Source organism: Podarcis melisellensis (assembly GCF_964234715.1).
Source record: "Podarcis melisellensis genome assembly, chromosome: 1".
In the NCBI taxonomy this organism is placed as follows: Eukaryota; Metazoa; Chordata; class Lepidosauria; order Squamata; family Lacertidae; genus Podarcis; species Podarcis melisellensis.
This window is the reverse complement of record NC_138528.1, coordinates 104,858,320-105,391,033: the sequence shown is the minus strand read 5'-3', so window position 1 is coordinate 105,391,033 and position 532,714 is coordinate 104,858,320. Positions and strand designations below refer to the sequence as shown.

Below are 532,714 nucleotides of genomic sequence, written 5' to 3'. Positions count from 1 at the left end.
AAGACTTTGGGTGACATAAGTCCATGGCTGGATTTACCGCTAACAGTAACATTATTATTATGAAGAGAATTTAAGCAGGGGCGGTCACAAGCTAACATGATGAGAGGACCAGTGTGTGCTGAATACAGCTCAAACACTAGAGAAACATGAACAATGTATACAGTATAAAGTGTAACAGTGAGAAGTGGGAGAACTTGCAAATGGTGCCATAATAATTAGGCTTTATGCCCTGGACACGGTTGCTGCCTCAACCCCCACTTAAGTGCCCAGGAAACAATCTCTCTGTGGGTGCGTGTCTGTTGTGAGGATTGTCAGTGTATTTCAACCTGTGTTTTGTCATTGGCTGCATAGTAAGCACCCCTAGTTTACAAACACAGTGGTTCTCGCTGAGGAAAATGTTCTGAGGGCCCAAGCAAGTGAAAATTTACCTCAAGGCAGGTAATTTTGTCTTTTTCTGTTGCTGGGGAGAAACTTGGTTTGGATACACACTATACCTTTAAAGCACATTCAAAACACATTTCCCCCCTCAAAGATTTCTGGGTACTGTAGTTTATTAAAGGTGTTGGGAATTATAATGTTGTGAGGGGTAAACGACAGTGCCCAGAATACTTCGAGGAGTGGTGGGAATGTGAAATCTGCTTCAAATGTGCTTTACAGTGTGCCGCACTGCAATTTCTAGGCATGATTTTCTTTATGTGTTTATGTAACTATGAAGCATTAATGCTTGGATCTGCTTTCTCTTCCTTCCCCTCCCCCTCCCCTTCCAATTCTTTTTTCATTTTTGGTTTTGTCAAATAGCTTATAAGGCCATCGATACATACTGTGGTGTTCAATCCCTCAGTACAGTGCATAGAAAAAAAAACCATAGGTACTTTATACAGGGTTTTGCTGTGATGTAGGCCCAGTCCTCACCTGAGCAGGTGGTAGCCAGTGGAGGCATTATATTACTGTATATAATAACTCCTACTGAGTTTGAAAGGGCTGCCACGTCCATAGAGTTGGCAGAGGCTGCAGCCACCAGACTATTTTGGGGTGTTTGCATCTACCATAGTTTGAGCCACACTGGTTGCAGCGAAACAGGTGACAATTTTAGGTGGACCTTAAAGATCCACTTTGATTGCAGTGAGTAAGAATCTGCAAATTTGTTAGGTTAAACCGGAGTAGAAATGCATAGTTGTCATACAATAGTAGCCTTTTTTTCTACAAAGCGGTCAAGACCAGCTCTGCCAGTTGAAGCAGGTAATATACGTAGGCTGGCTAGTTTCGCACTTCTGCTGAGCTGCCTATCACTTCCAATCCACTTGACTGTTTTTCCTTATCGGCTCCACTGACTTTGAGGCATTGGTTTCTGGAGTGGGGGCAAAGTCCCCTATTTGAGCTGTAGAACCCCAACTGTCATTAATAAAAAATAAAAGCAAGTCTCTAGGTCTTGTAGATCTCAAGATATGAGGCAAAATGTGCAGGCATTATTCTGCCTGCTGGTTTTGTGAGAAATAACCCTTATACTGCCGTTCAGGGTCTTTAGCCAATGAATGAAGTCATAGGTGCAGTTGACATTTAGGAAAGCAGAGCTAGCCATATAGAGTGACACGGTCACTGCCTGGAGACAGAGTTTTCAGTTTCATTTTTTAAGCTAGTTTTTAGTTCTCCTGGTTGAATTGAGGTTGCTGCCCACGGAAAACAGTTCAGAAATTCAGGAGTTTAGTGCTTAGGCCCTGCTTAGGCAGTAGTGTGCCTATCAAAACACAACAGGTAGCAGTAAAGGCAAGAGTCGATAGTTCAGGTCTCACTTTATTATTGAAAAATGTGACGTACGCACACCCGGTTTGTAAACATTTAAAAGTTGCTCCATGATGCAAATGCAGATAAAGCCCCATCGTTATTGTATTCACATTGCAGGGTGTGGGGCTATTTTGCTGAGAGAGTGTTGACCTGTTGAAAGAATTTATGATGGACCCATAAAGTGTCCCAGAAGTGTTTCTGAGTGGGATAGGGAGGCAACAACCCTGCAGTCAAGTCTCCTGAGGTGTTGGTTTTTTGAAAGGGAAACTGGGACTGTGAAGCAGCCATGTTGAGGAGAGGGTGTGATTATTATTTTTTCTCACCCATGGGAGAAAAAAGGACCCTTGAAGCTGGTGGATTTTGCTGCAAAAACAACTTAAAGGGAAAGTAATCACACATACATTCCTATTTGCCACTGCTGTGATAAACTCCACAGCCCCCTGTACACATTTCAAAAAATAATAACCCTCAAACACACCTGAGAAGTTACTAGCACCTCTTACTCATCTGATTATTTTGTCATTGACTGGTTTGGGTTTTTAGTCAAATATGTACATACTCCCTCCCTCTTGGGTCACAACAAAGCTCAAGACTATTTCAGTTGCTCCCTTTCAGAGCAGCAAAGCAGTTCGAAAGTCAATAAAATGTTTTGTTTTCCCCCAATACAAAATGCTTGTTTTATGTCTTTAGATTTATATTTATGTATTTTGTATGTATACTTTGCCAGAATCTAGGGTGGGGGGAATTCCTGCAGGTGCCCATGCTTTTTCAGTTATTACTTTCCTACTCCTGGCAAGACATATTTTCTGTTTCACTTTTCAAATTCATACATTGTTTGCTTGATTGAATGCTTCCTACCACCAATATTGCTGTAAGTATTAAAAAAAAACTGGGAAGAAACTAAGATTGAAATCCTTCCCTACCCTCCTCAATATTGATAGCTCAATAGATGGGTTAGGATAGAGGATGAACCCCTTTCTGCCAGTAGTGTGGAGTCCTGCTGTTGAGGGTTTTGCTGTGATGTAGGCCCATTCCTCACCTGAGCAGGTGGTAGCCAGTGGAGGCATGAAAATGGACCATTTGGGGGAGGGGCTACAGGATCCATTAGATCCTATGTCAGGCCAGCTCCCAGAGAGGGGCCTGGATTCTGGTACAGTGGTGAGGGGAGCACAAAATAACTCCTAACCCCCCCCCCTTCTTCCCTGATCTGCAGAAGCTGGCAGAGATGCAGTAGTTCTTTAATGACTCCCTGGGCAGGGACAGGATTGTTCTGCCCTAAGGCAAATTTTTAAAAATGAGACATGCATGAATGGCATGCAAGAACTGCAGCTCTGTTGCCAGCCGTCTCTCCGAATTTCCAGTAGTTGCGAAAAAATGCAGTAGTTATTACCTTGATGAGTTTGAAAGTCTGATATGTCAATAAGTAGATGAAACTGCTACAGGGAAGAAGGTCATGTGAACTGTGAAGCCCTAGAAACAGTATTGGTCTCTGCCCTGAGGCTTATTCTCTCTCTTTTTTTTTTAAAGTGTTTTAAGAGTGGTTTGCACTGCTAACACAGTTAAATCTACTCCTTTTTCCCAGCAAAGCAGGGCAGATCCTTACTAAGGAGGTGCTCATGAGTATTTGCTGTTATAAGTGGCTTCTGTGGGATTGTGGCTACATTCCATTAATGCTAACAACCCCAAATGTGCAGAGTGCAGCACACCATCAGGAGGTGAAGTGTATCAGTGTAGCTGGTGCTGAACTGACATATCCCAGGAATAGCTTTGCTGGTTGAGATGCACTAGTTAAGCCTTTCGCAAAGCATTGAACCCAAAACATGGGCATACACAGGATTTATTTTAGGGGACGCAGGCTTTATGTTGCAGTGGGGGAGAACCGAGTTACCTGCAATACAATTGGTCAGTTAAGTATTTTTATTTACTTGATTTAGAGGGGGCAGTTGCCCCACCAACACCTCCCAGACTATGCGCAGGCCCCGAAAGCTGCTCAGTATGGAACCATAGGTTTGGGCCATGAGACATTTTTAATTTCAAGAGTTCACTGTTGAGTGATTTTTGGCTTCTACAGATCTTATCATATTAATTTGTTTTATATATCCATATTTATGCCCTCGCATAAAGTATGGTGAAAACAACACAAAAAACCATTTTGTTTAATTGAGAAAATAATAATAATAATAATAATGAATTATTATTGCATGAAGTGCGTATGGCTGAAATGTTAAGCATTTTCCTATAGCATATTAAGATGCACTGCAACTGCGTTATATATATACCTGTAAATAATAGCTTGCATGTGCCAATAATCTTTACTTCTGAATGATTCCAACAGTGTCTTAATATTGGTTCAATTTACCATGCGTTCATATCCATTTTTCCCCCACTCAAATGTCAAAACCATTTCCCCCGCTACAGAGGTTTATACGAAGGATGGAAATTCCTATGGAAAGCCTTGTGAATTCCCTTTCCTATTTAATGGAACATGGCATCATGACTGCACCCGCAATGAAATGTTTACAGATGGTGAATGGTGTTCTACAACCTACAGTTTTGATCAAGATAAAGAATGGGGTGTCTGCTTAAAGCCAGGCAAGTAGCATTGCTAAAATGCTATATACTGTGCTACACTGAAATGTTTAAATGTTTCTTTGATTGTCCTTGAATCTTTCTGCTGCAGTTGCTATTCTCCTGCAACACCAATGTAGTGCAGCACACCCTTTGAGAACGACCGGACTGAAATGTATAATGACGTTTTTCACATAGATATGGGAGGTGCAGGCAGACTTCGTGTTCATCGCAATGCCTCGTTCTAACTATGCGTGACCATGCTCTTCGTTTGATGGGTGGGGGAAACATCTAAATTGCCCCCTAATGGAATTCTCAGCACATGGTTACTGTGGTACCCAGACGGTTGCTTTTTAATTGTTTATTTCTCTTACATCAGAGGATGGTTGTCAGGATGCATGGGAACATGATGCAGATTCTGGAAATTGCTACCAGTTAAACACACAGGCTGCCCTAACTTGGAAAGAAGCATATGTCTCATGCCAGAGTCAAGGTGGAGATTTGCTGAGCATTGCCAGTGCATCCGAGTTAAGCCGTATTCAAGGTACGTACAACTGTATATAGTGAATTTCTGGGGAAACCTGGCACTACCAAATTGAGGAGTGGGGATGGAACCTTAGCAAGAGGATTAGTGTCAAGGTAGATTCTTAGCTACCACCTCCTATCTCTTGAAGGAGTTGCTTCCACATAATTCTCTAGAATGATCAAAATTCCATTCTACACAAACTTATTTCCTACTACCAATAACTAAAATGCCCACAAGAAATTCTGGACCCAGAATGTGCCCTTGGTTTTTTCCTCCCCCTTCCTTTTGCTTTCTCCTCCTTTTTCATATACCTGCCACTCCCTCTGATACTTGGGTTCCTTCTTAAGCCATGGATTTGCTGAACATGATGTACAAACTAAGCCACTATCTAATAAATTCATATAATGCTTGTGCAACCACATCACATACTGTGCTCCATAAGCTGGTGCCCAAATATTTCTGTTTGACCTTAACAATGTATATTATTTTAGCAACCGAAAGCCACCTGGAAAGACGATACCTGGGTTCAGTACAGGTAAATGGGAACTATGAATTTACAGTGTGGAAACCAATCAATATTATTCATCTTGTAATATTTTTAACTCTTTAGCAAAAGAAGGCATCGCAGAGAGATTCTGGATTGGATTAAACCAGCTGGATATTTCTGGAGGCTGGCAGTGGTCGGATCATACACCATTGAATTTCGTCAGCTGGAGTCAAGGTGAGCACATTTCACTGATCAGTCCCAGTGAAATTCTGTGCATGCCTACTCAGAAAAAGTCTCACAGTGTTCAGTGGATTACTCTCAGGAAGGTGTGAACATGATTGCAGCCTTATTTTTTAAAAAATGATTTATGGTGCTAAATGTTTGGAACTATTCCTTTACAGCCCTATAATTATATGATACTATAACTTTAAATTTCTAAATACTAGTTGTTGTTTTTCTGTAGAGATTCAGAATTCATCTCCACTAGATGGATCTGGCTGTGTAGCTATGGAAGCCAACGAAGGTGCCTGGATGAATTATCCTTGTGAGAATAAACTTCCTTATGTTTGCAAGAAGCCATTCAACAATACCCAGTCAGAGTTTGCAGGTAAATCAAATTGTGGATTTGGTTTTTGTTAGGCAGTTACGTAGTTAAATTGACTCATATTTACAGCTGCTGCAGCTTCTGTCGCACACTGCTCCGAAACTACTTTTTTCTTCAAGAACAACTTAGTTATGGAAGCCTGCTTGCAAGAAAAACAGCATACCAAAAAGTATTTTCGTTGCAATTTCTATTGGTCTCAAACCTTCAGAATAGACAATAAAGAGGTGCAAAGGGTGAGAGTTTCAGCCAGGTGTGGCTGTTTTGTTTTTGTTTGCAGAAATAGTTAATAGTTACAAAATCAGGGGAAACGTTTGGGAATTTTTACAGTTGTAAAAATGCTATAGTTTCATGCTATACAGTGGTGCCTCGCAAGACGAAATTAATTCGTTCCGCAAGTCTCTTCGTCTTGCGAGTTTTTCGTCTTGCGATGCACGGTTTTCCATAGGAATGCATTGAAAATCAATTAATGCGTTCCTAGGGAAAACGCCTTCCCCCGACCTCTTCTGGCGGGCGGCATTTTAAAATCACCCGGGACAGCGGAGGACTTCTCCGCTGTCCGGGGCGATTTAAAAGCCCCTGGGAAGGCAGGCAGGGGGGACAAAGGCTTTCTCGCCCCGCCGCTCGGCTTCGGGACATCGTTCCGATGCCGGGCGGAGGGGGGAGGCTTTCTCGCCCGGCCGCCCGGCTTCGGGACATCGTTCCGATGCCGGGCGGTGGGGGGAGGCGTTCCTGCCCCACCGCCAGGCATCGGGACGATGCCCCTAAGCCGGGCGGCGGGGGGAGGCTTTCCCGCCCGGCCGCCCGGCTTCGGGACATCGTTCCGATGCCGGGCGGCGGGGGGAGGCTTTCCCGCCCCGTCGCCCGGCATCGGGACATGGTTCCGATGCCGGGCGGCGGGGGGAGGCTTTCCCGCCCCGTCGCCCGGCATCGGGACATGGTTCCGATGCCAGGCGGCGGGGGGAGGCTTTCTCGCCCCGTCGCCCGGCATCGGGACGATGCCCCAAAGCCGGGCGGCGAGGGGAGGCTTTCCCGCCCCGTCGCCCGGCATCGGGACATGGTTCCGATGCCAGGCGGCGGGGGGAGGCTTTCTCGCCCCGTCGCCCGGCATCGGGACATGGTTCCGATAACAGGCGGCGGGGGGAGGCTTTCTCGCCCCGTCGCCCGGCATCGGGACGATGCCCCGAAGCCGGGCGGCGAGGGGAGGCTTTCCCGCCCCGTCGCCCGGCATCGGGACATGGTTCCGATGCCGGGCGGCGGGGGGAGGCTTTCTCGCCCCGTCGCCCGGCATCGGGACGATGCCCCGAAGCCGGGCGGCGGGGGGAGGCGTTCCTGCCCGGCCGCCCTGCATCGGGACATGGTTCCGATGCCAGGCGGCGGGGGGAGGCTTTCTCGCCCCGTCGCCCGGCATCGGGACGATGCCCCGAAGCCGGGCGGCGAGGGGAGGCTTTCCCGCCCCGTCGCCCGGCATCGGGACATGGTTCCGATGCCGGGCGGCGGGGGGAGGCTTTCTCGCCCCGTCGCCCGGCATCGGGACGATGCCCCGATGCCGGGCGGCGGGGGGAGGCTTCAAAAGCCGTCCGGGGGCTTTTAAATCGCCCCGGACAGTCCCGGGGCGATTTAAAAGCCCCCGGTTAGGCAGGCAGGGGGGGCAAAGACTTTTGCCCCCCGCCCGCCTTGGGAAGAGGTCCTGGACCTCTTCTCAAGGCGGGCGGGGGGGCAAAAGTCTTTGCCCCCCCTGCCTGCCTTCAAAAGCCGTCCGGGATAGCGGGAAGCGCTTCCCTGCTATCCCGGACCGCTTTTAAAATGCTGGCGGTGGGGAGCAAAGCCTTTCGCCCCCGCCGGCCTTCCTGGACCTCTTCTGAAGTCCGGAGGGGGGAAAAAGGCTTTGCTCCCCACCGCCAGCATTTAAAAAAAGGTCCCCGAGATTTCCCTATGGGCTTTCGTCTTGCGATGCAAGCCCATAGGGAAAATCGTCTAGCGAAGCGTCGCAAAACCCGAAAAACCCTTTCGTCTTGCGGGTTTTTCGTCTTGCGAGGCATTCGTCTTGCGGGGCACCACTGTAGTTGCCTTTCCTCTTTTTTTAAAAAAAATGTTGTGTGTTTTTTCTGTGCATCACCTGGTGTATATTTCCTGCTGAATGGTTCACATGTTTTATTTATTCTCAGCAGTTGAGCAGTATGTGGAGACCCAGTGTGAACCTAATTGGCATTCCCACAATGGATTTTGCTATATGCTAATGAGCGGCACTGCTTCCTGGGAAGACGCACATCAACTTTGCAATGCAAGCAATAGCAACCTTATCAGCATACACTCCATAGCAGATGTTGAGATAGTGGTTACAAAACTTCATAATGGTAAGTTTGGCATAGCATAGGCATGAATTTCTTCTGCCTTTTTCATTCTAATCACCCCATCTCAACATAAGGCTGAAATGACTGGAAATTTGGTTTAGAAGGTTGCTTGCCTGGCATCAGCCTTATATATCTTTAGGTGCCAGGCAAAAATATTCCTCTTCTCCCAGGCCTTTGACTATTTAAACAATCTATGACCTCTTAAACTATGTGAGTTTGGGTGTGTTTGTTCTTATGGTCTTATGTGGGTTCTTATATCATATACCTCCCTGTGATCGTCAAATGAAGGATGGTATAGAAATTTAATCATCAACAACAACAACAGCTGCTACTACTACTACTACTACTACTACTACTACTACTACTACTACTACTGGTACTGGTACTGCTTCATCTGTGGCTAGAATTTTTGTCACTCTAGATCACAGACTCAATAATAAAAATAAATATATATTTTTTCAACTTGTATAAAATGCCCTGTGCTGGTCCTATCTCTATATGTCTTGCCTTAGTCATAGGGCATCTGTTGTAGAATTCCGTGCATTTTGAAAAAAAGTGAGCTTGTTTGAGTTATATGGCTGTGCTCCTGGTGTCTTGTTTGATTAGCTATATTGCTTTTTGAATTGCTTATTTTTTGCTATTGAATATAGACACCGCAGACAGAGTGTGGATTGGCTTCATAAACGAGGATGTTCCAGCCTTGTTTAAATGGTCTGACGGTTCCAAAGTAGTGTTTACTTACTGGGATCAGGATGAGCCGAAACTTCTCTCCAACAACACTCCTAACTGTGTAGCTTATTCAGGAAAGGTAAGTTGCTTATGTGTTACTCTGGTCCAAGTGCCTCTTAAGTTTCTGGGAAATAAAGGAAAAAAGCATGTGGATTTATGTACATAGCCTGTTTCCTCCTGTGGAAGTGGAAAAGATGATACCTTAGCAGTGCAACCTTTAACAGACTTCCACAGAATTAACGTCCTGGTATTTCAGTGGAACTCGGATGTTTATGATTATACCCTTGAATTCTAGCAAACTTCCAGCCCAGAAGTCCGCTCCCGCCAGCTGCATCTGGGAGCATTGTTACAGCTGGCTAGGGAGGCAGGTGAGGCAATGCTGCTTTGTGTGCATACAGACACCAGCACATGTGTCTGGCGATGTATCTATAGACTCTTCTTCTTCTTCTTTAGCGATCACTCGTAGTCAAGTAAGATTGTCTTCCTTAAACACGGTTTTAAAAGCAAGTCCGCAAGTGACTGTGGAGGCCAATTTTGGATCCACACATCCTTCCACAGTGGGGACACAGGTTTCTGGGCGGGAGTTGATCATGGTGAAGGTTTGCCAAGTGTGCCTTCCTCTTAGCACATTTCTCCCTTATCGTCCTGAGTTCGAGCGTCTTCAAAGACCATGACACCTTTGGTAAAGGCTTTTCTGCAATTGGAGCACCCGCAGGCCAGTGTTTCCCAGTTGTCGGTGTTTATACATTTTTTTAGATTTGCCTGTGTCTGGCGACTCTCTTTTTAGAGAGTCTGTGTCTGGCGATGTATCTATAGACTATATGGTCCTTTGCTGTGCCTCTGGTCATTTTCCCCCACACCCACCAAGCCCACACTCCGTTCCAGAATGGGATTTCCAGTCACTTCGGGGCACAGTTGGAATATTTTGCCTGCCTGCAAACTGGCCAAGTTGGGCAGGGTTTTTTCCACCTGCTCTGTACTGGGTTCAGGGAACAGTGAGGTTTAGGGATGGGTATAGTTAAATCAGTTAACTGGGAAAGGTTAAGGTAAGATAAGGAAACTGTTGAGCACCCTTATGTACCTTTGAAGGTGAAGGACATTTCTGGATGCCAGCTTCTCCAGGCTATGGGGCTCTTAGCCTGGATGGGGAATGTTCTTGAGGCTCACCTGCCACACCTGTGGGGCCCTGGGAGGGAATGGAGGCAAGACGGCTGCCCTACTCATCATAATGTGGGGCCCCAACCTTGGGACTGTGTTTTGTCATGCCCTTTGGAAAGGGTAGGGTTTGGTTCATGCAGAGTTGAAGTGAACGTTAGCTTGCTGCAATTCTCATTTCCCCTTGCTGTTGTTGATGATAAAATGTGGCCCTAGTTCAACCCATCACTTGTGTGTCTCCTCTCTATTCCTGGGTCCAGTCACAACAGAGGAATAGAAGGCAATTCACTGCACTAACAGAGAAAACCTTAAGCCTTAGAACAGGAACACAGGGCCTATTGTGAGCTCTCCCTGTTTCTTTCTATGAGAAAAATCTCAAAGCAGCTTGTCAGTGTTGGTGGGTTAATAGTTTTTCTGTATATGATATTCGTAGCCTATGATATACAGCAGAGGTGCATGAGCAACCATTGCCCCGTTAACACATAACTCTTAACTCATAACTCTTAACGGTGACAGAGAGCAGGTGAGGGCGGGTCTGGCACGCGTCCTGGGGGCGGGGCGTGCCATCTGCGGGGGCATGGGCAGCCCCAGTGGCGTAGCGTGGGTTGTCAGCACCCGGGGCAAGGCAAGTAATTTGCGCCCCCTAACCCGTGGATTTGCGCCCCCTAACCCCTGGATTTGCGCCCCCTAACCCGTGGATTTGCGCCCCCAAACCCTAACCCCCAGATGTTGCGCCCGGTGCGGCCGGCCCCCCTGCACTCCCCACGCTACGCCACTGGGCAGCCCAGCATGGGCGAGGGGGGGAGCCACGATGGCACGCGGTTGGAGGCAGGGCGCTCTCCCCGCACTCGTCTTCCTCCGCCAGTGACTCTTGAGCAATAGTGTAGCACTATGTGAATGCGCCAGAGCAAAGAATCGGGCTCCTCTGCTCCTCCAGTCTCTCTTTTGCTGCTGCAATTGAGCAATTGTTTTCCAATTGCGCGACTCACAAGAGTTGGCCACCGTGAGAACAGAATGATTTAGCAGGGTGCTTTTTAAGTTCTTAAAATCCTCATTCAGGTTGGGATACAGGGCAGGCTTGTTACATTTTTAGACTCCCATCCAGGAAAAGAGAGGGAGAGAGTAGCAGGGAAGCTAAGCACTCTCGAAATCTGTTCCTGTCTGCATTGTAATATAGACAACGTGGTTTGAAATGAGACTTCAATGACAGTGGTACCTCGAGTTACAAACACTTCAGGTTACAAACTCCGCTAAGTAGTTACCTTGATTTGAGAACTTTGTACCAGGATGAGAACGGAAATCGTGTGCCAGTGGCACAGCAGCAGCAAGAGGTCCCATTAGCGAAAGCACGCCTCTAGTTAAGAACAGTTTCAGGTTAAGAACGGAACTCCAGAACAAATTATGTTCATAACTAGAGGTACCACTGTACTTAAAAAAAAATGTTATTGAGGACCCTTTTGGAAAGACTAATTAGCACTCATACATTTGTTATTATATTTATCCAACTACTTTCTTAGGAGTTTATGCATAGATATAGTGGACATTTTGCTGTGCTTGTGCCTCCCCGTTTTTTCACTTGTATGTTTACTCTGGCTGTTTGCTTTCATTGAAAATCAATAAACAATGGAGAGAATAATATTGGGAATGTTCTAAAAAAATCTCCCCCCTCCTCTTGCTGATAGCTGGGTCGATGGAATGTCCTGCCTTGTGACAATAAACTTAAATACGTCTGCATGAAAAACGGAAATATTTTGAATGACTCAAAAGCTGATAAAAATTGTACTGGTGAGGTAAGGCTATATCAGTAATTACATTTTAAACCAATCTTGGAGGCTGTATTAAAAGTATTTTGCTTACTGTTTGCCTGACATTTTGAATTTCAGATTCATTATTAATAATAGAATGGAGTGGAATATTTAGAATTCTTACATATTAAATAAATATTAAGCATCTGTCATTTATCTAGTGTTCTAGTGTATTCCTAATTTCAAAGTAGTAGCAATTCTTAAGTTCCACCATTCTGCCTTTGCAAAAATGTAACGTGGAACATAATTAATGCATACTTTTGAGTAAAAGAGTATTATTCTCTAAAATAGGAATGGAGGCATGGAGACTTCTGTTACAAGGTTCAGAAAAGTGAAGAATTGTTTGGGAAACTGTGCAACCTCACTATAACAAACAGGTATTCTTTAGTGTTTGTCTTTGTCTAGATAAAACAAATGTGTGTTGTGCAACAAGAGATGAGTATGCAGTACTGTTCAAACATGAATGTAGAATGAACTCTGCAACATGCTAGTGAAGTGTTTACATTTATGATTAGTAGATTTATTCATGTATTTGATCATGATAGTTGCATCCTTAGTTTTTGAAACTTGACTCTTACAGATTCGAACAAGAATTCATAAACAATTTGATTAGAAAGCATAGCAGAGTTGAAGAAAAGTACTTCTGGACTGGCTTGCACGATATCAGCTCTTCAGGAGAGTATAGCTGGGGAACCGTAGATGGGAAGAATGAAATGCTCACGTACACAAACTGGGGTCATTTCCAACCGGGTACAGTACCTTCTCGAGATCAGTGAAGTGCTACTATTTGTTCTATGTTAAATCTTGAACAATACTAAATTTCTTGGTTACAATTTTGATTTGATTTTAATCTACATTCTAGCATTGCGTGGAGGATGCGTGGCTATGTCAGCAGGAAAATACCTTGGAAAGTGGGAGGTCAAGAATTGCAAAACAACGAAAGCTTACTCTATTTGCAAGAAGTACATTGGACCAAAAGTAGAACCGGAAGTAGTTCCTAAAGTTACTGACCCTTGCCCTCCAGGCTGGCACAGCGGATCAGGTCTTGCTTGTTATAAGGTAGCATATATCCTTCCAATTAAATCACCTAAAGGATCTAGTTCAGCCTTCACTATCCTGATGCCCTCTTACGAACTTGAAGGAACCGAGCTAACACTTTAAAAAAAAAAAAGTATATTATCTTAATGAAGAAAAAACAAAAGCACTACAAAATGTTGAACTAGATATTTCCACCATATGGAAAGAGATCTTTTCTGATGTTCATTCCAAACACACCTTACAAAAACAAGTGCACAAATGCCATTATAGGCATGCTTGTTTCGGAAAGCCTAGCCAGATACGTAGAATGTTGCCGTACGTTTTAATCTAGTTTTTAGTGCGTTGTTGATTTTAATCTAGTTTATAGGCTGTGAAATTTTGTTTGGACATGGGATGAGAACCCAGAAGAGGGAGGGTGTGTCAGAAGGAAGACTCTCTCTCTCTCTCTCTCTCTCTCTCTCTCTCTCTCTCTCTCTCTGTGTGTGTGTGTGTGTGTGTGTGTGTGTAACTTTGCATTAATGTAACATTTTATATGTAACTCTATCTTTGTAATATTTTAAGTGTCTGTTGTTTATTCAGTTTTTTGTACACTGCTTAAGATATCTGTAATATGTTAAATGATATTTAATATAATAAGTGGTATAGAAATGAAATAATTGAATAGTTTATTACAGCTCCCATCAGCTCCAACCAGCTGGAACTGATGGGAATTGTAGTCCAAAGCATCTTGAGGGTAGCAGGCTAAGGCTAATCTAGTTCAGTGACTTGAGTGTGCATACACACACACACACACACACACACACTATTCATATTCTTGAATTACTTTGGACTTGTATCTAAAACTCACAGAACACCCTTGCATAATCCTTCCTTTCCCACGGTCAACTATTTCTTTGCATAAAATTTCTTTGTATTAGCTGATTAGATTATCTTCGTTTGGTTTTGTTTCCCTGGCTGATCAACCTCTATGCATCAGAACAAGAGCACCACTTGGATCCTGAGTTGCCCTTTAAAGGTGCTGGGAGTTGTAGCTTTGTGCTGGGGGGTAAAACCACAATTTCCAGAATTCCTTGAAGGAAGCTATATATGGGGGGGGGGGGTGTACAGGACAAAAAAGATAAATTTGTGATGCTTTCTTAGGGCAGTTTTTGTTAACAAGACAGGGAGAATAGAATGCAATGTGTGCGTATGAAACCAGATTGGGTAGGTTTATATGGCAGCCAGGTAGCTTTGAAGTATTAGCTATATCTTTGGCCCCTTTCTTTTTATTGATAAAGGGTTGAATCGGATTTTCTTTTTTTCTTTGCAAAGTTATTTCATAAGGAAAGAGTGCTGAGAACCAGGACCTGGGAAGAAGCGGAGAGATTCTGTGAGGCTCTTGGAGGACACCTCCCTAGTTTTAGCCACTTAACAGAAATCAAGGAACTCCATGACATTCTGAGAGAGACCATAAGGTAACGTTCTTGGAAAGCTAGTTTTCTGGCCAAACTCAGTTGGCAATGTGGCATTTGATAGTCATGTCCTTTAAAAAGAAGCTCTTCTGGAACATGAACTAAAACCGCTATTGTTGACATGCAAAGAACAATCGGCAAATTTGTTCTTTCAATTATTTTGTTTTAAACATTATTTTCAGTAGCGTGTGGTGACAAGTCTGTTTCCTCCTCTTCCTCCTTGCTTTGAGTATTGTTTCCTAATGAACACATTAGTTAAATGATTAAGCAGTATACTGTTGCATACATACACACACGCACACACACATACATACATACATACATACATACATTTCAAGATCTCTAGTACAGATTGTGGTGTGTGTTTTTAGGATTCTGCAGGAAGGCTTCCTGCAGCCAATCGGAAGCCGTGCCTTGGTTTTCAAACGTTTTGGAAGTCGAATGGACTTTCAGAACGGATTCTGTTCGACTTCCAAGGTACCACTGTAGCTAAGTATTTCTTAATTAACATACATGCATTGTGAAATCTACATGTAAATCGGAATGTAAAATGGCAGGCATAATCGGAATTTTGGCAAACTGGTAAAATGATTCTCTCTCTCTCTCTCTCTCTCTCTCTCTCTCACACACACACACACACACACACACACACACACACACACACTGTGCTTCCAGTTTGGAAGTCTGTACAGGGCTCTTGTTTTGCGTGATTATAGTGATGAATAATTTGTGCTTAAAGCTGCACTTGGACTGAAATGGTATTTCATTTACAGCGATAGCCGTTGGGTCTGGATTGGGCTAAATAAGAGGAATCCTGACTCTCTAGGATCCTGGCAGTGGAGTGACAATAAGCCTGTAAGTTAAACTGATGGCAATAGGATATCATTGTACCTTAGTTGGAAGAATGTAGGTGGGTCTGAAAGAAATTAGGCATCTTTAAAAAAACAACAACTATATTTCAGACATATTTTGTCAGTGGAAGACTTTTTAAGAATTTTTTAAAGACTTTTAAAGTTCTAGCCATTTTTACTGTTGCTTTGTATTAGACGTATGCGCATATACAACAAAAAAGAACTAGCTATTTCTTAACATGTGCAGGGGCTCTGAGAAGCATAGGGATGTTTCCCATCCAAGGCACTGTGTTCCATCCATTTCGTTGGAAGAATCAGGTTTTCATGCAGATTCTTTTGGGCTCACTGAAATAAATTGACAGCCCATATGTAGGAGCCTTGTGTGATCATAGAAGCGCACATGAAACTCTGAGTCATGTTTGGTGACGTTTTTGAACTATGCATCGTATTGTGATCTTGCACTTCAGCCCCTATTCAGGCATTCCTTTATCTTACGTGATTAAAGCCTTCGCATGAGGGAGTGCTCTGCTTCTTCCAGTGCATCAGAGTCCCATCTGTTTATTTACAGCCCTGCACGGGTTGAAAGGCATTCTTCTTAAGCAGGGAGCCACCTCTGCTTGTGGAGACTCTCTCTAGGATTTTGGAACGCTAATTTCGCACATGAGGGAAATGAATGCTGCAATACAGCTGTAATTCTGTGCAGAAGACCACATTCTTGCATACATTCACTAACCATGAGCCCTAAGTCTGGGCTCTCTGTTTACGTCACTCAGCAGAACGGAATGTGTGTGTAGCCCTGTTTCCTCCAATGACACAAATGGAGGAGTGCCTGTGGTGAAAAACTACAATGTGGTCATTGCCAATTCAATTCAATTCTGTATCTTCTCTTTCTGTAGGTATCTACTGTTGTTATGCACCCTGAGTTTAAAGATGAATACGATACTAGAGACTGTGCAGCTGTGAAGGTGCGGTGTAATACGCTTGATAACTAAGTGGGAATACTTTGGGGTTTTTTTATAAATTAGTTCAATTGATAGATTAAATTTAGAATGAATTGCTGCAACTTTGCCAATGTGAAGTTGTCATTGAGTTAATACAACGAAAATGCTACAGCACGCTTACTGTGGCATAACTTAAGAATGAATTAGAAATATTGCATTGGACCGATAACAAAAATTAGTCTATAATTTTGTGTCCCTTGCTGTCTTCTCTGAGAAATGTGGTAACAAATGTTGTCTAAATTCTTCTTTTTGTAGTTGAAAAACAGTTCCTCTTTAATTAGTTTCAAAAATATATAATAAAATAATGCACTTTTTGATAACCAGTACTGGTGATAAACATAGGTATATGTGTGTGTGTGTGTGTATCTGTTACAGCAAATTAAATAAGGCTGCATTCACCTTTTTCCTAGGAGTAGATAACATTGAATACAGTGGAGTCGACATGCTTAGGCTTGCACTGTAACAGAGTTAACCCTGAGCAGGCTTTCAAATCTATGCAATAATTACAAGTGCAGTAGGATCCATAACTATTTCACCTGGCCAACCTTGGCTTAAGTGCATGCGTCCTTGTGGTTTAGTTTTTGAGCTACAATCCTCTGTAAGCATACTTGGAAGGAAATTTGATTAGACAGACATACTTCTGTGTTAGATTGCCTTAGATCTGGCTGCACAAAAGCAAGTATCTGTGCTTTTTTATCCATAAAAAAGCCTGATTTTTTAAAAAAAAGAATGAAATATAATTTCTGTTTATTAACAGTTCACTTAGGCTGCATTACACTTACCTGAAAACAGTGGAACTTAGTTGCATGTAAATATTACACTGCACATGCAGGAATCAGTTTCATTGGGTTTTTTTATCTTAATAATGTGTGCAGTTTCTAAGACTAACACGGCGAACAATGTGGACTCTTTACTATTCTGAAGACAGACAAGAAGATTTCTACTTAAAGCCTTTCTACTGTGGTTCACAACTTGAATGGGTGTGCCAGATCGCTAAAGGTAAACTTCATTCACAGCTCAGTCGCATGCATATTTACTTAGAAGTGAGTGCCACCATATTCAGTATGGCTGCCTCCCAGGTCAGTGTGCATAGGAAGGCAGCATTAGGCTTAGAAATGTCTTTACTTTCATTTTATTCACATTTGTCAGCATGTTTGCCCAAATTCCTGTGAATTTGAGGCAAAGAGCACTGAAAAAAGTTTTATTTCACATGGTGTGTGTTTTTTACAAGAACAATAAGAGCTTGTTGGATTAGGCCACAGGCCTAACAAATTAAGCATCCTGTTCTCAGTGGTCATCAATATGTCCTTGGGAACCCTCAAGCTGGATGTGAGGCTTTAAAAAAAGAAAGGTGATCCTTGAATCAACATTTGATTTTCTGTGTCTAGTTTACATTGACTATAAAGAATCTACATTTAAAATTACTCTCATGTTTTTATTCCACATAATCAAGCAGGCCTTGCACTCCACAATTATTGGGCATGACTTGTTCTGCTTCCAATAATTGAATGCCATTTTAAAATTTTCTGATGATGCCCAAGTATAGAAGGAATGTCTGTCTTTCACAGGTTCTTGTTACAGTGGTACCTCTGGCTACGTACTTAATTCGTTCCAGAGGTCCGTTCTTAACCTGAAACTGTTCTTAACCTGAGACACCACTTTAGCTAATGGGGTCTCCCACTGGTGCCACACAAAGATCCCCATGCCTCTTCTATTCGTACTTTAGAGAACAATGCTTCTTTACTCAAAAGTAAAATCAGTATGCATTATATACAAAGGATTACTTCCCCTGCTCATTCTGCTTGCCTCACTACAAACCCTCAACCCCCCCCATCCTGTCCTGCCCCACCTTCTACACTTCACCCACCTTTGCCTGCCCCCCACAGCTTTTCCAAACCTCCCCTCCCCTCACAACTCACTTGAGCCCCTCCCAAACAAGCATAATAAGCAAGTTACATGGTTGGTTTTTCCTAATTGCAGTTGTGTTCAAGTTTGTAAGCTGTAATAAAACTTTACTGCTTGCACCTTTCGGGTAAAAAGAAAAAAACAACACAGTTTCACTCTTTGTTTAATGGTGCTCCTGAAGATTCCAGCTCTCCTTTTCTTCTGATAAAAGGGAAATCGGCATGCCCTAATTTTCCTTAATCTCATCAACAGGTCGTACTCCAAAGACACCAGAGTGGTACAAACCAGGTAAGCGAACAACTTAGGCTTCCTACACATAAAGGTGCTAGCCACATATAGGTCTCCAAAAGTGCTAGTGATCTTGAACACAGCCTCTAGCAACTTGGACCCCCAGCTATCTTATTTTCATTACCTTTAATGCAGCCTGGAAGTAGAGGGAGTTGTTAGCCTGCTCTCTGCTGTTCTGCAGTACCACTCTTCAGTTGGCCTGAGGGTGTACTGTGGCCCCCAGCCCAGCAGTGGTCAGATGATGGAAAGAATCCAATGAATCCCATCTCATCTTACATAACTGCTGACTCTGGCTTGGCTTCGCACTCTGAACAACTTACTCAAACACAAGCAGAGCGGCTCTTAGACTGATACCTTACTTGTTCCTTCTTGAATCATGGGCCTAAATCCAAAAGCCGACTGAAACCTGAAATAATCTTACAGTACTTTATATAGAAACATAAATTTGGCAAATCTTCAGGGAAAACAGCAAGTGACGTTGAAGAAAAATCAGTGAGAGGGTGTCTCTCTGTCTTCATTAATCCATGGATGGTTAATTTAAGAGAGTACTTAAACGTCATAATGGAACATAAAAGCATAGTGCTGTCTCAAATACGTTGAACTGAGGCTGTTCTGTAGGCCACAACTATCTTATTAGCCATTGACATACAATCTCCAAAATGTATCGCTCATAAAATTGCTGTCCTTGATCATTTGCTCATCAACTTAAGGCAGGGATAGGGAACCTACAGCCTTCCACATGTTATAGGATTCCTGCTTCCATCAGCATGGTCAGGAAAGAAGGGAATTGTGACTCCCAACATCATCTTGAATGTCAAATGTTCCCAATCCCTGATTTAAAGGTATCTTCATTTGACTTTCGTGGAGATCATACATACTCCTTTGGTCTATTCCTCCCCACAAGATGAATGTGCTCCTTCTGTTTGCCTTGAGGCCTCCACAGACAATGCTGTCCTCATATCATACTTACTTTTGGGGACAATGTGTCTCAGAGCACAACATCAGAAACTGGAGAAACTTTTAGAGGGACTCATTTGTTACTTTGCTTAGTTTCGTGTTGGGTCAGCAATGACTCAGCTTTGCTGCAGTGAATGTCTTTGAGCATTGCCCATGGGGAAGCATATGTTCATATTTACTGAGGGTTTTTGGTTTTTTATGTTGGCTTTTATCTATGGTTGCTTGCTGCCCTACAATTGCCAGATGAAGGGTGATCTAGAAATATAATAATTATGTTGCAGAGTTTCCTGCATTAATGCACAGTATTTTTTAGATAACTGTTAATTCACTTCATTGTTACAATAGTTCATCTACCACTACTAGATAACATTGTGAAATTGGAGGTGGGGTTGTGTGTGCATGCAGTGTTTCATTTAGTTTAAGCTTAGGTGTACGGCATTCTTTTTCTTTCTTTCTTTTGTAGATGGAGATGGACTTCAGGGACCAGTACTGAATATTGATGGGTCTGAATTTTGGTTTGTGCCAAATAAGCACTTGAGCTTTCAAGAAGCTGCTCTGTACTGTTCTAATAATGGAAGTGATTTAGCGTCTGTGGCTTCTTTCACTGCACTAACGGGAATTCTAAACAGGATTGCAAATGTAATTTATTTCTTTGTCTCTTGGATATATTTTGTTGTGAAAATGTTCGTGCCAAAATAGGGGTTTTAAAAAAACAAAAACCACCTCCTCTTGTTGTTGCTATAAGCTGTTCAGGAAAAGCCTGTGAGAAGAAGGATACCTTTGTCTGACAGCATATATAGCAAAAGTGTTTTTCCTGCATCCAATGAAAAAATGTTCTTCTCTTATCCTTCTTCCCCAGCTTTTCCTCTAGTACTAGGAAGGGTACAGAGTAAAGGGTAATCCAGAGCATGCCTAATTCTCATTGATGATATGAAATTTCAGAGTAAAAAGTGGGAGCAATCCTTTTCCCCATACTGCAGGCAAAACATTAGTTTCTGAAATGCAGGAGAAAGCTCTATTTAAAAAAATGCACCAATAAACCTGCCTGTAAGTCTCACACTTGCTTTTATTACTATGGCGTTGGAAATGCTCTTGGGACTGTTTTATTAAAAACTAGGATCTACTGAATACCTGAGGGAGAAGGCTTAAAAATTATCTGCCTTTAGTTTGCATGGTAACATTTTTTAGTGTATTTAGGGTATATAGACTTTATATGGAATTTATGCCAGATTCTACATTTTTCTGATACTTAGGTTGAGATGTAACGTGGCATTTAATGCTAATGCATCTCCTTTTTGTTTTTGCAGTTATCGGACGAAAGACAAAGTTGGTGGCTGAAATACACAGCTCCTGCAAGTCGCTACCATTCACTGTATGTAGAACTATCAGAGTCTATATATGTCTGAAATACTTTTGCCATTCACTTGATGAATATGATCTAGTAATGATGAACGCATTATGGTCATAGGTCAAGATACTTGAGCTTTGAGGCTCAAGATTTCTTACATATAATAAACACATAAACGCTGCAGCAGAAACTTCAGAATTTGGCAGCTGTGCTCTGTAGCTGCAAAAATTAAGATGCCAGCTCCATTTTGGTCCTTTCTCCAGTGAGTCAACAAATCTTTTGTGCAGTAGGACACATGAAAAAGAAATGAGCAAGCTAATCAATGATGATAAATATTTACATGCACCAAGAGGGCAAATCTGAAATAATTCAGTTCTTCATTGTGCCTAGGTTTTCAGTATTTTCATACTATCATGAACGATACTACAGGAATTGTTGGCATATTTCTTATCAAAGTTGGTACAGAGGTAAGCTGTTTATTTTTTTTATTTTAAACAATGCTAAGATACTATTCTCTCCCCAAACTTTCAGTCTTAGAGAAAAAGTTCTCCTTTAGACTTTTTATTAGAAGCTGCGCTACTTCTAATAAAGTAGTTTTATGGAGTTGGAGTGCTCTTCTGGATGTTAAAAGCAACAAAATAATCAGCTGGCGGTGCCTGTCTGTGGATGTCTTGGGGGTGACCAGCTGGAAAAGAGGGCAGGGCTCCTAATAGCTGTGTAGAAGAGGGAATTTCAGCAGTTCAGCTTGCACGACAGTCTCCCATCTACACAGCTATTAAAGTTGAAGAAATCCTTTCCTCTTTTGCAGATGACCACCCTACAGTATGGCATTCAGAGTTTATAGTTGTATCCGGACCCTACTTTGATGTCCAGCCGTTTGCCTTTCAGAATTTGTGGAAATAATACACAGTAAATGCAGTATGAATATAAGCATAGATAAATATTAATACATACATATATGTGTCTGTGATTCCTGCAGACAGCACGATAAGCTGCAGTACAAAACTCCCCTTCATCTGTGAGAAATACAATGCATCGCTATTGGAGAAGCATGACCCTGGTTATAAACCAACTCGCAGGAAGTGTCGCGAAAATTGGCTTGTTTTTATGGATAAGGTAATATTTATTAGGAAGTACCTTGTAAGAATCTCCAAAACTTGAGTATTTGCAAAACGGTAGTTTTCTTGTGAACCACCCGGAGATCTTTTGATGAAGGGTGGTATAGAAATCTAATAAATAAAAAGTAAATAAATAAAGAATAAATCGCCTGCAATTAAAATATTTTTCTGTGTTTTCCCCCTTTGATTTTGTTCTGCTCTGTAAATTTCCTCTTAATCATAAAAGCTAATGTGAAATCCAGGTACTTTAGACAGAGTGTTTATAATAAAATCTTCTTACAGTGTTACCGCATGGTACCCCTTAAGGATTTAAAGTTTCAGGAGGCAGACGAACATTGTCACAGTTTGGGAGGTTCTCTTCCATCAATCACAAGCCAAGCTGAACAAGGTAAAGTGATAACCTTTGATACTTCTTATAAAGTGTAGTTCTCTTCTATAAAACACTGTGCATTGATAATTTTTTTGTTTCTGGGGATATGGTAGGTACCAGTTTTCTTACAGATTTGCTAAAAACTGTTGTGTAAATGCAGGTGAATATTTCCCACTCCTTGAATCTGCCACCTATCTGCATGATATATTAGGGAGGTGGGCAGGAATCCATTCAGCTCGCATTTTAATGTGATCGTGCCTAATTCACACTTCCTAAAACCAAAGCGCAGATACGCTTAGCACTTAGCTGAATGTTACAATTTATTTCTCAAACTAAACTAAATGCATATACTAGGGGAAATTACACACAACTTTTGTGTAACATGCAAAAATAGGTTGTGATAGGTTGTAAAGATCTGTATATTGGGAGAAGTGCACATTAAAATGCTGGGGGGGGGGAGTTGTGTGTGAATGCATTTTTTTAATTTTATTTTTTAAAGCAAACTAGCTAATGCAGAAATGTGGCAAGTTGAACAGAATACTAGAAAATGAAAAACTGAGGGAAGTTAAAATTGACAGATTTGTCCGTCCTTTGTGTGTGTGTGAGAGAGGGCGGGGGGAATTCTGGACAGTGTGGATTTAGCTGTGTATCTACTCAACTATGTTCTTGAGCCAATCACATTCAAGAACACTGTATGTTCTTGAGCCAATCACATTCACTCAGCATCCATTTTTCATAAAATTGGCAAAGGAAGACCACCACCCTTGGGAACTATGTATCAGTGGCATGATACGGCAGCTCTCCATGACTTAGAAGCATGGCAAAGAGAAGAGGTGAATGTTATCTGAGGAAGAAGAAATTGAGAGTGATCTAGTCTGCCCTCACCTATTACTACAAATTTGCAAAATCAGGCCCCAAAATGTTGGATATGTTCTTTGGATGCAACTTCTTAGCTTCAGAAGGAACTTGAGTCTCATATAAATGCAAATCAAGTATTGCCCAAAATGATCTTAAGGGGTGGAAGTGGAGGAGGAAAGCCATCAAAGCAAACTGAAGATTGCTTCCATTTATAGCTGCCAAATTGCCGATATTGCGCCAATTAGCCTTTGGGGTGTATTGTCTAAATAAGATTATTTACAGTCCACAAAATGTTGTAAATTTAACAGAAGTAGAAGTTGCATTACCTTATGCAGTCAAGTTTGGGATATTTACCCTGTCTACCCAAATACTTATTTTTTTGCCAACAGATTTTATAACGTCCTTGCTTCCTGGTATGCCCCCAAATATTTGGATTGGTTTGCACTTTGAGATCCGTAGACGTGAAAACAGGTGGACAGATGGCAGTGAGTTGGTATATTCCAACTTCCATCCATTGCTGCATGGAAGACTAAGGAAAATTGAGCATGATGTGAGTCATTGGAGGGTTTTTCCTCTATTGTAGGCTTTTCATTATAAGTGAATTAAGCACTGCTAAAATGGGGAATACTCCCATTTTCAACAGCAGTTTCAATATAAACTGTTTCATGCTACTGTAGGCACTCTGCCACTGTCAGTCAGCTCTAGCAAAGGAACAGTCGGGATCTCATGGTAAGCTCCCAGTTGTTCTTTTGTAACCATGTTGTTTCCTTCCCCACACCTGACCTCACATCCAACCCAGGCGGGTCAACTTGGGACCCTCTTGGGCCAAATTTGGCCCATGGATCAGAGGCTCCCCGCCCCTGTTTAATGAAATACAGTGGTACCTCGGGTTAAGAACTTAATTCATTCCGGAGATCCGTTCTTAACCTGAGGTACCACTTGAGCTAATGGGGCCTCCTGCCGCTGCCCCGCCACCCCGCTATTTCCGTTCTCATCCTGACGTAAAGTTCTCAATCCAAGGTACTACTTTCGGGTTAGCAGAATCTGTAACCTGAAGTGTCTGTAACCCTAGGTACCACTGTATGCTAATCTACTATTACTCGGCCTTCTTGGTTTGTTTGCTTTTCAGTTTTTTGATGATGAGGTAAATAACCAGTGTGGTGTTTTGCTCAACAATCCAAAATCACCATATGCTGGAACTTGGAATTTCACCTCCTGTGCCAGTATTCAAACTCTGGCCATATGTCAGATGAAGACAGGTAAGTCTGAGAATAGTAAATTTGCATATGAGACAAAATATTATTAAAACTTCATGCACAGTAGTTTCATTATTAAATGATGCATGGAATGTGTCACAGGAGGTTTCATTTTAGGAGAGGTCGTTTTACTTTCTCTCACACACAGTAAGGAATACTACTTAAAATGGTGCCTGTGTCAGCTGCAGTTTTTATAATATTCACTTTTTTAAATAAAACAAAATATTGATCAATCAAGGGCAATCTTTTAGTTGATCAATGTGTTTTTTGATTGTTTGACCTCTAAGTGATTGCTCAACTAATTGTTGCAGTTCTAATCGTACCACCTCACTGAAAATATTATGAACAACATGGGTTTAAAAAAAAGGTAAATTACCCCTGACAGTTAAGTCCAGTCGCAGACAACTCTGGGGTTGCAGCACTCATCTCACTTTGCAGGCCGAGGGAGCCGGCGTTTGTCCGCAGACAATTTTTCTGGGTCATGGGGCCAGCATGACTAAGCCACTTCTGGTGAAACCAGAGTAGCGCACAGAAACACCATTTATCTTCTCGCCGGAGCGGTACCTATTTATCTACTTGCACTTTTTGGCGTGCTTTTGAACTGCGAGGTTGGCAGGAGCTGGGACTGAGCAACGGGAGTTCACCCCATGCGGGGATTCGAACTGCCGACCTTTTGATGGGCAAGCCCAAGGCTCAGTGGTTTAGACCATGGGTATAATACCTTTTAACAGTTTAAAACAAAATCTGCCCAAGATCTAGGTGATGTGTTTTTTCTTCTTCTAAAAATCAGACAGTTAGACGAATGATACCATTTCTCTTGCTCAACTATTTTGTTCTTTCATTAGATGAGGCAGAAAACCAGACACAGCAAGTGCTTAATGTCACCGTGAACTATCTAAATGTCACATACACCATAATTCTGAAGAACTTGACATGGCATGATGCACAACAGGAGTGCCTGCAGAATAATATGCAGCTGGTTAGCATCACAGGACAATACCATCAGGCTTTTCTTGCTATGCAGGCAGCCCGTTATAATTCCCCACTGTGGATTGGACTCTCCAGCGAAGATGTAAGGCTTGTTTCCTAACCAATTCAAAATATGTCACTCGAATAAGAGGATTTGGGGAAAACCTACTGAGCTATATTAAACGATGGGGTAAAATGACAGACCTTTACTGCCGCTTTTGTCTGTGGCAGCAACATGTCTTGTGAATATATGTTTAAAAAGCCTAATATACAAATAAATAGCTTTGTTATGCAGAATGAGCACAGCACATTAATTAGAAAGTAAAGTCCCTTCAGTCCCACTGAAATCATTGTTGTGGGGGGAGGGTTGGCAAAGCACGCCCAACTAGAGTTAACCTGCAAAAGTAACAACACACACAAATTACAAGCAGATATATCTCCCTGGGTGGGTCAACAAATATACTCAGATTCTGGTATTGCTTTGTTCTGCTTTAAGCAGACCTTAAACAAAACTGGTACATGAAATGCATTTAGGATTTGAACTTGGAGTTCTTGTATTGAAGATTAGCAGTACCCATTGAATCATATTGAACACGAGAAGCTATGTTATATTGAGTCAGACCATTGGCCCATCTGACACTGTACTGTTCACACTGACAGGCAGTGGCACTCCAGGGCTTTAGGCAGGGGTCTCTCCCACCCTTACATGAAGATACTGGGGATTGGACCTTAGACCTTCTGAATGCCAAGCAGATGTTTTACCATCAAGGAATTGCTCTTACTTGTCTTTGATCTTCATAACGCGAGCCTTTTTTCTTTATGTTTATGCCACCAGGATGGAATTCATTATCACTGGGCTGACAGAACTCACATTAGCTTTAGTCAGTGGTCCAAAGAAGACGAAGATTTACTTGATGAATGCGTATATTTGGACAGAGATGGACTTTGGAAAACATCTGACTGCTATACGCAAAAGCCAGGAGCAATTTGCTACCTTCCAGCAAGTAGGTTTGAATGAATAAATCTTTTATTTGCGTCAGAAATGAAACAACAATACTATGTACAAAGAATAGAAATAAAAAGTCAATTATATAAAATACATTTTAGGGTTTTGAATCAATGGTCAAGTAGTGGATCTTATTTTGATTGCCCCAGCTAAAAACCCTGCAACCTTTTCTGTCACCTGCTTTTACAGTTACTACGTAAAATATATGCTACTGCTTTGAGAATGCTTTTAGATACATTAAAATAAACCAATGAAAACATTTTATTATATTTTTAATAACCTTTTTTTTAATAACCATTAAAATGCAGCAGTACATCTAATGGTGTTTGTTATATCCATTGTCTCTAGACATACACTTACACGTTCAACATGCAAAATATTACTTAACGTAACTCCTCCACTGACAATATTGAGTGGTTGGTATCAGAAGATCTTGATTTTGGTCATTAACATAGTTAAAGAAAGGGGCCCGTGTGTCTTGGAAAGTGTCTCTATTCATTATGCCTTTACTTGCCCTCGTGTGTCTGGCGAGATGCTCAAACATTGCTACATCCCAGATATTATTTTCCCATATGTTATGGGGTATTTCAGTCTGGTTCTTCCATTGCTGAGTCTTCACTAATCGTGCTGCGGTCAGTAAGAAGCCTACTAGTTCTCTGTGGCACAGGGTGGAGTCTATAAGTCTATGTCCAAAGAAGGCAGGATTTGGAGAAAGGGGTTGGCCTGTAATTGAGGGTATAATGGAGAACACTTAACTCCAAAAGTTTTTAACGTAGGGACATTCCCACCAAACATGAACCAGGTTTTTCACAGCCCTTGCCAGCCTGACTGGCATCCAGTGCCATCGGAAGATGGTCTTGAACGGGGCCTCCTATAAGCAAGCAGAAATTTTTTTGAGCAGAGGGTGGCCCAGATACCCTCCCATTTGTGATCTTCAGTTGGGTGGCCCAAATCTGATTCCCATACATTCTGAAGGCCTATAGCAGCCCCTGCCTCATGATCTAATAGATTGCTGTATATTTGGGAAGCAGCATCCTTCAAGTCATAGGCCTGGCCTGCCACATAATGATTCAAACAAGGTAAGTGTATGTAGGCTGTCTCCCCAGCGCACCAAATGGAAGTGCAAAAGAATGAGCCTGAGCTACCTGAAACCAGGTAGTATGAGTGCCTTTTAATTAACCTTGCAGGTCCTCTTTGGAAATTGCTTTCCCTCTGGGAAGCAGGTGACGGGTTGTGTAAATGCCTACGTTCCCCCAATCCTTGAACTGTTGCTATTTATATTTGCGTCTGAAAGCTGTCGTGACCCAAGAACAGGACCAGTGGTGAATGGTCAGGGGCCAGAGTTTTGCTCCATGTTCTCCACACCATCAGAACTGATCTAGTAAATGGATTGTCTATGTTTTCCTCCTTCAAGTTGCTTTCTAGGCCAACTAATTTTGATTTGAGTAAATATGAAGTGCCTTTAAAAAATGTACCTTCTTTTTCTTTCTTTTTTAGCTGAAACTGAAAAACCTGAGGTATTTGACTTTATTAAATGTCCACACAAGATTAAGAATACACCATGGATGCCATTTCGAAACAGTTGTTATTCATTCATGATAGCAAAAGACAGATGGAAAGGATTAAAGTCAGATGAGGCCCACCATTTATGCAGGATGATGAGTAAGAAGTTTCTGTTTAAAGTTTGTTTTGTATTTCTGTGTTCATAACTTTTGAATCATTTTTTTTCAGATCTGAGAGGACTCTGCTTGTTTCCTCCATAAGAGTACATGAGTAGCAATTTTCACTAAAACAGCCTCTTCTCCCCTCACCCCCTTAGAACTGCAGTCTTGGGAATGCTGCTGTTGCTTCCATGTTACCACTGTTTCTTCACATAGTTGTACTTGATTAGTCAAAGGAAATAAGCAGGGATCATATCTGTGAACAGGCACAGAATTATCTACATAGCTGTGCAGATTTTACAATACTGTACAGTCCTGTATGTTTGCTCAGAAAGGAGCCTCATAGAGTTGATTGGGCTTACTCCAGGGTAAGGATTGTATTTCACTGGAGACTTGTATTATATATGTGGTTCTCTCTGGCCTTGCTTGCACTCTGCTCACCGCAGACTTAGAAAAACATTGCAATAAAAACATCTGTTGGCTATCTAGATTTACAATGTGTTAATGTGAACTATGTTGGACCTCTTTCGTATCTAGATTAAGAGAAATGATGCCTTTTAAAAGAAGCTTCTCTTGACCTGCTAGAAGGGCATCCAGGAAAAAAAGATTCCAGTGTGTTGGCTTCTTACAAAAAAAGCATTTAAAAAGTGAATGCAGTTTTGTATAGTTAAAAAAAAAAGCACTTTGAGTTCTGCTGGACCATGAATATTCCCTGCTGTTGCCATTAGCAATTGGTATTGAAAGCTATACCACCTTCTGAGCTTAGATGTTCTGTTTACCTACTGTAGATAAGTATCTCTCAACTGCTACTGTCATCATACATTAATTTGTCTAATGCTGTTTTAAAGCCATATAATCAAGCAGCCATTGTACTACATTTTATGGACGTCGATGCCATATGTTAATTGTGTGAAGATTTGCTTTCTCTTAGTTTGTCCTGAATCTACTACCAGTTTAGTTTCATTGGATGACCCTAAAAGTATGGGAGAGGAAGAAAAATTATCTCCACTGCACATCATGTATAATTTTATTAACCTCTGTCACATTTCCCCTCACTCATCTTTTCCCCCCTTTACTGAAAAGTTCCAAATGCTTTACCTTCACTGTATATGGAAAGTGTTCTGCTCTGTGTGGTGTGTGTGTAATGTGTCAACCAGGTCACTAGACAATCTCTCATTTACAGGAAAGAGTATTACAGTCCATTTCCTAATGATGCCCATTATGGAGTCCCCATTTCACACTCTGCAGAGCCTTCACGAGAGATAGCCATTGTGGTGCCCTCCAGATGTTGGACCACAATTCCTATTAGACCCAACCAGCCATGGCCAATGGATGGATATGATGGGAGCTGTGGTCCAACCAGGAGCAGTTCATCAGTGGGGTGAAGCCATAACAACAACCTCCTGCAAACAGGGTCAATGCCGCTTACCATGAAAAGTGAGACATTGACTACTTTCTGGGTGTACTGAAGAGAGCACTGGGTTGGTTCTGCCGTGCATCCACACAACCCTGCTTCACCACCACTTCACCCTTCCCAGGAAGCCGTGACAACCCTACTGCAGAGAGGCTATTGCTGCTGCTCTGCTATAGCCACCAGGCTTGTCTCCCTTGAGCCCAACAGCACCTAGTAGGCCAAAGGTTCCTCACCCCTCTCTATGCTTTTCCATAATTTATGTACCATGACCTCTGTACATCCAGACCTAAGAAAGAGCAGCTGACTTCTGTCACTAATAATTCAAGATTATTATTTTTTTGGTTTAAAAACTTAGGTAAACGGTTAAACCTTGGTAGCCCCTTCCTTGAATTCATTTCATAAACTGTCTATAAAATCCTGCCAAATCCATTAAGTGATTTGACTTTTTAAAATTGCTTCAACAGATACGAATGCCTCCCTCTTGACTATCAGGGATGAAGATGAAAATAGTTTTGTTGTTGAGCAGCTCCATTCTTTCAGTGGCCTTGCTCGCTGGCTGTGGTTGGGTCTGATTTATGACGCTGATGGTAAGTTGTAAGTTCTGTAAAGCTCTCTTGCTAGGATGAATGCCTTTCTTAAACATACAAAGAGACCAAAGCTTATAACATTGTCTACAGCCATTGATGAGGATTTAAAAAACAAAACAAAAAAATTATATTTGATTAGAGTTCAAATTGTCAAATGCAGGTTGATGAGTGAGAATCTTTAAGCTTAATCAAGAGCACTTTGGATAATTTGTTCCTTATTCAAGCTTATTTTTATTGTAGAATTTAATGACAACCTAAAGAAGATGCATGCTGGATGCAGATTTGGGGGTTCAGAAGTCACTAATCATGCCTGTCATTTTTAATCTGATAAGAAATACTAAATGCCTAATGTTCCTGGTGCGTCTGCTTTTGAGCGTTATTTGATTATTGCTCAAATATGGCAGTAAGGGTTGCCATAGGTCCTCTTTTTCCAGGAGAGGTCCTCTTTTTCAGGGGTAACATTTCTGTATGGGGGTGCATGGGCTACTTTTTATGTTGCATATGCAGTAGTAGACAACCAAGTGCAAAACATATACATACTGTGTGAGTTTTGCATGGTGCAGGAAAGGACCAGGTCCTTGTTTTTGTGTATTTTGAAAGGACGTTGTAGAATGTGCCCGCTCCCACATCCCAAGCGCCAGCCAGGGTGTCCTCTTTCGCTCTTCAAAATATGGCAACCCTACAGGTAGTTTCCTTCCTCAGGCCCTTCATTGCACAACTTCAGCCCACTCATTTCACTTGCAACTCTGGTTCTGCAGAAGGGAGTTTCTGTGCTGCTTTCATGTAAACAAAAAATGTTTCTAACGAATTAATGCAGTGGGAATACTGCAGCTGTTGGGGCAAAGTGGTATTCACCTGTTTTATAGATTTTATTTTACCATGTTTCACAGTATCTTCAAAGACTCCCCTGATAAGAAGGAATAATTTAGATGGAACAAACATTGGGCTCATCTAGACTTCCACTTGTCCCCCACTGCTTTCCTCCAGGAAAATCTGATCTTTAGCGCTGAATCGGAGCAAACATCAACTGGATTTTCCATGGATTGACATTTCCTTTGATTCAACACTAAACAGCAGATTTTCTGAGGAATTACCTTTATGAAAAAATACATTTTTTTCACCTGAAGGTAGATTTTAAATTACTGATTTATTTTATTTTTCCCTCTTGGCATAGTTAACGGTTATAATAAAACTATTACAATGTTAACATAAAACAAGTAAGAGTTAACATGGAATAGTAACAGAAACTAGATACCTCAGGTTAGGTATAGTGATAAAAGTGTAGAATTGTGTATTTCACTATCTGCAGAGAGAAAATCCGGATGTTAGCATTAATACTGTTGCCCAATTCCAGCGAGAACATTTTTCTTTAATAAAAAGAAGTTTTCCATACTGGATATCTCTGCCAGCAAAGGTGTTATAGGAAGATGAACTACTACAGTATATCCCAACAGTTGGTGCATTCACAGTGTACCATTTAAAGGGATAGCTCCCCGTGTTTGTTATGAATGCTTATGTGAGTATTTAGATGTATTGGGGGGTGTGGGTGTATTAATATAGGATTTAATTTTGATTATAAGAAACAATTCTAAAGTGGGAAAACATTTTTTTTAAAAAATTGTTGATACCGTCAACAAACCAGGCCACATCCAAATAGCATATGCAAAAGGTAAAGGGACCCCTGACTGTATGCAAAAGGTACCTCCTTTTATTTCTAAGCCAAGTGTTGGTTATTACTGACCTTCCAGTAATGTTAACGTTAGCCATTGTGGGATAATTTCAGCACACTCTCTCTTCTAAATAAAATCTGTAGCACTCATTATGGAAACTTAATTTTGTTTGTTTTCTGCAGATGGTAATCTGAAGTGGGATGACAATACATACCTCTCATACAATAACTGGAGACTGGGGAGACCTTATGTAAAGGATAATAATTTTGTTGCTGGTATTGGTCTCGATGGTGTCTGGGATATGTACAATTACAGTGGCAACTGGTTACCTCAGCAATTTAGCCTACACAGCATCCTTGTCTGTAAGATAGAAATGGGTAAGCAATGTCTGCAATTTGGATTGAATTTCCAAAGGCCTATGGTATTATTATTAAAATTTTTTACATATGCCTAAAACTAAAAAAACTAAACTTCTGTCCTTGTTGTAATATTGAAATAGGACCCAAAGAATACAAACCACCGCTGCCTGAGAAACTACCCCATGGAAATAACACGTACTGGATCCTTCAAAAACAGCTCAGTTGGTATGATGCATGGAGAGAATGCAAACGAAATGGCAGCGATTTAGCCAGCGTACACAGCGAATCGCAGCAAGTGTTTCTGGAAAATATTGTAAAAAGAGATGGATATCCACTTTGGATTGGTTTATCCAATCATAATGTGAGTTTGAACTGTTTCATGTGCTTTTGCAACCATATCCCCATGCTATTATCTTTAAAGGTTTTGAGCCAGCTTTTCGTTTCTGTTAGCAATATTTTAACTTGTCTCATACATTAAACACATTGTAGGACACGGGTGGTGCTGTGCTCCAATAATTAGCCGTGATGCCTGTTTTTCCCAATGTTTGCTAAAACAAAAAGTGACATCTGCACTTGTTCAACTGGAATCGAATTGCTCTCTTTCTAGGAAAGTGATTCTGATTTTGAGTGGTCTGATGGAAGCACATTTGACTACAAGCCCTGGGAATATGAGCATTCACATTCTCCTGGAAATTGTTTCTTACTGGACACTAAAGGATTTTGGAATCGCTTGGATTGCTCGCATGGCGCTGATGGTGCTATTTGCTACTACCCTTCAAACAGTAAGTCTGCATTCATGTGTCCAGTGTGGTGCTAAGACCAAAGAGAATGATGAGGGCAGATCCCACCCCACCCTGGCCCTATACTTAAAAGCATTTCCTTAAAAGCAAGTCCTACTGGTTTTGAGACCTTCTAAGTAACTTGCCAAGGATTGTTGGCCACCAAAACCTTAAGATTATAAGAATAGCCGTGCTGAATCAGGCCAGTGGCTCATCTGGTCCAGCACCCCATGCTCACAGTGTCCAACCAGATACCTATGGGAAACATCGAAGCAGGATCTGAGTGCAACAGCATTCTCCCAGAAACTGGCATTCAGAGGTAGACTCTGGAATTCCATCTCAGGCATCAGAGGGAAAGCTCTGTATTCCCTGGGATACCCTCCAATGGATCATAGTCCTGTACCTTTAAAGTAAATTAAATTGCTCCAACACAGCAGCAGATATATATGTGTGTGTGCCAACAAGCAGTTTGTGTTTATGTGGCAATGGCTTATCAAGGCTCCATTGAACCACCCAAATGGATGATAGGAGTGCCTTAAGATGTTTGGATGATGATGATTTATATTTTCACAGAAGTACAGTCAAAGCAAGCAGAAAATCCCACATACTGCCCAAAAACTACTGGTAGTGCTTCACAGTGGATACAGTATAAACAGCATTGCTATGCATTTGATTTGGCATTTTACAATTTCTCTATATACAATTGGAAAGAAGCTAAAGAAGTCTGCAAGAAGCTTGGTATGTCCAAATTATGCATCATGTTACATCTTAAAAAAGAGACTATAATATAATTAAGAATATTTTGGATAGAGAGCTGATTTTTTTTGTTACTACTTTAAATGTTGCCATAAATTATTTCCATAAATGTTAATAAAGAGAACTTTCAAGAAGTTATTTTCACTTTTGACCACTAACATTATCCACTTAGATCCTTCTGCAACACTTTTGACTATAGAAAATGAGGAAGAAAATAAGTTTGTGAGCGCACACTTACGAGAACATTATTTTGTCACTGGAAGAGTATGGCTTGGAATGCAAGAAAATGGTAAGCAGTGAATAACTATGAAGCACTTGTGACTTATAACTGTTAAGGCTGGAATCCTAACCGTGCCTGTTCAGAAGTAAGCTCCATTGAATTCAGTGGGACTTGCTCCTAGGGAGTGGGATTAGGATTGCAACCTAATACAGGGGTACCTCGGGTTAAGTACTTAATTTGTTCTGGAGGTCCGTTCTTGACCTGGAACTGTTCTTAACCTGAGGTACCACCTTAGCTAGTGGGGCCTCCTGCTGCCACCATGCCGCCGCCGCACGATTTTGTTCTCATCCTGAAGCAAAGTTTTTAACCCGAGGTACTATTTCTGGGTTAGCGGAGTCTGTAAACTGATGCGTCTGTAACCTGAAGTGCCTGTAACCCGAGGTACCACTGTACTGTGCAAGGCATAATAAGCAAGGCAGGTGAAGTCAGGCATCTCTCTTCAAGGAGAGTTAGCTGCATTCCATATTTCCATTGATTTTAGCGAAACTGAAGTTTTATTTCGATTATGCTCCTGAAATTTACTGTGCACTACAAGTACATTATTAAAATTTTAATGAATAGAAATCAAATAAAGAACATGCATTGCAACTTGGCATATTTTCCATGCTGTAAATAAAAGCACAGAGAAAGAGAATTAGCCAGGCTAGAGGGCAATTAGCCAAGGATGTATGTACCTGGTTATTTGAAATCATTTCATCTATGTCTAGCTCTGCAACTCGCAGCCATATGCAGGCATAGAGAGATTGTTCGTTTTACCGGTTTTTCTTCTGGCCTAATGGTTTTCTATCTATTCCTCTATACCTACCATAGACCTTCTTTCCTAGGCTTCCCTGCTTCTCAGTTCTCTGCATCCTTCTGCCAGCACTAAAGCTTTTAGAAGCTGAATAGACTCTTGACTATTGGTGCTTAGTAGACTTTTCTGGTTCTGAACATTATATAATTAAATTGCTGCTTGTACACACTGTAATAATTGCAGCACATTTTTGCTGTTAAGGAATAACTTTTTGTGGGTGGTTTTTCCCCTAATATACAGCTGAATCCATGAAGTGGCTTGATGGCTCAGAAATTAAATATGTCAACTGGGAAAAGGGAAAAGAAAAACCCAATGGTAAATGTAGCGTTGTGTTTTCAACAAATGGTACATGGTCCAAAACTGACTGCAGAAATCTCCAAAGCAGAGTTGTTTGCAAAGCTCCTCAAGGTATGTATGATTTTGATTTTAAAATAATGTAGCTTTTTAAACTGGCCTGTGATTGTGTCAGCAGGGGGGTCCAGTCTCTCATCAGGAGCAACTGTATGTGATGTTTCGATATCGGTAAGATGCAGATGATGATCATCATCATCATGACACTAATAGTGGCGTAGCGTGGGGGGTGCAGGGGGGGCCAGCCACACTGGGCGCAACATCTGGGGGGGTTAGGGTTAGGGGGCGCAAATCCATGGATTAGGGGGCACAAATTAATTGCCTTGCCCCGGGTGCTGACAACCCACGCTACGCCACTGACTAATAATACTATAGGTAATAGCACACATAATAAATACAGAGATCTATGGAGGAGGAGAAAACCCATCTCCCTACAAAAACCTTCCTTTCCTGCAAATGTGTAGGGGCTCCCTGTGCTTCTGCAAACATGGACAGAGGTAATAGAGAATGCCCATATTTCCTCAGTGCAAAGAGCACGTCAAATCAATAAAGGGCTTTTCTTGCTGAAAATGAGAGGAGCAAGGGCAGGGAAATGCTTTGCATTCTAGCTGGCATGAAGTAGCCTCACACAACTTTTGTATAATACATATGATTTTCAGCCAAGTTGCTTCTGGATTAATAGTTACAGATGGATGACGTTGGGGTGTTTTTTTTCCTTACAGTCTCTAGTCATGTAGGAGGGGCAATAGCTGTCGCTATTCTAATTATTGTCGCACTTGTTGCTGGATTGATATGCTTCCTTTATAAGAAGAAACGACTGAACTGGGGCGGATTCTCTTCGGTACGCTACGAACGGGGGTTGTACGAAGATGAAACGGACACTATGTTTTCCAGAGATGGTGACTGAGGAACAGTTTGTGCTGGATTGGGCTGTTTAGGCATAATTTTATAGGTTTTGGTTTGGCAAACCTATACCAAATGTATTCAGTAGCAGGTAAATGCTGACCTCTGGGTTCAGTATCTATTTTTTGTTCAGGGTGTGACAGCAACCTTTCCCCCCACATTTGAAAGGAGGAGGGAAAGACAACTGTGTTTCACCAACTGATTTAAACTCCAATCAGACTTTGCACTTTCCATGGTCTTTAAGATTTGCACATGCATTGAGATACGACCCTGAAACTGATTTTTGGACATGCTTTGATTTTTGGACATGCTCTCCTATATGAAGTATGATTGATGCCTAGAGAATCTTTTGGAATCGACTCACTGGACGCAAAATAACATAATGTAATAACTTGTATCAACCATACTCTTTTACAGTGGTACCTCAGGTTACATACGCTTCAGGTTACAGACTCCGCTAATCCAGAAATAGTGCTTCAGGTTAAGAACTTTGCTTCAGGATGAGAACAGAAATCATGCTCAGGTGGTGCGGCGGCAGCAGGAGGCCCCATTAGCTAAAGTGGTGCTTCAGGTTAAGAACAGTTCCAGGTTAAGAACAGACCTCCAGAGTGAATTAAGTACTTAACCCGAGGTACCACTGTACTTAAAACCTATTGGGGTACAGAAGGGTTGTTTTAAAGAAAGAAAGAAACTTGAAATGTTTTTAATACAAACTTGAAATGTTGACCTTTTTCAATAAAAGTTCCAAAGATCCCTCCTATCTTTGGTTCAGTTCTTTAGTTAGCTTTTTAGTTACAACAGTTAAAAGAATAACAACAATTTGTCAGCCTGCATTTTGAAAACATTTTTAACTTTAATAAGCCATACCGTCCCCACACATACAAATGTAAGAGGCCAAATGGAAACCAAGGGCTAAATGAAAGATTCAGACCCCTAGTGTGTACTAACTAGCCTATAAAGAGTGGAACCTGGAGAAAGATTGTGGTTCCTATTGATAATGTTTGACATTTGTCATTATTACCTCTGTCATATTTTGCTACTTCTGAAGGGGTACTCATTTTGTTCTGTACTAATACAGAAAACACATTGAGCTGTATGTATTGTTAGCCCTACTTAGGTCCATTCATTTCTGTGGGTGTCCTCTAAGTTGGTCTTTGTTGAATGCAACCCATTGATTAGCATCTAAAAGACATGCAGATGTGAGGGGTCAAAGCACTACCATGGTTAAATGGGGTCGTCCACATTTTCTTCTGAGTATAGCTCCTACTTCTAGGTGGTGTTTCCTCCCCTCATGTCACCAAAGACTCTTTTTCTTGGTTCTATGTTATGACATGGTAGGAACACCTGGCTTCGTGTGATAAGCTTTTGCACATAACCGGCTCACCATGTGGTGACAGTTGTCACATAGAGCAAATCAAAGTGGCCTCAACACAGCAGCCAACCCTAACTGAGCTTTAGAAGAAGAGGGGTAATTATAAGACACATATAATTTAATATGTAGCATAATATTTGTCTCTTAGCCAAAATAAAGGAACAGCTTCTATTAGTATAACTCCATTAATTTAATAAAAATGTACCATGGAAATATTTAACTAATTGTTCAGATAATACTACTGACTTAAGGAATGCTGTCAAAGATAATACTAAAAAATAATTAGCTTACTACTCGTTTTATTTTTATGATAGGGGGGGGTTTGGCCAAAAAAGCCCCCCAAGAATCCCACATAGGTAGAGGATTCCCATTTAATAAACGAGACAAAAGCACTCCATATGCAAATAGAAAAGAGGTGCCTTAACAGATACATGAAGAAAATCTTCATGTACGAGAGCAGGAAATCATTGGACGCCTAGGGCTCTGGACTGTTTTTCCTTGGCCCAACGTCCATTGTTCTGCATACTATGCATAGAGATAGGAGCATGTAGCTACTCAATCTTGTTCTAATTAGCAAAATGAAAGCCAGCCTATTAGCTTTCCTTTGGAAGCGTGTGTGCGTGCATGTGAGTCCCTTTTTTCAAGATTGTGTAACATCACCTATGGTGTGTGTGTGTGTGTGTGTGTGTATAGACATAGACATATATACATATAGACATATACACACACACAAGTAGGCCTTTGTCCAACTTCACAGTTAGCTCTTGTGAACGGCTACTAGTCTCTTCCTGCTATAGATCTCTTCAGCTGGGGTATTTCTGCAGGATCATTTAAACTGTGCAACTCATGCATTTCTGCCCACAAGCGTCTTTTCAGTGACAGCAGTATAATAATCTTATCAGTACATAATAAGGGAGGGTGATAGTGTGAAGTATAAGGAGGTGGCTCTACACACCTTCTAAAAAAAAACATTAAGCGTTTTGGAGAGGAGATATTTAACTGGACACACACTGTCTCAGACAATCTCCAACAAGTGCCCTCAGCAATATAGCAGTCCCAATAGCAATGAATGTGCTAGTTTGGGTAGTCTGTGATCTCCAAGATACAAAATGCTCCCCTTTTAATATCTGGAAATTGTGATAACACAACTGCTGCTGTTGTACAACGAACGGGCAAAAAATTGGACATTTGTTGCACACAAACTGTTTGTGCAGAAAGGTCTTTAATATAGTGCCTATAACCTATGAGGGACTGGGGGATGATAGTGGTGTGTGTGTGTGTGTGTGTGTGTGTGTGTGTGTGTGTGTGTGTGCATATACACACACACAGGAGAAAAAATGCACTTTGTCTTTTTTTTTTTTTTTGGAAGCATGATTTAGAATATTTAGATAAATAAAATGCCCATAACCAAGTCCTAAATGAAGAAGCTTGTTCACCATTTAATAAAATTTGCATCACAACCTGTTTCTAATGTACGCCCTGACACACAGGTACTTGTGCCAAACAGATGACTGGTGTAGTTATCTTTGACAGCGCCAGTCACCTGCTAGGTGGCAGAGAAAAGAACTGGGAGCTACATTCAACATACACACCACACACCAGGGAACTGAAACGGGAAAGACAAATGGATGACCGTATGTTAAAAGATTTTATATTGCAAAGATTGAGACGTATGTATCTCCCAGCGCAGGGCATACTCCATTAAGTACTCTTTTGCATGTGCAGTAGTAACCAGGGTTTGGGGCAATTTCCACTAAATAAGTGTGCTCAGCATTACTGAATTTATGACTATTTGCACTTGTGGGCTTCTCTATTGATGTGAATCTAAAAATGGAAAGTTTATTTTAAATATATTATCAGGGCTATTCAGTGATGCAAGATGTAGATAAATATGCACAAAAGATTCCAGTGTTTCTACAAAGTGTTTATTTGTATAATATTCTGATAGAAATTTTTTTAATTATGTTTTTAATTGTGTGTGCCGGGTTTTTTTCTGGAATATCTATTCTGCGATATTGTGGGAAATGTCATGATGTGAATGAATGCAAATGCCTTAATATATCTGTATCGAGAGTTCGCAACAAAACCTACCTTTGGGTCATGGCCTTAGAAATACTGTAGTAGATTTAGTAGAAAGCTTCAATGGTGATTAGATTTGTACTTGTGAGATAATTTAAGCTGATTTCAGTGCTTTTCACCTGATTAAAAATGTTTTTGTACTCTTCAGTATTTAAAAAAAGACCCACAAACATCAAAGTTAATAAAGATTTAAAAAGTAATCTTGTTCTGAGGTGTCTTCTGTCCCTTTTTTTTTTCAAGAAGGGAAAATGGCATTAGTAGGTGAATACAGTCAAAACAATTGCTTGACTTGCAAGGAAGTTGTGTGCCTGTTTAGTCTTCCACTTCTCCCATACAGTCGTACCTTGGAAACGTTCAGAAACCAAAGTGCGACTTCTGATTGGCTGCAGTAAGCTCCTGCAACCAATCAGAAGCCCTGTCAGACGTTCAGCTTCCAAAAATAGTTTTCAAACCAGAAGAGTCACTTCCAGGTTTGCAGCGGTCGGGAGCCAAAATGTTCAAGGACTAAGCTGTTCAAAAAACCAAGGTACGACTGAACTTAATACTAATTGCCAAGTGAGATGAGACACCTGGACGGAGCCCAGGACTTGCTCCCTCCTCTTCTGCTTAATAAGTAAACTGCTTCATAAAGTAAAGGTAAAGGTACCCCTGCCCGTACGGGCCAGTCTTGACAGACTCTGGGGTTGTGCGCCCATCTCACTTAAGAGGCCAGGGGCCAGCGCTGTCCGGAGACACTTCCGGGTCACGTGGCCAGCGTGACATCGCTGCTCTGGCAAGCCAGAGCCGCACACGGAAACGCCGTTTACCTTCCCGCTGGTAAGCGGTCCCTATTTATCTACTTGCACCCGGAGGTGCTTTCGAACTGCTAGGTTGGCAGGCGCTGGGACCGAGCAGCGGGAGCGCACCCCGCCGCAGGGATTCGAACCGCCAACCTTTCGATCTGTAGAATTGGAAGGGACCACAAGGAGGTTGGACTAGGTGACCCTCGTAGTCCCTTCCAGTTCTATGATGCAGTCAGAGCTAATGGTGCTATGGGATATGCTTTCACTCAGGGGTAGAGCACCTGCTTTGAACTCTTCCAGGTAGGGCTGGGAATGTCTGTTGCCTGAAACTCCAAAGAGCCACTACCAGCTTATACTATAGTCAACACTGAGCTAAATGGACCACAATGGTCTGACTTGGTCCTAAGCTGTGCCGTTCTTGTATCTTCAGTCATCAGCTAGACCATCCTGCACACTGCCTCTCCAGGTTCATGATGCTAGCCTTCCAGCATGTCATCAGCGCATGCATTAGGGAGCTCAAGAGAGAGAGAGAGATTCTATGTTTAACTTACTATGTTGAGGAAATTGATTCCTTTGCAGACATAGAAAACAACAAGAGGCTGATACCCTGTCTGTGAATGGATGCAAGTTAGAAGTTGGTGAGTATTAAAGCTATCCTCCAGGATACTGTGGTCAGTGGTACCAAAAGTCATGAGAGACCAAGTACAAGCAAGATTACACTACTGCTCTCCAGGCCAATGTCATTTACCAGGGCAACCAAGGCAGTTTTAGTTGAAGCCAGACTTAAATGGGTCCAGATAATCTTGTTTCCTCTAAGCACACCTGAAGCTTGGCCATTGCCATTCCTCATGAGCACCTTGCCCCAAAGGGGAATATTTGCCACTGGGCAACTGTTAAAAAAGATCACTAGTTTCATTTATATCCTGGCTTTCTTCCATCACAGAACTTAGGGGGTCTCCTGATAGCCTACCATCTAGGCATTAAACTAGATCCAGACCTGCTTTGCTTTCTGGACTCTTTTTTTATTATCTTGGACTTTCAGATTATGCCCTTGAAGGAACCGCATGTGCAATGCGCATACCATATTACAGTACATGGCACTTAATCCAATTTTAGTTGCCTATTCAAACTAATTGCAAAAAACACAACAGATCAGAGACATGTTGCCTCTCTGATATGCAGTTAGGCTACAATGTAACACACTTTAAAAACTGAAAACCAATGGGAGTTCCTGATAAATGTGGGTAGGATGAGATCTGTGGATGAAGGGTGGTATACAAATTCTAATAACAACAACAACATAGGAGTCGGCAAGGCATTGAGTTTAAGATTTTATCTGAAAATAATAATCAATCTGAATTTTTGAACTTCCTATTCTGTTTCTCCATTGCTGGTTTTTAAAATTGCTGTGCAAAGAACTCATACCCTGAAAAGTTAACTTGCTCTTTGAGGAGCCAAGGGCAACATTGTAGAAGTTGAGGTTAAAATTTTGGAGATGTGTTGTTTCCTCCCCCACTTTTATTGTAAACGAAACAGACCACGTCGCTGCAAAACGGTAACTTCCATGTTGCAAAGCCTGTCAACCTAACCATCAGCATGTTTACTTGTAAATAACTGTGTTCACTGCAGCTTCTTCAAAAGGGCACAATGACACTTGATGCTGGTGGCAGCACATAAGTAGAGTGTCCACTATGCTAATTCCTGCCATCTCCAAGATACGGCTAGAAAAGTCTCCTGTCTGAAACCCTGGAGAACTGCTGCCAATCAGTGTAAGGCAGCTTCCCATATTATTTATTCTGTCCTTTCTCTCTCATTCTCTCATACCCACACACACCATTTAAATTTTTTTTCATCCAGCTGAACTTTTTCCTTGTCTCAAACAGCAGCTGAGAAAAAAACTGACTGGAGGGAGGGAATTGAAGGGTTCTGCACCACTCACAAGGACTTTCCCACTTGAACTCATTTCATACTTTGCTTTACAGGGTGTTTGGCAGGAACCCACATTTTAAGACCTGGGTGTGCTGGCATCGCATAGTTCTGCTCTAAGGTTCCTAAGGGCTTGCAGCTGTTAAAAAGTACCACCATGCCAAATTTCAACAGGTGATGGTGGTGAGGTCTTTGCAGCTTTACAGAGAGTCTTGCACAAAATGAAATTTGACACTGGGTTAGATGCGGAACCAGTAAGAAAAACGTGTTGTTGAAACATTAGAACTGGAACAGGGCCAATGGAAAATCCTAATCCTGTCAATATTAAACAAGTTCCATCCATTTCAAAGGTATAGTTACTATCACTGAAATTAATTTAAATGCAAAGCAGTTTACTTTGATAGTTTTCTGTATATTGTTATTTAAAAATGCATAGCATTCCCATATTGCTGGTGTACTAAGGAAACAACACTGATACCCTCTACTGGTCAGTTTGCATATAACTTAACTGAAGAAGCATTTTGTAGTTCCCACTTTCCAAACACCTACTCAAGCCAAGTCTCTACCATCCAGGGAAAACACTTTTAAGGTAATTTAAATTTTAGGTTAAAAAGAACAGATAACTAACCTAACTTGCAACTGTTATTATGTCTTGGGTAGAAAGGTGAAATGGCATTACCAATATTATCACACACAAACAAGACCTCATTATAATTAGTACTATGACATTTAATGTTCCTATATTTTGCATCCGTGGGCAAAATTCAATTGATCAGTCAGTAGTGGATTAGTACTGATTGCAAGCATGGAAAAAAAGGAGTTATGCTGAAATAATTAGCACAGCGTACAAAAAAGGAGATTTTGCATTTCTGACAGAAGCACCAATAGCTAAAAGATTCCTCGAGAGGAAAAGAGCCAAGCGGGCACTTCCGGAGGCGGCGCAAAACGGCAATGGCGGTCCTCTTTACTCAGTGAAGAGGGGCTCCGCGAAAAAGGGTCCTCCGCTACGGCGAAGCGGAGACCCATCCAGATAAACCGCAGGCAGAGCGAGCCTGTGGCCGTGGGACTCGGCGGGTGCCAGAAGCCCCCCCAGAAGCGAGGAAGGGACCTCGTAAGAGGCTCCGGATCGTGAACGGGGGAGCGGCGCTGTGAGTTCATCGCTCTTTTCGCGGAAGTGAAGCCGCGCTGCTGTTGCTGATGAGCGCCGACCTACCTTCTTGAAAAACATCGAGATTGGCTGCAATCTACCCGTGAGTAAGGGGTACCAAAGTACTGATTAAGGATTAACTTAAATTTGTCTATTTCGGCTGAAAACGGGAGGCGAGTAACAGGAAGTCCGCCTTCCGGTCCTGCTAATCGGAGCAAAGCAAAGAACCCGATGCGGGCTGAAGCGTTAAAGAGATTTTGAAAGAAGTAAGAAGGGGCATTAATAGACTGTGTGTTTCTAGAAATTGAAAAAGAGTGAAGAAATAAATGTTTTGGTTCAGTGTGCTAGAGAATCTTCCTCCTATTGTGAAGAGATGTGGAATTGAAGGGGAAAACCGAGTTATTGGACTGCCAGTGTTGCAAATGAGTACTGTCAGGCTGCTGAAACTTTTCTTTTAACATAAACTGTTGCATTGATGGATACACTATCGCTTTAATACTGTCATCGAAACCTCTCCGTTACCTTGTGGCACTAATTTGAAACAGAACTTTCTGAAATCCTCCTTTCTGAACTTGGGGATTTCAGTTGAAATAGGAGCTTTGATGGTGGAAAAGAAACTTTCTTTCCTTTGAAAACCCCCCCTAGTGGATTTGCGGAGGCATAGTGGTCTGGGAACTGTATCTTATTGGGATTTTTTGTGGTTTAATTGTTTATACTCTGGACTTGCCTTTCTCATGGATTGAAAGACTATTTGACCTTGAACAGCAGCTGTGGAATGAGTGGCCCAGCGAAAACAAGAGCAGCTAAAGCTAAGGAAGCTTTAGCTGAGGAAGCTAAAGAAAAGAAAAAAGACAAGAGAGCTGGGCAGCTTGTCCAAACAACCTTGATTCATCATCGTAGATCCTCGGTGCCAACTGTGTTGACGGCGCAGGAGGAGGAAGTTGAAACGCCTGCTACAGAAGAAATGGCGGCTGGAGGAACTGATCCAGTCTTGAAACAAATTTTGGAACAATTGGCACTTTTGAATAAGAAGGTGGACGATCAGTCATCTAAAATTGATAGAGCTACATCTACTATCAGCAAGCTAACAGATCAGGTTTCGCAGCACACTCAGGCTATTGAGAAACTGCAAGGAGCTACGGCGGAGAACTATAAATTAGCTGCGGAAGCCAATCAAAAAGCTGAGCAAGCGTGCAAGAAGGTGGAAGAGATCAAAGGGGAAGTAAGACCTCTGAAAAGACAGGTAGGAGAACAGCAAGCCTACCTGTCAATGGTGGAACTGAAAAGTAAGGAATGTAATCTTAGGCTGAGGGCTGTCCCAGAGTTGGAACAGGGAAACCTAGAGAAATTCTTGACGGAGCTGTTTTCTAAATTTTGGGGGGTTGAAGAAGATAAAGATTTCAAGATTGTGACGGCCTTCAGACTGGGAAGATCGGTTAAGAAAGATAAGTCCAGAGACTGTTTGGTTTGTTTGAGAACAAGAGAGGAAAGAGACAAGATATTAGGCCAACACTTTAAAAAATCCCTGGAAGTCGAAGGCAAAAGGGCAGAAATTTATAGAGACATTCCTAAATATTTGTTGGACCTTAGAGCCACATACACAGACTTGGCCAAATTGTTAAGACACAACGCAATCCCTTATAGATGGGAATTTCCTCAAGGTCTGTCATTCACCTATAAAGGAAAGAAGGTAAGAATTAAAACACCAGAAGACCACCAGAAGTTCCTACACGACAACGAGGAGGACCTCCAAAAGAGAGCCGTAGATTCTTGGCCTCCACCACCGGGATTACCACCAGGATCCATACCATCTGGAGGCGGCCCGGCACCACAGCTTCCGGAAAAGGACGACAAACTAGATACCCAACTGTGATATCCAAGAAGTAAACCGGGATGTCTCTACAGCTTCTTAGTTGGAATATAAATGGCGGGAATTCTCCAGAAAAACGCAGAAAAGTATTTCATATTTTGAAAAAAGAACAATTGGACATTATTTGCCTGCAAGAAACACATGTGACAAGACTCCATAGAAAAGTGCTAATCAACAAAAGGTTAGGCCAAGAATTTATTTCATCGGATAAAGTTAAGAAAAGAGGAGTGGTGATTTATGCAAAGGAGAACTTGTCCCCAAAATTTGTATTTAAAGACGAACAGGGCAGAATTTTGGCAATTGAAATCCAGACACAAGGTGAAAAGTTTTTAATTCTAGGAATCTACGCCCCAAATGATGGAAAATCGGAATTTTTTAAGAAGCTGCACGAGATTATGCTGGACTATTTGGACTATAACAACATTATCATGTTGGGAGATATGAACGGTGTCGCCTCAGTGAATATGGATAAGTCACAAAGTGCTAATATAACGAAAGATGGCAGGCTTCCAAAAACCTTTTTTGAAATGACTGACAATTTGGATTTGATCGACATATGGAGGATCAAGAACCCTCTAGGGAAAGAAGGAACTTTCTTTTCTGAGGCCCATATGACATGGACGCGAATCGACCAAATATGGATAACTAGAGGGCTGGCGCCTAAGACCAGAAAAGTGGAAATCTGCCCAAAAACCTGCTCCGACCACAACGCCTTGAGAATGGAATTGAGACTAAATACAACCGGATCGTTCAGATGGAGAATGAATGACGCCTTGTTAAGAGATCAGGAGATTGTTAAGAAGGCCCAAAAAGTTTTAAAGGACTATTTCGAAATAAACTTAAAGACAAATGTGGAAAAAAGAATAATTTGGGACGCAAGCAAAGCAGTGATAAGAGGGTTTCTAATACAACAGAACACGATTAAAAAAAGACTCTGGAATGAAAAGAAGGAGAAGATCTTGGAGAAAATAAGAGAAGGAGAGAGAAAACTGAGATCCAGGCCTAAATCAAAGGAAGTATTGAGAGAAGTGAAGTTTTTCCAGGCACAATACTCGAAACTGATAAATCAAGAGGTGGAATGGAAAATTAAACAAATGAAACAAAGATCCTTCGAATCTGCAAACAAATGTGGAAAATTGTTAGCCTGGCAGTTGAAAAAGAGACAAAAACTTAACACAGTTACAAATCTAGAGATTGAAGGGAGAATGGTTCAGAAACCCGATGAAATTAGAAGGTCCTTTCAGAGATATTTCAAAGAACTCTACTCTCAAAGGCCACAAAAAAGCTTAGAGGTGGACCAATTTGTTATAACTAATGGATTACAAAAAATACCCCAGGAAATGAGAGCAACCCTGAACTGTAATATTACAACCCAAGAAATTGAATGCGCCATTCAGAACCTCCAACTGGGCAAATCTCCGGGACCTGATGGGCTTACTTCCAAATATTATAAGGTACTGAAGGACTCATTGACACAACCATTGCTGGAAGTTTGTAACCAGATTATGGAGGGGAGGAAGGCACCGGAAACGTGGAAAGAAGCTTTCATCACGTTGATTCCAAAACTAGAATCTGAAAAAACTCAACTTAAAAACTACCGTCCTATCTCACTCCTAAATGTGGATTACAAAATTTTTGCAGACATTTTGGCAAGTAGGTTTAAGAAAGTCTTAAATGAAGTGATTCATAAGGACCAAGCAGGCTTTCTCCCTGGTAGGCATTTATTTGACAACACAAGAAACATCATTGACATTTTGGAGTTTTTACAGATTAATTCAAACACAAGAGCGGTGTTGATTTTTATTGATGCGGAGAAGGCCTTTGACAACATTTCTTGGCTGTTTATGAAGAAAAATTTGGAAAGGATGGGAGTAGGGCGGGGGTTTGAAAATGGAATAGAAGCAATTTATTCAGAACAAAAAGCCAAATTGATAGTAAACAACGTGGTGACAGAGGAGTTTAAAATTGAAAAAGGGACACGACAGGGGTGCCCTCTATCTCCTCTGTTGTTTATTTCAGTCCTGGAGGTGCTACTGAACATGATTAGAAATGACCGGTTGACACAGGGAATTGTGGTCGGAGAGAAACAATATAAACTGAAAGCTTTTGCAGACGACTTGGTATTAACATTACAGGAGCCAGCCTCTAGTACTAAAAGAGCGTTAGAATTAATTTCTGATTTTGGTCGGGTGGCGGGATTCAAGCTGAATAAACAAAAAACTAAAGTTCTAGCAAAAAACTTGACAACTACTGAAATAGAGGAGTTCAGAAAAGAAACAGAACTAAATGTGGTTAAAAAAGTAAAGTACCTAGGGGTGCACTTGACCTCCAAAAATTTGAATTTATTTAAGGATAACTATGAGAAATGTTGGTCAGAGATAAAAAGAGATCTGGAAACATGGTCAAGATTAAAACTTTCCTTGCTGGGCAGAATAGCTGCTATAAAGATGAATGTATTGCCGAAAATGCTATTTTTGTTTCAGTCCCTCCAGATCGTGGATAAGGTGGAATGTTTTGGAAAATGGCAGAGGGATTTATCTAAATTTGTCTGGCAGGGCAAAAAGCCCCGAATAAAGTTTAAAATACTAACAGATGCGAAAGAAAGAGGGGGGTTTGCCCTGCCGGACTTGAGGTTATATTATGAAGCTGCAGCCCTCTGCTGGTTGAAGGATTGGATTCTATTGGAGAACACCGACGTCCTTGACCTGGAGGGATTTGATAATGCTTTTGGGTGGCATGCATATTTGTGGTATGACAAGGTTAAAGTTCATAAATTGTTCAAAAACCATATTGTCAGAAGGGCAATTTTCATGGTCTGGTCAAAATATAAAGACTTATTGGAGAGTAAAACTCCGAGGTGGCTCTCACCGATGGAGGCCAAAGCACGTAAAAGACTCAATATGGAGGCCCACTGGCCTAAATATTGGGAAATAATTGAAAAAATTGGAGATAAATGGAGGTTACAGAGTATGGAAAAGTTAAAAAACAAGGTGCGAGATTGGTTGCATTATGCTCAAATCCAGGAAGTTTTTAAAGCAGACAAAAAAGTGGGTTTCCAGGAGGAAAAATCGAAACTAGAAACAGAGTTGCTTGAGCCAAAATCTAAGCTAATTTCGAGAATGTATAACTTGCTGCTTAAATGGAACACACAGGATGAGATTGTCAAATCCTCTATGATAAAGTGGGCACAGGATTTGGGGCATAACATTATGTTTGAAGACTGGGAAAGGTTATGGAACACCGGAATGAAATTCACGGCATGTACTGCCTTGAAGGAAAACATTATGAAAATGATATACCGGTGGTACATGACCCCAGTCAAGCTTGCAAAGATATATCACCTGTCCGATAATAAATGTTGGAAATGTAAGGAAGAGGAAGGGACATTTTTACACCTCTGGTGGACCTGCCCGAAAGTGAAGGCCTTCTGGGAAATGATACATAATGAATTAAAAAAGGTGCTGAGATTCACCTTACCTAAGAAACCGGAGGCCTTCCTTCTGGGCATGGTAGACCAGAGGATGGTCAAGAAAGATAGAACTTTCTTTATGTACGCTACTACAGCAGCGAGGATTCTGTTGGCAAAGCACTGGAAGACACAAAATCTACCCACATTGGAAGAATGGCAGACGCAGCTGATGGACTATATGGAACTGGCTGAAATGACTGGCAGAATTCGAGACTCGGGAGAAGAAGAAACGGAGGAAGTTTGGGAAAAATTTAAGGACTATTTGAAAAAGCATTATAAGTTGTATGAATGTTAAAAAATGCTCCTCTCTAGGAAGGTATAGCTTCAGTATCGGCAAATTTCTGAATTGATAAATAAGACACTATAAGACAGAAGTGAGGTAACGAAATATTTTTATTGTGTGGAAATTAAAAATTAATGCAATTGTATTGAAATGTTCACATCAGATAACACGATAAAATGGAAGATATATTGTTATGTATAAAACAAGTTAACAAATTGCTGAGGTTTTGGTTACACAGGGAATGCAGTGCCCGGGAGATGGGGGGAGTCCATTGGATTTATGGAAGTATGTATTTGAAAGTGGAAATTTGTTTATTAAAAACCTAATAAAATATTTATAAAAAAAAAAAAAGGAAAAGAGCCAAGCGCATCTGAATAACCTTCCAAGTAGTTTAAGTATTTCCATTAAGTGCCGTTTTAACTTTACACACGGAAACCTAAGCAGGGAGGTTCCAATTGCTTCCGACCGCCTTTTCCCAGCTGGATGGGACGCGAGGCGTTCAAGAAGAGCGTCCCTTGAAGACGGAAAGCTTTGCCAGTTGAATTTCTGCCTACATTTAAAGACGCAAAAGCTCTGTCGGGATCACAAGACCCCAGAGGCAACATTGGATAAATTCAGCTGTCCATTGGAGGGCTTTTCTTCGTGACCAGCCCCTTCCGCCAGCTGAGGAGGGGGAGAGAGAGAAGTCCCGCCACCCAGTTCCCCTTGCAGAAAGTTTGCTGGACCTGCTGCTCTCCTCCCTCCCGCTTCCGAAGCCGGAGCCCGAGCCAGGGCTCGCCCACCCCACCCCGGCTCCCCCTCGAGCGGCAGGGAGTGGGTGGCGTCGTCGTCGTCGAGCCCCGAGTGGGCCGGGCTCGGACGGAGCTTGCTTGTCTGCGCCATGGGCGCCCCCTCCAGCGCGCGCTCCTGCCTCCTGAGCGGCCTCCTCCTGGCCGCCGCGCTGCCTTTCCAAGGAGCAGCAGCAGACGGTAAGGCAGCGGGCTCCTCCTCCCTCTCTCCTCCCCGCTAGTCCCGGCCGAGCGCGCCAAGTGAGTGCGGGGCTGGCAGCGCGGCGAGGGGGGTTCCTCACTTCGCGGCCTCCGGGTTGCGCTTCCCCGGCTCGCCCGCACGCCCTCCTCTCCCGCCTGCAGCGCCGTCGCCCAGGGAAGCTCTTCCCGCGCGGGCTCGTGGCGAGAAACGTGGGTGTCCCTCACGCGCAGGGCTCGCAGCTTGACCTCGCTGGGAGAGGGTGGCGCAGTGGGTAAAGCGGAAAGGACTTGGTGGGGAAATCTGGCTTCAGATTCGGAACTCGCCCATAGACCTTCTTAGGTTTCTCTGAAGCACTTTTTCCATATCATTTAGCTTCGGGGGTGGGGGAGTTATTGGGAGACCAGTATGGTGCCCCTAAGCTCATCGGGGCTACAAATAAATAAGGTAAACAAACGCTGTTTAGTTAGAGGAATTTGAATAAATAAAATGCTTATTCCCAATTGTGCATTCAAATGCGGCTTTGCTCTCTCAAGTGAACATTTGTAGGGTTGTCGCCTGAATCTGAGGCAGTGCAACGTGACTCACTTTCACAATTGGTTTTTACTTCATGCTGGTAATGCATATTACAAATGGCAATTTACAGAGCAATTTCCTTAGGGTTACCTTAGTTAGCCTTCCTACCATGGGCAAAGCCAAGGGAGCGTAGCAATAGAAACACCAAACATTTCAAAGGAAATGTCAGTAGTTTTTTGTGTGATCTAAAAAAAGCTCAACAACTTTTTGGGGCCCCCTATCAAAAATCCTGGCTAGGCCTATGCTTTCTACTAAATGAAAACCATCAGAAAAATGCAGAAAAGGTCACCTTTTGAGCAGTCCCAGCTGGAGTCCAACATAGTAGCAACTGCTTTGCTGCAGCCCACCTGGTGTGGGTCCCGACCCATGGGATTATACCTATGGTATAATACTGAGCTAGAGGAACCAGTGGCCTGGCAGCTTACTGGCTTAAACTATGGCTTATTGTGATGGTGCAAAATTGAACGCTCCTAGAGAGGAACTCCTCTCTGCCCCCACCACCCATGCTTTTTTGCCCCTGCACCACACTGAGCTATGTCTAGGTTGGACTTAGCCTGTCTTCCAAACCTGGGCTCCTGGTTCATCTCACTAACCAGGAGCTGCGGCCAGAATTTGGCTCATATTTTATTTAGGTATAAAGGGATTTCCCAATGGAGAACCATTACTTTCCTGAAGGCTTGGGAACTAGGGTTTCTCATTAAAAAAACAACGTATAAAGTATGTATAGCATATAAAATGTCAAGTTATAATACAAGAAATGAAGTTGTTGGATCAAAATCTCACATACACGACACAATTTCTGCCCTTGGCAGCATGATTTCTTGGCAGCATGGACCCTGAAGGATGTAAACTGGACCAAAGGTCCCACAGTCTAGGCCAGGGGTCAACAAAGATTTATGGCTTGGGCCGGTTCACGGTCCCGCAGATGCCACGGTGGGCCGGAGTGCACACACATGCACAAACGCTGTTTCCAGCGCTCCTTCTGGCACAGAGGCGTGCGCAGCTTCCCATTGGCTGCAGGAGCTTCCTGCAGCCAATGGGAAGGCGGACAGCGTTACGGAAGGCGGTGCACAGGAGCTGACCGAGTGAGCGGCGGGGGTCCAAGGGCCGGTTATATGACCCCCATGGGCTGCTTGTGGCCCATGGGCCTTAGGTTGCCAACCCCTGGTCTAGGCAATGGTTTCTGCCTTTGTGGGGTATAGCCCCCTGTAAAAAGAGGGGAGGGTGTCTAGCCATCAAATGTACTAAAATATATTTGTAAGTGTGTTCTAGTTTTACATTTTGCTTTACATTTTAGAATGAGCATGATTTGGAGAACCTGTATTTTAATATAATACATTTTAATTCAGAAAACTGTTTCAAAACCTATTTTAGAGACCTGTTCTCTTTAGGACAGATTCTCCCAACAACTCTGTATTGTTGGTTGGTCAGGATGAGGGAGGGATTGTATTTGGTTCATCTGTCCAGAGCTGAATGAAGGGGGAGGTGGAAGAGGGAAGAGGTTTTGCCAGGATGAGATAATACATACCAAGATATATCATGTGACCCACAGGCTTTTAAGGCTTCATCATCACAGGAAACAAATCAGACAATGGGCAAATTAATTTCCTGTTTTCTCCATAAGGAGATTAAAAAGACTTGCATTACTCTGGGTAGTTGTTTGTTTGAAGTCCATTTGGCTAGTGCACAGATGTTGAGAAAACATGAGTCAAAGTAAACAAAACCTCCAGTCTCATGGCCTGAAAAGAAACACTTTCTTCTTCTGTTTCTCCCTGTTTTGGTTGTTGAGAGTTATTTCAAGAATCGTATAGACGTTAATTCCTATATCCACTGCTAAAATTATTTGTATGTGTAGGTGCGAGGGTGTGTGTGATCCTGGTTACATTGTCAGGCCATCTATACGCGTAGATATACTGTGACTCTTCAGGGTCAGAGCTTAATTGTTGAAATGTTTAGCAACAAGGGAGAATTTATTGACCACAGGGGTGGGCCAAAAAAAAAAGGCCACAGGATGAGATGCAGTAGATCTGTCACTGTTTTCAACTGTTATTTTCTGAAGTGAGGTGTTAAGACTCCTTGGCTTGTAGCAACTGGGATGCAGATTGGTCAGCTAAGGCTGCTAGCCTTACTTACCCAGGAAGCGATTTGATAGGACTTGCTTCTGAGTACGCATGGTTGGGATTAAACTCTGAAGTCTGTTGCGCAAATACTGCAGCTGGTAATTGGCTCTACCTTCTGAGAAGACAACACTTTGTCCCTGGCTCTGCACCACTCTATCCCAGCAAAAAAAAAAAAACATGTTCCAGGAAAAAGGAAAAAAAGCTAGCAGATTCTGCAAGATCCTCATCCCTGAATTAGGGCATTTTTTGTTTAGCTTTTTGAAGTGGGAAGACCATGGCTAAAAGGAGAACAATGCATCCACCGGCAGCTGCACCCATCTAATATATATGTAGCCTTGCTAAGCAGTGTAGAGAGTCACTCTCATTTGAAAAAAAGAAGTGTGTCGAATACAAGTGCTTACTATTATATGTGGACAGTTATTTGAAATAATAGTTAATTTTTTCAAACTTAAAGAATGGATTTCTCACTCCCCAGCACTGTAATGTATACCTTTCATTTGTTTTGTCTTTTTCGGCATCCTTAAGGGATAAACGAAAAACAGCTGGAGCATAGGGCTGGAGAACGTAGATCTCTTGCATTATGCTGACTCCCTCAAGTTTTGCAGAAGCAGCAGGCTAGCATATTCCATGCACGTTCTGAACTTTCTCTGCTTGGAAGAGCTTTATGAAATTCAGCTTAGATGTATAGGGAAGAGCTGAAAAGTCCCAGATTCAGGCCTTGGGATCTCCAGAAGCGGCTGGTCAAGAGTCTTGGCTAAAGCCTTGGAAAGCTGCTGCCAGTAGTCTTCCTGTGTTTCTTTGAAACATTATGAACCAGAGACTTTTGTACCATCAAAACGTTCAACCAACAGCTATTGTTTTTCTGACCCTTGGGTAGTTTCCCTTATCTCATGTGTGTTATTCCATCCATCCTCCTAGGGTCTTATACTGGGACCACATAACCCAGTCTCAGCCCACCTACCTTCACACATTACTACGCATCCAATGGAAAGGAGAGTTTATCACTATATTTTAGCACATTGCAGAAAGCCAGCCTCCGCAGTCTTTAGGAAGCCGGATGAGCGCTGACATAAAGGAAGCATTTCTTGTTGTGGCAAGGAACGGTTTAAAAAAACCAAGCCCAAGACAAAAGCTACAAAGTTTTATTTCCAGAATACATACTGCATTTTAAACATTTTAACATGGTTACATGAAATCAAAGGAGTGTTGGCGGTTTGGCTGCATCTTGCCATATGTAACTGGACATGTTATTTTTAAAACCATTGTGGTATTTCCAGTTCTTTCTTTTCAAAATGAAAGTATATAAAGTATGCCATCTGTTTGTTGCCCTAGACATATGGTACCCATATTTGTTTTTCCCCCCCAGAAGGGGTGAAGTAGATTCTTTGGTCAGTGAGTATTTCTGTAACTATAAATAAACAATGTTTTATAGTTGAAAACAGGGCTTTGGTGTTAGCCTACACTTTAAATGAATATCTGCTATAACTTCTGCTAGATGGCTGTCTGTTTTCTTGATTGTAGGCAAAACACAAAGATTTTAAACTGCTGCTTCTGTCTTCAATTATTTTGATGGAGAGAGAGAACTCTGTAGTGCTGACAGTATTAACTCCTTTTTTTTGCTGTGTTATCCAATTTCTCCATACAGGTAGGCCCATTATAATCAATAGGTTTAAGTCTATTGATTTCTATGAGTCTACTCTAAATATGACTTAGTTGTATATCACCCACATATAAAAGTTATAGACAGAGGTTTTTAGTGGCGATTAATGGAAACTTGATTCAACCATGGGTTTTGTACTCTTCTCAACCTATGGAAATCACTGGAAAATCCAGCCTAGGGTGACACAGCGACCATAGCTTATATCCATAAAGTTGTGAAAGACTTTTTCCACACATGGTGTTTGGGTTTCAGCAAGCCAGTGGTAACCCACATATATGAGATATGCAGGCTGCCAGTAGTTAGGAACGATAGTAAGAAATGTTACATTGGATCTGTTGCATTCTTACTTGCTTTGCCATCTATAAAACAGAAATAAGGTGAACAATGCATATAGTTATGGGTCTATACGTTGCTAGTCTGTTGTATAGAAAAATTTGTTCAGATCAAGACTAATTGACACTAATTGTTCTCTTGCAGAGCTGAACTGATTTTAGGATCCTCTCCCCCCCCCCTTTTGTACTTCTTTCCCCTTGCAAAATGTTCCAAAAGCAAATTTTATTTGTGCCCTTGGAAGAGAAGGAAAAACACACAAACACAAACTGTACTCAGTTCCTTTTAAACTGTTCTTTGTGGTTTTGAACACGGACAAGCAATTTTTCATCTTAAACAGAGCTGAAAGTGCCTCTGCAGCACAAACCCGCCAATGTTTTTTTGCAAGGCAACAGTTTCTGTAAATCTTCTGCGCCAAACCTTTTTAGGCATTACAAATATAGGCCATCATAAAGCATCCATATATAAAATTTTAAAATAATATACAAACATACAGCCATGTAAAACATGTAATAATAAGGATTTTCATTGGAGTTTATTCCCGCTAAATAGTGCCATTCACCACTCTTAAGAGAAACAAAAATTCAGCCACCCTTGCAGTTACTTCCAGGTTAATGACAGACAGATAAAAAAGTTTAGTGAAGTGCCCAGGACACCGTGTTGTTGGGAGTAGCAGTTCAGAAATAGATCTGTTATAGCAGAAATGGAGTGAGTGTGTAGTAGCAGTTCTACTGTATGGCACAGCACAGATGAAATGGGGGTGGGAAGTGTAGGCTGGAAGATAAGGCTCTAAGATGAGTTTTCTGCCATCTACAGCCCAGGTGTCATCCTTCCTGCATTATTGCATTCAATGGTTTGCTAAACTGCTTGAGTTGTCCCCAACAAGCCTTCTCCAATTATGAATCATGGTGCACATTAAGATCTTCCTTGGAACTCCTGTTCCATGTGCTCTCATCATCTGAATGGTGGGTGGTCACTAGAGATCTAGCCTATTCCACACTAACACCCAAACCCTGGAACTCCCTCTCTGGGGAGATTGCCCTTGTCCTTTCCTGGTTAACTATCAGGTGTTTTGCAAAGGTGGTATTTTCTGAGAGGGCCTCTGGGATCTTCTGGTGCCTTAAGTCTTTTTACTGCCATGGATAGTTTTCCGCTCGGAAGCTTCTTTTGATTACCAAGTTTGTCTAAACAATTTTGTTACAGTTTTAAGTATATTTATCAGGTGCCTTGTGAATTTTTCTATCAAAAGGCAGGATGCAAATATACAGGAAACTAATTGTGACCATTGTCTTCCCTAGTTGCATGTCCCTCTGCTGCTTGGCTTTCTTTTGGAAGGAGCTGCTATGCTTTACTTGAAGGAACGTTGGAGACTCTCGATGATACCAGGGAAGTCTGCAAGGGAAATGGTAATACAACTAATCCCACTCCAGTCCCTTTTTGAGTCAATAATGAGATACGTAGGCTGTGGCTATGCTTCAGGGCTGCGTTGTTTTGGGTACATTAATTATTTTTTGTAATTATTATAGCTGTGACAATAAGGGTAATTGTAGAGCAAGGGAGACTAGCCTAAGGCCCTTCAGATGCTGTTGGGAGTGTTCAAAGCATTTCACACATTTTATCCTCCCAATAGCTGTGTGAAGGGTTATTGGGCTGTTGTTTTAATTTTGATTATGTATGTTGTGGTTTTATATTTTGGTTTTATTCTGTGAACCCCCGAGACCTGAAGGTATAGGGTGGCACATAAATTCAATAAATACGGTAAATAAATGGCCACCTCATGAGAAGACTCCCTGGAAAAGACCCTGATGTTGGGAAAGATGAAGGGCAAAAGGAGAAGGGGACGACAGAGGACGAGATGGTTGGACAGTGTTCTCAAAGCTACCAGCATGAGTTTGACCAAGCTGCGGGAGGCAGTAGAAGACAGAAGTGCCTGGCGTGCTCTGGTCCATGGGGTCACGAAGAGTCGGACACGACTAAACAACAACAAAATAAAATAAGGCAGGGATGGGAAACCTGTGGCCCAGCAGTATAACCAGTAGTCAGGGATGCTCGGGGTTGTAGTGCAGCATCCTCTAGAGGCCCATAGTTAGTTGGCCATCGGAGATAGAATGTTATTCTGATCAGAGCAGCAGCTTTTCTTGCAGTACAGTGTTATCAGTATTTCATCCTGTTTGATGCTTCAGTGACTGCTCTGATTTAATTTGCCTAGTCCGGAGTTTCTAGTAATCTATCAGGTCCAGACTCCCGCAAATTTACTTCAACAGGCTTTTAATTGTGCTCTTGACCATATCCGGGGGAAAGGAGGAGAGCAGTTTGCTATTTCATTGTTAGCCCAGTCTTTTTAAAGCTTTTTTTTTACATTCTGGGAATGCTTTCCACTTGGGATTGTGTGCCACATGTTCCTGTATGTCGCAGCAGACACTCTGGCATATTTGGGGCCACAGACACAATTAACTAGGGTTGTTGGGCTGGGTGGTTGGGCCTGTTTGTCTTTCATGAACTGGGAGTTGAGGGGCAGATACACAAAATCTAATAGTACTTGAGCATAAGAAAAGGTCACACATGAGCACTATTTCTGCTCAGTCTATTTTAGACGAAGATCTGACAAAGTGCTGGGATTTGATTTTTGGTGTTTGTTTGTTTCCCACCCACCCCTTCAAATGCAGCATCTGGAGCTGACATTATAAGCATAAATAACAAAGAGGAGAATAGCTTTATTCGGAGTACATTCTGCACCCATTGGCATGGGCCGGAATACGTATCATTGGGCATGTTTTTTGATACAGATGGTAAGTGAAAGCAAACCCCAAAAGACATAGTCTGACCTTGGTTTAATTTTGATGGTATAATCAAGCACAGGGGTCGGCAAGGTTTATCCTGCCTGGGCTGGATTGGTGTATGTGCGTGAGCATACACACGTGCCCGTGATTTCCAGCATCTGCATACACACAATTTCCGGTGCTGCAGAAGCAAGTCCCCGTGCCGCATTGCACCGGTTTAATGCAGCACGCAGGTGGCTCAGTTCGGGGGCAGCTCATGGGCTGGTCAAACGACCTCCGTGGGCTGCTTCCAGCCCATGGGCCTTAGCTTGCTGACCCCTGATCAAGCAGCTAAACAATCCTAAGTAGGTTCCCGTGATCTCAATAGAGCTTCCCTTTGAGGTGGCAGAGGACACTTTGTGGTGGTGGAGGGTTTGTGCTTGTGTTTGTTTTATTGCAAGATGTTGTTACTATTAGACCATGTTCAGATGTTACCAGTCAACCACATATTACCTTTAGCAGTACGAAGTCGATGTGAGGCTTGCTCTTCCCCCTCCTCCTGCAGGACAAGGACTGTAGCAGATTTTCATTTCACTTTCCAGAAGGCCTGGCTTGTTTGTTACCCATGAAACTAAGATCATGGCATAAAACAAACTCTGGTTAATTATAAAAGTTAGCTTCATAACTCCTGCTTTTGAAGCTAACTTTAGAAACTGACTAGAGTTTGTTTTAAACCAGGATCATTGCTTCTGGAAAGTGAAATTAAACTTCCACCCACACAGGAGGTGCACACAAGGCAGATACTTCTTCCTACACACACAAACCAGCCTTAATGTTATAGGACTTTAAATCCCAGCATTCATGTTTTAAATATCATCCCTTGTGAACAACTACTACAGTAGTATCCATGGTTTTGCCATTTTATTTTGTTGCAGAGAACGTTTTCAAATGGTATGATCAATCCAAAGTGAATTTTACAAACTGGATAGAGGAAGAAAGTAATGAGGAGCTAATAAACACCTGTGCTGTTATGCAGACATCATCAGGCCGATGGAAAAAAGCAGCCTGTGAGCACCTCCCACTGACTGAAGTCCTTTGTGAAACCTCCAGTATGTAATGCCCACACTATTTGTTATACTATAAATGGTTTCTTCTTAGTGGTAGATTTCAGAGTTCAGAGGTTTGCAGGGAATTGTCTTGGGAGCAATTAGCACTGCTACGGGTAAGAATTTTACTTTAAGAGCATCTTCTAAACATCTTCCCTTTAGTCTTAAGAGATCAGCTACACAAAATTTTGCAAGATTGCTCAAGGAGGGTTAACTTTTGGGAGACTGTTTTTGTGAATACCCCTATAAAAAGCATACCAGTACTAGCATTGCTTTTGACTAGTTATGGAAGATTCTTGGAAAAGCAATGGTGTTGGTTTGGTTCCTGCTTCCAGCTTTTATCACATTGGAACTGAAGGACAAGACTTCATTTCTTAATTAACTGGAGCAGTCATTTCTGCACAATAAAGGATTCTGTTCATTTTCTGTCCCTTCCACATGAACATGAAGACCTGGTGTTTCAGCACCTTATACAGAAATGAGCTTCTCATATGCACACAGTGCACAACATTCTTTAATGCAAGTGAATAGGAAAGGTTACTGGAATTGGGGCCTGAAGAGCATAGAATGCTGTGTTCAAGATTCAGGATGTTAGGACTGTCAGTTATTACAGTGAAAGCAAATTGCTGCTTTTAAGATAAACACATATTAACACCTTTCATTTTCTTTTGCATGTATGCTTGCAGTTCTTTATGAAAAGAAGTATTTACCAGGTGAGTTAAAGTTAATGTCATGGTTGTTATTCGCTATTACTATATCAGTATTTCAGGCCCATTTAATTTGGTTACAAACAAGTAGCAAATGACACCCAGAGTTCTGCATGGTTACCCAGTAGTTTTACCCTGATTTGGTGTCACATAAGCTTTTTTAGAAAGGAGATTGTGTATAGACATGCTTGTCACTAGTGGATACTACTATGTACAACACCAGCAGCTTTCGGAATAAAGTGCCATATAGAACAAGACTATGTGAAAGCAAAGAGGTGACGAAGTTTGTCTAGTGGGTATGCTATGATAAATTAAACATTCATATACTATCTGATGTTGTGTATAGGGGGAAAATGTGAGAATGTTGTCCACCGAGCTACCTTTGTCTTCCATGGTAGCTTGTAGAAAAGGAACTATTGCAAACTGGTAATTAGATCCAAGCAAAGAGGCAATTACTACTGTTAGTGTGCCAAGTGTGACAGCAGATAAACATTAGCTGTGGTGTAGAAAGAATGTACATAATTTGACTACATCCCATTGACGGAATCCCTGTATTGTTTCAGATGAAACCGCTTGGACAACTACCTTAGTCATAACTTCAACAGTAATTGTGGCAGTGTCTGCAGCATTTCTCTGGTACCTATATCAAAGGAGGGTTTCTTCTGGAACAGGATGTACAGCATACAGTTCCACCACTCAAGTGCCAAGCAGTGATGAAGTGGTTCTTGTAGAAGAAGAAAATGAATATACTGCCTAAACTGTATTTATTTATAACATAATTACAGAAAGAACAGTGGCTCCCAAGAAATATACCTCAAGGAAAAGACAGTCTGACATTATTCCACATGAAGATGAACAACCTTCAACGGTAAATTCAATTGCTCTTACGCACAGGAAGTAAATTTCCATCCATGCAACTGTTGTACCATTTTCACAAGCTGCACTTTCATTCTATTGTGTTTTTCACTATGCAAAAAGGCCTTGGCACAAATTGAACTACCAGTTTGGTTTCGGGAGAGGTTAAGGCTGGGCTAAAGGAGAAACAGCAGCAGATACAGTCCAGCCAAAGTTAAGCACTTCCACAATTGCTCAATATCTGCAACTGCAACTGTCGGCCTTCACAGTGTTTACCTTTGGTTAGGTAATATAATGGAGGAAAGGGCAGCTGTACATAGAAACCTGCCATTCATCCAGAAGTAAGTGGTCTCCTACATCCAGAGATTCACCTCTATCACTCTCACCTTAAGCTATTGTGCTAAACTTTGAAGATTATGTTGTGCCCGAAGAACTTTTAAAAGCCCACACCTGAAGCCCTTATTTACATTAACAAATGGCATCGAGAAACAAATGACAAACCACAATTATACATTTTTCAATTGTTTCTGAAATCAGAATTCCAGTTGTAGATTGGAACCATCTGCAGAAAAGGTAGGTTTTGTTATTATAAGTTTCACCATAATACTAGGGGTGGTCCTGTTGTCAAGTCTAAGATGTTATTTCACAAAGCCTCCACAAAAGTTTCTTGGAGCATGTAGTAACTCCATCCTTCATACCTTTAATCATGAGGCCATGCCAATTTTTTTTAAGAATTGGTTTTCCAAGCTGAAATGTTGCATACTATAGATATCTGACAAAACTTCATACCCGAATGCCAACTCCTCCTATATTAACACAGTGGTGGGGAAAATCATGCATGTGTACATGTCTCTATATTTTTATGTGTATAATTCTGATATAAATAAATATCTAGTTATATGAATTCTTTTTAAGAATGACAGATGGAAGGCAGAACCCTCTTACACCATTTGTTTTAACACTATCAATTTGCCATTGGTCCCAAAGGAATCCTTCAAAATACTAGCAAAGAAACCCAAACAAAAATTTGATTTGAAATTACTCCAGTATGAAATGAACATGTATTTTCTTGGTGCCATATTCCAAAAAGTGTTATTGGGGTTGTTGTTGTTTTTCTTCAAGTGTTAAACAAAACCTGACATTAATTAGGAGAATTTCACTGGAATTTCACTGGAAAAACAAAACAAAGATGCCTAGCAGGAATATGGGGCTTATAGTAAATAAAAGAGAATTTGTTTTTTCAAAAGAGCATTGCAAATAATAAATCTGTATTGCAGGTTTGAGTACTATAAGCATCTTAATTCAAGTGCTGAAGTAAAACCTCCATGGAGAAGCATTAATCCCTAGAGGGGGAAATCTATGGGGTCCAACATGCTCCACTGCATTCTGTAACGGTTATTTTTGGAGAGAGGGTACCTGCAGAAATATAGTCATGCTTTCTTTTGCAAAATCAAACAATGCATTCTAGTGTTAAAGTGTATACCCATATAAACAAAATTATACAGGCAAAATGCTGTTATTCCTCTCGACCCTATTTTGAGATGTTGGTGAGGATAACCCAAAGTGGCTCATTCATTTGAATAGAGGCATATGGTATCATCTGTGGCTAGTAACTGTAACTTTAAAAAGGAAATGGAGGGAGAGGAATAACATACTGCAGGACAACTGAACCCATTATCATTCAGAAGCATATGGCTCATGAAATATTCCTAATCTGCAAAAACCAGTTTGCAAATACATCAAATAGCTGCTGGGGTACACAGCAATCAAATGGGGGGGGGAGACTAAAGGTGATTAGGCCTTCCTAGCATTATACACATTAAGTAGTTCAATAAAGCAGTTTATAGTAAAACAATAACAAAGTACTGAAAGATGTGTGTTTGAGAGAGTAAGCACCGTCAATTCCTGAAATGATTGAGCAGGGGACAATACTATGCAGGAAGTTTACTGTATGTTAAATTGCAACTAGTAGCTCAACTGAACTAGCACTTAAACAGATTGCACATCTCTGTGGGTTTAAGTGCACAATTACACTTAATAAGCTATCAATCATTTGAATACTTTACCATAGACATCACATCCTAACCGATCTAACACTAGTAAGTCTTCAAATGCCAGTCACTGGAAAAAGCAATCCAATTTTGGTTAGAAAGGTGGCACTAAATAAATATTACTTAAAAATGAATTTAATTCTGAACATGTCATAAGGGGAGTTTTATATAGCTCATCAACATCAGTGTAAAATCATTTCAGGTTTTATCCTGGTGACTTGCGTTTTTTAAACTGGGTTTACTAACCTTCTGTGTTCACAGTAGGGCCATTTAGATTTCGCTGCCAACTGCTCTCTATGCTACTACAGAGATTCTCCCTGGAATCAGAACGGCTACAGCAATTGCCAAGGTTGGAAGGGGGGGGATTATTGTTACAGTTCTTAGATCATTAAATAGCTTTCAAAACTTAAACCATACTATAGAACATCTGCAAAGGATTAGAAATAGCAGCCTCTCCTTCCTTGCTGAAAGGTTTCAGAAGGTGATCTTAGGTCTGTATTCAGATATGGGGAATTCATTAGTTTTCTTGATTTTAATTCTGGCATTGCAATCCTGTCTTCCAAATGTTCCTTTCATACTGCAATACCTGCTGCATTATGGAACTGTGGCTTTTTGGCCTGCATATTATGCTAAATTTCATTCACACCAGTGGCCATGGTGTGTGACATAATGAGCAGCATCCTACAATGTCACTACTCCCAATCCTTTCTTCCTGAAGGCGCGGAGGATGTTCTGTCTTGACAAGCTGAAAGACCTGTGTAGACAGAACTATCAACTATCAGAACAACACAAGGCTGAATTCTCCCCAGAATTTTAAAGAACTTAAATGCAGATTGCAGTTTAGAAGACAAGTTGTACACTATTATCTACTGTATTTTAAGAAGGCAGGCAATTCGTATGCATTGTAATTTTTATTTAACAAACAAGTGACAACACTAGAAAACACATTGATAACCAGTGCTTCAGCAGTGAATGTGGGTTCTAAAAAAGGTTCATTAAGATAAATAGCTTGGTTAAGATTCTAAACCATAAGTTTTATTCCTTCCAGGAATGCTGAAATGCATGTGTTTACAGCTGCAATTCCTTACCGGAACTTCTACACAATATTATTATCAAATATAATCAGCAGTTTCAAAATCAATACTTATAAAAGCCATAATTAACGCTTATTAGTAGCCCCTTGCAAATTTATTGCTTTGAGTTAAACATTCCTCAAGAAAAACTTAGAAACTTAACACTAACTTCACAGAACCCATTCACTCCCTCACTCAACCTTGGTTAACACTGGAAGCAAAATAAAAGAGACTTCCCAAAGGTGTTTTAAAATGGAAAGCTAACACAGAACTATCTCCTCCCCATGACTTGCAAACACACTTTAATGTTACCACTTAGAGCCAGTAGAAGAGCAAAAGTTGAGAAACATTTTCCAGAAGTTTAACTGATTACTTGTAAGAAGTTTATACAAAAGGAGATCATTTGCCTTACACGTAAAAATCTGTTATTTTAGAAGAAGGCATACATGTCATAATCTCAAAGGAGAAACAACACACTTGCAGGTCTCTTGATACCAATGTGCAACAGCAAATTTTTGAATTCAGCAATGCGTCATAAATCTAATAGCATTCAGTGTTTTACAAAACATATGCATACTGATGGTACTTGTGCCAGTTGAGTATCCACCCGGTCCTTCCATTCACATTTATGCAGCATCAAGTGTTCTGTCGAGTTCACCATCTTCAGAATCATCATCATCAGAAGCTGCTGAAGGTACACAACCCAATCAAAAACCTTTCTACAACTCTAAGGTACAGGAAGCAATTTTTAATTTGAACACGAACATGTTTAACATAGCATATATGTAATTTTAATTAAGTGTTTCCAAATAGAATGCTTCCTAAATTGAAAACCACAGTCATGCTTCACAACACACACACAAATCTTATCTCTTGAACTGAAAATGGAAAAACACCTACACATGCTTATGCTAAAATGAAATCAATATTTAATGAGCACCATGAAGTAAATGGAAGCAAATGTGTTTTAAACCCAATGCATGGGTGGGGGTAAAGCTTTCAATTTTATTGACAAAAGAATTGAAAATTATCAGAGAAGTCAGGTATTTCTGAAATGTCCTAAGGTAACCTATTTTTTTAATTGTTAAAAGAAGACCATCATACTTTTTTTGTACCCATTAATTGTATCCTTTAAGCAACATTTAAGAGGAAATTCCCAATCACCACAATAGCCTAGTTTCTATTTTAACCATTTCAGTCCAAAGTTTTCTAGGAAGTCTATGAGTTCTATCCAACTAAGTCATACTCAGAGCAGACTCACTAGGATCAATACACTCTAATTTAATTCAATTATTACTGTGGATTTATTAAAAGTATGCTTATGCTGGATATAACTCTTTGTACGATGCACTGTGTGATTTTGCTTTCATTTGATGTACAAATACATGTACATGGAAGGCACTATATTAACAATAACTGACATTTTGAAACACTTTCAGCAGAAGCAAAGGTTAAATCCACGTCCCTCAGAAAGGGAAAGTTGCTAAACAATTATTATTCTTCATTAAATTTCTATACTGTCCTTCAAAGATTACAGGGTAGTTTAAAATATAAAAAACCACAAAAATACATACCATAGTAACATACAAAAACAATACCCCCGCTAGTTTAAAAGGCCATAGATTGTTTAATTAGCCAAAGGCCTGGGAGAAGAAAAATGTTTTTACCTGGCGCCTACAGATATGTAACGAAGGTGCCAGGTGAGCTTCCCTGGGGAGAGCATTCCACAAGTGGGGAGCCACTGCAGAAAAGGCCTGTTCTTGTGTTTCACCCTCCACACCTCTCGTGGAGGTGGCACATGCAGCAGAAGGGCCTCTGATTACGATTGCAGGGTCCAGGGCAGTTCATATGGGAAGTCTGACAGAATCACTTGTGTTTAAAGTACAATACATTTTCTAAATAGCTACCAAACCAGTTGCTCTCACCCAAAGTGTGTCAGTGGCCTACACATTCCCAAAATTCATTGAAAAGGAAGCAAAAAATCCATTAAGTAGAATAAATTATACCAAACAGCTATAGCTGTAGGAGCAGCAAACTAGAAAATGGTATTTAAAGAGGGCAGCAAAATGATTTCCAACTATTGGAAACTGATTAAAGGAGGGTAGATAGTGTTGCTCCATAAGAGCAGCACGGCTGAAATAAGAACATATGAGAGAGCTTCAAGGAAGAGAAAAATAAAGGCAGCTGGTTCCTGGCAATACTATATTTCTCCTCTCTACAAATACAAGCATTTCTGCACGAACACTGAAGAAGACATTCTGCTCTACGAGCCAGCTCACAAATTCCTGGCTTCTGCTGTAATCAGGGTTTCATCAGCTCAAGCAGAACCAAAAGAAGCACACAGCTTGGACTAATTCAACTTCAGTTGGTATCAAAGACTATTGAGATTCCTACTCATTGGGAAGAGAAAAGGGGGTATGGGAATGTACAGCTGTAGGGTTTACAGGGAACAAGAAACTACTAATAACTTCAAGTTTAACAACTGTAAATGCTCACCTCTTTTTCCTCTTGCTGATCCACTAACGGGTTCACCACAGACTGTATGGCAAAGCAACTATAGATCTCAGGCCCTCCTCACTAACACTTCAGCATAGATACATACTAGAGACTGATTACTACGAACATGCAATGTAAGTTACAGCTATTCTACTGGTGCTATAATTGGCTAATGCATATTCTGTCCAAAATGCAAGCAGAAAGTCAGGTGGTTTATACTAGACATGACCAAGTTAGTCATCACCTACAAAGCAGCAGCCCTTCCCAAAAACGTAATTACCTCTAAAGGACACCTCTCTACAAGTTACTTAAGATTTCATTATAGAAATACACACTCCTGAGAACCTGATTACGTTATTCGGAGGCAGACATTAGGAGACAGCTAGACAAATTCCTAATGTCCACCTGAAAGTCAGATTGAGACAGTAAGGTTTCTCTTCATTCAGAATGGTCTTGCTAAAGGGAACAATCCAGTCAAGAATGAGTGCTTTTAATGGACTCTTTGCCCTTTCAGTTTTATTAGATATACCAGTCACAGCTGCGTGAAAATTGCACATCAGCCAAGTACTCAGCATTATACATCGCAAGATACGAAACAAGAATAAACTTCATCTTTGACTTTTAAATAAAACTAAAACAAGCAGAAGCCACCTACTTTCAATATCATCCATGTGTGCCTGAAGAGTCCTTGCAAGATTAATAAACTAGAAATAATACAGAAATAAGGTAGTTTTAAAAGTTGTAAATCACCGCAGGCCTGTAAAACAATTCATAAACCCCAAAGCATATATATGCCATGGAAGAATTTAAGTTTTCCCAATAAGAACAGTCTGCTACATCAGGCCAATAGCTTATGTAGTTCAGCACTCTGTTCTCACAGTAGCCAACCAGATACCCATGGGATTTCCAGCAACTGGTAGTAGGAGGCATGCAGCCTCCAATAGTGGAGGTAGGAGACAGCCTTGTCCATCCAAGCTGTTGGCCATCCCTACCTGTTATGGAAGCAGATTCCACAGAATGACTATGTGCTGTATATAATACTTTCTTTTGTCTATCTTGCTAATGAAGAGTCCCAATTATCCCCATGAATGCACACCTATAGAAAAACATGTGAGCTGGGCCAAGGGGGTGAAGGGATACTGATAATCGCAGAGGCTTTAAAAAGGCCCAGGAAACACCATCTGTATCTGTGAGCCAGAAATTCACACATGTAAGTTTCTCCACAAAAATGTGGGAATGTACATGGCTAAAACTGACCCAACAATTCACATGTTAAGTTTCTTAATGCAGAAGTTATTAACTGCATGTAGAAAAGTACTGTATGAGCTAGGCCTTAGAAATGGACATATGTTGACTGTGAACCTACTTGCAAGTTTCAGTCTAGTTTACTATATAGACAAGATGAGCACCGTCTTTAGTTCACGGAAATACATGGAGATCTTCAGATCCAAAACTAGAACAATGATTTAGAATGACTGGATTTGGGGTTTTTTGAATATTTGTCAAGGACACCCTTTGAGCAAGCAAGAGTGTAAGAAAATCTTGCTTAAGTACTATAATTGTAACAGAATGAAATCTATCATTAGATGAAACTCCTTGTTCAGGAAGGAGTGGGTGTTGAGAAAAACTTGCATAGATAGTTGTCATTAACTCCTACATATTTAGTCAATCTTGATAGCACCAGCCATCCAGGGGACTTTGCTAGAGGATAAAATAAAACCCTTTCCCAAACAGGCACATTTCTAGGGATTTTTATTGGTCAATCAAGAAAAAATATAACAAAGTCTGCTCAAAAAAGGTATAAAGTACTGGAAAGTGGATAGAACAGGCAGTGGGTCAATTTATCTACAAGCAGAGGCTGCATGGGGCTTCGTAGTTTGGAAAAAAAGGGCAACTACAATGATGCTCATGAGCCCAAATAGGTATATGAGACTTTTTAGGATAGAAAAATTAATGCATGTTCATGGAGGTTATGCTTATCCTCCACTTTCCTTTACCAGTAATGTACCAGTACAGGTGGCCAACCTGCAATCTAGCGACTGCATGCAGCCCCCCAGCCTCATTTTATATGGCCCCCAATGCCCCTGAAGCTGCCCCATTCTTCCACCCCATCACTTCCTCCTTTTTTCTCTTTCGATGCAATTTCAGAATAATTTGGAGTAGTGTTTTATTTGGTAAAAATAAATTGGTGAGTGCTGGTAGTTTTTTTATTCCCAGATGTTCAAGAACATCTTTTCCATAAATGTGTGTCTAGCATAGTAAAGTAAGGAAGTTATTACTTGCATGACCAGTAGTTGTATGTGTTTGTTGCACTGAAAAAACCCCCATCTATATACCAATTTGAATGTAACCATATAAAACCCAGTGGGTCTTACTTCAGGTAGACCTGTATTAGATTGAGAATTCTTATCTGAAATAGTCATGGATGCAGGACAGCCTTTATTCCAGATTAGTTTGTGGCTCCACCCATCAGCTCTGGCCCCACCTACTCTCTGCATGTGACACACAAACTCAGAGACATTGCTCCAAAGGAAATGTAGCCCACTCCTGCTATATGCTTTTTCTTGTCCTTGGATCCCAAGATGTTGCTAGACTACAACTTTCATCATCCCGAACAAGTGGTAGTGCTGGCTGGAGAAGAATGGAGTCCAATTGAGGATCCAAAGCTGGGAAATGCTGCCTTAACGTACTCTTAATCAACTTTAAAATTACATTCAGATACCACCCAATGCCTATTTAATCTCTCCAATGTGTGTGGCTTTGTTTGTTAAGCAGTACTTTAGGAAATAACTAGAACCCCATATGCAAGCAGGAAGGACTTGTGCCAACAGAACATGTGTACATGGCTGCATTTCCTATATAACATCTCCAGAGGGTCTTCAGACCTTTGTGAGCAACTTTGGGGCATGAGAGACTGCAGCAGGGATGAGCAGAAAGCCCCAGCTGGGAGTGTGGCTTTTGATTCTGACCAGTACAAAATTCGAGAAAATATCAAAACATGCTTTAATAGGTGTCGCAATCTGCTTCTGCCACAGAAGCTGTTTGCACCACTTACTTACCCGGACACGTGTGTTGGCCTCACTTGTAGTTCCCAGCATATCTGAAAAGCGCTGTTCACACAAGTGCAACAATACTACAAGGTAAAGCCCAGAACTGATAAATTCATAGTCTGCCTGGAGAAAGAGGGTATCATCAAGTCAAACATTTAAGTTGTCTTAAATGCACAATGAGTGCTGTTTTACACTGATTATTTTATCCCAGCACATGCAGGAGCCTTATTGCTTAATATCCATCAAAGATTTCAATCTTAACATGATTGCACTTTTAAAGAAACTGCTTTGTAAAGACCGTTCTTCCAAGTAAATGAACACCTCACTAAAATGACTAATTCTATACTTAAGTAGACATCTTGAGAAAATTGAGAGCTACACTAAATAATGGGAAGTCTTTTGGGCTCCTTTCTGCAAAACAAAGGGTGCCCTTGATAAATATTCAAAACTCAAACTCTAAATTAAATGTAGCATCAAATAAGCATAAAGTATTAAAAAACAGAAGCAAAATGCGTTATACATTTATAAAACTTATATGAGACACAAAAAGGCCTCATCTGCATATTGGTTAGAAAGATGCACAAGTATATTATACCTGTTTGACAGGGAGGATTCTGTCAAAGACACTAGCAATTTCACTTGTTGGCAGGTAGGTTTGCACATGTATGCCTTTCAACACGCCACGCCCCCCCAAAATGTTCTCAGACCTACCCCTTGTCTTTAAAAATTCTCCTAGCACCTCTTGCTAAGCCTATTTTGTAAAATTGTAGAAGGGAAATATATTCAGCATCAGCACACACACTGCTTATGACTAATGCCCCATTGATGTCTCCTTACTTATCAATGGAAACTAGCGCTGCCCTCTCCAAGTGCGTCTAAAGGCTACTCAGATATTCATTAATGGTGTCTGGTCCTATCACCTCCCATGACCTTCCGCATAGTGCATGGGAAATGGAACTGCAAGTACGTAACACTTTTTGCTTCAGACTGAAAATCCTCCCCGTTATTAGAAAGCTACACAATCTCTCACTGAGAAAGGAGGATTGTGACAGCATTCAGGTGAACTACACTCTCCCTTCAGACTCCATGAGGGAAGGTAAGCGTGGAGGAAGGAGGATGCTTCCACAGACATATTATTAAGAGTTCATCCTATAGACATCTTTTGAGATAAAATTGCACTGTCACTGTCAGAAGACAGTTTGTTTCTGCTATTCCATAATCCCAACTTTTATCTTGGACCACACAGCAAGTGAGGTCACTTTATCAATGATGTTCATTCTGGCTTCCCATTTATTTTGTTTTGCATTGTGTCTTAGGAACGTAGGATGCTGCCTCATACTGTATCAGACCACAGGATCCATCTAGCTCAGCATTGTCTACATGGGCCTGGCAACAGCACTCCCAAGGTTTCAGGCAGGGGTCTCTTCCATTCCTACTTAGAGATGCTGGGGATTGAAGTCAGAACTGCCTGCATGCAAGGCAGATGCTCACTGAGTTACCGCCCCCCAAAATTAAAAAATTAGAACACAAACACACAGACACAAAGCCCAAGATATACACACATGACATGTTATTCTAAACGGGCATTGTAGATATCAAATGTGGTTTGTGATTTATTTAGGACAATTAAAAATTCAGTATCAAATTTGACCTGAACTGATATTTTCTTCTAGAAAAAAAAGTGTCCCGAATCACAGCACAAAACTGACACTTACCAAATTAGCCAAAATATACTAACTTGTTCATTTGCATGTGCTCTATGAAGCTCATGGATATCAAAATTGTCAAGATTGAGATGCAGCTTCTCTTTGCACAGCTCACAAGTAGTTACTGCTACCAGTGAAGAACCTGAGGGAACAAGGGAGTTACACTTTTTGTTTCAGAGTGAAGGCATTCTTGAGTCAACTGGGCATATGAAAGCACACTAACAAACAGAAAGATAGGTTTATCTTTGTTTATATAACTGAGCCATTAATAAAAAATAAACATGCAAGGTAGAATACACTGGTGCCAGTGATCAAACAGCCATAAGTTTCAGCTGCATGACTTATGTTTCGCAGTTCACTTACTAGCACCATCATATTCTCCTTCATTGAAGCGTATAAATTTATGTACAGCTTCATATAAGGGGGAGGGGGCAGGTTGCTAACGCAGTGCTAGCAAAGTCCTTCACTGGTCAAAGAGCCCCGGCCTCTTTGAGCCTTCTCTTTTTAAAAAAGTGCATCTCTAGCCCTTCCAGGAAAATGTTACAAAACAGAGCACAGGCACTCTTCCAAGCCAATTTCTGTGAAATGACTCAGCCTGGCTGCTCCCACCTGTCAGTGGTTTTAGCCAATGAATGAAGTCAGAGTTGTGATTGGTAAATGAATAGAAATCCTTCAGGTCCTAAATAATTGCAAATCTTCCCCTCCCCTTTAATGCAATTTCCCCGCTTCTGTCTTAAGTTCTAGTCCTTTGAATCGCCATAAATCACCCTTTCTTTTTCCTCTAGCAACCAGGATCCATCTTTCCTGTGAGGGGTTCATCTGAGATTAAATAGATACTATAAATTATTTTCTGCAAAATTCCTCTCCCCGCTAAAGACAAATGTGAAAACTCTTCAAAGAAATTTAGGCATGTCTTCTGCTGTGCAGGAACTAAGGAATAGGCATTCATGAAGAATTCATTATATAGTTCAATGCAGTACAACTGTATACATAATCTACTCAGAAGCAAGCATTTTTCTTTAATGGGGCTTACTTCCAGGTAAGTGGGTACAGGATGGCAGCCTAGACTTTGGGTGGGTTGGCAAGGGGAAGGGGAGGCAGGGTTCTTGTGCCTTTAACAGTTGTATAGCAGTAACAAATTAAACAGATTAAGCATTGTATAGTCTGAAAATACAACTATGTAAAAAGCGTCAATATGACTATTATCTAACATTATGCTAAGGCATGTCCCAATGGCGGCCATCTTGTGTTATACCCCGCCCCTATGGAGGCCATTTTGTTACTGGTCCCACAACACTCTCAAAATTTGAAATATGCCCCCTTATCCAAAAAGGTTGGTGATGCTCTAGCATAAAGAGTGTGGTATGTCTCTCTATGGTCATATATACACACAAAAACAGAAACAGAAACATAAGTAGGTATTTGAAGTCCCCATTGCATCAAGCCTTCAGTCAATGGAAGAGCAACTCAGGAGCAAAGAAAAAAATCTTGTCCTAAAAAGGAGTTGCCTTACCTGAGTTAATCTTGGATTGTAGCCACTTTTTCATACACTCCTGGTGAACATAGCGCAGACTTCCAGTGCATTTACATGGCTCTATTAAGAGGTTAGTAGCAGAAGTAGACGACATCTGACAAATTCTACATAAGTCTCCCTCCTCCTCTTCAGAGTCCTCGGAAAGGAGGCTAAGTAAGAGGAAACAATTATTATGCAGAAAAAACTTGGAATACTTTTCACATGTTAACGCATTAATCTGAATCACATTCACATGTGAGACAATCACGAAGCTTTTCCCAACCCAAGTTATTAATGGCACTGAAGAGAAACCATTAACTAGGGGGCGTATACCATCTCTAGGAACGTTGCCTTGAACGTTGCCTTAGATCCTAACATTCCTTGCATGAACAAAAGAGGTGATATTCACCAAATGAGACTTGCTGCCCTCTCTTCCATCTACAGCCCCCTGCACATCCCCTAAGTCCGCTCCTGGGGATTGGGGAGCATTAAGAATGGTGTGCAGGGCTGCAGATGAAGGCAAGTTGGCAGAAAACCCCACCCCCACCTCAGTTAAAACGGAGGAGCAATTTAGGATCAAAACCAACATTTAAAAAAAAAAGTTGAAGATCTCTTGGTACATGGTATCAGTTTTATAATTGATTTAAAACTCCATTTAAAAAGCTATAGAAATAGTGCTTTTACCTCTCTTTAATTTTTTGAAGCCTTTCAGGGTCTCTTGAGGATAGTATTTTTGACTTGTCATTATCTTGTCCATCAGGCTGATTCCAGCTTGAAGGAATAATATCGACAGTTATCATAACATTGTCAGACAAATTACTCCCCAGGGTTGGGGGCACTGCAAACCGGAAGAGAGAACCAGGAAACATTCCTGATATTCCTGAATTTCTTCTACCATGCGCTGAATCTGGCCCAGAGGCAACAGACATAGCACCATTAGGTACTGCAGGTGTTGGTGGCCTGGCAACAGGCCTGAGGGATTCACTTTGTGCTTCAAGAGATACCTCCCCACCAGGTTCTCTTCTTCTGAAAAGATGCAGTGATCTAGCTGGTGTTTCAGAGGTAGAGGTTCTTGCAGTTTCATCTCTTCCTTCTCTTCGTCTTCTGGAAAACAAAGGTGTGCACCTGTTCCTCAGGGAAGATGATAGCCAAGAACCTGAATTTCTACTTTCAGAATCGGGTCTGTAACTTTCAGCTTCCGAATCAGAACTAGGATTTGATGAAACACCCGACAGGCCCCATCGTCTTCTAAGAAAGCTAAATCCCTGAGAAACATCAGGAGTCTGCCCTTCTGTGCCTTCAGAAGTTGTAACTGTGTTAGTAGCACTAGCTTGGGTAGAAGAATGAGCTCTTGGAACAGTTGAATCTTCAGAACCTAATGGTCTTGAAGTCAATGAGTCCTGGCTAGACCTTCTTGAGAAAAATGTTGATGACATACTAGAAGCTAAACGAGACAACAGTTGTCTTGTTGTACGCCTTCCTTCAGTATCTGCAGGAGGCTCACTCAGTGACCTTTGGGATGGCATAACTCTTTCAGAACTGTTTGAGGAACCGCTTCCACTTCTCATGGCACCAAGGGTAAACTCTGGTTGTATATTCCTTTCAGAAGATTCTACTTCTCTTGGGACATAGTTAGATCTTGAATTCCAGCTATGCTCTCGAGAGAGTAATGATGACTGATGTTCAGAAGGCAACTGGCGGTTCATGGATGTGTTCAGCCTCAAAGAGCTCAGTGAGTTCTCTTTTGGTCTTGCTCCCTGTGCATACGAAGCAGAAGATCTTTCCTGAAGATCTACAATAATAAGAATCACAAAAAGTCAACTGTAAAATACTGCTATGTAGATAAGACTAACCAAATATGATTATTATTAACTAGAGCCCAAGAAGTGCATTTTTAACTAGACCCCAATTATATGCATTTTTGCTCAGAAATAAGTCCACTGAATTTAGTGGGGCTTATTGGCATGTAAGTATGCTAGAGCTACAACCCTTGGTCTTGCTTAGAACATGGTTGATTATATTGATATATGCCATTTTTAGCATGCCCTTCTTCCAAGAAATTCATGACAGCATACTTGGTTCAGCCTTCCCCCTCCACATTTTATTCTCACAACCAACATTTGAGAAATTAGACAGTGTGCAGTAGCAACTGGCCCTACTACTCTGGTAAGTTTATTTGTTTTCTGTGTATTTCTATTCTTTTCTATTCCATAAAGATAATATTACAACAACAACAATAACTGCCAGCCAGCATTAACTATGTCTTTTTATTTGTGACTATACACATGTATGGTGGGCTGTAGCAATTCAAAATTACTCCTGGGTTCAGTTATATTTTATTTTCTCTATAGCGACACACCAGCAGAAGAGAAGAGAAGCAACAAGAATTAACATTTCTAAGTTTTTGAAATTGTTTTGACCAAATTTGAACCATGCCCACCCCCCCATCTCTTTTCTTATTCTACTTTTTTGGATGTGACAGCTATTTTGTGTTAAATAGGCCACACCCATAACAGCAGCCATTTTAGGACTGACAACCTCAGCACTTTCTCAAAATTCCAAATGTGCCCCCAAACCTAGGATGAGCATACCTTCCTCCCACAAATGCATCCCTGGAGACAGTGCACAATTAGGAAGCCATATCCTTAGTACTGTTCAATAATGCTATTTTATTAGCTTAAACTAGTTACAGGACTAGAAGTTAAGTTTTTTTAAAAAAACTGGCCCAATACATTCAACCCGTAAGGATTCTTTAAGTAAAACTTTGCCGTTCACAATTAGCAACATTCTAAACCCCCTGAAATTTCTATCCTGCCATGTGAGCCAAGAACAGTGTCTTCATCTAAGCAAAAACAGATAATAGACTGAACCTCATAAATAGAATGAAACAATACATACATGATGAAGTTGAAAAGTCACCATTTCTGCGACTACAGTCCACAAGACTGCTAATAGATGGTTCTGTTCTTTCCAGCTCTCTCCTCTCTCTTGCAAGTTCAGTTCCTAATGATCCAAGTACCATGGATGAAGATCTGGGTACATCGCTGTATCTCCATGGGGAATCTAAAATCAAAAAGTGAAAAACATATGTATTCTTGCTTCCTTGATAAAAGTCTTAAACACACAATATTTACTGCTGTGTTTTTAGGCCTGGTTGGAATACACTTTTCTCTTCTGAAAATTATGCACAACAATATAGTTATTGTTATTGTAATGGCAATATTGCCATTACTTGTCGATCAGTCAAAGCCACTCTATACTAGAAACTCTGGTTGTGGAATAAAAGCTTTATATGTATTTCATTGCCCCAAATAGATATTTTAGGAGCATAATAATAGTATCTGATGCTATATGCATCTGATGAAATAGACTCAACCCCACAAAAAGCCATAACATTTGTTAATTTTTAAGTTTCCACAAGACAACTGTGCTTGTGTAAGAGCATGGATAGCAAGAAGCTAGCTTCAGTATAAAACAAAATAAATACACATCATTTTATACCTTTTAGCACATCACTTACCTGAAACTGTGTTTAAACCATTATTTCTCACACTAGAGGTAGATGTATAAGAAAGTTTAGGTCTCTTAGAATCAGTATCCTGTTGCTGGCTATGCAGTCTTGAAGAATATGATCCCTGAGTTCTTTCAGATTCGCCAAACCAAGAAGATGTAAGAGGTGAAGATGAAGATGTAGACTACAAACAATGTTTTGAAAGGTTACTACTTTTCTGCAAATCACTGGGCCTTAAAAAAATAAGCTAGCAGAATATTAAATCAAATCAAAGTGAAAATGCTTGGGTTATATAATGAAAAGGGCTTGTATGAATGAGATTGAAAAAGAGCAGGCTTACCCTTAAAAGTATTAAAAATAAGTCTAATATCTATTGGTGATCTTCCCTCCCTCTTTTTAAAGACTTGGGAGCAAGCTTCAGAATCAGAGATAGTGCAAAGGGCTCCAAGTCCAACAACCAGAAACACAGGATTTGATATTTCTACAGTGGTACCTCTAGATACGAACAGGATCCGTTCCGGAGCCCCGTTCACATCTAGAAGTAAATGTAAGGAGCGGTGGCACGTCTGCGCACATGCGCGTCACTTTTCGCTGCGTCTGCGCATGCGGAGAAACCCGGAAGTAACGCGCTCCGTTACTTCCGGGTTGCCGAGGAGCGCAACTCGAACGCGCTCAACCCGAAGCGCATTCAACCTGAGGTATGACTGTATTCACTGTTAAGTAATACTAGTTAAAAGGTTTTTTCTTACTATTTAGACAACATGCTTAGATCCATTCTCAAGGATATACACAATCCCTTTAGCACAGTTCAACAGGTTTTAAAGAAAACAGTTCAATTAGCACAGTTTCTCTTAAAACTGTTTTTAAACTATCATTCATTTTCACATTCAGAAGCTAATGTCTTACATGCTCTGAAATCTTCTCGGATTTTAATTTAGGCATTCATGTGGCTGCCCCTTAAAATGTCATCAGACACAGAAAGCCATAGTGCAGCTCCTGGTTGGAACCAGATGTGACATTTGTTAACACCTGCTCTTTTTATCTGCATTAGCTGCTGGTTTGATTCTAGGCTGAATCTGCGTCAAATTTTCAAGTCTTAATAGTACTATCCTAAGCATATCTCCTCATGTAAAAGTCTCACAGAGTTCAGTGAGGCTTCTCCTGGCAAGTATGTACAGCACCAGGGGCTGAAGAACCTGTGGAAATTCAAATGTTGTTAGACTCCAGCTTTCTTCAACCCCAATGGTTAGGAATGATGGAAGTTAATAGTGCAAGATCAGAAGGGCCATATGATCCCCACCCTTGGTGTGCAGGACTGCAACTTAAATGACTGCAACCTAGACCCTGGAGTGCCTTTACCCAGGTTACCACCTTCACCCACCTCCCATTTTAAAATAATCTGAAGAATTATAAGGTACCATCACCAAGGGAAAGGTTTTCATCTACTAGCAACAAAGCATTTGCAGCAGTAGCATTGCTTTGTCAAAGCTGTGCAGAGCTTTTAGGATGCCTCTCTGCTGGTGTTAAGCGTTTTCCCATGTATTCTATTTTGTTCTAATAGCTATGTGGTTTCATATTTTATCTTTTGGAAGCCACTTTGTGATAGTTAAAGCAGAATATACATCTAAATCTAAATTAATAGTTAATTTGGGGTCTTAGTGTGGGAAATAATGCCAACTCTTTAAATTAAATTTAGCACTATTTATATCAAATATAAATATGCTTGTGAATTTATAATTGTGTGCTTATTTTTTATTATATTTCTCTATGTTAGAATTGTTGTTGTTCTTTTTGTTATATCCCACCTTTTTCCCTGACAAGGACTCAAGGCGGCTGCAGACACATGTCTCCTTCCTTAATTTCCCTTCATTTCTTCCACCCCATTCCCTGCTTTCTGCTCACAACATGTTCTCTAGCACTTACACAGAAATGTAACTCACAGAGCAAAAGTTAGAAACTTCCAGACTGAATGCAGATACTGAAAAAGTGAAGTTTGCACTGTTTGTTACAATGTAAAAAGTGTTGTTGTTGTTGTTTGGGGGGGGGGAAACAACATTTCCTGAACAAAAACAAGAAATAACATACAAAATGCTGTACTTAATCTCCATATTTGGAGGCCACCCCAAGAATGCCTTCTCTCATGTCTGCCAATCTAACTGCTTCTTCAGATGAGTACAAAAGTGGAGCTTCCGTACCCAATGGGTATGGGCAAAATATTACAGGGAAAGAGTTGTTAGGCAAAAACTAAGTAATTTGTGGGTAATCTTCGCAAAACAGGATTCTACAAAGTCCATAATGGCTAAGCACAGATACTTACAGATGCTTGGATTTTTCTAATACAATTCTAGACATCTTAGTTTCCTAAGAGAAAGCTACATTTCTGCAATCCAACTGCAGTCTAACACAAAACTAGACAACTGATAACATTTGCATGTTTCTTTGAAACAAAAAAAAATTCCTTCCAGTAGCACCTTAAAGACCAACTAAGTTAGTTCTTGGTATGAGCTTTCGTGTGCATGCACACGAAAGCTCATACCAAGAACTAACTTAGTTGGTCTTTAAGGTGCTACTGGAAGGAATTTTTTTTGTTTTGACTATGGCAGACCAACAAGGCTACCTATCTGTAAATGTTTCTTTGAAACTTACTTACAAGAAATTAAATTAATGCGACTGCAAACTTGGAAAACATTTAAAATAAATATTCAGGATACAAACAGCTCTTACCAGTCTGTTTCTGCTTCCCAACAATCTTCCAGACCATGGACGATCAAGTGTTCCTGAGTAGCGAGTTGGAGATGAAGCTGGAAGCTTCCATGGGCTTTCATATGCTTCTCTTTCTCCAATTGCCCAGTCTCTACTGGAACTATGCAACCGACTAGAATCCTACAAAGTAATATGGTCACATTTCTGCTCAAGACATCAAGTTGAGTTCCATCTATGGCTACCATCCTTACCATCTTTATGATTTTAATAAGTACATAAAAGCTATGTTTGTACCCAGAGTATTACACTTTGGATAATGTGGAGCAAATCCTGTACTTTTTTGGAGGAAGGACGATTACTTTTATAGATTTGTGATATACCACAATTATATATACACAAAGGAATGTGTCCCAGTAGGATTTGTACTTTAGTCCAAGAATGGAAATCTTTAAAAATGAACTCAAGCTATCAGTTTAAAAGCTGCAAATGTTGGGTGTAGTTCGGTGTACTTACTTACCTGACAGTTAAGTACTGTTACTCTACTAGATTCCTTTAGACTAAGAGGAATGAATATCTTGCTAACAGTGTATCACCATGGTGACTACTGCCTGAAGCTGGTTTGAACATTGCACCAGGCAGGATAAAAGAAAATATGCAAAGCATATCTATCATCACAAATAAATGGAATTGCAATTAACTGCAAGATTAGCCTCCCAGGGACCTGTGGCTGGGAGTACAGCAGTGCTGGTGTGCTTAACACTGATATACTGGCAACCAAGACCTAAATTGGAGCAGAGTTTTACAGTACAGTCAATGGCATCCTGCTGTACTGCATTTTTTAAAATATTGATTTTACACTGGTTTTATTATTGTTCTGTGTTGATTGTATTTGTATAGCAAGCTCCTTCCGAAGGATGGGTGGGATAAATGAATAAATAGTAACATAAATAAATAAAATTTATATGCCACACCAGGAACATGGTACCTGTACATATAAGGTCAACATTCCCAACACAATATTTGAAATGTGTTACAGTACGTTGGGTAAGGAACAGTCCAGGAAAATTCCCTTGTGAGGAAGAGCTATCTAGTATGACAGCATTTATTCACTTCCTTCTTCACGTTTGCCTTTCCAGAAGCCCTTAAGTGGAAGATGGTTTAAGCCAAGCAAAGTTTGTTCATCTTACATTTCATTTGGGCCACATTTTGACATTTCTGATACTCTGAATATTCATTTTCAATTATCCCATTGAAATTATCCAAACACCCATTAGGTGTTTCATTGAAGGCCTAATAATCACTATCGTTCACGGATCACTCTCTCAAAAAATTCCAATAGAATATTACTTGCAGAATGTCTTGTAGAATATTACAAGACATGCAGCTGAACTTGCTACCCTGATACAAGCTTTTATAATTTCTAGGCTTTACTACTGCAATGAACTTTAAATAGGCTGTCCATGAAAAGGACTTCAAAACTTCATCTGCTACAATAACCAGAACCATCTTTTGACAGATATTACAAGGAACACTTATTTAAACCCTGCGCTGTTGCAGCAGCAGTAACTGCCTATATACTATCAAACCAAATTCAAAATGCTTTGACTTTAGTGTCTGGGTCCAATATACCCAAATGACCATTTCTTTCAATATGCATATACCAGTACGAACCACAGGCTTGTACTGTTTGAATATGATATGATTCAAGCCACACAGCTATCTAGATATTACCTTTGTAGCTCTGGAATGCTCTGCCTACCATAGTGAGGAAATTGTGTTTTTTTGCCCACCCTCTGTGAGGACTGCATATGTTTGCTATTGGCTGATTTCTCTGATTATTTTTTATTTCACATAAGCAGCTTAAAACGCTTTGAGAAAATGGCCTTGAAGCATTTTAAATGTTCTATTTTGGGCTAAGAAAATATGACTATGAGCCCCTTCCTACCCATGTTTACTTAAAATCAAATCACACTGAATTCAATAAAGCATCCTTTCAACTGAAGGATGGTAGTTAAATTGCCTACTTACAGGAAGCATCAACTAAGTTTTAAAGTGTTGCAAGAATGCAACTCATTTTTTTACAAGTAGTCATACCTGTAAGACAGTCTTAAGAACATTCCCACAGGAGAATTCCTGCTTATATAATCTACTGAAAACAAACTGAGAAAGAGCTATAATCCTTGCCCAAGTCCTTGTTTTGTAAGTTACTCTTAACAGAGAAATGCTAAAGCTTAAAATAGCCACAAGCATTTCTATATTTAGAGGCTTAATTCTGCTAATTCTTCAAAAAAGATAGCTAAAAGCACCTACAAAATAAACTATTTCCCAATACCACTTTTCAGTTGAAGCCAACCCCTGTTTTAGGATAATGCTTTAAAATAGCAATACTGCACTATGTAGTCTAGCGTTCTACACATACAAAATACAAAAAAGTAAACTTGGAAGAGAAATTCCAAGGCCACATATATATATTCTAATTATGGACAGTATATTGACAATATAGACAGTATGTTGGCAATTGAGGAAAAAAGAAGTGTTTTTTTCCAGCAGTACAGCAGTTGCTTGCTTGTACTGTGAAGTTATGGAAACAAGCCAATCTTCTTTACTAAGAACTTATCACCAAATAACTTACAAAACCTAGCATGCACTACTAGTGCTGCATTTGCCCTGTAGGAAGTCCGTCCATCAGGTGGGGAAGGAATATAAGTGGCAGAAAGAATGTTTATATGTTGAACTGGAAAGTGCGGGTCACAGAATGAACTCAGTGAGCTTTGCACTCAGAGATGGTCATGTGGTCTCTCAATGGACCACCCAATAACAGGGACAGGGATAGCATTATATTGTTTAAGGCTAAATGGCATGTACTAATATGGAAAATAATAAAAGGTGTTATTTGTACATCATTATCATGGGGCTAGGCTAAGTCTGCCACAAAGCACAGGTCATCTCAGTTTTTGAGTTGGCAAAGAAGTATTATCTCTGCCCTAATACCCCTTGGGATTATGGCCCAACCTACCTTACCCCACATTAATGCACCCATCCTGTGAGGGAGAAGATATATATGGTTTGCATGCCTACCACAGTTAATGCTATATAAAAATTAAGCTTATCCCTATAAAGTAGTCACTAAAGAGTAGAATGTAGCCCTTATGCTTTGTTCAGATTTAAAAAATATATATTTAGAAAATGCATAGCCTGTCCTTCCACTGCAGTTATAATACTCGGGGAGATTAGACTAATTTAACCAAATTTACCGTTCTAAAAAAGGTGTGCAGGATTTGTGCTTGTTTCCACAAAAACCTTAATTTCAGAACTCTGATGTGACAATCAAGCTAACAACACTTTTTATTTATTTCCTTGAGATATGCGTAATACCCAAAACCAATAAGCATACTTTTTATAGGCTTAATAGCTGTAAACTTCATTCCCCTTTTTCTTTTCTTCTTTTACACTTTTTGTCACTCAGGCTCCTTTGTCCAAGACAAAGGATTTGTGCATTTGAGAACGCACTTTTAGTTGGGTTTCCAGCTGTTGTTGGACTACAACTCCCATCATCCCTAGCTAAGCAGGGCAAGTGGTATGGGATGATAGGATTTGTAGTCCAACAGTAGCTAGGGAACCCACATTTGAGAAACACTGTTCTAATATATAAAAGTTACCATTAATATCTGTATAAAGGACTAATACATACACCTAAGGTTTAATCAGTATGAAGAGATCTGTGTCATTCACAAACTGCCAAGTGACAGAATTTCTGGTATTAAATAAATCTATCAAGGCTTCAGAAGATGTTTTTGGACATCTTATCATGATCATATCTTAACATGTTAAACAGATTAATTAAAGTTCTTTTTCCTAGCAAGGTATATCCCCTTTTCATGCAACTTAAGTCCACTCATTTGTTCCTGAGCAGAAACTCAGAAGCGGAAGCTGAATGAAGCATGTATCACCATCAAATACTACTTACTTGGCATCCAGGTTCCAATCTAAGTGAAGATTCTCTTGTAAGATATGAGTCAGTTAAACTGGTTCCTCCATTTCCTGCTCCTGTCCTAGCACTTTGAGAACTGGATGGCTGAGTGGATACCCTCCTTGGAATTCTTGGTGGCTTTGATTCCATATTCTATGCAATATGAAAAAAATATTTATATTTCCAATTAGATAATGGAGCATATTCTTTGTAGTAATACAACAATACAAGTTATAAATTTAGCATTCATATGACTTGTAACATTAAGCTTTGCACAAATGTTTATACACTAACCTGAGGATCAACAAATTAAGGTTAAATCTAAGTACAAAGCAAATATATACATTTCAGAAACTTGGAAATAAACTGCAGCCTCTTAATCATTTGGTCTACTGTAATGGATAATATCTTCCTACAGTCGCTAAACAGCAACAAAATCAAAGTCTGGACAATGCTATAACACTTGCTGAACTTTTTTGAAGAGACACAACACAAGTAGAAGTTTGGGGGCTTTAAGAACAACACTCCAAATTGTACAAGTGGCTATCCAATTAATGTCACAACAGTGGTTTCAGTTTGGGTTCCAGTTTACTATACAGTTTTACCTGATCAGAAAAATGACAACCATTCCCCTCTGATGACATTATTCATAGAACTGGAGTAACAAATACATACCTAGTCAAAGCTTGACAAGTCACAGCTAAAAACTACAAGGAAGCACTTACTAGAAGTAAACCTAAAGAAGCTGGCATTTCTGAAATGTATGATATGCAAGAGTAGAAAAGTCATACATGTTGAGGTATCATAATAAAGCTTCAGGAAGGTCAACACTGAGCACCTGCTACCATCTAATAAAGTTATTAACCTGGTTATCTAGAAGAAGCTCATATAACCTTGGTAATAAATAAACTATTTCAAAAGCTGTTCACAAGATATACAGCCCTGAAAGTAAATACCCTGTGTGTAACCTAGTGGAAATGTAGCTTACTTCATAATAAAAAACAAGAAAAAGCAAGCACACAGAGCTGTTTCAGCACTCCCATCAACTCACAAATGTGCACAGACAAGTTCACCTGGCTTTGGGGGAATGAGCTTTTTGTGATTTTCTAAGTCACGTACAGTTATTGCTGTACATTCAGACTGTAAGAACTTCCTGGGTATCATTGCACATGCTTAGTGTCTTGCTTAAATGCAACCCATGGCCACTATACATGGAACACTAGTACGCCAACACAGCACCTGCTCAGGCCATAGACACACAGTATGCTAACATTTGTACATACCAAAGTCAATCAGAAGCCAAGTGTGTGCTATACTGCAAACGTAAATTCTTTTTGCTCATTCAACATATTTACAACAGGCAACAGTTGACAAAAAATGGTGATGATCTGCTTAGGTTCCCTTTTGTATTTTTTTAAAAAGATGACTGCCCCTTCCTCCCTTCCTATTACTCTTCCCTCAACTTCTGAGAAGTCACAACTGATGGTTTTGTGTGCAGACGCAAAAGTGTAAGTTTCATCAAGCACTACCTTCTGGTTTGAGCACATTCAGTTGCATCTAACCAGTTCCTTCCTTTTTCTGGCCTCAGTACCTTCCTCATTCTTATTTTTTGGTTATGTTAAGAATACACATATAACCTTCCACTCTAAAGTTTAAGGCATAACATGCATGTTTGTCTGAGGTAATGAAGCCTCATGCTGTATTCACACGATAATGTTTTGTGAATGTTTGGTTTAGGACTCAAGCCAGGTCAGGTACTCAGTTATCCCAAGACTGCTTCCATGCGCCCATCCAGACTAGATGAGGACTAGATGGGCAGAAATTCAAAAAGATGCAGTGTGCTCAAAACTAGAGTTCAATCTATACATTTATGATTTTTTTTCTGCATATTGTATTTTACTCTAAGGAACTGTATTTTTTCTTATGTTTGCTTCTGCAATGACTACATTTAAATATTTTTCCTCTGCTGAACTGCTATTTTATTGCTGCCATTTAAAAGTTACGATGTCTTTGGAAGTTTTGCTCATGTCCTGCCAACAATATCCTGTACACTTCAGAACTGAGTCACTTAAGAATATTTACTGTATCATCTACCCAAGTTTATGGGCAGAGCAATCTTATGAAGGGGGAGGGTCCTTGAAAGAGGTACCACCCCTACCCACTGGTTCCAATGGAGAGGGGAATTACACGTCCTCTAAAATTGACATAGCTTTCTCCTAGTTCTGAGTACAAGAGGATTTGGATTCAATGGATCTAAAGTGTCACTATATGCTCCTAGAATTACCCCTTTTCCCCATCACCAGCAGGGCAGTCACGGCAGTGAATCTCCTTTTCCCTGCATCTGTACAGTGGTACCTCGGGTTACAGATGCTTCAGGTTACAGACTCCGCTAACCGAGAAACAGTACCTTGGGTTAAGAACTTTGCTTCAGGATGAGAACAGAAATCGCGCAGCGGCAGCAGCAGAAGAAGCAAAGGCCCCATTAGCTAAAGTGGTGCTTCAGGTTAAGAATGGACCTCCAGAACGAATTAAGTTCTTAACCCGAGGTACCACTGTACTTTGAAATGCACTGCATCTTTGCATGGCTCACTGGTATCTCCCTTCAATGAAGTTTGACCAATTACTGTTAGAAGTCAACTAAGCAGCCCTGATTCCCAACTTGGTTCCCTAAGAGACTCCACTATTTCTTTCTCTCCCTGATTAAGTCTGTTGCTGTATTTTTATCACTGCCTCCTCTTTAACCATTATCTTATCTCTCACATTACCCAGCAGCTGCTAAAGTTTTAGAAGGCACTTTTGATGAGAGGCCTTAAAAGGAGGCATCTGAGAGTTCAAATCTACCAGATCGATCCAATTACACATTTGTTGATTAAGTACAGATACTTTGCTAATGTCATTCAAATAGTTCAAGGAGCAGCTTATAAATTTGACTGAATAACTGTACAAAAAAGTCTTTTGAATGGTGCCTGAAGCTAAAAGTAGGTTTTAATGAAGTAGCAATGTAAAAGTCATGAGTACACAATGTTGAAAACAATACAAACTGTTTATCGCTTGTCTTTTTTCTGTATCCAAGAAAGAGATCGTTTTAGGTAATGGGTTTGGCTGAAGTTCTTAGGAGAAAACAGAGGTGCTCAGTGCAATATATAGTAAAAGTTATCAAATGTCAGCTGAAAATTACCCATAGTGGACACACCACTGCGCTTCACCAAACTGCTTCGTCCTTATATTTTCATCCCAGTTGTCTCCAAAACAGAATGTAACCCCAACTGGGATAAAAATATCTAGGTAAAAAGAGTTCTGAAGAAGACTAATGTATTGCTTTTCTTTCCCACCCCACCCACACTCATGCTGCCATAATGTTTAACTTGGCCCCAGACAAGTAAAAACTGGAGGAAGAAGGAAACAAAACTGTCTCTAACTAAGCAAGACTATATCCAGCTAAAGAAGCCAACCTCCTTCCCTGTTTAAAATGGCAGGAAAAGAACATGGCAAACAGATTCTGAAGATGGTAAAGTGAAGTTGCAGCAAAGAAAGTTGCAGCTTACCAACAAAACCCTGCTATTGATGCTGGCTCTAAGAACTTCCCTAACTTCCTCCCTGCAATATTGCTTCCAAAAAAACTCTTGCAACACTGACAGTGATGATTTAGACCTACTTGCAACACACATTGTTCCATACAGAACACATCTAATTAAGCAATGTTTCTCCTGAGGGGCAATTTTTTACATCTGCATTCTCCCTTCTAATGCAGTTTCGCAATTATCTCATCCTGAGACAAAGAAGGCGGTCTTGGGGAAAACATCACAGAGTATAAATTATTAGGGAGCAAATATCATGAACTACTTCATGTTCAATGTTTCTCCAACAGGAGTCTGAACATAAAGCTAGGGCACTAATTTAGCTAAACTAATATAACAACACTTCCATTAAGTCACTGCAGCCATCTTGGGGCAATGTAAGGATTCTTCTCATCCTCATGGCAAATTCTAACATACCCACATACGATAAACATCATTACTTGAGCAAACTTAGTCAAAGCAGTTACTGAAAACAGATCTAGTTCCCTGCAGATTAAACTAGCTGTTTACCAGTAAGATAGCACTACTCCAAATTTTAGCACTAATTCAGGATGGGCTGCAGGAAACAAAACTTACTGTTCTCTGGGGCCACTATGAGCTGGATGTCCTAAACAAGGGAGTAGTGTTACATTACATAACTGTAGTAAATGCAGAACAAATTATACATAAATGTTCATCATGAGCCCGGCCTTGGCTGGGGAGGGCGGGGTATAAATAAAAAATTATTATTATCACTGTAACATCAAGATTTTCATATTCAGTGGTACCTCGGGTTACAGACGCTTCAGGTTACAGACTCTGCTAGCCCAGAAATAGTACCTCGGGTTAAGAACAGGATGAGAACAGAAATTGCACAACGGTGGCGCGACGGCCCCATTAGCTAAAGTGGTACCTCTGGTTAAGAACAGTTTCGGGTTAAGAACGGACCTCTGGAACAAATTAAGTTCTTAACCAAAGGTACCACTGTATTAAAGCCACTTCTGAGTAAAGACCACAACCCAAGGTTTATCAGCTTATGCCACCTTAAACACAATACTTTTTCAATGGTGACACAGTACTTATCTGTGGGCAACTTCACCAAGTGATGCAGAGGCACACAAAAATTGCAGCCCTGTGAGGCTGCTGACAATTTTATGCCAATGGTCTCTGTAACCCCCTTGCAGAAGAGGAATCAAGTCTGTAAGGATGTGGGAGCAAAATGTCAGACAATGGGACATGAGAAACGGGAAAAGGAGAAACTAGGATCTTTCCATTAGCTTCGGGGGGGGGGGGGGGAGAGAGAATCAGAGCAGCCCCAGAATCTGTGTCAAGCTGTCCCATGGGACATAGCTGAGGAAGAGAAAGGCAATGCCGTAAAGGCTAGATCAGTCAAAGCTTGTTCCAGAGCATATATTCGACATAAATAATCAAAGACGTGCAAATGCTGCTGAGAAACTAAGGGATGCACTGGATGCAGAAATGGGCTAGGGAGACCTGGGCCTCAATTCCAACGCCCATTGCTGTCAGCCTTACCTACGTCACAGAGTTGACACGTGGATAACATAGGGAATAACACCAGGTATACACCTTGGGAGGAAGGGCAAGACACAAACCTGATGATGAAGACAAATGGAAAGAAGTACAGCATGTCGTAACAACAGGGCAAGGGTTGGGGGGGTATTAGAGGCTGCATAGTTATTGCCAACCCCATAACACATGTATCTCTATGGAGAGGACTAATTAAATCAACGAGCCTAGTTGCGTATCTTTCCCTACTGTTACTTTTTGAAACAGGCAATGCAAATTAATATGTATTCCGTGTGTTGTTGTTGTTGTTATGTTATGTTTACAGTGCTACGGTTGAAAACCAGTAATACGAGTCTGCATGTTCCCTTCCATATTTTTTTTTCTTGGCACACTTATGGGGCGAAAGCCAGTGAGAATTTCCAGTTCACCTCCTCGACTGCATGGTTGGGAAGCATTTGAAAAGGAAAAAAGGTACGCCTGCCTGAGAGGAATTATTTTTATTTTCTGCATACGTAGCCATCAAGACTGCTGGATAAGGGGCGATGTTTCCAGGGTCAGGCCAGTCCCTCAGAGCCTTACAAGGGAAAACGAGAACTGGGCCAAGGGCTCCTGCCGACTCACTCTCACACAAGATGGAGCCTCCAGCTTCAAAACGGTGGCCCTCGCCTCCAGCCCCGACACGGAGCACCGCCCCCGCTTCGCCCCATGTGCCCCCCACCCCACCAGACGAGACACGGAACACGAGACACAAGCTGCTCACCGCCGCTTGCCGCTCTCCGACTCTGCTTCCTCCTCCTCCAGCTGCTGGCTGATCCGACAATGGCGGCCGCTTCAACGCCGAGTCGAGGGAGGGGAGGGAGCCACCCAGCGCCGCCTGCCAATCACCGCCGAGCCAACGGCCCCGACTCGCCGCCAGCTTCTCCCCAAACTGCTCTCGCGAGAGCAGGAGCCACAACCAGCGTCGACGCACATACAACACCCTCCCCCCCACCCTTATCTCGTGACTATCTCCGGTGAGGTCGATGTGTGCCGAGGAGGCGCCCGGAGGCTGCCGGGAAAGCGGAAGAGCTGGTGCTTTTGTGGTTTTGTGGGTGGGACCGCACTTACCCTTGGGGCGTGTGACGTATGACGCACGTCACTTGCTGGAATGACGCCCGGGGTGCGCGCGTGTGTGCGCACGCGCGGTTCTATCTGTACAGGTCGCTGAGACTCGTTGAATTAAATGGTGCAAGGTCCACGCGACGGTTTTAGAGGTGTTAGAATACTACTACACTGCATCTCCCACCCCACCCTACAAAACACAAACACACACACACGAGTTTTAATTTGTATTTATCCCAATTTAAATACCTCAGTGATCCGTTTGCAAATTAAGTCCCCGCCTGGAATTAAATCTCATGTAAAAGGTAAAGGGACCCCGGACCGTTAGGTCCAGTCGTGGCCGACTCTGGGGTTGCGGCGCTCATCTCGCTTTACTGGCCAAGGGAGCCGGCATACAGCTTCCGGGTTGAAACGCCATTTACCTTCCTGCCGGAGTGGTACCTATTTATCTACTTGCACTTTGACGTGCTTTTGAACTGCTAGGTTGGCAGGAGCAGGGACCAAGCAACAGGAGCGCACCCTGTCGTGGGGATTTGAACCACGGACCTTCTGATTGGCAAGTCCTGGGCTCTGTGGTTTAACCCACAGCGTCACCCGCGTCCCTAAATTTCATGTAGGTGATGTTAAAGTTTGTTGGGTCCTCTATCTTGTAGGATTGCAACCCAACAGTGCAATCCTGTGCACATCTCAGAAGCAAGCTGCGTGGAGTTCAATACAGCTGACTTTACGGGACTGCAGCCCTACTGAACTAGAGAAGTTCTTACGTGTGGAGAAATGGCAACAGTGTATGGTTGTTGTTTTTTGACAGGTTATAAGCAAAACAGTGTTACGCAGAGAAGATTGGCACCCAGACAGATATTAGGGAAGATTGCGTAACACCAAATTCACTTCTCTTCCCCGATCTTCCACACCTGGCCAAACTTCTAATCTACACTTTTCTCCCTCCTTAATTAGTCAGCTGAAATGAAGAAAGCTTGGCTAAAAGCTAGGCATGGATTCTCATAGGAAATGGCTGTTAAGCTCAGTTCCAGTAGTAAGAACATTCCTGGGGTCTCAGAAGCACTTATTCCTAATAATTGTACGCCCGCCTCTCTAAATTACTCTTTTGCCCCTGTCTCCAGTTTATGTACCACAGAGGTCTATTTAAAAAAATGAGGTAGATCTGTAGTCTGTATTAACCATAGATTTTGCTAACAGCATCATTATATTGGCAATTTTAGGATGCAGGCTCAATTCATCTGGCTGTTTACTTTAGAACAAGCTCAGAATCTTCTACTATGCTTAGATGTTTACAGCAGCTGCCCATACGTTTTTCAACAAATAAGACAATATAGAAAAGATTCCTCAGCGTAAAAAGACTGAGAGGCACTGCTCTAGGATCCCAAATTTCCTTTCTGATAAGTAGGAATAGTTCACCTTATGTGGTCAGACAGAAACACATCAGAGCTGGAAGGAGAAGCATTGCTGCTATATCCTAAATCTGCTGCTCAAGTACTGTACATGTAGGATTTTTTCAGATGCACTTCTAAGCTATAGTTTAGAGTTAGACCTCTGTGAGTAAACCTGAATGAGCCTCAGAGTCACACATTTCCCTTTACCAGCTCCGGTGCAGCCACAAATAGAAGATCAGAAGCTTTTACTTCTGCTTTTAAATTAACCACAGCCTCCCATTATATCCAAACTCAGGGGAACGGTGGTTAGTTTAAACAAGCCAGGATCAAGCCATGGTTTATGACCTGGGCTTGTTCATTAATCACAGTTATAATGAATATATTATAGTCATCAGAATTAGGGAAGCTAAAGTCAATGCCTTTCTCACTTTTGAAAAACTGTTTCACAAATAACAAGAAAATGGACACAGAATATTTCCCAGCTAATCTGACACTCTCCTTCCTTAACTATAGTCCTACTAAACCTGTTTCTCCAGAACCAAAGTCCTGAAGGAAGAGACATTCTGACAATTCTGAACCAATGCAAATTAGCGTCAAAGTTCATAATAAGGACAACATTACATGCAGGATGAAAAGAATTCTATCACAAGCTAGATACCAGTTTTTGTTTGAAGCTCAACCTTCATCTCTTTAGGAAACTGGTTGGGTAGGTTTGTCCCATGATTCAAAATCCACCCCATTAGATCATCAACCACCTACTTTTTAGCACAACAACAACGTGTATTAAGCACCAAGATTATAAACAAGCATAAAAACTGTAAAACTCCATGCATTAACATTTCAACATGCTATTTATTTCATTGGTTAGGATTTAAAATTCAAATTTGTAAACAATCTCTCAATGCCATTCAATAAATACTATGTTTGTCCTAAATACAATCAGAGGAGAGGGAAATGCTGTTATGTTTATAAGTAGCTAGTTGCTAACTCAAGGTCACTCCCTTGACTCATAGTCCTTGGGGTTTTTTATCATATTTATAAAGATGACATCAAATGTCTGACTCATTAATTACTGGCCCCAGTCCTGTTTTGCTAACAGCCAATTTGCACACAGAAATTTAGCAGATACATCTCCAACCAAGGAGCAGCTTGACGTGGTAGATTTCTGTGCGTCAGATTATTGTTCAAGGTACACAAGCATTTAAAAATACGGTGCAAAATAGCAGTGCAAAAACGGTTACAAGTGCTTCCATAAGAAATAGAAAGCTGAAACTCGATACGCATAGTAAAAGGCAAACCTGTGTTAAATTTCTTAGGCAAGATATTCCAGTACATGGTGGCAAACCATCTCCAGGTTTTCTTTGATGAAGCTGGTTGTTCTGATTCAAATCTAGTTTTGGACTAAACTGCCTTGCACATCCTGGTGGCATGACATACACAAGCAGATGGACATTCAGAGTGCCAAAACAAACAAGTCTGCTAATATAGTGTTTTTATTTTTGGTAAAAAGTGAGGTGCTGGCACTCATATATTGATAAATGTGCCATAGGTGCCAGCTAGAGAGAGAGAGAGAATTTTTGGTACTGTATTCTGTTCCAGTGAGTACCTGTACTGTCTTTTTTTTTTTAAGGCCTTGCTAATGCTCAGCTATCTTCACTAGCCACTAGTTTGTTTATGGTCTCAATTCAAAGTACTGATTCTGACCTCTAAAGTCCTAAATGGTCCAGGACTACAGAATATTAAGAATCATCTCTATCCATACAAGTCTGCCTCTTGTTGGCTTTCTTCACTTACTGTTGGGCTCCCTGCCCTACCAGTCCCAATTGATATCAACTACCCAATGGGGACATAGTCATGATCTGGGAGAGTATAGCATGTAGCATTGGTTGTTATATCCAGTAATGGTTCGTTCCCTATTACTCCTCTGTTGTAACTGTCCTGGCATATCTTTGGTAGAGTGTACCAGCAGAGCTTTCTACAGATGTTCTGCCATGCTGTTTATCATGGCAGCAGTGTTATCTCAAATTCTGTCAGTGGGACAGGGTTTCTACCATATCCCTCAGCTGAAGGATCTGATGTACATTATTGCTCTGTTAGTTCTAAACCAAGTTTTATTATGAAAGCTTTAAATCCTTTTGTTATTTTAGAAATTTCCCAGCAACGTACTTAGTTTAACCTTGCTTAAAAGTTTCAAAAAGATGTGTTTTCAATACTCCAGTGGGATGAAATACTGTAATTTTTGTATCAGTTTCCTCAAATTATTATCTTAAACCTGACACCTCTTTTTCTTTGTTAACATCTGAAAAAACAAAATTGTGTGCCTAGAAAGGAACCTTTTACAACCACCTTTAGCATTTTAGCACAGAAGTCAAACAAAAACTTTATACAAACTTCTTACCAAATATTTGTATGTTTTTTTTTCTTTACAATGATACAAAGATATGGCTGTCATAATATTACACCCTGGGAGTGTCAATATGTTCAAGTCAATGTTTTCTCTTGGAACATATATTTACACAATATATCTTAAATTCTTTACCGTGTGTTCTGTTCACAATCTGGATATACGCTGTTATTTTTGTATTGGTCTTATCATAAACCAGTTGCTTCTTCTGATGTCGTTAACATAATGTGAAGTTCAGCACAGAGGAATCTGAACTCCCATCCACCAAATCCATTTCTTGATATCTGGTAGCACCTTCACAAGCTCAAATCCATATACAGTGGTACCTCGGTTTACGAAATTAATATGTTCCGGAAGTCCGTTCTTAAACTGAAACTGTTCTTAAACCGAGGTACGCTTTCCCTAATGAGGCCTCCCGCTGCCAGTGCCCTTCCATCGTTCGGCTTCTGTTCGTAGACTGAGGCAAAGTTTGCTAACCGGAACACTACTTCCAGTTTTGCAGAGTTCATAAACTGAATTGTTCATAAACAGGGCTGTTCTTAAACCGAGGTACCACTGTACTGTATTCAGCTTGAAATGTAGAATAGCTCATTAACCTTTAGTTGAGCAGTGAACTGATACCATTTTCCCCCCTATTTCAGTTTAATGGAAAATATACAATCTTAATGTATATCAGTATTTATTTCATCATTTATACATATTTGCAAATTCCAGAAAGAAGGACTTTGGCAGAAAAGCATGAACTAGTCAAGCATTTTACATCTTCAGAAAATGCAAAGTATCAATTTTATTTTTGTCCTCATTAATATTCTGCTCATATGTGTGACTCCATTATCCTATAGATAAAACCTTTTGTCATAACATGTATTTTCCACCTCCTTTCTTTCCAAGTTATATGTAGATTTGGTTCGTTACGTCTTCGGTTTTCCAGACACTTTTGCATGGTTAATGGTTATTACCTTGCCTTTTGCTAAGGGTCTTTTATTCTTCAGTTACAATTTAGTAGTAAAGTAGAAGTAATCTTTGACTTCTGTCCTGGTCGAAAAGATGACGGTGGTGTACACCATCAGCTATTTTTTGTGTGTGGGAAGAACCACTTGAGGTAAAACTGGAAAATCTCTGTTCTGTAGCTCAGTCAGCACAGCATGAGACTCTTAATCTCACAGTCATGGGTTCGATCCCCAAGTTAGGCAAAAGATTTCTGAGTTGTAGGGAGCTGGACTAGATTACCCTTCCAGCTCTACAGTTTTATGATTCATGTTTGTTGAGGCATTGAACCGAGGGTTAGATCCTCTCTCTTACCAATAACAGTATTCCCATACTGGCCACTGGACTTAGATAGAAAGGCCTACAATAATTTTCCTATTTGGACTGAATCTTGCCTGAGCAGCAATGGTCTTCCTTGTCTCTGACTCTTTGGCTTAGCTCCTAAGATCCCTGTTGTGTGCTGCCTACAGCCCAGTCTCAACACAGTGATGGTTATTGCTTCTTAGATCACATCTACACAACACATTTAAAATACTTTCATACCACTTCTACAGTCATGGAGAATTCTGGGAACTTAGTGGATTCTTTGGGGAAGACCATGACTGCTAAAAAGGGACGCAGGTGGCGCTGTGGTCTAAACCACTGAGCCTAGGGCTTGCCGTTCGGAAGGTCAGTGGTTCGAATCCCCACAACGGTGTGAGCTACCGTTGCTCGGTCCCAGCTCCAGCCAACCTAGCAGTTCGAAAGCACGTCAAAGTGCAAGTAGATAAATAGGTACCACTCTGGCAGGAAGGTAAACGGTGTTTCCGTGCGCTGCTCTGGTTCACCAGAAGCAGCTTAGTCATGCTGGCCACATGACCCGGAAAAACTGTCTGCAGACAAACGTTGGCTCCCTCTGTGAGATGAGCACTGCAACCCCAGAGTCATTTGCAACTGGACTTAACTGTCAGGAGTCCTTTACCTTTACCTTTTTTATGACTGCTAAAGTGGTATAAGAGTGTCAGCAGTGACTGGCACAGCTGCTCCATGCTGTCAGCTGCAGAGGTGAGTCAAAGAGGCAAGAAGAAGCTGGGCAGGTGGCCCCACTAGAGAAGGAAAGGCGTTAGACCACCTGGTGGATAAAAGTGTGGTGGGCAGCACATTTAGAAGGGGCTTCAAGCACAGATGGAGCAAGGACAGGGAACAGCTTGACACAAATGGGAAAGAGTAACGAGTCTTGCCACAGTGACTTAGGACACAGTGTAGAAAGAAGGAAAAGGCAGCATTTCTGGGGTTTACCCATGTGGCAAGTCAAAGAGAAAAAGGATTCACTGAAGGAGGAAGAGGCTCCTTACACACCTGATGACAGAGGGATTAATGGGGAATCAAGACTGCTTAAACAGATCTCAAAAGAGTTCTGAACTCATCTGAGGAGCATGGGGCGGAACAAAGTTGTGGAGTGTTTTTTTAGGACAGCTGCCCCCCCCTGCAGCGCCTGAAACGCCATGCCACCCTCAAGCCCCCCTGCCACCCAAAATCCCATCCCCTGACACACAGCAGCCACCGTGCTGCACTACAGATCTCCATGGTCCAGGAAAACAGAAACTTTGCATGGGATATTATATCTGTACATTGGTCAGTTTCTTTTTCCTTAGGTGAAGCCCTATACAACCTCCTTTTAGATTTGGAGTGTACCCCTTCATATGCTCTTCTTCATTCCTCCATCAACTTTATGGGAATTGTCTCTTGTGCTGCCTTCCTGAATCATTCTAGAATTCCCAGCCGACTATTTGACTTGCACCAAGCCTTTCTTTTCTGTCCCTTTGACGGTGCCTGGTTCTGTTTGATCTTTGTGCTCCTAACCCTTTGGCCTGAATGCTCCCTGACTAATGAAAACAGGCCTCTTCCTGCCAGTACTCAAAAGCTCCAATATTTCAAATATTACCCATGCCTAGTTCTGGAGGAAACTATTGGTTCTGTGTTGCTGTATTCCTCCTTACAAGAAACTAAACCCTGCTATGTGTCAAATGTTGTGATTTACAGCAAGTCTCCTTAGATTCCTAAGGGCTCGCTTGCATCTCTCAATGCTGCTTCTCCACTGTATGTGGGCAGGAGAGGCTGTCAGTTTAAATAAATATACCTCTCTCTGTAAGGAGGAATGGTGTTGCATAAGCATTCCTTTCATGTAATTTGGTGCAGATGGGTTGGATAGGTTGACATCCATGTGCAAACAATCCACTTCTTGGTATTTCATCTGCTACTGTATTTTGTTTCGTTTTTTGTTTCTTTTTGCAATGCCGTAATTTATTTTAATCAAGTTATATATTATGTGGTTGTCTATTTTGCAAGATGTTGTTAACCACCCTGGAGTCATCATGATGTGAGGAAGGATGGTCTACCAATTCTGTTAAATGAATAAATAAATTATGTTTGTTATTTGTTGATTAAAATGAACTAATTATACATGAAACATATGAAATAGTGATTATGCAACATGACAGAGTGGCAGCACGAGAACGGGCCTTCTCTGCAGTGGCTCCCTGTCTGTGGAATGCTCTCCCCGGGGAAGTTCGCCTGGTGCCTTCATTATACACCTTTAGGCGCCAAGCAAAAATGTTCCTTTTTAACCAGGCCTTTGGTTTATTTGATTGACATCCTATGCCCTTTTAAAATGTGGAGGGGTTGCTGGGTTGTTGTTTTTATTTTGATTATGTATTTTGTAGTTTTATATTTTTAGTTTATGCTGTGAACCACCCTGAGTCCTGCAGATTGGCTCAATACCAGCAAAGAGGTCTAGCCTAGTTCTGCACAACTTGTGACTCAAACAGGTGAATGTAGCCAACCACCCGTTTATGGCAGCCAACAAGGAGCTTAGTAAGACCTGCATGAAGCTGAAATACATAGTGGCTAGGTTGAGTGGCTTGATGGCTCATACGTGTCTACATGCATTACCCATGGAAATTCTACTTGGCACTCCTTTAATTCTTTATGTTCAAAGCATGCACAAGGAGGTGCCTAAGTGGAGAGGACGCTTGCAGTATTTCCTTTTTCCTCTTACTAAAACAAAATGGCTACTCCCTCCTGATGTCATCAGGGAACTTGGCAATTGGGCCTGTGCAGAAAAAAGGGCATAAGCCAGCTCCCTGCTAAAGAACTATTGATGTGGATGGGCCTGAATTTGGCTGGGAAGGGCCTGCTGCCTGTGTTTTTGAAGCATTGCCTTCAATGCTTCTGAGTTAAAAGACAAGGCAGACTGACACTATAAAGAAGGCAGGCAGGGTTTTGTGCAAGATTTGCAGGGCCCCCAAGTCTGCCCTGTATGCCCCCTTAAAGCCAGCACATCGATGTTCTCTGAAACGCACATCCACACACACTGCCAAGGTTGGCACAGACGTCCTGACAACATCGTATATCCATAATACTGTATGATAGTAGATATTACTAAAAGTTTTAATTAGGCATCTGGCACAATTCACAAGTGGTAGCATATAACACTGATGTTTAAGATCAGCAAAGGGGACTGTTGCTCTCTCCTGAGCTTCAGATCATATGCGATTCCTCCTCAGGAGCATCTGGTATTCCTGGCAAACTCTCTGGTTCTGCACACAGCAACTATTATTATAACCAATTAAATGAGCCTCTACCTGGTCCATTTGCTTAAAAAGGATGACTGACCTGCTTTGCTAATTGTGTTATACACTTATCAGGTATGAACAGATTTTCATAAAATACTGGGGTGGTGGAGAATGAAAACTCAGGAATCAAGAGGGAATAGAGGATTCTTTACCCAAGGTTGCTACTTGGGCCTCAATCACTCCCACTGGATCTACCAAAGTTTATGAAGGAGTACCTACATGCACAAAACAGGAGTTGAGCAGCAGCCAGCTTTCCCCTACCTGCTTCCAAACACCTAGCTGAACTCTGAAATAACCGTCTTTGGCCTGACTGCCCCACAACCAATACACAACCTACTTCCACCCCAGCCAGTGATTGTTTCCTGTTTCTTCCCCATCTCTTTTGTGACGATTACCTCCGGTGAGAGCAAGAAAACGGTCGATCACTGGCAGTGAGGCAAGGATTCGTCTCCACATTTTGGCTGTGGAGGAAATGCTATGAAAGTACACTCAGAAGTAGCTCACCAGATAGGGCAGTGCCGCTATGCTGGCCTCCCAGTAGGTGAGTCACTGTTGCTTACAGGAAGGGACAAGGTGATGGGGAGGTCAGCACAATGCAAGCACACTGGGAGGCACCTATGCACCACAGAACTCCTCCAGGAAAGCAACAGTGACCTACCTGCCACAAAGCGGCTCTTCCCCTACTATCCCAGCAAGACCCTTCTGAACCGAAGCTTCTTTTCTTTAATCTTTACTCTTGGCTACATTCAGAAATGAATCTATGTTTTCCCACAACAGGTACCAGAGAATCCTTAGCCTTGTGTAGAACAAGATTCACCAAGGATTTATCTGTGGTGGGAATAAGGTAGCACTTTATTTTAATAAACAGAGGAGTTGTCAGATCTTCTCTAACACTTACAGACATTTCCATCATTAAATTACTGTGCCAAGTAGGTAGGAGAAGGTTTATAGATATATGGTGCACAGCTCTCTAGAGAACTGGTGGAAACAAGACTAACTCTTTGAAGGCCCCATTGTCTTTTTTATTTACATATAAATGAATTATTCCTCTTGCTGTCTTTAAATCTTATGAATTACCAGCAAAAATCAACATTCACCAAATTTCTGAAACTCACTTAGTGGCAAAAAGTAACATATTCCTTTTTTGCTACTTTTTTGCTCTTTCCCTGTTTTGGGGAAAACATTTATAGACTAGAAAAGCATATACTGAACACAGTATTTGCATAGCTTTCTCTGCAACATAAAGAAAATATAAGCTACACATGCTTCCAGTTTATATCTTTTTTAAAACAACAACACCACTAACTCGGTCCATAGCCAATTTTTTCCTCTGGTCATTAAAATACATGTTGTTGCTTAGCATTATTTTAAAAATTCAATATTATTCTCAGCCATAATAAAGTATAGGCTCGGACACAAGCTGTGTGGTTTTTAAAATAAAAAAATAAAAATAGCCAGTCATTCTTTAAATATCTGGGCGGATGGGAAAAGATTTTTATTCAAACTATAGATAAACAGTGTATATATGTTGTTGTTGGGTGTGTTTTTTTTAAAGTACTTTGAAATTATCCCAGTTGCTCCAAACAAAACATAAATATTGCTGGTATTCTAAGTGCTGACTTACTTTTACTAGGAAGACAACAGAAGGAAAATATACAAAGACTACTAGCATTTGTACTCCCCCATTAAAAGAGTTGAAAGAGAAAAAGGGCTTCAATGGAATAAAGCGAGAGATGCTGTAACACTTTACTCCTAAAACAACCAAATGTGGGAGAAAAAGCTTACAATGGAAGCAGCGCTCAGAGTCTGAATAGCAGCTTCTGGGGGCCTATTTAGTAGACTTTTGTGTGATTGCTATGCTGAGAAAATGTGGAATTTAAGCTGTTGTTAAATGCAGATAAAGGTCAGAGAGCAGGATCTCCACAAACCATCATTTGCAATATTTTTTAAACTTCTTTTATGCACCGAAGGGATCCACAGTGCCAAAGCTAGGCAAGGCTATTGCAAAATAAGGTATTCCTGGCAACCATGAGGTATTTACTGCTGTTAACAAAGACCAGCATGTAAATGCATTTGAATCTCAGACACAGGCAACTGTTGGGAAAGAGTTCCAGAACGTATTCACTTTTTGTCCACTTGTTCTTGGATAGAATGATATCACACTTTTATTTAGAAATGTACTTGGTCGCTGATGCTGTATCAATGCTCAGGGTTTTCTTTCTTTCTTTCTCTGTTAATACCATCTGTAAGTTACTAATATTAGTATAAACTCTGCTGTGCCTTATGCATGTTAACCGAACAAGTTTCAGGTCTCAAAATCAATTAATACATTTCATTGTTAAATCTTTGCACAAATGAAGTATGCTTAGTTCTCCTTCATTGCTTCCAATATTACAGTTACCTCAACATTCATATTTATGAAATCATATGAAAAGTGAACCTATTTGATTACATTCATATTGAAATATAAACATTTTCCAATAATTTTATTTAGACCCAGGGAAAGCTTAGCAGGAATTACAGATCCCCCCCCACCGTTTTGCTTTCTTCCCTCCTCCCCCCCTCCAAGTACAGCTACTAATATCCTAGCCACTAACCCTTAGTGGCAAAATCTACTCTTGATATATTGCTGGTTGCCCAGATAGTGGAACTGTTCTTGAAAGGTTTTCTCAGGTTAGTAAAGCATACCTAATGGATTAGTTTATTGGATTTCTGGAGTCAGATTTCAACCTGTATTTAGCATTTTTCTGTCCATTCCTGAATCTATATAAATTTACAAGTGGGTCATTCCTTCAGTATTAATCTTGCCTTTCAAAAGTAGAAGCAAGGTGGAAAGTGGTTGCAAAGCTATGATTACTTTCAGGCAAAACTATATCCTATTTTGCTTAGTAATTCAATACCAGCTCCATGTGATGGATGTTAATATGGCCAGTAAAATATGTATACATCGTACTTTACCAACATCACCTTTGATATCAGAGATAGTGTATAACATTATGTGAATTTACCGCTAGTGGTTACAATCCAGTGCAGTTGTAGCCACAAGAACCGCTGAAATCAATAGGGCTTGAATTGTGGCCAACATGTTTGATCTACACAACTTAGCAAGTGTTTTGTCTCTAGGAACCTGCTTAAAAAGATTTCAGAATCATCTAAATCCGCTGAACACAAGACTAGCACTGGGGAAACCAATGCCAGATGGTTGGTATAAGCATGACAGAGCTCCAAGAGCTGAACATTGGTACAGTGGTACCTCGGGTTAAGTACTTAATTCGTTCCGGATGTCCGTACTTAACCTGAAACTGTTCTTAACCTGAAGCAACACTTTAGCTAATGGGGCCTCCTGCTGCTGCTGCCGTGCCGCCGGAGCACAATTTCTGTTCTCATCCTGAAGCAAAGCTCTTAACCTGAAGCACTATTTCTGGCTTAGCAGAGTCTGTAACCTGAAGCGTATGTAACCCAAGGTACCACTGTAGTTCAAATCTCAGTTCATCTATAAACACCGATGGAACTTCAGTTTCCCCTTCCTTGTCGGCCAGCTTTACAGGATTGTAAGGAATGTTAATTAAAAGCAACATGCAGTGCTTAAAAATACTTTGGGGATGATCCAGTCAGTTCCTTACATACACCACTGAGAGCATATACTGTACCGTAGCACTCACAGAATTGTACAGCTCCATGCATAAAAGAGAGGCAACAGAGAGGGCAGTGAGAACACACATGAGTGTGTGGGAAGGATGTGGCAGAGAACTGGATTGCTCTCCAAGTATTAATACTCCCATGACAATTGCACAGTTTAATACATTTCATTGGGTACAGTAATTTTAGAAACCTTTAAAACCAGAGAAACAAATTCCAATTATTTATCAGATTCGCTATGGTATTTGGTTGTGTGTCTCATTGAAAATATATTTCTAGATACTTGAAACAGATTGGGGATTGCAAAACTCTAAGATCTTTTATAGCTGCTTTCTTCTCACATTAACTACTAGAGTGCTTTAGGGTGCTCAACAGTTTTTAAATGCATGAATTAAAATACAAAGTGACAGTGGAATTATTACTTTTCATAATTAACTGGAGTGTTTTTCTACTTGGAAAATATTAAATACTAAATAGCTTGTGTGTTCTTTTGTCTGTGGTGAACTGGGAAAACAGCCTTTTCAAAGTTCATGCATAAAACTTCCAAAGCTTCTTAGATCTTATTAGCATACATTTTAACATATGCATGATACAAAGGGAGAAAAATGTAGCTAATGATACTGCACTCTCTTGCAAGGCTTTTTACGCTAGCATTTTACTCACAGAAAGGCATACTGCATAGGATTAACGTGCAATTGTGATGGTAATTTGAATCAATTATTTTAAAGATAAAGATACATAAAAAGAATTCAGACTCTCTGCACAGACACACACACACACACACACACACACACACAAATATGCTACATTTATCCTTCTGCTCAATCACAACTGTGTGTGTAGTTTGCTAAGCCATTTCTGTTTAGAAGATTAGAATGTGTTAACTTTGGATTCTAGTGCAATATAAAGATAAGCTGGAGAACTCACACGTATGCAATACTGATCCTTTTACCTAGTACTAATGTGCTTGTGATTACTAAACCATTTCGATTTAGCACTAGAATTCCGATTCGTTACACTGGATCCCAATGCAATACAGTTGTGAGAGATTAAACTTTCTTTGAAAAATTAGTAAGGGACTCTCTAATAAAGTTAAATTCTACCAAGTGCTGGAAAACGGGGGTTTACTGGAATAAGGAACATTCGTTATGTCCTATAGAGCTGATCTTGTAAAATAAGGCACATTCCCTTACAAAAATGGAGGTCACTTAAAATAATGGATTTATGGCAGTAGTCATTCCCACTGAGATGAGTGTCTGCAGAGATTTGAGCTTAACACATTGGGAGTTCCACTATAATTTCCTCAACCTTTACCTTACAGACAACAAGAAACTGTCTACTTCAACTCTGATGTGAAATTGAAGCTCTCTTTGTAACCTTAATATAAAGTGCTGAGGTTGTTTGAAATTAAGTTTTTTTTATCTAGCATTTTTTGTACTATTTCAGTTTGGTAAGTTTCATAAGGGATATATCCATCTCACACTAATTCTAACAAATTGCAAAAAAATAAAATAAAAATCTTTCTTTACCAGGGCTTTCTTTCAATCCTATTTCCAAAACTAAGTGTATAAGAAATTGAACTTTGTGTCAGTTAAAACAGATAATTGGGCAAAGTCAAACCAAGGGGGAATGGGAGCAGGTAACCTGTTTGCAATTTATTTTATCAACTGCACATGGAAAGGAGCAGGGACAGTACAAAGTGTTTTGTCTTTCCATGTAATTATACTTATTGCCAGTGCAGTGTAGTAGTCAGGATGTTGGACTGGGCAGGCCCAGGTTCAAATTCCCACTCAGCCGTGAAGATCACTCAGTGACCTTTAGCCAATCAAGATATATTAGCCTTGCCTCCCTCACAGGCTTGTGGGGATAGAATGGAGGATGGCAGGGCGGGCGGGAAACAAACCTATATTTCCAGACCAAGCAATAGATGCAAAAGAATGAACTCAAGCTACTAAATGAACATTATGCATTTTTATAACATATTATGAAAGGATGGGGTATAGAATATACAATAATAACCAAGCAATCATAATCACATTAGATACATTGTTATTATTGTATATTTTATAGGTCATGGACTTATTCTCTGCAAAGTTTGTTAAATCCATTCATTATGTTATAAAATATATGGGGGCGGAGGGAAGCTTCTTAGAATAAGGGTGGTGGCGCTGTGGGTTAAAGCCTCAGCGCCTAGGACTTGCTGATCGAAAGGTCGGCGGTTCGAATCCCTGCTGCGGGGTGCGCTCCCGCTGCTCGGTCCCAGCGCCTGCCAACCTAGCAGTTCGAAAGCACCTCCGGGTGCAAGTAGATAAATAGGGACCGCTTACCAGCGGGAAGGTAAACGGCGTTTCCGTGTGCAGCTCTGGCTCGCCAGAGCAGCGATGTCACACTGGCCATGTGACCCGGAAGTGTCTCCAGACAGCGCTGGCCCCTGGCCTCTTAAGTGAGATGGGCGCACAACCCCAGAGTCTGTCAAGACTGGCCCGTACGGGCAGGGGTACCTTTACCTTTTATACATATAGTAAATATATCATCATAATCAATAGATTAAAATGTTTCCAAGTAGATCCTTACAGAATAACAGGATTTCAAGGTGACTGAACAGCAATTATTTACTGGCAAAATGTAGTCTGTAAAGAACAGAATTAAGTATATTTGTGTAATGGAAGAAAGTGATGGAGAAGTTGGCTTGGAGAAACTGCTTAGCCTTAGACCAGGCATAGGCAACCTCGGCCCTCCAGATGTTTTGGGACTACAACTCCCATGATTCCTAGGTAACAGGACCAGTGGTCAGGGAAGATGGGAATTGTAGTCCCAAAACATCTGGAGGGCTGAGGTTGCCTATGCCTGCCTTAGACCATCCCACAAAGACTTTTAATGAATGACCAACTGGAATTGTAACAGTTCAAGGACAGGAGGTGCCCAATGGAACTGAACTTTCAGCAGAGCTGGTGAAATGGTCCTGCTTCCCATCTCTCCCATTGCAGCAACCTGCTGGGGCAGCTACTAGCAGTGGCAAGTGCCATTTGATGAAGAGAAGGCCTAATGGAGCTGGTCTTGCGTCACAGAACTACATAGCACTGTACCAGAAGAACTACTTGCTTCATTCGTGAGGATGGTGGGAAATGCTTTCTGCTTTATATTTCGGGGTCTGTTTTCATATTTTGGATTACGTTTGTGTCAATGCTGAATGAAAAATAGGGATGGAGGAAGAATCCATCCTATAGGCTGCCCTGTACCTGTCCCCCCCGCCCCTCGGGAGCTATGGAATACCATCAAGTCTCATAGCTCCCAATGAGAGCTTGCTGTATGTTGGTTGAAAATGGGGGGGGGGGCATGGAGTTCTGCGCACTAGGTTGCCGGTTGCTGGATACAGAATTGCTTAGCAATTCATCTAGGGCTGGAATAGCATTAGCATATGGGGGCTGGTGCATGAGTGGTCAATGGAGAAAGGGATAGCAATGCGCCCTACCCACATTCCCTACTCATATTTCCATTTTCTAGGCAGCCTTTTTTATTTTCTTTTGGAAGTTGTGTGCACTGGTGTAGCAACCCTACTGGACTCCTTTCTAAGCAAAACCTGCTTGGGATCCATGTGTCAGTGGGGGATCAAGGTCTTTTTGCCGATTGGCAGATAGCTGTGTTTGAGAATGCAAATATTGAGTGGCTATTTGAAGAGTTATTCCACAAGGAAGGCTGTGAGCAATTAAGATAAAGTAGATCATCACATCCTGGTAACTATAGTCCTAGTTTTATTATCCTTCTTCGAAAAAGTGAGTCAAACTTCAAGTAAAGGTTTGTGTCTAGATACCAGGGGGTGCGTGGGTGGGAGTGTTCAGAGCCATGTAGGAAAATACAACATGATTGTCTAGTAAAGACTTGGAAAGCCCACTAAAGAATGGAGAGATGCAATAGGCCTTCTGACAGTGGCTTGATATTTTGGGCTTTGTATTTGTTGTGCTTCATATTTAATAACAACATGATTCCAGGGGAGACTTGGGGCTTATCCACACTTTTTGCTCCACACTTTCCATGTACAGACCTGTGCTTTAAAGCTGTGTCCAAGCGCTCCTTTTTTCACCCCAGAGTTTTCCCTGCAAAAGCCTTCTCTTTAAATCAAACAGCAATTTGGCGTTTTCCGATTCAGTGGTAAAGAGCAGGTTTCGCGAGGAAAGCTTTAGAGCAAGAAAAGAAAAGTTCAGATAAGGAGCTTGCAAGCGGGGATCATGCCTGGAAAGCGTGGAGAAAAGTGTGGAGGTGGAGGCAAAGCTTTGAATATGGGACTAAAAGTAATGCAATGAAGAGTATAAATGGACTAGATAAAGCTAACAAAGAAGTTTGGAATAGTAAAGAGAGTTGAGGAGGTAGAGAAGAACACCATACATTGATCAATTGATATCACATCTGAAGGCAGTGGAAGAATGTATTTAAAAAAGCAATTAAATTTGAATGTAGAAAAGAATTAATTGAAGGTTGAAAAATCTTATTTGTAGAGAAGCCAGAGTTCTTAAAGCAGAGATATTCAAGTAATGAACAAGAAGGTTCTAATGCTACACATTTAGCAAGAAACAGCAGCCAAAGATAAGCTTACACGATTGATTTAATCTACTTGTAACCCCACCTTTCTACCATAAAATTAAATGTGGCTTACATTAATCATTAAAATCAATAAGAAGCAAACCCCATAAATTACAAAACTAGCCACTCAAAGCAGATTAAAAGCAGCCTACTAATTAAAAAATAATAATCAAACTTTCACCACACCCAGTTAAACAAACAGTAAGAAACAGCGAGTCAACTCTACAAGACATGGCTTGCCTGAATTATTTTTATTTTTATTTTTTTAACTTAAGGTCATGTCAGGAGAGGCTAAGCATCTCTCCCAAGGCAGGTATGAAGAAGGGAGGGTCTTGAAGCTTCCCCTTAACAAATCCTGGCCTGCAGATTAAGCAAGCCCATAGGTCACTTGGCCATATAGCCTTGCTCATTATGGTAAGACATATTTCCGTTTAAATTAGTCACTTTAAAATTTATATCTATACATTGAATTAGCAAATGCCAACATTATGCAAACTTGTGTGTCTCCTTTTACTCTCTGGTTTTGCTGAACAATTTCCGGGGGGGGGGGGCGGTGTTAAGTGGCCACTTTGTGATCAAGAGATAAAGCTTCAGTGTTCCTTGTTGCTCTCTATGACTGACAGAAACATAATCAAACATGCAAAGTAAGTAATTTATCCAGGTTATAAAATCAAGCTGCTCTTGGGTGTCAAAATAGTGTTATCTTGGCACAAAGTCCAAGCTCTGTTTTCATGGAACAGGCTGGTATAAGAATGTAAATTCCATTAGATTGCTTACACTTCCATTCACGTTCCCACTTTTGCCCCATTAGATATTGATTTCCAATTGGGAAACGTGTTGAAGGGGTGTAGATGCATTTGCAAATGTAAAACATGCCCTTTGGGCAATTTTTCTTGGGGTGTGTTTTGCAAATATATTTGCTCCCTGTAAAATGGGCTCTTTAAGATATTTTTCCCTACTGCCCTGCAAAACCGTTGCAAAGTGGTAGTAGTTTGAAGGGGATGTGGGGCAACTGGGTTGACAACCCCTACTCCTGTTCAGTATCACTTATATAGCCTTCAGGACCAGGATACCTGAAAGATCATATCATATTCCTTATATATCAGGAGGTCCATTCTCTACAATAGGAATTTGGTCTCCAATGTGGTAGCACCAGGGGCAGCCCACCCATAAGGCAGACTGAGGCAGCCGTCTCAGACAGCAAAATCTCTAGGGGCAGTGCCCCTGCCCACGGCCAGAGAAGCGAGGAGAAGTGGTGCCGGTGGCTCCCAGCAAGATCTCCAAGAGATCTCAATACCATGCTGGAAACCACCTCAGGTGATGAAACGGACCCGGCCATCTCTGGGTATTGCCTGCCTTTTGGAGTTCCCTGCATTTTAAAATTAGACACTGTCCCTGTTGACTTTTCAGCACCTACTGAATACTTTCCTCTTTCTGCAAGCCTTTTAAGTGGATATCTTCCCCATTCTGCGTCTGTACTGGAATTGTATCTTCTTTTTTGTATCCTGAAGCCATTGGTTTGGGTCCTCCAGAGCAGAAGAAAACAAGCTTGCTCCACCTTCCATGTTACAGCCCTTGAACTATTTGAAGATGGCCATCATATCTCCTCTCAGACTCCTCTTTTCCAAGCTAAACATACCAGAACCTTTATCTTGGTTGCTCGCCTTTGCACACATTCCAGCTTATCAATATCCTTCTTAAATTGTGGCACCCAGGACTGGAAATAGTACTCCAGGTGTGGTCTGGCCAAGGCAGAATAGAGTGGTACTATTAGTTCCCTTGAACTGGATACTATACTTCTGTTGATGCAGCCTAGAATAGAAATAGCTCTCTTTTTTGCTGCTGTACCACATTGTTGACTCATGTTAAACTTGTGGTCTACTAAGACTCCTAGATCCTTTTCACATGCACTACTGGGAAGCCACGTCTCCTATCTTATTGTCCTGTACCCCTGGCCTTCCAGGCAGCAATTCAGTATGTCAAGTCCAAAGTCTGGGGGTCAAGCGGCACAAGCAAAGTCCAACGGTCAAGCCATATAGTCCAGGGTCAATCCAAGTTGTTAAGTCCTGCAGTCAGGATACAGTTCAGAGTCAAACCCGAAGTACAGCCCCATAGAGATCTAGGAGCATCCAGGCCAAGGCCTATCAACATGAGCAGTTGAGCAAACACAGCACCTCAGTTCTGCTTCCCTTTTGTACTTTGTTTGCTGAATGCAGCATCTGGACTTGATGAGGCAGGTGACCTTCACCTGTTCCAAGCTTACTCAAGCTGAGGAATCACACCCCTCCTCCCAGAGCTAGTGAGCCCCACCTGACCAACTAGGGAGCTGGCCTGGGGGTCCTTGCCTGCCTCAGGCTCCTAGAGCACCACTCTCGCTGCTCCCTACGCCTTAGCTGCTATGTTCATGTGGACAGGGGCCACTCTGGCTCTGGCAATGGGTCCTGCTGCCCTGGTTCCTGTGGACTAACCTTTGTCACCCTGTGAGTACTTCCTTGCCCATTACCAGCTTGTCCTGGTGTGTCCCAGTCCCAGCTACACCCCTCACTGGGATCCTCTTCCTCCTCCCCGCTGTCCTGCCAGTTCATGACACTTACCTTTGTGCAGTTGGTTATTCCTGCTTAAGTGTAGATTCTTACATTTGTCCCTATTGAAATTCATTTTGTCAGTTTTGGCCCAGTTCTCCAATCTGTCCAGGTGATCTGAATCCCAATTCTGTCTTCTGCGGCATTAGCTACCCCTCCCAGTTTGGTGTCATCTGCAAATTTTATGAGCATCCCCTCAGTTCCTTAATCGAAATCATTTATAAAGACGTTGAACAACAACGGGCCCAGGGCAGTACTCTGCGGCACCCCATTTAGCCCTTTTCCCCAGGATGATGAACCATCATTAGTGAGCACTCTTTGGGTTGGGTAAGTCAACCGGCCACAAGTCCACCTAACTCCAGCTCACATTTTACCAGTTTATCCACAATAATACCATGGGGGATGATGTCCAAAGCCTTACTGAAATGAAGGAACACTAGAGCATTCCTCTGATCCACCAAGCTTGTAACTCTAGCAAAAAATGAAAAGAAAAAGAAAAGAGAAAAGGAAGTGATATTTATTTGGCATGACCTGTTTTTGAGAAACCCATGCTGGGTCTTAGCAATCGCAGCATCCTTTTCTAAGTGCTCAAAGACCAACCATTTAATAGTCTGTTCTAGGAGCTTTCCTGGTATCGACTTCCAGCTGACCTGTCAGTTGTAACCTGGTAGTTACTATACTACAATACACTTTTGATGCTTTGACTTCCTTCTCCTCCTATCCTGAGCCCATCACCTTTCCCTTTAGCCAAGAAAAGTCCCTTGTGAGCTCTCAGCATGAAAGCAGCATGTTGAGACAGACAAATGACAGTTTTAAAAGTTGCAATAGGTGGTTGTTATCTCACCTAAGTTATATATATTTCTTTTATTTCTTTATGATGTTTGAATCTCAATGAACTTGTACTGTTGCGAAAAAAGCCCTGAAGAAAAGGAAAATACGACAGTATTAGTGTGTGATCAAGGTATTTTTACCAGAACATTTTTGCTAAAATCCTTTTTTGTGTGTTCTAAAATGTTTACAGAATATTAAAAATAAAAAAATCTAGAAAGCTTTAGAGTCCTGAGGAATGCCTATAATACACAATGCATAATTACTGTTAAAATTTGAAACAGAAGACCACTAGGTGGGGTTGTAAACAATATAGAAATTTTTTATTGCATTTTTATGCTTTGCTGAAGCTACATCTTACAAAAATTGTAAGGCAAACAATGGTAAATCCATAATACAGAAATATGCTTTTTGTGGCAACCACAAAAACATCTCCTTGCTACAAAATTCTTTTAAAACAAATTGAGATAATAAAATTATTCATAGTTTGAAAGAAAGTAACCTCTGCTCAGTGAACCCATTATGAGCCATACAATACCATTTAGGGCTTTCTCTTTTTCGTCTCCCCCATGTCTGTTTTTCTCATTGTTGTTGCCTGTTTCCCTCTTCGTTGTATGGACATATCAGCTCCAAGTTGACATAGTAAAGAATAGGGAAATCAGGAACTTCAGGCAGCTATAAAATTTCATTTGGAGCCTCCTTCTGTTACATTTTATTCAGTCTGGGAGAAAGCATTCCTCTGAAGGATCCTAAGCCACACACACCTAGACACACAACAGTGTATATTTTAATTTTATGTAGCATTGACATAAAGAGCTGACAATGCCACGGACAAACAAAAGCGCACTGAGATATTCCCCAGTAATTTGAATCTGACTTTAAATACCTTCCAGAAAATTGCTTTGTTGCAAAAAAAAAAAAACAAACAAAACAAAATCATACTGCTATGTAGTGTAATTTATGCATTCTCTCCCAGTGTAATGCGAGGAGGACAAGGTCACTTTTTACATCACTTGAATGATTGAGTGTATATTCTGAGGTTAAGATACTCTCTTTCTTTCTTGAATGTCCAGGCTTCTGTCTTTTAATAAATCTAGATTGTCTTCTCTCCCCCCCACCCCCCTCACATAACACTTCTTTCCACTGCCTTGCACATATAAAACATGTAGCTCTGTCGCTGCTGGCAGAAACACCAGTTTCATTGTTTGTATGTCATTATCAATGTTAAAGATTGTCTGTTGTAACTCAGAAAAGACTTTCTATCGAGCAAGAATCATAACGTTTGACATCCCCCCCCCCCAAACCTTCTGGGTCTCAACCAATTAGGCCCTAGCTAGCTTTGAAATCCGTCATAGGCTTTTCAGTTGTCCACTGATTCTTCCTCAAGATCATCACTCTTCCTCAGCTCAGGTTGTAATAAAAGAACTTAGCATATTGCTGAACAAGGGATATTTGGACTGAATTTAAATAATGTGTTATACACAGCGAAGAAGAAGAAAATTCTTTGTATGTTTGTGGCCATATTGTGGATCAAATATATCTCAGGATATGTGAAATAATAGCTAAAGACAATGGTAGAATACATATATGTTAACTTTTAAGGTATCAGTGTGTGTTCCTAGTTATTTCTTAAGATTTGCAATAGCTCGCTTTGTAAAGCTCAAGGTGGTAATAGTATTTATTCATGCACGCATACATGCACTGATTCAGTTAATTCAGAAAGCATTTTCAGCTTTGAAAGTACCTGAAGCAACATACAGCCAAGGCTAAAAATCATGGCATCATCCCCAAATCAAAAAACAAAAAGCAAACCAACAGTCACATGAAATATAACAATTGTACACATAGTAATTAGATGACAAGCCGAAATCTAGCAAACGGGGAAGACTTCCACATTGGCGTCAATATTCTAATGAATGAGAGATGCCTCTCTTCCTAATAAATCTGTGATTCGGTGATGAAACGTAGCAGGATAGGCATTTGTCTCTTGGAAGGGCAATTTAAAGTGTGAGTGCTACAACTGATAAGGCTCTGCCCCACACGCTTGAATAATACAACATGGTGAATAAGAGAACATGGAGGCCCCTCCAGTCTGTTGCAGCAAACAAGGAGGCACATATAGGAGATATACAGGGCCCGTGGTATTTAGGGCTTTAAAGGAAAGCACCAGCATATTGAACTGTCCCACAGGCATCTGGTTAGCCATTGTGAGAACAAGGTGCTGCGATGGGCCATTGGTCTGATCCAGCAGGCTCTGCTTATGTTCTCCTCTGGACAGAGCTCATAAACTGACAGCTTGGACTTCTCAGGTGGAGGTAGCATGAAACAGACGTCTCCCACACCATGCCCACCAATCCACATCCCTCCACACAGTCTGGGGTGCTGCTTGTGCATATCCTGTACAACTGAAAACCAGGAGGATCTATTTTCAAGATCTCTAACAAAAGTTGGATTTCTTAAATTTATTTTTTGCAGAATAAGAAGAAGCAGGTTTTTGAGCACACTTTTCCAGATTGCATGATGAATAATGTCGACATTTTGTGGCAATGTGCCAAAAAAATCCCCCAAAGCCCAGAAACTATTCTTCTATAAATGGGAAGTGTAGAAAAGCCCTTAAACATGAACTTAGGAGCAAGAAGCAATATACCAGTTGAGGAGAGATTGTTTCCGTTGCTCCACCTGACCATATTCCTATGTTTTGCTTTCCATAATTTAGATGTGCAAATGTGTGTGAAAGTCTTAATTTGTAATAGCAGTGCTATAATTTTCACAAGTAAATGTTTTAAGTTTTCTAGGAAATACTTTAAGTGCTCAGCAGTGTTCTTAAACAGCAGATAGAGGTCAAGTAAGCTATTATTAAATATAATTATATCCGACTTAGAAATAATATTACATTGGATATTCAACGTTATTCATATGGTTCTCAACGAGCTGTTCCTTCTCCCCTCCCAGATCTCCCTCTTCATGGCCAGATTTTTCTCTTCATTGAATGAATGCCAAAATATGAGGCTCACTTTACAGAGGTGGAGCAAAGGAGTTATACACGCACAGGTGTGCAAAGCTTTGGCACATGTTTATGCTGGATCCCAGAGATGCTGCAGAGATAGGGTTGTCATTTTTCAAAAAGTAAAAACCAGGACATTCCTGTTGAGATTTTTTTTTAGGAAAAACCCCAAATGGTTGAGTTTTTTAAAGACAAACCCCAAAGTTGGTGTTTTTTTTTTTTTACAAAAACACCAAAAAACACCAACACAAAAACACCCCACACTTTTTCTATTGACTTGCCTAAGATCCATGACAAAGCACTGCCTTTTGGAAATTCCCCTTGGACATCAATTCCGCCTTTGAAATCCCAGTAATGTCTGGGAAAATCTGGACGTATGGCAGCCCAATGCAGAGATTTAAATATATATCTCATAAGTTGGCAACCTTAATTATTCAGAAGCTCTAAAAAGCTTAGGTTTCTCTTGCTTCTCCATTCTCTGTTTTCTATTTTGTTTAGCTATGTAGTCCCATTATCTGTATCTCTTATTGTGAAATCCTATGCATGTCTTAGCCAGACTAAGTGCCATGGAATTCAGTGGCATTTACTTTAACGTGTAATTATAGAATAGTAGAATTGGAAGGGACCACGAGGGTTTTCTAGTTCAACTGCTGCAATGCAGAAATCTTTTGCCCAACATGGGGCTTGAACCTGTGTCTCTAGATTAGGAATCTCATGCTCTACCAACTGAGCTATCCCAGGCTCAATGGATTCATTGATTGATTGATTGATTGATTGATTGAATGAGTGAATGAATTTATACCACATCAGTTACATACAAAACATCATAATCAATTATTAAAACAATGTAACATCAAATTCTTTATTATATCTAGAACAGCAGCAACACAACAATATAATATAAAACCAATATACACTTGATAAAAGACTATGTCCCCTTCCAATTGCAAATTCTTAACAATGGCACTATAATAATCAGAACTTCAGAGGCAAGATACACTTTGTATCTGACCAAAATATTTGGAAAAATTTCAAGGTCTTAGATTTGAAAATAAACCCTCGTCTTAGACAAGTGGGTGGAAAGCTTATTGTCAACAATGAAGAAGAAAGTGCTGTTTTTCTCAATCAACACATTTCCGAAAAGTGTTATGGAAAGAAAGAGACTGAGGAGATTGACACAAAGGTCTTGTTGACTGACAAGGTTGTACAACTTGTACAACTCTAACAACAGGAACTCCATGCTAGTAGCTTTCCCTGCTGCTAATTCCAGCTTTCCAAGAGCAACCCTACAGGTGGTTAGCAACTGTTAGCCTCTTTCCTCCTGTCTCTGGCTTCTCTTGATCTTCCAGTACCTGGCTCCAGATTACTAATGTCTTCCCTGCTGAGCAAGAGACACATCTGCTGAATCTAGTCCTTTGAACATGGTTCTAAAATGGTGTGAAATCTACTAATTGCTGACAGTTTGCCCTTGTCTGTGCTTTCATTTCAACAGAATTCAGCATTGTTTCTGCTGTTGCTGACATCTTTTGCTGACAGCAGATAAATGTCTGAGTTTAGACATTGCCACAGTACATGAAGGTTGAACTGTTAGATGACAAAGGTGTTAAAGGATTACTGAAGGGGGACAGGGAGATTTCAGAGAGGCTGAATTAATTATTTGTGTTGGTCTTTACTGTGGAAGACGTCGGACAGAACCAGGCCTGAACCAGGAGGGCATCTGCAAAACAAAGTTGAAAAGTAATTAACAAAAAATTACATTCCAGGGCAAACTGGCAAATTAAAAAGTCACTTGTGGTGACTAAGGGAACTTATGGAATCAAACACAAATATGCAACTTGACACTAAAATCAGCCTTCTCACTGGAGAGCTGAAAAGTAGCCAAGATAAGATAAATATGTGCAAAAGGATTCAGGAGAATTCAGAACATTAGAGCCCCATTTGCTTAACTTCTGCTCTGGGCAAATTAATGGAAAGCATAAACAAAGTCAGAAGTGTTCGACATGTAGAAGAACAAGTCAAAGTTTTCTGCTCTAAAACATTACAAGGAAGGAAGGAACTGTCTTTTGAATCTGAAGTAATTCGTAGAAAAAGTGTTGTTTATACTATGCTGTGAACATAAGAACTTAAGAACATAAAAAAGAGCTCTGCTAGAGCAGACCAATGGCCCATCTAGGGAAACTGGGATTTGAAGCACTTTATTTTTTATTTTAGCAGAACCTGTGTCCAGGGGCATCTAAAACAGGGGCAGGGATTTGTTTTTAAAATGAAGAAAAACAACTGAAGGTGCCACGTTCATTTTAATGTGTTTTATATTGAAAGCAAATGGAACAAAAAATATTGGACAAAACAAATGGGAAATATTTCATTTAGTTTTTCCATACATTTGAATCCCTATTTAACGGTTTTGCATTGGGAACCACCGTTTTTCATTAGATATATATAGTATACAGTGGTACCTCGGGTTAAGTACTTAATTTGTTCCGGAGGTCCGTACTTAACCTGAAACTGTTCTTAACCTGAAGCACCACTTCAGCTAATGGGGCCTCCTGCTGCCGCTGCGCTGCCAGAGCACAATTTCTGTTCTCATCCTGAAGCAAAGTTCTTAACCTGAAGCACTATTTCTGGGTTAGTGGAGTCTGTAACCTGAAGCGTATGTAACCCGAGGTACCACTGTATCTGAAAGGCCACATGAAGCTTGTGAAAAGAGGATTTATGTTAGGTTGTCTATGTAAGCCACAGCAAGTTTACATGGATGGGGGAAGAGAGGGAGCAAGTTGTGAAACAGAAATTGGAAAGTTCGAATTAGTTTATACTGTGCTGTTAAATTTGGGCCAGTTGTGGCTGGTGACTGGGAAGGCAGAATGCAAGGAACCTAAACAGTAGGTGGAGCCAGAGGCTATTATCAATATCAATATTAATAACAATAACAATATCAATATAATTATGCCACCCATCTGACTGGGTTGCTGGGCAACTTCCAGCAAATTGAAACGAATTCTAGCTTGGTCCCCATCTTCCTCTCTACTGTGTTCTATTAGGATGACACTCTATTGGGAGAAAGAGGAAGTTGATAGGCAGTGACACTTCCTGGACTGAATGTAAGGAGGAAGGCAGGTGGGTGGGAGCAGGCTGAGGTTGGCAGTGCTCTTTGCCCTAATGGACCAACCTCCACTGATTAGGACTCATCACTTCCAGGGATCTTCTGATCTGTTCAAACCCACTTGTCACAAAAACTGCTCTACCAATACTCCTTCAATGTACAGTGTAACCACCACATGGTCTCCATGTTCTGCTTATATTAGGCGTAACTACAAAAGATGCCAAAGCTACATTTGGATTAAGTGTGTTAGAAGACATTGTGTGGTTGGTAACGCACAACCCGTGTCCTCTTGTGCTAATGAGTGCTATTAAAGGTTCCACCACTGGATTTCCTTCTGAATTTGAAAGAGTGCAGAATATTGTTCTGTCAACATCCCATGGGCTGGATCCAAATACCCTGGGAAAGAAAATAACTCATACCACTCTTTCGGAAAAGACTCACACACAATTCATGGCGAAATCATGCAGTGCTATTACAGATATATTTTATAGCAATTCTTATGCTCCCACTCATGCAAGAGCTTGTGTAAGCAAACCCTTGTGCAAACAAAATAACATTCTTGGCTTTAGTTTCACTTTTTTTGCACCACATTCTAGTGTGACGTGCAAAGCGGCCCACTCATGAATGGAAAACTCCTTCCAAATATGGAAGAGCACTCCAACAGTCCATTCCCAAATGTGGATGGAAATTGCCCAAAGGGTAATGGTCAGTTTTTCTTGTGGATAGATCCTCTCCTGTACACTTGCCACCTTAGACCTAGACTAGATAGGTTTGGGAGAGGACAGGGCTTCTGCATATTTAGTGGTTTTGTGGGAGAAGGCATTTCAGGGAATTGTCAGTGAGAAACTACAGTTACTGAAATACCCTGTTCTACCAAACTATTCAAGATGCAGGAGCCTTGCCCTAACCCCAAACACTTGGTCACTTTTGTCCTCTGCCTTTTGCTTTCCATCTTAAGATTGGGCCACCTGCATATTGTCATGCTTTCCCCCTGCCTCCTATTTTTTTATTCCCTCTCACCCATCTTTTAATGTCCAGCAAGAAGAGTTCTAGGGCACTTGAAGGCTTGTTCGCTATTTTGTGTGACATTTTAACTGGGTCTAGTAAAGAAAGCATTGTCCTACTGTTGTTAATTCCTCCAGAAAGCTCAGAGTGCTTTTCGTAGCCCCCTCCCCACTAACAATATTTCTCATCCAGGCACTGATCTGGATTAGTTCATTAGTTATGCTTATGAAACTAAATTATGCTGTATTTGTTTGAAACTAACCATCTTTTGTAAAGCGCCGTAGGAGGGCTTTGCCCTAAAAGGTGGCATACTAAGAATAAGTAAATAAGTAAGTTCATAGGCATTCACAAGCTGACCTAGCAGCTGGCCAGAGCCAAGGGAGAGATGAAGCAAAGAGAGCTCATATCCTATTACAGAGTCAAGGAATACCCAGCCCTAGTCAAAAGGAGGAAGCGGAAGCTGGAAGACCAAAGAAGAGAGAGGCTCCTCCACTGTGGAAGGGATGCTTAACTTGCTATCCCCAATGTTTATTATTTCTTTTGTTTCTGCAAAGTTATATCCAATTATAAATTGATTTAAAAAATATATTTGACTAAATTAAGAAAGTCAATCTCTCATTGATCCCTTACCCAAGGTGCAAGAAGAGACTATATTATGTCAGATGGTTGAGTAATTTAGGACATATCTTTCTGTGATTAATGGACACTGCAAAAGTATATCATCAACAGTCAAAACGAAATCATCCATATTTGGGAAATTTGAGGTACTCTGCACTGGTGGCTATTTTGATTTCCCTTTTAATTAAAATAAAAACAAAATCCTTGTCATCCCTGGTTCTATATTTCCAGCTCTGGCCCAGCTCTTGCCTCCAGGACATCTACTTAAAATTTCCAGTTCAGCTGTCATAGATACCAACAGATGCCTCATGACAAAACATCCTGTTGGAAGAAGGAACATGCTGCCTTGAGCATGAGCTTTGTGTTGTAGAAGCCTCCTGCCTCCAATGACAGCATTAGGGGGACCCAGGCAAAGACAACCCTGATCTATTGAAACTCCCCTGCTTCTTAGGATTGAGGGATAGAAGCAGGAGGGTTCAACATACTCCCACCCCGGGAGGTGATGATCGGTTAGAAAAGGAAATCCAAAAAAGTTTGGAGTGACATTCTGTTTTGTATCACATCTCCCTGCACCACATCTAACTGGTAGCCAGACACTAAGACAGTCACTTTTCCTACCTTGGATAAAGTGCCAAAAATGCTGATAGCTGAGATTAGGAGTATCTGTTTTCCAGAAACTACAGTCAGAGGGTTCACAGATGGTTAAAAGCGATCCCCTGCACTGGGAGCACTTACTGAAGTTGATATCACCTGGCAGGTTCAATCACAGCTATAGAATTTGGAAGGGTCTTGGAAGGAGTGAGGAATCAGATGCAAAGGTGATCTGATGCCATCTTAGCAGAAGTCCTAAACACCTTTATAGTCTTGCTAAAGTTGTCTATCAGGGACACTCCCTAAACCATCTACGAAGGTGATACATATTGCACAGTCACTCGGTTGGACACATGCCTGGTAGTTCTGGCTACTGACATATGCTCATACTCAAATGTTACCTTGCCTATTACCTATCTGGTAATATAATATAATGAAATGGCAATTGTGTAAATTTCCCACTCACTTGGCATGGTTCTGCTCTTACATAAATTAACTGCACGTTAATGTAATTGCACTGAACTACTCTATATCATCTAAGTGTCAAAATACCAAAGTGAGGAGAACCATGTCCTCCTATCCGAGGAACAAGCCGTACATTATCGAGTTCAGTTCATGGGATTCATCAGGTGAAAACTGTGCCACTGGATTATGTCTCGATGCAGCACACTTTTAAAAGGTTTCAGCCCTCATTGCAAATACTTATTTCACACTTCTTAATTTTCTCATGGTGTGTATCTTGGTTGCAGTTTTGCTGTTATTCTCAAATGAGTATAGAAGGGTCTATAGCCCTATTCAGCTATTCATCTTCTGGGTTAAATCAACATGCGAGTGGAAGGACATGTGCTCTAACTTCCCCCCACTCAGGGTCTCTGTCCCTGTTATCCACCCCAAGTTGACCATCCGCAGCAGTGCGCTTGCTCTGCTCTTACGAGTTTCTAACATGGTGCAAATCCGATTACAACCAGATACTTCAGTAAGATTGTTCTTCCCCACTTGGAAATAATTGTGTACAATTAATGCTTAACCTGGGCTTTCAGCTCCCAAACTTCTTGCACTTGAGTTGCCATGTTGTGTGCAGTGGGACTGCTCCTCACCAAATTGTTTAACAATTGTGACACAATGAGGTTGCTTTTCTAGTACAGTTCTGCTTGTCTGCTCACCATTCCCACAGTTCGTATTGTTGCAGCTGCACCTTGCAGAGCTGGTTTTTCTTACTCCTCTCTCCTGTCTCATGCTATCATAGATCCCGAGACAAAAACACAGAACTTTTGTCCACATAAACAAATATGGTTATATAATTATATGTAATTATGTAGGGCAGCCATCTTCAACTTTTTTTTTAAAGACCTGGGACCCACCTTTAACCTCTGCTTGAAACATGGGGACTGTCTTCTAATTTTATCATTAATATCCCCAGTGCTTTTTTGTGATGGTACTCATCAGTACAGAGTACTCTCACCTCTTTTTTTCCTGCCCATTGTCTGAAGTGGGGTTCCAGTCACTCAGGAACATGCAAGAGTTGGTGGGAAACCTGGTGTAGACAATAAGAACATGGCTGACATGGTAGAGAACCCACCTCTACTGGGACTATGGGAATGGAAGGCGTGGGGAGTGTACATGAAATGTAAATATTTAATAGCTGTGCATATATGAAGTATACATAATGTACACTTTTAATTATTCCAAAAAAGACCACATGTTAATTACGGTATTCCCAGAAAGACTTCATGGTGTATGATTCAATATATAAAAATGCCTCATGCTTGGACTTGTTGCTTGCCCTTTTACTTCCTCTTTGATAAATTCCCCAATTCATTTCATCAAATAATTACATCATAGAAATCCCACAAATCCCACCGGCTGGCCTTTATTTTTCCATTTCAGTCCGAGGGTGATATGAAAGGTTAATTTTTATTTTATTTTTAGCAGCCAAGATTTGGGTTGGAACAGTTCACTGTCAAGAAGACAACAAACATTATAGTTACAAGAATGCCCAAGCATGACATAAATTCTCCCACTTGTGAGAATTTCTATCACTTCACTGAACCACAAATTGCTCCATGTCACTCTGTGCCAGAAAGTGCTTTGGACAAGTTTTCCCCTCTCACCGAGTCTTGCCAAAAATTCTCTGTAGGGGATTGCAATGAATTTCTGTGGCTCAAATACAACTTGAAACAAAGGGAGTTAATTAAAAGAAGTTATAGGGAGGGGGAAGAAAATAGATGTCTGCAGACAACACAGAATGTCTGTTTTCCTTGTTATTTGAAGGGGCTTCTACAAAAACTAGCTTTTGGTGAGGTTACATAATACTCAAAACTAAAGTGAGTATGTTGCAAGCGTCCAAAAGATCTAAACTCCCACAAGCAGGGAACATAGCCTGCCAAGCATGTGCTTCTATATCAGCAATAGAAACAAATTTAATACTTTGAGGTCTTTATTGGAATGAACATATTAGCAGCGTCCAATTGAAAAGTATTGAAATAAACATTAAAACAGGTTAGGTTCCTCCCCTCCCCCAGGCTTTAGTATAAAATTTAAAGAGTCCTGAGTATGGCGGGGGAGGGGGGAGAGAGACATGAGAAGGAGGTGAAGACCACTCATTTTGTATGACGCCATCCTAACCCAGGATGCCGAACAAGTATCAAAAGCTGAGAAATCAAACTGATGGAGTGGAAAATGTGCTCAGATTAAGAAACAGCCAATTGGCAGCAGTTCCTGAAGGCGTAGATATAGGACAAACCATTTTTGTTAAAAACACTTTGCAATGTGCAGTGAATGTGCTTGGTAGATAAAAAAAAAATACTTTTGAACTTCTTACACTTATTGTATTGAAGTACATTCAATCCCTGGGAAAACCAACTTTTGCAATGGATAGTAAACATTTTTCAATGGTTGTGGAAAGTTGAGCTTAATTCCTTCTTCCCTCTAGAGAGGGAGTTTTAGTGCTATGATTAAAGTCTAGGACTTGCTTCCAATATTATCCTCTTTGGGTTTCTAATCTGTTATTTTGAGAAGATTTGGCCTTACTCTCAGTCTCAAAATACACATATGCTGATAGCAGGCTCGTCCCCCCCCCCAAAAAAACACACCATTTATATACAAAATGGGAGCAGGCAAGTTCTGATTTTTAGACAAGCAGAGCAAGTCCATGCCTTCATCTTATCTCTACACAGCCTCTCTCCCAATACTACCTTTTGATACTGGAAAGATACGAGGGGAAAATGCCTGAGGTGAAGATCTACAAGGAGCCAACCATTCATTTCACCATCACTCATCTCTTCCCTGTGCAGGGTGGCCATGCATCCCACTGCCCAGAGCAAGCATAGGCAAACGCCGGCCCTCCAAATGTTTGGGACTACAACTCCCATCATCCCTGACCACTGGTCCCGTTAGCTAGGGATGATGGGAATTGTAGTCCCAAACATATGGAGGGCAGGCGTTTGCCTATGCCTGGTCCAGAGTGTTCATGTCTGGTTTAAAAATAAAGAACATATGGAGAGAGAACAGGTGAGGCAGGATGTGCAGGGACACAGGTCACTTGGTCACAGTGAGATGCATTATTGTATTTTTCTGTTTAAGTTATAGTAATTATTTATAGGGTGGGACGCGGGTGGCGCTGTGGGTAAAACCTCAGCGCCTAGGGCTTGCCGATCGTATGGTCGGCGGTTCGAATCCCCGCGGCGGGGTGAGCTCCCGTCTTTCGGTCCCAGCTCCTGCCCACCTAGCAGTTCGAAAGCATCCTTAAGTGCAAGTAGATAAATAGCGGGAAGGTAAACGGCGTTTCCGTGTGCTGCGCTGGTGCCGGTCGCCAGAGCAGCTTCGTCACGCTGGCCACGTGACCCGGAAGTGTCTCCGGACAGCGCTGGCCCCCGGCCTCTTAAGTGAGATGGGCACACAACCCTAGAGTCGGACACGACTGGCCCGTACGGGCAGGGGTACCTTTAATTATTTATAGAGGTGCATCTATACATTAAAATTAGCAAACACACTCATAATGCAACCTTTGTCATTTTTGTCCTAATTCCCCCCCCCCCCCCGATCTATTTCCCTCTTCCTGGTCATGCTGCCGTATCCATTTTCTCCAAAAATTGCACTTTTCATCACTCTCACTTTAGAAGTGATACTGAGTTTGGAGCAAACTGGAGCTTAATTAGTCTGCCTACATCTACAAAGGTGAACTAATAATAATTACCTATTGCACAGAGAGGTGGATAAATTGATTATAAAGTCGTACTGTGTGTAAAACAATTATGCAGTTATAAATAACAAGTGCTGCTCTATAATTTTATCTCTTTATTCAAAAATGTCCCGCAGAATGTAATTATTACACACCAAAAGCAATTCTACTGCTGTACTCAAGAGTGCAAGACATTAGATATGGACCAGATCCTGCCTCCTATCTAAATATATTTTATTTTAAATTAAATGGAATTTTTAAATTTAATTTTAAGTGATTTCTTTCTACACACATATTGAGGGGTGAATTTTAATAATTTTTGTGTAGACTCCCGCTTACTACTTTCTTTTTTTATTTTTAAAATTCCTATCTACCTAATTTTCATATTCATTAAAAATGGATTTTTTAAATGTGGGAAGTTTCTTCCCCCCTTTCATATTATGGTTTGAATTAAGATAGGTGGTGGAGAGTTTGACTGATAAGATAAAGGTGTCGGCAACTGTATTCTACCTCTCTCTTTTCACACTTTGAAGCCCCATTCTTCACAGCTTTGAGCACAGATACATTTTCTACATTGCATATTTAAGATAATGTTGCAGGTAAAAAGAACATCAGAGAGTATGCCCATTTCCCAGGGAAGGAATGCTGCTTGCATCACTTCTTTTCCAGTACTCTCCCTAAGCCTTCGTACCCTGGACACTTTGGAGGCCATTATATCAAGATAATAGTGCAAACCTATACAGGTTTACTAAGAAGTAATTCCAACTGCGTTCAATTAAAATTATCTGCAAATAAATGTTCAAAGGACTGCATGCTTAAGAAATATGAATGTGAACAACCGCACAATCCTACATGTCTACAGTGGTACCTCGGGTTAAGTACTTAATTCGTTCTGGAGGTCCGTTCTTAACCTGAAACTGTTCTTAACCTGAAGCACCACTTCAGCTGATGGGGCCTCCTGCTGCCGCTGCACCGCCGGAGCATGATTTCTGTTCTCATCCTGAAGCAAAGTTCTTAACCTGAAGCACTATTTCTGGGTTAGCAGAGTCTGTAACCTGAAGTGTATGTAACCTAAAGCATATGTAACTCGAGGTACCACTGTACTCAGTTGCATTGAGTTCAGTGGAGCCTAATACCAACTAAGTAATACATTCTTACTTGTGGGGAGAGGTGTTTTCTTGCTGAGTGGCTTCAAAAGCTTGCTGCAATTGCTATAGAGAAGATAATTATACAAATAAAAGGTACAATTTTGCATGTTATATAGAATCTTTCACAATGTAACCAAAAACTAAAACACTCAGCTTGGACGTAATTCTAAGGATGAGCAGACATAGTGAACTGTAAGCTCACAAGCTCCCTTCTACTCTTCCCTTGTATGTGAGAAAAGGAGATTAGAGATCTAGTTTGTGGCAAGCTGTAATTTTGCTGTTTTATCCAGATGTGGTGAACTATGGTTTGCAGAAAGTTAGATGAAAGCTTGCCATAGTTAGATTAAATTACAAACTATGGTTAGCCACCACAGGGGAACGGAAAGCGTACAATCCCTAGATGGGCTCAAAATCTTCCATTATTTACTCTTCCACCAATCTGATCAATTCTACTGAGGGGGGGGAAATACTGCTCCTATTCGCCTCCTCATATCCCTCTTTGCTGACTTGCGTGTCTATCATACAGTATTGGCAAAATAAGTCTATAGGGGCTTCTTATCAGTGAGGAGTTATGCTGCAGCAGTAGGAAGCTGACAACAGAGGAGTCATGGGTTCAGGCAGGATGAATGGGAGAGAACAGATTGCTTGCCCCGATTAGTAAAAGCTCCATTTTAAATCTGAAATCAAACCATTAATTGGTCAATCACATCAGTTAATTAATTTATGCTTTTAGCCCTACTATGTAGTAATTAAAAAAAGTCTGTGGGATTTCCTCCAAGAACACAGTTATTAATCCCAGTGACCCAGCTAAACTTCTGCTAGCTTAATTGTATTTGTCTAATCTAATCCCCCAGTAGTTTTAACTGTATACAGTATTGTTTTCACTTCCAATCCTAAACGACTGTGTGCACTAACAATAATACAGATAGAGAAAAGTTCACTCCCTTGATACCATTTGAGTTTTCAGCGCCTTCTAAGGCTATTGATTGAAAGGTATTGGTGTTGTAACAGCCATGTGGTCCAGGGAGCTTCTGATGTGCGATTCCTTGTAGTCTTCGCAATATTTCCATGTAGGTCCCAGATGATTCTGTCTCATCCCCATCTTTGACAACACAACTATAGGATGTTGCCAGACCTCTGGATATTAATGCACCATTTCAACCTTCACCTCCCTATTTACCCATTGGCTTCTCTAATCTCAGTTCTTACTCCAAGTATTACGATTACTGAGATTGGATGAGGACGAATTGATTGAAATTGAATCTGACTGAGCTGGGCAGTAAGGGAAAATACATAGGGTTTCTCATAATCCATTGCCTCCACCAGGCTCTGCTCTTATGTTAAAAACATCACTGTGGTGTGTCTGATAGAGATGAGAGAAGTATCATATATAAGATGGGTGTCCATCCTGATGCCTGATCCTCAAAAAGTGGTGGGAGAAATCACAGGCACACAATCTCTCAGGGATCAGAACATCCATTACTTCCCCTATTACTGTATCAACTGGACTACTCCTACATGTGTTGTTGTTGTTTTAAACGTATGACTTGGGGGTTTAGGTTTGACTGTCCTGGTCACCTGTGTTTATATCTCAGGAAGCCCAACAGTACTTGGATCTCCAGGTAACTGGAGTGACCTGGAAATGTTTTCAGCAATTCCAGTGATTAAGAAGGCTGCAGCAGTGGCGTAGCATGGGTTGTCAGCACCCGGGGCAAGGCAAGTAATTTGCACCCCCTAACCCGTGGATTTGCGCCCCCTAACCCTAACCCCCAGATGTTGCGCCCGGTGCGGCCGGCCCCCCTGCACCCCCCATACTACGCCACTGGGCTGCAGTCCTTCCTGTCTTATGTGCCCCTGCAATAATTGCACGTGTTTGTGTACCTTCATGGCTGGAAACTGTGATATGTTGACCATTCTTGGTGGCTGTTTGGAATTTTAATCTGGTAAAGGATTCAACAGTATCCTTTGGCAAAATGCGGGTAATTTGACCAAAATTACAACAGGAGCTTGTACATATGCTACTTTTTGGAAGATATGATGGTACACTTGAAATGTTGTATATCAAAACAACAGTCTTCTTACCAAGTCAAATCTGGGTTGTAACAAACTCAGTATTTAAACCACATTTCAGTGATGCTACTCTCTCACACCCCAAGCGAGCCCCTCTGTTTCTACTGAGACCGCTGTGTGTACATGGTTATGTGATGATCAAGGGCACCTATGGGTTATGGGCACCTATGGGTGTCTGTGTCATCGCTAGTAATACAATCTGGTTTATGCAGGAGCAAGAATGTATAAACCTTACCTTCACATTTTCTCCACTGTCTACTGGTTCCTTCTCCATATTAGCACAAGCATTGTCTCAGTTTGCAATGTACTGGCTGACGATGAGAGCAGTGTAGGCAACTGAGGATGGGGCAGGGAAGAAGCTAGCACAGGAGTGTATCCGAGGTGGATCCAATTCATGCAACAGTACCCCTACAAACCTCTTAGTCTCCCTGCAAATATGGAAAACCATTTATGAGAACTAACTCTCTCCAGTAGGATTTCATTCAGGTTGATTTCTAGCAGAGTAATTAGAATTCTTCAGAGCAGGCAAGTCACAGTGATCAACGACAGATCAATCTAGCTGCAAAGCTATTAAAGTTGTGTTATATGTGGTTATTTAAAGTGCATTTTGTTTTTAAGTATTCACCAGCTTTCTGTCCTCCTGTACTCTTTGATTATGTTTAAATGAAGTAGCTTCTCATTCATTTGACTACTCTAGGGTGACATCATAAAACAGGGTGTGTAACAGCATAAAGGCAGCAGGAGTACTTAGACATGTTAAACTGTATAAATAGCCCTCAGAGAATGATAGCATAAGCTCTTCTGTGCCAACAAGTATCTGCGATAAGAATAAACCTCTTAAACCCAGAGTAAATTTTCTGAGCACGAAGGTTATGCTTTTAACAGCTTTCCACTGAGGTATCACTTTTAAGCATAATGTTTTAAAGCATAGATTGCACACCATAATTGAATGAAATATTTAGCTTTTTAATAAATCAACTTCAATGCTTCTTCTTTCTTTTTTATTAATAGCATGTACTTCATGCTAACGGCTTCCATCTTTTACTAGACGCATAGTCCTTGCGGGAGTGGGGGTAGCTTTTGCTATGTATGTAAGATGAATTCTGATAGCTGATTCATAGATGATATGATGTGGCCAGCTCCCTCACCTCCATTGCAGCCACGTAATTGCTCACATGAATAAATGTAACGGTATACATAGAAAATGTGCTTGATTTCATAGGGCGTGCACCTTAGGCCTCATAATATTTGGTAGCTGGGTTCCTGACTCTAGTGAACTATACGCAGATGGTTTCAAACTATGGTCCAAGAAACCCCAGGGTTCCTTGGAAGTTTAGAGGTTTTTCACAGAGAATATAAGTAATATAAGTATGGTTTTCCCAGTGGTGATGTATGGAAGTTAAAGCTGGACCATAAAGAAGGCTGATCGCCGAAGAATTGATGCTTTTTAATTATGGTGCTGGAGGAGACTCTTGAGAGTCCCATGGACTGCAAGCAGATCAAACCTATCCATTCTTAAGGAAATCAGCCCTGAGTGCTCACTGGAAGGACAGATCGTGAAGCTGAGGCTCCAATACTTTGGCCACTCGAAGAGAAGAGAAGAGAAGAGAAGACTCCCTGGAAAAGACCCTGATGTTGGGAAAGATGGAGGGCACAAGGAGAAGGGGACGACAGAGGACGAGATGGTTGGATAGTGTTCTCGAAGCTACCAGCATGAGTTTGACCAAACTGCGGGAGGCAGTGGAAGACAGAAGTGCCTGGCGTGATCTGGTCCATGGGGTCACGAAGAGTCGAAGAGTCGGACACGACTAAACAACAACAAATAAGTAATGGCAGGCGTGTTTCTCTGAAAGACAGTTTCATCCTGCTGCCCCGCCATTACTGATTTCCTGCAGTCCACAGTTGGTGGGCAGCAGTGCGGGTGTTTTCCAGGGAACAATTCAAGCAAGGCAGTGCTCAGATTCAGCAAGCTTGGCTAGTGCCCCAGATGAATGGGTTGTTCACTCTAGGTCATATCCCAGAACTATCTTGGGGGTTCTGTGGCAGTTTCACATGCACACCATGCATTCAAAACATTTTAGCAGCCATGGTTCCTGCAAGAAATCTTGGGGAGTGTAGTTTGGTAAGGGTGCTGGGAACGGTATCCCTGTGAGGGGTCTCCTAACTACTTTCAGCACCCTTAACAAACTGTAGGTGAAGCCATGACTGTTGAAGTGGCATAAGAGTACTTTAAATATACAGCATGGATGTGAACAGCTATTGGGGGGGGGGATTTCTTAGGGGAAGAAACATTGAAAACCTTTGGTTGACATCCAGTGCCGCTGTTCTACATGTAGAACAGCTTTTGATCTGGTGAAGGGAGGTACCCACTAGCAATAGAGGAAGGGAGGCAACTGTCTCTAATGTCGCTTCCTGCTGCAGCCCCCTACCCTACCTTCCATACTGTTCTGGAGGTTTCCCCAACATCAGTAAAGAGATTTCTGGGATGCACAGGGAGAGTGGGAAGAATGGGAGAATTCTTACATTAACATTCACTTCACCAGATTAAAAACTGTAATGCAGCCAGGGTATGTGTTAATTTCACCCATATATATGTAGTCCAATATACTGAGATAAGGTAACTTTGCGATACCTGGACCTATATAAACTATAGGTAACTTTGCAAGACTCTCATAATTGCAGCTGTCTTTTTCAAGTTATTTCCATACAATTGGTAACCCTTCTAAAGACTGCAGTAAATTGATAGAAGAACTCTCAGATTTCCTAGACAAGCAAGAAAAGGAAGGAAGGAAAAAGTTCAAGTGATTACTCCTGTACATTACTGCTATATTTGCTGGACTTTTTAAGAGTAGTGCTTGCACGGTAAATTGAAAAAGAATGTAAATAATTTTTAAAATTGATTCATCATATTGTTATTGTATAAATGCAATGCTTGCTTTTAAAACTGAAAACCACAGGTGACTGTAAATATTTTTGATGTCATACTTGCTCATCCCAAATGCACCAACTTGCTTATCCCAAATGAATCAACAGTATTCAGTTATTTGGATTTCTGCTAATTAAGAATATGATAAACATTTTCATATAAGTGAAATATTTCTGCGTATATTTCTTTGCAGTAGTGATTGAAACAAACAAACAAACAAAAACAGCTACCATTTATCTTAAAGGAATACCATTTGATTTGGACTACAAACACCATTAACGGATCTTGCTATATTTTAAAATGCTAATTGAAGCCCAAATCAATAGATTGCTTTCCAGTGAATTGAGACAGGTATCGTCTAAATTCTCTAATGATCCAGAGGAAAAATTATTGTAAAAAAAATTATTTGTAAAATAAAAGCATGGGAGGGACCAAGATGCTCTGAATATAATGTAGTTGTCAGAGATGCGTAGGATAGATGGATGTTGTCAGTTGTATATATGGTTATCAGTAATTGCATCAACCTTATATATCTAAATGAATGGACATATTGTTCCACAGGCTGTCCTGACAATGCTTCTATCACATCATCTTTTTTGATATGGCACAGGGGAAGCAGTTTGTATGCCTTATTATTCTATGAATTTATCTGCCAGCAAAGCAACTTTTAGGACTGCACCCTAAAAGTGTTAGTATATATCTCTTTAACATGTGACGACTTCTTTTAACTACACTTGTAGATGTGCTCCTTAGTAATAATTCTAAACTAACTGACTTTAACTTGTCCCAGTATGATAAGCATAAATCAGAAAGTTGTAATGGTGTTGATTTTTAAGTATCTGCACAACACCAGTACAATTAACTGTGTGGATTATTTAAATGCATTGTTTATTTTTTGTGGATTTTAAAATCTTGCTATCTTTTGAGAGATAATACTGTCCTTCCAATAAAATTTATGAGCGTCTGATGGGTATCATTCTGGGTGAAATGTCTAATTGGGTATATTCATAGCTATATTCTTATGCCACATTTTTCTCCAAGAATATTATTAGTAAATTTTGAGGTTATGGAACTACTGACCCAATCAAACATGTACAGAGCTTGGCCTCTGAGTTAATTAAATATGGGTTAATAATATATTATAAGGAAATCATTGTCCTTATTACAGTTATTAGGTAGTTAGTCAAATTATAGCTTCAAAGGAATGCAGAGCATGAAGAACTCAGGATTAAATTATGCATTTGAACCTTAGGCCAGCTTTTACTGTTGAGACAGTTTGCTGCTAAGAGAAATTGTGTGTCATTGAAATTAAATGCTTTTCTGGGGATGGAAGGTTCCAGTTTTTTAATGAAATTACTGAGTGTGGTGTAGTGAAATGATTAAAATCTGTATTCCGGGAATGTGGCTGTGAAAAAAAATCAATAAATGCTAGCACAATTTTGCTGCTGAACGTGAGTCCTAGGAACAAAATAAACTAGTACCAATATTACAATTAAAATCATAGCCCCATTAACTGATTTTTCATCAGCCTGTCAGGAAATAATTTCCACTAAATTTTTTGGAATACATTTTCCTGTGTAATGAGAAGCTTTTCAGATATCCTTGTTAGACAGGCAGTGTTTTCTGCCCTTCCCCCCCAGTGTTCCTGCATTGCAATCATTGTGCTTGCACTTATTATGTTACAAATGACCGAGGTAAGGCTGACATTCTCATTGCATGCAAAAAAGACCTAGTCTGCCAAGCTCCCCCCCCCCCTCCTAATGAAGCAGCTTTGTGAAATCTCTCCATGTGCTAATACTAATGAAGATCCTCCAGCACAATTAAAATCACAGCCAGTGCCTGGAAGAGGAAACACAAAACAATAGTATCTCTCTACATGTGCATATTATTTTGATGTTCCAACCAGCTTTTGTTCAGATCTAATGTTAAAAACCTTCACATTTTAAATGGCCCTTGACAGTGCAAAGCATCGTCAGCAACTTACATGCTCCAGTTTCAGAGTGCAAGAAAACATCCTCTTGCGCGCGCACACACACACGTTCTATTTCTAGTCAAAGTATGTTCTTGGCTGTATTTTTAGGCCCTTAATTTTATAGATTACAGGAAGCAATTCTTTGTTTGCAGTGTACTTTAACCCTGACTGAGCTTGACTTTTATGCCATGAGAGGAGAAAATGACATGAGTAGTAAACTATTGACTCAGTGGAGTGCCATGTGTTTTGTCAAAGAAATATTTAAGAGTTTGAATCTATTACAGTGGGCACATTCCAGTATACTGCAATGGCTCAGGCATATATTTTTTTCCAGGAAGGTCAGTAGAAGAACTCTTATGATCTCAAGCCTACGTAATTCATTTCCCTCATATCAGTGGTGTCTTATTTCAAAGAAAGTGGATCAGAGCTTTAAACCTTTGTCTTAAAGCAACTTAATAATAAAAATCCCACATTGTTGTTGTTATTGTTATTGATTTAGTTGTAATTTTATCTCCATTGCATTAAAAAAATATGGACGGGGGTTATTTGGTAGGTTTACTGCCATTCCACAAGCCCTCCCTTTTCTGCTTCTTGGAGGAATTCTGTGTAGCTGGGGTAGCTTGCACACACCCTACACCAAAGGGAGTTAACCCAGTCCCTCCCTGCCTCTTTTACACGGGAAACCCTTTTCCGAAATCTTCACTTTTTTTTTTTAAGTGATCATTTAACAGCGGGGCTAAGCTAATGGATTTACCTTCCAGCCCCAAACGATGCACACTTGCAGGAGCCCCTGGTTTTAAAGCAAAAACAAAGCAACCAAGCTCAACTTTTCTTACAACTTGAGGGGGACACTTGCTCACTAAAAGAACTGAAGGTGAACTTCGAAGAAGTAAGAATCACGCCTTTGGTTCCCTTGCAGCTTTTTTTGTTTTGTTTCTGCTTTTGAGAGAGGGGGGGGAGCGTTGGTGGTGCGCGGGGGGGGGGGGGAAAGAAGGAATCTGACCAGTCATTTCTTACTGAGGCTGAAATGAGAGAAACCATTCTCTCTCTCTCTGTTTTACACCCCCCCTTCTTTAACAGCAACTTTCATTGTTAGAAAGAGAGGAGCCGAGTTGGTTGACGTCACTTTTGGTTGGTGAAGGCTTCGCCTGGAAGTGAAGCTGAATAAACCTTGAGAAGAGAATCTGCTTCAAGCTGCTGCCGCTCTAAGGAACTAAAGCAGAGACAGAGAGAGAGAGAGAGAGAAGGAGAGAGGAGGCACACGCGCGCGCGCACACACACACACGCACACACATAGAGAGAGGGTTACACTATCATGAATCCTCCTAGTTAGATCTCCTAGCCTCTTTCTTCATTCCCTTCTTCAGGCTGTTTGGGGGGAGACAGCGTCCCCATCACCCAGATAACGCGCATCCATCTCCTCCTGAACTCCACCCCACCCCACACACACAAAAAAGAGGTGTGTGCATGTACAGGGGGGCCCAAAATCTCTCTTCCAAACTGTAAAGGTGAGTTAGAATCGATTTCGGGGAAGCGGAGTGTGCGGTGTTGCCGGCGTGCGGGCTGGGGGGGGGGGGAAGGCAGAGAAATTGCTTTAAGGTGGAAGTCTTGAATTATGGTTGTCGGGTTGCTCTTGCTGGTACTGCAAGCCGAGGGGGTGGTGGGGTAGGGAGGGGAAAGGGGGGGGGAGAGTGGGGATGTAAAGGAGACCATGGGGCGGAGGAGGGTATGGGGGGGGGGGAGAGAGAGAATCCTGGCTCTCCTCGGAGTGTCTTGCGGCGGCTCCCCAAAACATCTCTTTGTTGCCGGGCTTGACGCGTTCGTGCATCGGAGGGACGTGTGTGGGTGTTTTTTTTTTTAAGCCTGTGCGTAATGTATTAATGACTATTATTAGCCCCGGCGCGTCCGTAATAGTACGGCGGCGAGGAGGAGGAGGAGGAGGAGGTCCAAGTCTGGAAAGTGAAACTGACCTTGTGCACTCGGGACAAGGAGGGGCGGGTGGGCTGGCACAGGCGTGCGGGGCTGGGTGGAAATCGCAGCTCTCCTCCGCCGGGCAGAGAGGTCCCCGTGCCAGGCGCTTCCCGCACTACGCCTCTCCGGCGCCCTTCAACTTTTTATTTCTCTCCCCCCCCCCCCCGTAGCTGGGCAGAAAGTCTCGGGGTTATCCCAAGGCTGACTTAGGGCATGCAGGCGACCTCTTTCACAAATCCGACCGCTTTTGTGTCTTCCTTGGCTGCCCTTTCCCCACCCCACCCCTTCCCTCTCGGATCTTCCTTCAGTCGCCTTGGGCATGACAGCCAAACAGACCTGGACCCTAGTGCGGTCGCCCTCCTCCTCTTCTTCCTCCTCCTCCCCTTGGCTCCTTTACTTGCCCCATCCCTTATGCCTCCCCCTGCCGGTCGCTCGGAGCCAGGAGAGGGTTTGCCCCATAGTGGATGGGAGGGGGCGTGAAAGCAGGAAAGTAAGAGACCGCTCTCGCCTTTCTCCTCCCCACCTCTCGGATCCCACAGTCAACTCCCCCCGCCTCGCTCCTTTCATTTCTCCACCCTCTTACTTGCCTCCCTGTTTTTATTTTTATTTTTTAAAACATGTTCCACTGCCCCAAACTCCGCTTTTTTTATTTGGGAAAAGCGCGGAGGGAAGGAGGGCGAGGAAGCCAAGGGGGGACCCTCGCCTGGGCTCCTCTCGGCGCTTTGCTGCTTTCTTTTCCCTCCCTCTCTCTTCCTCGTCCCCCTTTCTCTTTTGTGTGTGTTGCTTCCTTATAAAGCCAGAGAAGCAGCTGCAGCCCTTGGCCGAGTTGTTGAAATTTATCCCTTTGTGTATATTACAATATCCTCCATTTTTCTGCCCTCTAAACAACAAGCCTTTCGCCATCTTGGGCATTAAAAAAAAAAGAAAGATTCCAAGTCTTGTGTATGTATGTATATGTGTATGTGTCTCCCTCTTTGAAAAGGGTGAAATCCTTCACGTCCTGTTGGATAAGGCACAAAGTTTAGGGAATCTAACAGGGTACAGGCGGTGACGTCATGTGAAGTTTTTAAAGGGACCCCACCTCCAATGGGGTGTGTGTGTGTGTATGTTTGTGTTTGTTGCTTCTCTAAAGGTTTCTGGTCGAACAAGTTTTAAGCTGTATTGAAGAGGGAGTGTCTAATTTTAGCTTATTAAAACGTGCAAGAGGGATTGGCATGAGAGGACTAGCCTGTGTATTTTTGCTTAACAGGTGGAGAAATATCTGGATTTATATATATATATATTGTAGGCTTTAATTTCTTTCACAGTTTGACCTTTCACTTGTTCACCTGCAAAAAAATTCTTTTAGCTGCCAGGGCATGTCATGTCATGTTATTATTATTATTTTAAACATATCATATGATATGGTACTTCACTGATGGATAAATATTAAATTGCTTTGCAAGTGACTCTCTATCATTGCCAAACGCAAGAGATGATGACATTCCTTTTAGAAACCTTGCCTCCATAGCTGATGGCAAAGGGAGTAGCAAACTCTTTCCTGCAACCCCAAAATAAATTCAAAAAATTGTAGGTCTTTTTCATTTTATTTTAACCTGCACACTCTTTGTGAATTTAGAAAATTCTGGAGGCACAGGACCTGTAGATACTGCCTGCACTGTAGATTGTGTCCCACATGCTGTTGTATGGGGCTTTCAAAATGCAGTTAGTATGCTAAGTTCCAAATTACTAACTAGAAAAGAAAAATCAAATTACCTCTGGCTGTAAGCTCTTATTGTCTCCAGTTTTGAATAGAGAAACAACAAAAAGTATTGTGCTTTTAATTTACCTCTCCTCAACAGATACTCTTTTGATTTTATAAAAAAAAGTTATCTTGATCACAGGCCAAAACTTAATGAAACTCTGAATAGTGCATAAATAATAGGATATTTGAACAGAATTCTACTTTTCCATTCTGCTTCTAGTATTTGTTTTGTTTTTCTTTCCACCTATTTACACTTGCACTAACAACATGAAACTCCCTGTGTTTAATTTGCATTCCCTTTGTCTTCATAGTGGGGGGGGGGGCACACCATTGACTACAATTAGCATGGAAACTAATATGAACATTTTTAGAACGTCAAGATGTTCCTTTCTTCAGTACACTAAAAACTGAATGACAGATTTAGCATATTTTTATGCTTGAGTAGGAAATGTGCCTTCATGTTTACAAAAGTAAACAATTTACCTTACTGTGTTATTTTCATTTTCTTTTTTTAAAAAAGGAGCCACTTTAGAAAGCCTTGCTGAATTGAAAGGCTGCCAGTTATGTGAATCTTAGATGGAAGAAAATGTTGAAATAGTTAAAAGCACATAGAACAGATGGCTTTAAATTATACATGCAACAAAGGCCTGGAAGATTTGGCAGATTATAAACGGTGAGCAACAGAAGATAAGCAGTTTAAGAAAATGGTAGTTAAGTACATTTGATACCCACACCTATTGTAAACTGTGTGCACATTTTAGTCACAATGCCGCATAATCAATATAGCATGAAATATCACAAAAACCGTAGTGTAGCTGAAAGCATTTTATATATTGGATGTGTGTGGTGGGGGTGGGAAGCTTAAATATTTAAGAGGTATGTTTCAGATTTAAGATTATTTCACACAATGTAAGTCTAATCTGGCAAGGAAGAAGCTTTTTTTAATGTCTTGGATCTTGCTGATTTTGAAATAATAGCATCTAAAATAAGATGTGGTTTTGTGAATCTAAGTGGTGGTGGGGGGCTTAAGGATTTTGGAAATCTGAATATTTTTTATTGTTGTAATTTTTGTTCAATTGATGAATAAATATATCTGTGAACAGTATTTCTCTTGGACCACAGGGTTATAATACTAATATTTATCTATTAGCAAAATCAAATAAATATCTGAACTGCTTGCATGTGTATATTTCAAGAAAGTGATGTTAACTTTTAAAGTTCAGGCTTAGTATAATAGTTTGTATTGTGAAATGGTTAAAATCAGTGTTTGCTAATATTGCGTGTATGTGTGTTTGTGTTTCTGTCTATACGTGTCTGATAGAGAGGAAAAGGGAAATGTGAATAATAGTTGGGGAACATAGTTGGAGTTAAAGGATATTTATACATAAACAAAATAGTGTACCTTCTAGTTGTCTATGGGTTTATAGTAAGATAAGACCTGCCACACAAATTGATAGTTTGCAGTCTTTCCCCCCTTTCCTTTCCTTGCAAGACACTTATTAAACATTCAAATAAAAGGGTAATGAAAGCCTTGGATTTCTGGTTGCCTTTACCCTTTTTTTCCATTTCTTTGTTTGCATGTTTATTATAGAACTGCAGTGTAAAGGAGCAGATGTTTTGCCAAACATCCTGATGTGTTGCTTTTTCTTAGGGGAGTGCGTAACTGTTCCTTCTGATGCATCGACTTGACAGCTGGTTGATTTCATGGAGCTGCTAAGAAGCCATTAGTGGTGTCATTGAATTGAAACAGAACAGTCACTCCCAGCTTGAACTGCAATTGTTAATGTCTTTGTTGCTACTTTTGTGTTCCTACACAAGATGCAGAATACCACAGTTGCAGGAAAGTTCATGCTTTCTTTCTGATCTTCCTAAATGAGTGAAACGATGTGCTGGTGTTTGATTGCGTCTAGATTCTAAATATTAGCCTAGATCAAGAACTAGGATGACTAGGATTTGTTCCCAGGAGATTTCAGAAATAAAAAAAATAAAATTTATGACAAATAACGTGATAGGGTCAAAGCATCCTTAGAATCAGTGCCACGCTCCTTCTCAGCCAGTAGTTTGTTGTTAAAATAGGCCCCTTCTCGTGCTGCTCTTTATTTTCAAGGGTGAATTCCAGCTTTAAAAGTAATTCTCACAACCCAGCACACACTTATAGATCTTGCATGTGGTAGGCTGCGTCTTGATCCAGTGTGATCTCGATCTATAGAGATTTTTGGTTTTCAAAACTGGAATAGGGGTTGAATAATGTTTAACTTTATTCAAGCAAGTTGTGCATTTGAAGCCACTCAAGACGATTTTGGTGAGGCGCAGAAGCAACAGAACTGAGTGTTTATAAAATGTTGCTGAGCCCCCCAAAATTTTACTTACCATGGGGAGACATTTCTGTTGAACAGTTTTCGGCAGTGGGCTGTGACCTTTTAAAATAAAATAATAAAATAAATAAAAGTGCTAGAATCTGCAAGAAAACTGCTGACAAAGTTAATAAGACAGAATTATGTATTCACATTGGAAAGCTGGTTGAAAATTGATCTGCATATGAGTATGTGCTCGGATGAAATCAAGGGGAGAACATTTCTACAAGACAGAGAGTTGAGAAAACTGTTTCATGTGCTATTTTTATAAGTTGGGGGGGGGGAGTTGAGTGAACTATAGTAATAATAATAAACATCAAAATGTATAACATTTACAGCATGTTTCAAGTGTTCAAAGCTCTCCACTCTACATTATCTCAGTAACAATTAACAATAGGCATGTACGGGAAGCAAGTCCCCGTATTGCAGTTGGAGGCTTGAGGCTAAGAGAATAAAGACTTGCTTTAGGTAATCTAATGAATTCGTAACCCAAGTGAGGCTCAAATCAGGACCTTCCAGCTCCCTCTGTAAGACTGCAATGCTTAGTAAACTCACTGGGGCATAAATGGCATTGAGCTCTGTGAGATTGGGTTCCAAGGGACCATAGTTCATTGGAAGACCACAGAAGGTCCCATCTCAACTCCTGGTGTCTCCAGTTGAAAGGCTCAAGGAGCAGATGATGTGCAAGGCCCTGAGACTCTGGCGAAACACTGGCGGTCAGAGGCAAAGCTAGGCTAGTTGGACAAATAGTCTGAGATAGTATAAGGCATCTTCTTGTATATTATTGATGTAACATGCACGGGAATCTGTAGTATGCCACAACGCCACACCTGCTGGATAGATAACTCTGTCAGATTGATCTTTGCTACTTAAATTTTATTTTCATAAAATTTTGGGATGGGACTTTGATTCATATGTACTATTTTCTTTCTTAAGGTCTTCTTCGTTAGGGTTCTGACATGGATGTGTTTCAGCCACTCCATTCTAATCATCTTCTGCCTTCCTGTATGCTGAATTGATACTTTAAAATTGTATTAAATTTCCATATTGTCCTTCATCTGAGGATCGCAGCATATAAAAACACAAAAATACACACCATAGTAACAAACAAGAACAATACCCACCCCACAGCTTAAAAGGCCATAGATTGTTTAATAAAAAATATGGAATGCTTCATGAATTTGTGTGTCATGAATAACATAAGACATAATAGCTGGTTAGCTCATCTAAAAATAAACCTTTTTGTAATAGTTAATATATTAATTGCCACTTCTGTTCATGCACTTATAAACCATTTTTCTGTAAAAATTACAATTAAAAGCACCACAGAATTACACAGTGGCTTGGTTTGCATATAATGGGAAGCTGAAGTTAATGGCTTACTGGGAAGGAGCAAACATGCTGGTGCGTGCTGCTCAGATTATGTCTGCCACTCCCATTTCCCCTTTGCCACATCAGGAGGAAACAGACCAGAGTCCTGGCTTAATGTTACTTGGGAACCAACTCCTGTGAGTTGTTTTAAGAGAAACCACCTATGAGCTCTGGTTTGCACGTAGTATAAGCCAATGCTCTGGTTTGTTTTTTCCTGGAGTGGGAAAGAGAAAAGGAAGAGGGCATGATTTGAGTTTCCTGCACCAGCTCATTCCTGGTAAACCATAGTTTGTTTAACTTTGGTTTACTGTTACATGCAGACCAGGCCAGTTTTGTATGAGTAGGCGGTAAAATAGCATTTAAGATTAATAGTTTCCTAAAAAGGAAAATAAATTTCAGTGATGTGCTCAAGGTTTTTTGTTTTACATGTTAGGTCTGTAGTTTTCACTGATACAGTTGTAAGATCGAGATCAAATTATCCTTTAAAATAACACTGTCCTATCCATTCTTCCTTATTGTGTTCATATTGTTGAACGTGTGACTGTGTGTGCACAATGTGGAACAAATGGAATAATATTTTCCTCCATCTGCTTCTGTGCATTCAGCAGCCCTTCCATTTTGGTCTAATTGGCCCTTTCCATTAGTTTTCTACATATAGATACAAAACAGGGTAACCAGATGCATACTGCTTTGTTTTTTGTAAAATAGAGGGCTACCATTCAGCACAGAGTTAAGCAAGTGTAAATGGAGGACAGTCCTAAGCATTCTTACTCTAAGCTTAACTTGCTGTGTATTAAATATGTTTAGAATTGCAACCTTAAGTGATCAGAAGTCTTCCTTTTTGAAATTTGACATTCTGTTTTTTTAATTTGCTGGGGTACTGTTAGGAAGGAGTGTTCTCTGAAATCACTTCCAGCTTTAAAACATCTACAGCTCAGTCCTATGCATGTTTTCTTATTATTAACTTTCACGGCCCTTACTTCCAGGTAAGCATTGATGTACAGCAGTCATAGGATTGCAATCTTGTTCTGCTTAAAATCTGGCATATTTCGTTACAGAGGAAGCTTTCTTTTAATATACAGTCCTTTCCAAAACCTACCTCTATAAACATGTCAGTATTGATCTTTCTTTTATTTCTTTTAGCATCATAATGTAGTAAAGGTAATACAAGAAGCCATAAATTAATTTATGAAATTTCTACTCTTGAAGATAATTGAAAATAACCCAAATGGATTCAGTACAGTTCCTTATTAGCAGTCACTGGGTCTCTTAGTCTTGGTAAGATCAGAGTAATGATGGATCTGCAATTATATCTGCTGTGTCCATATTTCTTTAAAAAATTAAGATGGAAGAAAAGGAACATTCATAGATGGCTGTAAACTTTAAAAGATTACCACTCAGTTGGAGATTTTTCATATGGCCATATTTTGGGTGACCATCATTCAATGGTGATTAGAAGGCAGGTTGAGATAAATATACCTATTGAGATTTAGTGGTTTGATTGCTGAATATCTAGATAGAGGTGCATAACATTAAAAGTAAAACTTCTACATCCACGCTTCTTTTCTAAATGTTTCATAAGGAGGTTGTCTCTTTACATACAATGGAGCACATTCCCTCTTAATATGTGAAAATGGGGACTCAAATAAATGGAGACTCAGAATGCATTTTTTTTTTAAAAAAACAAGCTGTTATGCTGGTGGTGGAGAAACGGTTGCACTGAGATATGTGTGCATTTACTAAGGATAACATTTGTATTTGTAAGAAAATATTCAGAAAGGCTATTACAGCTGCAGTGTTCGAACAAATATGTGCTGTAAGCAAAACGTGCTTAATTCTTTTCCTCTGACGGGAAATTCAGCTTGAAGATAATTATTGCATTGGTCCAATGGATGTGCAGAGACATAATTGTGTGTTTTTAACCCTGTTTTTCTGTTCTTACACTTTTCCACAAGCATGCACTCATTAATCAAAGACGCTGCACTCCTGCTGAGGGCGGAGAGGTTCATCAAATTGGCAGCCGGTTTGGTGCAAAGAACGGTGTACTGAAGCTCTTAACGCGCTGGGACATAAATAAATCTAAGGTCTTTGTATGCAAACCCTGGAGGTTAATACTGCATAATTCAATGTCCTGTCTTTGTTTTTATGATTGATGTTTTTAAATGTTTGAAGCTTGATGCAAGTCTTCTACTAGGTCAGGGCTGACAATCTGATTGGCTGATGCCAAAAAAGAAAAAAGGGGAAAAAAGCATTAGGCTGGCAAGGGGACTTTGAGTACGCTGCAGAGATTTTTATTCCCCCCTCCCTCCTCCTGGAAGATCATTGTCATATTGCCCGAGCTGTTATAGGAATGTTTCAGTGATTGACAACCCCTGCTGTGATAATGGACCTAGTGCATGAAATGCCAATAGTTTGGCCCTATTTGTTCTGAAGCTTACTGCTATTTGTATCCTTAACAGAGCTAACATGTAGAACAAGGAAAAACTACTGGGATTTCTCTGTAGAAATAGTGCTGGGATTTGGTTTTAACATGAATTGGTTGCATATTCATAATTTAAGAACAGCTGGTTACAGGCAGCACACAGTCATTTGCAAGCTATTATAGATGGTTCGACTCGCACATGGAACCCGGTCTTGAGCTCAACTCCCCCACCCCACTTATTGATCAACTTGCATTTAAAATCTGGTCACTGCTGTCCAGGAGGCCTTTCATTTCAGCTGTGCTTGCAACATACAAGAGGTTCCATTTTAAAATATTTAATTTTAACTAAATGCTGAAGAAAATGATAAAGTGCAGGCTTTGAAGAAACAAACTGCATGGATCAGTAGTGACACAAATCTTAAATGCAAAAAGGCCTGTTTATTGGAAACACGTTTCTGCAACCTTCTGAGTCCTTTGATTGCTTATGTGGTTAAGAGCAAGGAATCTGCTGGATTTAGTCAAGGTTACACACTTGACTCCACAGCTCTTAAAACACAGTGCAGCGCTTTTGTGCTTATGCCACACACACAGATTTTGCTTGTGTTTTGTGTGCATGTGTGCATGTGTAAATGAAATGCAGAGAAGTGCTAGCTAAGAACAGGAACAGGCAGATTTCAGGCTTCTCAGGTCTACTTCACTTTCTACTAGAACCCTAAATCTACCAATCAGGGCCTGCAGCAAAATACATACAATTAGAATGGAAGAACAGGCTACTTCTGAATACATTCTGAACCTGAGAATTTGTTTTCAGTGCCGGAACTAAATGCATTGCAAAGTCTGCTCCTGATTAGCTTTATTCATATTCGCAGCCTAATTTAGGTATAAAATGTCATTTTGTTATTGGTGGTGTTAAAAAAAATGGAAGTCAGAAAGCCAGCAATGGATGGTGGGATGGGGTGGTGGCGATCATAGGAGCTCTGGTGCGTTGCTGCTGCTTACTGGGAGGTAGGGGGAGAGGTTGGTGCAGTGCAAACGCACAGCGGCACATTTGCACTGCGCTGACATTACTGCTGCCTCTCCCCCTTCTCCCTATCTCCTGGTAAGCAGCAGTGATGCAACCAATCAAAGGACATCTGAGAACTCCCACTGTACCACATTGTCTGCTGCCGCAGACACCCTTGGTGATCTACTGCAAATCACCAAGTGATCAACCACTTGGACCCAGTCTATGTTCTGCCCACCCCTACTAGGCCTTCCATGATCAAACCAATACACTAGTTGAACTTTAGTTGTATCCTTATAATTAGTTTGAATATTGTAGCCTGGGGTTTTATTTGCCTTTAAGGAATTCAAAATGGTACTCGTGTGCATTTTATTTTAACCTCTTTTGGGTAAAATTCCTCATTACTCAAGTTAACTGTGTGTGTCATTCCCCACTCCCTACATAAGTGTGACCCTAGCTAAAAAAGCATTCCGGTTTATCTGGTATTCTGATTATGCAATTGTTGGTTCTTCCTAGGTCAGCTGATAAGCGGCACTTATGGGGTAGCCTGCCATGGTAAATGGGAAAGTCTTGATTACAGATGCAAATTTACAGTCAGGACTTAAACCATGGTTCTGATTTGTTTCAGTAGGATTTACTACTTAGTAATTATGTTTATCCTTTCAGTGCAGAGTACAATGCACATTTTGGATCTTTTAATTTGACAGCTTGATGTAACTTTGGGGGAAGGACCTACTTTCGTGAAGCATGGAAAAAAGGCCTTTCATACTGAGCATCTCTTTGTGAAATAATGAGCACAAGTGATATCCTTTTATCTCATAGACTTGGGTCCAGAGTGAGGTGGGTAGGAGCATCAGTAATCTGACATAGTACACAGTAGAATGAAAATCCTGTACAATACATTCAATGCCAGCAACTGTTATCTTGCCAAGTATGCTTAGTGTGTTTAGGAATCTCTATAAAGAGCCAGCAGTAAAGCAATAAATATCATTTGCTGCTGGTTGAAAGTGGAGTTCCACATAGGCCAGTATTGCTGGCTCTGATCTGACAACTGTGTTTGTTGCAGTGTGCATTCTCTCAGTTTTGCAGGAATTCATGCCTCTGCAGATTCTCTTCAAACTTTGTGAAGCACATTTCAGGAGAGGAGGAAGTTAAGTTTTAATCCAGTTGAGCAACTGACTCCAGTTCTCAGGAAGTGTCTGTGCATTTTTGCTGATATGCTTAGGTGTTTTATAGGACAATCAGTCGTTCTCAGTGCAATCCTAAACATGTCTCCTCAGAAATAAGCCCTATTGAGTCCAATGGTAGCTACTGTTAGACGAGTGGGTGTAGAATGTGCAACCTAAATTGCCAGCTGAGCACTTACATATTCATTATGCATAAAAGCATTTTGCAACCTTGTCTGGTTTTCAAGAGCAGCTTTGTATAATGTTGCACAATTTCCTATTCTGGGTCACATTACCAATAATGACCTGAAGTTCTCTCTTCTGCTTTACCCATACAAGTGGCTGCCAGTCACTCCTGCGGGGGGGACGACGACAAAACTCAGCCCTGCCCTTTGACTCACTGTTGCAGTTAGAGGAAGAGCCAAAAACACAAGTGTTCAGAGATCAGTAACCAGAGCTCATACTGTTTTGGAGCTGTAAAGTACAGTATCCATGGCCTCTGTTTTATAACCCACTAGTAGGTGGGGTGTTTTAACTCTTTCCCAAATTAAGTTGTCTTACATATACAGTGGTACCTCGGGTTAAGTACTTATTTCGTTCCGGAGGTCTGTACTTAACCTGAAACTGTTCTTAACCTGAAGCACCACTTTAGCTAATGGGGCCTCCTGCTGCTGCCGTGCCGCTGGAGCACAATTTCTGTTCTTATCCTGAAGCAAAGTTCTTAACCTGAAGCACTATTTCTGGGTTAGCGGAGTCCGTAACCTGAAGCGTATGTAACCCGAGGTACCACTGTACAGTGCCTAATATATATGGAGTGACTATGTAAGAAGGGCTCCTTTCTCCCCACCCTTTAGCTCTGATCAAATTTGGAAGCGATAGGAGTAAAACAACAACAACAACCAAGGCTGTGTGCACACTCCTGTTTGCTCTGTATTCACTGTGATTTCACTGCTGGTTTGAGAAGTAACATGACGTTATCAGCAGTCCAACAGCTTGACCTTACCCCCAAAGGCACACTCCTCCATGGTCCCCCGTGACAGATGGATGCGTTCTGATGTACTTTCTCCTCAAACTAACTTTGATCTGAATTGAGAAAAAGAACAACCTAGCTTTGTTTTAACTCAGTAATGTGGGCACTGCTTAAAACTTGAAAGAGTTGATCTGATCTTCAAATCTGTTTTGCCCCCAAAACATGTCCTTGCCTATTGCAAGCACCAAGGTGTAATAGCCTTCTGCTTCTGGACCCTCCAGATAGAGTGGGCTAAAAATGTGACATGCGAAATATTGCTTGTTCTAAGAGGATATTCACAGAACCACAGCAGGAAGTTTCACACTGGGGGTAGCATAAACCATGTGCTATATGTGATTGTGTGGTTAGTTTCTAAATGCTCCCCTCTTTGGAGCTGCCATTTTTATTATTATTTATTTACTCAAGGTGGGTTATCCATGCTAATAATGCTTACCTTATGTTTGCAAAAGTTAAATTGCCAGATGTGAATAGCAGGTGCCAGTTACCATTTCTTGGAAAAAAATCATTGATTCACTAACATGATTTCTAAACCTAAAAACATCTGCTAGAATATCTTCATGTATCACTGATCTAAAATTTCAAGCGTAATGTTTGGGACTTTACTACAGTGTGCACTCCATCCTACCTTTAGGAGTAGACCTTAACTTTGTAGTCCAGTTAAGTTAGAGAACGCCAATTTTTATTTACTTTTATATCATGTATGTCATCATGGAACACACTCTGGCTTAACAGATATATGCATTTCTAGAGGTGTACAAATGCATGGATTCTGCATTTCCTGGAATGTATTCTGAGTACCATGCAGGCTTGAGAGAATGCCTGTTATTCTCTTTGCTTTTCCAGTAAATGCCTTCAATTCAGGTGAAAAGGCAAGTCAGTTATAAGCTAATTCAACTGTGCACATATAGCTTTGTTTGGTGTATGCTGAATGTATTGGAAAGTGAGGGCAAATGAGGGACAGTGTATACACAAATGCTTGTCAGATCAGTCCTGGTTTGATCTGATAGAAAACTTGCAGCACAGTCTGGAGGAAGATTGCTCCCAGGTCCTGTGAATCAGCTGTGCTGTATTATTTTCAATGTGTTCTTAATAGCAGGCACTGTAACTCTCCAACGGTTTGGCTTCACCCCCGAAGGCACACTCTTCCATTGTCTCCTGAGACAGACAGATGCCAACCAGTCTTAATAAATCCTCTCTTATGTCTATTTCCCAGCGCACTCAGCCCTTTTTTTTTCAAACAGGGGCTGAAACATATCTTCTAGCAGAGACCAACCATGGGCCGATTCTCCCTGAAAGATGATAGAAGCTATGTAATATGTTTGATATATGAATACATTGTGTTCTGAAGGCTGCATTCTGTTACTCAGCCTTTACACTAAACATGTTGGACATTGTCCTGCACTAATATGTGTAGATTTGATTACTGGTAAGTTTTCTCAGACATCAGTAATCTTAAACAGGGGGAGATCCTAGACAGGGACAGGTTTTGTTTAATGACTGTATATACCACTGGAATTGTTGCATTACTGGATGACATAATGTACCAGATAGCATTATGCTAAAATTATTCATAGAATAATTTTTATGGGACAGAGAAACAAGGAATAAGTATAAGCTATGAATTCTCCCCTGTTTTGCTGATCAGCTGATTTACAATACAAGGAGCAGGTACATGTCTCTGGGCAGTTTCACTTGGTGTGTATTAAACTGCAGGCATAGCCAATTCTGTGCCATCCACATGTCATTGGATGTGTCAGTCAGCATGGTCAGGGGTGATAGGAGCTGTAGTCCCAAGAATATCTGGTGGACACAACATTGGCCATCCCTCTTAAGAAGAGAAGCTACAAAGTAGGGTGTTATTAATACTATGTTTAAATTAGTGACTCTGGGCAAGCTGTTTGCACACTTACCGGTAGTCAGAATGTATAGAAGAAAAAAAATATTGGATTTGCAATTCAAATTAGGAAAGCAAAGCAAAGCAAAGCAAAGCAAAGCAAAGCAAAGCACCAGACACGCCAAACCCGTAAGTACCAGAACGGGTTATTTCTGGGTTTCAGTGCATGCGCAAAAGCACTAAATCACGCTTTGCACATGCGCAGAAGCGCTGAATTGCGACCTGCACGTGCACAGATGCGGCGCTGCGGGTTGCGAACGTGTCTTCCACACGGATCACGTTCGCAACCTGAGCGTCCACTGCACTTTTTTTAGTAGCACTAATGCCTTGACACCTGGGCAGTTTCTATTCCTAACAGGGTTGGAGATACAGCACTCAACATTTGCAAGCCTGACGAATGAAAAAAAAGGACAGTTTTTCTTTTAATCTATAAAATGAGCTCTTTTAAAAAGAAATCACAAGAAGTTCTTTAAAAACATTTGCTGTCGACTTTCAAACAGCTGCCTATTGATCTTCAAAAGTTCATGAGTTTGAGAACTGCAGCTAGAAAGTACAGCATGTTTGTTCAGCAATATTTGTTCAGTAATATGTTTCTGGAGCAACAGCAGTGTAGATTTCAGAGATTACTTCTCATTTGCCAGCCTACCAAGAGCTTATTGTTTCTGTATATCATCGCCTTGAATCCCAGGTTGGACTGCTTGTGTAGAGTGCTAGTGTACAGAGACAATCTGAACAATGCCTCAATCATTCCTAGCTCAGTCCACCTCTCATAAAAGGGGAAAACCTGAAATTAATGTAGGCATCTATTCTCCAATGTATGGGCAGTACAGTTGCCAGATTTAAACATAGGTATTATAGGTGGGATTCAACTAATGAGTCCCTTCAGCAGAAGCCCTGCACAAGGACTTACATGTTTGCAGTGAGGCTTCTCCTGCTCTCCATCCCCTGTGTGCCCCCCAAAATTGGATGGCAAGGGGTGGGAAGAACTCCTGGAACAGTGTGTGGCAGGAAGAGAGGGGGTTTGTTCCATCTGGCAAGCCGAACTTGCTTGCCCTGACAGAATGACCGCCTTAGTGCTAGCCTGAATCTCTCCCTCTGCAAGTCTCTCTTGCAATTCTAATAGAGTGAAACAGCCACAGCTTATTTTGCCCTGTTCTTCTGGTCCTTTCAGCCTCATTATTACCTCCTTTGAAGCAAAAGAAAAGTCCTCCTGGAAGGGTGAATGAGCAAAGGGACCAGTAGAGCCTTGTTGTGGAAGAAACCACACCTGTGCCCACCCTTATTTTTTTGCTGCTGCAGACTTCTTGAAGGAGTCAAATATTATCTCCAGGCTTGATGTCAACCCACCAAACTTTACGTGAAATTTTTGTGCAGTAAGGTTTTGAGAGATGAAACGTCAGGTTTACTCCCCGTGTCGGAGGAAGACTTCTTCCACAGGAGGAAAGACCCAGTTCCATATTTTGGGTCAAGTTGTAAGGATAACAGAATTGTACGTGTTTCTTCATGGTAAAGCAGGAGCCCATTATTTCATAGTACACTTTCCTTCCAGTCCTAAAATCATAGATATTTCAGAGCAAGTGCCACTGACTTCAGTGCATTTTATATCCATATAATCCTGTTTAGAACTGGAAACTCCACACGTTGTTCTACTGAGTCTTTCACTTAGGTTAGCTGGCTTAAGATCAGAGAGGGTTTTATTCTATAACACAAAGTTGTTGTTTTTTTGAAAGCTAACATTTTCTTTCTTCACTAAAACTGTACGTTGTACAATGTTACTTGATGCTACCTTGGTTGCCACGGAAACTGGAAACTGTAATAAAAGTGGAAGCAGGCGTGCAACTGACAGTTTTTCGTCCTGTTTTCCTGTGTTTCTTGTTTCCCCTTTTCCATGGAAACCAAATTCTTACCTTGGAAAAGAAGTTTAAGGCTTGGAAGCGATATGCTTACTTGGCTCTACCTGTTTCCACTTCCAAATGGAAGCTGAGAATGCGGGTTGTTGTTTTTGTGTGTGTGAGTTTCAGCAACCGGCGGTGAGAGAATAACTTCTAAAGTGGTAGTTTGTCTGGGAGCCTCCTTCAATGCTCCAGGAGTCCAAAAGCTGTCATCTACATAGCGATTTTAAAAATCATGGGGAAGGCACTCCCTCTAGGAACAAAATATATCTTTGTAGGTTCCTACTGGTTTTTGATAAAAAAAAAAACAGTGACAGTTAAAATATCGCTTAGGACTTTTCTAACCTAGGGTGCTTTCAGACTAGCTCTCTTCTTAAAAATTGACATCATAGGAACGTTCAAAATATCCCTATGCTGTCAGACCATTAGTAATGTATACTGGGTGCCTCTCCAGGGTCTGAGGCTGGGGCAGCCTCCAACATCACCTGTAACTATCTGTTGTTTTATTTTATTTTTTTACTTCCTCACTTTCCTCCAAAGAGCATAAGGTTGCTGACATGATTCTTCCCCTATCCCCGTTTTATCCTCACAGCAATCCGTGCGAGGTAGACTAGGCTGAAAGAGACAGTGAATGACCCAGACTGAGTGAACTTAAATGGCTTGGTGGGGTCTTAGACCTTGAACTCTGAATTCTACTCCAGCACTCTGACCAGTGTACCTCACTGGGATTTTAGCTGGGATCGAACATAGGATTTTCTGTATGTGTAGTATGTGATTTAAGGGGTGTGGGTGGCGCTGTGGGTTAAACCACAGAGTCTAGGACTTGCCGATCAGAAGGTCGGCGGTTCGAATCCCCGTGACGGGGTGAGCTCCCGTTGCTCAGTCCCTGCTCCTGCCAACCTAGCAGTTCGAAAGCACGTCAAAGTGCAAGTAGATAAATAGGTACTGTTTTGGCCGGAAGGTAAACGGTGTTTACCTGGCTGTTCTGGTTCGCCAGAAGCTGGCCACATGACCCGGAAGCTGTACGCCGGCTCCCTTGGCCAATAAAGTGAGATGAACGCTGCAACCCCAGAGTCGGTCATGACTGAATCTAATGGTCAGGGGTCCCTTTACTCTTTACCTTTATGGTATGTGATTTACCAGCATGGCCCACGGAGTACTGATGCTAGGATTTGAATGTGCCACCTTCCAAAGCACTTGCTCAACAACACTGGCTGCCCCACCTTGATGCCCTTCTGCCGCCAGGTAAAGTTAATGAACTATTCTGAGCCTTCCAGACTGTGTTGCTGCCAAGACATTACTTTCTGTTGTTTTTCCACTTTTCAGGTCTGAAACCTTTTTTCCCCAGCTTGCAGTATAATTCAGTGCCAACCTTTCAAGTGCAGACTGGCAAAGTACTATTCACTCACCTAGCATTGAGGAGCGGCATGTGACACATTTAGGGATGGGCTTGGCAAAGCTTTACGTTTTGTCTGCATTTCTTGCTGTATGTTTGCTCAGTGTACTGCCACGGTTCTTCTGCAACCACGGGGAATATGCTTGTTCTTCCTCTGCATGCTGCTCTTTTGGGACACATTATTAGGGAAGCTGGAGAATTCTGAGAGAAAACAGGAGTGGAAGTTGCTGATGTTTGCTATTCTCTGTTGTTGTTTTCGGTCCACAGACAATACGTAATGGTTGACGATTTCTCCCAATTGGTATTGCATTTTCTTTGCATTGAAATGAGTGGTGTGGAATAGTGTAGTTAATTACATAATCAGTTCCGCTGCAGCAGACAGCAAGACTAATTATGGAATGTTTGTCAGAAGCTGAAGTGCAGTGGAATGAAAACAGCGTTGTGTTCAGTGAGCAGGAGTTGAAACAGAAATCCATATTTACTATGGATGCATTGTTTTGCCAAATGCACGTCTCCCAGCTTTGACATGTGGTCAGTGGATGATGATCTCAATCTGCTGCAATATGACTGGGTGTCAGTCCTCCGTGGGTATTACTGATCTTTTCACGGTACCATATAATTTTACCAGCATATTAATCATATGTATGCAGCTTGTGCCAAAGCCTTCTCCTTTCCTGCCCATTCCTTAGATTGGTAGGTTAATCCTGGCATGTGTCTGCAATCAAGATACAGCACACGCATGGGCAAGTTCAGCATTTTCACAATGGAGTTGGCAGATGGAAATACATTACTTTGTGAAGGCTAGGAGATGGTAGAAGCCTAGTAATGCTTTACAGCTGTGAGCTGAAATGGAAGAGGAGTTGCCTGGAGAAATTTCCTTGAACTAGGAAAGTTATTTATTATTCATATTCCTATACTTGTTTTGTTAAATCAAAGGGACTACTTTGAAACATTTTCAGGTGGCTATAAAAAGAGCAGTAACTGTAGCATCATGTGTGAGAGTAAGAGGATGTAGATGTCCCATATCTGAAGGCTACATAGCTGTCAACTTACAGATTTGAAAATAAGGGACCAGCAGCCTCGAAAATAAGGGATCAGCAGCTAAAATAAGGGTTTTCCGGGCACAGGTATGTCCAACTTCTGAGCCCCTCCGAGCCAAGACAGAAAGCCCAGCCAGCAGCCAAACTAAGCTTCATCAATAAGGGACAGCAGCGGGACATGGCGCTGGGATAAGGGACTGTCCTGCCAAATAAGGGACGCTTGACAGCTATGAAAGGCTATCATAGTAGTATTTAAATATCTGCGCTGCTGGGGCCCAATTTAATCTTATTTTTTTAAACGTAAGACATTTAAAATAGACGTAGTATATTTGCAGACGTTTTTATAGTGTGGGTTTACTATTCTAAATGTTTGGACTGCAACTAATGACAGCACTGACGTCGGGGCTAGTTGTATGACACAATGGTTTGCATCAGCATTCCAAAAGTACCTAATGCTGGCCCTCAGAGTTTCCATTCCCATTCCATGGATGGGAAAGAACGAGTTAGAAGTGAGTGGCAAGGAAAAGATTTCAGCAACCACAATTCCTTCTCTTTAACATTAAAAAAATGTATTTATTAGATTTATGCCTTGATATAGGCTTAGGGCAGTTCACAGTGTGCTTCTAGATAACCCGTTTGCTGATCATCCATTCTGATTTGTTTGCAGGGAGACTAAGTGATATCGTGTCAAAGAAAGTGTTATCCAATTTCCTTTCACTTTCCTTACTGCAAAAAGCCCGATCTTTTGGGGAAGCAATATTTATTATGCAAAACCTCCCAATAATCACACACCCTGTTAATACCACCTGAAAATAGTGACAGTCTGAAAGCACCCACAGTCTTTCCCCCAAATGATAACTCTTCTGTCCCCAGTGAGCTCCCAAAATGTAGCAATGGCCACTAACTTGGATAGTTTTAGACAGATTCTTGTATGCTAATGCTACAATTAACTACAGTCATACCTCATGTTACATTTGCTTCAGGTTGAGCCCTGCGGCGAACCAGAAGTACCAGAAAGGGTTACCTTTGGGTTTCGCCGCTCGCGCATGCGCAGAAGCGGTGAATCGTGACCCGCACTTGCACAGACGCGGGTTGCGTTCTTTTCAGGTTGCGAACGGTCCTCCGGAACGGATCCCGTTCACAACCAGAGGTACCACTGTATTAGTCATGTGTGTGTGTGTGTGTGACCAGTTACGAGGTAGCACAAGCAGAATAGCTCTGTTGCGTTACTGTCCTGCTTGTGAACTTCCCATAAAGTTCTGGTTGGCCACAGTGGGAACAAAATGCTGGACTAGATAGGCCTTTGTTCTAAATCCATCAGGGCTTTCTTATGTTCTGGTATAGGAAGGGAGTTCTTTTTGTAGACTAAGTGAATATGCTTTGCAGAGTTCAATTTGAGGTATAGTGATGATGAGATGTCTAGGGCTCTGCCTGATATTCATTCCCTCTGCATGAGAAAACTTTGTTGAAAGGAGGGGAAGGACTTTAAAAAAATCTAGTTTTGCCAGTTACAAGTTATTCTTGTTCCCTATTTCAAAAATGACTCTGAAGTGTATTTGAGTGAGCCTACTCCTACACAGTTCTTTATAGCTCCTTTAGCTGTGTCTTTTTCTCACTAGATGGGTGAGCAAGTGTGCTTAGATTTTGTGAAGGTTGCACTAGTTTTAAAAGATAATTGCAGAGGAAAGGTTGTGTGACCACCAGACTTCTTAGGTGTTTTATTTGTCACAGAAATGGGCATCACCACATCGTAAAGTAAAACTCAACACAGTGTTATCACATAGTTAGATCCCATATCTCCAATCTACATCAATTGTGTTTGCTGGTTAGAGAAGGGTAAATCACTTTATGATGAGTCTGCCTCATGTGGTTTTCAATAAATATACCCGAGCTTTCCAAACTGTGTGTCGTGACACGTTAGTTTGTAGGTGTGTCGTGCGAACATTCCCTGTGCCCCTCCCGGGGCTAGAAAGGGGTTAGTTAAACCTTCGGTTTGCTAGTAAAACTGAATTACTGTGTCGCGAAATGATGCATATCTAAAAAGTGTGTCACCAACATGGAAAGTTTGGAAAGCTCAGAAATAGACTATATACAGTTGGTGGGTGTAAGAGAGACATTAACTATGTTGATGCAAACTCCTGTGGGAAATAGCAGTTCATTGAAGGAGTCTTGCGGTCACACAACCTTTCCTCTTTTTGTTCTCTTCATTGGATTACTGGGGTGGGTGTTTTCAAAACAGGCTTTCAAGTATGCTGTTTGCATAGGTTTCATTTTAGGTTTTGTGTCTGTGTCTCATGAAATTATTTCATCTGCATGGTTGCCATATGCGCAGCTGATTGTAATTTTGCTAATAAAAGTAGGGCTTTTTTAATTTTAATCAGTCACTGTTGATTCAGATGAAAACTGCAGATTATAAAACCTTTTCTTAATAGCCGCTCATTGTAATGCATGCGAGAATGTATTTTTAAAGCTTTTGGCTGGGTTTCAAGCTTACAATGGATTTTCTATTCATTTTCATATTTTAAACTGTAAACTAGATTAGCAAGATTCAAACCTTTTTGACAGATTTAAGTAAACCTTTACCAGCCCTTGCTTTAATATCACTTAAATCACATTATTAATACATGCTTGAGCCAACTAACTTTTGCTGACAGTTGGAAAGTTATCAGTAACCTTTTCCCTGTTGGAAAATAGTCATGAGAAATTGAACACTAAATCCACTGAAACTTTATTGGGCACATCCTACAGCCTTCAGAAAACTGAAACATTTGGTCTAATAAAAATTGGACATTTCTATATCATAAAAAATCTTTATAGTGTTTTGGATTGGTAAATCTGAAGAGGAATGTTAATTTGCTGCTGGAGTTATTCCATAACATTTTAAACTAATGTACAAAGAAATAATGTTCATCAGCAGTTTTGGGGGGTTTTTAAAGCCATAACTTTAGTTCATCAGCTTGTCAAATACAATGGGGTAGTTGGGAAAGGACAACACATTGGGGGAGGGGTTTACAGAAACAGCAGAACACATGGTAATAATGTTCCTGGACTGTACCACTTTATGGGGAGCAGGCCATGGGAATAAATGTTCCTTGATATAGGACACTTCCTGTACAGTATATAGAAAATCAGATGTCATAGAGGAAGATTCTTAACTAATTTTAATCCTAACATGCTAATTAGTTGCACTGACATTTTGTGGGTTATGTATGGCAGCCCACCAGGGTTTGATAAAAATCTTGCTTTGCCGCATGGGGCACTTTGCTGAGGCAAAGGGGAAGGTGCCAAACACTGAGTGGGCCATAGCATGTGACTGTGTTCAGACTGGTGGGCTGCAACTTATGCAGGGCTGATACTAAGGGGGCTATTTCCCTCCTTGCAGTACCATGATGAATCACTTGATGTATTCAATCCATAGCTGTCAAGTGTCCCTTATTTGAAGGGACAGTCCCTTATTCCAGCGCCATGTCCCGCTGCTGTCCCTTATTGATGGATGTCCCTTAAATGTCCCTTAAATGACGTCCCTTAAATTTCAAAGGAAGCAGCTCCTCTCCCTCCCTCCCTGCTGGCCAGGGAGGAGGGAGGCTCCAACTGTGTTGCTTGGCTGTGTTGCTCACCCAATAAGAAGTTTAAGAACGACCGGGGGGTGGAGCTTGCATGCTTTGTGTGTGGCTAGTTAATGCAAGCTGAGGGGTTTTTTGAATGCTGGATGCCATTTTGTTGCACGTGCTGCTGCAAACTTTGCAGCGCAAAGCCAGGCCGGGGAGCCATCTTAAGTTGAGGCTGCATAGGCCTTGTGGTGCATGTGATTCAGATTCTATTCAGTTGAACCTCTGGTTACAAAGTTGGTTGGACAGTGTTCTCGAAGCTACCAGCATGAGTTTGACCAGACTGCAGGAGGACAGGAAGACTGGAGTGCTTGGAACAGGTGAGGCTGCAGGTCCCTTATTTTCAAATCTGTAAGTTGACAGCTATGATTCAATCACATTGCATATGTCTACATGAAACTTTCCCATGCCCTCCATTTATTCTTTAAAACTTGTCTAGAAACTTATGCCACAGTGGTTCATGCAGTGCTTAGCTCAGCCTATGCTGATCCATTTCCCATGGTGTAGGGACCTTGGGGAACGTGTGGGATGGCCAACAGACTATTAGCATTTTGATATGTTGACATTGCAGGGGAGGGGTGTGTGTGCAAAATCTACGTACCCCTAGTTTTTCCAGGATAATTTCTTCCTGAGCTCCTCATCCCATTTCCCTTTGCCAGATGATGAACTGCTATTTCCCATTTCAGTCTGATACTAGTAATACTATATTCCCCACAGTAGGCATTAAGAACTTCTACAAATCCTACCAAAACCAGCAAGGTTGTTTCCCTACGTTATTCGGCGTGTTATACGTAGTTTGGAACCCGTCTAATAGGGAGTTATCCTATATGAGCACCATTCAGTAAACTAGAGGTATCCCTGGAGGAGATAGTGCACATAATTGTTCCTTATTAATTAAAACAGAACCCCTTCTTTTACCTCTGATTTTACTGACATACGGATTCCAGTTTGCAACGGTTTTAGGAAGATTCAGCCAACTGCTTTGCACTAAGAGAAGAAGCAAACAACCACCACCCTAGTGATTACTTTACCACCTTGCTTTTGTCATTGCAAGCACATGGGTCTAGTCCGTGCTTGCATTTGGGCTGAACAAGCACAGATTAGAAAAAAATAAATAGAATTACAAGGTGAGCACTGTAACAAAACAAATCCAGAGTAACCATTCAGTAATGACAGCAACAGACTCAGTGGTATGTAACATGAGCTCTTACTCGCCGCTATAATCAATGACATATGCTAGGAGCTTTCACATACTTCTTGGGCCATACATTTAAAACCTGTAAGCGGCATGAAATAAAATTGCATGGTTGTCATTTAGCTCTTACGTTTCAGCCTTTCCCCCTTATACTTTATTTATCTTGCTCTCTCCTTCATCTCTTGCCCACTTTGCTAGACAGCCAGTAGAGTTCTGTAGAACATGGCCAAGTCTTACATCACCACCACTCCAAGAATTGGCTCTTGGGGAAGCAAAAATAAACATGGTCCATCCTGGCAGCTGAGAGCAAAATGTGTGCCAAATTCCCAACCTCCGCTGGCTGGAGGAGCTAACTTCCCATCCTTAATTTCTAGCTCTGATTTTGAGAAAAATGTTATTTATAATCTGTTCAACATTAGCCCCAATCCTGGCTGCTACAGTAATAATTATAATATATTGGTGTGTTTTCTTCCTGATAGAGGCACACACATACACTCCAACCAATTAAATGTAATATATCAAAAAGCATGGCCTCCCCAACTAAGTTTGCTTTTGTAAAACTTCAAGTTTGTATATATTTTTTGTTTTCAAAAGAAAATGGTTCTATTCAGGAACCAGGAGAGGTGGGACTGTGCCTAGGAGAGACACAGCGGAAAAATTCACCCCAGATTTGTAGGAAAGCTCATGCAAAAAAAATTTAAATGAGAACAAGGATTTCTCATGCAGAAAGAAAGGAAAAAGGAAAATAGAAATAGAAAAATCAGGTAAAATACCACAGGACATGATGTGAACTGTGCCACCCACTATTTCAGATCAGTTGCTGCTACAGCAGCCTGGGTCTGCTATTACACTGGTGAACAACTTCTGTAGCTATCTGCTCTAGCTCCCATTGAAAGCATGAACCTGTGGCTGGGCATGGCTTGGAGGGACAAGCTTGGACAGTGGTGGAGTTAGGTAAGGTCAGATTCTGAACTTAATAGCATTTTGCTGGGGTCATTCTACATATGTCTTTAGCTTGGACTTGAAGGTCTTCTGATGGGTCCCCATTTTAGATGATAAATGAATATTCCTTCACTTGCTTCAAAATGTGAAAATGGGGTCTTCCTGCTCATTCTGCTGAGTTGGGGCCCTGGTCATTTGCCCCAGAGTCATACCCAAAGTGGCACCACTGAACTTGAAGGCAAATTTGAACTGTCCCTGAAAAACAACAGCATCCTGTATCAGGATTATCTCTTCCATTCTAGATGGATTGGAAGAAATATTTCCTAAGAGCTTCAGTATGTTGCTCAAGATTATTTCTTCCTTTTCTGATTTTTACGTGGGATTAATATTAATCTTCAACTGATCATGCCTTGTATGTACACCTGTATGCATATCATGGTTAGGGGGATGTGGATGGCGCTGTGGTCTAAACCATTGAGCTCCTTGGGCTTTCTGATCAGAAGGTCGGCGGTTCGAATCCCCGCGACGGGGTGAACTCCCATTGCTCTGTCCCAGCTCCTGCCAACCTAGCAGTTCAAAAGCATGCCAGTCCAAGTAGATAAATAGGTACCGCTGCAGTGGGGAGGTAAATGGCGTTTCCATGCGCTCTTGTTTCCATTACAGTGTTCCGTTGCGCCAGAAGCAGTTTAGTCATGCTGGCCACATGACCTGGAAAGCTGTCTGTGGACAAACGCCGGCTCCCTCAACCTGAAAGTGAGATGAGCGCCGCAATCCCATAACCGCCTTTGACTGGACTTAACCATCCAGGGGTCCTTTACCTTTACCTTTTACTTTACATATCATGGTTGATTTGAAAGCCATTGATACATCTTCTTTCCATGTATGGGCAGATTGCTGCTCTAGATTGACTTTTAGTCTGATCCGACAAGGAGATTCGTATGCTGTTAAGGCACTACATTGATGCCTCTTTTCCTGTGTCCCCTCAACCCCAGAGAGGCTTACCAGTCTTTAATATAATTGTTTCTGTTGCAGCATACTTGCTCTGGAAAGGACCATTGCATGCCCATGGTCACAGATCAGACACTATTGAAAAACACAGGGCAGTAAGTAAAAAAGAGAAATAAAACCAAGTGGCATTATCTATACATTTTCTGTATATTCCACATACTTTTATTTCAGTGCTGAGTGTCTTCACGGCCTTAGTGAAACAAAAATCCTGTGATAGGTAACAACCACACCCTGAGAAGAGAACTGGAGTTTCACTGGGAAAATGGCTACCTTCCCTTTTACCATAGAGTGACTGTAGAGCACACTAACTCTTCACTGTATAAAATCCTATCCTCTCTTTAATTGTCATGTTTATTAGTGCTTTTAATTCATTTGAAACCTTCTATTATACTTGGAGTCATGTGATACCAACAGAAGCTTCAAAAACCTGACAGCCACTTTTAAACAACTAGATTTTGTCATGCTAAAATTTATTACCTAGAGGATCTTGCTGCTAGCAGCTAACACTTCAGTTCCTATTCATTAATTTTGGAGACCTCATAGTCAGCTTCTCTTTATAGAAACCTCTAGCAATGAAAGGCAGTCTGGAGAAAAAACAGTGGCTCGTGTTTTCCTTCATTATATTCCAATTTCCTGTGTTTCCGTCGTTCATTTTGAAACAATAATGGCTGTTTTGATTTTGAAACAGAAATGTATAGAATCTAATGTATATTTTTAAAACAGGCATATTGGCTAATAAACCCTTTTTATTCTACCCATCCTAAACATTGTTTCTTTGTGAAGCAAGTTGTCAGCTTTGTCTAAGGAACATGCTGAAATGTAATGTACACTGTAATTTGCGACCCAAATAAGGATGCTGATATTCAGATTTTTAGCAATATGTTAATTAGCAGTTGTAACCTATATATTATGTGTCTGTGGTTTGTACTTTTACCAGATATTCCACAAAGCTGAGAACAGAAAGCTGTTTAATATTAATAGAGAAATGTATAGAAAATTTCAGCATAACGTTTAGGGTTGCTCAGGATATGTAATTGTTGGCATAAATAAAATGAATGTTGCCCCTTCCACAGTATTTAAATAATCTTTATTTTCAACTGTATTTTACTGCCTAGTCTTAAATATGTTGGTTGGAAAATAGGTTATGGTCAGGTCTGTGGGCCTACCTGGTATGTATATTTAGGTTCACAAGTTTCTTTAATTTGATTATGTCTCTTCTAAAAGGTTCAAGTCATTATGAAACAGAAGTTATCATCAGGTGCTGGGTTTCAATCAAAGATTGTGATGTGTCTGCAGGGCTTGTGTCTAGGTTGTGTTGTGAATTAAGACTACGTATAGCCACGAGACGTGAACTGTGATTGGCCCAATTGGGAGTCCAGCAGTATTTGTAGAAGTGAGGGATAGGAATATGATTTTGTTGGGGTTTGTCATTGAGCAGGAATGATAGGAGCAAGCAGCGCTTAGGAAAGTAGAAATTATTGTGGGGTCTTATTATGATTAGCTATCCATGTATTAATTAGGGTGGTGATGGGACACAGTTGCAAACATTGAACTCCATTCTCCTTCCTCCAATATGTAGTCCTTACAGATTCATTAAGGTGCAATCCTATGTGCACATCCCTGGGAGTTCAGTGAGACTTACTTTGGTGTAAGACTACAGCTGTTAGAGATACAGTTATTGAAGACCATTCTGCAACATGTGCAAACTGTATCTCTGTCTGAAGATTTCATACTGGCTAATTCTGTAAAAAGAGAAGGTGGATTTGGTTCATTGCCTAACACAAACTGTGGCTGCAGATTTATATACATGCCCTGTTAATTTTAGTGGGAACTACAAATGCATAAGCATGTGCGGAATTGTAGCCAAAAGGTCCAGTTGGCAGCTCTGTTGCTTCTGAAAACAGACAATTCATCACTTGGATGTGAACTCTAAAGTAATCTGCCCATGTCAGTTCAATATTATACTGGATCTCTGAGGGAGACATTTCCCAGTGGTTTGCTTTGCATGCAAAAGCATCTCCAATTAAAAGGGGAAAACCTCTGTCCAAGACCTTAAAGATCTGCTATCAGAGCATTGCAGTAAGATGAGCGCAACCTGGTCTTCCCTAAATGCTTTGCCATCAGTCCGAAGCAGCATGACCAATGTTCAGACCTGATGGTTGTTGTATTGCAAACATCAGGTTGGAGAAAGCTGGACTAGATGGACTAATGATCTGATTAAACAGAAGTTTTGCCTGTTCATAATAACATTTTCACAGGCAACTGAGGCGCTAAAAACATGTCTGCCATATAGCAACTTTATTATTATTATTTTGGCCAACCATTACCTTAAGTTTCTTGACTTCTCAAAGTTGACAAGAGCTGACCCAAATGCTTCATTTACATTGCTGTGACCTCCCCTGGAATCTTTTGGTAAAGAGTGGGTAATAAACACCACCACCACCACCACCACAACAGCATTTGATCACATACCCTAATGAAGCAGGACAAAATACAAGATTTTTAGGTAAATAAGCAACTATGAATTTCACAGTGCTATAAGAGAGACTTCATTTTTCTTGTGATGTAATATGGACTGTAATTGGATTGCCATATGGATTCTCTGGCCTTGTATAGATAATACTGTAAAGGAAGGTAGGAGAATATCAATAGCCACAAGTCTGTTCCACTGACATATTATAAAGGTGGGTGGGAATAATACCATGTGATATGTTTGTTTTTTACTTTTGTTCTGGCTTGTAGGCTAATAAAAAACTTAGAAAGACAGACAGAAAATGAAATGAGATTTCTCACTCTAGCCAACTTCTCCCTGAAATACCTCCGAGCATAATGTGTGTTACGTGGTTCTATATGTGGTTACAAAACCCCCCCCCCCACTTGTGGTAGTCATGGATTTGCTCTGTGTAGATGTTATTTCTCTGTTGCTGGTCACTTGGGAACAGAAGAAAACACAGTATGTGTTAACTGATTCACTTGCCTATTGACAATGGAAACATCTATTTCCTTATGTAATTGGTTACAGAACTGTAGTATACATGGAAAGAAATATGGTCAGCCCTAAAACTCTGGAGCTAACTTAAATTTCCATTAACTGTGTACAAGGCTTATTAACAAGTCATTTCCTTCCAAAACAGGGAAGGGGGCCCACTGAGGGTATCTTGCCCAAAGCAAGCCCCCTCTTTTACCACTGCCCGTTTGTGTATCTTCTCCTTTGAGCCAGATCCACGCCACTGGCAAGAATGAGAGAAGCTAAGACTGGTGCTCTTTCTCCTTGTTTGGTCACTGCTCACAGGTGAACAGGAAGCAGCAGTGAGGAGGTGGAGGAGCAGAGTCCGAGGAGCCCCCTGCTGGAGTGTTGTTGTTGTTGTTTAGTTGTTTAGTCATGTCCGACTCTTCGTGACCCCATGGACCAGAGCACGCCAGGCACTTCTGTCTTCCACTGCCTCCCGCAATTTAGTCAAACTCATGCTGGTAGCTTTGAGAACACTATCCAACCATCTCGTCCTCTGTCGTCCCCTTCTCCTTGTGCCCTCCATCTTTCCCAACGTCAGGGTCTTTTCCAGGGAGTCTTCTCTTCTCATGAGGTGACCAAAGTATTGGAGTCTCAGCTTCAGGATCTGTCCTTCCAGTGAGCACTCAGGGCTGATTTCCTTAAGAATGGAGAGGTTTGATCTTCTTGCAGTCCATGGGACTCTCAAGAGTCTTCTCCAGCACCATAATTCAAAAGCATCAATTATTCGGCGATTAGCCTTCTTTATGGTCCAGCTCTCACTTCCATACATCACTACTGGGAAAACCATAGCTTTAACTATACGGACCTTTGTTGGCAAGGTGATGTCTCTGCTTTTTAAGATGCTGTCTAGGTTTGTCATTGCTTTTCTTCAAAGAAGCAGGCGTCTTTTAATTTCGTGGCTGCTGTCGCCATCTGCAGTGATCATGGAGCCCAAGAAAGTAAAATCTCTCACTTTCTTGCTGGAGTGTAGGTCTCAGCAAATGCCTGACTATGCTAACTTAACTCCAGCCCTCATCATGGAAGTGCCAGATTTGAGGGAACCTTTTTGCCGTCCACCATACTATCTCCCCCTCCCACACAGCCTGATTCACTCACTCTCCCCCTTCTTACCAGGCTGTGAGATAGAGAACCAACCCAGGGTAGGGCTTGTTCTTTCCCCAGGCTTGTCAGATGGCGGGGAAGAGCAAAAGCTGCATAGGACCTGTTGGGAGCCTGGGGCTGGCATAGGACTGCCCATTGTGTTTCCAGAAGCCTCTGCCACCAGGGGTCTTCTCAGATGCAAGGGCCTACTCAGGGAGAGGAGGAAGACTCAGTTTTGGGCAATGACCATGGAGAAGAGGAGGAATTGGCAGTGGGTAATACAATCCTCTTAACCTAGTGAGAGTGCTGAGGAGATTAACATCTTCCTACTGAGCTCCTTATTGTTTAGCTAGCTCACAGCTCCCTTGTTATGGGCTAGTAATGGACACCCAGATACATTTTAGCAGAATGGCCTAACGGGGATAGACCCATGGGTGACATATGGGAGAAAAACACTCATGCTGTAATCCGTTCATGGCTCTGCCTCTGTTGATGGTGGCTTTTCACGCCATCTCTTGTTCTTGCACAACATTTTTTCCTTCTGTTACTGTCAGTGAGATGTACTTGTAGCCTCAGCTGCGGGTTGGAAATCGGCTTGTTTTGAATCTGACCATAGTTAATGATAAACTACGATTCTTAGTTGAGACAAAATGACACATCAAAACTCGGGGAAACGGAAAGTAATTGCTGCCAAGGTCGCCATTGTCTTTAGCTGTGCAAGAGAAGAAGAGGCGAGAAAATGCATGATTTCAGCCTAGCACCAGCTTGTTATCGCAGCACCAAGCAATGGTTTGGTGCAAGTGTGGGGAATCTGTACCCCTCCAGATGTTGCTGAACTGCGACTCCCATCAGCTCCACCTAGGATAGCCAAGGATAGGTGTTGTAGTTTGGCAACCTCTGGAGGGTCAAAGGTTCCCCACACCTGGTTTAACATTAGGCCTGAACATGCTGGTGATTCTGCTCATTTTGAAAACAGCAGCATTTTTAAAAACAAACAAAAGAAAACATTGCTGTAACATAGACCAATGGGAACATAGAGAATTTCACCTACAAGTAAATGCCTTTGAAGATAGGGTGGAATCAATAGCGGTTTAAAAAGAAATATGGTATTCAGAATCCTTATAGCGTTCCCATGCCTTTAATATGCAAGTGCCATGCATTTAAGAAGGTGAAAGGAGCTAATGTTATATATATATTCTTGACACCTTTCTAATGAAGTAATCTTTTAGCTTCCGATTATTAAGTCTAGAGAGGGAACTTGTCAGTAACTGATTACTCTGACAGAAAACTACTGGAAATCCAGTTGAGCCCGTATTAGATGCCAGATATTTCAGCTGCTGCTCCATATAAGACTATGGTTTGGTACAGGGGCTGCATTCCAATGCACACTTGCTTGGAAGTAAGCTCCACTGAAATAACCGAACCTTGGATGTGTTTTGCTGTGAGGATGTACTTATATTTTAAAAGTGATGTGAGCTTCTGGATTAACTTTCATTGTTGCTGTTCTATAAAGAAGCCATCATAAAATAATTTTTTTTAAAAAAAATTTTAGTTTAAAAGCCAAAAGCTTGCTTGCTGCACACTGCATGAAACCACAGAGCTTATTTAGCATTGGTGCCAGAAAGGAGGTTTAGGGGAAGTAAAAAAAGGTAAAGGTAAAGGTAAAGGAACCCTGGACGGTTAAGTCCAGTCAAAGGCGACTATGGGGTTATGGTGCTCATCTCACTTTCAGGCCGAGGGAGCCGGCGTTTGTCCACAGACAGTTTTCCGGGACATTTGGCCAGCATGACTAAACCGCTACTGGTGCATGGAGGACCGTGACGAGTGCCAGAGCGCACAGAAATGCCGTTTACCTTCCCGCTGTAGCGGTACCTATTTATCTACTTGCACTGGCATGCTTTTGAACTGCTAGGTTGGCAGGAGTAAGTAGCAGGGCATCGTAGGTTTTATCCTGCATCAGGCAGTGGAATGGATTTTCATTCCCTTCAATGAACACTGAGTTGGAGCTAAGAGTTACAGAACTGTTGTCACTCCTGTTCTCCCACCAAGGGCAGACGTCTTTCTCATACTCTGTAAAGAACAGTCAGCAAAACGGGGGCAGGGAAGGGATATTGCTAAGGCAATCATTTTGCTATCTCTATATCACACCTTGTCCAAGCCCACAAAATGAGTTATGTCATAAGTCAGCCTCTAGCCTCTTCTTAGTTATGAGTGGTACAAAATAAAATAAAGATGGGTTTGAATTACTTTTCGAAAACCACACTGGGGGAGCCAAGAATTATAAATGATTTTTAGACTTGTCATTTTCCTTCTTTTATTCTGTCCTTTGTGTTCCCTTTTTCTTGGAGACATTTTAGTCTTTTGCAGAGCTTTATTCTGCTCTGTTTTTCTGTGAAAACCTGACCCCCTGCACAGTACACAGAAACTTCCCATGTTGTGGCTGTTCAGATTTTAGTCTGGTGGTGTATGCCCAGGGTAGCCAAAAATTCTCATCATCCCTGACCATTGGCATTGCTGGCTGAGGCTGACATTTGTGGCTCACAAAATCTGGTAGGCCACTTCATTGGCTACCCCTGCTTCATGCAGAATCTCTAAGTTCAGAAAATCTCCTGGTCAATAAATATCAAAGAATTTTGTGATGTGCTGCTCCTGGGTTGCATAACATTATTCTTTTTACCTTTAATGCAGAAGAGCAGACTAATTATTTCTCTCCAAAGGAGAAGATGAATGTTTGCAAGTCTCAACTAGTAGTACAGTGAACTCTTTGCCTTGCAATTAAACTCACAATGCCCATAAAATTTCACAGTATTTGTGTCTGAATTAGTTTTTACCCAAGCAATTAACAACAGAGAAATCCCTGTTCTCTTTCTCCACACACAGAGAGAAGGGAGGTTTCTTAAACCACTTCATTTTAAAAAGAGTGATCTAACAGCATGTGTGGAACATGAAGGAAGTCTCTCTCTCTCTCTCTCTGTGTGTGTGTGTGTGTGTGTGTGTGTTGTGCACATGCTCTAGCACTGCAGAAAATTGGGACACACACACACACACACACACACACACACACACACACAATTGTAGGAAATTAATCATCCAAAAGATCATTGAGGGCATTCCCTTTCCATCTTGATTAAATATCAGCAGGACAAATAAAAATAAGTCATCAGTCATATAGTAAAAAATAAGTACTATCAGTCATATAGTAATGTAATATTAAAATTGAACTTTAGGTAAATCTATACTTCATATTGGCAATATTACTTTGTACTGTTATTGCAATGGTACTTGTTAATTTATACTGTTTCCATTTTTGTGTGGCTAGCATTGGCAACTATCTTAGGCCGTACTGAGGTGGTAGATGCAAATCTGTGGAAAATTTGGCAGAGGGACTGAGCTTTCTGTTACTCTGCTTCTGCAGAATGTGCTCATCAGGTATCCTTGCGCTGAAAGAGAACATTTCTACTGTAGAATGTTTGAGTCAGTTGAATGTGAATTCACTGATGTGAAGAAAAGTGGGGGTGAGGGCTGGAATAGCTGTACAAGATTTTCAGTCAAAGCTTGCTGAAAGATCATTTTTTGCTAGGTATGAATCCTGATCAAAATATCTGTTCATGATGTAGTATCTGCATTGTACATTTTCTTGACATCATTAACTCCATCCATTCCAACCGTTGAAGGCTGCAATGTGGTGAGTTTCATGACTTGACTGTGTCTGATGAAGTGCTGGTGGAGCTTTGATGATACACAAAGTCTTTTATTTTCTTTAAACTTTTATTTTCAAACTACTGGGGCTTCCAGTAGATGAATTGGGGAAGTGTATTGTGGAAGGATCAGCAAAATGAACCTGCAGCAGCACTGTTTTACCTTTGTAGCTTTTTCTCCCGAAAGACTGTTGAGGCGGGTCTTTATAAAGCTGGGAAGAAAATAATGCTACTCCGTTGACATGTTTGCAGATGCTAGCCATTTCTTCAGGCGGTTGATTCCAGAACTGCCAAGCGTATATTGTGATAGCATGGCACACTTCACACATCAATGGTATCTTTACAGAGAATGGAATTTTGCTCAATTGTGAGTACAGTTGGAGTGGCAGAAGACTGAGTTTGATGTTAGTTGTTTGATCTACAATAAAACAATCACACATGTTGTTTGAGCCCTTCTTTTTGATGCAGAGAAATAGCCACCTGTCTCCTTGCACCTGTATCATGTTGTTGTAACATTAGTTCCATATCATGCAAAGCCATTATATGGTTTGCTAGCACAAGATCCACACACAAATATCCTTGGGAATGGATATTTGATCCAATTTCAAAATTACTCAAGATCTTGCAACGGTTTCACAAAGCAGGATACAGTGGTACCTCGCAAGACGAAATTAATTCGTTCTGCGAGTTTTTTCATCTTGCGAATTTTTCGTCTTGTGAAGCACGGATTCCCATAGTATTAACGGTTTTAAGAAAAAGGAAACAAACTCGCAAGATGTTTTCGTCTTGCGAAGCAAGCCCATAGGGAAATTCATCTTGCGAAGCAACTCAAAAAACGAAAAACTCTTTCGTCTTGCGAGTTTTTCGTCTTATGAGGCATTCGTCTTGCGAGGTACCACTGTAGTGCCTTATTGGTGGTATACGCGTGATTCATTTGGTTTTTAGATCTCATTCTTCATTGTTTCATGATGTCATTTTACTGTTTATGTCTGCTGGCTTCTTGCTAGAATTTTTGGGGAATTGCTGCAGCCTGATGAGGTTATGTCTGAGCAATGAAATTTAGTTGGAAGGGGGGGAGTATTAGATATGAGAGTTAAATGTTAATGATAAAAACTAAAATTGTTGAAAAAATTGAATACCTGTTACCTTGCATTAGCAATGACTAAATTTATGGTGAGATGATAAAACTAGCCAGGTGCAAATGTATTTTGTTCTGTATACTGGAATAGTCTTTTTATTAAGGATCTCTTATGCACAAATGTGTATTTTTCTAATTATAGTTGTAGCATATTCATGCTCTGGTTGGAAAAGGGCCTTCAGAAGAATATTGCAGGCCTTAAAATCTACGTTTTAAGTTTATTGAGAACCAGATTTGTGACCAATGCTGCCTTCTCTACATTTTATTTGCTTTGGATTTTCCACTATTCATTGCAGCCTGCTCAACACAGTATAACTGGCTGAGTGCCCACCAGAATAGAGTTGTGTGAACTACTTTGATATGGCTTTTCTTCTTGTTCTTTCATTACCATTCTCTCTTTACTTTCTGTCCTTTCTTTGTGGACATTGCTGATTCACTTCTCTTGAAGTCCTCTGCTTTCTACTTTTTTTTCCATGGGGGGGGGAGCGATTTCAGTACTCAGAGAAGAACACAAAAACCAAGATACAAGAGAAAGTTCCCTATAACTGAAAACAAAACCCTGATTAACACTCTTAACTTGGAGGGCATGTGCTTTTAGAGAAGCAGAAATAGGTGTTCCAGGATGTTGGAAGGTTTTCAAGTTATGACAGTGTGTGGTGTTTTTGGTTTTTTGTGTGTGTGTGAGGGGGGAGTATAGCAGGGAACGTTGCAGCCCAAGACATTCTGCTGCGTGATACCAAAGGCAAAGAACACTCCCTCATCACCCATTAAATGATCTAATTGGACTGATGGTTGAGTGGGAGAACGTCCTCCAGTGCACTTGAGGCACCAAGCTAGTTTATATGGTGTATATGACAGGTGGGTGGCACACATAGCTCTAATTTCCAGAAATGGGGAATGGCTGGGGATGAATGCCTGGAAGAGAGCTGCTCATCAGCATCTGCTGCCTGAGGCTTCTATCTCAGTTTACCTAATGGTAGGGCCAGCTGTGTACGCAAACCTGGTTAGAGTGGTAACACTTCATACACACAGGATATTGCTGCTTTGTATTAGAGTAGTCGAAACATTTTCACAGTCAATGCCTTGATAGGTATTTCAAATGAAAGCTTTTCTCTACATATTTTTGAAAGCCCTGCTTATGAACTGCATATAAACTACGAATACTTATGAACTACATCTATAGTCATAAGTAATTAGAAGACATCTTGAGTACTTTCTGGCTCCAAGTCAATTGCGAGTACTCTTTCAAGGCTTCCACATAGTACAACACTGTTCTGTAATTGTCAGGAGAGATAGCCAAGCTATAATGGAGTAGTTACGCTGCTGTTATTTTTCATTTAATAAGCTGTAAGACTGTGTACTTTGGTTTTGGAGGAAATAGAAAGCAATGTCACTGAAATAAGCTATGTGCCCAGGTACACCCTTCTTTCCTTCCTGGTTTATTAAACAGTAGTTTTCTGTGTTGTCCAAATCTGAAAACTGGTTTGAGCAGTCCCTACAAGCTCAAATATAAACCCATTTTGATCCTGGCTTGATAGCCTTGTTTGTAGGGAGTATTCAAACAACTTAGCTGGTTTGGACAACACAAGAAACTGTGGTTTAACAATTGCAGAAGTATGGAACCACTGCACAAAGGTGGGGATGGGAGACCATGCAGTACAGCGCTCTTTCCGGGTTCAATGAATTGATTCTTTATGTTTTATTTTTTGCTAAAGGGGCAGAGAGGAATGGCTGTAATTTTGCAGTGTTGTAAAAGGAGAAGCAACATGACTCAGTGGCGAGTGACATATGAAGAGCAAAGGGCAGAGAGAAGTCAAAGATAAAGTTGAGGCTTTGTGCCCACAACAGGGTAGATGGTGACATTGTAAATAGATAAGGAGAATAAACAAAAGAGAGGAGGGTTTGGGCATACTGAGTTTGGGATGACAAATTATATTTTTTTTTAGTGTTGACTTTACGTTCACCTTGACACAACCAAACAGACTTCCAACATTAATGAAAGCTTTTGAGATTTGGCATTTTCTATTATCTGAATAATATCACAGGAAATTAGAGGTATAAACACCCTACAGTGCAGCCTTAAGCTTTTGGCGATGGCATTAACCCTCCTCAGGTGTTTGCCACAGAACAGGTGAAGGAATGTGTGGGGATAGCTCTGCTGTGATGTAGTTTCCCCAAACCAATGTGCAATTGGCTGAGTCTGTAAGGAGCTGGTTTATTGTGCAATGGGTTAAGTTGATGCTAAATTACAACATAAGTTACAAAAGATCTACCACAAAATATTATTGGCATAATCTTTTGAAATGTGATCATGCCTGGAAGCAGATCTTCATTTTGTGAAATGTACTTGTTTAGCCATGGAATTGTAGAATTGCATGAGCTGCTTTTTGTTTTTGTTAGATAGTCTATCTATGTGCTCAATTGTACTAATGAGGCCTAAAAATAAACAGCACTAAATCAATCTTTTAATGAAGTAACACCACACACACATCAACTTGCAGAAGGAGGGGGGGGGGATCTAATAAAGACCCAAACGTGAGTGTATGACTCTTATTAGTACTGAAAAATGTTCACATTAAAATATTGCGTGCATAGGCACAATAGCCTTTTTGAGAATAAACTTCAGTTAATCTGAAAAGTCCCTATGCCTCTGACTGATATTTTTATTGTATAAACATGTTCGTATTGTGTAACTTCCTCAACTGCATGCCAGATCACATCTTTACAGTTGAGTCTTAGTTCATTTTCCATTTGTTATAAAGTCTGCCTACCAGAGGCATTGTTTTAATATGGTCTTGCTACATACAGCCAAAGTCCAATCTAGTATTTTAAACGCTGTGAAGGAAAAGTTAATGGAGGAACAAGTCTGTGTATTTTCCTGCTACTAAATTAGTGATCGAGGGAGAATACCACAGACCTAATATTTTTATTTTTGTACAATGCCTTTATGAGGTTGCCTCTAAAACACCTAGCTCTTTCTCACTATGGATAACAGAAGGGTCAGTCCTACTTCCTGCATTTATAAAAATTCTGAGTTGGATCCAGGCTTTTCCATGCTTAAGCATAGCTTTTAGGTTGAAATCAATAGGTCTACACTACCCAGTCTGGATCCAACCCTCTAGGCTAATTGAATGTTCATGGAATCTGACACTGTTTGGCCTATGTGAAAGTTTTGTGCTTTTCATGACTTACAGCAATTTTTTCAACTTGGGCGATTATTTCCCACCATTCCACCCTGTTCTGTTGGTCTATGCTGCATAAGCCCCCTTCCCTTTGTTGAAATCTACAATTGTAGCTGTTGCTTTAGAATAGCTCCATTTGTGTGAAGCCATTCCAGAATGTGGCTCAGACAGATTTATGTGGGAGTTGCCGCTTCATTTCCACATTTAGTGGCCCTCGCGTTTTGTGTTCTTGATAGCAAACGAAAGGGGCCTCTGTGTGTGTGTGTTTGTTCCTTGGAAATCTAGCTGCCAACAATGTAGGGCCTTCCCACAACCCTTCCACAGATGGGACTGCTTCTATTTGTTTAGTTTGCTGCCTAATGACTCCCTGCAATATCAAAAAGTGAGCTAAGCCTAGACAGTAGTTGGAGCAGTAGTTGAATAAAACAATATAGGTTTCTCTCCCCTTATATCTAAGGGAAACAACAGGTGGGTATTTAAAGGCATGAGCAGTATCTGGCATAAATATATAAATATAACTAATGCATGTTCTGGCCACACAGGAACCTTCCTGTTGAGAAAGCAGGCCAAGTTATTTTGGCACCTGAGGTAGATAATCCCACAACCCCCAAAACTGGCTCTCCCTTTTCTGGTATTGAATATACATTAATAATACATTAAATAACTAACAGTTTGCTGCTCTTTCATGATACGTAAAAAACAGCTGCCTGAGGCAACTGTTTCACTCTGCCTAACAGCAGGGACAGCCATGCTTTCAAACATTCTTTTAAACTTGTTACATAGTGTGAAAATTGCATTATAATAATAGATACAAAACAGACTTATTTAATTTATTTATTGCACTGTGCAATAAATAAAAAGTCCATTTTGTATCTATTATTATAGTGCAATTTTCACACCATGTAACCCGAATTTTATTTTATGGTTTATTATTGTTTACATTTTGAATTAGATATAGATGGAGGCACCAAAAACTTTTAAGTGCTTTGGGCCTCTAAAGGTCTTGATCTGGCCCGGCAGGTAGCTGATGATGGAGTTTACCCTAGTATAGGGGTGCCGTACGTCCGGATTTTCCCAGACATTACCGGGATTTCAAAGGTCAACAACTTTTGGGGTGTCCTGCTTTTACTTTTTGAAGTATGGCAATCCTACCCTAGCATATGCATTTCTTTGTGCGCATTGCTTGGCTGCAGAACTGCATTACGAATTCAGCTAACTGAATTTCGAAGGGTAGCCGTTGCATATTGTTTTGGTTTGCATATTGTTTTGGGCAGTGTGAATTAGGTAGGTGTGCCTATAAAGGCAAATGAATCAAATTTCTTTCCCATCCCTGGTGCTTTGTGCATTGTGCTGTGCACTCTTGAGCTACCCCTCCTGCTTTCAGGTGTGGTGGATGATCTGCCTCATAAGCTGTTTTGAAATAAAATTCAGCTGCTAGTCGGGTTGGCTTTTGTGCATGCATAGAATGGAGGAGGTGCCATGTTCCCCTTTGCCTCAGGAAGCAAAACATCGTGGCCTGGCCCTGGTGTCACTGCAGATGGTATAATTGTTGCTGCAGGGGGTGATTCATCAACCTTCAGAGAACAAAAGGAGGGAGATACATTCATGACTAGCAAAACATTACTATTGTGGATGGAAGTCGAGGTGGGGCTGAACTGCTGCTGCTTGCTAATTTTTTTATTAAGAGGGTTATATGGGATGCATTAACACTCATGTGTTTGAGTGGTACATCAGAGGAGTCAGCCTCTAAAGAATTTTATTTTAATGTAAATGACCCAGGAGATATTGTCATTCATCATTAATAATGACATAGGCACTACACCGTAAGTACCTGTAGGACTTCAGAAACCACATCCTTCCTATATATAGTGCTTGTTATTTGAATTAATGCGCTCTCTGGGAGAAAGAATTGAATTTTCCTGGTGACAAAAACACAGCGTATTTCTGTTTTGAGAAATAAAAACACAAAAGAGAAGTGCTACCTTGAGAAAAGACATCTGGCTCAACAAATGAATAACAACGGAACATTTATTGTGTGAAGTATATACTATCTGGAAAGGCCGTAAAATATTTCTAAAATGTTGGCCTCCACATGTTGTAAAAAGGTACCTTGGTGAGGGATAATACATATTTTGTGGGATTTAAACAAAAACAACAAATGGCACAGAGGGCTGTGTTTGGGATTATACTGCTTATGATGTCATAAAAGTTAAAGCATAGCTATGCTTGCCCTCACTTCAGAGATCTTTGTGGAGGGAAAGCAGAAAGCAAACACATTCCCCCCCCAATAGTGGATAAATGTTGCTGCTGTAAGGCCTCTTCACCAAATTGCTGGAAGTAATTTTGACTTAAAACTGCCTTGGTGATTAAGAATAAATAAAACACATTTAAAAATAATAATTTTGACATAGTGTGGTCCATACTGTGAGCATAAAGCTGGGTTTGCTTGTCTTTGTTCTTGACGATATGCACCAGCTACTCAGGGTTGTCTCTTTACAGTTTATTTTGTCACCAGGATCCCCATAAATATACAGTCACTGGGATGCTCTGCTGTGGCTATTGACTTTTATGGATTCTGCAAACTTCAGAACCCTATTGACTTTTATGGGTACTGCAAACTTCAGTAATCCCATTACCTAAAAGATACAACTTTTTCTAGAAAGGGGAGTGTCAAGGTAAGAGACCTTCAGACGAGAAGTATTAGAGAAGTTAACGTTGAATTTTGGAGGGGACTGCAGTCACATTTTGAACTAACTAGTTAATTTCTCTTAATGTTATATCCTAGGCTTCAGGTAGTTGGAGGGTATATAAAGTCCAATAACTTAGGTGGCAAAGTGGCAACTGGGTGGGTGTGAAGCAGAAAGCAAGCTAAACTGTCTCACAAGTATTACAACTTGTGGACATAATTGCTTGTGTCCTAATTTATGTTCCATTAAGTCCCATTGTTCCTTGCACATGGAGGAAGCTTTACACTGCAAACCTAGTTACAGGTAGGTAGCTGTGTTCCAGTAGCACCTTAGAGATCAACTAAGTTTGTTATTGGTATGAGCTTTCGTGTGCATGCACACTTCTTCAGATACCTGTGCAAACCTGTGCATTTTTGCTCAGAAGGAAGTCCCATTGATTTAAGTGAGTCTGCCTCACGGGTAAGTGGCTATAAGCCCCTCCTTCAGATTTGCACAAAGGCATTCCTAGTATGTCAGGGAAGTGGATTGTTCCACCAGCAGCTATAGTATTAAAATTGGAGCAGGAAAGTAGAACATCTGCACGCTGGGCAGGGATAAAAGAAGGAGCAAGAGAGAAATCAGCATTCAGCAGGAGGAGTGTGAATCCTGGCTCTTCCTGATGGGAGTTGAGATTCCCAAGCTCATCTAGAGGACCATAGGTTCCCCACCCTTGAACTGAGGGCACAATTAGTCGTGACAGCAGGAAGACGTAAGTATACAGTGAAGCAGCCTTATATTGGGGTCAGAGCATGGTCCACATTTTATTTATTTTAAACAAATAAAATGCTTCTGCCCAAAGGCCCCCAAGGCATCATTCAAACCAAGCTGCAAGCATTGATAAAATATAGCTGTAAAAGCAATACAACAGCAGGAAACACACATCAGTTAAAAAAAGAAAAGCCACACAACTATCGTGTCAGCTCAAAAGCCCGGCAAAACAGCATAGCCTTGACAACCCAAGCAAAAATGTGTAGGATAGGGGATAGAACAAATCTCCAAGGGGAGGTGTTCAGTAACTAGGGTGCCACTGCAGAAAAAGCCCTGTAATGTCTGCTCTTCTGCATGCAGAGCTTTCCCAGTCTACAGGTGGGATGTATTGACTGGACTTTGCACCCCAAAGCACATCACATGGCTCTTGAGTTGAAAGGGCTTGAAAGACGGAAGCCACCTTGCATTATAAAGGGGAATGTTGTGATTCTGAGCAAGAGGTTGTATCTCATTGCCATATTTTAAATAAATGATCTGGAGCATAAAGCCTCCGGTTCAGAAGGGCCATAAAAACATGTTGGTGTGTGGTTATCTAGCATGTTAGTAATTTAAAATGTAGTGGGTCAAAGATGAAGCTGTGAACCAGGAGTCCAAAGTCCTAAATTCATGACTGAAGCGTACTAGGTAGCAAGCTTTCAGATTCAGCTGTGCTTTTGCAATATGTGGATAATACTGAAAATATTTTATGGGATTGTTTCAAGAAATATGAAGATAAAGAATTGCTGAGTTCTAGACGGCAGTTGCGGATTATGTTCATTTTGAAATGGCCATGCAGATGTGTAATTCTCATATGTCTAGTCCTGAAGGATATTGCTTAATCTAAATAAATTTAAACTAAAAGGTAGGCTGATAGGCTGGCTGGGTGCCCGAATCATGCTCTTTGGCCAGATCCTAACCCCATCTGTGGGTGAATAAGCCATTGGTAGTGAAGGAAATGTGTTATTATGCATATGCCCCAAAGCACTTGGCTGGTTGTCATTAGTCATATGTACTGAGGCTGCTAGGTGCCCCTGCACAGGTCCACAGGTATAAGTGCCACTATTCTCTTTTTAAAATATTGGGAGGTTATGATATCGCCACCCGCTTGACAACATCCTTGGCAAGTGGGGAAGTGGAGCAGACTGCGTGGGGAGATGGAGGTGTCTGAGGTGAGGTTGGACTACTATCTGTCAGGGATGCTGTAGTTGCATTGCAGAACCTACATTGAGCAGGGTTGTTGACTAGATGGCTACCAAGGTCCCTTCCGACTCTATCCCCTCTTTAGGGCATATAATACCAATGTATTGGGCTGTGTATTCCAGCCCCACTCCTAGTTTCCCAGTTTCCGTCTAACCCACCCCTGAACCTACCTTGACTCGCAAGGTCTGAAGGGGGCTTCTAACCACGTTCAACTGAATGCTCTTAGAAGCCTCCTGATGATCAGGAACTCTGGATTATCAGGGTTCCTGATGGCATGAAGGATTCGAAACATGTTCAGATGAATGTGCTTAGAAGCCCCATTCAGCCCTTTCTGCTCAGCATGGAATGAGCAAGAGTGGAGTGGGTGGAGCCAGCAGGTGTAGGGACAGTGGGTGCAGGTATTCCTTGTTCAGGTGTAACATCTGAGCAAGGCAACCAACATTTTAAAAGAGGTTGCCTAGAGTGGCATAGGGGAGCTCCTCCTAGGCTGAGCCAAGTCTCATTTTGTCTACAGTAAGGTCTCTGCCATGAAAGTGAAGGAGAATATCACATTTCCATTGATACGCCAAAGGTCCCCAGAGGCAGAAGACAGGAGCAGAGATCTTAGTGTCAACCTGGGCTGCACTGCCTCTCTATTGCAGGTGTTTCCAGAATGAGCTCAGAATGGATCCAGTGCTCACTATAGAAATAACTCAAGGACTAGTGGAGGTAGAACGTTTCCTCATCCTTATAACAAGAAGAACTTGCTAGATATATATGGATGAATCACATGCGCCTGACGGTCAGCCTTCACTCATGTATTAAGTTTGGGGGCATTCATAACATTTTAATGGAATTGCCCACATTTTGCATTTGTGGAGCACAGGTACAGTATAGATAGTTCCCGTTACAAGCTTTTCTCAAGGTGCAATTTCTAGCACAGTTATTGGTAACTGTGCCAGGGAAAAAAAAGAATAATTTGGTCACAGTGGAAAAAAGATGCTCTTGTTTTCGACCTTAGTACTTGCTTTTTTCTTATTAGTCTGCTAAAGCAGATTTGAATGTCTTGCCTATACCCAGCTGTCCGTAGAAAATATCCATGACAGAAATGCTGCACTAGCATATAATTCCCCCTCTCATGTCTCCTAATTGAACAGACTGCCCTTGCTCGTTTACAGATGGCTTTACTGCCATGCGCCTCCTGCAGCCTTCTTTGCAGCTGTGAGCTCAGACATGCTGCTATACAAATGCTCTTCTTTGGAGCACACAGTCTATGTTTTCAAAGGCATTGAGAGCATAAGTGGGTTCCATTGCCCTTTCTCTTTTAAGAGTTAAGTGGAAGGGTGGAGTGGAGTTGTTTAGCGAAGTCTGAGGGGGCATGACCAGAGATAATGGGACAAAAGGCGAGGTAAATTCAGGCCTAATATCAAGAGAACTTTTGCACAGTGAGATTTATAAGGGCAGCAAAGTAGTTCCCCAAGAAAGCTGGCACTATCCCAGTTTGGGACAATTGGGCATTAGTACAGGAACGGCTGCCAACTGCATTGGCAATGGAGTCTATGGCAAGTATTTTGGCACAGGGATGAATTGAGCAATCTAAAAAGCCCACCTACCTTTGGTTTCTCAATCCTTGTTAGTATTTTGTTTTTAAATAATACCTTTCATCAAATGAGCCTTGTACAAGCATATAATATCTATATATCTCAGTTTCATATCACTGTATACCTGCAGCCAAGTTGCTTAGCATTTGGAATTAATTTTATTTAAAGAAAAAATTATTAGATTTCTATCCCACTCTTATCTTGTGGGCTCAGAGTGGCTAGCCAGTAGGGTTTGGTCCGTTCCCCGCCCGAGGTACAAAACAGTCTCCAGGATGGAGTCAATTGATTCCCAACTTTATTTGCTTTACTTTTCAGCACTTGAAAACCAACATGGCTGGAACTGATGCTAAGAGTTATTGAGCACCATGCTCCCCACCCCCAAATAATTGTCTATGCAAAGGCAATCTTTATAAAAGACAATGGATCCCAGTATCTGCCTCTTCAGTTTAAATGAGATGTAATCAATGTATGCCTCTAGGAACACCCAGGGACATTGCAGTGTACTTAAAAGTCTTGGGACACAGGTCCATGACACATATTTGGATCTGGACAAGTTAAGATGGTGGGTATCCAAGGTCTCAATGGCACAGCACTTGGGGCATGTCCAGCCCTTCTTCTTGCAAAATGTTCAAAAAAAGTAGAGGAGTAGGGGGAGGGAATTCAGTACTCAGTGCAATAAATACATAGCAGGGCTCAGACCCCATGAACACCCCCCACTCAGCAGTGGCCCTGGTGACAGACATAGTTGCATCTTAAATCTATGTACAATTACTCAGAAGTAAATTCTGCCCAGCAGGAGGTGTCAGCACTTGCAATATGGAGTAACCTCTCCTCATTTTGTGTGCAGGGAACCTGTTTGCTGCTGCTGCTGTCTCCTCCTTTTGCTGATGCTGGAAAGAAAGTTCCCTCAGCACTTATTTCTCCTGTGCCCGAAGAGAGCTTAATTCCTCTGAGATGAAGAGGCAGCAGTATCAGAGCAGACCCCCAAGTGACTGCGCTGTAGCAGCTTTCAATTAGCTATGCTACTACTTTTTAAGTGCATTTTCCAGAATCTGCTTTGGTCTTCAGCATAGAGGAAATGGCCTGAATGCCCATTCTCAGTTCTGAAAAGAAATGCCTCAGGGCCACACTTCATGTCACATGTTTTTTAAAAAGCGTGCTTAAGCCAGACACGTTTATTTTGAAGAAAAGCTAGCTGGGCCATGATCTGGAACATATTATTGTACTAATTTAGATCAGATTCCCTGTGCTCGTTTCTCACCCAAGAACTCCCTCTTCCAGAAGCTATTCGCTGCCCCAAAGGTGCTGCTACAATGTGTAGCTTGGCCCTCAGAATGTAGATAATTAGGTGTTCAAATAATTTCTACCACTCTGCGGAATACATAGGTATGTACATATGACACACCTTCAATGTGCAATAGCAGGAGCATTAATGGGAGAAGATCCTACACGCTTACAGCAGTACACTTACAGTAGGGTTGCCATATTTAAAAAAGTGAAAATCCGGACGGAAAAGTTATTGAGTTTTGGTCTGGCCAAAGTTGTTGAGCTTCTTTTGCAAAATCTCGGGGGGGGGGGAATGAAGTTTTTGAGCTACTTTACAGGAAATCACAAAAAACGACACTGCCGACGTGGGTTGCAAAGTCTTATGCTCAGTTTGGCTTGTGGCCACTGCTTCCTTGAGATGTAATGAAGGCAGCAGCCATGACCAAACTGTAAAGCAGTGGGACCACAACAGACCAATCACAGTGGAGTCAGGAGAGTGGTTAGCGAGTTCAGTCCTCAGTGCTTAAAGAACAAAGCAAGCGATTGCTGAGCCAAAATGGCCTTTGTAAGAATGAATAATACAGACATGGAGAGTTCTAAAAGCCACAATGAGCTAAACTATATGAGGATAAGTTCTAAATTCTCATACATAATGCAGAGCATAATGCAAATATATCCTGTAGCTTTAATCTTTATCATTTGAAATCTTAACCAGACTCTTTCCAGTGTGATCATTTCTCCTAAAGAGAGTTATTTTAAGAATATAATGAGAGCATGACGATTTTTACTAATTATGGTGAGAGACTTGGAATATATTTAACTTCTGCCTTCGAAGACATTTGTTAGCAGTCATTCGTCAATCATTTTTAACTTGTGACCTTGCAGTGTTCAGCATGCTTTGGAAACAATGGCAAAGCGCAAGGAAATGATCAATTTCTAAACATAGCTGAGCAGTTTCTTAAAAATGTGAAATATGGACATGTTGTCTTTGAAGAGCAGGATTATTTGTAAAATGCCCTTGGCTGTGATTAACAATGTATAGCAAGCAGCTCTCAAGAGCAGCAAACCTTAGGTGTGAACAAAAAACCAACTGCTATAGTCTATCAAAGGGAAAGAACAAATCCCAGTAATATAAAATAGGTCTCTGCTGGCCTCTTGTTGACAAAGAATAAGTAACTGGCTTTTGGCGGATGCTGGCATCCTTGACATCCTTCCCCCCCATTTTATACATGCACAAGAACATGCAAACACACCTACTAAGGAGAGGAGTACAAAGCAGACCTGTATAGAGCCAACAAGCTGGACAGGTAAAGACGGTCCAGTATTGTTCACAAACCAGACCACAATCTATACATGCACAGTACAAACCAGTGCATGCATGAGAACTGCAGTCCACAAACTACAGGCAAATACACATTAGCCACACTACACACAGGTCACATCTTTGACTGTGTGAAGGGGCTTAATGCATGTACACATGAATATGTGTAGAGGTCCTTTGCATGAACCTGCCCAGTTATGAAGACTTGCTGCAGGGGCCTTATTGCAGACTCCCTACCCTTCACCTTCAAAGGTGAGGTGAGTGGAGATTGCCAGTCCTTCTCAATAATGGTGCCCAAACTTTGGATCATACTTAAAGGAGTTCTCACTTGGTGATCTGCTGCTTTTTCAGGGCCAGCTTATTTTATTAGGCCATACCTTTTTAGTTATTTCGGTTTCATACAGAAGTTAGGCTGTAGGGAATATGCCTCATTTAACTCAGTGGGATTCACTTCTAAGTAGACACCTGCAGGACTACACTATATTTTCTTCTCCTGCTGCTATCTTTGTATGGATGTCTTGCTTGTACATGTTTATTTATGTATTAAAGTTTTGTTACATGGTCTAGGTCTAGCAGCCTACCCACACCAATTAAGCTTACGATCTTGGGTTAAAGTCAGTTTCTAACAGGTTGTTCTTTGGGTGTTGGTGACATGGCTGCAGAACAGCCAAGGAACTAAGCCACAACCTTCTTAACACAATTTGTGATGGATATTGCTGTGTTGAGTTACCTTCAGGCATCCATCTTGCCACCCTTCGTGATATTGCATGATCACGCAAGTATACTGACTGTAGTGTGATAGACACCAGTGTATTTAGAAGGAAGTTTCAGCATTTATCTTTATGTCAACTTTTAAATATATGTGGCCTTAGTAAAGCTAGGCTATCAGTCCTTGCCTCTGAATTGTATAGCAGGGAATGAATAACATTTCATCATGATCTACTGTGTTGATGCAGTATGGATGATGATAATTTTTTGGGTGGTAGCAGACATAACCTGTTGAAAAATTTGAAAGTAAGAATGTTTTCTAGCAACACTAGTGGAATGACATTGCTTTGCGATTCCAGTGTTCTGGTGTCACCTTTATTCTTGTAAGTGAGACAGATGAAGCATCTTTCAATTTCTGTGGGAAGATTTCACTCTGAGCAGATGGGCTTGTAAAGTCCTTTCTGTTTTCTGGTAGGCTTTATTAAAATATTCTTCTGTTATGCCATTCGTCCCTTGCTAGCATTGTACTATATTTCATTTCAAGGTTGGGTTTTTTTCATTTCACTTATGGATGTTGTTAAATTTGCTCAAATAGTAGAGGCTTTTGACTTCAAAAATGACCTTCAGAAAATCTTTTGAGATGCTACTTTCAATGGAGCATAAATAAATATATTGCAAGGCTGCATGCTGGTTATTCTAAGCTTAATGAGGACAAAGTAGATCGCTTGCTGTAGTAGCACCTCCAAAACTCCAGGAAACGCTGTTTCAGTATTGAATAAAGGGAGCACTGTTTCTTCTTCAGTGTTGACGTTTTTCATGGCCAGTATCCAGGAAGAAGATACAGGACAAATAGAGCTAGTAGGTGATTAAATTCTCAGGCCTTTTCTGCGTGAAGAGAGGTGTGTGTGTTTTTGTGATTCAGTTAGGCAGGAGTCTCAATGGAAACTGAAAGGAGAATAAGAAAGCCTCTGTATTAGAATTGCCAACTTTTTCTTAAAACTGGCCTAATCTGCAGCCATTAGCCTGGCAATAATGTTTATTTCCATGCCATAAAAAAGGACCAACTGCCAATTTGTGCAGATTAAGCTGCTCTTAAAGGCAGAAGAGCTGGCCAAACTCCCTCCCCCACTCCACCTTGCCCACCCCCAATCAGATGCCACTGCTAGGGTGCATCTGTGGAACTCCCTTTTGGCTGCTAAATTAGGTTCTGCCAGACCCCATTCCTGTTGACTCCATCTTCATTCTACTATATTTTTACCTTTCGGCTCCTAAAGGTAGGAGCAAGAGCTGCTTCTGCACTGGTGGAGGGGGCAAGATTCACTTCCCAGTTTCATGCTAGCTCTTTTTCACAGTGCCATCCACACGTGTCAGAAATAAGAAAATGCTGTCTACCTATAATCTTGTCCACATGGTCACATATATGGGGCTTTCTCTCTGTGTGTGGAGAAGCTGCTTTCCTCCACCATATAGATGACGTGACATCTGACGTACAGATGACGTAACATATGAGCGAATGCCTATTCATGGCGTGTTTCTCAAACTTAGGTCCCCAGCTGTTGTTGGACTACAACTCCCATCATCAGTTAGTCCTCAAATCCCATCCCCAACTCTCACATGCACACCCGCCCACATGTATCTCACTTGCAGAGTGTTTCCTGAACCTCCTCGCCTCAAGAACATCCAGGAGTGGCTGGACGGAAGGGACAGTGCTGCAACTTCTCTTCCACGAGCTGGGATGGTGCAGAGACAAGGTGGTGGTGAGGGGGACAGCCCTAGGTGAGGCAATTCAGCACCCCCTCCAATGCACTCACTGTGCAGTGAGGCTGCTGCCAGGAGGCCAAGTCAGTGGCCTCTCTCCTCCCCGCTGGCCATTTCTGAAAACATCCAGTGGCCCATTGCTTTACAGGCCCCTAAATAGATAAGAAGAACTGGATCAGACCAAAGGCCTATTTAGTCCAGCATCCAGTTTTGGACAGCGGCAAACTGTATGTCCATGGGAAGCCCTTGTGTTGAGGCTGCTCACAGCAAGTGCTAGAGAGGTGCACAGTGCTGTTTCCAAGTTTGAGATAGCTGTAGGGTGGTTGATCTGTGATTGTAATAGAGATCGGATTGGATTGGAGATAGCTGTTGGGCATCTCAGTGGCTCTCCTCCTTGAGTAGGCTTACCACATCACTAGTGCATTCTCTTTGTTATGCCTCTCCCTATGTGCTGAGTCTGCACAGCTGTCTAGAGGAGGAGGGCAAGGTGGACAGAGGCTCTTTGCTTCTAGGAGAGGGCAGGTGAATAGGCATGGGGACTCCAGTGGTTGGCAGTGGGCCCCTTCCTGGGGAATGCGCTTCTGCAGGTGCCCAGCAATGCCAACCTGTGGGACCAGCGTAGGACGAGTGCTTCAGAAGCACAGCTTGTCACAAATGGACTGGAATATAAGAATGGCTGGTATAGTAGTGCTGTGCCTGGTTTGTGGGTTGTAGGTCATTGAAAGAAGTAGTTATGCTACAGTCCTTTGTGGTGTTGTTCTTTATCCTGCAATTAATTTAAATGTTTGTGTGTGTGTGTGTGATCAGGTGTTCTAGTTATTGCATATTCATTGTGCTGCAGTCGTCTTCTGATTGTTTATGGAATTCCTACGTATTACATTAGATGTGTTTATCCAACATTGCTTCACATCCGTTAGTAATTCATTGGAACATTACCGCTTCTCTTGTTTTTCAGCTTGCAAAACAGTGATGCCACAGAACTGACCACATTGATCACAGTAAGTAATTCTTCAGTTACTGACACGATGGTAATTCTTTTTTTAGAGAAGTGTGAATCATGTGGTGAAGTATAAACAGAAGTGTGAATGAAAAAACCCGTTGGGTTCAATCGAGAAATCAGTGCAACTTAAATATATTGTTTGGGGTTTCATGTCCCAATTAGTTTCAATCAGATTTGGGGCTCATGCAGAATTCCACTTGTCCTGCCATTTCCCCCCAGGAAAACCCAATCTTTATTGCTGAATTGGAGCAAACCTCAACCGGGTTTTCTGCAGATGGGTACTTGATTCAGCACTAAAAAGCTGTCTTTCCCTTGGGAAAGCAGTGTGGCAAACAGAAAACCACTCCAGCCCATCCTTTCTAGGCACCGGACAAGTGTGGATGAGCCTTTAAGCATGCCTAACTAAATAATATGGCACCTCCTAGTGCTTTGTACCAGTGTAGTGGCAGCCTCACTCATAGTAGGTGATGCAATATGTTGTGTTGTACAAATGTTACATGTCTGGGGTGGCTGCTTAATGTATAACCAAAAAATAAGAAATGCATCGCTCCAAAAAAAAGAGGTTTGCATAAAATACATGTTCTCATTTATATATTAATTAAGTGGACCAAGAAACAGAATCTCCCAATCCCTAATTATCAGTACTGTCAGAAGTATCAGGTTTTAACACTGTGTACCTGGCTGGTGAATGAAGGGGATCTACCTCCTAGAGCATCAGCGTCATAAGTAGGAAAGAATTAAAAAATGGCAACGAAGCACTGAGACTTGTTCTTCTTGACAGATCATTCATCCTTGCAGGATTGCAGCAATAATGTCCACATTGTAGTACCTATCCCCTTGTTTTACTCTTACTATTGTCACACATGGAAATGGTGGCCTCATTTCTAAGTGAAATTATACACTGGTTGCTATTTGATATTATCATTATTATGGTTCATTTGCTGCATTTGCTGCTGACAAAATTCAGTTCCAGTCATTGGTACAAATTAACAAGGTGCTTTTTCGTTTTCATTCGGAAGTTGCATTTAGCTGAAAGAAAACTGTTGGTAGGGGGCGGGGGGGAAGAATGTTATGATCTGATGGTTTCTGTCACATTTAAGTGCAAGATCAGGGGCCTGGCTTTACAATCCTAATTGCACTGTGCAGAAGCAAGTCTCATTGAAATGAATGGGACTAAATTTCTAATAATGACTGTGACCCCAGGATCTGCATGGTAGAGGCTTGGGTCTCTCCTTTTAAATTTGTATCCTGTTAAATCATGAATCATGTGCTTAATGTAATCTATGGTTTGTTGGTTCCCTCTAGTGCTCATGGTAGGATCTCACTCTGTACGTTTGGATTGGGATATAAGGTTGTAAACCTAAGGTCAGAACTGAACATTACCTCTTCCTTGATAACATGACCTTATTCTGTGTCCTGGTACCATATGAAACTGGATTTTTTGCTCTAGTCTGCATCACTTACGCTGAACCTTATTTGCCATTTTTCTGACCATTTACTCAGTTTATTGAGACGCTTTTGGGACACTTTGTAAGATATGCGGGTTGTGCCTTGAATAATTCGGTGTCACCCACGATCTTGGCTTCTTCACTGCTCCTTCCGGCCCCCATATTATTGATGAATGTTAAATAGCACTGGACCCAACACACTTCAGACCTTGGGTCTCAATGTGCAAAATTTGAGGCTGGGGGGAGGGATGTGATACCAGGGGCAGAGCTGCTACCTGTGCCCCCTCCACACTTCATTCTCCCTGTCCCATTCTTTGAATGACTATTTCCTATAGCTACCGGCAGCCTGTTCTCAAGGCAACTCCTGGGACAAACTACAGGCGACGTTAAATGCACCTTTGCAGCTAAAGGTGTTCACACCATGCATTTAATGCACATTGCCTCCCCCAAGAATCCTGGGAACTATGGTTTGTTATTGGTCCTGGGAATTGAAGCTCTGTGAAGGGTAAAATACTGTCCCCAGGATTCTTGGGAGAGGGGGTGTGCTATAAAATGTATCGTGTATACACAGCCTCTGTGCAGATCCTTAAAAATGGAAATTGCACCAGCTTGGTGGTGGTGGTGGGGTGATAATTAATGGAATCAAAACAGGCATAGGGAAGGAATTTGACTCCCCCCCCCCCTGCTCTGGTATTGAGGAAGACCACTCCAAATAACTGATATGAACAATTCTTTCCCCCTCACTCCTCGGCAAATACTCGTTTCAGAAGAGGGATTTTCCTCAAGACTGAAGCAGGGGAGCAAAGGGTCAGAGCATACTCCCTTGCTGCATGTATTTATCAATCACGCTCTTGGAAAATAGAAAATTTTGTGTCTTAGTGGGTCTGTGCATGTTGGGTGTGTAGGTGGCACCTTCAAAGAGATCTGTTATCTTTTCATTATTTTTGATTGTCAGAAACAGGGTTGCCTCCAAGACAGAGTATGGAATGGTTAAAAGGGAGGCTGTTATTTGTCTGTTGCTGTCTTAAGATAAAAGGTGGGCATTTATTCTTTGCTGCTGTGTTTAACTGTGTCTCACTTGGGCAACATTGTGCCGGGTAACATTTAGCTTCCCTTATTCGGCGCAAGCTGAATATTTTACGATACTCTGCAATCTTGTATTTCAGTAGCGACCTTCATGCCTGCATCCCAGGGGTGCTTTACAATCAGTAAAGTTAAAATTAGATCTGGTAGCACAGGAGGGGAAAAAATTGCTAAAACAATCATTTTAGAAATGCTGACTAAAAGAAATAATTTTTAAGGTTAGATTCGAAAGGCCCGCAAGTTGGAAATGCTTTCCGCTTGTAACTGACAGCATGTTCCACAGCCGAACGTGAAGCTATTAAAAACCTCTCCATGCAACCTTACAAATAAATATTTAGGAATGGAAAAGGGACTGGTATCTGCTGATTTCGGAGAACAGCCAGGTTCGTACGGAGAGAGCAAATCTATTAAATAGTTGGGGGGGGGAGTGATTTAAAGGTCAAAAGAACAATTTTGTAGTGAATACATTGCTTAGTAGGGTGCCCGTGATGTGACAGCAAAACAGGAGGAAGATAAGATAACCTGCAACATGTAAGATGGAAGCAACCACAGAAACTGCAGAACCAGGCAAGCAGAGGGGTGAGGGTTTGTTATAATGAACCCATGAAAATGAGGAAGAGAACACCTAACTGTAGAAAAGAACAGCTACCATTTACTTAAGATGGTGGGCACTGTATTGAAGTTTTAAGGTGGCAATCCTAGGCACACTTTCTTGAGAGTAAGGCCCATTGAACTCTATGGGAGTAAGGCCCATAATTACCGAATGGACATATTTAGGATAGGGTCTATAGCAGTACAGGGCAATGTATGTTACTTGTTTTGTTTAATAGTTCATCTCAAGTCCTCCTAGATAAGTGGAAATTACGTTTTTAAAGTAAGTGTGAGGTGTGCACATGATTGCTAGCAACAGTTTATTGCCGCATTACAGTGTAAGATCTCCTGATAAGCTCTATTTATTTGTTTTCTCTCTCCCCACCCATGCAACTACCACCCCTTGCACTTTTCTGCCCTGCAGCCTCCCCCCCCCCCATGTGTTGGTGGCTGAATGTCTACACTAGACACTCTGGGCAATTAAATAAAATCCAAGGTACTAAAACATTGTGGCGAGTCTAGTCAAGTAGAGCTGTTCCCTTCTGCGAATGTTCTGACCCCAACAAATGAGGAGGAGTGGCTGTTAGGGACACACATGAGGCAGAGAGGACAATGGGTTAATTCCTGCACCAGTATTCTGGTGCAAGAGAACGAGTGAATAGACGTATAATTTTGAGAATTGAGGGACTGCAAAGGAGAATCGCCTACAGCAGGCTTGCATAATTTATAACACACTGGCCTGAAATCAGGGCCTCAATAAACCTGTTATTTATTTCTTGCTTGGGACAGCAAAACAGGAGGTACATGACCGAGGTGGTGTGTGGCTTGGTGGAACACAAGTTGGGCAGGTCTGCACTGCAGTATCCCAAGACTAGTGCCAGGCATAGGTTATAGCAGACTTTGTTTAGGTGCTGTTGACACAGAATTTATATCTCTTTGGAGCTTCCCTCACACCTGCATGAGTGTTTTTGCTAAGCACAGGTTGTTGGAGAGCCAGTGTGGTGTAGTGCTTAAGAGCGGTAGTCTCGTAATCTAGTGAACCAGGTTCGCATCCCCGCTCCTCCATATGCAGATGCTGGGTGACCTTGGGCTAGTCACACTTCTTTGGAGTCTCTCAGCCTCACTCACCTCACAGAGTGTTTGCTGTGGGGGAGGAAGGGAAAAGGAGATTTTTAGTCGCTTTGCGACTCCTTAGGGTAGTGAAAACGTGGGGTATTAAATCCAAACTCTTCTTCTTCTTCCTCTTGGATTGTTGGGACCAACAGGGTTACCTGTTGTTCTGGCTCAACTGCAGTACAGACAGGCAGAGCCTAATAGCGGGTTCAGAATAGCCACAGTGTGGTTTCATAAATATCCTTGAGGATCCTACTGTTGTCAAACAGACACAGGCTACATCCTGAATATGTGAGCAGATGGAGAGCCAGTTATACACTTAATGAGTCCTACCATTTATTCTTATGTCCAACCTGTGTTGTTTCCAGGTCAGCCAGAACCTTCTCCTAATAACTTCTTTATGAGCATGTCGTGTTTCATTAACAGACCACGAGAACAAATTTGGTTACTCAAGTCTGACTCTCCCATGTTACTAGTAGTCCATAGGACACACAAGGGCTGAGCCCTATTTCATTTCACTATCCCCAATCTTTTTCCTGCCCTGTGTGGAACGCAAAGATATTTCCTTAGATGGATGGGTGGCACATAGCATTAATCTACCCTGCCCAGTGTAACATTGGATCGGAAGAAGGAATTATTTCATAGAATCTTAAAAGACACATCTTTATTATTCAGGATGCAATTCAGCGTTGCCCCAAGAAAATTGTTGTGCTTGCCTGACAGCACAATTTCCCCTTTCCTCCCCTTGTGTGCTGTTCTGGGGTTTTTCCTGATCCTCCAGAACATATTTCGGTGGCGGGAGAAGACGGTGGAAACTAGGTTGCGCAGGGTTAGTTGAACACAGCCCTGCATATTCCTCACTTGCTAGTAATATGTTTCTTATTTTAAATATACAATTAAAAAAAATCCGTCTAGCACAAATCCTTCTCTCTCCCCTTCTTAATTCCTCCTTTAATAATTTGAAAGTCGATGTGTATTTTCTAAAACGATATTTCAGTCTTAAATTTTAATTATTTCAGGGCAATCTTGACTCAGTGTAGGTCTTTTTGAATTGTTCTTACTAGTCAGTAGGGAGCCTACCCCAAATAATGGCCTCTCTTTCCTCTCTTAAGGGTGATGATTCATGTTATTCTGGTTATAGTGTATTCTCAGACCCAGCATGAAACCACAAATTTTGCTTTAATATCCTGAAATATTATGGAAACACTGTTACTTGTTTCCCACAGACGGTTCAGAAAGAAAACTAAAAATCCACCACTTTCTATTTGCACAGCACCTGCAGATTTAATTAAACCTTTGCTTCTATATAATAACAATAATTATAACTGAGAAACCTAAAAGAATAAGATCTCTGAACACCGTTTTAAGTGTTTGCAATAAGTAAAACTGTTTAAAATGGAAGGCAAGAAGTAATTACACATCTCAAGATTATTTTTTAAAAGAATGTAGTTTTGCAAAACATACATGTAGATTAAAAAGAGACAAATATTAAGGTTGAAGTACTGCAAATGAATATGGAGCTGCTTGGTGTTTGTAATTCAGAGACTCATTTGCTGACAAATCAGCAGTAAAGATTAAGCAAAATCTGCATTGTGTGACTGAGGAATACAGATTAGCTCAAAGGAGAAAATTGGCAATGGAGAATGAAACTATTTTTGCATAGTATAGTCATTAAAATATCAAATCTCCTTCTCTTCCTCCTTCCTTGCACCAAAACTTTGAAGTGCAAAAACTGAGAATTCATATATTACATGGTTACTTCATCTGAGGTGCTTTATGCAAAACACCAGATGACAAACAAGGTTTCAACATAAACTGTTTGATTATGCTGTTATGTTTCCCATTAGCCAGCTACGTGAGAGTGAAAGAAAGAAGAAGAAGAAATAAATATTTGAGAAACATTTGCTCCTGTTAATTAGATACTGGGACACACAAAAAAAGGCCAAACTTTGCCAAATCGATCACAGAGCAATCCAAACTCTTGGTGTAGGGGGTTGGAGTATATGGAGGCTTGTCCTTCCACTTAGCTCTCCTGTCCGGGCAGAAATGACACAGGAGCACCAAACTGCTCCTTTGGAGGGCTGTCTACCGCAATAACCATTGGATGGCTCCCGGTCCATTAAGAGTCTGCTGGATTCCAAGCTGGTTTCACTGCTGTTGTGCAACGACATCATTCCTGATTGCTGCGCCAGCCTAGAACTGGTGTGGCAGTCGGGTCAACATATGTCCTGATTGTCTTGCCCTCCCCCAACCTTCTGCTGCTGCCATGAGAGCAGGGCTGCAGATGCAGTGATGGCCCTGCCGCTCTACAGTGATCCACCAATAGGATTGGCATGGGGGTTGAGCTGTGCCTTTGCTGTGTTTTAAAGACCATGTCATTTTGTGTGTGTGCGTGCGTGTAGATATATTCATTATTCTATATGAATAAAATACAAATATTTCAAAACAAATAAAATATAACGTCTAGGTAACACATACTTTGAACAGGAGTTCTTAACCTGTAGTCAATGAAGCCCCTGGGGTCTATGAATGGGCTTCTGTGGGTCTATGAACTAGGCACAAAAAAGATCGCCCCCCCCCCATATTGCATAAATTGTATGCAGAATTTTATGTGAATGTGTTTATGTTCATTTTCATGATGAGGGGACCCATAGCTTTAGCCAGATTCTCTTTTCTTTCCTTTCCTTTCCTTTCCTTTCCTTTCCTTTCCTTTCCTTTCCTTTCCTTTCCTTTCCTTTCCTTTCCTCTGTAGCTAGGCATGGCAGTGTTACCAACTTTCCTGACAAACTCTGAACACATTATACAACCCACATACACAAAATCAACAGCCTTTTCCTTTTCTTGCAATAGACGAGTGAAGCACAATTTTCATTTTGTGTCAACACAAAAGGCTGGTAGTGCAGTCTTGGAAGTAAGGCCCAATGAACTCAATGGGACTTACTCCTGAGTGGACATGCAGAGGATTGCACGGTTTGAGATTGTTAACCCATCAAATTCAAATTTTCCACCCCATATGTACTGAGGCTTGTGTCTGTTCATGTTTTGCTTGATTCCTCTTTAGGCATGCAGTTTCAGCAACTTTATTTGCAAACAGAAGAACAGAATGTATTTCTTGAAGAACTGAAACACTGATTGTTTCATCCTAAAATACAGCAGAGAGACCAATCCAGTTGCTGTCTGTACAAATTAACATTTAAAACTGCCTTCCCTATATTTATTTAGCATATTTATCGCATAAGCAAGTTACACAAACTTTGTTGTAAACAAAAATTTGTTTGGAAGGTTTTGGCATTTCCTAAGCAATTGCAGCTAACAGGAATTCTCAAGGTTATATTCAAACATATTACTGCTGTTTAACTAATAAAAACAGGTTGTCTTAAAAATAAAAGGATGCGACTGAAAATTCCGCTTACATCTGAATCATTCTCATTGCCATCTGTACAGTAAAGCTTTATAAACTACTTATTCCACCCAACAGATGCTAATCATTGGCTGACAATAAGCAATGAAAAACTATCCTTTATCCCTTTTAGGAAATAGGCACAATACACTTTATGCATGTCTACTCGGAAGTAAGCCCCACTGAGTTCGAAGAGACACACACATAGCTGAGACTAGGAGTAGGTCCCATTAAATTTAAAATGGTCTACTTTTGAGTAGATAGATACAGGGTTCAGCTTTTTCTGCTGGATAAGTGTGTATTGGATTGCTGCCTTACAGCACAATCTATACAGATTTGGTCAGAAATAAGTCACATTGAGTTCAAAGGGGCTTACTTCCAGGTAAATAGCAACTTGATTGCAGCCTACATACTCTTGTGGCTTTATCATCATCAACAACAAACATTGTTACTCTAAAATACTTGCCCAAACATCAGAAATACAATGTATATAATTTACTATAAAAGGCACATATGCCTACTGTCATTTTAATAGACATTTACATGATAATCCAAAGCACATTTAGATTGAAGCTTTATGCTTTGGTTTTCTCAGCCCAGTATACTGTATGTGCATGTTCCACTCACAAAAGAGGACACACATTTGCATACACATTGGGTATTTCCGTACACAACTGTGCATTCTTTTTGGCGTGTGGGGAGGAGGCTCAAAAATAAATCGGAGGTCTCAACAAAGTAATAAGACATCTGATACACATAATTTGAACAGGTGAAAGTTTCCCCATAATTATATTTTCATACTAGAAAAGGTATAACCTGTTAATAATCTGTGTGCCATACAGGCTATTAAAGGCAGAAGAGCCCTGTTCTCACCCAGTGCCAACAACTTGAGTTTCGTGAGTTGCAAATCAGTTACGTTCCTGTAGGTCTTTTGTCATTTGGTCTTAGGCTGGTAATACATGCATTGAGTGCAAGATCAGGTACGGTATTTCAGATGGGGAAGTGGTGTTCAAAAGAGATTTAAGATTTAAAGCAGCCAAGGTGCAGATGCACATGCTTGGATCAATTCTAGGTAAAATAAATAAATAAACAATAAAGCAAGAAGTGTATTCTAAGAACATTTGTTGTGGTTATTTATTACTTATACTTCATAAAGACTACACTTTTCAGGTTTTTTGAGCAAAACAGATTGAAGCATTTAACATGAATATGCCCATTTAAGTGGTGATACCAGAAGCATCAACATACTCCTAAGAATCTCCCTATTTTCCCCGTGGGTGTAAAAGCAACCAAACGCCCCCCCCATTCCCCACATTGCTGCTACAATCAACAGGTTCCCCAACCAGGCCCATGCAGAGGAGGAGGGGCAGCCAGGTACAATTGCTCCTGGGCCTCAGAGGGCTAAACTAACCCGGGGGGGGGGGCTGCTTTTTTGTTTGTGTTTATAAATTTGTTTTAACAAGACTCTCATCCCAGACCTCAAACAAGCCTGCCTCCAACTGCATTTCTCCCAAAGTACCCCGGCACCAAGAGACTGGATAACAAGAGTGGAGGTGCCTTATAATGTGCTCTCCGCCCCACCCCACCCCCAACAACACTAGTTTACTGTGCAGGGCTAAAATAACCCATGCTTTCTCAACCACAATACCCCCACCTTGCAGCATGGATATTCTAATGGCATATTTTATTTGTATTTGAATTGGCAGTGCAGCTTTTCATTGTTTACATTTTTGTCATGAAATTAAACCTAAGTTAGGAAGAGCATGGATGTGTCTTTGCCACTACTTTTTGCAGTAGAATAAACACACTACTGCCCAGTCACAGCTACACCAAAATTCTGGATTTCTCGGTTATTTTCTCTGTGCAACAGCCAAATTTCAACCACTAAAAAGCCAACACCCTTCAAAATGACCCATGAAGTCCCTTAAAAATGAACAAGGTAGTCCTCCATTGTCAGAATCTAGATAAAAACTAAAGTAAGACATGCACCAAGAAAGACCACAAAGCAGCTTCAAAATTTCAGAATGTTTCCTCCCATCCTTTTTTCTTTTAATAAACACATGTGAAAAGATATAACTGAGGAATAATCACGTGCTGTTCATGGTTTCTTGTATTTTTCCTTGTGAACTGCACTCACTGATGGGCACACTATTTCTCCAGTTTGCTGCACAGATCACCCAAGGATATGTGCAGTCTGTGCAGAATGTCATGGTACCTTTAAGGATGGCATACACTGGATCAGCACACAGAGCCCCTCGCCTGCTTCTTCCAAATTTTGTGCAAACATGCCCTAAATATGCCGATGGGCTCAGATAATTCCCATCCCCACTTTTTGAAGTTAGGTAACGGTAACTTGTCTTAAAGCACGTTGGGAAAATGTAATAGCAGAAAATTGTTCCAGTTTTAAACTTCTCCAATTTGGCAGGGAATATAAAATGGTTCATCGGGAAGTGGCTTAAATGCCTATCAGCTGCATAAAGCATGGATGTGGAGCTTGCAGAGGGATGTGTATGTATCATCTGTTTTAGATGTGTTACAGAGGTGATGTCAAGGTGAAAGCAGACTTGCAGAATGGTTGGAAATCATTGATATTCTGACTCTGAGGCTGTAAATGGCTCTGTGGCAGATGGAGTCTTTGTCAAGGAAGAAAAATGGCAGCTCTGGAGCATCAGAGATGTTTTTGCTAGCAGCTCAACTCACAGGCTGTGACCTTCCAGTGTTCAGGAGTTATGTTCTTGCTTTAATAAATTGTCCCCTGCTTTTTATTCCTTAAAAGTAGACAAATAGTAGTCATCATAATTCAGGACAAATTGAGCTGTTTCATTATAAAAGAAGCATAAGCCTGCTTTATTACCTAAATGTTTTAAGCGACAGCTTTTAAGTGTGCTTGCATTTCTAAATGAGAAGGGGGAGAGGGGGGGCACTAGAAATGTGCTTTAGCATGGTCTCGTGATTAAAATAAAAAGGGACAAAAAATATACAAAGGAGATGGCAAGATCCCCCAAAGCTAGCATTGCTCCTGAATACCCGTGGGATAGGAGAGAAAAGAAAAGAAAATATATAGGAGTACAAATATAAAAATGTCTATGACTAACAGGGGTGGTGAAAATTATGGTACCGTGAACACGTTCAGAACTTTTAGTCATCCTTTGGTATCCTCTGTGTGTTACACTATAATGGCTTAAATTAGTCCAGATCAGAGCTAAATGACAAACCAAGAATATCAGACTAAATACTGCTAATGTTTAATCCTGTATATATACCCCCTAATGGAGTTACTGCTTTATGGTAGTTGCCATAATTGATTCAGGAAAGCACCTAGGAATTATTTTATGTGTACAAAAGATGATGCCTTCTTCATCTGGAAAATATGAATGCAGACTAGATATATAGATGCACTTGTGCATGGAAGTCTTGTGATTGTTTTCAGAAAGGGTCTAATTTGGTTTTGTGAACAACTGAACACAAATATTTTCTAAAGATTTTTCTAAACAAATTAAAAAAGGAGTTTGCCTGCAGGACTACTCTTTGCTTGAAAACACCTTCTCCCGAGTTGTCCCATTCATTTAAAGGGAAGTAGTTTCAGCATTGTATCTTAACATCTTCAAATTATGTTGAGCTCACTTCATAGCACTGAACTGTGATCCATAATTCAGATTTTAACCTGTAGCTTTGTGAAAGATTAATGTATTATACAGAAACGTGAATAATTCCTCAAACATTTGTGTAAATCAGGTTCATGTAATTTTTAAGTATTCTCTAACTAGATAATTTAGAATCTTCTTCTCTTCAGGTAATAATAATCTTTTAAACTGATATCACTCTTGTATTTTCTAAGGGCCCATCTGCTTACTTTAATCTGTGGTGGAAGTATTGGTGCCAATGGGAGTTGCATTTGGCCCTAAGAGCATATAACGTCATGTAAAGGATGTTCAATTGGACGGTTGACCTATATTGCAGAGCAATAAATAATTGTTAAAATTAAAATTGCAAGCCCTTCATAACTATAAGCCTCCTGGGCTGCACTTTATCCTACTTGACAATTGTTAGAATTATAGAAAGCAATCACAGTTCATCACTAAGGAAAGTGACCCCATGCTTTCCAGGGTCAAGGTTGTTGCATTAAAATCTGTTCTCTTTCAAACTCTTGAGGTTGTAGTTTTTGCTCCAGAATGTGAGCCCATTCGATTCAACCGTTATCTGTGTACCATTCCTTTGTAAATGTAGTTTGAACCAGTTTCTTTGGGGGAGAAAAATAGAAGCCTTGAAATTATTTGGAAATGGTGACTCTGATTACTCGTTTATGTCACTTCCTCTTCCTCCTCCTCCTCCTCCTTCCTCCTCCTCCTCCTCCTCCTCCTCTTCTTCTTCTTCTTCTTCTTCTTCCTGAAATGTGTTGCATTTCAATGAGCATTAGGAGGGCCTGCCTTTACAATAGATGTTTGGAAGCCTCTTATCAGCTGTCATTGAACTTCAAGCTTGAGAGTGAAGGGCAAAGTTTTTTTTTTTAAAAAAAAATTTTTTTGACAGAAATGAAACTGACATTAAAAATCCTTGAACTCCCCCAGCCCTTTGTGACTTTGGCAAGAACTTTGGACCCTTAAGGAATGCAAGATTGACTTCCGAGTGCATGAAGTGTGAGGAAGCACGGTTGCATTAAAGGAATTTGATGCGAGTGCTTTTTTGAGGTGTGCTCATATTGCAGTTTGCTGACCTGTGGAAGCTGAGAAAGCTTCAGCAATTTGTGCTTCCTCAGACTGTGCAGCGCTGTTCCAAAAAAAACCACAATTCAGACCTTCCTGGTGTTGCACTACCATGGGCATTGACTTGAAGATAAGAAAAATCACTGAGTACTCAGCAAAGAATGGTAATCTTAATGTAATTGAAAAGAATGGTATGTGTAAAAAAAATCCCTTCTGCAGGTAATATTTGCATATTCCTCACCCCTCTTCAGCCCTCCATTCCACCTTTCACCCACCCCAACTTTCTGGAGTTGACTTGATGGCGTTGTTGGGGCCTTCCCTGCTCTCCTGGGCCAAGAGCCCTTCTGTGAGTGGGATGGATTCCACCAAACGTTTTTTCAACAAAACAAAACTTTGAACAACCAATATGCTATCTGACAGACTGCTTTTGAATTTCACCTCAAATTCCTCCTGCCTTCCGAGACCAAAGAAAGGCGGAGGCTTTTTTGAGGGGGGGAGTTGCTGTTCAAGAAAACAGACACATAGGTTCACAGAACTAGTTTAATATTCTGTAATATAGGAAATATCAGGCTTGTAACTTAATTCGTAAAATTTGCTGCACAAGCAAGCGTACAATTGGTTAGGATGCGCCCCTGGAAGCAACTTTTGCACCCCATTGTAAGCAACTGTAATGTTATGCTAATACCACAGTACAAGTGTTCAGGAATAGGATGCCAGGATGCAAACAACGTGGTGTCAATAGCGATATCCATTGGTTGTACTAGATCCCAGGGTACGGACTGAGGGCACCACTTTGCTCAAGCAAAGCAGGCTTAGGACTGGTTCCATAATGGAAGAAAGATGGGAAAGAAATGTCAGAAAATAAATAACAGATACGATGAATTGTACCTTGTAAACAATAATAAGGTTTAGATGGATGATCGTTCCAACCAAGCCCATGTTTATCACTACCACAGTGGCTTTTAAAATGTGGAAGTGCCTTAAAGTGTGGATTGGGACTAGTGAAAAAATGAAGGCAGCCAACACCTGAGACATTTTAGTTCCCAGCTACAGTTTACCAACCAGTGCTCCTCCATGAATTTCAGTGTTTGTGCTGGCTCCTACACAAGCTGTGTCAGTATGAATTAGGGTCCTACAGCAGCAGCAGCAATGCTTGATGAGTTACTCCCTTAGTTAGTAGCCATGCAGCTATCTCTGAAATTATTGGTGCCATGAATTAGGATTAATTACATCAACAGAAGGATGTACCGATAATTTCCTTAGGTGTGCAGGTTAATTAAACCCAGTTTATGCACTCTAGCAATATATTTCAGTAAAACTAAAACATGCATTGTTGTGCATTTGAAATGAATCACTTCTTAAAGAGCTGCTGTTTTCACATCTGCGCAAGAATGTTGCTTATCAATAATTTAAGCAAATAATTTTAAAATAACGTTTTTGAACTCTTTAATTTTTCAGATACACAGCTACATATACACCCAGCAGAAAGGCTGTAGACTGCATGCATTATGGGATCTTTAGGATTATTTTTCTAACATTGAATAAGATGGTTATAGTCTTGTGTATCAGTGAATTAAAATGTAATTGCATGTTATAGTTCCTCACTATAGCCATTTGTAATTTTTAGGGAACACAAAAGGCTGATTCAAACTGGTATAGAAAGATGCTCTTTTAGTTATTAAGAGTTACTGTTTGTACATCTACACAGCCTAAATAGCAAACAGTTTTGATGAGAAATACTCCCAACAGTTTTCCAGAGAAATAAACCTCCTTTGTCTCCTTAGCACCCATTGATTTTTCCTTCAATTGTACATTAACAATGCTGATAGAACGTATGCAGTTGGCATCTGCATTTAACAGGAGAAAGGTGTTAAAATAAAAAGCTTTGCTTTATAATATTTACGCATTGTCGTACAATAGTGCTATATTTGAAGCCGTGATAACTGAAGGGAGGACAAAATACTGAAAGGGGGGGGAGGAATCAGAGAAAGAACAAACGATGCAAAAAGAAAATGACACTGAGGTCTTGGTTTAATACATATGTATTCCAGGTTGATGGTTGATTTCATTAGCAAATCTCATTGTTATGCAATGTCTGTTCTTCTGCAGCAAAATGAATATTGTATTCTCACAGGCTGCGTGTCTATTTTCTGTTGATGGATAAATGAAAGGATATATATTTACTGCTTTTCACAGTCTTTTATGTATTTTACAGGGGAAAAAAACACAAAGCTTCTGAGTCAGTATCCCCCCCCCTTTTTCGTCCTTAAAGCTTTTAAGAGCTGTATATTAATGAATATTTTAATACACAGTATCCAGTACAAATTAACTAGCATTACAGGGGAGATAGCGTGAATTCAGTTCTTTTTTATGTACTGTGGGGGCAAATTTAGGCTAGAAGCCTTCTGAAAGCTGTCAGTCTGAGCAAGCAGAGGTTTATTAATCTATATAATAGCAAATATTCCGATATGATCTTTTTTTCTATCATCTTTCTGTAAAGCTGATATAGAAATTTAATTTCCTTATATCTAGTAAAATAACAAAAATAAATAAATGCCCACATTTATAACTACAAATCTGAATGCTCCTTTTGGGTCTAGTAATAATGCAAGCAGTGAAAGTAGGGGGTGGGAATTTTAGAAGCGTGTGCTAAATTGTTTATCCTGCCATGTCTTGATTCTGAAGCGCGAAAGAAGGCAGAAGCATAGGCAGCTGGACTTGAGAAATGATGTGGCGTATTTCTTATGCTCCCTGAGCTCCCAGTTCAAATCCAACTCTGAATATTTGTGATAGGGATACAGGACAAAACCCATTGAGGACTGCCTTGTTACCACTAGGCTTATTTTCTTACATTTGTATCCTGCATTTCTTCTGTCATGGAACCCAACCCTTCCTCTGAGCATAGGCACCTCCCAGCCCATTGTTTAGGTGCAAATATTGCATTCTTGTACTTACAGTGACGTGGGGTAAATCAATGCTTTTTTATTGGGTAACTAATTTTTTAAAAATACAAAATGTCCAATTTTCTGTAACCTGTTACAAAAGAGTCGCTGATTTGTTGTGGGCGTTATTTGGCAGCTGCAGTGGCTGAGATTTCATGCAGTGGCTGAGAATATGGGATTCACATGCAGTGGATCACTGTTGAATGCAGTGCCGCCACAAATGTCCAGCTGCCCCAGGGATGGTCTGAGGGCATATGATGCAGCTTGCTGAAGCTAAGTAGGTCTGAATCTGGTCACTGCATGAATAGGAGACTTCCTGGAAGCATCATGTGCACTGCCTTGAATTACATGATGGAAGGAAAACAGGATATAAATGTACTAAAGTAGTAGTAGCAGCAGCAACACCACCACCCTAAGTAATAACATGACAGCTACCACCTGGAGTAATTTAAAGTGCCTTCCACATGGTGGCACTAAAGCTGAAAGTTGCTATTATTTTTTCAGGTTCCTTCTTCTTGAGAATACATTAAAGGTCAGTATAAGACATATCAAATAATTATCATATAGTTAAAATTGAATTAATTGTTCGTAGCAATCAGTCACAATACCAGAATGCAGAAGCAGAGCAATAATACTAAGCAACAACCAGCTTAATAGAAGTTTCCATAGATTGCAGGAAAAAGAAAATTCTTTAAAAAAAAATTTATTTATGATTTTCATTATTACAATTTCCACATTCACATTCAAATATACCTTTCAACCATTAGTACTATCCCTCATAATAATACGTTTGATGTCTTCCCTTCTTCCCCTTCCCTGGTACTTTTAATTTTCCCACCACTCCTGCATATTCTTATACAGTATATCCATTTAATTCAATTTCTCCCCTTAGTCTCCCTTTATTTACATTGTTGAATTTATCTCAATCCTGCTAATGTTTTCACTTGCTTACAGTTATTTTCCAAATATTCCCACTCCTCTTTATATACTCCATCTTCTTGCTTTCTTATTTTATTTGTTAGATCTGCTAGTTCTGCATATTCTATCATTTTAAGTTGCCAATCCTTCTTATTGGGGACCTCACTAACTCGCCATTTTGGTGCTAGCAAAATCCGAGCTGCTGTAGTTGCATACATGAATAATTCCCCCCCCCCCGACATCTGGGTACTTCTGATTGCACCATTCCTGAAAGGATTGCCTCTGTTTCTTTGGGAATAAATCATAATAATTCAATACTGGCAACTCCCCATTTACATGGGGGTTGCATTCTGAGGCACCGTGTGCATCAGCCTGCCCCATTTGGCCCGTTCTACCCCACCCTCTTCTGGTACCGAAAACAGCAAATGTGTCAGTGGTTGTGCATGTTCTGAACGCACACAAATGGGGAGTTGTCTGTATAGAAGCTTGAAACAATATTCCATATGAGAATAAAAATACAATGGTACCTCTGGATACGAACGGGATCTGTTCCGGAGCCCTGTTCGCATCCTGAAGTAAGCATAAGACGCATCTGTGCATGCGCGGGTCACGTTTCGCCGCATCCGCGCATGCGCGAGTGGCAAAACCCGGAAGTAATGCGCTCTGTTACTTCCGGGTCGCCGTGGAGCGCAACCCCAAAATATTCATCCTGAAGCTACTTCAACCCGAGGTATGACTGTACTTTTAAGTCAAGGCTGGTGTCGGGTTAACCTAATCAGCACCTGCCAAGGCCTACCATCTGGCAGAGACTGAGCCACTGACCTGAGATGCTAGACCAGCAGGAAAGTAAACAGATTATAATGGAGATGTGTTCTACTGCCTCTTCTAGGCACCTTCCCATTGCGAAATGGGAGATCACCCCCAAGTGATGGTCCATTTCCTGGTGGGATGAGTGTTGGATGAGTGCTCACTTTGGCCTGTCAGTTCCTTGTAGTATGCAGAGTCATATTCCGCTGCCATTAACCTTGCTTCCATGAGGAGATAGATAATTGCCTCAGAGACCCCTGTGATCTGACAGGAGCCTCTAGAGCAGCCTTGCCCAACCTGGTGCCCTCCAGGTGTTTTTGGACTCCCAACATCCGTCAGCCCTAGCCATCAGGGAGCAGTGGTCAGGGAGTTGGCCATGGGAGTTGTAGTCTCAACAACACCTGTAGGGAACGAGGTTGGAGAAGGTTGCATATCACTTTTAAAGATCCCCAGAAGGAATGCAGCAGCAACTCCCTCATGTTCCAAGATAACCTGGCAGAGTTAATTCTCTGTGCCCTTCAGCCCCCCACCCTCATGTTTGCCATTGCCCAGGCTTTTCTTCAGCCAGATCTTGATGGAACTAAGTTCCGGTCCCTCTCAGTTGGGCGTCATTGCCACTATAAGAGAACGGGAGACGTTCATGGTGAGTTCCGGCACCTCTTTTTCTTGGAAAATATCACTGACCTTTGCCTCCTACACCTGGGAAACCTGGTGTTGAGCTAGCAGATGGGCATCAGGGAGTGCTGGTGTAGGAGAGGTGACTACAGATTGGCTTAGAAAACAAGCTAATTTGTTTCATTAAAGAATAATAACTTGGCTCATAACTGCGCCAATCTGATGTGAGCAGGAGGAGAGGAAGAACATGCCCACCCCTAATAATAGCAGCTTTATTGCACACATACAAAAATCTATAATGTCTGCCCAGACTTGGATTACTAAGCTGTTATGCACAAGTGTCTTTAACGCCAACACAAGCATATTTTGTTGGGCTTGCAGGGACTTGATGACTTATGATGCCTATGTGAGTCATTGTGGCCAAAGACGTATATTGTACCAACAACATCCTGAGTTAGTTGTGCTTATTCATCATCATAGGTCACGTCACAGGGCCAGCACAATGATATTAGAGTTTGTGGCATTGCTCTGGTGCAGCAGTCCTTGTGCCTAAGCCTACATATTTACAGCATTTGATAGTACTGTGTCTCAGTGGGTGCATACCATGTCATGTGCACAGGTTTTGGTGTAAATGCATACAGATGTGTCTCTTTGGAAGCAGCACCTCCATAGAAACTGGCTTTTCAGGTTATTTCCCCTGAAAGTGAGTTAGCTGTTGCTTCATCAAGCATGGGCATTACCTCCCCGCCCACAGGGCACCTCTCAAGTGCGTTCCCCATAAACACCACCTCCTCCTTGTTTCATGCTTGTTCCTTCTTCTGGCCGGAAATTTAATTTCATTGTGATGTTTTATTATTATTTAGGTTTAATGATGGCATGCTTAAAAGCCCACACAATTTGTGGCAGTATCCTCTTAATGTTTCAAAATAGCCATTGGTGTGCACTGAATAACATGGATGCATTCTTAATACATTATGGTGGGAGACTGATGCCACTGTAGAGTCTTAACGTGAGGTTCTGCTTTATGATAGGTTGCTTTGAAACTTCAGTCTCTGAAACTGACTGGAATGAATCATATTAACAATGAAGGATACAATTCTAATTTGCTTTGCTAGCCCAACAACGTATAAGTAAATCTACTGCAGGCAAACAGGAGGGTGCAGTGTGGCTTCCAGGAGAGGGTGGAGTTCTTGTGAGAATGAACTCGTCGTTGTCCCTTGAATAAAAACACTGATAGGAGGTGAATAATTTTGCAAATAATTTGGCTGTGCAGTTATGCATCACAAAGAGCACTCATTAGGTAAGGGCTCTTCACCATGGAAATAGAAGCAAAGTTGGTAGTAAACATTAGTCCTGATGTGTACAGATCAGTCTAAGTCCAGTCCAGTCCATTTTAATTTTCCATGTGTTCCTTCCTAAGTCTGTCCTGCCCCATTTTTCTATTAATCTGAAAATGTTTGTTAAATCCTTAACCCCCCCAAACCTATTTAAATACATACCTTATCATTAAATATATTATTATTTATCTCAGTGTATTGAGCTTTGAATGTATATAATTCATTCTGATTCATGTAATAGCCCAGAAGGTGTGATCAGTTTACTTCAAAATGTGAAAATTCTCCTCCAACCTTAATCACAACCTTACTGTGCTAACAGAACTGGGTAGGTGTAGGAATTAGCATTGTAAGAAGGTGACAGCTGTACATCTGCAACAGTGTCTTCTTTGTGGCAGCTCCTCCCTCAGCTGTGGAATCTCGTCCCTGGAGATGTGTGGTTGAAATCCCCCCACACCCCTGACTTTCAATTTTTACACATCCATTATAGATTTTATTATTATTATTATTATTATTATTATTATTATTATTATTATTATTATTATTATTTTGCCCGGGCTTTGGGGATATACGCTGCGCTGATATTTATGTCATGTGCCACCAGACTTTTTTGTACCTGTGGGCACATTTACAAACTGGGTGAACTGTTGTGGGCTTCACACGAATGCATACAAACCACAACCAAGCACACATCCCCACAACTTGTTCTGTTGACTACTGTACACTACAGTCATACTTCGGGTTGAAGTAGCTTCAGGATGAATATTTTCGGGTTGCGCTCCGCGGCGACCCGGAAGTAACAGAGCGTGTTACTTATGGGTTTCGCTGCTCGCGCATGCGCAGACGCTCAAAATGACGTCACGCGCATGCACGGAAGCGGCGAAACGCGACCCACAGTCACGTCTTACATTTACTTCAGGATGCGAATGGGGCTCCAGAAGTACCATTGTATGAGAGGAAGTTTCTTTCATGCCTAATATCATCAGAGAGATTTCATCAATGAAAGCTTCTGTGGGTGCATGTGTGCCCATGGGCACCACACTGGCAACCCCTGTGCCATGTCATTGCTTTCAGTTCTGCGATTTTAAGTATTTTATTTTTTGTGTGTAAAACAGTCCTATGTGTGTAAAACAGTCCACCCTGGGATGCTTTAGAAGGGCAGCTGATATGTTGATGTTGTTTAGTCGTGTCCGACTTTTCATGACCCCATGGACCAGAGCACGCCAGGCACTCCTGTCTTCTGATACATAAATATAATAAAACAGGTTGAATCCTGGAACAAGGAGCTCCAAAGAGATTCTCTGTACTCCCAAGACTTGTTTTATGGAGGAACTGATTCATAATGAGTCTCTGCCCGTCTCTATCAGATACATACAGGTATCTTGCTGTTCTTGCCCCACCTTTGGAAGTTCTTTCTTTCAAATGATGACAGTTTTTGTAACGAGTCCCATGGGGATGCCATGGAAGAGGTGGTCAGATTCCAAAGAAGAATGGAAGCACCTCAGGGAGTGGGAGCTGGGTAACCCTGGAGAGGATCCTAGTGGGATGGGGAAGGGGACTGGGGAACCCCTTTATGTGGCTGAGGGAGGGGGCCGTAGAAAGCTAAAATCCAGGGGAGGAAACCAAACAGGTTGGAAGAAGAGTGTTCAGACCTTGTGACATTAGACACCTCCCCAGTGCTATTGTTCCTTTAAAGAGAGGTGCCAGAACTCACCCTGGTTCTCTTATCATGGCAATGGCCCCCACCTGAGAGGTGCAGGAACTGAGTTCTGGTGAGTTCTGGCTGGAGGAAAAAGCCCAACACCTCCTGCTGTAGTCCACCCCTGGCACCCCTTCCTGTCAGTAAGGAGCCTCATCCTTTGGGAGATGTGACTAAATCAGAAAGTGAACCAGTGTCAATACCACCTCTGAGGACACAAAGACCCCAGAGCTGGTGCAAACCAACCTTTCAGACCCAAATCACTTGAAGGAGTACCCACTTGCTTGCCCAGTGCCGGGAGACTGGCTGCTTGCCACATTAAGAGTTCTGTCTGCCCTGTTCTTCAACATCTTCATCGACGTCTTAGCTTGCATTTAGCCATGTATCATACCTCTTACGCATCTGCTGCACCTTGTAACCTGTGTCTTGCCTATATACTGATCTGATTTATGCATTAAAGACGTTGATAGAAACCACACTGGGAGTTCCCTTCATCCAACAGTGAGGGCCAGGATGAAGATGAATGTTTATCAGTACATTCATCTGTAATTTGTAATTTTTCCTACTACAACTCTGTATATTCCTGCTGCATTTTATTAGTTTTAGATGTTTTCTATGTTATTTAAGAGGGACACGGGTGGCGCTATGGGTTAAACCACAGAGCCTAGGACTTGCCGAACAAAAGGTTGGCGGTTTGAATCCCCGCGACGGGGTGAGCTCCCGTTGTTCGGTCCCTGCTCCTGCCAACCTAGCAGTTCGAAAACCTATCACGTCTAAGTGCAAGTAGATAAATAGGTACCGCTCCGGTGGGAAACGGGTTTTCCGTGCGCTGCTCTGGTTCGCCAGAAGCGCCTTAGTCATGCTGGCCACATGACCCTGAAGCTGTATGCCAGCTCCCTCGGCTAATAAGGCAAGATGAGCGCCGCAACCCCAGAGTCGGTCACGACTGGACCTAATGGTCATGGGTCCCTTTACCTTTACCTTATGTTAATTAAACTGTATTCTTATCGCTGAAGTGTTCGCCACCCAGGGCTGATTTAGAAGGAAGGGTAGGATATCAATGTAAAACAAAAATAAATACACACACCCCACATACACAAAGAAGCATATTTTGCATATAAGCAACATAGGTGATATTCAACTTTGATCACACTCAGAGTAGGTCCATTGAAATCAACGGATATTGATTTCAATAGGTTGAATCTGGGTATGACTTATCACTTCAATAAACCAATCCTGCCCTGCTCAAATATTCAACTTACTGAAAAACTTGAAGGAGATATGGAACAATGTATAATAACATATTTAAATTTTAGGGCTCTTATTTTACTGGCTTTTTCCATGGATGTTCCTGGGGTGTGGGGTGTGGGGAGGCACATAATAAAACCATGATCTCAGAATGTTGTGATGCCAATATGGTTTGCATTTCCCTGTCTCCACCATGATAAGTGATGTTGGTGACGATTATACAATGCAATGGTGATGATATTACACAAGTCACTTAAGCCGGTTAAGATGCATGCCAGTTGTACATCTTTTCCCATAGAGCAATCCAGTGCTTAGTGCTTGTTCTTAAAGGTTATACTGAAGAAGAGGTAAGACTGCTTGCTTCAGTACCGCTTAAACACTTTTTAATGAATCCAGTGCAGAAGTTAACGTTTAGTACTGTTCTCTGCGTTTGCTTGGGAAATCTGACAATGTTTTCATCCGATGCACTTTTTAGTTGTAATAGTAGTCAACTCCCCTTTCAACTGCCAGTGACACTTTTGAAAAGTTCCAGTCAGTGAGACCTGTGACTCTTTGACTCTGCATGATCTTGAAACTGATTGGTTTATTACATTAGGTCATCTGGTCAGGCACCTCTGGTATGGGTTGCCTTGTGCATTTGCTTTCTACCTGTGGTGCTACATTTGGGACAGTTTATTAGCAACTTGCAATGCTTTTGTTGTAATGTGGGTGAGTACCCTACCTTGGCACTGAAGACTGGAAGCACTTCAGCTCCATGGTTTTACATTTTTCTATATATCCATTTTCATGTTGGTACCATTTTAAACCACGCTTCAGGATGTTTACCTCATTTGATTATACAGTGGTACCTCGGGTTACGTACGCTTCAGGTTACATACGCTTCAGGTTACAGGCTCCGCTAACCCAGAAATATTACCTCGGGTTAAGAACTTTGCTTCAGGATGAGAACAGAAATCGTGCACCGGCTGCACAGTGGCAGCAGGAGGCCCCATTAGCTAAAGTGGTGCTTCAGGTTAAGAACAGTTTCAGGTTAAGAACGGACCTCCGGAACAAATTAAGTACGTAACCAGAGGTACCACTGTACATCCTATGTGCTCATGGATCCGTTTCTGCAGAAAGATACATGTCCCACATATATGACATTTCACATTGTGTTTATATTTGTACAAAGGCTTTCTGAAGAAAGACATATTTGTGGATCTTTCTGTCGTAAAATGGATACAGCTTCCTTGTTCTCCGAGAAGTTGGCAGTCTCTCTCTCTCTCTCCTCCCCCCCCCCTTTTGTTCCTGGTACACATTTAAGCTTTATTTAAATTTTAAAAGACTTTACTACTGTAGCGGGGGAGTGGTGCTTCTATCCATTTTTCAAAGAGAGAGAGAGAAATATTAGATTGTAGTTTTGCTTTGTTTTAATTGTTTCAGGCAGGGTGTCGCCACAGTTCAGGCAGAACAATTTCTACCTTATATTTTGCAAGGCACATACTTCACCTGGGCTGGTTTTGGTCACATGAGCTTGGATGTTTACTGGTGATCTTAAGTGCTCCACCTGCCTTTCAGTTTGTTTACCAGGAAATCAAGATGTGTAAACTGCAGGAAGTACTATTTGACCCTCTCCGGCAGTATCTCATTACAATAATTGCTAATCTCTGAATAAGACAGCCATGTTTTGTGAGTAACACAGGGAGAGAGAGGTTGTGTTAGAGAGATTTTAGGTATTTCCAGAAATAGAGCGTTGTAAATGCTTGCCTTCGGATTATGCTTCCTTTGCAGCTCTTGATAATAGACATCTGCTGACCTCTGGGGTCAGTAAAACTGGGATACAATAGTATGTGTTCTTCCATTCCTCTGAACTGAGAAAAAGAAATATCACGGCTTGTTGTTTTGGAGTGCTGTCACTGTTCTGTATCGAAAGGATAATGGCTACTTCCTGATTAAACCACTATCCACAGTAAGCTGTTCTTATTACATCTCTGTTCGCCTGTGAAGGGAAGAGTGCTCAGTGTTTTTCTTTTTAAAAAAATTAACCAGGGAATTGTCAGTTTAAAATGTTTATGGGATGTGGGTTAAAAGCTTTCATTTTACAGTAGCTTTCTTCTGATTGTTTTCTTCTTCTTAAAGTAAGGAAATTGTTTAACCTCTGCAATACTTAGGAGCTGAAAAAAATATTTTAATACAAGCATGTCTGAATTTGTCTTTGTGTTGTAATGTTTAAAATCCATCTACCTGCCTTTCACAACTTGTGTGCTAATGATACTTGCATTTGAGGTATAAAAAAAAGAAATACCGGATATTTTTAGGAAGAGTCAATGGAAAATACTTGCCATATTATTTGAGCTGAAAAAGACACGGCATTTTAGGCAGTAGGTTATATTTTCATCTGTGGAATGCTTTTTATGCATCTGTTAGAATTCTAAAGCATGATCCTTTTTTGGGATTAGGTTTAATTTTGCATGTAAGTGGTTGTTAAACTGATTTCCATGTAGCTTACATGGTACTGTGCCAGTATACATTTGGAAAAGTAGGGTGGCAGGTATATACAACTTCGCTTTGGTCACCTGTATGTCATACTGCCTTTTGAATATCCAAATACATCCAGCCAAAAGTTAAGCCGCATCGTCACATTAATTTCAGTAAGAGATAATTGATAGTGCTATTCTCTTACTGACATCAACAAGACTTAAACATGCTTAATTTTTATTCAGTTTGTAACCAGAATTCACACATTCCTTTGTATAGCAAAAAACACACACCAAAAAAACCCCAAAACCAACAAAAGCTTGGACATTGAGGGGCAAATGTTAGCTGATTTATATTATTTCAAAGCCAAACAGAAGTTCATAGGAGAAATATTACATAGTGCTACATGGAAGAATATTTGCCATTGATGCCACTGGGTGCGTGCCAAATTAAAATGAACAACTTTTTAAAAATCAGTCAAGCAACCTTTGGTCGCTGTGGCCATAGGATAGAGCAGATCTCCTTATCCTAAGGTGATATGAAAGGTCTGCTATTGGAATGGGAAAGCCAGCTGTATAGGTCTTCTTCCCACCACTGCAGAAAGTCTGCTTATCTTCAAAGGTTCAGTGATGTTGCTGCCTCACCCGGTGTAATCCAATGTGGGACAATTGCATGTGGGGGATTTCCTGGTCAGCAGTAAGCCAAGCGGTCTTCCACACAAGACAGGAAGTTGGATACAAGCCTGCCTGCAAATTGGCCAATTGCAGTCCAGCTGAGAGGGAAGCTCATCCTGTAGGATGGGTTCAACTTAACCGGCATGCTTCACTTGGGTCTGCTCTGCAGGTGTATAAGACTGCTTGCCTCTTCCTCTGCAGGCAGTTCCTATTTAGATTTCCCACCTATCCTCATGTTATTGGCAATCTGTACTGTGTTTGAATTTGCTATGGACATTGTTGGTCACCGTATTCAGGGCTGGGCAGAATTTTTTGCATCTGACCAGTTGGCTATGGCTGGTGGTTTTGCCTACCTCATAGCAATTGTCACAACTCTTGGCGGTTTAGGCATTGGGTAAGCCTTAGTGTTGGTTGGGAGGTTGTAGCCTCTGCCTTCTGTCCAAGGTTCAGAGGCATCCTATTAAAGGCATTTGGGAGGAGTTGCTTCTGTCTAGATGCCCAGGCGAGAGCTAGGAACATAACATACTTTCAGCAGGAGGGCTGGATGTCAATGGTTGTATCCAATGCCTATGCCAAACCTCTTGCATCTGTAATCGCCAAAGTTGTGGCATGATTTTGTCTTGTCTAGTTTTTTCCATAAAGTTGGGGTGGCAGGGGGTTGTGGCACCTGGGCAGGCAATGTCCGTGGTCTTGGGACTATTCCACACTGTATGTTTAAAGACACATTCCACACACATTTAAAGCACGTGACTTCTCCAAAGAGTCCTGAAATTATAGTTTGTTAAGGGTGTTGAAAATGGTGGCTCTGTGAAGGGGAAACTACAGATCGCAGGATTCTTTGGGGGAGGTCATGCGCTTTAAATAGGTGCTGGATATGCTTTGAATGCACAAGGGAGGAATTCTGTGTCGCGCTCTTCTGATTGTTCCACCAACACAAGCATTTCTGCTTGCCAGACAGAACAGTCCCCCTCTCTCGCTGCTGTGTGTTGTTCTGGGGGGTTATCTGAACAGCCCAGAACAGATTGTGGGGAGGCAAGGAGCATGCAGGGAATGGAGAAAGAGAAAGCCCCATTGTGTTGGGGGAGCCCTTGCAATGGCTTCCACTTGTGTGCCAGGTTAGTTAAATCGAGCCCGTAGTATAGTCCTGCCCTTAGTCTCACTGGCAGATGAGGATATGTGAAGTGGGTGGATTGGGGGAAAGCTGGGATCCAAAGGTGCTGTAGGCTTCTCAGTGTTCTGTCACGTCCTCAGATTTCTTCCTAATTTTGGGGTGGGATTAGGTAAAGCACAAAGAAAAACCCCATAAGAGGACACAGGGACATAAGAGTCATGCTCTGCCCTCACTCCTACCTTGCTGGTGAAAGGAAGTCTGGCAGTGTGATGGATGTGGCAGTTGATCCTCTGGCTCCAGTGTAAGACCGTAGTGCTATCCGCACATACTTCATTGGCGAATAAGCCCCATTGAACTTAGCAGGGCAAACGTTTAAGTAAGTAAGTGTGTGGATCAGGCAGTAAGTTCTATTAGACTGTCAGATCAGGTGGAAACGAATTTTGAAAGTAAGTGATGGTATAAGAATAAAGGCACACTGAGCATACTTGATTTGATTATTGGATTGAAAGCAATGATTGAAAAGCTAATTTTAAAAAGCTGCTAAGTAGAGCTGTTGCCAAAGATCATAATTATCTGGCTTGGAATATGAATTTGTCCCGCTCAGAATGTAAAGTAAGATTCCGAACATGTGTGGCTCATGCTCAAACATGCTTTCTAGGTGTATACATGCAAAAGTTATGTTAACTTGCTCATCTTGATTGTGGTGAACTGTGTGGCCAAACCAGCTAACCAAGGGACTTTTGTGTGAGGATATATCTTCTGAGTTTGATCAGTTGTTTTATGTGGTAGCTGCCTCTCATCCAGATCTTAGACCCTCTTGTTTTCACATATGTGCTTGTTTTTGGAAGGTTATAGAGAGTTCAGTTCCAAGCTATTCTCAACCAAGGCTGGTGCTAGGGACCACAGTGCATAGGAAATGACACAATAAATCATGTGCATGAGGCACCATCAACATACATGCGCCAACATTACAAACTGGGAGAGAACTAAGCTTTCCCCATATATGCTCACTAAGAAATCTTGTGAATATCAAGCAGATACCTGAGTTCCTCTGAGCAGACTTTGCCAAGTGCAAGTACAAAAAAACACAACTTGGTTGGATCCAGTGGTATGCTGGTGTTCCATATTCATGGAAGAAGTCCTTTTGTTTATGCAAAGGTCTTTGATTCAGTGAAGGCTCCTACTTGTAGGAGTGTGGGGCGGGGGAAGACGACTTTCTCCAATTCCTTGTCTTCCATGCAGTCCCACACAGTCCCTTCCATCCTATTCAAGAGTATCATCTAACCTTCTGGAGCAGAATATTTTTAGTATGCAGGAGAATAAGGAGGGAAGAAGAATACAGTGGTACCTCGGGTTAAGTACTTAATTCGTTCCAGAGTTCCGTTCTTAACCTGAAACTGTTCTTAACCTGAAGCACCATTTTAGCTAATGGGGCCTCCTGCTGCTGCCGCCCCGCCGGAGCCCGATTTCTGTTCTTATCCTGAAGCAATGTTCTTAATCCGAGGTATTATTTCTGGGTTAGCGGAGTGTGTAACCTGAAGCGTATGTAACCTGAAGCGTATGTAACCCGAGGTACCACTGTAGTAGAAAATCACCTACATGGTTCCATGGGTGGGCGCTGGGAGGACCTTGTTTTGCGGGACTAAATACACACAGTGCATTTAATTATTGTTGTTAGCTGTGAGCAATAGCTTTCATCCTTAAACAGTCAGTTGAAATCCTAAAAAAAATATGAAAGCAATATAGTATTGTTAATGGATTATAGTATTGTCATAGTATTGTTAATGGGTTCAAAGTGCAGGATATCAAACATTATGCTTTGGAAATTAGATGTATGTTTGGTATTGCTTTTTTCTTCTCAGCTGAAGATTTGGCTACTTGCTTTATCTGTGTTGTATATATTTCAAGAACCGACTGCTATGCATGATTTCCATTGGTGGCTGTCTGCCAGTGGAACGGCCTTTGGCTGGCTCAGTGATACTTCTCCTCCCTCTCCTCCCCCTTGGAGTCCCCTGTGCACCCCCAAAATCGGATATGGATTATTGGAAAAACCCTTGAAACCTATTTAGGGAGGATGTAAGGGACAGAAAAGAAGGAGATTTCTCATTGGTTGGATGTCATGCTATGTTCTCCCTATAATATTTCCCCTATAATATTTATATTTTCAATGTATTTGTCTTCTGGAATTCTAAGGGGTTTTTAATAAAGAGTTAGGAGCACTGCAAAATTCTACATAGCAGAACAATTCAGCCTTTAGTAAAGTGGATGACTATTGCTTGTGTAAGATGGTTTATAATAAGCAATGCTTGAAGTAAATCAGGGATGGCCCTCCAGATGTTGTTGGACTACAGCTCAATCATTTCTGACCAAAGCTTACAAAGTCTGGGACTAATGGGAGTTGGAGGCCAGTAATATCTGGAGGGCCAGAGGTTGTCTCCCTCTGAAATAGGACGGCCAGTATGAAGAGAGGCAGATACCAATAGTCACCTCAGCTTCTCTTTCACTTCCTTCCACAATATCTTTATTGGGTTAAGTCTAAGAGCTTGGACTTAAATCCCCAGTATTGATTATTAGGGGTGTGGTAAGCTCAGGTTAAAATGGGTTAAAATGACATTCCATTCTTTTTCTTTGAACTGCTTCTCCCTAAATTGAAGACAAAGTTGAACTTTGCCACAGAAACATTTTATAGATTTATCTTAAACTGTAGAGAGTTGGGCAGCTATCTTGTGGGTTCAGAATGGCATACTATGAAACAGGTTGTTTTGCTTATTTATTTATTTTTAAATCACTTAATTTGATTCCTAGGTGCTTGGTCAGCATCAACTAGTAGGTCATGGCAAACTAGCTTTTTTCTGGGACACCGACTTAAAAGAAGCCTGGTGAGTCACTGACAGAAAAAGCCAATTTGATGTGTAATTTCCAGGGCTTGGCATGGGACCACAAATAGAAACAGGGTTCCATAGAGATGGATCCCTCCCAGCAGTTTCACTGATTATGAAACATTTAAAGCTCTATTGTATAGATTTTGTACAATAAGGAAGAAGGACAAATAGTAACTGGAATTCGTTACTCGTCCCTGTCATGGTGAAGTGGAGATTAGAATGCCTAATGGATAAAGTGAAATGGATTGATTAATTTCATATTCACCACTGCTGAATATTAAATAATCAATGGTTTTTCAGAAAAGAATGGAATTTCCAGGGAACTGGAATGATCTTGACTGTTTAATCAGTCTGAATTCCTGCCACCCATCATAATATTCAGTTAGAAACACCATATTCAATGTTTTCATTTAGATAGTGAATTTGGATAGTATTTAGCATTGAAATCCCAAACTCCTCTCTACATAACAGTGTAACAACTCACTGGTCACATACAGTTTTCAGGCGTATAAAGTTTCGTAAGTTTTATTGAATATGATTAGAGGGAGGATAGACCCTTCGAGCCTTTCCCCCGCGAATACATATTGGCATGCATTATTTGTGTACAGACGTTTAACCTTTGTCCAATTCAATTTCTGACATAGAGTTCATGTTGATTGTTATGTTTGGAGGGAGGTTCTTTACACAATTTATGTTTCTGGCAATATTTGAGGCAGCAGCAGATTGCTGGGACTTTATAGCCTGTACCAGCAAGCAAATATGTATGCAGTCCTTCCTACTTCTGTGCATCTTTTAGTTCCTTGAACATGTTAATTACAGGTTTTCCCCTGTGTTTGGATTTTATCCTGGCCTGGCCTGAGTCACCACTATAGTTTATAACAACATGGGATTTGCTTAACTCCTAGAGGATGAAAAGACCAATGACTGTACTTGTTAAAACAACATCAATATTTTGCATGAGGAAAAACAAGCCAAACATAGAATGCCAAGCAACTCATTGCCTAGGTTTGCTGTGACAATGTCAAAGCTACGTGAAGAATACTTCAACCCCCCTGTTTTGAATGCAGGAAGCTCAACTTTGTAGAAGAAGGAAAAAGATGTTAGCACATCATTGTTTGTTGGGACATTTCACAATTTAAATTACAGTTAGACAGATGTAGACCACAGTTGTTCAATCTGCTGACTCCGGAGACGTTCCGGTGAAGTTACCGTGGCTACTTCAGAGTAAGTGGTTTTGAGGCTGAAGCCTGGCACTGTGTTTACTTATTCATTCATTGTGCCTTAATTTAAAAACTGCATTGCTTTGTGAGAATAGAAACGCTGTTTTAATTTTTAGTGGAGCTTTGTGCCACACAAACAAACCCTGCAAAATATTTCTATGCTGCTTGTGTTGTTCTTCAGAGTTTTAAAACTGACTCAAGCTAATTCAAGCTGAAGTGTGAAAATACCGGTATCTATTTTCGGTTTGCTCTACCAGCAACCAAAGCATTGCAAACCAAAGGTAATAAATAATTCTTAATGGTTGAGATACAGATCTCAAAGCTCTATGGTTATTTCTTATGGATTGGGCGTAGATTAAGTTCCAAACATGAATAGGAATTTCTTTCTTTTTAAAAGTAATCTAAGGTTGCAATTCTTTAACACGTGGCACTAACTCCTATCCAACTCATTGGAGCTTAATTCTGAGTAGACATGCATAGGATCACACTGTAAGCATATTATTTTTCCTGGAATTCCTCTTTGCCTCTGGTAGTTGCATGTTGCTTGAAGCTAAAGTGTCAGGAAACCATGAGGTTTTGGAGACTAAATTGGCCTACAGTGTGATCAGGGACAAACTGTAGGACAGATATAGGCCAGGTTTGCTGAAAAGCAGCAATGGCAGAGAGAACAGGTGAAAGTCAACTCTATGGTCATTTGCCAGTGCAGGGCCAAAAGGCCTTGTTGAAGCAGCTGGAAAATTAGTTTTGCTTTGTAAATGCGCCCTGGCAGCTATGCAAAAGAAAAGGAAAAGATGTTATCTCAGCTATTGATTCAGCAACATTTAGTTACAGATAGCCTGCATTAATTTACTAACTTCAAATAGCAATGTGCTGTTTCCCGCTGTCCCCCTCTCTCCAGTCCTGTAAGCTGTTTCCCAAATACCGGAATGCAAGTTGTTTCCTAAAGAGCAGTAGTAGCAGAGAACGAGTGAAAGTCAACCCTGTCAGTGGCTTTAGTTTAGTGGTATGATTTGGGGATATACCATATTTTTTGCTCTATAAGACTCACTTTTTCCCTCCTAAAAAGTAAGGGGAAATGTGTGTGTGTCTTATGGAGCGAATGCAGGCTGCACAGCTATCCCAGAAGCCAGAACAGCAAGCGGGATTGCTGCTTTCACTGCGCAGCGATCCCTCTTGCTGTTCTGGCTTCTGAGATTCAGAATATTTTTTTTCTTATTTTCCTCCTCCAAAAACTAGGTGCGTCTTGTGGTCTGGTGCGTCTTATAGAGCGAAAAATACGGGTAATTGTATGAATATATGAGGTTATTGTTGGTCTATCTGTCCTAGGACACTCTTTATTTCAACTGCCAGCAATTCTGCAAGGCCTCTGCTGCCAGAGATTTTTTTATTTTAAACTGAAGATGCTATAAATTAAATCTAGGACCTGTAACCCCTCCCAAGGAGGGATAAGAATGTATGGTTCCTGGTTTAGTTTCTATTACCAAGCATAGCTAGTAAAAAAGTGACATGTTGCAGTGTGGAAAGCCTCAAAGTAAAAGGGAGACTAAGAATGGGCATCTAGATGTGCACATCAGGGCATCCATTTTTATTTACGTCAAAAGGTTACACTAAAACTGGACTTGATAGTAGCAGGAAAATACTCTGATTTTAAAAGAGTGAAATGAAAATAACTTTTTGAAAATCCACTTTAAGCAAAATTCCATGCCGCTCTTTCAAAATCTGGCCAAAATCTACATAAGTACTGTATAAACTATTTTATTACAGTATTATTGTTTTAACCAACAAGGAAGGTAACTTCACACACACACACACACCTTGTCCAATACAGCTAGCTTCGGAACTATATACAAAATGTTTATCGTTCTCCTCCAGTTGTCAATAGACTCCGACGCTGCAGTTAGAGTAAGCTTATTTTGTATGCTAGTGTTTGCATGCAGAATGTGATGTGTCTGTGGTTGTTTCTTATACTGAAATGCTGTTCACAAATGTCTATGCAAAATATCCACTGTTACTTATTTAAAACTTCTGGCTGGCCTGTATTTAACCATGAACCTGTTTATGATTCATGATCCAGAATTCTGTTCATGATCCAGAATTTTCATCTACCCATAACACATTTGTCAGCAATATTTTTCTGCTGCCCATAGAATATCCATTGTTTACGACAGGTCAAAAACATGGCCGACCTTCTATTAATGGTTGTCCAAGGTTGAATGCCGTAAAGCAGGGTAGCCAGTGCACTGCTCCCCCATGTTGTTCGATTACAACTCCCATCAGCTTTGACATCATGGTCAGTGGTTGGGGAAGATGGGAATTGTAGTCCAGCAGCATCTGAAGGATACCACATCGGCTATTCCTGCTATAAAACAACCTGGGTATATTGCATTGTCTTTTTTTTTACTTTATTGCATGCCTATTTTCATTTTCTAAAAACAGTATAATGTTTCTGTTCAATTTTCCATGAAAGAAGGAAGTGCAAAAAACAACAACAAAAACCAACAAAAAACCAACCCACAATCCAGCCTTGGCCATTGGGAATATTAAATTTGTGGAGTTGTGTCTTCATGCTTCAGCTTCCTGGCCTTTTGTGCTTTTGTCCTGGTTTGTACTGATATCTGCTTTCTTCTTCTTGAATCTCCCATTGCCCATTTTCATTAAATGTCAAGCAACCTCAAGTCTTTTATGAAGAACCCATTTTCTGGCTCATGCAGCTCATCAGTTGCTTTTCAAAAAGCTGACAAGTAAATTAATATTCCATCCTTCCTCCTGAATATGGATTGTATTCAGCTAAGTCCTACTCAGTGTAGACCTACTGAAATTAACGAACCTAAATTAGTCACCTCCATTACCTTTAATGAGTCTGCTGTGAGTAGGACATGCATCTGTGGAGTCCAGCCAAAGTCCTATTGCATCTGGTAGTGCCTGGTTTCAGTGGCGTGGCTTCACGTCTTCGTACTGTAGCTGTGCCATGCACAGATTCTTCTGTTGTGTTTTATCATAGAAGCTGTTGCCCTTGATCATGGTGATAAAAACTGTTATTGCAGAGCTGTGTGTACAGGGCTGGATTATGGCAATATATTGTGGATATGATTGTAACAGTCTCCTATAATGGAAGGAAAGTGAAATAATTTTGTAGAAATCATGTGATCATTTGAAAGCCTAGAGATAATGAAATACTTCCTCTTTGGAAGCAGTTGCTAGAACAGAATGCCAGAACTGTCAAAGTAAAAAATGCCACTGCTAATTTTCAAGGAATCAATCATTCTACCTGAATGATTTAATATTTTAACACTGTATATAAATAGATATTTATTTATTTGCATGAGCCACCTGCTGTACATTTTCTGTAAACAGGACAAAAATATACAAACACAACATATTCAATTGCCAAACTAAAACTAAAAATTATACAATTTTAAACTCAGCATTATCATAGTCCTTATTTTAATGATGGTTGCTAGAGAACCAACTGAAGAATTACCAGAAATATAGGAAGACCAATTCAGGCTCTTTTCTAAATGAATATGTTGTCTGTAGGCACATGCATGAAGCTATACAGTCATACCTTGGGATACAGACGCTTCGGGTTGCGCAGTTTCGAGTTGCGCATCGCACTGAACCCGGAAGTACCGGAACAGGTTACTTCTGGGTTTCGGCGCATGCGCAGAAGCACCTAATCACAACCTGTGCGTGCGCAGACTTGGTGCTATTGGTTGCGAATGTGCTTCCTGCACGGATCACGTCCGCAACCCGAGCGCCCACTGTATATTAGGGCCAGTTCAGAGGCTGCAATAGAAGTGTGTACAACTTAAAATTCAGTGACTCCGTGCTTTATCCTTTAATATAGGAATGAGGAACCTGTGGCCCTCTAGGTGCTGGTCAACTCCAACTCCCATCAGCCCCAGCTAGAATGACCAATGGTAAGGGATGATGGAAGCACTAGTCCAGCAACATCTCAAAGTCACAGGTTCTCCTCCTCTGCTTGTAATATATGAATCTTGACTTTCCAGTGCATGTTTCCACAGTGTGCATGCTGTGAAAATAATACCATGAGCTTACAATAGTCTTATAAAACTTTTACCTGATGGAAAAGTCAGAAGAGAGTACACAGGAATTATGTATGCTCTCAGTTCAGGTTTTATGTGTGGGAAATGACACTTATGACTAACTTTATAAAAAGTTAATAAAGCTGAATGAGTAGTGATTTAAATTCTGGTCCTTCCAGTAGCCAAGCTGCATATGGGCAGTGTTATCTCTGCACTGACCTATAGCCTGCTCCTCCTTAATGCCCTGTAGCAAGTTGGAAGATGGAGTAAATATGCCCACCTGGCTACATCATGCATCCATCAGGATTGTTTCAGCAAGAGATCAAAGACTGAAGTGCTTAGTGGCTGTTCCACTGTTGTCCTCTGGGAAATTGCCAAAGTAAGGGCATCCTTTAGAAGTGCTGTAAGCCATATTAATTTGCTGCTGATGCATGCTGGGCTGATTGGATACTTATTGGCCTAGTATTCTGTATTTTACCTTATATTTTATGCGTGGCTTTTTGTTTCAAAGGAATCGCCACTCATTTTTGTTCCTTGTGAATGACTGAGCTAAGCTAAAATATAATATATAAAAATTAGGGCTGTAAGGTTTAGAACATGAATTTGTAAAGGTAAAGGACCCCTGACAGTTAAGTCCAGTCGTGAACTACTCTGGGGTTGCGGCGCTCATCTCACTTTATTGGCCGAGGGAGCCGGCGTACAGCTGGTCATGTGTCCAGCATGACTAAGCCACTTCTGGCGAACCAGAGCAGCGCATGGAAACACCATTTACCTTCCTGCTGCAAAATAATTACCTTCCCATTTATCTACTTGCACTGGCATGCTTTGAACTGCTAGGTTGGCGGGAGCTGGGACCGAGCAACTGGAGCTCACCCCGTTGCAGGGATTCGAACCGCCGACCTCCTGATCAGCAAGCCCGAGAGGCTCAGTGGTTTAGACCACAGCACCACCCGCGTCCCAAGAACGTGAATTAGTTAGACTTAATGATTTTGAAATGCTTTGGTTGATTTAAAAATGTGCTGTTGAGCAATTGGGCATCATATTTCTTTTTAAAAATCTTGTTTTTAATACACATTCTTACTAAATTTGGAGGTGCCAACTTAGAGGAAGCAAGGAATTTATTTTGTAAGGTGGTGCCTGTTATGACATATGTATGCATCATCTAAAACCATGCAAACAAAATTATTCAGAACCTACAATTCTGTTAAAAATGTAATTTCATAGGATTGTATGCAATGTTGTTCCGCTTCTGTGATGGATCTTCATTCTCCTTTCCCTTGTAGCCCCACCCGGTGTACCCTCAAAATCTGCTCCAGAGACCTGGGGACCCTATGGAGTAGATATGGGAGAGGGGTGAGATGAGAAGAAGTTGAAGTTCTGTTGCCCAAGTAGAATTTTATCTGCACCACCTGTACTCATTTAATTGATTAAGCTATGTTCAATTAATTGGTTGATATTTGGCAATTGATAATGATAATAAGATTTCTTTAATTAGATGACAGCGCAAATTAGAGAACGTTACATTTATTTTAACCGAAAAAGTTATGTTGCAAGGATATACGTCACATGCAAGTATGGAGAAAGGGATGCAATGCAATCACTTTTTGATGCAGTTTGTTGATGAAATTAGTGCTGAAGAGCACAATTTTTTTTTTTTTGTTTTAAAGTAAATTAGTGAGAAATGCTTCTGTAGCTCTAGAGGCTTTAGGGGCATTTAAATCACAGTGGGAACGTCATGTTTTTCCACCCAAGCTGCAGCATATTTTATCCTTAGGGGGATGTAGTTTTCTCCTAGTGGTGACACGGTAGAACACTGAAACAGCTCTGTAAGAAAGTTTAGCATTTATGTAGGTAAAATATTTATGAAAATAAGGTAGTTTTATCCTTACTGATTAATATAAGTGTTAGCATAACTTGATTGAAAATAAAAAATCCTTCTTCAAATGCAAAGGCAACCATCAATGAATGAACAGGACTTTTAAGAAATTCCCTAGGAAAGGCATTATTAATATCATCATCATCATCATCATTGGTATTATTATATATCCCACCTTTTCCCCAGGGGTGGCTTATAGGTAAAAAAATGCAGATAAAATAGAAAAAGCTAAAAACATAGAAAATATAATAAGTAAGAAGTAGCTAAACACCAATAGAATTAAAACAACATATAGAAAGATCTATTAAAGATACAGATAATAACGACAATAAAAACATCACAGCACCACCCTTTCCATTAAAAACAGTCAGATCCCAAAGGCCTGCTGGAACAAAAGGGTCTTCCCCTTCTGGCAGAAGAACAACAGTGAGTGAGCCAGTCAACTTGTCTAGGATGGGAGTTCCAGAGTCTGGGTGCAGCCACCGAGAAGGCCCTGTCCCATGTTCCCACCAAGCGTGGCTGTAAGTGTGGTGGGACTCAGCTATACAGCTGCAAATAAAGCGTTTTAAATGTGTTGTAAAGTGCAATATACAAATGTGATACTAGATGGCGACAGCGAGCTATGCCAAATTCAATGTATTTTTCAAAACGTTTTTTAAAAGCATTTCCACAGCATTTTTTTAATACTTGTGTAGATTACACCAAGAAATAGGTAATAAGTGGAAAGCGAGAAACCTGTAGCATGAAGCTGAAATCAAGTTAAACTGTCCAGTTTAATTCCTTGTAACATAATGACTATTTCCAGGTTAATTTAGAATAAGTAGTTTGGGGAATTGAATTCTTAAATGGGATTAGCGATCCAATGTCGGGATTTCAAAATCCAAAGAAGGTCATTTTAACGTATTGGTAACTGCTTTCTGGCAGCAGTTTTATTCAATATCTGTCTGAGGAGGCAATCTATACTCCTCTGCTAGTACACTGGTACCTTGGGTTAGGAACTTAATTCGTTCCGGAGGTCCGTACTTAACCTGAAACTGTTCTTAACCTGAAGCACCACTTTAGCTAATGGGGCCTCCTGCTGCTGCACGATTTCTGTTCTCATTCTGAAGCAAAGTTCTTAACCCGAGGTACTATTTCTGGGTTAGCGGAGTCTGTAACCTGAAGCGTCTGTAACCTGAGGTACCACTGCACTGGAATATAAACCTACCCTTAACAGCTGTAACCATTGGAATAGGTCTGCTGTACACGAGTTTAATATCACTTTGAAGGAGTAAAACGCAAGGCCTGCAAAAGACTTAATCTTCTGGTTTTGTTACAGGCTTCAGAATCATGTTTATTGGTGGAACCCTGTACATTGTTTACTTTCCAAAAACAGGATTCTTCTTTTACTTCTTTTACATGACAAGCTAAAGTGATTTTATTGGATTGGGAGCCCAAAATACACACTGTAGCGCATAGTTAAGCTATGAAACTGTGGCCACCAACCTAGATGGCTTTGGAAGAAGATTAGATAAATTAGTGGATGAGAAGTCTGTCAATGGCTACTAGCCAAGATGGCTGTGCTCTGCTGGAAACCACAGGAGAGCAACGTGTTCTTTTGTGCTTGAATCCTGCATGTGGGTTTCCCACAGGCATCTGGTCAGCCATTGTGAGAACATGATGCTGGACTAGATAAGCCATTGGCGTTTCCTTCAGGAAAGCCATTCACAAGGTTACGATTGCAAGGAAACATCCCTGTACCTCTCCCCACAAACTCTTGTAATGCATCGTGCTTGTATACTAGCAGCTTGTGACATGGCAGATCATAAAATTAAGGGTGACCTGGTGCACATGCAGTAGACTCAGAACAACCAGCCAGGAGTGCTTAAGGATAAAACCTAGCTCGGCAGCCTGGACTAGGCTTGCACAATTTATGACTGATCAAACAAAATGTAGCCCACTGGCCATGTAATGCGATATGCCAAGTGGTCAATAACTGCTCCTGATTTTGCAGTCCTAGGTAGACAGCAGAAATGAGAGGTTTATCGAGTTTCTTGGTAGACATGGCTCGGGGGCACCGTTTGGGTTGGGCAGGGGGTCACAGGTCAAGTAGGACAAGCCATGTTCTCATCTGAGTAGTGCTGCCCTAAATATTCACATGTGCACTATGCAATATCCCATTTTGTATCCTTCAATCTGAACAGCTTCAAGGGACCTTCAGGATTATATTGATAGCCTCTGGTATAACAACAATGATATATATATATATATTTAAATGGTTTGTTCTGCTAAAATGTCAAGTTTTAATGAAAGTTGTTCTATGAAGAATGAGCATTTGCAGCAACAGCTCACAGCCTTTGACATCTGCTACGAGAAAAATACTAACAAATGCCTAGTTCTTTATCAAAGGTGTACACAAAGGAAAAAGGGAATACAGATAACCTCAGCCCAGCTACAGTTACAATGCACCTTTGGCACCGAATAAGTTGACTCTCTTAACACAGGAACCAATCAAGTCAAACTTAAGTTTTGTAAAGTTCCATTGGTTTTCAAATGGACAGAGTAAATGCATGTGTAACTCCTCAGATTACATGAGTAGGTGCTAAAATATTCCACTGAAGCAAATAGGCTTTTGAAGCTGGGATTCGAAGACTGTAGAAAGCTCTTCCATATGTGCACGAGAGCGTGATTTTTCACATGCACCAATCCCTGTGCATCACATCATATGCTGCTCGCAGTAGAGACGGCTTTTGGAACGCAAGCATTCCACTGAAATGTCAAGTGTTGTTTTTTTTAAATAATTGAAATCACTCTTTTCTGTCCCATACATGCTGGGGGGGGGGGGAGTGTCACAGTACTCTGCTTAAAGGAGCCCACTGTCTGATCCAAAGAACCTGATGGGGAGAGAGAGCCTGGGGCTGTGAAATTGCCTATTGACTCTTGGCACTTGCGCAGGTGCACAGATTCCCTGGTTGCAGTCTTCTCCGCTATGGAGAGGTGTCTTGTATTTCTATCTAAATTATAGGAATTATTTTTAAATTCACACCTATGCATCTAAAATAGCACATGCAGATTTTACGCCAATCTGTGTTCTCTTTTGTCCTCTCCTTTTTTGGCAGCATATAAGTGGGCACCCTAGGAGGAAATCATTCTGTAGCGTTCTGGCAGCTAATGTTCAGGCCTTGCTTCTAGCTTCCTTGGTTCCCACTTCACGCAAAGGAGAAATGGGAATCAAGGTCTGATTACATATCAGAAGTATGAGTGGGAGCTGTTATTAAGGGTTGTTGAGATATGCAGGGCCCAGGCTGTGGAGAGCTTTAAAGGTTAACAGTAGCTTACTGAATTGGTCCTAGGAGTATAATCACAGCCGGTGCAGTGGTTTAGTATAGGTTATGTATGCCTTCATCTCCTAGTATCCATACAGAGAGCTTCAGCTGCGCTTCCTACATCTTGATTGTTTACAATTATATCCGTGTTAGTAGATGTAAATTGTATGTCTCATAGACCCCAGTTAAATGGTAAGGACTTTGCAGCAGTAGGAAGGAACACCAAATTATTCACACAGCTAGAACAAAGTTTGTTTTCCTGTATTTTCCCTCTTCCTCCTTTTTTTTTAATCCTTGCATTTCTTACTAATAAATAAATAAACAACATCAATAAAACCTGCAAGTTTTGTGGGTGGGTACACCGTTTCCCAGGACACCTGCTTGGTCCCTTCCCTGATAACATCTTGTTGCCATGAAAAAAGTCTTGTTCAAGTGAGCCTATGGGCCTTGCTGATTCTCCCTAACCGCCTCCCTTGTTGCTGCCGATTGTTTTCATAAATCTTGGGTGATTTGGTTTAGCGGAAATGACCAACACATGCAAGGCAGGGCACCCATTCTAATTTTAGCCCTGCTTCCAGTTGTTTCTGGGGGTGATTGCACCCTCTAGACTTGCATGGGACAGAAGGCTGCAGTAGGTGGAGGGGGAATTGGTGAAACCAATTCTGTGTAAGCAGAATCTGGACTTGAACTCCCATCATCCCTGACAGTTGTGTCCATGCTGGCAGAGGCTGATGGGAGGTGGAGCCCAGCACCCTCTGGAAAGCCATAGATTCCTAATTGAGGTGTAAAAGCAAATCCACCATTGGTTGCAAAAAAATATTTTAATTTTAAAAAAGGTTGTTGATTGAAAGCTGCTTTGGGTATTGCTTTGTGCAACAGAAATGTTTTGATAATAAAGTAAATTAGCTCATATGAGATATTTAGAAGTTACTTTTCTTCATAAGGCATTGCCATTGTTTGTTGGCATCTGTCCTGGGAGATGGTGGAAGAGTGCACCTTCTGGGGGCAAAGTCAAACTGTTGGGAGAGTTACAGTGCCTGCTGTGGCTGTAGAGATCGATACAGGAGGGACATGTTTTATTGCAGGTGGGGCAGATGAAAGCACCTGGTTTTGCTTCTACAGGTGCACCATAGTGTTTCTTCTCTCTGTGCTCCTCCCAGTGGTCATTTCTGCTGCTCTCTTTCGTCAAAAGAGGACGTAGCTTTGTTGTACGTTGCCTCTTTGATGCAGCTCCACCTTGCTTCGATGCTCTCTCTGGAGCAGTTCAGTAGAGCTTGTTCGACAGAATCAGAGAAGTGTTCACAGAGTTCAGTTATGACTGTTCTGGCTGTGTTGATTCGAGGCCGCACTTTCAGCTAGCTTTGTGCTATGGATCCTCCTTGGCTGGAAAAGAATTGTGCTTGCCACCAGGGAGTGATCTATGTCACACTCAGCACTGTGTTAGCTCTGTGTGGCATGAACACAGTTTGGTACCATTTGCCTGGTGACAATCAGCAGGTCCCCAGTGTGATGCTCTTCCCCAACTCTGGATGTGGATAAAAACTGTTACGGTCATTCTAAGTGGTTACCTTTAAAGAGGTCTGTGCTTTATTTCAGCAGCTTCCCTGAAGAAGAGAAAATAGTCAATATCTTTGATCTTATGGTTCCACTCATATTTTTTCAGAATGAGGATACTGTTATGTATTGAGCTGAATGCACGCCTGTATTTTCGGTTCACCTTTCTCCACTTTGGCCTGCATGCAATTGGCGATAAAAAAACAGAGCAACCTGGGAGCATAAAGTTAGTTTGTGAAGCTGCCATTGCCTCACCTTATGCCTCTTTCTCTGCAAGCATTACTCAGCATGACTCTGCCCATGTTGAGCTATAATCTAATTGCATCATGTGCTACCGAGAAGAACTACAGCTGGGGCCATGGCATTGCAGCTTCAGGAGCAGACTAGGACTGCAGTCCTGCGCACACTTACATGGGAATACATTTCATTAAACACTGTGGGACTTGAGTGAACATGTCTAGCTCTGTTGACTTGCTGCCCTACCTCAAGGATCTGTAGTCAGGCTTCCCAAGTCCCTGATTTCTATCGGAAGTATTACAGGTCTTGCTCGTCTAGAAGGAAGTGAGGTGCTTTTCTGATCCTTGCCCACATCGATAGTAATTCAGAGTTTGACGATAACATACTGAATTTGGCTTCTCAGAAGTCTCTTTCTCAATTGTTAAGTACTAAAAGCTCGACAGCAGAACACTATATGCATGTTTACACCAGAAGTAAAGCCTACTGCCTTCAGCAGGGCATACTCCCGGGTAACAATGCAAAGGATTGAAATCCAAATCACGTTTCCTATTTCCTAGAATTTTCTTTTTTACTAAGAATGGTTTATATTGTACATTGGGTTCCTTTAGAGAAGCAACTCCATAGAAAGGAATGTCTGTGTCTTCCAGGCAAGGGAGGAGTTTTATTGTAATGTATTTTACAAAGTTCTGTATTTGTGCAGTTTAGGCAAGCCTTTGAAATACCCTCTTCTACATTAACTCCTGCATGACAACACCTTTTGGATTCTCCCATATACAGTGATGTCAAGGGGAAAAGACAAAATTAGCTGTCAGCTTAGACCTTGATTGATCCCTTTTCAGCGTTGCAAGTCCTTGAAACCTTCCTGGAGCTAGAGGATAGGTACCTGTTGGTACTACTAGAACAGGCTAAGCTATTTACCCTTTAAATGTTTCAAAACTGCATTTAATCCCTCCCCCACTCCTTCCTCATGTCCTCTGGATATACCAGATATTTATCTGAACAAACTGCAGAATCCTCAGTGAGATTTCTCACATCCCTTTTGCCTGAAGTGTTTCTGACTACTGAAACAGAAGCCACCACAAATGTAAAAGAGAGAAAATAGTTTTACTTTTCAAAATACATTTTTCAAAGTATTACTTCTGGACTCAGAAGTAAGTGGAGCTTACTACCAGATGAACATTAAGTTTGGGCCTGCATGTGAGAAAAAGGTAAATTAGATGAAAATGTTCATTGAAAATTGCTGTAGACGTCATCAGTGCCTCCTAGTATTGAATAAAATGCTTTCCCCCACATTTCCCACACATTCCTCAGGAAGCTGGTTGGGAGATTATGTGGTCCAAGGGGATGAGAATAAGTTCAAAAACAGTCCAAAAGTCGGGACCGGCTGGTGCAGGGGATCCAGGTCGGAGCGAAACAATATAAACTAAAAGCTTTTGCAGATGACCTAGTATTGACATTGCAGGAGCCAGAATCTAGTACGAAAAGAGTATTACAACTGATACATGATTTTGGTCAGGTGGCAGGATTTAAGCTAAACAAACAAAAAACGAAGGTGTTAGGGAAAAACTTGACAGATACAGAGTCAGAACGGTTTCAGAGAGAAACAGAATTATCACTAGTGAAAAGGGTAAAATACCTAGGGGTTAACATAACAGCCAAAAATCTGAGTCTATTTAAAGATAATTATGAAAAATGTTGGTCGGAAATTAAGAGAGACTTGGAAAGTTGGGCAAAGCTGAAGCTTTCTTTGTTAGGCCGAATTGCTGCAATTAAGATGAATGTGCTGCCAAAGATGTTGTTTTTGTTTCAAACATTGCAAATTGTGGACAAAACAGAGTGTTTCCGGAGGTGGCAGAGAGATATTTCCAAATTTGTCTGGCAGGGCAAAAAGCCCAGAATCAAGTTTAAGATATTAACAGATGCAAAGGAAAGAGGGGGCTTTGCCCTGCCAGACTTAAGGTTGTATTATGAAGCCGCAGCTTTCTGCTGGCTAAAGGATTGGCTACTTCTTGAGGACACTGATGTGCTAGATCTCGAAGGTTACAACAATGCTTTTGGTTGGCATGCATATTTGTGGTACGATAAAGTTAAGATCAATAAGGCCTTTAAGAACCATATTGTCAGAAAAGCAGTGTTTAATGTCTGGACTAAATATAAAGACTTACTGGAAAATAAAACACCAAGGTGGCTCTCACCTTTGGAAGCTAAGGCCCGAAAAGGAACCAATATGGAAGCCTATTGGCCAAAATATTGGGAACTGTTAGAAAAAGACGGAGATAATTGGAAATTGCAGAGTATGGAGAAAATGAAGGATAAAGTGCGAGACTGGTTACACTACGCTCAGATTAAGGAAACTTTTAAAAGTGACAAAAAGTTTGGATTCCAGGTGGAGAAATCGAAGTTGGAAACAGAATTGTTAGAACCTAAGACTAAGGTACTTTCAAGAATGTATAACTTGCTGTTGAAATGGAATACACAAGACGAAATGGTTAAGTCGGCTATGATAAAATGGGCACAGGATATTGGGCATAATATTATGTTTGAGGATTGGGAAAGGTTGTGGACCACTGGGCTGAACTTTACCGCATGTAATGCTTTGAAAGAAAATGTAATGAAAATGATATACAGATGGTACATGACCCCAGCTAAACTTGCTAAAATATACCATTCGTCAGATAACAAATGTTGGAAATGTAAGGAAAATGAAGGAACATTCTACCACCTCTGGTGGACTTGCCCTAAGGTGAAGGCCTTCTGGGAAATGATATATAATGAGTTGAAAAAGGTATTTAAGTATACCTTTACCAAGAAACCAGAGGCCTTTCTTCTGGGCATTGTCAACCAGAAGGTGCTAAAGAAAGATAGAACATTCTTTATGTATGCGACAACAGCAGCAAGGATACTACTCGCTAAGAACTGGAAAACTCAAGATCTACCCACACTGGAAGAATGGCAGATGCAACTGATGGACTATATGCAACTAGCGGAGATGACTGGCAGAATCCGAGACCTGGGAGAAGAAAGGATGGAAGAAGATTGGAAGAAATTTAAGATTTATTTACAAAAATATTATGAATTATTGGAATGTTAAAAAAGATGCTTAGTTATAAATAATTGGCCATCACTAAAATAGATCAGGAACTGATGACAAGAGAGATTAAGAAAAATAAATTTGCAGGAGAACAATTTTATTGTAATTAAATAAGCGGTTTTAAAATTTGGAAATAAGATGATAATTTGCTGGACAAAATTTATTAATGATGCAAATGGTGAGTGGGAGGCGCGAGGAAGTTCAAAGAGGATATGAAATTTTGTTAAACAAAGTAATACTGTTTATTGTTATTGGATGTTTTTTTTCTTTTCTGTAAAAACTTTAATAAATATTTAAAAAAACAAAAAAACAAAAACAGTCCAAAAGTCTGGGAAGTAGCCGGTGAGAAGTGGTGTATATAGCCAAGTACTTGAACAAATCTTTGGCTTTAGGTTCTGGTAGTATGGCCTTACACTGATATTGCACCAACAATACCACTTCTAGTGCAAAGACTTAAAACCACCATTCCTCATTTTCCAGGGTAAACATTGGAGACTGGATAAGCCTCATGTTCATTCTTCTAGAAATTTTATAACAGTGTGAAAGAATTTAAAATTGTGTTGCCTTTATCATGCCATCACATTTTTTTTATCAAGAAGACTCTGTCCTTTCCTCCCTTCCCCCCAATTCCGTTCCTAAAATATTGTAACTGTGGCTTATCTTTGACATGCACTGTAAGGACTCAAGACATATGGAATAATATTTTATGTTTGAAGGTACAGTAGTAAAATAACTTCCCATCATCAGTTATCACAAAAGAACTGCTTATAATCTAATTTTAACTGTGCATATACTTTCTTAGATGTATAGAAATTGAAGTGTTATCTTGACTTGGTTGATATCAAAACCTTTGGCACTTAATTATGCCAACATTATTTGTTTATTTATTTATTGTCAGATGGCTGTAGTTATTTTTGCCATCTTTTTCCCCTGTTGTATATACAAGAAGACATTTTGAGAAAGAATGTGGTGAAGTAGAACACCAGAGAGAGAGAGAGAGAGAGAGAGAGAGAGAGAGAGAGAGAGAGAGAGAGAGAGAGAGATTGTAATTATATATGATCTTCCCTATGATGGTGTCTTCCAGACTACAACTCCCATTTTGCTCCAGCCAGTATGATGGGAGTTATAGTCCAAAACAGCTGGGTGAACAGCAGGTTGGAGAAGGTTGATAGATTCTCCTGTGTACAATTTGCTAGTAGCAGGAAGGTCTGCTATGCTGGGGTACAATATATATTTCAATCAAAATATTGAGCAACAAAACAATTCTACACAATGATAAGTGGAGCTAAAATCTCCCTGCTTTTCCGTGGGACTGTTTCAGAGTGAGCAATTGGAAAATTGCAGTCATTAACTTGGTATTTTTATATTTGTATTTTGGGATAGCTCAACAATAGATTAGGTTGGAATTAGGCTTTACAAAAATATCATTCCCGATTTGTTATTCTCAAGTAGCTTACTTGTTATATTTGCTAATTGGATTCAAGCTTCGGTTGCAGTGCTGTGACACTGGTGAGAGCTAAAAACATTTCAGACAACAATACATGTATTGAAGTCTGCCTACAATACAGGTTTTCTTTCATTCTTTCAATATTTTAGTTCTGCGGGGTCTGTTCTGTTACATACAATGAGTTTTCAGACCCATTGTATGTAATGGAACTAAAACATTGAAAGAACAACAACAACAAAAAACAACACCACCTGTATTGCTGGCAGACTTCAATGTACGGCATATATATTGTCATGGTCTTGTGCCAGTGATAATGTAACATTAGCCATAGCTATTGGGCAGTGTTGTGTTAGCACTTTTTCTTGCTCCACTGTGTGGCGCTGGTGGAAACGAGGAGGGCAGTATGCTAAGAGTCCAGGATGCCAGTAGAGGATTATAATTCTACACCTCTTCTTCTTGACAGTTAAGTGGTTGCCTTGGCAACTGATGCAGATTTTAATGACTGTCAATACAGTGCATTATAAATAAGCAGTTGTACTGCTTGATCATATGCATGTTTCCTTTGAAGTGAGTCTCAATACACTCAACTGGACTTGCTTCCAAGTAAGTGTGCATCAGGTTGCAGTTCACATCCAAAACTTTAAGGGTTGACTCCAGATGTAGTTTGAGTAGATGCATCAAAATTGACTGGTTGGCATTCAGCTAAGTTTTACTCTGAGTAGACCCAGTAGATTACCGAACATGATTAAGTTCTATCCATCATATTTTAATAAGTTTACTTAAGTAAAACTTAGTTGAATACTACCCACAGTATTTAAGTTAGTCCTAAGGCTGCAAATAAAATTTTGTAAAATTTTGTAACTCTGGATCGCTGCAACCTTCTTCACTATTGGATCCTGTTGGGTTCAGGGGCTCAGGGATCACTCCCCAATTCACCATGGATCCACACAATAATAGTGTGTGTTGTCAGTTTGCATGTGGGTTAGGAAGTGCAGCCCAGTTGGCAGAGAGAGATTTTTCTGCCATATGAGAGCAACAGTGTCTACAGAAAAAATAGGGGGGATATAGCGTCTTATCTTATCTCAGCAAACCCTGGGTTCTACAAGATGCTCCATGTTCCTTGCTCACATGTATGGAAAGGGTGATGAGATTCTGGACCAGGCTTCCTCAGCCTTGGCCCTCCAGATGTTTTGGGACTACAATTCCTATCATCCCTGACCACTGGTCCTGCTAGCTAGGGATCATGGGAGTTGCAAGCCAAAAACATCTGGAGGGCCGAGGTTGAGGAAGCCTGTTCTGGACCTTATCACCCATTATGTCATGACTTTTGGGACTTTAAATGCCAACAACTGCTGTAGAATCATCTAGCAACAAATGTCAGAGCAGCATATTAGCCCTACATTTGTGAGAGTAACTATCCTCCACAATTCTTTTGCTAACTTGAAATATCTGTTTTAGTAAAACTTCATTAAACATTTTCCTGTAGATTTTATGTACTTCATTTCCCATTATGCCAATTATGAAGACACTGTGTCAAGGAATAAAATTAATTACCTGTAATTCTTGTTCTCAGAAGACAGCAGCATGAGCCTGAGAGTCAGGGTCTATTGTGCAAGGGTAGAGATGTGTTGTGACATTTAGCTCATATTTCTCTAGAGGTTTCGCCTTTCTAATCATCCTGCCTCTCCTACCCCAATTCTTCTAGTGCTGAAAAATATTCACTGTTGCATCACGATTCACAATCATGGACACGGGCATGATATAAAAGTACTGCTAATGCTTGATCCAACCCGTCTTTGTGTAACTACCTTTAGTAAAATCTTACAGAGCGGAAGGACCGGTTCCTAATTTTGGCACTGCTGAATGTGCTCGCCTGGAATATGAGCGGGGCGGGCGGGAAGAGGAGTATGAGGCAGACAAAACTAAAACCTGATGCGGCAACATATATGGTAACAACCAATTGGAAATGGTGATAAATTAGGGAGAATATGCGGACTTATGTTGCAGACCATTTGTCAATGTAGATAAATGGGACCAGTTCTCTCCAGTGGCCAACATATTCCAGCCAAGAACCTGTAATACAGGGAGTAATTAGAAAATCATACTACTACTTCTTCTTCTTCCTCCTCCTCCTCCTCCTCCTCCTCCTCTTCTTCTTCTTCTTCTTCTTCTTCTTCTTCTTCTTCTTCTTCTTCTTCTTCTTCTTTATTTATTTATACTTCACCTATTTCCCTGATGGCACTCAAGGCGGCTTACAGATAAAAATAGAAGCTGCTAAAAACAGAATTTTTTTCGAAACAATTAAAACAATTAAAAATTTATACATTGAGAAAATTAAAACTACATACATATATACATGATAGAAATATGGATGAAGCCAGTTCTGTGAGATGCACTTCACAATACAGAGTAAGCCAACACTTTCTAGTATGCTTGACATGAGAAAGCAAAAATGGTGATGTTGGGACTTAATGCAGTCATCTTGCTCTAGAATATGCAGTTTTTAATTTGATTGGTATGCTGGTTTTATGAAATACATAATTTATTTATTGGTTTGCTTGAGTGTGTTTCAGTTAGCCTTTGAAATATTCATACGGCAGTTAGAATACTTTGGGTAGCTGTTTTGAAAGCTGCACACAGTTCATTCCTTTTAGTTCAGCTGGGGTCCCGTGTCCCTTGAAAACACTTCCCCCATCACTAAGTGAGGTGAAGAGAAACTTCTATCCATGCCAGAGCAAAGATGATGGAACTTGGATGTAGAGGGAGAGGAAGGGAAGTCCTTATATTATGTAAAGCGTGTTTTAGCTTTAACAAGGTTATTTAATTGTATGCAGGCATACGTGCCAGTGCCATTGGCATTGGCAGAAGAACAAAAATGTAATAAGCACTTGTTGCTTTTCATCTATATATTGATACTTTTTTTTTATTCTTTCTCGTGAACCTTTGGGGTTGCAGTCTAATTATTGCTGATCCTCACTAATGACTCTTTCAGGGATTATCTCTTACAATGTCAGCCATCTGCTACAGTTTAGAGTAATGAACTAACTGGGTACAATTAAGGTTTAGTCTTAAGTTAAAAACAAAATTCTGATGTCTCTCGGAACACACTTGGATAAAGCCTCAGTGTCATGTCAGTATTATAGTTACATTGATCAACATTTACTTTGACATGTTTCCTTTGATGTCTTAGTTTTGATGGCTGTTTTGGATTTTGTTTTGCAGCCGTGGATTTGATGTCAATATTTGTGATTTTAATGGGGATGGTTTTATATATTTTATTATTGTTTTTCTGTTTTGGATTGTAAACTGCCTTCAGTTTCTCTGAAAATTAGCAGGGGTATTTTTTAAAAAATAAACAACGGCATTTATAATTCAACTATATAAAGAACAGGATGTTTTTTCTCTGTTGATTTCTCCCCCTCTATATATATGCTAGCCTTAACGTTTCCCAGTGTCCATCCCATTATCTCCCATTTCCCCTCAAAAAAAGGAAAAAGTAACTTCTGCCAAATCTGTTGCATACTTAAATATTAATACTACAGTTGCTCATAATATCCTAAACTTCTTGCATTTTTGAGACATTTTATAAAATATCATGTCACAAATTATATTGGGTGAAAATATTGCAAGTGGTTTTATTGTCTAGGTTGCAGCATTATGGTTATGCTGATGTGCACTGATAGGAGTGCTGGGAAGGAATAAATATCAACTGGGATAATGGGATAAATGTTTCTTTTAGTACCTAGCACATCCTTTTACCACATGCACATCCCACCATGCTTGTGGCTTTGGGTTGGGGTTTCTATATTTAATTAATATTAGTCCATGATAATGTCAATGTGTTCATTCAATAATGCTAAAGAAATTGGCCACCAAGCCAGCTAAATGTAGTCATGGATCAGGCCCACTGAAACCAATGGGACAAATTCATGAGTAACTAAGAGTGAAATCCTTTACATCGTTGGTTATTCAGTGGAGATTCCTTCCAAGAAAGTGGATATAGCAGGATAGACTTATATCATGTAAACTTACTTTAACTGAAGCAGAGACATGGACATGGACAGGTTGGACACAGAGGAATGGTGGGAGGAACCAGCCCCAAAAGAAGAAGGCTCAGAACCAGAGCTAGGGACAACAATGAGTGGTCAGAGGGAGAAGAGTGGAGGGGGGTGCTGAAGAAGTAACAGAGTGGAGGCAGGGTTGTGAAGAAGCACGGGAGCCCCCCCCCCCCGTTGTGACAAGCTCCCCTCCTCCCAGTCTCCCAGAACCAGGAGAGGCATGAAGAGAGCGGAAGAGAAGTTAGCTTCATGCAGGTGCAGTCTCAGATTGCCTGGGGGAAACCCTGAAAAGGAGGGGATTTAGGCAGCTGCTTCATGGGAGCAAGACCTACTGAGTCCCTTGGGCTTGCTGATCGGAAGGTTGGCGGTTTGAATCCCCATGACAGGGTGAGCTTCCATTGCTCTGTCCCAGTTCCTTCCAACATAGCAGTTCAAAAGTATGCCAGTTCAAGTAGATAAATAGGTACTGCTGCGGTGGGAAGTTAAACAGTGTTTCTCTGTGCTCCGGCACTTGTCAGGGTCCTCTGTGCGCCAGTAGTGGTTTAGTCATGCTGGCCACACAACCCGGAAATTTGTCTGTTGATAAACAGCAACTCCCTCGGCCTGAAAGCGAGATGAACACTGCAACCCCATAGTCGTCTAGAGGTCCTTTACCTTTACCCTTTACCTGTGCTTATTAGGCTTGAAACTCTTGTGCAGATCCTATTTTTTGTAATAAAGAGTTATCCCCACTTACTTCATATGATTTACTGCTGGCTCGCCCCTGTCAGACATTGAGCTGAATGTAACCAGAATTCTTTTCACAGTTAAAACACTCTTTTATTTTTAATTTCTCTTTCCCTTAAAAAAGCAACATATTGCTTGAAGTAATATTCCTTCTAGGTTATTTATGTGTATATATTTCTGTGATCTTTTGGTATTTTTCTGGTGATAGGTTTTACTCGTTGCCACCTGTGCTTCAGTTCAGTCCATCCGACAGAATCTTCAGGCATTATGATGATAAATTAAGTAAACATCTAAGAGGGGTAGTGAGCACGAATGTGTTAGATCTGCCCTGCCACTGTTCTGTCATGGAGGCTTTCCATGGTTCTCCGTAGTTCTAAAGCACATGTGGATCCATAAGTAAGACAATGGTAATGGTGATGGTGAGAGTTGAACAAGCACACACTCCCCCCCGCACCAGTCTGTTTACTTAATCATAATGTGTGAAGTGGGCTACTGTGTATATCAAAGGTCAGTCGACTATATAATTTCATACAGAATATTTTTAGACGATTGAATAATTAGCAAGTTGCCAACATGGAACAGGAAAAGTGGCGGCACAATTTCTGAAACATTCTTATTTTATTAAACAGAAAGGAAGTGCTAATATATTCAGCAGAATCACAGGCCTACGTTCTAAGTATTGTAAATAAATCCATCAAAGTGGCACTCCAGTGATTTCTGCAGATATGTCTTTAGTAGAAACTTTAAAATGTTGAGCACTGCTGATAATATAAATGCATGGTTTTTTCTCAAGCACATTTGTATAACATTAGCTTTCCCCCCTCTGCAGCGAAATAATAATTTGCATAGGAAATATGCGTTTTGAAGTATGTTCAAGTCCTTTTGTTTCTCTTTATAAATGTGGGCTTCCTCCAGCACGCATAGCAATCTTATTGCTGTTTATAGGATCACTTATCCCAGAATTAGAGAGGCATCTGAAAGCCCCTGATCTTGCCAGGGTTGTTGAGTCTTCCCCGTCCCCTGGTAGCAGATTGGAGTACAAACAATAGTGCCATGATCCATTGTAATATGTGGGGAGATCCCACATTCACCTTTGTAAACAAGTCACATGTAGAAATGAATTCTGTTTTACCTGTTTGTGTCAAATGTCAATGATGCATAAACCATTTTTGAATGGAGTGTGCCATGTCCGAATAGTACCAGTAATATGTGGGGAGATCCCAGATTCACCTTTGTAAACAAGTCACAGGTAGAAATGAATTCTGTTTACCTGTTTGTGTCAAATGGACCCTGTCAGTGAAGTATAAACCATTTTTGAATGGAGTGTGCCATGTCCGAATAGTGCCAGTATAATTGTATGAAAATTTTGCTTTTTAATCTGTCGTCACAGAAATAGGGGGCTAGTTGAGACCGATTTCTATGAGATTATGGACTCTCTTCAAACCCCCCACAAGATTTGTTCAAGGTCACAGGCAGCATAACAAAACAAGCCAATGTTCATCATCATAGAGGAAACTATAATAAAAATAAGATGTTGCAACCTGTCATCAAATACAAGAGAATTTATCCTCTTTTTCCTCATAGGCCTTATTTATAGATTTAAAATACAGTCATACCTTGGATCCTGAACGCCTTGGTACTCGAACGTTTTGGCTCCCAAATACCGTAAACCTGGAAGTGAGTGTTCTGGTTTGCGAACGTTCTTTGGAACCCAAATGTCCGACTGGACTTCCGGGGCTTCCAATTAGCTGCACGAGCTACCTGCAGCCAATCTGAAGCCACACTTTGGTTTCCTGAACGTTTTGGAAGTTGAACGGATTTCCAGAACAGATTTCGTTTGGCTTCCAAGGTACGACTGTAATGATAAGTAACCAGAGCCATACTTGCAACTGGGACTTCTAGAAAACGGATAATTTCCATCATTTTCACATCTGCACAGTGTCGGTTGTAGGCTTTAAAGGGCACTTGGGCATGTTACCCTCATTGCCCAAACTCACCACTGTCACCCTTATTTGTTCAATTCCCTTCTCCTCTGGGCTCAGCCTGCATTGCCACCCAGAAAGATGAGGCAAGTGGAGTCTGCTGCCCCTTCTCTCCGCTGTCACAGAGGGGCTAGGTGAACAACAGCAGCAGCGGCGGCAGCAGCAGCAGCAGCAGCAGCAGCAGGGCTATGAACCTCTAGGGTTCATCAATGGAGCCCCTGCTAGAATGTGGATGTTAGCAAGTGCCCAGCAGTGCCAACCTCAAGTGCCAGTCTTGTATTTGCAGTAGCCTCTAACATGTGCAGTGATTTTAATTTATGAACATGTCTCTTACAGACAGCACTTTTGTTCATTTGTAGACTTATTATCAGGTGAAATAGAATCTGTGTTAAGGATAGGCAGATTTGTCAGTTTCAGTTTTATCTTGGTTTGTCCCCCCCCCCCAAAAAGACCACATTTTGACATCTGTTTGCATTTTCTTTTTTAAAAAATTCCTCATGAAAATTCATTAGTATTTTAATGCAAATACGTCCTAATATGCACATTTTTTAGTGGATTTTTTGCCTAATTTTTGTACGTTCCTTAATCTAATATATGCATTTTTATGCAAACTTTACTACTGTATATGTTTTCTTGTGCATATTACTTGGCCAGAGAACTGTACCACAAAATTCAGAGAAGTGTGATTTCGAAGGATGGCTGTGTTTTCGTTCTCATATGCTTTCAGAATGTGTGAATTACCTCAGTTTGTCTTTAAACATTAAGTGGGTTTAGTTTTCTCCCATCCCTATTCTGTATAACAAGTTTCTATACTTCGTAAACTGCTCAGGAGATTATTTCAGTATCAAGTGGTATGTAAATTAAATATCCAGAATTGGCCTCCGCGGTCACACTGTGTTCATGGAAGACAATCTTACTCAGCTACGAGTGATCGCCAAAAGAGAAAAGAAGAAGAAATTAAATAATAATGTGTCCTTTTTATTATAGATATGGAGTCTGGAGAGCGGTTAACATCAACAGCAGCATCAGCTTCCTCTACTACAGCGACGTCGTCTCCAGCATCTTCATCCTCTTCTGTTGTTTCAGCAGTTTCCAAAGGTAGCCTTTCTTCTGGAGCTGCCTCACTTAGCTCCACAATCAACACCTGTGGTGAATATGCCTTACCAATTCCTTTTTTACAATGTGGTTTGCTTGAGTCAATATTCTCCTGAAAGATTATTTCAGGACTTTTGCATGCAGGGCTGTCTTAAGCATATCCGGCGCCATGGTGCAAAGCTCCCTCCGGCTCCCCCCGCCCCCATTTCCCAGAGTTTTTTAGGGAGGACGGTGCTGGTGGTGGGGCTGGAGGAGGCAGGCAGCGGCTGGAGGGCAGCTCCTCTGGCAGGGAAGAGGCAGAGGCTGGACACGGCACCTCCCGGCTCAGCTGGCCACTTTGTGCCGCGGTGGCCATGGCAGACGGATGCTCCAGGTGCGGCACTGCTTCGGAGCAACATGGCGGAGGCAGGCGAGGGCGGCGAGCTGATGCTGGGAGGTGCCGCATCCAGCCTCCCCCTCTTCCCTGGCACCCTCCGGAACTTGGCGCCCCACGCCACTAGCCTCTATGGGTAAGATGCCCCTGTTTGCATGTTTGGAAACTGAGTAAATGCTAAAAGAACAATGGAACTTTTGCTTGATGAGAAGAACTTACAAAAAAAGAGGGGAAGTGCTGTATATTTGTCACATGGAGTAACAGGAAACTGAGATGGTTGCCTGTCTAATGCTGTACACGCAAAAACTACACCTGGATGTAGAGCCCTTGTGGTGCAATGGATGGATGGCAGAGGGAGGGCTGGCAGGGATGTGACCAACTGGTCAACCACATGCCCCTGTTCCACACTGTTCTTAATCACTTGGATTGAACACCTGAATAGGGCTGCAGTGCGCCTGTGATGGGTGAATTTGAATTTTGTGTTTAATTGCTGATTAATTGCATAACACAGTGGGCAAGACCAGTGTTACATAGAATGTTCTCAGATGTATGGTTAGGTCTTTGAACAACAGCAAAACATGAGCATACCAGTGCTTCATTGCTATCATCCCGCAACAATACTTATGCAATTGCTGTTCACGCTGCATGGTTCAATAAAATCTAGTAAATGCTAAATTTACTAGATACTCCAATATGAACACAATTGCATCCTTACCTTTCTTTTCAACTCCCAGTCTCATTGTTCACGTGACCTCTGAGACGCACATGATAATTTGTTAGTTTACCAATCTCAGTGTGTGCAAAGTTCAGGAGAAAAACATCTACTTAGATAATTCACCATTTATCTTTTACAGTATTAGCAGTTATTGTTTTCTGTGATACAAAGTCACAAACACCTTCATCTCGGCTTGCAATTAGAGAGGCTCAGGTTTCCTCCAGTTCAATATAATTATTTTCTTTGCAGTAATCAATAGTCTATTAAGCAAGCTTGTAATAAACTTCAGTAATTCTGCCACACAAATCCCAAGGCAGAGACTGAGCCCAGGCTGGAACCCAGGGTGTTGTGCCAGAGAGATTGTATTACAGATAATATGTTATTTGTGGGTACTTTGAAATCAGCTATAACTGTATAGTGTGATTTTGGAAAAAATACTTTTTCAAATGGGTGTAATTTGAGCACAGTAATTATGTTACACATACATTTTCTGTTGTATTTTTAAACCATTACCTTTTTGAATCAGGAGCCAGTTACTCAAGAGTAGTCTTTTGAGTATTCCCATACAGTTCAGTTCAGTGGCACGTCCCTGAGGGCTGTATCAAAGTTTATGCTATAAGTAATTACTGGGGATATGCTTGTAAGACCCTCCTACAAATGGAACAAAGGGTTAAGAAATGTATTTTGACATAAACCTCCATACAGTGCAGTCCATTTCATCAAATAGGTGTTATCCTGAATTACAGGTTAGCATATACACAACCTCTAAATGTGTAAACATAATGACATCTAAAATGGACACCTGAGTTCAGATCCCTGTACTAAAAAGAAAAGAAGGGAGAGATTCATCATGCGTGAAGGAGGGAAAGAGGAGGAGAAGGTTCACATAGTGCCAAACCATAGTTTGGCATTACGTTTGAACAAGTTCCTATGTGGAAATATGGTTACATGGTTCAGAGCATTAGTTATACAGTGGTACCTTGGGTTACAAACACCTCGGGTTACAAACACTTTGGGTTACAGACTCCGCTAACCCGGAAGTATTACCTCAGGTTAAGAACTTTACCTCAGGATGAGAACAGAAATCATGTGGCAGCAGTGCAGCAGCAGCGGGAGGCCCCATTAGCTAAAGTGGTACCTCAGGTTAAGAACGATTTCAGGTTAAGAACGGACCTCCGGAACGAATTAAGTTTGTAAACAGAGGTACCACCTCACAATGAAATCTGTTGGTTAGATGAACTTTCAAACCTTATATCAAGGTTCTGAGCGTATTTAGTTGGAACTGCTTGGGTGTTTGGTACCTTCGGCTACAGAGTGTATGAAAGGGCTTCCTTGGATGCATCCAGCTAGCCCTGTCCTCCAGGTTCCAATGCATGTGATGGCAAGTCTCCCTTGAGTGATGCACAATCAACTATCAGTCTGCACGCCTTTATGATTGGCCAGTGTTCGTGTCCTCATGGAAGGAGCCCTCCACATATACATCTGTACTGGCTGGGGCATAGCTCATTGTCATGTGAAAGGGCTAGAAGGTCCTTTCTTGGAAGGCCCTTCATGCATTGGATAGCTACCCGCAGGAGCAGAGTGCATGAACTTTAACTTAAGATAACTTTAAATGAAAGCGACTTACTACCTAGTACACAGCTATGTTTACAATCGTGTTGTAAACTCAAATCCAATAATCAGCCAAATTCAATCAGTTATATTAAGACTATTGCTCTCATAGAACTTGCTCCCACAGGAGGCAGTGACTACCAACTTGGATGGCTTTAATAGAGGATTAAGCAAATTCATGGAGGACCAGGCTATCAGCCTTGGCTAGGCACAATGGCTGTGCTCTGCCTCCACTGTCAGAGGCTTTACACTCCAAATACCAGTTGCTGGGAATCGTAGATGAGTGCAGAGTATTGTTGTATTCGTGTCCTGCTTGTAAGTTTCCCATAGGCATCTTGTTGGCTACTGAGAATTGGGTGCTGGACTAGATGGGCCTGATTCATCTGAGTCTTCCTGTGTTCTCATCTAGACCCCAGCTCTGAATTTGTACATGTTATTTTATGGCTGACGTTTGAAAAGTGAGGTGCACATATTTCCTTCAACATATGCATGGACTTAATGTAATACATATACCTAGACTTTCTACAACCAGAGCACACATTTTACCCTTCAATGTATTAGTATATGCATTTTGATGTAAGTCTTTTTCATGCTTACCCCTCTTTCTTATTTATAGTTTTTAAATATTGGTACCCAATTACTACAAATGTTAATTAAAATAGATGTTTATTTCATCTGCAGTCACTCCTGCATGATTAGGCTTTCTTCTCAATATTTTTTTTTTAAAGCACAGAAGGCACATTTGCCACTACTGTGAATTTTACGCTTCTAATATTGAGAGGCATGTTACAACAAGCTGTTCAAAGATCAGTGTTTTTAGGGAAAACAACAGTCATGGTTTTTGGGTGCTATTTCTATGTTCAAATCAGATAATGAGAGGAATCATAGGAATGAAGCTTTCACTCCCATAAACTAAAAGGTAACCTCAGTAAAAGGTATCACTTTCTCTCCTTTATGTGGTTATGAGAATTGCCTTCTGAAGCCCATGGAAAAGAGAATGTCTGCATATCTCCAGTATCTTAAATGTGCAACTACTGGGGTGCAGTGGGATGGGTGTGTGTGTGAAATCTAGATGATCAAATTTGTGCCTCTCTTGCTTTGCAAGGGATTTTGTTCACCAATGTTTTATGTTTAAGGCATTAGTTAAGTATTTATCCCTTTTAGTTCTTTTGAAAAGGCTTATTATAGTGCAGCACAAAATTCATTAATATTAATAAAGGCATTTGCCTTTATCGTTCCTTGTTACTAAGACACCAGCACTGTCGAAATGGATGCTGGCCTTTTGGGTAATACTTTCAATCATTTATCTATGTACTGGCTAGTAGAATTTCAAAAGCTTTGCTGAAAAATATTCAACCTATTATAATGTAAGTCAAGAGTCTTAAGCAATGTAGTTTTGTATTAAATTTCATTATGCAAAACATGCATGCAGAAAGCTGGCACCTTTAAACGGGAACGAAAACTAAAACCGAAAAATGAAAGGAAATACAAATATTCATCTCCAGCCAGAATATTAATGTATCAGGAAACAAAAAGATAATGAGTCGGAGGAAAGGAGAGAATCGGTATAATTCACCGTGCTGTCATATGACTTGCTTTGAGGACAAGCCAGAAACACATTCCTTTTTGAACATATTTCTTATGTTTTCTTAAAACACATATTTTAAAATTAATATCTTTGGTTCTTGCTTGCATATCCTGGAAAAATGTTTTCAAGAGCCCGATTGTAATGTTTTCATGTTACAGAGTGTTATTTTTATGAGTCTTTGCAAGTGTAGCAAAATTGTGCTCAATATTCTGACTTGGCTCATCCTAAAATTACTGTTTGAATTTAAAATGATTTCAGTGCTTGTTTGCATGATCGCTTTGATGCATTTGCCTCTTCATGTACAGTAGTTCAAATTTGGATTTATAAATTTGGTTCTGTTAAGCATAAGGCTAAAGCGTCTGCATAATGAGTTCACCCTGGAGCAGTTAGAGCTAACTTACCAACAGACCTACTGGGCTTACACTGAATACAAGGTCAGTCCACATAGCTGTGGCACACAGGGCTCAGATCTCCAACAGACGGGAATGACCAAGTGGCTTAGGAGAAAAAGCTCAGAGGTCTGCCACTGTTGCTTCCCATCATCTGCTGCCTGAGAAAATTGTTGCACTCAGTCTAATGGCAATGGACAAAATATATATGGAAATTACTGTTGGTGCCCCTCGATGTTGAGAGGGCTTGTGTTCGACACAAAATGTGCAATAACATATAAGCATGTCTAGCTCACGCCATATTCTGTCATAGTAGAGCTCTGATACACATGGACACTGACCCTGGCAAGTCTGGTTTAAATTGATTTATTGTTGCAATTATCCTTACTTAAGCAAATTTGGGGTTTTTAGTGATCCAGCGTAGAAAGAAGCTAGCGTCAGACCACAATCTCACAGAAGTGTTGGTTTGAAGGGCCATGGTGACAGGAGACTTCTCTGCATTCTGAGTTAGCCCAGATTAATGACTTGCCCTATAGAGGCAGCCAATACCAATTAGAAGTGGCCTGTTTGTGGCTGTTTACACTTACTTCCCTTAATTCATGTGCAAATACGCTTTCCTTTGCCTTTCCCCTAGATGGCTTTCCTTGCATCGCTTCTGACGTTTGCAATGTGCAACTGCTGTTTTACTGCTCTTCCTGTGTCACTTAAGTAACGCCAGAAGTTCTAGGCCACTTTGGTGGAGCTCACAACATGACTTCTTTCTCTTCTTGGAAAATGGGGCAACACTAGTGTTTCTTCTGATAACTGCAGTGTTTCCCCTCTCTTTACCATGCATGGGCAATGAAAAAAAAGAGTAAAGGATGTTTGGAAGTAAAGGGGTTTGTTCTATGCACAAATGCTCTGAGGATGCAAATAGTACCACCTAGTGATCAGTTATAAACATCACAAGAATTATCCCTCAGCATAATAGAAACAGCAGCTGAAAAGTGGGGAGAGGAAAGCATATTCACTTGAGAGTAGGGATGGATGAATCTGGCAGTTCAGTTTCTTCATTTTTCAGTCTACCGGTCTACCACCCATTCCCACACAGTAGCCAACCAGATGCCTATGGGAATCCCATAAGCAGGACATGAGGGGAACGGCCCTCTTCTGCTGCTAGTTCCCCAGCAACTGACATGCAGAATCACTATTAGAAGAATGAATGTAATATTTTGTGCATCAACATTAAATTGCTTAAATTCCGCTTTAAACACAATAGATGTTTTGAGTGTGTGACCAAAAACAGTGGCTCTAACAATCCATCGCTTTGTCATTTGCTTCAGATTTATTTTCTGTTTAGGAGAAATTGCCATTATTTGCATTGTCCCACTGAAGTAAAATAAAAGATTTGTATGTTAGTTAATGGGAGACGAAAGCTCCTGTTTGTGTATTTTCTAGCTATAGAAAGATCTAGCACTTAATCCTTCAAGGTACGCGAAAAGAATATAGCACCTTAACCATGTCAAAATTATTATGATCCCTTTAGTTGGAAGGCAACTTGAGTTTTCTTTTGTACTCGGATCAGTTCAGATAATAAATATTTGAAAAAATCAATGAAAGCTTCTCTCTTTTGAGAAGAGGAAAACAATTAATATGATGGGTAGTAGTTTTGCTCGGAGTTGGGCCATTGGAATTTGTGAACACGTTAAGACCATTCATTTCAGTGGACCTGGTCTGAGTGAAACTTAGTTGAATACCACCCGATATATTTGCAAGAACATCACAAGAGCAGAATGTGTGTGTCTTTGTAGTGTGTTTTCATGTGTTGCATTTCCCCCTTCAGGACATTTATTCAGAACAGCTGGGGATCAACCGTGTAACCTGTCCACAGTGTCGAGTGCCTTCCCAATGGTCAGCCACCCAGTCTTTGGTCTACATACAGCCAGCTCAGGGCATACAGAATTTGGTGGCTTGGGGACACTTGGTACACCCACAGCCTTAGCAGCACATCCCCAACTAGCACCTTTTCCAGGTAAGCACTCATTACAAGAAATACTAATTGGAAGGTGTGACTGTGAAGGTTCCTAACCTAAGTAGGTGCAAATTTTATATATTCCATTAATAAGGGTAGAATAGCAGCCCAAGAATAAATTTTTATTTTACTGTTTGTTTGTTTGTTTGTTTGTTTTTTTAAAAAACAATTAAAAAAACCCCATGTTTTCAGTCTTAATAAAGGCAGTTTGGATGAACATAAGCAGAACTGGAAATGCCTGATCAGGAGCCAAATGGTCAAAATCAATTCAAGTGTTCCAGAATAAAAAAAAAATTCAGGCTTGGCACAATATTTGGAAACTAGTATCCATTCATTTCAGCTTTCAAGCGTTTACTTTCAAGTAATCATGTTTATAGAATTATACACTCTTTATGGGTGGGGTGGCTTTAATTTAGCTATCTTCAGTGTCACCATGTTTGTTTGTTTTTATCTTACGGATTATTATTAGAGCCTGAGAATCCAATTTTTAAAAATACAGGCAAGTCTCTAGCTCTCATGATTTCAGGAATAGGCTTGAAAATGTGGTGGCAGAAAGACCAGGGAAAAAGGGGGGGGGGAGAGAACAATAAAAAGGTGGTTATCATTGTACTTCAGAGGCCTCAGGGTGCAATATTTTTTTCAAGGACCGAATCATAATTATTAAGTGATTGTTTTAGCATCACAATTTTGGGGTTTTAAAAAAAGAAAAATAAACAACATTTTTGGTAGAATAGGTGCACGCTGGCAGAAACTGAAGCTTGATTTCTGTCATGCTTATGAAAACAATATGAAAACTACAGTAAAATATGCAAATTAGGTATGGCTTTCCTTTTATGATAGTTGGCTCTCAGAGATTATGCCAAAGATGGGTACAACAAATAGAACTGCAATCCTTTGCACACTTGGCAGTCATCCTTACTTGGGAGTAAACTCCATTGAACTCAGTGTCTTCAGGTAAACATGAATAAAGATGGTACCACTTACATTTATGATGGAAAATTTAGGATGAGCATACTGTGGTAAAATAATGTATTCCTCATTTGTTAGAAATCTTTCCCCACAGTTAAGATAGCATATACAGTGGTACCTCGGGTTCCATATGCTCCAGGTTACATACACTTCAGGTTACAGACTCTGCTAACCCAGAAATAGTACCTCGGGTTAAGAACTTTGCTTCAGGATGAGACAGAAATCGTGCGGTGGCAGAGCAGCAGCAGCAGGAGGCCCCATTAGCTAAAGTGGTGCTTCAGGTTAAGAACAGTTTCAGGTTAAGAACGGATCTCCAGAACGAATTAAGTACTTAACCCGAGGTACCACAGTAGTTTTGTTATTTATTTGGACATAAGTGTAGTTGTGCCTTGGTTGTGGCTTGAATATGCCATGAATGATGAAAACATATTTTTACAATTCTTTTTAGCACCACAGATGTTTCTGTGACAGTGCCTAAGCTCATTGATTCCTCCCCCCACCCCTGGTTATGTCAAGTGTCCCAATTTTGTCTATAAAAGGTTTTGCTCTTGGATTGTGTCATATTTGCTCTTCCTGTTTCAGAGAGTTAATCAGCAGTCCTGTCTTGCTCTAAGAGATGAGAAATCCTTTTCCAAATAACTGATTATACTTCAGTAGCATTTGTATTTTAGGGTGCTCTAAGGAATTGGACCTTTCGTAATTCGCTATAGAGCAACAGACCTTACCCCTAAGACTTTTTGAATGTTTTAGCTAGCCACAGGCCACCCTGTCTATATAGATTTTCTTTTCATTCATAAGGTACGGTTCTATTGAGCATGAAAACAGTTTGAAGGTAGATAATATTGCGATATTTTATATTTGACCAGTAAGGCTGAAATCCTGTACCCACTTTACTAAGAAGTGAGTCCTTTCTAACTTGATAGGACTTCCTTCTGATTAGACAAGTAGGATTGCACACTGTAATGGATATAGATGAAGATTGATTTTGGTTGCCTGCATTCAGGTTGGCACAATGTCACCTCAGACACATCCCAGACATGGTGGCACATCTGTTATCACCATGAATAGCGATTTCATGACTGCTGGCATGCCATAGCTCCTTATGGACCTATGATGCTCACATACAGTTCCCACATGAGCACTAGGAATGCCATTGCTGTTATTCTGGTACCAACAAAACTCCAAATACAGTGGAGATACAGTTATAGATACCATACATTTCAATGCACATGGGAGCCGCAGTTTGTTAAGGGTGCTGAGAATTGTAGCTCTATGAGGGCTAAACTACAGTTTTAAATGCATAGTGTGGGTATGACTATAACCTTAAAGGTGTCTCTATGATGAAAGTGAGCAGGGGTGGTGGTGGTGGGAAAATCCTTACACAAGTAGGAAGTTCTGCCTACACAAGGAGTTGTTGCACACTGGTCTCTTGCCTGCTCTCCTAGATAGTTCCTGTTTTTCACATACCCATTTTTACTTTGCTCATTTTCCTAAACATTGCTACTGGTTACTTTCATGCCACTTCGTTATTTCCTCTTTTGTTGTGTTTGTGTCATTGCTCTCTTCCAAGTCAAAATAGTAATTCATGTTGCAATTTTCTGCGTAATATATGTCCTAGGCTGATGTCTAACATTGTTCAAGCAGACATCTGCTCACTCAAGACTTCCCCTTACCCGTCTTCCCCCTAGAAGTCCCTTGTGCTCCCCACATCTCTGGACACTCACCCAACCCCATAAAGCAGATTTGGGATGTTGCAGGGAGGGAGAGTTCCTGCTGTTATAGATTGAAACCAGCGAATGCCACTCCTGCTTCTAGAGGACCATCCAGAGAACAAACCAACACCAGAGAACCACTCTCTATTTGAAAGAGTTCTATATTAGAAGAGTGGTCCAATGTACAGATCAAGAACCCTAAAAAGGGTGAGCAGGGACTTTGAAGTTGCTCATCAGTAAGTCCTGCCCAACAGGACACTCACTCACAGGTCACATGATCACAGTCTCCCCACAATGGTGTGCTGCATTGCTGTTCTATTTAAATTTGAGTAATTCTATACATATAAATTAGTACATGCAGATTTCATGCAAATTGGGGTTGTTTTTTTAACCCTCCTCTTTGGCAGTTCGTAAGTGGCCAGCCACCATAACCTAATAGTCCTGACATTATATTACCTACCATCAACTTTCCCTACTTTTTTCTTACCTTCCTTTCAGGCTGAGTGATATGTAGTCTGAAACCTGCTATCAAAAACATTGATATAAATTAGGTGCAAATTAATTCCATTAACTTGCCTAGAATTGCTGGATTCCAGCTTCGCTTCCGTATAATGATGGCAGACTGCTTGTTGTTGGCACAATTTCTGTCTTCATTCACTGAGAAACTTGATGTATGAACCGTAGAAAGCCCTCCTGCAGAGCACCGGGAGCAAGGGAGATTTTAGAGCAAACTTGATTACATAAAGATTTTGAATGGCATCACCTCTAAGCTTGCCTGCTTTCCTTTTAAAGTTTATCTTTTATATATAAAAAAAGCATAATTGCACATAGGAATCTTTGCAAGACCAATTTCCAAGATGAGAACATCTTGTCATCTGCTCCTCAAACTTGCCTGTGTAGATTGTTCCCTACTGCGTGTTTTCTAGTTTTCTGCCCATTTTATATTTTTAATCATGGTAGGTAATAGAGATACTGTTATTTCCCTTAGAAGCCTGTTCCAAAATCAGTGCTCGATTTGGGCTAATGAGCAGTAGTGGAAAGAGCTTTAAAAAGATAAATAACTTAGATTGTATATTTTAAAATCTTTTCATCTTTTTTAACTGGCTTAGGCTGCAATCATTTACACACTGCCCTGGGAGTAAGTCCCATTGAACTCAATTGGGTTTACTTCTGAGTAGACATGTATCAAATTGTGTTGCATAGCAAAAGCTGCTAACATCACTCTAGAAATATCATTGTTTGCAAGTCCCAGGCAGCCCTAAAGGGAAAGCTCTGTTAATCAGGTTTTTTTTTTTCATTTACCAGGAAAAGGATTGCCTTTTATTTTATTTTTTTGCACATCACAGATATTTTGAAACTTGTGTCAGTTTGACTTGACTTCCATGTTATAGGGATCACATCCCTGTATATTTTATAATGTCCTCCTCCTTCTAAATCACGAAACAATAACTAGCGTTCTATTCTGCTGACACTTTTGTAAAAAACAAACAAACACGTTGATTCCATGTGAACATTTAAAAAGATACTAGTGTGCATTACTGATGACTTGGGGGTTGCTGTCAAAAAAACGCATCCCTATGTCATGTTTAAAATGTGGCTCTGGTTCTGGTTTTACAGGCAAGGTCCAAGACTTTGCTAACCAGAAACCAGAACAAGTGGATAAAAGGTGGTATACAAATTTATTTAACAACAACAACAGTTTCTGCATAAGCTTTGTACCAGCAGATCAGGATGAATGCTTAAAAAACAGATTGTCTGGAGAAGCCCACAAGCTGTATTATCAGTTGCTTATTGCATTTAATTCAAAGTTGATAGATGTGCCTTGACTCTGTTTATTAAAAAAAAGTAACAATACAGAAAATGATAACACCTGAGCATTTTAAAGGCAGGACTTCCGGTTACTATTAATGTCCAGCAGCAGATCTGCTCAGGAACTGTGTGTGGAACTGTCCAGAGGGAAATCCTCAAATAACTCTCTTCGTTTTCTTTGCTCTGGTTGTACAGAATGGTGGCGAAATGCAGACATGCACTCGCGTACTGGCACAACTTTCTTCCCATCCCTTATTGGAATATCTCCTTTGTTTGCTCCTCCTGCTCAAAATCATGATTCCACTTCATTCCATTCAAGGACTTCCGGAAAAAGTACCCGAGGCAGTTTGGAGAAAGGTAAGCCGTGAAACATAAAATGTACCGTATTTTTTGCTCTATAGGACACACCGGACCATAGGACGCACCTTGTTTTAGCGGGGAAGAAGAAGAAAAAAAATCTCCCCCTCTCTGCTCAGTGCCCCTTCAGCGACGTGGCAGGAGAAACGGAGCCCCTTCCATTTCTCCTCCCACTTGGCTGAAGGGGCGCTGCACAGCTCTCCCTCTCTGCTGAAGGAGGCTTGCTCTCACAGCTTCAGCAAAAGAAACCCGAAGCCTGCGGAGCGCAGCGGGAACTCACGCTGCGCTCCGAAGGCTTCAGGCGGCTATCACTGAAGCTTGGAGAGCGAGAGGGGTCGGTGCGCACCGACCCCTCTCATTCTCCAGGTTTCAGTGAAAGCAATGCGAAGCCTCCAGAGCGCGGAGGGACCGCTCCCTCTGTGCTTCGGAGGCTTCGCGTTGCTATCGCTGAAGCCAAGGAGCCTGCATTCGCTCCATAGGACGCACACACATTTCCCCTTAATTTTTGGAGGGGAAAAAGTGTGTCCTATAGAGCGAAAAATACGGTAAGGTAACCTCAGAAACAACAATGTAAAGAAGATGTTCCACAGCTGATCCTCTCTCCCTGTGAAGCTTATATTCCTGATACACCCGCATCATATGTGCATGTTGCAGGCAAGGCTGCTCCTCTTCCGGGTGGGGCTGTGTTGCAGGCAGGCCCGGTTGGCCGGGGGTGCGCGTGGCTTACCCCTTTTAAGCAGCTGCATGGCTGGGGGGATCTCCCTTCTTCTTCCAGCTTCAGTTAATGAAATATTGCAGTGTAGATCTTCATCAGGAGCCACCAGGTCCTCCTGCTCTGTTATTCTTCTTAACCTTTTTTATATCTCTGCAGCCTGCGTGTTACTTGCAATTAGCAAGCACAGAGGAGAAGTAAAAGGTTTTTCTTTTTCTTTTTGTAGGATGGGGCTAGCCTTCTCTCTCTCTAGAAACCAAAGCCTTTTATCTCAGTTCAGGCATTATACTAGATAAGCATTAAGCCTATTTGTTTATAATTCTAAGTGCTGGGTTTTAAAATGCCCATGAATGTTAGCCTTCAGAATATGCTATTTGTTTTAATAAAGCGCACCTGTTTGAAATGTATGGTATAGATGTATTTCAGTTCAGTGTCACTGTGCATCATCTCCTATGTTTTTGTTTTTTTAAAAGCAAGTAAATGTTTATTATTTCCACTGTGGATAAACTGTCCATATTAGTTCAACTGCACCGTCATTGTGCATCCTCTCGCTTTGTGTTTTAAAAACAGTGATTTATTTTTTTTAATACAGATGGAAATAGGTCAGTGCTATTTTTGTAGGAAAAGAGGTGCTGGAACTCACCATGAACGCCTCCCTTGTTCTCTTATAATTACAATGATGTCCACCTGAGGAGCCAAAACTCAGTTCTTTCTGGGGGGGAAAAGCCCTGAATAGGACTATTGGTTCATGAAGCAGACAGTTCCCATGAAACAGTTGGATTTTCCCAGTATCACTGGATAAACCGTGCATATTAACTCAGTATATGTGTAAAGTCCTGGATTTAATCCACATCCTCATGTGAAAATGTCTCATGTATCCAAACTCTGCTCAAGACCTTCAGAAACTGCTGTTAGTAAAAAAAAGATACTGTATTTTTCCATATATAAGACTAGGTTTCCCTCCCATCTCCCCTCATTTTTTAAAATCTGAGTCCCCCAAAATAGGGGGCGTCTTATACATGGCGGCATCTTGTAGATTTTTGGTGTTTCTTACCTTCTGCTATTCAGATATTTAGCTTTCTATTCCAGTGTTTCCCAACCGGTGTTCCGCGGCACACTAGTGTGCCGCGAGATGTTGCCTGGTGTGCCGTGGGAGGGAGGCGGGCGAGTCGGGCGGCGGGAGCGCAAGGCTTGCGAGCGGCAGCCGGCAGCACGGAGCACGGGGCGCCCTTCGGAGGCCGCCCCGTGCTCCGCGCTGGTGTTGGCCAGCCTTGCGCACCCGGGGGATCTCCCCCCAGGAGCGCAAGGCTTGCGGGCAGCAGCTGGCAGCGCGGAGCACGGGGCACCCTTCGGAGGACGCCCCGTGCTCCGCGCTGGTGTCGGCAAGCCTTGCGCACCCGGGGGATCTCCCCCCGAGAGCGCAAGGCTTGCGGGCGGAAGCAGGCAGCACGGAGCACGGGGCGCCCTTTGGAGGACGCCCCGTGCTCCGCGCTGGTGTTGGCCAGCCTTGCGCACCCGGGGGATCTCCCCCCGAGAGCGCAAGGCTTGTGGGCGGCAGCTGGCAGCGCGGAGCACGGGGCGCCCTTCGGAGGACGCCCCGTGCTCCGCGCTGGTGTCGGCAAGCCTTGCGCACCCGGGGTATCTCCCCCCAGGAGCGCAAGGCTTGCGGGCGGCAGCTGGCAGCACGGAGCACGGAGCGCCCTTCGGAGGACGCCCCGTGCTCCGCGCTGGTGTTGGCCAGCCTTGCGCACCCGGGGGATCTCCCCCCAGGAGCGCAAGGCTTGCGGGCGGCAGCTGGCAGCGCGGAGCACGGGGCGCCCTTCGGAGGACGCCCCGTGCTCCGCGCTCGTGTTGGCAAGCCTTGCGCACCCGGGGGCGTGTGGGGCGCCCTGAAACAGAGGGTTCCCCATGCTGCGCACTGTAGCCTCCCGCCGACGCGCGGGGCGCCCTGAAGCAGAGCGCCCCTCGCGCCAGGCAGACATGGGCCAGCCCCACAAGCTCGGGGGACAGCGGGGAGGCGCAGCACCGCCATCCCACTGTTCCCCGACCTGGTTTTGGGGGGGGAAATAAAGGAAATTTTTTTCTCTTTATTTCCCCCCCCCAAAAAAGTAGGTGCGTCCTATTTTATAATAAAGTAATTATAAAATACTTTCTTTGTGTTTATTTGATGCCTATTAAAGAGAGTTACTTTATATATAGTCAATATAGGCACACAGTTAATTTTTTAAACATTTTCTAATGGTGGTGTGCCTCGAGATTTTTTTCATGAAACAAGTGTGCCTTTGCCCAAAAAAGGTTGGGAAACACTGTTCTATTCAGTGGTTACAGGAAGGGTCCTTTTGAGAGATGGCATATGTTTCTTTAATTACCTTTCTGTTTCCCCCCTATTTACAGCTTTGTCCTTTAGATTAAGGAAGTTTGCTGTAGAAAATGTGCCTAACAACTCCTGTTAAAATTCCTGCTATTGCTGTTGATGTTACTTGATTGTTTCCATTTAACTAGTTTTGATGTTTTAAAACATGTCCAGAATATTTTACTTAATAGTGTTCAAACATGTATGCTGAACCCTCTTTTAAATGCTCACCATTACAGTTAGTGCACGAACCTGTTCAACTCTTAACTTCGATATTATGTTTGCTGAAGTTCAATTTTCTTTTAAAATTTCTTTTTCAAGGTGTTAATGGTTCAGTAAATGGCAACAGTACCATTTCAGTATCGGGCAGCAACACGTCTGTATTATCTACCACCACTGCAAGTTCTACTGGACAAGCAAAGGTTATAACCGTAGTGGGGGGAAGTCGCAAATGTAACCAAGAACAAAATAAAAACCAGATTCTGGATGCCAGAGCTGACAAGATTAAAGATAAGGTAATCACAGTGATGAATCTTAATTTAAGTCTTACAGTGGGACCTCGGGTTACAAACACCTTGGGTTACAAACACTTCGGGTTACAGACTCCACTAACCCAGAAGTAGTACCTCGGATTAAAAACCTTACCTCAGGATGAGAACAGAAATTGTGCGGCAGCAGGAGGCCCCATTAGCTAAAGTGGTACCTCAGGTTAAGAACGGTTTCAGGTTAAGGATGGACCTCTGGAACGAATTAAGTACATAACCAGAGGTACCACTGTATTCACTTTAGTCTAGCAAGGAGAAAAGCAGGTCCCTTTCTGAACTGGAAACTGGGTACACAGTCAGTGTTAAAGGAGATAGGTATGCACACAGCCCTGTGAGGCTTGAGGGATGTGTCTGCTGATAGGAATGTGCATATTTTGGGGGTCGCTAGTTGCATGCAACACTTTTAATGTATAGCATTAGAAGAACTGGATCAGGCTTGAAGAGAGCGTATCAATAAAGATCCAACACATTAGACGTTTCAGGTGATTGCACATAGTTCCAGGTTGCATGGAAGCCTTTTTGTGTACAAATGTATGTGCAAAGGCCCCCTACTTTCAGGAGGGGGTAATAAGTGCATACGGCATGAAGTTGAGGCTCTTGTGCATTGGATAAGGAAAACACCTGAATAGGACTATTGGCACACAGGACTGATACTGTAATACATGTATTCTCCCAGGATGATGGCCAATCACATGGGCTATGGCTCACCTGTCATCTGAAGGCAGGAAATGCACTCAAAGTTGAATGAAGTAGGTGTGGCTTGGTCCTCCTCAACCCCACTTGGGAGTAAAATGCCCAAATAGTGGTGTTGGCACATAGGACCAGGAAAGTCACTGTTGGGTGCTGATTAGGTAGTAATGATGTGACAAAGGCTGCAATCCTATGCACACTTTTTGGAGAGTAGTTTACATTGAACTTTAGTTGGGTCTTAGTCTCCCAACTAAACAAGAACAGGCTATACATTTGGTCTGGTTCACAGTGTTTCTCAGCCTGTGGGTCTCCAGATGTTGTTGTACTACAACTCCCATCATTCGTAGCCAGCATGACCAGGTTGTTGTAGTCCAACAACATCTGGAGACCCACAGGTTGAGAACCACTGTGCTAGACTGAATGTTAAATACAGGTGTCCAATAATTTAATCAGCTGATAGGTACTAAACTTCTGCATGGTCCAAAACAATGGTGTGTCTGCATCCAATATTTGTACTGTATAGGGCTTCTGATCTAGCAGCAGAACCTGTGCGTGGAAGCCTCCTCCATATGCCCAGTTCTCTGTGCAGTAGCACACATCAGAACAACAATGCCTAGTAATAGTGTTAGTTCATATTTGACAGGGCAGCTATGTAGACATCGAAATAGTTACAGTTGTGCACCCCTATGCTTAACAGGAGAATGGTCTTCCAATTTGATAAGCTACCATTTGGAAGAACTAGTTGATTGAGACAAATCCTTTGAAAATCATCCTGCCCAGTAGATCAGCATGAACGTCCGTTATATAATACTTCAGAGTTGCTAGTTTTGTTTTGCATCTCACGATTCCTTCAGAATAGGCCACAATTATCTCCATTTTACAGATGGAGAACTAAGGTAGAAGGGTAATGAATTTCCCATGTACTTCATGATGAAATCGTGGTAGAGACAGGACCTGAACAGAGTTCATATGGTTCAAGCCCAACACTCTGCCCTTGGGCACATGTTAACTAGAGTAAAGTGAAGTGCACCTTAAAGGGCTTTTAATTATGTTCATAGTGCATTTTAGAACTGGACACTAATATGCTTCCCTCCTTTGCTTTTTTAAAGAAAAGTAATAAACGATGAAATTTATTACAATGCCATCGGTAAAAGCTGGTGATTCATATGATTAAAACATTATTTGATGCACAGTCTTTTATCTTTCCTCTTAGAAGTCTAGAAAGAAAGCAGTAGATAGTTCCAGCAACAGTGAAAGTGATTCTGGCTCCTCTTCAGACACCTCCAGCGAAGGCATTAGTAGCAGTGACTCAGATGATTTGGATGAAGATGAAGAGGAGGAAGAGGAGGAAGAGGAAGATCAAAGTGCTGAAGAAAGCGAAGAGGATGACTCTGATTCAGAGAGTGAAGCACAGCAGAAAAATAAGAACAAGGTGTGGTAAAGTTAAGAACTGCCTTGTGTTACTGAATAGGCCTTTTTTTTTTTTTTACAGGCCAGTCTCTATATGGTTGACTGAGGAACTGGTTGGCGCAGAACCTATTTTGGCAGCAGTTAAAGTTGCTGCTGTTTTGTCATGCAGGCATGGCAAAAACCGTCAGATTTTCTCAGAATTTTTGAAACATAATATGTATTAATTGAACTGGTTCACTGGCTGGAAGCTTTAAAAGAAAAGGGTGAGGAAGCTACTAACTAAAGGGACAGTAGCCCTGAAAAGCTTCCATTGTGCTTTGCCAAGCCAGTCAGAATATGCTGGCACTTCAGTTGTATTGTAAGAGAAAAACACCACAAAGCAAGTCTAAAAAGAGAAACACAGAAAACACTGGACTACCAGGCATTGGCAATGGCATCCTCTCTGTGCTTTAAACTAAATGGACATATGTGTAAAAGCTAAATATGGTATTTCTTACAGATAAACAGCTGGTTTAGAGGCAACCACAATTATTTTTCCTCTTAAAAAGAAGCCTGTTTTGTTTTAAATAGTTCCTCAGCTGAAACAAGCCATCCTAACTGTGGCTGTTAATGGTTTACTAAAGGAGTAAAAAAGGTGTAAGATAGAACTAAGGCACCAGAGATTAGCTGCCCTGTAATCTATGAAGCAGCTAACCCCAGTGCCGTTTTATTTTATTGTAAACTGGTAAAATATAAAGTAGACATCAGGCAAATGAATTAATCTGTGTTGCAAAGGTTGAGATGTCTTCTTGAGTGTTGCCATGGCTACTGGATTCTGTTTACAGCTGCTCTTTTCCTCACATAGCAGTTAACGCCGTCCAGTAACCAGTAACCAGAATGCAAACCCCAGGGTTCCGTTAGGTTGATAGTATAGCATACATTCAAAAGTAACTGAATTTTCAAAGCTCTCTTTCCCAGCCAAACCTTAGCTTCACTTAGTGAAAGGACCTTACAGGAAATAAGCTGAAGAAAATATACTGTAAGGTTATTTTAAGTTTATCACACCGTAAAGAAGTTGTACATCTTGGGTGTGGGTGTGTGCGCGCGCGCATGCTTTGTGGATGTTTGTTTGTTCTAAGTATGCCAGTGGCAGTCTACATGTTTGTATTGTATACTTGGGGGATTAATTTAGCAAGCCTTATGGACTAGATCTTCAGTGTTATGTGTGTGTGTGTGTGTGTGTGTGTGTGTGTGCGCACGCACGCACACACATAAATATTTATTTTCTGTTTCACTATGTTTCCAGTACCTCACTTTTCTACATATTGTTTCCAGTGTGGTGTAGTGGTTAAGAGCAGTGGACTCTTAATCTGGTGAACCGGGTTTGTGTCTCCGCTCCTCCACATGCAGCTGCTGGGTGACCTTGGGCTAGTCACACTTCTCTGAAGTCTCTCAGCCCCACTCACCATACAGAGTGTTTGTTGTGGGGGAGGAAGGGAAAGGAGAATGTTAGCCGCTTTGAGACTCCTTCGGGTAGTGATAAAGCGGGATATCAAATCCAAACTCCTCTTCTTCTTCCAATGCAGCTAAGGAGAAATCAAGATACACGTTTTCTGTATTTGCAGGTGCTAATGCATAGCGGACCAGACATGAAAGCCGATGGACAAAAATCCCAGGAAAAGCCCCAGGAAAAGAGAACACACCAGCCAATACCTCTTGTGTCTGATAGCCAGACTCACCCGTCATTCCAGTCCCAGCAGAAGCAGCCTCAGGTTTTGTCACAGCAGCTTCCCTTTATTTTCCAAAGCTCTCAGGCAAAGGAGGAATCTGTGAACAAACACACAAGCGTAATACAGTCTACGGGATTGGTGCCCAATGTGAACCCTTTGTCTTTGGTAAATCAAGCCAAAAAGGAAACTTTCTTAAAACTTATAGTTCCTTCTCCTGATCTACTCAAGGCAGGGAATAAAAATACCTCTGAAGAACCTAGCCCATTGACCATTGATGTAAGATCAAACCGGGTGAGAATATATAAGTTTTCTTTGTACGCTTTCTGTACTCTGTGGAAGGGTTCATATTCCATTAATATCATGATTGTTGTTGTGTTGTTTTTTATTTTTTTAAAAATATATTGGAATCCATAAAAATCTAAGGTGATCTTTTAGTTGCACATAGTGGAAGGTTTAAACACTATTGCTTTTTAAAACCATACATTATAAAGAGTTTAAGGTTTCCAGTGCTATCCTTTACTCAGCAGTAAAACGCCATTGAATACAATACTCCCAGGTAAGTGTGTTCAGGAATGCAGCCTTAATGGTATAACATTAGAATTTTAAAACAATATTTTGGAAATTGTGTTATGTTCATCTGCAATACCTGCTTCTCAGAATCAGTAGCTGAAAATTCTTCCTGTAGATAGTAAGAATTCAGTCTAGAAATGTCAGCCACTGTGAAGCAGTGCTTAGAGTGCTCAGCTGAGTCTGAGAACGCCCAGTTTCAAATCCCTGGTTCAGCCATGGAGCTTACAGGGTGACCTAGGGCAAGTCACCATATTTCATCTGTAACCTACCTCACAGGGTTGTTGAGAGTACAAAATGAGACGAGTGACGAGAACCACGTACACTGCCTTGAGCTCCTTAGAGAACAGGGAGAATATAAATGCAACAAATATCCTGACACATGATTTACAGCATTTTCCAGAGCTGATACTGTTGCTCCAGTGGTGGAGGAACTTGCTCCATGCTTGTCCAAAGGTGTGTGTGTGCTCGTCTGCCATTACAGAGAGAGATTGAACGTCTCTCTCTTTAAATGAGACTCACAAGCAAGGCAAAAGAGCCCAGGTTCCTTTCTTACTGGCTTCTTGGAATGTCCTAAACCTCTGTTAGATCTGTAGACTGTAGTCCTTTGGAAAAATAGATGGAGCAAAAATGAACATGCACTACCAACCTTGGAAAATTTAAGAGGAGCACAATGCCAAGGTACTTATCTTACAAAGTCTTTACAAATCGTTCTTCAGGAAGACAGTTGAAGTGATATTTCATTTTTCTTCATGACTTCTCAGAGTATTGGTGGATTCTTGCTTTTTTGAACACTATGCTGTCATGTACAAGTGTGAAAGCTTTCAGAAAAACCTGAATGGAATATGAAGGTGGAGCTTTTGTGATCCATTCATGACATGCTTGCAATGAAAGATTGGGATGTTGGATATGCAGATTCTGTTTAGGAATCTCAGTGTCTAAACACTGATGGATTGAAATTGAAAAGTCACTCCATTAGAAAAGTCTAACCTAAATTTTTGCCCTTGGTTTCTTAGTTTGGGTTACATAGTGGACATTTTTTTTTTTATAATACATTCAGAATTCTGCCATGGCAATCCTGTATGATTACTCATTTTATATTTTCAGTAATTATTGCTGTTTTCAGCAGAAGGTACGGTATTCTCATTACCCTTGAAATAGCATGCTTAAGGTATAGTGATAACAACTTCACTTGCATGAATGTAAAAAGAGTTTGATACATGACAGCCAAGCACTAGTTGCCTATTGATAGAACCTTGTTTTCCTTTCGTTTTTAAAATAGACACATTTATAAAATGCCTCACAAGTTTTTTCAGATATCATGAAAGTGTATCTTAACAGTGTACTTACTGACCGCTCATGCTGTCTGTTTCACAGCTACAGTACAATCCTCAATTACTAGGTTCTGGTTTTTTGCTGTTATATGCAGATGTATTTGGAACTAGGCTTTAGATATCACTTGTGGTTTTCATTTGGTGTACAGTCACATGGGTTATATTTGACAAGAAGGGTTTGAATGGGCAGGTTTATGGGAAAGCTGGGAAGATGGGAACAAATGCTTCTAAACAATTAAAGCCTGCTTTATGCCTTTCTTCTCCAAGCCTAAGACTTATGTTAACAGCCCATTCCTGAGTCCTTTTTACTCAGATGTAAGCACCACACCTTAACCCTTCTTTCATAACAAATCTTCGTAACTCCTTTTCTCTTATCAGGTAACTGTCTCAGAGACTAGAATCTTCCATCGTTAACTGTTGGAATACCTTCTGACTCTCCATTCTGCAGTTTTAGTAGTGACTGTTGAGAATGACAAAGAATGTATTCTGTACATGCAAAATTCTTAGTGAGTCACAGCTCTCAATGAGTCAGTCTTAATTAAGGCAACCTGCCTCACTTAGGAAGTTCAAAGCAGCTTCCTTGCCCACACAGATTTATATCTTATCTGCCTGCCTTTTGGAAGCGAAAGTTTCAGAGCCCATCTGCTAAACCCATTGCTTACGGCATTTGGCTATATATTTTGTTATCTTTTGTGCTTCTGCAGGAACAATACAAGCAGACATTCCCAGCACAGTTGAAGAAACACCATGAATCATCTAGGAACCTGAAGAAGGTTATCGCAGCAGTATCAAGTCCAAAGCCAACCAGTTCTCCACCAGCCCATCAAAAACACACCTCTTTAGAAAACAACCATTCTAATCCTTTCTTGACCAATGCACTTTTAGGTAATCATCAGCCCAATGGAGTGATTCAGAGCGTCATTCAGGAAGCTCCTCTGGCACTTACCACCAAATCCAAATCCCAGCCCAAGGTTAATGAAAACGTATCTACTTCCAGCAGCTTAACCTTTTCCTCACCAGTAAATTTAAGCACGGGTGGGAAAAAGACACCAAGCAACCGGACACCTGTTATGTCTTCTACCTCTCCTGTATTACCTGGCCCAGCAAAGGAAAAGGCAGTCAGCAATAATACAATGACAGCAGTGAAAACACAACACAACCACCCTTCCACAAAATCATTGGTTGAACAATTCAGAGGAACTGATTCAGACATTCTTAGCAGTAAAGATTCTGAGGATTCAAATGATGAGGATGATGACGACGACGAGGACGATGAGGATGATGAGGATGAAGACGAGGAAGATGAGGATTCTGATGATAGTCAATCAGGTTTATTTAATTTAAAGAAACTCTTTGCATGTCTTTAAGCCTTCTAAAGGCACCCTTGCCCTCTTGCAGATGCTATAAGGTTATTTATTGTTGCCTGGTTTCTGTATGGAAATTAAAATCTTGGAATGAGAATTATGAAAACGTTAACTGATGAGCCAGCTCAACTGCTAACTTATTCAAAACATTGATTTACCTAGCTTATTCAAAATGTTATAGATGCTGCTTTAGGAGAGATGACTTTTCAAGTTAGGAGATAGTGAAGAGACAGAGCCATGTAGCTGGGGTGAGACATAGTGGATAACTACTCAGATGCATGGAGGTTTCTTACTAGTGCGAAGCCTTGAAAACAGTATGGGAAGATGAGTGAGGAGGGTTTACTAGGTGTTATACTATGGTTATAATGGACATTTCCCCCCAATGCAGTTGCATAGTATGCAGCTCTGTACACCCAAGAAGGAGCCAGCATTTTAATTAAGAACTATGTAGCCGAGCCAAAACCATCTTAGATAAAATGCATCTTAATTTTTTTGCCTAATATGGTAAGAGAAGAGCTGGCATGTTTTGCACTAACCAGTGGTGGCTTCCAGTTGTTAAGCCTTTAGCAGACCAGCACAACTTGTGAATGACCAAGCCACATGCTGCCTACCTACCAGACATGTATGGTAGCCTATGCAAAGTCCAAGAAGCTTCTAAAAGAACAGCAGAGGGGTCTAGTCAAGCATTCAGTAGGCTACAATGTGTGGCTGGTGGAGCTGTGTTTGGCTTGCTAGGTCATAAATTGGACAAGCCAGGAAAGGTCTTCTTTGGGTTGCCAAAGTCTTATGTACTTTCAGTAGAAGGGTGGTGACAGTGAATTGCAAAGGAAGAAGGTGATTATATATCTGAGTCAGGATGTGAAACCAATAAATGGGTCTGAAACATACATCACATTCAATTGGTTGTTCCCTGCACTAAATAGTTCAGAATGCCTGTCCCCCCCACCCCCACCCCCAGTCTCAATGAATGCTGGAATGAGAATATATCAATTTCTTGTAACTCATGGTCTTCTCCATTTCCCCCAAAGAATCTGATAGTAATTCGGAAGGGTCTGATACTGAAGGATCTGAAGATGATGAGGAAGAAGATGATAAAGAACCCGATGAATCAGAGACTGATACGGAAGGAGAGAAGTCTTCGATTAAATTGAACAAAACGGCATCCTCTGCCAAAAGCTCTTCCATCAGTCTTGCAGCTTGCTCGACACCACTTAATATCCAAGCAGCAAAGACACCGAGTTCTGCTCCAGCCGCATTATGCCCCGAGTCTCCCTCACCAGCTTTTGTGGGCACGCCTTCTCCTGGGCTTTCCTCAAGTACCCACAGTGGTATTGCAGTTTATTTTATATAACAAAATCCCTATCTATATCAGAGAGGTGCTTTTCATTGAAATCTAGAAGGGTTCACACCTGTTGAGCCCAGCCTTCCGCAACCTAGTAGTATCTTCCAGATGTTGTTGGACACCCAATTCCCATCAGCCCCAGCCACCATTGCCACATGTTAGACCACCAGGTTGCGGAAGGCTGGTTTAGCACTTCTAAGAATCTGGCTTTGCTTCAATTAAATTCTTGCATTTCATCACTACTTCAGATTGTATATTCTGATACAAAGATGAATCTCTGTACTGGGAAAAGAGTGATCTTCACCATGTGTGAATGGCAGAGTGTTGATTTCACCCCAGATAGATATAGTGGGAAATTGATACAAACCATGACTGCCAATGACTCAGTACTCCCCTTTCTCCCTCAGTGGTTTCCCTGTTCTCCTTGTGGGCTGCCAAGCTTGGCTCTGCTTAGTCCATATTATCCTCTTCCTTTCCATCCCAAGACTCAAGAGAAGAGAAGCATCAACTGAGTCTGAATTGAAACAAAAAAAATTCCTTCCAGTAGCACCTTAAAGACCAACTAAGTTAGTTCTTGGTATGAGCTTTCGTGTGCATGCACACTTAACTGAATCTGAATTGGTTCTGCTCTTTGGTAGAGCATTGCAAATTAAGACCTGGATACAGTATTTGCCTAAGGGCTTGGACAGTGTTGGGGATTCTCCAACTCTGGATCCACATGACAAACTTTTAAACAACCCAGGGAATGTTTCACTGTAGAAACAGTGCAGTACCATTACATCATCCCCAGGAGTTGCCTGCTTCTGAAACACAAATGGGGCTGTTTCTTTAATAGCTTGATAGGCATTGATACCGTGCCTGATTCACTTCTGCAAAACATGGTAATGGCCACTGACTTGGATAGCTTTAAAAGAGGATTTGACAAATTCATTTTTACCTGGAGATACCAGGATTTGGGGTTGAACCTGTTACCTCTGAGCCATATAAATTCCTATGAAAGGTGGGCATTGGTTAAGGGCTTGCTGCATGACACCTTGATCCTCAAAGTATGTGAAGGAAAATTCCACTTAACTATATTAATATAAGCAAGTGTGCTTATTGGTTCTCCTTCATTCTACTAAAACGAAGTTCATTCAGGTTGTAAAAGGGAGCTGTAAATAAATAGTTTAGTACATTGCCATCCTGTTTCTAGACACAAATAACATCAATGTGTACCTTACAAAGCTTTCATCTTCTCCCTCTCCCCCTAAAAACAGTGTGCACAGAGCACAGAGAATTGTCAGGCTCCTTTTAGGGGGGGAAATATAAATGGAGATTCTGCTGGGTTAGTAATGAGCTCCCCTGAACTGTGGTAGTAAGGACCTTCTTCCTTGTGTTCATCAGATCCCCGCCCTCCCAGTTTCTCATTTATCTGCTTTTTTACCTACCAATCCCCCACTCCTTTTTGAATCTTGGGGTGTGTGTGTGTGTGTGTGTGTAAAAATCAGATTAAAAAGGGAAAGTCATTAAAGAGGAAAATGTCTTTACCAGGCTGGGACACAAATCTGTAAAGTGTGCCCACTGAATGAAAAGAAGTTCCATGGAAATCAATTGAGATGCTCTGTGTCATGTGATGCTCTGCTTTGTAACATCAGCAGTTCAACAAGCCGCAGGCACCCTGGGTTGTACTGGGGACATTATCTAGAAACAGGGTTTCTTTTATTTCACTTAAACATGCTAACATAAGTGACTTCAGGACTGGGGTGTTGATCTATAGTTTGGTTGACAGTTGTTCCTAAATCTCTTGATTCCTTAAATTCTCTGGGTAAGAATAGACTCTAGCAATTGTTAGCAAATTGTGTTCTGCTCATTTCTTGCATTTTTTGCAAGACACGGGTTGCAAGGAAAAAGCAAGTAAAGGGGTATAGACAGCCTCTGCTGATGTGTTCTTTTTGTTAAAAAAAATAGCAGAACATATTGCAGAACAAATAGCAGAACAATTACAGTTGTAATTTGGGTTTGCTGTGTTCTAAAATTAATCCATTAAATTCTATTTAAGGTACTTCAAAAAGGCGCAGAGTCACAGATGAGCGAGAACTGCGCATTCCTCTGGAGTATGGGTATGTAAGATACAATTTTGAATTAAACTTGTGAAACCAGTTTCTTGTAATGTAGTAACATTCCTAAAGGTAGTGATTTTGCAATTTGTTTGGACCGTGATGAGTTGTTATTAACACTGAAGACAAAAGTACCCTGGCAAATGCAAGTTCCCAGGCCCATGTTTTCCACAGTTACATGAAGGAAGAGGCACGTGTGAGAAGTTGTGGGTAGTAAGGAGCTTAACCCAAACCCACATATCATCTCCTGAAACCCCTTTTTCTCTCTAGCTCATTTCTCACTTTTGGAGTCTGAACTGGGAAATGATTCAAAGCAACCTGCTGGACTATTTAAATTGAGATTATGGGCATTGGAACAGTTATGCCACTTCCCTCTGGCTGATGCACCTCTGCAAGTCTCCCTGCTCCCCCATTTGACTTTTGTGGGGGAAAACAGAGTTGGATTTCATGTGTTTTCTTTGCAATGTTCAGTTCTGAATCTTCACCAAGAAGCTGAAATCTCGTACTGTATTAAGAATCAGACCCAAACCCCACAAATCACACAATATGTTCCAGGAGTGAGGGGGGGAGGTACAATTGCTCATACATAATTTGCTGAAGAGGTGAATTTCCCCCCAGAGAGTCATAAAGCTTCCTGTGATGCTTTGTGCTTTGCGTCGTCCATCCCTTTTTGTTTCTCTGAGGGGGCTTGCCAAGTTTGGGATGGGTTCCAGTAACTAAATTATTGGCAAGACTGCTGTAGAAGTAGAGCATCCGCTATTTTTCAAGCCTTCATTCTACTTACTGACATTCACCATTGCTTGCATCTTGCCTACATCTTTCTTTGTACTGCAGTCACTAGGTAACGAACGGCATACAATTTTTTCAGAGGCTTCTCTCTTGTGCTACATCTCACTAGGCCCTGGCTAAGGATCAGTTTCCAACACCTCAGCTTTCTTTGCATCCTACAACTGAAATCTGAAACACCAGTTCACATTGTACTCTTTCCTTACATTGAAACTTTCCTGATCTGCTTCAGCTGTTCAGATTTCACACACACACTCTTTTCAGTAAGCTGCACTGTAGTAGTTGTTTGCCCTCAAGGGGGAACTTTTGGCCTTTGGGTGACTGCAGGGGCACGTTTTTCCTGGTGCTTAATTTTCTGCATGCTACAATATGCCTAGCTCTGTTTAATAGCCCATGTGTCTTGGGGAGTCATAGAATCATAGACTTTTAGAGTTGGGACTCTGAGGGCCCTGCAATGCAGGAATTCCGCCCACAGCTATCCCTGGGTGGCCTCGAACCACCAGCCTTCTGGTTGACAGCCAGACACACTGACCTGTTGTGCCACAGGCTCTCTGATCTTCCTGGTACTGTAACTCACCTAGCCCAATGCCATTAACTCTGACTAGCAGTGACTCTTCCTTGTCTTTCTCAGCCAAACCACTTGAGATAATTTCAACAGGAAAAGCTAAACTAGGGTAGCCAATTTGGTGCCATCCAGATATTGTCAGACTCCAGTTCCCACCAGCCTTAGTCAGCATGGCCACTGGTCAGGAATAATGGAAGTTGTGCGTTCTTAGATTCCAACTTTGTTCTTCAGCTTACAAATATTATGATGATCACCATCACAGCTTATTGGCAAACTGGGAACCTGGTTTACTTAGGAACGTAGGAGGCTGCCTTATACTGAATTAGACAATTGATCCAGCTAGCTCAGTATTATTTCATCTGAGTGGCAAAGGCTCTACAGGGTTTGAGACAGAGGCCTCTCCCTGTTGTACCTGGAGATGCCAGGAATTGAACCCAATACCTTCTGAATACAAGGCAGATACTCTGCCACTTAGCTACAGTACACCTCTAAGTGGATATATTATCCAGAAGTAAGTGTGATTTAACTCCGTGACTCTTACTCTCAGGAAGTTGTACATAGCATTACTGCTGTGCATTCCAACTCTATGCATGTTTGCTCTGAGGTAAGTTCAAAGGGACTTCCTCCCAACATATGTGTTGCTATAATGCTGTGCCTCTTTAAATTTATGTATAATTTTTTTATTATTGCAGCTGGCAAAGAGAAACAAGAATAAGGAACTTCGGTGGCCGCCTTCAAGGGGAAGTAGCATATTATGCACCATGTGGCAAGAAGCTAAGGCAGTACCCTGAAGTAGTAAAGGTATATTTTAAACATTATGCTTTCTGGTTCTTATTAAGCATGCACATAATTATTTAAATGAACTTTTTCCTCCACTAAAGTTCCTTGATACAAAATGGCCCGTGATGCGAGGCTAATGTACCTTAAACCTGCCTCTAAACTGACCTCATGTAAATTTGTATCCCCTTGCCAGAATATGCACCAAAAAAACCCCACACATTTGACTTCACTCTAACATTAGCTTGTACATCAAAGCTGGGTTGTAATGACTTAAAACCTGAAGTGGAAAAATATGTGATTTTTTCAGTATCTCAGCAGAAATGGAATAATGGATATCTCAAGGGACAATTTCAGCTTCAGTGCAAAAATAGGAGTGGGTGACTTCTATGAAGCCAGAGATGGACCGCAGGTATCCGCTTTTTAAAAAAGTAAAGTCTTTGATCCAAGGCGTAGTATCATAAATCTTAAGTGAAATATTTTTTTTACTACACTCTGGAGCATTGCTATTGTTAGCTGGTTCATTCTTGCAGTCATGTGTGTGACTTTATGATAGTAGTTGTGAATGACTGAGCACCTGACGCCTGGAAAGTGCTGGAAAAACCTTCACAATTCATTATCACCTTGCCAGGTGCTCAGCATCTTGCAGAATTAAATTTGGAAACTGCAGTCATCTAGATATCATTGGCCTTTGAGGTTAAGTATATATTCCAGTACTCGAATTACAAGTCCACACTCCCCCCCTTGGCCTTTTAGGTAGGCCCTCTTTTCAGAAGGCCATACAGTATATGGGAAGCATGATTCTGCTAAAACTGGGAGGAGTCAGGGGCGGGGCTTATACATTTCATTTAAGAATGTCTCCTCTTTTCTCTGTAATTTGAGCACTGGTATATCAGTTTAAATGCTTCTGAGATCAACCTTGTCATTTTATATATGTGGTAATTGTAAGTAGCTGTGTTCACATACACATGTTTTTTCTTTAGCTGTCTCTGTGGTGTTGGCTAAAATATAGAATTAAACATAGAGTTGTTTGTTCAGTGTGGAGAATGTATGATGAATTCTGTAAAGTCTACATAAATAAGACTGGGGAGGGGACAGTAAACCCCAGGGAGGATATGATAAATGTGTGTTTTTAAGGACATTTTTTGTGCGTGTGTTTCATCTGTGAGACACTGTTCTCTGTTTTAGCTAACGTGTAGCACGATCCTTTGCAGGTTAATTTGGAAATTAAGTCCCACAGAGTTCAATGAGGCTTACTCTCAGGTGCAAATACACCGGATTGTAGTTCTAAGGATTTGTGTGTCCTCCCCCTTTCTGTCTTACCTTATTTGGACTTCTCTAATGGGAACCTTTTCTTAACCTAAATGTGCCTTTGTGTACCCTATACTTTGTCTTACATCACTTGCATAATTGAGTACCTAACTTCTTTCTGTGTAGTGGGCAGTATTTCATTCCTTATAGTTTGGGAATATGGGGTCTGTATATGGTCTCCCCCTTTTTTAAGGCAAGTTTCCCACAGGTACAACTAAGTGTGTGCAGATACCTGCCAAGTGCTCCCAAGTACTACCCTGAACTATTGGAGCAATTTGCTCATGGCTCTAGCCTTCTATACCCTCCCCACATAGGGCACATCATACAAAGCCAGGTGTTGCCAAAAAACAAAACAGGAAATGGTGCAGAACCACACACTTGGGAAATGACACTGTCTTGGTTTTTGTCCAGTAGGTGAAGGAGAATTGAACAATATGGCTTCCCCTGCTAGCGCTCAGTCCTTTAAGTGGTCAGTAGAGCATAGCTGTACATGTAAGTCATTGCAGATATTGGGACTAGTTCACATAAACAGCCGATGAGGAGGCAAACCTGTTTCTTGACAACTTCAGACTACATATTGGGGCTCACTTGACTGACGTTTGTCTATTCAAAAACCTCTCTACTGATATAAAGCCAACATGTCAGGGGAAAAGCCTGGCTAGAGAATATCTCCTTGACATGCAGTTTTATTTTGTGGAGGGGTTTTATTGTTGTTGTTTTTTTTACAGTGAGGAATGTTCACGGAACAAGTTTGCCACCTCATCTGCTGTTTTAAGAGAACAAGGCCCCAGGGTATAGCTGTACTGCTGCAGCTATAGCAGTCATTCTATTTCCTTAATGAGGAACTTTAATTCTGGGAGCGAGGCTATAGATTTTGACAGCAAATTCACAGAATCCCCATCAACTACAGTTCCCAGGATTCTGCACAGAAAGCCATTACATTAAAATTACCAAGTTACCCTGAGGTTGGGTTTCCCCCTTGTTTTTACTGTCATGGATTCACCCAGGCAGCCATGGAGATTATAGCAGTGTATAATATTTGCAGTTGGTTAATATTTTGTAAAATCACAGGAATATCTCAGAACAACAATTCCTAATTCTCCTTGGGTAAAACTATGGCAGTTAAAATTGGGGTGAAGAAGGATAATAGATCATGGTTTAGTCAGCTTGGCTTATTTGATTGCAGTCTGGATATGTTAGTGTACTGTTGGATCAGTTGACAAGCTTCCCTTTACAAATTACTCACCATGTACTTTTTCGATTAATTCCTTCAACATTTCTTGCCAAACTCCTATGCATTATGAGTCTGAGTCTCTTCTTGAAATCAAAATAAGCTCAGTATTCTGTCTGCTAGGATGCATGGCCGCAGTGTTATTAGACATACCCCAAATTATTAGCTATCCTTGTGCAGGGTTCCCTGCATTGAAAGGAGTTGTGCGTAGAGTACTTTGCCTTCTGAAATGCTCCCCTAACAACTCTGTGTTATCGGACATTGGAAAGAGTTCTGCGCTAATAAATGTTACATGTGCAAGGGGATGTGAGGGTTCCAGGTAATCTTTCTTCCAGTTTTGATTAGTAGAAACGGTTTCATGCCAAAAAGAAAATATGTTGGATGTCTCAATTGAAATGCCATTACCATACAAGCACATGTACTGAAAACCAGGAGGACAATTCTATCAAATTGCTTTTAGATTTCTTCTCAAGGAGACTCTGGCTGTCTAGTTCTTGGTACATCATTGGTTAGATTTTGCCAGACGCACATTTAGATCGATTCCAGCCAGGCAAGCAAGATCAGCCTTCTGTTTATTCAGGGTGATAGCTCTGAATTCATGACCCTTGTTTTCACTTTGGGTGGAGGCAGGAGCCATTTAAGAACCCTGGAAAATATGAGAACAGGTGCATTAGAGTTAGAATGGCGCAATACAGAATATGAACTTTGGAAAACACTAAATGAAGGTAAGCAACTCTTCAGTGTTAGGGGAACTTTTTATTGTAATGTGTGTGCATTAATGAGAAGTGCAACGTGCTTCATTCAAAATAGCAGCTTATTTTTTTTCCTATAGTGTTTGCTAGCATAAATGTGCTTGTTGTACATGCTTTCATATATGTCTATATATGTGTGACTTCTGCAAGCCCCAGCTGGTATTGCAAGCCGCATTTGTTACTGCGTGTGATGGGATTACTAAACCACTGCTCTTCGTCACCAGTAAACTCTTGGTAATCTATCCTTGTTCCCAGTTACATGTGAGTTACCATGCTTAATTTTAAAGCACACAAATTAACTTTGGAACGATGGACTCTGATGTAATTAACTTCAAATCAAAGGTATGCAAGATATTACCCCTTTTGTCCTAATTTTACTTTTACCAGCGTTTGGTTTCTTTGGTCAATTTGTATGCTTCAAAATATTGGATATGAGATTATGCAATAAGTGAACTCAAGTCAGGAAATGAGAACTGTGTGTGGAAGCAGAATTCTACACGTGCAGCTGGTGCACAGCACAATCCTATATGTATCTTACTCGGAAGCATCAGCCCCATTGAGTTCAACCTGTTGCAGTACCAGGTGCTCATCCACACTGCAATGCTCATCTGAGCCTCATTGGGCTGGATGTGTGTTCTTGGTACAGGGAGGGATCGGATGAATGAGCAAGTATAAATTTAGCCTGTTGTTGTTACAGTTTACTCATCCAAATACAGAAGTCTTGTAAGGCTCCCTTTCTTTAGAAGGGAGCTTGGTAGCTGGCAGATTGTGTTCTTGGTTCTAAGGTTAACAGCGATAAATTACTTGTGGCCATATGGTTTGTTTGTTTGTTTAATTATTTTAAAAGGCAATGGAAACTAGATGTCTAGTCTGGCCTTTTCCTTGGCATGTTAGTTTTCTATGCACAGAGATCTTCTTTTTTGTAGGGGAGGGGGAGTTTCCAGTCCTGTAAGCCTTCCTCTGCAGTCTGAAGTGTTACAGCACAGACATAGAAATACTGGAAGCTGTTTTAGACTGAGACAGATGCATTGGTCAATCTGGCTTAGTGCTGTCCACACTGGCTGGCAGCAGCTCTCCAGGGTTTCAGGTAGTGGACATTGCCAACCCTATCTGAAGATGGTAGGGATTGAGACAGGAACCTCCTGCATGCTAAGCAGCTGGTCTACTTGTGAGCTACGGTCCTTTGATTTATCCCCTCAGTGAGAACTGGGTTATGAGGAAACCATGAGATACACAGTTCAGAAGAGATCAGACTTCTGTGCTGTTTTAGATAAAGAAACACAATACTAGGCTTCTCTTGTGTAAATTAAATGCAAGCTGTTCCTAAACTAAAGGCTTTGTTTGAAAGCTACAGGAATTTAGGATATGGAGGGTTCAGATGCCACATGGTGAAATGTAAGCAAATGGAATCATTCTCAGCAGAAATCCTGAGGTTTCCATAGAATGAGATAGTGAGAAGAAGGGATTAAAATAAATTGAAAATTTCAGATCAGTTAAAAATGTTTTTTTTATGGTAGGTAGAAACTGATTTCCATAGATGAACATAACATGTTTCTGAGAAGACTGTAAGGCAATAATGAGTTTCAGTGTGAATTGATTGTAAGAATGTCCCAAGTACAAATTATCAAAGATAGTTTCATCATGCTGACCAAAGAATTTGAGACTTGGTTTTTAGCAAACGTGTTCGCCTTTTGTCTCAATGTACCCTTCCAAATGGAATAATTAGCCAAAACAGAGCAAAGACAATGCAACAGTGATGTGTAAGCAACAGCTAATCCCTTTCATTAAATACTCATTACTGCCAAGTAATTTCATTTGGAAACAAGCTATTCAGAACTTCATGAATAAACTTAAATAAGTGTAAAAGGATGCGAAGGGGCTTGAGATATATGCTGAATCAGGTTTATACTCCAATGCTAGCTGTGGGGCCTTTAAATGTATATAAGTGTTGCTGGCAGGACAGCAGCTAATTCCCCAGAAAAGACCCTGGTTTGCCTACAGAGTTTTGCTGGCAAAGATGTACCATACCTACTTCCTGACAGTGTTCCACTGGTGGGAGTGAGGGTGGTGAGTGGATCACAAGACCCCTCATCCCTCAGGACACCTTTAAAAACAGCCAAGAGATACAGCTGCTATGGAATGGGAAAAACAACAATACTTTTCACTTTCATTGGGAGAGAAGTAGAGAGCAGGGCAACTTCCATGCGGGGAAGTGGGGAGAAAATTCTAGGCCGCAATTAAACCCTAAATTGATTAATCTGCCAGTTTGATCAGTTCAAGCTTGCAGCTCTCACACAGATATATAGACATACGCTTCGGTGTGCCTTTTTACATGTCAGCTGAGTGCACATTTTTGTTGTTGTCCATTTTGCGTTTATAATGACTTCCTGTGAAATATATTAATTACAAAGGGGATGCAGTGGTGTTTGCTGAAAGAAGAGGAAGTCCTTCCTCGTATCAGAGCTATGGAAGGACGTAGAGGGCGGCCACCGAATCCAGAGAGACAGCGCGCGAAAGAGGAATCGAAAATGAGGCGTCGCAAAGGTCGACCTCCAAATGTTGGTAGCACTGAGTTTCTTGACAACACAGATGCTAAGCTGTTAAGAAAGTTACAAGCCCAAGGTAAGGACTTTATTATAACTTCTCCCAACGCGTAGTAAAAGGTACCTGCAGACAATTTATATTCAATAAGCAAAGAAGCCTTTTGGTTTATGTATTGTGTTAAGGACTTTCCATGTTCACTCAAGCTCCAAAATACTCCTTTGAAATGTCCCAATTTTGGGGCTCTCTACTGGCCTGTGTTAGTCTGCCCATTTGGTGGCCAGCAGGAGGTCAGGAGAACTGGGAGAGCTGGGCAGAGGGATACCTCCACCTAATCCAGCCCCCTACTCCCCTGCAGGCTGTCATAAGAAGTTTTAGGATTCCCCTGCCCGCAAGCTTCTTGCCAGTGTTATCAGTAACACATCCACAAAAGGTTTTATCTGTTTGTTTAAGAGTTTGTCATTTTCATACTATCAGCAAATAAGAACAGAATATATTACTACTTCCAAAACAAGGGAGAATTCTAATTAGTCAAAATTATAAAATATTTGGCTTCATCAGAAACAAATTATACACAAAGGGTGGTATTAAACTGAGGTTTACTCAGAGTAGAACCATTAAAATTAGTGGAACTAGCTTTATTAATCTTAGTGGGTCTATTCTGAGGGAAGCATGCTTAAATGCCACCCAAGGTCAAAGGAGGATAGGATACAATTAATTGTTCCTTCAATCCTGTTTCTTGGCAAGTACTTGGCATATGTCCCTGGTAATATGTATGGATTTTAATAAATACCTGTGGAGGTTTTGTTTTCGTTTGCTATTACAGTATGTATTTTTGTGTGATCTTTTGATGAAGGGTAGTATAAAATTTTAATTTATTATCATTTTTTAAAAAATTATTATTATTAGTAGTAGTAATATGTAAATGCAATTCACACATACTTTCCTGATTTAGGGTGGCCATGATGTAAAAATCAATTCAAATGTTGGCCTTGGGGGAAACAATTCTCTTTTTTATAGATGAAGTGTGTCTCTGTGTGTGTCACCTGATAAAGGCCCTATGCTGTCATTTAATCAAGAGTCATGTTTTTATCTCTGTGACAAAATTGCTATTATAAATTATTCTAGCATTATTACTGTTTCCTACACTGTTATTGGTTCAGCCATTTTTATTATTATTTTTCTGGTACACATTCCGATCCTAAATAAATTCCCATTTGCAGTATTCCTATGGTGAATACATGATTCAGTAAACATGCTTAAAATTCCTCCCTACCTATGCTTCTGTTTATATTTTTAAAACAATGTGAGCTGTAGGCTCCTGTTTTTTCTTCCACATTCCACTTCCTTTTTTTAAAAAAAATAATATTTTTTTTTGTTTTACAGTTTCAGTTAAACATGTTACAAACTTTAAAATATCCATTGACTTCCCTTCTCCTCTTTCCATGGTCCATTTTGCATATCTTACATCCCTGCATATTTTACAATAACCATTCCAATCAGTTTTCCACTATTACATCCATCAGCCACTTCCTTGTAACTTGCCTTACACACACATACACACATTTTGGATTGTGTGTATATCCAATTTACCTAATTATAAAGCATTTAGTTCTGCAGTCTGGAAGGCTTTGTCATGTATGACACTGTTTGAGCTTGCAAAACTCCAGGTTACCAATACATTATTTCTCAAAAGACTTCCCAGTCTTGTTTCATCTAGTGTCATAAAGAGTAACTCCCTAAATGTTCAGGGATGCCAGAAACTGGTCATCCAATAATTTACTTGGGGAAATTGATGACACACACACACACATAGGTATTGCATATGACCAAGGTGTAAATGCACCTCTTACACAGTGTGCACATCTATTCAGCAGAATCTTCTTGAAAGCTTGCTATCCCTGGCATAAAACCTTACTTAGGACAATGATAATGAAAAACTAACCCTTTAGAGATAATTGACTCCTCAGGGGAGAGGGGCAGTAGCAAGCAGAATATTTGGCTGTCTAGAAGACTACAAAACTACTTACTTCCCAATATAATGCTCTCTACTGCCTTGTCATTACCTCAAATGAGAGAATTTCTGTGGATAGGTTCCGAAGAATGGAAAGAACGTTACCTTCATCCTGGGGGTGGGGACAGGAAATGGTTGTCATCAGTATTTGTGCTGCTTGTATATTTACATAAGTACCTCGGAATGTGGTGAACACCACAAAGCTGAGTTCAAGCTCATAACACTTACGGAAGGAGGATAATTATCCCAGTCTTTGGCACATACTTTAGAAGACATGCCAACCTTCTGAATAGTCTCGTTTCAATGGCTCCTGATTCCATAAACTGGCACATTTGTATAGATTCCAAACTAGGTGCCTCTGTGACATAACTATTCTGCCAGTAATTCTAGTCTTGTTTTTTGTAAGATAACTTGTTGTGTAGATTGTGCTGTGCTATGTATAAATATTTCATGTGTAATTGTAGTTTTTGCAACTCTCTCTTCATAATTGTTGCTTTTATTCCCCCCACCCCAAGCCCAGCAGTTCTAGTAGGAGCAACAGGGCAGAAACCTCTAGTGTGGGTGAAGGGGAAAGGTTAATTCCTGTTGCTACTAGAAAACCTTGTGAGATGTCCATGGAGGCAAGGAACATATCTCTGCTTGCAGCAATATGCTATTCAGTTACTGACTGAATAGCTGACCTTCCTTGTAGCGTAGGCAGCTGGCTAATGCGCAGTTGCATACTTGCATGGTGTTGGTTGAGGTTCCCACTGCCTTCGCTACCATTTCTGTATGTAAAAGGTAAAGGGACCCCTGACCGTTAGGTCCAGCCGCAGACGGCTCTGGGGTTGCAGCGCTTTACTGACCGAGGGAGCCGGCATACAGCTTCTGGGTCATGTGGCCAGCATGACTAAGCCAGAGCAGCGTACAGAAACACTGCTTACCTTCCCACCGGAGTGGTACCTATTTATCTACTTGCACTTTGACGTGCTTTTGAACTGCTAGGTTGGCAGGAGCAGGGACCGGGCAATGGGAGCTCACCCCGTCACGGGGATTCGAACCGCCGACCTTCTGATCGGCAAGCCCTAGGCTCTGTAGTTTAGACCACAGTGCCACCCGTGTATGTAGTTTCTGGTAAATACAGGAATTTGGCCGTCCCTGTTGTGTCCCTGAAGTGGCAGCTAGTGGTTGCTAGCAATGAACTGCTCTACCAGCCTCTGCTGGGTGGAAAGGCTCCTATCAGGTACAGCACATGCTGTGGTTGCCATCCTTCTGAGAATTCCCAGACACGTCCTCTTTTGGGGGTCCTACATGCCCACTTGGGAGGAATTTTGCATTTTAGGTACATTTCTAATAGCAGGGATGGGGAAACCTGTGTTGATGTTGCTGAACTGCAACTCCCATCATCCTGCCTGTTGGCCACGCTGGCTGAAGCAGCTAAGGCTGCTAGAAATTGGAAGCCAACGAAATCTAGAGGGCCGTAAGGTCCCTGCTGCTGTTTCAGAATCATTTTTTTTAATGTGGTGATTAAGAATCCACTGTTTATGCAAGCTGAATTTCAGCCTCTGCATTCTGATAAATTCCCTCATTGAGCTTTAAATGGGAAGGAGGCACTTCCACTTAAAAAGAATCCCCTCATTGATCTTTTAGCATCCGAGATGACAGTCATTATTATTGTAATACTTTTTCATTTGCCCACCCTGCTCCCTAAAAAGGGAATTGCATAATGCCTTGAGGTGTGTGTGTGTATACGCATATATACCCACAGAGACACACACACTTTTACACCTAATCCTCTTCCTTCAAGATACACTGAGGTATTAACAACACAAAAGTTCTTTGAATGAAATCATGGGGTAAGGAAATCTTCAAATCAGACACTTCTAGGCTAAATGCACACAAAGCAAACACAGACTTCTTCCTTATTTTCTTTGATCCATGTAAGATTGACCTTGTGTTAATAAGAAATATTTATTGTACCCTTAGTATATTTTTTATTTTATTTTTCTCTTTGTGTTTCAGAAATTGCTAGGCAAGCAGCGCAAATCAAGCTTTTGAGAAAACTTCAGAAGCAAGAACAGGCCCGAGCTGCCAAAGAAGCAAAAAAACAGCAAGGTAAGTACTAAACTTCTAAGAACCTTGCAGACTCTCGCAGATGAATTTTTGAATCCATAGATATTAGTTTTCCATTATTCTGCACTTATTTACTGCTGACATTTTTTTTCTTTCTTTCTCACTCACAGCTATTATGGCTGCAGAAGAAAAAAGAAAGCAAAAAGAGCAGATAAAAATAATGAAACAGCAGGTAATTTATGCCTTTCAGGTTTCAACCGTAAGCATTACCAGATACGTTATACTGATGGCATGTATGTGTTTAAGCAGGGCTGTGAGCTGAAAACCTAGCCTGTTCTGCTTCTCTGTCCTTTGGTAGCCTGATGAACTATAAATTTTAAAAAGACTCACACACAGCTTAATATGAAGAAACCTGCTGGTTCTGCTTTTCAAACATGGATATACATCACCTGCTGATGGATGTTTACAGATCAAGTTGATGTTAAAGGGCAAGGGGAGCAGAAATGGTCAAAAATGTCGGCAGCCATGTTTAAAGGCTTTTGTTGCTAAATATATTTGATAATGGATCAGATGACAAACTCATTAGAATCTGAAGGTCTGGTCTGGGATTTCTGCCAAAACGAAGTATTCTTTAACTGTAAGTTAGCTGTGACAAAAGACTGAATCACTCTGGTTTTATCTGACAGAAGGCACGAGCAGGCTAATAAACAATTAAGCAAACTGCAATGTCAGACAAAGCATGAATGATACTTTTACTGTGTTCGTTCCATCGAGTTTTATCTGAGAGACCTTTCCAGTTTCACCCTGATCTTAAACACATTATGTTAAATTAATTTTTTTTTGTAAGTAGTAGTAGTATTAGATTCTGGTCTTCATTTATGCCGTTGTTATTAACAGCAATTTACAGTTAGCACCTTAAGGTTGTGAAATAGGTTGTAGAGTTTTTAACAGGAATCCTCACACTGGACCTGGGCAGTATGAAGGCACAATATACCATGAATGTGAAATGAGGAAATTTACAGCCCAGTTCTGTGCATGCCAACTCAGAAGTTAGTCTTGTGGAAGTCAATAAGCTGTATTGTCCATAAATGAACATATACACACTTACCTGGGAATACGCCTCACTGAACTCAGTGGGATATTTCTGAGTAGGCATACACAGGATTGAATTATATATTTGTCTTTATAAGATCCTTGCTATAAATGCATAATGTATTTCAACAATTGTCTCAGGTAGTTGATTCCCATTTGCATGCAACAGATTGGGAAGTGCAGTTGAAAGAAAATTGCAGGAAATGTTATGATAAATTTCAGTAATCCATGCTAGGATAATTAAACAAAATGGGGCTGCTCATTAAAACAAATTTCCAGACTGCAATAATATACGCAAGTAAGCCCCACTGTGCAGAAGCATATATAATATTCAATGGTTAATATGCTATAAAATAAAACATAAAAACAACAACAACAAATTATTTAAATACATTAGTAGCAGGAGACCAGCTAGGGAGGCAGTTGGACCTTCAGATGACAAGGGATTAAAGGTGTGCTAAAGGAGGATGAGGAGATTGCAGATAAGCTAAATGAATTATTTGCATCTATTATCACAGCAGAAGATATAGGTCAGACCCCACTGCCTGAACTAACTTTTTGCAGGGAGTTTGATGAACTGAGGCAGGTAGTGATGACAAGAGATGAAGTTCTAGGCCCCCAAGTTTTCTGGGGGGACGACGACATGACAAGTGGAAGTCTGGATGAGCCCTTTGAGATATTTAATACCACACTGTCACCACAAGTGCCTGCAAATCCCTAACCAGCTGGAGCAAAAAGTTCATCCTTTGCACCCTTCATGTTGCAGGTGTATGGCCCTTGCCACTGCACTGCTAGTTCAAAGCACATTAAATCAAGCCTGGCTTATCTAGTGAAGCCTGATAGAATGTGGTATGTTGTCGCATTCTGGAAACAGGATTGGATGGGTGGGCTGTAGAGGATATGATCCGTTATTACTGCTGCTTAAAATAAATGAAAGCTTTTCTTCTTGTAGGAAAAGATTAAGAGAATTCAGCAAATCAGAATTGAAAAAGAACTTCGGGCTCAGCAAATATTAGAGGTATAACCAGTTCTTTTAGTGGAATATGCAAAGAAGAGTCTGTTAGAGGAATTCATCAAGTGTTGTATCAGAGTGTCACACTGTCTGTCATTAAAAAATAATAATAATCCCAATCCATCCTTAACTATGGCTCTAAACCTGCAAATTCTTAAGTCTGGCACATCAGTAAAACCATTTGATCATGCAAATTTTAGGGAAGTGCATGTGTCCTGGATATCCATGGGAGTAGTAGCTAAAGGTAAAGGTAAAGGTACCCCTGCCCGTACGGGCCAGTCTTGACAGACTCTGGGGTTGTGCGCCCATCTCACTTAAGAGGCCAGGGGCCAGCGCTGTCCGGAGACACTTCCGGGTCACGTGGCCAGTGTGACATCGCTGCTCTGGCGAGCCAGAGCCGCACACGGAAACGCCGTTTACCTTCCCGCTGGTGAGCGGTCCCTATTTATCTACTTGCACCCGGAGGTGCTTTCGAACTGCTAGGTTGGCAGGCGCTGGGACCGAACAGCGGGAGCGCACCCCGCCGCAGGGATTCGAACCGCCGACCTTTCGATCGGCAAGTCCTAGGCGCTGAGGCTTTAACCCACAGCGCCACCTGCGTCCCGGAGTAGTAGCTATGTTTGACCTAAAACAGCAAAGCGTTCTGCAGCACATAAAAGACGAACAAGTTCAAGACTTGGGTTCATTTTGTCATGTGCACCAAATTCATTTTACATCTGATGAATTGGACTTCAGTAATAAACACATTAGTGTATAAGTACTCTTTGGGATTCTTCTGGAGCATGAGATGTACCTAAAACACTGTGGGTTGAATCCAGAATTTCTGTGAGCAGAACTCTGCAGGTGGGATGCTCCTGCTGGAGAAAGGGTTGGGGCAGGAAGGGGAAGATTATCAGAGATTCTGCCGTCTCTCTGCAGCTCCTTGTGTCTTCTGAAAAATTTTCTGGAGGTTTGAGGGACTGAACAGAACATGGGAGGTGATGCTAGAGAGTGCAGGAGGAGGGAGAATTGGTAAAAATCATCTTATTTCCTTACTCTAGCAGGAGCCTCCATGGGATTGCAGCTCCAGCTGCAAACGGAATAATTCCTTTGCAGAACATAAACTCTGGACCCAACTCTATAGGTGTTCAGTAAGTTAAAATGCAAAGACAGAAAAGAGAAATAAAAAGATTTGATTGAATTATCAGAACAAGCAACAAGGATTAAGAAAGCACCTTTGAAGCTGACATTTTAACAGCATGTTTCTAATCTTAAAAAGTGTGCATGTTTATACTTTCAAAGGATTTGTTAGTCTCTGTTTCGTAAACAGTTGGTTTGTATAATGTATCCATGCCATGTATAAAGTATGTCAGAGGGAATTTAAATTTAAGATTTCTATTTCAAATCTCAGTTTCTGATCTGTCTGGCAACAGATTTCTTTTTATTCTTAGTTGTCATACTAGTTCTTTAATACATTAAGCAGGGAGTAATGTTCTGATAATGTGCCAGTAAGCAGTTCCTTACCCCTGGCTTTAATTAAGCTCTCGAAATTATGTCTACAGATTAGGTATATTCAATCACTAGAAAGCTTTAAATTATCAACCAATGATTTCCGCCCCCTAAAACCCTGCTATTTTAGAAGAAAAGTAATGAAAGTTCAGTCCTCACCAGTAATGTTTTACATTTTCATTTTGATATATAAATTGTTCCTTAATTGTACATTTCCACTCCCTCTGCCACCAAAACCCATGAGTTTTTCACAATGCAGAACGTACTGAGGAGGAAATCTGTTATGATGTACACATTATGTGTGGTATTGTTTCGCACCTTGTGAGGCATGAAACTTTTGTTCTAGTCTGAGATTACTTTCAAGTTGTAGTGGTGCCATTGCATGACCTTGGGACCTGTTTTGCATGCACAGGCAAAAAAGAAAAAGAAGGAAGAAGCAGCAAATGCCAAATTATTGGAGGCCGAGAAACGAATAAAGGTTAGTTTAGATAAGCACCAGAGTTTTTATCTTCCAAACACACACACACACACACACACACACACACACACACACACGACTGTATGATTGAACACATAAGCAAATGATATTGTGTCAAAAATGTGACAGAAATAGATCGTTCAGAATGTATCCAGTATCTTTTATTCTTTATGCATATGTGTCTGTGTCTCTGTATGTTTTGTATGTGTACATGAAGTGTTTAGAAAAATATCATGACGTTTGTAAGCTTACCTGATACACAGTTTGTGTGTATGTAGTAAAAAAAAATCATTGAAAAATGCATGTACTAGTTCTGGGTATTTTCTTGGGGAGCAGCACCGATGGTTTAAATGAAAAAAACCAAGGCCAGTGTTCTATCGGCACTGCACACCAAGGATTTTGGGGTTTCACCTTTCCAACCCCTTACTTTAATTTCTGTCCCAAGCAGTGCGAACCCCTCTTTTCAGGTCAGATCCACCATCTGAGAGGCTGTAGCAGGGACAGGGTCGGCTACTCTTCTTTGTGCAAACGGAAGCACATGCAGCTCTTGGGATGGATCCTGGTTTGAGTCCAAATTTACTGCTCTGCTCGTAGAAGGAGCTGTGCATTCACAAAGGACCCCTTGCGTTTTTAACCTGAACTCGGGTTCTTTCTGAGAACCAAGCAGTAAGTTTGGAACCAGGATTTGGTTGATAATCGCACACAACTTCTGTGTTGCATAGAATATGAAAATTGTACTTGATCATTGACCTGCAGCATTTGGAAAGCCTGTAATCTTACTCCTGATCTTGACATGACTTAATATCCATTCCAGTGCCTCTTCCATTCATTCTGTTTTCAAGGTATCCAATACGCTGATTCAGGTTATTATGGGGGGGGGGACAGAAAAATGGGGACTAAAGAACATGAAAAACCTACATGATGGTGGGGGTGGGGTGGGGAAAGAGTCATTTATCATATATTTGATTTTCTTTTTTCATGTTTTTAAGGAAAAGGAAATGAGAAGACAGCAAGCTGTTCTTCTGAAGCATCAGGTTTGTACCGAACACTTAATGAGAAAAATAAATGCTATTTTAATGCAATATAGCTAAACTATTTTGGAGGGCAAATCTTCAAATTTTCTTTAGTTTTTTAAAAAATATTTTTTTTAAAAAAAATTATTTATTTCTGCTTAAATGTTTTCCTTCACCTTATGGGGTAAATTTGCTTTGCTTTGGTATTGGGAACTTTTGGGGATTTTATAAAGTGGTTTTTTGACTCTTTGTGATTTCTGTTTCATAATATTGTGCCAACTCTTTCTACCAGGAGTTGGAGAGGCATAGACTAGATATGGTATGGGTATGTTTATTTTTGTACATCTAACACCGCATTGTGATTTGGTTGTGATATGGTTGTCATAGCAATGCATAAAATGTAGCACTGGCTGCTGTCATATTACATACTGCTGCATGGCTTTCCAGCACAGTGCATTGCATACATCTGCTTGTCTTGTCTGTAAAAGCAAAACAACACGACTTACCTTATTATATAAATTGACCCCTATGACTTCTATGCAAGGCTGCTGCCTTGATATCAGGGTTATTGTTGCCATAGTACTAAGTTGGACCGCAGTACATATTTGGAGCCAAATTAAAAAAAATATGTGTTTGGCATATATTAGGTTTTACCAGCTATTTTCACTAGGCACCTTCTGCATTTGATTCTGGGAATCCTATTTGTTTCATTTTTCAAACGAAATTTTGTTTTTCAAAACTTTTAATAATATCGCACAATTGGGAATACTTAGTCTGAATTGGATTGAAGAGCATGCTGTCCTTCATAATGCAAAAAAATAAATAAAAATAAACCCACATTATCTTGGTCCGATAATGAATCTTGAAGTTCTGTACTCTTTTGCATTGTGTTTTAGTCCAGGACTCAACACAATATCCTTAATTTAATCTATGGTGCGGCTTCTGTGTCTTACCTAAGCGCAACAGTAAACATGATCAGCTTATTGCATTCTTATTCGTTGTATGACTAGTTTTATCTGAAACTAGTTTAAAAACTGACAGCTTGATTTCAGTCCCCATCGACTGCATCCTTAATTTTATATTCAGAGATACATATTTACTACCAATATGTAGTCAAAATGCTTTTTATTTTTTATTTTTTAAAATTTAAAAGAAACACTTTTGATTACTTTTCAAAGTATCTGCATTAACAGTCTTTTGCTTAATTGGCCACTCCATTAGTAATTGCAGGCTTTCCGTTATAGCAGATGTAAGGTAACTGACCTGTTCCAGCCAACCATTATGCTTTTTTTTCTGCCAGCTTCTGAAGGAGCCTCACAACTGACCATAAGTAAATCTGTATGCTTCTGTTTTACACTGTCTCCATGTTCATCGCTGTACCTTTTTTGCTTTCAGTTGTCCTTGTATTTGCTTTCTAAACCTGAACTAAAACATGCACAAACTTGGCTATTCTCGTCTTTTATTTAGCATATACCCCTGACTTGTCTATTAATGCTAAACATGTCCTGTTGAGCTTTTTGGAATAATAATAAAAAAAATGTGATGCCTGAGGTGGGAGTACTGCTTTGTTCTGATTTTATCTGCTCTAATAGGAACGGGAAAGGAGAAGGCAGCATATGATGCTTATGAAAGCTATGGAGGCACGCAAAAAAGCTGAGGTGAGTACAAAACTCTGAAATGGGATACTATTTTCCTTGTTCTTTGCACAGGGGAAAAAGGGAAAAAATAAAAATAAATCACAATTCTGAAATGGGGTGATAGCCCCCCCTCCCTTGTTCTTCGCATAGAAGCTTTTCCTCGCTCTACAATATATATATTTTTTAAAATCAGAATTGATAAATAACTTCAAGGGCACAAAATCATCTTACATTGAATGGGGAAAATGTATCTGCTTCCTCTGTGTTTTGCAGTTAGGTCATTTCATACTTCTAAATTTTATGTGGCAAAATGTGATTTTATTTCTCCCCAAGTGTATATATAGTACTTTCCATTAGGTTTGTTGGTCTTATTTTGTGGACTCTGAAAACTGCCATAGTATGGAGGTAACTATTTGATTCATTATGCAGATGCATAATCTGCCTGCCTGCCTGTGTAGTCTGACCTAGTATGCAGAAGAGACAAGGCTTGGCATAGAACGTACACAACACTCTCAAAACTATGGGGTCCTAGACCTGATGTAAAAGCATTAGAATATAGAATATGCAACCTTAGAGTAGCGAGGAAGAAGCCTTCCACCAGGGGAGGTTTTGAAAACCTGCAGCTGATCACAGGGGTCACAGACCTATATAATGTAGATGAAAGCGATTTGTAAGTTCTAATTCATAAACCATGTAAAGTTTTTGAACAGTGACACTGGAGACATGAACCATTTGTAAATCACGGGGGCAGATCTACCATTGTGAATAATATTCCAAAGCGGTGTTTGTTTTTCTCATCCCCTGCACCTGAGGAATCGGACTATAACTCTGGTGGGTTTTGCCATCAGCATTTCGGTAGGGTATGGCATTTTCTTCCCACTTTACTTTCAAAGCATCATGCTGTACTGTACTCTTCTTTTGTCCTGATTAATGTAAAATTAATGAATCTGTTCCAATTTATGCATTGCAGTTTCTCATGCCCTCCTTCGTTAGATACCTTATATCCTTCAGGATTTACTTCTAAGCTCTTTTAACATTCTGTCAGACCCTTTTGAAAGGCAATCTCAAAGGACAAGGGATCTTCCTTTCTAAATCGAGCATGAGATACAGGCTCAGACAACACCACCTTCACCAACATCCCCCATGCCCTGTTCCACATTCCATGCTGCGTTCCACATCTGAAGGCCCTCCAAAGCTTTGGTAGGGATATAGGTGGCTGTAGTGGAGAGGAAATGATAGGGAAGTTTCCTTTCATGAGCTTCCTTTGCTCTGCTTACCTTTGGATCCAAGCCTTGGTCTTGCACTGGCAGTACTTATATAGCAATGCCTATTTTATTCCTGTTTTACTGGTGCCATCAATTTTAGAGGTACAAGATTTGCAGCAAAATATTTAAGGGTTGTGCCCTTATTTAATATGATACTTAATTTTATTTAAATAAAGTGCTTCATTGTTGTATTTTTTAAAAGAAGGCTGTCAGCGTTTAGAATTATGAGATACACTGTATGACAACAGCCTATAAAACAAATAAGAGCAAATTGGCCCAGTTGCAACGTGTGCTATTAATGACCACACATCCATAGGCCAGCATTTAAAAAGTCCGCAACTTCATTTTTAAATTCTTATTATTTTTCTAAATCAAATCTCTCTAAAAAATCTAATTGGACATACTGCAAATAGAGATGATTAAGTAAAGCAAAATCACATATAACTAACAGTTTGCAGTTAAAAGGAATTTATATCAGTGTTGTGAAATGCAGCAAGAGGAAAAATCCATTCAGATATGTTTTTAAATTGCATGAGACAGATAAAATTTGATTCAGCGAAGCTTTTCGGATTTCAAAAGAAACAAACTGTAGCATGCCAATTCCCTCGTCTGAAACAAGAGTAAGTGGAATTTATTTCTGAGTCCTCTTGTAAGGGAAATCTAGTAAGGGAAATCTCGTGAACGGCCTCGGCCCAGTATACCTGAAAGAGCATCTCCACCCCCATCGTTCTGCCCGGACACTGAGGTCCAGCGCCGAGGGCCTTCTGGCGGTTCCCTCATGCGAGACGCAAAGCTACAGGAAACCAGGCAGAGGGCCTTCTCGGTAGTGGCGCCCACCCTGTGGAACGCCCTCCCATCAGATGTCAAAGAAATAAATAACTACCTGACATTCAGAAGACATCTGAAGGCCCTGTTCATGGAAGTTTTTAATGTGTGACATCTTAGTGTATTTTTGGTTTTTTGATGGAAGCCGTCCAGAGTGGCTGGGGAAACCCAGCCAGATGGGCGGGGTACAAATAATAAATTATTATTATTATGTTTAAAGAAACCCCCAGTCTACTCTGACTCCTAGTGACTTTTCAAGGTCTTGGGTGGAGGAGGGTCTTTTGCATCACCTGCTACTTGAACTTTTAACTTCAGGTGCCTGGTACTGAACTTGGGTCCTTCTGTAAGCAAAACAGGTGGTTTACCACTGAACTCCAGAAAGGACTAAACTGAACTAAAACAAAATATTTAGCAACTGTGAAAGATGTGTTCAGCACAGCACCCCAAATTATTACCTTTAATTTTGAAAATGGAAGGGAGTTGCATGCCTTTTGAAGCACCATGTTTGAAGTGCCTATTCAAGCAGGCTTTTGGATTGTGTAGACAGGGCCAGATTAAAGATTGCCAGAGCCCTGCACTATGTTGCTGTTTCCCTGCTTTTGCTCAGTGGCATGCATTCTCTTGTGTGTAACTTTAAATAAAAGTGGAGGTAACCTTCTATGAGATAGTGCCTTAGGAATCATCAGAGTTTATAAAGAGGGTTGGTATGTGATAAATCAATATCTCAAGTTGCAAATGACTAATAACAAGCAAAGTGAGATGCGACAATGTTTGTTTATTCCATCGTTTATCCACCCTTCGATCCCATGGTAGTTTGCAATAAATCCATTAAACAACAACAAAATCCCGTTTACAACCACAGAAGCAAATAGATAATAAACACCAGGTGTGTCATCTTGGCCCCGCAACCATGAGTGCCCAGGGCCATGGTTGCCATTCAGGATTCATTGCCATAGCACCAAAATTTGTGGGTGCCTGGCCTATTTATGGGGAATTTTATGGATGCTCGGGCACCCAGGGCCCCAGGGAATTGGCACCTATGATAAACATTAATTAGAAAGCAATCCAAATGTGTTAAAATAACAGCAATAAAAATCATTTCATAAATGCAGTGGTCCTCATAATAAGAACAATCAGCTCTCTCCAGAGTGAAGGGGCTACTCATACTCCCTGGAGAGAAAATTCTGTTGTGCTGAGAAGGCGCAATCTTGATGGCACTGTACATCTGACTATGCCCGCCAGTAGGACATTCACTATGGCCTCCCTTCTGTATTGGTACTATCATGAGAAACCGTGGACTATTTGAGTGGTTTATGGTATGGGCTGTGTTGCCATGATTATGGTATATATATTTTTTCGGGGCTCTCCCGAATTCTCTTATTTTAGCCATTAAAATTCCAGACAATAGCAAATACAAACTTAAATTCATTTTGCTTGCATAAAACTGCGTAGCGAAATATTATCATTATGCTATAGGTTCCCCCCAACCCAATTCTCAGAGGATCAATAAACAACAAAAGGTTGTTAAACATACATTTATCACTAAGCAGCTCTGTCAGCAGTTTTGTAGGCAGTCATAATATGGGAGTGTATCTCAGGTTTCACAAGTTGTCTAATAAGCAGTTTGAAAGCAGAATTAAATTCACAGCACCCGGGTGATTCTTGCGCTGTGGATATTCCATCATTGCTAAAGATTTATATTACCTCGTTTCCTATTGAACATGCCGTGCGGGATTCCAGACCTAGTTTTACTTAACAAAACCCATCTTTCAGTTTTAAGTGTTCTGCGTATACACTTTGACCGTTTAAAATCGATAAAATTGAGTGCGAGAGCCAAGAATGTTTTATTAATTTGAAGTTGGTGTAAGTAACACTGCAGATGATTAAATGTCATTTCCCCAGCACAATGGTGAAAGAATAGCATGACTTTGGGGGGGGGGAGTGCAGTAGGACCTGCCGGTTGTGTGTAGCCAACCAATGTGTTTTCCTGAGCCTTTAAGATACACAGCACCTTCTTTGAGCAACACAGAGAAGTGGCACTATTTATTTGCAAGCCGAGTATTTTGGTAGTCAGGTAATATAAATTACACTGCAATCCAATCAGTGTGATTCTTCTCTACCCAATGTGCCCTCGTGTAAGGTATTGAGGCCATGCACAAATAGATTGCATCTATTGTCCAGACTCTTCCCATGACTATTTCCCCCTGCACACTGTACCTTTGCCATGCAATATTTCTTTATATGGTAGACCATGGAAAAGCAAGATCTACTGTGTCTCATGAGCCTAGGAGCCAACTCCCAAGGGGCTGTGGTTGCTTGGGAACCCACAATTATATAACTTTGGGAGGCCGGCACCCACAAAGTACTGTGGTACCTCTGGTTAAGAACTTAATTCGTTCTGGAGGTCTGTTCTTAACCTGAAACTGTTCTTAATCTGAGGTACCACTTTAGCTAATGGGGCCTCCTGCTGCCGCGCCATCGCCACCGCACGATTTCTGTTCTCATCCTGAAGCAAAGTTCTTAACCCGAGGTACTATTTCTGGGTTAGCGGAGTCTGTAAGCTGAAGTGCCTGTAACCTGAAGTGTCTGTAACCCGAGGTAACCACTGTATGAGAAAAGCCGGTAGGCCTCAGGAGCGCTGCCTCCGAGAGAGAAGCAATTCAGCTCTGCCCTCCGCAGTCAGCCAGCAAAGCACCCTTTGGGGGGGGGCGAGGCTAGGACATGGATTGTTGTGGCGGCAAGCACCCACAATCCTGCGGGCAAGATGGCACCCCTGCTCGTAGGCATACACCCTGTGGCCCAGACCCCATTGTCACAGCCAATATTGGGCAGAGGGTGGAAATATCATAGCACATGGTGACGAGAGAGATCCCATGGTGGAAGAGCCACGACTTCCTAAGTCCTCCTGGCTGAGTCCAGTTTGGGCAGAAAGTGGGGGGGGGTCACATTTTTGGGCTTCCCCCATTTCCTCCTGCTATTGATATTAATGAGAGAGGAAATTGCTACAGCAGCTGCAGAGCTAGCATAGCATTTTGGCCTTTTTAGGAGAATGGGGCGGAGAGTGAGGTGTTTGATCCTGTGGATCCTAGACCTCAGTACCCTGCCCTCTTTCAAGCCTTACTGCCATTGGCATTCTAGTGGTGGTATGTTTAAGCCTGTGGAGGTATATTTAAGACTGTGGAACTCTCTCTTTCTTGGCATATATACTAGCCAGGTTGAAAGCCCTACAGACAACGCTCCTTTCCACTGGTATAGTGATACCTACACATGTCTTAAGGCCCATCAGTTGGTTATTAACTAGCTTTAAAATTGCCAGCATGTGTTATTTGTTTGTTGATTTTGTTGATCCTATATCTTTGTTGTAGCTGGTTTGATTATTCTATATCTTTATGCTGTTTTTCTTAATTTGCTTTGGAAAGCATCCTGGAATAAATGTTATAAAGGGTGGTAAATGCACACAGACACACACCAACATGCCTGTTTCTGCAGTGCACCCATGGTTTGATCTTCTGCCAAGCTGTCCAGTATTTGTGAGGATTTTTCCTTTTGTATCTGCCTTGCGTAAACTTCTGGTTTATTAGCGTTCTTTTATTCTCCTTGCGACCTCCAGTATTCCCTTGTATCTTAAAATTTATGCCTTTTAAATTTGAGTGTGAGTCACTGTCGCAGAAAACAGATTCTCCCTTTTAATTAAGCCCAGAACAAAAATCTAAGGTACCCAGCAGCATCATAAAAGGCAAAAAACATTGACCATATACCAGAGGTAATATTGCAAATGCACTGGCAGAAAGGGTTTACAGTCATAGATGTTGTAAAGTTTTATAGCAATTGGTCAAAGCACTCCTTTGCATTGCCTATATTTTTCCATAATGCTGTGTTGTCTTAAAACAAACAATATAATTTTACATTCCTTACTGTAGATCCCATCCCTCTGGAAAGAACACTTATTTTCCTGCCCTGCCCACCCCCCACCTCCCGCTTGTGTAGATAAAATAAACTAGTTATTTGTGTATTTTCCTCCTTTGTGGCATTGATAATACGTTAAATCTATGAACCCACTCAAAGTGCCTCATTTTTATTATTTAAATTGCTGTCGCCGGTGAGTTATGTTTGGGCCCCTGCACTGTGGTTTCAATGAAAACTGCTGTCCCCCTGAATCTGCTATTTGCCTTGTGAGGGACACATAATATGGGCAAGAAAAGGCAGTGCAGTGATAGGAAGACTTAGCTGAACAAATATATTATTCTGCATTATTTCAAAAGCCACAATATTATATGACCACCTGCAACCACCTCTGTAAAACCACCTTAGTAAAACTTAGTAAAACTCAAATCAAATAATTGTTTTAAAATGCATATTTTTTTTCTATACCGTCTGGTAAGAATTCATTTGATTGTATTTCACGAGGCACTGATTCAGATGTCTTGTTTAGTAAAGTCTATTCCAATCTGCTTGTGTCTGTTCTAAAGCAGTTTCTGGGTCTCATTCTGCACATATATTTGTTGCATGTACTTCTGCCATCTTTCTTGTTGCTTTATGGAGATCTATTAGCAGCTGATAGATGCCCATACGACTAGCTGGAATCCTGGCAACATGAAACGACATTCCCCCATATACCCATGATTGGTAGCCTCAAGGGTTGAAAAATCTGTGCACCTCCATGGTGCGTAGCAAATACACTCTTCCTATTTTACTTAAAGAGCAATCACTCATTTGAGTACAAGTACCGCGGCGCTGTGGTCTAAACCACTGAGCCTAGGGTTTGCTGATCAGAAGGTTGGCGGTTCGAATCCCCGCAATGAAGTGAGCTCCTGTTGCTTGGTCCCTGCTCCTGCCAACCTAGCAGTTTGAAAGCACCGGCGGGAAGGTAAACAGCGTTTCCATGCGCTGCTCTGGTTCGCCAGAAGCGGCTTAGTCATGCTGGCCACATGACCTGGAAGCTGTACGCCAGCTCCCTCGGCCAATAAAGCAAGATGAGCACTGCAACCCCCGAGTCATCTGCGACTGGACCTAGCAGTCAGGGGTCCTTTAACTTTAACTTTTTACTCTCCCTCTCAACCACTGTTAGTTATTTTAATCTATTCAAAAAGAAGAGGTGCTGAGGCCCAAACCTGCCCTAGTCACCATGCTACACAACTCTGGGAAACCTCCTTAATCCTAAGGATTTAGGAATAGGCTGGGGTTCTCCAGTAGTGAGAGAAAGACACTCTTAAGTATTCATGAGACACTTGTTTTTGTTATTTACGTACTACAGGATTAATTTATGACATTGAAAGCACATTCCAGAGCTGACCACTACTGAGCAATGGCAGAAATATAGCATTGGACAAGTCATCTGTATACTGTCTCTTTAAAGTCCTGTGAGGAAAATGGATGTCTCTTGCAGACTTGGGCATTTGCTCGAAAAAGCAGTATTGTAGATCATCTAACCCTCAGGATGGTTCTTCCTTTTTATAAAAAGTTGGGGTTTGTGTGTGTTGCCTTTTATTTTAAATCCACATGGTTTAATTGCTGTAGTGATTATTAAGATTGTATAACTACTGCTTTTCAAATTCTTAAATTGCTCCTTTGTAAGTAGAATGTGGGGCTTTAATTTTCTATCCTTTCTGTGCTATTTAAGGAAAAGGAGCGGTTAAAACAAGAGAAACGTGATGAAAAGAGATTAAATAAAGAGCGTAAACTGGAACAGCGAAGATTGGAATTAGAAATGGCTAAGGAGCTAAAGAAGCCTAATGAAGATATGTGCTTAGCAGACCAGAAGGTAATCAGAATAATGTAAATTTACTTTTTACTTCCTTGCCCCTTTTTATGTTGCTCCTCTTTTCCTTCATCTGCCATTGTTACAATAATTAATTTTTCTTACTGTGGCTGCCTTTCCAGCCATTCCTCTTTTACTTTAGATTACTTGATAATATTATTTCAAGTGTGGTCTACATTCAAATTGTAATTCTAAAGTAAATATTAGGACAATGGTATTCTTTGTCTTTTTATTTTTATTAATCAGCAGTGGACGTTTGAATGTTTGGACCTCAGGTGGCCTATTTAGCAGACTTTGGCCAAGCCAGCTCTTTTAGAATTCTCCAGTAGCCTCCATTATGCCTCTTTAAAAGTTTTGTTTTGCAGCTGTTTCCATCGTTCCTGCTTGTGTGCTTTCAAAAGGCAGCATCTGGTTGCCTCACCATTAGAAAAAAGATGTTGGATTAGACAGGCTTTTGGTCTGATACTGCAGATACTACAACTTCTCTTCTCTCTCTCTCTCTCTCTCTCTCTCTCTCTCTCTCTCTCTCTCTCTCTCTGGATTATCAGTAGTGCAACTGATGTAGGGCTTCTGTTTGCTTATTTGCACGATACCTCAGGGAAACAGTACTCTTAAGAGAAGATCATGTTTCCCCAGAACTGAAACTGAAATTTATTTGCAGTTGCATTTGTATTGCAATAGTGTTTATGTATACAGTCTGGAGAACTTTAATTATGGGCCAGCATAGAAATACCATTCATAAATAATAATAAATATATGGTTGCTGGGAAAATATGGGTCCCCCCCCACCCTGAAGTAGCTGCGCTACTGTGATTTGGAGTGTGTAAATGTCATTAGGCACTAATTGGGGGGTTATGTATTTATTTTTAGATTTTTACCTTGCATTAGCTTTGCAAGCGGTTTTCATTCAAGGTGACACTTCTCTGTTTTCCAGCCTTTGCCAGAGTTGCCTCGCATCCCGGGCCTGGTTCTCTCCGGAAGTACTTTTTCAGACTGTCTCATGGTGGTGCAGTTTCTACGCAACTTTGGTAAAGTCCTTGGCTTTGATGTGAACCTGGATGTCCCTAGCTTAAGTGTCCTTCAAGAGGGGTTGTTGAACATAGGCGACAGCATGGGAGAAGTACAAGACTTGCTTGTGAGGCTGCTCTCAGCTGCGATTTGCGACCCAGGACTGATAGCAGGATACAAGGTAATGGATACTCTTTATGGTAACTTTGGTGTGAGATAGGGGGGGGTGGAATCCATGTCCCAGTTTTCACAAAGAGGAGGATATAAATGTGTGTCTGGGCTACAGCACTTCAAAATCCCTGATTTTGTAGTAATTGAATGCTCTTCATAACAAAACATAAATCCCTATACATAAATACAAAGGGGGGGGGGGGTAGAGACCCGTTTGTGTCAGGGAAGCGTGAGTCCCTGGAACCTATTCTATGTGCAAGGGTTTTATTTTATTTTTTTGTATGGAGGAGCATTCGGTCATGGGAGTCCCAACTATATCCTGAAGTGGTACTGCCTAAAAAGCAGGTTTAGCTCTTCATCTGCTGTCAAGCAATGCATCAGGGGCATCTTTAAGTGACAAAGTGTATTCTTATTAGAACAAGTTGGACCTGCAACAAAATGTTACAGTGCGCAGGTGTCCAGTTTGCTATGCCAGCCAGCCATGCTTTCTTCAAGGTTACTGCATTCTATTTCTACTCCACCCCCACTTAGTGGGTTTTTTTTTTAACAATATAGGTTTTTCTTTTTTAACCATTTATGGAAACCTTGGGGTTTCCCCAATCCTTCAGGCCCTCAAAAAAAAAAAAAATCTAAAAAAATGAGACTGCTGTTTGATTACAGTTTATCTCCTTGCAAACCTGGCCTGCAATTTACTAAACTACCAGTGAGAGCAAGAAATTGAGGAGAGCTCAGCTGGTATGCTGATCACAAAGCCAGTTGAAGTTTAAACTTCAACTGCCAAAGCCAGTTGAAGTTTAAATGTTTATCCAACAGCGGCATGGTGGGGCAGGGGGGAAGGAGGGATGCAGGGAAGCAAAGTGGCTCCGGCCTCTTCCTGGTCACAGTGACGCTGCCACAAGGATGGGGTGGGATGAATGCAGGGGTGCTGCTGCCACCAGTCCAGAGCTCCTCCTCCAGCCTCACTGCTGCCTCATTCTGCCCTGGTGAAGGGCAGTGGCATCAAAGGGAGAGAGCTACAGCCACCTACCCTCCACCCCCCCCTTGCCACTGCTGCACTTCTGTTATAAAACGAGGCTACAACCATTTGCTCACTTAACCCTATTGAAGTGATTGTGATTTTTCACCCAAGACCTGTTTGTGGACTTCCCATAAGCAGTTCTGGCTGGGCACTATGAGACTAGGATGCTGGGATATATGTGTGTGTGTGTGTGTGTGTGTGTGTGTGTGTGTTTGGCCTGATTCAGCGGGGCTTTTGATCTGGGGCAACTGCTTTCTCTGCTCCTTCACCTAATGCAGTACCAAGAATCTAGTGAGTGCTATGGGTGCATGGTAGTGCAATATTCCTAGTCGTTTAGTTTTCTGTAATTCGCACAAGTTCTGGGCGTCAGATGTCATCAGAGAATAGATTACTGTTTTTATTAACCGTTAAAGGCAATTTCTGCTTTCATCTCTGGATTTCAACAGGGGTGAGTATAATCTAGCTCTTAAAGCCTTATAAATCCATTCATCAAAAGTTATTCCAGACATTGCTTTATAAGCTTGTCTCTTATCACTGAATTGGTTTCATATTAAGGTTATGATTGCAATCAAGAATTACCTAAATGTATTTTTCAGAGACTTTCCTTTGAGCAGCTGTCCTCTCATGTGACCCCTCAAACTGGTTATTAAACTCATGTTTTTGTTTTTAAATCAATCCTGAGTTTTACGAGCCAGCGAATGAAGCTGTTTTCAAGCATTCATCCCCATCTTCGCTTCTTTCCTTTCAGTAATGTTTGCACAAACCCCCAAACTGTTAAAGTCAACAGGAGGAATGTATAAATTGCTTTTGTGTAGGGAAGGAACTTTCATTCAAAAAGTGTATGCATATTAATATAAATAACTGCTTAAAAACCAGCTTCTTGGGTCTGCGAGCAAACTGTGGAGAGGAAACAAACTAGCTAAACAAATAAATAAGAAATTCTGGGGTTTCAATGGATGGCGGTGCCCCTGGCTTCTGGCTTAGCATTATTTCCCCTTGATTTCAAATAACAAAAATGCATTTATGCTGCCATTCTGAACAGTTATTTTATGAGCACACGTCTTTCTCAGGCGAAAACGATCCTCGGGGACCATTTGCTGAACGTTGGCATCAACAGAGACAACGTATCTGAAATTCTGCAGATTTTCATGGAAGGCCATTGTGGGCAGACTGAACTCACAGAGAGCTTGAAAACCAAAGCTTTTCAGGCGCACACGCCGGCTCAGAAAGCCTCCGTACTTGCCTTCCTTGTTAATGAGTTAGCATGTAGCAAAAGTGTTATAAGGTAAGTGCCTTGTGCATGCTGTGAATTTTATATTTCGATTCTGGTAACAAGAAAATAAATAAAAACAAATTGGCAATAGTTTTCATAAGGTGTATTTAAAGGTTTGAACCTCAAAAACTAGGGATGAGAAACCTGTGGTTTTCCAGATGTTCTTGGACTCCAACTTACATGAGCCATCATGGGCTAATAATCAGGGAGGAAAGTTGTAGGCAGACAACATCTGAAGAGCCACAGGTTTGTCACGCCTGTTCTAAGTACTCTGTAGCAGCCAGGTAAGTGTTATCTAATTATCTAAGGTGCGTTGGCTAACGAAACCCTGTCAGGGCATCATGCTTGTTTACCAACGTGATATTTTAACTAACCAACTGTAATATTTATTCATGATACATGATACACATAGTAGGCCTATGTGTATAGTGAGGTGCCTTTTGAGACTTTTTTTTTTTAATAGATGATATCATTCAATTAATTATCTAAGTAATTAAACTTTTTTCTGTTTTAACAGTGAAATAGATAAGAACATAGATTATATGTCAAATTTAAGGAGAGATAAGTGGATGGTTGAAGGCAAACTTCGGAAGTAAGTGATATTTCTTTTAAATGTTCCAGTATTTTGCATTCATTTAAATTTGTTATACACAGAGTAGTTCCAGAGACAGGAATCGTGTGATATAAAGAAAAAAACTTTTAGTAACTCCCCTTATTAAATTAAGATGTGAAATTATTTTTAAAAGGCCCATGGCTTATCTTTCACAATCCATTAAAGACACATGAAGTTTGGTGGATTAGGAGGATTCAGAATGAGAAGGAAATCATTTTGCATTTTTTTTAAAGGAGCAATATCACTTCTCATTTCAAGATGTCTGGAGCTGTCAAATTGTTATTGGCATTAGTAGAAGCTGATTGGAACTTTCATTCTGCAAGAAGATTTGCAGGGCCAGATTGTTAATCCCTAATCACCTTGAAAAACTTGCAAATCATTCATGTAACTAATTAAAATTACCTCAGATTTTGCTATATAAACTGAGTATTTCCTGTGGTACACCTAGGGAATAATTCAGTTACTGAGATAATCAGTATCTGTTTGCTAAGCATAAACTGTCAAGTTTTTAAGGATGATAATATATGCCCCCTATTTTTCTCCATTATGCAAAACAAAATTCCATACAGCAAGTATAACAGCTCCATCTACCATAGAATTTTAAGTTGAAATGATTGTGAATCGCAGGAGGTATGCATGGCCATGTGGGTATGCATAGCCAGGCTTCATTTCCTTTTCCTCAGTCGTTTTTCTTTCTTGTCTAGCAAAGCAAGGAGTCCTTACTGAGTCCTTGGCTTGCAGTGCTTGTGTCTCTAATCCTTTTTCTACCTTCCCCTCCTCCCTTAATGCACCTCAGAAGAAAGAAGGAAGAAGTAAAGGAGAACAACAGGAGAGAAATAGAAGAAATAAAATGAGACTTAAAAGAATTTCAGGAAGAAAAATATGTGAACTTCTGCTGATAGTAATGGCTCCCAATTCATGCAGGGTTCATGGTTGTGTCTGTGGGGCATGTCCAATCATTAACTTCCCTATACTATATAAATTCCAGATTGCTGGGTGGGGAGTTCATGGTTCTCTCATTCCTTTGGCTTTCCTTTCAAGAAGTTGGTAAACAATCCTATATAAACATAGCTTTTTAAAATCTTTCCTTCTTAGTTACCATCATCCTTAGCTTTCTCCTCACCCCCGCCCATCATACATGACAATTTAATTCCTTCCTTCCTTCCATCTCCATTCATTCTTAACTGTTATGTGGCTGAGCTGAGGACTCCTACTTATTCAACAGGAATTCCCTTTGCAAGTTGGTTTTTACCTCATGATCACTACCCTTTAAAAAATTCTTGCTGTACATTTGTTGAAGTCTGGCAGAGAAGTATTTTTACTGGTCAGCTTTTAGACTGCACTCCCCTTTTGAGACATGACTTAGAATCATAGAATGGTGGAGTTGGAAGGGACCTCGAGAGTCATCTAGTCCAACTCCCTGCAATGCAGGAATCTTAACTAGATAATACATGACAGAAATATGCAAGAAAGGAGAGTCCACCACCTCTCATGGGACTCTGGTCCACTGTCGAACACCTCTTTCTGTCAGAAAGTTCATCCTGATCTTTAGTCGGAATCTCCTTTCTTCTAGGGACCCTTATTTGTGTCCTGGATGCTATAGTGCTCCTTTGTACCTTTACACGTTGTCTTCAGTCCTTAGCTTTAACAGAAGAAAAAACTGTTATTTTACATTACATTCTGGCTCTCAGTCAAGTGATGGCATAATTTGTATACTTGCCTCTTTGCCACAAGGCAAAATCTGTGTACTCGTAGCTGTTACAACTCAATCAAACAAAGAAGTCAGCAGCACCTATTTAGAAGACTAGAATAATTCATACACCAGAGCTACCTAAGCGACTATGCCGTGATCTCCTAAGGGAATTAAATATGCATTTTTTAAATTAATGAGTTTTAGAGTTGCAGATTAAAAAAAATCTTCAAGCTCACTGTCCAGTCCTAAAACCTGTAATCTCAGCCTTAAATATTGCAAGAGCTATGCCAGTGCAAGACCAAAAATGCCACATCAACTGGTTCTGCAATAACAGTGATGCAGATGTTTACACCTGAGGTGCCTACATTTCTTTGCATGGACTGTTTTTTTAAAAAAATAAAATAAAGAATAAACTGTAAGCAGCTTGACTGTCTATCAATGATAGTCTTTTTCTTTTCAGATCGTATTTTGGACTGGGAGAACAGTTTATTAAGAACAGTTTATTAAGAATAGCTAAGAATACTAGGCCATACTTGATTCTTTATTTACACTTTAGAAACTGATGAGCTTGTCTCCTTTTTAAATCATAGGCCTCTTCATGGCTACTTTTTAAGAAGCCAGCCACACTGCATCATTTCTACTTGCTGTATGGAATACTGTTTTGTTAAGGCAGGAGAAGAAAGGAAGAATAAGAGACGGCAAAATTCATAGCAGCATCGGTCTCTCATAATTTACCTACTTTTGCCACCCTGATTCGTACTCTCCCCCTTTCCTTTCCTTCCTTCTAAAATCCTTCCCTTTTCCAAGCACACACATTTTCATATCTCTCCAAATTCCGTTATATGCTAGAATGTTACAAATGGATATTTGGCCTGGCTATTAAAATACCTCCTAGGTTGTTTCAGTATATTTGACTGATAGATTCCTGGTAGCTAGAGCTATAACATCTGCTGTATGGGATCTTGTTTTGTAGGGTAAGAGATGAGGAAGGGCTACTACAACTGTACTTACTGGTATGTAAGTTTATTTTGTTTCATAAAAAATGAAACTCGGGCTTCTGCCGCCCACAGTGCTTCAAGATTAGCCTCCCGCATAACGCTCTTTCCTGCTTAATTATGTGAATTAGTATACAGACACTTGGGGAAAGTTTTGTGTTCAGATACTCTACAGTCAAATGTAATACTATTCTCACCTATGCGTAAACCAAATTTTATAACCTTTCTAACACGAGTTGACTTTAAAAACTTACATTAAAAAAGGAGATGATGTAGATTTATAAATGGATGAAAAGAGTTGCTTCTTCAGCTTATAGGAACAGCTGTTGAAACCTCTTCTTGTCCTGGAGTGCTTTATGCAAGATTTTGTACATGCAGTAAAATTCACAACAGAGCTAAAATATTCAGTGAAGGACTAAATTCTATTTTGAAGAGCCAGAAGCTTTCTGTTTCCTGAACATTCACGTCAAATAACAGTTAAGATTTTTCTTTTTGCACCAAGTAAATATTCATCTCAGATAGGAATCCATGTTGGTGAACTACTTTTCTCATGTGCTGAGCCAATGGTCTCAAATAACAAGGCAACTGAAAATTGCTAAATAACAGGAGCTTAAGCATATGACTTATCCTTGGTGAAGTGTGGAGGAGTTCCGTATGCTACGGCAACATTTGGTAATACCATTTATCTGCCGTGTGTTTAAAGGCTTAGAATCATTCATGCCAAGAAAACAGGCAAGAGAGATGTTACAGGAGGAGGTGATTTAGGAGAAGAACAGCATTCATTGGGTACACCCACGCCAGGCAGAAAACGGAGACGGAAGGGAGGAGACAGTGATTATGACGACGACGACGATGACTACAGTGATGATCAAGCCGATGAAGATGATGAGGATGATGAAGACAAGGATGACAAGAAGGGGAAGAAAGCAGATCTTTGCGAAGATGAGGTGATGAATTCTAATGCCTACTCAATTGCTTAATCCGTGTGTTTAGGTTTTAAACCAATTTTAGCCAACATAGTGCCCTCCAGGTGTTGTTGGATTCCAGTTTCACCATCCCTGGTCATTGGCCGTGCTTGCTGAGGACTAATGGGAGCTGGAGTTCCAAGAGTATTTGGAAAGCACAGCACTGAGTACCCCTGAAGTAGCCTTTAAAATAAATCTAGTTGGAATTCTGTGGATTAAAAGAAACTTTAAGAGTGACTGCATTTTTATTCTGAAAGTGCTAAGAGAGCATATAATTCCCAGTAATTTACTTGAGCACCTTAGAACCATAATTCTATGAAGCATTTCTAAGCTAGGGCCAAGATACAAAGAGCTGCAGGTTTGTGCTAGATTTTTTTGACCAGCTGTTTTCGAAACTTCCGTCAGTTTTAGAAGCTATTTGCTGGGCTGCTGTTTGGGGGCAAGGGAGAGCATGAAGCCCCCTGAGCTAATCTCATTGTTCTTTCAATCCTGGCCTAGGTTCATATTCTTCTTAAAGAATTCCAATGTTTCTGTCCATCAAGGAAAATTTAAACTTTAATCAGTCTTTATTTTTAAAGTGTCAATAACAGTAGTACAGTGTGTTCTTTGTATCAAATTTATCTCATGAAGTTGCCTTATAGTTTCATACAAATGTTGAAATACACTTCTAAATTCTCTCCAAAGGCTTAGAGTCCATTATTGACTTTGAGAAAAATGCTTGGAATGAACTTTCAAGGAGCATGGCCTTTTTTTTACAGATCATTGCCAACTAAATTATATTTTAGAATATCTTACGTCCTCACGTGAATGCCAAAGGATGGAGTCAAGAGTATTGATCACCAAGGGGCCACTAACTAGCAATTTCAGTGACAGCTGATAGAGTACTAGGATAGGAGCATATGGTACAGGAGGGATGAGTTAGGGCTGAGGCACTAAAAGGCTCAAGGCAGTGGTGGTCCCTCCGGTTGAAAGTCATATGCTACAATTGTCGTGTGTATCAAAGTTCTATTCTGTTTGTTTTGAAATACTGTGAAAGGAGGTAGGGTCTGTTTGGTGTACAGATTTTGACATTCCATTCACCAGTTCAGCAGAGGAGGAAAGAGGGTATCACATGGCTTTCTTAACTGTCTTGCCCTGTGTAGAGGAGGGTATGTTTTTTAAAAACATACCCTCCAGTGTGAGAGCCAGTGTGGTGTAGTGGTTAAGAGCGGTAGTCTCGTAATCTGGGGAACCGGGTTCGCGTCTCCGCTCCTCCCCATGCAGCTGCTGGGTGACCTTGGGCCAGTCATACTTCTTTGAAGTCTCTCAGCCCCACTCACCTCACAGAGTGTTTTTGTGGGGGAGGAAGGGAAAGGAGATTCTTAGCTGCTTTGAGACTCCTGAAGGGGAGTGAAAGGCGGGATATCAAATCCAGACTACTACTACTCCTCCTCCTCTTCTTCTTCTTCTTCTTCTTCTTCTTCTTCTTCTTCTTCTTCTTCTTCTAAAAAAGTACTGTGGCCATTCCATCCTTGCCCAAGCCATTAGTCAAAGCTCTGAGTTTTGGGGAAATACAGCCAAGGCTTGTGGGCCAGTGAGGTCTTCTCTGCAGCCTCAGCATAGGCTGCCATACCTGTTCATCTGTCATACTTGTGCCTGGCTAAGGGAATTAGGGTGTGTGAAGTTGTTGCAGAGATTAAAGATCCCATGATAAATACATGTCTTTGTTAAGCTTTAGTGATTTTTAAAAGGCATATCCCATGAGCCTCTGATGTTACAATAGCAGCCTACAAAAACATGATTAGTATACAGTGAATAATGCCCTACCACATTTTGTTTATTGGTGGTAGGATGATGGGGACCAGACAGCAAGTGTGGAGGAGCTAGAGAAACAGATTGACAAACTGACTAAGGTAAGCTGCCTCCGTAAATTAAAAGTTTGAGCCTTTTATTTAAGTGTGCATTATTTAGATAGCTGACAATTTTCCCTAAATAGGTCTTTAGTATTCATTTGAAATAATTGTACTTAACTGCATTGGCTTAAGCAGGGTCAACCTTACAGTGAGACAACAGAAAGAAACAGAATGGCTCTAGTATGGATTGCGGGAAGAGAAGGGCCATTAGTATTAGGTGCAAAATATTTAAGACTAGCCCTGGACCTGAGGGTGCTTCCAGGTGGGGGCTTAATAAGTCATCATTCAGATATCACGAATGATTCATTGCCAACAGATTTCAGTTGTTTTCCTTACTAGATTTTCCCCAGAAGGGGCAAATCTGGATTAAATTGGGGGCAGGGGGTTTATGCCAACCTTATTTGGACACTGGAGAAAAATGTGTACTTGTGCATTAACCATCCCATAATAAACAGCTGCCTGGAAGCATCCTAACTTAATCTAAACCTATGAGAAGAAATAAAGGGAGTGCAGGAATGCAAGGCTCAATCTAAACAACACTTGCCTTCATGGCTGAGAATGATGTGATGTTGTGCTAAACCAGGGGTATTGAAAGAGTGCTACAATAAAATGATTGCACTGTGTCGCTGTATAATCTGCAGCTTTTATAGCATGACTGATAATGCCCTAGTCTGCCATATGGACTACCAGGGAGTCCTAGTGAGGGTGCAGGATGTTACTGAACTACAGCTCCATTCATCATGGTTGGGGCTGATGGGAGCTGGAGGCCCACAATATTTGAAGGGTCACAACAGGTACCTCATCCTTGATCTTGGGTGTGCTGAACCACGACACCTTATAGCACTAATAGTGGTCCTTGTTTCATCCATCTTTCATGTGAAAGTCAGTTGCCAGGATCAAAAGAACTGTGAAAACAGTTTGTGAGCCAAAGAGGGCTTTAGACTTGTGTTTTTTTTTCTGAACAGCAGACCCAACGCTGCATAGCAAGCTGTTTTTGAAACTGAGGGGAGTTGCTTCCTGATCCCAGTGGTAGAATGAAAACCAAATGGAATTTAGGATCAGACAACAAGCTGATTTCCTGGATTTCCTGGTTCATATCCTTCCACTATTGGCCCCCAACGCTTGGTTTTTCAGTAGTGCACATACACAGGCCTGATGCATATCCAACTCAAGCGAGCAGCACTGTGTTGTGGTTCTTGCCTCCAGCTCATCCATGCTTCGGATGGGTGATTGTCCCTGACCAGCTGTTCCTGTCAAGATGAATGATTTGTGTTCTAACTCAGCTTCCTTGCTTCAGCTAAAGCAGGAAAGTGTCAGAATCATGACAGCACCAAGAGTTCAGGCACAACTTGGTTTATCTGTTTATTTTATTTGAGCACTATTTATTTATCAGTTGAAAGAGCTCATATAATTTCACATCAGCAGCTACAGTATCACCTTGGCCTGGCTAGTTTTACCACTGCGCACCATGCACACCCACCCACCCACCACTTGTTGTGTTGCACGATTAATAAGATTTCATCTGCTGTTGTGCAATGAAAACCATTGGTCCTTTTGTTTGTAACAAAATACAGAAGGCAGCCTTGCAGAAGGCAGCTTTCAAACTGGATCAAATCTGTCTGATGCGATACTTTCAGGGGCGGCGTGTCCTGTTTCGCTGCTTGAGGTGAAATTGGAAGTGCCATGCTGCTGTCACCAGGACCAGCATACCTGCTGCTGCCGCTCCCTACTCCACCTGCCCTTCCACCTCCGCCAGTAGCAGAGCAGGGGGCGTACCTGTGGGGTGCTCCCTCAGGGGCTTCCGCTGCTTAAGGTGGCATCCTCACCCCACACAATGGGATCCTCTGGCCCTGGATACTTCATAACCAATTTGACTCTGGTTTTCTAAAGGGTAGGGGCAGGCAGAATCAAGGCGTGGTTTCTGAAATAGCCGAAAACCTCAGTAAGGGGCCCCGTCTGTTCAACGTCCGGCTAACCTTTTGGCTTAACATTGAAGAAAAAACTTTGTAACCCTAACAGTGCCTTTCTTTTAAAACTCAACAGCAACAGAATCAGTACAGAAGAAAGCTGTTTGAAGCTTCCCATTCTTTACGTTCAATGATGTTTGGCCAGGATCGTTACAGGCGTCGATATTGGATTTTGCCCCAGTGCGGGGGGATTTTTGTTGAAGGCATGGAAAGTGGAGAAGGTAAGGAGGTAGTTTTTGGATTGACTAAGGCTGGATCTAGACACATCAAAGAAGCATTTCAGTTGAACACATTGCAAACTTTTGTATGAGAAATCGGGTAAGCAAAAAACGGGACTCCACAGCGCCATCTGCTGTCACAGTGTTATAATGCATAAAAACAACGCATGCAAAGCGTTTTTTCATTGCCAGTGTAGCTGAGTCCTAGATCATTTGAAGGTTTTGCTCAGGGTTTCTCCCTCAGCAAGGGTCTGCCCAGGATAAGCTATCAATGAAGGTCTTTGGTGTTGCTGCAGAGAAGGATTGCAAATGCTGAAGCTTCCCATTGGAGCAATCCTTCTGTGGGCTTTCTCTGGTTCACATAGTGAAGCATTGTTCTCTCACAGCAAAATAACCGTACATAACAGTATGTTTGTGTGGTGGCTCCCAAAGCTTACTGCCTGATGGCTGGAGTACCTATGAGTGTCTCCACTTTCAGGTATCTACCCAATCCATTGTTTTAAACTTACTGCAGCTATGTTTCTAGCGTGATACCTTGGGCACACATCACTAGAAACGTTGCAAGGGAAGCAAACACTTGTCTTATGAGATGCTTGTATCTTAGCAGCCACACATAGAGATGGAATCTAATTAGGGACAGCCTTTGGGAAATGGTGTGGACTGAATGGGGGCTGCAAGCACATCAAACTTCTCTTCCCTGTAAATCTGCTCCTTTTGCAAATTACTCTTACTGTTAATGCCTAGGTGCAGCAGCATCACCACAAAGGAGGAACCCTTTAGAAACTGCTGAGAAGAAGGCATAAAAGATGAAAGCAGTGTTATCTTCCCCCTCAAAGAAAAAATCATATTTCAAATTTTGCAGAAAATGCAAACACCCTTGCAGGTGTTAGCAGTCATAGACCGTAAACACTGACCTCCACTTATCTGTAATTATGCAGCTGCACTAAGTGATGCAGAAACTAAGCGAGCAAATGGTTTGCCGTGTAGAGCAGTTCCTCTCCCTGCTGTCGGTCTGCTCCTTTCCCTGCCACTCTCCCTTTTCTTTTGTTCTTTGTGAAGATTCTTTATTAATGCTTGTTGACACATGGTAAAGGGCTAGAAGAAGAAGAAAAGGGAAATTATGGGGGTGGGGATGGCAGAGTCCTTCCTTCTGGGGGAAAAAAAATAGGCCCATCATCTTTTAAGCAGAGGGCTAATAAAGTTTCTGATTAGATGTATTTCAGAATACTTAAATATGAAAACCCCAATCCAGAGAATCGTGTCTGTGCATGGGAATCAATTCCATACACAGATCTATTTTGGTCTGCCAGGAAGAACTCGACATAAATGTGGTGTACATTCAGATGTTACACATCCACATTGAAATGGAGAAGATTCTGGTTCGCTTCACGTTTTGAGTCAAACCCACCCCTTTGCTTTAGACATGTTGGTTATAAACTTTTGTTTACGACAGTTGATTATGAGATAGTTGGAAATCCTACCCCATTTTCAGTTCAAACAGTAAATATTTCTTCCCATTTTAAACCTACTTTGTAAATCAGAAGTACATTTTCCAAATAGGTGTGTGAAGGTAGCTGACAATTTGTAATTGTTTTTCTAGCAATTTGTAATTAACAGAAAGGTTCCATCGTGGATGGTAATTTGATGAGCATTTTCTCTGCATGCAGGTCTGGAGGAAATTGCAAAAGAAAAAGAGAAGCTGAAAAAGGCCAAAAGCATTCACATCAAAGAAGAAATGTTTGAGACCTCGGAAGAAAAATTAAGCTGCTTAACCACAAACCAGTGTAATCAGAAAGAAGATCTCAAAGAGAAGGACAGCACGAATCTGTTCCTGCAAAAGCCTGGCTCTTTTTCAAAGTTGAGCAAGCTGTTGGAGGTAGCAAAAATGCCTCCTGACTCAGAAATTCTAGCCCAGAAAGCCAATGGCAGTGCAGCAAATGGGTGCTCATTGCCTTATCAAAACAGCTCCAAAGCCTCACTCTGCAGCCACCAGGCCTCTGTATCACAAAGCAGCGGTGAAAAGTCAGAGCCAAATAATCTCTTTAATTCTGCTTCAACTGGACCAGGGAAATTTTACAGCTCCCCATTAATTTCAAACGACCAGTTGTTAAAGACTCTTACAGAAAAGAGCAGACAGTGGTTCAGCCTTCTGCCTAGAACTCCTTGTGATGACACATCCATTACCCACATAGAGTCACCAGCTGCCGCTTCTTCTTCTTCACTAACTCCTCATTCGCATCCTCCATCCAAGTCACCCTCACCTGTCCCATCCCCAATTATTGGTTCTGCCTCTTCCCCCAGTCCAATGGGATTAAGCCCATTTGCGTTATCACCTCTTCAGGTAAGTATTAAATTGTAGCTTTAAAGTGTTCAGTCTTGTATTCTTCATACTTGCAAAATCCAGTGGTGTTTTCTTTCCCCTTTCCGTATTGAGGTGAAGAGCTGCAAATTAAGGGCCATATTAAACTAAATCGTTGCACTAGCCAAAGCCAGCACGATTCCCACCAGTGCAGCGGGTCTTTCCCCGCTCTCCTCCCCTGCACACCCCCTGTGCCCTTGCTAAATCTGCCCCAGAGGGTCAGGAGAAGCCCCAGAGCAGCATATGGAACGGAAGGGAGATTGTTCCATCAGACAAGCAGAAATGGCTGCGCTGATGGAACGATCTCCTTACTGCTACATTGAATGCAACCCTACGATGTGGGCAGCTATCAGTGTTGAGGTGAATTGATTCTATTGGGAGTATTATCTGTTACTCAAAATTATGTGATAGAATTATAACATATTCTTCCTGCTTGATCAATCCATGAGCAATTTACTGCAGATGGTGTTGTCTCCAAGGATTTTGTGGGCATGTGGAGAGAGGAGAGGAAACAAAAGTCCTGTTGCACCAGCGGAATTACATGTGCTGAGCTTTGGATATTACCCTAAATCTCATTGTGAGCATCCCCACAGGAGGAGAAGGGAATGGGGTCGCTCGTGCAACCTGAGGCTCATGCACATAATGTTGCATCTAAATCAGCTCAATTTGTTTTATCCAGCACACAAAAACTTTTCTAAATGCTGGATGCATGAGATGCAGCTGCAGTTAACCGGAATGGGAAGAACTTTAAAACAAAACACCATATATAGGTGACCATTCTAGAAAGAGGAAGAGTTCATGGCAAGATTATTATTTTTTTTAAAAAAAAAACTTTGCTCATGGGCAAAATTCTGCATGAATGTAATATGGTACTTTAAACTTATGTCACTAAATGTTGATTTTTTAAAAGCATGTATGGCAGTTTTATAGCCATTGTAATAAAATGTCCAGCGATTTTTTTTTAAAGTAACATTTCTTAATCTTTCAATTTGGTATTCAAATATTGTGTGATTTATTTTTATTTTGTTTTAGTGATCAGCTGTAGTCACTTTATCTTTTAAAATGATTTACGAGTCAAGAATTCCTATATGTTTGTAACATATTTGGTACTAAAGCATTCAGTTCCAGGTTTTGGTTTTCTAAGTACAGTCGCAGTAGAACTAATGGCTCTTTATTTTTTCAAAATATTCCCTGCATAGCCCATGAAGACAGGGTTGCCTGTAATGGGACTTCAGTTCTGTGGATGGCCAACTGGAGTGATTACTTCAAATCTTCAATTTTCATCCCCTTTGCCTAGTATGGGCTCAGGATTAGGGTTGTCGGAAGGCAATGGCAATTCATTCTTGACACCTAGCAAAAGTGAGTCCCCCGTGCCACAAGCTGAGAAACAAGCTTCTGTACCTTCTGCTGTGGTTGAAGTAGCCAAACCAGTTGATTACCCTACTCCAAAGCCCATCCCAGAGGGTAAGTACCATATTCTTCAAGAAAGGTATAACTTCTGACTACCACTTGGAAACACTTTCAAGTGAAGCCTCGGGTGCATTTGTAGACGTACCTTTAGATCCAAGCCAAGGAGTTTTAATGTTGCCAAAGAACTTATAAATATTGTCTCCATGTTTTGATTCAGAAATGCAGTTTGGCTGGTGGAGAATTATTGACCCAGAGGATCTAAAAGCTTTGCTTAAAGTGTTGCATCTCAGGGGAATTAGAGAAAAGGCCTTACAGAAGCAAATACAAAAACATATGGATTATATTACTGTAGCCTGCCTCAAGAATAAAGATGGTATGTAACTGAAATAAACACACTCACTTGTAGTGTTATTACATAATTATGATTAGATGTTTGCTATTTTTTAAGATTGCGTTGATGAGCCAAAATGGCATATAACTGGTACTTTTCATCCAGGCAATTATTAAGTAATTAGTGACTTCTCAACTTTTTTATATGGATTTTTCAGTCTGTCTTATCTCTCTATACTACCCCAACCCCTTTTCAAATAATTTGAGTCTCTTAAAATATAAATGGAATGTTGTTGAAAGACTGTAGTTCTGATTTTCTTCCTTTGTTATAATTCGGTGTCATTGGCCTCTTATGTAATACATGTTTTGCTCCAGGAAGCAATTCCTGACCTTGCAAACTTGATTAGGTTGAAGTTGTACTAAAAGAAACCCAATCTGATTCCCAAATACAGCTGCAATTATTGAAGTAAATGAAAATGATGAAAATCAGGTAACACGGGATATTGTAGAAAACTGGTCCATAGAAGAGCAAGCCATGGATATGGATATTGCTATTCTTCAGCAGGTGGAAGACTTAGAGAGAAGAGTGGCATCAGCTAGTTTGCAAATCAAGGTAAAATGTGCTTCAGTAAAACCTCTCTTCGGTAACGTCATTGCAAAAAGCGATAATTCAAAACTGTTATGAGCAGCTGTTTTCACAGTTGAGGATAAGTGCTTTTCTCAGTAACATCTCTGGGGGGCAAAAATCCAATACAGTTTCATTAGGTTAATATCACCTAGACTAAGATGATTTCATCCTTTTTAAATGACTCATACATAAAGTAGACATTTCAGTGGTTAGAATTTTCAGAGAAGGAATATGAGTCAGGATCAGAAGCGTGATGCTGCTAGTTCCATGAGCCCAGTGACTTAACTAATCATTGGTGGCCTTCTGTTTAATAAGTAATCAGAAATCCTACTGAGTAAGAGGTATGCCTTGGTTATACCTTTAGGTAGCTCTTAGGATTCCAGTTATCATCATTATTGGGCATGGCAATCAATAAGATAGCATTAGTTGTCACCAGTGGTTAATCTGAATTTATGTATCTGGCCACTTTTGGGTTCTTAAAATTATTGCAGGGTTTTAAAAAGGTACAAGTTGCCAGAACTGTGAAGCTGGCCCTTGAGTTAGGTATGTTCTTTCCATGCTGTGAGTGGCTTGTGGGTGTGATCCAGGGGCACCATTCATGTAAGATTTGTCTTACTGATGGCCTGTTTTGTGCAAAACAATGTAAGAGAGAATACTGCTGCTGTAAAGCTCTGTTCTTTAAAAGTAAACGTTATCCCAGTCGAAGCAAAACAGGAAAGAAGCTTCTGGTCTCCTGGAGAGCATTTGGAAACAGAAGTGCAGTGTAAGGGCTAACTCAAGCAAACAATCCACTGATCATTCTTAGGTGGTTACAGTAGCAAACAAACATGTGAAACCTTTCTATTGAAATGTAGGGTTGGATGTGCCCTGATCCTGCATCGGAAAGGGAAGACCTGGTATATTATGAACATAAATCAATTACTAAATTACACAAGAAGCGTGATGGTGATTGTGCTGGTGGAGAAGAAGGCAGTAGCAGTACTCTAGAACGGAAGAGTGACAACCCTCTAGATATAGCTGTAACCAGACTTGCTGACTTGGAGCGGAACATAGAGCGAAGGTATCTGAAGAGCCCCTTAAGTACCACCATTCAGATCAAACTGGATAATGTGGGCACAGTTACTGTCCCTGCTCCTGCACCATCCGTTAGTGGTGATGGTGACGGGTAGGTTATTGAGATTAACTTGAAAAATTATTGTGCTTCTTTGCTAATTGGAGCCTATTTTCTATTGTGTGTTTATCTATGTATCTTCTTGTATGTCTTTGATCCACACGGATCACGTTATTATGCATGGTGCTTTGTAAGATTTATTTTCCCCCTGTTATGTATGTTAATCCTGCAAAGTTATCCTACATTTAACTGGTTGTGACTAAGCTTTGAGGCACGTAGCCACAGTCTGTGCACTACATCAAATTTAGTTGCTTAAGCCTTATTACCCTTACTGGCTGTGTACGTTTTTGTCATTGCTTGGCTTTCGATGTGACAATGATTGTTCCACGTTCAGAAACTGATGAAAATGGATGTGACCTGCTTAATTTCTCTATATTTCAATGCAGAATGGAAGAGGATATTGCTCCAGGGCTAAGGGTATGGAGAAGGGCATTGTCAGAAGCTCGCAGTGCTGCACAGGTAGCTCTGTGCATTCAGCAGTTACAGAAATCAATAGCATGGGAAAAATCTATTATGAAAGTTGTAAGTGTTGTGAACTGATTTTTACGTATCCTATTTTCCTCCTTTTCCAGATACCTCAATTGATAGTGTATCTTTCATTGCTGCCTGTGAAAAATACAAAAGTTAAATTGTGCATTTTACATTGATTCACATGCTGTGCTCTCTTGTAGCCAAATTCAGCATTCTGAACTTTCTTATGACAAATAGCCCTTCTGCTGGTATATTTTGACCTTAGTATTCCAAAAACCAAAAGCTAGAATGGCCATTTCTGTGCCTCTCTCTTGGAGAGGTCACCATGCTAATGAAAAAATGACCCCTTCTGTGTTGCCATTATGGGGATTCAGTGTCAAAGACTGCAATTAAAGGCTTTTTCAGAAAGATGAGATGCAAAGTACATGCTTAAAAGATGTGCATGGCTTCTTTGCATGCCCACTTAATACAACTGTATGTGCAGATTGGACGAGTGTACAGGCGCACAGGCTGAAATGTCCGTCTCCGCATAGAAATGACAAATTAACAAGCACTGCTGTGTTAATTGCATATTCATGAAAGGCATGCAAATGCATGTAAAGAGATTTTGCATGAATCCTGGGCATCAGATTTCTGAAAATTAAGCTTTTTATACTATAGCAATGAATGGGAAATGCTAACAATTAAACAATGGAAATATATGAATTGTTGAATTAACTAATTCTTTCTCCAACTTTTATACTTACTGTAAACTTATAAACCTACTGTTTACCTGATAACATAACCCAAGAAGTTACCAGCATACATTTTATCTATATTATGGGCAATGGCCAGTAAATAAGTAAATATTGCTGCCTCTTACCTTAAGACAGTTTTCCACTGGCATTATAAATGGTATAGTTTCTGTACTGTGTTTCTCCACTGAGATTAAAACGAAATTGGGGGGGGGGGGAATCCCATCACATTCCCAAAGTGTAAACATTGCTTCTGTTTAACAGCAAGTGAACACCCCTATTTTTACTACTGGGACTGATGACAATTGTGACTCTTTAGCGCTAGCATGGGGATCTTCTGAGTTGAGCTCCAGGACTTGAGCAGTCCACACAAAATTGTCATTCCCTAGTTAAACCTCAAACACTCAAAAAAGACTGCTTTGTTGCATTGGGTTCTGCATGTTATTTTCATAATTCCCTAACTTTGCCATGAGGCATATCAGGAGACGAGCTCTGTGCACAGAATAGCATGTGGTCTCTGGCATTTAGATCTGTTGAAATTAGATGTGTGGCTTCTGAAATCAGCATCTACTGTATTTACTTCATGTTTTGGCCAAATGAAAAAAAAATACTGAGGATACTGGAATTGCTGGTGTTCTTTAATGCACATCTACTTTCTGCACAGTGGACCCTGTTCACTATCCACATGTTGATAATCTGAAATTTCCTAGTGCTTTCCCCCTGATTTCCCCCCGCCTACGTTAGTCTGATTACAGTCGCATTCGCTTTTTTGTCTGACCTAATTATTGCAAATCTAACAAAAGATGAAAAAGGAGTAGCACACTTTTCCTAGATTCCATATCAGAATAAGGGAGAATAGCAAAAATACGTAGGGACATATCCATTGCTGCAGCTCTGCTGGTGCGATGGTCTTCCGTATGTGCAAGACCTACCCCTCTCTCCTGTCCCATCCAGCCCCATGTGTGCCCGAAAAATCAGCTCCGGGGGGTTGGGGGACACTCTAGAGCAGATGTTGGGGGTGCATGGTGGGAGGGACTGGAAACAGAAATCCTGTTGCACCAGCAGAACTACACGTGCTGAGTCCAATGCGCAGTTAACTTGTGTGATTTAAGCCTTGTGCAGTTGAAAGTCCAGGCAGTTGACACCACGCAAATTAAATGAGCTTAAAAGCTTTTTTTGCACTGTGTTTTCCTGGCATAGAAAGATCTTTTAAGCTCCTCTGCCTTGCTTACCGGGCAAGTCCCACTTGGTGCGTGTGCTCTGGGATGCTCTCCTGAGGTGTCCCGAGAACTAAAGTGGCCCTGTAAGATCTCGCGAGAGAATCTCAGAGCCCATGCGCTGAGCAGGCCTAAGCTGGGCGGGGGGGTGGAGGTAAGGCCCTCTCAATGTGCCAGGTCCAGAAGGTAAGGATGCTCACTCAGGGGTGGTTTGAGTATATGCATTTTTGTGTATACATGCCATCCCTGGAATGTAACCCATGTGTATGATGCAGTCACACTATACAGTAGAATGTCCGTGTTAAGTGTCTTGGGAAATAATACTGTTCAAAGTTACAAAACTATTTAAATTCCTAAAATTCCCCCACGCTGAGCAGTCCTAAAGTAAAGAGCGAATCCCTAGCAGAGCGTTTAATCTGTAATAAATATATTATTTAGTCTATAATGTAGTCTATAATAAAGAGAAAAATTGAAAGGAAAAATGTTTGATTGACTGGCCATTTCTCTACTTCTCTGGCTCCACACTTGGTGTAAACAAGCCGTATAACCTTAGACACTCAGAATTTCTTAAGTTTTCAATGGCATTTTATTCTCTAATACGTGCATAGAATGTTTCTACATGCCATAATTAAAGTATTTCCCCTGTATTGTAGTACTGCCAAATATGTCGGAAAGGAGATAACGAGGAGCTTCTTCTCCTTTGTGATGGTTGTGACAAAGGCTGCCATACCTACTGCCATAGACCCAAGATCAGTACTATTCCAGATGGTGACTGGTTTTGTCCCGCCTGCATAGCAAAGGTAATTCTAACTTAAAGGCGAATCCTTGGAAATTCTCCAGTTCAGTGTTCTGTTGCTTTCCAGCAGTTGCCATGCATGCAGTAATTGCACATAGACTCTGCAAAACTTAGCTGTCCATAAAGAAATTAAATGTTCTGATAGGGTGACCATTCACACATGCCTCTGTTTTTCATCTATGATACATGGAAGACTTGAAAACGTGGGGAGAAATTGAACAAATGCTTCCCTATCTGGTAATTCTCTGCCCAGCAGAGAGTACTGTTTACATTCTTTTAAACTGCTTTTTAATTGTGTTTTTAAATGTTTTAAAAATGGGTTTCAATTGCTTTAAACTGTATTTATTGGGGGTGGGTGGGGTTTTTTTGCTGTTTCTGTTTATATTTTGATTATTTTGTGTTTTTATATTGTAATTTTATCTTGTGAACCTGTTGATAAGTAAAGTCGTACCTTGGGTCCCGAACGCCCTGGAACTCGGACGTTTTGGCTCCTGAATGCTGCAAAGTGATTGTTCCGGATTGTGTACATTCTTTTGGAGCCTGAATGTCCAACAGGGCTTCCACAGCTTCTGATTGGCTGCAGGAGGTTCTGTGCTTGGCATTAAGTGCTGCTTTATTTATATTGTGGGGTTGTTTCTGAAGAAGCATAAATATCCTCTGACAATCATTCTGATGTGTGTGGGAACCGTGCACATTCCTCTGGATATAGGCCATTGTGTGTTGAAGCAACATCCATTCAAGCTGCTACTTCATTGAAAAAATAGTCACGTGTTTGGCAAATAAGTACTGGGAATAAATTTGGCTCAGTTCACATTTTAATGCAAATCTAGCTAATTTGCACCTCTGGAAATGAATGTGTGAACTGAAATACAGCTATCCTTTTCTGAATTTATAATGTACTGTAGTTCTCCCAACAACAGAGGATTATAAAAAATGCATATATAAGTGAAAATAGCATACAAAATGAATTACAGCGGTACCTCGGGTTACATACGCTTCAGGTTACATACGCTTCAGGTTACAGACTCCGTTAACCCAGAAATAGTACCTTGGGTTAAGACCTTTGCTTCAGGATGAGAACAGAAATCGTGCTCCAGCGGTGCGGCGGCAGCAGGAGGCCCCATTAGCTAAAGTGGTGCTTCAGGTTAAGAACAGTTTCAGGTTAAGAACGGACCTCCGGAACAAATTAAGTTCTTAACCCGAGGTACCACTGTATATTATGAGCATTGCTTGTAAAAATTGTATATTAAGGGAAATTGCATGCAAAAAATGAACATTAGGTGAAACGTGCTAAAATACTGATGTAATTTCTGAGGGGTTTTTTTATAATTGCAAACAGACATGGAAATGTTGGAAAAGTGAATTTAGGATTAGAAAATGATAACTAAGAAATTTAGATATATCTACACAATTTGTCTTCTGCATTTTCCTATTGCCATTCAGGACCTCTTCAAATATAATAATAATAATAATAATAATAATAATAATAATAATAATAATAATTATTATTATTATTATTATTATTATTATTATTATTATTATTTATTATGTATATTCTGCCCATCTGGCTGGGTTTCCCCAGCCACTCTGGATGGCTTCCAACAAAATATTAAAATACAATAGTCCTTCAGATATTAAAAGCTTCCCTAAACAGTTTTTTTTAGAGGTACAGTACATGCAAAATGTTTTGTGTCCATAACAATATATAGTGTGTAAAAGGGAACACTTCCTAAGTGGCAAGAGAGAAAATGCAATAGACAAGTTAAGTGTTAAGGAATGTATTTTTCTTTTTATTGCTATGAGTGATGGATCCAACTAAGTTATATTCACAAAAGTCTCATTGGAATAGTGGATCTTCTCTGAGCATGAGTAAAGTTGGATATCTCCCAATTTATGCATAGAGCAAACCCTCCTTTATCCACATTTATAATGAAGGTGGATGTAGCAAAGAAGCAAGATTGTCTGTGATGTTCTGCAGTGCACTGTAGTCCATGAGTGCTTATTCCGTAATATATTTGTGAGTCTTTAAGGTGCTACAAGGCTTTTGTTATTATTTCATGTAAAAAACATGGATCTTTACAATTAATAGTTATTTTAAATGTCTTTTATTCCTGGGAGACATCTGCTATTATCCTTAATTGATTGCATGTTTTTGTGTATATAACCTTAAATCATGGGGTGTGTTTTTCTAGCCATAACTTTTGTATAATATTTTATCTGATCTCAAAACGCCCCCCCCCCCATTTTATGCTGAACAGCATGGTTAAGCTATTTGGATTCAGATGAATACGGCTCTTTATTTTGTCACATAGAATCTCACTTCTTAGCTTTCTTAAGCATTGTTTTGTAATCTGTCTGGGTCTATTGGTGGTTTTTACCCCCTTTGGTCTCCTTTTCATTTGCAGCTTCTTCCATTTTAGTATCAATCGCCTGTTTAATTAGTGTGCTCTTTGTTCCACATCTAAAGTAAAAATGTTAAACAGACCTCCATTTACATGCTTCCATTTGGTACATTGTTGTTTACTGCAAATTTACAGCCTTTGTTTAAGGTTGATAGAGCGGTGTTGAATCGTCACAACAGTTATAGTGATTAATTTTTTTCCTTTGAAGACTGAACACTCTGAGAAAAAGGGAATATGTCTGGCAATGTCTGTAGAACTCTAGAGTGGCCTTGAAACTGGCCTGGTTTTAAGAGGATTCTATAAATCAAGCTCTCTTTTACCGCCACCCAAATATTTTGCTGTCTGAAATATTCATGTATTTTTAAACAGACCAGATGTAACATCTCCCTGCCCTCCCCATTCACAAGCAGGAAGCACCAGTATGTGCACAGGAAAAGGGATATTTATTTCCACCAGCAGTCCTTGTGTCTCATAGGATCCTGCTTCAGGGTTTTTGGAAGGCAGGGGGAAGGGAACCTTCTGCTGGACAGAGGAGCTGAAAAGCCCCCTTGTAGAAGCAGAGCCTTTGCCTATGGTGCTTTTGATTCTGGCCACTGACTTATAGGGTAAATGCAGTAAGAATATGCCCATCATTTCTAAGGGCCGATAAATTTTCTTGGTAGGAGGGCATCCTGGAAGGGGCGTGTGAAAAGAAAACAGTGATGTGCCTAGATTCACCTTAGCGGGGGGGGGGGGGGGGGGAAGCATTCCAAGCATGTTTGCTTGGCCATTAGGTTTTTGTCTTCATTTATTGGGATTTTTTTCTTCCTGCTACAGGCAAGTGGTCAAACTTTAAAAGTGAAAAAAAATCAGATCAAAGGGAAGAAAAGCAACGAGCATAAGAAAGGCAAGAAACTGCCATTAGCAGCAGAAGTGGAAGAAGAGGACTCTGCATCTACAAGCAGCTCTGTTAAAAGAGGGAAAATGGACTCTAAGAAGAGAAAGATGGATGAAAATATTTCTATTAGCCCAACAAAACAGGAAAGTGTTTCTCCTGTGAAGAAAGCTAAACGTGATGAATCTAAGGACATGGCTATATGCAGGTATTGGCTGGCTGGGTATATTCATTTTAAATTTTGTTTATGGGCAAGTTGAAACCCTCCAAGTACACACAGTGCTGCAGCAGATGACCTATTTGTTTAAACCTGGGTCTGTCCCAGTCATTTGTAAGAAAGAGGTGGAGGAGACCCCAGTGGTAGAGTAAAAGCTTGAATGAATGAACTTCATCATTCTACCTCCCTGCTACCCAGCCTGATGTGGAGAAAATGGTGTTTGGGTGATGGTCTCCATGAAGATAAGCGTGGCTCTTCCCACCCCACCCCCCTGTGTCCCTTTTGTTCTTAAAAGGGGGGGCACCTATTCATTTTATACGTGAGTGAGGTAAACATCTCATGTAATTTCTGCCTGAGCCAGCTCTTTTGAAGGTCATCTGATAGTACAGATCAGCTGTCCAGGCTCTGACAGCTGGTTGGCTCCAGATATCCAGAGAATTGGCAATCCATTCTTGAAGGTAGCAGCAGCCAGAGACCATCAGTGGAGAAGGTGAGCCTGTTCATCTGGCCCTCCTCCACAGCTCCTGGAATTATTCCTCCTCTTGAGGAAGCTGGCCTTTTTGCACCTTTGGCCGGCAGAGGGAAGTCTCCCCCTCCCCCTGCTGACGGACTGATTGAGAGGCCACCTGCGTTCAGTCTACCAGAGGAGCGGGGCCAATGGGGGCAGAAATGCCCCCAAGGGAGATAACCTACTTTGGGAGGAGGCAAGAACAAATGCCACCCCCATAACATCATTTTCTCGGGGTATGGTCTTGCCCTACTTGTTTAAAATGTTTAAAATTGTTTTTAACTGCTTTTTAAAATTGTGTGCCTTTAAATTTTTGATTGTTGTTGTTTTGCATATTAAGGGGCATAAAGTGTGCCTGCGAAGAGAGGATCTGGAGAGAGCAAGGGGGGACCCCAATTACTGTGGAAGGCGAAGGGAGGGAAGGCCTGGCAAGGGGTACATGGCATGGGCAGTTAGTGACAGATTAGGCAATCTGCTGGTTTACTTCCTGCCTCACTGCCCAGTAGTTTCAGAGGCAGCGTTGAGGACTCCCAGACTGCTGAGGTTGGAGAACTTCAACATCCATGCCGAAGCAGTTAACTCTGGGATGGCTCTGGACATCATGGCTGCCATGACAGTCATGGGGCTGTCCCAACATGTCCTAGGTCCAACAATTGTCACAGGTCAAATTCCGAACCTTGTTTTCTTGGCTGGGCAGGAAGAGGGTGATCTGAAAGTGGGGGACATTGTCATGGTAAGATCACTTCCTGTTGAGATTTAAGCTTTCAGCACCTTTCCTCCTCTGCATTATACAAATTTTAATCATCATCATCATCATCCACTAGTGGAAATCTCTTCTACTTTTCATTTCTCCTCCCAAGTAATATGTTTTATCTTTGAAACTTTGCTTTAAAAATCTAAATAAAACTTAATTATTATCTACTGGTACAGTGTGTTTCACAGCAGGCAGCATTCATATTTATAGATAAGTATAGATAGACAATATCGTGTGAGGCACCAAGCTGTTCAGCAATTGATTGTTTTTGCGTGTGCCTTTCTTAGCGTTCTGCTGTCTGAATTGGAAACTCATGAAGATGCATGGCCTTTCCTGCTTCCTGTAAACTTGAAACTTGTTCCCGGTTATAGGAAAGTTATAAAGAAACCCATGGATTTTTCCACCATTCGAGAGAAGCTAAGTAATGGACAGTAAGTAAAAATCAAAGGAAGTGCCATTCCCCCGCCCCCCCCCAAATGTCAATGTAATATTGCATCAACTTTTTTTTATTTAATAATTGGGTAAAATCAGATTTCCGAGTTTCCCCCCGTTACTGAAACAGAACACTGGGTGAACAATCTGGGGTGCTGAGAGGATTTGTAGGTGGAAGAGTAGACAATCGGCCAGCCAGTGCCCAGCTCCAATGGCTGGCGAGGTGGACCAAAAGTGCAATTGATTCCGGGAGTTGTGCTAATGACCATTTACGCCAGGCCACTGTTCAGGATGAAGCCATAGATATTTAAGAGGCAGACTAAGTTGCTGCTGCAGTCATACAAACCAAATGGAGGAGCTTCTGTACCACATCCTGTGCAGGCATAAAAGGGTATGCTTTTGTCAGGGCTGGAGTATCTGTTGCAAAGCAACAGATAGATAACATGCATGCCCAGTCTAATGTGTGGGTACTAGGGGTGGCAGTTTGTTCTCAAAAGGGGGCTGTGGTGATGCTGAATCCATAAAATCCTGGAAATGACTTGGGCCCCATTCTGTCTCAGGTTTTGGAGCTATTTAGGGTAAAATGGCTGCCCATACTGCATTAAAACTTCAGACGTTTATGGGCTTTCTGTTCATTTGGATGGACCCGAACCAGGTGTGCTCAGTTTTACTTTCATTGAAAGCTGTGGTGCCTGTATCATTCAGCACCTGCTTTGTTTAAGATAACACGTAGCGAAGAAGTGAGACTAAATCTAAGATGAACAAAGTGCCGTTCTGAATTAATCCTGTTATATCTTTCCTCCTTGGTGAAGGTTTTAGATCCTTTGCTTCCGTTCTGTATTTTAAGGAAATTTTGCTCTCTTTGATATTTCAGGTATCCTAATCTTGAAGCCTTTGCTGTAGATGTCAGGCTTGTGTTTGACAACTGTGAAACATTTAATGAAGATGATTCTGACATAGGCCGGGCTGGCCACAACATGAGGAAACATTTTGAAAAAAAATGGACAGAGATTTTCAAAGTGAGCTGAAGTGATCACAGTCCAACATGTTTTCTTTTATTAAATGAGGATAAATGAGACCAGCAATGTGAACTGTATTTACATTAAAGTACAAGGCACATGCATAACTAATGACTGTTTTATTTTTCCTTAAAGTATCACTGGGGAGTGGTACTAATTCCTAAGGCTTCACTCCTACAGCAACCATGGCCCTTGGTTCTTGGTTTGTGTGTTTTATCAAACTATTTTAGGTAGAACAGGGAAGCACACCCAAAGAATTTAAACATAAGGGGTGTAATAGTGCAATAGCAATTTAAAATATATCAAAACGCACTGAATATTCAACCACCAGAGCTCTACTTGGGGAAAAATGTTCTCTTTTCCCTTTCAATAAATATCTATTTTTCATTTTTTTTTACTTTGTAGTTTATTTTTTAGTAAATGTATTTAATTTTATGAATTATTTATGATTAAATAGCATCCAGACTCTTCGTTTTCTGTGAAAAGGAAGAATTAGAAAATAAAATTGCTTTAAATCTTGAAAATACAACAAGGAATGTTTTAAAATATAAAACAAAGCCAAGTAAAACTGTTTACACTGATGTGCTGTAAAAAGCACGAAAAATTAAACTTTACTGTAGAGTTACAAGTACATTTATATATATGTTGCTGCATCACTTGTGTAGTTAAATTGTATTTCAAGACAGTGAAGAAAATGAGACATATGTATATACTGTTCATTATTGTTTATATTAAGTCTTGTTTTAAATATGTATGATGTGTACATATTGTTTGCAGACATTATTGTTTATGCCTTAGAAGGACTGTAGCATTTTATTTTAGTTTTAAGGTAATTATAGATATATGGCTTGTACAGTAATTATCCTCTACCAACACTGTGGAGTCTCCTTAATCTTTGTAGTGCCTGCCTTTAAAACAGGGTGTAGGGGATATTAGTTTTCCATTTTTCTATTTTGTTATATAATTTCAAGCCACCAGGGCCTCAGATTCAAGTATAATCATTTGTATCCATGTGGAATAAAATTGTGACAATTTCCTACGCACACAGTATTTTTTCATAAAAACATTTCCCTCCATTTGCCTTGCCACAGAAATAACAAAAAGACATTTGTAACCACTGTGTTTTATCTACTGTGTGTTGTGGTGGCCTGTTGGAGGCAAATAGATCAGAATTTTTTTTTGTACCTATGTAAGAGTACTTGAAGTTTCATTTAAAACAAAACGTTGTGGAAAAGGTAGCATTCTCTTTTTTTTAGGAGTGTTATTTTTCACTAGTATGTGTGGCACGGATACAATAAAAGACTGTTTTGCAAACCAGTTTTTTTTTCTTGGTTATTTTAATTCCCTATACATTATAGTAATTTTTTTTAAATAAACAAATAAAATGCTGCTAATTAGCAGCGAGATCTCCCTCACCCCACCTCCAGCAGTTGTGAATAGGAGATAGTAAGGAAAGGATCTGGAAAGAGCTAAGCTAAAATGGCTTTTGATTGTGGTACCCGTTCTGTGAAGTTGCGCCAAAGCACATTCAGGCTTGTCTGAAATAACAATGCTGGCTAATGGAAGCCCAATACTAGTTGGAATTACTCAATTATGTGAGTGCTACAGCAGGACTAAACCAAAGGCCTCGTGGTTCAAAAGGCTCAGAAACTTTATTGGAACTTCTTGATAGGCAGAGTCATTTTCCGTATGTGTACATCCATTATATTATATAGCGTCTCCTGGTCTATGCTTCAGTTCTGAGGCTCATTCTTACATGTTGTACAATCCTACACATGTCTACTCAGAAGTAAGCTCTACTGAATTTTGGGGACATTATCCCAGTTAGTAGGATTGGTGAACTTGTGGCCCTTTGAAAGTTTCTAGATTACAATAACTATCATTTTCACTGAGGGGAGCTGGAGTTCAACAATGTCTGAAGGACCATGGGTTCCCTATCCTGGGTGTGTAGGATTGTGTTTCTACTAAACCAAGTGCAAGGGCTGCTGCACTTGTATAATGGTATTTCACTAGTAAAATGTCAAAGATAATTCACCTTTACTGGCAAAAGTATTTATAGCATCAAAATCAGAAAGCTTTCAGTGGTGTCTAATACTACTAATGGAATGGTTTTTGTTGTTGTTCCAAGGAAATCTCATAGTGATTTATTTTTTTCTTACAAGGCTTTTTAGAGACTCTTTAGATATGTAGCAGTAGAATAGCTTTATTTCTGTGTTGTATTGCCTAATACATGTGACTGGAGAGTGGATAATTAGTTTCAGTAAATTATTCAGAAATATTTAATTCTACTTTATCCAAATTAGAAATCAGTCTTTTATCTCTAGCATACAAAGGCTTACAAGAAGATTTGTTCTACTTGACTTACTGATATTTATGGCCAAGTTCCGTACTAGAAAAATGTAATGAGTGCTTCTGAAAAGTGTAAAGTTGTTAATAGAAAGAAAAAAGTTATTTTTTTTTAATATCAGTTTTTAAAATTCACTTTTGCCATTTCATCTGGCAGAGGAGTATTAGAACAGTAATAATTGGGTATTAGCAGCCACAAAACAAATTTTGATTATACTGTAGAAGCACAGAGGCAATTAACAATTGCAAATCCACCTAAGTAGTCACAAGACCTACAAGACTTTTGGTTGTTTTTCTGCAAAAATATAATAAAACTGTTCCTCTGGAAGTTGTTTTGAAATGTATCACTTACATGGCACTCTGCCCACCTGGAAAACAGAATGTTTTCCCCAAATGCCTGAAAGTGACACCACAGGCACCCAGGCAACTGCTTATTGTAGTTTACATACATTGAGGGAACAAAACTTGTACTTGCAGCTCATGAAGTCTGCACAGCTTACTATTGCAAGGTATTGGAAGACTCTAAATGCAGACTTGTTTGGGATCTGGATCTTACAACTCTGAGACTTAATGGACAAACTTAGAACCCATGTACTAGAGTTGAACAGGCAAGAAAATCACTTATTTTTTAATCAACATGGCATGGTTTCATTACAAGTGTAACACTGACAGAACGTGGTTATAGGCCTCTGGAATGATACCTTGGTTTAAAAACTTAAAATGATTTAAAAGTTAAATGTAATTAAATTTTTGGTGCTTCTTGGGGGGATTGGGGGGAGGGAAACAGCTGTGTATGAATAACTTTACGACTGGTGTATATTACAAATGGTGTGGGGGGGGGAACAAGGACAGACAAAAGGAAACACTACTTCACAGCACAGTTAAATACCAACTTACACGGCTTTAAAAAGAGGATTAGAAAAATTCATGGACATGAGGCAATTGCTACTAGTCATAATCACTATGTACTAGTCTCCAGGATCATACTGTATCTCAGTACCAGTTTGGGGAACTTTAGTGTGATAGTGCCATTGCTCTACTTCCTGCTTGGGAGCCTTCTCTAAACATCTGTTCCACCACACTGTGGGAAATTGAGATGCTAAGGCTCTTCTGTTCTTAATCTAATCAGATCCTAACCAGCCATTTATTTTTGTGTAACAATTATGCCAAGCCAAAAGAGCAACCCATCTAACAAAAACACATATTATCACCTCCGACGGTGACTTTAGTTTGCTTATTATTCTGTACTCAGAACAGCAATAATAATAATAATAATAATAAACCTTTATTGTCAGTACAACACAAGTGTGCAGTGAAATTAAACGAGCCTCCCCCCCCCATACACTCAATCTTGTTCGCGCTCTGTGTGCTTGTCGGAAGTCAATTGCACCACAATTGCAAGACGCTGGGCAAGCTGGATAAAAGGCTTGAGGGGTATATAGAAAATCGAGTATAGCGGTATGATAGCAACTAGCAAGCTGCATGATGCAATGCATGGTTTTCGATCACACCTGTAGTCAGATCAAACGTGATTGCTCCCCTCCCTATGTACGCATATGGAAAACAACATGGCCATGTTATCATGTGAAAAATATTGTCCTATATTATGCGGAGATGACAAACCTCCGGCAGGCTGCGCCCTAATTGGGCAGGAAGTTGACAAGGAATGCAATATTTGGCATGTGCGTTAGACTGGAAGACCTTGCATCCTTCTCTCCACAACCCGGGACCCCCAGCAGCAGGCGTGAAATGGCGAGGTGGGGGCTGGAGAGAGCAAGGAAGGCGACAGCCTGAGGGGGAAAAAATGCTATTCCACCAACGCCCTCCTTGGCCGCGTTGAAAAGGAGGCAGCGGTGACATCACCGCGCTCGCCAACTCTCTCCCCCCCCCCCCGCATCCTCAGTTTCCGCCTTCCAGTTGGAGGCGTGTCACGAGGCCGCAGGTGAGCCGGCGTTCCAGGCACGGAGGCGGCGGGGGCGTGGAATTCCCCCTGCGTCGCGCGCGCACGTGACCTTCGCGGGGCCACAGTGTTGTTGTTGTGCTCCGTCAGCTACAAGCTCGCGCAGGGTGCAAGAGGAAGACGCGGAGCCCTCGGCGCAGCCGCAAGACAAGAGGTAAGGAAAATGGGAGCGCGGCGGGGCAACTTCCAACTTCCAACCGCCGCCACCGAACGCTCAAGTTTGAAAAGGCGGGCGGGCGGGTGGCTGCGCGCGCGGCGTAATGACGGGGAGCAGCGGGGGGGGGGGGGAGAAGCCTGGCGTCGTTTGCGCAGGCGTCGCCTCTTTGATTCCCCTCGGAGCTGTTAGGGGGCGTTAGGCAGGCGTCGCTTTACTCTCGTCTTCTACGCCCCCCACTGCCTGGGAGAGGGGGAGACGGAGGTTTGCGCCTCAGAGGGGACGGGGCTCCTCTCAAACGGATGGCTGTTTTGAGCCCTCTCAAAGCCTGGCCAGTCAGGCTCCAGGTGTGGGGTTTTTTTGGAGGGGGGGTGCGCGGTAATGTTTCTATGGGGTCGCGCCGCTGACTGATACATATAAAGAAGTTGATTTGAGTATCAGCGCGCGTCACAGGTGCTCAAGGTTGGTGAGAACAAATAGCCAGTTCGCATAAAGCACGCTTGTTAAGGAGCTCAAAATGTAGAATGAAAAAACCCCCCCGCATATTCCTGAAATGAAGATACTAGTAAAGCTTTACCACAACCGGCACAAAGTTTTGGAGATTGTGACAAGTGGAAATCATAGGCTGCAGTCCTGGCCCCACTTATTCCCACGGAAATTCAGTAGGATTTCCTTCTGAGTAGATAGGGTTAGGATTTGGCTGTAAAAAAGTTGCGCCTCAGCACTTAAAACCCGGACAGCAGGTTGAGGGGGAGCAGTCAGTCTTCCCCCACTGGTGGGATGTGTATTTCTGCTTGAATTGTAATTTATTTCTAAATTTTCGTCCATCCATACAAACTATCATATGCACAATATATGGAACTCAGTGCTATCTTTTTGTCTTTTTCTCTCTGTGATATATGGAAATAATTTAACAAAGTTACCTTTAATGTAAGGTTACCTGGGACAGTCCCCCGATTTACAAATCAGTCCCTGACAAAATCCTATCATCCCTACTGAAGTTGAAGAGTGTCCCCAAATTCATTGAAAAAAATCTTACTGGTAACCTTACTTTAATGTGTTTCAGAGTCTTATCATATATTCCTTACAGTTACAGAAATGGTTTTCTGTTTTGTAATAGTAATTTCAAAGCACATGGCTCCTGTAACAATACGGAGGAGAAGGGAGACTTAGGTGCCATGTAGTGCAATCCTAAGTATGTTTACACAACAGTTAAGTTCTCAGAGTTCCATTTGATTTACCTCCTAGGCTAGCAAGTTTTCTTAGCTTCAAGACTTACCGTATTTTTCGCACCATAGGGCGCACCGGACCATAGGGCGCACCCATTTTTTTGGGGGGAAATAAAGGGGGAAAAATTATTCCCCCCCCAGGCGCGGGGCTGGGGCGGGGGAAGCTCGAGCTTCCCCCGACCCCAGCCCCCAAACAGGCAGCTCTCTGCAAGCCGTGGGAGCACTCCCGCTGCTTGTGGAGAGGTCCGCGAAGCCTGGGCGCGCTGAGCTCAGCGCGCGCAAGCTTCGGCATGCTGGCAACTCTCCGCAAGCAGCGGGAGCGCTCCTTGCGGAGAGGTCCGCGAAGCCTGGGCGCGCTGAGCTCAGCGCGCGCAGGCTTCGGCATGCTGGCAACTCTCCGCAAGCAGCGGGAGCGCTCCTGCTCCTTGCGGAGAGGTCCGCGAAGCCTGGGCGCGCTGAGCTCAGCGCGCGCAGGCTTCGGCATGCTGGCAACTCTCCGCAAGCAGCGGGAGCGCTCCCGCTCCTTGCGGAGAGGTCCGCGAAGCCTGGGCGCGCTGAGCTCAGCGCGCGCAGGCTTCGGCATGCTGGCAACTCTCCGCAAGCAGCGGGAGCGCTCCCGCTGCTTGCAGAGACTTGCCAGAGGTCCGCGAAGCCTGGGCGCGCTGAGCTCAGCGTGCGCAGGCTTCAGCATGCAGGCAACTCTCCGCAAGCAGCGGGAGCCCAGCGCTGGGCTCCCGCTGCTTGCGGAGAGGTGTGCGAAGCCTGGAGAGCGTGAGGGGTCGGTGCGCACCGACCCCTCTCTCCAGGCTTCAGCGAAAGCCTGCATTCGCACCATAGGACGCACACACATTTCCCCTTCATTTTTGGAGGGGAAAAAGTGCGTCCTATGGTGCGAAAAATACGGTACTTTGTCAACATTCGTAGGACTGGGCTTAAAAAACAACTTTAGTCACAGGTAAAGTTCTTTAAATGGTAGGTAGATGTAAATGATTCTATATGGATCATAGCTGAAACACAGTCAGTATTCATGATCAGGTGGTCTGATAAGTACTCATCAGAGTTTGGTATTCTGGTTTTCACGTTTGATTGGTATTACTGTGCCATCTAAATAATTGATGATAAATGACTGTACAATTTCATCAGACATACAAGACGTGTGGAACACATGCTGAGTATTTGTACAACTGGGTAAGGTACATGAGCCATAATTTGTTTTGAATGTTTATGCTATTTTTATTATTCCAGCAAGACTTCTGTGACTAACATACCAGAAGAATCCAAGCAAATATTTAAGAATTATTTAAGAAGTGTGTGTACTCCAGCTGCTTAGAGGATTCCATTTATTGTCACAGGTATTGAAGATTAAAGCTGTTCTTTTTGTGCTACTGTTCATTATTTTAGACTCTTTTAAAATAAAAATTGTAGAATTGTGTACAGCCATAACTTCAATTCTACTTGCAGCATTCCTGTAAAGTGGCTCAATATTATTCCCACTTCTACAAATACAGAACTGAGAGAAGACCTAGTTATTTTTAGACAGTACCATTTAGGAATGTAAGTGGGAAGGACTCACCTGATTAAACACTCTTTCATACAAAAAAATGTGAGGAAGAAGGCTGGGTAGGAAAGAATCCTTTTCCTTTGAGTCTAGGTTTTTATGTGGAAGGATTTTGGTGTGGCTGCAGCATTTAATCATGGCACATCTCACTCAGAATGAGAAATTGGCTTGAGGAAGAACAGTTCAGCTTCTGCCAAAAACTATATTATTCATGTTACTGTCTGTTATGGTTGAATTTAATGTAAATAAACATGTCCTTAATGAAGTCTTTAATTACATAATTCCACACAGTTTCAGTGTAAAGGCAATTTATTTTGATGGAGACAAAATTACAGAAAATGGGGGGAGGGGTGGACACAGTCGTTAATTATGTATCATTTCCAGGCTAAAAAATAAATAGTCAATACTGATCATATTCACATGCCTAATATGTGTTCCTGACCACAAACATGCAGACGGCTGCAATTTCTGCTCCTTTGTCTGCTTAGAGTGGAATTTTCTGCTATCCCTATACATGATACAAAATGAATGAGGAGGAAGGCAAGCAAATTCAGTTACCAGCTCTTGAAATTTCATACTCTCAGCAATACGATCTGATCTAGGCAGGTAGTACAAATGCATAACCCAGCAGCCCTTAGATCACTGTTTCCCAAACTTGGGTCTCCAGCTGTTTTTTTAAAGTTCAATTCCCATCATCCCTGATCACTAGTACTGCTAGCTAGGGATGATGGGGGTTGTAGTCCAAAAAAGCTGGAGACCCAAGTTTGGGAAACACTGCCTTAGATAGATCCAAAGTGTGCTTTCCTTCTGTTCTGTAATCTCATGGCAACTGGAAGTTGGAGCTGAATGTTTTTTTCCTGGAGGGGAAAGTAAATTGCTATCAGTTGCTCCTTCTCTGCTTGATAAATGGGACCCAGCTGGTCTTCCTTTCGCTGTGGTGTTCCTCCTTGGAGGCAGGTGGTATCAGCGGCCCATGGATAGGGCAGGAGTGAGTTTCTTTTCTGCACTGCAGTCCCAAGAACAAGGGTGTCTTTGCAAATAAATATTCTGCATTGGTGACAGTGTCTACATTTAGGAAATACGATTTATGCTGTGCACCTTTTGGAGTCACATGTTCAAGATTCCTTGGGCTGTAAAATACAATTTTTAAAGTGGTTTGTATCTTCATCTTTTTGAATTTTTTGTGGTAAAGACAAATATTTACCTTCTAATCTTAATATCTGATAATAAAGGGGAACATAATCTAGACATTTATGAATGCTTATAACTTTTTCTTCTTTATTTCAGGTCACTTTATATGACCAAATGGTGAAGTTAATTTGCACCTTGACAGATCATAGTGATGATGTCAACTACTGTGCCTTCTCTTCTTCTTATTTGGCTACATGTTCCCTGGATAAATCTATCCGTCTGTATTCTTTAAGCAGTTTTGATGAACTTCCTTACTCACCACTAAGAGGCCACACATATGCTGTTCACTGCTGCTGCTTCTCTCCTTTTGGAAACCTTTTAGCTTCATGTTCTACGGATGGCAACACAGTTCTGTGGGAAACTCAAAATGGACTGAAACTGGCAGTGCTGGAGCACCCCTGTAGGCATCCTGTAAGAATTTGTCGATTTTCCCCTAATTCCAAGTACTTGGTTTCAGGAGCTGCTGATGGAAGTGTAAATCTTTGGAATGTTCAGTCTTTTAAAGTATACCGGTGAGTACGTCAGGCCCCAGTAACTAGAAAAGGAGTAGCTAACCTGTGGCCTTCCAGATGTTGCTGGACTACAACTCTTTTCAGCCACAGCCAGCTTAGGCAATAGTTAGGGATGATGCACACTGTAGTCCAACAACATCTGGAGGGTCAGAGTTGAGTCACCTCTGAACTTGACAGACATCACACAAATTTTACATTCTTAAAGTACTTTTAGATTCTTCTCTGTCTTTGGAGGAAGCTATTAGACTATATTCTACAGTAATAAAGATGAAGTCGGTATAATTTCTGTTAATAAAAATGGTGATAACTTACTTTCCTTAAATAGCAATTTAGATATCCGCTACCGGAACAATTACAATAAGCATCCCATTGTGTTTATTGATGAGACACTGAAATTCACAGAGCAACAGGTTTTTTGTTTTTTGTGAGGGCTAGCAGAGCCAGAACTTGGGAAAGTGTTTCTAATTTTTAGCACCAGTTTGATGTAGTTATTATTAATATATTAGGTGTAAGTTCTGTATTAATCAAGAAACCATCTCGGATTCCTTGGTCTTCCCCTCAGCTGCTTTCATGCTATACTGTTTTGTAATTTGTTTCTAAATCCACAAGTCTCAGTACCTTCTGGTGCTTATGGGTCCCATTAAAATATAAATTGCTAGAAATTCTGCATTTTGGAATAATGCATTTATGTAGTTGGCATTTAGCTTGAATCTATTTTTATTACGCAATTAATATATTAAAGAATGATCAGCTTTCTTCTATAGCTCATGTGATTCAGTGATCTTGTTTAGATATAATGATAAACCTTGGTTCAGCATTATGAGAACAAACCACAGTAAACCTCACACTTGCATGCTTCCTCCTTCTCTTCTGATGCATGTCCAAATAAGAATTAGGAAGTTTTCCCTTTTGTTTAGATTAACCACAACTTGCTATGTTACCTGACTCCTTAGTTAGTCTTAGGTATGATTTCTTGAATGAGGACAATTTCCTCATTCTTGAATGAGGACAATTTCAAACCATAGTTTATAAAGTTCGCTTGTCTCATTTAGCTGTAGCCAGGATTAAACAGCATGTTAAACAGACAACATGCTAAATTGGTAGATTTAAAACTGAAGTTGAAGCTTCCAAAGTCCTTCCAGCTGTACCTGAGGAGGAGAGAAGAAAGGTGAAGCATGCTCAAGGCTAAGTGAAGCTCATTCTTGTAATACTAAATCATAGTTTAATGTTGCAGCTAAACACAGCCATACCCTGCTGCAAGTAAATAGACAACAGGCAGGTCTTGATATTTCGTAGTTAGATGATTTATCTGTGCCTTTGTAGGTGCATGAGGTGCCAGCAAAATTGCTTTGCATTAGGTTGTTTATATTCTCCTTTTCAGAATTGGTTTAATTCATGCTTATCTTACTTTATCAAGCTTGTAATATTTCATGTGATTCGCGCTTCCAAAGTTCATGATCCTTTATTCTTGTCTTTCAGATCTGGCAGTGTTAAAGATGGCTCTTTGGTAGCCTGTGCATTTGCTCCTGATGCAAGTTTCTTTGTGACTGGATCATCATGTGGAGATTTAACTGTTTGGGATGAGACAATGAAGTGCTTGTATAATGAGAAAGCTCATGATCTTGGAGTCACCTGCTGTGACTTTTCTTCAAAGCTGGCTTCTGGTTAGTTAACTTGATATTTAAATACATCCTTTTAATATATTTTTTTCTTCTCCAGCCCTATCTCTCATGCAAATTGGTTTTGCCATCGAGGCCTGTGGTATTGATGCTTCAGAGTGTTTCCCTTTCTCTTCAGTTCCCCTTTTGCTAGGCATGATAATGGGGGTAGGCAGGAGATGTCTGGGAAGCTCTGGAGAACTGGACCATGTGTGAAAGAATGTGATAAGAAGAATTATTCTAAGAATTTATGGAATTTCTCATAGTGCTCAAGTTTAGTGTCATCTATCTCAACATTAACGTTGCAGTTGTCTGGTTCCTGGGAGAGCATCCCAGAAGCCAACAAATCCATGTGTCTCTGAGGCTGGAGAGAGATGTCTCCCACCAGAGAGGGAGATCTAACACAGCATGTCTCCTCTGTGAGAATTCAGGAAGTTCAGTCAATTCCTATTTGGTGTTGCATCTTAGACTTCTGGGAGAGTAGGGATGTGAAGAGGAAGCATTTTGAGGGCATGTCAGAAGAACTCTCTTGCTCCCCCAACATGCTCCTGGAACGAGGGACAAATTATACCAGCTCTGTAGCTGGCACAGTTTAGATTCCAATGAGAAGGGAATTGCTTTAAGGGGGTGGCTGAGAAACAGAATAAAAAAGGGGGGGATACTGCCGCCACCCTTTCTGCCCTACTGGCATGAGCCCAACATGGCATAGGAAAGGCGATTCATCATATTCTGTTCTCCCCGCAACCCCATTTTAGATTGCTCTCCCTGATTGCAGTCTTATGTAGGCATGCTTGGGAGTAAGGCCCACTGAACTTACTTCTGAGAGGTGTGTGTTTGTGTTGTAAAGCTGCAACATTGTATACTAGTATATTGAGATTAAATGACACAAGAGTACAGAAGCTGCATCTCCTGACACTGGAACCTTTTGTGAACCTTTGTGGTATTAATAACATATTGAAATTCATGATTGCTAGAACCTTTCCTTTATTTTTTTATTTTTTTGAAACACTCTTCTGTGGAAGAATACCATCTGCCATATTTTTAAAAATGCTGCAAGCTGTAGTGCCCTGATAGAACTTGAAGTTAATGCAGGAATAAGTTGACTTGAATCTTGCTTGGTCTGTTTTGTTTTTTAGTTGGAATTTTCACCCATGTGTTTTATAATTACAAATACTTATTTTAGGCATAACTTACCTGTATTAAGTGATCCTGAATATACTCATGTTTAAGACTATAGTAAGTGTCATTCTGGGGTTTGGGCAATGTGAGGGGTAGCACAGAGGATTAGGTTAATAAATCAAAGAACCTAGGAAAAGAGAGAGAGAAGAATTCAGAGATTTACCTGTACAAGAGAACAGGCATAGGCAAACCTGGCCCTCCAGACATTTTGAGACTACAATTTCCATCATCCCTGACTACTGGTCCTGTTAGCTAGGGATGATGGGAGTTGTAGTCCCAAAAAACATCTGGAGGGCCGAGTTTACCTATGCGTGCTAGAGAGGGTGGGTGATGGAGAAACTCTTCAAGTGTTCATTGTGAGCCAGGGTTTCAGAGATTAGAGTGGATACCAACCTTCTTGGGGCTTTTTTTAAAATAAACATAACAGGTACTGTGCCCAGTCTGTACATAAAAAAGTATGGTGCAATCTGGATTCTCCTTGAATACTCCTTAATACACAGTGTAATACTTAATACTCAGTGAAAAGTTTAGTTGTGTGTACCCTTTTAGAAGCCTTACAAAAACAAACACTGAGATGAGGCATTGGCATAGAAGAGTGTGGATGTAAGGAAGAGAGGGGCTGCCTGTGGTTGCAACATCCTGGAAATCTTAAAGGTTCTGTTTCCTGTAGTGGGTGCTACGTAGAACAAAGAAATAGAAAATCATAAACTCTAGGATGTTTAAGAAGGTGAATTCCTTAATCTCCCATCTGATTTGAACCTTGAGAACGCTTCATTAGTTTCTACTTCAATATTCATACTATTACTGTTTAAAAATGTTGGCAGTTTATCATGGGATCTAACATAGAAATAGAACTTACTATAAGTGAAGTTTGCATATATCCTGTTTTAGATCATATTGAAATGGTGGTAAATTGGTGTAAAGTGGACCCTGTCTAGATTACACCCCCTCCTCCTCCTTGTTGGGAAGACTGGAGGCAGTGCTTTTATATAGCAATGAAATGAATCTGCCTGTTCTCAAGGCATTGGATCAGGCTGCTGCCTGACCCAGCTCTGAGCAACTACTTTTGTGTGTGATGCATAAATGGTGAGGAAAGGAATAAGCCTCCGCTCATCATGTGTTGTAGTCCTAATGCAAATTGCTCCCCTCACCCAGGATTAAATAAAAGTATTATTCGATCTAGTTTGGCCCTCAGTCTCATTGCATCTGTGGGATATACTTCCAGGTAGTTTGCATCGGATTTCAGCTTTGATATTCTGTTATTTTACAAAGGATTGCTTTTGTCATTGTGTAAAGTTTTATAGTTGTTCTTACAATCTAAAATAATGCTAATAGAATTGTTGGCATATTTACCAGTTATTAATTTCATAAATGCAGTGGTTATCAATGTGCTAAAAACATATAAGGTGTTATTCAAGTAAATAAATGCACAAGCGGAATGACATCTGCTTGTGCAATGGGACTTCTCCCTCTTCCCTGCATGCACACTGTGTACCACCCTCAAATCTGCTCCAGAGAGTTGGAAACCCCAGAACATATCCAGACCCCCCTAGTGTTCCTATTTTCCAGGGACAGTCCCGGATTTACATGTCCCGCTTTTCCTTAGGATGTCCCTATTTTCATCAGAGAAATGCTTGTGGGTATAGAGTTATGTGACCCCCCAAGCCAAGCAGATAAGTAACTATGCAATCTTTAGAAGACATCTGAAGACCCCTCTGTATAGAGAAGTTTTTTTTAAATGTTTAATGTATTATTATGTTTTTATATATGTTGGAAGCTGCCCAGAGTGGCTGGAGCAACCCAGTCAGATGGGTGGGATATAATAATAATAATTAATAATAATAATATTTTTTTATTGAATAGAACATCCTTATTTTCAACAGGGAAATGTTGGAGGGTATGCATATCTAGGGAGAGGAGAAGGGGGGAAGTTCTATGGTGTGAGTGGTAGTTGCGCAAAATGCTACTTAGAATACAACCCACAAAACTGAACTTGTATTTAAACTTTTGATTCAAAGTAATACAAAGATAATTCTTTTATATTATTTCAATTTAGACAGTTTCTCCATAGTATTTAAATTATGTTAAGTACATATTCTACCCAACTATCTTTCCTAGAAGAGGAATATTTTAATTGCTTTAAAATACTATTTGGGAAGCTATAATAAGTCTGCAGTTGTAATGGCAGTGCAAATCCTGCTCTGCTACTGAAGAGGGAGGCCATTCAACAGAAAGGCATTTATGCTACATGATGCCCCCCATTTCACCCACAGAAAGCTCTGTAGGCTTAGATATACTACCATCAGGTTTCTGGTGGAGTGGGGGCAGCCTTGGATCTGCGTGATCCAGAGCCCACTGGCATGCATATGATTGGCATGAAACCATGGTACACCTCTAGAACTGATGTAGTTTATTTCCTTCCCATTGGTACCATATCCATTTGACTGCTTTGTAAGTCAGTTATATTCTCTTTATCATGTTTCATTATATTTGTTTGAAGACTTGTGTTGTAAATATCTGATTTATTATTTTTATTGTAGCTAAGAATCCCTGTATAATAATAGACAGATTTATTTGAGACAATTTTCTCTTGGATCTCCATTTTCTGTTGATAGGAATTTCTTGCTTTTTGCTTGACGTGTATACAGTCATTATATATATTTTTGCCTTTGATTTTGACAGTGATGCACTCACTAGAGATGTGTTTTTCTCACCTTTTGGGAAAACTACTAAAAGCTATTCTTCATTTTTCCATCTTGCCAGCTACAGCAAATCTTCTCCTTTCCCTGCAGTTGTTTACTAATTGGCTTTTTAGAATTTAATGTGTTCTATAAATAACTCTTTCTTCTTTTCATGTCAAATGTGTTGTGGTTCACTTGTGAAACCCTGTTTTGTTTATGGTCAAATATCCTCTGAAAAAATCAGAAGTGAAGAAAGGGTGGGTTGCAAATTGATTCCAGAAGTGACAAGAAAATCTGCAGAATAGGGCTAGTCACAGCAATTTGAGTACTGATAATGAAAAGTGTGCATAATATAGCCTAAACATCCCAGTTTTAGCTGCTTTCTAATTTGTTTTGAAGCTAAGAGTTATTTCCCATGGGGGATTACTGGAATGAAGTCTGTTTGTATTACAGACTTTCTGAGGAATATTTAAAAATAAACGGTAATCTCTCTCTAGTTGCAACTCTGTACAAATTCCTGGGACATTTTAACCTACAGAGGTGATTCCCATCCCACCACACTGAAACTACTGAGTAGTACCCAACTAAGTTTTACTCAGAGGAGGATCATTGAAATTAATGAATGTGACTAAGGAAGTCTGTTAATTTCAACAGGTCTACTCCGAATCAACCTTAATTGAATGCCGCTCATTGTGTGCTCCAGACCTATTTTTCTACAGTAGCTATAGGGCTATTGCAATAACCCTTTGCTGTTAGGTAGCTCTGCTTTTCTTCCAGGCAATCCTCCCAGTTGATGGCAGTCCTCAGTTGCACTGGTCTCTGTAACTTCAAATTCTCAGAAACTGTAGGAATCATGCATATATAGAAGCAAGCCTCATTAAAACCAGAAGTTATTTCTAAGTGACAATGGTTAGGATTGGGGTGAATGACATCTACTTGTTCCTTACCATGTAGTATGTCCATTTCTGTGCAATGTTAATAGTGTATGTGTGGGGGCTGGGAAGTTATATGGGTGAAGTTTCTGAAGATATGCTGAACCCACATGATTATGGGCAAGCAGTTGGTATGACTTGAATTGGGCACAACAAAGGAACTCTCCATATTCTCCATACAGATTACCACCCTTTGCATATTCATATACAATTTTCTAAGAGCATCCTAAAGCAGACTTTAGGATCATAGTAATGGTACATATATACAGAAGTTTTAGGACATATTTTTTATCAATACCTAGGAAACATTTTTAAAAAATTCTAATTGTGTGTGTCCAATTTACATGTAGACATTAATTTTTTAAAATATGAAATCTTGCTTGCTTTGTTATGTTTCTAATACATTTTTTAAAAAATATTTTTAATCAGGTAATAAGCAAGATGTTAACTATTTCCTAATGGCATCTTCTGGTCAGGACAGCACAATTAAGATATGGCTTATTTCACTCGCTGATCATACAGGTATGTATAATAACAATAATAATAATATTAATCTTCTTACACTAAATTGCTAGCTTTCATACTGTTTTGCTTTTAAATTGGTTTCTGCTCAAACAGTAAGAAACATTCAGTTAACAAAAAATATCAGTTTAACATGCTGTGTTACGGGGTTTCCATGTTCACTCAAGCACCAAAATGCTGGGAAATTACTGCTATTAAGGGCCATGCCATTAGGCAACATTGATATGGTATAGTATCCTGTGGTTAGTTCTAGCTTCACCACAGACTTGCATCTCAGTAGCTGACCTGAGTTACAGATTTGTCTGTCTGAGTGGAATAGATGCATGCCGTCAATGCAAATGAAGCTGCCATTCCTAGTTACAAGTATCCAACTGGAAACCACATAGAATGAGAGCATTGGAAGGGACCTTGAAGGACATCTAGTCCAATTCCCTGCTTAGTGTAGGGTAGCCACAGGTGACTTTGGCTCTGTAATTAGAGTTATGATGGAGGCTACTATACGCACAATGCAAAAAGGAAAGAAAGGCACTTCCCAAACAATGGAAAGTCACTTTCTAGTGAACAATGAGTGCCCTAGGAGCAATTGAAGCACTGACTGGGAGTAGTTGGATGGAACTGAGGTGTGACTCTGTGTCTGAAGCCCTGCTTCTCATTCCAGCAAGTGGAGGGGGGGCAGCCATATTATGCTCCTCTCCAGGAAACAAGCTGGCTTTGGGTTCAGTAGCTCCATTGCTTCCCCCATAATGTCCCATTTGGGGGCCTTACTGTGATTGATTACTGCCACACTTTTAGTGGGTACAGCAGGGGCCTCTATGTTGGTGGAGCCCACTCCCCAATTCATCCAGCATGGATTGCAGGTTACAATTCTGGCTGTTTACCTGGAAAAAAACCAATGTTAAGTATACATTTCCTTAAGTAAAGGGAGTTTGCTTCTACTGTATTCAGCACCCTTCCACTGTAGCCACAGCGCTCAGGGCAGCTTACAGTCATATAAAGGTACAAAATAATATCATACACCGAAAGCAGTAAGAAGCAATGAAAACAGTAAAACAGGGACAGCAGGTTAAAAACAAGGAGGTCTTTTCTAAAGCTGTGTGTTAATGCTGCACTGTGTACAATGACTGACTGAGTAGCATAATAATCATTGTTCAGTGCACAATGTCTATTCTGTTGTTTCATATTGTATGAAGATAATTTGAGTCTAAAAAGCTTTCTTCAATATGTTTTCATATATTAAAACAGCTTTTTATATGTTGCATAAACATTAGATTTATAGCATGTGTATAACCATGGTTTACATATAAAAGCTATGCTGAAAAGCATAAATCTTGTCATAACACAGTGGAAAGCCAGGAAGTTCTTGAAGCAAAGATTTGAATGGCTTTGTGCAATATATTGAAACACATTCAGCTAAACAAAGGATTGTTTGGGTTGTTGCTAATGTAGCTTTGCAGTCTGCCCCATATATCCCATACGTTCCTGCTTTCTTTTCTTCCAGCATACTGAAATGTACCATGCTCTGCAAATATTTGCATATTGTTAATATTCTGATAGCACAATATGATTTTCATACCATAAAACTGGGTGTCTTGTGGCTTTAAAACATGAAGCAATAAAATATTCCACAGTAATTTAGTGAACAGTGTTAGTAGTTTCTAGAATTGCAATGTGGAAGACTATTAAATTTTACTGTTTTGAGACCTTTGATGTGGACTTTTACAGTGTTTTCCCCTAGAAATAAATACCTGAATATTGTATATTCCTCAGTCTTTAAACTATGGATACAGTGAAATAAATATTGTTCCAAGCAAAACCACTTGAGTGAATCTTTGTATACTCTGTGATACTGTGGAAACTTGTGAGACCTTAGTCACAAATAATGGCCTTTACAATTTGTTTAGCTACCTTTTTAATGGAAAATGTGAAGCGTTACAGGCATAATAATGCTCTCGTATGTCTTCTGGATATGTCATATTTCCTTAGCCGATGAACATGCCGCCTCTCTGTGTGTACTAACCCAGCCCTAGAGCTAGCTAATGTACCTCAGCCATTAATTCTGGAGAATTAAATAAGATATTTTTTGTTAATGAGGAACCATCATTTTAGGTTCCTGCTAGCATTTTCCCTATGGTGTGGGGTTAGACTGCCAAGCCAGCACATATGCGTGCCTCTATTTGTTCCTTCTGTCCTACCTCATAGGGGTGTCAGATCCTTTTGGGTGAATGAAATCTGGTATTAAAGTTGGAATAAAAGGCTGCCTTCTTAAAATGTACTGTTTCCTTCCTAGAGGGGAGACTTGTTGCTTGTCCAGATATGTGGGTCAAGACACAGAACATAGCCAAGCTGTCATAATTTTAAGTAGTTTCATATTTAAAGGCTGGGTGAATGGTAGTATCAAATGACAACCTTGCCAAACTTGAATTTAAAAATTATGTTCATTTTTAAATGTATAGGTCTTGAACTGAAATGTAAATATACGTTAAAAGGACACACTTCCCCAGTTCTGGCTTGTGCATTTTCCTGCGATGGACAGATTTTAGTCTCTGGGTAAGAATATTTGTTTCATTTTTATGATTCAGTTTTACATTCGTTGTGCTCTGTTTACTTGTTTTCTTAGTTTATTTGTGTCTGTAATTATAAAGAAGCTTCCTATATAATTTAAAATCCATTCCAAATTAATGAAGATGGGCCTATATATGATGTCATAATGGCTACAGTGTCACTTTATGAAAATGTAGGGGTCTGCATGGTGTCCCTGAGTTCATTTTAACATGTGCCACATTTTCAGGACATACACTATTTAAAATAATGGAACTTGCCATTCTCAATGTGTAGCATTTATACTGCCCTCACAACCCACAATGGGCCAATTCCCCTACACTTTTTAATAGATTTGTAAGCTATACATATACATACAAATGCCACATTTTTTCTGGAGCTAAAGGCCACATTTGCACGTCACACTTAAAATATGTTGTGTTGGCTGCAGCCAGTCTCAGACTCATGCGCTCCCCCCGCCCATCTGCAATTGAAAGGAGGAATTTAGAAGTGGATCCACAGTTGTGGTTAGCAGTAACTTTGGTTAATTTCAACAAGCTATCTATGAAGTTGACTTGTTTAATATTAACCATACTGTTAACCACAGTTGGTTGCTCTGGACAACATGGCAAACCACAATGAAACAAAAGGGAAAACAAAAAGCTGCTAAACTCTCAGTCATGGGAGTGGGGAGGGCTGTGGCTCTTGCACATCATGCTAAACTGAAATTTAGGGAAACGTGAATTCAGTCAACCTTGCTGCTTGAGCTACATGGGGTGATATTTGCCTTAAGCAAATTTCTCGAGCTGTAGGTAGTGGATTCTTTAACAAATCACATCCATTCATGATGAAACATCATTCTCTATGCAGTAGTTCTGCACACAGTGGATTCCTATTATGAGACCTTCTGTAGTATATTGAGTTGCTTTTGCCAAAATTTGGAACACAGACAGCTCTTTCACTACTCCTCTTCAACTGAGGATCAGGTCAAAGCTATCCAGAATATAAGGCTAAATGTGAAGTTGAATAGGCAAAAAAGCATTTGGGAAATGTTGCTTTGTGTAGCAGAGGTGATTATGCTTTGCTGATTATTAGATACTCAGTTGGATCCTTAAGGCATTGGCATTTAGAACAGCTTGCTCCCAATACCGTTCTTATTCTACCAGCCTTTTTTCATTTTCTTGAAGTTTCAAAGGAAGACAGAACTCCATATGTTAGCGTAAGGTGAAAAAAACCTGAATCACTGTCTTGAATACCACAGTGAGTTCTAATATGAGTGCTAGCATTTCAACTTACTTAGTTGGTACACGTAAAAGCTGCATATAAAACTGTTGCTTATCTCTGTTGCAAGGCAAATGTTGCTGTCTTTCATTTACATTTCTCTTACATATACACAATTTAATTTATTTCTTCCTAGATCTGTGGACAAAACAGTAATGCTTTTTGAAACTGTAAGTATGTAAGATATTAATCATAATTTTGGAAGAATAGCAATGTAGTAAAGGAATTGTGAGCTTTTTTCAGTGGTGCAGGACTTCTTGCAATTAGATGGAGGCTTTACTCTTGGAGACAAAACAGGGCATAGGGTTGGACTGTTAACATATTTTTATTATTCACTTTGAGAAGCTAAGCAAACATAATAAAATGTTTAAATTACAGTAATAGCTCACTGTCTTGTTTACATCTTAAAGTCAGCATAGTAAATGGTGCTATTGTGCACCAGCATATGAACCTCTGAAAATTATCAGTATGTAATTTCAGGTTTTTATTTCATAATTTTGTTTGAACCTGAACAATAAATATTCTAAAGGCACATCTTGTAATAATCTTGACCCAAAGAAATTCAAGTGAGGCACCTGATTTTTTCATGTGCTTTCCATAGAGCTGGGCTCCCAAGTATCTTATAATCCAATCAGCACTTGGAAAGATTGAGTTGGAGAAGGAAATACCTCTTTCTTTTTTTTTTTACTAGTTCACATGTCACACTAAACCATAATTTTAAACTTCTACTGCCTTGCTGTGGACATAACAAGCCAGTCTTGAGTTATTGTGTTGTCTGACCCTGGGCTCATGGTTTAGAATCAGAATTGGAGAGAAACAAACAATGAGTAGCAATTAAGATTTGGTCTTAATTGGGGAATATGACCCTAGCACCCAGCAATTCAATTATGCTGGGATCTGCTTCACCAGTGCATTCCTTTGCAGAGAATATGGTGGCAAAGCAGATCCCTACAGCCAGGTGCATTAAACTGGTGAGTGGAGGGTTCAATTCTGCTGGGTGCTGCTTCACTAGCATGTTCTCTATGGGGAAAAGCAGACCACTTTCCCCATAGGCCAACTTTGACAGTTGGGTGGGACTACCCATCTATCAGTCACCTGATGCCATCATAGCATCAGATGATTGACAAATGGGAGACCGCCTATCAAAGTTGATCTCTGTGGGTTAGAGGAAGATAAAAATTTGGCTTGCCTGGTCAAAAATGTTCCCCACACTTGTTTTAGAGGGTATGTTCATTAGTCTGTTACAGAAATAATGTTGGCATATGTAGCAACTTAGACTCACAGATTTATTGTGCCGTAAACCTTTATGGTTAAAACATATGTGAAGGCATCACTTAGGGAGGTATATGTCCTATGTTTCTTTTGGGAACTGAATCTTGTGACTTCTGAAAATACTGCTTAGAGATCCTATTTTTATTAAGAGGAAGGTAATTGTTATAAAACAATGTTAGATATGTTTGTGAAGGGTAGCATCTAGTGGCCAAGTATGCTAATCACAAGGTCTTTATTCTGTAGCATAATTCTATTAATGTTCTACTTCCTGCTTTTTCTCATGTGTGGCTTAATTCTAGATAAATAATCTTCAGTGATAAAATAAAATAAAATGTTAAGTGATCAGTTCATCTGTAATATTAAGTGGTTGAATTCTTAAGTGGGAAGATGAGGGATGTTTATGCATTTATAAAAAAATTCTTCTGTCACAGCTAATGATTCAATTGTAATTTCAGGAAAATTGTTCAAACTACCTTGTCCTTAGTTGTAAACATCTGTAAATACGTTTCCTTACATCTGTCCTTTTTGGATTGTGAAACTTTCAGTAGACATTTTCCAGTAGAAATTTAGATTATTGCTTATAGTTGTATTTTTGTTTGTCTTAACATACACAATATTTTGTTGTTGGCAGAACACTGGGAGCATCTTACACATTTTGACTCAGCATACTAGGTAGGATATTAGCATAACAGTTTTCATTATATTAGCCAAGGGGAATAGTTAAAATTGTGGAGGGAGGAATGTTAAGGTATATAGAATTGTACATATGGTTGATTTGAATATGTTATTATTGATTATGTATACCAGAATTATCAGCTGCCAGGGGGGAGGGTTTCACTGTTTGTGTTTTGGTGGTTGGTAAAAAAATAATTTTAAAAAAAATGTGATATGTAAAATGTGAAATGTATCTAACAAGCTACTTTTATTTCTAGATATGTTACAACTTGTGCCTTTGCACCAGATATGCCACTATTTGCTACGGGGTCAATGGATAAATCTGTGAACATCTGGCAGTTTGAACCAAAGCAACATCTGAAAGGTTAGTAAAGGAATGCTTTTGTCGTGTGCTTTATAAACTTTACATCACCATTTGTTAAGATACAATCTATATGAAATGTGAATAAACTTATATTGAGTCTGATAATTGGTCCATCTTGACTAGACTACTTTGGCTGGCAGTGGCTTTCCAAAGTCTCAAGACAGGTCTTTTCCATGGTGCTACAAGAAATGTAGACTGCAGAAAATCCTTATAAATGTTAAATAAATTACCAATGCAATTCAAGTATAACTGTAATGCATTATATGTAGGGCTGCCTCTGAAGGAGGTTTGGAAACTTCAGCTAGTGCAGAATTCAGCGGCCAGGTTGCTCACAGGAGCAAGACAGTTTGAGCATATTACACTGATCCTGGTTCGACTCCACTGGCTATCAATTAGTTTCTGGGCCCAATTCAAAGTGCTTGTTTTGACCTATAAAGCCTTAGATGGCTGAGGACCGCAATACCTTAAGGAGCACCTTTCCCCATATGAACCGACCCAGACCATCTTCTGAGGCCCTTCTTCATGTGCCTCCTCAAGAGGTATGGAGGGTGGCAACACAAGAACGGGCCTTCTCTGCAGTGGCTTCCCTTCTGTGGAATGCTCTCCCCAGGGAAGTTCGCCTGGTGCCTTCATTATACACCTTTAGGCGCCAGGCAAAAACGTTCCTTTTTAACCAGGCCTTTGGTTGATTTGATTGGCATCCTATGCCCTTTTAAAATAAAGCAGCATTTGTCTTCTAACAAGTCAAGGACACTCTGTAACACTTTCTAAAACGTGTAAATGTACACTGAGAGTCAAGTTTAGAGCAACGTTTAAAGGCTGGGCTGTTTCACCTGAAATACGTTCTTCTTGTATAAAATCTTCCTTTGATTTGCTCCAGAAAGGTCAGCAGTAGAGGAGCCAAAGATATTTGCAGAGAGCTGGTCAGAAGAAGAGGTTTCATCTTGGCTATGCACACATGGCTTACAAGACGTAGTTGAGATTTTCAAAAGGAACAACATCGATGGGAAAGAACTTCTTAATCTTACAAAAGAGAGCTTGGCTGATGATTTAAAAATTGGTAAGAATGTTAAGATAAATATTTGTTAATACTTTTAGGATTTTTATGCTAGCCTTGCCCAACATAGTGCCCTGCAGATGCTATTGGACTCTAACTCTCAGGGCTAGTAGTCAGGGATGGTGGGAGTTGTAATCCAAAATATCTGGAGGGAACCAGGTTGGTTAATGCTGTTTATTCATCTTGCGAATATCACTCTTGAAAAATTATTTGGCAGTACTAGAGATAACATATATTTTCACACTACTGCATTTGGTGTTTTCCTGTTACTAACGATAACTATAATTTCACGTTAACATGAGATCTCAAAAAAGAGAAATAATGTTTTTTCTTCTCTTTAAAAAATATGCCAAGGAATCAATGCTGCACAATAACTCTGTGCTGTGCTAGCCATGTGGGGTTAATTTAATTAGTAAATTTGTATTGCAGTAGTGGTTTGACTCTGTTAAGCCCAAGTACACAAATTCACAGCCCAATTCATACATTTAGTGCTTTCTGTAAAAAGAGACAGAGCTATCTGGCTCTGCTTTTCCTCTTGTCCAGCGGTTCTCAACCTGTGGGTCCCCAGATGTTGGACTACAACTCCCATCATCCCTGAGCTCTGGCCTTGCTAGCTAGGGGTGATGGGAGCTGTAGTTCAACAACATCTGGGGACCCACAGGTTGAGAAAGGCTGCTGTAGTTAATATAGGCAACAACTGTTTTAGGTGTGTTCAATGCATGTGCTCATTGCCACAACCTGGAAGTGGCCAGAAAAGGGGACGAGGCAGGCTTACACGTGCCTCACTGATGTGCGTGTGGGTCGGGAACGCAACCCCTGCACAAAACAGTTGTTGCCTGGTTTCCGGTGGCTCTGTTGTTCTTGAAATGACCATATAAACTGACCTTATCCAGGCTGTAGTATTAGAAACTGATTCAAATAAATGAGTACAGAGCTCAAAGTCAGGAGGCTTTTAGCTTTTTCATGAACCTAGGAGTTCATTCCCTCTATTCTCTTTTTCCAAGTCAACATAAATAGTTTTGCTTTAAATGGCCTACTACTAAGTGAGATTGTCTGAAGAACTAGGATTTTTTCCCCCTTTCCCTAATTTCATGTGAGTGGCAAGGAGTGGGGTGGTGATGGGAGAAACCAAGGCAGGGTGGGGTAGCAGAAAGAGAGGAAAGGAGGTACAGTGGTAGCTCGAGTTACAAATGCCTCAGGTTACAAACTCTGCTAACCTGGAAGAGTTACCTTGAGTTGAGAACTTTGCCCCAGGATGAGAACAAAAATCGTGTGCTGGCAGCACAGCGGCAGCAAGAGGCTCCCTTAGTGAAAGCACACCTCTAGTTAAGAACAGTTTCAGGTTAAGAACGGACCTCTGGAACGAATTAAGTTAGTAACTAGAGGTACCACTGTAGTAGAAAAGGAATGGCCCCACCTTTATGGTTCCAACCCTGCATACTTTCAGCTTTGGTCTTGCCCATTGCCATCATGCAGACTCCCATCAGATTACCACCAAGGGAGTATGGCTATTGACGAGGGAGGAGAAAGTTGTCCACTCATCTTAGTTGAATGGAAGATATATATATTTTGAGGACCATTCCTCATATACACACTGAGTTCAACATGGTTTGCATATGCAGCAGTGAGCTACAGCTGACTGCATGTTTGTAGTATTAGATCTGTAGTTTCAAACACCCTTTTGTCTCTAGAGTGTTCAAGGAACATTCTCCAGTCTTGTGGCCCGTACGTTTCATCTTACTCTGCAGCATATGATTTGTTTTGCTTGCTTGTATAACTTGTTTTGAATCGGGTTCCTTTGTCATAGTCTACTTTAAGAACTGTTCTTTGATTTCCACTCTTTAAGTTTTATGAAGTAGATTAAATTATGCATGGAAAATTATGCCATAGGGTACAGCCTTCCTCAACCTGCTGTCCTCCACATATTGTTGGACTACAACTTCCCTTGGCCCCAACCAGCAAGGGACAGCTAGATGGGACAGGGGATGGGCCTATATGATTGCAAGTTGCTTTCACTTCTACTGTGCCATGAACATGAGGGTGGTGACACAAGTTACTAGACTGTTCTGATGTGCCCTTTTCTTCAGAGCTATAAATGTATGTGTGTATATAGCCTTTCAATGGTCTTGCTTATCTCTCTGGTTTTTCCTCTGCCTAGTAGTGGTGGCACAGCCACTGCCTGAGTGGGAAGCACAAAGCTGTTTGAGTGAATGATCTCATTCGCCTTTAAAATTCACTATTAATCCTTACCTTCTTTCTGTATGTCACCCAAAAGTTGGAACCCATAAAAAATTACATGCTGTATCAAACTTTTTTTAAGAAGTGGAAGAGGAATTGCTTCTGTGTGCATTTATTTATTCAAGGAGGCCAAAAGTTTCCAAGCTTATCAGTTGAAACTAATAAGATAATGCTGATAGTTGGCTTATATGAAAATTAAAAGCAGTGAGACTGAAGATGAAGTCCCTAGCTGGGCTGACCTCTAGCGTACACACTACCACTGTGGAAAAATCAACATAATAGCTTGTTGCCTGAGTACTAGGACTTTTAATGACACCACTGAGAACTAATTATAAGCTACAAATAAGAAAATAATAGAAGATGTGGCAGAGCATGTCATAATGAGACAAGTTATGAGATGTACTGGGTAAACAAAATTTAAAATATTTTAGTTAGCAGAACTCACTCTCCTCCATAATTCATACAATATTAACATAATAAGACAATAGCAGATATTACTTAATGGACTTTCCCATAATGTGATAAATACAATATAGAATATATCACAGGAAGATACAGATATAGGCACATATGTATATGTGTGTGTTGGGAATGGTGTTCTGCCCAACCAGATGCTTAATGAAGTATCTGATTATTTAAGTTCTACCCCACATGAAAAAGCTATTGTTATAGCATAAATTATTTGTTTTAAATCACATATATGCCACCTTCCACATAAATGATTCCAAAGTGGTTTACAAAACAACAACAACCACAATATAATATAGACAGCCATAAGCATTAGGCAGTCTCCTTTGTGGACTCTAGTGGTGTTTGGAAATTAGCAGAGTTGTGCAGACCAGCTGCCTCCCGGCTTCATGGTAGAACAGGACACATGCTGTTGTCTCAGGTGCTCCCTGAGCTCATCTAATGACAAAATGCTGTGGAGAAACTAAAAGCTAAAATTCACGTGTAGTCTAACCTGCCTAGAAGGTGACCATATTAGCTTAGTTAACTTTATTTATAAGAAAAAGTATATACCGCTTGTAAGAAAACCTCTAAGTGGTTTACAAAAATATTAAGCATTACGTATCTGTTTTAAACTATTTAACAAGAATTCTAAAGATGTTCAAAAGAATATTAAAATCAACAGCATATAGAGATAAAACATGTGTAACTTCTACATGTTTGGCTAGGCTCGTCCTGTTACATTAGTTTCTTCTTTTTTAATTGAATTGGTGACCAGCTGATGGTTTACATAGCATTTCATTAGTCTGTTTGATTGTTTTTGACACTTCTTTGGAACAATTTTTTATTACCATGCAAATAGAACCAGCCTCTCTTCTAAGCTAATTGCCATGTAACTACATAAACATTAGTTAAATTAGGACAGCAAAGGCCATGGAAATAAAGTACAGGATTTTCACATTCATTGAAATTCAATGTGGTTACACATTAGAATTAAGGAAAGGTATGCTAATACACCCACCAGCCACTATCTCTACCTCCTTCTACCTGTTATTTTCTTTCTTTCTTTCTAAAACATCACTAGAATATCATTCCTGTACAAACATAGTTAATGAGTCCAGCTGCTCTTCTTTTGCACATGTGAAGGAGAATCCACATAGAAAGTAACAAAAGGTTCAAATAATAATGATTGTGGTGGGGCATCTAAGCAGTTTGGGAGTTTGTTAATGGTTTGCTGACTGAATTCTGAGCATTGCTAATGAGTTGTAATGACAACTTTGAAACGGGCTTGTTTTTTATTTGCTTGAATACCTTTATACTGCCGAAGTTGACTGCAATGTGATTTAAAAGGCTTTCCTGTCAGGTTCTTCACTGGATGATATTGGTTGAAAATAGTGTTATGCTGCTGCAGTATCTACAGTCACTCTTACAATATTTCAGCAATAAATCTGCTGGGGGGGTGTCTTATTTTCCCATCTGCAAGTAGCCTTTTAGTCTTTGCAGTTACATTATTCCCCTACAATTACCGCATTTTTCGCTCCATAAGACGCACCTGACCATAAGACACACCTAGTTTTTAGAGGAAAGCAAGAGGGGGGGGGGGAATTCTGTGCAGAGCGTGTAAGCGGCTCTCACTTTTATTGCTTTAAAGCAAGCAAAGCAAGAGCTGCTTACATGGCTTCTCTCCCGCTTTGCGCAGCTCTCACTTTGCTTGCCCATCCCTCCTCCTGCCTCGCTGTAAAGCGCGGTGACTCTGGAGCAAGGAGGAGGCGACACCAAGACAGGTGCTTTGCTTGCTTTACAGCTTTGCTGTGAAGCCAGCAGAGCAAGAGCGAGAGCTGCGCAGAGCCCCTTCCGTCCCTCCTCCCGCCTCACTGTGAAGCCAGCAGAGCAAGAGCCGCTGACAGGCTCTGCACAGCTCTCGCTTTAAAGCGACAGATGGGAGCCATGGCTCTGGCTGTGGAGGCATCCCTCAGCTCACTACTGTAGTGGCAGCCGAGGGATCCCTCTGCCGTCCAGTGCATTCGCTCCATAAGACGCACAGACATTTCCCCTTACTTTTTAGGAGGAAAAATATGTGTCTAATGGAGCGAAAAATACAGTAATTTATGGGAACATTAGGTGCATCAGAGAATGACAGAAAAAGAGAACTCCAGCCTACCCCTACCCTATCCTCACTCCGTAGTCTCAGGACATCTTTAAAGACTATACAATAGCAGCATTTGGGCTATTCTTCTAATATACCATAATGTTTGAAGGGGCAATGTGTGCCCAGGTATCACAATTGGTACATTTAGACATTTTTAGTGTTACAGAAAAAGAAGAGATGAACTTATACCAGAAGTGCTCAATGGCATTTGTGGAAACAACACTTACAATTTGAATTGTAATACAATAAAATACAATTAAAAGCATACAGCATCTAGCACAGTGCATTACAATTTGGTATGACAGGCAGAAAAATAATTAAATTGTTCACCAGTGATTTTAAAATGATCCAGGGGACGAAAAGTTATGCAATATATGCATAAGATAAGCATTTTCAAGTTTGATTGTGGCACCAAGAAGTCTCTGAAGTGGCCATTATTGTGAATTCCTTTCCAGAATCGCTAGGTCTTCGCAGTAAAGTATTGCGTAACATTGAGGAGCTGAGAACTGAAATGAAAACTGCCTGTTTGGGTATCCCTGATGAATTCCTATGTCCCATAACAAGGGAGCTTATGAGAGAGCCAGTCATTGCTGCAGGTAGGTGTGATGAAAGTGATTTATATGTTTTTATTATTTCAGTTCAGATAAAAAGGCTCAGGTATTAATAATTTATCTTTATTATATAAAACTACTCAGGAAACTTTTAGTGCTCAATATTTTTATAGCATTGCCCCAAACAGCAAGGGAAACCTTTCCTCTGGTAAATACAGCAAAGTCTTGCATGCAGGCTCTTTATGGCTTTGCATAGTCCCTGTGCCCAAGAATGCCGTTTTATCTACACAGTCTAGTGGAGTTATTCAGATGGTCAACAGCTTGCTGGATACAGACATGTCACAGGGACACTGCCATTTTGTCTGTTTTTGCCATCTACTTTCCAGACAAAATGGCAGCCCCAATGAGTTATCCAGAGGCTGGGTTTTAGTTTTGCATCTAAACATTTATGATGATATGCAACAAGGCGTATCTTAAAATGTTTCAGAGAATTCATTGCTGTGAAGTTTATAGTAACAAAACAATAGAGCTGCATGTGAAATTGAAAAAAAGGAATAATGTGCTCAAATTTTCTAAGTGCCAGCACAAGTCCCTACAGAACGCAATTGCTCTTATTTGAATGGCCATCATATAATGATATTTGGGAATAATGGGACAGAAAATAAGACATTTACTCTTCTGTTACAAAGTCTAGTTCACAAACTTCAGCTGCATTCCCATATCCACTTGCTTTGGAGTGTTACTGAACCCAATTGGACTTGCTTCTGAGTCGACCTATAGAGAATTGCACTATAGTGAGTGCATATGCTTGATTATTCTTGTGCTGCTGTAAGGTTGCGATTTGATCACTGGTAGATCTCGATATGCGGGACGCGAGTGGCGCTGTGGGTAAAACCTCAGTGCCTAGGCCTTGCCGATCGTATGGTCGGCGGTTTGAATTCCCGCGGCGGGGTGAACTCCCGTCTTTGGTCCCAGCTCCTGGGACCTAGCAGTTCGAAAGCACCCCTAAGTACAAGTAAATAAATAGGTACCGCTTTATAGCGGGAAGGTAAACGGCGTTTCCGTGTGCTGCGCTGGTGCCGGCTCGCCAGAGCAGCTTCATCACGCTGGCCACGTGACCCGGAAGTGTCTGCAGACAGCGCTGGCTCCCGGCCTCTTAAGTGAGATGAGCGCACAACCCTAGAGTCGGACACGACTGGCCCGTACGGGCAGGGGTACATTTACCTTTAGATCTCGATGGCTGAAAGAGGAGGTTGGTAATATACAGTGGTACCTCAAGTTACAGACGCTTCAGGTCGTAGCTACTTCTGGGGAGCAAAATTAGCTACTGTAAGTGCTTCAGAGCAGTATATTTCATGGTATCTTGCAATGTTTTATGAATTGTCACTTTGCTCTCAGCTACAAACAAAGCAAAGAAGAACAGTGGCAATAGTTTTGTTGCCCTCCCCCCCCCAAAAAAAAAGTAGTTGTGGGAAATAAAGGTATAGAAGTGAAGCAGGCTGCTACTGTTTGAAAGCATAGATGTGAACTCTTCCATACACGCCTGCTTTCCCCGTTGTCACCTTTCATTTCTCACACAATGGGAAGTACTCACTGTCAAAAAATGCATTAGATATTACAGTAAATGTTTGGTTAATATTTTAGTGCCTCTTACTTTTTCTCACTTTGATATCAATCTTATGTTGAAAAGTGCTAAATGCAAATATTGTGATTCATTTCTTCCTCTTATTTCAAAAAGGAAGAGGTAAAGGCAACCAACACACATTTTTAATGAGTGCTCAGCGAATGTCCAAATAAAACTATGTTCATGCTTCTGGGGAAAGTGTATGCGACTTAAGCAGAAGTAAACAATGGTTTTTACAATAAAATGGCAATGCACACATTTTTTTAAAAAAACAAGCATCAGTATTGAATGAGGGCTATTAAAATGCAGATTGTCAATGGCAATTTACTGCCTAGTCACGTCACTGTTTCAGTGCTTCTGTTTTATACATGAAAGGCAATGGGCACAAGGGACCTAGCATAGCAGCTCTGATGATTCTTTTGACAGCTTTGTGATGAACTTTGGGAAACCAATTTTAAAGCTCATATTAAAATAAGTAATATAATAGATGTGCATAGAATCCCAGCTTTCATTCAGCAAATGTTTGGAGAAGGTTGGTGGGAGAATGTTTTTCTCTACCAACAGAAAACAGTGGTTCAGTCTTATCTTTTTATTTTAATTGTAACCCCTATGAGGAGTGCAATTGCAATCATGGTTCTGGCAACATAAACTATGGGTGTAAATGTATCTAGTTATTGATCTTATAAAATAGCATTCATATCGCTTTGCAGTATAGTGTCTCATATGCAAAATGAAAAGAAAAATCTAAATTTTACCTATACAGTGGTACCTCAGGTTAAGAACTTAATTTGTTCTGGAGGTCTGCTCTTAACCTGAAACTGTTCTTTAGCTAATGGGGCCTCCCGCTGCCGCTGCACCGCCAGAGCACAATTTCTGTTCTCATCCTGAAGCAAAGTTCTTAACCTGAGGTACTATTTCTGGGTTAGCGGAGTCTGTAACTTGAAGCGTCTGTAACCCGAGGTACCACTGTAGTTGAGACAATAGAAAGGGGGCAAGAATAAGGAGTGGGGTCCACTTTACAAGAATTGTGACTTGGAGAAGTATTTGTAAAAAACATCGGAGTTGCAAAGAGCTCCATTGCCATATTGAATGTACATGCTGTGGTGATTTCAAGTGTGCCTCTGCCTATTGTTGGAAATACGGTGAGGGAGTTCTGTATTCATGCTTACATTGTTTACAAAAGCCATTGTTCCCTCCCAATGCTGGGAACTACAGCTTCCATCATCATCCCTGGTGATTGGTCATGCTGTCTGATGCTGTTCTTGGTCGATTGTGTGATCCAGTTTGATCACCCCCCCACACACCCACCAAAAAAGCTCAACAATCTGGAGGGTAGAATATTGGCAATCTCATTTACTGTATGTTCAAGCAGATAGACCCAAGTGTCGTTTTCACTGCACGAAATAGCTTCGAATGTTCATACAGTAACAACCACAGGCTCCAACTAGCCCAGGATACTCTATTGCAGAGGTGGAGAATTATCAGCCTCCAGGGCTTCCCTGTTAGCTCTTTCCCTGCAGTAATTAAGATTTGATTTTTCAAAACCTCTGTGGGTGTGAATGGAAGCTTTGTAAGGCCTGTTGCTGGGGGCTGTAGCTGGGGGAAGATCATCTCTTGCCTTCCTTATGTTCTCCAATACTGCTAACCCCCTTCCTGTGCAGCAATTGACTTGGAAGAAAGCCTTCCACTGAAAGCCTAATTGCTATGTGAGGATTGAAGCTTCCCTCCATATGCACTACCACTGGTACTTACACTTTTTTAAAAAAGCATCAGAACTTTTTTCAAGCTTAATTCCTGCATGAGGAGAGGCAAGAGTGTGGATGCATGTGAGGGTTGGCCCTGGCTACTGCAGGCATGCAGTCCCTGAATGGTGAGCCAAATTGTAATGCAGCCCTTGTGCTGAAAAGGCAAAAGGATTTTCTCCAGTTTTCTGCAACTGGCAGTAGCTCTCCAAGGTTTTGGGCACCAACCTTGCCCAGCTCAATTATATATCGGCCTTTTAACTTTGTATTCTGCCAAGGCAATTTTTTAGAATGTCTTTAAGGTTTTTTTGTTGGGCATGCATGCATATACCCTTTTCCAGTAAAGTTTGTAATTCTCTTTTCAGATGGCTATTCCTATGAGAAGGAAGCAATGGAAAAGTGGATCAGTGAAAAAAGGCATTCCAGTCCCATGACAAATCTCCCTCTTCAGAGACTTATACTTACCCCAAACAGAACTTTGAAAATGGCTATCAATCGCTGGTTGGAAACTCAGCCAAAATATAATGAAAAACAGTCTCCCTAAACAGTATGATTGTTCTAAGTGGGAATGAAGCTGAAGGTAGGTGAATACAACAGCAAACATCTTTGTGCCGTGGCCTCTCACTGTACCTCTGTATAAATTCAGCCCCTTGATTTAATCTGATGAGAATTCAAATTGCTACCTAACATAAAAAACATAACTTAAAGGTGCAAGTATAAATCATGTTAAGCACAATCAAGTTAAAGTTGAAATTTTATATAGTTATCTAGTAACTTCCATTGATAGTTAATGACATGCATGTGGGACATCCAAATCCACAGCATTGTGTGTCCCATTAATTTCAGTAGGAGAGCCAAGCATATGCTGGATTATGTTCAATAATAAATATAATTTAGAAATTATACAGCTGCAACAATTAAGTATTTCATTTTGGGGCCTAATGAGAATTATTGGAAGAAATCATTTTTTTAAATGACCTTTCATAGGCTCTTGTCTATATCATTTAAAAATATGTAAAGAACTTTGTCAACAAAAGTTTAATTTTGGAGCATGCAGCTAAGTATACTGAGCACTGTAGGGCTTAGTATAAAGGATGAAAAGGCTGAAGAGTTTGCATGCCCTGATTAGATGTGGCATGGGTACTGGTCAGCAGTGAATGGCAGGATCATTTTGGCTAGGAGCCAACATTGACATCATGCTTTCTTAATTAGCAGTTGACTATTATATTCAGTGAAGCATGGTCCAAGAACTAAATGGCAAACTTCTCAAACTAAGGCTAATTAAATAAGCACATCATCTTCAGTGCTATTTTCTACAATTCTGATGTTCATAAATACTCCAAGGGGCTTGGAGATGCAGCCATGTGTATGCAGTAGCTACCTGAGTGAGGACTTCTGGAGAGCCAGCACTGTTGACAGTAGTATTTGGACATGTCAATAACTTTTTATGATATACCTTTGGTGCAGAGAGGTACCATATAGAATAAGGGTGTACTATAGGTCTTCAGATGCTGTTGTACTCCAACTCCCATGATCCTTGACCGTTAGCCATGCTGACTGTGGATGATGGAACATTTGGAGGGCCAGGTGGTTTCCTACCTTATTAAAGTTGCATTAGTGATGACTGACTGGCACAACACCTGGAGAAGGTAGATCAGTGAAAGGGTATGTATACTACCCAACCAGAAATTATATTAATAGTCTTTTATTTCATATGGGAAAATACAGTAGCTGTGCAAAAAATAGATCTACAGAACAAGAGAATAAAATAAGATTGTACAAATACCAAGATAAACAATAAATAAGCTAGAGTAGAGAATAACAATTCATTTTTTAAATTGCGAGTTTTTTAAAAAAATCACACAAGAATGCTGTTATAATGTACCTACATACTGTACACATGGAACTCACTGTTAAAGGGCAACAGAATACTCCAAGCTTGTATAACTCCAACCTCACAGGAATGTCCTTACAAACTACCCATCTTGAAAACATCCTTGAAATTGAAAAGAAAGCTTTTCCACTGTGAAACACTGAGGAAAGTATTAGATGTCGTTCCTATAAAGTAAATGCACATGCTATACTCCTCAGACATTTGTTGAGTGTTTTGTAAAAACGCTAGCAAAGCTTGTATTCCTCTTTATCCTCCATCTTGTACTGACATAGCACCTCAAAAGGTGTTTGAATAAACTATGTAAAGTGCTGTTATATGTTGTTAACATGTCATTATATACTCAGTGCAATAACCAGGATGTTGGACAAAATTCATGCAAAATATCCTGTAATTTACCTCCTAAATTACAGTAATGAAAGTCAACCTCAGTTGCACATTGGCTGCTGAATGATTTGCACAGAGGTGATAGGTTTACACCTGAATCCTTATGAAACTGGAATACTACTACTAAATCTTCCTGATAAAGAACATTCATGGACAGATTTGGATGTTCTGTGGATCCCACCACCTTGCAGGAATTAATTCATTTCAAGCAGTAACAGATATACATGGCTGTACAAAATAATTGTATTTGCCTTTCTCAAAAGGACTCAGCTTGATTTACTGACCAGTCTAGTTAAGCAGGCAAGACTGTTTAAATCCTCTCTTAGAAAAAACATATCCTCCTACATAAACAAATAGCTTCTTAACTCTATGGTGGCCACTCATCTCTTGATTAATAGTCCCAGGCATGCTGTGGACAATCTTAGCGTTAAAGAAGTGGCTGGATGATCTGGTTTCTGTTATGCACCCTGTAAAATATTAGTGATTAATATCAGTAACTTATATGCTACTATGCACTAACTTTAACAACCAGGGAGATGGTTCATCACTATTATTAGTTTGTAATAAAATGGCTAGCATTATTCAGACATTAGATTCTACGAAAGATCGCTTTGGCTTTGTAGAAGTCACGTGACTCAAATGAATGTCTTTATTAAGCTGAGTGTGCTGTTTAGAGAGAACTTCCTGGTACAAATGAGCCACAGGCTTACCTATCCTGCTATCTTGTGAGCAGGCAGATGCTTGGCACTGTAGTTCCTCTAGTTCTTTAGGCTGAGTTCCGTTCTGGATACTCTCTCCTGGTATTGAAGAGCAAGCTGCAGGATTGCCATAGCTGCCTGCATGTTTGGCAGAGAACTGCTCACAGCTCAAAGTCAGTGTCGTTCCAGCACTTTTCAGGAACCCTTCTGCAGCTTGGCCATGCCAACTGCGATTTGATAGGTTCATTTGCTGCTGCTGCTGTTGCTGCTGCTGCTGGAACCGCACAGTTTTATCCATAATACCCATGAAGGGGGTATTCCGAGGCCTATGTTCTGCTGTTCCACTCTGACATTGACTACCTTTGCTTTCCTTGAGCCGAATATCTGGACTTTGCCCTTTTATACTCTCGCAGAAGCTGCTGCTTGAGGACAGGCTGCTTGTTGAGCTGGAAGCTACCATGCTAACAGAAAGCAGACCAGGACAGATAGGGTTTTGCTGCCTTAACTCACCAGTTCCTTGAGATTGTAATGGACCTATGTTTTCGATGTTTGCAGGTGTGTGGACAGCTAGCCTCTCATGCGTTTTGGACTTACTCAGGAAGGAATGAGGTGATCCTTTATCACTATGCTGCAAGTAGGGAACCTGGACTACTGTCGGTCTTTCACTGAATACTGCTGAGCTGTTGTTGCCCGTGATGATATTTCCTGATAGTGTACTTGTCCCATCCAAATGCTGGCTTTTATTGTAGCTTGGATTTGTGAGGTGCCTGGAGGTCACAGGGCTTGGAGGAAGGTATTGAAGAGGCTGAGTCTTTGTGCTGGACTGACTAGATCCAGTTCTTGCCACAGACTGGACGGAATTCAGGTGCTGGTTGGTTTTTACTATCTGTGCTTGTTTTGTGGGCTGCATAGTTAAGCCAGGCTCTTTCAGGAATTTACTGCCTCCTCTGTTTGGAGGGGATATGGGTCTAAATTTCTGCTGGCTGCCTTCCTGAGCATTTCTGCTGCTTGATGTATTAGCCTGGGTAAGTGGCAGCCTCTGCCCAGACGTACCAGGCTCGTCTTCGTGCAAAAGTTCCTCCTCTTCTATCTCTTCCAGACTGAAGTGATCCTGAACAAGAGCTTCCCCCTCATTGTCAGAGTCATTGCTCGGTTGGGCTGGCAGAGGACACTGCTGCTTTTGTTGCTGTGTTCTCTGGAGTTGTTTGCACTCTTCTTCAACTCGAGCTAGAAGCCTCTTTATTTCTTGGTTTCCAGGGCACAACTTTATGGCTTCTCGCAAGTCACCAAGGGCTGCATGAAATTGCCTAAGGAGTTGGGGAGGAACCAAACACATTTTTTTTTCTATAAAAGATTACCTTTGGGGGAAAGTAGTATAGATGACAAAAATGCAAAAACTGTTTTTAGCAGAACTAAACGTGGTTACTTCATGGCCCTAGCAGAACGACTGCTCCCTTTCCTCTTTTTTAGCACACTTGCAAGCAATCTGATGCGAGGGGAAGGAATTGAATTTAAGCTGAACACCATGGACAAAGTGCTGGTCACAGTAATTGTTCCCTGTTCTGCTCTTGTGGAATGATACTTGTTTGTGGCATTTTCACCCAAAACCACCACCTTGTACAAAATTATCCTATTCCTGCCCCCCATTCTCTCCAAAATTAGTGTTTAGGTAATTGTGAAGTTACCCCTCTCCCCAACAGAGATAATAATTTAATAAATATCAATATTTGTCCTACAACTGCAAACCCTTTCCTGGTATCCCACAAGACTGCAGTTTCCATTACCATAGATACCGTATTATTCGCACCATAGGGCGCACCGGACCATAGGGCGCACCCAGTTTTTTTGGGGGTAAATAAAGGGGGGGAATTATTTCCCCCCCAGGCGCGGGGCTGGGACGGGGGAAGCTCGAGCTTCCCCCGACCCCAGCCCCCAAACAGGCAAGTCTCCGCAAGCCGTGGGAGCGCTCCTGCTGCTTGCGGAGAGGTCCGCGAAGCCTGGACGCGCTGAGCTCAGCGCGCACAGGCTTCAGCATGCAGGCAACTCTCCGCAAGCAGCGGGAGCCCAGCGCTGTCCCCCGAGTTTGCGGGGCTGGCGACGAGGAGGAGCAGGCTTCTCCCCCCCGCCAACCTTCTAGCCAAGTCGGGGGACAGCGGGATGGCGCGCTGCGCCTCTCCCGCTTCTCCCGAGTTTGCGGGGCTGGCGACGGGGAGGAGCAGGCTTCTCCCCCCCGACAGCCTTCTAGCCAAGTCGGGGAAAGCGGGAAGGGCGCGCTGCGCCTATCCTGCTGTCCCCCAAGTTTGCGGGGCTGGTGACGGGGAGGAGCCGGCTTCTCCCCCCCCCCGCCAGCCTTCTAGCCAAGTCGGGGGACAGCGGGATGGCGCGCTGCGCCTCTCCCGCTGTCTCCCGAGTTTGTGGGGCTGGCGACGGGGAGGAGCAGGCTTCTCCCCCCGCCAGCCTTCTAACCAAGTTGGGGGACAGCGGGATGGCGGTGTTCCGCCTCCCCGCTGTCCCCTGAGCTTGTGGGGCTGGCGGTGGGGCTCTCCTGAAGCCTGGAGAGCGAGAGGGGTCAGTGCGCACCGACCCCTCTCGCTCTCCAGGCTTCAGCGAAAGCCTGCATTCGCACCATAGGACGCACACACATTTCCCCTTCATTTTTGGAGGGGAAAAAGTGCGTCCTATGGTGCGAAAAATACGGTATAAACATATTGATTATGCAAATATAATAAACTGTTGCTGCATAGCAACTGTTGGTACCTGCTGTTCCTCTTGGCTCTTGCTCTAGCATAATACGCTTCATAGGATGTGGGTTTGAGATCAAGTGCCTTGGTAGCAAACTCCTCTGCCATGCCAAAATCCTGCCGGAATAACCATAAAACAGTTTCAATTAAAAAATTACTGCAATGAAACATTACAGTGCAGAGGAACTGCCTGGCCATTTCACTTTTGCACTGGGCAAGAATCCTCATGGTATCATCCTAATCAAATTTCTGCTAACTGCTCTTGTAATTTGTACTGCTGACATGTTTTGATGATGTGTAGTATTAATATTGCTTATTCACATCACTTTTTTAAAAAGTTGCCATGATAGCACACACTGACTGAAAAGCTACACAAGCACTCTTTAGCAGATCTATTCACCTAAAATTGGTATCATCAATTTTTCCTACAATCTCCATGTATTCAGTCACAATGCATTAAAACTTGGACAAAATAACTTACATTTGTTTTTCTGCGGCACCTTGAGAGATTTAGATATAAGGAAACTCTGAGCTCATTGAAAGCTTTCATTTCTTCTCCAAAACTCTCTCGAGGAAACTTCCGTAAGGCATACTGGTACCGCTGTGCTGCCTCTTTCATCTTCCCTTTCTGCAGGGTGAAGAGCATAGAAGTGTGACAATTTGATTCTTAAATGTTGCTTTCAAATGAAAAATAAACTGACTTGTTAACAGATGCCGCTGGTGAGAAGATTAACAAATTTGAATGTTGGATTTCATGGTTTTTTTAAAAAAGAAGAGCAACATTTTATTCAGCAATTTCCCTATGTTAGATCCGGCTCTTCTTTTGCCAATAGGACCTGCCCCTCCTGCCATAGCATATACAATGCATAACAGTTTCTTGAACTGGGGACTTGGTGTGGAATGTATATCCTGGATACTAATTGTATAATTGTTTACTAGTCAATAATAAAGCCTAGTGCCTGACTCTGTGTAAGCGAAGGTTTGCCACATCACATATATAGACCATGAGGGATATAGGTAAATGTATTATTGCAGAAGACACTAACATAGTGTTCTGGACTTCTCATGCAATTTACCTCATGCCACAAGTTTATTTCTTTACAGTTTAGACAGTGTCCTGTCTTGCACATTACTGTTAAATAGCAGTAATACACAATCCCCTAATGTGCAATATCCCAGTAAGATAATACAGTGGTGCCTCGCAAGACGAACGCATCGCAAGACGAAAAACCCGCTAGACGAAAGGGTTTTCCGTTTTGGAGGCGCTTCGCAAAACGAATTTCCCTATGGGCTTGCTTCGCAAGAAGAAAGCCCATAAGGAAATCTCCGGGGACCTCTTTTAAATGCTAGCGGTGGGGAGCAAAGCCTTTCCCCCCCCCCCTCCGGCCTTCAGAAGAGGTCCAGGAAGGCCGGCGGGGGCCGAAAGGCTTTGCTCCCCACATTTTAAAAGCAGTCAGGGATAGCAGGGAAGCGCTTCCCGCTATCCCGGATGGCTTTTGAAGGCAGGCGGGGGGAGCAAAGACTTTTGCCCCCCGCCCGCCTTGCTCCCCCACGCCTGCCTTCAAAAGCCGTCCGGAGGCTTTTAAATCGCCCCGGGACAGTCCCGGGGCGATTTAAAAGCCCCCGGGAAGGCAGGCAGGGGGTTCATGTGTGTATGGACAGGAACTGGTAACAAGAGCTAAACCTGAGAGGAAGGGTCAGAGATAGCATACAGTATTCCCTTTCTTATTATTATAGTCTAGAACATTATGTTCTGTGGTGTGCACCTGAACAATTGCAGATGTATCACTGCAGACACCACTACAGTGGTACCTCAGGTTAAGTACTTAATTCGTTCTGGAGGTCCGCTCTTAACCTGAAACTGTTCTTAACCTGAAGCACCACTTTAGCTAATGGGGCCTCCTGCTGCCACCGCACCGCCGGAGCACAATTTCTGTTCTCATCCTGAAGCAAAGTTCTTAACCCGAGGTATTATTTCTGGGTTAGTGGATTCTGTGACCCGAGGTTCCACTGTACTTGAACAACCATTACAGTAAGCAACTCTGTACTACTTACACATGAAAGTTTGTTTTCTTTCTTTATACCCTGCCTTCTCCTACATTCAGTATGATTTACAAATACAAATTATCATTTGCCCAAGATTACAATCATAAGCACACTTACATAGGAGTAATTACCATCCCAACATTTAAGTAAGCATGCATGGAACTGTACTGCAAGAGTAGTTTGGCACCTGAACCACTGGTATCTGCCACTTACTTTGTACATCATGTTTCCTTCTTCAATTAGCTTTTGTAGTAGGATAATCAAAATATCAGGTTTCGAAGTAGCCATGGCCCATGCTGCATTTCCTGGAATAAGAAGGGTTAGCATTTAATGTTATACTGGACTCTTCAAATGAAATTTAGCTGTGAACAACCAGATAGTTAATGATTTGGACTGAATTTCTCTTCTGTAACGGTGTCACTTAAATATAAATCAGTATTTATTGTGGCAGCACCTAAACTTTGGAACTCCCTGCCTACTGATGCCAGGCAGGTACCTTCACTATACTCTTTATGGTGCCTGCTAGAAATATTTTTGTTTAGACAAGCCTACCCAGATATGTAGAAGGTTGATTTGTGTTTTTAGTTTATTGGAGATTTTAATTTTTTTTAATGTTTTAAATAGTTGCTTTTAACTATTTTACTGATCATTTTATTGTCTTATTTTTATAAACCACTGTTAGGTTTTTTTAACAATCAAGTAGTGCATAAAATTTAGAAAATAAATAAATACATATTGGTTTTTTTACATAACATGGAAGGATTTGTATATTGAAAGGTGAGCTATAAACAAGTGCAAAAGAAAAATATTCTGTCTACACTATGGCTGTTAATATTTCAACATTTCTAAGTAAGCTTAAATTACTACAATTTTAAATAAAAACCAGTTTTGCTGGAAAATGTCAATGTTTTTAGATGGGCATTTTTATTAGCACTATAAAATGAATTTATATATTATTAGGATACAATGGGACTTTTAATATGGTGGTTTAACAGTCAGCAATTGTTTTCTTCCCAAATAAAACCATTCTATTTGGCCAGTACAAGTTATTTTCCACTAACCTAATTTGGCTCCTTTTCGAAGCAGTGTGACCACCACTGATGTATTTCGACATCCAATTGCTCTGTCCAGTGGGCGCATCCCACTATTGTCAACATGTTCAATCACTGCACCCTTCTCTACCAAATACTGTACCTATAAATGATCAAACACAGAGAAATTACATTTAAAAATAAAAAACGTGTTTGTGGCAGTGGCTGCAACACACCAGGAACTTATCTTGCGCAAGCTCTACTGCAATAATACACCCTTGAACTGCTCTTATTCCAGCTGATGCAGACGTTCCTAATGGATTATGTCCATTCGTATACCATCAATGTTTAAAGGCTTTTAGTGCAGCTCTTGAAATAAAAACATTAAGAAAACACCACCTTCAAAGATATACATACCGTAAATTCATACAGCTCAAGTTAGTTTCTGAAATCTGGGAAATCTAGTACAGTTAACCTATAAAAGAACCTTTCAGAATAGAGGGGGGAGCTCCTGCTTGGCCCCTTGGCAGTTGTGCTGTGTGTGGCAGAGTGCCCATTTCCAGCTGTAGCCATTCCGAAATAGAAATAGTCTGGTTGCAGAGATCCAAGCTTTAATAACTTCCCACTTAGATTTTTGCAGTTAGTGCAAAATGCAACCACTTAGGTGTTAGTTTTGACATCAAAGGCCACATACTTCCAGCTCTTAAAGATATGCACTGATAATTCCTTTGCCATCAAGCCAGATTCAAGGTTTGGTTTTCGCATATAGAGCATTAGCATTCCAGCTGTGCAACACACTTGCTGCCAAAAATAGCCTAGTGTTAATACCGTACAACTTCAGGTGCCGGATGAAGACTGTTCCTATGTTAAAAGCTTTTGGGTTTTTTTAAGTTGTAATGCTGGGACTATATAGTGGGAAACAGGTTCTTGGTGTGCTAATTCAATATTTCCTTAGTATGGGTCTCACATGTTTAGCATTTTTCACATGATTTTAATTATCCCAACAAGTGACATTCTAGTGCAATTTAAATGCAGGCCGTTGGGAATCTATTCATTAAGTTGTAAGTGAGCACATGTGAGACTACAGTGTAAATTATTGCTTATATAAGGTGCAAGGTAAGCCCAACTGATGGATCCTGTTCTACTTTGAGACAAAATCCATTTATAAGAGCTTTTAACTCTTAAACCAAAGATTTCTTACATTTCAAAATATATTAATACTTATCAGTTCTGAAACATCCCTTTACATCTCACAAATCTTGTTCTAGTCATAGCAGACTAATATAATTTATTAACACTAAGCAGTGTTTTTTGTGACAGTACTCAGTGATACTGAGCAACATCATCCCCCCCCCCTCAAATCTCCTGCCCTGAGCAGCCATTTTGTGCTGGCACTCACAGTTAAGAGTCATTTACTAAGAAAGTAAGGCAGTAGAAAAAGCCATATGCATCTATGCTAGATTTTGATAAATTAAAAAAAAAAAAAATCCATGGTGAAAGATTTTATACTTTGACCAAGCATTGGATATGTTTGTTTAATATAAACTATTTAGAATCAAAAAGATCCCCCTAGACTCTTTCTACACAGTGAAGAAGAACAGGTACCCAGCATATCTCTTACATTTAAAAAGTAGTTTTTTCTTGGTGAATCATCTTTAGTGACGCTTTCAAGTGCATGAAAAGGGGAGCTAGTTTGCTTAATTAGCATTCTAGTTGGCAAGATCTCAGTGCTCTGGCTTAGTTTCAGAATGTGAAAGCTTATAGCAAGCCCAGTATTTGACTTGACTTACAATATCTGAGTCTCCATAGAAAGCTGCTAAATCCAAGGGGGTTCTTCCATTCTTGTCCGTCTGGTCTATTGTGGCATCTTTCTCAACCAAATACTGGACCACACTCTTGTGTCCTTTGAGGCAAGCCCAACTCAATGCTGTCAGGCCCTCCTTGTCCAGCAATGAAATGTCTGCACCTAAAACACAAACCAAAAATACGTTATTTTGAAGGGGGAGACTTAAAATATGCCCCACGTTAAGCCAAAAATTAAACACAGTGAAAAAATATTGAACTTTCTCTTCAATACTATTGAGATGATGTAATTTCAGCATTAACTCATAAAACTTGCAGCAAGACACTTTCAATGTTGAGCTGTCAGGCTTGCTTATCTATCTTAAAAGGCATGAAAAGTGAATAAGGCAAGTTAAAAGAAAAAATTCTTGAACAGTGTGTTCGTTACCTTTGGAGATGAGAAATTCAACAGTGCTCAGATGTCCTTCACAAGAAGCTACCATGAGTGGTGTCCTGCCTTGCTTGTCACTCAAATTTATATCAGCTCCCTTTTCCAGCAGAAGTTTTGCAATCTGAAAAAAGTGAGTATGTTCCCATCACAGTACTGTAAAATCACAACCTTAGAATAAATAATGGCAATATGTAACCTGATCCTTACAAGAGCAATTCACACTTCGACCATACTCCATACCCAAGTCCCAATAACTGCAGGAGAATGCTTGTGGAGCATAAAACACATAGCTTCTTTGTTCTTTAGATTCATCTATGTGGCTTTAACAGAGCAGCACTCAAGTCAGTACCGTATCTTTATTTGATCAACAAGACTCCTCACTGGGCCACTGTTTTCATAATCAAATGCCCTAGGGATTAATAGCTTTTTCAAAACAGTTCAAAAAAGTCTATTGCCATCTAAAGCAGAGATGGCGAACATGTGGTGTTTTAGATGTCATTGGGACTACAGTTCCTATTATCCCTATCAGCCATGCTGTCTGGGTCTTACGGGACTTGGAATCCCACAACATCTGGAGGCCTGCAGGTTAGAGAAGTGTCCTTCATTTATCAAATTAAGCTGAAACTGGTCATAATAAAGTTTCATCCCACCTGCCAATGTCCCTGACGCACAGCACAAAAAAGGGGAGGGATCCCTCTCCTATTAGTTCTCATTACTAGAGCACCATGTTGAAGTAATAGTTCACATGCTTCCAGCTTTCCTCTCCCAGCAGCAGCAGTCAAAGCTAAAAAGAAATAAAAGGTTTTAGTTTATCAGATTTAAAGAGAAAACAAGTTTGAGAGAAGACATTAAGCTAAAAGCATTCCTCCCGAGAGTTATCAGCAGTTAGTCCAACAACCAATAAATGTTTTCTCTTGTACAACCCCCCCCTTTGTATTCCCAGATACTAACATTCATTAAAATGACATGGTACTGGATACTCAAAATTTTCCTACAGCTCAAGAATGGCAAGACGTCCTTTTAAGAATGTAAGAATAGCTCTCTTGAATCAGACCAAAGGACCATTGAGCATCCTTTTTTTGCCACCGCCCAGGGCCACATGCCAGAGCAATGGATGCAAATTTTACCCTTGTGCAGTAGGCTACTTTGTGCATACACCAACCCACCCACTCCCTCTCTATTATCCACCTTAGGCAAACAAGAAGCAAGATCAGTTCAAGGATGCATTCCAGCCAGACAAACCCTTGAGAGCACGAAGCAGGGTCACTGGGAGTCTCAAGAGCCAGGAAGAGAGTCCCAGAAGACTACATCTGACCCCTGGTCCTGAGGTTCCCAATCCCTGGGAAAGTCTGCAATATGCAAAAATCCCCCTAACTGCAACCTGTAATGCTATTTACAGCAATGGTTGAGAATTTCTTCTCTACTCTCACAACTGTTAAAAAAATAATGTAGGTTACAATCCGTCATGGTTGCTTTAGTTTAGATTTTTGCACTGCAGGGTGTTGAACTAGATGGCCCTTGGGGTCATTTCCAACTCTACAATTCTATGATTCTACAGTTCTAATCTCTTCGTTTCACTGTAACACTGGCAGCAAAGGCAGTCATCTGCTGGTCCACAGGAAATAAGATTTTTGTTTAATGGCAACTGACACACAAGGTAGCACTATTAATTTAAGGATTAGGTTGAGCATGTAGACCCAAACAAGCTGACAGTTTTGTTTTTGTTTAAACAGATTTTTTATAACTGCTGGGAATATAACACGAAGGTTATAGCTGTGTTATAAAAACAAAAAACACCCCTGTGCCTTATCTCACTATCGCCCACAGCTCCTGGGGTCACTTAAGATACAAAAAGCCAGTGTGTCTCAAGTATACCATATTCGGAAATAAGCAGGACTGAAGAATAGCCTGCAGTGGGCTTAAACAAACAAGATCCTCAGGAAAGCTATGTTAAGGAATGCTGACCATTCCGAAAAGGCCCATCTCTGATATGTCTAATGTACCCAACAATAGCTTGCCCCCGCTTCTAACTTTAAAAAGCAAAGGGGGGAAACACTAAATGAACAGCAAAACTACTAATGGAAAATGGAAAATATGAGGCCGGCCTACTACCCTATAGGAAAACTAATATGATCTTTGGCAGATCTTCGGTCTATTGTCAAAGATGTTGAGGAAAGTGCTAACTGGGGAAGAGAAATTTTGGAAAACAGGGCAAACAATGGTTGGAAATGTATAACAATGTAAGGTGGCCAATACATTTTGCTGTGTGATACTTCTAATGTGATTCTGTGCCATAGGCACTTTGTCTTTTGTGCATAGACATCTGTGTGAAGGATTTCTGTAAATCCAAAACACACAGTTTAGGAATATAGAAAACTGCCTTCTACGGACTCCTAGCTCCATATTGTCTGCACTGACTGACAGGGACTCTCTGGTTTTCAGAAAGGAGTCTTCCCCGGGGATTGAATATGGAATGTTTTTGCATGCAAAGCATCTGCTGCACCACTAAATGGCAGTCCCTTTCCAATCCTGGTCTATGATTAAAAATGTAAAGGGGGAGGGGAAACAGAGAGCTGCCTTCTGGAAAATCTGTCCCCAGATTGCAAGGCACAAATCTGAATTTATCAAATTTTCAGGACTTGTAGACCATTTTTGACAAGGTGACAATTCATCCTAAGCAGCTCTGCTTAACGATAGGCATTGTGATCTCAGTGCAACCCTCAGCTAGCAATCTCTGCACTCAAAATGCCACTGTTGGGAGGGAAAGCGTTCTGTCCAAACTGCCAGAAAGAAATGGCAGCTCAAATGTGTAGCTAGGCATGAACAATCCACAGAACAAGGGGACTACTAGCATTATAAGTACAAGAGGGGAAAACAGGAATATGCCAACAAGAACAACCAGAGAATGTAGACGGGTACAGAGATAGAATAAGGCAAGAGCCCAACAAAAGGAGAAAATGCAAAGGAGTCTACTCTGTATTAATGCATCAGAGACAAAGGGTGGCATCTAATGTTGCACAATGGGTCGTCTTTGCTTGTCACTTCTCCCTCCTCTTCCCAGTGCAGCTCATTGTAACCTCTTGTATGCTTTGGCCAGAAGGGTAAACTGTCACAGAAGGGGAGGGATAACACAGAAGCCTCCGAAAATGGCTTTATTTCTGCCTCCAAGAAAGAGGAGCATAAAGATACTCCACTTGGTGGTGTCCTTGTGTCCCCTGAGAAACCCCCTTCTGATGAGTACCAAAGGTTCTCTCTCTCATACACACCTACCTGTTTCTCCCCACAGTGTGTCTGTTTCATTGATGTCTATTTTAGGCTCCTTTTCAATCTGCATCAGAAAATGAATCACCTACAAAGAGGAGGAAAATATCAATCAGCTACCATTTAAAAAAAGAAACCCACCAAGGAAGAACAAACAATTACATAATTATGGACTTGATTTACCTTAGCACTCTGTTGGTGGTGCACAATACATTCGTAAACACAGTAAGTTTCAGCTAAGAAATTTATGGTATGTCAAACTGTATGCATTTAAGGTAACAGCACAAGTTGGCATAGGAGAGACACTTTGTTATGTACAAGTCAGTTTCTCTTCAATGATCTAACAAGGAAATATCCAGGTCCCATGGAATGGCAAACTATAACTAAATACTTGTATATTTGCACATCTTCTGAATGCATCAATACTACTAGACTATTTTGGATACAAATTAATTTTCTGTCTCACTCAAGATAAGAGATGAAATGAGAAAGAATGTGTTTCTGTCAGTTTCATTTTTTTTTGTCGCAAATTATTTTAACAAGCCGTTACAAGACCCAAATGTGGTTGGGTAAATCAAGGAAAGTACAAGCAAACAAAGCAAGGCAATTCATATGAATCTTCTCAGAATTGTTTCTTTAACTACACCCAGTAAACATTTCTAATGTTTCAACTGAAGCTGAGGAACATGAATGCATACTTCTTCCATACTCCATTTCTATGAAGAAAAACAGAGGCAATGTTTAAAATGTTGAATTGTAAAAAAAAAAGGGGGGGGGGAATATTCCATTTATACAGGAATCCCAATCTGCCTTCATACTAGTATACAGTGCAGAATTTAACTCCCCCCCCCCGAAACCGCTTCAAAAATGGCAGTAAAACATAATGGAGGCTAATGTTTGCATGCCAGGATTAATTGCATAAACAATAAATACATTAAGAGAGCTGCTGCAGTCTTGTGAGGCAGATGGAAAACAGTACAAATGTGGTTTCAAGGAATAAACCATCTTCTTGTATTCTATTATGGCCATATAATCCTTTATAGCCACATTGTGGAGACAGAAATCCTACTAGCATTTTTCATCTTAAACAGAGCTGCACTTGGCACGAGTACAGAGTATGCTAAAGCTTACAGTATTATCTTGTCTCAAGTACATGGAGCGCAAAACACCACCAAGCAAGTTGGGACCATTCAACTCCTAACCCCTTACAAGTAATCTTTTTAGTAGCAACAAAGGAAAGAGAGATTTGGAAGCAGTGTTTTTTTCAAGAAAAAATGGTGCCGGAACTCACGATGAAATTGTTACAGTTAATTCGCTGGGTGACTTGGTGCAGCCCTGAACAGATGCCGGTTTGACAACAGCCGTGATCACCACCTGCAGAGGTGCTAAAAACTACAGCAAGCTGTCTCCCCAGCTGGTTTGGGAGTCGCCACTGGTTCTAGTGCAGGTCAAATAAATGTGCCCCCGCCTCCCTCGTTCTCTTAAGATTCAGGCGGATGGCATGGGCAGCTCAGAAGGGCCCTCACTCAAACGCGCACGTGCAACGGTAGAGGCCTGGTTGGAAAGCTTAAAGCCCGTTGCCACTACATGAAAGATGGATTGAAGAAAAGGAATTATGAACTGGCCTCACCCTGTATCATGGCCAGGAGCTAAGTGGAGTCATAGATCGGAGAAAAGTGTAGACTTGCACACACTTCCGTTTTGACTTGAAATGTTCATTTTGGGCTTCTCAGTAGTATGTGAAGGCTATAGGTGGGCAGTGTGAGTGCCAGCCCGCAATGGCACCCACCTCTGAGGTGTTGGTACTGAACTCCATCGCTCTCCAGCTTAAAAAAACCCCAGCACTGTTGGAAAGTATATGGCAAGTGCCACATAATTTGTGTATTATAGTGTAAGGGGGTAGCTATTTTGTCTGATTTCCCAATAAAAGTGACATTTTCCTGAGTGGCATGATACAGCTATTCCCAGCTCTTTGGGAAAAATACATGAAGTCTCATTTGTTTGAAAAGTACTGCCTGGTGGCAGTGAATTTTGATCTTTATTCATATACTCGCCTCATGTTAAATGTGCTTGTAATAGCCTGACAGACTTTGTTATTTATTAATTAAATTTCTATATTGCCCTTCATCTGACAGGGCGGTTTACAATATAAAAACACAAAAATACACACTATAATAACAAATAAAAGCAGTATCACCACCATGAGACAGTTTAAAAGGCCATCACTTAAAATGTAGACCTTTTTAATATCCCCTGAGGAATAGCAGTGTAGAAACCATTGAATTATTCTAAACACTTTCGAGAAGAGAGGTGGAGCAAGCTACCTGACAATGTCCCATGCTTGAAGATGCTGTCAGAGCCTGCTGAAGTGCCTGTCGCTTTGTCAGTGAATTCTGCTGCTGGGAAGTGCTCCAATCCATGTTCAGCAGATATTCAAGAATATCAGAATGGCCCCTTAGGGCACTATGAACCAAAGCACACTGTCCCTTTTTATCCAAGTGATTGATCTAAAAGGGGAAGTGCAGGGAGAGAAAAAGAATATCATTCATGATAAGCAGGCTCATTGCACATGCTTTTTACAAAGTACCAAATTGGCAGATTACTATATATAATTTGGTGATATTTAGTGCGATTCTGCATAACTATGTATTACCTAAAATCAAAGCAGATTCTGGTTGGTTTGTTTTTTAACTAAACCTAGGTAAGGTATTTTAGTTCTGTTTTCTAGAGTATTAAAGCATAGGGCACAAGGAAATTTCATGTTTAACTGATGCAGGACATGCTTCAGTGTCTGAGCTGCATCCTCACAGAGAAAGGAGATAGCCTTTATTTGGATCCCTCTGTACAGCTCTATAGCACACAAATGCTCCATACTGAGTCTGTTGTCAACCGTACCTTTGCTCCTTTCTTGCAGAGTAGTGAAACTATATGCATGTGGCCTGCAGCTGCTGCACAGCAAAGTGGGGTCATCCCATTCTCAGACGCACCATCAATGGTGGCACCAAATTCGAGCAGAAGGAGGACCACTTCTTCATGATCAAGATGAGATTGAACACACAATATTGGAGCGTTGTTGAGAACTTCTGTCCTGTAGTTTACATTTGCACCACCCAAAATCAGCAGACGACTCACCTACAGGGATTTAAAAGAAAGGAAATATAATTCACCTTCTTGTTTAGAGACTGAAACAGGATCAGTTTGCATATCCATTATGTAACAAGATTGTATGGATGTTGTCAGATTGTTTCTTAATTTACATAGAAAAACCTGTTTGCTCCATTCTAAATTATGAATACTTGCTCTCTACAGAGAATACATGTGGCTATTCACACATTAAAAAGAGACTTCAAAACTAATCATTTGCATCTCCCCTTGCTGATACCAACAGTCCTCTTTAAATCACCCTTAACCAATGTTTTGGGATTTTCTTAGAGACAGTGGCAGAGACTGACTGTTGAATTTTCAAAGTTTGGGGACTTTAACTTTGGTCAGTTTAACAGCACCATGAATTGACATGAGCTTTATAAATCGCTTTGAGATTCCTTCGGGTAGTGATAAAGCAGGATATCAAATCCAAACTCTTCTTCTTATGAATACTATTGGCTAGTTTTTCAGTCCTTACATTCAATGGCTATAAAGCACTTTTGGCTAATCTTGATTGGACAAGTTTTCAAAAGCAGAGAAAGAACACAGGAGATTCAAAGAGAGTGAGCGTTTCCCCATTTGAACACATTCTTGCCACTGTCAAGCCACCTGCTTTTCCTTTCTTCCTTGTTCTGGAACTGACATGCTGTTGTCCTTAGAGGAAAGTTAGTTCCTGATGCCAGCATATAAAACCCCACTTGCCTACAGCCTGTAACAGTATGGAACTGCTTTCTCTTAAGTTTAGAACTACCACAGTGAAAAAAGTGAAGTATAGCTGATACTTCGTTTTCTTACCTTTACATTGGGTGTATAAAGATTTCTCAAGGATGCAAGAGCTGCTGACAAACCATCAGTGCTATAGCCAATCCACAAGGCTTGAAGGTGGCTGGAAGAAATTCCAGTCTTTTTGCTGAGCCCCTAGAAGATACAACAAATAGAGATGAAAAAAGAGGAAGCGAACAGATTTTCAAAATAATATTACTATTTGCACACTGAAAATTGTGATAGCTTTTTTCTTTGAAAATTAAAATCCTCAGACCTTTGCTTGCATAGAAATACTTTAGCTGTGTATTTACATCTGCCCAAGATTTGAAATGTCCCTTACAAACTTCCTGCAGCAGCTCAAAAATACTAGGAAAGTGTGCAGCCTTCCTCCATACATAGTTCTACTTACTGGGCAATGAACATTTTGAGAGTGGCTAGGTATTAAACTCTAAATACAGTGTCATGTGACAGGAGATTAGTTCTGGGTTACTTAAAAAGCTTTAAAACAAGATATTAATAACTGGTGTGAAAATAACATTTATGCACATTGTGAACGTTTTCCAAAGCAAAGTTTAACTTTCCATTTTCTAAAGTTTCTGGATGGGGAGAAAAACAAGAGGACATAATGATATTATGGCACAAAGATATAACAAAAAGAGACAAACTGAACACATACCAGAAGGCAAAATAAATGATAGGTTTTACCTTGAATATATGTGCTTTCAGAATGTGATGCCCAAGCTCCATTGTTTGCTGACGGTTAAGCTTTCCTTCCTGCCTTGAGAACATGAATGCCAGGAGTGCATGTCCATTCCTAATCAAAGAAGCAGAAAGATAGGGGGAGAGGATTTTAAACTGTACTAATCAATGTTATGTCACCTGTTTGTCCTCTGAATACCTAATGTGACAGATTTCATTCTTCTGCCCCAAAATCTAAATATCAAAATATGTTGAACTTGCAATATCTCATTCTCAGACATGACCAATCCTTTTTGTGGAAAAGTGTGTGCTGTTCCTATTATGTTTAAATCAAACCAAGTCATGAGAAATGTAAACTAGTGTCTGGTAAGGTCAACCAAGGTCACTGACACGGCGTATCTGGTTTTCATTATAATGGAGTACGGTGATTTATATGGTAAGAGTGCAAGATTTTGCAAAACCACGGTGACACTTCCGTACGTTATTCTGAAACATTGGGCAAATAATGTGTGCTTCTTTTTCTGTACAGCAGTCTTCCCATTTCTTTTTAAGTCAATAATGAACGCATCACCCTCACAAACAAATACAGTGGCACCTCAGGTTAAGAACTTAATTCGTTCTGGAGGTCCGTTCTTAACCTGAAACTGTTCTTAACCTGAGGTACCACTTTAGTTAATGGGGCCTCCCAATGCCACCGTGCAATTTCTGTTCTCATCCTGAAGCAAAGTTCTTAACCCGAGGTACTATTTCTGAGTTAGCGGAGTCTGTAACCTGAAGCACTGAAGTACCACTGTATAAAATAATTATCTTATGTTATCACGGTAACAGGAAAAAAGGTCAGCTTCTAATGCTTTTTAATGCACAGTGGTACCTCGGGTTACACACGCTTCAGGTTACAGACTCCGCTAACTCAGAAAGAGTACCTTGGGTTAAGAACTTTGCTTCAGGATGAGAACAGAAATTGTGTGGCGGCAGCGTGGTGGAAGCAGGAGGCCCCATTAGCTAAAGTGGTACCTCAGGTTAAGAACGGACCTCTGGAACAAATTAAGATCTTAACTTAATGCATGCTTGAAAGTGTAAATTAAAAACAGTGCACGTTATAATACTTTGTACACTAAAGAGCACAAGAGAAATTATTAATACTAAAAATTACGTGATATAATTGTAGGTAGCCAAAATAAATCTACCCAGCACAACTATTATGTATCTTTGGTTCTTTCAACAGGGATAATCTTACACTAGTTGAACCTTACCACAACATTGAAGAGCTTTTTATTATTTATCGCTTTCTACAAAAAAATAAAAAAGGCTCAAAGCGATTTACAAATCCATAAAATACACAGTTGCTTACAGATATTTAAAAACATATGCATTAAAAATGCAATAAAGCCATTTTTATTTTTTGGTAAAAGTGTGTGTGATGTTGCATTCAACCCAGTAAATTAATGGATGTACATGTATCTTGGTGGCTTACAGGCATAGAATGAAAACATCTAAAATAGTTTTAAATACAGTACAAAAAAAACTGTTGACGTGTAAAAACAATACAAAATGAACAACTAAGTGCGATGGCACTCAATGAAGAACAACCACATAAAAAGCCTGTTAAGTGCTTTCATCCACTCGACGAAACTTTCATGGTTTTCCATTGACCAATAACCTCCTCCCCAAGCCACATTACAAATTGCTCTTGAAACCAGCCTGTGTTTCAAAAGTTGCTCAAGTGTGTTGTGTCAGTCAGACTACAAAAGTCCAAAGACCCACTCAGTGCATCAAATCAGTCAAATTATTCTCTAGCTGACTGGTTTTCCATTAGTGGTTCCCCCTAACACTGGATCTCATTCTTCCCATACTCCACTGGTTTTAACCAGCTCCTGCATGCAGTTGACATCTTGGTCTAGCACAATAGCCAAGCACTACAGCAGATGAAAGCACGTTTCCAGCAGCCAATGTATTCCTCTCCCTTGATTAAATTTTGAACTGGTTCTAATTTTAGAATGTCAAACTGCACGATTCCATAAGCCTCAGATGCTGAATCTCTTTTTAAATTATATGAATGTCAGTGTAAATAGCAATAATCCCATTACAGGACCACTCCCATTTCTACTTATAGGATTCACAAATGATTAGTGGGGCAGGATAAAAGACACAAGTTACTGTTGAACAAACAATCTGAAATTTAAGAATAATAGATTCCCTATGGGTTCCACCTACCACGTTATCATGTCTCTAACAGTGCCCATAATCTCTATAAGCCTGAGAAGGATTTGTTGTCAAATAGGGAGGAATAAGAATGTAAAGAGTTTCCAGGGCTGGATAGTTAATTCGCAAGGTTGCGCCTGCAGAATTATAAAGAAGCTTCATAGCAGATAAATAAAAAGTCACATTCCTCCAGTGTACTCTCCTACCAAAGTAATGAAATGCTTAGCCCAAATGTTACTGAAAGTAGTAAATTCCGCTTTTTAGATACGCAGTCTCATTTCTGATTTTATTGTAAAACTTATGCTTCAGTGCTACACAAAATGAAAAACCTTGGCTCTAACAGCATTTTCCCCTTAGCAATGACATGTCCGGTATCAGTACCATCTTCCTCATGTAGCACAATAAAAGAAACAAAAACCATCAGCAATTACTAGCACCCACAATATAATATATACAGCTTCCATTTACCTTGGTTCACACAAGAAGTCTGTGTTTTCACCCTCTGCTCTCCAGACCAGCCACTCCCTGAAGGATGGATGGCAGAACATTCGTGTTTTGTCTCGCCTTTTTATCAAAAAGCCTGAAAGGGACTCCATCCTCTGATGGAACTCTTCCCAGTCCTGTTCACCGTATATCTGGCCAGCATTGATGGCCTGGAAAATCTGGTCATCTGTCATTGGGTGAAGTGACGCCAGAGCCACATTTAGCACTGGCAGGGCCCTTTCAAATGATGAGTTCGTCATGAACTTCATGTTGCACTGAAGCAGATAGAGCTCAGAGAGAGAGACCGGAACTACCTTGTAGCTTGCACTTTTGATCACTAGGTGACCCTTCTGAAAGAGATCCAGGGTCAATTTCAAGTAGAGATAGGATCCCATGCTCCTCATGATCAGATGGTTGCTCACTTTCCCAATTATAGCTGCATCAGCTTTTCCATTCAGAGATATATTGTTTACAATATCCTGGCTGGCACCGATCCTGTACTGAATGTATGCATTCAAATCAGCCTGTATTTCTTTATTTTCGGGGAAATCATCCAGGGAGATTGTAAAGAAAGGATATGAGCTGATTATTTCCTGTATTATAACAGAAGAGAGAGAGAGAAGCACTTTACAGTACACATGCCATAGGTGTACGGATTAAATCTGAGTTTGCAGGAACATCACATTAAAGGTGGATCAAGCTGGACTAAGTGCCAGCATGAATGAAACCTTGGTATAGATAGGTATTTACCGAATGAACAACGTAACTATTTGGTCTAAGGTAGTAAAACTGCTTCTGGAGAGTTTTGTTTCAGATTATAACCAGGGGTGAGGGGTGGAATTGCCCAGCTGAATGCTTCGTGAGTGTGTGTGTGTGTGTGTGTAGAACAAATCCCCTCTACATACAAAATTAGTACACTAGGAGGGGGAACGCTAGCCTAGAGCTTTCCTCCCTGACATCTGGTTTTCTATGTGCAGATAATATTTGTAATATGCAACATTCAACCATACAGTCCCCTACTTGTGCTCTGAAGTAATAGACTTTCACTTAGAAGGATTTCATGGTCATTACTGAATTCGTCCAGACACGGCAAAACGTTTTCTAACATGTTGGTCAAGTGTCCAGCCACCCACAGATTAAAAAAGAGAGGGGCAGGACAAACAGGGAAATAGCAGCAGAGCCCTTTTGTTATTCACACAAGTAAATAAGTCTGACCTGGCGGCTTTTATAGGGGACAGAGAGCATAAGATGAACTGCTCTGGATACTCTCTGTTTTGTTCCCTCCTTTTGCCAGAGCTGGGAAGTAGTGTAGAGACTGAAATGCTGCCTCCAGTCTGGACCTGATGGATCTTGACACCAAGTTGTGTTGGCTGACAGTGGTTTAAAAGAGTTTGCTGTTGCGGCTGTGCACTTTTACACCACACATATAGTAGAGCTGCTGCAGGTCTTCAGAGGAGCCTGAGATTATTACTACTTACCTGCCCTCCCCCAACAAAAATGTTTTATTCAGGTTAGTACCCCTGCACCTGTCTAAGCCACAGCACATTTTCCAGACTATTCTTTCCAATTAAAATTAAAACATAAACAACTCCTTGAGACTCTTTCTCCTCAATGCAGCATTATTTCAGAACAACGTTTGAAGCTATACGTTTTCAAAACATTACCTGGAAGTTCGTTCTTACAGTCACAATCAGTTTTAGCCAGGGAGGAAATTTAGAAATAATATTTGTGATGAATGAAGAAACCGTGTCCCCATAATCAGGTTTATGAAATTCAGCCTCATTTAGGCCATCTATCAAAATGATATATTCCTCTTCTGGAATTTTCTGTTCTGAAAGGCAAGATGTTGAAATCCCAATGAAGTATACATCACACGCACACACAGCCCCACTTTCAATTTATAAAGTGGTTTACAAGAATTGAATAGATAAACATAACCTTTCACTTTGTAATTTGCTTTGGATAACTTTTTGTGAAAATATGACTAAATGCAATATTGCTAATAATGGTATTAATAATGACCCCTGTATTATCCTAAGAAAAATAAGGATAATAATGAAGACTAATAACAAAAGCAGGAAAGTGGTGAACAATCTGATTGTGTAAAAAAAATTGCAGCGGGAAGGTTTAAGTCCAGGTTTCCAGACCCATAATTGCTACCAACTGTCTAGTTTCACCTAATAAGTATTCTGAAATGCATGGATAGCAACTGCAGTTCATTATTTCTAAATAGATGCTACACTGCTGAAGTCACAGCTTGTGTGGAGCTGTTTATGTTGTTACTGAGCAAACAACATTTGCCATCACAGCTTCCATTAAAAGTTCCATTTTTGCAAATGGATTCACATTGCTTCATGAATAATTAATATATCGTATTATAGAATGCACTACAGATGACTTGTAAGTATATCAGTAAATGTGTACAATTATAACCTAATAATTTTTATTTTTTAAAAAAAAAATAGAGCAGTTCATTATTTATTTAAGGAAACTACTTCAATATCTTAGCTTTTTCTAAGTGTGCTTTTCATCATACATATCAAATACAGTTGGATTAACACTAGTTTGCAATATTTTATTTTCTTGGATGGCTCTGATACCTTATTTTAAAACAAAACGGCAAAACACACCCTGGTCTGCAAGCTAACTTCTGCTAGGCACATCTAAAACACAAACCTTGTCTTGTAATTGAAGTCACTGTAGAGAAATTTTCTTTGGGGCCTACCTTTCCTAAGATTTGCAAGTGGTTCCAGCACTCCTCTTCTGAATGCTGCTACTGGATCTTGAACGCAGGACCTAAGGCTAAGCATACTTTGTAGATGTGGTTCCCTTATCAAAAGTTCTCTGTATGCTGTTAACTGATGGGACCGGCAAAGAAGAGCAGCAATACTATGCACAAATTCTGGGACAAGGCATGTATAAGTGTTGTCAGCTTGACAGTAGTGATAGGCAACAACCTTTTTCAAAAAGAAAAAAGAAAGAAATGTTTAGTATTTAAAGGAGATGCTTCCAGTTACATGAGTAAAAATAATGGGATCTATTGAATCATTGTAGATTTAGAGCAGATATAGGTAACATCTGTGTGGCATAGTGGTTAGAGTGTTGGACTAGAACCTAGGAGACCAGGGTTCAAATTCCCACTTCTCCATGAAGATCACTGGGTGACCTTGGGCCAGTCACTCACTTTCACCCGAACCTCACAGTGTTGTTGTGAGGATAAGATGGGAAGGAGGAAAACTATATAAGCCACCTTGAGCTCATTGGTGGATATATATATATATATATATATATAGAGAGAGAGAGAGAGAGAGAGAGAGAGAGAGAGAGAGAGAGAGTGTGTGCGCAATTCCCATCATTCCTGACCAATGACCATGCCGAACTGGGCTGATGGAAGCTGGGAGTCCAACAACATCTGGAAGGCACCAGGTTCCTCACACATGCAAGGTAAAGGTAAAGGGACCCCTGACCATTAGGTCCAGTCATGGCCGACTCTGGGGTTGCAGTGCTCATCTCGCTTTATTGGCCGAGGGAGCCAGCGTACAGCTTCCAGGTAATGTGGCCAGCATGACTAAGCTGCTTCTGGTGAACCAGAGCAGTGCACGGAAACACCCTTTACCTTCCCGCCAGAGTGGTACCTATTTATCTACTTGCACTTTGACATGCTTTCGAACTGCTAGGTTGGCAGGAGCTGGGACCGAGCAATGGGAGCTCACCCCGTCGCGAGGATTCAAACCACCGGCCTTCTGATCAGCAAGTCCTAGGCTCTGTGGATTAACCCATAGCGCCACCCATGTCCCCTCCTCACACTTGTACTAGAGCACAAAACTCAGGAGATGCTAAGACTCGGTTGTGTCAGTCAGGGCTGACACTGGTGAAGACGTAATGAAAACTTCAAAATGGAAAAAGGAAGAATTGGAAAAATTCACTACTGGAGAAAGAGAGAGAGAAGCAAAAGGAGAGTATGTTCCCTTTGTAGCTTCTGATATGCAAACCATAGTTTACAGAGAACCTCTCTATCCTTACAAGGTATATTATACCTTCCCAAATATATCTCCCAGCACCAAACAACGAATTCTGGAAATAGGTAAACACAGATGTACAAATCCTGTAATTCACATAAATATATCCCTCCCTCATCAATAACCATATCACTCTGCCATATGCAAAGACTGCTGCATATGGCCAAAACTGGTGACTGTCCTTTGGCAAACACAATGCTAAAGACCTTAGAAGACCCAGCAGTTCCAAGGCAGACCAATGTGGTACCTCGGGTTAAGAACTTAATTCGTTCTGGAGGTCTGTTCTTAACCTGAAACTGTTCTTAACCTGAAGCACCACTTTAGCTAATGGGGCCTCCTGCTGCCACTGCGCCACCGCTGCACGATTTCTGTTCTCATCCTGAAGCAAAGTTCTTAACCCGAGGTAATATTTCTGGGTTACCAGAGTCTGTAACCTGAAGCGTATGTAACCTGAGGTACCACTGTACTGGCCTCAACAGAAAAGATTCCAGCCAACATGGCAACAAAACCAGAAAGTTCAAGTCCATTTGTTAAACACAGGATGCTACAACAGTGCTGCTTTTGCTCTTCTAAAATATATATTTCTTTAATTAAAAAAAAAAACCAAGCCAGAATTTGTCCCCCCTTGCTCCTTTTCTTTCTTTCTAGCAGATTCCCAGACTGTCTGGCTATATGGTATAATCCAACTATGAGTTCTAGATCTGGAATGTTGACAAGTTACAGATCTGTATTTTATTTTATAATGCACTAGAGATAACTATCATGTTCCTCCTCTTGTAAAAGTTAAGTGCACTGATGAATGGGACATCAGGCTTAATTTTGGCAAACTCTGAGCATATGCAGAAGTATGCACCATCAAGCTCTGTGCAGCTTAATATTCAGTAAGGATGCATAATCTTAAAGTGGTTAGCGCTGACTTAATACATCTTTATTCTATCATTTTCTAAAAATAATAACTGCTTTGATGACGACAACAATATTAGGACAGTTCTTACATAAAGACTGTACCAAGTAATACTTCAATACCAAAGCAAATCCTCTGCTATTTACAACACTCGGCAAGGCTTGCCTACTTTCACAATCCTTCCTGCAAAAATAAATGCATTAGAATGTCCCTAGTGCAATTTGCTGGTAATTCCAGCTTATATAACCGTTAGATACATCAGTGACGAAAACACTGTAAGCTGCCTAGATCAAATGTTTGATCCCACTCCCTCCTCCTTGATACATGCGCTGCAGGAAGGTACGTTAAATAAACGAGCTGATGGGGGCAGTCATTTCCTTTGGAATTAGAGATCGCCATCTGCCAAAGTCGGACAGGGAAAAAAATATTCTCAAAACTCAAGTAAAACTGCATCTTTGCCCTTATGCAATCGGGATAAAAAAGGGAAATAAAAAGTGGCAAACAGAAAGAAATCACCACAGATGATGCAATGTGTACCTCCTCACTGGCAATGTGTAGATCACTGAAGTGAACTGTACCATTTATTAAAAGCTGAGAAAAAGAAATTAGTGGCACAGAAGCCTGGCCGCTTACACAGTGCTTCTAAAAATTCTGAATTCTTGTAAGGGGGTCAATATACAGGTAGAATGTGTGTGATTTGGATTATGGTTAAGAGCTGTTAAATATTAAGATGTTACCTTTGACGCAAGACGTCTAACAGATTCTGCCATTTGGTTCGGATGTTCCTGAGCTGGGGGGCAGCTGAATGTTTTGCCTGTACTGGTACCCGCTGAGGCAACAGAAGCGGGTATCTGGCTGAGAGGAATCTCTTGACAGGGGCCGCTGCCTGTGAGGAAAGAGACCAGCAGACACCAGAGTTATAACCAGCAGTGATCCATTTTGTGGTATAAATTATGTATCTGCAATGTTGGTGATGTTTAGTCTTCCAGGGAAAGTTAAAACACTGTTTGAAATCCCACAGCCTGCCTGCATGTGTTACCAGTTATGACTTCATCCATGTAGCTGTACATGCTCATCACTTTGAAGATCTGCTCGGCTAATTTAGAGATGCCGTAACAGCAAATGCCCAAATCAAAAACAGAAGAAAAACATTTAAAATTCCTTTGTAGTAATAAACACGCCCTTCCAAATGTACCCCAAGGCTATATTTCGTTTCATGGGCCTATGGTAACAAAACGCTAGCATGGAATGACAGATATATTTGTTTTGAGTAGGTCAGCATCTCTAAAGGGTTTGGTTGGGGTGAAAGCACCATAGACTCATAGAACTGTAGAGCTGGAAGGGCACAAACACACATTCCTTCCCAATTTCAGTACAGTAAGGCTATTAATTTTGAGAATGGGCACACACCTATGCAATAAAATGGAACTCATGGAAGCGGACTTGGGGGAAAAGCCGTGGGGCAACAAAGCAACAGAGTGTGAGTATGTGAGCGAAAAACAGAAACGGTGTAAATTAAAGACATACTTACTGCCAGCATTGAAGTCAATATAAACATGGAGAATTCAGCAGGGGTAGCCAACATTGTCCTCCAGGTCCACGCTTGCCACCGTGACCAATGGTCAGGGGGTATGGGAGTTGTACTCCAGCAGCATATGGAGGACACCATATTGGCTACCCCTGTATTAAGCCACAGCGACAAATAAAAAAACCCCAAAACTTTAAATGCAGCTGATTTTTAATCACGCACCGAGTATCTGTTGAAACATGAAGTTCTCTGCAATTATTAGTAGAGTTTACTTATAGACTGCTTTGACCCAAAGTGGTGAACATATTGGAACCATTTGCACAACAGAGTAAAATAAAATGCAAATGAGCAAACGGAACAATGTAAGGCAGCAAAATTTAACAACAACGGTGGGGGCAGAGAATAGCCTTCCCAAGATAGAGGGTTAAATGGTGCTCTTCTCAACCCTACATCTAACATCTAACGCACTTCAAAAGATGCCTTAGCGCCAAAACTAAAGGAGTCTGATGGATCTTCTGAAGGGTATTCATTCCATAACATTGGTAGCGCTACCACCAAGGAGGCCCTGTCCTTTACATCTCCAATAGGCCCCTTGTAGGAACTGTACTACCAAGCAGCTCATTTCCACAGTCTACCAAGAGAGCAACTAGGGAGTGGGGAAGAGGTGCTACCAATGTTAAGCAAAGCTAATGCAACTTATTTGTCCCACAAAGATGGCAATTCGTGTAGCACATATGCATGCAAATACAGTAGTGTTTACACTTTTCTGAATTAGCAAAAGTAATCTACAAAAATTGTTTTTAAACCTACTTTTGGGAGAAGAATTAGAGCTGGTGGAAGCAATCTGCCTCATGCGACTTCCATGACAGCTAAGTGCCACAAGCTTTGAAATAATAGCAGTCTTCCCAAATCCCACATTTCCAACAACAACAGCTCCCCTGGTTTCTGCCTGCTCTTTATTATTCTTCAACTTTTCCTCTATTGCCTGAAACAGCCAGTCTCTTCCGACAAACACAGAGTCCGTTGTTATGCTTGGCACTTCAAACAATAGTGGCTTAAGCAGAATGTCTTGAGGCTTATAGGGGACAAAACGTGCTGAGAGAAAGGAAAAAACTTGTTAGAAGACAATATTTTAAGCAACGAAAGATCAATTTAAGGCAGAAGCACTCAAACTTTAGAAAATGCAACTAATCTGTTTTGAACAATTTATTGTAAACAAAGCCTTGAATCATAAGTACATCCGAGCAGAAGCGCACAGCTGATTTCATAAAGTCAGCTTCTAAACTTTAAATGGCTTCCATTCAAGATTCATACACAGCAAGAGTGTGGGCTATAAGACACAGCCAGCTTCCAAAGTAAAGTCCTGGGGAAATGTTGATTCTAAAAAAACCAAAAGGCAGGCAAGAAAGTTAAGGCAATTGCAATGCACCCTACCTTATACCATGTCCCACTTGAGCAGAACGTTAAATGCTCTGAGTGGAATTATTCTCTGCTTCCAAATCTGTAGGACTTGCTAGGTAATGTGAAGGGGAAGAGCTGTCTCCTTCCCCACCCTAAATGTCCTGGGGCTGCCACGGTCCCCAAAGCCATCACACCTTACTCTGGAGACACTTTGATCAAGGCTGAACAGACATAATGGTTCTGTGAGCCCAGGGAGAGAGGCTGTATCTCACCAGTAGGACATCTGTTCTGCATGCAGAAGGCCCCAAATTCAATCCACATCTCCAAGTAGTGGATTGAGTATGTCCCTTATCTGCAACCTTGGGAAGCCACTGGCAATCTGTGTTGAAAACAATGAGCTAGATGAACCAATGGGCTCCACATCTCTGGAGAGCTGCTGCTGGTCAAGTATATTTGCTAATTAAGGAACTCTTCAAAGTGTTCTATAAAGGCAGACAAGCCTCTAATTTCCACTAAGCAAGCACCAAAACAAAACACTTGCATCTTCCACTAGGGAATAATGCCATCTCCAGAGCAGGTCAACACAACATTAGTTATTTATTTCATAGAATCGTAGAGTTGGAAGGGAACCACAAGGCTTATCTAGACCAAGCTTTTGCTCAATGTGGGGCTCGAGTCCATGAGTCTCGTGCTTTACCAATACCTTTTATTTCTTGCTGAACTCTCCCTCCAGCAGTATTGTGCCACGGTAAGCGAATTGAGGTCCTCAATGGTGTATTCCTCTGACCATCCAAATAGCTCAGGTCTTCTAGCTTGGTGGAGCTTGTTGCTGTAACAACAAAGAACCTTGTAAGATGGATGGGCTGCAGGAGGTTCAATATTATGTCTCAAAACAGTAGCCGGTCACAGCTGAGTAACATGGAACAATGCAGAGGTGCACAGCAGAAGGTGTACCTCTACAAAGCAAACTGTGGTGAACTTAAAATGCTCTGCTGAACTCATTGGAGACAGAATGCGGTACAAACATAGTAGAGTTTTTCCTTTGCAATGCCACACTAGATCTTACTGCAGCCCCATCACTTTAAAAAAACACAGCATTGAGCTGCCATAAGCTTCAAGTTAGTTAAAAATTAATTTGCTTTACCCTCTCCTTTGGATGTGTTAATCACTACACACTATGGCCATAAAATGCTAATGATTGATTATGCTTCATGTGAATATTCCCCCCCCCCCATTGTTAAACATTGAAAGTATCAACTTTTCAGGACACTTTCCAGTGTTTCTTAGAAATTCTTATAAGAACGAAAACATTATGCAGTGGAAAATAACTCAGTGCATAGAAACAACCCTAAAGTGTGTGTGATTTTGTATTTCAAAAGAAAGACAATTTTTTTGAAATATCCTCCTTTCACCATAAACTGCCTGTCTCAAGGTTCCAGTCCTCCAATTAATTGTGCTCCTTTGTGATGTATATATATATTATATATGGGCAACATTCAGAAGGATTTAAAACTGCTGATTTACTGTTGGGTAGTAGATAAGAGAGGACAAGGGTCACGATGAATTTTTATGACCAGTTTGGCAGCCAATTTATTTATTAAAGCTTCAATATTTCCATGTCAAAACACAGCAAGGTTGCTAGCATGAATCTTCTGCCCCAATGATTTCATTCAGAGTTATTGGCAACCCAAATCTTGCAAGCAGACACTGTCCAAATCTTGGAAGGAGACAAGCAGGCACTTTGTGCAGTATTTCACAGCATCCAGAACATCAACAATCACCCATTAATGGCAGGATTCTCAGCCTCCCTTTTTGCAAAGATATATACATGACTAGCCATAAAAGCATTTAAGAGGCTGTGAAATGTACTGAAAAATAAATCGGTCATCTCCAGAATGCATTAACAAGCGACACAGAAAGAGAGCTGAAGTTAGAAACAGTAGTCCTAATACAAAACTGATGTGTAGAAGAGAACCGTACTATAGCCAGGAGTTTTGCTGATGTTTTTAGAGGCATGATCTGCATTTTAAACTAAAAAGTGGCTTGTCTCTTCAGCCCTGTGAGCTTATGCAATGGACACATGGAAGAAACCAATTGATATATTTATCATAACCAAACAGGAAAATCTCCCCAACATAACCCACCAAAATGCAAGGAAATAGGGGCCAAAATTCGTGTGTGTGTGTGTGTGTGTGTGTGTGTGTGTGTGTGTGTGTAAAAATACCATACTTTTATAATACCTGGAAAGGCCTGCAGAACTGTCTACATTACTTTAGCTTGTTTTGAGAGCATGTGTACTGAAATGGGGGTTTTCTCCCATTTAGGCCTTTTCCATGCACCCTACCACTCCACATACCTGGCAGATTTCCACAAAACTGACACCCAATGGATTTTGTTTACTTTGTTAGTACGTTAGTATGGCTTCACTCCCTTGATGAAATTTAAAAGGGAAGTTCATCATCTTCTAGAAGAAAACCACATGCTAATGCATCTAAATTTTATTTCTTAAAAATGTGTCTGATATAAAACCAGAAGCAAAAGTTCATGAACTGAAGAGACCTTCCACAATTGTATGGATACGGGGCTCTCTGCATTCTAGTATGACTACCTTAACACAAAGTCTGGGTTCTTTATGGCAAGGGCAAATTCCAGCACCCAGCCATTAGCAAATATTTAAGTGAACCAAGTGATCTTCTAAATCTAGAGAAGATGCCCCCCCCCCAAACCCACACACATTATTCTTTTTATTAGGATATTTGCCCTTTTGAGTCAAATCAGTCATTTTGATCAACGTTCTGAAGATTTATATACTGCTTGATTGTAACAAAAACTAGACAAACGTCAAAGCAGTTTACAGAAAGAATAAAATGAATGTTAAAAAAATTTAAAATTAGTGATAAGCTGGTCACTGACTAAAATACACGTTAAAAATTTACGTATCTGGATAGGCTTATCTAAACAAAAATGTTTTTAACAGGCACCAAAAACAGTACAGAAAGCGCCTGTCTGATGTCAACAGGAAGGGAGTTCCAAAGTGTAGCTGCTGCCACACTAAAAGATTGATTTCTTACAAATGTGGAACCAGTATTGTGTTGCATCTGTAACAGTCCCAGTTCCGCAGCTTGAAGTGCTTCAGTGAGCACATATTGGGTAAGGCAATCTCACAGGTAAACTGATCCCAAGTGGTTAGGGCTTTATATACTAATATTTCATATAAGTGTACACATATAGTACACCTGTAGGCAATTGCACATGAACATAACAATTCCCCTGATGACTGAGGTGCCATTGAAGGAGAATGCCATGATCACAGGACTAAGTTTCACCCGTCTCAATATCCACCCAGATCTCATTTGCATTGGAAAAAGGGGGTTGTTCAGTTTAAATAACAACCAGTTGAGCCTCCACAAGGAATTCCTCCCATCCAAAAATAGAAATGGAGAGAAAACTCCCTAAATATACTGAAGAAAAACAGAAGTCACTCAGAAGAAGAAAGCTAAGTAGACAGGTAGTTGTCTTTTCTCTCAAGGTGTTTGCAGACAGGGACAAATCTCTCTACTCAATAGGATAGCCAGCAGAACTTGGTCTCTGACTAAAGAATTCTAGAAAGTTATACAGATGCTTTGTGCAGAGACCCAAGTCTACGAAGAATAACTGTAAAAACCAGCACCTTCCATACAGCAGATGATTCGTTTGGGTTATTAATAGTGGTCTAAGATCCATAGAGAGCTTTTCCAGATTTTTTCCTGTCACATAAGAATGAGTGTCTATGAAATATGGCTGTGCAAGTATCATGGGGCTCCAAATGGACTGTGTTCATCAAAGCAGTAGCAACACAACTTCCCCTACCCAATCCCCATGGGTTATGTTCAATGTAGTGCTATGGTGAAAGTTCCATCAGCACAAGGATTTCTCCATGCACAATGGAATGTTCTCCCCGTCTCCCCCCGCCCCGCCCATGCACCCAACCCCCTGGAACAGATTTGGAGATGGTGTCAGATGTATGTGGGAGACAAGGAGTGAAATCCCATTGTACTGGCTCAAGTATTTAGTTGGACACTGCCCCATGTCTGCATCATTGTATATGCATTTAAAAGCTTAATATAGAGGCTGAGTGCTTCCTGCTATAATCCTTCAAGTCGATGGACTTATATAGCTCTTTACATAAAAAAGCAATGAGCACAAAGAACACTACACTGTCTCTGCACAGCAACATCCCTATCACTTTGCAGACCTTTGTGCTTCAACTGCTTCTAAAAATTACTTCTGTTAAATTTCATGCACTCCCCTTAACCAGTGCTGGCTCTCTAGCATTTCCATTACGTGGTGATCAGACACAATTTGATGGGAACTGGTCCATGCAAGAACAGTGCTAAAGGAAAAATATGTATTTTTAAAAAAGGGCTGGAGCACACACAACGCTTGCTCCCTTTGGTTGCTCCTTACCTGCAACGGAATTGGGCCGAGGCATTACTAATGAGCCAGAGCTTTGAGTGTAAGTCACAGGGCCATCTCCAGAAGATGCTTCCACTTTTGGCAGACTTTCTGAAGACCCCACTGTCTCCTCTTCTGCAACTGGCGAGCAATTATCTGTTCTCCGTTCATGAATAATTCCTTGGTGTGCACCAGCTCTGAGGCTTCCGTCTTTGCTCCACTCCAAACTGGATCCACTACGGTCGTCGTTTTCAGATGAACTTGTTACTGTCGCTTAAAAACAAATAAAAAGGAAACCAATGAATTCTAATGGGAAGAATGCTAGAATAATAAACTGGTTTGCAGTGTTCTTAGACTGAAACTTCGTTCAATAAGGTGATGAACTCCTCCTACAAGGTACACTAAATTAGTGTTTCCTGGGCTGGTTTTAGCGAGGAGACAAAAACATTCATTGGGCATCATAGTACAGCTACTACTGTTCACGTTCTTAGTTGCAACTAGGTATGTCTCTCAGAGCATGACCTCCTTGCTTTAAGAATACTGACAACTTAAATAACGTAAAACATCGTAAGGATTTTGAGGAAAGCCTTGTAGTGTGCTTCTGTATGGCCAAATGATTAACGTTGATTAAAGGCAGGGGGCAAACTTGGGACTTTTGATGCATCGTGAACTAAGAGTCCCTTCTGATTTACTCATTGAGGGGAGTGGGAGGGCCAGGAAAGATTTCCACTCCAGTTTCTAATAGCGAAAAGACAGAATGTCACCAGTCTGCCTCCCCCGTCCTCATTTTGGCCACTAGCCCAGACTTCTCTCTTACTTAGCTCACCGCAAATGATGAAAATCTGCCCTCACCCCCATTATGTCAACGGAGGCAGAGACAATTTCAACTACGGCAATAAAAACTTTTTTTAAAAAAGAAAGAAAGAAAAGAATAAAAGCCTGACCCAGCAGAAAGTGCGGGTGAAGGAGAGGGAGGGGAAAGGCAGCTCTCCACTCAAAAAACCTACTGGCCCAGAATAACGTAGCAGGGATGGAAATTACAATGGAAGCCTACTTAAGTAGCATGGAAGAACAAGCTATTTTCACGGTTTGGCAAAGTCTGCCAAAAACAGTTACACAAAAGATAATACTTGCCAAACTGTATGCTGAACGAGCATTTAATACTCTTCATATATTTGCATGCACACATTGAGTGTACACACACACACACACACACACACACACACACACACTCGTTAAGGGATGCTTTAGGAAATGCAGTACGTACACCCTCCACACTTAAATCCTTCCAAATGAATGTAGAATGATTAGATCTATAAATAACTTGGGGGACTAAGGATACTTAGTAAGATTCCAGTTCATTTTAATATCCATCCCATTCCCACCCCCCTTTAGATGAAGACAAATTTGCAATGCATATGTACAAGCTAGCTTTCAAATTAAATGCTGTCTTTCAGGATTTGCAGGGGAAAGCGTGGGAGGGAGTGTTTTATTTTAAGATGAGCATGTTGCACAACAGAAAATTCTATACATTTTCACAACAGCCTTGAGAACAGAAGGCGCACAATTTCCAGATCCGTTATCATCCTAGCTAATGGGCTTCCCAGCGGTTTTCTTCCATGTGTCCTCAAGTCTTCATTTTACCCAGCTCTTTGGGGCTTGATTTCTCCTGTTCTAGTTTTCATTCCCAGTTATGAATTAATCATTCAAACCTCCACATAACACCATCATTAAACTGCAATTATGATGAAACTTATCAGCCTTTCTTGGTCCAGAAGCGAAAGCATTTCACGAATATTTCCAATGTTTGCCATCACTAGCATACCTCCTTCACCCTAACTGCAGTGGATCCATTTCCAGGCCCAATTTAAAATGTGGATCTTAAACTTCAAAGCTCTTAATGGATTGGAACCAGGTTATTTGAAATATTCCCCTTTCCTGCATATACCTCACCTGATCCTCAATATCTTTTTCAGAGGCCCTGTTCCAAATGCCCCACCAAGTGAAGTGCGTCGGGTGGCTATTAAGAAGCAGGCCTTTTTAGTAATAGCACCTCAGCCTACTTGGAGAAAGTTGTTTGGAACCATCTCTGTGGTCCTTCCAGTAACAGATGAAGGCCTTTTTCCCCACTTGGGCCTCTCAGTGTTTGGTTTGCGATTTTCTCTGTATCTGTGTTGCCAACTGGAGTACAGCATAGATCCGTTACTGTTTATTGAAACTCAAATGGCCCCGGTGGCTCTTTCACTCACACCCCCCACACCAAGTTTGCCTTCTCTCCCCACACTGGAACACTGTGTCATGAACCTGTTTGCAATGATACAAAAAACTGAAAACTTTCCAGGCAGGGATCTTTGTTTACAAGGGGTGGAACACTCCCCCAAATGGTAGCATAATAAAAACACTTCCTGGTCCTTAACAAAGTTCTCTATATGCTTCACATGCATTATTTCAGTAAATCTTTAGAACAACCCTGTATGTTCAATCAGTATTGTACTCAAGGATGAGAGATAAATGTACTGCCTAAAGCAACCCAACAAATTCATGACTATAGTGAAAAGTGGAGCGGAGGCTTTATGATCAATTGCTCCTGCTCTTAATCACTGCATCCCATTAGCACTGCTATTCTCTCCCACAGCAGAACTTCCCCAGCAAATATACACTGTATTGCAGTGAAGAAACTCAGGGTTCCAGCCCATGACTAAATGCCCACAGGAAAGACACAAAAGAACTACTGAGAATGGCAAAATTATTTCAAGCGAAAGAGCACTTAAAAATTTTCTGGAGCATGGAGACTTTGGAATTGAAGCCAAGTACTAACAGAAATTAACACAAGAGAGTTTTGGAGCAAACTCCCTGTACGCCTAGTGGCTGTATCAGCTGATGCAGAGAAGCAAGATGCAATAGAGACAGCAGTAAGTCAGTGCATTGCTATGAGTTAAACTGCTTACCTATAATTCCACTATCCTTGCTTTCCAACGTAGAGCTTGGGCTGCTAATGGTCCCACAGGGACTACTTTTGTTGGCCGCCGTTTTGCCAGCACAGCTATTCAGAGTTGAGCAGGGGCTGTCGGTGCTTGGCGACGTGGTGCTGCTCGTCAGGGTAGAGCAGGGACTGACTCCTTGGCTAGCTATGGTGCACTAGAAAACGAAGGAAAGGAAGGATGAATACACAGAGCACAGCGCTATCGGTCCATGGCGGAATCAATACTAAGCAGGAAATCAAACGAGCCTAAAGTTAACACAACTTTCCAAGGCTGCATCATAAGAGGATTCATTAAGCCCCTTTCAAGAAAGCAGCAGCAGCAGCAATAGGACAATAGCAGATTATGGGCCCTTAGTATTTTAACTTGGACCTGTAAAGTTCACAGTCTTATGCATAGAAAACTGTTGAGAGGCTGCAACACAAAACCCAGGACTTGTTTGGGATAGTGATCAAATCTGCTTCTCTGCAGATTCGAAAAGGAAAGGCGTGGACAAAATTTGGTTTAAAATCTTTTGTCACAGGTGGCTAGAATTCTTCTAGAATAGGTGCCCTCCTGTACTACAACGGAATGCACTGTCTCCTCTCAGCATCTCGCGAGAGTCATACAGATTATTTCCCACGTTCTTATGCCTCACAAACCAAACAGTAAGGAATGTGCAAGCCAGAAGTGCCTATGGGACAAAAGGCATTCAGTGTATTTTTATACACATGCGCAAAAACAGATGGGTACAAGCAAGTGAGCCATGGCTGCTACATTAGACAACAGAACAAGAGAAGATGCTGTAACAAAACTCAAATCTGATTCCCAAGGCCAAAAGTAGAATAATGATCTGCTGTGAATTTTCACAAGAGGGAGATTTTCAGCTCTTCCCTGTATATTGATCAAGCAAAAAGCCACATCTTCAGTTCATTGTGGTGATCTTTATTGCCTAAGACAGGAGTGGGAAACATGTGGCGCTCCATATGTTATTGGACTACAACACCCATCAGCTTTGATTACTGGCCCTGCTGGGAGTTGTAGTTCAACAACATCTGGAAGGACAAGGTTCTCCTACCTTAGGAGAAAATCCAAATGTTGCTTTTAAATAATCCTTCCAGGTCGCAACTGCCTGAAGCAGCAAGTGAAAAATAACCATTCCATGATTTTCTCACAATCCCATCCAATGTAAAGAATTTCCTTGGAACAGTGAAGATTAAACCAAAGCTCTTTTTCTTTCAGTGCTTCCTACAAATGTGCACTGTGTACACATTTATGTAAGTGATTTTTGTTGTCTATTAGCATGTTTGCTATTAAATATATTGAAAGCACGGTATTTGCTGGCATCTCTAGTTTTAACAGATTACTGTTTACAAGTTGTTTCCATTAGCATACCATAGCTTCGCGCTTTTCTTCCACAGAGATATGGGCAGACGTTGGAATCCCTTCTCCCAGTAAAAATCCCAGTCTTGTCATCAGTTCCTGAGCCGCTGGTGAACAGCTTGATTCTTTCTCTGACTTTGTTTCTATGCAATAAAAGAAAACACTCTATGAAGGAGTACAGTGACTTGCTTTGCAAGAGTAGCAACAAGTTACAAGAAAAGAGATTCTGACTAAACACCAGGAAGAACTTTCTGACACTAAGAGCTGTTCGGCAGTGGAACTGTCTCCCTCAGGAAATTGTGGACTCTCCTTCCTTGGAGGTTTTTAAGCAGAGGTTGGATGGCCATCTGTCATGGATGCTTTAGCTGAGATTCCTGCATTGCAGGGGGAGGACTAGAGGAACCTCAGGGTCCCTTCAAACTCCATGATTCTAGAAGAACAAGGCTCATTCAAGTATGAATTCATTCTTGGGCCAATAAGAATATAGATTTCAACAGAGAGAGAAACAACGAAATGGATTATCAGGGGATATAATACTAAAGTTTTAAAACCTATGACACAATCCTGCCACCATGGGGCTCCTTTAGGTCCCATTGATTGCAAAGGAGACGGGTCAGCACACATTTAACTTTTTCATCGAAATCAAAGGGTCAAATGAGATGTGGCATGTGAAATGCGATCTGGTTCTCCAGTTATTTTCTTTTAAATTAAAAATTGGAGCAGGGCTGCTTCGAAGATATGGGAAATAGTGCTTGAGAAACTTATGTTCACATGGAGAGCTTGAACTAAAGCATGCAGGTAACACATATTATTTGAATAGGGCAGTGGTTCTCAATTGGTGGTCTGTGGACCCCAGGGGGTCTGTGGAACCCACCCAGGGGGCCTGTGGCACATACTCTGCCAACAGTCTAGGACACTCTGCAAACATCACACAAGAGCACAGCGCCCCCAAACACACAAGATTGTGGCACCCAAAAATGTGTGGTTTGGGGCACCATACTCTTGCTGGGTCAGGTGACTCTCCCGGAAGACACTCGTCCTGGTTTTGAGCTGGGACATGTTGGAGGCTATAGTGGCACCATTCACATAATAAAGCCTACTACAGAGATATCAACATTTTCAAAAGTAGGGGGTCCATGGCTTGGATTTGAAAAACAGGGGGTCTGGCTAATTGGGAACCAGTGGAATAGGGGATGAATATGACAAGTGCCTAAATAAAAAACAAAACAAAACAAACATTCCACATGCAAATAGCAGGATAATTTAGATAGAATAAATAGCATGGGAATAACAGGTAAAAATACCTCCTCCTCCGCCAGTCCCATTTTCTACAGGGCTATTATTAATATGTTTAAAAATGAAACACCTGGAATCCCATTCACAAATCTCCCATATTGCATCTAGTTTGTCCCTCAATATGCTTTTCTCTGGATGATTTATGTGCCAGGTATTTTCAGAAAGCTATGAAATAGTACAATCTCAGGGAAATGTATCAGTTCCTATACAAATGTGGTGCAGTATTAATTTTACTCTTGCTTATGACTACCTGTGCAACCGTCCCAATTATCTCCCAACTTTTCTGCTTTTATGTTGCATCATATACTACTTTTGTTGTTACTCTTATAGTTATTGAAAATTCAGTAAGTATTTTAAATTGTAAGCTGACCTGAGAACTTTTTGTTATAGGGTAGCCAATATAATTAATAATATTGCTCTTTCGGTAGTGCCTTCCTCCTTTCACTTATTTGTGGGTGGGGGAACGTCAAGAAAGACTCGAGATAAAAAAAAGTAGGAACGTCAGTTTTTAAGAACCTGTAGCAAAAAACAGAGGTGCCCTTTAACAGGACAAGTTGAACTGCAAATACATTTAAACAACTGGCTCAGAAGGAATTACCGAAACACAATTCCACTAGCTTGTAGCAGACAAGACATCTGCTTAATCTTGAGCTGAACTAACAAACAGCCGGGGTCTTTGATAGAAAAGATTTGAGTGTTTTTCCCCCAATATCCTTCAAATGATGAAAACAACTCTGTATTACTCTTCCAATGAGGTCTTCCGTTCAGAGATTTGTTTTCACGGCATCTAATCCTTAAAAGAAAGTAATCTGCCATTCCTTAATGTGACTGTGATAGGGGATATTTGCAAGGGAACTATCATTCAAGTATCATTTCTCTATTAAAGTTATTTGGTTCATACAAATAGCGGTAGCTGGCACTACATTACTCTTAGCAAATTTTCATCCACTTGTCTTCAAGAATATCTGAACAGTAGCAGGATATATATATATATATATATATGCAGGTTTTGGTGTCCTCGGGTGTCTTCCCGTGTAAAAGTTGGGGTGTCTAGGCGACGTTTCGACGAGGTCTCACTCGTCATCTTCAGGCTGGTGCTTTCGGCTTCTTGTTACTGGAACAGAGCAGGATCTCAGTGTTTGAGTTCCTATAAATACTGTTGAGGGGGTGTGGTGTATAGCCTCCAATGTTCTGGGCAGAGAGGAAGTTCCCAGGCTAGTGTGCCTTTTCTTCTTTTGTTCCTTAATTACTTGAGGGATATCTTGAGTGATTTCTTGAGTGATATCCTGAGTACCACTTAGGTGGGTCATTAGGTGTGGATTAGTTGCTCTTTAACATGGAACATCACCACAAGAGAATAATCATGGAAGCCATCGAGATAGAGAAACACCCTCACAACATGAACAAGCGTGACGACACATCCCGCTTGCCAGACATCTGGAAATTAGCCCTCCCCACAAAAACTGACACCAGATCCAGAGGCACACAGAACGCCATCACCAATCAACCACACCAGACCCAAACCCAGACCCTCTCCACAGATAAATTACAGACACCATCCAGTAGCCAAACCATGGTGGCACCTCCGGATGCTGCACCCCCCTGCAATCCCTACACAGATCTGGCTGACACAGGCCACAAAACCACAGCTCGCCCCTATACACGAAGCCAAGCCAGAGCACAACTAAGTGCAGTACAGCCATCTTCTCAGAAAAACTCTTCACAAAGTTCAAGAGGTCAAGACACAAAGACTTTAGCAACTAATCCACACCTAATGACCCACCTAAGTGGTACTCAGGATATCACTCAAGAAATCACTCAAGATATCCCTCAAGTAATTAAGGAACAAAAGAAGAAAAGGCACACTAGCCTGGGAACTTCCTCTCTGCCCAGAACATTGGAGGCTATACACCACACCCCCTCAACAGTATTTATAGGAACTCAAACACTGAGATCCTGCTCTGTTCCAGTAACAAGAAGCCGAAAGCACCAGCCTGAAGATGACGAGTGAGACCTCGTCGAAACGTCGCCTAGACACCCCAACTTTTACACGGGAAGACACCCGAGGACACCAAAACCTGCATTCCTGTACCCGTGAAAATCTACGAAAGCAAATATATATATATATATATATATATATATATATATATATATATATATATGAGAGAATCTGAATATGATACTTGAAATTTAATTTCCATATGCACTTTTAATAAGAGCTCTGCTATCTTCACAGATTTATAGCTGCTGGATATTCCGCAGTAATGACATTTCTAACAAGAAAAGCTTGGGTTCACCTAAAAAGGCGATCGTGAATCCATTATTAATTACACACAGAGGATAAGGTGAACTGGTAGCTCATTTTTACACTGCTATAACTTTGGCTTGTTTGTAAATAAAGACACAAGAGCTAGGGCATTTTATTCAACTTGAGTAACTAAAGACACCACAGAATAGTTTGTCAGAATTTCCATACCCAAGCTCGTTTCCTTCCCTCATCCCAGTTCAGGGAGTTGGACTAGATGACTATTGGAGTCCCATCCAACTCTACAATTCTATGATTCTATGAAATAAATATGTGAATGTGCACAACCTGCAGTGGCACAGAGCAGGGCCGTTAGTGTTGTGGCACCTACTTGTGGAATTTCCTCTCAGCTGACATCAGACATGTGTCCTCATGCTAAAAACTTCTATTTCCCCAAGCATTCCTGGGCTGGTGATTCAATCACATTTTACTTCAAGTCACTCTGTCATTTCCGGCAGTTTTAAACTGCATTCGAAATAACTCATTGTTTACATTGTTGGGTTTTGTATTTGTTTTACAAACGTTTATGATTAAGTAGTCTATTACTATTGAAAAAATAAAATAGCATCTATATCTATACACACACACAGAACTGGCAAACCTCGTTTTGGTAACGTGTTTAGTACCACCAGGAGCAGAAAGATATCTCTCTGGACTTCTATAAAACTGTCAGTCATAAACTGAACAAACAGGCACTTTCCCTTTCTTTGTGACGGTGAAAACGCTAGTAAAAAGGGGAGGGTGCTATCTACAGTCTCAGCTGTAAGAGCAGCTGTCAAATCATCCACAAAAAATCATTGTATAATCAAGATGCTTCGATTCAAAAGCGTTACAGTAAATGGATGTTTCCCAACATTAGGAAGATGGATTCCAGGGTTTCTGCTACAGATGAAACAGTGGAGTATTCCTATTCTATTCTTCAAACACACACACACACACAAAAACTACAATACTACAGATGTTTACCTGGAGAAAGCCTTATGGGGGCGGGGATTCTGAATCAACATGAAAAGCAGGATTGTGCTTTAAAGCATTCTGGGTTTGGGCTAGGTACTGTTATAATACTCCAGAGATCTTGTTCAGGAGGAGGCTGTGAGGGGGCAAGTGGAAGCTTATTTGCATTTGTTTGGGAACCACAAGCATGTACAGTGGTACCTTGGGTTACATACGCTTCGGGTTACAGACTCCGCTAACCCAGAAATAGAGCTTCAGGTTAAGAACTTTGCTTCAGGAAGAGAACAGAAATTGTGTGGAGGTGGAAGCAGGAGGCCCCATTAGCTAAAGTGGTACCTCAGGTTAAGAACAGTTTCAGGTTAAGTACTTAACCTGAGGTACCACTGTATATGACAGGCAAGGGCAACTGCATGAGCCTTTATAATGTTTAAATGTATGATTTGCCTTCATAGAATAATTAAATTGCAGAGTTGGAATGAGGGTCTTCTACATCCAACCCCCGGCAATGCAGGAATCTTTTGACCAATGTGGGGCTCGTACCCACGACCTTGAGATTTGAGAGTCTCGTGATCTACCAACTGAGCTAACCCTGGCCGGCCCTGTGTCCCCCCAGAAAAAAGCACTGCTTAATACTATGATAAGCCTAATTCCAGAGACAAAAAGGACATGGCAGCTGAGCAGCTAAGGAGTTCCTTGTAACCCTGAGCTGATGTTCACGCATGTTTCTCATTTCTCCCTATAAGTACTAACAGCAAACTACTTCACCAGACTACAATCCACACCCAAAACCTAAGCTTCCGTTTGGGAATTATTATGTTAGACTATTGAACAAAATTAATGTACAGAGGATGTTGGAACTGAAGCCTTTTAAGTATTTGAAATTTCAGATATTCAAAATACACATATAGGAATCCTCACTATATAAGAAATTGATACTTCCAATAGGATGTGGGAGAACAGAAACGACAGTTCTGTTTGTTACTTTCCAAGAGAACTAACCCTTTGGGAATTCCGCCACCAACTAAGCAGAGAGGTCCAAGAAATTGCTTTTAAAGCCAACAGTAGTAAACAACTAAAGAGCACTTTAAAAAAAAAAGTAAACTTCTTGAGTTTACAAAATGTTAAGTGATTATCTTAAACCGAGCTCAAAACATGAAACAGATGCTGTCACCACATTAAGAGTCAAATTCAGCATTTATACTGGTGATTTCTATATAAACAATTGAAAACAATGTGATTTAATGCCTTCAGATACATTACTGGAGTAGTTAAAGAGTTCGCACAATACCCTCTTGCCCAAGTGAGCAGTCCCAACTTTCCCTACTCACACATATGAAGACAAAGGCGATGCATTATGAAAGCCAGTGCAGCGTAATGGTTAAGAGTGTTGGACTATGACTTGGGAGACCAGGGTTCGGAACCCCACTCAGCCACGAAACTCACTGGGTGACCTTGGGCCAGTGACTATCTCTTAGCCAACCTACCTCACAGGGTTGTTGTGAGGATGAAATGGGGAGAAGGAGAACCATGTACACCACCTTGAACACCTTGGAAGATGAAGGTGGTATATAAACGTAATAAGGAAATTATTATTATTATTATTATTATTATTATTATTATTATTATATACCCGGCCCATCTGGCTGGGTTTCCCCAGCCACTCTGGGTGGCTTCCAGTGCATATAAAAAACATAATAAAATGGCAGACATTAAAAATTTCCCATTACAGGACTGCTTTCAGGTGTCTTCTAAAAGTTGCGTAGTTCTTTATCTCCTTGACATCTGATGGGAGGGCGTTCCACATGGCGGGCGCCACCACCGAGAAGGCCCTCTCTGCCTGGTTCCCTGTAACTTCACTTCTCGCAGTGAGGGAACCGCCAGAAGCCCCTCAGAGAACCTTAGAGACTGGGCTGAACGATGGAGGTAGAGTTGCTCCTTCAGGTATACCGGGCCGAGGCCATTTAGGGCTTTAAAGGGCAGCAGCAACACTTTGAATTGTGCTTGGAAACATACAGGGAGCCAGTGAAGATCTTTCAGGACCGGTGTTACTATAGTCCCAGCGGCCACTCCCAGTCACCAGTCTAGCTGCTGCATTCTGGATTAGTTGTAGTTTCCGAGTCACCTTCAAAGGTAGCCCCAAGTAGAACGCGCTGCAGTTATCCATGTGATTACGGATATGGCCACCAAGAGACTCCATTCTGGCAGGGTTTCGCGTTATAGAAGTAGGAATTCTCCCAGCTTTTTTGACATCTGACTCTCCAATGCAAGATGGCCACAGTGTGTGAGGATGCCAACAGTTTGAAGAGCCACATGCCCTCCCCCAATACAGCTAAGAAAGAGGTACAGTATGAATGAACCAAGAAACCACTAAACATCAATTTGTTTTTCAGTATAAATATTAATATTTACCTAACCTGGAAGTCAGAATAATCTACTTTCTTGTGGCAGAAACATAGACACTCTTAATGTGTGATATCAGAGTGATGTACTGGAAGAAATTGCTCCCCCCCTTCCCCCCCACTGCTAGTCATCTATTTGTGATCACTGCCACATCTTTCTAGTTATCTTTTAATGCAGGGTATCCGTTCCATGTTGTATTATTTAAAATACAGATAAAAAGTTGAGCAGTTTAAAAGAGAAATCCACACATTTCACTTCTTGCTCCTGCTAGAAAACAATCATGTCATTTAGAGACCAAAGGAAGCCAAAGCTGCTCCACAGAAGCGACTTTTTAAGCCAATGTTTCTGTTCACTCCCACACAACCACACTCAGCCTGAAGAGACAGCCATTTGAACTTCACACTCTGATCAGCAACCATACAGCAAACACAGAGAACATAGCCTGCCAACAATGAGAAACCAGGGTGACACTTTTCTTGACAGATGCACAAGGCACAACAGTCTTTTTGCCTTTATTGGCCTCTGTGGAAAGGGAAAATAAAATGTGGGCTTTGGTAGCAGACAGAAGGGCCTCGAGTACATTCTCTACCTCATTAAGAGGATACTGTAGCCTCTTCCAGCCTCTTCACACAATTGTAATTATGAGAAGGAGGAAGGAGGAAGTGGGATAGTGGCTGCAGATCCTGCCCCCACCAGGCAGGGCTGGACTTACCATAAGGCAGAGTGAGGCTCCTGCTGTAGGAAATAAATGTCCCGCCTAACCTGGCTCCTACTGCCTTCAGGTACAGCGAAGGATGCTGTCAAAGTAGCATTCAATTACCTGCCTAGCTGACATTTGTACATGGAATCTCTTATGCCTGTCACTCTGCTGATAGTCCACAGTGGGTGGGGAACATCTCTCAAGGGAAGCCTGCAATACGGACATGGGCTTTCCCCCATTCGGGAGAATCTATGTGCTTGCAGCAAGGTCCCTTTTAGAGAGGTCTCTTCTGCAAATGAAGGTAAGGAACCTGTGGAAGGAATGCCTGGAAATAACTTGTGTGCACATTACATCACCTTTGAAATTTGATGTATGCCATGAAGGAGTAAGCTGTGGCCTTTCTGCTTGTCTGCGACATGCCACAGCGTTCATACAAATGGTTGCTGCTGTGCCCAAAAATACCACTTATTGATACATCTGCCATCTCATCAGTTTGCTTGAATCCATTCCGTAAGGATCACCCTTAAAAATTAGAAATAGTCTACTCCTTTCCTTTTGAGAATGTTGATTACTGTGGAATAATCAGTTTTGTAGCCAAAGAAGAACTATTTATTCACATGAACTCCATACCTAGAGATGTCACTTATTTTATGATTATATTTAGGACACTAGTGGCAAGTCTCCTTTAGTCAGAAAGGGCTTAAAACGTTAGACAATCAGTTTCTTTACCATCTCTGATGTTATTGTTTTAATCATTATGGCAACATAATATGTGCAGGCTAATGGCAAAATGGCAGTGAAATTTGCCGCCATATGGGAGTGAGAGGATGGAGACTTAAGCCACCCAAACCAGTGAACAATGATCAGTATTTCAGGATTTATAACCTCTCTAGCTCAGAAAGCCTAGATCCACTTTGCTGAAGAGAGAGTTACTAATCAGTGGGGTCATGAGAGGTGATGGATGTATAAAGCAGATATAAAATGCAACCTTTCCACTGCAAAAAGGGGGCTTCCCTATTAAACAACAAAACTGTAGCAATATTTGACTGTCAATCCTGCATGACCAGTATGCACATGTCTGAAGAAAATAACTGAGTGAAAATAAAATGTTGGAGGAAGAAACCATCCATACAACATGCATATTTTTAAGTGTTCAGCTCCTTCAATTTGAAACCTACGAGAGATGGAACATACTTGAACTTGTTGCTTTGGAATTTGAGGAGGGGGGGGATGAAACTGCAGAAAGACACAGAATTTAAGCTACAGAAGTTAGACTGGCTTGTAGAAGAAATAGCACCATACACTTTTGTGTATATCTGAATCAAGATATGCACAAAAATGTAGGAAAGGTGCCAGGAAGGAATATTCCTAGAAACTTTCTGCACCTCCAATAAGAAGAGATGATGAGAATTCAGGTCTTAAATTCAAAGCACAAGAAAAACAAGGGAATATCCAATTTAACTTGATGTTATAGGTTGCTTCTGTTGGTGTCAATTAGGCTGTAAATCTAAAACATCACAGTGAATATGAAATCCTCATTATTATACAAATACTTACACAGCATGTTGATTGTCATTTTGCCCTGACATTCTCTGAAACTGCACTTTGTTATGTGGTAGTCAAATTTAATGAACTAGGAACTTTTCAAGAATACCAATTAACTCCAGGGTCGGGCTGCTACCAGCTTTGCCAACACAGTCATCTATTGTTATTGCTGTCTGATTTAGCAAGCATTTTAACGGCAGTGGCAAGACACGGCACTTCAACATGGCATCAGCATAACGTACTCCGTTGTTAAAACTTGAAAGCAAGTCCAGAAACGGAACTCAAACAGGCCTCTCACATTAAAAGTGACCCGCAACTCTCACACTTAATTTTGCTTGAAGACTGTGTATACATCGTTCAAGAATTTTAGACTGCTAGACATGGCACATAACGAACCTATCACAAGATCTGCAAAGCCAAGATCTGCACAAAGGGCTCAATTCTTACTTGTTTTTGTAGCCGCTTCGCTTTCAAGTCGAAGTCCAGTCATTAAGTCGAAAGGAAAGCACTCCGAACACACATGCTTACCATTCTGGTTGGGATCTGTCGGCTCCAACACTTTCCTCATTGGTACGGCGACTGCATCTCCTGGTATCCGGGGACTTTCTACATACTTGGGCTTCCTGATGGGACCTGAAATGCGGAAAGATCTCAAACTTGCCTTTTTCCCACACAGAACACAAATTACAGAGGACCAGAACAACTCTAAAAGCAGAAATGCACGTTGCAGACGGAGACAATACACACACAACACATGCTATAATAAAGACAGTGAACTCTCGTACTTCCACTCTCGCTGTCTGTTGTCAGGGGGAAAAAGCAGCAACAGCAAGCTTTAGTCAGGCTCACTTTTTGGAATGTAAACTGTGCTGTGGAACAAAAGCAGTTTTCTTGCTGCGGTGCTCTTGAATCAGCCTCCAGCCTATGTAAAGAGGGTGACTTTGACATGGTCAAAACTCGCACAGCTCTGGAATTGGACTCTCTAGGCAGAGCCTCTGTTTTTCTGCTTCAATTCGAAGATAACCCTGTTTACTAGTATAATCTTTGAAGCTGGGAGGCAAGGATTACAAAGCGGACAGCTTGCAACATTAACACTCTAAATACTCCAGTCCAGCAGCTTTATATTACTGAGTACAGTATTTTTACCCAGGCGAATGACGCACAACGTTGATTGTAAGACGGTGGGCAGGGCGGGAGGAAGAAAGGAGAGAAATATCTGTTCAGCTGCTACGGTAGCTCTTCAGTATTTTCAATAATAATAAAAATAAAAGAGGGAGAGATTTTGCTAACTGGTGGCTAAAATCAAACATACTATGTAATTTATAAGTACGTTCACTTTTGAGGTTGGAGTAACTGTTCATCAAAGGAGTTCATCAAATGTAAGAGAATGAATTTAGTACTTTCATTCGACTATTTAAATTATTGATAGCCGTGTGCTTTGCTGAATGCAATTGCAGGAAACATTAAATGCACAACAGAATTTCTAGTCTCCAACACACACACACCCCACAATGAGAACAATACTGCCATCTAAAGGTTCTTTAGAGAAACAGAAATTGCTTTTAAGTAAGCCAACATGCCTTATCCTAGGGTTCTGCTTTGCTGGGCTGACACCAGGGCCAATACTGTTCTTAATGTATCACTGTTCTATTCACTCCCATTAGCAGAGATGACAAGGGAACAAAAACCATCAGAGATAAGATCCAACACAGCATCAGCAACTACAACCCCTCACACAAAATCCCTGGCACCTCTACCACTACCCACCAATTTTGGCATTTTAACACTGAAAATTCCTCCACAGCACCATGGTTGTTTTTTTTTAAAAAAAACACAACCATAGACATAAGCAACAAACTGGGTTGCCATCACTACATCATGGGTCTCTGTCATAGTCCCTCACAAACTGCCAAGAAGATCCACCCCACAGGAGAGGACTCAGTTGCTAGCAGACGTGTGAAGAACCCATAGGAAGATGCTCTGGATCTCAGTATGATACTGATGGTTCCATATAGCTAATATAGTTCAATAGAGCTACACAGCACGCAAACACATTTCTATCTGTATGTGTGTGATGGAATAAGCATTTTCCCATGGAGAGCTACAAAGTCGTCTTAAGGAAACAGGGCCTGACTTAGATATTGTGCTGCCCAAGGCAGGGACAAAATGGCAACTGTTCCCCATTCCTAACTGAACTACAAACTGAACCTGGACCTCCACTGCACTTGAGACAGCAGGATAGTTTAGGGGACCCAGGACAGGCCACACAGCACCCACAGAGGGGAATAGCCAGATTCCACATTTTCTGCCCTAGGTGGTTGCCTAATGGTTGGGCCAATCTGAAAAGGAAGGATGCACATACCACAATAGTGGCTCACTGAAGGCCACAGAAGGCACTGGTAATTCAGTGGGAACAAAATGCAGCCTCCACAAATCCAAGCTTACCCTTTTAGAGGAACTGCTGGCAACAATAATTTTAAATGGGGATGAGGGTGGACCATGGTCAGATCCTTTCCCCCCCCCCTTATTTTTACAGATTCTTCATTGAACTGCACTATAAATGTAAAACTCTGTAACTGATTGGTTGTTATCATTCTATTATAATCAATAATATACATATTTAAAGAAACCAGAACCAAAACAGTAATTTTAGATGGGGAGAGGTAGCAGAACTGTAACAGATGATCTCATACCACACAGCAACACCCCTAAGCACAAAGCCACAGAAGTATACAAAACTAAAACTACAGTATACAAAAAGAAAAATAGGATGGGACTCTTCTAGGGTTCCAGCCTCACTCAGGCATTTGTCTGCAACAGTCCTGCCCTAGCACGCTTGCTTCCATTTTGCCCAGACTCTGTTCTTTCAATAGATTCCCATAGCTCTTAACTGTGCCAAAACAATTCTCTCTCATCCAGCTGGTGTAACTTGTGGTTTAGATTGCTCTTGAAATAATAAAGATACCCCACTTTCCAGTAAACTGTAGTAATAAAAAATTCAGCTGGCAAAGTTTGGAGAGCACAGATTATCTTTATATGGTGAATGACGGTATTACAGATCTGTGTGGAATTATAAGACAAAAGATAAAATGGAAGCCAAAGGGTTTTATGAAGCACATTATAAATGTGTGTATGTATAAACAGAGGGGGGAAATAGGAGAGCTATACATATAGCTAATTACTATAAATCACAAAGTGCCCTTTAACCATTTTAGGAATACAAAGGCATAATACTCCCAAGAATATTTGAGGAACATAAAACCAAACTGGGTTTAAGACAGAAAGTAGATAAATTTATTAAGGCTACCTTGTCATTTTTATTATACAGTGGTGCCCCGCAAGACGAAATTAATTCGTTCCGCAATTTTTGTCGTCTAGCGAATTTTTCGTCTTGCGAAGCACGAAATCCCATAGGAATGCATTGAAAATCAATGAATGCGTTCCTATGGTCAAAAAAAGTCTAAACAAAGCCAAATTTGGTACAACAACAGTTTATTAACTGCTCTTTAAAGTCACACATACTGTAAAGAGCAGTTCAAAAACTGAAGGGAAAATAAATTAACTTTATAAACAAAACATGTCTTTGTTTTTAGACGTCGCGAGACGTTTTCGTCTTGCGAAGCAAGCCCATAGGGGAAATTCGTCTTGCGAGGCAAATCGAAAACGGAAAAACCTTTCGTCTAGCGAGTTTTTTGTCTTGCGAGGCATTCGTCTTGCGAGGTACCACTGTACTACCTTAGTTGTGGCTCACTGGATTCAGAAATCAACCACCCTCGTGAATATCACCTTATTCCTTCCACATCAGAAATTAGCAATGATCAGGAATGTTAGATGGTACAATGAAGGAGAAACAAATCTACCAGTGGTACACAGCATCTTATTGTTAAAGTAAGATGAATGGAACAAGAAATGATAAATTTCTTGAAGGAGCGTCTCCACCCCCATCGTTCAGCCCGCACACTGAGATCCAGCGCTGAGGGCCTTCTGGCGGTTCCCTCATTGCGAGAAGTGAGGCTACAGGGAACCAGACAGAGGGCCTTCTCGGTAGTGGCGCCTGCCCTGTGGAATGCCCTCCCATCAGATGTCAAAGAGATAAACAACTACCTGACATTCAGAAGACATCTTAAGGCACCCCTGTTCAGGGAAGTTTTTAATATGTAACACTGTATTGTTTTTAACATTTGATTGGGAGCCGCCCATAGTGGCTGGGGAAACTCAGCCAGATGGGCGGGGTATAAATAAAAAATATTATTATTATTATTATTAAACCAATTATTATTATTATTATTATTATTATTAAACCAAAGCTGCTGCCCTCCCTCCCAACATGTCTGGTTCAATTGTTCAGAGATAAAAATATATGCAAATACTATAGCCCATACAATGAGTTTGACCAAACAGCGGGAGGCAGTGGAAGACAGGAGTGCCTGGCGTGCTCTATTCCATGGGATCACAAAGAGTCGGACACGACTAAACAACAACATAGCCCATACAATTGAACTAACAGTAGATTATACCCTTCCTCATAGTCCACTGCTGATATTACTGCTGCTGATAGTATGTGTGGTATTCGCTATTAAAACATTTATATCATGCCTGCCTTTCCCATTCAAAATGTTCCAGATCGAATCAGATAAAATTGAGTCAGGAATGCACCAAACCAAGCAACACAGCAGGTAATCAGGAGCATAATATTCAGCAGCGAGATTTAGGAACTAGTCACAACACAAGCTTGGAGGAATAAAAATGTTTTGGTTTTTCATCTAAAGGCTACAGGAGAAGGGGGTGGTTCTGATTTCACAGGGCAAGGAGTTCCACAGCCTGGGAAAGTGGACAGGCAGGAACTTATGGGAGGGGGACGGTGCTGTAAGTAACATGGTGCCAAGCAGTTTATGGCTTTAAAAAGATCATATCCAAGGCTTTGAACTGAGCTTGGAAATAAACCGGAAGTCAGTGTAGGTAGAAAAAACAAGTCACATGCTTCATGTAAAACAGATTATTGTTATTAGGTAATTAATGTTTAAGTTTGGAATTAATAAAATATGGGTTTTTTTAATCTGGTTAGAACTCTTGCTTCCAAATTTTGGACTAGCTTATGTTTCCAAACACTTTTTAAAGGCAGCTACTTGTAGAGACTGTTAACAGTAATCCAATTCTTGAAGCAACTATGGCATGCTTGATTACAGCTAGGTCTTACTTCTTGAGCAACAGCTGCAACTGGCACATCTGCCTAAGGTGGGCAACAGCACTCCTAGTCACAGTGGCAACCCAGCCATCCAGAAACAAAGCTGGATCTAGAAGCATTGTGGGTCAATTCTTCAGAAGCAGTGAAACCATACCCAAACCAAACTGTATCCTCATCCCCAGGAACAGTAGTCTTGGAACTCAGCACCATTCGTAAAGATAAAGCACTTTATCTGTGACACCGCATGGCGCTGTAGAGTCCCATCTTTCACCAAAGGGACTTCCCTGTATGAAGTTTACAAGGCGTTTAACTGAGTCACATTTTTTTGATGCGTCTTGATCCAGCCTCACTCACCTGAAGCAACTGTTTTGCCCCGATTACCGTATTTTTCGCCCTATAGGATGCACATTTTCCCCTCCAAAAATGAAGGGGAAATGTGTGTGCGTCCTATGGAGCGAATGCAGGCTTTCGCTGAAGCCTGGAGAGCGAGAGGGGTTGGTGCGCACCGACCCCTCTCGCTCTCCAGGCTTCGCGCAGCTCTCTGCAAGCCATGGGAGCTCTCTGCAAGCCATGGGAGCCCGCGCCCAGGCTTCGCGCAGCTCTCCGCAAGGCGCGGGAGCCCGGCGCCGGGCTCTCATGGCTTGTGGAGAGTTGCCTGTTCTGGGGGCTGGGGTCGGGGGAAGCTTGGGCTTCCCCCACCCCAGCCCCACGCCTGGGGGGGGAATAAATTTTTGCCCTTTATTTCCCCCCCAAAAAACTAGGTGTGCCTTATGGGACGGTGCGTCCTACAGAGCGAGAAATACGGTACGTCTCAGTTTGCTAGCTCACATCCAGTCCACTACCAATTCTAACCACCATTGCAAGACCTTGGCTGCCTTTCTTGAAAATTTAGGAAATGAGAGGTAAAAGTTGGGTGTTGACGATGACACCGCACTTCAAAATCCCTAGACAATACCCTCCTCCCAGCAGTTTCTTATAGGTGCACAGGAGACAAGATGGAATGTTGTGGGGCGTTATAGGTCAGAGATCATGGTGTCAAGAAATAGACCCTCGAGAGTCACTGTCTCAAAAGCGTCTCTAAAGGAAAGACCAAGTCTATACAAAACAGAACCTCTCACCAAGTCCCATTGTGCCCAGACAGTCCAGAAGGATACCACTAGTCATTAGTTTCAAAAGCTGCCGACGGGTGCCCAGAACCAACAGGGATTTCATCCAGTTCATTGTGTGGCTCATCCACAAGTTCCACTAAGATTATCTCCATCCCAAGACCAAGTTGGAATGAGGCTGGGCCAAAAGTTCTCAGAGGGGCATTTTAGCTAAATCAGGGCCTGCCCACTGCCCTGTTTTGCAGTTGTGGTGCTTTGCCTGGTAGCCAGTGGCAGTTGCAGCTCAAACAGCATGGTGATCATTATTTGGGATGTGGAAGCAAAACTACCTGGTGGCTGCAGCACCCTTACTGGTAAAGCAGGGACTGCTATTCCCTCCCTTCTTCCACCCCTGAATGTTCCTTATGAAATGGTGCCAATACTTCTGGAATTGGTACCACTGCGGCAGGAAGGTAAACAGCATTTCCGTGCGCTCTGGTTTCCGTCGCAATGTTCTGTTGCCCCAGAAGTGGTTTAGTCATGCTAGCCATATGACCCGGAAAGCTGTCTGTGGACAAATGCCAGCTCCCTCACCTGAAAGCAAGATGAGCACTGCAAACCCATAGTTGCCTTTGACTGGACTTAACCATCCAGGGGTCCTTTAGCTTTCATGGTAGTTATTTGCCGCATTGTGCTAAATAATCCCTACCTAAATCAGACTGACCATATCTGTCACTCCCTGTTCCCTTTAGCCTGTAGTCTATAGTTTGGCTCAAGAATTTAAGGACTGTCTTCAAAAACAGCCAGTCATAAATTCAGGGTTCTAATATGTTGCACATCAGAGTTTTGCCCTCTGTGGGTTGGAAGGCGACGGGAACCATGAAGGATGGAGGAGGTATAGTTTATTTTCTCCCCCCCTCGTGTGTAAAGGTTGCAAAATATCTGAACTCCTGAAGAAGACTCTGCTATTCTAGCATTCCATAAAGAAGTACTTAATATTCATAGTTCGGCTCAGGGAAAAAAAACCCCAAATCCAAAACATAAAAGACAAGCTGGAATTAACCAAAGAGGATTTTAAAATTAAATAATCCATAATCCTCCTGTACTCTGAATTCATATTATACAGAACACTGTGTTCTTACATTCTTGTCTATGGCTTTAAAACACACACAGTGCATGGAGGTTTTATTATAACAATCTTCTCCTGCAGGAACTTAAATGTCACCCCCAAGGTGTAAAATAGAACAGCTTTATTCTCTGGGTCAGCTTAGCAGTCAATACAGCTTTATTTTAAAAAAGCCACCTCCTCATATTTCTTACACAAGACACTAACTAGTCTAAACATAACAATTGCTTCTTTCCCCCCTGACATGAAGGAGGAGGATCAATTTACAAAAATGTAAGGTGATGCTGGTCATTGATAATACCTGTCTGCTTTGATCTACACAGTTTTTTTAGAAGCTCTATAAAGTAGGCAAACGATTAACCCTTGTGCTCTCAACATATTAGTTCCCAAGATAAAGTGTTCAGATGATCTCAGAAGAAGGTTTCTTTGGATGAAAACTTTTGTATGTCTTGTTTATATTATGCTTCATGCTATATGTAAACATTTCCGTGTTTATTTGAGGGTCTGTTATTCCAGTTGTATTTTACAATGAGTCTATGACAGGTATAAATAAATAAATCTGACCTGCCTTGATATATCACTTCATCCAAGTAAATAACATATCATTGAAAATATGAGCATCTCTCATCTTTATCTACCGGAATTAGTGGCTGCAAGATCCACAGTTTTGCATTCTAAGTTTTTCTCTTGAGTTTCAAAGACCGCAGAAACTAAAGTATTCATTTGAACAAGCTTCCTGACTTCACATGTTTTTTCACATGTTAGAATGCTCCTTGAGTCTGATGGTATATTTTAAACATCCATCAATTTAATTTTACTTGATGCAGAAGAAAGAGGAATCTGAGAAACATTAACAAGGAAGAATAGTCAGGGACTATGTTGAGGGGGGGAGAAGGCCTTCAACATGTGGCAGGAGCAATATGCCTGGCAATTTCCCAGTTGTACAAAACTTGAAGATGTTCTGTATTCTGAAACATTTTAGAGTACTTTTCTCCACATCAAATCCCAAGAGTGCCATTCATTTAGTAATTAAGTCAAAACACAGTAGCAGAGCTATCATCACCAACATTACTACAATTCAATCTTGGATTTAAGAGATTTTCAGAAGCATGAGTTGGCTTTACAGCATTATTTTAAAACGACACTTTTTAAAAGTATGTTACTCATCATTCTAAGAAGAAGATATTTCATAAGAGACTTGTTTGGTGTTTCAACTTCAGGCATCTGGGAAGGCGAAAAGGGGAAACAAACCCACCCCTAGGGTGTTTGCATCTCTCATCAAGCAACTGGCCGATGCTTCCTTCTAGACAGGTGGTTCAGAAGCTATGCAGGCCTGCTTCAAAGGGAAAACAGATCAGCAGGTGTATATACTGTGGCATATGACCCAGCATGCACTGTCCGACCCAGCATGCATGTGGCCGACTCTGGAGTTGCGGCGCTCATTTCGCTTTATTGGCCAAGGGAGCCGGTGTACAGCTTCCAGGTCATGTGGCCAGCATGACTAAGCCGCTTCTGGCAAACCAGAGCAGCACACAGTAACGCCGTTTACCTTCCTGCCAGAGCGGTACCAATTTATCTACTTGCACTTTGACGTGCTTTCGAACTGCTAGGTTGGCAGGAGCTGGGACTGAGCAACGGGAGCTCACCCCGTCGCGGGGATTCAAACTGTTGACCTTCCGATCAGTAAATCCTAGGCTTTGTAGTTTAACCCACAGCGCCACCCGCGTCTAATAGCATGCACAAAATGAGGGTTGGGAACCTTAGACTAGGGGCCAAATGCAGCCTCCAGATAATCTTTATCTGGCACACCCTCTCTTCCCAGGCCACACCTCTCACTAGTTCTGCTTCACACTCTCAAGTGCTTTTGACAGGCTGCAATATTTCTTTAAACTGAAATAACGCCTCTTGATTGTTTCCATGGGGAGAAATGGAGATGTGTATGTGGAAACCTGTGACTGTAGTGTAGGTGGACTGTAGCCCACTCACAACCACTACCCTGTCCACCTTTTTCTCAGGCTTCACCCTGGATGGCTGTCAAGAAAGAATGCAGCCTTTAGGCTGAAAAAGCTTCCCAACTCTTGCAATAACTTAAAGTAGCTTTAGAAGTTAGATTGGAAACCAGTGATCAAGGAAGGAAGCACAAAGCACTTGATGGAGAACGTCCCCAGAACAAGTTGCATGAGCAATTGTCAGGTCTCATTCAGGTTCCAGGTGTTCCAGATCTAGAACCAGAAAGGGGAGACATGGGTATACATCCAAATGGGCCAGAAACAGGTATAAAGGATGTTCAAAACAGTCAGGGATTGGGCTTCAAGGTAGCAATAGAGGATCAAGAGGGGCACAGGCTAATGGGTTGTCAAAAACCAAGCAGGGGTCAAGATCCAACAGAGGAGCAGCTTAGGTAGTTTGCTGCACAATCTGAGATTGTTACTTAGCTTTCAAAGTGGAAACTCAAACTCAGTATTATTCTTGTTTTTGCTTATATTTTGCATATAAATATGGAATAATTTGTACTGTATAGCTATTGGAGAATTTGTATGGCATTTTGTGGTTTAAAGCAAATGCCTTGTTTGTTTTCTTTAAATATTAATAACATTCTTCTTTAAAGAAAAATAAGCCTAACTGTAGAATTCATGGCAGGCAAGAAGTCGGAAATTTAGATTTGCATTACCACAGTAAGGGGAAAGGACTGTTTCATTTTCCCATCACTCAGTCTTAAGGGAACTGGGAAGATAACAGTACATAAAGAATGAGTTTCTGCCTCAAGCACAGTCCTATTCTGGCTTACTGCATCCCTTCCAGCTCAGGTGTTGACAACATGTTCCCCCTCCTACATGATGAGTGTCTGATGCTGATGGTACTGTTTATATATGGCCAGATTCTTCAAGATAATAAATCAAGGTGAGCAAATAAGTCTTGCGTTTGATTCTGCACAGCAAAATTATCTTGCCCTTGGGTTTACTCTTTGATCGTATAAACAAAAGTTCAAGCTACACACATAAAGGTTTTAAAGGAGATAAAACTTTTCACAGAAGTGCTCCTTTATTTTGTAATACTAGAACTGTTTAAGTTAGCTGAGGCAATTAATGCCACATACACACTATCGTATGTTTCATCTCCTGATGCAGATTATAATCCCCACCTTCATCCAAAAGCATACACTCTGTGAGCATGAAAGATTAAAAGATGTTAAGAGGCAAGTAATCTGCACTGAGAGATTTTTCAGTTGCGTATTTTCAGTATTTGGACATTCTGACGCAAAGAAAGATCAGTAAAGCAACTCGGCTTTGATCTTTGTACGTTTTGCAATGCAATGAAAGACACATGCGAAAAAGACAGGATTTTATCAGCATAAAAAACCAGCAGAGGGTGCTATTCGATACTTATTAGAACATGAATAAAAAGCAGCAGCAAGGCCTGTTTAGAATAAAAGCAACTCCAAAATGAACTCCCTCTAAAATGCAAACCACATCCTTTCAAAAGACAATCGTTCTGGCCTATGTACGGCAAGTTATACTATAATTAGATACAGTACACAAGAACAATGATGGGCAACCATTTTAAAGCAGGATTACATTAATAAGCAAGAGATGGTGAAAAGGCAATTCTAAAAATGAAAGAGTTGTGATTCTGTCATTTGGAGTTGCGTAGCTTCCCTTTACATGTTTTTCATAGCTGCAGAAACAGAGGAAACGCAGTGCTGAGGTCACATTTTCCTTTAGTTTTTAAAAGCAGCCACTAGCATTCTCAAAGGAATGTATAAACACACCATACCAAGAGCTGCACAAACTTGGGGACTTCTCAGAAACAAAAAAAGCAACTGAGGAGGCCACACTCTCACAAATCAAAAATCTGAGATTTCAGAACAACGGAGCAGTAGTGAAGGGACCTGAATATACAAAAACTTCCAGAATCAGACATTAAATTTCACCGCTCAACTAAAAAGCAAACAGATCATTATATCCCATGAGGGATGTGCAAGCAGAGGAAAGGTGAAACTTTGGAGTATCATGGTGACTTTGATTAAGTCATTTACTGTCAAGAAAAACTGGACATGTTCATAACTGAATGAGCCCTGAGGACTCTTGGTCCTGCACTCTCCCCCTTCTTATGTGGCGAATCCTGACTTCTGATCCTGGTTCAGCGACAACTCAGTTTCTGCTTGCACACAGAGCAATGAATCGGCACAATTCAGTTTGTCAAAAGGAAGTATCAGAAATCAGGAAAAGCCATATAAAATGACGAGAGGTGCAGGCAAACAGGGAGCACGCAAGCACAGCTTAAGAGTGACGTCTGAACAGACCCAAACACCACCCATCACCAGAATCAATCTTTGTGGACTCCTGAAATTGGGAATGTAAAGACAAATGGAGTGTGGTGAACTTTTGGCCCTTCAGGTTTTGTCCGAACTGCAACTACCATCAACCCCTGACCACTGGTTATGCTTTTAGGGCTCATGGAGTTCAGCAATATCTGGAACGCCAAAGGTTCCCAACTCATGCTTTAAAAACACGTTTACTGTATTTTTCTGTGTATAAGAGTAGGTTTCCCCCTAATAAATTATGTCAAAAATAAGGGGGCATCTTATACAGTCAAACCTCTTCTTATGTCTGCCTCCTCTTGCATCCATTTCGCCCAACATCTACAGCAAGCCCGGAAGTAACCCGGAAGTTTGCCGCTGTTCGCACAGGAGCAGCGTTCGCTGTTTGCACATGCGCAGAAGCGGGCAATCGCCACCCACGCCTACGCACAACAGCGCTTCTCCCAGCGACACATTTCAACCTCTGGACAGACCTCCAGAACGGATTATGGTCGCAGGTAGAGGTTCCACTGTACAAGGATAGTGCCGAGGCCATTTTCTTAAATCGGAGTCCCCCAAAATAGATGGGAAAATATGTTAACTCACTGTTTAGCAACAAAGTTAATGGCCTGATTTTCACACCATGGTAATCCAAACTATGGGTTACCAGGTAGATAGCATGAATGTTCAGGTTCTCAGAAAGGGTCTTGAAGCTGCCTTGCTCCTTCTCAGTCTTTCTTTCTTTCTTTCTTTTTTTTTTTTAAACTCCTGCTCCATGCTGAGCTCTGGTTTGGCTTAACTTGTCAGCAGAACCCTGATGCATGGTTAAGCTCTCTCCTCAAGTAACCATGAGTTGGAGCCAAGGAGCAAATTAGCTAAGAAATCTTCTCTGGGGATCTGCATGGTGCCTAACAGTGACTTGTGAACCAGATCAATGAGACTTAAAAGTACTGTACTTAACTTTGACTTAATTAACAATGGGGCTTACTTCTGAACTCATGTATAGAACTGCACTGAATCAGTAAAGATTCAAATTAGGATTAAGATAGCCTTACCAACATGGTGAACTGGTCATGTGATACATGTTTGCTTATGCATAGGAATTAATGCAAATAGGATGCAGACATTCTATCTGGTACAAAGAAAGGGAGATTTATCAAGTGGTAAAGTTTCTCCACATTTTTCACTTAGAAAATAACCTGTCTGTTATTAATACAGAGGAGACACTGAATGTGAAAGGTGTTCTATAAAGTACAGTCGTACCTTGGCTGTCAAACAAAATCCGTTCCGGAAGTCCGTTCGACTTCTGAAAACGTTCGGCAACCAAGGTGTGGCTTCTGATTGGCTGCAGGAGCTTCCTGCACGTAATTGGAAGCCACATCAGATGTTTGGGTTCCAAAGGGCGTTCGCAAAGTAGAACATCCACTTCTGGGTTGCGGCGTTTGGGAGCCAAAACGTTCGAGTCGCAAGGCATTCAGGATCCAAGTACAGCTGTACTTCGCTTTAGGGACCACTCAGCTTCCCTGCTTTTTCCTCACGATTTTCAAACAAGTATTCATAGAATCATAGAGTTGGAAGAGACCACAAGGGCCATCGAGTCCAACCCCCTGCCAAGCAGGAAACACCATCAGAGCACTCCTGACATATGGTTGTCAAGCCTCTGCTTAAAGACCTCCAAAGAAGGAGACTCCACCACACTCCTTGGCAGCAAATTCCACTGTCGAACAGCTCTTACTGTCAGGAAGTTCTTCCTAATGTTTAAGTGGAATCTTCTTTATTGTAGTTTGGATCCATTGCTCCGTATTCAGGTTCTGGCTAGGCTGACAACAAGTTTTACAACTTCTTTTTCTAAAGAAAAGCTGGCAGCTTGTTTACTTCAGACTGCTTGACAGGTACTACTTTCCGAAGAGTACACGGAGTGTCTAGTATATTATTTAATGTTTTAGAAATGTTTCTAGATTCTTGTTGTCCAGTCATGCCACATTAAATGCAATGTAAATATAGTCTGAAGCTCCTGGTGTCCCTTCCTTGGAAGATGAGTTGGTTAGCTACAAGAGACAGAGTCTTCTCTATGGCATCCTAGTTGTGGAATACCCTTCCCAGAGAGGCTCTTTTATGGTATCTTTTAGGTGCCAACTTAAATACTATTATTCTCTTTGGGTTTTATCGTGAGTGATAGACAGAGTATTTTTGTTACAGTATTTTGCTGTAGCTGGCTCAATTTCTATCTTAATTTTTTTTTTACAAGTTGTTAATTTAAATTGTTTTTATTGGATATCATTTTATTTTGTTGTAAGGTGTCCTAAAGGCCTAGCAGTAGAAAAGCAGCAGTTTGGATTTTGTTACGAAGTATATCTTATGGCAACACTTAATAATGCAAATCCAAATATTTTGTAGATGAAATTCAGCAAGGTTCAGAGACTTCGCCTTTTCCCGGACTGTGAAAGTATATCCTCGTAAATTTAACTACATGCACATGAGCAGTCCCTAATTGACAAAAAGGCTGTTAAGCCATGGAAACCTAAGTGCTAAAGGAAATATTTGCAGGGATAGGAACCCATAACACCCTGCCCGTTATGTGGGCTAGATCTCTCACATCCTGTTTGATTGCAACACAGACCAGTACTCCAATAAAAGCAGAAACAATTTTATCTTACCCATGCGGGAAGAAAGGAAAAGTGAACACAACATCTTCCAAGCTAGCAAATGGACTTCCCCTTATAACCAAGCCCAGAATATTGCATACATTTTAGCTGGAAGAGTTGGCCAAAAAGAAAAGTTCAGTTTTGACTGAAGGCTTATGCACACAAGCATGTCTAAAAAAGAATATTCAAAAGCTCTTCTTTTCAGAGGTCTGATGCAGAAATAATTCTGCCAATAATGTAAGCTTCACAATGAGCTAAGGTTGGTGCAATATTAAGCTGGGTGGGGAGACAGCATCAGAATTGTTGTTGTTGTTGTTTAGACTCTTCGTGACCCCATGGACCAGAGCACTCCAGGCACTCCTGTCTTCCACTGCCTCCCGCAGTTTGGTCAAACTCATGCTGGTAGCTTCGAGAACACTGTCCAACCATCTCGTCCTCTGTCATCCACTTCTGCTTGTGCCCTCCATCTTTCCCAACATCAGGATCTTTTCCAGGGAGTCTTCTCTTCTCATGAGGTGGCCAAAGTATTGGAACCTCAGCTTCAGGATCTGTCCTTCCAGTGAGCACTCAGGGCTGATTTCCTTCAGAATGGAGAGGTTTGATCTTCTTGCAGTCCATGGGACTCTCAAGAGTCTCCTCCAGCACCATAATTCAAAAGCATCAATTCTTCGGCGATCAGCCTTCTTTATGGTCCAGCTCTCACTTCCATACATCACTACTGGGAAAACCGTAGCTTTAACTATACAGACCTTTGCTGGCAAGGTGATGTCTCTGCTTTTTAAGATGCTATCTAGGTTTGCCATTGCCATTGATTTTCTCCCAAGATCAGGATTGTAGGAACTGGAAAAGAGAGTTTAACTCCTTTTCTCCCTTCTAAAAATCCCCCAATCATCAGGACCACAGTGGGTAGAGGGGTGCAGTGAGCCCTGATACAGCTTTCCCTCTCCCAGCTGCTACTCACATTTCTAAAAACATGCTCATGAATTGTGCCTTCTCTAGTTTGGCCTAAAAGAGCAAGAAGCAGGCATGAACTCACACACTCTTTCCCCCTTTGTATTATGAATTTCCTCCTCCTTAACAGCTGTCCACTGAAGTCTGCAAACCTATTTGAATGGCTGGTTTTAAAATATTCTACTTTAAATTATTATTCTTCAGGAAGAATTGTGTGTTATGCTATAAGTGCAGGCAATGTAACCGTCCAACATTTTGACTTCACCCCAAAGGCACACTCCTCTATAGTCTCCCGAGACAGACGGATGCAAACAATGAACTCAAAGTGAGCAAATTAAAATATTACATAAATAAGATGGCATCTTACCCAAACTAATATAGGTTTTTAAAAGACAAACATTATATTTAACTCGTAAAATACACAAGATGAGACTCCAACGTTGCACCAGTGGACCTCACAGAACTTGCCTTTCTCCTCCTTCCCCGACCTCCATGTCCCCAAATCTACTCCAGAGGGTTCCCCCAATCCTCTGGAGCATATTTTTGGGATGCATGCGGGTTGCAGGGGAGGAGCAGAGGAAAGGTAGGTGCAGTGTGTATGTGGTGCAAATGGAACACAGCAACCAAATAATATCTCTAGTATTTTATTATAGCCTATATATAACAGAGTCAGGTATACTAAAACTCATTGCTTTAAATAGGTTTAATAAGCTTACCTCTGTGCTGGATTTAGGCCAATAAAATTAAGAGAAATAACACTAAGGGTGATTTTTTAAAAAAATAAAAATCCACAAATTAACAAGAGGTGTGTGTGTGTGGGGGAATCAAATGTAACACACTTTCTCTTGGGTGCACACATCAAAAAAGAGAGAGAAAGAAATAGCACAAGTTGGACTTGTCAATACTGGCAACTCAAGGGTGTTGGGATCTGATTTCATCACAGCTATAAATTCTTGTTGACAAGGCCAACTTTTCAAAAGCCAGCATTTTCCCCCCACTAAACCGCACCTAATTCAAGCGGGACACTAAAATACAGGTATTAAATGTAGTGCTTCCCTTTCATCTTGACTAAAAAAGACCACTTTTATGTATCAAAACTACATACTTGAATTTTAATATAAGTCACATTTGCAAAAGTATGATGAAGTTTGTTGGAAAATGCTGTAGAGAGGAGCACTACATGTCCAAAAAGAAATAAAAACTTCTTTATTTCTTATAATAAGTGGTTGCTTAACATAAATTGGATAAATGAAAATTCAGGACCATATTATGTATAGAATAATGACTTAAAATTATGCAATCTTGTTAAACAGGGTCCTTGACCCTGGTTGAAAGTGTGGACAACATGAGACAAAGACTTTCAGGAAATCCCAAGTTGTTGGTTTTTTTTAAGTGCTTAAGATACAAGAAGACTCAAATAAGGTCAATAAATAAAATTGATATATGTATCCAAAAAGGTTTTATCGTTAGGAAAAGTAACTAGGGGAGTGAAAATATACTATTGTTAGTGCTAGCCGAAATACAATCCACAAACAGTGAAGGGGAAAAAAGATTTAAAAGGACATGAAAAATATATAAAACACTATTTTTGAAAAGTCACCTACAGTCTCTTCTATGCATCCTTTCTCCGGTTTCACAATATCTTAATATGTATTGGCTACTTCCTTTCATCAAAATGAATTTATTAATCAAGCAACAAAACAGGTTGCAGCCAAACAGAAACATATGAGCATAAATTAAACCTAAGAATTATACACGGGGAAAAACATGCATAAAAAACCCAGAATCTTAGATCTTGAGGGAGGCCACATGGCCTTGTCTAAGTTGAGTTGCATTCACCGTGAATATAGCCAGACAACAGATATTTAATCTTATCCCTATCTCGGTGGGTAGCAACCACTACTAAAGATTGCTTAAAATATTTTTGCCTGTATGCTTCCTGCCATTTGCAGAACATCAAATAGCTTACAGTATCCTCTACTCAAGGGCTACTGCAGACACAAAAGTGCAGACCTCTGGGGATTTTCTTAAATCTCCCCAAAATTAGACTTCATAGTCTGAAAATACGCAGAGTTGTGGGCACTTTGCAGAGAAAATGTGCATTTAGCTCAGATAAGTATTTCTCTTCCCCATGGTGTGATGATTTCAAAGTGGGGAAAGTGCTGGAAAATCTGTATAAAGTAATGGCATCCCTTCCTGTTCTGCAACAGATTTTGGAGCACTGCTTTAATATTTTGTCGGCTAAATGGGATTTTGGTAGTGAAAAGGGCCTCTGGATCAAATCCGTATTTCCTCGATAATTCCTCGATTCCTCGATAATAGTTTATTGTTAGCTAGCTAGGTGTTTGGGGAGGATGATTGAGAGTGTTCCGCCATACATTATTTTACCAGTTTATTAACCAAATATCTCCGTTTAAAAAATAAGAAGATAGTCCTTGAAATGAAATATGAAATTGGCACTAATCCCGCTTCTCCCCACAGGTACGCTGTGGATGTTACTGGTGGGAGACCCAGTAAAGCACAACTATACTACTTCCAACTGTGTGGATTCTGAAATGCAGTTTATTTTCCTGCCAATGACTGTTCCATAGGCCATTTTGGGCAAACAAACCTCCAGATAATTAAATCTATTAGACTCCTCCAAGGGATGACGGTCTAATTGCCATTTGTTTTTATCTGTTCTATCACCAAGCACCATTACTTTGGGCTCAGAATAGTTGACACATAACTGTTCCTTATTACTTACTTCCTTTCATTGAAAAAATTCCCCAAGGCTAGATCATTTGGAATAACCAAAACTACTTCATGTCTCTACAGATAGCACACACTTGGCAAAGTTCACCAGATACTCAGGTCCCAGGCCTGGTGGAGTCAAAGTGATGTTAGTGTACTGGAATGAGTTGCGCATAGCTGATAAAAAGAGCAGTAGTCACACCTTATTTAGTAAGATATGTGCACAGACATTTGCTTGTTGCTACAAACAAAAGCTTTCAGGAGGTGTTATCACAAAGTAGAATAGCCTTTCCCCTCCCTTCCTATATCATATTACATTGAGCTAAGATAATAAATGTAAATCAATTCATCTTCAGAATGAAAACAACGTCTTGAAACCATCTGTAAAACTACAAAGGGTTCAGTCTATTGAGCAATGGTGCTTTGCAGAGTTTGCATGATATCAGACCTTAAATCAATAGGCCAAATATGACACTGAACCATGTTTCCCCAAAATAGCAATCAATATTTTAATATGTAAAGGTCCTACTCTCTGACGCTGCACGCATTCTATGTAGCAGTCACAAGTTCAATTATGTTCCCCAACTAATGGTGTGAAGGTAGGAAAGGAAACATTCAGGCACACATCATGCTGAGCCAAATCATGGCTTAGCATGAGCATGTGGTCTCTGGGAGGGACAATTTCAGCTACTTTGCTCTTGATTAACTGTTCTGCTGCTAAGTTGAGCAAAACCATAGCTTAGCTTAGTGTGTCACCTGGGTTCATGGTTTAACAATCCCCATACAAACCACGAGATGTAGCCAAGGTTTGTCTCATGGTTTACAGCTCACAGTTTGTTCAAAGGAGCTAAACCATGTACCTGGGTTCAGGCAGCACACCAAGCCAAGCTTTGGCTAAGCACGGTGCAATACTACACAGCAGAATGCCTGGGCAGGAGCCATGCAATTTCTTCTCCAGGGGCCACATTCAGTCCTCCAGGTCTCTCCATCTGGCCCTCAGGAACCTCTCCAGGCTCCTCAAGTGCTTTTGCTTGGCTGGAATGCGCCCTTGAGCTATGAAAATGCCTCTTGCTTGCCAGGATGAAACATGGAAAGGCATGTTTATGTACAGAAACCTCTGTCTTTTTGTTTGTGTGGCCTTCTATACAAAGTAAGAATCACATCTATTGCTCCACCCACTTTGGTCTCTAACCCCATTCAACACCTGTATGCTGTTCCCCCAAAGGTTGGAAATGTGGCCAACCGTAGTCTGGCTTAGCATGATGCTGTCTCCTATTACTTAGAGGTAACCCACATAAGCCATTCGATCAGTGATGCTGTGAGCAGGATATCAGGAAAACAGTTGTAGAAAATGTAGTCTAGAAGGAAATTTATCATTTGACAAAGAACTAGTCATTAACCAAGTAGTCTTTTAATGTACGAACTGAGAATATATTTTTTTAAACTTACCTGGAGATTTTTTGCTTGCTCTTGATTGCATCAAGTAGGCGTGGCGAGGCAGCAAAGGTGATGATGGCAAAGACATTGAAACTCCTTTGGCCAAGTTCATTCTGTAGACATCTTCTGGTGCGGGCTGGATACCACTGGGGAAATCTGCATGGTGGCCAGATGTGGCAATTATCTGTAGTGCACTTTCTGAGCATGAATCACCTTTAAAATAAATAATAAAAAAAGAGGGAAGGGGATTAAAGTTACACAGCAAATGAACAGAAAGCTGTATGAAAATACGAGAACAAACTCCATTGTATCAGGCTTTGCTGTGACAGCAATGGAGCAAAGGCTGGTTTAACTGGCATTACAGACATTTGTTACAGAAAGGAACCACAAACAAAAAGAGGAATAATGGATAAAAAAGCACAAATGTTATTTCCAGTTATAATGCTACTGTGAAAAGGCTCTATGTGCTACGTCACCTCCAGTCCTTGCCTGGTGATTTGATATGTGGTCATTTTTTAAAATTTTTTTTAAATGGCTTTGAAAAGGGAAGCAAGCGAGTTGTCAGTCTAAGTTCCCTACTGGGAATAGGAGTCTATGGCCCAAGAATAAAATAAATAAATAATGAACAACCCTTTTCTGCTGGATTCCTATCTTGTTCCACTTTAGTAGCCTCTGATGGAGAGAAGGGGAAATATTTAAAGACAAGAGTAGGGAGAAACAAGTGTAACTTGCTATAAAATAAAAGTTGTAGGTATTTGCTGGACCTTTAAATAAATACCAATATTTGCTGCTTTAAAATAATCTTGTTCCCAAATAGAAAGCCCAACTTTAGGCATAAGACATTTTATCCAAATATAGCATCTCGTATCATGTCTCCCAAAGTGGCCAAATCTGTGATCTCTCATAAGAACTCATGATGGTGGAACCCTGTACCTGTACCTATTGCTGCCTACTTCTGGCAGCTAAATGCCTCTATGTTCCCATTATCACCAGCTACATGCACACAAACAACTCTGTTTAACAAACAGTTTATATGCTTTACATCCTGTACAGTCTGTAACAGGGAAGTCAGTCAAGGAGGGAGCAGAAGTATAAACAAACAATTCTCTTAGGAGGATTACATGTTATCCTCAAATAGTTCACACATAAATGCTACCAGAGTCAGGCCCTCTGCAACCTTTCCCAGGTCTTTTTCTAGAAAGAACTACTATTAAGAACGCTAAAATATCCTCATATATATGCTGAACATGATCCTGTTTGAAGAGGGGAATGTGAGGAACTGTAAATCCACATACAAAATAGGCATCAACACTACAAAAACAGTTTTGAAATATATGCTTGCGTTTGAAGAACATAGCCCGAATCACATAACACTGTTCACCTTTACTTAATCAGTTTATTTCTACCACTTCCTTTGATCTAAAAGCAACATGCACTGACAAATGAACATGTAATAAGATTCTGCTGTTGCAGTAAGTCAAAAAAGGGTGGTTTTGAAGACTATCACCTAATTTGAGCCAGTTCACACACAAAAATATTGTTCCGTTGTTTAACAATGGTTAAGGAAACAGGAGCAGCCTATGAGATCTTCCCCAAAAGCCTTCCCCTCTTTTTTTTTTTTTTTTGGTAGCAACAATATTAACAAGTTTAAACAAAGTTTACCAAAGAAACAACTAGTTTTGTTGAAGAAAAAAAGGGAGTAAGATAAAAGAGGTGTACTGTATATGAGAGGTGTAACACCAAGTTTTTTAAAATGGCTTAGACCAATTATCCAAACAGAGCTGCTGGATTCATAAGAAGGTATTTGAGTAAAAACCAATGTGCTTTGACTATTTTTCAAGTATCTGATATCAATTTTGTATAAAGACTTTGAATACACAAAGTACCAAAGATAGAAGAAAATTGACTTTTCCAAGTTTGAATTTAAGTATTAAAAACTTAAAATACTTCAGAAGTTAGTATTAAAATCCTTCCCCTCTGAAGGAAATTTCATCCATTTCAAACTTCAGATTAGGACATTCCTGTTTATCACAGCAAATCAAGACAACTGCTTTTTCAGGCTTTTTCAATAAAGACCAGCCATACATTGTCCACATTTATATAATATCTTAATAAGCTGTGATGTGAATGACACTTTTGTCCATGGATGCAGCCTCTTCTCTTCCCTGCATACAGAAACAAAATCTGGAAAACTTTAACTAACCATAGTTTCCCGTTTTGTTCAAACCAGGAAACTATGGTTACCAGGTTCAGAACATGCCAGGATCATAAACAATCTCATAATTATAGGTTCCTTGCATGAACAAAACGGGAAAGTAGTTCCTGACTGCGGCACAATGAAGAACGGAATGAAAACAGGAGCAACACAAGAATGGGGCACATGGAAAATAAGCTTGTACATATCTCAGCTTATTAAGCAAAGATGTGATCGTTCAAATAGGGCCAATAACCCTGGCAACTGTAAGCAAGCATTTTATCTCCAAAATATAAACAGTATAGCTTGGTGAGATGTATTATTCTGAAAGAAGGAATAAGCCATTAAACCTACTGCAGGTTAAACTTTCACTTCAAGTACAAGCTCAATAGACAGCCTTAGACAATCCTCCATTTCCCAACCTGAAAAAATCCTCCATAACTTCAGGACACTTGTGCTCCATGTAGGATTGTTGAACTTAACATGTGATGCATTTTGAGCATCACTGAAAAGCGCTATGCGAATATTAAGTTTATATGTGATAACTATACTCATTAGAAAAAAACCCTAAATTTGAAAAATACTGGCTCACACAAATGAACGTGGCCATCCTATACAGAGCAATCCTATACATACTTCCTTGGATGCAAACTCACTGAGTTTTTTATGTTTCTGGAGGTTTATGTCCAGTCCTTCCACTACAACTGCAATTAAAGCAACTGCAAAAAAAATATCTCACAAAAAAATTACAGGTCCCGGATTGCAGCCTGAGAAATACATCAACAATATATTCTCTAATCTAATTTATTTACTTCCTTTGTTTGATATGAATGCCTTTGTCCGCACCCAGTTTTGTCTCTGCTTGTCTGCCAGGGGATTTCCTGCAACAAATATTCACATGCATCTGTATTTGAGATGTTAGAAGAGCCTCAAAACCAGACAAAGGCATCTAAAATATGCCTTTCTCAGTATCTAAAATCACGTCCCTTGTTGCAATCCCCCTCTCTAGCAGGGGTCCAAGTGAACAGGCTATTTTCTGTCCGAATGTCATTTCTGTCAGTGACAGTTTTAAATAAAGTGCTGAGAAAGAAGCAAGCTAGATTTGCAATTCTCAGGAAACAAACAGGCAGATTTAGCCAAAGTATTTGAGAGGAAGAGAGTGTTTGTATGTATATTTAATTCATTCAACATGTCTTGAATCTGGCTGTGCCTGAGTGCAGAAAGGCTCCTAATCCAGTGGATGAGGTGAAGAGGGAATAATTTTTTTAACTGATTTCCCCTTTCCCCTTGCAGGTTAGCATGCCACACTCCTCCAACAACCTGGAGAAGGTTGGGAGGGGGAATGTGGAAAGCCAGATCCAGCAAAAGTTGCCTCTCCTTTTCTGTTTGTGGCGACGTTCAATTGAATTAAGTCCCTTGTGTCTTATTCCTTAGTATTATTCCATTAGTATCCCTGTGGGAATCCCTTGCAGACAACTGCAGTGCCTGGAGACAAGTCAGTCAGGACGTGTATCCATAGCACTGACCAGAGGAGGAATGACCGCTGGGAGGAGCACAGAGAGAGGAAAATGCCCTGGTGGGTCTACAGCAGCAGCACTAGACGCCTTTATCTGCCCCAGCTGCAGCAAAACATGTCTCTCCTGTATCTGTCTCTACAGCCACTGCAATTGCTGCAACCTTCCAACAGTTTGACTTTGCCCCCAGAGGTGCACACCTCCATTGTCTCCCGAGACAGTCGGATGCTAACAAAGCATCCTATTCAGTTTAATTAAAGAGACTGATCAGGTTGCTTAGCACCAGCAGTGCTAGAGGGTCACGATATTTTATGGGTAAAACTAGATATAAGTTCATTAATTAATTAACAAAACAAAACCCGTTCTTGTAGGTAACGAGAAACATGCAGAATGTTTTTATATTTGCTTTGACCTCCACTCCAAACACACACCCAGTTTAAGCCATGACACTGCTACTGCAATGATGAGGAAGGGCTGTACAAAGCTGGACCCGGGTTCAACCCTCAACCCTTTGGCGCTAGAGAACATATGGAACAGTAAAAAGCTTACGAAGAGAGCAGCTGTGCAAAGGTGAATGGAGGCCAGCAAGTATGACACAAAGGGGTGTTGTGTTTATTCCAAACATTAAAAGCGCCAGTGTTTGTACAGTATAACTTTCTAACTAAAGCATCATTGACATGGGTTGTGAAAACCCTAGCAACAATACCAACACTTTCATGTTACAAGTAGCCATATCGATACAGTCGTACTCTACCTACGCATTCCTCTGGATATGGAATCTTCGGGTTATGGCCACGGCAACCCCAGAAGTGCATACTTCCGGGTTTCGCCGTGCACACATGCGCAGAAGCACTCTGCACACCGCGCATGTGCACAGAAGCGCACCACTATTAACGTTATTTTCTGGGTGCAAACGGCCCCCCGGAACGAATTAAGTTCGTATCTGGAGGGTCCACTGTACACTGCTTACTTGCCTGGAAGGGAAAAAATACCTTAATGCAAGTTGGGTTCCGCCCCCCCCCGTCTTAAAATATGCATGTATTTTAGCCAAAATTGCTGATTAAAGTAGATTCTCTCCAAGATCAGTTTTTTAATGGTTTAGCAGCAGGAGTGGCTAGTCACTTTTTTTCTTTTCCTTCCTTTTGCTCAAGGGCTGCATTTGTCCCTGACTAACCCTACCAGCAGTGGGTTGGGGCCACCCAAGACACTCATACGGGAGCAGGCACAAAAGCCAACAGTCTTGACTCATGGTCCATGCAGATCAGGTGAGGAGGGAGGGTTATAATGCTCTTTCTGATGCACTAGTGACAACAGATGCTGAAATACTAGGTGTAATACAAATCATTTAGCAACAATATAGTTTTTCAAATTTGCAGGCTGCTCCATCTGCTTATTCTGCCTCAACTATCTTACTAAACACATTCCTCCAAAATACAATAATACTCTTGGAACGGCTACCACCACAGGACTACCACCCCATTCTCCATTCATAAAATGATTAATCTAATGGTTGGGGAGTGAGCAATTTGCATCCCTAACAACAGTGCTGACTTCCACTCTTTGCAGCATAGTGTATACAGTGGTACTCGGGTTACAGACGTTTCAGGTTACAGACTCCGCTAACCCAGAAATAGTACCTTGGGTTAAGAACTTTGCTTCAGCATGAGAACAGAAATTGTGTGGCGGCGGCGCAGCGGCAGGCCCCATTAGCTAAAGTGGTACCCCAGGTTAAGAACAGTTTCAGGTTAAGAACAAACCTCCAGAACGAATTAAGTTCTTAACCCGAGGTACCACTGTATTTTTGTTTCCGTTTTGCTGCTGCTACAAAAACCAGAGGTGTCTTGGAAGGCCAAGAAAAAAATGGGGGGGGGCTATATCAGGCTCCCAAAATGGTAGTTAGCCAGCCCTGATTTCAGCACATTTAATAATTTAGTTGCACATAAAAAAGCTGCAACTGAGGAGTATTTTCCTGTCGTTCAGTGTTATATGACCCTTCTGAACCAATAATGAAGTGTCAGCAGTAGTCATAACAACTACCCTGGATGACTGGTTTAAACAAACAAAGCAGCATTTTCTGCAGTTTTTGCAACTTCTTCTCTGTGGCTATACTCAAATTTTAATTCTACCCCACATGATATTTAGAGGATTGCTTCCTTTCAAAATGGAAAAAAGGACACGGCAACCGGCAGTTAACACCCAGTTGTAGTTTGGAAGCTATAGCTCAAGAGAATATTAGTTTAACAATGTTATGTTTTTCAGGTTTATTGTTCAGAAGATAGAGGCAGTGTTTGAGTTATTGACGTGACAAAAGCTAATAATAGTTTCCTCATCTTTCCCCCTAAACAGGCAATTATATTAATATCAGAATACTGGGTTGGGTTTGGTTTTTGTCCTCCCAGCAAATCTCTCCAGTGTGTCCCATGTGAAGCTGCTGTTGAAGTTCTGTTTGGTTCCTGTCTCATCCACTGCATGAACCATACCACTGCTGAAAGAAGTTGTCCCCTATATTTTCTTGTTTTAATGCCTTTATTTTCAACAGTTTCTCCAATAAAGGATATTGCCAAATGAAATTAAGACATTTTTGCTTTGTGTGTCCATCTTTTGTTTCTGAGTTTTGTTAGAGTTGACAGATTCCCAAAAGTGAAAATCTGGACAAGGTTCTTTAGCTTTTTTCCGGTCAAAGTTGTTGAGCTTTTGGTATTTTTCTTTGATTTTTAAAGATTTTAAAAATAAAAATAGCCCAACTTGCCATACCTTGCCAGGTTTTACCAGACATTTTGCCGATTCAGCAAAAATCCGCACAGGCACCATTTTTCCTAGCGATTCCAAGACGTGTTCTGGAAAACCTGGACGTATCATAGTCCTTGTTTTGTGCAACTGTCTGTCTTATTGCAACTAGGATGACGTCTTGAGGGTCCAAGTAAAAAATTTATATACAGTCATACCTCATGTTGCATCTGCTCCAGGTTACCTGTTTTTGTTTTGCGTCCTGCAGCAACCCGGAAGTACTGGAATGGGACGGGTTCCTTCTGGGTTTTGCCACTCGCGCATGCGGAGAAGCGCTAAATCATGCCGTGTGTGCACGCTGACACGGCGCTTCAGCTTGTGTCAGTTCCGTGTTACAGGCGGGTCTCCAGAACGGATCCCGTCCGTAACACAAGGTTGCACTGTATCTGGGGAAATCTTGCAAGTCTGCCCAACCCTGCTCTGGAGGAACAAGACTACATCATACCCATTGAACTGTTCATTACCAATATACAAGTAAATTTGTTTCATAAAGCTATTATCTATATACACATTTACCTGTATACAAGCTTTTACAAATCTCCCAGTGTCATTTCAATAGTTTAGCAGCTATATTCTCTACATTCTCTATATCTTCCACCTAGTCATTCTGACACATTGGCACCCTAGTTGCAAAATTGAACAGTTCCAAAATACAGACTTGCTTTCACTTATGCTAGATTAAACATACTGCCTTCAGACATACTTGAGGGCTGATTTCAAAAAATTCCGCTGGGAAAACACTTATGCCCACGTGGAGATGGCCGTATTGAATCAGTAGCTCATGTGCTGTTAGCTTGTACTCTTTAGAAAGATTTGAGGAGTGAAGTTATTACCCCTCTACTACTCTCCATACCAGGTTGCTCAACTATTGCTACTGTGTCTTTTCATTTAGCAGATCAGGATAATCAGGTAACAGTAAAAACTGCAAAAAAAATAAAAAAATAGCAGGGGCAATTAGAAAGAGATCTATTATTTGATTATTGATGCAAACCTCTAGAATGTATTTTGTATAGCTAAGCCTTTAGCTTTATCTTCAGTACATTTTATTTTATGGCTTTGGCTAGTGATTGGTGCAAATAAAGATTTTCCTGATCTTCTACTTAATTTTTGTTTATGCCTGAAAGTATTTCAGATCAGTCACTTACTATCTGGCACAGAGCCCCATTAACCTAAAAGATAAGTGGTGTTAAATGTATTAACACAGAGATTGCTTTATAAGAAGCATGCATAATAACAACCTGCTCAAGGAATCAAAGGCTTTGGTAGCTACAAAATAAACAGTAAGAGTTGATGTCTGAATTATCTACACATACTCTTGAAGTATTATGAATGCAGTTAATGCAAGATGAGTAGCCAAGATACACCAACCAAGAGGCCAAAAAAAATTAAGCCCAATATAATTATTGAAACTAAGCCAGAGTGAGCCTTGGCACAGACTGTCCACCTGTATCTCTTTTATCTCCTGTCAGTTCACATGCAAAAGGAGAGCAAATCTTCCACTTCTACTTTTAATTAAGCCACAATGCCCCATTATATAAAACTTGGCATCCATGATGTGTTTTAAATTTAACTGAGGGATGGCGAACCTGTGGCCCTCCAGATGTTGTTGGACTGCTGCCTTGGTCACATATAAAGGGCCTCAGGTTCCACATCCCTATTTTATTTGATAAAACAAACTAACTAGGAGTTAAAATAAGCCACAGTTACCAGAATTCATATGTAACAGGAAACTATGGCTTAGTCAAAAGTGAAACTGACTCTTTCCTTTGCACGCATGAAGGGATAGGAAGGGGAACACAGAAACCTGGGGCTCATCTGGACCACTGTTTAGTGACAATTGTCTAAACTATGCCTCAGAGTTTCATAACATAAGTCAACAACCTGAGGCGCTGAAACCAAGAGTGAATGTCAAATTATGATTTAATATGCTAAAGGAATTCATTTTAAGTGATAGTCATCTGTTAATACTTACATGTATTAAGAAATGTATTAATAAATTAAGAAGTTTATTGATCATAACCATTAGTAATAGAGATGACTAGAAACAGAAAGTAACAATTTAAGAGAGAACTAGAAGCCTGATTTAGCTATTATTGATCCACTGAATAAATACAGCTCTCCCACAACTGACTGTACATTGAAATACATATTTGTTGTATTTTATGTACATACTTACTCAGTCAATTATGTATCTGTAACAAAGTAATTATTGAGTGCCTAACATACTGAAAATCCATTTGAATATTCGCACAATATTATTTAAAAACCATTGACCTATAAATCTGATAAAACACCACCTCTCAATCCTGGAGCACCCTGATATTCCAGCAATATCAAATAAACTCCATGCAATCTTGCTTTCCGTTAACTTCTGATTTTCTATACTTTCACTGTTTTATCTCTGGCATCCAGCATAACCAGTGAACCAGTGATGGCTCTAAAGAAGGGACATGTCTTGAAAATGTAACTGAATTCCCAATGGCAAATCGGATGCAGCTAAAGGGCTTAATCAGATTAACATCTTTTAAAGAGAGACAGTATAATGATACTACAAATAATCATTCTGTAAGACATACAAGCTTGAAAACAGAACTCGAATCCCGTATCTAATCCATCAATTGAAAAAGGGACAAGCAACATGAGAAACTTTTAGAGCCTCTGTAGTATATGAAAATCAAACACAATGAAGACGACAGCTTAAAATTCACCACTGTATACAAAACCTGAATGCTGCTCTCAAGTTAAGGACATAAAAAAAATGTTCGGGAACACGTAACTCAGAATGCAAAGACTACATAATTCTACGATTCCAGTTCTTCTAACCTTCAAAGTGGGAATCCAATTTACAGTAATGCACACAATGTCCAACCTATATAGTATTCATGATAAGAATCTATACAAGAGCATTATGTGCTCAAGATAAAATAAGATGGAAGGAGCCTAAGAGCAATATGAAACTGGGACACAGCAGCCATGAAGTTAAAGCAGACAGATGTATTTGTGAAGCTTGTGGATTCAAGTTTTACTTCAGTTATCTACCTCTGCCCCACATAGCTATGAAGTGGAGGGGAAGGAAAGATACAAAACTATTGTGCTAGAGAAGTTAACGTTATTAGCTACTTTGCCTTCATCAGCATGTCACTTTAAATAACAGTTAAACTTAACTATGGTTTAAAAGGTGAATGAAGTGCCAAACCAAATCATGGCTTAAATTCTAGCAGCAACGAAAGCAAAACACCCATGATTTTAGCAGTGTGTATGAGCACAATACAGTGTCACCTGTAAAGCACTGGCTACAAATTAGTTTCTGGGCCCAATTCAAAGTGCTAATTTTGATCTTTGAAGCCTTAAACCGTTAAGGACCACAATAGCACTTTCCATATGAACCTACCCAGACACTGTGATCATCATCTGAAGCACTGCTGTGTGTGCTTCTGTCATGAGAAATCTGAAGGGTGGCAACACGAGAATGGGCCTTCCCCATTTGTGGAATGCTCTCCGTGGGGAGTTTAAGCTGGTGCCTTCATGATACCCCTTTAGGAACCAGGCAGAAATGCTCCTCTTCAACCAGGCCTTTGGCTAATTAACATCCTATACCCTTTTGAATGTGTTTTTTTTTCTTTTGGGAGGGGTGTTATTCTTTTGTTTCGCTTTTATCCTTGTTTTATTATGTATTTTTGTCTTGTACTTTGATGCTGAGAACCACCCTGAGACCTACAGATGAAGTCTAAGAAACACACACAATTATTAAGGCATCAGTTATTAGACATGTGTAAGGATGCACATCATCTATCTTGACCTGTAGTACAACACATCTCCAAATGCTATAATTAAGAGAAAGCCATATATTGTAAAGCAATATATGTCCATGCATGCATAGCTAAAGGCAGGACTAAGCAACATTTATTTATACCACTGAATAACAGAAGGAAAAACTATGTCCTTCCTTTTTATGAGATCCATTAAACACAAACCATATAATGAAAGAAAGACAAAACATTCAGTTCAGTACTCCCAGCAAGACATTAGGAAATACATCCTTCCTGTGAGATTCTTTTTTTAAAAAAACCATGATGATATTTAAGAATATTTATCTTCTATCTATCTATCTATCTATCATCTATCTATCTATCTATCTATCTATCTATCTATCATCTATCTATCTATATCTGACATATGTACAGTGGTACATTGGTTTATGAACTTAATCCATTCCGGAAGTCTGTTCTTAAAACAAAGTGTTCTTAAACCAAGGTGTGCTTTCCCATAGCAGTGGGGAACTCAGTTTGCAAATGGAACACACTCAACATGTTCTGCTTCCAAGGCAAACTTCACAAACCAAAGCACCCACTTCCGGGTTTGCAGCATTCTTAATCGAAGTTGTTCATAAACTAAGCTGTTCTTAAACCAAGGTACCACTGTACAAGAATGCAGAAACAGTGGCCAAATGATTTAACGCACCTCAATGTTCATGATGTGCACACTAACTGTCAGTGTGCATTTTTTTTTAAAAAAAAAGCTATATGGCAAAGTCCATGTAGGATGTGCACAGGAAAGGAGAGGAGGGAAGTTCTGTTGCAAAAGTAGAAATCCTTGGCCTGGAAACTGCCCATCACCATAAAAAACAAAGATGAAAATCTATAAAAATTTAAAACACATATAAGTAATTAAATCATGCATCTCAGTAGGCTTGTTGAAACAGAAGACTTTTCAGCAGACATCTAAAACTACACAGTGAGAATGCCTGCTGATGCCAATAGTCAGGGTATTCCAGTGCACAGGTGTTGCCACACTAGTGTAACAACTCGTCACAATGCTGAATGGACAGAATTTTTAATGATATATATTTTATTATATTTTTTTACACAAAAATTGACATTATTCCATTTACTTTCAATATAATAATGTCTTACATTTTGACTTCCCATCCTTACATCCGTGATGTTCCTCTTGTATATTCCTTTATCTGCTGCCGTATGAGCTTTCGTGTGCATGCACACTTCTTCAGATACCAGGCGAAAGCTCATACCAATAACAAACTTAGTTGGTCTCTAATGTGCTACTGGAAGGATTTTTTTTATTTTGTTTCGACTACAGCAGACCAACACGGCTACCTACCTGTAATTATTAGGCTGTTCTGAAGTAAATAATGTCTATGGTTCAATTAAATATAAAACACTAGTGTTGATACTTAAAGATCTCATTGGAGTTAAAAATATTCCCTAGAAACTAATTCCACACAAAATACCTACTGCTCAGCAGAAATGCCACTGTACTGAACTCTTTTATAAAAACCAAGAACCACAAAAAAATGGGCACAGCAGCACGGAATAAATCAGAAACAGACCCATATATTCAGTATGAAACAAAGCATCTTCTGTTGAGGAATGTATTTAGAAGAATGACCAAAAGTCAAACTGTAACTTGAAAAGATTCCAGCCCAAGTTCAACATTTAAAACTAACAGATCTGAACTTTTCATGCCAGAAAGTTCTTTTCACTTAAAATTCAAAGTTTATCTGAGAAGGTCTACAAAGCAAAACAAAATCACCAACTGGATTAGCCTATTAAGCCTTAAGATGTCAAAATCTATTTTGTGATTTTGAAAACCAAGGCTTATCAAAAAGCATTGGAAGCCTATCATGGAAACACAACTATTGCCTTAGTTGGCAACCATGTCCAAATACCTGTATTTAATCAGACAGCTTCAAAGACATGCAAAGGTCACATCTATGTTTCAAATTAGAAGTCTCAGACTAAGATACAATGCCTGGGTTTGAACACAACACTAAACCATGGCATACCTATATAGTGATGCCTCTGGTTAAGAACTTAATTTGTTCCGGAGGTCTGTTCTTAACCTGAAACTGTTAAGGTACCAATTTAGCTAATGGGGCTTCCCGCTGCTGCCGCACAATTTCTGTTCTCATCCTGAAGTAAAGTTCTTAACCCGAGGTACTACTTCCGGGTTAGCGGAGTCTGTAACCTGAAGTGCTTATGACCCAAAGCGTTTGTAACCCGAGATACCACTGTACATCAAATCTATCTTAGTTATGGTTATGGTTGTTTGGGGCCAACAAACCAAGATCTGAAACTATGGTCTGAAGCTGATGTGTGAATCTTGGTTTGCATTGACTGGTTGTTTGGCAGTTGCAAACTGGTTTAATCCTAGCTTGTTTTGATGCTCTCCCCCAGATGCCTGCCTGGCAACAGATATATGAGGGAAGAGCCTGTAGAAAAATAACAGCTAATGTAAGAGATGATTGCTGACACTTTCATAGACTTCCCTGTTCCCCCACCCTAACTCTGTCTGGCAAAAGGTAAATTTCCCTTTCTACCTCCTCAGTGATAAGCTGTCCCTCTCCAGCCTAGCTCCACAGCAGCCCTTGCATGGATTATATATTTTTCTTTAGAGATGATGATAATGATGATGATTACTATTAGTATATCATTTAAATTTATACACTGTCTTTCTTCCAAAGATAGCTTACAACATAAAATTGTTGGCAGCTTACAACATAAAAATATAAAATGAGAAAACAAAATACAGTGGTACCTTGGTTATCTTAATCCGTTCCATGAGTCTGTTTGACTCCTGAAACCGTTTGAAAACCAAGGCACGGTTTCTGGTGGGCTGCAGGAGCTTCCTGCACTCAATCAGAAGCCACAAAAGCGGCGTCGGACGTTTGGCTTCCAAAATAGGTTTGCAAACCGGAACACTCACTTCTGGGTTTGTTGCGTTCGGGAGCTGATTTGTTTAGGAGCCAAGCTGTTTGACTACCAAGGTACCACTGTACATAACATATCCCATGGATCAGAAGGGCAAAAGCTCGCTTGAGGTGTATATGTTAAAGGCACGCACCTGTTCTTAGTCAGCTATACTACCAACAGTTCAACAGACGCCATTGCACCATTTGATCTAAAACCCTCTCCCAACCACAACCACTGTACTCAGGGGTCAGCAAACTTTTTCAGCAGGGGGCTGGTCCACTGTCCCTCAGGCCTTGTGGGGGGCCGTATTATATTTTGGAGGGGGGGGAATGAATGAATTCCTATGCCCCACAAATAACCCAGAGATGCATTTTAAATAAAAGCACGCTGATTCCCGGGCTGGATTTAGAAGGCGATTGGCCCGGATCTGGCCCCCGGGCCTTAGTTTGCCTACCCATGACTGTACTCATTTCCCACTAAAATTTATTAATTCAACTATTTCAGCAGCAATTCATCCACTCTCTTTTCTATTCTAAGCATGCAATTGTCACTAATACCTATGCTTTTGCTTCCTCATTGGTACTCATTATTGAAAAAAACAGCTACAGCAAGGAGGAGTTTTGTTTAGGAGGTTTGGGTGGACTGGGTTCCTGTTTTGCTCAGGGACTTGCTAAGAACAAGTGATGATCTCCAATAAAATCAGCATTCATTTTCTCTCCCCAAACCCTTAATTTTTTGCAGATAGCCAGAGGTAATGGAACTTGCAATGTAGTGAGATACCAGTCTTCAGCTGCCCCTTTGGTAAATGCAGGGAAAAGTGGAGTTTGCCATTTATTTTAGGGTATCTACTCGAACAATAGTTGGGTCCATAGACATGAGTGCATACTACACCTGAAATCAATGAAGCACCACAATTGTCATGCTTATAACATGGCAATAAGCACGACATGATTACCAATTAAAAAGACATTTTAAAAATAATTTTTGGAACTCCCTGATAAATGATAAAATTCTGTTAAGTCTGGTGGTCTGGTAATTACTTAGCAAATCCCATAAATATTAGCCAAGTAACAATTAAGAATTGATAATTTAAATTACAGTGGTACCTCAGGTTACAGACGCTTCAGGTTACAGACTCCGCTAACCCAGAAATAGTACCTTGGGTTAAGAACTTTGCTTCAGGATGAGAACAGAAATTGCGTGGTGGCATCGGGAGGCTCCATTAGCTAAAGTGGTACCTCAGGTTTCGGGTTAAGAACGGACCTCCAGAATGAATTAAGTTCTTAACCCGAGGTACCATTGTGTTTGAAAAAACAGGTCTTATGTAAACCACTTTATTAATGAGACCAGTATCATGATCTTAGGCAATTTTATTCAAGTATGAGATTACTGTGTTTAAGAAAGGGGGAATCTCTTACTTATGGAAGATATTTCAGGGTTCTCAGAATAGCTAGCCTTAGCAACTGTAACTCGCTTTGCTAAAAACTAAGATGGAAATTAGAGACAAAATGATTTATGTTCCGAAATGAACTTGACTTGTCGGTTAGATGAGCTACTCCCTCTCAGAGAGAAATGCAAGGCGTAGGTTACACACCTGCTCTGACAACACTTTTAGCCACAGTGGGCGGAAGTAATATTTGACCTACGCCCATATAAGGGTCAGGAGGCCACGATGAGATTAGAAATTGACATCAACATTCAGTTCATTTTCATTTTTTTGTTTTAAATCATTTGAGGATCCCAGAGACAGCTGTGAGTGGCTGCCAAGCAAATTATGAGCAGCTACTGTGGTTTAAAGGGGAATGATCATGGCAAGCATTGGACAATAAACTCTATGAACTGACTTCTTTAAAACGCAGCTGAATGCTAGACCTTGATATATGTGGTCCAGTTATTTTTTGCATTGTTTCTGGGGTAATTAATAAATTCTTGGTTAATACTTTCATTTAATAAGTCAGGGGTAGTCAACATGGAAGTGCTCCAGTGGTGCCCTCACGATTGGTCATGCTGGGTGGGGCTAATGGGAGCTGGCAGTCCTGGAGTCTTAAAGGCAGCATGCCCACTATCCCTGTGCTAAGTGATAAGGACAGTAAGTTTAACTAAGACATCCTGTGCATCTAAGTATTAAATTAATGTATTTTCATATTACATCTAACTTTCTTAGTCTATTTGAATTTGAATGGTATCATTCTATAAGCACCTGTCTGTAAAACACAATTTGGCTTTTAGAACCATATGAGAATTATGTATTACATTTTTATCCCATTCTTCCTCCAAGCAGCTCAGCAACCCCTAACCAGGCACCACATTTACCTTCACAATAGTTCTGTGAGGTAGGTTAGATATAGAAATTGACCCATGCTCTTACTCCCTGTGAGTTTCGTGAGTGAGTGGGATTCTCTCCCGCCCTAATCTGACACCCTAACCCAGGGGTCAGCAAACTTTTTCAGCAGGGGGCCGGTTCACCATCCCTCAGACCTTATGGGGGGCCAGACTATATTTTGAAAATAAAAATGAACAAATTCCTATGCCCCACAAATAATCCAGAGATGCATTTTAAATAAAAGCACACATTCTACTCATGTAAAAACACGCTGATTCCCGGACCATCCGCGGGCCGGATTTAGAAGGCGATTGGGCCGGATCCAGCCCCCAGGCCTTAGTTTTCCTACCCATGTGCTAACTGCTACAACACATTTGCTCACATTTGTTTATTGGCACCCCTTGAAACTTAGGAAAGTTGTCAAAAATTTGAAGCATTAACACTCCCAAAGCTTGAAATCTGATGTTAAGAGATATTCTTCCTGGAAAGGTCTTGCACAAATATTTCGTCTATGCTGCACATTTCACATGTGCTGCTTTCTGTAACCTGCAGAAGAGCTCTCCCTATGACTCATAATCATGGGGCCTCCTATCTTAATTGTTATTTGACATTTTAGACATAATCAGGTTGCTTTGCAATCTGCACTGGTGCCAGAATTCTGTGGCAAAGTAACTCAAATGCTGCTATTAAGCAAACCTGAATTCTGTGTACTGTCTATAAAGTGTGTACATTAAGGAAACATGAATCTGTTGTGCATAATTTTCCAGCTTCTGCAAGGAGCCATAAACAGCATTGAAACCAATTCCCATGAATGGAAACACTTCTTTGCCTGAAATGTTGGTGGACATTGAGCTGGCTTTGGGTGCTATGATGAAGTATGGTTCTTTGTGATGGGAAAAAGCTGGAGTAAACCTCAAGTTTACACACCGCCTTCCCCTCTCAAATAATGGGTCATGAGGTTGGCTTGTTTCAAACAAACAATGGTTACGATTGCCAGAGTATGTCAGACATGGATGAAAAATGGAAAGCAAATGTGCCCAATCTCCTCCTCATAGTCACTGCAGAGGAAGGGAGAAGTGTAATGTAATTTCTTTCCTTTGAAACTTGGTGCCATTGTTTGACTGTGTACCACTACAGAGTTTTTGTGTTAAGTTTGGGTTTGTTAAAAATGATATCAAATCTATTTCCCAAAAAATAAATAACTGCTGGGTGCAGTTCATTCTCGTTGGTCATGGGGGTGTCTGAACTAGCCCACTGGGCATGTACATTCAAGCCTACTTTCACAGATGTAAAATCGAGACAATTTTTACATTTATTATAGAAGTGGAGATTCTTATGAAGCTGAATTCCTGCCACCATAGTGCTATATCATATGCAAGGTACGTATAGCCTGAGATATAACAGAGCATTTGTTCTCCTACCACTCCCTTCTACTTTCTGTAAGTCACTTAAACAGAGTTCATTACTGGCACATAACACTTATGAAGTGGAGATCAGAAACAATCTCCCACCATTGAATGGATCATCCATTAAAGTAGAAACCAAGACATAAACTGAGGAAATGGGAGGAGGAGCAGAAGGTAAGTAGTGCTATAATGGAGCAGACAGCAGGCAGATCCCCAACTTATGTTTAAAGCACATGCAACACACATTTTAAACACATGGCTTCCCACAAAGAAACCCGGGAACTCTGGCTTGTTATGGGTGCTGGGAACTGTAGCTATGTGCAGGGAAACTACAGTTTCCATGAGTTAAGTCTTTGGGGGTAGGGACATGCTTTGAATGTGCATTGGATGTCTTTAATGTATGGTGTGGATCTGCCCAACATTCCTCAATCCAACCTTGCAGGTATTTTTGGAATCACACAGTAATTAAAATCGGCAGCTCACCAACATTTAAATATACCTACCAGATTCCTTCTTGCTTGCCTTTCCACCATCTCTGCTTTTCTTCAAAACGGCTTTTAACATTTTACCACTGTTCTTTTCTTCCTAAAGAAGGGAAACAGAAAGTTCTAAATGACTGTGCATATACACCCAGGCACAATGCCAGTGTGTGCAATTTTTGCATGTCACATTCAAAATGAACTTGTATAACAAAATATTAATTCAAAACATGTTATGGGATCACTTTTACTTTACACAACCATGTTGCATTAGTAAAACCAAACAGTGAAGCTGCAAGGAATGTTTTAATACCAAGTGACTAGGGGTTTACTGTCCTGTTATAAAGAAAAACAGCACACAACATTCTCTACATTCCACATATAATTAAGGTTACGAGGCTAAACCTGGATAAGTTACCGTTAGGCACTCTGGCACAAACATGTCTGGTTTTTGACCAGAGTTCAAGAGGAGGGGGAGATAAGCTATACCACCACAGTAGCTACCATAAATTGAAAGAAATCTGATTTGAGACACTGGAAGATTCAAAGAAAATGCTTGTGTACTTTAGAACTCCTGGTGAAAAACAGAACTAAAATGCAGCCTGTATTAGGTAAGGATACTTTAAAATATATATACTTTTTTGGGGGGGGAACGATTCTAGATTCTTACCAAATATGTAACTACTTGCATCATCTGAATGAAAGTCCTGCATAGGAGTGGTCCCTGGCTGGTTTTGAACTAGTTTTGACACCTTGGGAATCTTCTTTTGTTTAAATTTGGAGCTTTAAAGTGAGTACATGCTTTCTTCCCTGTTTGAAATCTTAAGAGCTGCCATTTCCAAGCCTGTGGTATTTTACATAGCTCAACTGAGCCAAGTTCTGCCCATTTTTCCCATGTAGCTTTTGCAAATCTCTTGCCTTGCTCACTTCTTCCCCCTTCAATCCACTTTAGCCTGCCCTCATTTACAACATTTGACTTTTCATTGGGCAGCAACTATGCCAGGGCTATGAGTGTTCACACTTCTCTAACCTACAGACTTTTAACAATGTCCTGTCCTAGCCACATGTCCTGTATAAATTCTTCATATCTCTAAATCTTTAGACCTGGGGTGGAGTGAACAGCAACACCATGGTTGCTATTCAAGACATCAAAATAAAGAGTGCTTATCTCCTCTCAGAAAGTAGAAAGACATGGGAACTAACAAAAATGTCCAAGCATTTATTAAAACTTTTACTCTTAAGCATGTTTAATAAAATGAGTGCCTTACATTCATGAGTATTCACAAAATCCGTAGCATTGCTGCAAAAAAAACAAAAAATGAATGCGCAGGATGGCAAAACTTGCACCTTGGGGATACCATAGTGCAGAGGTAGACAATGTGGTGTTATGCAGAACTTGTAGATCACAACTCCCATCAGCCCCAGTCAACATGGCAATGGTAAAGAATAATGAGATTTGTAGTCCACAATGGCTGCAGGGCACCACGTTGCCACACTGCTTCAGGAAATTTCTTGTGCTCCCCTAAATTTGGCTTCTTCAGGCAGTATTTGGAACTTCTGGGATTGTCAACATATGGATGAAACTTAGCAATGAACTTTGAGCTCAGGGGCTCCCCCTGTTTCCCTCACTGCATGGACAAGAAGGATGGATAATTCAATGGTAGCCAACCTGGTGCCCTCTAGATGTTGTTGAAGTACAGTTTCCATCATCCCTGAACAGAGAGTGTGCTGGCTGAGGCAAATGAAAGATGGAGGCCACAACATCTGGTGGGCACAAAATCTGCAACCATGCCATCGTTACTCAAATAATCAATTTTCTCTGAAGCCAAGATGTTAAAAGTGGGTAAAACCAACATGCGGGGAGGCGAGACTGTTTTGCCACACAGAGAAGACAGCACATGGCTAAAGCTCTGCTGCCAGTGTGGTGTAGTGGTTAAGAGCAATAGACTCATGAACTGGGTTCACTTCCCCGCTCCTCCACATGCAGCTGCTGGGTGACCTTGGGCTAGTCACACTTCTCTGAAGTCTCTCAGCCTCACTCACCTCACAGTGTTTGTTGTGGGGGAGGAAGGGAAAGGAGATTGTTAGCCGCTTTGAGACTCCTTGGGGTAGTGATAAAGCGGGACATCAAATCCAAACTCTTCTTCTTCTTCATAGGGAAAATATTGGGGGGTGGAAATAATGTCTAGTAAGAAGAAGAGACCTTGACCTTGAATCTCAACTAGGCTGGCATTAGTTATTTACCACAGAAGAATTCCACCCATGTGTTGCCCAGAAAAGCCAGTGAACAAAAGGAGCAGAAAAAGGACATACATTCCATTATGTCTCAGGAGTCACCTATACATTGGCTAAATCACACTTCTGATGTTAATGCAGAGAAACAATATCCTAACATTACTTGTTCAGCTCAGCGATAACTTTTAAAAATGCATATGCATGTACCCTCTTATGGGTGTTTGCCAACCTTAGTATTCTTAATTAATGTACTTTTTGTCTTACAATTATATGTTTGCAGAACTCATATTATATATATTATAATTCTAAATTACAAGAGAAGACCAAATTGTTCCATGTAGTGCAGTGCATATGTTCTCTGCCCAAAGTAGCAGCAGGCTTCTTTGATGTTTTCAAAGTCCCACAGCTGTGCAAGTACTGTAAGTTCATGAGACAGCTGTGATTTACATCTCTTACATTCCAGCCAAAACTACTAGAAGCCTTCATTGTTGCTACTTCCTCTTGCAAACACTGCATTCTTAATCCCCATTGTTCTCTTTTCCATGCTCCTGAACAACATTTGAGACTGCATGGTTCTAATTTTAGGGGGAAACCCACGGCCCTTTCCACAAGACAGCACTTTTAAGTCAGTCTTCGCATTTTCCCACATCTGTAATCTGAATACAACCCCTACAACAGCCAAAATGCATATTCTGTGTTTTTGTTTTTTTTAAGGATGTCTACCAGGTACAAAAGAACATTTAGCCTGCAATCCTAACCTCATTTACTTGGGAGTCAGTAAGCCTACTGAATTCAACAGGATTTACTTCTGAGCAGATTTGGAAAGGATTATCATGTGCAAAGGCAAAAGCGCCCTAAGTTTTACTTTTGCACTGTGCAATATGAACCCAAGGCAGTACACTGTCCTCCTTCAGAAAAGTAGATTTGCTCCTAACGATTTCCTTCATCTCTCAAACAGCATTTGCAGGTTTGAGCTGATAGAGCCTCCCGCCTCCGTTACAAATTTTTCACATGCTTCCAGAGGATTTTTCAGGTATCAGGTGAACTGTACCAGTCCCAGTGTTACTCCCTGCTAGTTCAAATGGCAGACTGGAGATTAGAAGGATCAGTGTGGGTGGCACCATCCAAAACAGCGACTTGTGCAAAAATCCCGGGAAAATCTTCCCAGATGGATTTAGCATTGCATCATGAAAACCAGAAGTGAAAGGGAGCGACCGCAAGCCCTTAATCATCCAAAAGTAAACAAGGGGAAGTTTTGTGCTTTGTGGAAAAATAGCTGGACTGATGACCTTAGAACTGCAAATAAGGCAGAAACCTACACAAATTGCAACCAATTGCCTTGTAAAACATTTTCCTGTTGACTTGCTGGTGTTCAGTTCTAATTTGTTTCAGCCAAAATCTGTAACAATCTGGAACAATATATATATTACCGTATTTTTCGCCCTATAGGAGGCACTTTTCCCCCTCCAAAAATGAAAGGGAAATGTGTGTGCGTCCTATGGGATGAATACAGGCTCCTTGGCTTCAGAAGATTCTGCTCTTTGAGGCTGGCGGTGGGGGAAAGCAGCGCTTCCCCCCATCGCCAGCCCCAGAGGATCGGGGGGCAGCGGGAAGGCACGCGACGCCTTCCCACTACTCTCCTACTCGGCTTTTCCAAGGGGAATTCCGCCACCTCCCACAAAAGCAGGAAGAGGGTCTTGGAGTAGCGCACAGGCTGCGTGCAGCCTGTCCGCTGCTCCCAGAGCTGTGGGGTGTGGGGGGGGGAATCATATTTTTTCCTTGATTCCCGCCCCCCTGAAAACTAGGTGCATCCTATGGGCCGGTGCGCCTTATAGGGCGAAAAATACGGTAGATAGATATATGATAGATGATAGATAGATAGATAGATAGATATAGATAGATGATAGAGATAGATAGAGAGATAGAGAGATAGATGATAGATAGATAGATAGATAGATAGATAGATAGATAGATAGATAGATAGATGATAGATAGATGGATATAGATAGATAGATGGAAACTATTAGTATGCAATTGGTGCAGTCAAAACCACAGGGTCTTGCCAATGAATTACATGGTATACAGAAAAGCAAAATGAAAGACTTATGGTTGTTCTTGGGTCATGAATCAGGCTGGAAGAAAAAGGGAAGATTAAAGATGGCCTACAGGTTAGCTTTTTGTCTTCCAATGCTACTGATAGAAAGGAGAGGAGCAACTGCAAAGCATAAAGCAATAAAGAGACTTTATGAACATCAAAACTTCCAATAATCATATCTGAAAAGAAATGGGATGCCAAGAGGGCATGTCCTAATGTCTGGAAAAATTGAAGGAGGAGGAGCAAACCAACTGGATCTGTAATGATGTATCATGTACCGTATCAGCAGCCCTTTAAAATGCACACACAGGATATTATTTCCCATCTTTCCTTTTACTATTAATTTACCACAGGTCCAAAATTATGGGCATGATGGATGTGCTCTATGGTAGAAAAATCTTTGGCAATAAATAGCATCTCTACAGTAAGGATATTTTGGAACTGAATGGGGCAGTGATTTATAGTTTAGCATGGAAATATTAACTGATCTGCTGTGAGATCAGGACATGTGGTGAATAATTAATTGGTATTCTATGCAGTGTGCACACTTGGAAGGTGACTTTGAAATAGCAGATGACAGCTCAGAACGAAGCACTGAAAAAAGAAGATGCCCAAATAAAGAAAACTTGGAAGGAGAACAAATATATAGAGAGTTTAATATAAACAATAGGATAGTAACACCACCGTTTCAAAATGCATATCATAATATATATTTCCGTGTTTTTTAAAGGAGTGTAAAATTATGCTAGGCAGAAGCTAAAAGTTAAATTAGAAAGCAGGGGTGTACTTATGGGTGCTCTGAACATTTAAAATGGTCTCTCAACCCAAGCCCCTCTTTTCCTCTCCAGGTTTCACTTCTATCGTTCCGTTTTCCTGCTGTGAAAAATTATACTCCTGCCAACCCAGTGTGCTGGCTGGGGCTGATGAGAGTTGTAGTTCAACAACATTTGGAGGGAAACAGGTTGGTGAAGACTGCCTTGCAACAGTCCTTGCTGTTAGGAAGAGAACTGTCTCCTTCAGAAATGCCAAACCTTAGAAGTGTTCCAACTAGGGCAAAGCTGCCCTCATTTCAAATAGCTTATATACCTCGGGTTAAGTACTTAATTCGTTCTGGAGGTCCGTACTTAACCTGAAACTGTTCTTAACCTGAAGCACCACTTTAGCTAATGGGGCCTCCTGCTGCTGCCGCGCCGCCGGAGCACGATTTCTGTTCTTATCCTGAAGCAAAGTTCTTAACCTGAAGCACTATTTCTAGGTTAGCGGAGTGTGTAACCTGAAGCGTATGTAACCTGAAGCGTATGTAATCCGAGGTACCACTGTACTCCAAATTCTTAGTACAGTGGAACCTCGATTGTTGAACGTTTCGGAAGTCAAATGGTCTTCCGGAAAGGATTACGTTCGACAACCAAGGTTCCACTGTACCAAACTATTCCCCCACCAGCATCACTCACTACCACCACTGAAAGTTTCCTCTCCCCCCCCCCATAGCTAACTGCTCCCCAGAGCTTAACTATATTAATAGTATGTTTTGTATATTTTACTGCTGTATCTACAGGCTTAGACTTTTTCTTGAATAAGTAAGTGTCCTTAACACCACAAAAAAGAACTGTATTTCCCCAAACTCCTTTGCACTCTCACTCAGTTTGAAACAATTTCTCCTACCGAGATATCCTTGGCACTTCAATCTTATGGTTCAGTTCTCAAACAGCAGCAATCACAAGCAACCTTATCACCAAATATAAGCAGGGACCAGAGACATGCTGCATCCACCAGCCGATGAGCCACGGTTGTGCTAGCTGCGGATATATCAGGCATACACCACAAAAGGAGGAAGTCCCTCAAAGCATTTCACAACTATTGGCCATTGCAAGTTACCTTATGAGGGGTAAGGCATTCATCTTTAATCATATTACCCCCATACATATATACAGCATTACAATATTTCCAATTTACATGTGTGCACGCACACCGTCACTGCAAAGAAGTATCAGAAAAGAATGCTTTTGAATAGAAAATTAACACAGAGAGAAAGGAGAGGCTCTTCTGCTCATACGTATATATATATATACTTCTTCAGAGAGTCTTGTTTTAGCAAATCTATAAATGTTTATAATTGATCAAATAAGGTGGCAGTCTCTCTCAAGTTGTCTTTTTAAAATAAATGCCCAACCATCATTGCAGCTCTATTTTATTAAAAATAATAATAAGGAAAACTCGCTAGATAAACTGCTGGGTTAGGAGTAGGTCTCTATCTGTAGCCAGATCAAACCGCTTATTGGATGCCTGCCTAGATATCACTTATCACTTGGCAAACCAGACTGGGTTTAGCAGATTTAAGACTATATTCTACCACTGACAAACTGATTGATCAATGTTTCCCATTCAGTGGTGTAGCATGGGGGGTGCAGGGGGGGGGCCGGCCGCACCGGGCGCAACATCTGGGGGTTAGGGTTAGGGGGCGCAAATCCATGGCTTAGGGGGCGCAAATCCACGGGTTAGGGGGCGCAAATTACTTGCCTTGCCCCGGGTGCTGACAACCCACGCTACGCCACTGTTCCCATTTGAACATGCATGTGTGAATATGTGGGGAGTAAAGGGAAGTCCTCACTCTATCCAATCCCCTTTTCCAGTCGTATGTATGCTAGTGCAAAATGCAAAGTGGGTATACGTATGTATCTTTACAGGCCAGTGTTTGTGCATGCCTATGTGGGTGTGTGCATACATCTTGTCCGTGTGTGTGTGTGTGTGTGTGTGTGAGAGAGAGAGAGAGAGAGAGAGAGAGAGAGAGAGAGAGAGAGAGAGAAAGAAATGGGAGACTGCAGGCCCACCCCCCTCTTTTTCAATAGACAAGCATAAAAGAATTAAGGAGGCTGGGCAGTAGCAGATTTGGAAAACCTTTCCCTTCCTATACCCTTTGGACAATTGCAATTTTTAATATTGTAATGTCCTCTCTTGTATCCCTATTTGCTCCAGCCCTTTGAAATTCAACAGCAGCAATATTTCGGGCAAAGAAGTGACCATTATATTTTATTCATGTTCTCAAAAGAACTGGGAAGAGCTGCTGCTGCCACTAGCCTCTTTTCACATTGCCTTTATCAAGAGAAAACTGGCAACAGGCCAAAACAGCAGTTAAACATTAAACATTCATACTAACCCCAGAAAAGCAGCAGTTTTACACTCCACTGGGAGAAACAGAGGGGGAAAGTAAAAAAGCAAAAACAAAACCCTGCTTTTTTCTTTTTTTTTAAAAAAAAGTCTGCACCCCCTACAAGACAGCTTTCTTGCAGCTTATCAAAACATTTAAAAAAAAAAACAACAAAACAAAACCCCAAGTAGGGAAAGTCTAGTGAAGCCCTGGGAAAGTATACAATAACAAAGAGGGAGCATCCATAAAACTGTGTTACATACTTCTGAAATCCTCCTTACTCTGTGCCACACATGTTGCCTTTTCAAACAACTGGCCAAATACTCCTTTGGCAGAACTTTTCTACCCCATCTGGGCATCTCCTGCATCTTTCTCTGCAGCAGCCAGTCATGGCATCTACCCTCCCCATTACACTGTGACTCCAGCTGAACATCATCTGCCAATGAGTGGTCTTTAATTAAAATCAGAAGGATGCTTCACATCAGGGTAATGATGAGAACCTACATTTTTTTTAAAGTCTAGTGGCTGCTGGAGGAGCGGGGGGGGGGGGAGCAAGTTGGAAACCAGCCCCTTTACAAAATAAGAAAGCACATGATCAGTACTCCCAGAGCTATTTCTCTAGACAAAGAGGTTCCAGAATTCACCATGAACGCCTGAGAGGTTCCAGAACCCACTTGAGAGGTGCGAGAACTGCGTTCTGGTAAGTTCCGTCGGGGTGGGGGGATGAGCCCTGAATACTCCCATTTAAAATTAATAATGTATATGTGGTTTGCATGTGGATACATGACCTTCCCACCCTTCTCTTGATTTATTCTGAAAAGAAAGTGCAAGCGGGGGAAGTACTACCACCACCACGCAAATATACAGTAAAACATCGGTAGGCAAACTAAGGCCCAGGGGCCAGATCCGGCCCGATCGCCTTTTAAATCTGACCCGCAGACAGTCCAGGAAGCAGTGTGTTTTTATATGAGTAGAATGTGTCCTTTTATTTTATTTGTGGGGCATAGGAATTCATTCATTTTCCCCCTCTCCAAAATATAGTCCAGCCCCCACAAGGTCTGAGGGACAGTGGACCAGCCCCCTGCTGAAAAGGTTTGCTGACCCCTGTTAAGTAAAAAGATTAAGCACTTGGTTGTATGTTTAGGTTAGAAGTTGGTCCTGGATCTGAAAAGGTTAAATAAACCTGCTTTAAAGGAAATGGAAAAGCAGTAATGCACATGAAAAAGGGAGGGACAGCATAAAATGAAAAAGTTTGCTATGTAAATAGTATTAAGTTTTAACTTATGAAAGCCACCCACTAGTTTTCAAAGAAGGCTAATTTGGGAAGGTTTGCAACAAGTAATGGGTTTATTTAAATGGTAGTCAATGATGGGCTGTCCAGATTTATTTATTTATTTTTTAATTTTCTAGGCTACAATTCTCATCATCCCCAACCATCGGCCATGTAGGTACAACACTGGCCTGGTTTAATAAATCATTATCATTATCATAATCAGAACCCAGCAAGGCCTTTATCATATGTTGGTTGATGGCTACAGAGTGCCTGCCAAGGCTTTCTAAGACTGCCTGAGGAGTAAGCTTCATATGGAATCTGTCTCATTACTGAGCAGGTGTTAAGACTGAAATATATTATTTCACTTTCCAGCACATCGTTCCCACAGTAGATATATGCCTGAAGCAGCAATTTTGAAATAGTATAGCAACAGCGATGATCTACTGAAGATAAAAATCTGCTAGAAAAGTCAACATTCAATCATAGGTTGTTTGTTTCAAGCTGAATTCTCGGGTTTATCAACATATTGTATGTTGCCTACTGAACTGTTCAAAACTCTCTGGGGGAATTTTAGGAAGAAGAACAACACTAAGAATAGCTCCACCAAAGCAGACAGGCAATATTGTTGCTCCAGACCCTTCGTCACCACACCCAAACAATTTAATTACAGTGGTACCTCGGGTTAAGTACGTACTTACTTCGTTCTGCAGGTCTGTTCTTAACCTGAAACTGTTCTTAACCTGAAGCACTACTTTAGCTATTGGGACCTCCTGCTGCCGCTGCTGCACGATTTCTGTTCTCATCCTGAAGCAAAGTTCTTAACCCGAGGTAATATTTCTCGGTTAGCGGAGTCTGTAACCTGAAGAGTATGTAACCCAAGGTACCACTGTATTGCCAGAGCTGACACCTCCCAATAAATGGGCAGATATAAATCCAAATTTGGTTCAATGCTAAATGAAACACAAGGCATCAATATTATGTTTTCATATGTGAACCACCCTGAGACCTCCAGGTATAGGGCAGTATATAAATTCAATAAACAACAACAAGGATATGAGTTCAAAGTGTGACTAGGTTGCAAAAGGAACAAAACACACACTATTCTTCAGAAAAGATACTGTATAAATGCTATTTCTGATTTACACAACAAATGTTTATAGGATTAATTGACAGTCTTTGCAGGTCCATTATATGTAAACTAAAATTGTTCTAAGTGGTTGTGTGTTGGAAAACATCCTTACATAGATTTTTAAATTGGGTTCACAGATTAGCTCTTTTGAAATTGTTCTCAGTATTCGCAATTTCTGTAATAGCAGATACTAAAAATAAGTTGTAATTCATGTCAAAGCTATTTCTTCCTAGCAGGGCTTGCATCTTTCATATTACACAACATAAAATCACGGGACAGGCAAGAGAATATTTAACTTGGACAAAAAAGGTGGTTGAACCGGTTAGGCACATTTCAACAAATTGTTATCTAAAAACAGCATCACTTTCTGAAATGCAACACCATGTTAAGCAGCTTTATTCTACACTTAATATAGCAGAGGTCCAATATAGTAACAATCCATTCAAGCTTTTCTCTTGCCTAAACTAGAAGTGAAGGAGTTCCACTAAGTGGGTCATATTCCAGTTTCTAAATTTTACTACAGATTTTGTTTATACATTTTTCTGTCTTGTTATTACTGTCTTTTGTTCTTTCTTCTCTCAGACACTGGTAAGGGCTCAAACGATTGCTCCCAAACACCCTCAACCTAGTCACAGAGTCACATCAGCTTCCTAGTATTCAGAGGAGCTGATAGTGATGAAAAAGTCTTGAGCAGAAATGGCTAGTGATTTGCAATAAATATGACCTAACACAGTTAAGAATCCAGCTTCTGTCTTATTCTGTGGTAGCGGCGGCAGCAGAGAGAGATAGTATTTCTCCATCACCATTGTGTTTGCTCAATATCATGATATAGCACTTTTTCCAGGTGGTGAAGTTTTCTTGGACCTGATCCTGCAATACACTGGACCCTTAAAAGGGCATCGTGACCAGTATGTCAAGACATTTTGAAGATATCTACAGCAGCATGTATGACATCGTAGTAGTGACAGATGGACAGAACCAGTTCAGGCCTAATTGTTATGGGTATCTTTCAGCTTACGTTGCCTGAGGACATGGACAAGCTGCCTGGAGCTCTGAGGCCTAACACCTATCCTTTGGACCATTGCCTATTGCTGAACCTCAGGGCTGGATACATTATTATTATTATTACTATTACTATTATTATTATTATTATTATTATTATTATTATTATTATTATTATTATATGTGTTATGTGTTTTTATGTGTTATATATTGTGTGAGCTGCCTCAGGTGACTTTGACTCATAAAAGAAGGCCTATCAATATTTCAAATAAATATTTTCTCCACAAGTGATTTTGGGCATCAAACCTCAGACACCTCTTTAAAAAGCTGCTTTTCTCCAAGATAGATTTTCGGCACAAGGAAGATAACAGAAATGGCATTCAGATGTATTTAGGCATCGTTTCTAGGACACGAGGCAGAACTTAAAATGCTCTCAATTTGTGGTAAAACAGTACTCATTTTCAAAGTTAAAAGTATGGTTCCACCCTCGTAGTTGGTGTGGCAATATTTTGAAGAAAGAAAGCAACCAGCAGATTATAGGGTTACGGTACCAAAGTACTAGCCACTAATAACAGACTTGCAAATTATGGGGGATCCCGATACTGAAAAAAGGTCAGCTAAATAGCAAAACTTTTCAAATGATCTTGTTACACAGGCATGTTTTGCTCTACTCAGCACCCACAGATTAGTTCAATCTTTCCTTCAACTCAACAGCACTCAAAACACCAAAACCCTACAGAGACTGCTTTACAGACTGGTCATTTCCTTAAAGGATTATGGTTAGGTAATACATTAATCCAGCACAATGCTGAAAATGATTAGTCCAAACACAAAATTATAGCCTACTCCTACTCCCAATATGATAGCAATGAACTGAATGATTATTTTAAAAACAAAAACAAAACACAAATTATTTACATAATTGAATTAGCCGGCAGTGAATTTAAAAGTTGTGGAAGCCTCAGTGATAAAGCTGGCAAGTGTATCAACATTAGAAACTTCATTCCTATGCCCCAGCCTCTAACAGTTAAGACCATATTATAAATACCTTGTACTGCTTGCACAAAATGTCCTGGTTTGGGTTTTGGTAGACTTTCAAAAGGAGTTCTAAGGATGGTAGACAGAAACCAAAGGAATGCTTTTTTATATGACCTACTTGAATTTGGTGCACTCTTAGGAAAATGTGTTCAGTTCCTCTTGGCAAAATAATGGGAGGTAAGAGAGGAGGCGTTTGGCGTTTCTTTTCCTTTTCATATTTTTAGGAATCCACTCCCATTTATTCCCAGTAAGTAACAGGGTAAGAAATTGAATCGTATCAGTAACTTTTAGAAGACTCTAAAAGAATACTTTGGCATAAATGAAATTAAAACAAAGAAACTGGGGGTGCTTTTACAAATTAAGAGACTTATTGTCACAGTCTTTAGCATTCTACAGTCATCACTGGGGCAAGACAGTTTGAGCATATTACACTGATCTGGTCCAACTGCATTGGCTACCAATTAGCTTCCGGGCCCAATTCAAAGTGCTGGTTTTGACCTATAAAGCCTTAAACAGGTCAGGGCTACAATACCTCAAGGACTCCCTGCTTCCATATGAACCTACCCTTCATGTGCCTTCTTCATGAGATGTCCAAAGGGTGGCGACACGAGAACAGGCCTTTTCTGCATTGGCCCCCCCCATTTGTGGAGTGCTCTCCCCAGGGAGGCTTGCCTGGTGCCTTCATTAAACCTTTAGGCGCCAGGCAAAAAGTGCCTCTTTAACCAAGCCTTTGGTTGACTGACATTCAATGCCCTTTTTAAATAAGGGGTGGGTTATTCAGTTGTTCTTGTTTTTAGTTTGATGATGTATTCTGTGTTTTTATATCATGATTTTTTTCTGTTAGCCGCTCCGCGACCTGCAGGTATAGGGCGGTATACAAATTTAATAAATAATAAAAATTGACAAATACATGAAGTTTTATCCTTGAATGGCAGATTTTTCACAAACAAGTACTGTACAGAAAAATGTGTGTCAAAAGTGGGTAACAATGGAGCGAAGAGACCTTGATACAGGAGGTCTGCAATATTTCTATGCAAAACACATGTGGGCTGAAGAAATGGGTTCTACTCCACAAAAGTTTGTGCTTTCTGTTAATCTTAAAAAAGGTGCCACAATATTCTGCAGGGTTTTTTTGATGCAACAGATTAAACATGGTCAACCCAACAGAATCTACCAGTTACAGACTACATTTTCCAACATAATAATCCATTTAAAGAGATGGATTTTTATTGTGCTCATTCCTCTCTTTTGCATCAACACCACAATAAAACAGACTTTCCCCTTTTATTGTCTATTACCTGATTACATTGAGGGCTCCTACATGAAAAATTTATTAGAAGAATGATGCTCTTGCTCGCTTGTCTAGACATGGCATTTACTGTAAAAAGTGGGACATACTGTAGATACAGGAAAGAGCAAGGAACCCATACACAGTATATATTCAATTTTTTTTTAATTTAAAAAATAATCTTAATGGAGACGTACATGAAAAGAACATTTTTTATTCCTTCCATCACCCTACACCACCACACTGCTAGTAGAAGCAGAAAGATAACTCCATGGACAGACAAGAGAAACTATTTGCTTTAGACTGGAATGCACATTCCACTTAACCCATCCTCCACTTACAAAAATATCTCTAAAACTACTCCAAAAGCTACTTTGAGCTTTAAATGGACTTTCTCTGGATTCAATACTTCTCTCTGATCTAGGCGTACAAGGCCATCATACAAATTGCTAGATGTTTGTGGTATTCTCAACAACAAAGGTATAAGGATTCAGAAGTTGAACTTCTGGCATTTAAATCAGGAAAAAAAGAACACAGTACATCTATTAAAAAGCCACTTCAGAACTGTGGCACAGTGCAGCTTTCCCCAGACATTAATGGAGAAAAAGCACCAGAAGAAAGAAACTACAGACAGATAACAATAAACATTGTTCTTTTGGAAGCCAAACATCCAACGGGACTTCCGTGGCTTCAGATTGGCTCCTGCAGCTAATCAGAAGCTGTGATTTGGAAGTCTAACGGACTCCTGGAACAGATTCCGTTTGACTTCCAAGGTACGACTGTAATAATAATAATAATAATAATAATAATAATAATAATAATACAGTGGTACCTCAGGTTACATACACTTCAGGTTACAGACTCTGCTAACCCAGAAATAGTGCTTCAGGTTAAGAACTTTGCTTCAGGATGAGAACAGAAATCAGGCTCCAGCGGTGCGGCAGCAGCAGGAGGCCCCATTAGCTAAAGTGGTGCTTCAGGTTAAGAACAGTTTCAGGTTAAGAACAGACCTTCGGAACGAATTAAGTACTTAACCTGAGGTACCACTGTAATAATAATGCACTTTTGAGATGAACACGAAAGCTTATGTCCTTCCATTTTACCCAATGAAGAGTTGTATGTAGCTCAAAACATAGCAGGCATATAATTTTATAATACGTTTGCCTCTACACCCCAATACTGATATTTCTTTGATCTGCATTGTTTTGAATTTTACTGTATTAATGGACAGACAACTCACTGGTAACAGATCCACTAACTACTAAGATTTAGGATTTCTCCTGTGTTGCATGTAATCCCAGTGGCACCGCTGAAATTGAAAAATGGCTTCTAAGTCTTGACTGCTTCAGTCAAGCTAGAGATGAAATGGCATGAGAATACAGGGTTTTAGGAAGTAGGGCAAGATCCAACATGCAGACTTATATACAATGAGATTTCATGGTGGAAAGGGAAGAGTTGTGTGCAGAAGATCTAGTAAGTCTGAGATGATGAAATTCAATACTTTTGAAAAACTCTTCACACAACCTGTATTATCTGAGCACCATAAGCCCCCAACACATCAACATTATTGGTCTTTAAAAAGCCACCATGTAGATAAAAAATAAAAATCTATTTTAAAGTAATAACAAATTGATGGCTAAGCAACTTATACTACAATAGTGTAACAATAAACTCTCCATATATTGAAATTTGAGAGGATCTACTAGACCTAGTGATTATGGAGCAAGAAATATTCAAGAGAAAAGCTGCTACCATTAGGATATAATGTGTATGGAGATTTTAGAGCGCCTTGAAATGTGATTATGCTAAGACTAGCTCACCACACCGTTTTCTCTATTTGAGCATATTAGGTCAATATGGGGAAATTGGCAAGACAGAACACAACTGGAGAGCAGGTGCTGATTTAGAATTGTTATGGATTTTGCATTAAATGGGAAAGAGATTTAAAGATATGTAAAAAAAAAAAAGTTGAAGTGATGCAGCTCTTTTTAAAAGGGATCTCTATGTTCTTTACATTTCCCCCCCATATTATCTTTTCCCTGAAAACAAGTTCAGATTGAAGGTATTAAAATGAATGTCACTTTTCAGAGTTTTGCAAAGTCTTTATTAAGGGATTTGACTCGTGGTGAGAGGACGAAGAATGAGGCCGGGCGAAGGCTGCCGCCGCAGCAAAAGGCTGCTGAACACGCCCCCCTCAGGCACCTGGTTGGATGCCTGCTGAGGGGCGTGGGCGCCAGCCAGGTGAGGTGAAGGCAGGGGGCAAACGCCCCCTGCTAGGGGCGGAGCTCGGGCTCCCGCCCACAACCACTCCCCTCTCTTGCAGGGAGGAGAGTCTTTGCAAAATATAGGCCAACTTACAGTTAAGGCAGAAATAATAAAAAGGAAGAAATCACAGTAGGCCTCTCTGAGTGATGCCAACTCAGATAATGTGGGGGAGGGGGGAGAAAATCTGAAAGCCAGCTTCTTTCTGGCTTAACAATTGAATAACAGATGTATGTAGCAACAAACTGAACACTTGTTCATCCATCAGTAAGGCTTCAGGCAGGCTGCTCATTTATTTTTTAAAAAATAAAAAGCATTAAAATGAATATCCATTTATATATCTACCCTTGACATTATATAAAAGTACGAAAGTTCCCATAGGGTATAGGTGTATGTATCCTACTGACATCACAGGTGAAAGTTCATCAGCAGGTTATGACTGGCAGCTTCTCCTGTAAGGTTTCAGAATTTTCACTGTTTTTCAGTACTTGGGCCTGGAGAAGGAAATGTATGCTTGGACTGACCGCAGTGAGTACGCATTCAAACTGATCACGCAACTTCAAAACAAGGGAGAAAAGGGTGATTTATTTCTTGAACAGACTTTTAAAGGAGGGAAATATTAAAATAACCTAGGAAGATGACAGAACACATCAAATGTATAGATTAACCCACCATTTAATCAAGTCATTCATTAATTTTAAATGTAGCACTACCAAGGAGCATATGGGACGCAGGTGGCGCTGTGGGTTAAAGCCTCAGCGCCTAGGACTTGCCAATCGAAAGGTCGGCGGTTCGAATCCCTGCGGCGGGGTGCGCTCCCGCTGCTCGGTCCCAGCGCCTGCCAACCTAGCAGTTCGAAAGCACCTCCGGGTGCAAGTAGATAAATAGGGACCGCTTACTGGCGGGAAGGTAAACGGCGTTTCCGTGTGCGGCTCTGGCTCGCCAGAGCAGCGATGTCACGCTGGCCACGTGACCCGGAAGTGTCTTCGGACAGCGCTGGCCCCTGGCCTCTTAAGTGAGATGGGCGCACAACCCCAGAGTCTGTCAAGACTGGCCCGTACGGGCAAGGGTACCTATACCTTTACCTTACCAAGGAGCATACCAGACTTTTATCCATTCCTGTCTCTACACAAGAATGGTTGATAAGCTTATCCGAGATCCAAAATTAGTTTTCCAACACGCTGGCATAGAACAGATTCCAAACTCCTACACCTGGCTTGCATTATAGATATGGGGGTATACTTGATTCCTTTGAGAAAACAGAACTTCAAGCACAATTGGAGCATTAAATCAAAGAAAATTTGACCAAAAGCCTGTTTTAAACCACTTACATAGACCTTACAGAGACCTACCACAACCCTTTAAATGAGAGATCTTCATAAACAAATGCCATATTGTTTTTCAACTTAAAGAGTAAATTAGCCAGAAAGATAGTGTGAACACGTGAACAAAATTACTTTCTCTAAGCAATGAAGGATAGTTAATAAAAAGATTTGCCATGGGCTCCAAACTAATAAGAAATGCCCCTAATCAGAAAAACTATCTCCAACTAACTAGCCATCAAGGAGGCATAAATAATGTTTCATAAACTTTTGCAAGCTGTGACTGAAACTGCAGACTTGCAATAAATCAAATTAAATGATTCAGCTTTATATAGCCTAGTTAAGCTACTTTTAAACAAGAAAAATTCAACAGTTGAGCATGATATTTTTGACCAAAGGCGTGTGCACTATATCAGTTCCCAAGGCCAAGATGGTGAAGATACCGCATTCCTGAGCATTTTGTTACACAATGAACCTCCTCTTCTAAAATGTGAAAAGGAGAAAGAACAAAATATATTTAGAGTTTAAAATAAATGATTTAATATAGCACGGACCACAAAACCAATGTGGAGTATTTTGACCTATAATATTTTAGTATTCTTTGCCTTGACGTTTTCTCAAATGGGGTTTTAATAAACGACAAACCTTTTTGCCTTAAACGTTTAATTCAAATCCTAACATGTCTTTATTGAAATCTTAACATGGCGAAATGGTGGGGGAGAAACTTTATACAGGCGATGACCGTTTTGCCTGGGAGCTCTGTTTCTGGCCCCCACACGCATCAGCGGAGCATATTAAAGGGCACCCCACACCCCTGTTCCACCTTCTTCCCATGCCACACATCAATTGGACGCGCCTAAAATGGTCGCCGCCTGCACCATAATGTTCCCTTTCCAGGAACAGCAACAAACTAATCTGTAAACTTCTTGTGTTTCTAACTTCTTTGCTCAATACATGGGAATACCAGGCTGAACTATGGCTTGCTTGATCTGAATCACATAAAGCCCATTGAATTTTTACTCTTCTATCTAATGCCACAGTCCCACTTACTGTTTTTTAAAAATCACAACAGTGCAGGGATATTCAGCGTTTCTGGTGAACACCAAGATAAAAGCTTAAACAGAAGCTCTTGGCAATACCAGCCACCTGTTTCAACAACCTACTCTTGTTCTTTAGCAGCCCACTTGTCCCTTTTTTTTTTTTTTTTACATATTCATGCTTTACGATGCAGTTTTAACACGGCAGCAGATACGCAACCACATTTTATCTGTTTGGAAAAACCATTTTGTTTTTAAAATGATAGTGGATGCCATAGTGCACACAATTTTCTGTGTCTGGTTTCATGGTTTCATTTTTGCAACTGGCCAAACAAACAAACAAACAAACAAACTGTATTTCAGTCACAGACCAGCATAAGAGATAACATATGGATAAACTGAACACATAAGACTTAAAACAGTTAAGGGATAAAAACTAGTAATTACTGTAAAAGGTGATTATATCACACATACTTAAAAAGAAAGAAACAAGGACAACCAGTTAAAAGCAACTATAAGGGAGGGAGTGTGAAGGAGCACATTTTGGGCCTAGTTTGTGGCGCAAACCATCCTCAGCCTTTTGGCTACGATCAAGTGTGACGTGTGTAACTGTGTTCATTAAATTTTGCTTCAGTTCTGGCTTTACAAAAGAATTATTGTGAAGCAGGATGACAGGGGATAGGAAAGCATTCCCACCTACTCCAACTACACCACTGACAGTTCTAGCCTAGAACCAGTGTTCGAAACTCCCACTGTCCTAGGAGCATTTTGCGACAGGGAATTTCATTAGCGCGAGCAGTTTCTGAGTTCTGGGGCACAGTCCTGTACCTAAGATTTCAGATTAAGACTGCAGAGTGGAAGGACTCTGCTACTCTCTGAAGACTGGAGAAGAGACCCTCTTAAGAATATTAGGGGGGTGGGCAGGGGAAGGACTAGACCCTGTGAAAAATGAGCGTATTATTTTAGCTGCAGTTTATTCATTCATTCATGTGTTCTGGCCTATATATATTTTTAAGGCTTATTGCCATGAGGGCATCCAGCTTATCAATGCACATGATCATTCAGGCACACTCAGTCCTGATTCCTACTCCCCCCCCCCCCTCTCTCTCTGTTCTCCTTCTATTCCCCCCCCTCCTGTTACAAATACTATTCAGCTTCCCACCACCAGAACCAAATGAAACACTAGCTCCTCCAAAGCATATTGAATTTGGATTAGATTTACTGTTTTCAAGCCCTCCCCCATCAAGTTCAACCCCCTCCTCCTCCGGTCTTTACAAACTACCAGATCTCCTACAATTCTGCGAAATTTCAACCACTCCCTGACTCCCACCCCCATATTCTTCCTTATATACTTATATGCCATCTGACCTTATAAAGGTATAATGCAAATTCAGTGATACAATGCTAAAAGCTACAAAAGCATCCAATGGGAAATTTCACAGGAACTTCCACTATTTAATTAGAAGTCGTGTGTGTGTGTGTGTGTGTGTGTGTGTGTGTGTGTGTGTGTGTGTACAGTATAGGAAGGATTATTGTATGTTCTGACAACACCTTGATGTTTTTCTATTGCTAGCAATTCAACTAAAGAACCAAGAGATGCTTCTTGGGTTCTGAATGTGGTGCCATCAATAATGAATGGCGAACATGCTTAAATGGTTGGGTTTCTCTGAAAGAAAATGTGGAAATGGAACCTTGTTCCTCTCCTGCACTGTAACATCATTATTAAAGATGCAAACTATGAAGACTATGGGGAGGATTAATTCCAGCACAGGCTGACATCAGAGAAAATGTTAAAGTGCATTTAATAGTCAGCAGGAGATGGCACAATTCTTCTCACACTTTTGTTTTTACAGCAATTTTGCCAATATAGAAATGAATTTGCGTGCCTATGTTTCAACAAAGTATATATAAGTGCCATATTACAATGCTTCTCTGGACAGCCATGTTTCCTCAGATACTTTCCCTGGTCAGCCTTGCATTACCTCTATCAAGAGTTTTCAAGGTCCTGGCTGCTTCCAGAGTCTGAAACGACCGCTGGCCAAGAACAGCAGCATTATCTGAGCTGTAGTATGCAGTATATGGGCAATGGTGCCAGATACCTTGCTACCGGCAATCTTACTTTTTATTCACTCAGTAGTTCTGGTCCCCCTGCATCCCTTATTTCTAAGCCTTGTCGAAGTACAGGTCCCAGAAGCACTTGACAAAACAGAAGTCTCTTTGTTGGAATTGCTATAGGAATCTCAGACTTCTTAAATAAATTTTCAGGAAGCCACACACAAAATACAGGGTAAGAGAAAAATCACCAAACAGTGCAGAGCATACCCCACCCTGAGCATATTATTTCTCTAATCTAAACAAACTTCTGGTAACGTTCTCTCTCTCTCTCTCTCTCTCTCTCTCTCTCTCTCTCTCTCTCTCTGTGTGTGTGTGTGTGTGTGTGTGCCTGCCTGTATCAATGGTTTTGCACATCTGCTGTATATAGCATGACAGCTTGACAGTCCTTCTGCTGAATTATTGCAAGGAGCAGCAGGTCTGTTTGAAGATGCCATGACAGACATCTAGACTGTTCCAGTATAAAACCCCTTGTTGAATTGCCTGAATCGAAATAATCTTGTGGCACCCTGTCACTATTAATCTCTGTGCCGAATGGGTATCCCAACTAGTTGATATAGAATATTAAAGTCAGAGTTACAATGTTGTCTTCTTTGATCTTCATCAATTTAAAGTGTGCAGAAGGCAACTGAGTAGTAAACACCAAAGACGCACACAAAAGGAGTGGGGCGGCAAAATCCTCAAGAAATTAAAGGGGGAAATGCTTGAGCCAACAGAAATGGAGTATTGTTAATTGTTGGAAACATACGTTGCTTCATTTCAAAACGAATCCGGATCCACCATATTGTTTTTGAATAGCACTGCCATTGTCAGGATTGCAGAGTAGTCCTCCATCAGTATAGCCTCTCTTCATACTGCATTCTGGGCTTCCTCAACAGGGCTTTGAAATAAGCCGAAAAGGATTTCTACACAAAAGTCTTTTTGTGTACCAGAGGGGCAGAGAGAAAGAGAGAGAAATGCAACAGCAAGCATATTCCCTCCCAAAAGATGGGAGAAAAAGGAGAACTGGTATCAATGAGGGATGTAAACTCCCACATTCATTTTGGTGAATCCACAAGTATTCTACTGTACTGTAATTTTAAGCAGTAAAACTTGTATCCCAAACATGTGAAGTGCCATTCACTGAAGCATGCTCTAGGATGTGGTCTTTGTGTGCATGATGTAGTCATTACCTTGCTGAAGCTAAGTAAGTTTGGGTCAGGTCAGTATCTGGATGGGAGAATGGCTGAGAACTCCATGCACTCTACTAGTATGAATTTCCTAATGGGGCAAAAGGCAGTACTAGATAAAGGAAATAAAAATTTGTGTAAAGCACTTTCATTAAAGCCAGAAGCATCTCAGAAGCTGCCCTTCGCTGAAAATTATGGAACTGGCAGTGTAACTGGCTACAAGTTCATGTCAAGGTGCTCAGTGGCAAATTGCTGAGAGGGGGAGAGAGAGAGAGAGAGAGAGAGAGAGAGAGAGAGAGAGAGAGAGAGAGGTGCTGTGCTCTTTAACCACATATGAAAATCTCTGCTCTCTTTAACTGTATATGAAAACCTTTGCATTTAACCAAATTTGGACCTGAAAACTGTGACCTCAGTAATATGTACATTATTAATATTCAATGGGGAACTGGGGAACTAAAAAAACAGGAGCGAGAATGACTCAGGGATACATACTGAGGACAACAGATGGGAACGGTCACTGATTAAGACTTCTCTTAAAACTGACCTCAGGTAAAATTCAGGAGGTGATGGTAAATGCGATGCAGCAGCACTCACACTAGACATCAACTAAACTACATCATGTTAACGGGGACTTCCGGGTTGGGGCCATCGCCGAATGGCGGACTCCCTCCGAGCTCCGGAGGGAGCCTGCTCGGCAGGGGCTGGGTCCTACCGCACCGGCGATGCGGGGACCCTTAAAAACCACGGCCACGGAGGCCATGGACATGGAGACTCGGCTGGCACCGCTAGCGCCCTCCCGACTCGTGAAGGAGCCTTTTTAAAGGCTACGGATCGGGTGCCGGGGAGAAGCGTGGTGCTTTGAGTCCTCTGCTATCCCTGCCGAGCGAAGCCGCATGCCATCCGGCGGAGAGCGCTGACTTCTTCCATTGAGAATTCGGACTTTTAACAACAACCCGTGAGTAATTTGGAAACCGGGTTTAAAAGGAGAAAAAAAGAATTTTTTTTTCGGATTTGATACGAGCGGGGGGGGGGGATCCAAAAAGGAAGTCAGTCCCCCTCCCTACTGTAAACCTTCCAAAAGGACTGGGAAACCAAGGTCCAAAAAGAATTGTATTGCTGATAAAAATTAAGAATTCCACGATGGGAAATTACAAGAACTGTGCTGGAGGAAGAATTGAGGGAGAAGGAAATGTAAACCCCCCCCCCTGGGAACCGGGGTGATTGAGGAGAGAGCCTGGCGAAAAGCGAAGGAGATTTTGACAGCTGTCAAAGTAGCTGTCAAAGTCGGAAATTCAAAGAGGACTTTATTATGAGGACTTTGCTGGTTAATTTTGTTACAATTTGTTACAATCCGTTAAAACTTGGATACAAAATGGCGAAAACATGGATAACAATCGGACTTTTGGACTAGAGAAAACAAAGTTACAACAATCCCCCTAGAGGAGTTTCGGGACATTACAAAGAAGGTTGTAAGTGGAAAACTACCATCAGAATTTTACAGGACTGGTTATCTTCTGGGAAAACTGCAAAACGGAAACAATATTGTGTCTACAGGGTGTTCAGCTAAAGGAGACAATATAATTTTCTATTGAAGAAAGGAAGGGACTGAACGCAAGTTTTTGTTCCTGAATAACAATAATCCCTGCAGACTTACTAAATTTCTGAACTAGAACGTTTTAGCAGCGGAACAAGAGGAAACTGGACTACAACTTGGAAAGAACAATGGGGGGAGCTTTATTAAAGATTTGAAGCTAAATGGTTTAAAAATAATTTTAAAAATAATTATAAAAAGAAAAAGCCAGCAAGGAGTTGGGGGGAAAAATGTGATTTATGGACTTTAAGAATTCCAGGCAGACAACATGGATTGGTGGTCAGGGGGAAATTAAACCGGGGACGGGGGGGGGGGGGAGAACTAGAATCCAAAGGCTTGTCAACTATTTTCTGAATTGGTTTTCTTTCATCTATTATACTTTTTATTTCTTATTTCTTATATTTCTATCGTGTGGGGTGTCCTTATCATTAAAAAAAAAGGAAAATTGTGGAATGGAAAGGGGGTGGGCCCTGGGGAGAGAATTTTTGTTTTTTATTAAGGGTATTGACGAGGATTGTATAAATTTAAATTTAAATTTGAATAATGGTTTATACAAATTAAGTTTTAATTAGAACTGAGAGCTTGTGGAGCCAACAATATGATAGGGGAATATGGTAGGGGTGGGGGAAGGAGGGAGTCCCGGAAAGTGGGTGTATGAAAATAAGGCTTTGAATGTATTTTAATCTTTTCTTTCTGTAGTCTTGAAAATCTTAATAAATATTATTTTTTTAAAAAAAATAAACTACATCATGTTAACAACTCTATGTCTCCACAATGTTGGGAGTGGCTGTAATGAGGAGTGGTCCTATTATCACATGTGGTGGAAATGTGCCACTGTGAAGGAGTTCTGGGAGCTGGTGTTTGCTAGGATTGTTTAAATAAGGGGACATCTTGATCCAAATTCAGCACTGGCATGGTTATCCTTAACTGCTGAGTCTGTTACCGAAGTGATTCATAAAGAATCTCTACGTTGGTGATGGCCAGCATGGAAGCTGTACATCACTGGAAGACCCTTGTAGAGTTGACAGAGCAAGGGTGGTTGGAGAAGTCTGGGCTACTGCTCTGCCATAACTTCTGATTCAACATAGTAGAGTGATAAGGTTCTTGGGGAGGAATGAATACTTTCAAAGTACGGTACCAATTCCTTGGCTATATGAACAGAAACACTCTTCATCTATTCTATACACTGTTCATTAATTTCTCCCGTTAATGTTGTTAAAATTGTTATAATATTCTTTCTAAAAACACAAGAACAGAGTCCTGGGGCAGCTTACAACTCCCGGCACAAGCTTTCATGGACTACAATCCACGTCATAAGTTACAGATGCATTTTTACCCGTATCCCAATCTCTGAGCATTGAGAGATTTCAGAAGTGCCAGAATACCTGAGGTTTTGCTTCCTTGGAATGAATGTAATTTGAGTCAATGGTGTCTTTGTGATATATGGTTCCATTTACCCATATATACACAGGCTGAGCATCAGATGAAAGGGCTCGGGCATTAACACCCCAACAGATCTTCCTCCTTCATTAGGTTTCTATAAGAGATCTGATGCCATAAGTGTTGCACTCAGCACAGAGTGCATGCTAGGTTTCTGTGGCTTGCCCAGCCCCACAGGAAACAAGGCTAGTTCCTGGCCTGTTGTTTCCCTTTTACTCAGGATGAGCAGACTGCCAGCCAGATGAGGAGCAAAGTCCTATCTTCTTGTTCATTTATTTTATTTGTATGACGCTTCTCCACAAACACAAAAACCATGCTCGAAGTGACTTACAGCAAAGAAACAGGGATGCACGTCAAACAAACACTACGAAAACCAATTTCAGAACAACATAGCAAAAGAACAGCAAATATAGTAACATACAAAAAATGACACACGTTTAAATACTATAACTATAACAAGATTACTTAAACACTGTGCATGCATCATCCAAAAGCAAAAATAACAAGGAAGATTCACAGTTGCACCTTAGTCCCAGAAACACCCCTCCCATGAAGTTTGCTCACAGTCCCTCTCCTGCAGTAACAAGTTTTCCAAGAGCAAAATGTGAGGTAGCTGCAAACACCCCACCCATGAGGTTATTCCATCAGGAACCATCACTAGGCTAGTTGTTTCTATGGCAACACACCTTAACGGACAACACTTTGTTCAAGAAACTTGTCTACAGCCAATATCCTAACAAAAAGAGTGGTTTGACCACTTCAGCAGTTCCTTCTACCACAGAATCCCATTTTACAGAAGGGTGGTAGAATGTGGAATGCCCTCCCCAGGGAGACTCGTCTGATTCCATCATTAAATATAACTGGGTACCAGGCAAAAAACTTTCCTCTATAACCAGACCTTTGACCTCCTTTAACTATCTGCGGCCTTTTTAGAAGTGGGTGGGATGTTTTTAATGCCTTTCTGTTTCCTCTTGGTTTTAATGTATATAATGGGGAGGGGGTTGTCTGTTCATTTGTTTGGTTGCAAACAAGCTTTGGGTTGCCCTGGGCAAGATAAACCGATGAACAAATTCAATCAATCCAACAGACATGGATGTGATCCACAAATGATATACAGTATAGACTAACTCTCAGTCAGACCCACATATCACTATGTATACAGACACACACATTGTGCTTTTGTGGGAGGGGCGGCAGCGCTGTAAACAGTGAGGGTCAGAGGAAAATGTAGAATGAAATGCAGAAAAGTACAAACAGTGATCATTTACATAACAAGCAGTGATAAGTCACAAAATGGTAGTTGATAACACAGAAAACTTGGGACTAGTAAGCCAACTAATACATAATGTGTTAAATAACATTTGTCTCACTTCGAACTACAAGTTTTCAGATTCACTCCCCATCAAAATAACTGTGTTTCTGTGTGTGTCACACACAACTGACTGTGGCTCATGAAAGCTTGTGCAACCAACTTTGTCTATTTTCTACAACTGACTGATACCCCTCTAGAAATTACTAAAAGTACATAAAGCGATGCCCAGATGGCAGCCAATCTTGTCCTACTCTCAAAGTAACCATGTAAAATTCCTAACATAGCCTTTTTCCTGTTGGAAAAAGCAGCAGAAACAGCTCCAAAAGCTTACAATCACTATTTTGGGGGGAGGTTCCCCCCCCAAAAAAACTCAACAATTTTGGTGGCTTTCTTAAAAAAAAAAAGCTAAACAATTTTGGTGTCTTTCTAAAAAATTTACTTTTAGAAATATGGCAACCCTATAACTATGACCTGCTAATTCCCAGGACGATGTTAACTCTCTGTTCTTCTTCCTAGTCAGTCATGCTCTGTTAGGTTTTAGGCACCATGCCAAACTAGCTGCTTTTGTTTTCGGGGGAATGCTAGGACAAGATTGCAAGTCACAAAGCACTGACTATTCCCAACTGCAACCAAGTCTAAGCACGTGTAATTTGTTCATGCTCATCCTTTCCCTCTGTTTTCTTTCCAAATAGAGACTTTTAATTAAATTGGAATTTCCTTGGACCAGGGACCTGCCTTTTTCTTTTCTGCTTATGATATAAAAAGCACCATGCATACCAATGGTGTTTACGCCTGTCATTTTCTGAGTCCATCAAAGGAAGGCTAGCAAACTAATTTGAGATATGGAGAATGTAACGAACCAAAGGTAACTGGTATGTCCAGCTATTCCAGGACACAGCAGAAGTGGGAAATGGGATAGCAGTCATGACCTACTTCAGAGGATGAGGTCGGAAGAAGCAAGTGGAAGAAGGAATTGCCCTCAGAAGCACTTGAGCAACTGGAAGCACCTTTGTAAGACAAGCTTGTGGTACTAGCACTCTTCCAGCCAGAGAACATCACATTGCACTTTTCTGGCTCAGAGGACTCCAGCTCAGAAGCTCTAGTACAACCACAGTGGCCTCCAATTCCATTGGAGTCAATGACTGCTAAAGCAGGCTGAGTGCCTCAACATTACAAGGCCCCACTTCAGTGGAAGAGCAGCTAGCTGCTGAGACAGCACTGCAGCTGAAGCAACATCCAAGTATAGCTCCCATGAAGCTTCCATGCATGGAGTTGTCCAAGGTACCTCAAATAACCTCTGCTGAGGTCAGCATAATACATGTGTTAACTACAAATCCCCTGAAGTTCTGCAGTTGTGCAGTTCTGTGCCGCCACAGTCTCTACCTAGCTTTTGGGGGGATGGAGGATGCAAATGAAGAGTTGAGAATGTAGAAATGAGCAGGATTAATTCTCACGGCGTTGGATCATCAGAGACAGGTAGTAAGCTGAACTTTTATTACATGCCTCAGAGCACACTTAACTATTCACTGCTATGGGGGTGCGCGCGCTGTATTTTGGAGCACTGCTGCAGGGAGACAAACCAGGTAGCCTGGCTCTTGTCAACAGCTACTCTTCCACCTAAGAATGTACACTACCTGGCATAATGATAGGCATTTTACTAGTAACAACCAGCAATGAAAGCAGGCCCCTCTAGAAGATAGCTCAATATGTACAATACCCTGAAGTGCATTTGTAGAGAACAGCAGGGTTGGGCAAGAAAGACAACTATTTACCCAACATAAAACATCCTGCCACAAAGGTTGTCTTACGCATTCATCAACCTTTCAGGAAGGTTGGCCCATCTTTCCACACAAAAATCTGGCCCATTAACAGAGACGGAGTTTTTCCTTTTTAAAGCAAAACTGTTCAGAAAAACAGTTGTTGTTTTTTATAGTACACAAGTGTTGGTTGTTTTGATTGCACTTTTCATTTCAGGAGTTTAACAAATCACACCCAGCTTTTTACAAAAGTTATCATACAGCATTTGTTCTTATATTCCAAATGCAGTCTTTTTGGTGTCTAACAAATCAGAGCTTTTTATAAAATTTATCATATGAAATTTGTTCTTAAATTCCCAGGGTAGGCGGCACAGGTGTACCTTCCTTTAAATAAATATTATAACTGCATTAACACAGTCTCTCTCAAACACACACAGCAGGCAAGTTAAACACCCAAATATACACAGAGGAAAACCTGTAGATTCATTAGTGGACATACGATTATGCTCTTTATCAGACTTCGAAATTCTTTTTGAATTCTTTCAGGGCCTAAAATGAGTGATGCAGTCCAGCCCAACATAGGCTATGATGAATTCTCAAAGGAATCTGAAGGTGGAAGGTACCATTTATGGGAGCAGATTTTACAGTAAAAGAATCACACTTGATTCTACCCTATGGAGCACTTTCAGTACTAGTAATGAAGCGTGTTCCAAGCACTTCAAACATATTTATCACTCCCAGATTGCATTACTTAATGTCTTATTTAAAGACATTACCCAATACTAAGCACTCTTATCTCTGTGCCCATGTTATTTCCCTCCTTCTGTAGAAAACTGCACACATCTATCCTCAACAAATTCTTTCCAAAAATAATTTTGCTCATCGGGCTCTTGTCGGTGATAGAATGAGACATTAAGCAGAGCATTTTCTTGCCTAAAATTACAAGTATTCTCCATGCCTTGCAGCAGAAGAGTCAAGTTATAAATTTTATTTAACATTCTGCAAATATTTCACACAAGAGACACGAAGTCAAAACCTTTTTTTCTCCTGGGAAGGGACTCGGGCTTATTTTGTAAATGTTAAAGTTCAGAAGAGGCTGGGATATGGATACTTCTTTTCTATTTTTCCCCCTTCAAATTCAGCTTTAGATTAAGACCTCAACATGTATATATGACTTTGCTCTGTAGAAAGCTCAAAATTTAAATAAGTCCCACTACAAAAATTAAACTAAGCCCTCAAAACACTACTTTGACATAATATGAGAACCCAGATCCCTCCTTCAAATGGAATTGGAAAGGAAGGGCCACAATCACAGCAGAAGCTGACCTGTGGTTCTCAGGATATTGTTGGACTCCAACTACCCTCAGCACAGCCAATAGTCAGAGATGATGGGAACTGGAGTTAAACGGTTTCTTCCGACTCCTGCAGATTCAAAAACTATTGCTCATACAATCAGGCAGCTGTAGCTGAAAGAGGGGGTGAGGGAACCTTCAGAAACTCTTTTGCATGCACCTAAAAGGAATTCTTTGGATTTCAGCCCATGCACTGGGCCAAAAAGAAAAAGAAATCATAAATATATCAAGCTAATTTCACCTATTTCACTTTTTTAATTAAAGTAGCATTTGTTTTGTCAACAGCTTGTTCTTTGTTTTTCCTACAGTGCCTTGCACAAGCCTTGCCAGATATGTTGAGACACCTTAATTAAGTATTTCAAAGCAAAAAACATACAGCTGCATATGAAACTTTAAGAGGTGCCTGAAGGATATTATTAATAATAATAATAATAATAATAATACTGCCCTTCAACTGAAGATCATGGGGCAGTTCACAATGTAAAAATACAAAACGAGAACACAAAATACATAATAAAAACAGAAACAAAGACAAAGCAAAAACATTCCCCCTCCACAAAATATTTAAAAGGACATAGTATGTTAATCAGTCAAAGGCCTGATTAAAGAGAAACAGTTTTGCCTGGCGCATGATGATATGTAATGAAGGTGCTGGGTAAGCCTCCCTGGGGAGAGCATTCCACAAATGGGGAGTCACCACAGAAAAGGCCCTTTATCATGTCGCCACACTCTGGACTGGAGCAGACACATAAAGAAGGGCCTCAGATAATTATTATAGCACAATCCTATTAGGTTAGAGCAGAAAGGCATACCACCATTAGGCTGGCAGAACCAAGCAGCTTATGCAATGTGTCCCAGTTGGGGGGGGCACACACACAGAGCCAGAAAATATAAAAATGGTATAAAAACAGTAGACCTATCTAGAGCATACCTAGAAACTCTGCCAGTACCCACCAACCAGGAACTATGCTGACACCAACACCCATATGCTGCCTCCACAGAGACAGCAACAGGGACATGCCCCCCCCAGCACAAGTCACTGCCCATACAACATACAAGACTGCACCACAACACAACACAACACAACACAACACAACACAACACACTCCACTCACAAACGCTTTCAATCAGTAGACTTTGACGGACTTTTTTAATTACTTCTAATATGCAGCTCACAGTTGAAAGTATACCCGACCTGGAAGGTATAAATTTTGACAGAAATCTGTTGACGTTATTAGTATAGAAATAGGATACAGAGGATACTTAAATGGATTTGACTGAACCCTTTATACACCGTTTACTATACACCTCCCCTAAAATAACAAGTCCAAAGTCTAAAAGGTGGCTGCCAATTCCATAACACGCAAATGGCAAACCTATCTATGTCGACACACTTCATCACAAGTAACAGAAATGGTAGAACATTAATCAAGTAATCTTGGCTATACTGGTTACAGAAAGTAGGTGGAGGATAAAGGGATTGTGGATAATGTGTCGTTTGTAGGTGTGTGATTTGTGGGGGCTGCTAGATTTCTCCAGCTCACTGGGAACCCAAGCAGTGAGAGTGGCATTAAGATTTTCAGATATCTGTGGATGAGAGTCAAAAACTGATGAATTCATTTTTCCCCTTCCTGGAAAGGGTAAAATACTTCCCTACTAAAACAATTGGCTGCTGCCTACCTTCTGAGCCTAATGGTTTGGATCCTGCTTACTCTGGTGTGAATCTGTTCACCTACTTATATCCTGTCGAAGGACTCTCCTCCATTCCAATTCAAAAATAAGACTGGAGACTATAAGGCACAAGACTTTTTAATGAAGTGTTGCTTTAGCCAACCCAGGTGGTGCACTTGTCACAATCTGCTGTCATCCTTAGGAGGTCTATGAACATGCTGGGTGTTGCAATGTCAGTGTTTTTATACTATGCTATAATGAAGGAGGAGGAGGAGTTTGGACTTGATATCCCACCTTTCACTCCACTTAAGGAGTCTCAAAGCGGCTAACAATCTTCTTTCCTTTCCGTTCCTCCTCCACAACAAACACTCTGTGAGGTGAGTGAGACTGAGAGACTTCAGAGAAGTGTGACTAGCCCAAGGTCACCCAGCAGCTGCATGTGGAGGAGCGGGAAAGCGAACCCGGTTCACCAGATTACGAGACTACCGCTGTTAACCACTACACACTATGCTGGCTGAATACAACAATTATGTTTTATAGTGTTGTAACTAATGGCTGCTTTTATAAATTGCAATCCAAGTTTGGATCCACTGGCCAAATTCACGTATCACAATAAGCCAGGCTTTCTGGCTAACCATGGTTTCTTGAGCACAAACACTAAACTGTTGCATGCTGCCCAACTGTTCCCAGTTCCCTTCCCCAGTAGCTCAAGCAAAAGAAAACAAAACAGGAAGCCACAATGAAGCTTGGTTTCTTGTGACTTCCAAACCTAGGATCATTATCGGCTCCCTAATAAGCCACGATCAATAGCCAGTTTGTTGTTGGCTTACATAACCTTACTGTGACTTGAGAACAAGGCCAATATATGAAGAAAGGTAAATAAAAATGTTACATTAACACCTGGGTTCCTAAAACTAAGACTAGAAGTCGGATTTTATTTTTCCATTCTTTGTCTCTAAACCCCATCTCCAAGTCCAACCTTCCAAGGGAACTGGCAAAGAAACCACACACTACTGGCTGTTTTGAAGGCACGAAATCAGCCACTGGTGGCAAAAGTAGCTTTCTCGCAGCTCAGATGGGAACATGACAGTCCAGCTGACATGTGGGTGTTCTTGACAGAGCTGTCGAGGCAGAATGCAGCCTTATGTTTCTTTATGTTCATTTTTCTCCCCCTTACAACAGAATTCTTTTTAAAATCGGCACACAATGTACCATCTCAAGTTTAACCACAGTTCATGGTAATTAGAAAATATGCAAACCATCTGAATTAAGAGATGCTGTAACTGTTCTAACTTGTAAGCAAGAAACATAGGACCAGAATGGTGAAATTGGGGCCTGAATCTCAAGGAAGTAGCAGCCAAAACAATACTCCACCAACCACCTTCAGTCTGATTCTTCATCTCCTCGGTAGCATATGTGGCTGTAAATTATATATGTTTGTGCTGAACATGTTCCTTCCACTAACAAATTTGGCAGCGAGGTAAGGTCCAGGGCTGTCTGAGAAGAAACTCTGAATTTACAGTGACTCTGCGTAATTCCCACCTTTATACAGTACTGAGAAGATACGGGATTGTACTATTTGGAGGAGCGCCTTCTCTTTCACCACTATTCTATCTATTCCCACTTAGAAGTCAATCTTGAGTTCCATAGAACCGACTCCCAAGTGTGCCTTAATGCCTTTGGCCTCAAAAATTCTCCAGGAGGCAGAATCTTACGCAGAGGGGAAAGATTCCAGATTTCATGTATCTAATCTACATATATAACTCACATTCCTATCTTCTGTACTGTGAATATCTCCCAAAGAATAGGAAATGGAAAAGTACTCTGCTATTCCAAAAGCAAGTAGAGTTTAATATTTATTTAACATTTCCCATCATGGTGTTCGGAAAATAATAATGTAAGAGTCACATACCCAACTAGAGGAAGGGATTAAGTGTTACATTACAGGTTTGACTAGAAACTTGAAAACATCTGAACCTGTTCTTTTAAACTGTATTTATCATCTCAAGCACAAGACTTCACCCTCAACATTTACACATGTCACTCTGTAGGCTGGTTCAGACAGTACTTTGGGCTGGATCCAGGCTGCTGAATGGAGCAGAGTAATATCCTGCCCATCAGCTCTGTGCATTCTACATGGGTCAGCCTACATGGATGAACACAAAGGCATAGGCATGCAGTCATTTATCTGGACTTTATGGGAAATCAGCTGAGCAATTAAAACCTTGTGCATGTTGGATTTTATGTATGTGGGACAACTTACTCCCATACAAACAGCAGGGCAAGAACAAGCAAAACCTTATTCCATTCTATGGGATGGCCCCAATCAGCCCAAAAATACTGTCCAAAATCTGTATCTGAAGCAAAAGCACACTATTTGTGGTTTATTAAATAGCTCTTCAAATGTACTGAAAATAATACTTCGCGAGAGCTTCCTTTTCACATGAACAATTAACTAAGCAAGAGGATAAGGGAGGAAGAGAGAAAGAGTTGGATCTTCCATGGTCAACTCTTACCATATGATAAGATGCTCTCCAACCCTTTTGTTTCAAAGGCCTATTAAACCTTTTATTTTAGCCAAAGGCAGAAAAGCAAGACTTCAGACTGGAGAATTTTTTTAGAATTCAAAGCAAGCACCACAAAGCTGAAGTAATTCATACCTAATCAAAACCAGCAAGTCTTTCATATTTTTTTTAGCAATTAAAAGCTCTTCACAGCTGGCATGCAAAATAAGATACAGACCTATACTGGCAGTGCCTTTAAATCTACTCTTGATGTGGAGTTGTTTTCTCCTCTAAACTGAGGTAGACTTCCCTATGTTGGAAATGCAATGAACACACCTTTCTTCAGGTTGTAGCATGCCACAGATGTCTATTTTAAGTGTGTTAAAATAGATGTTGACAAAATGCAGTGAGTGCTATACAAATAAGAAAGTTGGAGAAACACGTCTCTTGTCTCCAAGATCCTTGTGACAGGACTTGTGCTAAAATGTCATCACATACCACACTGTATGGCAAATTTGGAAGGCACATAACAATGCAAAATGTTTCGACCTAATGAAGATCAACACCACGCATGGAATGAGAGGCCCTGTAACTTCATCCACATTCCTGCTGACCTTAGAGGTGCAAACAGAAGACTCACAGCAAGCAGCTATGTAGCAGAATGCCATTACCAGGGGTGGGCATTCTCTTAGTTGTCAAAAACCCAGCAGGGTGGGTGACACGAGGGAGAACCCAGAAATAGTCAGGCAAGGCTCAGATAACTCTGCCCCCCTCCAATTTCACCTTCCTCTTCCTCCAGCAAGTGGAAATTGCTGAAGAAGCAGCCTGAATATGCCACATACTCACATGAGCAAATTATTGTGGGTCGTTTTCTGCTGTATACACTAACTGGGAGCCAACCAGAGCAATGAATTCAAGAGGTGCTCCAGAAAAAGGTTCTGAAAAATATTTAAAGGCCTGCATTTTTGCTTGTAGGTGTTGGAAGCGGTAGGCCTCAAAGGAGGGTTTCTGGCAGTCAGTCTCCAATGTTACATGTTCTGCACCACTGCATTGTGGTTCCCTAAAAGGCAAGGCAAACCAGGCCTTATGGCTAAAGGGTACCTACCAAGCTGGCTGCAGTTCCAGCAAAATCCAGGTAACAGCAAGGTGGGTGGCATATCTACAGGATCCATGCACTGTCCCTTTGGCCCAGCACAAGGTACAGACCCCCAGAACTTGTGCCCAAAATCAACTGGGCTCTTGGTGCAGCTTGCCTGTTGACCTTGCTTGGCCATTGCGTGGGTGTTGCGAAGGGCCAGTTTCTCTCAGAGAATTTCAAAAAGGGAAATGTGGATCCTCATGCATTTTCCCCTTCCCTTTAAGGCCCTTATCAAGGATGCTTTTCATCTTACTGCAGCTACTAAATCTGGTTTAAAAATAAATAAATAATAATAATAATAATAATAATAATAATAATAATAGAAGAAGATGCACCATTTGAATTTCAGAAGTAACACAGCAGCCCCCAAAAGTCGCTCATAATGTAGCCAGAAGTGGGTGCCTTCAGATCACCATTGTAGACTAGACACAATGAAGGAAAGCCATAGCTCAGTGAGCCTAGGAAGCTCAACTATGTTAGTACTTCTGCTGAGTTTTTCTATGAAAGAAAAACAAACACAACATCACCAATGCTGAAACCTAAATACAGCAACAGGTGGACGCTAGCCAAGCACAGTAGTGAAGAAAACTTTGCAGATGTATTTTTAAGGCACATCATTACGGCTGTCAGTGCTTCCAGTCTGGAATCGTAAGGCAAATAATATTTTCTTCCAGCACACTGCTGTTGAGAACAAGGAAGCCAAAGAACAAAAGTTCATGTTTGCAAAATGCCAGAAAACTTGAAACAGGCTATGCATATGCTGCACAGCCCATCCTGGCCTCAACTATCTACCCGATGGGGCACGGACAACGACCATGGTGTGAATATTCTGAGAAGTTGGATTGGGAGACTGGAAGCACTATGGGCACATTACATAACAGACACGAGATGTTCCTTATGTACACAATATACCTTTTACTGCTTCCAAGGTGACTTGGAAGCCTCGTCCTCCAAGTACACAAGCCACTAACCAGTCAAACCAGACTTGTACATACTTGCCAAGGAAACCAGAAAAGTGGCTAAGGACTGTGTCTGGAATAGGAAGCATGATAAAATAGGGCAATAGTTGATTCTTTTTCTCTAAGATTTTTAAAATTTGGGCTTATTAATTTCACTTACATTAAGTATCTCTTAAAAGCAAACTAATTCAAAATAGTGACCATAATACAGTTGCAGTGGTACCTCAGGTTAAGAGCTTAATTCGTTCTGGAGGTCTGTTCTTAACCTGAAACTGTTCTTAACCTGAGGTACCACTTTAGCTAATGGGACCTCCTGCTGCTGCCACATGATTTCTGTTCTCATCCTGAAGCAAAGTTCTTAACCTGAGGTACTATTTCTGGGTTAGTGGAGTCTGTAACCTGAAGCGGCTGTAACCCGAGACACCACTGTATACTGCCAACCTACTCACAAGTTGCAAACCTATATTCACTTACCTGGGAGTAAATTTCACTGGACTTATTCCCATGTAGACATGTATAGGACTGCACTATCATTCTCCTAAAACCAAGTCCATAACTTTCTATAAAATATATTCCCGCTCTCATTGCACATGCTTGCCTGCATTTAGATGTGTATCCTAATGCACATCCAATTTAAAGTAATGCACATAGATAGGCATTTACATTCAGATGAAATTTCCTTCCAATTCGTGCAAGCAGATGCCTATTCATATGCAAATCTTACTTCACTTGCCACCAGTGCATTACTTTCAGCCAGATGCAGACCTACATTACATTACTGGATATATTACTTTCAACACAGACACACAGAACCAATAACAAGCTGTATTCCAGCACAAATAGACATGAGTTCATGCAACTGAATTAGAGCCTGCTTTGCTATGTAAAACAAAGCAGGAACAATGTTTTGAGTTCGGGCATTAAAAATTATGCGCAAAGTATCAATATTTAGTGCAAAGTGTTTTTTTTTTAATTAAAAAATCATCCCATCATAAGGTGCATTTGGCAAGCCACTTTGTGAGTCTGACACTACCACAACCTGAGCTCTAGCAGGAGGCTATAAAGGGAAGAGGGCCTTCTTTGTGGTGGCACCCTGAATGCCAAAGACCTTATTTTATCAAGCTTTTAAATCTGACCTGTTTTATCTCAGCTGGCCATTCTTATGCTACTTTTTATTCTTTATACCACTCTGCATTTCTTGTATCTGAAGCTGCATGTTTTTACATCACACTTTAAAGCTTTTAATGTTTTGGCTTTAATCCGATTTCATTTGCAAGCCACCCTAGAAACTAGTTAAAGGCATGCTGCTAGTTTATGTGAAATTACTGACAAAGCTGCACCCAACATTCCACTGAAGTCAAAATGAAGTCATAAACTGTACTAATTCAAACATACCTCCTTCTTGCTCACCTATCCAATAGATGAGACTTTGCCTGTGTGTGTGTGTGCTTGTATTATACACGCATACACACACGCGCACTTTCTTTCACAGATGATAGCAACAAAGTATTTGGAGAAAGTGCACCAGAGGAAATTTTCCCCAAATATGTATCTTCAGAGGGTAATATTACCCATGTGAAACCAAAACTCAGAGGAGCAGAGTTATCACATACTTACATGAGGAGGCTAATCTTTCCCTACACAAAATGCAGAGTGTAGATTTAGGAGCTGCAGTTTAAGATGTCTCTATACAAACACAGCTGTATCAAAAGGGTTAACAAACAAATTTTTAGAAACAAATGGCTGGCAACATGTTTGGCGCACTTGTGCCTTCCAATGTGTTTACACTACATATAGTGCAGGGGTCTGCAACCCGCGGCTCTGGAGCCAAATGTGGCTCTTTGCCGCAGCTCTGGGGCGGATACTAGCGAGGGGAGGAGGCGCATTGTGCACCCCGACACTCCCCACTGTGGCGGGCACTGTACTGGCTGTGACGTCGCATGGGGGCGGTGCGCGCGTTAGTCACGCACCATCCCGACATCACCTTCCTGCCCGCCCGCCCGCCCGCCCGCTACATTGTAAGGGGAATGTACGCTGGTCATTGCATTGAAAGGGGGCATGTACGCTGGTCACTGTTTTGAAGGGGAGTGAAGAACACACACACACAAAAAGGTTACTTGTTAATTTAACGTTTATTTCTATGAGGAGGAGTAATTCTGAGGGGTCAAACAAAGAAATAATAAAAAAGTGACAAAAAAGTTATTTTTATAATGATGAGTTTTGCGGCTCCAAGTTTTTTTTTTCCTTCGGAAACGGGTCCAAGTGGCTCTTTTTGTCTTAAAGGTTGCCTACCCCTATTAACAATAGGGAATATTCTCTTGATCTGGTAGACAGTTTAGTAGGGCCGGTTTGCACAAATAAGTGATCTTTAATTTCTACACAAAATTGTGCACCCACACGGAGAAGCTTCAATATGGACCCAACACTTATACACACACACAGCCACAACCATTTCTGAGATCACAGCTACACAGCTACTTAATTCGTTCCGGAGGTCCGTTCTTAACCTGAAACTGTTCTTAACCTGAAGCACCACTTTAGCTAATGGGGCCTCCTGCTGCCACTGCACCGCCACTGCACAATTTCTGTTCTCATCCTGAAGAAAAGTTCTTAACCCGAGGTACTATTTCTGGGTTAGCGGAGTCTGTAAACCGAGGTGTTTGTAACCCGAGGTACCACTGTACTGGGGTCGGGGTTATGACTACTGTAAAAATACATAGGGATACCAAGGGGAGATGCACCAATTGCTGCATTATGATGTCACCAAGCCAAATTATAGTATATTTCACAAATATCTGCAGTGCCAGAGAACAGATTAGTCTATAAGTGGGGAAATCACTATAAAGAAATTACTTATATTTGGCTATTTAGGCAGCCGATATCAAAAATGTAAAATTGCAATGCATGATTTTCCAAAGCCTGTCAAAACTGTGAAAGAGAAAATCAGAATGTGCAGGCTGTTAAAGTAAGCTATGACTATAAAATTCTGAGATAAGCAGATCAATTGGGGGAGGGGAGGATACAGGGTTTTTTCTCTCTCTTCTGAATCAGCCCAGAAGAACAGATAACCTGTCACAACATTTTGTGTCATCACTCACATAAAGGTGCAATTCTGTACTGAAGTTCCGCTGGTTGAGGGGCTGCAGGATTTGGCAGAAGCCCCAGAATGCCAGATAAGCTGATGTCACGAAACATACACCAACAAAATACATTATATATGCTGGCAGAATGGCTGAAACGGGACATGGGCAGCCCAGGACAAGAGTACATTTACACCAAATCCAATGCACCTTCAATCTATGATCACACACAAGATTTATCCCACACCCAGTTCTATGCCAACTAGGAGGGAGACCCATCCTGTGACCAGCCGCAGTGGGGATGTTGTTCACACCTGTACCTCCGTGGTGTTGAAAACCTATCTGCTCCAGACAGGCTCTGGTCCTTTACAGGCTGCATGAGTTATACAACAGATGAAAGGGCCCTAATATAGCACTGGTTCCTCTGCTGTCTGTTGAGCCACTGTAGAAAGTGCTTGTGTGTTGGATAAGGGGCTGTGAACCCTCACCTGGAGGAATACCTGGGCAGTAGCAGGGTCATTACTGATTGTGACACTGAGGGGGCTGGAATGGCGGCACTGTTGTCTTGTCTATTGTATGCATGTTGATGTAGGTAACCTGTGGCACTGTGATCTAAACCAGTGAGCCTCCTGGGCTTGCTGATCGGAAGGTCAGTGGTTTGAATCCCTGTGACGGTGGTGAGCTCCCATTGCTCTGTCCCAGCTTCTACCAACCTAGCAATTCAAAAGCACACCAGTGCAAGTAGATAAAGCGGTACTGCTGTGGCAGGAAGGTAAATGATGTTTCTGTGCGCTCTGGCTTCCGTCTCGGTGTCCCGCTGCGCCAGAAGCTGTTTAGTCTTGCTGGCCACATGACCTGACCTGTCTTGTGGATAAACGCCGGCTCCCTCGGTCTGAAAAGCGAGATGAGCGCCACATCCCATAGTTGCCTTTGACTGGACTTAACCATCCAGGGCTCCTTTATCTTTTACCTTTACTGATGTAGGGGTGCATCCTGGGGGGCACATTTCATGCCTTCATTGACTCCTTTCATGTGTGGGTTTGCATACTCAGTGATGGAACAATCCTTACTTCCAATCACATTTTAACAACAATTCCTTAAGGTGTTGGCTTCCCCTTCCAGACTGGAAAAGGAGGGGATATGGCAGTCGTTATGCTAGCATAGATAACATTAGCTTATCTCCAGTTCCAGCATAATGCTAATATAGGATTTCTCTGTGACCTCTGTTTTGCAATTCCTGCACACATTGGTATGCTTTATGTTGGACCTTTCAAAGTGTCCAGCCATGGCTCTCAAACTCCCCATCACCACACAAACACACAGATCACTTGAAAATTGCTGTGGTCTTGGCAGACCACTTAATAAGCTTTGTTGTTCTACAAACCAAAGGACATACATAAATCACATTTTAATAACATTTCTTCCTTCAGCACTAACATCATTGTCAAAACTAGTGCCACATTATTAAAATCATTGGCCCTAAGCCAGCTGGAATTGAAAGCCCTTCTCCTAATAAAATTTTAGGGGAGAATTTGGAGACTGTACCAGTTTCATCATATAAAAACCACAAGACCTTTATCCTGTTTGATAATCCATCCCTGATCAAAACTGCCTCCTTCCTTAGAAAAAAAAGTATTGTTCCTTTTCATGGACCATCTGAACACAGGATTACTGTCTAAAAAACTCCAGTATACCCAAATGATTTAGATTATTGAATCCTTCAGTACAAAAGAACACTCTATATTGTAATGATACAGGTGTTTTCATTGAAAACTTTATGATGAAAGCCTGGAGGGGAGAGAAATCACACACTTAGAGCAGGACTGTTATAGAGGACCATTATTAATCTGAAATTATTAAAGCTGTCAACCAGTTAACAAGGTTTAATTGAATAAATCGCCTGCTTTGAAACTTGTTCATACCAAAACCACAATACAGTATAGGTATTTTAGATATATTCAAGGAAGTATTAAATGTATTAAAAATAGAATTTAATAAATGAACTCTTCATTGAAACAACAAAGCTTTAGGTATTTGCTGCACAAATGTATATTTACTTGGAAGTAAACTAACGAAACCAATGAAACTAACTCCCAAGTGTGTTTAGGATTGGAGCCTTTGGTTATTTATTTATAAACTTTCTATCCTAACTATTTCTTTAAAGAAATGCAATATAGCTACAACACGATCCCCACTTACCTGAGAATAATCAATTAGATTTACTTCTGAGTAGACATGTCAAAGGCGACTATGGGGTGCGGCGCTCCCTCAGACCGAGGGAGCCGCCGTTTGTCCACAGACAGATTTCCAAGTCATGTGGCCAGCATGACTAAACCGCTACTGGAGCATGGAGTACCGTTATGCAGTGTTAATCAATTAACTATTTTTGCCTTACAAATCACATACAACCATTTAGAACAGAACATTAACAGTAAGTTACGTTGTTATCTAAATACCATTTTTAAAATTACGAAACAAGTCACTTTATTTAGCAATAAGCCGCTTGTTCAGCACCTGGCGAAACACCAAAAGGATTTTTCACCAAGAGGATTTTGATATTCAAAGCCTGTATTAAATCTGCCTATCATCTGAAGGAACACAGTATGGGTGGCAACCATTTTAGGCGCATCCAATTGATGCGCAACTGCTGACACGCAGGTCATTTGGATCCAGAAGAGGGTGGAATGGGGCAGGCTTATGCGTGTTCCGCCAACATGCACTTTGACCTGGAATGCAACCCCTGCAAGAAACGGGGAGTTGCCTGTAGGTCTCCTATGATAATCAGTAATGGTTAACTCCAAATAAATAAGCACCATGAGCAGCACTCTGTAACAACTGGATATTTTAGCACATAGTGAGCCCAACTACGAAGCAACCTTTCTCAGAATTCACACATATAGGGATAAATCCGAAAGTAAGTTAAAGAAGGTCACAGAAGGAAAATTTCCTGCGCCCCCGTCCCCCACCTGAGCCCCTTGCAAAGCCCCTCTGAAGGTGCTATCAAAATGCATGGAAGAGAGAAGACATACACCTGATTTCAGGCAGTTCAACAGACCCATTCCAGGAGGAGTCCTGAGACCCACTGGAGAGGATTTTCAGGGGGCGACAGTGCAGAGAATTGGATAGGAAACTTTACTACTTCTGTGAACTTCCTTATTTTAGGAACCAAGGCCTGGGTATAAAATAAACAAGGACCAAATAGGCTTATTATATTCACGACCACGAAAACTAGAAACTTTTCATTTTGCATGCTGTGCTTCCCACATAGATCACCATTAGAAAGGCTTCCCACTAGGCAGTCATAATACGCAAAAGCCACTAACTACATCTCCGTCATGTGATATTACACTGTACGGCATATGATTATGCTTCCTTAGGCTGATGCCTACAAACATCAGCTTTCTGTATGACGCTGCAAGCAATGCCTTTAAAGCTAGTCTTGGGAGTTGATCTCTGCAGCCAACAACTTACTTCATTTCTGGGCAGGATAATGCCAGAGTGGCGGAGGGGGAAGAAATCTGTGTCCCACCAGGCTGCTAAATACCTTGGCGGGCATGAACCCCCTCCACTGTTCATGCAGCATAAAGTATTTTAACCCTAGCATGTTCAGGATTGGGAGGCTAACTTTACTTTATACCATATAAGACAAGGATAGGAATGATGCTTTGATATCCAACTGTTTTTCTTATTATTTCTGAGTATTTATAACCTGCTCTTCCTTGACTATTTTAATCCCACAGCAGGGATCAATGAAATAAAGCAATAAAAAATTACAGAATCCATGAAAAGGTCCAATCAATAACAAATTATTGCACTGCTGTTCCTTCTGCTGTGAGCCACTTTGGGCACATTGACGCAGCAAAACAGCATACTAATTAATTAAGAAACAACAAGAGGGACCTGAAATAAAAAGTTGCAGTGTGTAACCAACAGGCATTTAGTTAGCATTTTGTGGCTACGAATCATGCTCATTCCTCACTGGGCTGTTTGGGTCTTTTTTCCTAAGGATACTTTGTGCTTCTGCAAACCTTAAGCTTCCGCCAAACCTGCTAATGCCTCCCATTTGCATATGGATCGTGCTCTTTTTGGTTACACAAGGATTGACCTTTGTATGATGAGTTCTCTATTAATATATATGTGATAATATGTAAATAGATGTCACTAACTTCTATGAAAGGTAAAATGCTGTACACTAGAAACAAGGGCAGATGCTTACCTTCTAGTCCCAGGGCAATCCTACAGAAAGTCCATAGTTGTGCAGAATACGCAACATACACACTATCCCTGGCCCATGCTCCTTAGAACATACACGTTCTCCCACCTTTACAATAACTGCTAGCCATATACAAAAGGTTTGTTTTCCCATTTGGTCACAGCTGCTATGACACCATCACCTATAAAACTCTAATGGAACAGACCGTCTTGTTTGGTACAGTACTCCCCTTTCTAGATTGCCTGTGAAACAGTGTTTAAAACGTAGTTTTTTAAAAAAAATAAATTAAAAAGTCATGCTCTATTGACTAGTAAATGGCTTATCCTATATAACCCAGAAAGAAGAGATTTACGCTGTATTAAACTCCATCTTAAACACACACACACACACCCATCAAGAGTTCAGATTCCTCAGCTGACTTTAAAGTGATGCCCTCCAATTCGGAGTTGCCATGGCATCGACTGTACAAGACTCTAGTTAAAGACACAAAATGCCTCTTTTCCTAAAGGCAGTTATGGGAAGTTAGCAAGTTTGGAAAAGAACCAAGTATGCTTTGGCTCTGCAGTGGACCTAATTTATCATCATTTGGACATTCCAGTGGTTAGCTAAACCAAGAAAGCAGAACAACTGGCACTTTATAACGTCAAGCAAAGTAAAGCTCCATAGGCACTGCCAAAGTTATAGGCTTGCCCTACATACCAACAGCAATTTTCACAACTGGCCATTTGCTCTCCGATAATAGATTTAAATAAATATCATGACACCCAGTTCCCCACCACTGATACTCAAATCTCCGCAGTTAGGAAAGACTCGGCATAGTTATGTACATGGAAGGAAGAAATAATGTTATTTTTTTAAAAATCACAATCAATTCTTCAGAGGAAGTTCTGAAGGATGTAAGATACCATATTTATTTCCTTTACAAGTTGGATATTATGCTAGGGTTTTATTGTTTAAAAAAATGCAAACAAAACATCTGGCTGACAGAAAACTGTGCAAACAATTGACGTTCACTGTCAAATCTGCTCCCAAGACTTTTCAAATGGACTTGTTGAGTAAAGCATTTTAGGAGTACTGTACTATAATGAGTACCTTCATAGCAACTGCAAGTTCCTTTGCTCCTAGCAATCAAAAGAACCCTACTATTAGAAAGAAATGTCAACTATCCTATTGGTATAACAGAAATACTTTTGCCAAGCAGCAAAGTTTTCTTCTCCCAAATATATTACTGAACTGCTGCTTTGCCAGCTGTCACATGGCATAAAGAAATGGGAAGACAGCAGCAAAGGCCACTGAATTAGTCAGGGGTATTTCTCAAGCTTCAAGGCTATTTGAAAATTTGCATCAGTATCAAAGAAGAATGGTTTATGCACCAAACTGTGTTGTTCAATTATCCACGACAGTTGGATCCATAATACAGTTTGTACGGATTTTGCACTGTTGTCTAAAAGAAATTTAAATTTAATTTCTCAACATGGGTTTTTTGGGATACGTAAAGGTAAAAGTAAAGGGATCCCTGACCGTTAGGTCCAGTCGCGGACGACTATGGGGTTGCGGCGCTCATCTCGCTTTACTGGCCGAGGGAGCCGGATTACAGCTTCCAGGTCATGTGGCCAGCATGACTAAGCCGCTTCTGGCGAACCAGAGTAGTGAACGGAAACACCGTTTACCTTCCCGCCGGAGCGGTACCTATTTATCTACTTGCACTTTGACGTGCTTTCAAACTGCTTGGTTGGCAGGAGCAGGACTGAACAACAGGAGCTCACCCCATCGCAGGGATTCGAACCGCCGACCTTCTTGGCAAGCCCAAGAGAGTCTGGACCACAGCGCCACCTGCTTTTGGGATATGTATTCGGCCTAATATTAGCAAGTTTATGGTGGTAAGGAATATGTTGTCTGCCCTCCTGGTTACTATCTTAGGTTTTAGGATCAACCTTTGGGTATCAATAGATTTGGATGCAGCAGGTTGAAGAGCAAAACTAATTCCACTCAAATAGCCTCAAAACTTGGGAAATCTGTAAGTAAATTGCAGTCCCCTTTTTCTGACCTTCATTAACTTCATAGTTTTAGATACACTTACTTCATATACAAATTAATATTAGGAAACACCCCTGGTGGCTATCTGCCTCTTAATTGGCATGTATACATAGACAAATCAATGAATGGAGTCATAGTTACACACGAAACAGCCCTATTATGTATGATAGCACCATTAGTATCACTGGTGATACACAGCATTAGGCAGGGGGAAATTCCCTTACAAAGGTTAATACTACAGGTGGTATGAAAGCTAGTCACAGGCTGCATTCAGACAGCACTTTGTTCCATTCTGCTGGCATTTTCTTACCTGGCAATCTTTGGGTTTTATTTGATATTACACATGGAAGCAAAAGACACTTCAACTTTATTCTCCTAGAATTCCAGAAGTTTAGAACTCATTCCCATGTTGTTCCCACACAAAAAAAGTTTGCAAACCCATTTTGACTGCGCTGTAAACTGCAAAGTCTCCTGTTAAGCTCTCACTAATGAATTCATGAGGTAGCCTTACACACAAACCATTTCCGCTCAACTCAGACCCTCATCTGAAAACTAGAGGCAGTACTAACCTACCCTTCAAGAGCTCATTTAAGGATTACTCAGGTAATAGATGGGAAATGTTTTAAAGGTTCGACTTGTGCAAACACAAATGCAAAGGATGATTATAACCTGTTACATGCTGCTCATTGGCTACTAATGGTACGCAAGCACATTTGGCTGTGAAAAGTTTTCAAATGTGGTTCTTACTATGTTTCAAAGTGGTTGCTACTTGTGTGATGCTCCATCGTGAATATGTACACAGAAGAATTTAACAACACTAGTTTTGTGTTTGTGCAACAAAAAGCAAGAATGGCTGGGAAAGAAATCCTCTGCAAGATAAGGCTGCCTCTCCCTTTCCCTCTGGCAAAACAGAGAAAACAGGAAGCGATGTTCCATTTTTTAAAAAAAGATCAAAATGAGTTACGAAAAGTACAAATCAAGTCAGCACATAAAATAATGTTCTTCTTGTTTTATCCAATGGTACTTGAGATCTTTATACACCATACAAATAAGGGATGAAGCACTAGGCAAAGAAGGCTCACAGGGTCTGGAAGAGGCCTCAGAATTATCTTATTCAACCCAGCTGTGTGCCACAAGTACAGGGAAAGATTAAACAAGGTGGACAATCTACAGCAGAACTACACATTCAAATCATTCAAGGAAATGGGTTATTCACCACCACAGAAGAGCAAATTTTCTAGATCAGACCTGGAAGAAAAGAGAACCCACCAACTAGTTCTAAGCCTGTGAGAGTGACTAACTTTTAACAGCCCACACCTTTTTACAAAATGTCCCAAAAAGTCTACCTACCCTTTTCTGGGAAATTCTGTCACACCCAATCCTTCCAATTTTTAAGAAACAAATCAACCAAGGCAGTAACATGTCACCTGACTCTTACACCCTGTTTTTACCTCTCTCTTTCAATTACAAATGACATGCACTTGATGAAACCAATGCTAAATGGTTCATGTGTCGCAAAATGAAGTTTCTGTCTCTCAAATTTCCACGCCCACCAAGCCCTCATTTTTGCATCACGTTTCTTTCATGCAAAAGTTATCTGGGACATTCTTTTTTAAATGCGCCCAGCTCCCCCCAATATTTTTTTCCCCATACAAAATTTTCAACTATTTCCATTCCTAAGCAGTACAATAACTTAATACTTCCCTTCTTTGGGCAACCTAGTATTAGCTCCCCAACTACAGCAAGCTTGTGTTCCTCCAAATGTATATTTTTTTGAGGATAGATAACCCCATATTCTTTCTTCAGGTTAGATGGGCAGTCCAGAACCCAGCCACCCATAGGAGCCAACTCCTAGGGGCTAACGGGCCAGCCCCCCCAATTGATATGCATGGTGTGTGTACCGTGTCATGTGATTATGTGGGGTGGGGCTTACCTCCCCCTCCCATATTTTATTCAAGTTGACACCCCTGCAGCCACCAATGTTCGGCTCTGAAGCTTCTCTCACAGATTTTAAGACCCTGCCCCTTAACCCTGTCTTCTTCTTTTGGGGTCTTTTCTACACACACACCATTGCAGTCTTGAGACTGCATGTTAACTAGTGAAAGGAAAGACACTCTGCACATGTTCAGACAATCTTTGCAAATTTCAGCACTGAATTAAGACTATTAAGACGATATGCAAACTGGTTTTTCACTATAACAAGACATCCCTCCTGTGTCCAGGAATACACATGCACACGCACCAGTGATCCACACACGTCTATTTTTCCACAGGTATACCTATAGCAAGAGGCCACACGCGCGTCTGTCACTCCCGACTGTATCCCATTTTCCTACAGAGAACCGTCGCCCATGCCTGAACAGCATCACCACGTGTGAGGTGACCCATCCTCAAACATTACATACTCCTCCCTTTACTTTCCGAACAAACACATTCCCAGACCCAGCGGCACTTTTTAGGGCTCTGGCCGCCCCTGACAACACCCTCCTCCATTGAAACCACCCTTACCTTAGGCCTTCTGACAACATTCCCAATTCCCCCTCAGTGACCGCCAGTTTCACACGATACCCGGTGCGTGCCCTGTCCTCCCACCCAGGCACGACCCCGGGCTGCTCTTTCTTGCTCCCGAGTGGCAGCCAGGCTCTCCCTTGCCCCTTCGCAGGCCCTTTCCCCCGCCGCCTATGCCAGCCCTCGGTGCCCACGACCGCCTTCGACGTGGCTCGGGGGCAGCCTTTCCCCCCCCCTCCTCCAGCACCAACACCTAGTGCCCCCCACCCGCCAGACCCTCACGCCGAGGGAGAAGCAGCTCGTGCAGCCGCAGAAAGCCGAGGCTCCTGCGCCAAACATGCCCATGCATATTCCCTAGGCAGAAACTTCCGTCTCGCACTTTTGTTTCCTCTTGCAGCGTCCTTTAAAAGGGTGGGAAAACCCTCTGCAAAACCCAGGGCAGGCGCGTGTGGGGATGCGGCGGAGGGAGTAAGGAGGGGGGGACTACGACCACCACCACCTATCTTCTTCCCCGGTGCGCTTACCGTTTCTCCGGGAGTCCAGCGCCTCCGAGGCGCTTCAGGGTCTCTCGGTGTGTGTCCCGAGCGGGACTCTTCCAGCAGCGCCAGCCAGGCAGGATGAGCTCATTGGAAGCAGGCGGGCAACAGTCCCCGCCTCCCGCATTTCTCGCCTCAGGCCGCCTTTCCCTCGGAGCAGCCAGCCAGGCTCGCGCGGGGGGAAGGGAGGGAGCTTCCCAGGTTGGTTGCAATGGATGCCTGGCAGTTTCGGCCCGTTTCCTCCCGCCCGCCTTCCACACACGCCGTCTGGTCTGGGCTGAGCGTCCTGCAAAGCGCGCGAGCCAAGCCGTGGACTGGGCGCGGCCAACTCACCGTGGCAACCTCCCCCCCTTCCCTTCCCTTTATTTTTTTGCTTCTCTCGGTTCCTGCCCGCAGCTTCCAACAGCACCACCCCTCCTTCTCTCTCCCTCCGTTTCCCTCCACCCCCTCGAGTGGCCAAAGTTCCTGTTGCTTTGGAAAGAGGCAAAACCATCTGGGACCAATTAGCGGGAAGGGGGCTCAGCAGGACTGCTGGGCAAGCCAGGCTGGGGAGACCCGGCCTTTGGCATTCCCGCGATCGACAAATGCAAACCTGGAGTCAAAGGTGGGGGTGGCGGGGTAGGGTGGAGTAAAGGGCATGGATCAGGCCGCCTCCGCGCGGAAGTGATCCGGTAAATATAGTTGCAAACGCCTGGCGGACAAGTGCTTAATCAATGTTGCCTTGCATGGCTGCTGCCTTTTTTTTATGTTTGTCCCTCCTGCTTTCCGTGCTCACGAGAAAGCTGCTCTCATACGGGGCTTGTTGCAACGGCGTCCTCTCTTGCATCTGTGCAGTATATTGTTACCTACCTGCCTTACTTGGGTTGCGTGTTGCAACCGGTAACGTGGCTTGCATGCTATATAAGCTGCTGCTGTTACGTGTTAAGAGTTCACTCCTTTAGTCAGTCGCAGGGTTGTTCGTTGCCTTTTTTTTTTAACCTGGGGGGTTTACAGTATCACAGGACTATAATCGTTGGGATTTAAAAGCAAAGGGGATTTTAAAAGGTTTTATTGATATATAATACAAAAATAAAATCTTTATTTGGTGAAAGAGGAATCTTCAAACGTTGTCATAACATTAAGCTCTTATTATTTTTGTCTGTGTTAAGTGATTGATGGCTGTTGGGTTTCTTGTCCTCAGGCTGCTGAGCTAGGGAGTACTGCTTGGGAGTACGTAAGTATTCTTCAACTCTCTGAAGAATATACTGTATTTTGAGTAAACCCGCACAGATTGTGCTGTTATTACACTTTTTTTTAGAGAAGGCACTTGTTGAAATATTTTTGAATGCAACCTTGCAAGTGAACAGTATTTTTGACACATTCCCCCACCCTTTTAATTCTGTGTCAAAGCAACCATACAGTTGTTCCTTACTAAGCCATACGCAGAGCATAAACTATTGATCTCAGTAGGTCTGACTAAGGCTGAAATCCTAACCCAATTTACCTGGGAGTAAGCCCCACTGAATTCCATAGAACTTACTTCTGAGTAGAATGCTAGGATTGTGTGGTTTGTTTGATACTACCTACGGTATACATCTTATCATTTGTACAATTGGAAGTGCTGTAACTTACACACATTTTCTGATGAATGGAATGCTCATCACTTATAACAGCACTGGGAACAATACTAGTGCCTTGGTATTTGTTGAAGGTTTTAAATTCTCTTCCGGGATACATGGTCACACACATCGGAAATAGCCGATTGCATCTTTAAAGTGAAGCCATTATCCAAAATGCCAATAAAAATTATAGCACAGAAACGTATCCCTCCTCCATTCAGTTACTTCCTCCCCTCAGTCCCCAATAATTTTTATTACAATTCTGAATGCAAGTCTAACAGCACAGTTCTGTCCATGTTTATTTGGCGGTAAGGCCCCCTTGGGATTAATAAGGCTCACTCCAAAAGGAAGTGTGCCTAGGATTGCAGCATGAATCTCTTAGACATACAGTTCTGAATTCTTACGCCTTTTGAGCAGTACAAACTAAAAGATTTGTACATTTTAAAATTCTATTGCCACAATTTGCCAGATATTTAATGCAAGTTTCTGGGGTTGGTCACTTTGCCGCACCTGATAAGACCCAAACTCCTTGCAGTAGGAACAGCATCAGCTTTCTACCATCAGCAATGACTCACGCCTTTCTGCAGGCACTTCATTTTCTAAGAATTTTTACCCAGGGAATCTTTGCCTCCCTGCAAATCCTATGTGCTGCTGTTGGAGAGACCCTTAACATGTAGTTCCAATGTTATATTGCATGGGTAGGCAAACTAAGGCCTGGGGGCCGGATCCGGCCCAATTGCCTTCTAAATCCGGCCCGCGGACGGTCCGGAAATCACTGTGTTTTTACATTAGTCAAATGTGTCCTTTTATTTAAAATGCCTCTCTGGGTTATCTGTAGGGCCTGCCTGGTGTTTTTACATGAGTGGAATGTGTGTTTTTATTTAAAATGCTTCTCTGGGTTATTTGTGGGGCATAGGAATTCATTCATTCATTATTTTTTTCCAAAATATAGTCCGGCCCCCCACAAGGTCTGAGGGACAGTGGACCAGCCCCCTGCTGAAAAAGTTTGCTGACCCGTTATATTGTTATTTTAATTGATTGTAAACTACTTTGGTACTCTTTGGAGTAAAAGGCAGCATTGCAAACAGTTTTGCTAATAAAATAAATAAGTGTTATTAAAAGCAGTTTCAACTCAGAATTCTAAGAGTATCAAATTAAGTGTCCGCTTACAAGATAATTTACCTTGGAAAGAGAACCCATGCTAACTTCTGATATGCTTACATATTCCTAGGGTTACTTGGGTTGAAGTGAATTGGAAGAAGGCAAGATCAGAAGCTCCTGACTCATCTCCCTTTCATCCTGTGCTAATAGACCATGATGTAAACAAAAGAAGAACTGTTATCTCAGGGTGGGAGAGTTTACATGTCTGTAGACCAGTGAGGACCAAAGAGACTGAAATACTTGGGAATTTCTTGTTTCTGTAATCAGGGAGTGGTAATCTCAGGGTAACCCTGAGATAGCAGCTTGTTTCATGTGAAAGGGTGTTTGGCGGAGTTTGGATTAATCTATCAAGAACACCATCCACAGGAGAATAATTCATTTCTCTGTTGTCTGAGTGATCAAGACAGTGTCTGGGTTTCCTTGCATTTTTACTGCACAGACTTTTGTCTCTGACACCTGAGGCTTGTTAACAACATTGTTTCAAATCCAGCAGACAGATCAGGAAAGATCCTGTAGGTAGGTACCTCTCAGTAATGAAAGAGTCTTCATAAGGTGTCTAAACAAATGAGACCCGGGGGTATTGTCAGTATACAAGACATCAATTACATTCAGATCCACGGGAAAGCAAGGAGTCTGGATATTTTTCACTATAAATGAATTCTGCCTTCTATAGTACACTTCAGCACTTTCAATGACATCAAGTGGAGAGGGGGGGTGTTTACTGTCTTCAGCCTCTTCCCCTTGGGAGGAGCCAGATCCACAGCTGTTCTTTCACTTAGGATTTCCCCCTCCTCTCCCTCTTCCACTGATTTATTCAGATAATTTGTCTGAGCCAGAAGGCTTTCTGAGCTTTCTTTAATGGGAGTCATGTCTGCTTCCAGATTCTCAAATTTCCCTTGCAAAGATTGAAAGTTTTGAGAGATCTGTTCAAGTTATCAACAGACACAGCTTAAGCTAGGAATGACAGCAGCAAAAGGCAGCTCCAGCTTTGGGAATTTAGAAGTCTCCCCCCTCCCCTCCCCTGGCAAGATCTTTGTTCCTGGCCATTTATTTTCACTAGTTTCTACTATGGTTTCTGGTTACACAACTATAGCTGCTCTTTTAACAGGCCCTTGTTAGGACTATTTCAATTAGAACTAGCCATTCGAATGAACTCCTCTTCTTGTGCTGAACAGTCTGAAAATATCTCCCTTTCTCCAGTAGAGAAGGAGTGGTCACTTTAATAGATTGCAACTAATAGCAAATTACTGTCCATTTTGGTCCAGCATAAGCAATTGCTCCTATAGCTGCTGTTTTTTTGGTTTTTTTTAAGGGTATAATTAGTAGAGATCATAGGGACGTGGGTGGCGCTGTAGGTTAAACTACAGAGCCTAGGACTTGCCAATCAGAAGGTCGGCAGTTCGAATCCCTGCAACTGGGTGAGACCCCATTGCTCAGTCCCTGCTCCTGCCAACCTAGCAGTTCGAAAGGACGTCAAAGTGCAAGTAGATTAATAGGTACTGCTCTGGCGGGAAGGTAAACGGTGTTTCCGTGCGCTGCTCTGGTTCGCCAGAAGCGGCTTAGTCATGCTGGCCACATGACCCGGAAGCTGTACGCCGGCTCCCTCGGCCAATAAAGCGAGATGAGCACTGCAACCCCAGAGTCGGCCACGACTGGACCTAATGGTCAGGGGTCCCTTTACCTTTACCTAAGTAAAGGTCATAGCCTGGGGCTTTCATTAGATACTGTTGCTTCTTGGAGCGTGTTGGCATAGATGCTCGCCATACTCCTTGATTTGCTTCTCTGGTATACAACTGAAAAAATGGGAAAGAGTAGTGAAGAGAAACTTCAAGAAGGCAAACATTGCTGGTTCCCTGACGCTGCTGCTACACAATCTCTTTTTATCCATATTGAGGCTGTGATTTTGCACTATGGTTTTGTGGACCACTTCTAGGGATTGATATATGGAATGAGACCCGAAGAAAGACAAGTCTTGAAGAATCATGCTTTTTTACTCTTGAGACATACCTGAAATGGAGCCCAAATCTCCACTATGTTTTCACCAGCAGGGCCAACCCTGGACACCCTTAAATCTTTAGCAGATAGATCCATGTGACAAATTGCTACGAATTCTGGCAGAACGTACCACAGCTGTCAGATCATTGCAAGCACTACATTTTTCCTACACAAATAGGGGGAAAGCCAAGCTCTCACAAACATTTCCATGTATGTGGAAAACACACAAGCATATATTTTGCTACAGCATGCATTTGGAACAACCAGGGTCCTCTGTACCACCATCAAATCTGTAGTTTCCATCTCTGGTAGGCCAGTGAATCTTACTGCTGGTCTCTGAATCAGAGTTCAGGAAGGGAAAGAGCAGAAACGCCACCATGCCATGACTCTTGGAGCCACTTTGCATTGGAAAGGCCTGTAGCCCAGCTTCTGCTACCTTCCTTGGTCCTGGTAATCCACGAAGCAACTGAGTGAATAGTTCCGCAGCAGGAGCGGGAGGAGGAATTGCTGAGCAGCGACATGGATCGCAGGTCTTTGGTTCGCTAGGTAATTCCAGCTGTCATATTTAATCTCTTCTGGGGCCTCCAGCTGCCCTAAGCCAAACAGTGACAGGGAGAGAGCACTTTACAGCTTGGTGAGTAAGCAGGCAGTGAGGATATATATTCGCTCCATGTCAGAATTCCACAAAGTGGCGGAAAGACATTAGCTGCACTTGGAATCTCCTGGCCTCCACTCCTGAAGCTTCGGTTGGATTTAACTTCAGGCATCAGCTGTCTTGGATCAGCTCAGCCCTGCATTTAGCAAATAGCTTTTCATGAAGAAAATATGTGAAGAAGTGGTCTTGGTCTTGCTGCAAAAAGAAACCCCCACAGAAACTTAGCTGCTTGATTTTTGACTGTCATATTAATGGTAGAAACGAGCAGTTTTCCTTAGAGAAGGAGCTGCTTCAGATATACTGTACGAAGTTCTTGTCATATGATCTTCCTCCCAAGTAGTAGCAAGAGTACATTTTAAACCACTTCCACACACACACACACAAAATGCTAGGGAGTTTATTTTTCACTTAATTTTTCCTTCTGCCTTTTTTTTAAAAAAAAACTCCCTAGCGTTTCTATTTTTTAGCTACACATACCTCCCTATTTTCAGCAGGTATAGGAACACAGGAAGTTGCCTTATTCTGAATCAGACCCCTTGGTCCATTCAGCATAGTATTGTTTATACAGTACTAAAAGGTAAAGGTACCCCTGCCCGTACGGGCCAGTCGTGTCCGACTCTAGGGTTGTGTGCTCATCTCACTTAAGAGGCCGGGAGCCAGCGCTGTCCAAAGACACTTCTGGGTCACGTGGCCAGCGTGACGAAGCTGCTCTGGCGAGCCAGCACCAGCGCAGCACACGGAAACGCCGTTTACCTTCCCGCTATAAAGCGGTACCTATTTATCTACTTGCACTTAAGGGTGCTTTCGAACTGCTACGTGGGCAGGAGCTGGGACTGAAAGACGGGAGCTCACCCCGCTGCGGGGATTCGAACCGCCGACCATGCGATCGGCAAGTCCTAGGCACTGAGATTTTACCCACAGCGCCACCTGCGTCCCTAGTACCTAGACAGTACTAGTCTCCGCCAAACAGGTGCCCCCTTGATGTTTTGATGTACAGTGGTACCTCGGGTTACATACGCTTCAGGTTACAGACTCTGCTAACCCAGAAATAGTACCTCAGGTTAATAACTTTGCTTCAGCATGAGAACAGAAATCGTGTGGTGGCAGCGTGGTAGCAGCGGGAGGTCCCATTAGCTAAAGTGGTGCTTCAGGTTAAGAACACTTTCAGGTTAAGAACTGACCTCCGGAATGAATTACGTACGTAACCAGAGGTACCACTGTAGTCCAAAGGAACTTGAGGGCAGTGGCTCTGAGGCGTTTCAGGCAGGGGTCTCTCCCCCTACCTGGAGACAGGGCCTCTTGCTGCTACTGAGAGCTGCAGGCCTTCCACAAACATGCATACAGAGAGAGGGTTTGTGCATCAGCCAAGTGAAGCTTCTGCTTTTCTTCGCCATTACCACTGTCGTGTCATTTTTAGTTGAGAGACGCCCTCTGCACTGTGCTGGAGTCAATAGCCAGTTCCTTCTCTCTCCTCCCTCAGGCACTGCTTCTAATCTCCAGTCTCCATTTTGCAACATTTAACCAGGAATGGTTTCCATGGTTTGATTCTCCACTGCCCTGGCCCAAAGCTGAGGCAATCAACAGCCCCCTGTAGCTGTGGCCTTTTATTAAAGGCTCAGATGAGTAGCGATGGCCAGGCAAGAGCACCTTGCACATGCCTTAACTAGCATTTGTTGGCATGGCAGCAATGAATGGTGACTTGCCCATTCTCTCGGGTTAGCTCCAGGAGATCCCTGGAGGTAGGTTATTTCCTGGAGAATCTGGGGCAAACCTGGATGGTTGGCAACCCTGGTGGGTCAATAATGATTTGGTTTAGCAAAGGGGGAGAACCGTGGTATAAATATGGCGATGCATCTTTTGCAGCGCACTGTTTGGCTCATGGCCATTATGCTATGCCTGTTTAAATTGTTTGGTGTTCAAATATGAACAGATCCTACTCATTGGCTTTTGATGCTCCTAAAAGTTACACTTTGGTAAGACTCATGAGATGAGTGCCCAAATTAAAAGACCAAAACCTGCAGTCTTAAACAAGCATCTGCAGTTCTTGTCTGCAGTTCCTGCTTCCCAATGTGGGTTCAGCAAAGCCAAATGACTTTAATTAGCAGGAAATTTCAATCTTTCCTTCCAGAAAACCCACAGATGTAAATAATAATGCCGATAATCCTTGATGTTTCTGCCAAGTTACAAGAAATGGAAATGCTGATCTTATGGAAAACTGTCCTTACAGTAAACAACTTTGTTAAAGGGGGCAATTCTGCCTAGGGAAAATTGGCTGAGTTGCTCATCTTCTTTTTACTGCTAATTTGCAATTAGCTGCTGTTGTGGCCTAGGCCCATGTGGCTGTGGTATGTCTTCACATTTTTGGAGAAGTCTGCAGAAAATAATCACATATATATATATATAAACTCTAATGCTGCTCAGATAAATTTTCAATATCCTGACCTAGGAATTATGTGTGGGAAGTTGAAAGTCGTGCTACTAAATTCCCAACTTTAGAACAAAGAAGGCTCACAAGATCTTTCTTTACTGTCCAACTTGGGATAATTGAGAAAGAGGGACATTTGAGACTTATGAACAGAAATAAATGTTAAGTGAACAGGAATGAGTTAGTACACTAAATTTTAAAACATCCTCCATTTAATTTCTGAAGTGCCCAGCAATAATAGCAAATTGCACCATGTAAGAAATCATTTGTCTCCAGCACCAGAAACCCACAACAGGGTAGAATTTTTTAAAAGGTGTGTTTGTGGGGGAGATAAATTTATTGTACATAGAACACAGGGAGGACAAACTGCTGGTTTGCTTATTTCCTCCAACTAGGCTATGCTTTGATGAATGAAATCTTACTCCTAGATAATTAAGTAAGCTCTGGTCCGTGGAAGCTTATGCCACAATAAATCTACTGAGTTTTTATGGTGCCACAAGGCTCTCGTTGTTTTTCTAGCAAGAATATAAGTGTTTGCCTCTAAGGGATCATGCCCTTAAAGGGGGCAGGGCCACAGCTCAATGACAGAGTCCATGCTTCGAATGGGCCCAGGGTTCAGTCACTGGCATCTGCAGTTAAAAGGGGCCTATAGCAGGTGGTGATGGGAGGACCTTCTGCCTGAAACCCTGAAGAGCTGTGATGAGACAGAGTAGACAGCCTGATGTGGTTTAAGGCGGCTTCCTATGTTCCTGAACATAATAATTACACTACAAAGGATCATTGGTGGTGCCCCGGCAAAGATGGTTATGATCGAAGCTCTGTTCTTCTCTACACCTACCCTAGGCCTCTCCAGTCTGTTTTACAACCTCCTGGTTGCCCAAGGACAAGAGACAGAGTGGTATCCTCCACTGCATCTGAAAGCAACAGGCCAAGCCAAATGGCACAGAGAACTGTCCTCCAAAACCCCGCCCCTGCTCCCTGCCCCTAGCATTTGCTTCCTGAAACAGGCTTTGCCTAATGGTTGGACCACCTTGTGCCTGCCCTCTCCTAACTCCAACAAGCACCTTCTTTGCAAGATTGCTTTCTAACAAAAAGTGTTAGGGGAAAAACAGGCTTTTTCAGCAGTATTCTTCAGTGTAACTCAAACTGTGGTGGACTATCACAGATTAAAGTGACACGGGTGGCGCTGTAGGTTAAACCACAGAGCATAGGGCTTGCCGCTCAGAAGGTCGGCAGTTCGAATCCCCGCGACAGGATGAGCTCCCGTTGCTCGGTCCCAGCTCCTGCCAACCTAGCAGTTCGAAAGCACGTCAAAGTGCAAGTACATAAATAGATACCACTCCAGTGGGAAGGTAAACGGTGTTTCCGTGCGCTGCTCTGGTTCGCCAGAAGCGGCTTAGTCATGCTGGCCACATGACCCGGAAGCTGTATGCCGGCTCCCTCGGCCAATAAAGCAAGATGAGCACCACAACCCCAGAGTCGTCTGCGACTGGACCTAATGGTCAGGGGTCCCTTTACCTTTTATCAGAGTTTAAATCCAGCTTCTTGCTTACTCTCATTTCTGCAACTGCCTGGCTGTAGGTAGCAGGTCATATGCTTGCTGTTCAGCATTAGGACACTCCTCATTTTAATCAGGAGAAGGGAACCAGTGGATCTCAAGATGCTGCTGGATTCCTGTTCCCACCAGTCTTGAACATTGGCCATCCTGGGTGCTGGAGTCCAACAAATTGTGGTGTTCCAACGGTTCCTTCTGCTTTTAATATTTTCAGACACAGTTTAAATCACACTGCACTACTATGTGAATCAGTCTGGCTGTTCTTAGCTGCTTTTTTAAATTTATGCATAGCAGCACCTGCCGATATTTCCAAAGTCAGACGAATGAGCAATACGGATTCCCGGTACTGGCACTCATACTGCTGAGACCTCTAGCCCCTCTCTCTTTCCTTCTTCCTCTGGCGCTAGGAAGATTCTGGCCTCTGGCACAGTTGCAACATTCTACCTAGCAGAGAAATCTTTAACAGCAGAGCATGAGAAAGATTTTCAGTACTTTCAAGTTTTTGCAGAACTGTGGTGCTAAAGTGAGGAGGAGCTGCAATAAGCAAAGCTGACTGTTTCTGAAGTGGCGGACTTTCAAACCCTTGCCAGCTAGAATTATGAGCACTGATGGCTTCACAGAGCTCTCTTGATGATAAGAAGACTTTGGAGGCTGAAACTGCAAACCCCAAACACAGCCTGCATTACAAGAGCAGCACAATAATATTCTTGTACTCATAGTCAGAGATTGTGCGATGGTCTGCTGGAGGGGAATGGCTAATTTATCTGGAATCCTTTGATGAAATCTTCAGACGGTTGCACGAGTACTTCCTGAAACAATTTAAGTCTAAGGACTATCCTTGGATCCCTCCATCGCTTTCCTTCCTTCCCTTGGTATTTGTTATCTTTTCTTTTCCCCTGCCCCCAACTCAATGAATTCAGATCCTTGCATTTGAGAGAGAACAGCTTCTTTACTGGTGTGCAATCAGTTCACAATAAAACAAAAAACTATAAGTATATGCACAATTATAAGTAGGCACCGCAGACATATCTCCCTTACTCTGAAAACCTTATCCCTCTGCCATTAACTTTGATGTGCTCCGGTTGGGTAGCATTGCACCTCCGATCTGATAAGGCAAGGATTAACTGTGCCAAAACTGGACTCTGCTACTTAATAATTACCCAAGGTGTGTAGTTTCAGAGCATGTGAAAGGCAACCATTTCAGAAGCCAGGCTCAGACATACAGCAAATCCATAAAGGTGAGAGGAGAATGAATAGGGAATCACAATTCATCCTTTCAAAAACACATCCAAGTAATTTACGGCCAACCACTTTTTAAAAGGGGAAGCAGTTTTTCATCTTTGTCCAAACATTAACCTGATGTACTAATTGCTATGAGAGATTGTGACAGCTAATAGTCATAGGCACCAAAGATTATTCAAATACGTGATTAATGGGCCTATAGTCTACTAGTCAGGATAGGCATCACATTAATACTCACTCAAAATATCACACCATTATCTTTCTTTTCTTTTTTAACCAGGTAGGACAGAATATCAGTCTATATATTCTCCAGTTTATGGGATATTTCAAGTGATGCATCTGATCATAGCCATTGACACAGAAGGCAGTTTCTGAACTAGGAAAATAGTAGACTGTAAATGCTTGTGCTTGGGAAATAGTATGGTATCAAAGACCCTGACACAATAAGACACAGAAACAAAAGTTCATAACGTTGGCTATTTCAATATTTTCCAAAATCCTCATACGACACATTTCAAGGCAGCACTTACCATTTTACTTCATTAGACTGTTGCAGGGGGCAGGGACTGTGACCCTCCTCCTGTTGCTAGAGGCCATCTTCCATCAGCACCAACCAGTATGGTCGATATCAGGAATGATGGGAGTTGTAGTCCAGAAATATCTGGAGGGCCACAGCAGGTTTCCCAACCCTGATCTAGGGTGGATGGAATGCAGGAAACACCTTCCATACCAAGTGTGTAGTAGAGAGTTTGCTGTTTACTATGCAGGGTTGAGAAAACATTGATATTCACTATTTACAGATACGTTATGGGCATTGTAGCTGGTCACCTTAGTTATGATGGCTTGGAAAATGTTAAGATATCCATTCATTTCTTCTGAGGTCCCATCATTCCTAAAGTAGATGAATAGTGCACACGCTGCTCTGGTTCGCCAGAATTGGCTTAGTCCTGCTGGCCACATGACCCGGAAGCTGTACGCCGGCTCCCTCGGCCAATAAAGCGAGATGAGCGAGCAACCCCAGAGTCGGTCACAACTACACCTAATGGCCAGAGGTCCCTTTACCTTTTTTAAAGAGGGAGAAGCAACTCATGCATGGTCACAAGGCTCTTCTACTTTGTATGTGCATCACCTAACTCTGTCAATAAAAAAGAAATCAGAATATTGTTTGGTAAAACTGTAAATAGTGAATCCCACAGAAAAGCAGTAAGGCAGATTGATTTAACTCGAGCAATGTAGAACAAAAGGACAACACACTCACTAGATGGGACAAAATTGGACATATTTGAAGAGCTGGATTCTTGATTTAGAGTAGGATAAGAATATTTTCCTGTACGTGATTTATGAGGGTTTTTCCTGTTTTTGTGGCCTGCTGCTTGAGGAAAATTGCTATCTGCTTTTGATTATTTCAGGCTGCTGGCTGTCAGAGTTAATTTATTTGTCAATCAGTTCTGATGCTGCTGGGTGGTTACTGTGAAACTAATTATTGTCAGGAAGCTCATGGGATTCCACAAAGACACGTTTTTTCAATGTCACTTTAAAAAAAAAGCAGAAGCAGCATATAGACAAGATTGAACCTGGCCACACACAGCATGGAAGGGAAAATATGCCATGCATTCTTGATTGCTCTCTTATTAATTATTTGGATTTTCTTAGAGGATGTCATATGAAGTGTGTGTGTGTGTGTGTGTGTGCGCGCGCGCGTGCATGCACGTGTGTTGAGGGAGGGAATCTGCATTTGAATATAAGGCACTTTTGCTATCTTCCATATGATGATACTCAAAGGCTAAATATGTTTGTCAAGATCACTTTTGTCCTTTGTAGCTTGCACTTGTGTGTGTTTCCATTCTGCCTGTCTGCACCAGCCTATGATATGAACCAGGCATAGGCAAACTCGGCCCTCCAGATGTTTTGGTACTTCAACTCCCATCACCCTTAGATAACAGGACCAGTGGTCAGGGATGATGGGAGTTGCAGTCCCAAAACATCTGGAGGTCTGAGTTTGCCTATGCCTATTATGAACCATACAAGCACAGAGTAACATGGTCACAGTGCAAACTGGGGTACCTCAGAGCAGCATATACCGGATCTAGCGTCAACACCTGACATCCTTGGGCAGAGGCTGGGGCTGCTGATGTCTGCCCCAGACACCCCTTTTCCAGTACCCCTGTGTGTACTGTGGTGGCTTAGAGCATCGTTTAAATTTCCTACAGTGCCCTGGAGTGCTCCTGATACAGCGTTGGTATAGTGCACTATGAAAAATTTAAATGGTTCGGTCATTCAATCAATCTTTCCATGGAAAAAAGTCCTGAAGCGAATTACAGCCAAAGTAAAAAATACAATAAAAACCACATAAACGTTATTAAAAGCAGATTTAACAGTGCAATATAATGTAACGGGTTTTGCCCAGTTATCTGGAAAAGCAAAAACATTTTTGGTGCCAAATCAATGGCAAGATTGGTGCTAGGCGGGGCTCCCTAAGGAGATTATTACACAAAGAGGCTACTACAGGGAAGGTCTGTTCAGAACATTGCTACTGCTCCCCTCTTCACCACCACCTGTTGCCACGTTAAGTCATGGAGGGGAGCATCAACATAGGAAGGAGACCACCAAAGGAGGACACACCATGCTAAGGAAGCCTTCAGACCTACCGCCAGCCTTATGAAGGTTCCAACAATCCCAGATTCCTTGTATTCCAGTTTAGCACACAAGCCCTGAACTGAGAGCCAGGCACACAATCTCCAGGATCTTCTTTATGCAGGAACTGCAGCATCTCCTTAATCACATTTACACTGCCAATCCATTGTTGAAATGTTCTTACAAATCACATCAAGCTCCCCCACAGCTTTTCATTCCAGGCATGCTAGTGTTTCTGCTTGCATATGATATCCATATTGATCTATGTAATCAACAGTCCCTTGCCTATCTCTCTCTAGAAAAGGCTCGGTTATCTCTAGCTGTTGTTTATTGTTCTATTGAGCCAAAGCTAGGGGTGGTTTATTAATTAAGGAAAGGGTGACCCTCTGAGTTGCTGACACTGGCCTTCTAAAGTGATCATGTGTGTTACTGTATGCATATTGCACCGAGATCAATACAGTTTTCTCCCCAATTCACCCGTGAAGCCTTTAAAACCACTGAACTGGAATTATTAATCCTGCAGAGCATATAAAACCCTGAGAATTTCACCACCACTTTGCAAAACAGAGGAAACAGCTGTCCTGACCTAGGAACTGACTATGTAAATAATCTCTTTTGCATGCATTTAAGCAGCTCTGCACATGCAATCAATCAAGAAGTTAAGGTGCTTGTTTTACAGGCACCTGCCCCATAAAGCCAGTGTATCTGCATTTATTACTTATTCAGTTCCTTATCTGCTTTGACCATTAGGCCCAGGGCAATGAACGTTTGTTTAAAAATACCAGCAATGCAACTTGTGCGCAAATTTAACATGTGCCAGTACTATCAGGAAGAGCCATAGCTATGGGGGGGGCCCTAACTGCCTCCCCCCCCCCCAGTGAAGCCTTCAGAGAGGCGCCATTGAGGCTGCCAGCCTGTGTGTGTCTGTATGCAAATGTGCATGGGGTGTGTGTGCTAAACTGGGTCTTTAACCCTGGGTGAAATAAAACCTAGTTTCACCCCTGCTATCAGGGGATGTGTCAGAGCTTCTGCTACCAAAATCAAACACTTACTGGAGCTGACACAATCTCCAGGATCTTCTATTATTTCTCTACCATCACCACAGTGGAGACAGAGGACTGGCCAATACACGGCCTTCTCAGATCCTTCCCACCTCCTTAGGATGAGTTTTCCCTCCTAAGTAGTAAAGTTGAGCTCTGCTTACCATGCATGTGGTTAGCCCATCACAGGGAGAGGTCCACCTAATATCTCCTTTCGGACACCAGTGCAAAAGGGCTTAAACCAACTTCTTTATGAAGCTGACTGGTCCCGGTTGTAATCAGCTACCAATATTCCCAGAGCAACAGAAGTCAATTATGCATCAAGGTCAATTATGTTCTCACATTGTCATCCCTTATATCACTCTGCTCTGCAAGAGAAGGCCTTCTTATCTTATCGGGAGGTCCCCTTCAGCATAATGTCAGAATTGAGCCTTTAGTGAACAAGTCTTCTAAATGGATATTTTTTATCCATGTCAGAATCTATATTAAGAGATGAAATTGTTTGTATTGATGCCAACAAGATCATAGGAACTAATTCATAAATGAAACAGTATCACCTTCTTTTCTTGCTCTCCTATCCCTGGCTTCTGATCCCTCGGCCCAATCCTCGCTTCATACGTCTGCATTTTGCTTCTTTCAGTTATTAGCACTTCCATCCACTCTGGCAGCTCCCCCAGATTTGAACCCTGCTGGATCAATAGGAACAAATCCAACTCGGACCTGGATGAAATCATTTTTCAGAACATACTTTGTTCTGGGCTGTGCATATTGTGTTTGGGCACATATACTTTATATAACATGCACATGCTGCATCCTTTATGAAGGGTGCACACATTTTCAAAATGCAACTTGTGTTTTTAAAAGACAAGTTAATGTGCTGAAGCGTTCCCACTCATCAGAATTACAACCTGAATAGTCCGGTATAGCGAGAGATTCCAAAGCTGTGTATCCTGAGTGACCAGGAAACGCCATACCTTGTCAATAACAGGTGCCCCCTTTTAAAGGGCATTTTTACCTGTAATTGCGGCCATCATTTTTAAATGGGTTTTTAGTGTTGTATATTTTACATACTTTTATTCAGTGCTCTTTTTTTCTCTAAAAAATTGTTTAGGGGTACTTTCATTTTGACTCTAGAAAATCATCATTTTATAGTTCAAATCGGGGAAAATAAATACAGTAAACAAGGACAAAAGTACTAAGAGTCACAAAATGTTTAGGGGTATGTGTTCCCCTGCATCCCCCTAGAAGAAAAAGCACTGCTTTTATTGTTCTATTATTTGTACCTCCCTATATTTTTAATGTCCTGAGTGGTGCATAGGTGTTTGAAGGGTGGTATAGATTTAAAAACAAAACAAAACAAGCAAACAAATAATATATCAGATCACAATGACGGCTGATCATGTTTCATTAAGCTTTGTTTCGATTCCACTGTAAATGGCTATACTTAATCCTTTTTTTATTTCAGTATGCAGCCTAATTAAGATAAGCATCACATTTTAAACTATTGCAGACATTGTAGGAATTATTCTGTGTATTTCACTGTACCTGTACAAACTGTGAAGTCAAGTAAGTTAAATTAGGGTGCTTGCATTTAAGCTGATGTAGTTCCGCAAGGGCAGGGAAGTGGTGGGGGTGGGGAAGGGCCTGCCCTATACACTGCCAATTCCCATTTGCTGCTATAACACTAACCTGGGAGTGCAGCAACAGCTGTTTCATTTGTGGGTTGACAACAAATTATAAAGAATGCGTAAAGGAGGGAGCATCTCCAGCAGGCATTTTAGCTGTCTGAGACTGTGTATGTATTGTAGATATATACTGCCCTCTGGTGGCAATAAAAGAAAATGGCCACCACAATAGCCTATACTGTACTTAATAATTCTGAAGAACAAAAAAAAACCACCACTGCAAAGATAACTAATCTGATCAGTCTGTCCCTCAAATAATGGTACTTTGTTTCTTGGCTGGTTAGAAAGAAAGGTCAAATGTTTTAAAACTGAAAAGAGCTTTAAATGAATGAACCGGGATACCCTTGAATTTAATGGTGCCATGCTAAAAAAGAAGAAAAAAGAAAAGATAAACTAAACTGAAGTATGTTTTGATATATTCGCTTTCAAAGACTTGGGATGCATTCCAAAAGATCTTGAGTCCAGATGTCACTCATTATCATCACATATTTACATGCTGAACGTATGACATCTATGTGGCAATTATGAAGTGCTGTGGGAAAAGCGTTTGGCTAGATATTTAGATATGGTGAGTAAATACCACTGTCCTTTCATATGCAGATACTGTTCAGTTATTCAGTGGAGTGCAGCCTCTCTTCCTTCAGTACTTACTAATTAGACGGTTTTTAATTAAACTGGCAACAAGCCATAGAGAAGCCACATTTCAGAATGTGAAATATGATCTATTTCACAAGCATATAAGGGCTTTTCTTAAACTTTAAAGAAGGGTAATAGTCTACTGATTGACTAATTACCAAGTAAGACAGTTAGGACTATCAACGTGGTTAGTCCAAATGTTGCAATTGCTGTAACCCACACTGGACCCTTAGGGTGAAGGGAAAGTAATAATTGAAAATAACAACAACAGCTTTTGTATAGCATGTTTAGTATTAGATGTTCAACCAGTTCTGCACAGGGCATTTCATCTTCCGGACGGGGTTCCTACAAACCCGAAGGAGCTCTGGAGGAGCAAGTGGCTTCAACTACACTTTACATTTTACTAGCTTTTGTTAGTAGGCAAGACACACCTCTAACTTGGCTTCAATAGCCTGATTAATCTGTGGTTAGATTACTGCAATGCATGGGGCTGCCTTTGAACACTTTGAAAACTGCAGTTGCTGGGAGAATTCTGCAGCTGGAGCGATAACTATCACGTAACACCACTTAGAGCCCAGTTTCCAATATATTCCTGTGTCATACTATGCTGTTGCAGAGAAGCCCATGGGGCAAAGCAGTTAAGCAACTTGCTTCTACAGAAGCTAGAGATGGACTGAGGTTTTGTCAGCATGTCTCCAGTCCACTGCTCCTATGTTCCATCCCCTTTTTAACTTGCACAATTCTTAAAATGATCAATTCCCTGGCCAGCCAATGGGCATGTTTTCTGAGCTCCCTGGCCTCCTGCCGGATTCTTTTGAGACAAGGGAAGGTGCCCATGAGACTACTGGCCTCATCTCTATTGGCCCTGATAATCAGCAAGTAAACACCCTGGAGTTTTCACAGCTAATTCATGCTTCTGTCTTCCTTGTACTACCCATCCCCAACACCACCAATATATCTTTGTTTGTTAGTAACTGTCAGTTCAGACACCATTGGAATATTTATGAAGTTAGATTCTCCACCCAATTCTTCCCACTGACTCATTACAGCAAATGTCATTTTGTTGCCCAGTCATCCATTTTGGAGAGAACCTTCTAGAATTCTTTGCAATCTGCTTGGAGGAACAGACTTCTTACTTACTTCTACTGTAACTGCTCATTTTCTGCTTCTTATTTCACCAGACAGCAATCCGTACCAGGATCCGTCTTCTTATCCAGCAACTGTTAAGTTTAATTCTTTTGTGAGGGACTTTTGCCGAAAGCTTTTCAGAAGCTAAGTACTTAAAGTCACACCTGTTGACGTTCCCCTAGAACTCCAGAAGGTTGGGAAGATGAGACCTTTCCTTGTAGAAATCACTATATCCCCAGCAAGGCCTGTTATTTCATATGGTTGCTAATTCTGTATTTAAAAATAGCATTTTAAGCTAACTAGACTGTAAATTTCAGGATACTTTATTCCCCCTTTTTTAAAAATACCATTATGTTGGCACTTTCCGAGCCTATGGTATGCAGTCTGCAGGCTAATTTTAGGGGCAAGTCACACTTCGCTGTTTGAAGATCAGTAATTTTATGAATAACTCTTGAAGGATGCCATTCAGCTTTGGTAATTTAAGTTTTAAACCAAATTTACAATTGTCATGTACATGGTAGGACACAATACATGACAAACCAGGCCCCTTGTAGTAAGTTGTATAGGGCTCCTGCTTTTCCTATAATATACTTCCCTTGTTTAAGAATCACCAGTTGTGTCAGGATCAGGAAAACATAATGGTCCAGACATGCTTATGCAACAGTTTAAACACCAATAAAGGGAAAAGGGAAAACCAGCTTTTTCTTAAGCCTAAACGTATCTATTTGTTTTGTCACCTCTGTTTCAGGTTTGTTGAAGACAGAAGAGCGCTTTTATCAACTTGCACAGATCAGGTCAGCTGCAGGCTGCTAGTAAATTAAGTAGCAGGTAGCACTGAAAGCAGAACAACAAACCAAGTCTAGAAACTAAGGAGTTAAGTAGATAAGTAAATGCTCTTTATTGCATGCGAGTATTAAATTTACAGACAAGCGACAGTGATGGATGTGTCACACAGAACCCCAAGATTCACACCAAACTCTGTTTCTATAGCTTGGAGGTTCTGCAATGGTTATGTCAATTAATTGTTCCTCACAAGACAGCTCCCATACAAGGCACTATGTAGCTGTTACTGGGAATAAATTCAGCTCCTAAAGTCTGTAAAAAACAAGTCATTGGCTTTATATAGGAAACAAGAGTTACCTTGCAAGCACTTAACGTTGAACAGAACAGAATTCTTAATGGTCTCTCTTCTATTTTCTAACACTGCTGAAATACTAGAAAACAAAAAACATAGCGTCATCCCAGATGGATAAGTATTTATCCATCACTGACAGCAAACTGCATTCTAGTTGGCTAATGCAATAGCATTACATCTTCAACTCAAAAAATGTAGCATTACATCTTCAACTCAAGAAAAGTTTAAACACAAACCAGAAAAAAAAGAAATACAAAATTGACTTAACCATATATTAATAAGCCAGTGCTTCTTCACTGCTATCCAACCACAGGTTGTCCTCACAAATCTGGTATTAAGATGTGTTTTCAGAGGCAGGTAGGGTGGTTTTTCAAAACAGGACTGAACCCTAGCATCATTTTCTATGGGTAAAAATGACCCACTTTATCTGGGTGCTCATTAATTTATTGTACCAGCAAAGATCTGCTTCATCAGAAATTCTAGTCAGTTGACCTACAGAAGTTAGGAAGACTTAGCAATCCTACTTTTTTCCAATGTGTCCACATTCCCAGGTATGAAAGAGGTGTGAAAGCATAAAGAGGCAATAACATGACTACCTTGTCAATGTTATGGCTAGAGAAAAACTCCTTGTCTGTTCAAAGCAGTAACTGCTGGATGGTTTGGGAATGTTAAAACAAGGGTATTGTGGCCAATCAGAAGCTATGCAAAAAACGCAAAGAAAAGTCAAACAAAATTTCAAGACATGGGTGGGATGAAAAACTGAACATACACAGTTTTTATTGCAAGAGAAATACAAAGTAGATATTGCTGGAGCCATTTGGTCCATTTACTGCATCCTTAGCTAAGTGCTGTTATGTTAAGAGCAAGTCTGTCAAATATATGAATATTTTACTCTACATCTTTAACATTTCCGAGGCTGTTGAATAATGCACAGTCTTTTGGGCAGTATAATCTTCTCCAGAGTGGGCCGCGGCTTTTGATGTTGTGAGACTCTGGCTGGAAATTTATGCCTGAGCTGTAAGATTGAAGAAAAGGGAAAGGTTAAGAATATGAACGAAAGAATACCTGACTACAAACCATCAGCATTAAAATTCAACCGGGCAGAAGTGGCTTATTAGTTCTGCACAAACACCCCCGCTTTTTTTTTTTTTAACGTCTTACAACATTAATAAAACACAACCATTTCAGCAGAAACCTTGCAATTTAAACATCAGAATGATAAAAGAAATAAAGACCCATTAAGAGAAAACACGGGGGGTGATGGTGGGAAGAATTATGAAGCTAACAGATTGAAAAACAGAATTTTGATACCGAACAAAAAACACACACTAAACAAACAAAGAAACTTCCCACACATGAAGAACATTTAGTTCCTTTAAATAACATATGGTATGGAAGCAGCAGATGATGAGGGGAACAGACATGTGATGGTCTTTGCCTACCCTCCCCCCTCTCTCCTGGTTTTCCCCTTTCAGTGCCTGATACAAAGGCACATAAACACTACCTCCCATCCTAGACCTAGCGCCAAGGTCAACCATAGCAAAGGAAGCCTGGGAGATGGCTGCTAGCCCAAGGATGCATTCACACAGCAGTTTATTCTGTTTCCCCACCTGACTTCCTGAAAACTATACAATCCATTAATCTGATTCCAGAAAAAAAATCTGTTTGAAGTGACAAAATTTGGGGTGGTATACCAGTATGCAGTTCTTCCCTGCCATTTTCATGGGGGAACAGAAGCACGCATGTGCAGAAAGTGTGGGGGAGTATCATGATGTCCAATGACATTCATTGTTGGGTCACACCATGCCCTCTGGTGTGAATGAAATTCAACGTGATGCACCATTATATCAGTCAAAAAGCCGCATTTCTATAAGACAATAAGTCAGAGGCGCCAAATTGTGCTACAGATGGGAGGGGCCCCTGCAGCATCACGACACACGTGTATGACATCACATGCACGACAATGCGATGGAGCTGGGGCCTCTTTCCACGGCAGCAGGAGGAGCCAGCCACAGAAGCTGTGCTATGCTCGGCTCTGCACTCAGCCTCCTCCACTCCCTGTTCTCTTGGAACACTGGAGGGACCTGCCCCCCAAAAAAAAATTATTGGGGGGGCCAGTAATAGCTTGGCCCCCATGATATGGTGCCCCTGCAATAAGTACTGCAGTGTGAAAGGAAAATTAGAAATTGGGACAGAGCCACTAGAATTATAATCAGGAAAACTAACACAATGTTCACCACATCTAAAAGCACTCTCAATGTTTTCTAATCCTTATACTATGCTCTGGCTACACTGCCAACTAAGTGGCATCCAACTCCGAAACCAAAAGCAAGTGGCGTTAGCTCCTGCTATCACACTCCTAAGGAGAGACACTTGTTTGTTGTGTGTGCCTAGCAAAGCCCACCATAATAACACTGGCAAAGGTGCCCCCCACCTTGCTTTTGACTTGCGACCGACTAGTCAAGGTTCAGCTTCCTTAAAAGCCCTTTATTTTCTGGCTAGGCAAAAGTGTTAGGGTAAACAAACAAACAATAATAATAATAGCAAGGAAGAAGATACCCGACAACTCATTTCAGATTGCCCTCCAAGATCAAATGATTCAACTTCTTAAGGGAAATAATCACATTTCCCCAGGAAAGGCAGTGCTATTTTTCTAGAAAAAGAGGTGTCAGAACTTACCATGAATGCCTCCCTTGTTCTCTTATAATGGCAATGGCACCTACTTGCGAGGTGCCGGAACTGAGTTCCAGCAAGTTCCGGCGGGGGGGGGAGCCCTGAGCAAAGCTATTGCTCTCTGAGCACTTAGAAAAGTGTGATATGACCAGAAAAAATTGCTAAGTGAAGGTGACTAGATCCTGTGCAAATAATATGTAGCAACTGTGCAGCATTTGTTGAACTGCAATACTGCTGCCTAGAAATGTTCTAGTCATTTCAAGTCTGGTGAGCGGAGTAAGGCAGTAGAGCAAGCTGTGCCACTTCAAACTGCAGGTGGGAAAACAACGATTTTAAAAGTCACCAAGAAAGAAAGAAAGAAAGAAAGAAAGAAAGAAAGAAAGAAAGAAAGAAAGAAAGAAAGAAAGAAAGAAAGAAAGAAAGAAAGAAAGGACTACACAGCAGATAGAGAGATTCACTACAAACTCTCTTCCTTCTTCTGAAAGGATGCTTTAAAACCAGCACATCCTTCCTGAAACATATGCAAATGATAGATTTATGTGGTACACTGATCACTAGAGCATGTGCCACTGACCAACCCCATAGCAAAAAGACTTACTGCCAAAATACCAGCCTTCAAGCTGTACTGAACTTTCTCATTTGTCAAAAAATGTCAAAAAGAAATTGTCAAAAACACACAAGGAACTTAGCTAGATGAAAAATGTATTTGCTGTTTGAAGCAAAACAAACAAACAAAACCCCAAACCCAATTTAACCCTTCTATTTATGTATGCTACTACTGCAGCCCGTGTTCTGTTAGTCCCAAAATGGAAAACGAGTGAGATCCCAACTGAAGAATGACAACTTAACTCAAATCGCAGACTTAACATATAGAATAAGAGAACAAGAACATATATTTAAAGAAGATTGGAAAATGTTTGTTGAATGAATATATGGGAGATAATTGTGTGCAGCTGAAAATGCTGGCAGCATAAAGATAAATTCAACAGTGTAAACAAGTTTTGATGGATGCAATAATGGAATACTGAATTGTATAGTTTTTGTAAAATATGCAGGGATTTATGATATGTAAAATGAAGCATGGAAAGAGAAGGAGGGAAGTCACTGATATCTTAAAAAGGTAAAGGGACCCCTGACCATTAGGTCCAGTCGTGACTGACTCTGGGGTTGCAGCGCTCATCTCGCTTTATTGGCCGAGGGAGCCAGCGTACAACTTCCAGGCTTCCAGGTCATGTGGCCAGCATGACTAAGCTGCTTCTGGCAAACCTGAGCAGCGCACGGAAACGCTGTTTACCTTCCCACCGGAGCAGTACCTATTTATCTACTTGCACTTTGATGTGCTTTCGAACTGCTAGGTTGGCAGGAGCAGGGACCGAGCAACAGGAGCTCACCCCGTCGCAGGGATTCGAACTGCCGACCTTCTGATCAGCAAGTCCTAGGCTCTGTGGTTTAACCCACAGCGCCACCCACGTCCCACTGATATCTTAAGAATGTAAAATGAGTATTTTAAAAACAGAAAACTTAATAAAATTATATACAAATTAATCCTTCTTGCAATGTACTAAGGCTTCAAATGGCCATACACACAAGAAAAGATCAGTTTGTTCATATTTAGCAAGCAAACATGATGCAGTGGGTCCAAGTGCAGAGCGCAGTTTGAGTGGTGCCATAATTATTACCAGTCCTGTCTTCTCAGCAAGTTCTCTCCATCTGATGAGACCACATTTTGCTGTGTTTCAGACAAAAGAAGCCATGGGTAGAAGGGGCAATCCTTGATTCTCCCCCTCCCCCCATTCAGCACCCATTCAAGATCTAACAAGCAGCTTTGTGATGCTTTAAAACCCAACGTATTTATTGTGGCATAAGCTTTAATGGGACTAGAGTAGACTTCATCAGATACATGAAGAGTTACCCTCAGTTGGAATTGTGTGTGCATGTGCATAAACCCCCAAAAATGGTGAACAATTAGGCCCGAAATACAATTGGCCCAGTTTGCACATGATGATACATCAAACCATATCTAAGTGTGAACAAGCATACAGGTACTCACAAAAAGAGTCATGGTTACTCTGCTCCTCCTTTAGCCCTGCTGCTGACACACTCCCCAAAGCCTATCCATAGCCTGGAATAGTGCTATGTTCAAACCCAGACTCCTAGTTTGTCTTCCCTGGACAAACCATGAACCCAGGACTGGATACAATGCTGAGTCAAACCATGGCTTAGCTCTGGGAAGTTCAGCAGCAAGACTGAGGAAAGAAAAACGTTGCTGAAATTTTTACCACATACTTGCCTGTTCACATTCACCCATGGTTTAGCTTAGAAATACCATGGTTTGGTTACAAACGCACAAGTACAGTGTCCATTCACAGTAGCAGTAATTCACGAGTACAAATTCCTGGCTAGTGCATATTTGCAAATAATCACTGTACCTACCATGTATATGTTTAAGCTTCACAAAGAATTGTAAGAGAGTATACCTTCCCTTTCATGGCCATTTGGTCCCACTGCTTCCTCTATACCCATGTATTTTATATATCTGCCAATTAAGGACAACACTTCATGCATCTGGTGAAGTGGGCTCAAGTCCACAAAAAATCTGTCATGCTTTAAAGGGTCCCGAGGCTCATGGTTGATTTTGCAACAACAGATGAAGACTGCTACCTTTTTTTGAAGGTTTCTTTTTTTTAAATAATCATTGAGGTATAATTAATAATGAGAAATCTTGAAGGCAACTTTGCGTGTACTTACTTTATCCAGTGCATCTGAAAGCAGAATACTCATGCTTTGCATTTTTATGACATTGAGAGAGCTGTGGAGTAAGGAAAAGAAAGTTAACCAGGGCTTTAATCTTCCCAGAACCCTTCATGCTGTTTGTTAAATTCTCCCCCACCCAATCCTAACCTGCAGAGCACTTTGCTTTGCTTATATTAATTTAGCGACAACCTAGATGTTGCATTAAGCGCACGACTGGTCTTTGTGGGCTTGTATCCTGTTTACTAAATAGCAGCTGCAATGTCCACAATCCAGAAAGAGACTGAGGGTAAGGGAAATAATTTAAATCCCTTATTCCTGGTCTCAATCCAGATCCCCACCCCGCAACAGCTACTACATTGCAAACAAAAACCAAGCACACAAGAGCTAACCTGTTGCTAAATATATGACCCTCAGTCAAGTCATTGCTAATCTTGCATAGATCACAGTGTATTGACTTTGGATCAAATAGTGCCAGAAGGGCATGAGGAAAAGATAGGTAACATATTTAGGGCTCCTTTGGTTACAATCAAGGTCTAAATCAGAGGACTGATCAAGCTCTGAGATGAGTAGGTCAAGATACAAATACAGTTTTTCACCACAGGCAGGACGCAACCAAATCTATACTTCTACTGCAAGTATGTAAGAACCAAAAATCACACGTGCATTGTTCTTTCTTCCAAGTATTCTACATAATTTATATGTAATATTAACCGGTTCTTACTTATGTAGAGATGGAACAGACAAGTACAAGGTGCAGCTGATGTCTTGTACATGCAACTGTATTAGGGCTGAATGATTTCTGGGATGCTATTTATTTAAAGCATTTTTATCCTGCTTTTCACCCCACAGCAAGATACAAATGCCAGTGATGAGACAGTTCTGCCCTTAGTTAGGCCTTCAATTTAAAAGACATGACACAAAAGGAAAAGTAACTGAGAGTGAGGAAGGAAAAAAAGAAAACATAGGCACTGTCTCATAGTTAGGGAATTATTCTACGGACAAGCTAGAAATCAAAGGTTGCAAGAGGAGGAAGAAGCCTGAAGTTGCTGGTCTTTCTGCAAAGTTAATGGGAGAGGCTCTGCAGAACCATCTCTCTCTCTCTCTCTTTCCAACAGTCCAATGGAATGGCTGGGGTTGTTGTCCCAGGATAACAGATGGTGTAAACAGGCTCCTTTTGTGCTGTGAAGCCAGAAGATTAAGCTACAATTGAGCCCCTGACAGATTTCAGCAAGCACATCTTAAAATAGTTCCCCCCCCCCATTTAATAGCCACTTCCTAGTGGCAGCAGGTTGTTTTATAGGCTTTATGTGCACAGGAAGTGAACGTTATCAGCTCAGTTCCAGGAATAGTGTTTGCAAGGTGAAAGGAAGACCACAATGGGGCTTTTTTGTGCATGTGTGGTTTTACTATAAATAATAAACTTTTGCCCCAGACGAAAGTAAAAAGACGATTTTCCACACAATTGCATTACTGGCAACTTCTCAAGGCTGCCAAAGAATTTTACAAGCACCCATTTCCAACTTTCTATGCACCTCATTTTAGAGAAAAACAAAACTGTATGAATTTTGCCTCATGTATCATATAAGCTATCCCACCTTTGTCACAAAAGTCTGCAGGGCTAGTTATTTATTGTGCTATTATTTGAAAGAGGAAAATGCAAAACAAACCAAGAGACTATTTTGTATTGGTTCTGGAATTTTAGGCAACAGGCTTCATCCTGATGCTAAGGCTGCAATCCAAACTCCTTATTTACTGTGCAGAAGGGAGAGGAGATTGGATGTGGCCAAAGTTTCCCTCCACTCAGCCTAAAACAGCTCCGACAACCTCTGTCTGTGGAATGATGCCAGTGCCACTCCTCTGGAACAGAGCTTCCTGTCCGTCAAAATGGCTTGTGTGCACAAGTTTATCAGCTGTATTCCCACTGGTATGAGCCTAGAACATGCCCCCAAATGGGATGTTTGGGGAGCATGGAGGGTCTGAACTGGCCTGAGATCCATTAGATTCTAAGCTGCTCCCACCGTCATCACTTAATAGTATCAGACTTCATTGCTATTGGAGCTCCAAACTATTGTAACACAGAGCAGGGTTCTTGCTATCCCCTTCTGCCCCAGTCACCATGAAGAGCAGGGCTTCAGATACAGATACACAATTCTGCCATGCTTCACTACTGCCTGGTCAGGGTTAGGATTGCCCTGCTCTGCTGTTAGCCTCTAATGGCTGGGGAGCCACAAAGTCCTCCCAAGAATAAAAGCTGAACATGATTTACACTGTTAAATTTGGGGGGCGGGGGGTGTAAAACTTCCTGTGCATTATTTTTCAGCACTGAATATATATTTTTTTAATTTTTTTATCAGGTTTTCTTTGCTTTACCTTCATTGCTTGCTGCAACAGTATCGTTGTCAGTAATATTATTTATAATTCAAGTTGATATATCTCTTATATTTTTATGATATAGCTGTATATTCATTCATTTTTAAAAATAGATAATAAATAAATAAATGGACATCCTCTTTCCCACAAACCTGAACTTATTCACTACGTAGTCATTCTAATTAACACCGTGACAAGTCACCACCGCACACATACCTAGTCTTGTCTCTCGCTGGGATTTTGGTACTTTTTTCAACAGGTGCATTCTCCAGCTTCTTGGCAACTCTCATACCTCCAGCTTTGACTGTAGAGGAAAGCAGTGATAACATGTGTGACTGGCAGATAACCCCCAAGCAATTGGTCTGTTTCACATTATGCAAGACATATGTTGCCAAATACATATTTAGAATGGCGGGCAAGATACAGATTTAAATTCACAAGGCACTTAGTCCGGAGCACTTGCATTCCTCAGGGACACAGGAAGTAGCCTTGTACCAAGTTAGACCATTGGTCCATCTAGCTTGGTATAGTCCATCACTGACTGTCCAAGATCTTTCCCAGCCCAATCTGCCTATGTTACGGAGTGAAGCTTCTAAGCTACATGTACTAACCATGTGCTCTTCTTATCATTGAACTATTGCCCAGGTATACAGTGGGTCTTAAGCTACACTGTTAACATGATCACTTTGATTCCATGAACAGAACATTCATGAATTTGTTTGTACTGCTGCCAGGGTGGTGCAAGCTGAGATGTTTACATGCCATTCACAGCTATGATATTAAACCACTTTTACACCCATGCACAAACAGAAAGGTGTTTCTTTTTGTTTGTATCCCACACAGCTGCAGTATGGGTCAATAACATAGTCCCTTGAAAAGACGAATTAATTGCATGTGACTGCCTTCCCACCAGTAGGGAGGAATGTAGGTGGGGAAGACCCATAATACAACTGCTGTCCCAAACGTTTGTATTGTGGCTCCCATACATCTTAAGAATGGGCATGTTGCACTTATTTAGAAAACTTAACAGTCCTTGCCATCAAGCATGGGAAAGTTAAATCTATCCTTGAAAGGGTTTGGCTAACATTGCAAAATATGGAGAGAGAAGATTTATCTTTTAGTGTTTTTGCCTTCAGACTCAAAGTTTCTTTGCAACCATAGGTTAGATAAATCATATAAAATGTAGTAGTAACCTGGAGTCTTTGGTGTTCTAACAAAACCTTTTGTAGTCTAGATTTGGCCTCCAAGTAGCCATGATCTGAGCATACCCCACGACAAATAATGTTTGCATTTATCTATCACCAACAGTTCAGAATAAAGAGGTACTTCTTGTGCTGGTATAATGCATTTGACTGTCTGCATTCTCCCAAGTAATAATTATGCTCTGTTAACGTGCCTGTCAATTATAAAACCAATTAGCAGTAATTAAAGCTGAAGATGACCTGGCAACAATAATTTCAATGTTGAGCAACGTCAAACAAACTCATCTTTAAAAGAACTTAGATATTTCAGATATAATTGTTGAAATAAATTACTGTTTTCCCATGTCTTACAAGGCATTACATCTAAAAACTGCCAGATTAAGCAGAGACTTAAATTTAACTTTGGTTAAATGCCCTCACATGAAGGCATATTTGTAACCTTGTAGCTCTGCTGCCTCGACTTGTGTTTTTTGGGAACCAAATAAAGTCCTTTTCATTTGCCTTTTTTTTTTTTTAGGTGTCTTATCTGCACTTTTCAGTTTCAGTTTTAAATTTATGTAATATGTTTACATATTTTATTTGTGTGAGTCACCTCAAACATTTCTGTGGAGAGGCAGGGTATAAATTTATTAAGTAACGCAAATAGTACCTGGGCTGCTTCAGAAGAAAAAGTGGGAAATAAACTGAATTAACAATAAACAAAGAAACAAAATAGTCCTGGATATGAGCTTCAGGCACAAGAGTGGTTAGAAGAGGTGAAATGCAGTTTTCATTAGACATTCAGATATGGAAGACTTGGATTGATTAGAAAAAAATGCTGCAATTTTTACAAGCTTTGATCGATTCCTGGTGCAGCTAGGAAACTAATGCTTATTTTCATCGTCATAACAACCCTGCAAGATAGGTCAGGATGAAATTTAACTACTGGTTCAATCTTCATTCTTTGAGCGGGGTTTTTATTTTATTGTAATATGTTATATTAATGATTTTCTTCGGTTACAAAAGTACTGTATGTGCAATTGTCTCTTTTTGAGATTGCCTTGCACCTAATACAGTCTTCTTCACCACCACAATCTCACGCTCTTGTTTTCAATCACAGCCCTATTATTATTATTATTATTATTATTATTATTATTATTATTAATTTATTATTTATTGAACTGGGTGGTTTACAGAATAAAATCAAAATATAAAACCACAAACCACATAATAAAAATAAACAACAATCCATGAACCCCCCCCCAACCCCCACATTCTAAAAGCGCATAGGATGTCAATCAAATCAACCAAAGGTTTGGTTAAAACGGAACATTTTTGCCTGTCGCCTAAAGGTGTATAATGAAGGCACCAGGCGAACTTCCCTGGGGAGAGCATTCCACAGATGGGGAGCCACTGCAGAGAAGGCCCGTTCTTGTGTTGCCACCCTCCAGACCTCTCGAGGAGGTGCCACACGAAGGAGGGCCTCAGAAAAGGATCTCAGGGTCCTGGTAGATTCATGTGGAAAGAGGTGGTCCTTCAGGTATTGAAGACCTGAGCCATTTAAGGCTTTATAGGTCAAAACCAGCACTTTGAATTGGGCCTGGAAACTAACTGGTAGCCAGTGCAGTCAAACCAAGATTGGTGTAATATGCTCAAACTGTCTTGCTCCAGGAAGCAACCTGGCTCACCACTAATTGGTGGGAACCAAGAAAAGTAAAAACACTTAAGACTTTTTAACTGCTTTGATTCTTAGCTAGAGGAAACACTGGTTTTTACACACAGGGCAAAGTGATGACTGGACAGCCTCACTTTCATATTTGTATCTAGGACGTTTTTGTTAACCACCTTGATTTTCAAACACCTCATCAACAAGTCGCAATACCAATGCAGTGGTACCTCAGGTTAAGTACTTAATTTGCTCCGGAGGTCCGTTCTTAACATGAAACTGTTCTTAACCTGAAGCACAACTTTAGCTAATGGGGCCTCCTGCGGCTGCACCGCCGGAGCCCGATTTCTGTTCTTATCCTGAAGCAAAGTTCTTAACCTGAAGCACTATTTCTGGGTTAGTGGAGTGTGTAACCTGAAGCGTATGTAACCCGAGGTACCACTGTAACTAATCACTGTTACAGGGAAGCAACAAATTTCAGGAGTCACTGCTGTGTCCATTACAGTACTAACCAGGAATAACCAGTGCTATTTTTCTGGAAAGAGAGGTGCCAGAATTCACCATGAATACCAATGGCACCCACCTGAGAGCTGCCAGAACCCACTTGAGAGGTGCTGGAACTGAGTTCCGGCAAGTTCCCCCTGAAAAGCCCTAGGAATAACTACAGTACAAGTTTGTTAACTACAAACAACAGGCCAATAACTCTGAAGCCTGAAGGTTTCTACGTGTGTTAGAGAAGACGTCTGAAGTTTGAAGCAACTCTTTGAGGGGTAAACAAGCTCTGTTACAGCCGAGCTTCCAAATGAGAGCAGCTCTACAAATGCAGAACTGCCTGTACTGAGAGAACACCACGCGTGCACGGTCCACTGTTAAGGCTTGCTAGTTTAAGCGCTCTTTAAATGACACTCAGTGGGAGAGCCGCCTCTTTTTTCCGCAGATCGCGCTCTGGAGGCCGAGCTTTCCATGAAACTCGGCTCCGCCTAGGCGCATTTCGCGCCGCCTCCCATTCGGCGCAGAGGGGAGGGGACCTGCCGTAGTTTCTAACGACGCACTTAGCCTCGTGCGCAGTTCGGCCCGCGTACGCATCTGGGGAGGCGGCGAAGAAAGCTTTTACCACAGGCTGACATAACAACTACACTTCCAGGGCAGCGAGAGAAGCACACGCCCACCAAGGTGGGCGGAGAGAAGGAGCATTATTGCGCCACTGTTTACAACCTCGAGGCTCTCATCTTTTCTTCTCCGACATTTATTTTTTGGGGGGGGAATAAATTCCAGTTAGGCGACACACAAAAGATTAGGAGCCAGTAACACCCTGCCTCATTCCTAGCTATTGGTTCAAGAAAACTACGGTGGTTGTTGTTGAGGGAACAAACATCTCCAAAGAGGGCGGGATTTTGTGCTGAAGCGCACCGTCCTAGCCCTGCAAACCCGAATGCATTCACTAGCCCCCTCCTGAGTAAGCGTGGTTGCTATATGGCTCTCCAGCCACAGACTGGTCCCCACCAGCTCGCAGCTAAGCTTCCCGCCCTGCCTGCTTACCTGCAGGGGAGCGCCCCACTTTCAACGGGGAGGCCGGCGCGGGCATTTCAGGCTTGGTCATGATGGCTAAGCAAAACGCGCACTGCGAAACAAGCAGGCGATGCTACGGACTCCGAACTGCGTTCTGCTCACTCCGTCGACGGCTCCTCCTTTATGGGGAGGAGGCAGTGCGAATAAGAGGGGCGTTGCTGCCAGCGGTGGAAAGGGGCGGGGAAGGGGAGAGGGAGCTAGATAAACTTTTGCCAGCTTCGAGTCTAGCGGCTGGAAGAAAAAAACAACAACAAGAGAAAAAGGGGCTGGGGTTGCTCTGAGTTTGGCCTCGAAGGGCTCTAAGTCCACAGCCAAGTTGGTAGCGCGCAAGCTCTGAGAGACATAAAGGGGCGTGTGCGTCATGCATCTCCCCTCACAAAGGAAAAAGAGAGAAGCACAAACGTATCACGGCAGCTTAAGTGTCAGTGTAATGGAAATATTGGTGTTAGTTGTATTATTTGTGCTTGGCTGTGTCTCTCCAAGTTGCCCTTCCCTCCCTCCTGATTTCTGTTCAGAGTTGGAATGCCAGCTGTGGTGGGCCAGTTCGAGGCCACAGGCTTCTGGCATGACTCATTCCCACACTTTCTCAGAGAAATGTGTATGTGTGTAGACAGATAAATAGCCATCAGCATCCAGCAGTTGTTGTTTTTATTTTTTTTAAAAAATAATAAAATAATTTTATTAATATAACCTACAAAAGATAACCATAAAACAAATATAAAACAACAGTCTTGTGTGAATTGATTCCCCCCAAAAAATAAACGTTGGGTAAGAAAAGTCTTCAGTTTGAGTCTCTTACCATTTTGATCATGGGCCTAGCCGGGGGGGGGTGCGGCTGCACCCCCTAAATCAGAGGTTGGCAACCTAAGGCCCATGGGCCACAAGCGGCCCACAAGGGTCATTTAACCGGTCCATGAGCTGCCTCCGAACCGAGCCACCCGCTCGGCGAGTCCCTGCGCGCTTCGCTAAACCAGCGCAGTGCAGCGTGGAGACTCGCTTCCATGGCGCCGGAAATCGCGTCTGCACAGATGCCAGAAATCGCACATGTGATCCAGCCCATGGAGGGATCTCCGTTGGAGTGAACCGGCCCAGGCGAGGTAAACCTTGCCAACCCCTGCCCTAAATCAAGTAAACAAATAGAAATAAATAACTAACCAATCGCATCACAAATAACTTGGTTCTGTGCCCCCCCAACATAAAACCTGGCTACGTCCATGATTTTGATTACAACCTCCTAAGACCAGGTTCGTTATTAGTGTATAGCTTATGATGCATGAGCATCTGTACATTCATGTATGTAGTGTGAATAATTGTCTTGTGACTCAAGGCAATAAAACATTTTACTTTGAACCATGTGGGCAAAGAGTTTCTCTTTACTGCCAACTCTCCAGTGGCTGAAGGGCGAAGGTCCTGGAGGTGTGTTACTCTGATTGTGTACATTGCTATAGGTGTGATCTTAAAATGTTTTTGCTAAGCAGACAAAATAGCCAAAATAAATAGGAAATTGTATAAATGAAAATTTGGTAGCATCACTGTGGCCCTTATTTTAATGGCAGACACTAGAAATTTTGCTGTATTTGCTGTTACCAGTTTATTTTGCTCCCCCATCCCTGAAGTTTTTATTGTTGCTAACTTTGCTGCAGTAAATGTGCATTCTGTAGCTGACCTTTTGTTTTGAAATATTTACAATAATATTTTAGTTTCCTGTTTATTATGTTGCTTTAAATGCATACTGTACTTTCTTGAGTAATGTTTTATTCTCAAATGTTTTACTTGATGTTTTAATACAAGCTGTAAATCGCTTTGAGGTTTTTTTCTAAAAAATATAGAGCAGCATAGAAACGAAAGGGGGGAAAGTCACCTAATAATCAACTGGATGCTCTGGATGAGGTAACAATAATGGGGAAATAACAATAATTAACTCTTTATGCAAATATCTGTAAAAAGTGAGCCAATGTTTTAGTATTGCGATCCACACACACAAAACTTCAGAATGGAGTTCTCTTGAAATGACTCCCAAGGACTTAAGGCTGTGCATTCAGTTGTGCAATTAATAAAGTTCTTCTATATTTTAGAACAGATTTTGTAGGCAAGATGCCATTGTGTCAAGAGAACTGCTTGGAAAACAGTCATACCTGTTACACAGTTTTCTTACTGCATTGAGAACCACAATACAGTATTTAGAATAGGGGGAAGTGCTTATGTGGTTAGAGACTGAGATCCGGACAGGGTCCCCCCCCCCTTTTCTCCAAGGAGCTCAAGGTTTTGTGTATGGTTCTAATCCCCACAACAACCCTGGGAGGTAGGTTAGTTCAGAGTCCTGGAATATCTGCCTCCTGCCTTGCAGGCCTTGCCCACCTGGTCAGGGACAGCTGGACCCTGACTGACTCTGGCTACAAAAGTTGAGGCTGCTGAACAGACTGTACGGGCTGGGGAGTTTTGCTGGTGTGGGAGAGATGTTGCTGTTATTGTTGTCAATTTTTTTGTTATCTTTATTTTGGATCTCACTATGATTAATGTGGAAATTGCTCAGTTTGGTTGTGCATTTTATTTATGTTTGTTATGTTGTAATCATGTTGTGAGCCACCTTGAGCATGGTTCGAACTATGGAAAGGCAGCATACAAATAAAATTATGTCTGTATGTGATGGTGACTAGCCCAAGGTCATCTAGTGAGCTTCAATAGCTGAGTGGTGATGTGAACCCTCATCTCCCAGGTCCTAATCCAACACTCAAATCAGTACTCCACACTGGCTCTCTGTTAGGGTTGCCATATGTCCGGATTTATACTGAATACTGCAGCTGCAAGCAGTGTCCATGCCACCAGTGTCGTTTTTGCTCAACAACTTTTTGAAATATGGTTTGGTTTAGAATTATATGGAAATTGGTTGAAATAGTTTGTCTGTTGTTTCATATCCTACTTCGTTCTTGGGTCCTCGTTTATATTCCAGCAATTTCCTTTCATTTGTTTTTCTTTCTCTGGTATTTTTCTCTTTTTTCTCATTTCTCCCCCCAGAGCCTCTATGCAATTCTTTTGTAATTTGTATTTCATGGGAATTATTTGGAGAAGAGAGTCAAGTTATGCATACTCTCTCTCTCCCAGATCTCTCAGAACTTTTCCAAGCAAAGCAACAATATGCAGTCTCACATGGATCCAAATGCAAGCTGTCCTAAAAAAATGGAAGAACTATGTGCCACTCATATGCTCCAGCTGCTGTTACTAATTAATTGGGGCTTTCCCCCAATGAATGACTGCTCTCTCCTTTAGGGACTTTTGGGAATGCTTCAGAAATACAATGCACATCCCCTGCATAACTGCCATCGAGAAAGTAACAATTGCTGAGTGTGTTTGAGTGGCATATATTCTATAATAAGCACAACTAGGTCTGCTATGAGATTCAGCCTTCTTAATTTTTTAAAAAGTGTAAGGCCTTGTAAAGCACATTCGTACAAATTTTAAGTAAAAAGCAAGCTCTACTGGGTTCAGTGGGACTTAATCCCAGGTATGTCTTGTATGGGAATTCAGCTTTAAGGTGCAATCCTATACATGTCTACTCAGAAGTAAGCCCCATTCAGTTCAATGGGGTTTACTCTGAGGTTAGTGTGTACAGAGTTGCAGCTTTAATTGTATATTCCTACTTATAAAAAGAATATTTTCTCTCTCCCACTGGTTTGATTAAGGAACCTAAGAACCTTCATGTGCCTTTATAAATATAAGTCTAATGCATGATGGTAAAGCAGGATACAACCTGCTTTGCACCCCACCCCACAGACAAAGATAACTCACATCGACACAGCCTGCGGGTGCTTGGCTCACCAAACACATTGGAGGTAATGTGTAATCGGTGCGTTAAGGTATGTGAAAATGGGATTTAGGATAATAAATAATAGCTAAAAGTTACTAAAATCCTTTTATAGCCAGGGAACAAATAATGATCATGCTGAAACAACCCCCTCCCCCTGTAATTGTTATCTTAATTAAAGGACAGTATTTTATGGTTACTGACGCCCTGGCTTTCTGCCAATTTTGCAAGCAAATGGCTAGTTGAGAGATTGTTTTAGGATTATCCAGTAATTCTTGTTTGAGGAAGAGCCTTAATAATTTAACCTAGCAAGAGGAATCTCAATGCGTTTTTGTCGTGTCAGTACCTGTCCTGTGAGTGCGGTAGTCTATCCTAATTCTGAAAAGTTATACAGCGGCAGGCGTTAAGCACCACAGGAATGCAATAAAAGGCAAAGAAGGCTTGTGTGTGTGTGTGTGTGTGTGTGTGTGTGTTTGTAGTGTACACATGTGCAGTTTATAGGTTCTCTTCCTTCCTTCTCTTCCTTCCCCTTCCACTGTACATAGTTGAGACATTATTTAAATAACTAGTGGGTTATAGCCTTGTTGCTTTGCTTTTATCTATTTACTTATGTTTTTACCTTGTATTTTATCTTGAGGTAAACTGCCCTGAGATCTTGTAATGAAGGGCGGTATATAAATTGAATAAATAATCATAATAATAATAATACCGGTAATTTGGAAAAAATAAATTCAATTGAAATCAAGGAGATCTATTTCCATGTAAGTGTAAATCTGTAAGACTTATAACCATGTAAGTTTTATGTTGTACTTTTAGCAAAATCTATTGATTGAAAACTTTTATGTTTGTGTTATTTGAAAGTTCAAGCCTGTCTATGCTAATTCACTGGGTCTTACTCTTCCTTGGAGGCTGCAATTATAACCCCTGGGAAACAGAAAGAGGGCTCTCTATCTCTGTGTCTTTTTCTCACTCTCACACACTTCACTTTTCCAAGGAATCTGGGCAAAAAGTTGCCTCTAGTAGAATCAGAGCTCTGAAAAGCACATACAGTAGAGATCAAGGAGTGTGTCACTCTCCTCCTCCCCTTCCTCTTTCTGCTTTATGTACTTTTTGAGAGAAGTAACCATCCTCACTCCCCGGTGCTGAAGAAACTGAAATTGACCAATTCTATGAAGATTTACAACACCTTATAGAAGTGACACCAAAGAAGGATGTTCTTCTCATTATAGGGGATTAGAATGCTAAAGTAGGGAACCAAGGGATAAAAGGAACAACTGGCAAGTTTGGCCTTGGAGATCAAAACAAAGCAGGAGAACAAGCTGGTCATCACAAACACGCTTTCCCAACAACACAAGAGACGACTCTACACATGGACATCACCAGATGGGCAGCATCGAAATCAGATTGATTATATTCTCTGCAGCCAAAGATGGAGAAGCTCTATAAAGTCAGCTAAAACAAGACCTGGAGCTGACTGTGGCTCAGATCATCAGCTTCTTATAGCAAAATTCAAGCTTAAACTGAAGAAAGTAGGAAAAACCACTGGGCCAGTAAGATACAATCTAAATCAAATCCCTTATGAATACACAGTGGAAGTGAGGAACAGGTTTAAGGATTTAGATTTGCTGGGCAGAGTGCCTGAAGAACTATGGATGGAGGCTCGCAACATTATTTAGGAGGCAGCAACGAAAACCATCCCGATGAAAAGAAAATGCAAGAAAGCAAAGTGGCTGTCCAACGAGGCCTTCAAATAGCGGGGGAGAGAAGGCAAGCAAAATGCGAGGGAGCTAGTGAAAGATACAGGAAATTGAATGCAGATTTCCAAAAAATAGCAAGGAGAGACAAGAAGGCCTTCTTAAACGAGCAATAAAAAGAAATAGAGGAAAACAACAGAATGGGAAGAACCAGAGATCTGTTCAAGAAAATTGGAGATATGAAAGGAACATTTCGTACAAAGATTAGCATAATAAAGGACAAAAGTGGTAAGGACCTAACAGAAGCAGAAGACATAAAGAAGAGGTGGCAAGAATACACAGAGGACTTATACCAGAAAGATATGGATGGCTCGTACACCCCAGATAGTGTGGTTGCTGACCTTGAGCCAGACATCCTGGAGAGTGAAGTCAAATGGGCCTTAGAAAGCACTGCAAATAACAAGGCCAGTGGAAGTGATGGTATTCCAGCTGAACTATTTAACATTTTAAAAGATGATGCTGTTAAGGTGCTACACTCAATATGCCAGCAAGTTTGGAAAACTCAGCAGTGGCCAGAGGATTGGAGAAAATCAGTCTACATCCCAATCCCAAAGAAGGGCAGTGCCAAAGAATGCTCCAACAATTGCACTCATTTCACACGCTAGCAAGGTTATGTTTAAAATTCTACAAGGAAGGCTCAAGCAATATGTGGACAGAGAACTCCTAGAAGTGCAAGCTGGGTTTAGAAGAGGCAGAGGAACCAGAGACCAAATTGCAAACATGCGCTGGATTATGGAGAAAGCTAGAGAGTTTCAGAAAGACATCTACTTCTGCTTCATTGACTATGCAAAAGCCTTTGATTATGTCGACCACAGCAAACTATGGCAAGTTCTTAAAGAAATGGGAGTGCCTGATTACCTCATCTGTCTCCTGAGAAATCTCTATGTGGGACAAGAAGCTACAGTTAGATGGATATGGAACAACTGATTGGTTCAAAATTGGGAAAGGAGTACGACAAGGCTGTATATTGTCTCCCTGCTTATTTAACTTATATGCAGAATTCATCATGCGAAAGGCTGGGCTGGATGAATCCCTAGCCGGAATTAAGATTGCTGGAAGAATATCAACAACCTCAGATATGCAGATGACACAACCTTGATGGCAGAAAGTGAGGAGGAATTAAAGAACCTTTTAATGAGGGTGAAAGAGGAGAGCGCAAAATATGGTCTGAAGCTCAACATCAAAAAAACGAAGATCATGGCCACTGGTCCCATCACCTCCTGGCAAATAGAAGGGGAAGAAATGGAGGTAGTGAGAGATTTTACTTTCTTGGGCTCCATGATCACTGCAGATGGTGACAGCAGCCATGAAATTAAAAGGCGCCTGCTTCTTGGGAGAAAAGCAATGACAAACCTAGACAGCATCTTAAAAAGTAGAGACATCACCTTGCCGACGAAGGTCCGTATAGTAAAAGCTATGGTTTTCCCAGTAGTGATGTATGGAAGTGAGAGCTGGACCATAAAGAAGGCTGATCGCCGAAAAACTGATGCTTTTGAATTATGGTGCTGGAGGAGACTCTTGAGAGTCCAATGGACTGCAAGAAGATCAAACCTCTCCATTCTTAAGGAAATCAGCCCTGACTGCTCACTGGAAGGACAGATCGTGAAGCTGAGGCTCCAATACTTTGGCCACCTCATGAGAAGAGAAGACTCCCTGGAAAAGACCCTGATGTTGGTAAAGATGGAGGGCACAAGGAGACGGGGACGACAGAAGACGAGATGGTTGAATAGTGTTCTCGAAGCTACCAGCATGAGTTTGACCAAACTGCAGGAGGCAGTGGAAGACAGGAGTGCCTGGTGTGCTCTGGTCCATGGGGTCACGAAGAGTCGGACACGACTAAACGACTAAACAACAACAACACCTTCAGTCTACTATGGCCTACTTTTTTCTTTCACCCAAATCTCTATGGTCCACTGGTATGATTTAAATTTACAAAGTAGGAGTGCATACTCCCTTGTGAAGCCATATCTAATCTGTGTCAAGTTAGCCTGCATATGTTTGATTGCTTAAAAGCAATAAAGAATTTTTTGGACCAAAAGTCTGTCTTTTTGCCCTTTTTTTTTTTACAAAATGTCCAAAACGTATTGTACTGTAAACAGTTATCCAAGTATTCTCTTGTTTCAGAAAACATTTCTTTCTATATGGTATTCCTCAATCCGTGAGATAGCAGGGTGAGGCTCTCTGTTCGGTGTTGTGCATGCCCACAGAAGTTCAGTCAAACAATTAAGCTTGCATTAGCAGAAATTGCTTAACTTAGTGAATACAAAATACTCTATACCCACACTGAACCCAAAGAGGGATTTAGCTTTCATACCCAAATTCATAGAATCATAGAGCTGGAAGGGACCACAAGGGTCATCTAGTCCAGCCCCCTGCAATGCAGGAGTCTTTTGCCCAATGTGGAGCGCCAACACACAACCCTGAAATTAAGAGTCTCATGCTCTACCAACTGAGCTCAGAGTCCTTCTTTGAACAAAGTCCACAAAGCAAGTACAAAGTCCATTTGCCAAACTCCACAATTCTTTAAGTCCAGTTCTCCAACTGTCCTCAATTTTTAATTTATCTCCAATTATTTCTCTCCAGCAGTTTCTCCACTCTTTGTCTTCATGTTTTGTCTCCAGAAGGAATGATGAAATGTGGGCCCTCTTACATAGGCCAGCTCTAAGTGCCAGGCTGCATAGCAACAGAGATAAGGAATTATGAGCACTTTGCAGCTGCACATTAGGGAAGAATATTATTTCCAACTTATGGAGGAATTAACACTTTCCTCAAACTCTCCTCCATATTTCATCATTTGATCAAAGCATGTCAGTGTGTGTGTGTGTGTGTATAAAATTTCAGAACTCATTTATTGGTGGTTAATATTACAGAATATGCTAGTTATATGCAGAGTTTAAAAATATTGTTTCCTGCTTTAATTGTGGTACTAATTTTTTTATCATTGATTGTTGGTATTAGTGATTTTATTGTCTGTGTTTATGGTTGGTGTGTCCACTTTGGTGAACTGGTGCTTGTTGTTGTTGTTGTTGTTGTTCAGTTTTGGTATATTTTTTAAAAAATATATTTTTAGAGGTTTCTGTTTTTATTTTTCTTCCCCTGCTGCGATGTGTTTAGACTGTGGGTTTTTAATATTGCACCAGGTGCCTTTGGGCTAGGATTCCATTACTGTCCTCCTTTATTAAAGTTATCAAACAGACATGTGACTACAGTGCCTTAAGCTTGTCAAGATAATGAAAAGTCGAGAGCAACATAGAAACAAGCATTCTCAGTGTTAATGACTGTTCCCTCTCACAAAGCATGGTCACATCCACACCATACATTTAAAACACTCTTATACCACTTTAACAGCCAAAGCTTCCCTCCTGAGAACCCTTGGAACTGTAGTTAAGACTTCACATAGCTACATTTCAGCCCTGCCCATCACTGGTATTTGGCCATCTGAAGGTAGGGCAGAAGGGAATGTGACCCCTTAAGATATTTTGGGTTCTCCCTAATGTTTTTACTTTATTTCTTCAAAACCTGGGGGGTTCAGCAAGCCTGCAAGTCTTATATGTACATCAGAGCTTTCCAAACTTTTCAAGTTGGTGACATGCTTTTTAGACATGCATCATTTTGCAGCACAGCCTTTCAGTTTTACTAGCAAACTGGGGGTTAAACTAACCCCTTTCCAGCGCTAGGAGGAGTGTGGGGAGTGTTTGCGCGACACACTGCAGCTGACACACTAACGTGTCGCAACACAGTTGTGAAAGCTCTGGTGTACATGTTATTTTGGCTACATAAATATATACAGGTATACACTCAGAAATTTTTTTTTGTTTGCTGTTAGTATGTATCCACAAAACCCAAGGCTACAAAAGTGACATTTGCTGAAATGCTTCTGATGGTTTTGATTCCTGCATTTCAGGGGGTTGGACTAGATGACCCTTAGGGTCCCTTCCAACTCTACCATTCTATGATTCTATGGAATAGAGTTTTTCCATGCTTAAAATGTAGATAGTTATGCTTGTGCAGGAATAAGATGCAAAAATATTCATTTCCCTGAACAAGTGGGAGAATTTGTTTACTTTTTAGTAACTAAATGATATGCCGGTCGGACATGTCCCATTAATTTAGACAAATTATCCTTAGTCTTCATTTAGATATGACATAAATGTTCCACCCGCACATTATTTATTGCCTCAGTCTTGGTCCAAAGAGTTTGTTCTCATTTAAGCTTCAGGCTATCTAGGTTGAGTTATTTTGTTAATTTAACCAGATACAGTTACTTCTCTATTAATTGCCTAGGTTTTACATCATGTCACAGCTAGAAAATTATCTCTGTGTTCCTGTCAAGTAAACAAATCTACAATTATCTTCTGGAAGGAAGAAGCAAGGATTCTTAAAGGCATCTAGGTTCCTAGGTTTTGGGGACCTGAGTAGGATGAATCACTGCTGAGTATGTTTTTACTTTTTATAAAAACATCTTTCCATTAAATGATTTTCAAGGCAACTTACATCCGAATGAAACATTAAAAGGACATAATCCTACAATCACCACACACAATTAACAGGAAGACATGTCTCCTCATAAGTAAGCCCTATGGAGTTCAGTGGTACTTTCTCCTACATGAGACTGTATAGAATCACAGTCTAAAAGTATTTACAGGCAACTCCCCATTCAAGTGTGTTCAAAGCATGCACGACTGCGCACACATGTATTGCTGCAAACCCAGAAGTAACACAAAAAGGAGCAAAAACTGCAAAACTATGTGAAAACAGCATCTAGCAATCCCATGAGCCTTTGCACGGACCTTTGAGGCTTGTGGAGAGTTTGAGTTTGAGCAAGGAGGCTTGGAGGGAGCAATTGTGGTGTTTGCAGGCATTTTCAATGGTGTTTCCAATATTAAATGTGCAGTGACTCGGAACATAACCCCCATGTAATTGAGGAGTTGCCCGTAACACATCCCCAAAGGCCCTGTGAAAAAGTCTATCGTGTTCAACAGCACCTTGCCATCTAAAATAAATAAATAATAGTAGTAATATATTATTCTGTTATGTATCGAGCTTCTATATTTCATATGTATATTTCCGCCCTTTTCCCTGGCAGGGACTTAACAAATCCATCAGCGAATAAGAAAGCCAAGTCTGTCCCATGGAAAGTTCCACAATGGAAGCTGCCAGGTGTTACACTGCTTCAGGTTTCTTCTACAGCTGTTGCTGCTCTGCCAGATGTTTACATGACTAGACCAGAAGGACTCTGGCACTGTGGATTTCCACTTGTGAGTGGCAGAAAAACTTATTTTAAACAGGACATTGGCTATAGATTCTGTCCTCAACATTGGCTTGGTACCTTATATAAAAGCATAAATCCTTCCCATAATGATTTGCTTCCTTGTTAAAATGAGAGATATTAAGAAAGCACATTTAAGCTACTCTACTCTAGGCGAATGTTATAAGAAAAAATGGAAAAGTGGACATTAATTTTAGGAGAAGGGGAAGTGTTCTCTACTCAATAATTTTCCTGATACTGGTTCCTTCTACTTATTCCACAAGAGAAGGGAAAGGGCTGAAAATTATACAAAGTCAAACACACTCACATTGCAGGACTTTACTTTGAAATCAGCTGCTCCAATCAATTGGGTTGGAACCTGGAACGTACACAGTTCCCGCTTAAAATGTGGTGAGGTTGTTTTTCCTTGTCATGTTTCAAGTCACACAGAGGGGGCACCAATGTCTTCACCTGATGCTACCTGATTTGTTTCCCACCTGCCTCAAACTCCTATTCAGTAGCTGCCATCTGCGCACCTCAACTTAACCACAGCTTACATTTTCAAATCAGATGGAAGCTGGTTTGAGGGGAAATGCATCAGTTCTCAAGAAACTACAGGATACCTATGGATTGTGGCTAACGCCATGTGTGCTTTGGCTTAAAACACCAGCCATGGGAGTGCACTGCAGCCAGAGTAAATGGTAATGTGAACATAGCCAAAGACTCAAAAGTCCTGTTGATGCAGACTTTTCTGGATCTTCAGGATTTCCAATTTACACAGTCAATGCTTTACTCAATTGTTATTGCTTTAAAGGTAAAGGTAAAGGTACCCCTGACCATTAGGTCCAGTCGCAGATGACTCTAGGGTTGCACACTCATCTCGATCTATAGGCCAAGGGAGCCGGCGTTTGTCTGCAGACAGCTTTTGGGTCATGTGGCCAGCAAGACTAAGCCACTTCTGGCTAACCAGAGCAGGGCATGGAAATGCAGTTTACCTCCCGCCGGAGTGGTACCTATTTATCTACTTGCACCTGACGTACTTTCGAACTGCTAAGTGGGCAGGAGCTGGGACCGAACAATGGGAGCTCACCCCGTCACGAGGATTCAAATCACTGAACTTCCAATCGACAAGCCCTAGGCTCTGTGGTTTATATCACAGTCCCGCCCATGTCCTGTTATTGCTTTACTACAGAGCAATTTATAATGCAGTCTCACTCTCCTATATTGCAAGCAATCAGAGTAAAAAAATAGAAAAAATAGGTAAGAACAGTTTCTCTAGTTTGTTCAGTTTGTTTGGACAGCTGAACATTAATAATAACCAGTTTAGAATCATACCTGCTTGCATGATGATGAATTCAGTAGCAGCATTTCCCCAGTTTTGACAGTAACCATTTCATACATTGAAAAGTCTATTGTTTTGAGCTGGGAGGTGTGAGGGGAGGAGAGAATTTTACATATATTATGAGTAATTAGGTGAGAATCACAATCACATTATAAAATACATAGAAATGAGAATGCACATTCAGAGACAGTGAGTTGACATGCCATTATATAAAATACTGCTGTGAAATATGGGCATTTCTGTGCTCCATTATAACCTAGAATAATAGAATTATAGAGTTGGAAGGGACCCCAAGGATCATCTGATCCAGGCATGTCCAACAGATAGATTGCGATCTACTAGTAGATCATGGGGTGTTCCTGGTAGATCTCTGGCTCCTCAGCAATTTCCTTCCCACTGTGAGTAGATCACAGTCTATTGGGAGTTGGACGTCCCTGATCTAGTCCAACCTTTTGCAATGCAGGAATAAGCAGCTGCCCCATACAGGGATTGAACCTGCAACCTTGGCATTATCAGCACCATATTCTAACCAACTGAGCTATCCAGTAAGTGTGGAGTATATTGTTATTTATACTCAACTCCCAGCCCAAGTCAGCATGACTAACCAACAGGATAATGGGAGAAACTCTCATCTGCCCTAGCCAACATGGTGAATGGTCAGGAATGATAAGAGTTGTAGTTCGGCAACAGGTTTCCTTTCCCTGTGTCATATGAACAGGCATGTATGAACCAACTATCAGATGGGCAACCTTTCAGATTTCACTGTGACTTGGAATGACTTGTGTAGCTCTTTTTCTCCTATTTGTACACTGCGTAATCTAAAAGTAGACAGTGACTATTTCCATCAGAATTAATGTGTGTGTGAGAGAGAGAGAGAGATTTTTTTCAAGACCGCATATGTTTTTTAAGACTAATGTACAAAGGCAATTGTTACAAAGGCAATAGAAAGTGTTGGCCTTCAACAGAGTTAGACTTCATGGTTAACGGAATAGAAAAAGTATCCTCTCAGTTGAAGGCCGAACTAGATGTTCTACACGTGTGTGTCTAAAGGTAAAGGTAAAGGTACCCCTGCCCGTACGGGCCAGTCTTGACAGACTCTGGGGTTGTGCGCCCATCTCACTTAAGAGGCCAGGGGCCAGCGCTGTCCGAAGACACTTCCGGGTCACGTGGCCAGCGTGACATCGCTGCTCTGGCGAGCCAGAGCCGCACACGGAAACGCCGTTTACCTTCCCGCCAGTAAGCGGTCCCTATTTATCTACTTGCACCCGGAGGTGCTTTCGAACTGCTAGGTTGGCAGGCGCTGGGACCGAGCAGCGGGAGCGCACCCCGCCGCAGGGATTCGAACCGCCGACCTTTTGATCGGCAAGTCCTAGGCGCTGAGGCTTTAACCCACAGCGCCACCTGCGTCCCACACGTGTGTGTCTGGCCCTTATTAAATCTGAAAAGCCACTTCTAGAGGGACAATCAGGATTTCAGAAGTGGTATCTAACCCTGTCCTTGTTTTCCGTTTCAGTGCTCCTCAAGCAGATGTCCTGCAAACAAAGTTCCAAATGAAGGGGAACCCCTATTTCCACCATTCTCACCACCTAATCACCTTTCAGGAAGCAAGCAGTACTTCTGGTTTTAAATAGTTATTGGGAGGATGATACACATCCACACCTAACATCTCTTATCTTGCTCACTTACTTCATAGCCATATATATGGCTAAAACAATGGCCCAATACGCTACTCAATCCTTTAAGTCTGCATTTCAAACATATTTCATTTCAAACTTACTTCAAACATGTGCTGAGTCGGCACCATGTAAACTTTTAATTTAATTTCAACTGTGGATATGCGTCAAGTGAAGATTCAGGTGAGAAGTGCCTGTAAAAGAAGTGGCTTGAATAAAAAAGGTCCCACAGGAACAAGGTTATTTTGGAGGAGCACTTTTACAATAGTAAAGAAGAATTATAGCACTATGTTCTTTAGTTTTGCAGCATTTAAACCAGGCATAGGCAAACTTGGCCCTCCAGATGTTTTGGGATTACAAGTCTCATCATCCCTGACTACTGGTCCTGTTACCTAGTGACCATGAGAGTTGTAGTCCCAAAACATCTGGGGGGGCCGAGTTTCCCTGTGCCTGATTTAAACAGCGCTGCGGGATCAACATGTATACTGTATCTTAATCTGTCTTGAGATCCAAATATAGCAAAGGCCTAGTTCAGATAAGCATGAGTTGATGACCGCTGGGTGTATGAACTGATACCACTGTGTATTGCTTTTGAGGTGCTTTTGAGAGAAAGAGAACATTCATGCTTTTAAAGACTAATTTACAAATCTTTACAAAGGCAGTAAAAAAGTGTTGCACTTCAACAGTCAGATTTCATAATTCACACTTTAGCTCTTTCAGCTAGAGAACTGTGGAAAGAGGGGTCACAAGGCCCTTCCAGAAAGGTCAGCACAAACAGGTTTGATGTGACAATTCTGCTTCTGTTCATTCTTCAAAAAAATACCACCGCGTCAGCAGAGGTGAGACACTGAAGCTGGAAAATGTGAAAGGTCTTGAAATGTTCTGAGTGATTTTAATAGGAAGTTAGACTTTTTAAAGTGTCTCTTCTGGAACCTGAACTGCAGCACAATTTATTTGCGTACAACAGTAGCATCAATAAATAATGTGAGAACTACTTCCGATGCCACTGTTTTCACTCATGGGAGCACTTCTGCAACGTAACCAAAGTATGTGGGACCTACAAAAATGTTGCTGTATGAAGTGCTCCTGTTCAGGATTCCAACCAGCCAGCCGTGCTCCATTCCACTCTTCCTCCCCCAGGTTTTGTGCCCCCCCCTAGTATTCTGTGCACAAGAGCACGCTCAGTGCTCAGCTGATAGTTCTCCGAACCTTGAAGCTCCTCCAAGCTGCTTATAAGCTGTTTAGCATGTTATCTGAACAAGGCTATTATTTCTAACAATGTCTGTCTTTTTAGTTCATCCAAATCACCATAGCCAAACCTGCTTACACCAATCCATCTGCATGGCAGCAATGAATGTGGATCAGACTGCTGTTCAAAAAGGATATGCAGGTTGGAGTCTATGCAATTATATTTAACCATATGCTCAAGCTGCTTAATTGTCGAGGTTGTAAAATCTCTCTCACTAGACACTTTACGGTGTGATCGGTGCCTGTTGTGATAGGCTAAAGTTGCAAAAATACCCCTCCCTCCAAAAATAGTATTACACAGGTACAGAGCAAAGAGCCCCACTTGGCTCAATTATGCTTTAATTGTGCATGGGTTGATGGAGATAAATGAGATTATTACTCTTAAACTACATAGAGCTTTGAGAATCCTAGTACATTTGGAAGGGTGACTTATGCCAGCAACATTCCATCTAATAGTTCACACTTCATGCTTATTATCGATTATTTCCTTTGGCTCTATTACGCTTCCAGCCACATAATTATCTCGCACATTAACAGTACGGCAGATCTCATAAGAAAGGCAAGGAACGTAATGAATTTAATTCAATAAAAGCTTAATAAAAGTTTACAATACAGACTTGGTAATTGACTCACTTTATTATTATCCAATTGATATCTAAAAGTGCAGTGCAAGACTCATTAAATCGAATAGTTTTGCAAGTGACTTCAGTGGGATGTATCTTGCACACATTTAATATGATTTATTATTTTTGTCCTGCTTCTCTGTCCATGGAGACACAAAGCTACTTACAAAACTAAACACAGCTTGACATTAAAGCCGGCATTAAAGCATCAATAGTCAAGCATCATCAAAAACAATCAGTTCAAGATACCAAGAAAGTTGTGGAAGTTCTGGTTTCATGTTTCACTAAGATAATACACAATGTTATGCACAGTTGCTTGGCAGGAAATCCTACTGGGACTCACTTCTTAGAAAAAAGCATAGGATCAGGCTGCACATAATTTGTGGATATTGTTATAAGTTTTTTGGGAGGCAGACCCCCCCCCCTTGAGCACAATAAATTAATGAATGTCAGACTCCAGCTAATATTTGGAGTATTGAAGGGAAGATTCCAGGCCAGTGGAAAAATAGACTACGTTTCCTTTCCAAGCAAGGACCTCACTTGGGAAAAAGGTGTTGATGACCCACATCAAAGAGGAATCCTTGGATCTGGGCAAAAAGGGGTTGTCAATGTGACAGGAGGGGGCAGGCTGTGCTCACAGGAAAAATGTGCCTCTAAGAAACTAGGCTTGGGGTAGGAGACAGATGGGAAGAGTTGCTTGGAGCAGAGGGGTGCTGGGAAAGCCATGCGGTTGAAACCATATTGGCTGCTGACTGAAGAACTGCAACCCAGAGACTGGGGACCATGGCTGGCTGCTCTGGACTCAAGCTGGCTGAAGCTAGGAGAGAAGCAAGGAGAGACACTCTGGAAATGTAATGCTGTGAACTCTCTTCCTCTCCATGTAGATCCAGGTGTATATAGGTGTAAAATAAAACGTGTATCTTCAAAAGCTGCAACCTCTGCTGTTCCCTGAATTCACAAAGTAAACAAGCCCCTGGGTAAATGCCACAGACCCCTGGAATCTTGTTTCTGCTTGGCAGAGATTGGGGTGGCATGTAACACTTGGGATTTAACACTTGGTACTGAACTTGTATGAAGGAATATTTGGTTGGGGTAGAGGGGAAATAGGAATGTCATAGAAGATAAGACCATTGCAGTTTTCATGTGTAAACAATGCATGTTTTAAACATTATCAACAAGAATATGTGTGCACACCAGACAATCAAATAAGAATCTAATCAGTTTTTTCTTGAACAACAAGTGGATATTTTCATCTATACCACCTCCACCAAAACTCCACTTAACAAAAATAGAATCAAATTGCAATAACATGGGCCAGTGCTTCCTTTTCCCCCTCCTATTTCACATTTCCTTTTCAAACCAGAACCTTGTAGATATCTTTGTTACACTGCAAGCAGCTCAGAATAAACCTGTTTGTTTACTTGTAATTGGTTTTATCCAATAACATTGCAGCTGTCAATATTCTTGTCAGTTTCATGCTGCACAGACAAACCTCTCTTTTTGCCCCTTGCATTCCCTTCCAGTGCTATATACTACTTGTTTAGGGCTAAAGAGATCTCATTACTTCAGCAACGTAACAGAATAAATTGCAAGCCTGTGGAAAACTCAAACTGCTTATCAACGTAAAGTTGTGGGAAGTGACAAATGCTTACTAGCAAGCAAATGACACCAGTAAATTGATAAATGGGCACGCTATTTAGAGCACGTTACCAGTGGCTTTAAAGAAAAAACCAAATTAGGGCAGCAGGTTTCTAATGGAATAAGACTGTGCATATACAATTTGCTTTTCAAAAACTTGGAGGCAATATTGTAGAGCCATCCTTGCCCATAGCAGTTTCTGCTCAAACTACTTGTTCGGATTGGTTGGTTGTTTGCAGTGCTTTGCACTTTACCTAGGAGTTTGGAACACACTGTTATTTCTGTGGAGCAATGAGCCACCTTTTCATTTCCCTTTCTAATGAGACTAGGGCTGGCCATGCATGAAAATAAGACAGAATCAGAATTCTCAAGAATTAGTTGTGTGTGTAAAATCTAAGGAAATTGAGTTCACAATAAATAGATAGATGATAGATGATAGATAGATAGATAGATAGATAGATAGATAGATAGATAGATAGATAGATAGATAGATAGATGATAGATAACCTAAAGCTTTGTTGTAGGGGAGTCATAGTGCATGTGTTTTTTAACATAGCTAGAACTTTATCAAAGCCTTTTAAAACTGTTCCAGACTCCCCAAGCTGGATCTTGGTAAATCCTGCCCTTCACAGCAATCAAAACACTCTCATTGGTACCAGTGTGGGAATAGCATCAGTGTTTCCCTAAAGCTAACTGCTGAACAGGGACAGGAGTGATTTTAGTCATTAACTCCCTATATGCTGCTGACCACTCAGCTCACCTTGGTCTGCTATTAAAAACCCCCCAACCTATGACATAATTCCTAATCATGTTGTTAATGTAACATGTAGTGTTGGGCCTTAGGATAGCATGCAGAAGACAAAGGGTGCTTTCAGAATAAGAATCCAAAAGCAATTATTTTGACTAATGCACTAGCTGCAGTGGTCCGATTCATGTATTTCCTGGCTTGCCAAAGCAGAGTTTAGCAGCTGGAACCAGCATCAGGACCACACAGACTTCCCTTACCTTGGCTCTTCCCTTCCTTAGCATGTTCACCATTTTGATTAGCTTAAACCAGGAATGGGTAAAACTTTCTCAGCCACAGGGCAACCTTCCTTTTGGGGATTGTATCCCAAGGGTGGGTGGGGCCACAGGGAAAAAGTTGGTGTGATTCTTATCTTTGTTCAGTAGTCTATATTTCAGCCATACAAAATCCAGAGGTTTCTACACACACATCCTCCTAGCAGGAGGGAGGGATGTGATCTAGGCATCTCACAACAAGTTGAAATCAGCCTTGTCAATTGTTTTGGAACAGACTGGGCCATGTGGTCATGGGTGATATTATCATAGGAGGTGATCTTAAGTCTTTAGCTTTTCACTGGAAATACTCCAAGAGATGTCCTGTTGATGACACAGCTGATGTGTCAGTTTCCTCTAGTGCAAGCAGAAGCTAAACACGTGATCCTACCCTAACAACACCTTTAAAAAATTGATGTGGAACCACAAAATGTAAGACTGCGAACCAATACTATTTGTTAGGGGAAGTTTAAAAGTAGGGAATGTGGATGAAATAGTAAATTACCCGTATTTTTTGCTCTATAGGACACACCCGACCATAGGACGCACCTTGTTTCAGAGGGGGAGAACAAGAAAAAAATAATTCTCCCCCTCTCTGCACAGCACCCCTTCAGCGAAGTGGCAGGAGAAATGGAGCCCCTTCCATTTCTCCTCCCGCTTAGCTGAAGGGGTGCTGCGCCTTAGCTGATGGGGCACCTACCCTTCAGCGAAAGGAACCCGAAGCCTCCGGAGCACAGTGGGAGCTCCTGCTGCACTCTGGAGGCTTCAGATTGCCTTTACTGAAGCCTGGAGAGCAAGCTATCTTGGGCACAGACCCCTCTCACTCTCCAGGCTTCAGTGAAGGCAACCCGAAGCCTCCAGAGTGCGGTGGGAGCACTTCCACTGCGCTTTGGAGGCTTCACGTTGCTATCGATGAAGCCAAGGAGCCTGCATTCGCTCCATAAAACACACACACATTTCCCCTTAATTTTTGGAGGGGGAAATGTGCGTCTTATAGAGCAAAAAATACGGTAATCTGGAAAAGGCTTATTACGGTACTTTCTCCTCCTTCTTTCTTTAGGATTTGTAGAAAAATATTACTGACAGATGATGTGGCCTTAGAAATACTAAAGTTTTATTTATATTATTATTTTACACATCCTACATTACTAAATATAATTGTGTGCTGCTGTACACATTTGTATGATTGCATCAATAAGAATTAGATGATAGATAGATGATTCACATAAACTAATGTTCTAATGTATCTTAAGCAGGAACTTCCTATTCAATGGGACTCATCACAGGATCTTATCTGCTTTTTTCCAAGGCATAAGCAGAGCAATAGTCTGTCCCTCCACCAACCCATACATTTTCATCTGGACTGTAACTTTCACAATCTTGTTTCAGGATTCCTGTCCTAGCTATAAGACAATAGGTTTGAAGAGAACTTGAGAGTGTGCACACACATATTTTTTTTACCCAGTATTGCCTCTGGTCAAACATAGTTTGCAGGTTATTGAAACAATACATAAACCTGAAAGATGTGTTTGCCAGAGGCAAAAAGTGGGATGATTGTTACACCACAAGTAGTGATATGTCTTTCACACACCCCTTAACTCTCAACCCTACATTGCTGCTTTTGAGGCTGTTGTCTGACACTTTAAAAGTGAACTCTCATTACTGTTTTCTTAAGTGTCAGGTGATACATCTCCCAATGGAACCAGTGCTGAGCTATTTATCAGTGTAGCAGGGATGTAAAGGGAACTACATGTCATTATAGAGATTTGACAAAGCTCACTCTTGATGAACTGATAGCTTGTTTCCTTTCATAGAACAAGTTATAATTTAGTTCTCTCTGGTTTGTTTGTTTTAAAAATGCTGTGCTGTCACCATAATAGTTAATAACCACTTAGCTAAATATTATCTTACTATATAATAAAAATATAACATTGTCACCATGCTGCAGTTTGCTTGGCCACAGACAGGTGGCACTGCAAACTATAGTGTGACATGAAGTGGTGGAGGGAGAACCCAGGTGAATTGAGGATGGGTTGCAGCAGCACCCAGCTCTGCTGGCTCCTCAGCCTGCCAACCACAGGGTCCTTGCCTCCAGGATCCAGAACCCCAAGCCAACCAGCATTGCGGCTGGCTACCTTCTTCCTCCCCAGCCAGCCTGAGGATTCACTACTTCTGCTGTCACTGCAGCGGCTGAGCATGGGCTCTGCATAAAGTGGAAGCAGACAAGGAAGGCACCCAATTTCCGTGCACCCATGTTCAGCCCACGTCTTCAGCGCCTGCATGGGCTGGGTGATGGGAGCACCTTCACCGACCTTCCAATCACAGGAATGCAGGAACAGCAACACAGCATTCCCGAAGAATAGGTCCTGGTGCCGTGGACTCAAATTTGCTCATTGTGAGCACCTCAAATGCAGCAGAGTAACGGAAGCAAAGCTGTGGAGGTTTTGTAGCATACCTATTTTATTTCTACTGATTAAACAAATAAAAGAACATAACAAACATGTACGAGAGAAACAGCTCTCATACTGCCATTCTGTCTCTAGACAGATCAAAGAAAAATCCTCACAGTACTGGAGACAGAAGTCTGGAAGAGTAGCTTCCGCCCCCTCCTTTCTCACAGACAGAAAGTACAGTGGTACCTCGGGTTACATACGCTTCAGGTTACAGACTCCGCTAACCCAGAAATAATGCTTCAGGTTAAGAACTTTGCTTCAGGATGAGAACAGAAATCATGCTCCAGCAGCGCAGCGGCAGCAGGAGGCCCCATAGCTAAAGTGGTGCTTCAGTTTCAGATTAAGTACGGACCTCCGGAACGAATTAAGTACTTAACCCAAGGTACCACTGTAAAACAAACATGATCTGGTGATCCTTGCAATGGGAGGGATGAAAATACTGACACCCAGAGGTGGCCAGTCAGCAGCAGCGGCAGCATAAGGTGGAAGCAGACAAGGAAGGCACCCAGAAGAGGTGGCCAGCCAGCCTCTGGATCCATAGCAGCAGCATGAGGTAGGAAGAGTCCAAGCCAATGTCCAAGGCTGAAAGAATGTGAATTGTAAGCCTTCCAATGTCTCCACCTCCACTCTCCCATGGCTGCTGCCACTGGCATAGGGGAGAAGAATGAAGAGGGTAAGGAAGCTGCTTCTCCTTCACTGCCCCTGTGCCCCTGCTGCCAGCATCACTGCTGTTGTGGGAAGCCCAAGAAAGAAGTCTGCATTTTAAAATGCAGCTATGGTGGATACAGGTGGAGCATGGGAAGGCTTACAATGCCTGCCCTGCACTGATTCTCTGAACATCAGATGATTCAGATCCTCAGGTCAGCCATTGGTGCTATTGGCCACTTTCCTCCTCCTGCCTGGCTGCTGCTGCCGCCAGCTGGCTGATTAGGATGAAAAGCCAGACAGGCAGGAGGAAGAGGAGCACAGGAATGAAAAAGGCAGTCAGAAGCAGGGGCTAAGCAGCTGGGTAACGCACTGCTGTAGTTGATGCCCAGGCCAATTGGGCCAATGTTTCTGGCTGCCTTTCTTCTTCCTGTGCGCCTCCTCCTGCTGGACCGATTTTTCATCCCAATTGGCTGGGCAGCTGTGGCAGCACAGGAAGGTCTAAGCCTTTGTGATCCTCCCTGCCCTTCTCTGACATGGCCAGGGAGGTGGGACTGTAAAAGGCTTTTGGTTAAGTTCTAAGTGTTGGGGGAGTTAGGCACGCTATAAGGAGAGGGTCTTGGTTTGGGGGAGCTCTAAGGGTGGTTTTGTTGAGGGGGCAGCAGTCCTTAGTATTCTTAAAAACTCCTGCCCTCTAATCTGTTTTGGGGGGTTCCACATGTGAAGGGAAGTCCTCTCCTGCTAGCACTCATTCTTGCACTAGATGCAATCATTTATTTGAATACTGCCCTCACACTTTGGTATCAATGGGACTCCTGGGAGCAACATCCTCCTCATTAGGTGCTTTGACCTCTGAAATGAAAATAAAGTTGATCGCCCTTCACTGTTCCATAGGTAGAAAATGCATACTGGAAACCAGTAGCCAATAGCACCAATAGGCCATTTTTACCCTCTCCACTTTGTTCACATTTTGTGTGTGAAAAAAATTAAAACTTTCCACAATTAGGCATAGCTTACACATCAACTTGGCATGCTGTATTTCAATATGATACACAGATTGGGTTGCTGTATTAAAATAACTTACTACAGAAGGAAACCAGTTTCCTGACATGTAAGTAATGTGACATTGCCCAGGATCATGCCAAATGATCCATAGCTAAGAAAAATAAACGTCAGGGAAGAAGAATCCTTGAGGGCTGTACATTTGAAGCAAGGCTTTTCAGCTGAAGCAACAAAGAAGTCCAGAACTTTACATTACATGCAGATATGCCCTGTCACTAATACTTAGCACCGGCTAAACACATGAAGGCACTATGGGAAAAGCCCCAGAGCAGTCGAGCAGGCACTCAATTACATGCATTCATGAGTAAGCATGGGATGGAGTGAGAGTGGTGCAAAGCACCACGATGAAACTCCCAGATGCGAGACTTGGGTGCTGTAATAATTATGCTGAGGGTTAATGCCTTGCCTCATTAAAGACAACAACTGAACAGCTGGTTTTTCTAAACTGTGGTTTGCCACTAGAGGGCATGGGATCGCCTACAACTCAACGACAGTGCTTAATCATGAGCCTGGGAGAGAAATAACATGCAAGGCAGAGTAATCATTTGTGATAGGTACAAGTGGTTCCCAAGGGGCTGCAAATGACAAAAGACACTCCACTATTTCTTCTGGTTTTGGGGACAAAACCACCGAACATATCTGACTATTCAACCAAGTCAGAACTATTAGGTGAGCTGTGTTCAGCGGATCTCTGCATTTCAACTGTATTAATCCTTCTTAGGCAAATGATATGTTTATGTATATTTTATATAGTATTAACACTATCCCATACCTGACTGAGCATTAATATCCAAAGAGACTCATTGTTACACAGTGAAGCTTTTCGCCAATGAAAACTGAAGTCTGATGTTTCTGTGCCAACTTTTTGCAGATAAAAAAATGCAGCACATTATATGGCCAGACTGAATATACCCCAGAAAACCCCTTCAAGGGAGGAATGTAATATCACCTCCCTCTACTAAACGGGGAGAAGATTTCAGATGGCTTGAATTCATACATATTTCTCAAATAGAAAAAAGGATAAACATTTCCCCCCTTTAGATGCTGCAAAATGTTTAGGAACATAGAAAGCTGCCTTATAGTCTGCCAGGCCATTGATTCATCAAGCTCACTAGTGTCTGCAATGACTGGGAAAGGCTCTCTAGGATGTTTGATGGGAGCTTTGCCCCAGTCATACCTGAAGATCATAGAATTGTAGAGTTGGAAAGGACCCCAAGGGTCATCTAGTCCAAGAACCTGCAATGCAGGAATAAATAGGTATAGGAATAAATAGATATCAGAGATTGAATTTGGGACCTTCTGTATGCAAAGCAGATGCTCTACCAATGAGCTCACAGATCCCTTCCCCTAATTTTTAGGGGAAGCTATTTACAAACATTAGATACTAATCAATGTGTGCTGTGATAAATCTTGGGAATAATGGAAATGCTGTAACACTTCTCCCCCCACCCCCAATTAACAAGTTCATTTATTTCTATTTTCAGAGGATAGAACATCTCTACATTTAAAGAAAGGAAGAGCATCTTACACTAATTATAAGCCAATTATAAAGAAATGTCACAAAAAGAAAATACTATCACACTCTCACCACTTTCATGAGAAGTCCCCAGGGCAGCACCACTGGGCTCGGTTCTCTTTGGACGAGTGAGCACTGGAGTTTCAAAGTGTTTTTGTAGTATTCGCTTTATTTGCAAACAAGTGGCGTGTTAACTGGAGGCAAACAGCTCTGTATTTCTGGATTCAAAATGGCAAAAACTGCTATCTCAACTGCTATCTCAACTTTCACACACACCTGACAAGTGCTCAAACCCCACTAAGGTACAGGGCGAAGTCATTAAGGAGGACATTAATTTTCTTGATCCAGCATAAGATTCTGGACTGCAATTGGGCCACATTTTCAGGAAAACCACAGACTGAGTCACAGAAATCAGAGAGAAGGCTCAAAACAATATAGCAAGTGGCCAGCTTTCACTGAAAAACTAGATCATGATTATAAGCGAACATGCTTATAAGCGATGTGTTGTACCAAGCTGGAAAAAGAATCTTCTAATTTCAATCCAGACTTCTGTTTTTACTTTCAACATTCTACCCTGGGACAAAATGCTCTTACAATCTTCTTGCACCTTTAGAGCATTCTTTAAAAATAAAATTAAAAAATCATACCAATCTTTCACTTCTCAAAATAGATGGATTCAGTTTCTTCACATTCTCTAACTGTTCTTACGTTTAGAGAAAGGCTGAGTTTGGCTATCTTCAAACTAAGAGTGAAATACAATATGTGGCAAATTGGAATTTCTAATGCTTATGAAAGGTGGGACAAAGATAGAACGAATGTATCAGTGAATGATAGCAGAGTCCTATGCTGGTCTATTGAGTCACTGAGTTTAATGGAGCTTACTCCCAGGTAAGTATACCCAGGACAGCTGCCAAAATAAATTAACAATGCACAGTTTTTCTGTGTCATTAGAAAACTAGACAGATTCAGTCCTATGTGAATTTCTGACAGCAGATAAATGACCCAGTGGTTATTTCATTGCAGGCAATTATAACTGCAAAATCTGGAATTAAATAAATCCTCACCTGCTAGGATAACTCAGTTACCTATCTGAAAGTGATTGGCAGTTTCAAATAGGCTCAGGATCAATAAGACTACCAGGGGGAGTGGATTTACAGCTGAATAAAGAGGAATATGCATTTTGCTCCAATGTCAACCACTCATGATAGGATTGATTTCCTCCCCCCTTTATGTTAAGAATAATTCAGACTCTCACACTAGAAGATTATCTTAATCCTGCCTGTGTCTCTAGGACCACACAGGGGCCAATTCTGGTGCTCGTTTATTTTCTGAATCATTTCAGGAGACCAGTCAATGAATAATTGCACTCTTCTCAAACAACCTGATTATAAGTCTTTTAGAAGTAGTGTGATGTCTTTGCACTTCAGTCTAATTGAGATCAATCCCCTTTTCTCATGTGTGCAAATAGCCTGTGTACAGGGGAAATTAGTTCTGTCATAGTGAGCCTTTGCAAGTTCAAGGAGGGGAAATGGGTTGCGCAAGTGCAACTAAGATAAATAAAACAGAGACGACTTAGCTAAGAGTGCTCATGCTCAATTCTCAGAGCAGATATATCAATGGGGAGGGGATGAACACAAGCCTCTTGTTTGTTTGTTATCAGTTTTTGAAAGAGAGATAAAAAGGGTTATCTTCCAGTGATACAGAGGAGCCATCGCTGATCATCAAAACTATATAGGTTACACTAGACATTCATTCTATCAGTGTGGTTCCTCCTGATAGTCTATTTATCCATACTGTACTCTATGGGCTCCAATATGTTTA

General features: G+C 41.1%; 6 protein-coding genes across 33 annotated transcripts in view; 3 read left to right on the top strand and 3 right to left on the bottom strand.

Moving 5' to 3' along the window:
* LOC309379334 (lymphocyte antigen 75-like) overlaps positions 1 to 60,887 on the top strand; it is a 71,407-nt gene extending 10,520 nt beyond the window's left edge. Inside the window, exons 3-39 of one of the 3 annotated variants that reach the window (XM_081928458.1) lie at positions 4,201 to 4,374; positions 4,730 to 4,894; positions 5,487 to 5,597; positions 5,827 to 5,970; positions 8,133 to 8,321; positions 8,969 to 9,126; positions 11,885 to 11,992; positions 12,299 to 12,384; positions 12,588 to 12,757; positions 12,870 to 13,066; positions 14,357 to 14,499; positions 15,270 to 15,351; positions 16,244 to 16,312; positions 17,224 to 17,347; positions 18,506 to 18,541; positions 19,962 to 20,137; positions 20,806 to 20,870; positions 21,237 to 21,313; positions 21,826 to 21,962; positions 22,247 to 22,352; positions 23,582 to 23,742; positions 24,322 to 24,451; positions 25,294 to 25,520; positions 26,253 to 26,421; positions 27,921 to 28,085; positions 29,963 to 30,085; positions 31,938 to 32,132; positions 32,255 to 32,475; positions 32,722 to 32,896; positions 33,467 to 33,631; positions 33,822 to 33,938; positions 34,963 to 35,130; positions 55,855 to 55,962; positions 57,223 to 57,345; positions 58,251 to 58,424; positions 59,108 to 59,134; positions 59,692 to 60,887. In XM_081928458.1, the coding sequence (XP_081784584.1) occupies positions 4,201 to 4,374; positions 4,730 to 4,894; positions 5,487 to 5,597; positions 5,827 to 5,970; positions 8,133 to 8,321; positions 8,969 to 9,126; positions 11,885 to 11,992; positions 12,299 to 12,384; positions 12,588 to 12,757; positions 12,870 to 13,066; positions 14,357 to 14,499; positions 15,270 to 15,351; positions 16,244 to 16,312; positions 17,224 to 17,347; positions 18,506 to 18,541; positions 19,962 to 20,137; positions 20,806 to 20,870; positions 21,237 to 21,313; positions 21,826 to 21,962; positions 22,247 to 22,352; positions 23,582 to 23,742; positions 24,322 to 24,451; positions 25,294 to 25,520; positions 26,253 to 26,421; positions 27,921 to 28,085; positions 29,963 to 30,085; positions 31,938 to 32,132; positions 32,255 to 32,475; positions 32,722 to 32,896; positions 33,467 to 33,631; positions 33,822 to 33,938; positions 34,963 to 35,130; positions 55,855 to 55,962; positions 57,223 to 57,345; positions 58,251 to 58,424; positions 59,108 to 59,134; positions 59,692 to 59,885 (5,159 nt within the window). In that variant the 3' untranslated portion in view covers positions 59,886 to 60,887. Of the gene's footprint in view, positions 1 to 4,200; positions 4,375 to 4,729; positions 4,895 to 5,486; positions 5,598 to 5,826; positions 5,971 to 8,132; positions 8,322 to 8,968; positions 9,127 to 11,884; positions 11,993 to 12,298; positions 12,385 to 12,587; positions 12,758 to 12,869; positions 13,067 to 14,356; positions 14,500 to 15,269; positions 15,352 to 16,243; positions 16,313 to 17,223; positions 17,348 to 18,505; positions 18,542 to 19,961; positions 20,138 to 20,805; positions 20,871 to 21,236; positions 21,314 to 21,825; positions 21,963 to 22,246; positions 22,353 to 23,581; positions 23,743 to 24,321; positions 24,452 to 25,293; positions 25,521 to 26,252; positions 26,422 to 27,920; positions 28,086 to 29,962; positions 30,086 to 31,937; positions 32,133 to 32,254; positions 32,476 to 32,721; positions 32,897 to 33,466; positions 33,632 to 33,821; positions 33,939 to 34,962; positions 35,131 to 35,795; positions 38,034 to 38,063; positions 39,628 to 55,854; positions 55,963 to 57,222; positions 57,346 to 58,250; positions 58,425 to 59,107; positions 59,135 to 59,691 lie in introns of those variants that run through there. The other 2 variants (XR_014172424.1, XR_014172425.1) reach the window with 2 other exon arrangements.
* A 2,039-nt stretch (positions 60,888 to 62,926) lies between these two features.
* MARCHF7 (membrane associated ring-CH-type finger 7) lies at positions 62,927 to 88,118 on the bottom strand. Of its 6 annotated transcripts, none has more exons than XM_081928952.1 (12): positions 87,901 to 88,118; positions 87,147 to 87,226; positions 82,054 to 82,209; positions 78,108 to 78,266; positions 75,393 to 75,567; positions 74,771 to 74,935; positions 72,557 to 73,664; positions 71,873 to 72,042; positions 70,392 to 70,501; positions 68,663 to 68,776; positions 66,259 to 66,307; positions 62,927 to 63,795 (listed from the first exon to the last, which is right to left on the bottom strand). In XM_081928952.1, exons 3-12 carry the CDS (start codon positions 82,204 to 82,206, stop codon positions 63,734 to 63,736), a joined length of 2,265 nt encoding a protein of 754 aa, XP_081785078.1. In that variant the 5' UTR covers positions 82,207 to 82,209; positions 87,147 to 87,226; positions 87,901 to 88,118; the 3' UTR covers positions 62,927 to 63,733. The 6 variants fall into 6 exon arrangements, 4 of the variants coding, with proteins under 4 accessions (XP_081785078.1, XP_081785079.1, XP_081785077.1 ...); XM_081928953.1 differs by having other exon boundaries at positions 87,147 to 87,200; XR_014172560.1 differs by lacking the exon at positions 87,147 to 87,226 and having other exon boundaries at positions 70,369 to 70,501.
* A 41,931-nt stretch (positions 88,119 to 130,049) lies between these two features.
* Positions 130,050 to 313,698, top strand: BAZ2B (bromodomain adjacent to zinc finger domain 2B). Of its 16 annotated transcripts, none has more exons than XM_081928243.1 (39): positions 130,050 to 130,386; positions 179,287 to 179,329; positions 208,280 to 208,353; positions 232,886 to 232,996; positions 239,492 to 239,680; positions 244,366 to 244,527; positions 247,914 to 248,107; positions 250,041 to 250,259; positions 251,842 to 252,237; positions 254,552 to 255,176; positions 256,240 to 256,539; positions 258,592 to 258,652; positions 260,693 to 260,801; positions 261,088 to 261,189; positions 266,483 to 266,693; positions 270,628 to 270,720; positions 270,849 to 270,910; positions 272,723 to 272,788; positions 274,683 to 274,748; positions 275,738 to 275,782; positions 276,054 to 276,080; positions 277,354 to 277,419; positions 285,109 to 285,249; positions 286,181 to 286,435; positions 288,514 to 288,728; positions 289,234 to 289,308; positions 292,721 to 292,964; positions 294,812 to 294,874; positions 296,918 to 297,062; positions 298,727 to 299,400; positions 300,618 to 300,882; positions 301,046 to 301,201; positions 301,611 to 301,771; positions 302,641 to 302,951; positions 303,344 to 303,479; positions 306,033 to 306,179; positions 309,394 to 309,659; positions 311,218 to 311,361; positions 312,237 to 313,698. In XM_081928243.1, exons 4-39 carry the CDS (start codon positions 232,888 to 232,890, stop codon positions 312,388 to 312,390), a joined length of 6,654 nt encoding a protein of 2,217 aa, XP_081784369.1. In that variant the 5' UTR covers positions 130,050 to 130,386; positions 179,287 to 179,329; positions 208,280 to 208,353; positions 232,886 to 232,887; the 3' UTR covers positions 312,391 to 313,698. The 16 variants fall into 16 exon arrangements, with proteins under 16 accessions (XP_081784369.1, XP_081784364.1, XP_081784368.1 ...); XM_081928238.1 differs by having other exon boundaries at positions 232,886 to 233,047; XM_081928242.1 differs by lacking the exon at positions 208,280 to 208,353.
* A 2,620-nt stretch (positions 313,699 to 316,318) lies between these two features.
* On the top strand, positions 316,319 to 361,580 carry WDSUB1 (WD repeat, sterile alpha motif and U-box domain containing 1). 5 transcript variants are annotated; one of them, XR_014172647.1, is made up of 13 exons: positions 319,332 to 319,422; positions 320,916 to 321,331; positions 322,811 to 322,995; positions 328,211 to 328,303; positions 330,757 to 330,850; positions 332,259 to 332,292; positions 334,026 to 334,066; positions 334,327 to 334,433; positions 335,314 to 335,493; positions 340,780 to 340,920; positions 344,607 to 344,821; positions 356,462 to 356,716; positions 358,555 to 358,667. XR_014172647.1 is itself a non-coding variant. In XM_081929249.1 (12 exons), the coding sequence occupies exons 2-11, from the start codon at positions 320,934 to 320,936 to the stop codon at positions 344,783 to 344,785; spliced, it is 1,452 nt and encodes a 483-aa protein (XP_081785375.1). In that variant the 5' UTR covers positions 316,319 to 316,841; positions 320,916 to 320,933; the 3' UTR covers positions 344,786 to 344,821; positions 358,555 to 358,667. The 5 variants fall into 5 exon arrangements, 4 of the variants coding, with proteins under 4 accessions (XP_081785375.1, XP_081785374.1, XP_081785373.1 ...); XM_081929249.1 differs by lacking the exons at positions 319,332 to 319,422; positions 356,462 to 356,716 and adding an exon at positions 316,319 to 316,841; XM_081929248.1 differs by lacking the exons at positions 356,462 to 356,716; positions 358,555 to 358,667 and adding an exon at positions 361,444 to 361,580.
* Positions 344,965 to 476,105, bottom strand: TANC1 (tetratricopeptide repeat, ankyrin repeat and coiled-coil containing 1). Of its 2 annotated transcripts, XM_081928398.1 has the most exons (26): positions 475,720 to 476,105; positions 428,551 to 428,632; positions 411,126 to 411,326; positions 392,180 to 392,284; positions 382,464 to 382,594; positions 381,057 to 381,246; positions 378,121 to 378,381; positions 374,378 to 374,503; positions 373,084 to 373,368; positions 371,483 to 371,631; positions 368,548 to 368,779; positions 367,487 to 367,653; positions 365,808 to 366,415; positions 363,144 to 363,252; positions 362,469 to 362,591; positions 361,425 to 361,661; positions 360,854 to 361,036; positions 358,539 to 358,617; positions 355,919 to 356,052; positions 355,266 to 355,389; positions 354,826 to 355,001; positions 353,066 to 353,198; positions 352,218 to 352,309; positions 350,440 to 350,586; positions 349,975 to 350,075; positions 344,965 to 348,524 (listed from the first exon to the last, which is right to left on the bottom strand). In XM_081928398.1, the coding sequence occupies exons 2-26, from the start codon at positions 428,609 to 428,611 to the stop codon at positions 347,102 to 347,104; spliced, it is 5,577 nt and encodes a 1,858-aa protein (XP_081784524.1). In that variant the 5' UTR covers positions 428,612 to 428,632; positions 475,720 to 476,105; the 3' UTR covers positions 344,965 to 347,101. The 2 variants fall into 2 exon arrangements, with proteins under 2 accessions (XP_081784524.1, XP_081784525.1); XM_081928399.1 differs by lacking the exons at positions 392,180 to 392,284; positions 475,720 to 476,105.
* A 19,262-nt stretch (positions 476,106 to 495,367) lies between these two features.
* Positions 495,368 to 507,130, bottom strand: DAPL1 (death associated protein like 1). The gene is made up of 4 exons (XM_081930104.1): positions 506,804 to 507,130; positions 502,634 to 502,721; positions 500,042 to 500,102; positions 495,368 to 495,635 (listed from the first exon to the last, which is right to left on the bottom strand). The coding sequence occupies exons 1-4, from the start codon at positions 506,862 to 506,864 to the stop codon at positions 495,522 to 495,524; spliced, it is 324 nt and encodes a 107-aa protein (XP_081786230.1). The 5' UTR covers positions 506,865 to 507,130; the 3' UTR covers positions 495,368 to 495,521.
* Positions 507,131 to 532,714: the final 25,584 nt, after the last annotated feature.

Bases quoted from the DNA above. Each gene is read 5' to 3' on its own strand.
- BAZ2B (XM_081928237.1), top strand. From the start codon at position 232,888: ATGGAGTCTGGAGAGCGGTTAACATCAACAGCAGCATCAGCTTCCTCT. The intron at 239,681-244,365 runs GTAAGCACTCAT...CTGGTTGTACAG, and splicing joins CCAACTAGCACCTTTTCCAG to AATGGTGGCGAAATGCAGAC. The intron at 297,063-298,726 runs GTAAGGAGGTAG...CTCTGCATGCAG, and splicing joins AGGCATGGAAAGTGGAGAAG to GTCTGGAGGAAATTGCAAAA.
- MARCHF7 (XM_081928952.1), bottom strand. From the start codon at position 82,206: ATGGAATCAAAGCCACCAAGAATTCCAAGGAGGGTATCCACTCAGCCA. The intron at 75,568-78,107 runs GTAAGAGCTGTT...CATTGTTTGTAG, and splicing joins TGGGAAGCAGAAACAGACTG to TCTACATCTTCATCTTCACC. The intron at 72,043-72,556 runs GTAAAAGCACTA...CCTCTTACTTAG, and splicing joins CTTCAAAAAATTAAAGAGAG to CCTCCTTTCCGAGGACTCTG.
- WDSUB1 (XM_081929248.1), top strand. From the start codon at position 320,934: ATGGTGAAGTTAATTTGCACCTTGACAGATCATAGTGATGATGTCAAC. The intron at 328,304-330,756 runs GTATGTATAATA...TTAAATGTATAG, and splicing joins TTCACTCGCTGATCATACAG to GTCTTGAACTGAAATGTAAA. The intron at 335,494-340,779 runs GTAAGAATGTTA...ATTCCTTTCCAG, and splicing joins GGCTGATGATTTAAAAATTG to AATCGCTAGGTCTTCGCAGT.
- DAPL1 (XM_081930104.1), bottom strand. From the start codon at position 506,864: ATGACCAAGCCTGAAATGCCCGCGCCGGCCTCCCCGTTGAAAGTGGGG. The intron at 500,103-502,633 runs GTATGTGTGCGG...CTTACTCCACAG, and splicing joins CCAGCGAGAGACAAGACTAG to CTCTCTCAATGTCATAAAAA. The intron at 495,636-500,041 runs GTAAGTACACGC...TCAATCTTACAG, and splicing joins TTTCAGATGCACTGGATAAA to CTCAGGCATAAATTTCCAGC.
- TANC1 (XM_081928398.1), bottom strand. From the start codon at position 428,611: ATGTTAAAAGCCGTTTTGAAGAAAAGCAGAGATGGTGGAAAGGCAAGC. The intron at 382,595-392,179 runs GTAAGCATGTGT...TTTATTGCATAG, and splicing joins GACAGATCCCAACCAGAATG to AAACAAAGTCAGAGAAAGAA. The intron at 355,390-355,918 runs GTGGGATGAAAC...CACTTTTTTCAG, and splicing joins TGCGTCAGGGACATTGGCAG to ATTGCAAAACTTCTGCTGGA.